Source organism: Ammospiza nelsoni, chromosome 5, assembly GCF_027579445.1.
Source record: "Ammospiza nelsoni isolate bAmmNel1 chromosome 5, bAmmNel1.pri, whole genome shotgun sequence".
NCBI lineage: Eukaryota > Metazoa > Chordata > Aves > Passeriformes > Passerellidae > Ammospiza > Ammospiza nelsoni.
The window spans coordinates 64,352,962-64,823,521 of NC_080637.1; the positions used below are offsets into that span (position 1 = coordinate 64,352,962).

General features: G+C 42.9%; 4 protein-coding genes across 5 annotated transcripts; 2 read left to right on the plus strand and 2 right to left on the minus strand.

The window, feature by feature from the left end:
- Nucleotides 1-7,104: 7,104 nt before the first annotated feature.
- HIPK2 (homeodomain interacting protein kinase 2) lies at nucleotides 7,105-134,246 on the minus strand. 2 transcript variants are annotated; one of them, XM_059473107.1, is made up of 15 exons: nucleotides 134,000-134,246; nucleotides 91,555-92,653; nucleotides 42,682-42,805; nucleotides 40,505-40,624; nucleotides 39,753-39,839; nucleotides 37,852-38,036; nucleotides 34,029-34,191; nucleotides 31,324-31,450; nucleotides 29,716-29,837; nucleotides 25,295-25,437; nucleotides 24,285-24,461; nucleotides 21,216-21,494; nucleotides 10,759-11,006; nucleotides 9,601-9,761; nucleotides 7,105-7,827 (listed from the first exon to the last, which is right to left on the minus strand). In XM_059473107.1, exons 1-15 carry the CDS (start codon nucleotides 134,016-134,018, stop codon nucleotides 7,366-7,368), a joined length of 3,516 nt encoding a protein of 1,171 aa, XP_059329090.1. In that variant the 5' UTR covers nucleotides 134,019-134,246; the 3' UTR covers nucleotides 7,105-7,365. The 2 variants fall into 2 exon arrangements, with proteins under 2 accessions (XP_059329090.1, XP_059329089.1); XM_059473106.1 differs by having other exon boundaries at nucleotides 31,324-31,543.
- A 34,052-nt stretch (nucleotides 134,247-168,298) lies between these two features.
- On the plus strand, nucleotides 168,299-396,146 carry TBXAS1 (thromboxane A synthase 1). The gene is made up of 13 exons (XM_059472124.1): nucleotides 168,299-168,396; nucleotides 219,790-219,883; nucleotides 246,917-246,969; nucleotides 268,074-268,170; nucleotides 295,410-295,526; nucleotides 302,671-302,759; nucleotides 305,273-305,421; nucleotides 307,359-307,489; nucleotides 330,329-330,637; nucleotides 389,386-389,474; nucleotides 391,899-392,036; nucleotides 393,925-394,087; nucleotides 394,696-396,146. The coding sequence occupies exons 1-13, from the start codon at nucleotides 168,299-168,301 to the stop codon at nucleotides 394,768-394,770; spliced, it is 1,602 nt and encodes a 533-aa protein (XP_059328107.1). The 3' UTR covers nucleotides 394,771-396,146.
- Nucleotides 396,147-400,675: 4,529 nt separating this feature from the next.
- Nucleotides 400,676-416,628, minus strand: PARP12 (poly(ADP-ribose) polymerase family member 12). The gene is made up of 13 exons (XM_059472627.1): nucleotides 416,456-416,628; nucleotides 415,766-416,110; nucleotides 414,627-414,762; nucleotides 412,788-413,082; nucleotides 411,739-411,837; nucleotides 409,717-409,840; nucleotides 408,860-409,055; nucleotides 408,270-408,390; nucleotides 406,895-406,991; nucleotides 405,920-405,998; nucleotides 404,604-404,734; nucleotides 403,816-403,967; nucleotides 400,676-402,938 (listed from the first exon to the last, which is right to left on the minus strand). Exons 1-13 carry the CDS (start codon nucleotides 416,626-416,628, stop codon nucleotides 402,670-402,672), a joined length of 2,217 nt encoding a protein of 738 aa, XP_059328610.1. The 3' UTR covers nucleotides 400,676-402,669.
- Nucleotides 416,629-435,947: 19,319 nt separating this feature from the next.
- SPIC (Spi-C transcription factor) lies at nucleotides 435,948-444,381 on the plus strand. The gene is made up of 4 exons (XM_059473086.1): nucleotides 435,948-436,062; nucleotides 437,736-437,848; nucleotides 438,822-438,930; nucleotides 442,876-444,381. The coding sequence occupies exons 1-4, from the start codon at nucleotides 435,957-435,959 to the stop codon at nucleotides 443,301-443,303; spliced, it is 756 nt and encodes a 251-aa protein (XP_059329069.1). The 5' UTR covers nucleotides 435,948-435,956; the 3' UTR covers nucleotides 443,304-444,381.
- Nucleotides 444,382-470,560: the final 26,179 nt, after the last annotated feature.

Below are 470,560 nucleotides of genomic sequence, written 5' to 3' on the forward strand. Positions count from 1 at the left end.
AAAAATGCCATAAAATAGATGGGTAACTCTTCTGATCAGAATTCCAGACTGAAGCCTTTCTATCCATCTTATTCCTTTCCAAACAGCTTGCTGAAAAATCAAAATACATCGGCTTAAATATTAACTCTATGCCAGCACTGCAAAAACTCCTTGGCTACATTCTGAAAGTGGGATAAGCTTTGCTTTTGCTGAGCATTGTTGCCCCATTGCTTTCTGTTTCAAAGAGGAAACATTGTTTGAAAGAAAGAAAGAAGAGGAAGAAGGAAATGAGGAAGGAAGGAAATGAGAATGGAAATAAGGGGAGGGAAGGAGGGAGGGAGGGAAGGAAGGAGGGAGGGAGGGAAGGAAGGAGGGAGGGAGGGAGGGAGGGAGGGAGGGAGGGAAGGAAGGAAGGAAGGAAGGAAGGAAGGAAGGAAGGAAGGAAGGAAGGAAGGAAGGAAGGAAGGAAGGAAGGAAGGAAGGAAGGAAGGAAGGAAGGAAGGAAGGAAGGAAGGAAGGAAGGAAGGAAGGAAGGAAGGAAGGAAGGAAGGAAGGAAGGAAGGAAGGAAGGAAGGAAGGAAGGAAGGAAGGAAGGATGGATCCCTGGCTGTCAGAAGTACACACAAATATTTACAAGGTTTGTGTGAATCTGCACACAGTTCCCCTCACAGCGAAAGAGTTAAGAACAGAGATGTCACAATATTTATCAGTGCAGTAAAAAATATCATTTTTGGAAAAAAATATACCTTTAGTATTGCCTTTCTTAGATTAACTATGATAAGCAAAAGATTAAAAACAAAAACTTTATCTTCAAACACACATGAATAGTCTGTTATAGCAGCACTGCTAAAACTGGAAGGACAAAGCTAACCCGTAAATGAGAAACAGGAGTTTCAAACCACAAATGCCGAACACAAAACCTCCTAGTATGCTTCATAAGAGTTCTGAAGAACCAAGCCAATCTACCATTCAAATTTCACTCTCAACACACACAAAATGCTCTAAAACCACGTCTTCCCACTGAAAGCATTTGACACATGCAGAACCCAGGTCATTTACCTCCAGACTGGTTCTCACACCACCACCTGCATCAGCAGCTCCTCACATGTACCCCTGCCTCTGGGGTCCCTCACAGCAATCACATTTGTCACAGGGGACAAGGAGCCCTTGAGCACAGAACCTTTGTGAGCAGCTCCTCTGCACTGTGCCAGGCCTTCCTTCCAGGGCCACCCCTGCTGTGGGTGTCACTGTGTGCCTCGTGAGGACGGTGGCATCGCAGCAACACACACACAGGTAGTGGTGGGGAGGATGGACCACAGGGATGGAGACCAGTGTGGAAAGCCCAGCTCCTCTCACCCAGTGCAGTACCCCTGCAAGGAGTCTATGCACAGCCACCAACAACAGGACTGGCACCATTTCTTCGAGCACCTCACTCAGCATCTGCAACCCTGGGTGAAATTGTCACCATCATCAGAGGGAGCTTCGTTGGAGTACGGCAGTGGGGGAACCTCAGCAGCAGAGAACCATCTCCTCCCTATGTCTGGAGGGAGAAAAATGATTTGTAGGCACAGAAGTGGGCCTTGGGAAATAAGCTGGGGATTCCAGGTACTTGGGACACAGGTCCTTCTCACAGGAGCACCAGGAGGGTGATGAGGATAAGTGCCCAGGACCACAGAGCAACTGCTTTGAAGCTCACACAGCAAATGGGACCAGAGTAGGGACAGCCATGTCAACAGGAAGAGGGAAAACATTCCCTTCCCACACCTTTCCCATCTGTATTTCCTCCCCAGGGCAGACCTTGCAATACAGGTATCCAGGGTTTGGCCCACAAGTAGCACTGCAGATCTCCAATGGCTGCAAAGCCATAGAAGAACACAAGTCCAAGTCCAACACCCAGCTGTGCCTGGCCTGACCACAGCATCACTGTGTGGGATATCAGGAGAAAGTTTTTCACCCTGAGGGTGGTGGGCACTGGAACAGGCTTTCCAGGGGAGTGGTCACAGCACAAAGCCTGACAGAATTCAAGAAGCATTTGGACAATGCTCTCAGGCACATGGTGTCATTCTTGGGTGTCCTGTGCAGGGCCAGGAGTTGGACTTGATCTTGCTAAGTCCCTTCCAACTCAGCATATTCTATGATTTTATGAACCCACAAAACAAAACCAGCGTCCTAAATCCAGAGGAGACACTACAGAATCATGCAGAGCACCCAGAGGCTTATCCCCACTACAGAGCTCATCATTTGCACACTGCAATGTCACCACTAAAACACTTAAATCAATGTGAACAATAACAAGAGAAGAAAAAAAGTTTTTGACATCCCCTACAGTTTAGGATAGCAGCAATATTTAGTGTGAATTTCTCTGCTCATCAAGCTAGCTACTCAAAAAGATGTCAGAAACTTGAGAGAGAGAGAGAAAAAGAAAAAAAAATAAGTGAATGGAAAGATTGAGTTCCACGGTGTATCCTCATTGCCTGGTGCTCATGACTCGTGGCTTCATTTAATTTCTGGAGTAGATGGGAGTCTCTTTCTCTCTTTTTAAAAAAAAATAAAGTATCTTTGGTTAAAGAAAAAAACAGGTTTATTGCCCTTCAAATTGCTAATGGAATTGTCTTCAAACCAAATTACAATACACAATCCCTTGAATATATAACAAAGGAAAAATGTCACAGTCAAAAGTGTCCCTTTCTTGGAATGTTTTGTGTATTACACCAAAACTACTAGAGAAAGAGAGAGTATGAGAGACCTGCCAAAGCCCAATTTGTTGGGTACAAGCAGGTAAAACCTGCCAAGGAAGATTCAATTGCATTTGTTCTCTCAAATGACTGGATTTAACCACTCTACAGTGAAATCCATTTGGGTTTTCCAATCTGCTCATGTCAGTGGTTCTCTACCCTCCCTCCTGCATTCTGAGCTCACAGCAGGCAACAGAACATCCTCCTGAGGAGAGATAATGTCTGTGCTCCCTTCTGCTTCCTGCGCAAGCAGAAGGCAAGAGGACATAATGGGGAAAAGAACCACTTTTTCACTCTGCCAGCCATAAGCCACCCATAAAACTTCCAGTATCCTACCCCCTCAAGTTTCCACATCATGTACTCCATGCACACAAGGAACACCGACTGACCCAAACCATGCCAATCCCATTTCCTCTCCAAAGGACTCTGCAAGCAAAACCAGCTGGCTGTTATGACGTGTGTGATACTGACAGCATGCAAAGCTTTTACTTCCCGTGCTGAAATGACTGTTTCCCCTATGACCAACCACACCTTCATCCATACAATTCCTTTATACGAGTGTGAGGGAGGAGGTGTTGCTCAGCTCCCTAATACCCACCAGAAAACACAGCCCTCACACAGTGCTGCACCATCAAAGCAATCTGATGGTTGTGCTGTGCATCTCTTGTAATCAGCATCCCACCACCACAACTGCCTGGCAGACCAGCAGCTCCAGGATGGACAATGTGAAAGGTGGCTCCTCTGACATGCACTGGAACCCTTCTCTCTGCCACTCTGTGCTGATGTAACAGTTCCACTGCCAAATACCCCCCAAAATCAGATCTGAGCCCATGTGGGAGAGCAGGCCAGATGGGTACACAGGGAAAATGCAATCAATACAAGTAAAACACAACTGTGATTGAGACTGCAACCTTCCATGCTTTGCTGATCTTAGGCCAGAGGAGCACATAAACAAGTATTTAACTTCAAGTTCTTTAGCAAAGCACTCAAGTGCATGATAAACTTTTAGTCTTTGCTGAAGTCCTGTAATTTTTTGATGGAATTCAAATTCAGTCACTGCTTCCCCCTATTCTAAAAGAGCAGGTGATGCAAATCAAACCATAAATACCTAAACTGTAGCAACCAGAACAGCATAACGAAATTCCACAACAACTAATTGTAAAAGAAGGGAAAATCTACAGGAACAAACAAAGTAAAAAATCAAACCAAGCATCCTGGCCTGTGGGCACCTCATTAGCCTTCAGTGAGAGAGGAAGAGCAGGTGAGGAACACTGCCTTGTCTGCAGCCATGCTTTACCCAGCTAATGCCATCTGTGTGTGCCAGTGTGCTTTATCCAGTGATGGGACTGAGAGCCACCCTTGCAGCTCTGCTGTGGCTCCTTCCATAGCCCTGCTTCTGGAGAGCCATCCAACCATGTCCTCCTCTAGGAAAACCAAACTCTTAATATGTAGTGTGGCCTTGTGTTGTTTGCAAGGGCTCAATGATCATGGCTTGGAGCACAAATAAGTCTTAATCTGATATAAATGTCCTTTCAAGCTAAGGGATGGTGAGCTGGACCCTGGGCCACCAAGGTCCTCACCTGCCTTTGATCCAGCTCTCCTGACAGATCATTCTGGTAGCTGCTAGCAGGTGCTGGTCTCTGAATGAATGTTTCTGGACTTATCCTGAAATGCAGATGTGACCCAGAGGATAACCCCTGCTCCTCAAGGCTGTAACCACTCTCACTGAGCAGTCCCACTCCCCCAGATTAGTGGCAGAGTTTTCATCATCAGAATAATCTCGTTTCTCCTTCCTCCTGCAGTTCTCATAATCACAGTAACCCTTCCAATGCCACTGATGAAGAGAAATAAAATAAACAACAATAACAACAAGAGAAAAAAAAAACCCCAAGAAGTTTAAGGAATGCGTGTGCAATAAAAACCCAGAGTAAAATATAATAATAATAAAATAATAATCATAATCATAACAACCATACAATAAAATAACATTATCTTTCCTTTTCATGACATAAGCAGCATGATGCTCTCGCTCCCAAACTGGTGAGAGAGGAGAGGAATGCAAGAGAGAGAGCAGGGCTTTATTTTCCTGCCTCAGACGAAAGGGGACGTGTCTTTCCAAAACAAGAGCGGGGGTAAGGTGCATAGGCTGCTGGGAGATTGCATCCTCATCTACAGTATACTGAGCTGGAATGAAGGACAGGCAGGAGAAGAAAACTGTGCAAGAGTAGCCCAGGAACCAGAGCTAGCAACCAGGAAGGTTATTTGGTGGTTTGCCAGAAGACAATGGCCTTGTTGAGCAGCCTACGCGTAGCAGGATCCCTTCATCTTCCAGGCCAGCCAAGCACTTACTGCAAAACAACGTATTTGTGCTTGTCCTTCTGTCAGCTTTTCCAACCTGAGAGAGCCTCCTTCCTCACTGCCACTCAGGGAACCCATCCCTCACCACCCCGCCAACAAACCTGCTATTTTCCAGCATCTTGCAAAACACCTGACTACTCCATGCTCTAGTTACAAGGAAATGTAGAGTGGAACTGAGCAGCCCCATAGACTTCAGCTTTCATGGAAACGTTCTACCAAACTCCTTTCTCTCCTTCCTCCTCAGGACATCCACAGGCATGATGGTACTGATGCACCAGTGCAAGTGCCATCACCAGGGAAACTCCCTGCTGAACCAAACCAATGACAGGAAAGGCTCTCTTTAGAAACTGTTGGAAAACAAAACAACCGTGTAGCATTCCTTGGTGTGGAGCACCAACCTACTCTCCAGTTCCAGGGTCACTCTGCCATTGCAGGCAGTTTTTCGGGGTGTAGGTGAAAAGAGAGCAGGGGAGGCACACAGTGTCACAGCTATGTTAGAGTGGGTAAGGCTCTATGTATTACAATACTCTTTACATTTAAGAAACCTGAGATTGACTCTCTCAACTGGATTTTCTCATGCTTGCTTTGGGACTCCAGCCCTTTCCTGACCCTTTCTCATCAACAGACGCAGTGAGAGATGTTGGCAACAACTAGTGTTTCCCCCTTTCAAGGACTAAATTTTTGTTCCCATTTCAGACACATGACCAGGACAACCTGATGATGAGGGTGGACACTGTCCTCCCACTCCATCGAGAACATCAGCAAACAGCAGAATGAGAATTCAGTTTCCAGGGAGGAAACCTGCTATTTCAACAGGACAGAAACAGACCAGTCCTCAAATGAGTCCCCAGACCCTCTGGGTCCTCACAACCGACCTGGTTGCTTCTAGCCCATCCAGTGCTTGACAAAATACCCAGTTATATGCACTTCTGACCCCAACGAGCCACCCCAACACCTCGCCAAGTGAGCTACGATTGACGATGTGAAAAAAACCCAACACCACCAGCAGGAGAAAATCGGCAGTAACAACCACCCCCCCCCAAAAAAAAAAAAAAGAAGAAAAGAAAAGAGCTGAGAGTAAATTCCAACTAGCCTCAGTCAGTTTCTAGGAGTACCAGTGGAAGTAAACCCTTAAACCACGTCTGTAGTTTGGTAAGGCACTACGAGGGAATGATGTAAAACTAAGACTGTGACAGTTGTAATGGCTGTGCCGAGGAACACATCACAGAGAGAAGGCAGCATCTGCACTCACACACACACACCCCTGGACAATCACATTGTTACATGCCTATGTTATATCACTTTTCTTTGTGCAATCACATTGAGGAATAGTCTATTGGTATCGTTGAAGTTCAACACAAAAGAGTAAAAAGGGGCATGACCTGTATAGTGCTACATTCTACCGGGGCTGGGGGCAGGGGGTTGGGGGCAGCTAAAATGTCTCCTCCTATACTAAAATGGCTAGGGATTGAAAAGGAACACTTCCAAAAAAACAAAACAAAACCCTAAAAAAAAAATGCAACTGAAATCCAATATACATTATTAGAGATTTTGTTTAGGAATAGCATTTCTCAGGGATTTATCCAGTGTGTTCAAGAAGAGGGAGAAACACCCCCATTGCTTTTGCTCTCAACCAGTGCTGCATGGCCTGTTTTGCCCAAGTGTGTTTAAGTGTAGCAGTGTTAGGCCCAAATTTAGAGCACTGGGACAATGTTTTGTCCTCCACCCTCCGCCTCCCTTACCCACTTTCTTTTTCTGTTAAAAATCCCCCCAAACCTATGTATACTCTTGGATATAAAAACTGCTTTATAAATCCTTTGAAATGCTGGATAAATCCCTAATCCATATACCTAGGATTAAAAACCTAATGGATTTCATTTTAGGTGTTCTGGACAACAAATTTCTAAATGTAGCTCACTATTGGATGAAAATAACCTTTAAAAGTCTATTGGTGAAGTCCTTCAAAAGACAGGACCCGCTGGAGGGTCCTTCTCCTTCTCTCTTTCTCTCTAGTTTGGTGCAGAATGGTTGGTTTTTTTTTTTTTTTTGTGATTTATTTTTTTTCTGTTCTTTTTTTCCATTTTCTTTTCTTTTTTTTTTTTTTTTAATAAAAACTGTAGAATTGGTTTTTTCCCCCTTCTTTCCTCTTTTTCTTTTCTTCCTAAAGTCTCCTTCGTTCAAGTTTCCCGCGAGCCTCCCATTGCATTGTTAGTTTGTCACGTTCTTCAACACAAAAGCGGCTGCCTCACTCCCCCCGGGCCGGGCGCGTCTCTCTCGCTCTTTATTCCAGTGTTTAGATGTAAGGGTACTGGTTGACCTTGGTGGGGCTCAGTGGGTATCCAGTGTAGACTGTGGAGGCTGGAGAAGCACTGATATAGGTCTGATGGGCAAACTGAGCCTGGTACTGGCTGGGGTGGATGGTGGGCGAGGGCAGGACGCGCGGGCCCATGCTGACGGGGACCTGGTGCACGATGCTGGCGGGGTAGGTGGTGTGCTGCACCGCGTGCCGCGCCGAGCCCTGCGACGCCACCAGGTGCGCGACGGTGCCCGTGGAGCCCAGGGCGGCGGGGGCGGTGTATGTGTACAGGTGGGGCTGCGTGGGCAGGTGGGCGGCGGCGGCCAGGTGGGGATGGACCGTGCCGTGGCTGGGGCTATTGTGCGGGAAGGAGTACGGGGCCTGAGCTATCGTTGGAGTGATGTAGGCTTGCTGTCGCCGGTGACTCCCTGCGCGGTCAGTCGAGATGTGCTGCTGGCCCTGGATAAAGACAGCAACAGTGAGAGGTGGTTACAAGACAGGAGATGGCTCTTTGCCTCCTCAGAAGGGTCTGGGAGCCTCCCTGCAACACCAGGACAACCGCAGAAAAGTCTCCTGAGATCCTCCTGACACTCTCAGCATCACCAATCTTCCCTTGAAAATGAGTGACAGCAGTGGGTCCCTCACAAGCCCATGAAAACCCTATAGTTTCACACATTGACAGGGTATGAAACTCTGTAGTTTCATACATTGACCAAAACGACCCCCAAAACGTAAGCAAGTCCCCCAGTTTGAGCTACAACCTGCTGACACAGCTACCAAAAGACACAGCCTTGGACACCCAGCTCCCAAGTACATCTTCCTCAAGTCCAGTTGCTCAGGCAACAAGTGTTTTTTGATGGTGAACTCTCTGATGACAAATTGTGGTCTACAGATAGCTCAGGAGAATGTGATTGCCTAACTATGCCTGGAACAGGCAATTTATTTTTGTTCAGTTTGGGTATTCGCAGTTAATGATTTCCTTGGTTAGTAAAAATAACCACGTTATTTTTTAAGGAGAAAACTCTCAGCTTGATTAGATCCTGCAGGTGCCTGGTGCCCTCATTGTCCTTAGCTAAAATTACTTGAGCACAGGAAACTTGTAGCAGTAGGAAGGGACCAATGTACTTTTTATTCCAGGGATTTTTAAAGTTGTCTTCTTTCATTGCACAAAAATGTAGGGAGTTTTCCCAGTCATTTGTAGTCAGAGTATTAAATTACCAATAAAGCAGGAATTAGAAGACAAGAAGGAAAATGCTCCATGCTATTTCCTTCTATTCTTCCAAACCTCTTCATCCATTTTGTAAGCACTCTCTGTGCCATTACTGTGGGAATATGGTAGCCACACTCTTCCCCAACTCTTGCAAAGAGCATCTTGCCCACTTCCTCCACTTTCACACACTTTTACTTAAAATTTGTTCACATTTATAAATTTCCTCTGCATATTGAAGGAGAACAGACATTCTTCTCCACCAAGTTATTTTTCTTTTTAAAAACAGTTCTGCTAATATCCAGCTCTGGATACCTACCAGCACCATCCTCTGAGCTCTCCAGACTTTCTCCTCTTGAAACACTGGTACCTGAGCTGTAACTTCCCTACTCTTCTCAGCTCACCTCAGGGAAGAGAAAGGCCCCAGGTGCAGGATGTGAAAAGGGCATGATTTCCTGCAGCTCCTGGGAAGCTCCTTGAGAGTTCTGATCACAGATTGGGAAACGTCCCAAAGACTGCATGCTGCCAAGAAATGGGATTTGTCCAGATCTCAGCCCAGCTTTATCACAGGATGGATCAAACTCACTACATGAGGTCACCTAAATACATAGGGACTCTGGTTTGCCTTGTCCCACAGCCAGGCTTGTGCACTCTCTTCACTTGGAAGATATTCTCCCCACAGTTACTTACAGCTAAGGAGAATTCAGTCCTTCCTACATGCTCCTGCTCCATTCCTTTGTGGCTGAGCCACTGCATTTCCCCTCTCATGTTATTCCCCTCACTCTTTTAGACCATCAGGCTTCAGAACACACAGGAAGAAAACCCCCAGCCCACTCAGGGGTGTGATCTGCACTACCTCTGCTGCCTGAGCTGGAAGATCAAGGTCTGCAGTCAAGCAGAAACAAGTTGATAAAACTCAACACGGGGTCCAACTGTCACTAGACTGGACCAGGACAGCCCACGATGGAGGAGTGGTAGGTAAGAGCTGGATGATGCACCACCAAAATCAGTCTTGGTTGACTTACCTGACTTAGATTTAGAGGCTGCTGCTGCTGGAAATGTGCTCCTGGTCGCTGCTGCCTATAGGCAACGGCTCCAGACGAGCTCCCTGAAGAGTGACCGCTGGTGGAGGTCACGGTGCTGGAGGACTTGGACTTGTAGGAGGATGAGTGGTGACTGGTGGTGACTGTGCCAGGAAAGGAAACACATTTGTAGCTTACATGACATTAATTGCTCACCCTACCTTTTCCTCACTGAGTCTCCTTCAGAGTGGCTTTTGGGAGGAGACATACAACAGAAGCAGGTTAAGAAAACTGTTTCTCTCAATTAACAGAATACCTTAGTAGGGCTTGATATACACAACAGGCCTGTTATCCTAGAGGCAGACAAACAAACCTGATTAACTGGACCCAAAGCAGCTCTGGAGCAGGCTTTATAGATCCTTCAGAACCATGAGACAATGTTCTGCCAGCAGAACTGTACAACGCAGGTACAAATCCCAAGGAGAGGAAGGAACGTATGGTGCGCACAGCTTAAAAAAGCCCTGGCTTGCCTAACGTCAGGTGAGTGGGAAGGGAGAAGGAGCTGGTGGGGAGCTCACCCCTCGAGCCTTTGTGTTCACCAGCAGTGCATCCAAAGCAAGGACTGCCAGGTAGCTCAACGCCAACAGCTTTGAGCCAGACTTCCACCATAAAGCCCTTTTCAACACATCACATTATCTAGCATTGCAGAGGTTCTGGATGAGCAAACTTCATCAGTCCACAGTGATGATCCTGGGGAAACGTTCTTCCCAGAAACATCAACAAATTCAGATGAAATTCACATGTTTTCAATCTCCTACCCATTTTAATGAAAGCCTACGGAAAGCAAGGCAGCAAAGGTTCACACTTGCATTTGGGTGACTTTCACGTCAAATGTTGAGCTAAAGGCTGTGCTCTGTTCTCGGGTTTGCACAGAACTAACTGGGACCAACACTTGACCCACAACTCCTGAATGGACAAGGGCACACAAGTAATGCAACATGGCTACCAAGAACAGATGTGTCACTTGAGAGAAGTGCAGGAGCACCGTTTCTTTGGAAAACAAACCAACCAAACAAACAAAATGAAACTGAACAATGAGATTCTTCCAAGATAAATCATTTATTTCTTACTAATTTTCTTGACGGAAGAGGTGCAATTTACCTGGTGCCAGGCTATCGCACTCTACCAACACCTCACTGGCCTGGGTTTTCAGTGGTGGCACGATGATGGTTCGGGGGTTCCCACTGCAGTGAGTCTCTGGAACCCCTTTGGTGTCGTAGCTGTTCCCATTGTTCTGCCCTGTGCGGTGCTGCACGGCGTAAGGGCTGTTGTTGCTGGAGGAGTCAGAGTAGGGGGAGTCATGCACGGTGACACAGCTGATGACATTCTTCCTCTGCTTGGACAAGGTGCTGCAACACAAGCAGACAAGTGGAAAGAGTGAACAGGCAGTGATCAACTCGACACCATTAGAAGGCTCTGCCTGTGGCAGATGAGCTCCCTAAGGACAAAGCACAGCCTTCAGTCCTCTGCCAGAGAGAGGCTGCTTAAGCCAAATCCTGGGCTTCAAAACTCCCTCGTTACTATTCCAGGAAAGCCTTCATGGAGGTCAAGGAGTGAGTAAGGTGTTGTGGATAGATCTTATATTCACACTGCTTAGAATAGCACTGAACCAGACTGCCAGATTTATTTTCAGACTGCTTTTTATGTATGTGTGCCGTAGAAGCCCAGCAGTTATACTATCCTTTGTTGCAAGTCTCACCACCCACACAAAAACGTGGCGGTTTCTCCCAGCCTTTCAGCAATGATTTAATAATAGATGCTATGACTTTTCATGCTTAAATTCCATGAATCTACAAAACACACACCATTCTATTTACTAAGATGGTACAATGGACACATTCTCAATAAGCATTTGAAAATGAGGAACAAATGAGAAAGAAATGAACAAAGTATGCAATGCTTTTGATTTTCTTCCATTCTCTGAACAGGCTCTGGTCTCCTGACTCTAGTGTAGATTATCAAGGTCCTGCTGCAACTAATCTATCTATGACATCAAAAAAGTGATTAAAAAGGCACATCCACACTTCCAAGATTAGTGCTGGAAGTTCATTAGACTAGACTGCATGAGTACAATTGGGATTTGCTCAGGTTATTGTATCTAATTATTCCTCATGGTTTCTCCTTCCTGTTATGAGCTTGTTTAGGGAGAAAAAGAGAGAGTGAGAAAGAGGAGGGAGGAAGGGGGATGGTGAAGATTTGCTTAAATGGCTCACATCCTTGACAGTGCACAGACCTTGACTACAGAAAATAGCTGTTATGTTTCACTGATTGCATTATGTTGTTATGGCAACTGAAGTTTTTAAAATGATGAAAAGAAATGGATAGCACATAAAAAGCTAAGTAATTAGGCTTAATGGTGGAAACAGCCCCAACAGGAACAGAAATGCCATGGAGAAAAAGGAATCTTAACTTCATGAGTGTGCACTTTAAACAGAGAGAGATCTCTTTCCCATGGAGCGTCCTCTCCATTTTCTCAGTCTGGCTAGTCCAGCCAAGGGAACAGCTGATTAACCTGGTCTGGGATGGAGCTGTTTGTTCCCTGGTCTCAGCACTGCTCCTTTCCCGAAGGAAGGTGGAGCAGACACTGAGAACAGTTCCCTTCCAAGGACATTGTTTGCCTTATTTATTTCTCACAGTCCTTAAGGAGCCCTGGTGGGTTCCCTTCAACTTGCCCAGGCCCAAAGCCTCTCTGTCAGCATTCACAACCTGCAACTCACCCCCTGTATTCCAAGACTCAGGGCTAGAAATCTATTTTCCTTTCCCTTTACAGAACACCTTGGGTTGCTGCATTCACAAACAAGTTCCTATCACACAGATGTTCCCTTGGCTATCATCACAGGATCCTGGTGTGCCCCAAGGAGGACAAAAGACCACGTTGTTCTACTCACAGTGAAAAACAAGTTTTGAGAGGCCCCTGCCGTCCTAAAAGATTGTAACTTGAAACAGGGCAGATGATAGAGGAGAGGGAGCTATTGCACAGCAGTTGGAAAGAAATCCTTCCAGGGGCAGGGATGGATTGACAAGGAAAACATACAACAGCAAACCCTCATATTCTGGCTTTTCACAAGGAGCTGGAGAGCGCTGGATTAGAAATGGAAAGAGCAGCATTGCATCTTAGATGGACAATGACTGTGTGTGAAGAAAGATGTAGCAGTTTGGATATGCTGCTATGAAAGAAGAATATTAAGCCAATAAAAATGACTAATATTGCATCAATATTCCCCTCTCCATCAGCAGAAAGGCCTGTAATCACACATTTATGAGTATCCACGCTGCTTGCCCTTTGCAGCTACCCTTGGCTGCCAGTTGGGAAGAGAGATATATTCTTTATCTCTGACAGTTATTACATTTTATAAAGAAAAATTAAGTCACTAAAGAGTTTTCTGACAAGTGATAAGGTCTAACTGTTCTTTTACAGTCCCTTCCTGATCTAAGTGGCTGAGCTGCTGAACTGGAAATACTTGCTCTCAGCTGACAATTGACATGAGAAAGTTGAGCTGTAGAACTGGAAGGGTAATTTTCTGTGTAATCTGTGCTATTTATTGTTTTAGTATGGGCATATTTTTCACCAGTTTGATTGAGGGCTTGTCAAAGCAGAGACCATGGGATCTTTCTCCTTCAAAGTGTTAAAGCTCCTTGGTTACAATAAAAAATTCAAGTATAACTGTTTGATTAAATAAGTGAGTGACCCCAAACACAAACATTTCCAGAGAAAGGGACCATATTAACCAGGGACCATTAATGAGTATTAACTCATTGCATGGATGGGAATCTGAAAATGACCAGAGCTATGGTCCTGCCAGGTCTTATGCAAGTGCTCAGCACGGCTAATATGTGTCATTTCCCAAAGTCAACTGGACTATTCCTGTAACAGAGCTAAAGCCCATGGGTAAATATTTGCAGGATGAGGGCCCAAGTGATCAGCCTCTCAATTCAGCAGGCTGCATCATTTCAAGCACATGAGGAGTCCCACAGAAAGCAGCTGGATTTCTGTCTCTAGGAAAGGTAACAACTTACTGGATGTTACAGCAGGCAGAGAAGTCCTCAGCCTGGACTAATCACACATGCCCAGAGCTCAGCACCTGCTGTACCAGAGCCTTCCCCAGAGATTAAGGGTGGGAATTTCAAAAACATCAAAGGCCCAACTCATGCTGAAAATCGGTTGATTCACAGGCTTAAAGATACACGTTAATCCAAAATGGAGGCTTTTGAAAATTCAGCCCAGCAGTCAGCATTCCCCCTACTCAAAGCTTCTTGGTAGCCAGCAGCTTTCCCCCTTCCAGCTCCCTCTCAGCTGTTTTTCCCACCTTGCAGTAACCCAGGAGTTATCTGTGTGAGGCCCAGGCTGATGGATCACCTTCCCGGCTCACAAACTATCAGGACCGACAGCTTTTACCTGTTAACACAGCACTTGCCTACTCAGCAAGCTTACTGTATTCCTGTAACTCAGCCACAGCTTTTGGGGATGTTTGTGCTTACACAGAAAAATACTATTACAAGTCTTTTCCCCCTTCCTATTAAGCTCTCTCCAAGCCTGGTAATTGCTTTCCCTCCTGCATGCACAGAAGCAGCAGCAAACGTGATTTACTAGTTTGGAGAGTTGGTCTGTGCTCCTGGGCAGCTCATGTGCCTGCCTGCATCGTGTGGGAAGGTGTATTTAAATTCTCCAGAGGAGGGAGGGGGGAAGACTGGTGAAGTGGCAGCGAATCCATCCACACAGAATGAAAAGCACTGAGCCAGGTAGGCTTTTAACCCTTACTGCCAGGGTTTGTGTCCCCCCTTTTGGGGGAACACAGATAAAATGAGCATTGCTCTGTATGTTTATTATTAGTTTGTGAGTAATATCCCATTTCCACCTGGTCCTAAAGAGCTTATCCTCCAACTTGGATCCAAACCAGTCCACATCTGTCCAACGTGCAGACAGAGCATGACCATGCCTTTTAAGTGGAAGCAAGTCTTGGAGATGGCTCTCTAACATATATCACCCTTGGAAGTGCCCAGCAGAGATGGATGAGGGTCCCTATTCCCTCCAGCAAGGAGAAGTCTGATAGAGGAAAAGGAAGGAAGGCATCCATGCACAGGCACCCTGCAAGAAACTAAGGTGGTCACCTGAGATACCGTTAGTGGAAAGGTGCTGAAGACAGATGTTGAAAACAAGAAGTAATAGAAATTAAGGAAAGGAAGATGCTGAACTAGGTGCTAAAATAATGCTGAATCCACCTCCATAAGCCAAAGATAAGAACAGAGACAACTCCTGAGATGATTTTTACTTGCTGAAGGCCCACCCCAAAAGTTTGGTAGGCAGCAGCATTGTAGGAACAGGATCTTTTTTCCCCGAATACCTTGAGTTACAGCAGAATCACAGAAAAACCAAATGGGGTCTAGTGGGAGCAATTCTTCAGCAAATGGCTCACTCCAAGAGCTACAAACCTTTCAGTGCTGCTGACACTGTAGCAAGAGAGCCTTTTAGCTCTCAAGGTCACCAGCATCTGGGGATGAAGGCAGCCATAGCACAACTGTACCTTTGAACTGGTGTGCATATACACCAGGGCACGTTAGCTTTACCTCACATCACAAAAACTCTGTTCTAGGGCTCTGAAAACTTAATGCCATGCAACCCTTTCAGTTTGCTGCTTCAGAATAATCCACCTATTCTAGGAAAGCATTGAGTCAGCCAACAAAAGCTCTCACCACAACTGCAATCAGTCTCCCCATGTTGAAATCTTATGTCATGCATAGCTCAGTGCTGGGAACGTGCCCCCTCTCTTCAGTTCAGCCTCCATCCTGACCTGTTCATCTGCTCTCACCTTCTTTATGCATTTGTGATGGTAAGAAATATTTATCAAGCACTACACTGAGGCCATTTTATTAGGCTATACAGCATGTGTCATTGCTATTTAAGTCATATAAACTAAATTGCTGAGCAGGTTGTAAAGGTCCTGCTGCTGAAGGTCTGCTGACAGAGCTACTGCCTATTTCTGTAATTTTAAGTATTAGCTGCATGTCAGTGTGTTCTAGAGATGGAAGGCAGCAATCTTTTAACCAAATGACTGTGGTTAGTCAGTGTATTGCTATGCAGAGTCAGTGCATTACTATGCACAGCAGAACACAGCCACAATAGGCTGGATGTCAAAAGAGAATTACAAATGGTGTTTTGCTCCTCACACATGCACATCAGCAAGTTGACAAAAACACCTGGTTTGTGCCTGCCAGCAATTTCTGCGTGTGAGTCTTCTGAAGCGGGCTCCACCACCACTGCACTACGACGTGAACAAGGTGAATAAAAACTTGATTATGCTCTGTTACAGAGGTGAGACTCACACAGAAACTATACCACAGAGCTTCCCATCTTCACAGGGAGGGGAAACCCCATAAATCCATGAGGATTTTGTGCCAGAAAAGATAGTCAATGAGCATGGCAACACAACAGCAGTGGTCAGTCTGCCTTGTGCAGAAATACAGTGATTACTGTCAGGATCCCATGGAAAACCAAGCTGGAGGGATGTTACCTATGACACCAGCACAGGCAGTGGGGAACTGAAGGGCTCTCCTGCCTCTTTGGAAGCATCCCCAAAACCACCCAGCTGAAGGCCATCATTGTTTTGTTTCAAGCAGAGTCATGTTTTCCTTAACTAGCGCACTCATTGCTTGGAGGGGAGGTCACCTGGGCATATCACAACGTCCCCTCCCCTTCTTTCCACCCCTTCCTCCTGCAATGCATGGATGCAGAAATATCCCTCATTGGACCACCAGTGCAGCCCAGAGCATCCCTCCCCAGGACCTTGTGTGCTCTCCCTGCCTGCCACAATTCCAAGGTGCCTTTGTGCCTCCCTGCTCCATGTCTCAGCTCTTGCTTTCTCTCCACTTCTAAGCTCCAGAAATATTTAATCAAGGGAGGATTTACATTTAAACCAGTGCAGCAGGTGAAGCTGCATGCTGGGGAGCAGTTAACCCCTACTATGTGCTACTTGCTGAGTGTGTGCTCTGTGCACTGTGACTGCACTTGCACCATCAGTCAGCTGCCCTGTCCACAAGACTTTCTTACAAAAGTAGAGAAACTGAAAAGGAGTAAATTTCAAAAAACAAATATCAATCTGCTTTCTGTCTCACTCTCTTCACAGTGCTTTACAAGTAATGGTTAGATCTAATATCTTCCATTCAGAATAAATAACAGTTGGAGTTATTGTCTTACAGCACAGCATTGAAATATCTTTGCCCTATGAAAGTTATCTGTAAAGTATTCTGAGCTGAGAGTGTGCAAGCTCATTAAACAAACAGGGTGACAAAACTGTTTCCTGTTCTTAAAATGCTCTTTATAAGACATTATCCCCCTGTTGTTCTATAGGACAAAAGATCACATGCAAAACTTTGTGAGCAGCAGAAAGCAGGTAAAAACAGATCCATTTGGTAAAACTGTTCCCTCTTTATATTCACCATTTCAATTTAATTTTCCTATTATTTGCTTACATTTTGAAGGAACAAAACCCCTCATTAAACCAGAAAGAAGAAGTCTGCTACTTAATTTGTTAATTTCCTGGCACTTTCTTCCCTTAAACAAAGGTCAAAACTTCTTGTAGTTTTGAAGCTCTTCCAGATTTCACTGTGTTGAGGGTATAACTAGAAAAAAACACCTCAGTGTAGCCAGCAAGAATGGCTTGTTTTGGTGAAATGACTTTTCTAATCCAGAATTTGCCCCCTGAACATCTCTGGCCATCTGTGTGAGGATGCTGAACTGTAGCTGAGTGACTGTGCCTTAGGCACAGGGCTGGGGCCCAGTAGATGGCCCCCTTTGACAAGGCTCCACCAACCAGGTCCTCCAGAGCTCATCTCACACCTCCTCCCTGCACCTCTACCCAACAGGAGCCCAGCATTTTGAGATGACTATTGATTTTATAAAGATTACACCAAGCTACACTCACCAACAGTGCAAAATGAAAAATGTGCTGTCCTGCCTTCCTGATCAGCTGGTATTTCATAAATACATAATGCTTCCTACCCTTCAGCAGGAAAAGGAAAACCCTACCCACTTCACAATTTTTCAGATTTTACTTTCACCAATAAAAAATGTGCATTCTCTGTATGAGAAAAGCTCTCTCTGGTTCTGTGGTATTACAGAAAGGTTTTTCTGAGTAAATCCAAGCTGTAGCATAAAATATATTGCATCAGCAGTATCATATTTTAGCAACATTAACAGTACTTCTTAAACTGAGACTGACAAACTCTTACATTGTCAAAGGATCTACTACTCCTCACAATTAATCCCTCTTCACTGAGGAATCACTAAAATAAACATTTTTAGTCTCATGGGTCAAAGGGGAATTTCTAGCCCCAGAAGAAGTAAAAGAAAGAGGTGCTGTAGCAAATCCAGGAGCTGATTCAGTGACAGGGAAGGTAATGCAAAGTTACCACTGCTATCAATATGATGTGATCAGGCAACTACCTTTGATCTGTCAAATGCCATTTGATTTCTATATTCTAACCTAGAAAAAGCTTATGTTTCTAGGATGGGAAAAATGGCACGTTTCAAGTGATTTCTTGCATTTTCACCCCCACACCACAGCTATTACCCAATATGGTAATATTTGCATATATGAGCCAGACAATGCATTCTTTGCATGGTTTCATTTTCTACTCAGATCCTGAACCTTTGGGCCCTGATTACATTAAGCACATACTTCACTGTCACTCCCATTTTTCTGGGAGCCAAAAAAATTGGCAAGAAAACTCAGAGGCATTTTCCTGAATGAGACAAGCTTTCTATGAGAAACAACTTCAGCAGGGACAAAGTTCATTGGCATTAAATGCTGATACAGCTTCCTTGACTGGAAGTTACACTCTCACTCCAGCTGAGAACCTGGTCTTAAATCTACCCATGCCAAAAGGTACTGAGCAAATTGATTTTGCTCTCCTGGAGACTTTAGCCAAAAACTTCTCATTCTGGCCATGCTGTTTCCCACCTGTGTCTCTACCTCTGATTCTCCATTTGCTCTGGTTACATCTGCACAGGAGATTTAACTCACTCATGTCCATGCAAAGTGTTTCTATGTGGCTCAGAAATTAAATCTAGCTTTTAAGCTCTAGCCTCCCTGGAATGCTGGCACCCTGGCACTCTATAGATATGCCATATGGATACAAAAAGTAGCCAGGGATCTGATCCCAGGCAGGAACGTGTCTGGAATATGCTTTAGTCATATCAAAGCCAGTTTGTTTATGTATGTCTGGCTCCCAGGACAACTTTCCAAGCCCTTCAGCAGACTCAAATCTTTTAATACCTCAAACTCCCAACTCAGTTTCTAGACATGTTCCTGAACTTTGTTCTGTCTGTCTTTCTGGGGAGGTGCTGAGTAAAGAAACTAGTCAGATGGCAGCAAAGTTGAAGCAGAGAAGAGAACCATTGGCTGAAGGGGCTGCAGTATCCCAGCTCTTTCCTTCACCCCTGTCTGGACCCAAGAATGACGCCCAGATGGTAAGTTTAAGGATTTGCACACAATGTCCCAAAGCCTGGAATCAGCACAATTGGTTAAACATGCTTTAAAAGAGCTCCTGTGACCCTTGAGTTTTCAGCATCTCTTTTGTCTTGCCCTTCCTTTCCCACAAGAGCCCTGGAAGTAGGGGCTCCTTATTTATAGTGCCCCTGACTTTCACACTGGTCTTCACGTAACTCTTTCTGGAAACATGCTTTCTCCCCCCATCTAAGCAAGGAATGTGGCAGCAATTTTAATTTTTTTTTTAAATTTATTTTTAAAGTGAAATATGTTACTGTGAACCACTGCATTCATGGCAAGGCTGACCTTGAGAGGCACTGAGCCCTTACTGCCCAGTGGTTTCACTAGCACAGAGAGAGGAATGGGAAATAGTGATGGCTGTTGGGAAGCACGTTGAAATTCCAGCCTGAATCATATGGCTTTTTTAAACAGATTCTTAGCTCCTGGAGGCCAAATGTGTCACATCTGCTCTGTGCACATTTGCAGGCTTCACTTATCACCACACTGCAGAGATGCAGAGATACAGAGAGGTATCTCTGGTGATTAAAAGAAAATCTGCCATGGAGTGTGGTCTAAATAAGTAAAACAATAATCCTCTCTCAACAACACTGGAAGGATAAGGTTAAAAGTTTCCTATCTCAGTTACCAATACAGAGATGGTATAATTATTCAGCTGTTTGCAAAGCTACTTCTCTACATCTTATAAAGCAGAGTGACATCTTGTGACTGGCATCAGATGGGAAACCCAGAGCACTTGCATGTGATGCAAGGTGCTGAAAGGACAGTCCTAGAAAATTAAGTTCTTTCTGATCCACAAGGGATGATCAACAATGGCATCAGTCCTGGGCTGTGCTGCTCACTTGGATGAGTTAATTCTCTGAGGAGCAAACTCAGCCCCCACTTTCTATCCTCATCTATACCTCTCTGCAGAGTCAGAGAGAAAGCAGTTTCTGCCACTTTTACTATATTCAAGAATATTTTGGCAACACAATGAAGATTGAGCAACTCTTGCAATATATTTATCATTATTGAGTATTTATGACAGAACCACTGTTTCTGAGAGCTTTTAAAAGAAAGCATGGAAGACACATATGAAAGATGTCATTTACTGCTCTTAAAGATGCCTGGATCACTTAGAAAGAGAAAAGGCAAATTTAAGGTCCCTTCCTTCTAAGCCCTTCTTTCTGTCCTTGTTTCAAAGAGATGTCTAACTTACAGAGTCTCATCACCACAGGCTAGCTAAAGTCTTCTTTCCAGAAAAAGGAGACAGAGAAAACTGGTCTTTTCTCTTACAGATGAGATACTATGGTAAGGTGAGACTACTGCACTTCTCCAAGGTAACACAGCAGATGTACAGCACAGAAGGGAGGATCACCTGAATCTGCAGAGTCCTCACACATAGCCCCTGGAACCACTTCTATGTCAGAACCCAGGACATTCCTCTGGCTGCCCTGGAGGACTCAAGACCCTGGCAGGGAGCTCAGAGACCTTGAAAGACACCTGTGCCTTCGATTTTAACCCATGGAAACAATTACCAACTTTGTGGAAAGAGTTACAAGCCACAAGAGTTTGAATAGAACGATGGTGAATTCATCACGGGGTGAAAATGTAGAATTTTGGGGTTTTTAGAATGGGGGTTCAGGAGGCAAGATGGAGAAATCTAGGCATATTCTGTTCTTTCTCCTTCTTCTTGTCCTACATCTTCTGCTGCGATTGTGGCACTTTTGGATTGGTTTAAAGACAGACTGTCTAACATAGGTGACAGGTATTGGAAAATTATTGTAAATAAAGTACATGTAGGTTTTAGTATAAAAAGGTAACACCACCCTGAGGGCCGTGAGTGTGCCTGAACTCAACCTGCTGAGCAGACCTCTACAGGTCTGAAAATAGAAATAATAGAAAATGAACAGCCTTGAAAACCAGAGCTGATGAATCCCAACTTGTTCGAGCGTGGGGCTAGAAAAAGTCTTTTAATACCTCAGGAGCCATTCCAACAACAACAAACCTGTCGCTTCTACACTCCTCTCTCCTTGCCCTGCACACAGAGAAGAGCAAAGAGCAGCAGCAGCTCACCTGGTGGGTGCATGCTTCTGCTCTTCCTCCTCGTCCGTGTCGCTGCTGATGGTGATGACGCTGACGGCGGGGCTGGGGGTGTCGGGGATGACGATGGTTTGCCGCTGCCGCTCCCGCGCGCCGCCGCCCGCGTCGCCCCAGCCGCACGTCAGCGAGGTGCTGCAGGCAGGGCTGGTGTGCACCATGGCACAGCGGGGAGGCGTGTTCTCCTTCACGCGTTTCGACCGCTGGGGCGAGCTGATGGACTGGGAGGATGAAACTTCATACGTGGATGCATTGCTGGAAAGGGGGGAAAAGTGTTAGTTGGTTACAAATCTGCATGCTCCAGTTGCCCGTTGCCGTGGTTTGGGAGTCCTGGTCTCTGGGTCAGTAGCGCTGATTTATGGAGTCTAGGGAAACTGCAAACTTCTTCAGAGAAGACAGTGCCTTGCATCACTTATTCATGTAATTCGTTGAAAAGTAGTTTCTTTTAATAAAAAAATTCAAATTTGCTTTCCCTGGAAATTTCCAGATAAGTACTGCTGCCTCTCAGGAGCTTGCACTGGGAGGGTAAAGGCCAGCCACAAAGCCCAGACCTACAGAACAAAGGCAGGCACAGCATGGCTGACGCAGGAGGAAGAACCATCCAAATGATAATCCCTTCCTCCTGCATCCTACATGGATGCATCACAACCAGATACTTTTTGGCCAGAAAAAAAAAAGGGGTAAAATTAGAATTTCTTGTGGAAAACTACAAACACTTATCAGGAAAACTGCTTTTTTAAACACAACTGAATTGCTGTTTAAGAATCTTTTTCAATGAACATTTCCTGCTCAATACTTTATCCTCTAGGACAGTGGTGTCCCAAGGATTAGAGCAGGCAGATGGGAGGACACATACTCGGTTTCATTCCTGTGTGAAGCAGCATACAACATATATAATTCAGAAAGAAATAAACAATATATTTATTATACAGTAGAGAAACATTCCCAGTCTTCCTGCTTCAGCTTCCCTGCCTGACCAGTTGGAAAAGTGACACTTGGATCAGGGATCCAAACATAAAACTATCAGCCAAACTATCAGTGTGGGTCTACAGATGGGGTTATTTACCAAAGCACACTGAGTAAAGCCCATTTCACTCATTTCCCACACTTCCTTTCTTGGTCGTGTTTCTTTTTGCTATTGCAGAACATCTGGAGACTCAAAAAGGAAGAAAACCCCAAAGTTCTGGTTTTGTTCTACTGTGGGGCCTGGGCTGCATGTTCAGCCTGGCCCAAAAGCTAACAAAAGGAATAGGTGGCATCCATCAAAAGGAAGTCACCCTGGCAGTATATCACACTACACCAACTTACACAGGCTCTTTTGCATAACAAATGGCTGCACAGTAGCATTCAAAGTGCTTTTTGAATACCAATGAGCAGCATGGAGTACCCTCCTCTCCAAAGGAGCACGGTTCCTCATTTGGCACAAAAAGAGTCACAGTCAATGAAGCTGTAGAATCCCTTTGCTCTGAGAGTGCCCCATTCCTCCTGGACACAGCCACCCCACCCTGAAGTGACAGGAGAGGGGAGGCCCTGCACAGGCACACTGGCTGACACAGGCACTCTCTTTTGCTGGCTAGCTGGGGACAGAGCTGCCTCTCTATGTTATGAATAGACTAAGACAGCTGGAGCCCACCCAAAGTAAATCCAACATTAGAGAGCAGATAAATGGGAAGGATTTAAATAGTGGCCTCTTAACTTGAGTTGAACTGGTTGTGAACTCAGAGCCACTCTGGCACCAGTCCAGTCACCCAGGAAAACCACAAGCTCAAGCTTTTGCCACTGCACAAGCGGTGACCCATTTTGGTTCTCTCCCCTGCACTGTTTAGTGTTTTTTCTTTTAAAAAAGATGTGTGTCAGTTGCACAGCCCAGAGGACGTTCTCCAGAGCAGCTGCACATGCATCTTTAAGAGCCCTGTCCTCTGAACAGGATTGCAGTGCTGTGACAGGCACTGCAGCCATCCTACCATCTGAGCTGTGCAAGAAACCCCAGAGTTTCTCCTCCTTCCAGAGCCAAATGGTCCTACTGAGGGATGACAGATGCTAAGGACTGGTCTGTATGAGATACCCTCATAAAATGCTCCCTGTTTCATAAGGCCAGGGTATAATAATGGGTGTCTATTGCTGGTGGGACTGTTGAACACAGGGGCTAATGACCTATGTTAGGAGCTGGAGAGCTCAGGTGGCCTAAGCCACCCCAGTTCTCGACTCGCCGTGGCAGTAAAGGTCAGAAGACTGGCATCACCCCACTGCTTTTGAAAGGGCAGATCTTGTGTGTGCACATCAGGCACACACTCCTGAAGATGCAGCCTCCTCAAGGTGCATGTGCTGCACTGTGGAGGCCCCGGAGGGGCTTCTCCTAAGTTACACCCCACTGGCTCCTTCCCCTGTTCCTATGCCTGAACAGAGGTGTTCCTGAGGCTCTCCCTCCCTTTTCCCTGACTGGGCCTCACCTTGATATTGCCTGGAGACCAAGGTCAGCCAGGAGGCCCCTGCGGGAGAGAGCAGGACCTTGGTGGGGGGGAGTGGATGTCTGAGAGGAGAACATCTCACTGCATGGCTGAATTAAACATCTATTGATATTACACAAACGCCTTTTTTGCTTCTTTACCCTGGACTTTACTAGCAGCAATTCAAGCTCAACACTGCACCTCAGGAATGCTTCTTCCAGAGGACGAGGGGCAAAAAGGTGTGGCAACTGGGCACTGCGTCATACTGACCTGAGAATATGGTTATGTTTTTAAATCATCTTAACTACAAGGCTCTGGGTAATTGCAGTAACAAACAGTAAAAAAAAAATAAAAAGCTGTAAGAGCAGGGCCTGAGCCTCCCATTCTGCATCCTCTTCAGCCACTATCTCCCACACAAAATGATGCTTGCTGGGTATAAAACACCCCTGGGTATAAAACACCTCCTGGGTACCGAAGAGGTGAGGCAGCGAAGAGCTCTATCACAGCTGTATCCTCTCTGGCTGTGGAACTAAACCTTTTTTGTCCCCCAGGTTGTCAGCAGGTCAGAAAGGGCCGGGCAGGGAGCGCTGGCACTCACCGTGGAGCCGACTGGTGCTGCTTGCTCTTCCTGGCAGAGGCGGCGACGGGCGGCTGGCGCATGACGTGCGCGACGCCCACATTGACGGGCTGGGCGGCGGGCAGGGCCACGTGGCTGGCCAGCAGCGTGGGCTGCTGCATGATGGGGTTGTAGTGGCTGCCGTGGGCGTGCGTGTTCCTGCGCAGCGGGGACATGGGCACACGGTGAGATTGAACCGGCAGGCTCCTCCACACAGCCTCCCGCCGCCCTGCACTGAGCTGCCCTCTCCTCCAGGGTCTGCTGGGTTCCCAGCCTTCCCAGGATGGAGCCTTTTCCCCAAAAAACAGACTGAAGGAGCGGTATGGGCCTGTTGGGTTCCCAGCCTTCCCAGGATGGAGCCTTTTATCCAGGGAACAGACTGAAGGAGTGGTGTGGGCCTGCTGGGTTCCCAGCCTTCCCAGGATGGAGCCTTTTATCCAGGGAACAGACTGAAGGAGTGGTGTGGGCCTGCTGGGTTCCCAGCCTTCCCAGGATGGAGCCTTTTCCCCAAAAAACAGACTGACAGAGTGGTGTGGGCCTGCTGGGTTCCCAGCCTTCCCAGGACAGAGCCTTTTCCCCAAAAAACAGACTGACAGAGTGGTGTGGGCCTGCTGGGTTCCCAGCCTTCCCAGGACAGAGCCTTTTCCTCAGGGAACAGACTGAAAGAATGGTGTGGGCCTGTTGGGTTCCCAGCCTTCCCAGGACAGAGCCTTTTCCCCAGGGAACAGACTGAAGGAGCGGTGTGGGCCTGTTGGGTTCCCAGCCGTCCCAGGACAGAGCCTTTTCCCCAGGGAACAGACTGAAGGAGTGGTGTGGGCACAGCGTTCCACTCCAAGGGCATGGAGCAGACAAGTCTCCCACAGCTGTCAGACATAGTGTCACAGGCTGCCGCCCTTCTCCCCTCAGCCCTGCAGCCTGGCAAAACCCCAGCCCTCATGGCTCCTCCAGCCCCTGTGGGTGCTTCAGGGCTCCTCCAAGCCTCCCCAGTTTACCTCCAGTCTGCCAGCGGCTGGGTGCCAGCCATGGACTCCGGGATGACGGTGGCGTGCTGGACAGACGTGTGGGTGGCCACCCCGGTCAGCTGCTGCCAGGCAGGAGGGAGCAGGATCTGCTGAGTGCCACTGGGCCATGCTTGCTGCCAGACAGAGGGAAAGCAATTCCTTAGCAAAACGCATCAAAAGCACTGAATGTGAGAGATGGTCCACACTCATCTGGGGACTCTAACAGTGATCGTGGTCATGCTACACAGCTTTTACCACCTTTCAGTCACTGTCAGGAAACCACAGTATAAGCAGGAATAGTTATAGAGAATGCAAAGGAGGGGGCAAAAAAATCCTTGCCATACAAAGCAGCAGCTGTGTTTTAGGTTAAACAGGGAATGGAAGGGATCAAAACTTGTTGGCATTTCTAACCAAACATCAAATTTTTTAGTGCCTTCTAATTTTGACTCTCCAGACCAGCTGGACACTATGGCTCCATTGTTAATTTCCCCTTTCTATACAGCCAGCTTACTTTCTCAAGTAATGCACAGCTACATATTGCATACCTGTCCTCTCCATGCGCTCTCCAACTTGTTCCCCTCCTCTTAGAGGGTGGAAAATCTCCACCCTTTGAGCTGAGCCATCATTCTGCTATGCAATCACCCCTCCAGCTGTGCTGTCACAGGCATGACTCAGGTTGTCCTGCTCCAGTGACTCCACACAAGTCAGATGATTGCTTTTTGGAAAGGGGAAACTTTCTTAGCTATGTGCTGCCCAAATGTGGCTCTGACGGCTTTTTGCTGCTGGGCTGAGGAACTCAGGGGTACCAGCTACAGCCCACCTTAGTCCCAACCTGCACTACTGTACTGGATCTGTGTTGTGTTATCTCATTGCTCTAAGGAGGCTAAATTTGAGGGGAGGCTTCTTCCAGGCATGCATTTACCCCCTTCCCCACCCTCACAAGGATTGTGTTAACTGTCCCCATGATTCCCTCCTATACCCCAGTAACAGAAACCCCAAAACAATCCACCTGCAAAAAAATACTTTTTCCCAATTCTACTGCTAAGTTTGATCATCTTGTAACTTTCTGTGTTGCTGAGTTACATGAAAAGGCTGCTATAGTGAGGCCTCTCAGCAACATCTGCAAAGGATGGAGAGTCACAAGGCTCCTGAGAGCCCTTCATCTAGGGAGCCACAACCATGGACTGGTGATGCTTGGAGCAGGTAAAAGGATGAGGTAAAGGCACAAAAAGATCAGGGAAGAAAAAAAGCCTTCTTATTATTCTCTTTTCTTTTTTGCCTCAGCTTTGCTTTAAAAGAGGAGACTGAACTACTGTTGAAGTCAATCCCAGGGGAGTACCTGGATTTACTTGCAGACATAACTGCTTCCTCCCTTTTCAGGAAGGGAATGGAACAAATCTAAGCTCCTTGTCCGACTGCAGTGCATAAATTTAGATGCAGTGTCAGGGCCTAGGCACAAATTCCTCACTTATTAGGTAAGGACCACTGAATCATTTAATCTGCAGATAAGACTTGTCTAGGCTGATCCACCAGCACTGTGTGCTGTGCTTACACATGGAAGGCTTGTCCTGGCAGCTGCAGCCTGCTCCCAGTCACTGCATTACTATGAGATTTTGGTGGGGTGGTGAAGCAAAGCTCTGGCCCTTGTCCTCAGAAGCTGTGGGTCCCCTGGAGGGACCAAGATTGTACTCCAGACACAGAGCAGGAACAACTAATGGAATAACATTTTGAAAGCCAGTGGCAGGACCTCTGTAGGAAGTGTTTTTGGGAAGGAGTTAAAAGGAGAGAAAATGAAGAATCCAGGGTGTTATTCAAGGGCAGGGGACAGTTCTGGGTCACATCATGGAAGCCGGCTGGAAAACTGTACAGCTTTGCCTCTTTTGAAATCTGAAGCTGCAGTGAGCTGTGAGTAAAGACAGGATCAGTCTCCTTTCACTGGTCTCTGTGCATACAATATGTGGACCACACTTGCTTGAGAGGATGAAAGGAGACCCAGGGAAGTTACAAACAAGTTACTTTAGCCACTGACCCTGCATCTTGCAGGCTGCTTGCTCTGCCTTGCACTGCCTAGCTCCATGCCACAGGCTGCAGACACACAGCTGCCAGACACGATGCTCAAGCTCTGTCAGTGCCTCCTGCCTGGATCCCTCTGTCCCTCATCTGGGACATCTGGTCCTGTACAAAATGCACAGGGAACTGGATGCCAGCTGTACTGGGATGCAGTAAGGCTTTACCAGCCACAGGCATTCTGAGGAGTGCAAACACAGAAACCTGTGCCACGTGCTGGGCACGAGGGGAGAAAGCCTGAGAGCACTTCACAGTGCTGGGAGCACAAGGAGCAGCACCATGCCTCATCAGTGGGACAAATAAAGCAGGGCACGGACAGAAGGGGGCTCTGGAGGCACTGCTCCCTCTTGCACCCACAGCAGTTGCATGACCCAGGCTGAAGAGCATTAGATAAGCAGCTGTGCATGAGAAGAACAGCTCTCGGCTGGGAGAGCGACACGCAGCCGCCAAGATCAGATGTGACTACAATGCATCACAAAGAAGCTGTGTTTTTCCATTCAGGAAACTGGAATTGGGTACAGATTTGTTTATCAGGCCAGCTGCTCAGCCCAAACCGAGCGAGGCCCACGGACACCAGATGCCAGGGGCATCAATCAGAGCACCCTGCCTTCAGAGACAGCTCGCATTTCTCACTGTGTGAGACAAACAGGCACAGCAACAGGCACATCTCCTCTCCCTTATTACACCAAAAATTTAAAAATCTGTGCAAGTGAGGAGTGTTTCTCAGAAACAGCCAGAATTCCCCTTTGGAAGTGACAGTGAATGAGATGTCAGCATAAAGTATGAAATGGGATGCCCATGAAACAGGTGTTCATGTGGCAGAGGCAGCACTGAAATCAGTAACCTGTGGGCAGGAGGGTGCTCAGGAGGAGCTTTACTACCAAACATTCCTCACTTGCATAGAGCCCAGAAAAGCCACCACGAGAAGAAAGAAGGAGTAGGAGGTACTGAGATCATTCAGGATCCTGCTTTGAGATGTTTCCAACCCTCACCCCTTCAAGCGCCAAAGGACAGCACACTACAGGAGGCCTGGCAGAATGTTGGGGGCAAGTAAAGCTAGCTCTGTGACCTCCTTCACTCACTGCCCTGGCTGCCTTCTTGCACAAGCAAGAGGTGCCAGCCACTGAGCCCGCACAGAGTGCTCCTTGCTTTGCCATGACTTTTGTCTCCCTGCCTCTCAGGCTCTTCTTTCCCACCAAACAAGGGAGGTGGCCCATGTGAGTTGTTACAACAGGCTGCAGCAGAGATTGGTTTGGTGTTTCAGACAGCTCTCTGACAAAGGCTCTTCTATTGGGAAGGGGCAGGGCTGATGGAAATCACACAGGCTGCAAGTTGCATTTTGATCTGTCTTTACCAGATAAATGTGACTGGCAGCTGGCAAAGGAAGGCAAGAGCGCCAACAATCTTACCCCAGCAGTGCAACACACAGGTGTAAACCATGAAGTCTGCTGGCTCCTGACTGCATATGAATATGCTGGCATGGCAGATCAAACAAGCCTGAGACAGAGACATGCCTTTGTAACTAGGTGGTCATCTTTTCCAGCTTGCACAACTTAGTTTTAAGTATACTAGGTGGTTTTTTTCCCTGTGTGGTATCAGCAGAGGTACCATGGTGCCAGCTCAAAAACACTTGAGGCAGGCAGATTCACTGAAGCCTGCACAAGGAGGAATGAATTGCTGCTCTGGTCTGAGGAGCTGGGGTACCCCTCGAGGATATGCCTGTAATCAGTAATACCCATTCCTGTTTGGTTTTTTTTTTTAAGGAGGAACCATGCTTTTCCTGTGAGAACATTTCAGAGAATTGTGCCAATAAGAACTGCTGGCAAGGAGAGCTCCTTGAGTGTGGGGCCCTTGCCTCTGCCTCCTACATCTCTCTCATACCTCACGAGCAGAGGTCCTCATAAAACAGAATGGTGAAAACTTAAAGCATGAAATGTATTTATCAGCAACATGCAATTCACCAGTGGATGGTTCAAACTGGTGCATCTGGCTGCAAACCACCCCCAAGATTTTGAGTTCAGGAGGACGCAGGAAGTTATTATAGGTTCCTTCTCAGCAAAGGCCTGGCACTGCTTTCCCTGAGGCTTTCCCACTGAGTTCAGTAGAAAAGCAGAAAGAAAAAGGGTTTTTCCAGTGGCTTTTGCAACTCTGACACAGTCTTTGAGCTGAACAACGAGCAGGGGGAGATTTTGACATTTCAGAGAAAGGTGCAGACCCATATACAGTTGCCCAAATTTCCAAACTGCGCCACAGAAGGCCCCCCGAGAAAGCTTCTCTCCTCAGCCTCCAAGAGCCAAACAACAAAGTAAACACCTGCTGAGCTCAGTGCCTTTAGCATTCCTTACCTGTGCGAGGAGTCCTGGCTGGATCTGAAGAGGCTGGGCCCCAGGAGCCTGGGTGACAATGGGGACGGCGTTCTCCATCCGCACCGAGTACCCGGCGTGCTTCGAAGGGGACGCTTGTAACCCTGTTCCAGCGGCACACAAGGGACAGCATGAGCCACCAGCAGCACTGCCAGCAACAGGGGCTGGCTCTCAGTGCCTAAAGGCACTTCCCAATGTCCACTTAAATTGCAGCGTTCAGTTCCTCTGAATAATCTGCTATCAGAGTGCCACCTGTTCCACCCCGGCCCAAAAATGTCCATCAAATGCTCACAAAAATTATATGGGTATAAGGGTGCAGAAAAAGCATTTCCGAAGGCAATAAGAAATTAGCTGAGTTGGGTACCTCAAGCATGGGAAATATTGCAATACAATGTGCACAGGCAGAAAAGAAAAGAGGGGAGTGAACAGCTGCTCTTCCCCATATTCTCTGGTTTAACAACAAGAAATGGTCTTTATCAGCCAAACCCCATCATTATAGGAGAATGCTCTCTTTACACCAAAGTGGGCTGGGAAGTCAGAACTCCAAACTCCCTCAGCCTTGATGGGGACAGATGATTTTCTCTAGCACAGTTTCTTGGGACTCATATTTGAAAGGCCCTAGCATACCCCAAACTCCAGACACTGCTGGCTGAGCCTCACATTAGCCTTACTGAGCTGGGGAAGCTTCCCTCTCAAGCACCTCAGTGCATGCCACAGCCTGTGCTGCCTCCTCTACTTTGGAGCCTTCTCAAAGCAGCAAGCTGAGGATGGTCTCTTACATCCTCCACTTCTGAAGTCAAACCCTTGAGATGCATTTTAACTATGCCGAAGAGGTCTAGCTAAACTTCTCTAGTTCAAAAGAGCTTTGATAATCTTGCAGAACATTTAACAAGTGCCTGGAGACTAATGCACAGACAGGCTTGTAGATATGAAGAGCAGAAGTTGCACCAGCTGAACTGAGGTCTATTTAGACCACTTGCTACAGACACTTGGCAAGTTTTCCGGAACTGCAGCAGCATGTAAAGTTAACAGAAGGACAAGGGGTTAAAACTGAGCATCTCCCAAGTTGTTGGACAATAGTTCCTACCACCAGTATACACAAGCAGAGCTGTTTGCAGCAGGGCTGGAGCTGAGGGAATTGCCCTCATAAATGGTCATGGCATCTGTTATGGGGGAGAACCCTCATATCCACAAGCAGCACACTCCCTACTGCATTACCCTCATGAGTTCCCCTTCCAGCAATGAAGTCATTGAAATGTGACAGTATGACCCATTCCATATATATGTACTAATTCACTGGTATTGTGTGGGAAAGCTTTCAAGTTTACCAAAGTATGGCAGAAGAGCCTTAAACTTTGTTCAGGGCAAAGAATGAAAAGGGAGCTCCCAGCCCCTTCTCAGTATCAGCTGCCTCCAACTCAGGATATCAGAAGTGACTGCAAGATCCTCTGCGCCAAAGCAACAACAACCTCTCTGCTCTGATTTACTGCTCCAGCCCTTTTTTCTGCCACATGACCTGCACTGAGGAACTCATTTCCAACAAGAGCTGGACAAAGCAGCAGGCCAAGGTCTGGTGAGGCTGTCCCTTACCTTGGAAGCCTGGAGGGCAGACGATGAGGGCTTGCTGTAAGGGGTCTGGCCGGGCACAGATCTGCGCTGTTCCTGTCTGCAGGGGCATGCTCCGCTGGGCCACCGCAGCCATGGACGCTGCTGAGGGCTGGTAGAGTGCAGATTGGTAATTTAGTATGGAGACCTCGGGGTTGGCTAAGGAAATAGTGGCACTGGAGGAGGTGGGAGCCAGGTTGGTGGTCTAAAGGAATGATGGGAATTAAAACAAAAAAAACAAACAAACAAAAAAATGAGGGAGATGGGTAGGCTGGAAGAAGCAAAATCCAAAAAAATAATGAAGTAAAGTAGTGTAAGATAAAATAAAAAGCAAACCAAAGCAGCAAACAAGGGGTAGAACAGGATGCTGAGGAGTGAAGAGACAAGGGCAGTGCTGGGGGAAGGATCACAATCTGCCCGAGTGTGCCACTGCCGTACCATGCCATGGGACCTCCGGCCATACTGCCCAGAGACACAGCACATCCCCTACAGCAGAACTGCAGCCCCATTTCTCACCCAACTGCCTCTGATTTGCAGCAGGAGGAGGATGGGCTCAGAAAATGTTGCTATCCACAAATCACACTGTTCACTTGTCATGTACACAGCTCCAGAAGCTACTGACATTTCTTAGGTAAAACAGACTCAGCACCTCCACGCCCTGTGAAATCGCGTCCTGAGAGGGAAAATCCATTCTGGCCTTTCCCCTTAGATACCTTGTATCTAAGATGCCACATGCCCCTTGAATTATGTTTGGAATTTGAAGTAATCAGAAGGCATAACAGGAGGTAATGCTAATACTTGCAAAGTCCAAACTTTGCTTGAATTGTCTTTAAAATCTCTTAGAGCAGAAACTCCATTTGGAGACGCTTCAAAGCCAAGAATATCAACCCAGAGTTCTGCAAAAATCGAGAAATCTGAAGATGTTTTTAAAATTTTATGTATTTGGACTAAGTCTAACAGTTGCAGGCAACTAAACAGCTCTGCCACTGCTCCAAATATATGTTCTTAGCAGACATTACCAGACCAGAGCCCATCCTTCCCTTGTCCAAATATGCCAGTAACACGGCTGGAGATAGGTCAGACAACATTTTCTCAGGGTGAATGTATGAATCCAGGAGGAGCCTTTGATCAAGTGCAGCAGAGAGTAGCATTTTGCACTGCACTGGCTGCCACTGGACCTACACTGCACTTCCACAGCCGCAAAGGACGTGACAACAAAATATTTTCTCCTCCTCCTCATCTCCTCTCAGTGCAGGGGCTGTGCAGGGCAATCTGCTCTCCTGTGCAACACACTGAGCAGCAACCTGAACTTGCAGTCTCAGAAGCCATAACTGGAAAGAGGCAATCCCCAGATATTTTGCAGAGACAGGAAACAAAAGAAAGCCAAGACAAGTGGTATGTTGAAGAGAATTGTGAAAGGCTTAGACCTTGCTCAAATTAAAACATCTTTCCTGGAAATATTTCTGCCAATTCTTCTAGGAACATTGGGCATGCTGGTTCTGCTCAGAACACGCACCCCTTATGAGAATTCAGAAATGACCATGGAACTCCCCAGCCAACAGCTGATCTTAATATCAAGTGAAATGCAAGGAAATGAAAGCAAGCCTGCCTTTCCTACAAGTAACTGTGGTACAAGCAGTGTCTCTGCCCTGCAGCTGGGGCCTAGGGGAGCACATAGCATGCATTGCTTTAGTGAACATCTCAAAACAGCCTAGAAAGGGAACTGGTGTTTGTCACTGGTACCCTCTCACACCAAGTCATGACCTATCTCTGTCTGTGCCTGCCTGAGTTGTTTTAAAAGACCTTTTGTGATCACATGTATCAAGACCTGAGTCAAGAAGCCTGGTTTTCTCACTGACACAGGAGCATCCTGCACAGCTACACAGACTCCTTTAGCTCCCTTCCTTTCCAAACACCGTTTCCACAATGTCACCTGCAATCTCTAGAGTCAATCTTGAGCAGCCTGTTCCCAAAAGGCTTCAAAGCAGCAGCTACTTCTTGAGCTTCAGTCTCCTAGAGTGCTCTCCCTGGAGAGTTTCCTTTCACTGCTTGCAATTCAGTACCACAGCAAACAACTTAGCCACATAAAATCTGTTAATGCAGCACCCCCCAACACTGGGACAGGTAAAACTAATACAAAGCATGATTATAAAGCCAGAGCCCACCAAACTGGAGTGCAATGTGTTCACAGTGGGGGCACCACACCAACTGTGGTCCCTGGAGTAAAAGCAATGAGAGATAAGAATAAATATTATCACTAAACTCTTCTTTCTTGTTGATCAGTTACAGTGCTGTGTCTGTTACAGAGAGTTTAAATTCATTTTACTTCAATGCCAATTTGAAGAAGAGCTGTAAGATCACAAATACTTCTGCCTGACACAGGGAGTGAAGTACTGCTTGCTGCATTAAGGGACTAATGAGCTTTTCCCCATAGCAACCTCCCAAGTAAGCAGGATTTATCACCCCAACAACAACAAACAACGAGGGCAACATTTCACAGTCACACAAAATGTCACAAGATTACTGCTTGCCTGAAGAAAAGAGAATGAGGAGAGGAGCAGAGGAAGGAGAGCAGAAAGGCACCATCTCTTGGCAGGCATGTTAAATGGGATGCTACTTTGCTTTTCATCTTCTAGGCCCTCCTGACATAAATGTTTCAAGCACTGGCTGCTTGTGATTGATGGCCTCACCTGGTTGTGGACTGTGTTGAGCTGGTTGTTAAAAGTCATGGTCAGGTTGGTGGATGTACTTGGGGCCACATGGGTGATGAATGGTGTCTTGCTCTGGTTCACCGTGTCGTACATATTCACCCGCCGCTTGCAAATCTCCATGTTCTGGAAGCAGGACTTGACACTGCGCGGGGAAAGGGGGGCAAGGAAGGCACAGAAAAATCAACCAGGCGACTCACACAGGTTACAGTTCATCACAGGGGCCCTGCAATAGGTCTCCATGGCAGGCTTAGCACTTTCTAGGCTCTCAAAGCCCTTTGCTATTTTATGTAGGTCTCTCTTAACTGTGAGAGTCAGAGTAACACTGCACTGAAGAAGGCCAAGATGAGAGCAGCTGCCCTGGGACTCCTGGGTGCTCCCACAGGTCTCTGCACTGCAATACAGGTCACTAAAGCAAGGCAAAGTGGCTGCTCTTTAGGGGACAGGGCAAGATATACAAAGTGGCTATATTAAAAGACTGAAAGAGACTGAAAGCAAGAAAGAAAGAAACGTTTTTTTTTCCTCATGATAGAGCCTGAGAGGAAAAGAAAACTCATGCTTTTTGCCTCAGCATAAGCATAGCTTTATGTGCCTTTTGCAAGGAAAAATTTTACTGTTCTTGATCACTGAGACCCCCTAAAAAAGTCATCCTTGTTCCTTTTAAATAGTTGTTCACCAAGAGCTGAGTCCAGCTAAGCAGTTAAAACATTGCCCCTGTCTGGCTAAACACCTGTGCAGACGCTTATCTCGAAGCATGACATCTCCTTTTGCAGTCAATGGGACAATTAATATCAAAAAGTTATTCCAAAGCAAATTCCTCAGTGCCCCGAGGGAATCTGGTTCTGAGGTTATCTCACACTGAGAACTGGATCTCTGGGGGAATGATTACAGCTTCTTCCTCTACACTGCCTTTCCCTTAAATGTTATTGATATAGCAATGGAAATTTTGAGAAGTATCCTATTTTGTGCCCCAGTAAAGGAGATTAAATACTCTCTACATTGCTAGAGCACAGCAGGCATCTGGTAGATTAAACTGTCCATATTTCATTAATTAGAATACCAAAGCATACAGAGGTTAAGAGACAACAACACAGTGAACTTGGGCAACACTCTATTTTTAGTACAATCTCACTTTTGATATCTGAAAACCAATACAGATTTTCCACAATTCTTCCACAATAACTGGTTTTACAAATGTAACCTCAGAGTCTGAAACACAACCTCAAAGTATAAAGGTATTATTTTATTTCCATTATCCAAACATGAAGAAAGAGCAATTCCAAGCAGTAAAAATCAGCTGTATGCTGACCATTGTGTAATGAGCTGAACTGCTGGAGGTAGGGGGTATATCCTCACATCACTTTTAAGAAACAATGGCCCTTCAAACCTTATATGATCCCTAAGGTTGATGAAGAGGACCTAGATCTTTTTATCCCTGTCTTGTCTCTTAATCACATGGTCACCTCTCTTATCCTACAAGTAATATCCTGGTAACTGGATCTGGGCCATGAACAACCTGCAGACAAGCCAGGCTCAGGACACTGTGCACAAGATTTCAGCATTATGTGCATTCACTTCCAGAACTATACTTGTTGGTCACAGAACATCCAGCAAAATCAAACACTTATCAAATAAACACAGAAGGCTATTGGATCACTTCTTTTCAGTCAAGTATGAATAATTCTACCTGCACAAAGAAGAAAGCACTGAGAGGAGTATAGGTTCTGTACATGGTGAATAGTGTGTGTCACCAAATGGTTCTATCTAACAAGAGGTAAGCTCTACAAATGCAACACCAAGTTCTCTGGCTTTACTTTAAAAAAAGGTGGGAGAAAAAACCAGCAGGGACAAAGCAAAACAGACAAAGTCTGAGGAGAACTCAGCAATTTAAGAGCCAGGAAGTTAAATATGTGAAATGGGAAGCTAGGCTCACTATGCTGTCTGCTTGTAAGAAAGCAGAACAGCCCCTCTTGCACTGCTTGAACTTGCAGCCTCTCTGAAACGTGCCACAGCAGAGATTCCTCCCAGAAGCTACAGCTCCCATGTATTCTCACTTTTTCTGCTGCCCATTTTATTTCCAAGAGAGATTATAGCTCCCTGCATCTTTCAAGGCTTTGAAGTTTCTATTCTGCAAAGCACAAGTAATCTAAGACAAAAGCTCCATCCACTTGCCATGCTGGTTACAGCTTACTGCTCCCTCTGCCAGTCACTGATTCCAGCATGGAGGGGCTTGTGGGGTTACACACCCGGCTGGCACACCCTTGGTATTCAGAGACATGATGCTGAATTCTTTATTTGGCTAAAATTCTCACTGCTGTTGGCCCCAATGATATTTTCAATCTTTCTGGGGCTTTGCCTGAGCAGCCACAAGTGAGCACTTCAAAAATGAAGACGTGGTTATGGACTGTTGCGTTAGTGGAAAGATTTCTGACGGCAATGCATTAGCTCACAAATCTCTCCTATCTTACACAATCAGCTCTTGCACAGTCAGAAGGACTGTTGCAAATTAAAAGACTTTTGTCTATGATGCTCACTCAGTATTTTTGCTGTCATATTTTATTCATGATTTTTTTTAATATGAAACTTTACTTTTATCCTGTTTAGCACAATCATGCCCCATCTTGTTTTCATTTATCACTTACTATCTATTTATAGGTAACAATGCACAAAGATGGCTGTGCAGGCTAAGTCTGGGTCTACACAGATCGTGCACCCACTACCTTCTGGTAAGCAGATGCTCTTATCTTGTGATAAATGTAACAAAAAGGCAGCTACAGCTCCTTCAAAGGGGGAAAGCTACCTTAAACAAACTCAAAATACTGCAGCCACCCATACAGGCAGGGGAGCTGACACAGTTACCTGTTGCTCTGCAGCTCTTCAAGCAGCCTCCTTAGATTTTGTACCTGAGCTCCTGACAGCCTTTAAAACACTCATGCAAATAGCACCCAATGAAAGTACAGCACTGTGCCAATAATTGTTCTCCTGTCAAGGGGAAGGGACAGCCTGTGAAAGCACCTGGATATGCTAAGTGCTGTAAAGCAGGATGTTCAAAGATAAGTGTCCTGAATGCTTTGTAAAACTCCCACTATGTGTCTGCCTTCTCCACTTATACCTGAGAAGCCTGTCCCTGTGTGAACTGGACATGGGCAGTGGGCTGGGGACAGGTACCCTGCATTTCAGGCTGCTGTGCTATGTGATGCAGCCTCCAGAGAAGGGCAGTGAGGCTTGAACATGTGACTTCTCATCTCCATCAGGCAGTGGAGCCCTTCCTCATTCTACATGTGTCAGATGAGGTCAGAACATGGTATTTAAGGTGACACAGGTGGACAACAACCAAGCTGAAATTTGAACTCCTCATCCTGGTGCTTATGCCTGTGAAACAGCCTGCTGCAGATCAGCTTTTCCCTTAAAAAGCAAACAGCCCCAAGCTGACTCCTGGCACGATGGGAAGGGTCGGCTCCCCACTGCAGATAAGGTTGATTACTCCAGTAACAATCAGGACTATATTACTTTGAAATAGACTGATACTTTCAGCACTAATTGCATAATTTCTTCTGCATTTTAATGCAAAAATATGTAATTACTGAATATTTACATAATTAATGTAGCACACACTGCAGCGTTTTAAATGCCAAGCACCTACAACACAATTCTTGCAACCTTGAGTTGGCAATCATCTTTTTCTTCTAAGCAGGAAAAGATTAAAACTTAGGGATTAAACATCTTAAAAACCCCTCAGATACACTTGGTCTCCACCACAACCAGCTCTCCTTTTCAAAACCCAAGGGGAACAAAACCCACGTACTGTGTGCTGTGAGGGAAGTCGAGCAAGTGTGTCATGGTGACAAAGGGGTGGCTCAGAGTTTCGATGGGGGTTATCCTCTTATCCGCGTCTATCGTCAGCATCTTCTTCAGCAGATCTATGAACTCCCGCCGGTCTGCCTTCTCCACCAACATATCGCTGCCCTCCAAATCCGTCGTCATGTTCACCTAGAGGAGAAGGGACAGGAGTGAGTGCTGAAGGGGAAGTGCACATGGTCAGGTCTCCAGCAAAATGTGCTCACTCCTTCTTGGAGCACACGCCCTGCCAGCCTCCCTGTCCAAAGGAGTGGCTGCTGAAGAGCCACACTGTTGGAAAAGACTGAAACAGGAAAGCCTTATAAATATGATTGTCTGGCAAAAGATTTTGAGAATACAGAAACTATAAGCAAGATTGAAGTGAAAGCAAGCTTTGAGATACCTTAGTTACTGAACAACTGGAAAACAATGGTGTGGTGGACTGAAGGTAATCCCCTTTTGATGAAACAACACCTTCTGCTTGCAGACAGGCCCAAGGGTCAGGGCAGACCCTACTAGCTTGGCAGAAGGGGTCCAAAGAGTAGTTTTTAGGGTTTAAAATGTGACACAGTATGGTAATGTATTGATTCTTATAGGTTGTATGTAAATGCTATAGGATTTGTATCTTGTACTAGCTTGGTTAGTGAGAATTAGAATATTCAACACAGAAGATGATTTATTGTATTGTAACAAGAACTTCACGCTCTTACCCCTTTTACTCTCTTATGCTTTTGCTCTCTTGCCTCTCTTACTCACTTTCCCCCTAATCCTCTCTACCCCTCTCTTCTCTCGGGCCTGCTCCGAGCTGTGGCTGGCAGCTCCAAGCAGGGCCCTGCACCCAGGCCCTCTGCAATAAACCACAAGTTCCACAACCTGGCTGCAGAGATCTCTCATCTCCGTCCATCCTGACCATCCTACCCTGATGCTCCTACACCACGCCAAGCTCCGTGGTGGCCGCTCATCTCACTGGTGCATGTCACAGCTCCAGACAGACTCTCAAGTGTTCAGCTCGCCTGGGTCAGTGGCTAATGAAACACTTAGTCACCCTCCACTGAGGATGAACAGCTTCCATGTGGTAGCAGGCAAGCTCTGATAATCACAGTGTTTATCATATACTGTGCCATCAGATACTTATCTATGTGTCCTATGAGCAAAAAATATATAAAACACATAAAAATTGTCAGTAGGTTTATGAGAAACATCCCATTCATGTATCAGGAGCCATGAATTAAAGACTTGTTATATTATTTCATTAATTATCTGGTCTCCTCAGATTCCAGTCCTCTCTTCCTGCAAGCTTACATGATTTACTTGCTACAATGTCTAGACCTTGGTAGCACAAACTCCAGTTTGGTGCTAGTGTTGGGCCGGTTTAGCACACTGGTTTGTCAGCACAAACTCCTGTCACAGGAGTGGTTATGCTGGGATTAGCCCTCACAACAACATGGAACTGACACAGTGAATTAGTGCTTCCCATTCTTCCCCCAGCCAGCACACTCTTCTGTGGCCATGGTGAATGTTTCCACTGTCACCCTTTAACAAATGGGAATATTAAAGCACACAGAAAGCAAGTGACCTGACAGTGGTCATACAGAAGAGCACTGGAGAGACAAGAGAAAATGCAGGATTTCCACACTCAGAGATGTGCCTTAGCCACTTTCCAAGGCTACTTTACTACAGCACACACACCCCTGTGTGCAGTCACTCCTACAAAGCAGCACATAACAGCAAATTTGGTAGGCATAATCCTGGTATTTTTCAGGAGCTGGCCCCAGAATAGGATACACAGAGAACTTCCATAATTCCCTTTTGTTAGTATTTCTGCAAAGCATGCAAACAGTCTTGCTGGTTACTCACCAATGCTCTTACCTGTGCCATATCATCCAAACAGTTGAAAATATACTTTCTTGCTTCCTTTGACTTAATCCCCGTCTCTGCCTCATGATCATCTGGCGTCTGCTCAAAACAGGACACAGGCATTGACCAACACTGCCCTGCAACCAGCTGCAGATTATGTGCCACTTCCCACATGTGCCTCATCCTGTCCTCATCAGGGACCATCCTGCCTGACCAGACACCATTTACAGCATCTCCACCATGGTTATGTGTCATCTTTTATGTCACAAGGCGATTTATCTCTTCTGTTTCACTTCTGAGGGTCCTCCCAACTATGGTGGGTCTCTTTCATCCATCCTGGCATTGAGGTACAGCATGCCATCCCAGCCAGAAGCATACAGGCCTCTCTCCCTGGGGACAGCATGGAGCCAAACCCACTAGCACAGGACACTCAGGGCTCACCTGCTTTACTCAAGGTTTTGACTGTAGAATTAAAATGCTTGCCTTTTTTCCCCCCTCACAATGAGTTAGATATTAGAGCAAAGTCTGCCCACTATGCACCAAATCATTGACTACTCAGAGGGTCAGCTCTGGACTTAAATTTCCTACAATGCCAAGCAGGTGAATTGTAGGCTCCAAATTTTGGGGATGGCAGTTTTACCTTGGGCAGTACCCACTCCTATGTCTGTGCTGCACTGCAAAAAGCAGAAACTTAGGCTCTGAGGTGACCTGAGTGTCTCCTCACTTCCAACCAAGGTGAAAGAAACAAGGGAATGTCTTCCTACCTTCAGCCTCCACAAGGGATATGGTGAGTCTGTATCCCTGTTGAAAAACCTCGTGGTCTTTGTCCCTGCACTTAACAAGTACTCTGCTGGTAAGCCCTGCGTCTGTGAAATGTAGCGAATCTGCAAGAGAAGGATGAGAGGTTACTGTTCATCCTGTGAAGGTCTCTGGAGGTCTTCCTTGAAGGAGTTCAGGAGGCATTTGAACCAAGAGAACACACAAAGATGTAGCATGTAGAGAAACTTGATGCCATAAAACTCAGTGCAAGGAATGAGAGGAAGAGAATTTCTGAATGGGATTCCCTTCATTTATCACATACAGCACTGGAAACTCACACTTAGAGTGCACTCCCACAAGTCCTAAGGATGAAAAGAAGAAAGTTCCTAAATTTATAAAGTTCAAAGAGAAGGACCCACACAGTGATTTCAATGGGGTGTCTCAACACTTGGCACCCTCTCCAGGACGTCATTTCAGCAATTTGATATTGGCTCTTTAACTTCTGCTGTTTTTCTTCCACCTGAGCACACAGCCTGTCCTAGGAGCATCCTGAAGTTCCAAACAGGATTATGAAGTGACTGCCTTTGAACTAAGATGAAACATACACTCAAACCAACTGATGGTATGGAAAGTACTTGTCTCTACTGACTACATGACGTTATTTGGGATGCATCCACAAGCATGACTTCATTGGCACCCACACAGCTAAAAGATACTCTATTTCTTTTTTCAGAATGTCTAACATTTATTTATAAAGGAGAAAGAGTCTGTGATTACACAATTAAAGACTAATGTCACACATGCCTGAGGTGCCACACAAAACCTTAACTTTGGCACCTCCTGTCTCCTGCACGGCTTGATTCTGCAAAAATTGCTGCAAACTCTGCAAAACTACTAAAACCAGTCACCTACTCTCAAAAATGCTAGGCAAGAATGGAAACTGTTTTTGAGAGAAGAAACAGAGAAGGATAAAAACATTAAATACATGAAGGCATAAAAGCATAAAAAGCAGGCGTGCTTTCAATCACTTCCAAGCACTCAGGCCCTGGTTCACTGTGCATGGCTTGCTCAGCTCTGCAGCTCCTCAGGTCCATCAGAGCTCACACACCTCAGAGGCACCTGGATCCTGCCAATCCCAGCCAGGATCAGCCCCTATCCCTTCCCCAGCTCCCCAGGACCCCTCGTCACACTTTACCAGAGGAAGCTTTGTGCTGGGCAGTTAAGCTGGCCAGTAAGGTATGGTGATTTCTTTTCCAGCTGTGTGTTTTATGGCTTTTGGGTTGCAGTGAGGAAGACAAAGAAATCTACTTTTCATGCTTGGTATGTGATTTTCAAATGCTTGTAAGTTTCTCAGCTACATTTGATTTCCTTTAGAGTCACTAATAGCCCTGCTCTTTGCTGCAAGTTATTTCCCCTGCCAAATTTTACCTTTAGAGCTCTGATTAAAAAAATACTGGTTTCAAAAGAAAAGTCAAGAAAACATTTCAGTATGTGAAAAACTTATTTTCCTGCCTTTTTTTTTTTCTTCTCTTTTTTTAAAAAATTATTTCCTAAAAGCAAAAAGACCCTTTTCAGGCTGCATTTTCAGACAGCTAAGATCAGCCTGAATACTGTGGGAATGCAAAGCATTCTACAGCCCTGGCTCTAGCTGCTGCTGCATTATCGGTTTTAGGACTACAAAAAGGGCATGAAAGCCTATAGGGAGAAAAGGAACGACAGCTTATATTAACTGGAAACCTACATCAATGCCAACATTCTCCTTCTTGTCATTGCTTTTAATATGCACTCTCATAAAAGGGGTTATGAAATGCAGCTGAGTTCATGCAGTTTCTTCTAACAAATAAGGCTTTATGCTGCACTTGCTGTTACAGCAGAGAACGGGTGCCTGCTCTGCTCAGTGAGGAGGGACATGCACAGAGCTCTCCAGTCAATGGCAGCATTGACTCTTGATTTTGATTTCACTCAGGCAGCCAGGTCTTAAAAGCCAGCATACCAAGCTGCACACTGGTTACCTGGAATAAATACCCAGGTGCACAATGACAATGTTGACTTGGGAGAGCAAGAAATACAGATCCATCATTAGCCAAAGTGAAAAAGTTTCCAACTGCTCACTCTGACAGGAGAAGAGAAAGAGATAGAGATGTGTGCACTTACCAGCACCCAGGGCAATATCCACACCCACCTGATCGTACTCTGAAGCTCCTGGGTACAAGGGCCAGCCCAAGAACAGCTCTGCAATGACACATCCCAAGGACCACATATCGATTGCTTCACAAAAGGGTAAACCAAGGATGATTTCAGGGGCTCTGCAAAGAAAGAGGTCAGAAAACATCAGCAAGGGGAGCAGAGCTGCTCAGCTGGCTTTGGGCAGCTGGTGCTCATTGTGACACTCATAGAGCTGCCACCAACAAGTGTCACTGCTGTGACAGAGCTGAGGGACTCACTGGCACAGTGCCTGCTAACCAAACATCAGTCCGTGAATATTTAGCCTTACAGAAGAGTACTGTGGCCATATAGAACCAAGAGACAGCCTTACATCTGGCAGCACTTTGTAAAGGAGGAAACTACCCCTGCTTTCATCCAGCAAGTGGGAATATGAAGGCACCCAATCAAGGCCCCCACTTGAGGCTCTGAGGGCCAGCTCGCTGTCCTGTGGAGAACTGTGCAGATCCCCTGCAGTGAAGCATCCTCTGTTCACACAGCTCCGTGGGCTCACAAACAGCCAGACATTAAATAATCATTACAGGACTGGTATAAAAGGATTACTGACTTTTTATACAAATAGCTGTAACAATAAAACAAAGAAATAATTTAATTAGATCTATTAGACCTGAGCCTTTTCCTCAGGAGGAAGTAGCCAAGAAGCCTTCCTTTCCCGGTCTGTCCCAGGCACCTGATTAGATTTCCTTTTCCCTTTCAGCCCAAACAGCCAAAATGCAGCAGCTCTCTGGCTCCAGGAGATGCCACCAAAGCACCTCTGCTCCCTCCCCTTCCAGGGGTATTCTGTCCCACTGCCTTGGGGTGGTTGGAATCCGTCTCCACTGATGCTGAAAAGGTCTGTAGGGATAAGGTTAGATGAACTTGCTCAGCTCCAGTGGCCAAGGTGAGATTAAATGAATCCTGGCCTATGTGCCCCAAACGTTCTGCGTTTCAAAAACTTCTGTGTGAAAGAACCGAAAATATTTTCCACATACTAAAAACCTTATCACACAAACACCTTCCTTACTTATCCCACCTCTGCCTAGATGTCCACATGCAGTTATATGACAGTTCCTATTTATACAAGGATCTCCTAAAGCTTCTCTCCTGTTCTTGCAATGCTTCTAAAGCCCCAGCTTCTGGTGTCATAGCACGTACAGCAGGAAAAATAACTTACTCACCCATACTCCTCTAACTATAAAGAAAGAAAAACCAGAAGACAGAAAAAATAAACACACACTGATTTAAAATTTTCATAATTTTAAATACAGCCTTGGGATTTCTCAGGCCCTTATGCACATTTTGGAAATGCCTGGAGTTGGCTATTGAGCAAATCAAGTGCCACCAAGCAAAGCTCGAAATAGGACCCATGGTTCCTAGTTCCCCATTTGTCATCAGGATAAGATCTGACACTAGTGAGATCATACTAAGGATTACCAATTGCAGTGGAAAATATTATGTTTTAATCACACTATTACATAGTCATGTCAAGACAAGTCTTCAGCCAAGAAACCAAGCAAAATGGTGATTTTTTTCCAAAGAAGCAAAGACTCTGTAGCAAGAATCCATGCCTTGTCTTCAGTCCACAAACTCTCCCAAGTTTTGGGAGACTTGTAATGATAAAAGTCCCAAACTACCTCTTCTTAAACCAGCAACGCCGAATGTAAAAATTACAGGAAATTCTGGGATTTTAAAGTTAGAATTCTTTGTGCCATTCCCACAAAAACAAGTCAGAAACTTAAAAAGTCTTTACCCCTTCTAGCTTCATCTGTACTTATCATTGTCATACCCTACTCCTCTTTAGCCCACTGTGACAAACTTTTTATTCAAACAGCAATCTCTCCTCATGAACAAGGGGTTAATTTTCCTCCTTTCCTCCCTATTCCGTCATCCCTGTCATCCCTACACACTACCCGACACCTAGACAAAATGCAGAGAGAAAAAGACAGCTATGGTGACCTGAATCTCATTACTATGTAAATCCTGCATTCAAAGCCATCTGCCTCTCCCTGCCTGCCTTCCACATTGTGAGGGAAATGTCCCTGGTCACTAATGACAGCTCAGCCACAAATCGCCTCAACTTCAGGTCCCTCCCACTAACTCAAGTGGAGGGGTAGACTGTAGGGATATTCCCAACATGATTTTGTGTGGAAAACTCCCTCTGCATAAAAAACTACTTGCACTGCTGTCATATGCAGCACACACCTCCCCTCCTCTCTCCCCACACTTAGGCTGCCAACACCTCCAGACCCCTGCAAGAAGGGATGACCTAGAATTTGAGGTTCCAAAATCTCTTTTTTTTTTTCTCCTCTTTGGCTGTCAAGTGGGTTTACCTGAAAGTCCCACTTTCTGGAGTAGTAAGGAGAGAATTTGTTTTTTACACACAGAAGAAGTTTTCAATCTTCGCTATTGAGGAGAAAAGCACAAATCTATGTCCACATTATTTAAACACAAAAAGTGCAACTAAACAGAGCATCACTCATTCCATGAATTCTAACAATGGTGAGAATGCCTGTGGGAAGGGGCTACATCTAGGTGATATGCTGCCTTACACACACCACAGCCGCCACGTGCTGTGGTTTTCTCCCAGCCTATATGTAATCATGGTGATTTTTCCATGGAGAGGGAGTGGCACTAAGACAAAAAATGTCTTGTTAACTTAATTAAACAGTCACTAAGACACCTCAAGAACAACAGGTAGTGGATGCCACACAGGATTCCAGATTTTCAGCCAGCAGATACCTCTTGTTTGCTGTGGGAAAGATGGAGCTGCAGTCACCAGGAGCAGTGCTCTTCCTGCCTGAAATGGCCAATGCCAAGCATTTTGGGGCAGGATGCTATGAGCTCTGTAATGAAATAACCTGTCCACTGACAGAATACCTTTGAATCTCCACTGGGGTGGTTATTGTTCTTTATTCTCAGTTATGGATGCATACATCCTTCTGCACATGGTATCTAACATGCAACTCCTCTCTTTCTCAACATAAGCATGTCAGTTTTTTAAGACAAGGTGAGATCTTGACTTCCATCACATGTTATGGCACAGATCTCCACAGGCAACCTTCTGCTTTCAATAGCATCTTAACTCAAGTTTTTTAAAGCTTGATTTTCCTTCATCAGGTTTAAATTTGTCACCTCTCATTTTGTGTTCACATACATTGGTTTAGAGGTGAAGATGGAAATGATTGAATCACCTGTCCTTTACCACAAGCTGCTTTTATATCTTTGCCTTGCTTTCCCATGCCTGCAGCAGCTTCTGCCTTCTCAGTGTATCATCCCATGGATGTTTCAGTCCCCTTCCACTGCCTGACCCTGCAACTCCTCTTCCTGATACGACTGCTTGGAGACAGGCTGAACAGCCCTAGAAAGAGTTAAACACAAGGATATTCCCCAGACTTATTTTACACTATTTGCAGAATGCTTTCGCGTTCCAGTCTTCCCTAAGCTTAATATTTTGTTTGCTTTTGGAGTGACACGAGGCATTTCAGCAGATGTTTTATCTGGGAGATCCTCTGAGACACACAGTCCTTTCTCCAGAGAAGCTGCAGTTAATTTAGGACATACAATTATGCAGAAATAGTTCATTTTTTCTCTTCCAATGTTTACTGCCTTTCAGTACTGCACTGATCTAGCATAATGTTTTCTGTAATCTAGATCAAGTCCTTTAAATGCTCCTTGCTCTTTTCTGCAGCCTAACCTAAGACAGTATGTGATGTCTGCATGCTTGAACATTTCACTACTGGTCCAGCACTTTTTACAGATCATGAGTACATTAAATAACTCTGGTCCTAAAATGCACATGCAGTCCACTCCACAACTGACCCTTGTTTTCTTAAAAGCACTCAGATTTAGCTCAGCAAAAAAAAGGTGTAATTTTCTTTCCCAAAGGTAAAGAAAACAGTTTCCATGCCTTAAACAGTTCTTGTGTGGGATTTCTGCATTGTGCAGCTGCTAGCACTGTGTAACAAGGGAAAATGCCCTATGAAAATATGCACATCCAAGTATTGCAATCATAAAACGGAAGGACGATTCATGTGGCAGCAGATCCTCCCAAACAGCACTGAAATCTTCAGCAGATCTCTCCATGAGTGCACAGAGTAGTATTTTCTGTACCAACAATACAGGTTTTTTAACCCAGACCCACCAAACCCTTCGATTGTGGTGAGGGATCCTGTCTGACAGCACACAGTGGAGCCAGCTGCCAGACACCTCAATGCGTGCAGGAACATCCCCAGCTCCGGCTCTCCGCCCATTTCTTGGCTGTGCATCTGCAGCACTCCTGGCACAGCAACTCCTGCCTCCAGTACAAGGCACACTGAAGGAAAACAGAAAACTTTGCCCTCCTGTCCTTCCTCTCCCATGAGCTGCTGCCTCGATGTCTTCCAACAAAATGCACTCCCCTTCTGCATGCACAGGCACAACCTGTTCTACAGCTCACACAAATCTCACCAGCACAGACCAAAGCTTTAGAAGCCACTTGTCACCAGCCTGGGAAAGACTGAAGAGCCCTGCCAAGAGTCTTCATCTCCAGGACAAAAGCAGCCATCCCACCCCCATTTCCACATCTCTACCCATTTCCAACCAAATTACCTGCCTGGACAGCAAAGGGTGACCCTGTTCCTTGGCTCAGCAGTGAGTCCAGTCAGTCCCCATCCTTTGGAGCCCAGTTGAAAGTGCCTGTGTACACCACAGAGCTCTGGTGCTGGTGCCCTGGGCAGCAGGGTCCCCGTGCTGGCAGCACCTGCAGGTCCCCAGAGGCAGCAGTGCCACCTCATCATTTGCTTGCACCTCACACACGACCCCGTCCTGCTCTCAGGCCTGCTGCTGGCGGAGTATTTACTTTAGCAACCCTGCTTTGTGGCAGGGTAATTTCATTGTCTGGTGTTTCTGTCAGGAAAATTAATTACCAGTCTAGCTTGCTGGCTTTTTCACCCACACATCACAGGACATTAAAAACAGATGCCAAAAAAAAATTCATTTCCACAGACTCGGATTCAGAGAGCTGGGCTCTTTCTGAATTTTAAAACTTCCCTGCAAACTACCCTCCTCAGGGATAATTTACCACCTTTGGTAGGATCTCATGGCCAAGTGTGATAGTCTCAGCTGAGTCCTTCATGGACAAGTATAACCTCAGACAAAAATGTAACTCAAAGCTGGATGCTTGCTGGCACCTGGAGCAGAGAGTGCTCCTGCTCCCAGAAGAAGGTTGGGGGCAGCTGAAGGCAGTGCAGACAGAGGTCCAGTGAAAATGTCTCTGAGCTGAACACACAGCTCCTGCCTCACCTGCTAAAGCCTGAATGCTGGGAAGCAGCAGCTTTCACAGCTCCACTCAGGAAGCCCTGGGCAGAGGGAGAGGCAGGAGCTGAGCTCCTCTGCCCAAGCAGGGATGCACTGACCAGCTGCACACCCAGGCCTTCACCCCACTCAGAGCTCAGGCCTCCTCCATGCACCAAGATACCTCTCGTGAGGACAAGGAACTGCATCCTTTGTGTGTCTTACAAAGGGGTTTTTATTCAAGTGATGGAGCTCTATCCTCCTCTCAGATGAACCCTTTCTTTGGCATCTTTATGGACTCTTTCTCATACCTGCTCACTTGACTCTTGTATTTTGTGGAGGTGTCCACCTTTTATTGCCATGTACTGTAGAATGCAGAGTACCTTTAACTCTTCGGTAATGGAGGTGGAATGCAAAGAGAACCTTTTTTTTTGTTCCTCTGTACTTCTCAGACTCCAAATAATTTCTTAAATGAAAGGACGTAAAAGGAGACAGGCTCACATTCTGGAAGTAAAATACTACAGTTGCTATCTCCTTCACCCCTCCACTCACACAGACACCTGGAAGGGATGCAGACATCAAATATGGATGACCCCCAGACTAAGGTCATCCTCTGCTCCAGGGCTGGGCATCTGCAGACTTTTGTGTCTGTGATAAAGGCAGCCACCAGGGCCAGAGCATAACACACCTACAAGCACCGACAGTTCCTGCTTGCTCACTCCCCATCCCATGGACAGGAGAGCAGCTCCAGGCCCCACAGTGCCACTCAGCAGGGCAATGCTGGGCTCACCCTCATTGCTGGATTTCTGCATTTCTCCTGCATTCCTGAGCAAGGGACAGCCCTGGTAGTCAAGACGCACCCCAGAATATGCAGGCACACTAAGCCTTTCAGATCCCAGCATAAAGTTCCAACCACAGAGAGGCCAGTCAGCACAGGGTTATTCCTGAGGGAGGGAAAGGACCACAGCGGAATGCCACAGAATACTGTTTACCCACATATATCTATTGGTTTGAGTGATAAGGAAGGACAGTGCCACTACAGGGCTCCTAGCAGGCTCTCACAGGTCAAACACAGCTACACCTGGTTCCTGGGTGTAAGGACTGTGGGTGTAACCAGAGTCATTTCCAGGGCTGCCAGGCCACCTGTACAACCTCCACTAGAAGGGAGCTCCAACACTGCACTGCTCACATGGCTCTTGCCCATCCCTCAAGATAAGTCTGCAACACTTTAAAAAATATCTGAATCAGCTCAAAAGACTGGAAGCTGGATCCACTCAGCCTTCAGTGATGGTTTATGTTACAGGACATAAATATAAACTGGAGGCTGGTAACCAGTGAGGTACCACAGAGGTTTATCCCAGACTGGTCTCATTTAACATCTTTATCCCTGACCTGAGGGGGAGGCAGAGTGCATTCCCACCCAGTTTGTGGGTGATGCCACACTGGAGATATCTGGCCATGCACGTGAGGGCAGGGCTGCCACCCAGAGGGACCTGGACAGGCAGGAGACAAGGCCTAATGGGGACCTTCTGAAATACAGCCAGGAGAAATGCCAGGTCTGGCCCCTGGTGACAATGGGAACTGCTCAGCTGGAGTGGCCATGAGCACCTTGGTGGGGCTAGAAAGGAAGACCCTGGCAGCAGCAGGACCAACAGCATCCCTGAAACAGGGCCAGCCAACCAAGGAGTGTGGTAACCCACCTCCAGCCACAGCTGGACACCACGCTTGGCATGGGGATCCCAGAGGGAGGGTGAACTGGAACAACCTCATGGCATCCATGACAGCAGCCTGCTCCTCCTCCTCTGCCACATGGAGAAAATGGTGCCAGGTTCTTCCCTCAGGTGGGCAGCAGAAGGCAGAGATGACAGGCAAATTGAAACAGGAGAGGATCCCTCTGGGGATGGAATGGGGAAACACCTCCACTGTGCAGATCAATGAACCACCAGCACAGGCTGCCCTGAGGGACCCTGTGCTAACCTTGGAGGCTTTTGAGACCCAGCAAGATGAAGTCCTGATCTTGATCTCATGGCAGACTCAACCTTGACCATCAGGTTGGACTAAATGACCTCCCAGGGCCTCCTGTCGCCTGAACTTCTCTAACTCTGTAAGGTCCAATAATCATATATTTCTCAATAGGAAGGTCACCAAGGTCCTCCTACACACAGGGGAAATCCTACACAGCTGGGAGTGTTTCCTGTGGTACAGGTGCAGGTCCCCAGGTATTTTAATCAAGTGTACATGCACAAAGTTGAGTCTTTTAACAGACAGCAAGTTACACAACAATTTCTTCCAAGCCTTGTGATCCTCTCATTGCTAGCTAAAGGTATTTAATAACAAATAACTCACAGAAAAAGATTAGGCTGCCCACCCTGGCCACTGCTCATGTTCCACAGGGGTGCTGACTGGGAAGGGTGAAAATACTCCAGAGGATGATGTCAGAGACAGTGAGGGCTAGGCTGAACCTCAGGGAGGTCACCCACTCCCTCCCTGCCCCAATCCTGGGCCATCCCAGCAATGCCTATGTCACTCCTGGCAAGCATTCAGCCAGCCTGTCCTAGAGACCTCCCATGGTGGAGCATCCATGAACTCTGCTGTGCCCCAAGGGAGCTCCTCCCTTGTAACTTTAAGGAATAATACAGCTGTGCATAGCTGACTTTATGTCATGCTTAATTACAACTTGTTGTCAATCTGGCATCTATGTAATACATATGGAAAACCATAATTTAATACATCTCACTTGACTTTGCTTACAGCTGGCTTTCCGCCAGGCTGCTGTTCCTGCCTCTCCTCACTCTGCCTCGGCCTCAGCACACACTCAGTACCTATAACCTTGGCTCTTTTTCTCTCTTGCTCACTATGTCTGTCTCCTTTTCCTGCTTCATCTTTTCCTCTCTTCCCACACTTACTGTGGATGTCCCACATAGGAGCCCCCCATCCTGTGAAGGGGGTGCACAACCCTATGCTGCTGTGGGTCTGCATCCAGTTCGATAAATGGGGAGTCACAAAGACACCTATCAGGGACCCCAACAGGATCCCCCTGCTTGCTGCCACCACCCACATGAGGAAAAAGCAATTTCCATAGGTTAATCCTGGAAGACTTTCAAGCAAACCACACTTACATATCAAGCACTTGCCATCCCTGTGCACCTTTCTTGGGATTAAGCAAGCTGGATTCAGCCATGAACAAAGCCTGGGTTTAAACAGGGAGGGAGGGGCCCCTGCTGGGAGGCTCTGCACCTCTCCGCTCTCCTATCTACATTGCACACACACACTTCATTTAGGTTAGGGCCTTAAAGAAAACCTCCTACTCCCTTCAGCAAGAGCATGTAAGCAGGCAAATGACTGAAGCTCAGAGCTGGAGAAAGCAGTGCAGCTGTTTGTGAAAACAAGACAAAAGATTTAGAAACATTTGCTTTTTTTCCCCCCTCTCCCATGTCAGGCTGTTTACAGAAACCAAGGGATGAAATTTTGCAGACAAAACCACTGAGAGCAGCCTGTCAGTCTTGAAGGGAAGGAGAAAGGGAGAGAGACAGAAAGGGAGGGGAGCGTAGGCTTCTTTCAGGATTATGGATCATTGCTAAATTGCTCTATCAATTATTAAACCCATCACTCAAAGTGCAGTAACCAAAATATAGCAGATAAAGCCTTTCTCATCCACTCTCTACCAGCTGCTCTCCTCCCCCTAAAGCCAGAGGGGAATGAAAATTCCCATAGTTTATATTTTATAAAGATCATTTTCCCTGAGCCTTGAAAATAAAATATTTTCTGGACAAACTACAGTGGAACCAAACCCATAGCAGAAAGACATTAAAGGAAAAATTGCCCTTTTGACTAACAGACCTAAGGAATAAAACAAAAATCTCTGCAATCAATATGATTTCTTAACACTGACAGGGTAAAACATTTGTCTGTGAATAAATGAAGAAGCAGGCCTCAGTCATCAATACCTGTTAGTTGCTGTTTGCTCTTTGCTGAACGGATCTGAGACCAGCAGCAGGGTGGGCATGGTCCCAGGAAAGGACAGAACAAAGGGACATGAGGCACCTGGTCTGGCCAGTGGCTCTGTGGGGAAAAAAACTGCAACCATGCATCCAGGGTGAGGCAGGAAACCCTTTGTGAGCAGAGCCGAGAAGGAACCACACAGAGGGGATAACCAGGACCTGACATCCCACTGGAAAGGCATCCATGTGGCTGCCAGGGTCTGGATGGACCTAGTGATTCTGTGAGTTTCTAGCAGCACCACATGCACTTGCTGGAAGCACTTACCAGGTGCATCATCTGAAGCAAATGCATGCCTGAATCCTGGCAAGGGCCTGGCTGCAGCTCAGGTTAAACCTGCACTCGTGTTTTGCTGAACCTGAATCTCCTAGCAAGTCCTTGCTGTGACTGAGCTGGAAATCACAAAAGGCAAAAAAAAATGCTAATAAACACAATAATGGAAAAAAGAGACAGGCCTTGGGTACAACCAAGAGCCTGTTAAGCTTCTCCCAGCCAAGCATCTTTGTACATCCCTGGAGGAAGCCCCACTGGACTGACCACAACCATATTCACCTCTCTGCACTCAGAAACGCAGGTCTCCATAAACTTGAGAGGAGGTGCCCAAAAGGGAGCACCAGGAGCATCCCCCCAGGGCTCGAGAGCTCCATGCTGAGCCAGAAACACAAAAACACGCACAGGGGGTGATGCAACAACAGCCACATTGAGCACAGCCTGACCTCTGGTTGTTCTCCCAAACAAAGGGCCACGCAGGGGGGGAGGGCTGGGGCTTTCCCAGGTTATGGAAGAAATCAGAGAATAGCAAAATCATAATTTGAAAACAAAAGCCCTATCCATGCCAGGCAGTGAATGGATGAGCCTGAATGTATTGGGTGCAGAAATCCCCTGAAGGAGGCATCTGATCAAGAGGGGAAGAACGCCAATTATGTGCTCCCATTCATGCACTGCAATGAAAGCATAATTTTGACTCTGCTTTCTGACCCGCAGTATGCAATTTATGCAAATCCAAGCTGTTCTCGCTTCCCTCAGAGCCAAGTGTCCACCAATGCCAGAGCTGGCTCTAACTTTTTGTTTTCCTTTTCAAATCTATTGTTTTCACTGCTGAATATTTAAGACCTTTTGTTGTTGCTGTTGCATTTCTTTGGAAATGAAATAATAATTGAAAAAATCCCACGGCACACAGAAACAAACAAAAGTTGACTTCTCCTCTCTCCAGCCATTCTGCCACGCTCAGCTCCATCCCAAGCCCTTATCGTCCCAGCCCAGAGCCTTGCCATGCATTGGCCAAGTGAAGCTTCTCATGTCTGATCTGCAACGCTCCTGACACTTTTGTTCACAGCAAATACTTAAAGTTGCACCAAGCTGCATGGTGGTTTTATAGGATTAGCCTGAATACTGAGCCAACTGTCAATATAAGGCTCCAGAAGATTTCTATCCCTGGCAAACACGGATACAAACCAGACTCAGGCCATGATCCTAAGATTGGCTTCACAGAACAAGTAGCAGGTCTGAGGCTAAAAATATCAAATTACTGCAGCCTTCTTTTATTTTTTTTCTTTTTTTAATCATGTCTACTGGCTGCCTTCTTTTTTTATAATTAGAAGAAGACAAAGACAAAAATAAAGTACTTATCCTGCCTGCTCCTTGGAGAAAGGAGCATTGCCCTTTACTTATCTCTGAAGAGCCACACAGATTTAATAATATTATTATTATTAGCTGCAACTATTTGTATTTCAGCAGAGCCCGGAGCCTCACAATGCTAGATGCTAAAACATGCTAAGGGACTGTGTCTGCTCCAGAGAATTGATGATCTAAGACAATGTGTGGTGACAGGGGAACAGATTGGTGGAGCAGTTCGCCCAAGATCATACAGTGAGAGCACAGCAAAGCCAAGAAAAGAAGCGGGGTCCTTGTCAACAGTGTGCTCTGTCAGACCACGACTCCTACTTATTATAGCAGGGAACAACAACAATAATAGTAATAATAATAATACATGTATTTGAAGATTCTTTGAAACAGATGGGTATTACTGAGGTAAGGCAAATTTTAGGTCAAAATGACCTGTAGATACCACCCAGCAAGACAGCAGCCATGCTAGGAACAGTGCATGAAATCCAAGGCCCACTTTTAAGCCCTGCCTCGTGAGTCACAGCACCCTGCCTATGCTCTGAGGACCTGCTTGGTCCAGGCAGGAGTTGAAGGAAAAGCCTGGGAATGCCTGCTCATCTGCACTTAGAGATCTGCATGGCAGGGAACAGCAGGGACACCTCAGAGCTGCCCCAGTTGGCTTTTCCTGCTGCAGAGGGTTGAAAATCCCAAGTTGCAACTCAAGCCCTACTTTAGTCAGCACAGCCAGTGGAATGGGTGACAACAGCATTGTACAAGCAGCAGGGCACAGCACAGACTGCAGAAACGCAAATCCACTCTGAACTTAATTTACTTTTATTACATTTATATTAGGGCTAACATCTGGAAGTGTTAAGTAGAGCTCTACTGTACAAGATGATGTAAAAAAATGGAAGAAAACAGTCCTTACACTAAAAAACTTGCAGCCTAATTTGGGATCCCTCATCATCCTGGAAATAAAAGCTCTGGGACTTGCTGCTAAGACAGGAGCTGCAATCAAACCTGAACAACACACAATCCCTGACACACTGGGGTGACCACTATGAGTCTAGATCCTGTAGCTACCATTTTTTAGGGCCAAAGGCTGTAATTGCTGCCTTATCCAGAGACGGAAGAGGGCCCTTGTAGCTGTAGCAGAAAAACAACTCTGACTTTATTAATGTCACACATCTCAGTAGAGCCAGACAGAAAAGCAGGACACAACAATGCAAGTGTGGTGTGCAAATAGTCCCAAAGGAACCATGATGCTTGTGGGAAGAAAGGCACTTCTTCAGAAGAAAGACTCTTAAGACAAAGTCTTCTGCAAAGTTAAGTTCATTCTTTATTTAAAACCATCACATAGAAAATTCAATTGTTCTCTAACGCATTTCTGTACCAAATCAGGAACCTAAATTCAATCATTAAAGTGTGAAGCTGATGAATTTAAATCCATAGTAAGTGCAAATTTCAACACAATTTTAAGTAAGGAGTCGCTCCCAACACCTTCATAACATGTCAACACATAGTCATATATTTGTTTCTAGGACTCTTCAAATGTCTCCTTTAACGGTTTCATTTTTTTCTTGCCAAAACAAATTCTTAAAGCTATCTCGATCCTCTGAAAAAACAAACATTTTCTGAATGTTAAAATCTAAGGTGACTATGAGAGAAATTTTGGAAAGACAAATCTTGCAGGGAAAAAAAAATCCTACAAAAGAAACTTTTCACTATACACAAGGGGAATCTGAACTGATTCCCATCTGATTAACTTCTAATTTGTCCTTGGATCTCACTGCAGTACAGATGTAATTTTTTAATTTCACTGTTTTGTAAGCCGGTGCTGTCCTTGTAAAGGGCGAAGAAATCCCCATATATCAGGAATGCTTTTGGCTGGCAGGAAGTTCAGTAATTATTCCAGAGAAATAAATACAACAATCCAGACTATTTCCCAGGACATGAAGGCAAAGATCCACCCTTTCTTGAAAGAAGGGGCTGTCCTATGTATACATTCCTATCTTCAATTATTGTGACTGCCTGTAACATTTAGCTCTCTGTTAAGTCAACTGCAGGGTTCAAGAACATTTCCTGGCATTCTTCACATTTTTTTACACGTTGCAATTTTATCTGGTGTGTATCATATGATTCCCCCCAAAATGCCTGAACCAAACCCTCTTCCTCCTGACTGAGGAGTTCAGGCTTGATAAATTTGACTGCAGTTCTCAGAAACCTCATCACATGAGAGCTGTGTTAAAAATTACTGAAAACAGAGCAGGTTTGGCTTTGATAGGTAAGAGCTCAAGCAGCAGGGGATGCAAATGGACCAAAGCCTCCCTTTAAAGACACTTGCATCCAGTTCTAAGCCTGTGAATTTACTGCCCCAATGTCTTGGAACTTCCCTGTCCCTCCATCAGAAAACCTTAGTGTACATTTCGTTACCTTTACTGCACCTTTCCCCAGCTCTGTGCCTGCAGCTCCCCTGACACCCATTTTAGCTGTGGAAAGCTGTCATTTTGGTTTATCTGGGGCTGTGACAGAGCTGGTGCCTGCAGCACATCGGGCAGGAGCCTCCAGCTGGACGGGGGCAGGACAGGAGGGCCCTGCCTGAGGGGCAGCTCAGTGCCCACCTGTGATTTACTGCCAGCACACAGTAATATTTAGGGTGCAATAATAAGGTGGTACACGAGTGCTTTACCAAGAAACAAGATGGGGAAGGGAATAACTGTATTTCCCCTGTTGTTCTAAGGGGAGGTTCACCAAAAGGTTAGCGAGAAAACAATGTAGGCCCATCGATCACCGGGACAGCTACCCTAGAAAGGTTACCCCGTGTTCCTGCCTCATTTTTCACATCTATAATTACCCTGCCACTTCTCCCCGCATCCCACCCATCGCCAGGCAGCAAATGCCAACCACTGCTGCTTTATTAATTATGTATTTTGCTCATGCCCATTGTCGCCGCCCCACAAGATGCTACAGCAGCGACAGGATTAAGTGGTACAACTTCTGTGATCTCCGCAGGGTGGCGTGGCCAGGGAGAGGGAGCTGAAGGGTTTTCCTGCTTTTCTTTCACCAGAGAGGGGAAACAACCAGCTCCATATCCAGTTGAGGTGGGATGGATGTGGGAGGGATGCAGCTCTTCACATCTGCCCAGTGAGAGGGAGAAGCGATGTAGGGGTATATGAGGGAAGACTGCTTCCATTCATGAAGGGCTCAGATTTCTCTTGGATCTTCATCCAAATGAAACAAAATGCCAATATTGCTGAACATACTTAGCACCTCCTAAAGCGCAATCCTACTCTGAACAGTGCCTGTCTAAAAACAGCAATGCCAGGCTCCTTGTTTACTGTGTCTTCCTGACGCCCGATCTGAATCTCTCAGTTTAAGAGGAAAAAGAGGAAAAAAAAGGTATTTTTTTATCTACCAGTCCAGCAAACCCAACCATGGCTTCAAGAGCCACTCTGGACTAATTTCTTGCATATTGATGCAAACAAACACTAGCAGGCAAATTCAGAGTTACGCAGAGATGGACAAGGGAAGTGCAAGACAATGATTTGAAGACAACAAATTTGCAACTTGGTATGTTTCTACTCAAACTACAGCATCACATTCCTGAATCAGGGGAGCCTGAGGGGTTTTATTTTTTTGGTTTTTTTTGCTTTGAGGAAACCTAAAATAGCTTCCTTGGAGAACATGTATTCTGTAATCACCACATCATCCTTCTGCAGTATTTCTGGATCCAGATTTTTCAGTTGTAGAATGATAGTAAATATGTATAAAATAGGGAAAACTACTGCTTGACTGAAAAGTATTTTCTGTTCTTGCTTTTTTCCTGTCCCACCAGAAACTACAAATAATTTATGTTCTAACAATTCTAAAACCATTATTTTCTAACCATAATCATTTCTACAAGAGAACTCAGGGTTGATGCAAAGTAGAATAGAAAAGAAATTGCTGACAAAAGCAAAAAGATCAGCATGACAAAAGCCAGCACAACAACAGACACAGAGCTGCATGTGTGTCCTGTTTTGGACCACAGAGAAGTTCACACCCACTGAATGGTAATGAAAAAAGAAACACCCTAGAAAACCAGTAGGAGTAGACTCAAGAGGAAATAAAAAACAGAATTTCTCTTGAGAAAGAAACCTAGATCGAAAGCTTCTGCAGTGTCTTTGATGCTGTTGAGCTTGAAGATGCTCACCTTAGGATCCTGACAGCAAAGTACTTGGCACAAGTAGGAAGGATCCAGAAAAACCAAGGAGGTGAAGTCACACTGCCAAGAAAAACCAAAAGCATGGCACCTGCTGATCTGCTGCCCTTTGAGCTAACTCACTGTGTGAAATGTGCTCCACAACACATCCCTGAGATTGGGGGTGATCCAGGCACCTCTGCCAGACTCAGCTGGTGGCTGAAAGCAAGGGAAAACCCACCAGAAGCCCTGGCTTTTTGCACTGATACCCATCCCACACACAGACAAGGCATGTGTTGCTCCTGACCAGAAGTCAGAATTACCATCAGCAGAAAACATGGATCACAGAGCTCATTTAAATGTAAGAGAGTGAAAGCCACCTACATCCTCCACCCATTCCCCTTGTACTGACTTCCCCAGTCAGGCTGGAAGAAACCAGCCAGATCCTGGTTTATAATAATCTTCCTTTTTCCCGTGGAGAGGGACAATGTCAGTGAATCCATCAGTCCTTGATGAATCCATAAGGCAACACTGACTTTGTCACATGAGTGTCAGGTCTGACACTGTGCCCATCTATGGTTTATTGGGCTAAGAGGGAAGAGAACGCTCAAGAGTGACCAAGAGATTCCCTAAAGCTTCTGGTTTTGACACTGCCTGTGAGACCCTCAAGGACACCAAGAGAAGAACAGAACATGCCTTTATTGTGAGAAAATGTTACTATCTCATGTACCCTCATTTAAAAAAAATCTGAAATTTAATTATGGGAATTTTCTTGCCCTCCTGATTATGCCCATTTACAGTTCTTTCAGGTTGATTGCTTATCCATAAGCTGGGGCACATGTACTTGAGGACACTTCTTGGTTGTTTCTTTCAATTCCATTGTTTGCTTATTTGTTACAGAAACGAAAAACAATCAACAACATGGTACAGAACCACATGTTTTGGAGTGGAGCAACAGCCACAGACCCTTCAGAATTGAGATGGGTCCTCTGAGGATCTGTCTCACTCACTTTCAGAAAAATCCCTGCTTTCCCACTTTTCCTTGAAGCAGCACACTAGACGAGGAAAGGATTAATTAGCTGATGTTTCTAAAGCTCTTTGAAGATAAGAAGCGTGATTTTTATTTTCAAGTCCCACCAAGTGAAAAAAAAAAATCAAAAAAGGAAAGGCCAGAGAAAGACTTCTGCTGTTTCCTACAGAGAAAGGTCTCAGGACTGAGCTCCTGTAAAGAGACACTTCTCCAACACTAAATATTAACCTGCAAGCCAACACCACAGCCCTTCCTCTGGGCCATCCATCAACAGGGGCTCTGCCCAGCTGCCTGTTTTCATGGAACATACAGAACTCAATGCCACTGAGACCTCTCCCCGTGCATCAGATTTGCTGAACTTGTTCACCAGATTCAAAACTTAAGGGGAACAAAGCAGCTGTGTGATCACATACACACACACACCTTGTTTTTGTAGAGAAGCAGACTAAAAGCAAATGAGGAAGGCCCTTGAATACAGTTGCAGGATGTCCAGCATGGACAGAACACAGACTTTTTTTCCTGAAGTGTAAATTACAGCAGTGATTTATCTTTCTTAAACTTTGTACCTCCTGTTGGAATTTCTCTGTCTCTATTTTTTTTTCTCCTCTGTGGCAACACAAGGATGCACTCAAGCAGCAGAGGCATGCTGTGGGGAGGACTAGGATCCCATGGCAGGTGGAGAGCAACAAGAAGCTTACAGGTAGGGTGCCCTGCCCTAGGAAGAAAAAAATAGCAAGAAGACAGACAGGATTGCAATGTATTAGTCAAGCTGTGCTTAACACCCAAGACAAGGATGACAATGAGCTGTTACAGGTCAGGCCTGAAATGAGCTGGAAACCAAGAAGGGAAAGACTCCCATGTGTAGCCCATTTACAGCTCCTTCAACTCTCTGATCTCATCAAAATCTCACCACCACCAAATATAAACAGGATGCTTGCTCTGAGTTATCCTGTTAGGTAACACTGAATATTCATCTCACTGATGCCTACCATCCTGCACCAGATGTATTCCTTCCCCCTGACCAGGCAGAGCTGGCAGGACCTGTCCTGAGCCTGCTTTCACCAGAATTCCTCTCCTGCTCTCAGCTCAGCAAGGCAGGCACAATATGCAAGAGCTGAGAGGTCCTGCAGAAAAACAGCCATCTGGTGAAGGGGCAGGAAGAACCAGTTAAAAACAGAGTAGCTCCACCATATGGAGAAAATAATTCAGTTGGGCAGTGTAGGAAGAAGCAAACCTTATTATAATAATTGTGTTGCCAAGTGATGTTGCAGACTTGTTTTTCCCCTCACGGCTTCTGCACTGATTAAGAACAGAGCTTCCCCCATAATATGGCACAATCCCCACAGCAAGAGCAAACTGTTCCACCAAGCCACTTGTGGGAATATCAAGTTAATACCAAAATGTTCACAGCATGAACTGACCATGGAGACAGGAGCACTGCACCCCCAGCTTGCCCATCCTTCCATACTGAGTTAAAATACCAAGACTTTGGGATAAGCCAGCCCAGTTCAGCTGGACAGCACCCTGAGGAAAGCTGACTCAGCCTCAGCACAGGAGGCAATTACACAAGCGACAAGCTAGGTTTGGAAAACTTCTGGCCCACCAAACCCAAGGACAGGTAATGCAAAACCTGCTTGGGGCTAAGGCACCTCTCTTCCTACACATGGGAATTCTGCCCCCCCTGTAATCATCCACATATTCAGAACAGAGTAACTTAATAAAGCCCTGATTATAAAGACAGTCACCACACTGTTTCCTTTGTTTCCAGCCCCCATCTCCCTTTCCTCTTTTTTCTTCCCTTTAATCCATTCCCATGCTGTGGCTTTCCACTGGCTGCATTTATTTCCAGAGACATGCATGCTTGTAAACAGACAAATTTCCTTGCTTGAGCAGTCTTGCAGCTTCCATCCAAAATGGACAAACCCACTCAAGTCTCCAAGGGTGTGGAAGACAGACAGGAGAAACACAGCCTCTTGCTGCAGACATCTTTCCCAAGCAAGCAAACCCCCAGTCTGAGGCCCGTTAACATATTAGTCATTAATTCTGGATAAAAGGAAACATATTTGCATGGCCCTGCTTAGACAAGACTGAAATCTTAACGTGCCCCTCCCCCTTCCCTGCTCTCCTTTAATACCTTATTAATATTATACAGCAGCACAAGCCAACATGCAAATAGAGCTCTATGCAAATACAGCTCAACGCAAAGACAGCTGCACTTGGTTCAGCGCCTTGCTGCAACTCCAGAGGAATAGCCAGGGGAAAAATAAATCATATAGATGATAGAGAAAGCATGTCTTAGCTTCCAAATTTCCAGGGAGAAAGCCATGTGTGCACGTCTGTCAGGGCAGAGTTTACCAAGTTTCATCAAGGAGATAAGGTAGTTAATACTTGGCTTAATTAGAGGCTGCAATGTTCTCTCTGGGATGCTGAGAGGATTGCCCTCTTAAGTATCTAAGGCTCTGTCTTGCAAAACCTAATTCTAAAGTGGACTTAGAAGTACAACTCTGCTCCCTTAAAGGAATAGAGTCAGCTTTCCTGTACATTATTTCTCTGTTTAGTACTTCACATCAGATATACTTAGTTTCTAGACAGAAGCCTTGTTACAGGTTTTCCCCAAAGCAGCGGCCTGCAAACAGAAACCCTGAATTTGAAAGTCAATCACTTCCATTCCTTCCCTAGCACTGCATTGCACTAATTGCTGCTGGCAACCAACAGGTCCCCAGGTACAACACTGACTAGGGGAAGAAGTATTTCAACCAAGAGTGTTGAAGACAATGAACAGAATGAAAATTTTACTCTGACACATTTGTTGTCTGGCCGCTTGGAGCAGGATCTAGATCAAGGGTGCTCTCAGAGCTGCTGGTAACTACCACAGCTGCCTGCAAGCAGAATGAGGTTCCATTTCACTACATCTGTGAGAAGCAAGCCAGCAGGTCAGCCCTTAGGGTGAGGGTGGTATCAGAAAAAGTCAAGCATTTTCCATTTCCATGAAGACAGCTGCTGGATTCTCTTTTTAAACTTTAAAATACCCAGGTAAGGCAAGTGCAATTTGTGAATCCCACTTTATGGCTGGGAAGCCTACAAGATGTAGCAAAATAATAATTACAAGTAAAAAGAGGCAAACAAGAAAACAACTTCGTTTTCTTTCCCAACTTTGCATGCTAGCCAAAAGATCATCTTTGGGTACAAGTGCCAAGTTTAATAGTAATGAATATCACTGCAATTGGTGACCTTGCATTCAGAAATACTCAGCTGTAAAGGACAGCTGAGAACGCATTAAGGTCACTTGGTGCACTTTTTGAGAACAAGCAGTCCAAGGAATGTGATTTTTGTTGAGGAACTATTTGGAAATGAGGTTCCCAGCTGGAAAGCTCATCTGCTAGAAATGGCAAAGGAACGAGGGCATCTGTCTTGCCCAATAAATACTGAAACAACATGTCCCTGCTCTTAGCACAGGAACCATGAGTATCCAAGGAGCTGGAGCTCAGGGAAGAACTGAGCAGAACACCTTGCATCCCTTACTGGCATCTCCTACAGCTGACACCATCACTGAGCCTCAAGGAAGGGCTTGTACAAGTTATCTCCACATGCTTCTTACAGGCACTGGGGTTTAGATTTTTTGCAAATAATAACTTCAAAATGAGAGAGAGAAGAAGGTTACAAAACAATGTAACAACTGAAATATTTACAAAGCAACATCCTGTCTCTGGTGATCATTGATTCAAGCTCAAGATGTGTTACTTTGCTGCTAACTGTACTGTTATCCCACATACTGTTTTTTATTACAGATAATGCTACAGTTCTATGCCTGCTCCATGGGCAGGACTTTTATTTATAAAATCCATAGGCAGGCATCTGGCATGTAGCATCACGTCAGAAAGGGTCTCAACAATTTTATTTTTATTTTTCAAATTTTGGTGCTACCAGTCTTTTAGCATTTTTCCTTTATGTAACTGGGAAAGGGCTGAGGTGAGAAGGATCCCACACAGAAAAAGAGCTGGCTTGCAATGCAGAAGAATGAAAGCACTGCTAAGAAAATGAGAAGACAGCTGGCTGCCACAAAGGGTGCCAGACCTCGTGTCTAAAATTAAAGAATCTCATGTTCTGAGGAAAGCACCTAGTCTCGCCCTTGAGTAGAAAATTGAAAAGCAAGAACTGGAGCACACCAAATTATCACTGGTGCCCAATAAAAACCTTACACAAGCTGGGATCCAGACTGAACCTTACACATGTTGATAGTACCTGACGGGCTTTATTCTTCAGCGCTTTGTTTCAAGATCTGAATGAATGGAGATAACAAATGGCTGGTCAATGGCCAAGGGCTGGACCTACCTTACAAGAATTGTCACTTCTGGTGGCACAGCTAGGCAGCTCTAGAAAGGCCAAAGCCAAGAGAGTCATAGGGCTGGCTTAGCTCTTTACCTAGCTATGATCCCTCCAGGTCATGCAAGATGAAAAAGAAAACAGGAATTTTACCCCTGCTCCAACACTGGTCATGCTACCAAACTCCCCACCTTCCCTGCCTGCATCCCAACCAGGAGCTTAACTGTTCTGGATTGGAGGAAGACATCCTGATTAACAGAGATGAGTAACAAAGAAGGTACCAACACAGGCAACTCCTGTGCAGCTCTAGGCAGACATCAAGAGCAAGTACCATGGGCAGAGTTGGAGTCTCACCTCCATGCAAAGCCCTGGGAAGCACAGCCCCAGCCTGGCTGCTGTGGGGGCTCTGGTTTCCGGACACACCTCCTCCTGGTGGCACTGCTGTTTTAACCAGCCTCTGCCCCAAACCCCAATTCCCCTGCTGCTTATGACAACTGATACAAATTCTCGGTGTATCACAGGAGGGTAGACCGGCTCTGATGTTCCAGGGAGGTAAGATGGGGAGAGGGAGGCAGCAGTGCCCAGGCAGCCGCTGTCACCAAAGGGCACGTGGGTGAGTTTGCCCCAAGGTGAGCTCAGGACCAAGCTACCACACACAGGTATGTAAAAATCAAGGCAGAGCAACGATCAGAGTGGCAGAGATAAAAGTGGGGGAACACACCGCCGGCCCACGGCTCATTCCTCCCATGCTCCCGGCACCGAGGTCTTTCAGGTGGTGCTGGGTGGTTTGGACATTAATCGCAGATGAAGGGTATTTTCTCTCTTGAAAGCAAAACCCTCAGAAGGCAGCCTGCCAGAGAGGCTGTGATACACCCAGCACCCAGAGGAGGGACTGGCAGAGGCACATATCTCATAAGGGATCCCAGACTTTGTGCTGTCCCCTGCCCTCGCCTGTGGGGCCGCCAGGGAGGCCAGCTTGGCTTTTCATATTAGTGCACAGTATTTAAATATCTTTCTTTTTAGAAGGAAGGGGGGAATTCCATCACCTCTCCAGTTTCCCAGCACTTGCATCTTGAATGTGTTTCCCACCAATAGCACCAGCAATGCATTTCACATGCAGAAGGCAAAGAACAGCACTGAGAAGGAAATTGAAAATTTACCACTCCTGATCAGGTAACAAATATGCGAGAAAAACATCTCTGCCAAACAGTCAGGAGTACTTTGGAGAAAAATCTCTCATGCTTTACGAACCTCTTCCCAGATTGCTTCTGTTTAGAGAAAACCCCCAGCAACAACAAAAAAAAAAAAAAAAAAAAAAAAAAAAAAAAAAAAAAAAAAAAAAAAAATTCAATCCACTGTCATTGATGGAATTCTGAAAAATTAGTTTTGCACCTACTTTTCTTGAATTGCTTTAGCACTGACTCGGGAGTTCACATACTACTCCAGTCTTTGCAGATTTTCTTCCAGACATATTTTCTCCCTGGCTCTGGGCCAAGCCCTGGTATTCTTTTTACTTGGGGAAAGTCCTCAGGAAAGTCTGTCACAGATTTGTTTCAAATTACGGGTCTTTGCCTGTAAAGATTAATCTCTTCCCATCCCTGACTAACACATGAAAACAATCAAGATCTGGTTGTTGGGAATTTGGCAGGATCACAGAAATCACCTAGCTGTGGCAACCTTGGCCGCAACAGGCTGTGAAATAACCTTCACACTCCACGGGTCAAACTGCAAGAAGCCACCTGAGAGTTCACCTACGCCGTTATCGATATTAATATGGCAATCAACACTTATTTCTCCCGTTCCTATTTTCCTGGAAAGCACAGTGACAAGGTTCCAGGCAGCAGCTCCCCTTGCTGATGTGGTGGGCAACCAGCAGGAGATGGATGCAGACCTTCTCCCTCGCTCCCCATCCTGCCGTGCCCCTGCCCAGTCACCCCCCCAGTTCAAAGTCGCCGGAGGCCTTGGTGCTTATCATGAAATGTTCTGCCAAATCAAATGTAAACAAATGACATGCACAGTTGACATGGCAACAAAGCAGCCCTGCACGCAACGCAGCAGCGCTTAACTCTGCCGGGCTGGGCACAAATTTGCAGGAGAAAGACCAGAAGAGCATGCAGGAAACTGCAAGGGTAAAGGACAGAAACTTCTCTGCTTTCCCAAGATGCCTGGAGAAACACACTGCTCAGCACCCAGGGGTGTGCTGAAAGAACAGCCAGACCATCTCCTGAAAGAGGTCTTCAAATTTCCAGGCAGTTTTGGGTGGCACAAGAAGAACTCCAGAGCATCACACATGCTCATAGATCTCAAAGTCCCTCGCAGAGGAGTTCAGCATTTTAGATTAGGCTTTCCTACTGAAGACTGGCAGCATATCCCTCTTCCTTCATGACCCACCCTCATCTACAGGCCACTCACAGAAGCAGAGCCCAGGCATCCACCACACACACAACAATGACAAAAAACCAGGAGAGAGAGTGCAAGGGCTCAGGGAAGGGATGCAGCAGCACACTGGTACAACCACTTGGTATACAATATTGCATTATTTTCCCCCTTTCTAATCTCCCACCAAAATACAGCTCTAGGCACGTGCATATGCAATAAAAGGTGTCAGAATAAAAGCTACCACTGCACTTGGGCTCACCCCAGACTGCAGTTTCATCAGCTCCCTTATATTAAGTCAGATTAAATGGCAGCTTGGTACCAAAGGTGGGTATTTAACTGCAAGCACTTTGGTGCAGGGACTGCAACAGTGTTTTTTGACACTGCTTTTCTCTACAGACTTCATAATCTTCCAGTTTTAGATGCCCAGGACAATTTTCATGCTTTGACCTAATAAAAAAGAAACACTCTGTGCTGCAAAAGAGCATCTTATTTTTATCATGGTGGGAGCGTTGTTCCAGGTATGGGGGTGCAAAGCCTGCACAGGGTGTAAATACTTTGGAAACCTCAGCACTGGGAAGCATCTTTTTTGGAGCAAACTAGCTTGGTTTCACCTCTCTGAGGAAGGCTTACAATCTCTGAGTGCCCTTCCAGGCAAGCCTAGCAAGGCACATCAAGTCTGCAAGGCAAAGCCCCTTTAAATAAAAGCAGCTGCTGATGTTAAGATAAGCATCCAAGCAGTAAAAATAATGAAGCTGGCTCTTAAATAATGAGTGCTGATGGCCCCCTCTGCTTGCATTCCTAGTCTAATTACTTACATGGTTAGCTCAGCCCTATATGCCTTTCAAATGCTGCCATTTAAAAATGAAAGTTAAATCCACTTGGAGAGGACAAGAACTAATGGGAGCTACAATGTGTGCACATTGCTGCTGGAGGTGAGGGTCCTGCCATGGGGGCCTTTCCCCTGCGTCTCTACTTTCAACAGGAAAACACAATTTAAAAATCAAATGAGTTCCCAGCTTACAGATGGAAAAATAGCTCTTTAAGATGGAGGAATCTGCAGTTTTTGAGGTTGGGAATTCAAACTGTTGCCTAGTTTGCAATACTGTGAGGCTTGGGTTGTGGTGCTTATGCCAGGGAAGGCAGGAGGAGCAGCTCCTGATGGTGGAACCACAGGCTCAGGACACAGCCCTGCTACTGCCCTTTGCTGGACCTCCTTTGGCTCTGCCCACCTCCAGGAGAGCACCTGCAGCATCCTCACCCCATGTGGTCCATATCCCTGTCACATCCCACCACTGGGAATAGACAGGTATGTGAAATCCCACCAGCACATCCAGAGCTCCTAGCACAGCTTCCGAGACCAAATCAGAGGGTTAAGGGTTGCTGGGGGGCAAAAAAAAAAAAAAAGAAAACACCACCCCCCAATAATGAGACAGGACTGCACATACTGAAGGGGATGAGGAAACAGCAGGAAGAGGAGCAGATAATGGCTTTGGTGAAGAGGTCAGGGCCCAGAGCATCATCCCATCACCACAAGACTTGTGCCCACCTGAAGAAAGGCTGCAAGGAAGCAGCCCAACTGCTCTTCCCATCTAGTCTGGCACCAACGTTTTGGCTCCAGAAGCAACAAATTCTTTGCTGAAAATTTATCACATGCCTTTATACAAAGCTGCCAGAATAATTTATAGACACTTATCTAACAATATCTGCTTTTGACTCAGTCATTAAATAAACAGAGACTGGAAAAGAATCAGTATGGAAAAGAGGCCTCTACTTTGGAGGAACAACAGGAGTGAATGCTGCTCTGCCTCAGAGACAGGCTAGCGTGACAACAGTGACGGATTATGGAGAGGGATTGCTTCTCCAAATGATGTCCAATTACTCTTCATGCCCAATCAAACTGGTTTTAAGTTATCCCTCAAGTGAAAGAAGCATTCTTGACCTGGAAGAGAAGGCAGGGGCTTTGTGTGTAAATAAATAATTAGAAATAAACATAGGCTGATGGTGCAGTTGCTGGGGTCTATCAGTGAATAAATGAGAAAAAGCAGCAGTAATGTATTGCTTTCTGTCTCACATCTGTGAGGATTTTTTCTGAGACCTGTAATTTATGACATATTGTTTTTATCAGTCAGTAAACAATGATTTATAACATTACTAAGCAGCAATAGGTAAGTTTCCCAAATATGATTCCCCTGTGTACTTCCCCATGACAGGGATGGAAAAGATTTTCCTTTCTAATCGGAAGAGTGAATCTCACAAAACCATTAGCACTACCCAGTAACCACAGAAGCAGTCCTGTGTGCTTGTCAGGGACACAAACCCTTTGAAGCCTGCCTTTGTCCCCATCCCTGAGTGCTCACCCCAGAGCAAGGAGGAGGGAAATGATGGCTGGGCTCACTCACGCATACAAGTGCATGGAACTAGGGCTCCTGGCTTGCAGTGTACTTGGGGATGTGCTGTGCCTTCTGGAAACGAAGCACCACTACACATCTGTGCTGCTGGATGTGCTCATTGCAGGCACTGCATGTCTTCAGTGCCAGTTTTCCTGCAATTAATAACTCCAGAATGACCCTGATCACCTCAGGAAGGGATATTGAGGAGAGCCTGACAATTACTTTTCTTTTACAACCTAGATTCAGAATAAATGGCTTGGAGGAATCCAGAATAACTCCCCTTGCCCTTTTTTCACAAGTCCTCACAAATTTCATACCTCTAAAAAGAGCCTGCAACCAGCCAAGAACTCGGACATAAAACACACTTGTTAATGAAGATGTGCCTCTACTTCCAGAATGTAATTCATTAGGAGAGAAGTGAAGAGGAGGGAAAAAAGAAGGAAATCAAACACACCTCCCTTAATGTTCAACAGTACTCTATGAGTCCAGTTCTGGGGAATATGAGCAGTAAATTGCTGAGCGACTTTCTAATCTAATTATTTCACTTGCAATTCAAATTATTTTCCAATTAAAACCAAGCTAATACATTCTGAAATGTAAATCAGGCTCTATTACCTTCTTTTAATTGCAATGCTGAAACTATTCCCCTTTTCCCCTTAATTGATAGAAGTCAGGGGGAGATTTCCACACATTCTCTCACAGTCCTGTAGGGTTACCTCACACTGGCCTTGCTGGTCTCACCATCCTTCACCTCTGCCCTTGTTTCCACCACAGCAGAGGTGGATGCTCTCTGTTAAATAAAGCAAAAAGCCCAGAAAAAAAGGCAGAAGAACAGCTCTTTTCTCCCTGCCTGGTGGCAAAGGCATAGAGGTACAGACAAAAGATTTCCATCAAGTGCCAGCTCTTGCCTTAGAAACAGGATGTTTGTCCCCAGCTGGTGAGGACTGGACAGCCCTGGTGTGGCACACACAGCAAGTTCCCGTGGCATCACTTCTCCTGCACTTGATGGCTGCCTTCATTCAGGGAGTAAAAAAAAAGGAGGAAATAAGTACAGAACATTTTGTCCATTGAGCCAGCCCAAGTCAGATAAAAATACATGAAGAATGACCAAGGAAGCCTCTTCCGTAAAGGGAAGCTATTTTTGATTTAGGCAGGGCCCTTTCCGACTGAAAACTTCTGAATAAACTTGCAACGTCTATATTACTTCCCTTTTCTCTCTTAATTGACAAAACTAATCCTGCAGATTATCTCTGCCTCTGAGCTTCTCTCACATCCTACATTTGCCTTCTTTTTCTCCAAGTGTTTCTAAGTACTGATATCAATTTTGACCTCAGCAGCTGCCCAGACCCTCTTGCTCCAGGGTGGTCATCCCTGCTCTTCGCCAGTACCCATGGTGACCTCCACAGGGGCTGTGCCACTGCATTCCTGCCCAGAATGCTGCCTGGGAAGTGGCCCATCACAGCATGCCCACCTTCCTGCAGTGCTGGTGTGGACCACAAAGCACTGACTGTCACTGCTGGGACATGGGATGGGAGTGGATAAAGCAGCAGGGAACAGCCCCAGACTTCCCTCCTGACCCCATGGATCACAACATGATGGATGGAGCTGAGCAAGCACAGAGGCCATAAGGAGTGGGTGCCCATCCCAGAATGAAGTGAAAAGCAAAAGTGAAAACCAGTGAAACCAAGCAGTCATACCCCAGCTGTGTGGGCAGCTGCTCCAGCTGTGATGGGCTGCACTCTTTAGTGCTCCTCTTCTTGAGTCAGAAACGTGAATTAAAGGGGAAAAAAATCCCAAAGACACAAGAATAAGGAGTGGCTGCCATTCAGCCTGGCAGACAAGAGCAGCATGAACCCTCACCCGTATTCCACTATTAATGGAATAAATTAATAGGGACTACAGATGTGGAAAGGCTTGTCTTGAATGCACAAGATGCCTAATCCAAATTCAGGGTGGATTTACACTTCCCACAGTCACAGTGCCTTCAACAAAGCTAATGGAGTTACAAGGCCGAGGGAACCACCTTTCTCTTTGGTGCAAATACGCCCTTTTGTGACGTTTAACTTTTCAGTATTATCTCTAAAGTGCTCTGGGAATTTTCAAAATACAGATTCACTTCATTCAGTGAACACCCATTCCCTACTTGTGCTCTTCCTGAAGTTTGATGCTAAAGCTTGTATTGCTTTGTAGCTTACGTCACTGCGACACACTAGAAATTATTTGGAGAACACAAATTATTAATTACTTGCCCTCACACATAGCAAAACAAACAAACAAAAAAAATCAGTGGTATATGATTATTTCTTTCAGGTTAGTCCTCAAGTGAAGTATTTAATCTCAAAGAAAAATTCTCTGAATATTTAAAGTATTTAATACATATACAAAATATTTTAACTCCATATTATGCATTTAGATTTCTGAGTCAGAGAACTACCCAGGCAGTTAGAAATTGGGAGGCCTTTTGAGTCTGAACTACCAACACCTTTTAAAAATTGTATGTAGAGATATTTTTTTAAAAACCCTGGCCATAACATACAGTTTTCCAGAAGTTATATCAGCAATGGGTGGTGATCTGCTTATACAGAAAGCATTTTGGACTTAGGATTTACTATATTGTTTAAGGAAGGTACAAACCCCCAGATCTTATACATGAAATCCCCATTTTCAGAGTAGCAGGGAGGAAGGCAAGGGAAAACAACCTAGTGGGAATTTTATGTGTTTAATAAATCACTGGCAATCTCTTCATGATCCAGGTCATGGTAATCCAGCCTATTTCTCCCTCTCCAGGACTTCAGTGCCTGGCTGAGCTCTCCAGGCCACAGTGACATCCCTCAAAGCCACTACAGCCCATTCTGTTTTTCTCTTCTGGGTTTTAAGCCACGTGTTGCCTGGGATGGCCAGCGCACAGATGAAGCAACACCATGCTCATCGAAATCCCTCCTTCCCAACTGGTTTGTGACTGTGGGGTGGTTTTGTCCCTCCTGGGTGCCCGTGGTTTCTGTGTTTCATTGCTTCAATTCCTTCTTACTGCAAGCACAATTCTGAGAGAAGCAGCAAGTGCAGGGAGGCAGTGGAGGGTTTGGTACTTGGTACTTGCAAACAAGGAGGTTGGAGGAAAAGAACAAAGCAGGCACAACCTTGCTGACCTTCTCTCCTGCACCAGGGTTTTGTCTTGCACCTGCCTACCCCACCCTGAGGGATTACTGGCACAGGGCTTATCACCTTCTTCCCTGGCTCTGCTCACTTCCTCCCCTCAATGAGGATTTTAAGAGTCTGAAAGGCTCTGGGCAGCTGTGCACTGAGGAAGGATGCCCACCTGGGCAGCTTCCCACTCACCAGCACCAGGGCTGGCAATACCATCAGCCATCCCAAAGCCCTTTTCACAGGGGATGCTCCAGGGCCTGCTCAAATCACAAGGTGCAGCAAAAACACTGGTCCTGGGACATCCCCCAGGCAAGGGGAGATTGTTCTGTAAAACTGAGAAAAGCAGAAGAACCCACCAAAATCCAACCAGCCAATCAATCAACCAACCAAAAAAACCCCCATATTCTGCACTTCCTCAGCAGATCCTTTTCAGAACTCAGGAAAATTTTGAAAGCAGATTTTCCAAGAGCTGTTATTTCAGTGAACCTGAACCACAAATAACTCCACAGCTGTTGCAGTGGAGATGCATGGATTTAAATCAAGCGAGAAGCAATTCCCCTAACTTCCATATCATGGAGAGCCAGAGAGGTATTCTTGTTCCACCCAGGCAGCTCCTGAAGGTTTTCTCCCAGGAAAAAATAACCTAAAAAGTCACCTGCTAACCATCCAAATAATGGATTATAATTTTTTTTTTGAACATACTCAGTTTTTTATATCTAGCTTGCTTTCAAACTCCTTTTTTGCAATAACATTGAGATCTAGAAATGCTCCGCTGTTTTTTTAAAGTTAAAACCCAGATTCTTCGAGTAGGTACAATGTCCTACCAGAAAACAATGAAAACAACAACAAGAAACAAAAACACCAAAACAAAAAAAACCCTCAAAAATAAAATGAAAAAAATCCCCAAAACTAAAAAGGCAGATTATAAGACTTGATGAAAACATGAACTAACAATTGAGTGCATCTACACCAGTGCTTCAGTTGGGCACTTCAAAGGTAAACTTCTCAGCTGCTCCCACTGCAAAGTTGTCTCAGATGAGCACAAATGAGCATTCACCACTGAACAAGATCTAGTCCAAATCAGCCACCCTTGCAATGTCCCAGTCAAGGCTCTTGGGTCCTTGACAAAGGATTTGCTCTCCAAACCACCTCCCACCTGGCCACACTGATTGCTAAGGCACACAGAGCCATGGACTCATTTCTTGTTCCCTGCCACCATCCATTGGGAGTAACTTCACGTTTCACATCTCTGTACCTGTACCCAGAACTGTGCAAATCCTCTCATGCCTCCCTTTATGTGGCAGAAGGCAAGCACAGGCCAGACTTATCACATGATCCTTTCATGTAGCCCAGGAAAGGATTAAGAAAATGAATGGAAAGGGTTAATACACATCTGTAACAGGCTATCCTGGTTATGACATTTAGCTTCCCTGCCACAAACGAGTTATCTAGTCTCTTCTCTAGAGCAGAGATAAATGTCAGCAGATATCAACAATCATGTATTATAAATACGCAATGTGTAATTTTTTTCCCCTGCTGTTTTGAAGCACTACTGCTTTAGATGACAAGCATGAAATACTTAAAAACTTTTGGAATAAGATGTTCTGAATCCTCCTCAACTTTTAATAACTTGCAAATTGTGCTGTCACCCACAGGACAGCACCAGAAAGGTGCCTTTGCCAAGCAGCAACAGCCAACAACCAGATCCACTTGCACTGCACCAAGCAGGTACCACTTCCCACAAAGCAGGCATTATAGCTGTTGGGTGTAAATTTCTTCTAGTCAGACACTGGGGTATTAAATGCAAAATAAGGCAAAAGAAAATTTGCAGAAAAACCATCCAAGTTCAGTAAAACCTTACAGAGAGTTCTCAGTGAAAATGATGCTGGCTGCTCTCGCTGTCTGAGAAAGCATGTAGAGCCCACACAGGATATGCTTCCATAGAGGAAGGCAGGATCTGCTTTACAGTAGGCACACATGTGCTAGATAGCTGTTGTTTACTAGGTCATGTTGATTTTGCTTTCAGCTATGTTTTCTTAGGCACCCACGTCTCTTCATGTAGGAGTGCCTTAGAAATTACAAAATATTACTCCCACTCAACATGCACTCGTGTGTGTATACATCAGGTCTGTGTGTACATAGCTACAGAGATGCCCACCACAAACAAACATTTGCATCCATGAGCTTTCAGAAAAACAAAGGTATTTTTCCATCCCTTCACAGGGAAGGACTCAAAGAGAGCAAGAGCTACATCCTCACTGCTTTCATCCACTCTTCTCACCCCAAAAGTACTCTGGGATCCCAGTTCCTCTGTGCCTCACTTCCAAGGGACCACACTCTGTTGGCCACCTCCCTCCTGGGGCAGATGGAGGAGCAGAACAGGTTCCTGCTCCGCTGAAAGCCTTTCCCTGCAATGCAACTTGCTTGCAACTCAGCGTTTCCCCACAGAGGGGCCTCCAAATGCGGATAATTTCACTCTTCTCCTTGCCTGCCTCTGAAGCATCCCTTCTGCTAGCTGTGGAAAAGCCCAGTTTCTTGGAAAGCAGCAGATTCTTGCTTGAGATTGGAATTCCTGTTACGGAAGCTGATCCTGATCAAGCCCTTCCCTTCTGCCTCGACCTCCACCCCAAGTCTAGGAAATTGGCCTTCCTGGAAATGCCTTGGCTATAAATACAGCCCTCAGAACAGCCTGTGACATTTTTCCCTTTACTAGATAAACTTTCCACTCACAGAAATCCTCCCACCTGAAGCCAGCACACACAATACGATGTGGGGAGAGCCGCACTCCGGAGCAGCGGGGACCCCACACTCATCCATCCATGCCTCTCACACGTGGATTTGCAATTCTATAACCCATATCCAAAGGGTTCAGCCCCCCATGCTCATCCCCTCAGCCCTCCCTGCTCCCCAGCCCGCTGTCACACCGGGTTTGTTTCATTTTGTAAGCGGCGGCTCCTACAGAAGCCACGCAGCAGAAGTTATTAATGCAGCTTTGGTACGGGGAAAATCTCATTAACGTCAGCAAAAGGAGGAAGACTTCTGAAAAGCTCCCAGCTAATTTGCTTTCTTTTAATTTCTTGCAATTACAGTAAGCAGCATAACGCTCTCCCAATAAATGAGTCTTTAGCATTGTGGCACAGTCTTCTCCCCAATCAATTCTTGCTCAAACTTTTAACCCTTTGCTGGATTGCTGGAGAGCAGAAATGACTCTGAATGCACCTTCCCAGAACAAATGGTTTTCAGACATTTCCAGTAATTTCTCCACATGGTGGAAAATCCCTGTTTTGGCTGTGCTTTTTTTTTTTTCTTTTTAATTTTTTGCTTTGCAGCCATCACAGCAGTACCAAGCTGGTGCTTCCCACATCCTTTGCTTGGTCTAAATTCAGTTTCTCTTACAGTAAACACAGTTCCTAAAGGCTGCAATCCAGTTCTTTTCTGAAAAGAGGTTCAGTGTAGCATATCCCACACACTGGCTGATTTTTAAAACTCGCTGTGTGATCTATTTTCCCTCACTGCTTTGAGAAGTTGAAGAGCAACAATTCTATTTCAGACTGCAGCATATTATTTTTACTCCACTGCAAAAAAAATTAAATTGAAATTTTAAAAATGAATAATGTTGAAGAATGTTTAAGCATACAGTCTGGAGGGTAGTAAGAGGATAAGGGTTTGGTTTGCTTTGTAAAACAAAAAAAAAAAAAACCCAAAAGTTATCCTTTCAATAAAGTAAAACTGGATTGGTTTTTCATCCACCAAAAATGCTACAATAAAGCCAAACCCGCAATTTCATTTACTTAATTTCATTCATGGTGGCAGGTTTTCAATTAGAATGGAAGAAAAAGATAGGGTAGTTGTTGTATGGGTTTTTTTCATAAAAAATTTGATGAAGTGGAATTTTGGAGGGAATTCACATTCTGATTAGCCTTATATGAGATCACTTATTCACATCAAAACAAGTCAGAGAAGATTAAACACTATTATTACAATTATTTGATGACTCTTCCAGTCAATACTTTTTTTTTTAAATTCTCAGATGTGGATTCATCAAAAAAGCTTAGCTTTTCATTTTAATTGAGTTTCTAATCATAAAGGCTCCAACCCAATAAATCAGAAATACAAAAGAATCTGTTGTTATTTTCCCCCCTACACACAGACTGACCAACATATTTCACCCATTCCTGCACTAGCTCACAGGGAAACTGGGACAGAAGTGCCTGGGAAGGAGCAGAACTCCTGCCTGGACATTTGGAAGTCTCTGCCTGGGTCTAAACATTGTCCAGCCCTCCCAGCAGAGCACACTGCTGTCTCTGGAGAGAAGCAGCACGAGAAACTTCTTGTCCTCGTAGATAACAGAGGCCTCTCCACAATAAAAATGACCTATCTATCCCAGGGACTTCACAAAGGAAGAGGAAAAAGCACATCCTGGCACATTCTAGAATACACTGAGTTGTTTGCAGAGTTAATCAGCACACCAGCACATATGAAAAAACCCCCACTGTATTGATTAAAAATAAGATCACATGTGGAAATTAGGTGGTTAACAAATTGCTATATGACTGGACCCTTTGCTGAACACATTTCAGCCAAGGGAAGCTTCTTGCACTGATTTGCAAAGCTGCAGAAAACCCCACTCCTGCCAACATTTGAAAATAATTAAGTAGGACCTTTGCTGTCTGTGGAAAGAAAATAAACCAATAAAGATACATTTTTAGCTTCTTTTAAACAATATTTAATTATCACCAAGTTACTTGCATGGATAGAACTGTATTTGCAGAGTGAAAAAGGGGGTCCAGCAGTAAACACACATGCACTGCACTGAGAAAGGAGTCGTGCATCATTTATAGCTACTCTGTGTACTTCATAATGTATGCATGGATGAGCTATACTGAGAGCAGGACACTTAAACTGTCTCATTTGTCCAGGCCACTCACAATCACACAATTAAAGGATAGCCATAAAGAAATCCTCACTCCAACAGAGGACAGTCAGAGGAGATTAATTTCTTTGCTTTCTTAGAAATGTACCCCCTCCCTATTTACAAATGAAATCAAGGAGTGACAGGGATTTACAGTATTTAAAACAAAAAACAATCAAGAAATTAGAAGTGAGTCAGGAAAAGCAAAGTCAGAGGATTTCACTGAACAAGTCCCAGGACAGTCACCCCAGCAGAAGCTGTTGTCAGGAACCAAACTCCAGTTTAAGTTTTCCCCCTTTTTGGGGAGATATGAAGACATTAGAAACACAAATCTTCCTTTCATCTCATCACTACTCCAGCATTTTAAAATGAATTCTTATTTCATCTTGGAAACATAGAGCACCAAACAAACATGTTTGGTGGTGCAGTCAGCAGGAGAAGGTCCCTTCTTGCCACCCCTTCCTGATCAGGACCCAGAGCTCCTCAGCTGCCAGGAGCATTAGAAAACCCATTCTGTCATACAGCCAGAAATTTCTGCTCTCACTCAAAACACTGAGCTCGCTGTGCTCCAACAAAGCCGCGTTCAAAACAAGCATTGGCATGTGCGTTTATGAGAGATGACTGAATGGCCCTGCAGGTTGATAAAAGGTTCTGGAGTCTTTCACATACAACCAAAGTCATTAGTTTCAACCCAACCTGTGTCAGTGGTGTCTGAAGCGGGCTGCAGCAGGCAGACTGCTCTGTTCCATCTCACAGAGTCAGCAGTACCATTCTGTTCCCTGGGAGACAAATATACACACTGTTTTGGGGTGCTCGGCACAGTCAGGACAACACTGGTAGCATGGATTATGATACACCCTCCATAGCTAAATTTTAATTGAAAATATTCTCCACATTATCAGTTCCTACAATCTCATGAATCATTTACCACAGCCTCGTGATCTGATGACACTTCAGTGTCCATGAGAACATCCTGGAAGAACCCCTTCCTTCTACATCACGCAATAAAATCCTGATACTGTTAAAACTGAAGATCACATCTGAAGTAGTAAATATAAAAACCCAAAAAGAATACCATCCATCCCATCCATTCCATGAATACCTTCCCTCTATCTCCCAAGGCCATGACCAATCCTGCCAGTCAACTTTCCCACATAATATTAGTACACTCAATCTGCCACAAAAGACAGACAAACATACATTTCCCATCCTGTTTATTTATATATAAATACTTAGCCTGAAGGAAGCAAAACCCTATTTCACCTGCAACGCATTTCTGAGAGCAAAGGTCCAATCAGGCTGGAGAACCCCAAAAGTTAGGGCAAAACCAATTGTAAAGTCATACTGAAATAAAGCACGCTTTGGATTAAACCTCATTATACTTCAGACCTCCTACAGGCACTCAAACTGGTCTGGTTTTAGCCCATTTTAACAGCCTCACACTAACCACTTCAAAACTCTTATTAACCTGGTGAAAAGTACACTCTAGGCTTTACTTCCTAAACAGCACCAAGCTGCTCATCAGCCTTTACCAAAATGACAGAGAAATAAAGAGTGATCCTCCCTGTGTGAACTAGAGGCTTTGCCCCAGCCTCGCTGAGGTGGCAAACCCTGCTGGCTTTCTCCTGTTCACACAGACCTGCACATGCTCAATAACACCATTGATTTTGTTTGTGCAGGCAGAGAGAATCCAATTTTAAAAAGCCACATTGATTCCCACCCATTAAAAACAGAGCAAACTGCAGCATTTGCTAAATGGATAGAAAAAGACTGAGGTCAGGATGGAGGGGTGGGAATAATGTCATTACGCTGAGCTCGTTCTGAAGGACAGAGAATTACCAAAACAGACAAAATTTGACTTTGCATTATTTGTTGTAGTTTCTAAATCACAAAAATAGCAAGTCAACAACCAGGGAGTGCCTGGGCACAGTGACAAGGGATGCACAACGGAAGGCATCCTCAAGCATGGAGCTGTGATTAGTTGCATTTGGAGCATGAAGACACACACAGAGAAAGAGGGCACAGACACAGGAACCGAGAGAGAAGCCCTATGACTATTTGCAAGGACCCTGCCTGCTTTTCAGTGCTTTGTTTTAGCACATTAAACAAACAGAGCCATCATACAGGTCACTGAGGATCTTCCTTCTGCAACTGTGGCCCCAGCTGCACTGCACACAAAAACTATTATTATTCTCTAATGGCCGCACCTTTTGCACAATGATTCAATGTTTTGGGGTTTTTTTTCCTCCTTTTGTGCTGTGCCACTTAGTCTTTTGCTTCATTTTATCTTTTATTTGCACACTCTTGAAATCTTCATGTAGTGACTAAAAATTCATGAGGCAGCCTTAAGTAGGAGCCCCCGCTTCCCTCCCTTCCTCCCCTTTTCCTACCCGTGAGGAGGCACTGGGCACATGTCAGAGCTGCTGCAGCAGCAAAGGGGTGGGAGAGGCTGCAGATGGGGAGGGAGATGCTGCTGCAGCCCTGGGGGCACCTCCCCATCCTGCATCTGGGAGCACAGGCTACAGACAGTGCTGGGCACTGAGGCTCATCCATGCCCAGCAAACACATCCCGGAGCAGAGACACTCCGTGCTCGATGTGCTGCTTGTGCTTCAGCTGCATGCCTGACCATGAGCCTGCCTGTGTGCTGCACAGCAGTCGTTCATCTCCCCAACTTCAGCCCAACAATGCCAACAGGCAAGTGCTTGCTAGCATTAGTGAGGCTTTCGTAATTGGTCCCAGCTGGTTAGTTGTAACACGCCTTGTTGTTGAGCAACTACCTAGTAACGCTGTCAGACATCCCCTGCTTGCGTAAGGAGGGTTAGTATCTTTATTAATTACGGGCTGCCACCAGCCTGTGGCACTCTCCACAGATAAGAAAGCCTTTAAGCTCCTGGTCAGCCAAGGCCTTGCTGGAAAATCTTGTGCCAGCTTCAAGCAAAGCAAGCTCAGGCTGCAGCCACAGCAGCCCCCTGCCTTTGCTGCCAGGGTTCCCGGTCCCCTCTGGCTGCCACTGGGCTGCTGCCAATGCCAGCTCTCTGGCCACCACGTGGGCATGCAGGAACCCTGGCTCACTGCAAGGCATGTGGGCATGCACAGCCAGAGCAGGGCAGACCTTTCAAAGCATTCTGCAGAAATGCACCCCAGTGCCTGGCTGGGCTACCGACAACAGCAGCAAATACTACAGCGTGGCACAGCTCCAAAACACCAGGGAAGGCAACACAGGGTCAGGGAAATGCACTGTTCCTGATGGGGAAGGAAAAACCCAACCATGTGGATCTCTCAAAAGGCAAAAGCGCAGAGGAAATATCACGGAAGTGGCCATTTCACAAGATACTTAGCATACCCGTGGCTCTGAAAAGCTCAAAGTTTACAGCCATCCCCACTTGCCATGCAATTTGATCCGTGGGATACAGCACGTCAGGGACATTTTCTCCTGAAAACCAAGCACTGGTCTCTTTCTGTGCTGTCGCTGTGCTGCTGTGACAGCCCTCTTCCAAAAGCAGTGACTAGAGTTATATCCTGCACACAGGATTCTTACACAACTTCAAATGTCATTTTGTGGGCAGTAATCAGATCCTGTAGCCCCAGGCTAAGATAAAAGTTGTGAGTGTGTCTAGGAGCTAGAACTCAACAGCTGCTCAAAAGCACACACCTTAAACTGGAAATGAACCTCTTCAAATCCCATGTAAGGCCAAACCACAGGGTAGGGCTGCAAGGAGTGATCTGTTTGACTGCCTAGAGCAACTCTGACCCTTGCCATCCTCTGTTGTCATCTGAACCAACCTCTCATATCCTGGGTTTTCTGCTGCTTTTTCCTTCTCTGACTTCTACTTTGGCTGCCCTTCAGACCCTGAGATGGGCGTCAAGGTGCTAGGAAAAGATCCTGACAACTTAGATGGGGCAGGCACTGCTGCACTCCTAGAGCTGCTGGAAAAGCAGCTGACAATTCCTCCCTTCTCTGATGAGGGGCTGGAGGCTTGGGTTTGTTCAAGGGCCTCTCAACAGCAGCTCCCCACCAAAGTGGCCCAGGGTGGGGGCTGTCAGCTGTGTCTTGATGCTTAGCTGCCACACATTGCAGATGGATCCTTTTCCCAAGACATGAGCCATCTCCCCATGCACACACAAACAGCACCACTTCATGTTCATCACCACCATTTCCCATCTGAGCAGCAATACAACACATCTTTAACATTACCCACACCTCTGAAAGCCAAGAGGGCCATTCACATAAACTTAATCTTAGTTACTCTTGCTGGATCATAGGTACTGATGCTGGAAGGTAATTCTCTAAATCCAATGTAAATGTTTAAAGTTCATTCCCAAAGGATTTATGTAGACATAAACATATAGATTGAAAACAAGCAAGATGTCGGGAGCTTTTTACTACCTCCCAAAGTAGCCAGGCACATGGATATTTTATCTCTCCTTTTGGATCTGCTTTCTTCCAATGGTACAGTTCAGGGACTTCATACAGATCAGAGGCAGAGTTCAGGTTAGCACTGACAATTTCATTAGAAAAGAAAAAAAAAATAGAATTGTGTTTTCTTATGTTCTCTGCTCTTTTATTGCTATTTTCAAAATGAAGAACAGACCCTACCAAAGTGCTAAGGGCTGAAAACATAACTCTAAATGATACAGGAAACTCAACTTTGTGCCAATCCATTTTTATCCTCTCTTTGTGGCCATAACAAAGCTGAGAACAAGAGCCAAACAATGGAGAAGAAAGAATAATTTCAACATAATTTTTTTTGCTCAAAGTAACATCAGCAAAAATAACAAGAATCCATTCAAAGACAGAATCTTATCTTCCAACACAGTTAACATGCCTTTCTTTCTGTCCCTCATTATATATCTTACACATCAAGCTGTACTTTGACCTCCTTACAAAGGAATACATTTGAAGCCACCACATCCCTGCACCCACATTGGCATTGCTAAGTGAAATCCAGCCCATAGTGCCATTCTCTTCCCTGCTCCTTCATGCACCTGCCAAGAGGAGATAGGTTATCAAATGAGCCTCCAGAAAAGCAATATGACTGCCTCCTGCTCTTGCTTGTGCTCAGGCAGCCCTTCAGAATCCAGTCCACTAATTTAACAGGCTAACAATGACATGAGTTGTGTTTTTGACAGCTATGGGCATGAGATCACTTAGATAAGCTTTATTTCTGATACAGGCTGTCACAATTACTTCCTTTTACCTACTAAAATCAACTGGCAATATTTCATCATTAACTTTTTAGCACAGTAACCAGCAAATTCATTCAGCCTCAGCTGAACCTGTTTACAGTTTAGATTTCATCTGCCCCTCTTAATACTTTTGTGAGCATCAAAGAAATACTCCATTTTCCTCTTGGATGACTATTCTCTGTTTGCAGTCTCTCACTGGCAAGTAAAACACTCTCAAAACTAAATATATTGAAACTTTTCTTAACTCATCAGATGCTCCTTCCCCCTGCCACCCCCCCCCCCCCCCCCAGACTTTGAGTAAAAAGCTCTGCATGGAAGCCCTGGAAGCAACTATTGGAAATACAAATTCTTACCCTAGTGAATCCAAAAAAGGCCATCAGCTTTCCCTGTGTACACCGGCTGTCACATTAACACGTGTGCTACCCCTCATTGTCATATGCACTGTTATACCCTACCACCCTCTTGTTCAAGGGCCTCAGCCACAAAACTCTTTGTGCACGAGGTGCTGTAAACACAGCCCTGCTTCAGCAAGCACAGCACTCCGGGAGAACAGCACAAGGTAAATGACACAGACACATCTAGACTGGAGGGTACAGGTAAAAAACATGGTGCTGTTCAGCAGCATTACCACAAGCCATCCAACCATCCTGTGTGCAGTTACAACTCAGCGCAGGGCAACTCCTCCTGATGTCAGCTGAAACACTGCTAACTTCTCCCTGTCTGCCACTATGTGAGCACAAGCATCAGCTGCTAGAACACACAATTCTTCTTATCCTCTCAAGGCTTCAGCTGGTGACCTTAAGCTGTGTAAGTCACTAGAGTTATCTGAAAACTGCCCCAAGCCTCTCACACAGGTAGAAATTCAGAGATAACAGTATAACTTTCAGCACTTTTCATGTCTTCGCAGGCCTGGGGTATTACACTGCTTTTGAGAACTTCTGCTTCAAATCAGCTACAAATGGCAGGGTTGACAAAAAACCAAAATAATGGCAAGGAGCTAACTCAACTCTTTGAACTACAGAATTTTCAATTCAGAGTCACTTCAGTTAGATTCAGATCAATTCCACCACATCTACCCTGCCTCTCTCCCTGAGCAGAAGCCTTTGGAGACAAACACTAGATCTGGTAGTGGAAGGTCAAGCTGCTACTCAAGAACTCACAGATTACCTTCCAGCCCATCACAGAAGAGGATGCTGTCCTGATGGAAATTTGCCATCTCTGGCCTTGAAGTCTCCAAATAGCAAGAAAGGTGGAACTTCATCTTCTTTCCTCCCACACCTTTCCTTATATGGGGAACAGCAACTTCCAGGTAACCATGGTCTGTAAGGGGATTCCTCCTCTGCCCTTCCCCTCGCTCAGCTCCTAGAGCCTCTCCCTTTTTACTTCTTCCTCTTAGAGCTGTGAATCTCTCACTGTGGCTGAGAGATGATATATATATTTGTATGGATGCCTCTCTTCTGCATTTCTTTTATCCTTTAAAGCACCACAGAACAACTCCTGCATGATCTGGCCTGAAAGGCAAAGGACATTTCCTTGAGCATCCCTCCTAAACAGGTAACAGCTGTGGCTACAACTCAGCTTAAGTCAGGCCACAAGATTAGTGTTTTTCCAGCAAGATAACCACTCTCAGCTGCTTGAGAGTTACTCCTTTTACCCAGCATGACCTGGAGAAGGAGGTAGCTACTGAGCTCCCACCTGAGAATAAGGTACCTTTACATGAGCTTAGGCTAATTTGAGGCATCAGTGCAGCAAATGGTTTGAGAGGACAGAAACTGGGGACTGGAGTCATGTCATTCAGGGATCTGAAGCTGGGGAATGTATAGCCCCATATTATTTGTTGCATCTTCAGGTAATTTTTCTCTTCTGGTAACGACTCATTCATTTATAAACCAACACGAGTCACTTTTCTAACCTCATTGCTAATAAGCAGCAGAGCAGAAATACTTTCTAACCAGAAAATGCTCTTCAGTGTAATTCAGCTCTCCAGTACTGCTGTGCTGGGGCCTAAAACTTGTGAACCTACTGAATGCACAGGCATCCACACTAAGCTTCCTCCATGTTACATATACATCTCTTGCCTGCACTGAGCAAATGTACAGGGGGAGGTAAAAACCTGATAGGATTTAAATACATGGTACTTGAGCAAAGTATCCCTGAAATCCTGTGCAAACTGTGTTGCTAATGCTTTTTCATACTCAGAAGAGGATGAGGAATCTCACTGCTCATAGTTCTTTTATTTTCACACTTGGAGCACCAATCTCATCCCAACAGCCCCTCACCTCATTTTGCTTTTCAGCAGCCACCTCTGCCCTTGGCCAGCTACTGCCCTGACCCAAATACACATTGAAATAGATGTAGGAAGACATAGAAAATGCTTCTGGTGTATAAGTGTGACTGCAGTGCACTCTCCTTCACTGGTCACCTATTGCTGGAGTCACATCTGTGGTCACCACACCACTGCTCCTATCAGCTGCTGCTGCTGTTTTCACATTGGAGCTGCGAACAAGAGCACTCTCTCCCTGCTCTGCTTCCTTTGCACTTGGTGAGGAAGTGACTTGAGTGGGAGGAGAGAAAGGAGGGCAAACACAAAACCACTGAAGTAAGCAGCTAGAAGCAGAGACCAAACTTTATGCTTTTCACACACAGGCAAACAGGCAGCTCTGACTGCTGCTGGCTCTCTGCAGCCCTGTGAGTTGTACCTTCACTCACATTGTCACTGCAGCCTGTTGTCACCACACTGAGCTTGGTCACATCCCAGCCCCTGAGCTGAGCACAGTTATCTTCACCAAAACACTGTGTGTCTTTTATGTACCACAGAGATGGTGTCTGAAGTGCTACAGCCACTAGCTGCAAAAGGAAGGGTTTGATTTCTTGTAGGTAAATAGTTCTTTTCAAATAAAACAAGCTGGCTATTTGTACCTATTTCAGGCTTGCCCCGGTACAGTAAATACAAGAGTGACCTTGATTTTTCACATCATTTCACCAGGCTCCTGCCTTAACAGGACTTACTGTGTTTGTAAAGTTTAAGAGAAGAAAAAGAGACAGCAGGAAATCCTGTGACAGGCTTGTTTTGGTGGTGATGAGACAAACAGTAGGAGAAGAAGAAAGGGAACAAAAAAACACCAAAACCCCATAAACCCAATACCTGTAGTCATCCTACAAGTGGGGGTAGTGTGACTTCCAAGCCACTCCCTGATCCTCACAATGTTACTGAAACTACTCTGAGAGCAAGAGTAAAGAAGGTAGAGAGTAGTTTAGGATTCTCTGCTGGGTTTAAAAGAAGGTTTGCGATGTTCAGGTTAAGAGTTCCCAGCTGACTTCAGGTGGTGGTAAGAAGTGCATTTGCACACTGCCTCCCCTCTGCAGGCCCTGGAAGAAAGCACATGGGGAACTCCTTCTTACCCCATTTGAAGTGTTATTTGTTTCCAAACTGTAAGATATTGCTTTTGGGGAGGTCAGCCCTAGGCATGGGACTGCGTGGCACTGGGTGGTGCAAACGGCTCAGAGGGAAGGTTTGCCTAAAGGGGTCAGTTGTGGAGTAGGGATGGAGGGAAAGAGGAGCACAGCTCTAAAGTCACATCCCTCTGGATGGGATGTGGAGAAAATGAGGTGAGTTACCCTAGTTTGGGCAGGACCTGTGTCAGAGCTGGTGGCTGACCACAGAGCCCTGCTCAGCAGCCACATCACCATGGCTCTGTTCCTGCTCCCTGCCTGCCTCCACTGCCTGGGCTGTGGGCAGTGCCTCTGAGGGTGAATGGGGCTGCTTACATCCAGAGGACTCCCTTTCCCTTTGGGGGCATCACTGATGAGTTTAAAACCTGCAGCAGCCTTGGGAAAATTACATTTACCTTTTTCTCCCCAAGTTTTGTTTGCTACCCAAGGGGTAGCGCCAGCTGATGGAAGAGCAGTGCTTCCAACCCTGGTGCCTGCCTCTGGCTGTGCTCACATACTCATCTCTGATCCAAAACACCCTTCATGACTTGATCCCTGCCTGTGGACACTTGATTCCTTCCTTTCCAGCCACCAGGACAAAACTGAGATGTGCAGGAGTAATTACTGTCAGTGCCCCATCTTTGCCATACAGGAGCTGTTTCCAGAGAGAGAAGAGGGGACTGAAAATTATTGGCTGAGCACTTGGTTGTGATATTTGATTTTCCACCTCTCAGACACAGATGAGGTAAAAGGAAACAGCATGAGACTTCTGCCTTCCTTGGTCTACCAGAGCCTTCTCTTTGCTGGGGAAAGGCTCCCTGTCAGGCTCCTTGCAAACAGACCTTTGGTACAAATCTTCCTGGGCCCAGAGGCACGTAACTGGGCATATTTTATTCCCTTGGTTAATGAATAAACAGAGCCCTCCTGTGACAGACAGCCTTTCTGACTCCACACAGGGACACAGGGCTCCTCTCAGAGCAGCTGGAGCTGGGCAGGAAGGTGCTGTGGCAGCCCAGGGAAAGGGGCACATCACCAGCTTTGAGAAGATAAAGGAGGAGCTGGCCTGTCTGCTCAGAGCAAAATAAAAAATACTCAGGGAAATAGTAAGAAGGTTTCAGCAGAGAAAACACCAGGGAGGGTCTAGTCTGAGGAGATTGTTTAGGCTGAAATACAGGTTTTTCTGTTTTAAATTAGACCCCAGGTAGGGAGTTCAGACACAAAGAATCTCCAGCTGGATGCACCATGAGCACAATGTTGGTTTGCCATCCCTTCTCCAAGGTGACTTACACAAAAAGGAGCTTAGCAAAGAACCATCTTTGCTTGAGTTCTGTAAAACCAAAAACCAACTTGGCCTGACCATTCCAAAGGTGGGTCGAAGCCAAAAGCTTTCAACTAAATGTCTCTTGCTTTCCAAGACTTGGTAGTCTGGGTACAATAAAGCTGAGATTCAATTAATCCTGATGTTAGTTTTGAAAACAAAAAAATCCTGTTGAATCTTGATTCTGAAATAAACAACTTCAAATTCCAATGGTCCTTGGGAAAGAAACTAACAACTGCTTAAAATAGTGTACTTAGAAGTCTGCTTTCCTCCACAAAGTCTTCTGCAATGTATTGCCAGTTTTGCAAGCTTGCAGTCCTACAGGTGTGATTATCACCAAGTGAAACCAAGGTCAGACTTTAGCAATGAACTTTGTGGTTTCACTCCAGTCCCCACAAGAAACTTTCCTCCTCAAACCAATCTGCTCTTTACCTTGGAGAGGCAGAGTCAGTAAAGCAGTGAATGTTGCAGGTAGGAATGAAACACACTGGCAGTACAATGTGGCTCCCACAGCTGCAAACACAGTCAAATCTGAGACAGATATTTTTGCAACTCCAGAATGGCAGAAGATTTTGAAATACAAGTGCATTGAAATATAAGTGTTGTACAAGGACATAGCAGATGCCAATTCAGTGAGCAAACAAAAAAGCATAGCCCATCCCTGTGTCATTACAACTACCTCATTTAAAGGGCAGTTTTGACCAGAATGACACATTTGTGAGTCACACAATGGGGAACAGGTTGTGACTTGGCTCAGAAATCTACCTTGCTTTGGCTTCCTGTCAGCACAGCTGAAAGACCAATACCTGTCATGGCACAATGTCCATGTGTGGCAAGAGGGACCCAGTTTAACCCCCTGCATCCCTCAGGACCTGCTCTCACCCAGCTAAGCATGCAGGGCCAGTTAAAAGCCACACCTGCTCACTCTGTATGGGTGGTTGACAACATGCACGTAGCCCTTATGCATGCATGTTTCCTTGCAGAGTCTGAAACCAGACTGATAAACACCTCTTCAAACTGGTACTCAGCCTCATTCTCTGTTATCCAAACATTTCATCAAAGGTCACTTACCTACAAAGCAGACACCTCAACCCAAGCCAGACAAGCCACATACCAAAAGCCTTTTGAAAACAAGGAACCAAACCTGAATTTATTCGCTAATAGTGAAGGGGTGACAGCCGTTATTTTATACCTGCAATATTTTGCAAATTCTGAAAATCTCATAAGGTGATTACACCATTAACTAGCAAAACACTATCATCCCCAAGGTGCCAACACAGCAGCTGTTTCAGCTGAACAGCAAAGAAAAGCCAAGAGGGCAAGGTAACAAAGCTGGGAGTACTCCCATGAGCAGCCCAAGTGCTCCAAGCACCCCCACGCTGCCAGCCCACGATAGGGAAGTGCTCTTGTTCCAACAAGGGATGACTTCACCTCTGCCTCCACCACCCCAGCCTCCCAGAGGGCTGTACCCCCTCTTCCACCTGGATGCATGAATGGGGGCCCTGACAAAGATCCACCTGTTGCAGCCTGAGCCCTGCATTTCTTAGGATATGGGTGTTCCCAAGAAGCTGGCCATACATAGCTGATCAACCAAGAAGAGATCTCTCTGGGCATTCATTCCTCTGACCCTCTGCAAAAGGGAGATCACAGAAATTACCTCAATGATCTACCCTTCCAACTGCAGCATGAAAAGTAAAAGAACCACAATAAAATCCCAGGAAGATACCCTGTGATGCAGAGGCCATCACAGCTTTTTGATCCATTACTCTGTGAACAGGGCTTCATTTCTAGCTTATGCATGTCTGGCTAGACCTGCCAAGTGCAGCACCCTGCTCCTGAACTCTGAGCTGGCAGAGCAGCCCTCCATCATCAGCTTCAGTTCCTCATCTTCTCCTTTAGACACATCCAGACCATGGCTGCATCACCACAAACCTCTCTGAAGGGTCAGTGATCTGGCCCAGGTTGATGCAGCTGATCATAAGAGACAAGATTAAAGACTATGGTGATCAGGGGGACAGGCTGGCACCCCTCTCCTAAGTAAGGGACGTTTGGATGGCCACCAGTAAGATCCTACACACACTGACTAATGTTGTCATTATGGTGCAAGAGTTCTAATGTCATTACATTGCAAGGGTTCCATACTGCTAGAGTTTTGTACCTCCTTGATGTTCCTTGTAGGCAGCTCCTCCAGGCAATGACTCCTCCTTGTCCTCACAGCAGCCAACTGACTCCAGCTCCCCTCAGCCACCCAATCCACTCTTTTATAACACTCTTCTTATTGGCTACAGGTGTGGCCTGTTAACATTAGGCCTGCTCCTAATCCTTAACAATTGGCTCAGCTGCAACTCTTTAGGGGGTAAGATTGCTTTCTATACTACCTTTATTTACTTATGTTCTATCGCCCTACAGACTAAGGATGCCACTTTGTACCACAGCAAATTTTGCACCCCTGGCTGCAGATGGGTGGGCAGAAGGGGGATGATCCTCTTCACAGCACTCCCCCTTTCAGATAACAGCTCTGACCACAGGTTGTGGCTGCGATGTTCTTTGTCACATCAGGCAGGGCCCATGGTGTGACCCTCCTGGGGCTCCTTCCCTTCTCTGGAGGCCTGCAGCAGGCACTGGAGGCACAGCAGCATTGCCCTCCCAGAGAGGGATTCTTGGCAGTGGGGCAGTTCCTGCAGAGCCCACCTCAGGCTGTCATGTTCTGCCTCCCACAGGCTCCCTGCCTGCAGGAGCAATGGAGAGACATCTCCTGAGTAGTGCCTGTGGCAGCAGATCTAGCTTGGAGGAGGCTGTATCCTCTTAAGAGAGTTGGGAGCTAAATTATTCTCGACTAAAGACATTTTAATCCCATTTTTGATATTTTTCATCCTGCTCTGTCACCTCAATACCATTACCATCCTTCCATTTGCTTAGAAACATCCCTGGTGGGATAGAAACAGCTCTGGGTTTGGGGCACCCAGCCCCTGAGGGTCCCTGAGCAGTGCCAGCAGCACAACAGCAATCTGCCCACCATTCTTCCCACAAGAAAATGGGCTGAGGGATCCTGTTCATCTTCAGAGCATATTACACAGCAGCAACGGCAAATCATCCATGGAAAGTCTGCCACCAGCCATGGGGCTCTCTGGTTTATGCTGGGTTATGCAGATTCAGGTCAAGAAAAAGCCTAGAGTTTGTTTAAAGATATTTTGTCTTCCAGGTTCGGGAGAAGAAAATGGGGCTATCATTTACAGGAAGAGGTAAGGCCTTATATTGCTCTAAGAAGGAGCAGGATCCCACACACCTTTCAATCCTTCAAAGGATTTGGCCATCACATTCTCAAAAGCAATGATAGGAAAAAGAAAAAGCAAGCTATTAATAAAATATGGAGACAGCTTAGGAATTTGCTTGTGAAAGTCCATGATGAAAAACCTCCAGCTGAGATCCAGCCTGTACTTTATAGTCCCCTGTGCTCTGCTTCATCTTTCCTTAAATGCATGGGGCACAGGGCTTCTGTCACTCCTTGAGCATGACTGCTTAGAGTCTGAGATGTTTCACTAGTCTGAGGAAGCTTTTCCTTCACATCCAACTTAACTGTGCCATTTCTTGAAGGCATCCCCTTGTCTTTTATACTCTAGCAAGCAGAACAAGTGTAAATTAAATGGAAGACACATGAAATCTTTATAAAGCCCAGGGTTTCCCCTAGCATGAAAGTTCTTTCATTTTAGAGTGGAAGGGGTCTTTACTCTGTGCTGTATTTTCCCCATCAGAAAATGAAGAAGAACATAATTTTTCCTCATGACTTGAATTTAGCTTAATCAGCAGCCCCCTGCTGATGTAATTCAACCCAATGAGATTTTTCTTTTTTTTTTTTTTTCCTGGTGAGCTGCTGCCCCTTTTCCCCTCCTCCCACTAATTCAGGCATGGAAAACAAGGGAGGAATTAGACAGAAATTACTATCTATCAAGCTCTTCAGACTGGGCAGGAATAACATTTAAAATATAAAAAGCAAATTTTATGAAGTCTTTTCCTCCCCAGAGACTGCCACAAAAATATTCCTTGTTTGTCACTGAGAATGAACCATTTTTCTCTTTCATTTCTGCTTTCTGTCACATATTTCATTTTGGCTGCCCCTTCTGTCTTTCAGCTAGGGACATAGGCTGCTAACACAGAATCACAGGTAACTCAACAACAAAATGCCTGTATTATCTTTCTTTTTTTTTATCCTAGTCTGTCAGGTAATTGCAACTCTAAAAGCTTTTGCATATTTACCACAGAAACATGTCTCTCCTGGAGGATGGGACTGTCATCAGGTAGAATATCTTATTTAATAAGCCTCTTCTAAGGTATAAACTAGGGCTGGGGATTTTTTCCTGGCCTCCTTCAGAGCAAAGGACAAGCAGATAAAGATCAGCTGCTGCAGTGCTACACTAAGTTCCTGTTCCTGTGAAAATTAACCCTCTCCAAGCTCAGAGTTCAGGTAGGCTTTAAGCCACTGTGAAATTAATGAAGTAGGAAAAGGGTCTGTTATCAATTCATGTTGGTTTTTCAACTCCAGTTCTCACCATGTATGAGACAGATTTCTTCTTTATTTACAAACAGATCAACTGCCCTGCTTTTTTGTAACCCATCTGATGAGCCGTGGATGCTGCCAGGACTGATTCTCATTAAATCCATCATGAAGAAGGATCAGATTTTCTCTCTTTGCCCTTGTTTCACAGAAGTACAACAACAAAAATGTGGTCTGAACATTTCTAAATTCAGCTGTTATCTAAAGGCAAACTCCCTTCACCCCCTTCTGTATTTCCCCCCACCCCTGAAGCAGCAGTAGAACTGCTTTTCTTGGTCCCTACGATGCTGAATCAAGCTGACTGCTACCAAAGAGAGGGTCTGAGAACATCTGCAAGAGAGACTTTGTGTCTTGGATGACGACAGAGGGTGAGGATGCCCTGCCAGGGGCTATAAAAAGAGGCTGCTCTGATGAAACTGTTCAACAGGCTGAAGAGGAATATACCTGGTTCACACATTTCACTTAGGGCACACCTGTGCTGAGGTCACAGCTCCATGCTAGCACGCAACAAAGCACTGAGTGGGAATCAACAAACAACAGGTCCTCACTCCAACACCAAATCACTGACAATACTTGCCTGGAGGAGAGCTAAGAGCCAGCCAGAAGACTCCCATTGACTCAGACCTGTGTGAAAACTAACCCTTGACAAACCATCTTCTGCATTCATACAGTTTTCCTGTGGGCCAGCCTTACACTTGTTAAGTGCCTGGTTTCATATATGAGTACCGACTAGAAGACACATTTGAGATTGTTTGATTGACTGCTTAGGTTAAAGTAGCTTTGAAACCAAGAACCTACATCCATTGACCTGGAATGGAGATGTGGACATCCTCTCTCCTCGAAACAGTTCCAGAGAGAACAAACTGATAGAAGTGAAAGACTTTCTACACTGTAACTGGCAAACTCTATTTTTGCAACACTTCATGATTATCTACAAACTTACAATGGTTTTCAATGCAAGGAAAATCCAAGAGGTTAGGACATAATTTTTTCTTACCGTCAGCAAGCTATTCTAAGAGCCATCTCTGTTTAGAATTAAGGGATGAATCTCACTCATTTAAATGAATGCAAGAAAATTCTCATAGGTAAAATACTTCTCCTAGTAGTGTTACATGAGCCCAGTCTCTTACCTGTAGTATCTGGATTGAAGGTAAGTAGAACACACAGCCTTAGACACATGGCTAGCTGAACCAAAGTCTATGACCTTGACCCTATATGGCTGTCGGGATGGGTCTACCAGCATGATGTTCTCTGGTTTGAGATCAGCATGAATCAGTCCCAGGCTTTTCAGCTTCATTAGGGCAGTTGCTACCTGCTGGAGAATTGGTCGAATGTACTTAAGGGGCAAGGGACTGAATTTATTTTGTTTTAGGAAATCATAGAGGTTCTGCTCCAACATTTCAAATACCAAGCATGTGTGATTCTTGTGCTGGAAGCATTCATAAGCACGGACAAAGTTGTAGTCATCCGCGCTTTCCGTGCTCAGCCGAGCCAGGATGCTCACTTCAATCTGGCCTTGCCGGGCATAAGAAGGATGGTTTTTTAGGATCTTGATAGCCACAATCTCATTAGTGCCACGTTTCCAGCATTTGACTACTTGTCCGAAGGTTCCACGGCCAAGAAACTCTAACACTTCGTACGTGTTGGTCATGGAACAGAGCACCTCATGTTGCACCAGCTGGTAATCCCCTTCACTGTTGGAGCCACTGTTTTTGGAAGTGGCCGTGGAGGTGGTGGCGGTGGCTACAGTGGCCCCACTGGCATTGTTCTGAATCATTGGCGGATGCTCCTCGATAATCTGCACGCTGCTTGTGTTCTCAATCTCCTCGCTCTTGCGCTTAAGTCCACATTTTTGGTAGGTGTCCAGAAGGCTCACAGTGCTGCGACGCATCAGGTTGTGCGGCCCGCCCAGCGTTTGCCCAGACACCGCGACCACGCTGGAGGTGCTGTTGGCAGATGTAACCACGATGTGCCCCGTGCTTGCTGGGAAGATGATGGTCTGCTCGTAAGGGATGCTGGGGTTGGGGATCTGCAGGGAGGCGTTGACGGCTGCTGCGGCGGCTGCTTGGGAGGACTGCACGTTCTTGCCCTGGTTGTAGACTTTGCTGTGTGTGCCGTACCCAGTCATATCCCAGTTCGAACTCGGCTCCACTTTCAGTTTCTTCACGCTACAGAAGGCACTTGACTGAAGGGTATGAGGAGAGAAAACTTGCACATGCGAGGCCATACCTGCAACACAACATCAGAGTGAAACCACTGTGTCAAGATGCTTTCCCCAGCTTTTTTCATTTGCCCAGTGGCAGGAAAGGGAAATGGGATAGAGACTTCAGATACATTACATGCACACACACAAAAATCAACTTCTTCCAGAAATATGTATTTGACACAAGTAAAATATTATGCTCTAAAATAAATCCTTACCCCAGATTGAACTATACCAACATAAAGATTTCTGCTCTCTTGCTCTCCCCCTTTTCATTTTTAATGACAGGAATGTGCATGTTATTTTTACCTCCTCTGCCTAAAGACTCCTATTCCCATTGTCTCCAGGAATATATGTAGCTCTCTGGAAGAACTCATGTCAAATACTGCAAAGTATTCTGACTACAGAAGCCAAATCTCAAATCCTCAGGCTCATCCAATCTTAAGCAGTTTGGTGGATCTGACTTAAGCCCTCCACTTGTGCCCATAAAACCACTGTGCACTTTCTGGCCTGCACAGAGTGAAGATGGGACCAGGAGATGATACACTGTGAGCAAATGGAGGTGCATAGATAAAGCTGAGGAGCCAGAACAGAAGAAGATTGCTTGCCAACTCTGTGAGTGGGAATTGTGCACAATGCTAGTCTGTGCTCAGGGACACTGGAGATGGGAGTTACACAACATGAGCTTCACTGTGTGCTGTCAGTGCTCCCAGATTTCTAAAATTTTGTTCATCTATTCTGATTCACAGTGACAATACCATTACCGGGAAGCAGATCCCCTGGAAATGAACAGCATTGTTTATGAAGCAACATACACATTAGCATGTGGCAGAATTAGCTCCTAATATAGCTTTATTTCCACAGGAAAGACAAAAACCTATTTTAATGCAAGCTTATTTGGTTTCAGAAGAGTTAATGATCTTCTAAATCCTTTTAAAAAAAAACCCCAGACCACCAAAAAACAACCCCACAACATCATAACCAAAGTGAAAATAATGCATCACTGAGACAGACTTACTGAAGAATTCTGAGTAATATTCCACTGAAACAGAAAAAGTGCCTATTCAGAGAAGAAAAGATGTGGTGCACGGGGAAGGGGACAGCTAAGTCCTGACTTGCTGCCAGCTTTCCCTCCCCAGGGTAGGGATAGTACTGCTGGGGCAAACATTTTGTGAAGAACACAAATCCATGGGGACTTCTGGGGAAGGAATCAGCACCCAGCAGGAGTTAGAGCAGAAAGGCACAGCCTCCTTCACCCTTCTATCTGTCATCAGTGTTTCTTTTTAATAAACCAGAATGACTAGGGAAGAAAAAGACAATATGCTGAGCTGGCACCATTGTTGAATTATTAAGCACAAACATAACCTTGACTTGTTTTCAACTTTAAAAAGTTAAAGGCTGAATGAATGCTTCAGTAACAAAGCCACAACAAACTCTGCAGTGCACATGGATGACTGCTTCATGTGGAGGCATGACAGTATCTGACTTGGTCTCCCCATACTTCACTAGTCCCTGTTCCTCTTCAGAAGATTTTCTGGAGCTCGTGTGTACACAGACACACTCACACACACAGGCATGCATAAACTTACTCATATAGAAAAATATGAATGTCACTCCACACTCACAAAGCTCGGTAGTCAAGTTAACAGATCTAAACACACCCAACTCTCTTTTTCCACTTAATTCCCAGCAGCCCAAAGGCCAGGAGGGGCTCAGGAGAGGGGTGCTGTGGCAAGCCAAAACCAACCATGAGTAACTACTCAGAACTAACAGGCCAAGCAATCACTCCACTTTGCTTCAGCACCCCTGCCTTCACTCTTTCAGCAGTGATGAATTTCTGAGGACAGAGCAGATGCAGAAGAAAACCCCTTCAGGACACATGGGGAAACCCTCCCCTGGGCTTGAACACAGCACACAAAACCCCACTGATCCCAGTCTAGCAAGGAAGCCCTGCAAATCATAGAAACCATAGCATGCTCCCCTCTGCAGACATGACTCCTGTCTCTAAGTGGATTTAGGATTGTTTACTGTTGTTCCTTTTATCCCCTGCTACCCCAACCTCCTGGGCAGCAATTTCCAAGGTTGCTGCAACTGGACATTCAGACACTCTTCAGCTCCTTGCCCTGCTGGAGAAGTACCTTCTCTGCTCTCTCCTTTCCACAGGGCAACGATGCTGTCACGAATGCCATGGCATGTGGTGGGTGGTAAGCTCAGAGAACCACATCAGTGCTACTCAACTTGTCATCCTGGACACAAAGATCGTGTGTGAGTGAGCCAAAACCGTGTTTGTTTTTCCACTGATTAAGAAGAATCACGGTGTTCCTTCGAGTACAGTACTGACCTGCCTGGAGAGAGGGGGTGGTTTGATGTATGTTTTCCCCCTGGACGCAAATAATATGGCAGATGTAATTGGTAACATATTGTGGATCTAGCAGAGGTGTAATTTATAGTTTTATGACTTTCATTCCACGGCGTGCTTGAGCAATCTCTCTTCGTAGAAAATGAAAAGGGGAAAAATGACTGACGCAGAACAAGGAGAGACATTCTTCCTGCACTCTCCTCTAAAGATAACACCAAAAGACTGAGGCATGGCAAATTAAAGTCAAGGATGTGAAGCACACCAGCTGCAACTTTCTCAGTGCCACTGTAAAAATCAGGATAATCGCCACCATTAAGGGACAGGCTTTCAACTGGTGCAAACTGGCAGGGCTCCACTCGATATCAGCTGACGCTAAAAACAAGGTCAGCAGTCACTCAACATTGTCAATGTCAGATGGCTGCTGCCTGTGCCCTTTGGTGAAACGAGTTGTTGTTAGGGACTGGTTTCCACATCAACAGCCAGCCCCTTGCTGTCCCTGAAACACTGCTGGCAGCCTCAGCAGCGGACAGGAGCAGGGGATAAACACTGACTCACCCCAAAAATGGAGGGGATGAAAGAAGCAGTGCTTCTGTGGATAAAGCGAGGAGTTCAGACTCCTCTGCTGCTGGTGCTGCCCTCCTCAGAGGTTATATCTCATCACAGAAAAGGTTTTTTCTTTTTCTCTAAAAAAAGAACTATGAAATCTTCTTCCTTGCATCCAAAATTATTTTCTCATGTTTGAGGTTTTAAGGGCATGCATTGTAAGGAAAATAACTCAGTGAGTTCTTGAGCAGAGTCCGATACCAAGAAATTACAGGCTGATTGACAGCTTGGTGATGGGAAAAGGCAGCTTCTGCAGAAAAGTAATTTTTATTGCAAATTTTCCTGTGCAGTTAATGCGAGAAAAACACAATCCTAAATTTCCTGAGGACACAATAAAACTGTGCTGGTGGCATGTTGTTTCTTTCAAAAATAATTTTTGCTCCATGGCAATAGCAGGAGTAGTAATAAATGTGAATAAAAGTTGGATGGTTTTGTTACAGGAATCAAATTCCTCATTACAGGCTGTAATATGATTTACACCTTCAGCCTTTTGATTACACAGGCTGACAACAGCTTGCCACAACATCCATGAGGGAACAAGCCAGCAGTAATGGGGTGAATCACAGCCCAGTGGCACCAATGTCTCAGAGACAGTGGGAATCACCCCCAGGGATTATTCTTGCTCCTGGGGTCCTGGAAAAATAGAGGGGCCATAAGCTGTGGAGGAATGGAAAATGGGATGTTTCACTTGGGAAAAGTTCTCTTAACCCCCATTCACAGGTCTGACAAGAAACCTCCTATGCAGGGCTGGGCCTCTCATATCACTTCCCTTCTCTCCAGGAAGATCCAGCAGTCACCTTGCTGCATTTTCCATGGAATGCCCAAGGCTGGCACCTGGCTCTTCATCTTTCTGCACCCTGCAAGCAGTGGAGGGAGTGAGGATACTTGGCATGAGCAGCTTCACCCACTGAGCATTCCTGCCCACCTGAAGCCCAGCTCAGCAGCCCCACCGACACCACCAAAAGCTTTGGCTGGACTAAGCCAAGTGGCAGTTCCAACTGAGCTGGTCCCTGCCCTGGCATGGGTGCCAGGGAAGCCTCTATTAGCCAGCCAGGATGAAGCCAGGATGCCACAACAGCTAAATACATGTCCTGAAGAGTGTAAATCTAAGTTTTATGTCACCCCTGAGCATGGTGAATCTCTGAGCTGGGAGCAGAATCAGGGTTGGGCACCATGCATTAAATAAAATTGATAGTTCCTTTCTTTAATAATGAGTTTAGTGTAGCCATTTAAAGCTCTCACAAAACTGATAGTAACTGGATTTAATGGGGCCTTCCCTGTCCTTGATATGACTCACGTAACTCCTCATAGCATCTACATGAGCTGAAGTAGGTAGGGTGCAGCCAGGGGACAGTGTTAAAACAGCTGGAATGACTTTTATTTAAAGACTTGAGGTTTTTTGTTCCTGAGAACTCCTCCCACGTCAGCTTTCACTTAATAATAATTTAGCAGGTGCTATTTACAATTCAGATGTCCCTCTTCTGCGTGCACACACAAATCACGCAGCCGCCCCACTTGTACTTCTAACAGGTTTCAGGAAAGCAAATGAGGTACAGTTCCCTATCCACCCACGTCACCCCAAAGGGCAAAAAATACACTTTGGGGACTAAAGAAAGAACAGTTTGGAAGTCTCTGATGTTTTCTTCTGGTTTACTCCCAGCACTCACTGCTGATTTTTAAGTGTGGCCTTTGAGGTGGCAAGAGACCAAGCTGGTGCCCGGGATTGAGAAGGAAGTCAGACCTTCTGCAGTACCTGCAGAGCTGCCAGTGCTCTGTAACCAGAGGCTGCTTCCTGGCTGCTGCCAGAACGACAGAGCCTGCTTGAAAAATACTGTAGAGAGCACATGGTGTGTGTTCAGCATATAAATGATGCTCGCAAGACAATACTGAAATAAGTATCTTCCACTCCTCCCCAGAGAGGCACAAGCCTGCAAACCCATACACACACCCAGGCTGAGAAGGCAGTGAAAAGGGGATCTGCCAGGTATGGCTAATGAATTGCACCTTCAAAACAGCCATGTCTCATGCACAGCACCCTTCTGCACAGCCTCTGTGTGGCTCCTTTTGAGGCATTGTCCCCACACCACTGCACTCTCAGAACCTCCTGAAAATTTATGTCCCTGGAGGCTACACAAATTCTTTCTTTTGTGCTGATGAATGTTTGGAGACAACCTCACAGCAGAGCTCAGACTGCAACAGCCTCAGCTCCTTCCTGTTCCTGGTGAGCCTGAGATGTCAAGGGGGCCTTCATTCCAGGTGAAAATTTCCCTGCCTTCCTGTTCTGCTTTTCCTGTCCTGCTAGTAAAACTGTCTCAGCCTAATTAGTAGTTTTCTAAATGTAGTGCACAGCAGTTCTCAAGATGCAAGATGTGACAGAGCACATCCCCAGACCTGGAATCAAACAGCTCCAACCTGCCATGTTTGATCCATGTCTTATGGCCAAATGAAAAAGCAAGACTTCCCAAAGCACAGAGTAGCCATAAACAAAGCCAAATGGACAAAGCCAAGCATCCATCTCCTTCCCTCTCACCCCCATCCAAAAAGCACATTCCTCCAGTGCCATGGCCAGGGCACCCTCATCATCATCACCTTCAAATCCCTTATCTCCCCAACACCCCAACTGCCCTCCTACATGTCCCTCTCCTGCATTTATAGCATCAACAACCCTGCCTCCTGCTTCATTCTGCACATCATGACTTTCCTTTATAGGTATGATGAAAATTATCAACAGGACTTAGTACTCCTGAGCATGGAGATGGTGTAGGCAGTTACTCCCCATCGTGGCCTGATCAGGTTATTTTGGCATGTGGATCAGGATATTGCTGTTTTTCCTCACAAACCATCTTTATTCCCTTCCTCACTCTCCTTTTAACTCCTTAAATCCAGGGCAAATTGCCTGCTGGCTACTGAAAGCTTTCTTAGCTGTAATTTAGAAACATTACAATTCTTACTCATTCTTTTGGGGTGGGCTCAGGGGCAGATGAATAACAAGCTGTTGGCTCCTCTGACATATCCCTGATTTTAGGCACATGAAGCAAAATCTCAGGGACAAATACATAGATTTGCATTTGAATACTTTATTACACCTCAGTGCAAGATTCATTCAGGGTCACCTCCATCTCCCACTGGAATGAACTGCAGTAATGACAAGAGATATTACAGTTTCCTCAGTTAATCACATGACTAGTTTATGTTTCACATTATAGTTAATTAACTATGCAACACCTGAGAACACAGGTTAAAATACACCTCACCAGAGGATGCCCATCACTTCCTTGTAGATGCTGCAGTGACTGGACCTGACACCAATTTCTAGGTCTTGGTGTGAGAAGGTCCAGCAGTCCAGTCAGTGCTCCCCTGAGCTGAAAGAGAACCCCTAGATACCTTCTTATGGGAAAACTGGGCACAGTTGGAATAGTGCAAAACTCTTCAGGATACCTCAGTGTTACTGTGTGGAAAGCAAATGAAGGCAACAAGTGAATGCAATTTAATAGTCTACAGCCTTGACAAAACAGAGCCAGACCCCAGTAAGCAAACACCCCTCACCATGTCTGTCAAAGCTGACAGAAAGACAGTCACCTCTACAGAAATCATGAAATGACACTGCAAACACCCTACCAAGACATCAAAGTGCTCTCCAGGCATAAAATGAGAAACCTGGAAGTCTGCAGTGCCCTGTTGGGTCTCTGGGGCTTGAGAAGGCAGATCATAGCCCTGCCTTGCTGAGCAACAGTCCTCCAAGCCAGGGAGGACTTGTGGAGTCCCAAGAACAAAATGAGGTGGTAAACAATAAAGATGGAGGCAGGGGCAGCACCTGAAAGCCTCCAAGGTCTGCATGAGCATGTGAAGGAACTTCTGCACAATGTAAGCATAAAGACATTTTAGGAAAGTGGGTGTCAGTAAAGACAGAAAGAAGTTTTACAACCAAATGATCAGTACTCCCAAGAGCCTGATCAGAGGAGAAGAAAGTGTGCTTGGGAGTCAGAGATGGGATGAGAAAGAAAGAAAAAGATGAGATCAGACAGGTGGGATTGACAGAAGCCCTGCTTTGAAGCTTTATCTTTGGAGGACACTGAAGGATGTCTAACAAATGCTTTGCTGAAGAAATCCCTCGTTCAGATTTCTTGGAGAGAGGCCCAGCAGAGCTGAGGCAAGCGTGGAATGCTTGGCTGGGGCTGTGCTGCAGGCTGCTGGAGAACCCACGAGCAGCACCACATCTGTTTAAAGAGCTGAAGACTGCGGCAACACCCACAGCACCACTGAGAATGAGGCATGACATGATGAGGCTCCTATAATGCCATGCTTGAATGAGCTCCTGAAGCACTGGGTACAGCCAGAGGAGATGGGGAAAACAAGCTACCAAGGAACATTTCCTCATCCTCCAAATCAAAATGGAGCCGGAAGAGTCCAAAAGCAGCTACTCACATCAATGGGCCAGGTAGGAATGTTTGGCAGCATCATATGTGTTCAGGGCACCTTCCTCCTTCCCATCTGTCCTCCACCATCACAGAGTGGAACAAACAGTAACCACAGCATTTCAGCATTTCTACAGCACCCAAAGCTCTGTAGAGCTACACAAGACAATCTCTGCAGTAAATGTGAAATTGGCCATAGTTTGCCTTGTAGTCCAGTGTAATGTCTGGATCCCTGCATTTAACCTCCAAACAGGGCTGTAAGGCAGGAGCCTCTAGATTCCAACAAGCTGCATCTCTGATTGCTACCTGCTAACAGAGTTCCATCCTGAAAGCAGAGCTGAAAGAAGGATGACCTTGGCATGGCTCTGCTTTTGAGGCAGCGCGGCTCAAGTCTCTGCTGCTCATCTTCCAAACAGAGGTTGACCACAGTACCCCATCCTACAGGGGAAAGAAAGGACTTTCTCAACCTTTCTGACCCCAGACTTCACTGGCCACCCTACCTGGCCCTCCATTATCTCAGATCCTGGGAAAGGGTACCAAGGCCTCTCAAAAAGGAACCAAAATTACTCAGTTTTCTTTTGCTGCTCTGTTTGTGCCCCCCCTCACCCACACAGCACTGGCACATTTGTGGCTTCCCACAGCTGCCTAGTGGAAAGGATATTTTGGCTTTTTCCACAATGGCTGTCTCCCCACCTGGATGACTTTCCACCTGTAAATATTAACTTTATAATGTCAGTGACTCCAACTGGCCTGCAAGTGTGGTGAAACCACAGGGAATGCCAGGCACCTCACATACCTCACTTGTTAGAAACAACACTGCTTGTGAAGGCAAGACATGGGCAAGGCTCACTGGAGTATCTGGATGAGTCTCTCACTCCCACAGGATTTTTTTCTAACTGTTTTATTTGCAAAGAGGCCACTGCATGACATTCAGCCCCTGCTTTGTTTATGAATTCTGAAACTCAGACCAAGCTCTAGCTGGGCTGAAAACGTCAGTTTGCCTATTCACAAGGTCCCTTCCTTCATTTGGTTTCCATCAGGATACAGACGTGCTGGAGAGAAACAAGTCCCTGGTGAGGTCTGGATGGAATACACAGGATCTGGCCGGCAAAGAAAGACGAAGATACAAGGAGAAAGGTGGGGAAGCTGGGCACAGGGCTCTGACAAAACAGAAAATTGAGACAGACTGATTTGTTGACCTCCTGACAGCCACATACTACCTTCAAGTAAGAATGACCAAACACAAGACCTACAGTACTCTCAAACATTGAGGGTGTGAGGTGTTTTAGGAAATGAAGAGAAAGGATAGTGCAGGTCAACCACCAGACCTCCAGTTTAAGGAGTTGTAACAATTTTGTAAATAACCTGCCTTCCCATCATCACACCTGACCTGCACAGACAAAAGCCTTCAGTTCCTCAGTGAAACACCTTGAGCATTTTCGCCGTCTTCCAGACTTTAGGGCCAAGGAAACACCCCCAAAGTTATGGCTAAACAAGTCAGCAACCTTTTCTTGCTGTCACCTGTGGCTTTTGGTTTGCATTCCAAATAGGACTATAAACCCAAAAAGGCACGATGTGAAACGGGCTGTGAGCTGGAACCAGAACAGGCACAGTAGGACTGAGCCAGCTGGCCCAAAGCAAAAATCACCATGGAGACACAGGGTGCAGGATTGGGATGCGGACTCATTTCTCCCCAAAACAACTGCCTTTCTTGGCCTATTCACCTTTGAGACTGGAGAGTGGCTCTCATGTGAGACATAGTGATGGGGAGCTGCTGCAGCCTCCATGAGAACGCAGGGTGTTGAAAGGTTTATCTGTGGGAAGCAATGATTCTGTTTGCTGTGTTTGGGGTTGTGCTGACCTCTGTCATACAAAACACACGGTCACACTCAGGCACACACAGACATGTAAACACTTGAGATGACCCACGAAGGCAGTGAATCTCATAATCCCCAAAAGAAATGAGTGATGCTACCCCAAGCAATCCTACAGAAGTGCCTCTGGACATCTGCCTGCCCCACTGCTGCCTGGCTTGCTGGGGCTGGTGCATGCCTGGTCTCCTGCTCTCTTCACATCAACTTCATTTTTAAGCAAGGTCTAATGGGACAGAGGCCATTTCAGCATGCAGAGAACAGGCCTGTTTGGCCAAGAAAAGACAGCCTAGGTGATGTACAAAGCTCTTGCTTACACAGAAAAGCCCCCTGATTTAGGCATGAGGATAACCCACATGAAAGATTTCAGAGCCTTGAATAGTAAACACCCAGAAGCTCAGGAAAGGCTATCTACCTGAGAAAGGAGGATATAAGGCCCTTGTGTGTGATGAAGAAATTCAGGGACAGCACTAACAGCCTACTCCCCCTCAAAGCTCTAGAAGAAAAGAAATCAGTCCAAGGGAAGTCATTAAGAGAAACAAAACAATAAAAATCTCCACCTGTATCAGCAGAACTCCCTGGCTACCATCAGTCTCTCCCCCAGGTTTCTCCTTTGTGCAGGATATTATTATTTATTGACATATTTATTTACTCAGCTCTGCAGTGCTTAACACTATGGCTGCTGGGCTTCTTGCACTGTCAAAATTAGAGCATGACAGAAGAGGAGTGAAGCTAAATGTGGAGATCCACTACGATACAGGCCAAATGCCTTCTGCAGTGGGAACTCCACAGCCAGCCTGGACAACAAACACTCCCTTGGGGTAACTTTGTTCCAGATCACTCAGTGCTTTCAAGGCCCTGCACAGCACCCCACAGAGCACATCTCAGGCCCTGTTCATGTGCTAGCCATGAGCACCTGCTGTGCGGCACTGCTGCTGAAACCAAACCTGCAGAACCAAAAATCCACAGCAGAAAGGAGAGATGGCTGCAGATGACAAACCAGCTAAAGGGGCTGTCAAGCCTTCTCCTCATTCCTGATGCTACATTTAAGAACTGACGTGTCACTTTGCGCCTCCAGCAGCACGCAGCCACTTGCCCAACCTCTTCAGAAGCATCTTCTTGGCACTGCTACAACTGTTTTGCAGCCATGTGCTTTCAACTCAGAACATTCAATTCTTTCCTTTTCCTACGCAATGAAATGAAAGGATTCAGCTCAGATGCAGTGGGACAATGAGTTCAGAATCACCAATGTGTCGGTGATGCTGCAGCCAAGCTGTCCACAGTCACACCTGTGGGTTTTGACTAACGATGGAAGTCTGGCCAAACTGAGTCATGGGGGAAAGAAGAGTTTCTGGGAAAATAAGCTCTGGATTATTTTCTCACGAGGAGCAAATATACCACTGTTTCCACAGGTTCCAGAAAAAAAACCAGATTGGTAACAACTTGTGGTGAAATCACAAGAGCTTTTAGGACATCCAGGAGAACACTGGGCATCTTAGCTTTGCCATAGTCATAGAAATAACTAGGGAGTAAAATGGCCTGGGGTGGGCCTATGGGTTTTGCTAGAAAAACTGTGACACTCTCAGCAAATGATAGGGGGAAACTGCCATTAAAAAAAAATAAAACCCAAAACAAAAGAAAACAGCCAGGGGAATTTAGTACTAAAAGGTCCTGTGAACTTTCATCAGACCTTATGTACTCAAAACTCACTAAAAGCTTTCCAAATCCATATGGATGAGAAGTAAGAGGAGACTGAAAACTAGATGCAGCAGAAGCACAATAACTGTGGAAAGAGTTTCCGTGGGAAGCAGCAAGTTTACACCCGGTATAGATGCCCAATTAATTCGATGTTTGCAGTACTCCTTTGTGGACACAGTCCTTGGTTTTGGTAATTTTTTGTATCTGAAAATAGCCCCTTTTCCCTCTTTAGTCCTTCCTGGGCTCATGGGAGACTGAAATGAGTCACCAGAGGATCAGCTGAGTCATCCAGCCAAATCTTGGAAAGCAGTACAAAATGTGTGGTCATCACATCCTCAATTAAGACATGGATGACGGCAGCACCCCTAGCAACCCACCATGCATTCAGCAGAAAGGGCTGGAGACCAGTGACACCATGAGCTGTCACTGTGAGCCAGGCAAAGAATGCCTTAAATGAAACTAGGACAAAGCAAACAAGAGCTGACAAACATGGCCAGCATGCTGCCCAGTGGAAAAGGACCTGGGAGTGCTGCTGGGCTGGTGGCTGAACATGAGCCAGCAGTGGCTCCAGGTGGCCTAGAAGGCCAGGGGCATCCAGATCAGACACTGTGTGGCCAGCAGGGCCAGGGCAGTTACTGTCCCTCGGTGCTTGCCACTGATGAGGGAGCACCTCAAATCCTGTCTTCAGTTCTGGGACCCTCACTAGAACAAAGACAGTGAGGTGCAGCATGTCCACGGAAGGGCAATGGGGCTGGTGAAGGGTCTGGAGAGTGAGTCCTATGAAGATCAGCTGAGGGAGCTTAGGTGGTTTAGTCTGGAGAAGAGGAGGCTCAGGGTTAACCTCATTGCTGACTACAACTACCTGAAAGGAAATTGTAGCACATTAGGAGGGAGTCAGTCTCTTCTCCCAGTCAATCAGCACCAGGGCAAGAGAAAATGGCCTCAAGCTGTGCCAGGGCAGGTTCAGGCTGGACATTGGGAAAAATGTTTTCCCTGAAAGGGTGGATAAGCATTAGAATGGGCTGCCCAGGCAAGTGGTGGAGTCACAATCCCTAGGAGCATTCAGAAAACAACTGGAATGGCACTCAGTGCTATGGTTTGGTTGGCATGGTGGTGTCCAGTCACAGGCTGCATTCAAGGATCTTAAAAGTCTTTTCCAGCTTTAATGATTCTACGGCTGCTGGTCCTGCACCTGACACAGAGCCCTTCTCCATCCAGTTTCCCCATTCCAGAAGCATTAGGAAAAAGGGATGGCCATCTCCATCCTCCAGATCACGAGATATTCCTAGCCCATCTTCCAACTTCTATGAACCAAAGTTCCAATTCATCCAATTCCTCTAGCGTATCATCAAATCTTAACAAGCCCTATTTCGATATGCAATCTCCCTGACAACCAAATAACTGTGACCTTTTAAGAACAGAGGTCCATATTTCATTTTTATGTCTATTATCTGCAGAACAAAGAGGAATGGGGCAGTTGCTTTTGGGAAGAGAAAATGTATTTACCAAGCAGGTTTTTTATGGTGATTACAAAAGTTTAACAATCAAATTCAGGACAGTTGTTCTCTTTATGCTGTCATGGAAAAACAGCCCCAGTTTTCAGGGGCTGGGAACCCAGATCCTGCACTGATTGCTTTCACCCTGAAGAGCTCATCCCACAAGCCACAGCTGAGCCAAGCATGGAGGACCCTGAAGGACCAAGGGGTTACAGGAACAGCACATGTGGCACATCTGTAGTACAGGTCCCTCTGTGGTTCATCCAGAAAATCCACTGGCTGGAGGCTCCCATGACACTCCTTTCACCTGGCCAAGCACCAGCAAATGGTGCGCAGGTACTACATGCGAAATTACACCAAACAGGTTTTCATGAAACTGCTCAAAATTTCCCAACTAATGATGTCACTCCTGTTTTGTCTTGATTCTTCTCGTCAGCTCATCCCTGGGTTTCAGCAAGGCTGTGATGTATTCACCTCGCTGTGCCTCTTCTCCCAGCATTCTGCACCTTCACTCCTATTTCCTTTGCCAAAAATATAAAAAAAAACTTTAAAAAAAGGAAAAAGAAGAGCTGAAAGGTTCAGATGGGGATCAGTGGATGATGAACTCCACAAGACAGAGTAGCACTTGACAGAAGCAGGTATAACTGGTGTAAAACACAGGTTTAAGTGAAACTCAAGTAAAAAGTTACAGAAGCTATTAAAGTACCTAAAATCCAGGGGGTTTTGGTCTCAGAGTTATAAGAGCCTGGTATTATTTAGTCTTTTAAAGGCTCAGTACTAGAGACTCCAAGCTGTTGAAATGCTAACTTACTCCATGCTCTACAGAGAGAAAAAATAAATGTGAAACTGGATCCTGACAGCACCACTAGATCCCAAAATTGACCCTCCTGCTTTCTGCTCTGCCTGCTCCAAAGAACATGCTATTCCTGGAGGAGTTTTAAAACCGAAAGCCCAGGCAAGCGTTCTCATGCCCTCTCCACTTCCCAAAGCTACGGCGAGCAGCTCGCTGGAGCTGCCCTCCCACACACATCACCCTCTGGGTCCTGGCACTTGCCAAGAGCTCTGCACTGGCCCCACGGGCTGGCCTGGCACCAAGCACGAGCAGAGCAGCAGCCGTGGCGCGCGGCTCAGCACGCTCGAGCTACAATAAACCTGTCAGACTGCGCGAGACATGAATCATATGGACTGCCACAACAGCAACCCAGCGTGTGCTAAAGCAAACAAACAAACAAACCAACAAACAAACAATCCTAAGACATCTCAAAACACAGATGTAGGTAAAAGGCACTCTCCTGAGGCTGCCAGCGCAGTTATACTACAAGGCAATCCTGGAAAAATATACTCTCTCCTGACTTGTGACAACTCAGAAATGCTTCAGCAGAGCTGTAGTGGGGGGGCCACAGGAAAGCAGGACCAACAGGGCTCACTGGGAAACTGGACCCTGACCAAGCAAATGCCTGGGTTTTCCAGGATGCTGGGAGTGGGAGAAAACACCTGTAGCAAAGGCTCAGTGGTCACCAAGGGATGTGGCTGCAGAGGATGCTCAGGGTCTTCTGGAAAGCACATCTCCAAGTGCACTTAGTCAGCTGGAGGTGCTGCTTCTCTCACACTGGCCAGGAAGTTATGCAGCAGAAACAAGAGCATCTTTTCCTGCTTAAGGTTTTCCTGTAGTCCTTGGTACAGCCATGAGACCTGAAGCATGGAAAAAAATGGTACAAGTGCATCTGAGGGACTTGCATGCTGCCTGTGCCCTTCAGGGCAGCCTTGGGAGTGGATGACTGCTCCATCCATGCTTGTGGGCCATCAGGGCATACCATTTCATACCATGAACCTGTGCCTACACTTTGGATGTACATGGATTTTTCACTCGTATCATTGCAATACAGTCAATGGGTACAGTGACCATTTCTCCATCCTGTTTTCCTCCCTGCTATTGAATGATCTTGCGGTGTCACCTCTTAAGACACAATCCTCCGAACACTCACAGACACCCCTCATCCTCCAACAACTGCAAGGTTGTTGAGATGAGATGAGTTAGGCAGACAAAAGCACAGGAGAAAGGTTTATGGCCAGTCTGTTTGCTTTTCCTGGCAGATCCAGTCCAGAGACTTCAGCTTTTCCAGGTGACAAGTGTCTTCCAAGACAGTGTCTGCATCACAAACTATTCTATAAAATCTTTATTTAACTGCTCCCCTAGGACTGCTGGCTAGACCCTCACACTACTGCCACATGTGCCTGTGTCTGAGTTTAAGCACATGGATTTTCTGAACTGACTTCATCAGGACGACTCACACACTGAAAGCCCACTCCATAGCAAGAACAGTGCATTAATCATCTGCCCTTGGGTTTTGAAAGGGAATTTTTGTGGGAAAAAAGCAAAAAAAATTCCATAAAACTTGTGGATACAATTCAGGTATCCAAGTGATGCATTAATCTAAATTAAACCCCTCTGCTGTATTCTCCCTTTTACAAAAGCAAGTTCTTCTCTACAAATGTAATCTGTGGTTAACTGTTGTTAACTTATTTCAAAAGAAATCCTGTGGAAGGTAAAGTTTCCAGTACCTGTGCCCACCCCACAAACAGCACATTCAGAAAATCGACATTTGGTTTTCTTGCAGATTTTTCGTTCCCACCCTTCTCCATGATTAGCAATATGGATAGAAAAACATTCTCTCTGCTCTTGACAGAGTGGCTGCTGCTGCTGCTGCTGCACGTTCTCCACCTGGAGTGAAAATTCTCCGTTGTCACGGCAGCCAACAGTGATGTCACAGACTGAGTATTGTGACTTCAGCTGGAAAAGGAGCAGCAGAGCAGATGAACTCTGAAAACAATGATATTGTTTTGGTGTAAACACCAAAACCAGCCTTCAAGGAAAAGAGGGAGAAAAAAAAAGAAGGAAGTATATATAGATATCTGACAATTATGGTTTTCTCGAAGAAGTATAAATATATGAAAAATAGAGCTCTCCCTAGACAAGTATCCCAAAGGTCCAACTAAGTACTGAAAGAATTGTCATTTTGTTTCTGTTCTGTCAAGAAATGGGACCATTTCAGGTTTTGAAATACAAGTTTTCTATTCTTTTCTTTTTTTAGTTTTGCTTTTAAAACCATCTTCTCTGGTCATTGTCCCAGAATAAGCAATCCACATTGCTGTGTAAAGAAATAAGTCTCAGAAAATAATGCACATGTTTCCAAATGTTTCATTAATCCACAGGCAACTTGCAAATACTGCTGTCTGTCTTGACAAACCTTTCTGAAAATTCACATGCAGAAGAAGGGGAAATACTGATAGGACTTCAGTTACCACCTTCTCAGGGGACAACACAAATAATAAGCAGTTCCCTCCCCAAAGTACCCTAATGATATCCTAGCTTTACAAAAAATTATGCTTGAATATTTTTCTGAAATATAAACTTGCCATGCACAGTCAAAATTAAAAAGAAATATGGGGCATTTTAAAGAGAAATTCCATGGGGAAAAGCAACTGTGAAATAGCCAAACATCAATTATGAAAACCACATCAAGAAGAGGCTCTTATGCACGGGCTGAAGGGTTTAGGGATTTCAAGAAAATGTGCATCCTAGTTTGACTCATAATGTAGGCAGAGAATGAGCAAGTTTCCTCAAAAACAGCTCAGTGAGTGTGTAACCCTTTAAAGTCACAGTATCTACACAACTTTCTTGTATCTCACAGCTCCCAGCTGATGGCAATCTTTGCTCTCCATGCCCAACTCCTCCACAGGATTGGAGATGGATTACGTTCATCCTAAATTAGTGCAGAAGGAACAGCTGATACTACTGTGACATGGGCAAACTTCTGAGGTGTGCACTACAGCCACCCCAGAGCTTGCTCATTGGTGCCATTATCACTATCCCAACTGCAAACCTTCAATCAGAGCTTTCTCCTCCCCTGCTGCTGCCCACATACAGCTCCACAGGCTGTGGGCAGCACTGCTTCCCTCTACTTGAGGGGAGAACACAAATGTAAGGAAAGCAAAATGTAACAAAATGAACAAAGGCAGAGAGATTTGGGGTTGATTCTGCCTGTGAGTCAAGTCTGGATCATTTTCCCAAGTTTAAAAATTATGGTCTCATGAGGGTACCATTTGGTACTTCCACAGGGCAGGATCTAGGAGAGGGAGTACCCTGGGTAAAATTAGGAAATGCCTTCCCACAAGACCCAAAGAAAAAGCAGTGGCATGAACCTGTTCTTCCTTAAAATAACTTGCAAGTTGCAAGTGTTGGTTTGTGGCATTGCTGTTCAATGGTACAGAGCATTATTAGAGAAAAACAGCATAAACCAGACAGTTGTCATAAGGGAAAAAAGGTATCTCAGTTCATTTGTGTTTTTCCTCCAACCCTGAACTTCTATCTCGAGGGTCACACTTGCTCCTACAGGGAATGTATGGATAGAAGGCTTCACCAGTTTTCCTCTCTGACAACAAACAGCACCAAACCCTTTCCTGTCTCTTCTCCCAGAAGCAACAGCTGTTTATTGTTCCTCATTCCCACACTGCATGACCAAACAACTACACAGAAAACAGAGATGGGTGAAAGCAACACTATTTAAAGCTGCAAATCAAGAACACAAGGCTTAGGAAAACTCAGCTTTATGGCTGCCTGTGCAACCTTCGACCCTCCTTTCTGCCCGTGTGCCATGGCAGAGCTGTTAATCACATAATCACAGGCTATTTTTCCAAGGACCTTGGCCTCACCCAGTGCAGCAGGATCTGGGGTGCTCACTAGGTTAGCACCCAGTTACTATTTCATCTTCTCAGTGCTTTTGGAGGTGTGGCCCCAGCCTTGTTTACTGCATACCCGCCACGCTCTGCTCTGCAGATAGAATTGGTAATTTACTTGTGGCCTTTCCTACAGTATGTGTCATTAGAGTAACTGAATGTTTCACAAACATAAAGGAATGCATTTTTGCACTGCCCTTATAAAGTAAGATGCTGCATTATCCATATGTCAAGGGCAGGGAAGCAAAGCACAAGGAGATTAATGTGAAAAGCCTTCACTAGTTTTAAATGCTCAATTAAAACTCTTAAGTACAAGTCATTCAGAAGTATGTTTTGCCAGTTGAGGCTGTGGTGACAACTAATTTTTTTTTGGGCTGATGCTCTCAGAGATAGCAGAAGTGATATCCCTGACATTTATACCATTCAAATTTTACTGAGTGGTTAATGTGGAGACTTGCTTTCTCACTTCTTTGTACATTTGTTGTTTTTAACATGCATCAGGAAAAAATTCAGGAGAGGTATAAAAGGGCTGTTTTCTAAATATACATTCTGAGGCAGGTAGCTGGGATGGAAAATTTCTCTCCAGACAGTTTAAGTTTAGTAAAGTTGTGAACAACTAAAAATGAAGGTCTTAAAATAGGGAAGCTGTTGGATGGCCTCAATGACAGGTCATTGCCATAAAATACACTTTTCTTTCTCTTCTCACTTTTCTCTCTTCTCTTTCTGAGAAGAAACATGTTACACTAACAGAATCAAGTCAAACTGAAACACACACTGTAACCAGAACTTTATTTTATATTCTGGTTCTGTTCAGATAAACAAGATCAATTTATTTTTACATTTAAAGCACAACAAAGTCTTGTTACTCAATTCCAAACAGGGACTTCTGCTTAGAGCATAAGCCCCACCTTTCCTCCTGTTCTCTCAGAAAGAGAAAGCAAGTATCAGGCACTTCTGGCAGCACTGGTCATAAGCTGGATATAGGACAGACAGATGGACAGTACCCAGAGGTAGTGAATCTTACATTGATATAAACTGATCCTTCCCCTGATTATTTGCAGGGAGATTCAAAAATTCCTATAAGGAAAAAAAAAAGCCCATCTGAAAATTTCAGGCAGTGATTTTATCTGTGCCAACACCAGGAAAGAAAGACAGACAGACAAAAAGACAGACGGTGGGGGGGTGGGAATAATTCAACCAACTGCTGGTGCCAGCCTTCCTCAGAGCAATGAAGTAATTTTAGAGACACTTCTGTAGGAGCCTAAAATCCAACCTTGCAACTGTGCACAGGACTCGGGACACACAGACACACAGACAGACATGCACAACACTGGACAACAATGTGAGACAATGTGGGAGCTGGCAGAACTGGATTCTCCATCACCTTGGGAACAGGCAAGGACAACCCTAGGATAACTCCTGACAATTCCTTTTTGCCACCCAAGCTGTATTCCTGGCAAATGAATACAGCTTCCTTCCCCTGATACATACTATATCCACACAGAGAGGAACACAGACCAAATTTCTCTGTCCTGCACTGAAAACTCTCACTGTATATCCCTGCTTTTGAGCTAGTCATGTCTCCTGACTGCACTAACTTAGACTAATTTATTATTTTTAATTACAGAGGGATTTACAGCACTGCACTACAGTGCTCTCTTTTATTATACCCACTGTTTCTGCTGAATCTGGGTGCACTCTACATACAAAGTTGCACATTAGACAAATTACACTGCACATTAAGTAAATCTCTCTCTAGAAATAGGATTAGATGAAGAGGCAAATCTTCCTCATTCCTAGTGCATAAATTAATATCTACAAAATCAATATAAAGAAAGAGCCCCATATCAATTTATGGAAAAAAAATAGTTTAAGCATTCTCCACAATTAAGCAAATTTATGTAGGAGATGCATTCTTCTTCTCCTATTTTGCTTAATAAATAAAACAGCTGGTCCAAGGAATCAGGTCAATCAGTGTCTGGAAAAAGCTCCATTAAAGCTGCTATATAACCTAGTTTCTCAAGCTGCATAAGGCATCCTAATATTGAAGAGGCAGAAGTCCATGCAGAGACAGCAGGGATGGCTCAGCTTCTGGCCCTTCAGGGTTATGGAGGATATTTATCACAGAAGACAACAGTAAGTGAGATATCTTGCAAAGATCTAAGGAGATGGGCTCTGAAGGACCACAGCAAAGACAACATGATGCATCCAGACCTGTCCATAAAACAGAGCTAGTAGCCTTGGGCACCTAAGCTCAGGTCATCCAACCTAAGGAGATGGTAAAGGCCCAGACTTTCACATGTGTTCAGATGCCCTCAAAGCTAACCTAGCCCTGCTGCCACAGTGGGTGATGACACCTCTTCTCAGGGCACTCCACAGCTCCATGGTTCCATCCCTCCCATGTCACATGGGAGGGTGAATCCAGCAGTGCCCAAAGCTGTGGGTGTGTTTTGTGGGTACAGAGCCTATTCCAGTGCAGGCAAAAACCCCTCTGCATCAGCTCTCCTCCATCTGCACAACACACAGCACACAAAATGCAGTGCCCAGGCCCTCCTCACCTCAGAAAATGTATATTCAGTAGGTTTGAAAATATTTTGCAAAGGATATCACAATCCATATCCTACAGAGATAAAAATAGAGCCAGAAGAAAGTGACTTGCTTAAGCTTTAGGAGCAAGGCAGCATCAGAACTGGGAAATGAAACTTCCTGGTCCACAAACCTAGGTTTTAGCTTCTTAAATAAGGATTCTCTTCCCTCATTAAAAACTAAAAATGACAAAAGAGGAAGGAATATTCTACAGACAGAATGAACTTTGCCCTCAGAGGACTAATGACCTGATAGACATTTTTTCCCTTTTCACCTCCATTTCCAATTGCTAATGTTACAATAACTTCAAGGACTATCCTTATTCCTTGGTCTGCTTTAACCTAGTGTGTCAGCTCAGCATCCTTTTCCCAACCACCTGAAGCCAGAGACCATTCTTCCATGAGAGGAGATTACCTTCTTGCTTTCAGCCTCTCTGGACATCCTTGCAACATCCTGGACTGAGACTCTCTGCTTTCTGCATCATGCTGAGGGACCCCAAAGTCCTATCCACTCATCCCAGCCCATAGTACATGGCAGCCTGGAAGGGTACCCTGGAGGTAAAACCTGGCTGTTCTCTATTAATTTTTCATTTTAAGAATGGCTCCAGGGAAAGGAGGGAGATATAGGTCAGAGACTTTGGGGGCTGATTAGTAACTCTGTACATCTTCCTTCCTTTTTTTTTCCCCTCATTATTTTTTTCTCTTCCAAATTCAGAAACAGAGGGTTTTCCCTCCGTATTTCTCATTTACTCCTTGAGCATCACTGGCATTAGTCAGCAAACTCCTGCTATTTCCTCACAAGCCCCTGACACTTGCAGAGTGACTAACCCCCTCTGCACACACTTGGGTTCTAACAGTTTCATTGCTTTTTTCCCCTCATGAAAAATGGATCTCGGCACTGCACAGGCTCAGTTCTCCCTGTGGTCACTGTAAGGGTGACAGGTCACTCCCTGTAAGCTCCTGCTGCCAGGAGGCTGTAAACAGCACCATTTTTCATGCACAGAGCTGAGGAGCCAGGAGGTGATGGCAGGGCCTGCCCTCGGGTCACTTCATAACTCACCATCACAGTTGCAGTGTCCCTCAGCTAGGAAGAAGTCGGCTCCTGTTCCAAGGCCAGGCACGTGGAGAAGGTGATGGGGGAAGCCTGAAGCCACCTGGCAGCCACCAGCTCTGCCAGGTGACACTGCCTTTGTGTCGGCCTTTCCTTCCAGCACCGGGAGTCTCTGCCCCCGTTATGGTGCCCGGTGCCCGACATGATGCGCAGCAGGCCTCAGCTGGGCTCCTGAGGCACCAATACGGCGTGAGTGAAAACACAGCTTCTTGTGACTCAAAGCCACCTCATCAGAGCATGGCAGAAGGCTCCTCCTGGCCAGGTGGGCTTGCACAAGCTGCCCACCCACTCACAGCCATGCTCACAGTAGACCTTGCATGCAGCTCATGCTCACGTGGGCATCCCCAGAGACCTGCCCACACTGTGCTCTTGGTGCTGTGCTCAAGCACACAGCAAGTTTGTTGTGTCCACCTTCCCAGGGTGATGCCAAGAGCACACAGACCACTATTCCTTACATCCAACATGCAAACAGGATGTCCTGCCCCCAAGGCAAGGCCATGCCCTCAGGCAACAGTAGGTGCTACCTGCTGCCACCCACACAGGAACAATCCACATCCAGAGCAGAGCCCATCAAGGGGGATCAGTGGGAAGGCTGGTGAACTTGGGGCTGGAGAAGTTTATTTAACCTTGAGACCCTCACCCCGTTCCCACCACCCTTACCTCCGTCCCCATTGTAGGAGAGACTTCTGCATTGCTGTGTAGGGAGGCATGAAAATAAACCACCGGCTCCAGTGCCACACTCCCTCCTGGCAGATCTGTTTCTCTCTTCTTAACTGTTTCCAAGTGCCTGGCTGTTTTATAATCCCCAGTGAGCATTCCCTTAACTCCTTCCTCACTGAGTCCTTCCACTCTCCCTCGCTCGCTCTCTTCAGAAAGGCAGAAAAATCCAAGGCGAGGTAGGGGGTAGAGAAAGCAAAGGAGGGGGCTTGAATCAAAGAGGGAACATCTGAATCAAAGAGGGAACATCTGAATCAAGCTGCACATATTAGTCATTTCCCCAGCCCTCTCTTACACAGACAGACTGACTCTCCTGTTAATGTATTTCATTTTTTCTTCCCCATGGACATTTGTGTACCTTAGAAACTTCTTTGCTAATCTCCTCCTGCTTTTTCATACCATGAGGTCATATGTTTCTGCTGGTAGCATGACTTTAAATCACACACCAGCTTGCCCTTTGAGGTCTGAACAGAAATCACTGTCTTAGATCACAAGTAAATATGAGTTGAAGGCTTCAAGCCCAGTGTCACTGCCACCCCACTTATGCATATTGCAAAATTCGAGAAGAATCAAATGCAGGTTATTGCTTCCCAGTGGAAAGGACTCCATCACTGCAAGAGCTGTGAGAGGACCATGTGGAGGAGCTCAGGCAGAGAAACACATCCTCCCTGTTTCCAAGACTCTGCAACTGCCCTGAAGTGACCTGTTGAGAGCCACACACCAGAACTATGGGTGCTAAAGGCCGTGCACTGTGCGTGTTTGCGCGTCAGTGAGTGCAGACGTGGGGCACGGAGCCACTTGGCCTGAGACATTTTGGGAGGCCCACAGGTCACAGCTGCACTTGGCCACAATGCAGCACAGGTCACTGTGTGTGTGCCAGGGTGTGCTGGCAGCACAGTGTGGGGTAGGACAGGCACAGCCACCCAGCAGCTTTGGATTTCATAACCACCACTACGTGCAAAGCAACGTCACAGAACGCTCCGGTGCTTATGCTGCTCCTGTGAGCACAGGAATAAAGAGGACAGAGGGAAAAAAAAGCACTGGCTTTCACATGTCCCCTCTCAGGTGGGAACATGACACCTGCAGCTGGCTCCTGCTCCTCCTCAGAGCCTATGGCTGCTTCTTCCAGCATCTTGAGGTTACCCCTGACAGCTTCCACTCAAAAGTTTACTGAGGTATCTTTTCCCCTGACAAAATGAGCTATTCAAAATGAGCTATGTCACACCAGGCTGGGCTGCAGGGCTTTTAAAATCGGTTCTGCTGATGTTCAAAGGGAGCAGCTTGCTGTGCAGAGGAGTGGTGGAGTTAATAGCAGTAGGATCAGCACAAGCTTTTACCCTGCCATCTGCCTTCAGCTCAGCCAGGCTTTCTGGTGAACAGCCAATGTGGTCTGGGGCCACTGGAGTGAGCAGCAACTCACTGACATGAAAGACTGCCTGGGTTAGTTGATTAAGAATAAGATTACGAGGACAGGAATCCTGTATAGAGCTGGTACTGACTCAGTTCAAGGATTTCATGGGGATATTTAAGCCCAGTTTTCCAAAGAAGTCTTTTATTTTGCACAGGTGGGTGTTTGTGTGACAGCTTAAATAAGCCCCATGAATTGATGATTCCAGAAACAGGGGTCATCTCTGAAACTGCTATGCTTTCTTCTTTAGCCACCCCCACTAGAAAACAGAGATAGGGATAATATCCCAAAATAGGGATAAATAACACTTAACTGTCTCACTCCCTTGTAATGTTTAAGTCCTTTGTACATACAGAGCTCTGGAGGAGCCTGCTGGAATGGACAGGGATGGCTCTCACAACTCTGGGTCACAGATCCTTCTTGTTCTGCCTTGTGGCTTTCTTTTAAGCCACTGACAGAGGCTGCTCAGCTCTGATCCTGCACATTCAGACTGACAGCTGCCTCAAGAGTTCTCCTTCTCCCTCTTTTTAACAACAGAAGAGTCACTTAAGGCTTGTGGATGCACTGAAAGTACCAACTGCTGACCCACAACCGAAGTCTGAACCTTCCAGCGAAACCATGAAGAGTAGGCCTTGGTCTCCTTGAGGGATGGTGAGAGCAAAACAGTTCTGTAGGCCCATAACAAAATACTGAGAGTATACAAAATACTCTGATGTCCTATCATTCTGTGGGAATACCCTACAGCAATTTAAAGGACTGCTGCAGCTGATCTCCAAATCCAGAGGAGACAGCTGGAGGGAGCAGCAAAAGGGTGCTGGTCTGAAAGGAAGATGGGGGATCTGGGAGAGTGAGGGCACAACTTGCCTGATCTGAAAGCGAAAAGAACAGAGGGGCCCCTCCTTTCACAGATGCAGGGAGGAAAAGAAGCAAGATGAGCAAAAAACCTGGACTTAATAATGAAAAACAAAAGCTCATCATTTATTTTCATATCCTCTCACTAATGCTGGCATAATGCTAACAGTGGAATTCTTATGGCACGCATGTCATGCCTGCAAATACCAAGTGAATTACTTCTCAGCAAGGCTATGGGCTATGGCACTGAGCAGCACATTCGTTACAAACGACTGGATGATGAACGACAGTTCCCAAATTCCTCCTTCACAATGCTACTTGCATTAGTTGTAATTTAATGAGTGTGAGAGAGAGAGAGAGAGAGAGAAAGAAAGTTTTGGCTCAAATCACAGAAATAATATTGCCTGCTGCTGCTTCCCACTGGGTCTTGTATTAACTCACACCACCTCCACCTCCTACTTCTCTACCTCCTCCCTTTTCACACCTATCCTCAGGTGCTAAAAGTCGTGTCATGAAACCCATCAGCACGGCAAGAGAGCATGCAGCAGCCTCCAAGCACATGCATTCCTTCTGGCTAAAAGGAGGGAGAGGACACAAACCTCTCCCTCTTCTCTGAGGCAGGCTGGGGTGGTTCCTACAGCAGCCAGTCTTTGTAGACAAGCCACCAACTCTCCTTTGGTTATTTTCTCCAAGCGAAAGAACCTCACCTCCTCCTCCAGTGCAGGTGAGAGACACCAAGCTGGCAGCTCTGGAAGCAGAGCATGAAGCACACACTGTATGATCCATGTTGGTGCAGAGCTCCCACCACACACCCCTGCCAGCACGGTCCTCCAGCCTTCCCAGAGGGAACCACAGCAGGGTAGGCCAGCCTCATCCTCACCTTGCAGGCTGTCTTAGCTGGATTGTTGCTCTTTTAAACAATTTTGAGATCTGGTAAGCAGCCAGTAAGTGTGAAAAAAACCTTTGCTAGGGGGTAAGGCCTTCAGCAGTATAAACGTGCCATCAACCCCAGCAAAGCCAGCAATCACTGCCATGCTGCCTCCTCCTGAGCTCTTTGGTGGATCTGTACCTCCAGCTTCTTCAGGGCATAAATCAAGCCCCTTTTCTTCACTCCTGGACCTTCACACAAAAGGGACAGCCACAGCAGCAGGGGCATCTTGCAGGTCTCTGCCCTGGACTGGTGACTGTCACCTCCCACTCCTGTGGCAACCTGTGACAGAGCCTGTACCCCTTTACATGACAGGGCATTTATCCATCTAATGACCCTGCACATAAGGTTCACACCTGAAACAAGACCCACCATGTGGGGTCTCCTGTGCTGGGCCAGAAGAAAGCTGAGAGGTCTGATCTGAGCAGCAGACTTACAAGTAAGTGACTGCACACATCACTACTACTCTTGTGGTGTATGCAGTCTCCTCAGGATTTCCCACTGACTGAGCCTAAATGACAACCATCCACGGATTCCTACCCAGTGGAGCATCCAGAATACTCCTTATCCCTTCTGTGCCAAATGTAATTTAAAGCCCCCCTCCCACATTTTGCAGTGTTTTGAAAAAAAACAAATCCAAACAAAATTTACATGTTTCTGAAACACAGGCATAAGCAGAGGAAGGGAAAATGCCCTTAAGGATTGGAACCAAATGTGTTTGTGCAAATGAGACCCAGGATTTACAGTTACCTTCCAGCCTCCAGCAAGTGCTACAGTCTTAGCTTTGACTTAAAAACAATCTGTTTTCTTGTAGAGGTTGAAAAACACCAGTGGTATTTTCTCTGGTGTACTGGCCAAAGTCCCACAACCGTGGCTGGGAAAGGAGGGTGGACACTGTGTCACAGGACACTCCCAGGGACAGGTCTGTCTGGGCACACAGATGCACATTTGTGCTTCCCAGCAATACAGCAGGCACGATGCTGGGGGCCACCACCTTTAGGAACTACATGGACACAGATTTGCCCCTTGCCAAAATCCCCCTCCAAGCCCTTGTGTAGCACTGCACACTCTGTGGCTTTCTTAAAACTCTGGCTGTGCTTTGAGCAGTGACTCTGAAATAAATGAAGGCATGCCTTGCTGAAGTGACCTTAAGTGAAAGCAACAATACTTGGCACAAATAAATAATCAAGAACCATAGCTGCAAATCAAAAAGGATGAAACAGTGAGTCGGCAGTGACTAACCTTGTGCTGGGCAGCTCACCCACCCCAGCAGCACGGGCAGCCACACATCCCCCCAAGGGGCACCAGATAGATGGGGTCCCTTTGCACACAGCAAGTGTGGGGAGAAGGGGACACAAGCATGAGAGAGAAGGGGGGCTCCTGTGACAGAGGACCACCACAGTGTGGCTATGTGGCCTTTAGAAGCCTTCACAGGGGTGCTGTTACCTGCTACCAGCCTGCAAGAGAAGCAGTGACCAGGCTGGAGTGATGGCAAGCAGTTATCAGGGGCAGAACCATAGGCATGAACACACCTAGACAGATGCAGACCTGCTGGACTGCCAGAACAGGCCTGTTCTGCACAACTCCTTTGGGCACACACTGCAAGCCACAGCAATCAGAACTGCCAGCCATGGTTTATCACATTTACAGTTTACAACCCAAACAAATCCAACACTTCTGCTGGAACCAAGTTCAGCTGAAGGTTCCTGGCCCAGCTGGGACGGCAGAGGCTGTCCTGCCCCTTGGTTCCCCTCCTGACAGGCTGCTGTGGCTCAGGAAGGGTGAAGCTCAGACACAGCATGCAGTGTCACACTTCAGCTCCCTCTAAGCCTTCAAATTAGGGCTTACACGGGGCTTAAGTGCAGCCTGTCCCAACACAGGGCTGGATTTCACAGCTCTCATGTGCTGCTGGGTTGCCACTTCCCCCTGAAAAGGGGATGAGTGCCCTGCAGGCAGCCTGGCAGGCAGTCCATCCACCCAGACACCCCGAGCAGGGGATGGGGAGCACCTTGATCCCTGCACTCCTTCCCACATCCCTGGAGGGTAAAACAGGAGGGCTGAGATCACCAGGACAGGCTTCTGCTTCCCTTGCCTCAGCTAGACAAATAACTCCCAATATCCATCTTTTCAGCGAGCATTTTGTGGTAACCACAGAATATTTTACTTCTGTGATCAAGCCTGTGCTCTTCTTCCTCCTCCACATCTCTGCTGGCACCCCACAGCTCACCTTGAGCCCCAGAGTGACCACAGGGTGACCACAACCCTTCCAGCCCATGGGTTGGGGTACCTGACATGCAGCTCTGAGCTCCCACATGAAGTCAGCACGTTCTCAATACAGGGCACAGCCATGAACACCTCAGGGGGCTGGTCACCTTCCAGCAAGGACACCTGAACATGACAGGGCTGGCTGGGGAGGGGGTGGCACAGGGGAAGAAGCTGCCAGGAACAGGAGAAAGGACACAAAACACACCAGGAGAGTAAGAGCCCCATCCCCTTCACGAGCCCTGCAATAACAAGAAGGCAAGAAGGACAGGAGAACCAACCACAACAAAACCCACATGAAAACCTTCAACTTGCTCCAGTGATGCCAGGTAACAACTGTGGCTAGGAAACAAGGAAACACACTTCCTAGCTCACCATCAGTGCTTGCAGAAGCATCTGCTTTATTGTACATGAAAAGCACTGGGCATCCCCACCTGAAATCATGCCCTCTCCTGCCATTCACTCACATCCCATCTTATTTTTCCCTCACACTTTATTTTTTACAGGCAGCAGCTTTTTGGCAGGAGTCTCTGTGTCTGTTTGCAACAGGGCATGGCAAGGGAAAGCAGACATCTCCTCATAAAGCATCCTCTTCCTGAAACCCCTTCAACCCTTCCTGGCTGAGAGGAAATGCAAGGATTGGTAATGACTCAAGTGCTCCTCCGGGAAACAGCAGTGATTTTAGAGGAACATGAAATAACTTTTAAGCCAAGCCTGGTCCTGAAGAGGGGAACTCCACACTCTGTACCTTGAGCTCATGGCTGAGCACGCACAAAACCAGGATTCAGGTGCCCAGCAGCACAGATACTGGAGAAGATACAACTCATTTATTGCGGTAGCCTCACCTACATTAGATACATTGTAAGTGGTGCAGTAAACACACGTGAAGGGATACAGATTCCTCAGGGGATACTCTACTTGCATTCAGACACCAGTGACATCCCACCACTGGCTGAAGGCTCAGGATACAGAGATAAACTGAGATAAATGAAGATACAGACACAGACCTGAGACGATTTAGCACACTTAAAGACATATCCAAGAACGGGTCCAGTTGGGCCACCAAAACCTGGCACTGAGAGAAGATACATAAAAGATGCAGCTCTTCTGCATCACGATAGAGATGAGCAGGTGGATGTGGATTACAGATCATCCTCCATCAGAATGTCTGGAATGACATTTTTCTCAAACGCGGATTTCTAGTAACCCTTTTGTTCAGCCTGAAAAGTCACATTGCTTGAAAATAAAATCTCTTCCTGCCTTTTAGAGGCAGAGTGGCAGTGTCCCCTCCTGAACACCCTGTGATTTACAGTGTTCCACACTCACACTGGCAACACAAGCCCTTATGCAGAGACTGCAGACAGCACTCCTGCCAACACATGCTCTGCCACAGCATCGCTCCACATAAACACCCTGCATTCACCTTGTTTATATTTCCTCCGGCACAGGCTGTGACAGCTCACAAACACACACAAAGCCTAATTTATATTTATAATAAATCTCCCTTCTTCATTCACTGCAGCGGAAAAGAGCCCTGCTACAAATACAATTTGTTAGAAAAGCGGTGTAACAGCGCTGAGGAGAATCAGGTCCATAGATAAAAGGGGATGAAGCCACACCAAACACATGTATACACTCCTGGAGGTGCCCACACATATGGAAGGAGTCCCACATACACACAGACACTCTTCCACCTGTGCTCTCACACACAGTGCTCAAGAACAGCAGCTGCTGTCCCTTCTGACTCGCACGTGCTCGCAGGCAGCACAGGCTTTTGCAAGGTTCACTTTCATTGCACAGGTGCTCGCAGCCTCAGATAAGCGACAGGAAAATGACACTGCAAGAGAGGTGCTGTCATCATCAATGGGATATGCTTGTGTCTGGGTCTCACATGTCCTTTCCAGGTGGTGCAGCTATTTTAAAATGGGGGTTGCAGGCTGTTTCTTATCTGCACTTGCTAAATACACTCACATATTCTGCTGTTGAAAGAATGAAGAGCGGGAGTTAGGTGGGGAAGGCAGGTTTCTTTCTGGTGGTGCCACTGATTGTGCTAGAAGAGATGAAGACTTTTTTTATTGTAGTCATGAAAAAATGTGATCCCCAGTTTCTTTGTAGACTTGGAGGATTTATGAGGTCTTTGGTTTCTCCATGCTATCCACAAACTGGCTGTAGCCAAGAGCTGTCTTTTGTTTTAATTTGGTTTCACAGAAAAGGCTGTGATCTCTCATCTCTCCACAAAGGACCTTGTTGCCACTTCCCTAACCTCCATCACCCTGAGGCCTGATTGTGGCAGTGAGCTGCCCACAGGACAATGTCAGCCTGTTCTGAAGCTGGGCCCAGTGTGCCATGTGGGTGCTTGCAGGGCAAACACACCCAACCAGCCCTTTGTGGTCTCTACTGGCTCCCAATAAGCTTCCATTGAGGTGACTTAACTACTAATTCCTGCCAAGGTCTTGTGTGCTCTCATGCCTTCTGTACAGCTCTAACTTGCAGAGTTTGAGTGACTCGGGCAATTCATGTCATCTGCCACCTTTTCTTCATCCTGGCAACACTAAGCTCCACCAAAAACTTCACTCTGCACCACCAGCAAGCACACCAGCAGCCTGCCCAGCCACCAGAAAGTTCCTGTGCACTGACACATTGGGAGCTGGAGCATCACCTCATCCCAGCACTGCTCTGCTGTTGACCCAGGGCTCATTGTGTGGAGAATTCCCATAATGGAGAGAGCACCACTGCACACTGCCCCAGCCAGCTGGATTGCCAAGGCAAGCTGCCACATCACCTGGCACTGCTGGGCTCAGATCCCTCCTCCCTGGGGCACCACGGGGCCTCAAGGTGGGATCAATTCTGTGTGTCAGTGCTAAGGAGCTCAAGTGTGTCACCAGAGATTTTCCAGTTAGAGACAACTCTACTCCAGGTATTCTAAGGACTAGTGATGGCTGTTTAACTCCCCAGAAATTCTGGCACAAGAGGAAGATTAAAGGTTGCACACACACACAGAGCTATGAGGATATCAAAGACGGTTTTCTTGGATTTTTTTTCTCCAGCGTTTGAAGTCTAACATCTAAATAGGAAAGTAGCAATGATGGCTGGAAATTACCACTGTCTGGAGGTAAACCAGAGACCTGCTGAAAATCCTTGCCAATCTATGTGGAATTTGTCAACACTAAATGCTGCCTAGGAGAAAATAAAACACCATGTATTTTAGCTGGACATTCTTCTCCTCCAGCCTACTGCTTTAAGCAAACAGCCTTCCTGCCATCGTACATATGGAGCAATGTGGGCACTCACCCTTCTGCAATCCTGCTGCTGTCAGCTCCTGACAGAGGGATAGCCCAAAGCCATGGAAGAACCACACAGATGGTCAAAAACCAGCCCACAACCCATCCTGGCACAGCTCTTCCACAAACACCACTGTGCAAAGCTAACCCTGGGATGAGGCTCAGACCACTCTCTGGGCAGGCTGAAACAGTCTAGAAATCACAGTTCCCCTAATTTCCTTCTGGGTAGTTGTCCCTCTTCTCCCCATGACACCTCTGCCTGATCTGAGCACCTGTCACATCCCTTCTCAAACACAGTTGTGTGTTCTCATGGCAATGCCATGTCACAGTTGTCCATTTTTTGGAAAATCTGCAGCACAGAGATCCTTGACTTCGGATCCCAGCTGCTAGTGGCTATGAATAATTGGTAATTAAAGTAAAAGTGATGCCATACCAAGGGATTGTTGTGCCTCTAAGTTTTCTCCAGACTACTCTCAGGAGACACAGGAGAGCCACCAGAGGTAAAAAAAATAAATCTCAGCCTGCTAGGTTTACACAGAGACCATCAAAAATATGCGTCTGTATTGTTCTGACCTCCAGATCTTTTTTCCTTCACATTTTCCTAACCTTTAAAAGGCATGTAAGATAAACAGAGAAGAAGCTAGGCAGACAACATCCTTGGAAGAGATGTAGGAATATAATCAAGCCCTCAGACACACGCACACAAACACCATAATTTATCTCTTCCTCCTCCTGTTTGATATTATCCTCTGTTCTAGTATCATAATCTGTTGCTATGGAAACAGCTATGATGTCACTACAAGAGGTTTATAGATGCCTTGAACAGGAAGGAAAGGTACAAGATGATGGGAGAGGAAAAAAAAGCCACCTACAAACAGCTGCTGAGCAGGAGATGTTCCAGGAATGGTAAGCGTTAACAAGGAAAAGATAAATACATCGACGTGCTGGAGTTGTTGCAGACGAGCAGAATATAAACCACACTTTAAAAATAAAGAATGCTTACAAATTTTGCCTAGAAGTAAAAATACTCTGGGCAAGCTAAAGTACGTTCCTGAAAAAAAAAACTTGTTTTGTTCAGCAAGTTTTCTGGGACTGGATATTCTCTGAGTATTGCTGCTAGTGTCCAAGCCTCCACCAAGCTGCTCCATCATCTGCTGTACCATTCCCTCCTGAAGTGTAACATCCCATCAATGCAGCCAATAGCTGGGGAGCTTGCTGGCTACTCCTCATCCTGTGTATGCCTCTACAACCTGTAACTAGAAAAAACCCTCATGTCCTCAAGCAAAAATAAACAGAACCATAAAATTCCTTAGGTTGAAAATGACCTCTAAGATCAGTGAGACCAACAGTGAACCAAACACTGCCAAGTGCACAACTAACTGTGTCGCCTAGAACCACATCTTTACATCTTTTAAATACCTCCAGAGATTTTTAAATACCAGCACTTCCCTGGGCAGCCTGTTCCAGCGCTTGACAAACCCTTTCCATAAGGAAGTTTTTCATAACATCCAATCTATATTTTCCCTGGTACAACTTGAGGCCATTTCCTCTTGTCCTGTCACTTGTTACCTGTGACCCCCACCTCATTACAACCTCCTTTCAGGTGGTGGTAGAGAAAGATAAGGTCTCCCCTGAGCCTCCTTTTCTGCATGCTAAACAAACCCATCTCTCTCAGCTGCTCCTCCTAAGTCTTGCACCCAAGATCCTTCAGCAACTTGGCTGCCCTTCCCTGGACACGCACCAGCACTTCAATGTCCTTCTGTTAGTGCTCCTGTGCCTTTAAGGTTTGTTTCTGGAGAACATCCAGCCTTCCCGGACTCCTTTGTCACTCAGGTCTGTCCCAAGGCACTCTATCAATCTGTCTCCTAAACAGCCAGAGTCTGCCCTGTTGAGAAGTCCCTTCTGCTGAGCCCCCTGCTCACTTCTTGAGCACTGAAAACCAAGCACTGTACCCAAAGCAGCCTCCAAACACCCCATCAGCTCAAGTCCTTCTCTGTTTGCATGACACAGGCGCAGCAGGGAGCCTTCCTTTGGCCTTGCTCACCCACCAGCTGTGTCAGGAAGTTATCTTCCACACACTCCAGGAACCTCCTGGACTGCTTCCTCTCTGCTGCTTCCTCTCTGTGCTGAATCCACTGGATCACATCCAGGAGCAAACAAACAACCTGACCCTAACTATAAGCAAAAAAAGAGCTCTTCTTGCTCTCTTGACCCAAGAGAAGGACCACAACCTTAGAGACTCACTGGCAAGCATACTGACACACCTGACATGCTACTAGAGAACAGTGTGCTGAGCCTCACAGGCTTGAGATGTGCCATGCACACCCATGTGCAGGAGGATGCACATGTGGTTCTGACCCATGAGCTCAGGTGCTGATGACTGGGTCTCCATGCTTGTAACTTTTTCTGGCCACCCTGACTGATGGTGAGAGTAGAGCAGACATGATGACAGAGAGGGTGGGGCAGTCACATATGTCCTTAAATTTTCCCTCAGCTGAGGGAAAATTCAACATGAATTTTGGAGGAAGGAGGATGGCACATCAAATTTGTCCTACATAGACACAACTGTCATGGGAAGAACAATGGCAGAGAAGGAGGAAACCACAAGGGTCTCAGATCAATGAGAACTGCTGGTGTTTCAGAAAATCTCTATCCCATCAGATGGTGAGCAGGATAAGAGATTTTAAGTGAATGCCACAGCATCAATTTTGCCTCTGGTGTCAGCTCCAGATGGGGAATCCCCAGACAGATTCTCTATTCTGCCTGTGAGCATTAGGGTACAGGTAGTGTCTCCTGTCCTCGCTCACCTTCTCTTCCAAAGATGTTAGAGACAACTCCAGGGGAAAAAAACTGGGAGAGACTGAAGTCTGAAGAGAGTGGGAGAGACTGAAGTCAGTAGGGGCAACTGCATAAACAGTCCAAGATGGGAGCTTCAGCATTTCACTCAATTTTCTGTTCCTGCCATCCTTGGCTGTGACAGCCTCAGCCCCTGAAGATCCCAGGGATCATCTTCCTCTATTCTGTTACAGTCACTTGCCTTCATCTTTGCTCCCCACGTCTCTCTCCTCCTTTTCCTGACCTACTGACTTACTCCTTCTCAATCTTCAGCCCACCCTTTCCTTTCCCAGAGCAACCTCTGCACAAATGTTGTGGAAAACCCACACATTCTGATTTCTTCTCCTGAAAGTGTCCCAGCAATTTGTGTGATGCACCCTCCTGCATCTATATGAAATGCAAACCCTTTGGGGTGATAACTATCTACCCCTTCACATCAATGTCATGCCTAGTACAATAAGGCTCTGCATTTGCTTGGCACAGAAAATACAACTGTTATTAGGAACACCTTAAAAGCACCAAAGTAGAGTAAAAGAATAGGCATGAAAACAATGCCAAGTGTTGTGTGTGTTTTCCAGTTTCTTTTATATTTTGTGGGCAAGGGTCTCTTTCTGGATTATATGAAACCATTTCTTCTCTTCTGTACTTTATATTTGGGACTGCAGAATTGACAACAAAGCTTAGATTGGTGAATAAACAGAGACTGTGCTTTTTAAATTGGCAGGTGACATCAAGCAGGATTGCAAAATCGGGGGAATTAGATAATCTGAAAACAATCACGACAAACTGAAGGGTACAGGATGACATTCAAATGGGACAGATCAAAAATTACACACTTAGGTAGGAAAGTCTACCTCCACACACACAAAAGAAAATGGTTCATGAGGCATCAGACTTCTTTGACAGGATCTGTGAGCCACAGCACACCACAAGCTGCACAGAGATGAACAATATTATAATGCAAAAGTTAAACCAAACAGGAGCACTGACTATAACAGACATAAAGGAACACTTCTGCTCTCCTTGGCCAGCACAGCACCCAAATACAGCACTGTGCTCTAGCAGTGCCACTCAAGAGAGAGACGGACCAGCTGAAGGGAGCACAGAGAACCAGGAGAATGGCCAGAGCTGAAGGGGAAAAGATACAAGAGAAAGAACTGAAGAATGTGTTCAAAATATGATTTAGCCTAGGGAACACAAAGGAGGGACATGACAAAGACAAGGAATAGTTTTTCTCACCCACAGCTCAAAGGACAATGAATCAGAGCAAGCAAAGCAGAGAGGAGTTACAGAGGGGGTAAAATCCTTTAAGTGACAAAGCATAGGGCAACAATGACAGTCTGGACATACTGTGGACTGTCCATACATGGGGAATATGCTGGGCAAGCTTGTTAAAGAACATGCTGGACAGGCATTTGATATTCTGCTTTTAAAAAATCTTTCCTTTTCCCATTTCCTATGATTTAAATGATTTTGGTGAGAGGTAGGTTTCTTTGGCATTTCAGCATAGTCCAGAGCCCAACCAGTCAGCCTTTGGCACCAAGGGAGATGTTAGCCTGCAGGGTTCTGCCACTGGTAACACCATTGTTCCAGGTCTTGCTAGCACCTTTATGGATTGAAATCTCTAAAGAACAGAGAAGGCAGCTGCCCTTCATGGTTTCCCAAGTATGTCTGGCAAATACCAATGCCTTGTGGGATGACCTTTCCCACTTTTCAGGGAAGGAGCTGGATATGACTGCTGTTATTTTGTCCCTCCAGAGACAGACGTCAGCACAGGCCCTGGAAGGTGAGCAGGACAGAGAACAATGTGTAAATAGAGTGAGCTTCAGCTTCTCCAAATGTATGTCCCACTCAGTGGCGATGCTGAAGAAAACCAAGGGAGCAAACTATGGCATTCCTCACCCTGGATAAAACTCCCTCTTGCTCCAGGACACGACACAGAGAGGCTAAGGCTCATCACGTGCCAGCCCTGCTTCACCTTGTGTAGCTCCCTTGGTTTCACTGACACTGTTGCTGATCTGGATCAGAATCTAGCTCAGGAGCAGCTCAAGGGGTTCATTTCTTGAAGATGCTTCCCTTTGGCTATTCTGCACATGTCCTGTGAGTAAGCAAAAGACTGTTCTTTGGCATCATTCAGTCAGTGACCTGATCAGACAGCCACTCTTCATACAGCACCTTGAACATATACAGCATTGTATAAATACACACTGTTACAGCTTATTGTTACTTCCATTCCATAAACAAATCCTAATGGCACAGATAGCTTTTTAATTTAGTCCTGACTGTGGATTTTCCCAGGTACTCTGAGATGTGGAAATGCCTTTGCCGGCCTACAGAGACAGAGGCTGCTCCTCCACTCACGTGTGTGAGCAAGTCTGAGTAGAAGTGGTTTTGCCATCAAAATTACCCAATTCTGAAGGATACCTGAATTCAGGAGTGGTCCCACAATAAAGGCACTTGTGCTTTCCTGAGGATGGACCTCAGTTTGCTGGTATGGCCAAATGAGGCAGTAATCAGGGGCACTCCATGCTGTAAATGAGGGGTAGCAGTAACATGCCTCTACTCTTCCTCTATGACAAACAAATTGCTAAATGCCATGTCTGGAGTGAAATTATCATCTGTGTTTATTTTCAAAATAAAAGGTGAATTCTGTACTGCTAGGAGAAATAGTTTCAAAAGAGAAGGCTTCCAGTTAATTACCTTGGTCCACATTAGGGTACGTAAACAGCTCAAGAAACAACCTTTTCTCTAAACAATGTTTAATTCTCCCTTCTTGTTATTGACCAGTTATCCTTCCAAAAGTAAGAGAAAGACCTATAAATAATATTTCACATTCAGAGGGCAGAGATTTCCTAGTAAGGGTGAGGAAACAACCTCATTTTATAAATGGAGTGATTAGGCTATAGAGGCCATGAGTCAGAAAGGTACTCCAGCATGCCGCCAGCTTTAAAGGCATAAACAATCCTAATGAAGTCAGCAGCACTGCCTGTGAGCTTAAATTTAGGCACAGACCTGAAAATATCTTCTTAAATTGGGATCAGAGAGGAAAAGCGTAGAACCTTAAAAAAAAAAAAAACCCAACAAGCCATTCTTAGCCTACCTGTTCACTACAGCCACAGGGATGGGGACACCCTAACAGCTGTAAGCCAAACACTGAATGCCTTGGCAAACTCTTCTCAGGGGTCTTGCCCATGGGCAGCACCATCACAGTTGCCCTGAGTCCTGCAGCTAGAAGAAGCTGTCTCATCTGCCTCATAATGGTGTCTTAGTCTGGTGTGAGCAGAAGGTGACTGTCCTTCCCTGACCTCACCATCTGGCAGGACAGCTCTAACACCATCACCGGGGACCCACCTGGTGAGGTCCACAATCAGGACAGGGATTTACTTCCCGGCCCAGGTCACCAATGCTGTCATGATTTGACTTCCCAACTGTCCTCCTGACCAAATATTCACATGTTTTTATGCACCACTGCTGTGATGTGGCCAAAATCAGGCCTTATTCATTTAGCCACCCAAGTCCATTACTCATCTCCAAATACACAGTCTAACTTCCCAGGGCTGAGCTTAAGTTCAAAAGCCTCACAGGAGGTCTCTAGGCTGTTCCCCACCAGTAGAAGAACCTACACTGAACATCAAGCACAGGCAACTCTTATCCCCTTTGAATGGAACCAGATCCAGTGGTCTCACAGCACCACGTAAAGCTGGGCAGTAAATAACAATGGGGAAAACTAGTGATAAAAAAATGAAAATTATTTCACTTCCCAGGCCAGCTGAGGTGTCCAAATGAAGCAAAGTGAGTCTTCCCCACCTGTCACAGCCATGAAGAGGAATGCACTGCACAGAGTCCAAGGGCTGATGACTGTGGTGAGTAACTGAGCTTGCCTCTTAGTCTGCTCACCCCAGCCCCTAGTCCCAGCAATGCTCTTTCCCCTTCTGAAAATAAACCAGCATTTTTCACTCATTACACCGCAAACTTGTTTAATTACTAGACACAGCAGCATGATAAGAACAATAATTTTAACTGGAGGGGGCTTCCTGTTATCCTGGCTATAGCCATATCCTGAGCAAATAAAAACTCAGGCTTTTAGTCCCAGCACTGACACAGCTTTAGCTCTGGTTATTATTTCATAAACAGGAAGCGTCTCTGAGTTATCTCCCTGCATGAACTTTGGGGTAAAGACCTTTACTCCGCCTCACTGGGGCCACCTCCCTGATGAGCAAGTTTTGTGTGCTTTGGTGAGATTTAAGGATGCATTCGAAGCCCAGCAGGGCTGGCCTGTTTCTGGCATTAAATGGGATCTGATCCACAAGGAGGACGGGGTCAGATTTTCCGGCTTTCCCGGCCCCACGTGTGACAGGGATAGCGTGCAGGCAGGTCCCTGCCTGTGCTCAGCTCCAGCAGCCGCACCGGTGGCGAGGTGCAATTTACAAATATTACCCAGATTAATTCCAGGAGCCACCCACATAGAAAACTACCGATGTGGCTGCTAAAAATACACCCTGAATTGCAACAAAGTTGTCAAGAATAAGTAAGGAGCTAAGCGAAGAGGAACGAAACCAAAACAGAGGTAATCACTGTTTAGAAAATAAAGGTTAATACATATAAATACCTCTCTTTATGCAATTGTGAAGGATGCCAGGTACCAGACGCCAAGGAAATCGCTGGAGACACCCATCCTAAGCAAAATCCACCCACAGCCTGTGCTGTCTGGCATACCCCCTCTTAAACTGGGGTCTCCCCTGGACCATAGAGCCTGGATCTGTTCTTTGCACAATAGGAAACATCACAAGGCGAGTGCAAAGGTGAGAATAAAACTGCCCAGAAGAGGGGCCACAGAACCAGATTCTTGCCTGGCTCAAGCCATTCAGCTCCTCTGTACCAAGCCACTCCTGATGAAGCCACATCTCTGGTGCTCAGAAAGGATGGCAGCCACCAGCTTGCCCCAAGTCTGGAGCAGAGGCCATGTAGGATTACACCTGATGAGGTTTGCTTTGAAACTCAACTCATTTCCTTGTACAGCTCACAAACGAAACTAAAAACCAGGTCAAACATTGCGCAGCAGTGTTACTTCTGTTTTGTTTCACTCGTTTTATTTTTATATCCTTCATTTTGCTACTAAGCTCTCCACCACCAGGAAAAAAAATTAAAAAAAAAAAAAAGAGGAAAAACCTAGGAGAGGAGAAGGTAAGAGCAAAACCTCCAAACTATTTAAAACAAATGGGAAAATTCTCCTGGCTCAGTGTGTGTGGGAGAGGATTTCACACCAGATAGTCACTTATTTATCATGCCTCGCCTATTAATATCAGGTGAGGCACCATTCTGCTTCCCAGAAATGGTATTTAAGCCAGCTGCTCTGCACAAGCACACACCACCCTCACCTGCACGTCAAGAACGCTGGGTGACTTTCCGCCTGTGCTCTGTGTTACCACTCACTTCAGTTTCTACTGGAACCACTTCATAAGGCCTTTGAGGTGTCACATTTCCTCCCAGGGTGCTTTTTCTGTCAAAGAGCCTATGTTCTGAAATCGGTACGGCGGGGATACGGTTTCACCTTCCCTCGCCTGCCTTGCGGTGCTGGCGGTGGGCGTGCATGTGTGCCACCCGAGAGCTGCGCCTGCCCTTCGCAGCGCCGATCCGAGCCCTCGGCTCCTATGCTCGGTTCCGGTGCTCTCCTCGGTGCCCTGACTCTACCTGATGCTCCAGAGGAGGGCTACAGACCGAACTGCTTGTGCACACAAAGGTGAGGCTCGCAAGGGAGAATGGCAGTCCTTGCCTCCCTCCAAGGAGGAAATTGCATCCTCTGCGATAAGTAAGTTTTTATCTATGCACTGCGATATTGCAGGGAATTCTAAGGACCTCTCATGGCAACTAGGAGGCGAAAAACAATCATTAACCCCTCCTCCACCTCCCTCGAAGCCATTCAGCAGTAATTTAACCCGCAAGCATACAGCAACACAACAGAGATAAAACAATTTCTGTCAGCCTTTACGCTATCTCCGGCTCCTGCCATTCAGGATATTCACCTATTTTGAGGCTTAAGGCATGCTGCACAGCCTGGCCGCAGACCGTTCCGTATCTGCTGCGGGAAATTTGTTTCTACGGGTCACTTTCAGGGCATTTTCCCCCATCTGCTCTCTTTTCCAGTCAGGCAGAAGCAGGGGCGCCGCTCAAGTTAGGATGCTCTAAGGAACCGCTAAACTTCCACCGCAAGCTCCGGTGCAGCACCGCCGCCCCCTCCTCAGGAAGAAGCCGGCGCCCTGCTCGCCCCGGCGGTGGCTGAGGCCTCTTCTCCTCTCCTCTCCTCTCCTCTCCTCTCCTCTCCTCTCCTCTCCTCTTCCCTCCCCTCCCCTGCGCTGCCCTGCCCGGCTCCGGGGAGGCGGCCGTGCCGGCGCTCGCCCACTGCGGCGCGCCGGGAAGGAAGGGGAGCGCGGCCGGGCTGACCGCAGGCCCCGCGGCCGCTCCGCCCCGGCTGTGCGGACCCGCCGGGCGCAGCCGCTCTCCGAGGGGCCCCGCACCGCCCGCACGGCCCCGCACCGCCGCCGGATGCGGCCCGGCGAGGAGCGAACTTCAGAGCCATCGCCGCATGAGCCCCCCGGCCGGCGGCGCCCGCCCGGGAGGGGCTGGGGGGCTCCGGTGCGGTGCCGGCCGAGCCTCGCCGGCCCGGTCACACCGCGGGGGGGTCAGGCGCGGCCCCGGGGACCGTCGGGCGGGCGCCGGGCAGGTACGCGCCGGGGCTGCGAGCTCCGCGCCGTCACGGGTGCTGGCGGGCTCCCCCCTCCCGCGGCGGGGCCCCGCTGCCGGGGAGGCGCCGGGGGCGCGCCGGGGGCGGCCCGGGCGCGGGGCGGGGAGCGGAGGGGGGGCTGCCCGGACGGGGCCGGGGCCGAGGCCGGGGCCGCTCGGCGGCGAGACGCGGCCGCCAGAGGGCGCCGCCGCGGGCTGGCCTCGACCGGCACCCCGGGCCCGCCGCGGCCCCTCCGCCGGCACCGGCACCGGCCCCGCCGCGGGCCCCGCTCCCCGCCGGCCCCGCGCACGGCGGCACCGAGCCCGGCCGCGGCCAGCGCGGGGAGAGCCGGCCGTGCTGCGTGCGCGAACGAAAATGCTCCTCTTTGTCTGCCCGCCTCCGGCGGGGTCCGGACTCGGAACAGCGGGTGAGCCCGGGGCTGCCCAGAAATAACCCGCCGGGCCACCGGTAACTTTACACCGCCCGCCGAGGGCCCTCCGCGCGGGCGCCGCAGCCCGGGCTCGATTTCCTCCTCAGATAAGTTTTACCGGCCTCGCCATGGGGAGCAAAGTGCCGTGTCCCCGTGGCGCCCCCCCCGCGCCCCTCCGCGCCCGGGTCTCCGCAGCCACGGAGCGAGCGGCCCCGGGCGGGATGGCGCGGCCGCCGGGGGATGTCCCTCCGCTTTATGTAACGCTGCCCGGGCAGCGCCGAGCCGGGAGGGGTGACGGGGAAGGGTAAATGCGTCGCGAGGGGATTTAAATTAACCTCGATACATCTCTGAATTTTTCTTTTTTAATAGACACCCTGTACTACACATCGATCTAGTGCACACAGACGTATATATACACACACACATATATAAATGTATATATATATATATATATGATTATTGTGATTTTTCTACCCTGAAAGAAACTAAGTTGGGGTACTTGGGCTTCTCGCTACAGCCCGGGCTGGACTGAAGCAGAAGCCAGGGGAGCTGACAGCAGGCTCCAGCAGCCCCGTACCCGTTCCCCGCCGCCGCTGCCCGCGGAGTCCCCGCGCCTCGGAAAGGAGCCACGGCGGGGGGAACTCCCGGGAAACCGGCGAGCGGAGAGGGGTAGCCGGTCCTGGGAAAGCGAACTGCGGCGAGGGGCAGGCAGGCAGCAGGCACACACACACACAGAGACACACACACACACGGAGGCGCAAGGCGAGCTCCGTCCACCTCATTGTTCTGCTCGGCACCGGCACGGACTTCACCCACCGCCCCCCGCCGGGGACCGAGCGCCCGGGACCGCGGGGCCGGGCACCGGCAGCGCCGGGGGGCGACCCGCGCCTCGCCCCGCTCCCGCCGGGCGCCGGGGAGGGCGATGGTGTCCCCCGCCTCCCGCAACACCGGCCGGGGCCACGGCGAGCGGCGGGGACCCCCTGCTCCCCCCTCCCTCCCTCCCTCCGTCCCCCGCTGCGGCCGGGCCAGGGGTGCCGGCGGGGCGGGCCGGGCCGGGGCTTACCTTCGTACATGGGGGCCATCGGTGCAAGGACGCCTGTTATTCATGGCAACGCCGCCACGAACGACGCGAGATCGCAGCCCCCCAAACTCAACACACATCTGCCATCTTGAGCGGGTGTCTCTCGGCGGAGGCGAAGCTGCCGCCTGCCTTCTGCATCGCTGCCCACCTCAGCGCGGGGGGAGCCGGGCACATCCAGCCCCGCTGCCGGCCCTCCGACGCGGCCGGGGCGGGCGGGCGAGCGGGCGGGGGGCGGCGGCGCCGGGCCGGGCCGGGCCGGGCCGGGGCCGGGGCGAGGCGCGGGGCCGGGCAGGGGCGGCGGGCGGCGGGGCCCCCCCGGCTCGGGACGGCGGCGCTGGGGAGGGAGGGAGGGAGAGAGGGAGGGAGGGAAGGAGAGAGGGAGGGAGGAAAGGAGAGGGAGGGAGGGAGGGAAGGAGGGGGGCTGGCGCCGTGCCCCCGCTCTCAGCGCGGCATGGCTGCGTGTACCGGGGCGCCTGCAAAAGTTGCGCTGGGGGTGAGAGGAAGGGAGAGAGAGACGGAGGGAGAGAGAGGGAGACGGAGACCGAGACGGAAAGGAGGAAGAAAAAAAAGGAGGAAAAAAAAAAAAAAAGCAGAGAAGGGAGTTTGCAAATAATCAAGCGCCGATGGCACCGATCGCGGCTTCCCAGAAGGAGCGGGAGCGAGCGAGAGAAACCCTCTGCTGAGATTATGTGGGATCTTGTTTAACAACACATTTCAATCAGGAGAAAAAAGGAACAGTCAACAGAAGTTGGTGAAACACTTCTGTCTTCCCCCCCTCCTCTTTATAGAAAAGAGAGGAAAGGAAAAAAATAAAAAGGCAGCTGATTGAAGCTTTGCAACTCGCTGGCTGTGGGGATCGTATAATTTGTGCTCATGCTTTACAATAGCGTGGAAAATTCCTACCTCTCCCCCTCTCCCCAAATAAATCTTCTGTTCCCTCAAGGCATTTCACAATCTGGTTCACTGACAAAAGTTCCAATTTATCTTTTTTTTTTTTTTTTTTCGTTTAGCTTACTTGCAGTGTAAATATTTAGCGGATGCATTTAAAATAAACATACGTTGTTGCTTTTAGGAGTCAGGTTGTGTTTTTGTTTTGTTTTGTTTTGTTTTTAATAGGAACCACATCAAAGAAGTGTTTACTAACTGAGATTGACAGCCTATTCTTCCCCTCCCTCTCTTCCCTCCCCCCCCCCCCCAACCCCCCCGTTTTTTTTAATTTTAAATCATCCTTCTCTCCGGTTGAGCTCTTGCTGTAGGAGCACCAACCCGACGACCATCATTTTTTGTCGGTGCACAGAGGAAAGCTGTAGGTGCAGGCACAGGAACCCCCTTTGCCTGGCAGGAGCTTTACAAAGGAAGGTCAGCCACCAGGTACCCACTGCGCAGGCAAAGGAAGCTGAGACTCATGCAAAGCCTCTGGCAAAGGTGGAAACCAAACCTCGGGCTGTGATCCTGCATTAGCAGCCGTCTGGATCTGCCTGCCTGGAGCTCCTTGCAGATGAGCAGTCTGGGACTGGACCGGTGAAGATGTAACTCCCTTTGTGCCTGCTGATCCCCCCAAACGCTGCCTCTCGCTGCTGCTGGTGCCTCCCAGAGCTCTCCCACCGCGGCACTTGGTCGCAGCAGGGCTCAACACCCGGCTACTCCCACTGATGCCTCGAGGACGAGGCGAGAGGTAACTTTTCCTGGGGGATTTCAGTGCGAGCCAGGCGTTCCAGCCAGCCTGGCCCTTGTCTCGGGGTGCTGCGGGTGCTAGGCTGGCACACAAAAGCAGTCAGGGCACATCAATGCTGCCCGGCCGATGGAGCAGGATGCCCATGGCTTTGCTGCCGAGGATGCGAGCCCCAGGCTCCTCTGGGCCATCTTTGTTTGCAAGGCATCTTCAGCGTTTTGCATGATTTTTCTCCTTCCCCTGAAAAATGCCTGGAACTACAGGAGAGCTGTCTCACGCCCCATTAGCATCCTGTTTGCAACATGAAGCTGAGGATACATTTTAAATGTGTCAGGGAGTGCCACGCAGGGCTGGTGGAGGTGATTGAGGGCTCCAAAGCGGGTTGGGATGGCACTGGAGGAGTACGTACAGCAGAGGGAGCAAAACCTGCTCCCGGCTCATCCCTGCTTCGTTTTGAGAGTGATCCCGAGATTAACCATCACTAAATCTTGGAAAGAAATGGACCTGCCTTCAGCTGGACCACTGGGGAAGTCCAGGCCAGAGATGGAGGGCAAGCGTGCAGATGACAGCAGGAACAGCATTTGAACTTGTTTCCTGTCCCTCTTTTATTTAGCTATGGCAACTCTCAGGGTTCAGCTCTAGGCATGAAAGTCTCATATTTTACTAAAACATGTTTCTGGTCATTGTAATTCTGCACTGCTGCCTTCTTTATGATGGAGAACCTTATCTGCTTTCCAAGGCTGCTGATGTTTCTGATCCCAGCCTGCCTCCCTGCAGGGGGAGACACAAGAGGAGATATGGAAAAGTGTTGGAGAAGTCTTGGAGAAGAGCAGAGGAGAAAACTAGAGGAGTGGGCTGCTACAGGAACCAGTTTTACTTCTTGGCATTGCATTCTGCTGCAGTGTGGCTCCAGGTCACCACATCAGCCTCACTCTCCTCAGCTGCAGAACGGGGGAAGATGTCCCAGTCTTTGCTGTGTGAGAGTTCCTTCTTCCTTTCTTTCACCCTGGGCCATCCCATAGCCTGGGGGGTTTGTGCTAATTCCACATCCATCAAAGCTGGCATGACACAGGAGCTTCAAATATAAACCAAACCCACTCCTTGCCAGAAGGAAAGGAGGAAGAGGTCGTCAGAGATGTCTGCAGGACTCACCATGTGTGGCTTGGGGTTGTCAGAGATGTCTGCAGGACTCACCATGTGTGGCCTGGGCACTGAAGTGGTGCCCTGGCCCTATGGCTGGTGGGTGGAGCACAAATGGGGACACAGGAGCATCCAAACCTGTGTGTGACATACTTAGGCAAATGCTAAAGCTGTTGGCTTCAAAGCACAGGTTAATCTGCTTGTCTCAGGGAAAAGGTGCTGAACTTGATGGACTGCTTGGCTGGTCCAGGACAGCAATTCCTGAATGTCTCTCAGGTTCAATATCACCTGGGACATTACAGACTCTCATCCACTTACAATTTGTCCAAAGATAGGAAAATTAATGGGTATGTTTTCACCAACAAGGACTGTTCTGATCTTACATGTTTTTAAATGTTGTTACCAAATGAGGCCACATTTGGTAAATAAAACCCAGCTCAAACAGGTCCTGACCTCAGCCCCAGACTGGCTATGAAAACATGGTGCATAGACAATGCTGGTGATTTCTGGGCATGTAGAGGGAGCAGGGATTTGCCCAGCCAGGCACAGCCTTCCTCCCCAGCTCACACAGGGGCCTCCTCCTGACTGACTCTTTTGTAGAGGACTTGGGTTGTGTGATTGGAGCTAAGGGGGTACAACCTCTTGCTCTACTTCCCCACTGCTGTGAACAGATGGGGATGCACTCTGGACATGGCCCAGCTCTGAGCCCACAACTTTCTTTCCATTCTCCCCAAAACTGAGCATCCATGCAAGGATGTTACAGCCTTTGCCATCTGGGTCCCTGAGCCAAGGCCAGAGCTGTGGTGTGAACATGGCTGTGATGTGAACATGCCTGTGGTGTGCACATACCTGTCAGGAGCAGTCAGCAGCAGCAGAGCTGCAGCAGCCCTGGGGCAAGGCCATTCTGCTAGAGACATCATGGTCCACTCTCTTCCTGCTGGGACTGCAGGGGTGTCACTGAAATTTTGAGTCCTGAGAGACTTTCCCACCTCAACAGACGACCTCTTCCCTTCGTCCCCTTTACTTTGTGGGAGGATGGCAAGCCAGCACAGGAGAATCACCTTTTAATGCCTCGTCTGCAGGTTTTGTCATTTCTCCACTTTCATATTTGGCTCTCCCATGAACACAGCCCTAGTCTGGGTGCAGGTGCATGGCATGCTCAGCTGTGTCATGGAGCACCATGTGCTACCAAGGCAGCAGCATGGCCAGCTGTGTCTGACCTGGCTGCCAGGTGGTGGTGGCAGGCACTAAGCCAAGGATGCCCTTTTTACAGCACTCAAAGGTTCTCCATTTCTGCTCCAAATCTTGGTGGTCTTGGCATGTAACTCCTCCAGAAAGGCACCTGGTGTTTCACTGCTGTGTCTCAGGGGCCTGCTGGTAACAACCTGAGCCTTAATTGCAGTGGGAGCAGCAGGAGTCACTGTTTCTTGCTGGAATTGGAGAGAGTTTGGGCTTCTTTTTATTTTTCCCTCAGAAATTATTACAGATTTTGAAATACAAGTTTAAGAAGAAGGGTAGATGAATTTTAAAACATCAAAAGTTTGGTCATCATTCCCATTTTAGGGGGGTTGTGTGAGTGGAAACAAGATGCCCTTTGGTCTCTCAGAGCCAGAAATGCTATGGTGGTATCACCTCCTCTTCTTTGGTGCCTCTGCCAGACCCTGCCTGTGGGGCCTTGCCAGAGGTGCCTGCTGCTGAGATGCAGTTTATTCCTCTTTCCCCCAAAGTATATGGCTCCCACCTCCCTTGGTTCAGTGTCCATCCACTGCACTTATTTCTTTGGAGAGATTGAGTCTAAAACTGTACTAATAAAAGACTATATGATACATTAAAAAACATCAACAACAAAAACATAAACAAAAAAAAAAAAAACCAAAAACAAAAAAGCAGAAGAGAAAGGCTGGAAGCACACAGGGTAAGCATGTCCCCTTCAGTGACAATCTTTCATACCTGTTCACCTTCATGGTGCTTCATTTTGGTGGAGCTGAAATGCAGCAAGTTATTAACAGGGATCAGGCCCCAAATCTTTCACATTAATCAAAGCAAAATTTATTTTTTTTTTAACACCAGCAGAAGGTTTCCCAGTGAAATACACATACTTGTTTTCTTTTTAAATGTAAATCAGTGAGGGAATGGACAGTTTAATTAAAAGCAAAATTATTAGGTAAGTGCTGAGGGAATCTACATTATTTGCTGGGTACACTCACATATTTTTACTGGTGAGTCAATTGCAATTTTTAATTTCTTTCCACCTAGTAAGACTAACTCAGAGAGCAGCCACTGTGATGTGGAATATTTGGAGAAGGATTTTTCCATGGATAGCAGGAATGTCTGTTCTGTGTGCAAGTTGTGGATGCCCAGGCAGCCTGCTATGTTATGCCCATTACATCTCTGCTAATCACAGAATATTCTGAGTTGGAAGGGACCCACAAGGTTCACCATTAGCAGACACTTGCTATAGGCTGCCTCTTGGCATTACCTGGAGAAAATCCTGTCCCTTGTGACAGGGATTTTGGGTTGCTGCTAGTGACTGAGGCCATGTCACCTATCCCTCCACATGAAAGCCTTTTTGCCAGGCAGGTGTTTTGTGGAATCCCCCCTGCCCCTTCCCTCCAGCACTTATGTCTCTCTTTCACACAGCAAATGATCCAGATGGACTTCCAAGCACACCAGAAAAAGCCAGCAACTGGGCTGGGATATGACTGCTTATTTTGTAAAGTTCTGAGGGAAGGCCCTTATCTTTGAACACATAAGGAAAATATGCTGCATACTGGAGTAGGGCTGGGGACCCATGGCTCTGTCATAGCTGAAGTTCAAAATAAACCCACAAAAACTTACAGCACAAGTATCCCATGCACCAACAAGTGGAGCTTCATAAGAACTCAGATATTTTCACTCTGTCTGAGCATCAGTGGCTTCCTCGGTGCAGCTCATGTGATGTAAATGCCCCTTTCAGGGGGTAACAAATGGATCCATGGTGCAGGCTTGTCGCAGACATCTTTTCATGAAAAATCCTTTCCTTAGGATTTTTCCTCCTGAGAAGCTGAGAGACCTCAGGAACAAAATGTAAACAATGATTATCTGCTGCTGTGGAATGCAACAGGTGGATCTGTGACTGGTCTCATGTGGTTGTTTCTAATTAATGGCCAATCACAGTCCAGCTGGCTCAGACTCTCTGTCCAAGCCACAAACCTTTGTTATCATTCCTTTCTATTCTTGCTAGCTTTCTGATGAAACCTTTTCTTCTATTCTTTTAGTATAGTTTTAATTTAATATATATAATAAAATAATAAATCAAGCCTTCTGAAACATGGAGTCAGATCCTCATCTCTCCCCTCATCCAAGAACCCCTGTGAACACGGTCACACAGGCTTACAGTGGGATGGGACTCAATTCCCACTGTGAAACCAGATGATGCTGATAAAGCCTCAGTGCCTCCAACAGATGCACCCTGATGGAGACAGGAGTGTGGCAGAGAGAAGCAGGGCAGATGCTGTAAAACGCTCTGGGTCCCATGGACGGAGGGAAGGTGCAGTGCAAGCACACAGCCTGATCAGGGCTCCAGGGAAGGAGAGATCTGGGTCACCTCAGCCCAGCCTGACACCACATCTGATCACACTGCTCAGCTTGCTTCCCCAGCAGGAGCACTGCTGAAATAAATGCCCTAAAAATGACATGGCCTCTCCGTTTGAGGGGTTAAACACAATTTCCCATCGTCGAGCTTTTGCATTTGGCTCAGGTATTGTTGCAGGATCTTGGATCCCTTTCTTCTTATTATTAATAAAAGAAACTTTGAAATATATTTTAAAGAAAAGTGCTTATCAGATAATGAAATTCTAGCTGTGGTTGTCTTTCAAACAACCAGGGCCATGATTTAATTGGAAGTAATTATAGACTTTTCTGAAGTATAATTTTTAGGGTATTTTTTCCCCTGACATTTGCAGTGTGGAAATTAAAAATAAAACGATGTCAGAATCACGAGATTTCAATCTTTCTTCAAACAATAATGTGGGCTAGTGTCAGAGGTTTGTCCTTGGCTGGAAGAGAGAAAAACTCACAGAAGAAAATCCTTCTGGTGAAAATCACCAATAGCACCTACTGGTGCATTTGCTGTGCTGAGAAATTCCTGAGAGATTCCTGCTTCCCAGACCTCACTGGAAACCCTCCTGCCTACCTCTGCTGCAGTGGGAAAGGGCACATCAGTACCTAGCTCCTGAGAGCACCGAATTTGTGATGCAGGCTTTGTTAATTATTCCATCTGTAAAGCTGTATTGAAAGGTACACTTAGAGCAAGGAAAAAAATTTCCCATTCTACACAACAAAAAATTAAATGTAGTCCTCGTGTCCTGCTGAAAACAAAGTTATTTCCATACTTCTTTTTCCTTCAGTTTTTTTTTTTTTTTTCAAATTTTTAAACAGGAAATGTTTCAGATTATCTCTTTCTACATTTTACCCTGTTTTCCCTTTGCAATTCCTCATCCTCCTTTGGTGAAACCATCAGTGTATCCCCTAAACTTTGGCTCACGCTTTCTGTCTTACTGAAAGTGCCATTTCCAAGGGAGGGACAGTCTCTGCCAGCATCAATTTAACCTGTTTAATGGCCAGTGGCATCAGCAGGGCCCCATGGGCAGAGCCTGAGCTCCTGCCAGCCTGTGGGGCTCTGCTGGTACTGGAGATGCTGTGATGCCCCCAGACACATATGCAGCCATCCAATGGACAGTTTGGCTCAGCCTCTTAAAACACATTCTCCAGACTTCAAATCATTTCTGTAGGGATGTGGATGCACACGTGGTGAATCATCTTGCACCCCAAATTCTCTGCTTCTGGATCCGAAATTTTGTAACTAATGCCCATTTAAAATCCATTCCCAAACTCCAGTCAAAGGGAACGGAAGGGGCTATTTCAGATTAAAAGGGCAACACAAATAAAACGTTCCATACAAGGCTGTGATTCACTCTATAAAATGCTGCAGAGGATTGTTTGAGGGATGCCCCGTTCTGCAAAAAGTCAAAGTGTGTTGACTTTTTGATGAGGCATTAGATGAGGTTCCCTATCATTACAGGCTCTATGGAGTTATTAACAGGATGATTTACAAGCCAAATTCCCACTTGGCAATGCCTGCCTGGCCCACTCATGTACCCCACCTCACTGCTCTGCTTTATTTATTCCACTTCACTTTCCACCTTAAAAATCCTATTGTGTGGCCTTTTCAGTGAAGAACAGCTATATTTCATCTCAGACATGGCTTCAGCAACAAGGGAAGGGATTTCCCTCTACTCTTCAGCCTCTGAAAAAGCCTTTTCAGAGAGATATTTTATTATATAGGAAAAAACTTATACAGACTGAGGTAGAAGTTTTGGTCAGGCCTTATAAAACAAACACAGTGACCTTAAAGTAATAGAACTTTCTGTGGCAATTTGCCAGAGCTGATCCTCTGTGCTATACTTCAGGGAGAAGAAGGGATGTGCTGACAGAAACCTCGTGGCTTCCAAACTGTGCGATGTGCGGAGCCTCAAGGGATTTTCTGGAAAGCAGCTGCTTTTCCAAAGTCAAACATTTTTATCCCCCTTCCCAAAATGGCCATCAGACCAGCAGTGTTTCAAAGACAAGCACACGTGTCTACTTCCAGAAAATATTTGAAATTGCAGGCAAAGTTTCCAAGACAGCAGAGATGGAGATTTTCTTTGCTTTAAATTTCTGAGTGTCTTCCAGCAGTCCTTCCCCTATCCTTGCACCCCTCCCTTGCTCACCTGGAGGTCTGAGCCCATGACCTGACACTGATCTATCTGGGGACTCTGTGGGCCAAGGAGTGCATTTGGTACAGGCAGTGCCAGCCACAACACAGCCCTGAGCTTGGCGGGATCCTTCTGGCCAGGGGTGGAAAACTCTTCTAGCATTTACACTTAAATGTGCAGTGGGTATTATCCCTTTTTCCAGCCCAGATCTCTATGAGAGCCAAATCTGGCCATGCTGTCCAACCACTGTTAATGCTGTACCAAAAGCCAAGCTATTGGTGAAAGTTTGACACAAAAGCATTGTGCCTTGCTGGTTAGTCACAACCTGTGACTATCACAGCTTTAAAAATTGTGATCATGAAGTCTTGTCTTGCGACCCTGCTGCCCACCCTTTTCCACAGAGAGAGAGAGAGAGGAATAAATATTTACTACTTCTCAAAATAACACCCAGCCACACTCACCCTTACTGCTGCAATGTAGTTCATCTAATTGAAATAAGAACATAAGTAAATTGTTTGTCAAGGCAGTTTATTAGGAAGAGATTGCTGTGTCAGGAGCTCCCTCACCGCGAGAGATGCTGTGTTGTCTCTCTTAATATTTAATGTCATTTAATAATATTTCCCAGTTAGGGGTGCAGGCTGATGCTATAGATTAAAGCCTGCCAAAGTGGGGAGGAATAAAAGCTTGAGGTCAGCTTCATTCCATTGACTTTTCCACCTGGAGGCTGGGCAAAGAGCAATGCTGCACTTTTTCCAAGGGACTCAGCCACTCCCTGGTACTTCTCTCAGCAGCTTTATCTCAGATTTGTGGATTTTGCCTTTCACTCACTCAGAAGGACATTATAAAGATGAGGACCACATCCTGAGGAGGTAGAGATGAGAAACCCACCTTTTTTTTCCTTTGGCATTTCCTTCCCATTTATCTTTGTGATGCTGCTCCACTTGGGCTCATTATTCAGACAGTACCATAAACTACTGAATTGCTCCCAATTTCATGACTGCATCTGCAGCTACAGCACTCTTGACCCTCGGTGACAAGCCTTGTTTTGGAAACCTCTGGGTTAAAGTCAGAAGTGTTTTAGCCCAAGGAGTGGGGATCTGCAGCTTAAATGTCAAAGCTCCCTGCTCATAAAGCATCCACCAGTGCTGCCTTGGTGTCACCCTCCAGCCCTCACAGACCTGCCTTGGCTGCACTGATGGTGCCTCAGTCCCCATGCCATCCCTCCAGACATCTCCTGGCAGCAATGGCTCTTCCTTGTTGAGAAAGACTCCTGGCTGAAGAACCATGGAGTCAGAGCCTTTTGAAGCTGCTGCATAATAAGCTGTATTCTTTCCCCAAACATCACCAGACAGTTCAATAATTACATGAACTTTGTAATCAGCCAAACCAGCATTGCCATCTACCTGACATACAGGTAGCACTTGTGAGTAATTTTACATAAAGGGCAGGTACTTTTGTACTCGGTGCACAGGCCTTGTGCACAAACAGCCATAGAAGGAGGGCCCAATTATAAATAAACTGTCCTTAGTTGTCACTTTGCTGTCTCTGACTTCCCACGCATTCAAATGGTGAGACTGATTCATTTAATCTTACTCTAAAGCAGCAAGCCACAGAGTCAGTTTCCTGACAGTTGCTTTAAAAAGCGTAGCTGAGCTCTCTTGAATTGTCTTCCCCTGTATTATATTTAGACATTGTGATTAGAGTATCTGTCATGATATGCTTTTACTTTAAGGCAGAAGTTCAAGCCGCTCCCTGAAAACAGAGATGCTCTGAAGGGGCCATGAGAGCTGGGGTTCAGCATTTGGGAGCAGAGGTCTTCAGCACCACTGGTGCTGCTGGCTCCCTTGCACAGGCAGCCTCATGAAAACCTGAGTTTTCAAATAAGTGCAACATTACTTACCATAATGAGGCTGCTGGGAAGGGTGGAGGCAGGAAAAGACTTAGCGGCTGTTTCCAAGGGTTTTAGAAATATCAGCTCAGCAATTCTTACCATCTTCCCTTCTCCCCTCCTTCCTTCTTCTCCCCTCCAAATCTTATCAAGGGCTTGGATGCAAAATCTGGACACTCCTGTCATATGAACATGGCTTTCATATGTTTGTGTCATTGCAAAGCAGATTATAATGACTACACTTCATGCATTTTACCCTAATTAAGTCAGTGGAGGTTTCAAGCAGATACAAACTCGACATGCAGCTCTGCCCTTGACAATTGCCTTACCAAAGAGAATACCTGAAAGCTCTTGTTTTGCTAAATATGCTATTTAATATTTTGTAATGCTCGGGTAAATGTAGTCATTGAATGTAGAGTCTTCTGTTCCTATAATATTGTGGAGGAGGTTATTAGAGTTATGCTGAAGGAGGTTTCCTTGTTCTGTTCCTTGCTTTGTCAGAGCACTTGGAAGATACTGAACTGAAGGTTCCAGTCCTGCTGACCATTTTCTGTGATGAGGAGACCCCCAGACTCCAGCAGACTCTCAGCCACTGCTCTGATGGCAGGAGCTCTCCTGCAGCCTGGCAAATGTGGCCAGGACCTGGCAGACAGGACAGACAGGACAAAGTGAAAGACACTCTGGGCTCTAAGGTACAAGAGGGGAGGGGAAGGGCTCTGTCTAGAGGGGGAATGGTAGAGAGCAGATGCCATGCCTCTGTTGTGTTTTGTTAACCCAAATTGAACACTGTGGAATTCAACACACTGAATTGAATGGTGAGTTTCTCCCATGTGCCTTTTGTAGGATGCCTGTCTTCCTCTAGCTGATCTACAGAGATTTGTAAATCGATTATTGCTTCCACATACCCTCAGAGAAACTTGTGCTTTAGGTTTTATGTGAAGAAAACTTTAGGTCCTAGGTCCACATTCAAGTGTCTGTCCAAACATAATTGGATTACCATTCCTTTAAGACTGGTCATATTCCTTTTCCTCAGAAAAATTGTCACGAAGTTTTCCACCATCCCTGAGTCTCCAGAGAGAATCTTGGAGACTTGAAGGTGACTTTTCTGAAGAATGGTCTCAATATAATTCCAAAAATACTTTATAATTTGGAGCCTGCTCCTCAACCTCCAGCAGAGATCAAAGAGATCCCAGAAAAAATATTAAGCACCATGCATTCCTAGGAGCTGAGCCTTTGGCTGTAATGAATCAATCAACTATCCTTTTATCAGCCACATATAAACTGACTTAGGGCATTCTGCAGCCAAAGGCTACTTGTACAAGGCTGCTGGTTGAGCCATTGTTTTCATTAAAAAGTTTGACTCCAAAGGAAGATCTTTGTTTTCAAACAGGGTTTTTTACATCTTCCTGTTATTTTCACCTTCAAGCTTGCTCAGCCAGTTGGGTATGAAAAACTCGTTCTTGCTTCCTAGTGGCAAGACCATGTGTGGATGGTATGTATGGGGTGCTAATTACTATCTGCCATGGGTATTTATGGGGTTCCAATCACTACAGCACCATGGTGCCAGGCACAATATTGAGATAAGCAGGCAAGTTATGGAACGTGGACTCTGCTCTTCCCACCCACAGTGGGAGACTGTGGAGACTTTGTCCTCTGGCTCATGCTCACATGCAGGCACCGGAGGAGAAGTGGGGTTTGTGCTTTGCTGTGGAGCAGCTCTGGCCTGTGAGCTGTACCTGGTACCCCTGGTACCCCCTGGCTGTACCTGGTACCCCTGGCTCCATCTCGGATGACATCCTGCCCCTATCCCTCATGCTGGCCATGGCACTGGCTCTGTGACTCGTGGCACTGGGAGCAGAGCCCACAGAGCCTGTGGCCTTCACACCAGCTGCTGCTGAACTCTTTTCCATAGAATGTTTTTCCAAAATCCAGCAAACTGTGTCAACTGGGAGAGCAGAAATCAATTGAGGTGCCTGTGCAGGGTCACGGAAGGTGTCCCAGACAGACAGCATGGAAAGCTTTGATCTCTTTGGAGAAAGAAACTGCCATGGAGCAGAGGGCTGCTGGAAGCTGGCTGCATGAGAAAAATGTCTTAGTTTCTTCTGGCTACTGGCACTAAAGAGACACTTTGCTTCTCAGATAAACTCAACCCTTTGACCAAACTTGACCAAAGCTGTGGCCGGAGATTCAGTCTCAGCCTGATTCTGAGAAAAAAAAAAAAACATGCCTGGAACTCCATTTCTACCACTACAGAGAAATGAATATGAACCCACAAGAAAGTGGAGATGACATGAAAAAAATGCAGGTCACGGTAGCAGCTAGTTCTTAAGTGAGACAGACATAAATTTCTTTAATGTGGATATAAAAGGGGATGTATTTTGTTTCTGTTATTACTTGATTGTGGGAGGCTAAAGGGAAATTTTCTCACAACCTCAAGAAAGAAATGTTCAAAACCAGTTTTTAAAATGTGAAAATAAAACAAAAAAAGAAAAAGGAAATTTTGATAGATCTGTGTAATTTTTTATTTTTTTAATCAGCTCTGATTGTTCTAATTGATGTCCAAGGAGAAAGCTTGGTGATTTAGAGATGAAGAGGAAAAGAATTGCACGCTTGGTAAGCCCTGCCTATGGGACAGCAACCCCAGGACATGCTGAAAATGTTTAAATAAGGAATGTGTCATGAACCAACATTTATCTCCTACTTACCCTTACAGCTATTTCCTTACCCTCAAATTTTCAGAAATGAAAAGCTGTAAGGATCAGTAATTATGCTGAGACTTTTCCTTTATGTACCACTGCTCGCTCAAGAATTTCAGCCCATTACACAAATAGCAGTGATGTGCTTGTCGGCGCCCTTTGAAGCACAAAGTGCCATTGCTGCCAGCCTGGCTTCCTCAGAGGGAGATGAAGGGATGGAGGAGGGATGTCAGGACCCAGGACATCCCTCTGGCTGTCCTGAGCAGCCAAGACCCCTGCCAAGGATCTCAGAGCCCCTGGCACAGAGCCCAAGATGCCTGTGGATTTGATTGCGACCCATGGAGCAAATTACCAACCTTAGATGAAGTTCTGCAAGCCACGACAAATTAAGTAGAATGACACTGAATTTATCACAAGCTGAAAAAGTATATTTTGGGGTTTTTAGAATGGGGATTCAGGGGGGCAAGATGGAGGGATCTGGGCATGTCCAGCCTTTCTCCTTCTTCTTCTTGGCCTCCATCCTCTGCTGTGATGTTGGCACTTACAGATTGGCTTAGAGTAGAAGCTCACTGTCTAACATAGGTGATAGGTATTGGAAAGTAATTGTAAACATTATATATGTAGTTTTTAGTATAAAGACATAACAACTCCCCAGGGGCAGGCAGGGTGCCTTGGACTGTCTTGCTGAGCAGACCTCAGCAGGACAGGAGAAAGAATTTTATAGATAAGATACAATAAACAACCTTGAGACCGAGAAATGAAGAGTTCTGACTCAATCTTCAAGCGCTGGGCTGGGAAAAGAGACTCTGACCAGCTAGAGACCCGACAGAGGGAGATGACGGGATGGAGGAGGGAGATGAAGGGATGGAGGCTGCAATGCTTGGGATGCCCTCCCCTTCCTCACCCTCTCAAGTCGCTCATGCCCCTCCTGCTTTGCCCACACGGGGTTTTCTGGCCTCACTCCCCACCTGAGCTCTTTTGGGATGATGGAGCATTTCCAGAGGCTTGGGTGCACCTGGCAAACAGGGAATGGGCACCCAGCACCCAGTGCTCAAGTGCCAAGCAAGGCACTGATCCTACCTCTGCATTGCTGGGAGCTCTCTGTGACGCCAGAGGGTTCACAGAGAGCCAGCAGGGCTGGAGTCAGGTTACACTGACTCCCAAGGACCAGGCAGTGGCTTCCCATATGGGAAAATACATGCCCGTGTAAATAAAGAGGGAAATAATTATAAGTGAGTAATTAACTGAGCAGAAGTAAAAGTGGGAAGCTGAAAGACTGAAAGAAAAGAGAAGCGCAGGAGCTTTTTTGTAGATGCAGAGGCTTGCATTTCACATCTAAAGAAATAGAGGAAGAAATTTAAATGCATATTTGAAAAAAAAAATTGAGTGGGAAATGTGAAAAGAACCACTTTTATGAGGAAGCCTCTGAAGGGACAAAGCTATAAATGCACAATTCCAAATATCAACCATTTCTTCTTCAACAGTAAAAAAACTCAAATAATTCATTCTGTACAGAGTTAAAGCAAACTTTTGGAAAAGCACCTGGGAACAGTGCTGGGAATTGCCCACCCTATGATTTTTGCTCCTGCCACAGGGCAGTATGAGTGAAACATTATTTATTCCAAGAAACATTGCACTCCTTTCTTCTCAGCACTATCTTGCTTATAGTCAGGTGTATTTACAGAAACCTGCTCCAAGACCTGAGATGCACCAGTCTCCCAGCACTGTCCACTCAGTGGTCAGTGGAAGGATGAAGACTCCTGTCCAGGAAAATACCTTTTCCCAAAGACTCATAGAATGCTTTGTGTTGGAAGGCACCTTTAAACATCATCTGCTTCAACTCCCCTCCCACAGAAAGGGACATTTTCATCTAGATCATGTTGCCAGAGACCTGTCCAGCCTAACCTTGAGTGTTTCCAGGAATGGGGCCTCTATCACCCTCCCTGGGCAACCTGTGCTAGTGTTTCACCACCTTCATTGTAAAAAATTTCTTCTCTTTATCAAGTCTGAATCTACACTTTTATAATTTAAAACCCTTACTCCTTGCCCTGTTGTCCCTACTAAAAACTCAGTCTCCATCATTCTTATAGCCCCCTTCAGATACTGGAAGGCCACTATAAGGTGTCCCAGGAGCCCTCTCTTATCCCGTTGAACTCCATTTCTCTCAGCCTTTCCTCATGGAAGAGGTGTTCCCTCTAATCATCTTCAGATTAAGCAGAAAATGGCTTATCAGGGAGGCAGGATTTCACTCAGAGAGCTCCAGACTGAAAACCCAGTCTTTAACTTTCTCTGAAATACAAGATGAAAACCAAATCTAAATATGCATTCTTTGCTCAACTACCACAAGGTACCTTCTGTACCTTGCTGACATGACTCTGGTTGAAAGAAAATTCAGTGGGCAGTTTGTCACCAAATTAAAGTCACCACTATCAAATTAATTCTGGATGCAAATGAGCCAAGTAAATTTGATTGTACTTGTAGAAATGTATTTTGGACAATGATAAAGAACCTGGCCCAGTTGCTGCTCACTTAGCTCGGATGTAGGCAGCACTTGCATGGATTGCAGTTGGGGATGGGGTAATGGGACTGGTGGTGAAGGGGCTGGTGCTTGGAGACTAAATGACATTCCTCAGCCTGGGATAACTCAGGATCCCCAGAGACAGGGCAACCAGGTACCTGCTGCCATTTCTTCCAGTTAGGAGATAACTGGAGTGACACTGTAGGGAAAAGATTTAGGCAATATGATTGGCAATAAAAAAAAGGAAATAAAGTTCCTTTGTGATTCCTCTATGATTTTGTGGCTCTTAGAGCATGCTGGGTGGTGGGACTGGAAGTGTGGAAGCACCCAGAGACTTTATTAGCTTGACAAACTAGAAAGACTGATGTGTTTTGGCACTCCATCACCATTACTGGCCTTTGGTGAGGCAGTGTCTTTGGGCAATGCTATTTCCAGGGAGGATTTCTCTGGCCTTATGCATACCCTGCCTGTTGGGCACATGAGAGCTGTGCTATTCAACCCTCCTTCCCCTTGTTTGTATTCCTCATTCCCACACAATCCATAGGCAATGTTGGTATAGTGTCACTCCCCTCCCCCAAACTTTCCCTGTTTCAATTGGTGCCACCACAAAGGAATAGATTATTGCTGACACTGATCCCAATTTAATCCTTCCAATAATCTGATTTTCCCAAGCCTATTTATATCCTTGAAATGACAGTAGGGTTTAAAGTGATACAAATACCTGAGCCTAAGTGCTGGTACTCTCCACAGCAGTCTGGTCCAGTTTTGACCCTTCAGAATAAAATGTAACCCCAAATATTATTTGATTAATCCCTTCCCAAGTGTTTATAGTGCTAAACTGGTCCTTGGTTCCTCTTTTTTACTAGCTTTTTCACATTAGGTTTATTCTCCTATACACTAGTATCAAGCTGGAGTCCCAAAATAAGTTTTAAAACTCATATAAATGTAGAATTTCTTTTTCTTTTGTGAATTTTAATAACTTTCTGGTGTCTGAAAATGATCTAGAAGCAAAGCTTTCATAGTACTGCAAGAAGTATAAACCTGTTCTAATTTGTTATTTCATGCAGCAACCTGAGAACTTTTTTATTTTCCTGGGATTTGAGGTGATCAGCCAATGTTTTCTCCCATCCCCAATCTCCTTAAGAAGCTTATTAATGCTTTACATTGAAAATAAAGACACACCAATCTGAAAACAAAGCCATCCTTAGTGCTGGATATTGTAAATGTGCTTGCTGGACTATTTCCACTATTAGTAACCAATCCATTTTAATATTGCTCCTGCTTTTGCTAGATCTGCACAACCTCAGTTCACACGTAGCCAAGGAGTAGTTCAACCAGCAGTCAGATGGTTTTTGCCCTTTTTTTTCCCCCCACTCTTATAATTCAGTGCAGTGACTTGTTTATATAACCAAATCTTTTTGTTTCTCCAAAAGGGCCTTGGCTATTTCACTGGAGTGACAACATCCGTGGTAGGTGATGGTCTATTTTTTCCAGAGCAGAGGCCTCAGTTTTCAGCAGGATTTACACTCCAGTAATAAATATTTAAAGGAATTATAATGGAACTGAAGCAAAGAATGTCCGTCTGAAGTGCACACACACACACATGTACACACACACACTGAGACATGCTCACTCACAGTGAGTTTGTCTGGGGTTACTCTGGTGGAGATGGTGCAACTCCCGAGATATTTCGCTTTTTCTGTTAGGAAACTTGGCCACCTTGGACTTTTATTACCCTATAAAAACCTTATAAAATATTATTCTTTACTGTCAATATAGCAGATCACTCAAACATCTACGTCAAAGGCATTTTCTGCAAGAAAATGTCTTTCTGCCATTAAAAAAGTGTAAGAAAGAGTACAATCCATGCTGATTTCTTGGTGTCCTTTCTCAGGTATGAGCTTTAGGATTTTCAATCATCTCTATTTTATTCTATAACAGACTAAAATAAATTACACCATAATGGCAGTTTTGGAACATACCAGGGCTGCACAACCACCATTTGGCTTCAAATGTGTAGATTATTATAAAGCAAATGAGACACTGATGTACTTTTCCATTTACAAAGCTTAGACTTTCCCCTATGGGCATAACACTAGGTGATGTCTTAATTAATCATGGTGAAGCTCATATATGTGACATAAACAAAAGAGATGCTTTTCAACAACAACAAAAAAGAGAAGAACAAAATATTCCAACTCTTTTGAGAAAGAATGAACTGATTCCAAAAAGGAGAATAATGAAGACCAAAAGGCAAAAGAAGGAAGAATGTGATGCAGATGTTGGAGTTACCTGCAAATGTCTCCTTTTGCCAGCCAGAAACTATTTATTTTGTATAGTTTGCTGTATCTTTGTCCCTTCATGTGCACTGAATGATGCCCTACCAGCAGCACTACATCTGTATTAAACTGTCTGATTATGATGCTCACTGAGCACTGCCCACACATCAGACATCAGAGCCTGCTTGTCCTTCCTCAAGCCAGTGCATGGACAATATTGGTAAAATGACACACGGATCACCCACTTTGTCCACATTTACCATATATATATATATACACACACATATATATACATATCATATATGTAAATATACATATACATATACATATACATATACATATATATATAATTACATATATATATCAGATATATATACACACACATATATATATATATCATGCATATATATATATCATTATCTATGGAAAAAGTAAGCATTGAGTCTTAACTGTAAGTGCACAGAAGGGCAGCATTGCCAGGAGGAGGCCTGCTACCTGCATGTCCTCTGGTGGGCGCTTATCAAGGGACCACCATGATTATCTCTGACTTTAAAAGGCTGAAACACATAGGATGTGTGGGAGCTGCAGAAGGATCTGTGTCTCCCAATCTGACCAAAAAAGCAAATTAAAGGAATGAAGAAATGGGTGTTGAGGGTAAGGGGAATTGGTGGTGGAGAGGGGCTCTAAGGGGAATTAGAGGGTTACATGGGTTTTTTTCCCCATCTATTCCTACCCCCAGGGCTGAGCAGGAAAACAGCACTTCTCCATTTCCACCCTATCTCTGTTTTTTCACCTTTGGAATCTGGTTATTCTTAGCTCACTAGGTTTAATTTGCTGACCTGACATGAGCATATCCATCTTTCATGTTGATCCTGGCTTAGACTCAGCAGGAACACAGGATTGGAAAACAACCCTTCTGACAGCTGGAGACAAGGACACCCGTGCAGGAGAAAGGGAAGGTGGGCATGGGTGTGTAGGAGGTCTCTGTCCACTCAGGGTAGGCCACAGTAGGCCACACTCTGTGTTCTACTGTGGACATGTGAGAGGCCACACTCTGTGTTCTACTGTGGACATGTGAGAGGCCACACTCTGTGTTCTACTGTGGACGTGTGAGAGGCCACACTCTGTGTTCTACTGTGGACATGTGAGAGGCCACACTCTGTTTTCTACTGTGGACATGTGAGAGGCCACACTCTGTGTTCTACTGTGGACGTGTGAGAGGCCACACTCTGTTTTCTACTGTGGACATGTGAGAGGCCACACTCTGTGGATACTGTGGACACGTGAGAGGCCACACTCTGTGTTCTACTGTGCACATGTGAGAGGCCACACTCTGTGTTCCACTGTGGACATGTGAGAGGCCACACTCTGTGTTCCACTGTGGACATGTGAGAGGCCACACTCTGTGTTCTACTGTGGACACGTGAGAGGCCACACTCTGTGTTCCACTGTGGACATGTGAGAGGCCACACTCTGTGGATACTGTGGACACGTGAGAGGCCACACTCTGTGTTCTACTGTGGACATGTGAGAGGCCACACTCTGTGTTCTACTGTGGACACGTGAGAGGCCACACTCTGTGTTCTACTGTGGACATGTGAGAGGCCACACTCTGTGGATACTGTGGACGTGTGAGAGGCCACACTCTGTGTTCTACTGTGCACATGTGAGAGGCCGCACTCTGTGGCCTGCTGTGGACATGTGAGCATGGACATGCAGACACCAGTGGAGAAGTAGAGATGGATGCTTTTATACTCATCAGCCCTCACTGGTGTATTCAGCTCTCTGCAGGCATCACTGCAGGAAGCCTCCTGCAGGAAAGGGGAGCCTGGCTAGCTCCAGGGAGAGGGGCAGGGTTGATGGAGGCAGGGAGGCTCCCACTGCTGCTGCTCGCCCTTCCCGTGCCAGCCCTGCTCCATCTGCTGGCAGGAACAATGCGGAGCAGAGCCTCCCCCAGACACAGGAGGGAGAGCATCCCTTATCTTTGGAACCCATGAGTCTCCCTCTACTTTAGCCTCCAATATGTCATCAAAGTTACAAATTAAGTACTGTGCATGCCGTGTATTTACCACCTGGTCTCCTGGCTGGGAAGTTGATTCCCCTGCTCACCTGTGATCAGCCAAACCCAATGGAAACGCCCTGCAAGGCTGCACATTGGGATTCTGATGGGAATGGAGGGGAGGTGGCAGCACCAGCTGCTGCCTCAGCCAAGTGCCCAGGAAACCTCCTGGGAGGTTGAACACCTTTCACAGGATGCAGCTGTGAAAGGTGTTCAAGGGAAATGGGAGTCCTTTGGCTCTTTGCTTTGCTGCTCATCCCTTTGCTAGGGCATTATTTTGGGCTCCATTTTCCCCTTGCTTACTAGGTGTTTAAGAGAACAGGCTGAGGAAAGCTCCGAATTTTTCAAAATGGAAAGCTTTTGCCATATATGAGCCTGCATGACATTGTGGATTTGATTCACCCTTCATGGAGATGCAGGGTGTTCCCAGCTCCCCTGTGAAAGGGTTTTTCAGCTCTGGGAGCGTGGGCATTAAAATGCTTTTTCAATTGTCTTGTCTTCTGCTTTTGGGAAATCATCTGCTTTGACTGTGTTCACAGGGGTCTCAGGTTGAGAGAAGAGACGAGGATCTGACTCATGTTTCAGAAGGCTTGATTTATTATTTTATTATATATATTACATTAAAACTATACTAAAAGAATAGAAGAACAGATTTCCTCAGAAGGCTAGCTAAGCTAAGAATAGAAAAAGAAGGAATGATAACAAAGGTTTGTGTCTTGGACTCTTTGTCCAAGCCAGCTGGGCTATGATTGGCCATTAATTAGAAACAACAACATGGGCCAATCACAGATCCACCTGTGGCATTCCACAGCAGCAGATAATCATTGTTTACATTTTGTTCTTGAGGCTTCTCAGGAGGAAAAATCCTAAGGAAAGGATTTTTCATAAAAGATGTCTGCGACAATCTGCACCTGGAATTTGCATCTCTTTTCTGCAGGTGAGAAGAACTGTGTTCATCCTGCTGTGGTCCTTACATCTGGCAGGTCTTTCAGCTCTGGGTTACAGCAATCAGGTAAATGGGGTGGGCTGAGCTTCCCCATAGCAGCCAGCTCCTCAGGGAGGGAAGGAGGGCAGCCAGCATCAGACCAATATTAACAGAAAGTTCAGTCTCCAGTGGCTTTCCCTATTCCAGTGAAACAATAGGAGGGTCTTGTGCTGTATTATCCATGCTTCCTCTTTATTCTGATATTATCTGTGAGTTCTTGCAAATAATAGATGACTGAGAGCATTGTTGTTTTGGGAAGTAGGAAAATGAAAGCATTAGATGGACCTTAGCAGTTTCAATAGACTTATTCATGTTGTCTGTAGTTATGCAAGTCAGAAATGAGCAAAATACCTGTTGGAATACCTGTGAGCAAATGAGCAAAATACCTGTGCATTCACAAAAGCAGTTCTCTTACACCTCATTTTTAATAAGAGAGACTGTCTCAGTCAAACATGTGCTAGAGAGTTCAAAACAAAAAAGGAAAGCAAACATAACTCCACTGTTAATGCCACAAGATTTTGGGAAGCAATCTATTCCAGCCCTTCCATGTATCTGCTTTAATACAGGCATTCTGATATAAATTGCATGATAGTGATTAATAAATCTTCTATCAATTGAACTTGAAGTCAAAAGAACATGCTTTTTTTCTTTTTCTTTTTTAAAGCTGCATTAAAATAGATCATTCAGAACTCTTGGAATGAAAAGTGCTAGGTCAAAACTCACATTTTTCTAGCGAGTCTATGAAAACTTACTATAAAAAGTCACATACTGTAGAATCTCAATCATCCTGGAAGGCTTATCCGGGTTATGGCTCGAGTGTGCTATTCATGTGCTGCCAATTTGCTCTGGAAGTACAAGATGAGCTGTGGTGCCTTGCAAAGCAGCTGAACAGTTCCCTGGGACAGATGGAACCCAGAAGCCATCCAATGGATTGATTTGGGGCAGAAATCCTGCAGCTTCCCTTCAGTTCCATGCAGAGCTTGTCAGAGCTGGAAATCAGGGAGCACTGTGGGTCCTGTGCAGCTCTGGCAGGGCTCAGTCTCTGCCTCTGCATCCTGTGCTCCTCAGCTGGGAAGCCTTCATTTAGAAATTTTGCCCTCCACAGAGATGGCCCTGGTACCTGTCTGTACACTAAAACCTCCTGCATCACTCATTTTTTATTATTTCCTGTTACTTAGGACCTTTCCTTCTCTTCTTCACCTCAAGTAAAAGTGACCTGTTGATATATCCAGGGGTTTAATACCTACTGGTCTTGGTAGAAATTCTCTGGCTCATTGTACATTAACACTGTTGACAGTTTTTTATGCATATGCAATTAATAAAAATTGGGAAAAACTGTAAAGCTTTTGCTATATTCAGGACAGATTATGAATTTTTTTCTCTCTGTGAAGTAAAACTTGCTACCCACAAGGACTAATTACTAAGAGCAGATTTTACTCTGAAAAGGGAACTTTCTCTCAGTTGCATAGCCTTGTGTTAGAAAAACAAACATTCAGAGTTAGGCAAACAGGGCCATGCTCCCAAAGGGTTTTTTTGTGAGTCTCATGGCATTTAGTGATCCTATTGATCTCCCAAATTCAGGGCAGCAGCGACTGTGTGAGAAACTTCATGTCTAGTTTTCAAAAGAAATGCCTAGCTTTTGGGAACAAACGCCTAAATGAATGGTTGAACAAAAAAAAAAAAAAAAAAAAAACCAGAAAAAAACAGAACACACAGTTTAGGCTCACCTTGCATGAGTCCATCAATGTGGGCAAAGGTAGCTTGTGAAAGCCTGAATGGGGCAAACTAATTCAGAATAAAGTGGTGTTAGTGTGAAATTCATGTCCAGCACAGGGAAGGGGAGTTACGCAAGAGAAGCTACTTTGCAGCAACTCCCAATGTGGATAAGCCCTTAATAACTTTTAAAATCTCAGCATTACTAAGCCATGCTTATAATTTCTAGAGGCCTCGAGTTTCTGGAACAACTGGAGTATGAGATTCAATTGCATTCACTTCAGTGGAGGATACAGTTAAGTATCAGCACGTTTGCAGGCTGGAGGCCAGTCATTAACTAATTAGTGTATGGGAACATTTGAGTTTTTCCCATCTGATTTTGCAAAGCTATTTGGCAATACTTGCTTATGAGCTTTTATTTTTCACTTTTTCCCTTCTGCTTTCACAGCAAACCAAAGAATCCCCACCAGAAGCAGAAAGACAATTGGAAGTACAGTAAGTTCCCATTTCCCCCCTTGCTGGAGATATAAAATTTGCTGAGTTTAGCACCTTTTTTTTTCATTTGTCATGCAGGCATACACGCATAGACTTTAAAAAAAAGAAACATATTAAGGGTCTCAGAGTGTTAGCTTCCTTTGCGGCCACGCAAATCCTCCTTTCTCAGGGGAAGCGTGTGAGCCAGGGAGGCTGGGGGTGGTGGTGGAACTACAACCCCCAGAGGGCGTGGCGGAGAGCAGCCCAAGGAACCCGGGCAGGGAGGCGCGGGGGCTGCTGGGAGTTGTAGTCCCGCGGCCCTACCTGGCAGCCGTCCCAGCACCTGTGTGTTGTGAGGAGGCGGCGATGGCTCCGCGCCCCGCTGCTGCCCTCAGGCTGCTGCCGGGCAGCTGCGGCTGGCATCCCAACCAGGAACCGCTGCAGGAGGCACGGGACGCCTCCGAAGGTAAGGATCTCCTTGGATTTTCGGTGCGAATCCTTCTCATCCCGTGGTTTTGGCTGGGGAGTTTTGCCGGGCCGTGCCTGTGGCGCATCCTTGGGCAAAGGCATCGGAGTTGGGCTTGGCTGGCGGCAGAGTCAGCGTGTGGGGCCGGGCAGAGGTGCCATTCTTGCCCTCAGCCATGGCTGGATGTGTTGGCTCCTTCAGGGAAAGGTTAGTGGGATAAATTATCATTCAGTCCTAGAAAAAGTGAGGGTAGGAATCCCACTCCCCCAGAGAGGCTGCAAATCTTTCTCTAGTGAGTAAGGGTCTTGGAGCATCCAGCTTTTTGCTAAATGTAAGCTTGCTTTTTAAGTGTTTTTTTTCCTTTTAAGTTGAGTTTCGAGATCTTAGTAGAGAGAAATTGACCAGTGCGAGTTTTGCGTGTGTGGCTGCAATAGACTCTGCCTGTGTAAATTTCCTTTTTCCAGTGTATCTGCTGTTTGCTCAACTCAGTTGAGGCAACTCAAAGTTTAGCTAGGCTGTTAAGACCACTACAGTGAAAATCCTTGGAAATGCTTCCATTTTACCCTGCTGCTTAATAAAACAGAGATAGTCAGATAGCAGAGGAAGGGGAAATGGTTTTGTGTGCTTTCTGGGTAAGGTAAAACACTTCTGAGCGTTTTGGCAGTGACCATCTTTGGCAAGCAGGCAGCTGGGAAACCATTCCAGCCTTGCTGTTGGTCCTTTTTCTTACACCTGAGCGTAAACTTGTGGTAAATACCTGGCAAAAGGACACACTGCAGACTTCCCAGGGCTAAGTGTACATGAGATAGTAATGCTCTGTGTGTAGAGACATGGTTCAATGACACCATTATACCCCTGTGGTCCTTTCCTGTGAATAATTTGCTTATTATTCTGAAGACTGTAGATTTTTTGTATGCATCTCTCATGGCTCTCAGCTGTTGCTGCTGGGGTGAAGCAGCAGGCTGAAAATTGTGGGAGCAGAGTGGGAGATTTTAGCTAAGGCTAGTGGTACAAGACCCTATTTAAACAAAAAAAGGTGAAAGTGAAGACAGGAGACCCTCCTGGTAAAGGTGCACCCAAGAGAAGACATGAAAGGCAGTTCTCAGTTCTGCTGGGAATTGTCCTTTTAATGGCAATAAAGTGGCTTTGCAGTTGGTTTCTGCAGAATTTGCCAAATGTTGAACTGAACAGGTCTGGACAAGGAGGCAATTCCCTCCCTGTTGAGAGGCTTGGCAGCTCTGGGTGAGTGAGAGGTATAGATTTGGGTGTGTGGGGTTTGCACACCGTGGCATCAGGGCTGCTGTCATGCAGAAAGCTGAAGAGCTGGTGTCCTTCATGATCAAACATGCAGAAAGGTTAAATGCAGTGCCCTCAGGTCTGAAATGGGGATGATGGAGCTAGTGTTAGAGGTGTTGGTAGGAAGTTCTAAACCTTCTACCAATTAATCCATTACCTTAAAAATTCTAGCATTCTTAATGCTAGAAATTCTTAAAAATTCTATTCTCTAATGGAGAGGTCTCATGGGCTGCTTTACAGGTGAAGCTTTTCGTGTCCCTCATAGACTACCACCAATTAGTGGCACTGCTGATTGTTGCAGACATCTTTTATGAAAAATCCTTTCCTTAGGATTTTTCCTCCTGAGAAGCTGAGAGGCCTCAGGAACAAAGTGTAAACATTGATTATCTGCTTCTGTGGAATGCAACAGGTGCATCTGTGATTGGCCCATGTTGGATGTTTCTAATTAATGGCCAATCACAGTCAGCTGGCTTGGACAGAGAGCCCCAAGTCACAAACCTTTGTTATCATTCCTTCTTATTGTATTCTTATTCCTTCTGAGGAAATCCTTTCTTCTATTCTTTTAGTATAATTTTAATGTAATATATATAATAAAGTAATAAATCAGCCTTCTGAAACATAAAGTCAAATCCTCATCTCTTCCCTCAACCTGAGACCCCTGTGAACACGGTCACACATGGAATTCCCTGCTCTGCCTTTCCCCCCCTGGCAGCCAGGCTGCAATGTTTAAATCAGGCATGGATTTCCCTGTTTACCCAACATCAGCACTGCTCCCCAACAGCAGTTGTGTTGGTTTAGTTTTCCTTTGCTCAAACACATCAGAAATCACAGAGCATGATATGGCCAGTGGGATTGTATTGACCCACCTCTGCTGGTGCTATTAATATCTGAAGAAATCCCCAAATGCCTCAGTGGTAGTGCAGTTGCCTGCCCATCTTTTTCTTGCCAAATAGAGCAGGGGTTTTGACAGTAATAATTTCAGTAATTACAAGCAAATTTTGCTTCTTGGTAGTGTTCAGAAGATAGGGGCCAGAGTATATACAGAAGAGAATATATATAGAATATCTGTTTTTGAATGGATAGCAAGCTGATTTGCAATGTCATTTAAACAGCATGCTAACAGCCAAGTCTTTTTTAAAAACAAAGAAGGCTGAGGGAGTTTGAGGGGGCTCATGTCTTTTTCTTGCTGACCAGAGAAACAGAACACACCCTGTCTAAAACAAGTGCATTCGAAATTCAGGGCTGGTGCACAGAGCACTAAATTTCAATTGCTGGGTTTATGCCATCATTGCAGTCGCAGTAACTCTGTAAAACACAAGATGAAGGGTTGCTCTCTCCACTCTGAGCTCTTTCCATCCTCCACCTTCACAGCAAAGGTTACCCTGAGCAGTGTGTGCGTCTGTCTGTTGTAAGTGTAGAAATACCTATTATTCATAACTTGCCAATGTGTATGCTGGGAAAGAAAAGCTGAATTTATGGCTATATTTCCTCTCTGCCGGGGTTTTTAGAGTTGTGTGTTTCAGCATTTCCATTATAAACCCCTGTTTTCTGAGCTTTATAACAGTCTTGAAGAGTGGAGTGGTCTTGAACCATAATAGAAAGCGTGTAATGTTGCATTTGCAGTACAGCTGTAACTGCACATTTAGGAGTGTAATCTTCTCAGTGTACCCTCAGTGCTCCAATAAGGTTCACTGGAGTTACATACTGAGAGAAAAAACACTATTTTATGTTTGGAGTTGGTGCTCTCCATCCACAGAGCTGAGTGCATCACAGGAGGACAGAGAGAATCTACCTGCACCAGACTTGCAAAAATTCTTTGCTACACCCTTAAAATACTCATGCAACTTTGGGGACCCCCTCTGAATTACAGCTCACCACAACCTCCCTGTGTCATGGGGAATTTCTAGTTAGGTTGAGCTGCCACACACAGACCTGAGGAGAAAGTTCCCCATACCCTGAGAAGGAAATATATTTCTTTTTCATACTAGCCCAGCTACAACATGATGCTGGGCTTATCTGCCATGTGGTGGAAGGCATCAGAAGGTAGGAAGGAGGCTGAACACTGCAAACTTTAGGCTCAGATCCCAACTACAGCACACTTTGAGAGATGAAGTTAAAAGGAGTGTCAGCAGGATTGAAGTCTCATTGAGACCAAGTTTTTCTTGCTGTTTCAACTCATAACATCAGGTCATTTAGTCTTCCCCTTAACCTTTCTTCCCTTGGCTAATAGGTCAGCTTATTGGGTTCATGCCCTTTTGTAAGTGTTGCTAGCCTCAAGCATTCCAAAACCACAGATTTACTCTCAGATCCATGAGACTGCAGGAAAGACATGCAATTTTTAAATTGAGCAATTAAAATAGTTTAATTAGTATTTTAGCCCTGATCCTTTGAGTTTCACAGCTTCTGAGCACTTTTTTCCTTGCTTGGAGCTTGACAGTCCTTGCCCCCAGTCAAACCTGTATTTATCACAATTGCACAAATGAACAGCCAGCACTGTAGCAAAAAAACTCAGCTAAACCAAGAGTTCAGAAGAGCTTGAGGTTTGGAAGTGCTGGTTTTGTGATTGCATAATTTTTTTTTTTTTTCACTTTTTCTTTCTTTTCCTCTCCCCTCACTGGTTATGCACGTCTGTGTTACAACATATCTGCTGAGAATGAAGCTGAAGGGATTTCTGATTTGGTGAATTAGTGTACAAGTGATCAGAAGGAAAGTCTGCAGTAAGAAAACCCAATGAATGGGAAAGCACAAAGGGCGGAACCAGAGTAGAGCTGCCCATATGTTACACGTGCTTCTAGGCCACGTACAAAGGGCTGCAATTTGCAATGTTCCTTATCTGTACTCCCTTTCAGAGGGGTAAGAAGCCTTTGGGAATATTTGGCACGATCTACCAAGAATTATTCATCATGTGATGCATACATTTAGGCAGCAGATACACTCTGTATAGGGGCAAGAGTGAAAATAAGGCATTTCAAGGTACTTTATATTGTCCCTGTGTTTGCCCCATGGTGTGAAGGTTCAATGTGTCTTCCTGCCCCAGCTTTGTGTGTTCCAGCACCCCACACATTTTGTGCTCTTACTGCCATCTCAGAATATTCATCATGGTTGTTCACAGTGCAGTTATTGTCACTTGGAAATGCTTGTCCTGGGGAACAATTTCAAAGACAAGAGAGGCAACAGGGCAAAAGCTTCCCCTGCCATATCTGCAGGAGTCAGAGCAGCATCACCAAACCCTCTGCCTGGTGATCTCCAGGAGAATGTCCTGTGGAGGGACCTTTCTGCATCTTAAGAGGTGGTTCTGTAGATGCCATTAAAGAATTGCTGGTCCTCAGTGATTCTTTTTGCTGCCAGTTTGTGTTTCTTTGCAGTCAGGTTACATTTCTACATGTGGATGCAAACCAAGAGTTTCTGGGCTTTTCAAGGTGTGGGAACCATTGCTGTGGCCATAGTATTGGTCTGACTTGCTTCATTGCCACCTTTCTTCTCCTTTTTGCCAGTTTGCTGCCTCTTCTGTGCAGAGACTAGTGGCAGCTGTGAGATGTAGTACCTGCTCTGGTTTTGGCATGTTTGTATCACCTAATACACAGAACATTCATTTGCTCCCTCTTTTTGCTGTTTTATTCACCTCAGAGGGACAATTGCATCCGAACCCTCTGGTTTTAGACAGAGATAAGGCATAAAGGGACAGCTGATACTGCCCACAGTTCCCAGATGGGAAGAATTCCAATATTCTTGTCAGGCTGAAGGCCACAGCCCATTCACATTCACATCTCCATTCACATCTGTTGAGTTTCTTCTGGGAGCATGAGATATTAAAAAAAAACAAAACAGTGGTAGTCCTCAGGTGAAGAATAGCTCTTTATACCTTGTCTGAGGTTCAAGGTTTTTGAGACTTTTGCTGCATTTCCCATTTGTCATTTTGGATTTTGACAGGGTACTGATAAATGCATTGTGTTAGTCTATAAGTTTGTTTAATTAAGTTATAGAACAAGGTACTTCTGATAAGTTTTTCACAGTTCTTTTGACCTGTAATCCAGCACCAAAACATAATTTGGAAAATTCAAGCCTGGAATTTGTCATCTAGAGTGGCTTTTCAATTAGACAATTTCAATTAGACAGAGAAGGTCAGGTGTTTTTCATGGTGTTTAAAAACCAAGCTTCAGAAAAAGAATTAAAACTCAGTAGCTCTTACCATAATGTTTTTGCAAACATTTATATGTCTCTCTGCAACTACAAGACTAGTCTAGGCAGGGTTTTTTGGCTTTTGCTGTGAATGTGGAGCTATTGATCTGTGAACATAAATCCATATTTATCTCCAGTCAAGTTTATAGGACAATGAAATTACAGGATTGCTTGAATCAATCAATGTTTCTAAAGCAAGCTATAGAAACATAAACAAGTTACCAATTATTTAATAAAGTCAATTTGCTTAGAAATGCCTGGTGATGGGCAGCAGATGTTACACTGATTTCTGCTTTCTTTGGAATTTCACAGGGACTGCAAGATCTTAATGCCACTATTAGCAAAGGTAACTTTATTTTAGAAACTCATTCCAAACTCTCACAGCAAGAGGAAGAAACTGTCATTCCTTTTGACCACAAAATCTGTGCTATTTCTAAGAGGAGTTCTTTGAAGTAACTAGGATATCTCACAGCTTGTTGCTTTAGAGGGGACTTAGTACAGTGGCACTACATTTAGTTAGCATAATGAGTTTTCTGGACTCTAAGATACTGACCTTGTTTGAAGTACCATAACTTTTAGGCAGCTAAGATTAAATTTGTTAGTGAAGTACAAGTTTGCATATTTTAGCTTTCCTAGAATTTTAAACTGCATGCCTGTTTCCTGAGAAGCATTTAGGTTAATATAACCAGGTTCTGACTTGGCAAAACAATTTAAGTGTAAAAGTGTGTCTTTCTGCTGCTCAGTAGGAAGCGTCATGAAAGTGGCTCCTCAGTGGGGTTTTACAGTCACTGTGTTTGCCCTTTGAGATCCACTTTACTGGAGTGACTTTATTCAAGGTGACTCAAGAATCTCCCACGAGCTCATGGAATCCTTTTGGTGCCCCTGTCTGTCTTGAATGTAGAGCAGGATGTTTATTACGAGGCTCTGATGCCTTGGTGGTCTGTCTCTTGGGTAGTTTGTCATAGTTTATCATGCAGGAGTACAGAATCATCTGATTAAACTGCTTAATCAATCCTTGAACAGGGATAGCAATAATTAAGTCACAGATGGCCATTGTAAATCCCTCTATTCCAATACATTATTATTGCCAGTACTTTGGATATTAAGGTTGTTTTGAATTAAAAAAAAAAAAGAAAAGCTTTGGGAAATATGCCTCTGGATTTTTTTTTTGTTGTTGTTGTTGGTCTACCTTCAAGACATTGAGAATTCATTTTGACTCTGGAAAGGTTTTTGCTTTAAGATAAATTATCATCATATATACTTATACATTTTGTTACATGGGCTTTGTTAAAGCTTATACATAAACTAGTCCCTGATTAATCTCTTTTTTAAGCTGTTCTGTGGTATTTTGTCTGCAGTATTTTGTGGCTAAGCTGTCTGTAGCAGAATTTTGTTGATCTGAAGACTGTGCTATAAATTTCTATAGACACAAACTGCTATAAAATTAAAATGTAACATCTTCCTGGACTCCCTTCATCTATCATAAAGCTGGTGTGGCTCAGCCTTAATTAGATTATTATAGACCTAAAATATATGAGGTAGAATAGCAGAAGAGGAATTGAATTTGGTCATTAGTAGGAGTATGTGGTTTGTCTAGCTGGTGTAGTCAGTAGCTCCTGAAAGATGAGACTACACTTTCCATTTGATATGCTTTGAAGACAGGTCAAAATCCTTAACATGATTTAGGGAAGGTCTATAATCTTGCTTTTTAATAAACTCTGTACTTCATGTTGGAACAACACTTGTGCATGTCAAGCATTGCTGAGGCCACAACCACAGTTGCATTGCTTTAGAAGTTGAAATGCGTTGTTTTGGAAGAGCCTTTACAGAAAATATTACTGGACTCAGGGCTGTAAGGCACGGAGGCTTCCTGTAAAACCTGGATTGTGTGGGTGCCAGGTTTTTGTTCTGTTTCAGTTGAGGAGCAATTCAGCCTCTCAGACTCTGAACGCTGTTGTGCGCTGCCCTGTTTAATAGCTGCTGCTGCTGCTGCGGGCGTGTGTGCAGGCTGCGGCCCGGGCTGCTCGGCACCAAAATCCTTCTGTGTTCGCTGGGGAGCTCCCAGGCACTGAGTGGTGCGGAATGGAGGCTGACATGGGTCCCTCCAGGGCAGCTTTTATCCACACCTGTCTGTGATGAACCGGGTGGTGACCTGTGGAATGTTATCGCCACGGAAGGGAAGAGCGTGGATGGCACCGTGTCAGGGAGCTGCAAGCCTTGGTGGATGCAGTCTGGAGGGAAGCCTGCGGATGCAAATGCAGGCACGGCTGCTGACTCACAGCAGTCTGACAGGAAAAGGCTCTCTGCTGCTTGTCTCTGGCTTCCTCCAGCCTGCGGGCAGGGGGGACTTGGTGTCTGTGTCTCCAGTTCCTTGATACTGTCACCGTGCTGCCCACCGTGACTCCGCAAAGGGACTTGGAGGTTGGTGCAAAATATCTGTGCTATTAAGTCTTAATTAGGATGACATTTCTCACGTGAAAAAACTTGTAAAGAGAATTCTCTGGAGTGATGAATAGTTTATTTTCATAGCTCTCTGCATCCCTGACTCCTTTTCCCCCCACAAGTATCATGTGGATTTATGTGACTCTTCACAGAGCTGAGGTCCCTAACTCCAAGACAATAACTCTAAGTGCCTCTGTCTGTGATGAGAAATGCTCCAGGTGGGTTTTAGAGTCAATGCTTGCCACACTTCTTCATGGTCAGAGGTGCCAAGTTAAAATCCTTCAGCAAGGAACAGGTGATGAGGCTTAAAAAGTGAAACAAAACAAACCCTACCATCAACAGCAGAAAAGGATGAAAAGAAAAGCAAAAAAAAAGAGGTTAATTATGTGTTCTTTTCCAAACTGGATTCTGATGTGGGACCCTATTTTCTTTCTGATGTGAGATTCCATTTCAAACTGATTTCTGATGTGAGACACTATTTTCTTTCATAGGCATATGTTTAAGAGCTATTCATACCTCCTGTCTCTCAGTGTGACTGGGAAAAGACTCCAGTGCTCCTTAAAAAACAAGTGAGGTCTCTACTTGACCTGTGTGTGCTGATAGGAGTCATGCAGTTGATTTTAATAAGAGAACATCTGTCCTCTATATGCAGAAAAATGTCTTTTATTAAAAAGCTAAACAAAGTAAAATTCGAATATTATTTCTTGCCTTCTTCCCTTGTGGTAGAAGACAAGATAAATCTTTTGGAAAAGAAAGAAGAAAAGAAAAGAAGTCTTTTAAAAAAGACTTTGATGCATATCAATGTTTGATTTTTTTTTCTTTTTCTGAAAGTCCCACAGGATTGGTTGTTATTGGGATTAGCTTGTGTCCACTGATTAATTCCTTGTGTCACTGGTGTTAAATCTTGTTGGAGTTGTTCTTGCAGAACTTTCCAGCAGCAGCAAACCAGCAGAGCTGTTATTGACCTAGAATAGCAGTGGAGTTGTTAATACCTGCAGCAAGGTTTTCTGTGAGCTTCCTCCCTATTCTGTGGAGCTGATGAGCTGGTTAACACCTTCTACTTATTCTGTAAGGATCTCAGGCTGGAAGGGAATTAATGCAGTTGTGAAGCATGAAGAACCAAAATAGCAGTGATTCACTTAGAGTAGAGCCAAATCTTCTTAAAATTAAACTCCATTGTGTTGAAGACTTTACTTTTTTGATACCTATATTATTAACTTCTCTGATAAAAGCAGGAAGTGTAATAAAGTGATACTGGAGAAGCCTTGCATATTAAATCTAAGCTATTGTCTTGAGGTAGTCAGAGAAGAAACCACTCTTCATCAGGTGTGTTAGGAGAATCAGATTTTACAGAATTTCTGGTTCTCAAGGTTACCATATGATTCACAAACCACATTTTTGTATAGCATTTATTTCCTTATCTTTCAAATAGTTTTTTTAGAATGGGTGGAAACTCCATCCTAAGCACATATATGAGAATTTATAGTTTCTTAAGTAACAAACAATACTGGACAGTTCTGGGAATTTTGTCATGGACTGAGGTGTTTACGTGCAAGCTGCTGCTTCTGATGTTGTTGTCCTGAAGATTTTTTTGCTCATGGAATTTGGTTACTGTAGTGTATAACAGGTTGGTGGGCTTCTCCTGTAGAAGTGCTTCAAGGTGTGTTCTTGGGTTTACCTTACTAATTTTGGACTGGATCAGATGCTTAAAACAGGCTTGAGGTTTGCAGGCAGGAAAATATGGAAGAAAGCTGAATAATTCATATACAGAGAACAAACCATTTCCAGAACTGCAGCCAAAACTTGGTGGCTGTGTGCAGGTTGTTCATGGCACAGCCTCACTGTGCCACAGTGCAGAGATAGTAGATTTGACCATGTTGGTGTTAAACCTGATACTAGAAACACAGCTATTTGTAGGGGTAGCCAAAGTGTCTCTGGAGAGACTGGTTAGTGAAGCCCCCAAGGGGGACAGTGCACTGAGCCAGGGAAATTTACTGTAGCCCTCATGGAGCTGAGATGATACAGCCAAACAAGTGCTGTCTGTGAGGACTCATTTGTGTGACAGATGCTGACTTATGGATCTGGTACTACCCCAAAAAATTGGGGATTTCTGCTCATTTGGTCTTTCTTTATATGCATTCTAGAAGTCACATTAGACCAGCTTTCCTCTAATTCCTCCCTTCAGTTGTGGTAATTTAAAGTTTACTTTGTTCTATTCTTACAAGGTATAACCAGCATTGAAATTAGGTGCTAATGAAATTTCATATTGCAAAAATGCTCTATTTTAATTACTTTAGAGAACTCCACTGTTTTGTATGTCAGGACACCCCTGAAGTGCCTTTATATTTTCCTTCCATGATCTGTAACATGGTCAGGCTGTCTTCCCCATTTATTTTCCCCACACGTTTCCCAGATTCCCAAGGTTTAGGTCGAAAAACCCATTCAGCAACGTTGATGTCTCAAGCAGTGGGTATGTAAATATTTACTAGCATGACAGTCAACAACAGTGGGAGGGGGGAAATTGCTACATTCTGCCACTCAGGGAACCTTCAAGGTCTGTCTCAGAGTGTGCAGTCGGTGAGAAGAGGGAAGGTTTGCCGTTTGTGATGACATGTTTTTGCTCTCTCAGTTCCTGTTTTGTTGCAGATGTCATTCCTTTAGCTGTGGAAGGCTTTATCAGCCCTTGTGGAGGCTTTCCCCTGCACACAGCACCCAAGGCTGCAGCTGTAGTGGAGGAAAATGGAGCCTGCAGATCTTCTGGCACTTGCCTGCCCAGGAATGAACAGTACCACAGCCACCCTGGCACTGCTGGCAGTCCTGCTGGTCCTGCTGTATTGGTAAGTGAGAGCAGTGAGATGGTGAGATCAGACACAAACCCTGCTGAAACCCAGCATCTGTAGAGTCTTATCCATGAGGGGAAACTGGAAGGTAATTTCCTAGGAGGGAAGTGGAGGGGGAGTTGGTTTGGAAGCAGAGAGTGCAATAAATATTCACAAAACTCACTATGCTTTTAGAGAATTCTCTCCTTGCAATATTGTCTTGTAAGTGCTTTACCAACTGCTAACAAAAATGATCTTCTAAGTTAAGAGCTTATTTGTTGGTTTCTTAATTTCTTTAGACAGCAGGAACATTGGTCCACATCAAAAAGAAACCAAATACTTGGACCTCTTCTCTCTACTGTGCTGCACACACTTGTTTTTTGGCTTAAGTGTACAGACACTCAAACTGCTGCTTGAATTTCCTCTCTTGTTCTTTCCACGCTGACTAGTAGACACAAATCAGAATAACAGCAACTGTAATGGTTAGCACAGTAGGCAATGCAGTGACCTGTGCTGAAATGAAAAAAAAAACAAAAAAAAACCAACCTCCCCCCTGTTCTGACAATTTCTTTCAGAAATTATATCAGCTGAACTGGGAGTGTTTTTCTGACTTTTCCCTTGCATTTATCTTTAAATCCTGCCTTCCAGTAAAATAATGGTTTTTTTCTCAATTGTATGAGTGTTCAAGAAAAGGTTTCAGGGACTGTTGCTGAAAAAAAAAATCCACCAAAAATCCAAAGCTAATCAGGAAGAGAATAGTGATGGCACTACGAGTTTAGCACAATTGTTGTAGCAATGTAAATGACAGATCTCTTTGCATACATTTTGTCATTCTTTCACCCTGTTGAGTTTTGTTCAACTTCCTTCTGTGTTCAGGGAGGGTCTAGAGAGACTAAAAAGAGTCATGTCTATATCTGACATGTGTTGCTGTGTCAAATAGATGGGTGAGCCTGCTTTCTTAACAAGATCTGCCCAAATAATTGCAAACATCCAAGTCCTACCTCCTCTGAATTTTACTGGGAAAAAGAACAGTGGCTCTAGATCATTAAGACCATGCTGTTTAGCTGCAGACCTGTGACATCTCTGGGAGCTCAAGAGGGAGAGAAGGAGGACAGAGGCACATCCACAGTTCAGAAAAGCAGCAGATCAGCTGGTGAGGTCTGGCCACCTGTGAATCATTTGAAATAGCCTGATACTTCCCCATAGCTCATGTCCGCATGTGCCGAGATCTCCAAAGACCCAGAACTGCTCCTTGTAAATCTCAGGCACTGTCTGGTGTGTGTTTGCCCAGGGCCCCATTTTCTGGTTCAGTTTAGGAAAGGCTGTTCCTCCCCTTGAAGTTAAGACATGGTGGTTTAGTGCACATTTGGTCTTGCCATTAACAAAGCTAGCTCTAATTGCAGAGTTAAATCAGACTCATGGCTGTGCTCAGTTACTGCTGAATTGGGGGCCTACCATAAAAGTTTCAAAAAGCTCAACTTAGCAGTGAGGTGGGAAATTGTCTAACAGTAGAGACACCCCATTCAGTGTGTCTGCTTTCCTGGCTGAAGGTGAGTTATGTGAAAGCATCAAGAAGTAGCTTTATACGGGAAAAGTGTTTTATGCTTGTAAATGGTTACAACTAACCAATCTTGTTGATCTACAGATTCAAGTTTATTTTTCAGTAGCTTATTAAATACAGGTGTCTATAGATCACTCTTCCAATGGGAAGCTGGTGATTATTAAGCATGCAATGAAATAAGCTATGGGCTTTTGGTAAGTTTGCCTTTCAAAGAACTGAGCTGTTCACATCTGTTTATCTCAGTAAAGTGCAGTGCCTGAGCCTGTAAGGTTCAAATCTTGAAGCACATCTGCAAGTGTGGTAGTTGTTCAAACTTGTCAACTTTCTAATTTGAGTCTATTTTGTTGAAATTTTTTAACCTACCTGTGTGTTTAAACAATCAGTAAACTCAATGCATGCTCACATCTTCCTTTATTCATGAAACCTTGGGTTCAAGGAATTATTTAAACATTAAGTGTGTGAAATGGTTGCTAATAGAAATGCAGGCCTCTAATTGTAGAAAATGTTTTTATTGCAATCATGTTGCATACCTGATTATCTGGCTCTTCTAGGAGTTAAGAAAACATGAGTGTTGTGTGTGGCAGGAGTAATAATAAAGTAATAACTCTTAAGGTTCCTTTGAGGTTTTCTTTATAAGCCTTATCCTAATTTTTTAATAACTACTGAATTATTCTTTTTTTAGCTTTTTCTTCCAAGATTGTGTCTCTTCAGAAGGGCAATCCAAGGGAAAGGGAGGAATGAATATTTGCTGTTGTAAATTTTGTTGTGGTAGTAGCGTATGATTGATTGGGGTCATGTTGTGTCAACTGTTGTGTGAGTACAAAGAACAGGCAGTTTGTCCACCTTGTTGGCTGTAAAAGGCTTAGCAAGGCTCAACAGAAGGCAATTGCAGGTAGAGGAAAGAGTAAAAAGATCTAATGCACACTAGAATAGGAATGTGGTCATGGCAACACTCATCTTATTGAGCTCTTTCCTTTAGCACAGTTTTCGTGGATGGGGGTACTCAGTGCCTTAAACCACAGTCTTGAGCTGCTGTCCATCAGCTCAGCCTCAGTCCCTGTGAGTGTGGGCATTGTAAGGCCAGCTGGGATTTGTCACAGCTCAGCTGGCAGGTGGTATCTTGCTAAACTGCGATAAGACCAATCTCTGCACATTTTTGGGTATGGTGAGGTCATATGAAAGAGGGAGAGAAGAAAGGGTTGATTGGGAAGGGGAGCAGAGGTTGCAGCTGCATAAAAATTAACTTATAGGGAAGATACAAGTCTTTCTTTAGAAGTCTTAGAAACAAGTTCTCTAAAGAAAGACTTGAGTCTTCCCTATACAATTCTTAGAAACTTGGACAATTTGATAATTTTTAGGCTGTTGTTTATGGTACAATGAACATAATAACTCTTTATAGCAAATCATGTAATAGCACATCTCTGATTTCTCATGTGTTGTTCTCAGTATAATATGAAGGTGATGCTTGTAGTGTAATGTGTCAATTTTAAATCAGGGGAAGCAACTATAACCTCTCAATGTTTGTCTTTTACATGACCTTAAGTCAGCTCTAAGGAGAGGCTTTGTAAGGTAGTTGATGAAATACTGGGAGTAGAAAGACCTATGAAGCTTTTTGGTACATAGTCTGTTTGGATTTGAATAGTTGGTTTTTTGGTAATCTGTTAAATTAAAAGGCTGCTCGAGCCACTTTGCTATCCCCTGTTCCTGGAGGATTTAATTATCTGCTACCCTCCCCATTCTTGCTACTTGTTCTCTGTAGGTAAAAGTCTCTTGCAGATTTCTTATCATGGATTCTTGGATGTCTGTTGCTACATCATTATTATTGTGATAGGCAGGTTGCTGCTTTATTGACCACAAAAAGGCATAATATGGCTAACTACCAAAGTTCAGTAATACCAGTGGCACTCTTAAAAAACACTTAGCACTCTTAAAAAATGTCTTGTCTGTGTCCTCCCCTGTGATTTCTTCCACCCAAACTGATTATCAGAGCAGTTTCTTTTAAGAGCACTTTCTTTCTCAGTTGCAAGCACTGCTGTCTCTATTTGCCTAATCTCTGTGAATCTCAGGGGCTTTTTTTAGGCATGAAATAAAACCAAACTCTTAAGGGAAGAATGAGTTTAACATTTACAAATCCCAGTGATATTCTCAATTGAAAAATACAGTAGTATATCTATGCAACATATTGTTCATTTTCATTTCAAACATATGCTGAGTTGGATATCCCATGCTTGGCTGTAGCTGCAAACATTGCTTTGTGTCTTTCTTTTTGCTGTCTGGGTAGATGTTTGATAAAATGAAAGCAGGAGTTTATCTTGCTTTAAAGTTTAATGTACCATAAGCTGAGCATTATGAAGAAGCTGTCACAGCATTCAGATACCTGTGTTCAAACTGGATTATCAACCCCTTGTCTAAACAAACCTGGGGCTTTTTAGAAACATGGAGGTTGGATGGGAGTGTTTGTTTATGTTTGTAAGATCCGTGTCTAATTGCATGCTTTCAAACATAGCAAAACATAAACTAGTGGTGTTCCTGTCTGTTTCTGGAAAGCTAAGTAATTCAGAAAGATGTCATTTTTACATTGAAGTAATATTAATGATTACTTGTGCTAGAGACAAGTATAGAGACTAAGAGATTGGGGTCTCCCTAGATCAAGGTACTGCCCACCCAGTGCAGAACAAGTCAGGCCTGACCCAAAGAATTTTCAGTCTGATTAAAAAGAATGAAAACTAAACTTAATATTTTTCCTCCTCTGACCTAAAGTCATTTCCATACAGTTGGATGGGGGACATACTTAGTCAATGGGGCACTTGTGTTAGAGTTCTTCAGTTGGGGCCATACCTGCACTAACCACACCAGAAGCTGATCTCAGAACAAGGCAGTATTTCCATACAGGTGGCTTCAATACCATTGCTGTTTGGCATTACTTTGCATCTGTGGTTTTGGAAAGGGCTCTAAAGGGAAAGCTTAGAGGTAATCTTTCCCCAGCAAAAACTTCATGCTGGTTTTGGAGAACCTTACTGTTTGGGGTTGAGTTAGCCAAAACTTATTTTTTTTTCTAAAGTAAATGCCACCTAATACTAGATCTTGGACCAACTTTTGCCTCTCAAAAGATCACTATAGCTTCTCAGTTTGCAGTGAACCCAGCATCAGGTTTGCAAGGCCAGAAGGCTGGGAAGTTTTGGGGTTTTTTAATATTCTGTTAACCCCAGCTTGTGGTTTTTTTCAATTTTTTCCCCCTAAAATGGCCATAATCACTGCAAATCCTTCTGCTTCCCTCCCCTTCATTGGAATGTCCCATCAGAAAAACTAGAAGGATCTGACTCAACAGGAAACACCAGCAAACCGCTGTTGATGACAGAACACCTAAAAGATTCTGAGTTGTCTTTGTCATGCAGTTTCACATCAAGAAAATCTGTAATTCCCACTAATGTGTCAAACATAATTTGATCCCACAGCTGTGCAATATGTGGCCTTGTCTTTGAGCTAAATCAAGCATCTCTAGGTAAGCTTGAGAAGGAACAGAATAAATTACTGAATTATAATTTGGAAAAGTGCCATACCACATATGACTAAATACTTTGTTTCTCTGAAAACAAAGTAGATGTGTGTAGATTTGATTATCCAGAATGAAGTTCACTCAGTGCTCTGATTATGCTGCTGTTAGGTAAACAAGTTATCTTACTTTTGGGAGAAGAAGCAGAACAGTTTTCTGTTGTTGCTATTGCAGCTTCAGATCCCTAGGTTCTCTCAGAGGCTGTTATAACCTCTTGGTTATCCAGACAAGTGTTGGGCCTTTCATGCTGTGCAGCTTTGGTTTTGCCTTGGTTTTGCACTGCAAAACTCAGAAACTGTCTCTGCTCATTTTGTTTTGTTTTCAATTTAGAGATTACATGTCCAGCAGTGTTTATTGGAAAGCCCTCAAGTGGTTGTTGAGTTTTTTGCTTTTTTGAAGGTGCATTTTATTCTAAAAACTCTGTGTAAAAAACTCAATCTCCAGCCTATTAATTCCTTATGGTTTTTGTTTTTCCCTGATTTTTTTCATGCCTTTCCCCATTAAATCCCAAATTAAAGCATAGTTTGATTTTAGTGAGTGGAGATTGGAGCCTTAATAGTATGTAAAGGCAGACAGGGTTGGGATGGCTTTCTTTTCACAAAACTGGTATATTTATCTGTGTTCTGCTGTGGTCTCCATATCCATGTCCAATGGAGTGAGCTGCAAAGCTGGATAATGCACACAATAGCTCAAGAGCAAACAGGAGCTGGACTCAGCCCCTGAGCAATCCAATTTCTGTGGGTCTTGGAATGGCCTGGGTCTGGTCTCAGCTGGGCTGCACAGGTAGGAGAGAGCAGCAAGAGAGGGAAGGACTCTGACTTTTCCATCAGGCACCTTCTGCCTGCTCTGGAGCTTCACTCAGCTCTTCTGGACCTGCAGTTTGGTTCTAACTTTTGATCTGGTTTTTGCCTTTGGGTAGGTAACTTTGTTTAACTTGGGGATGTTTGGGCCCCTCTAAAACTGATTTTGGATACTCCAAATTATCTTCTGGGAGCTCCTGCCTCCATCTACTGACAGTATTAGGAACACAGGGAACTTAATACCCTGCTGGTGGTGCCTTAAATGGAATTGAAATTAGATGATGGGAGAAGGCAATGTGGACAACTTCCTCAGAGAGAAGGCTCTGCAAGCAGTGCAGCACTCCATCCATTGCACTGGGGCTGTCTCTTGTTCTGTCTGTGCATTTAATTGCCAGGCTCAGAGGGGCCTCTCAGTCTCCTGCAAAGTCCTCAAACACTGCCATGAGCTCTGCTCTTCCCTGAAGCCCAGGGGTGCATTCTGCAGTTCCTGTGGCTGCCCTGCACTGGGGGGACTGGATGTTCCTCCTGTGCTCCAAGGTGTGTGGATTTTTGTCACTCCACTTTCAGATAGCACACAAGGTGTCCTGCCAGCCTGCCTGTGCTCCCTCTTAAGTGAAAAGTTAAAACAGTTGGTAGTTTTGACAGGTTAGAACTCCTCAGAGTGCTGAAATATAGATCTATGTTCTCTTTTTTTCTTGTCTCCTTTAACATTGCTCCCATCATTTTAAAAAGTTGCCCATATTCCTCTTTACTCCTTTTTGTCTTGGTATTAGATTTCATCCATACCAGTGTTTGTTTTGTCCTCACTGCTGGCTCACAGGTAATTTATGCCTTTGATTGCCATGCCTTGCTCTTCTGTAGGGGAGTTTTATATAGTATTTAATGGAGCTGTCTAAAAAATGTTTTAAAATATTGACATATTATTGAGAGACTGTTTTTTATCAGTTCCCCTTGGCACACCCAAAATCTTTAGACGGATTTTTCTCTCTTTTCTCCCTAGTTCTCTTTTTGGTTTCTTTTCCCTATTGAAAACACTATTTACTGTTCCATAAGCTCAGTGTATGCTAACTGCTGTGAAGTAACTGAAAGAGCTCAAAAAAATTTCTGGTTTGAGTTTGGATATGCATTTATTTTGCTTTCCCAGGAATAGCAGAGGGGCTTGAGAAAATGATGTTCCATGTTTGCCTCTTTCTTCCCTTGCTTTATATGTCATTGCTTACATTGGTGGCAATTTCTCTTAAGCTTTACTTGTTTATTTGACATGTGTTATCTATGATTGGAGTGATGTGCAGGTCAATAAGAATACAAGAGTTTTAATGAAGGGATCATCCATCTAGCATGAGGGAGATTCTTCATATCCATTCCTTTGGTAGTTTCTTTCCTGACTAGGTGCTGCTTTCATGGTTCTGCAGAACCTGTGAAGTTGTTGGGGGAGCAAGGAAGCAGCAAATAAAGAAAAGGGAAAACTTGTAATATTATTTTTTAGGTAGGAATAGAAGCTGGATGCCCAGCAATGGCTGGGGAAAGACTGGAAAGAGTGACTGGGAACAGCAAGATATGACTCCAGATGAATTTGCAGATGGTTGTTAGAGATTGAGGTCAAGTATATTTGGGCAAACTGAGGCTGGAAGAAAGGAGCTGAACTGAGATGTGTGTTGGGAGTAGGAAATGGGGCAGTGTCTGTGTGCTTGCTTACATGAACAAAGCAAAGTCTGCTTCCTTGGAAAGAATAGTTCTTTTCAGCCACTAAAAACCTTGTGATGCTCTTTATGAGTTGAGAGGCATGGGAAGGATGAAAAGGCAGTAGACTTTAGAGGAGATGAGTAATTGGTAATTGTATGATCACAAGCTCCTGCTGAATGAATGCTCTTGGATGAGAAGTCTTGGCAGAGTTCTGAACCTGTAACCCTCAGTATTGTTTTACTTTGCTCGGTGGCAATAAATCTGATGTAATCTGTGCATGCATGTTTGTGGTTTCTCATCCAAAAAGCTCCAAAGAGCTTTTATGTAAACACCCTCTCAGTAGAGCTATAACAATTGAAGAGGTCGTCGAGGCATGTGGTTTGAAATGTGGGAAAGACATGAAATAAAGCCATCCTGGGAGAGGAAGGAGCAGCTAAAGGATCTTCAGTGGGTTGCATGCTAGCATGACAGACAGAGTGATGGTGGTCAAAAACTGCAAGGGCCCTCTTCCATCTTTAAAATATTGACATGATCTCTGTTTGTTCTCTGTTTGTAACAAATCTCTGGTTTAGGATTTTCTGAAATACTCATCATGGCTTGAGATGAAGCAATCTCTCCCAAGTGAGTTCTCAGTGTAAGCTTCATAGTAGCAAAACTGAGAATGTTAGGATAGATTTCAGTGAGTGTAACACTGTTGTACTGGCCTGATTAATGTCTCTGAATGCTATGAGGAACTGTACTCAGTATGGGACTCTGAGCTGACCAATAGCTGCTCAGTAGCCATTCAGGTCAGAGCTCTGGCCAACAGCTTCAGGAAGAGCCAACACCTCTTGGTGGTCCCAGAAAGGCTTTGGATCCCCTCTTGTGGCTCGTGAAACAGGGCTGTTCTGGAGTAACATTCAGCAGCATGTAACCACTTCTGTGTAACTGGCTTGCTCACTTGCATCCCCTCTTCAGAGGCAAAAACTGGTATGGTACAAAGATAAAGAATCCTCTGTTTTACTAGACCTATTCCTAGATATGGCAACAAACCTTGGGCCTTTCCTATTTCAGAAGAATAGTAATTTAAAATTTGTTTGTCTGCTAGAAAGTTTTAGACCTCAGGTAATTTCTCACAGATTGTGTAGTTATGTCTCTCAGTAGTTGTGTCTCTTGGTAGTTGTGTTTTAAAATTTTTAAAAGTTTATATTTTTAGCAGTAGTTAAGTATTCAGTGTTTTCACAATATATTTTCTTTCCTGAGTTGTAATTTTTGTTTAATATGAATGGAAGTGCTCTCAATTTGAGTGGAAAAGCAGCCATCTGGTGTTCTCCTAGGACACAGAGATGTTGTCTGCTATTAACTGAAAGAGACCCTCAGATCCTGGGTGTCAGAGGAGTGAGGAACCTCCCCTAGCAAGGCTGCAGAGTGAGCTTGGAATTTTAACAGTGGGCACAGGATGGTGGAAGGACTGTAGGAACCTGTGCCTTCCCAGGCCATGAATCTCTGAAGGACTGTAAGGTGTATTTACCATGTAAATATGTTCATCCTGCCAGGACTCAGTCTGGGATTTGAGAATTGGGATTTTGGCAGTTTATCCCTAACCTGCCTCCCCAGCTTTAGGAGACTCCTACTGTTAACAAGCATGGTAAGAAGGCCTTTATTTCCATGGTAGCTTGGTGACTTGGTTCCTCTTTCAGGCTTTAACTGTGTCACTGGTGGACATTTTCTATTTGATTTTTGACATTGCTAGGGATTCTGGGCAGTAAAACCTTTTTTTTCCTCCTTCTCCCCCTTTTTATTTCTGTTCCTGAGTGAGAGCATAGCCAAGGAGTGAGCTCAGTGCCATGGAAGCATTTTATATTTTGAGCAGAGATAAAAATCTCATTCCTTCTATAAACAAAACAAATCAACAGATGATGCCCAGGAGAACCATTTCTCTATAGCCATTTTCCTCCAGCTGCTTTCTATTCCGTGCAGCTTGCAATGCACCATATGAAATACGTGTGTGCCTTTCTGTTTGTGCAAAGCACAAGTTTCCTCCAGACAGTGGCAGCTTCATCATAAAAAAATCAACAAAAACCACCAAACCCCCTCCCCCACTTTTTTTTCTCTTACAATGCTGTTATTATAAGATTACTAATGAAATTGAGATGGTTGTTAAATAGTATGTAATTTAGCAATGCTGGAGGATATGCTGGAGGAGCTCTGCAGTCACAGCCATTGCATCTTCCTCTGAATGGATTTGGACTATTGTCTGTGGGAGGATGAGAGACAGAAATAATCTGAGGGAGGCTGAGTGCCTCATAAACATGGCAGAGATGAGAATATAACAACAAAAAAATCTCATTCAGAGTTTGCTGCTCTGTGTCCCTGTGCATGTGTCCCTGTGTCAGTGAGGAGATCTCTCCAGTGCTGCAGCAGCTTTGTGGCTGGGCACAAAGCTTGTTGCAGGCATGAGATTGGTGGGAGACAATAGGAATTGGCCCCTTCAGCCTATTTAAGCCCTTGGCTGATGGCACCCCTTGCTTTCCTGCTTTAGTTTGGCCGTGGTGAACAGCTCAGAGGCTCAGGTGGGTGACCAAAAGTTGGAGGGGGGGTGGGGTTGGGACCCCAAAGTGCCGTGGAAGGGGATCATGCAAGGGAAAGAGCAGAGAGTTGTGTGAATGAAGAGCTGGTAGGTAAAGTGGATGGCAAGATCTCTCCAGAAGCTTGGGAATAGTCCCAGGTCAGCCCTTGGCAGAGGTGCAGCTGCAGGGATATCTTGTCTCAGAAGAACCTTTCTGCTCAACTCCCCCTCCTGAGACGTGCTTCTGTGCAGGAGGAGGGTGGCCAAGCCAGATATTCCTAGGCTGGAGCCTGGGGGAGTAGTTTCTATCCTTGCAGGGGCAGGGAAAGGTGATAAAAGTTTGAACATTGCTAGGTTAATGGGCTGTCTTTTTGCCATAAAGAGTATCCTCTGAGACATGAAAGAACTTGGAACTAGCCAGGGGACAGGAGGGCAGTAAAATTTGGCAACATTACTTTTGGTCATCTTGATAAAGCAGGGTTTAGAACGGAAGGAAAATATTGTGATTTCACATCCAAAAAGCTCCTGAGAGCTTTCATGTAAACACCTTGCAAGGATCCATGTATGTATACATTTGCACTTATATATAAACACATAGCAAGGGATTCAGAACAAACAGCTTCTAAATAAGCAGCCAGATGTAACTGATCTGATCATTGGAGAGATCATGTTCAGTGCCCAGAGCAACCCCCTTATCCCATCTCTAGCCAAATGACTCCTGGCAGCTAAGGAAATAACCTCGGGTAAAACCAATAGGATTTTTATAACAGAGATGTTAGCTATTGACCCTGAGTGTATTTTATGGCACTGCCTCGGTTTTGCCTTGTATATCTTCATTCTGGTGTTGATGTATTGTTCTGTGTTCTTGAAAAACTGCAGTCTCTCCCCAGCCCTCCAGGATCTGTCACTGCAGCACCAGGCTGTGGGCTCACACTCATCAGCACCAGATCATTCTCTGAGGCAGAGCTCATTGGGACAGAGCTGGGCACATGAGACAATTTTGATATTTTCAACTGGGGTGCAAGACAAGTAATTGATACCATTTCTGCTATGCTGCTGGGAGAACAAAGGCTGTACCTGGTCAGAAGTTCACTTTTCCTTATTAACAAATTTCAGTTAAAAGAACTTTTTTCTACCAAATCAATTCTTTGTGTGGTATGGCTGAGATGGTTTTGATCGGAGGCTTCTTGCCCTAAACCTGAGTTTGCTGAATCATTAAAACAGGGTCTCAAACTTGTGTGAGAACTGAGTTCTATTTACTTTGCTCAATTGCCCTGCTAAAGTTAGGGAGCAGCAAAAAAAGTTCAATAGAAATTTCCCTGACTGACAAGTGCACATGAATAATTTTTTTTTTTAAACTTGTATTTGTGAAAGTGTTTCCCAAGATGATTTGCTTATGTCTGAGCATTTAGGCTTGCAGTATCTATGGAGCTTGAACTCAGAGCTTTAAGGAAATGAAAGAGCTGTGTTGTAACATAGCTGACTTTTTTTTTTTTTCTTCCCACAGAAGTGAAATATTTTAGGTGCTTAGTTCTTTTGAAAATCTGGATTTAAAGGAGGTGGTTAACAACAGGAAATCTTGTCCCAATTTTTGGTAGCAGTGTCTGATTGTTTTTTCTGGGTGACACTATTTGGGGTTGAGTTATAGAGCTGACTGCAAGATGTAAAACCATTTTGGTGAAGTTTACATGGACAGCCTGTCTCATTAATTATCCAAGGAATTCTGAACTCTTAAATAACAGCTCTAAGCTGATTTACTAGTGCAAGCCCTTTAAGTTCATAGGCTGAATTTGGCTTGCATTGCTTAGACCAGTGATAAAACAGTATTGTGGGGTTTTTTCTTTCTTACCTGAGAACTTAATTCTCCCACCTTTCAACTTTCACATGGACATTTTTCTAACTGAAAAATGCTGTTAAACATAATATTGATACAGTAAAAGAGCAACCCACACAGAAACCCAAGCTGCACCATAAATCCTTCTCTGAAGTTGCTCACACTGGTTATGTAAATAAAAGAAAATTGATGCTGTTTGCAGAATGTGATGATATAGGGGAAATTTCTCTTACATGATAGAAACTGTGTGTGTCCATGTGTGCCCCTGTACCTGTCCCCCCACCCAGCTCTTTGTTGTTTTGGTTGGCTCTGTAGCTGATACAGACACCAGAGAACCACCCCCCCCTCCCCGAGGCAGAAAATGTCCTTTCTCAAGGTTTCACAGGGGATCATTACAGGGACTGTTTTGTCTTTTCCTTGCTTGGGAAAGACCTTTTGACTGAACAATATATTGCTCAGTTCAGGAGGAATTATTGTATGTAACCAAACACTAATGACTTCCTTTGAATGTGGTGGGGTTTGGTTCCAATTCTAAATAATGAATTGTATCTCCACAAACTAAGGGATGTTTCAACCCCTGTGACTGCTGATCCCCAAGGAGGCAGCTGATCCATCTATGGGGGTTTTAATTTTAAATTGCATTGCATTTGTAAATAGCTGGTGGCCAAAATCATTATCATTGTGTTAATGTAAAGATCAGTCAGCATTTTCAAGGGCTGGGCAGTTTCAGGAGCTTTCTCTGAGCAAGTTGGAGGCTTTGTCTTGTAGGCTATGAGCAAATTGTTACAAAACACAAGAGAGCTGGTAGGAGTTTGTGGAATCATAATTAATTGACAATGGTTTTTCAAAAATTACATTTTTCAATTTAAAATAAGCTGTTAAAACAATTTAGAAGAGTGTTGTGATAGTCCCTTGACACATGTGGGGAGCTTTGGGTTAAACATATAAATAATGCTGAAAAGACTATATTTAGTTCCAGACTGATCCAAGGACAACTGAAAAATTGAAGGTCAAATAACAAAACGAAGAAAAGAAAATTATAGCCCTCCTTGTTCTGTTCTGCAGCATGCTGCTTGGCAGCTGTGAAGGTTCAATACTGGGGAATTTGTCACATACAACTATTTATGATTTGTACTTTAGGCAAAGCAAGTAAGCATGAAGTGTGTGTACTTATTGACAGCGGCACGCCACTGAGTCCTGTCACACTGAATCTGGAGAGCAGCTCTGGAGTGCTGCAAAATTTTGGAGGGCTGGGTATCAAAAGATCTGTGATAACCCAATTAAACATTCAATCAATCAATCAATCAATCACAGCTTTCCCCATGCTCTGTTTTGACCCTTAGGCTCTAGCAGTTTCTGCTTGGAACTGAGCTGAAGAGTACCAGGTGCTCAATGGTGGGCCAAGACCACTGCTTGTTTTGCTATTTTTATTTGTACAAACTTTTAAAACTATGGAACAGGAAGAACTCCAGTTCACTACTAGCTTGGGAGAACTTTCAGTCTCTGCTTGAGTAGGAGTTCTTTTAAACTCCCCAAGAGTAGAGCTCAGTGCTTCCAACTGCAGAGACAAGGCCATGGCTTCCACCCATCTAAGTTAACCCTCTGATGGTGGTACTGGCTCTTTTCCTTCCTTGTGGAGACACCTCCTGCATTGCTGATCTGGCCAGGATCTGAGGTGGGTGCCAGCTGTATTCCCTCCACGTAAGAACGTTATCTCACTTGAGTGGCTGCAGGTAGCACAGGCACAGCTGGAGCCACAGGCCCACAGCTCAGCAGGTCATGCCTATTTATCCAGCTGGGGATCTGCACAAGGATGGCAAAGCTCTGAGTGCTCAGCCTGCTGATGCATTGATGGAGATTGTCAGTGATGTGATTTCTGCAATCATGTTTATGCGATGTTTCACTTGACCTAATCTTGCCAAGCCTGATCATGCCTGCCTGTCCTCTGCACAGCTCCCAGCATGCCCAGAGCACTTTCCTATGGCCAGCCAGGCCACAGTCCTGGGGCCAGATCCCTTCCCTGGAGTGTCTGCTGGCCACTTGGCTTGAGACATGTTCTAACTGTTCTGTTTTTATTAGGAGATTTTGGTAGTACATGGCATAATTAATTATTTTCACAGCTTTTATTTAATTTAAACTAGCATCCCACTAGCAGTCCTCTTCTTGAACTGCTTATGAAACCTTATTCTGTTTAAACTACAGGGTATTATCTTAATGAGTAGTGCAGTTTTCAAATTGACTAACATACTTTACATGTGTGCATTGCATGGACAATGTCTATTCAGACAAAGCTTTGGCTACCAGCTGTGTGAAAATCAAATGCATTTTTAGCAGTGTTAAAAAATTAGTGGGAATACATGTGGTCCAACTTGGCTAGCAGCTTGTCCCAAGATGAGTGCACTCAACTCTGAAACTGTAGCACTCAGAGAAACAGACTTCTGTTGCTTAGATGGAGGCCACGTCTTGCATAATTTGTGTTTTTGCAATTTCACTTTAAATCTAGGCTTTGCCTGTCAGAGATAATGGGAAACAATTATTTCTTTCAATTACTTGCTGGCTGTTGTTTACATTTCCTATGCACATCTCTCTGTCTCTCTCTCTCCTTTTCTCTCTCTTTCCCCCTCCCCTTTTCCTCTCTCTCTCCCTATCCTCCCCCCATTCTCTCCATCCCTCTCTCTCTCCCCCTTAAAAAAATTTTTGCACATGCTGTATCTAAAAAAACATTCAAAGTGGAGACCCAGTAATTAGGGTCATTCCTTTAGCAATGAGTTGATCTATTTGCAGAAGCAAAAAACAAATTTGGATTGTCCTCAGTTGAAGCCCCAGATGATACATCATTTTTTGGTCCATTGTTTCTTCAGCTCCTGAATTTATTATATGTTTAATCTTGACTGTGTTTCAGAATAAGGTGAAAGCTTTTGGTTTAGAGGATTGGTCAAAGTCTTATCCTGGTGAAGGACCATTTAAAATGAAATGGAAATTTGGCTAAGAAAGTTGTATAAAACACTGATTCTTGTAAATATGTCTCTTAATAGACACATTTCTAACAACTGTGCACCCCTTCTTTTTTTTTTTCCTTTCAATATTACAAGGAGCAGTGACATGAACAATGTATCTTTTCAGTAGTTCATTTGTTGTGCTCTTCATTTATAGCTTCATTTCTTTTACCTCCAACTTTTACACATTATTTACAGACTAATTCTGAGTTCATAAACATGGTTATGAAAGCATATGTTTTTGGTTTTTTGTTTAACCACCAAGATATTATTGATTTGTGTGAGGAATCCTTGGGTAGAAAAGGGAGCTCAGCAGTGGCACAGGTGAATATGGGTACAACTCTAGCTTTGCTTTAGTATATCAAGTTTGGCACTTGGATATGCATGTACAAGGAGAGAGAGATAAATTACTGAAACCATAATTTCCCTTACTGTTGACTACCAAAAAAGAAATTAAAAGGGAACTCTCAGCCCTCACTATTCATGGAATGTCACCACAGCATATTTTTGAGTTGTTTTTGAAGGGCCATTAACCTCACTATCTAAAAGCAAGCAAGCAACTGGCATTCTTCTAGCTGTCAAATACAAGTTAAATGGATTCCTTTAAATTAGTTTTTGTCTCTGAAGAACATTTTGTTGTTTATGCTTAGTCTGTAAGGGTGCTCAGATGCCCCAGTTAAAGTCAGAGCCAGCCACATCAGGAGAAATAATCTTTACACAACGTGGTATCTAGCTGTGCATGCCTTTGTGATGAGAGGAATATACCTTTCCCAACATGATCGAGTAAGAAATACCTTAGCAGTATAGAAGACTTGATTAAGATCTTTATTACCTTGCTGTAAAGCAAGAGCAGCACCACTGAACTCCATGGAGTTGCTCTAAATTGAAGTGTGAACTCTGAAATACAGAGCAGAATAAATTCACTTTATACACTTTAACTTGGAGAAGACGAGGCAGTGCGGCAGTCCCAGCAGGATTAACTGCATTCAGTCAGTTTCAGGGCTTGTATATCCCAGCATTGTAGGTAGGCTTGGGAAGCTTAGTTAGCAGTAGAAATGTCACTGCTCTTCCACAGAATGCTCTGGTAACAGCCAAACCTCCTAAATAATCATCATCCCTACTGTTCAGTGTGTGAATGCTGGGAACAGAAGTGTTGGGGGAATCTTTCTCAGCTCTGGCAGGAAATGTGTCTCTTGGAGAACAGGAGACTTTCCACTGGCGCAAGTCCTTGCTTTTCAAGACCTGTCTCTTTGCTGAGACAGCCATCTGGCCATCTCAGAGGGATGGCAGTTTGTGGTGCAGTGCTGCTGGGGGTGGGTGTTATCTTTCCAGGTGGCAAGGAAAGCCTCTCAAGCTTGCACGCCATTGCCATCGGCAGAATGAACCAACTGCAGGGTTTTGAATGCTTAGATTCATTATTCAAACTCCAAAATATTGTGCAATCTTTCTGCAGATTTTTTTTTCCCTTTGGCAAGGAGTGGGGGTAACCCTAACCCTGGTGACTCCCACTTTTGCTATTCAGCCATAAGCATGTCTTTTCTTGCTCACAGGTTTCAGGACTTTGAGATTAGTTTTGGTTTTACCAAGCAATGACAAGCCTAGAAATAAACTCTGGTTGGGGCTCCTTATGCAATCATGCAATTTTAATATTGATGCTTTCAGAAAAATCCAAATAATGAGGGATTCATTATAAAGCTGTGAGATTTTGTTGCCAGGTTTATTCTTGTGGAGCAGAACTAATAAAACTTTAAGGAAGAAACCTTAGCCAAGTTTTCAAAAGTAGGTTATTTTTTACTGTGTAAAACAAAATTATAAACAAAAAAAAGAAACCCAAAACTTGGAGATTAAAACTGAAGTTAATTTAATTTGTGTGGCCAGTGTAGGCTTTTTGGTGAGCTGGAACCAGACAAACACATGTCAAGTGCATAGAAAACAAAGTAGTATCAGTATGTTGGCTATGAACTCATCTTGGCTTCCTCCTCCTTGCTTGCATGATATTACAATGAAAGTTGGCAAAAGGAAATACAATTGCACGTGATTGGATGTTGACGGCCAAGGAACCTGACTTTCTGTTTACAGAGGGGAAAATGAGAAAAAAAATTGGGGAGTAAAGTTGCCTATATATCTTTACACAGTCCTGGAAAACATGAGGTAAAAAAATGTAAGAGAGCCTGTAATATCAATCTGATTAAAGAAAAAAAAATCTCAAAAATGTTCTAATGAAAAAAATACTCTTATTCAAATTGCAAAGGAAAATCCTTACTCCCTCTGTGTGCATGCTGTATTCCAGAGCAATTGAAAAATGTATGCTAACAGGAAAGGGGGGACAAGTATTCCCCTTTCCTGGACTTTTGATATAATTATTTAGCCAACTCTGAGAGAATCTCTGCATACTCTAAAACTTCAGTCATTTCTGAAATATTGATCTGGGAAGGTCACTAAATTCCAGAGCTGATGAGATCAGGGTAATGAGATCAGGTGACAGGCCCAGTGGTACCCACTGATTTAGTTGTTTAGACACTGTAACCAAACCATGACCTTCTTGATCCACAGGCTCTTTGATCTAACTGTGTGAAAACACAGCTGCTTTTACTGGGTATTGCATGTTAGTGTGCATGTAGGCATTAGGGGAACTTCTCGTGACACTTCTGTTAATTATTCTGGTGTCAGTTTATCAAAATGAGTATTTCCCACTGGCTGGGCACTGGAATGGGAAGTGGTCACAGCACTGAGGCTGACAGAGTTCAAGAAGCATTTGGACAATGCTCTCAGGCACATGGTGTGACTCTTGGGGATGGTGCTGTGCAGGGCCAGGAGCTGGACTCGTGGTCCTTGTGGGTCCCTTCCAACCCAGCAAATTCTGTGACTAACTGGAGATCAAAGTCTCTTCTAATAGATAGGTGACTTCAGGTTGCTGTGACTCATGGTGTGCACTGGCAGAGGAGCCTCTGGCTCCCAGGCTCTGCATGCAGAGACTGAGGGATGCCCCATTCCCATCCTCAGTGCCAATTCCTCAATGCCTGCTTTCCTCTGCGCCTCTCTGTGCAATGCAGCCCTCGTTACTGGTGTCTAGCAAACAGAGCAAAGCCTCCAGTGTGGGACCCGGCTCTGCTCCAGGTTCCACTTCTGTGTAAAACTGCCTGTGGTCTGGCTCTGCTCAGGGATGAACCTGTGCTTTGCTATTTTTTGGTTAAAATTTGTATTTCTCTCAATTTTGGGTAGCTGTTTGGTTTTCAACATCTCTGTAACACAGTGGTTCTCTCTGGAGATACTCTGCCATCAGCTCTCTGCTGCCTGTGCCAGAGTCCACATGGCATTTCCTTCCCCAGCAGAAAAATAGTTATGGAGCAGAAATTAAGCCTGCTAAAACTGTCCCATGGTCCCATGGAAATATGTGCCCAGATCCATATGAGATCGTGCACTGGAGCCCAGCTGCTTCCTGCCCCAAGTTTAAATACCGTGAGCACAACAGTAAAGCTCCATGATGTATGGATGTGACCTGGAATCACTTAGAGCAGAGAGGAGGGATGGAGAATTTATGTCTAGCCCAGGGCAGAGCACGTGGGCTCCTGGCTATTGTGTACTGTTGCCTTTTTACTTGCACACAAGCTTATCAAAATGTTTTTGCAGGCTTGCTCCGACTTTCCTGTGCAGCTTTTAACTCTTCATTTGGGGATCTTTGTGAACTCAGCAGTAGCAGGCAGTGCTCAGTGAGGGTGAGTAGTGAGAGCTCAGTTGGAGCCAGGCAAAAAAATCCAGGCTGCTGTAGAGCTTGGCAGGAGCTGGGAGCCCACAGCACTGTCTCTGCAGGCATGCTGGCTTGTCTCCTTTCCCCACAGGCATAAGAGTAGAAGCATTTAAAAATAAAGAGGAAGACAGTGTGGAGTGCCAGTGTTGTGTCCCTCTGAACACGATCTGAGAGTATATTCTGGGGAGGTTTAAAGCTGATTAGACATGTGAACTGGCATTAGAAATATAAGGTGCATCCAGAGAGGCATCACAACTCCCTATAAAGTCAAGCAAAAATAATCCCATGGTGCTTTCTCTCCCCATAAACAAATACTTCCATGGAGACTGTCTTTTGGATAAGCAAACCTGGCCCCACAGTACTGAGTGCTAAACTAAAGATGAAAAGATGGTTGCTGGCCCAATAATCTTAAACACATTGAAGTGAAGGTTAGATCATACTCTCTTTCATGTGTACAGTAAGCAACAAGTTACAGGTCCTTAAAGTATGTTTTGTGTTTAGTAGAGAAATGGTTCTGTTCTTTGAGGAGGACAAAGAATACCTCAAGCTTTCATCCAAATTGAAGTAAAGAATTGAAGCACCTCCTTTTTATAATTTTTTCTGTTTGTTTTTAAAAAACATACCCACTTTGTATGTAGCATTTGCACAGTGCAGGCATAAAAAATGATCAGGAGAACAGTCTCTGCAGGCACTGGCAGGTTTTTACAGTATGCACAAAGCTCTGGAATAAACACTTTTGGGAACCTTTTCCTCTGGCCACAAAATGGTCCTTAGCTGCAGAAAAATAAATTACTTTAAGGTGGGATCTTTTTATTTTTTCCATGAGTGTGTAGATGTTTTATGGTACAATTAGATAATTTAAATGCTCTGGGTTTTTTTTTTCCTTGTGTTTGTTTGTTTCTTGCTGTGGTTACCTATCAAGCACCAAACCAAATTGCTAAACATTTGCTAAACATAGTACAACACCAAAGCAAAACTGCCAAATACAGCCCAAATTCATAGCAAGGCAACAAGTAATTTTTTTTATTTGATTGTGAATATCTGAGGAATCAGCTGAACATTTGTAAAGTACCTGTCTGAGCTCTTATCAGGCTGACTTCTAATGTGGTTTTATATCAGAATTTGTATAATGAAGAAGTATGGAAGGAATTATTTCTTCTGCTTAGCACTATCTATGTGAAATACTCACCTAGAGCAGCAGACCTAGTTGAACATTTCAAAGAAAAATAGCTTTCAAAGCATGCACTTTCTCTCTTCTAGGTTAAAAGAATTATGTAGAGGCTTAAGCAGTTAGCTGTATTCTGCCCTTTCATATAATGCAATAGGGAATGATAATTTACTTTTGTGTTTAATGTTATGCAGCTGTGGGCTGGCTGTAAAGTCTGGAAACATGCTTACACCCGTACGAGAGGCGTGCTCCACTTCCACTGTCTGTTAGAGGGATGGAAGAAGTATTGCTAGAAAACTCCACAGAGTGCTATAAAACTGTGTCAGGAGTGTGTTGCTGCAGGGATCAAATAACTAAACCTGCAAAAAAGCTGCTGTCTGTTTTTCTGGTAGGATGCATGTAGATAATAGTGTACTTTTCCAAGGAAATTTTTAAAAGGCTGAGTAAAGTCACCTTGAAAAGTAATGAGCACTTTGTGTTTACTTGCTTAATTGCTTGTATGCAAATTGAATACAAACACATAGAGCAGGAAAGGTATGGCCAGAGCATTTTCACATGTGATTCTTGAGGTGTTAAATCAGCCAGCACCATTTAATGGCTGCAGGGCAGGAAATTGGAGCTGGGTCCTGGAGCAGGGCAGCGTGAGGCTGGGCTGCCAGGGGACTTCTCACTGCACTCAGAGGGAGCTTTCATGGAGCTCTCTGTCTGTGACACGTGGTGTCATTGCACAGTATGAGTCAAGGAAATGGATTTCAAAGATGGTGCAGTCAAGGGAAAATTGGGAGAATCAAGGAAGGAAGGAAGTCAGTCAATACTGAGGTGCCTGACTGAGAAAATGGTGTTTCGGTAGAGGGTGTTGGGTAACTGTGGGGAATGCTGGTAGTATTTTCTGCTCTACTAAAGATGGAAACACTTTGTTAAATTTAAAGTCCTCTAACTTTTAGCTATCTGGTTCTTATAGCAACCCTGTGAAGTGCATATGTGATATTGAAATGGATTCGATGGGTTGTGGTGGAGTCAGTGGGATTAGAGTTCACTTTCCCACAATGATCCTCTCTGGGCTGTATTTTTGCAGCCCATACAGCTGCACTTGGCTATGGGCATGCTTCTGCTGAAGCCCTCCCTGGAGTTCAAAATGCCACAGTCTTGCTGGCATAGCACTGCCAGCTGTGGGCATGTGTCAGCCCAGCAGGCTGTTGGTGTAATTCTCTTTTCTTGGGATCCTGGTGTAAGGCAAAAAGTAAACACACAGTGGGAGCCAGGCAGGAGAGAGAGGGTGGTGCTCAGGAGGGAGAGGATGATGCCATGAGAGGTCACATTTCTGTACACTTTGTTCCTCCCCAGTTTACAAGCTGTGCTGGAGAACAGGGCTGATGTACAGAGATGTCAGACTGTGCCAGAGCAGAGCTGTGTTCTTCTTACATAGCTCAATATAAAGCTGTGTCTGGGAAGAAAGCCTGAATTATTCACTCACTTGCATAACTGCATCTAAGAGTGTTTATAACCAAGGACTTGTGCTCTGTCCATATTTATGAATGACCAGGGCTGAATCTGGGCATAATTCCAGCACTGATCCTGTGTGTGAGTTGCACAACTCTTGTGAGTACATGCCATTGCTGCTCCATGTGAGGCCATGGGATGGCTGGGACATCTGGCAGGGTTTGTGCTCTCTGCTTTGAGCAGCTCATGTGCTACTGTACAAGTACAAAACCCAGCACACTCAGAAGTCCTTCCCCTGATTTAGCCACTGTCTTTGGCCAAAGCAGAGATCCTTCTCCTCCAGACAATTTAACAAGTTAAGAGCCACCCCTTGAATTTACCGGGAGCCTGTCTCCAGCAAAAATGATAATTTCCCCACTCCAGTTATTAACACCTTTGAGTACTAATTGTCCACTCTTTTTGACTTCTATTAATGGCATATGGATATAGGGTCCTTACTGTAGTTGTTGAATTGTTGGGCAAAGTGTAGCAATTAGTTCCACAGGTGCTTTGGTCATTGATGTGAAACATTTGTACTTCTCTAGAGGCCATTTTAAGTGGGAATCTGATCCAGATCATTATTACCAACCCCTTTTGCTTTCACCTTCAGGTGAAGGAGTGGAAGCCTTGATGTTACCGTGGGGAGAAAATTAGCTAAACTGCTGTGTTTGTTTCACTCACTCTTCAAGATTCTGCTCTGTAATGTGCTCTTCCCAAACCCCAACTGGCCTTCCCTCCCAGGGGATCATTCACCCCCTAATTACCACTTTGCAATGACCTAGTCACCCTCTGTTTGTTCTGTTTTCCTCCTCTTCAAGGTCCCCTGTGTCAGGTGGCTGGGTCAGAACTCCTACTGACAGGACTAGTCCCAGAGTGGGTCTCCAGACCTTCCTGCTCTGCAGATCCCATGGTCTGGAGCAGAGGACTGCTGCTGCTGTTGTGTTCACTATCAGCCAATAGCTGCTGGCCAGTGTTCTGGATAAGGCTCTGCCTGCTGTCCTGACAGCCATCCAATTTGGGTAAATGCTGGTTAAGCAAGAGAGGCAGTGAGAAAATGTCATGCTGATTTCCCAGGAACAGCATGTGATGTATTACTTCCTTGCCTCATCCTAAATGAATTAACACTGCTGTAGAGAATGGAAAAATCCCAAGCCTCTCTATTCTTTCTCCTTGCACATAATAGGAGAGGGAATTTACCTTCCTGACCACATGCTGGCAGGGCAGTAGATCCCTTCTGAAATTACACAGAATTAAGGATGTAAGATAATGTTCCTGTGGTTGCATCACATACTCTAATTTCACTTCCTTGCCCAAAGTAATCTTTTCTCTTAGGAAATGCAATTTCAAGTTTGTGAGCAGTTATTCTATTTTTTTCTAGCAACTATGTGTAACTTTGGACAACATGAAGAGTTTGATTTGAGGAAGAAGCATGATTCCCAGTTGTAACATGTCATGGGTCACTTGGTCATAAAAATATTCTGTTGTTTCTCTTCTGGAGATACAACAGAGTTCCCTCTGTTGCTTCTAGAAATGTTCGTATACAAAACACAAAGCAGTAGAACTCTGAAGGAGCTTACCTTCCAAACTAGCTGTTTATTCAACTCCTTTTCAAGTACATATTTGTCCAAAGCCAGGATACAGCATGTTGTTCATGAGCTCTGCTTGAGGAGTTACATTCCTCAACGTTCATCCAATGGCTGGACCAGGGCAGCATGGCATTGTCTGGATCTGGCAGCAAGAGTACAGTCCAACCCTAAATGGTTAACTTCCTTGGGGTAGTCTGCCACCAATTACCAGGAATGGCACTTCTCTTTGATGACTCTCTTTGGGAGGAAGATGGTGGCTGCTGTTTTTAGGAAGCAAAAAAAAAAAAAAAAAAAAAAGGCAATTACCTTTACTGAAGGAAGAGAGCAGCTCTAATAGGATTTTTTTATCAGACTATTTTTTTAGACTATTTGGGTATTTCAGTGATTATTACTACACAGCTCTTTTTCCTTAGGGGATGCTATACTGTTCCAAAAGCATTTGTTAGTTTACTTAGGCATTAAAGGGGTCCTTATGAATTTCAATTACCCTAAAGTACTTCAAAGTGTCCCTAGAGGCTCAAGCTGATTTGAACTTAACCTTTTCTGCCCAGGCTGGTCATATGTGTGAGCCCAAAGATTTTAAGCAAGAGGTCAGTGATTCTCAGTCTTTTTTGATACTTTGACCCATGTTATAACAGGAAAAAATAAACAAACCAGATTCATTCTGATCTGCCCAAGAAGAAAGAGAGGAGATGGTTCCAGTGGGCCTTTTGTAACCCTCTCCTTAACCTGCTAGCTCTCCTGACCCAACTAGAACAAGCAGGAAAAAACCAACAAACCCCAACTTTTAATACTCATTGCCTTGCTTCTAACAGTTTTTCTTTAAAATGTCATTGGTCCTCAGGGCACCTTGAGATTTTAATGGTTTCTTTATATAAAATTTGAATAATGAAGCATGTGAGACACTTGCGATTGGAAAAATATGAACTTTATTAAAGCTGGTCACGCTGCTTGTGAGCTGTGTATATCACACAGAAATGTGTGGCGAGATCCTCCACTGGGACTGTTCAAAATAACTGCAGTGACTCCAGCAGTGCTCTGCTGATTTGTGTGAGGTGAGAATCTGGCTCACATCCTGTATTATCTTGCAATGTGACTGTGCAGCTGTAACACAATCTTATTCAGCTCTTTGGATTCAGGGGCAAAAGAAGTGCCCATGGTTATTTTTGGAAAGACACGTCATCAGAAGGGCTCATGTGATTCTCTCTCTCACAGATTTATTTCTTATTGCTGTTGACCTATTGTTGTGGTTTAACCCCAGCTGGCACTGAATCCCCAAGCAGCCACTTGCTCTTTCCCCCACTGGTGGAACAGGGTAAGAATCAGAAGAATAAAAGTGAGAAAACTCATGGGCTGAGATAAAGACAGTTTAATAGGTTAGCAAAAGCCACACATGCAAGCAAACCAAAACAGGGAATTAATTCACCATTCCCCATGGGCCTGTGGATGTTCAGCCATCCCCAGGGCAGCAGGGGCCCAGCACACACAGCAGTGGCTTGGGAAGACAAACACCATCACTCCCAACATCGTCCCCTTGCTCCTCCTCTCTACACTGAGCATGCCACCCTATGGCACAGAATGTTCCTTGGGTCACTTGGGCTCAGCTGTCCTGGCTGTGTCCCCTCCCAATCCTTGTGCACCTCCAACCTCCTTGATACTGGGCTGGTGTGAGGGGCAGAAAAGGCATTGACTCTGTGCAAGCACTGCTCAGCAATAACCAAAACATCCCTGAGTTATCAACACTGTTTCCATCCCAAATTCGCAACGGAACCCTGTGCCAGCTACTGTGAAGAAAATTAATTCTATCCCAGTCAAAGCCAGCACACCTACACGAATTATTTTGGTGTTTGGAGACTGAAAAGATTGCTTCAGTATTTTTCTTCCCTTAACAGAGCTGGATAATTTGTCTTTTCTTCTTTCTATTGCTTCATGGCATTGGTAGCTCTACAGGTAAGGCGTTATTTTGTACATGATGCAACACTGCTCTTGCTTTTTTTAAAAGGTATGCTTGACCACACCTCTTTTCACTTTCTAGGTGTCTTTACACAGTCTGCATTCTTCTTCACTATTTAAAATAGAAATTGGACTGGTTGAGGGTTTTGTGGCTCATACTTCTCATTTTCCATGAAATCTGAGCCCTCAGACCTTACAATCATCTTGGCTACAGATAATTCTGACAGTTCTTTTTCCCATTTTGACCCTTTGCTTCAGTCCCTGTGCTACAAAGCGAGCTATTGGTGTCTCTGGTATCAGAGTCTGCTATTGATCCAAAAAGCCCCTTGAACATATTAATGCTGTTTATATGCCAGTGTCTCCTCTGATAGCATTAGGCAGGAGGAAATTTGGAGAGTCAGTTATTTTTATAAGCACAAAGTGCTGCCCATTTCCCTGTAAGGCACGAGAAGCTCTTAAAGAACGTTTGGAAGTATGAAGCAACAAGGTACAACTGGGCATTATCACCAGCATTCTTCTTTAAACTATTTTTATTTGCACACACTTTATCTCCAGCATTTCTCCAGTCTGAGAGGATCAAGCAGACGCCACATGTACAGTGTAGCCCAGACAGCCAGATGACACAGTACTGTTTTGATTTGAAAGTCAGACTTCTGCTAAGCATCAAGGGGCAAACCTTTATCTCTGCACGTAGTGCTGAGGGGTGTGGGGAAGAATTCATTCCCTCCCTCTGTCAGTGGAGCTGATCTAGATTTTCCATTGCAGGCTCTGACTGCAAGTCTGCTTGCTACAGGGCTCTTTTCTCCAAAGCAGGTCTCAGAGCCTGCCACGAAATGGCAGATCTACCAGCCCTGTACAGGTTCCTTTCCCTCATTTGTTTCTCCTCTGAAATTCCATTGCTGTGAAGCAAGTGGAGTAGCCTCTCCTTGGTGCTCACATAAAGGCAGGTGAAAAGGCTTTGTGCTCTTTTACCATCCCACATCCCAACGAAGCGCAATCGCAACCTTGGTCCTGCAGGAATGAGGATTGCCTGTGCCCCAAGTCACTGGCTTGCTCCCAAGAAATATGTACACCATAAAGGTGGTTCTTGAAATGAAGAGCTTTGAAATAGGACATTGTCAGTAGATTGTAATGTATTTAGTCATCTGGACTGACATAGGTTCTGGGTTGCAGCTTGCTGTTAAGGGCAAAGTCTTGTCCCTTACTAAAATTCTTAAAATAAAATTTCCTTTAAAAGCATGAGGTCATCTCATTCTGTGGAAAATTTGGTTCATTTGTCTTCCCTACTACAAGGTGTGCATAAATCAGGCTGTGTTATGATAGAGGTGCTCACTGAAACAAATTCCTAATAAAAGAATAAACATGGAAGCAATCCATCTGTACCTTGCACATTCCTCAGTGACACCTTTCTAGAATCACAGCCTGGAAGGGAACTGGTGAGGTTGATGGGGCATGCCACTTGCTAATAAGCACTGGTAAATGAGGAGATATCTTTAAGTTAATTCTGTTTCCCAAAAAGTAACTCAGATTCCCAGTATACTTTTATTTTGCCAAGCTAATCCAGCCCCACATGTCTTTGCTTTCAAAAGCTGGGGCACTGAAGCAATGTGGAAAGCTCCTTCCATTAGCTCAGGTGTGTGTCATCTGGTCTTGTTGGTTGCAGTATAGTCCTGAATTTTAGCTGTTGAAGCTGGCAACCCAGCATGTTTATAAATACCTTTGTTAACCTCCTTCCCTGCTTCCTCCTTCTCCACTTCCAAGAAAATCCTGCTATCAAAAAAACCCCACCTTGTAGCAAGTCCAAATACAAGCACATTCTATCTAGGTTAAATTTTGCATAGGCTTTGCCTGGGTTTGTTTCTGGATTGCAGTCTGTCTCATCCAACCAGATTATATTTTAATAACACTTGATAAATGGATACTTATGACAAATGTCAAGAGCTTACAAGGTATTTCTTGTAAGCCATAGGAGAGGCTTGACCAGTTTCATCCACATTTCCAAGTTATTGATCCTAAAATTAAATTGAATACTGAAAAGTGTTTAGGTTTGAGAGTGTGGTGATTGAGAAAGAAGAGAGAAGTGCTTGTCCTTTAGGGAAGAAAAGTTACTCTAAAGGAGCTTTAGCATAGAATTGTACTTCTTATACAGTGCCTTTTGCTTTAAGACTTTTAAACCAGGAATTCTTGCAAGAGTGGGGTTTTTCCCATCTATGGGTGGGAGAGCTTGTACACAGAGAAATTATTTGCCACTGGTGCACAAGTCCACGTCAGAGCTAAGAGTGGACCCAAAATTCAGGCTTTCTTGGCAGTGTGCTAGCCCTTAAGCACTATATTGGGCTTGTGTGAAGAAGGAGAAGCATGAAACTATCTCCTCTCTCCAGTGTAGCTGCAGTGCTTCCTGCACATTGACAACAAAGTGAGTCCTCTATAATAAATTCCAGGAACCTTATTTCAGTTGTTCTGCAGAAAGTGATTACAGAGTGAGGGGAAAGTTGTGGTAGCAATGAATGCCTTGTCATTGTCTGAAAGCTGCCTTGGCTTGTCTGTGCCTTTCCTGCCCTGGATCGTAAGGATTCAGGCAAGTTCCCAGTGAGCTTGATGCATGTTTGGTCTCCATGTAAATGATGTGAACTTCAAGGAGGGATACACAGTACTCATCCAAACTTCAGCCCGTTCTGGGCTGTTTTTGAAAAGGCATTGCCAGCATTAAATGGCTGGTGTTAGAGCAAACAGATTTTGGTGATGTTTCATCTGCTGCTGCTCTGTGTAGTTGTTTCCCCATGAGGGCCCCCGTGTTGAATGATTAACACAGGCATTTGCCCTGGCAGTCTGGGGCAGGTACCCAGAAGAGGTGGTCTGGAACCACGATGGGAAAAGGAGGAGGTTTTGTGCTTCTTCAGCCATGTGAGTTGCCCAGAGGGGCCACCACAGACCCTCCAAGGTGTCTCTTGTGCTGTGTCTGTGTCCTTGCTGGCTCTCACAGCTCTGGCACAGCAGCACCAAGGTGTGACTTCCAGCTGGGCATGAATCCTGCCTCACCAGTCCCTACCTCAGCAGGACCTGCTGGTGCACTTCCAGCCATGCCTCCCAGTACAGAGAAACCTTTCAGAGACAGTATCTGTATGGGATCAGGGGGTGTGGAGGGAGAGAGGGGGGAGGGTTGCATAAACCATCTAAATAAAGGATCTCTAAATAAAGATTTGCTCCTGCTGTCGGTGGTTAATATTGATTTAACATATTTTTGCTACAACTCAATTTAGTCCCTACTCTCATCCAGCTGTGGAGCTCTGGTTTGCAATTGCCTGTGCGATTAATCCTTTTGTGCATTTCTTTCATTGTGTGCATAGTGTCAACTCTCACCTAGCTCATCACATGCTGAAAAAATCCAGAAACCTGCCTTGTTTTTATTTGCTCTGTTGCACATACACATCAGTGTTTTGGGTTTTTTCCCCCAACAAAATTATCCATGAAAACAATGCTGTAGTGTTAAACTTACATCCCTCCTTCCTTCCCCTTCTCCCACACCCCTCCATCCTTCCTAAACCTGTTAAATGTATATATAATCATTTGGCTTTCCTGGCTTACTGCCCTATTTTTTACATGAACAGCAAGGCGCAACAGCACCTGTGAGCTTTATAAAGGTCTCATTCATCTGATGGGCTCGTGCAGCACTTGGCACGGGGAGGAGGAATACATGCAAACAGAGCAGGAGGAAATACTGAAGGGGAGCTTATGGGAGAAAATATGAGGAGCACAGCAGGTAGGGTGAGGGATTCTTTGAGCTGAGGCCTTTGTTGTGTATTTGCTACTGTCTGGTGAAGGAGAGTGCTCACCCAAGGCACTACCCTCAATTCTGCCACATACCTGCACATTTCTGTCTGTAGGTCGTTGCCTCCTCTTGTCCTGTCAGCTTTGGCTTCTGTCTTGTGCCTGCTGGGCAGGGACTGTCCCCTTGCTGCCTCTTGTGCTTGATGGAGGTGGCAGTGGGACACAGTGTTTGACTTCATGTGCACAGTCATGCTGGTGTGTCTGCAGTCCAACAGGACAGTCATATTTGTTGTGTTTTACCCTTATTTTTTATTTATTTCTTGGCAAATAAATAAGGACAGAAAAAGCAGTTTGTGGAAACTTTCTATGCCTCTGGGTATGCATATCCTGCACAGGTTTGTCTTGAAGTTTGATGTTCTTTATGCTGAATTATTGAAATAGTTTCACAGGTTTTTTTGGTAGTTTTGAGGAAAGTTCTTGCAATCTTTTTTGTCTGTCCCTTTATAAAATTCAAAGTGGTGTAAATTAATCTAGAACTGGTATGAAAGTGCCTATACTCTTCTTGTCTGTAATGAATTTACTCAGTGAAAGTTTTATGTGAAGGACAAGATCTATTGAAATTAAATGCTTAACACCCCTCCTGTATTCTGCTCTGCTCTCACTGTTTACATGCAGGTGACCCTTATTTTAGGATCAGTGAGATTCTCTTGCTTGCAGAGAACATGATTAATTACCTGAGGTGCAGTAATTCTGTAATCAGTAACCAGTGCAGTGTTACCAGCCCAGGTGAATCAGCCTGGCTGTGCATCCACAAAAGCACCACCATGGGCATTTCTCCTTCCAAAAAGAGAGGCTGTGCTCGTCCTCTTGAACAGAGTCCATTTCTGGAAGGAGCAGTGAGAGCCTGTGTTAATGAAATGCCTGAGGCAGACACTGCCTTTGCCAATGGGAAGCTGGGCCTGAATCTGAAACTCTGCAGAGATGTGGCACCCCTCTCATGTGAGTTGAAACTTTGGTGGAGGAGTACTTTAATTTGATGTGAAGTGAATAAAGGAGCTCTGGATTTTTCTTCCCCTCTGCCAGAAGAGAAGCACCATGTGGCCAGGGTAGGATGTGTCCCACCTTTTCATACCAGTGCTCCTATCATGCACTTGTAGAAATAAACTGTGTATGATTCTGTACAAGGTGGTGGTGTGCAGGGAGGGTGAATGTAGGCAGATAGAATATAAGAAAATAAGGATAGTGTAGAGAGTAACCTTACCCCTAAGGAGTTGCAGCTGGGCCAATTATCAAAGATTAGGAACAGGCCTGACTTTAACAGCCACAGCTGTAGCAATGAGAAGAAGATGCTATAAAAGAGTGGGGTGGGTGGGTGAGAAGGGAACGGGAGTTAGTGGCTGCTTTATGAAGAAGAGAGAGTCAGTGCTCCTAGGAGATGCCCACAAGGAACACCAAGAAGGTATGGAACTTTTGTGATAAGGAGACCACAGTGTGGAACCCCTGCAATAAGGTGATAACTGGTGAAGATGTGTGGTCCTTGGTGGATACAGCTTTGCTCTCAGAGCTTTGAGTGCTCTGGTTCCCTTAGCAGACCTCCCCTTGCTCCTGGGCACGGTGGGTTTGCTATGCTGCAGTGGCACACAGGGCAGGGTGTGTGGTCAGTTTGGCATAGAGGTAGTCCTGTTATGGATTCTGTCCTGAAGTCATACTTTTACCACAGCTGTATGTGGGACAGCAGGAAAACAGTGTAGTTGCCTCTCCTCCCACCCCAGGGTTAGGCCAGCTGTAATTCTGGGATAAATCCTCAACAGAAAACAGCACAGAGAATTAGATAATATGAGGTTTTAGAGTTTTTTGAGAAGCTGTTATGTAATTTTTTTTTCCCCTTTAAAAAATCTATCAGGTAAATTTTCTTTATACGGAAGTCAGTGGAGCTCTGTTGATATAAAATCATATTAAGAAAGATTGTACTTGAACTCTGGCTTCTGGTATTAGTGGGGTTTTCCAGGTCTTTCATAATACTGTGTTCCTGTTGGTATGTCAGTAACAGATGAGCATTTAGAGTCTCGTGTAGTTTAAGAAGCTTTGAAGGTATTTTCCACTGGATATTTTCCACTGTTTTTGAGAGCATATTGAGTTTATCACAGGTTATCAGCTCACATCCCTTATAACTTTCTCAAAAAAAGATCAAATTCTTAGAATAAAACAGCACCGAAAAAACCCCCATTTGAGTGTTTCCTATTATAGTGCCCCTTAACCTATCTGTCAAAGTCTTTTTTCCCCTTGTAATATATATTTGCATAGTGCCTAAGTGCTGAAGTGCATTTTCCTGGTGTTGCTTGCATGAATTGTAACTCAGAAAAGGGCAGCACACCTTCTACAGAGGCTTAATACATGACTTAAACGCTATTTAGAGTTTAATGTAAGCCCTGTTTTGATGGGCTGAAGTAGGATACCTGCTGGCTCTTTGCACAGGGATTAATTTCACCTCTGAGGCTGGAGTTGCAATTGATGTTAATAAGGGGATGGCTTACAGGAAAAGCAGGCAGCATGAGGACAAGTGTGGAGGCCCTGCCTTCAGCTGGAAATGGTAATAAGTGTGGTGGGCTAAATTTGACATGGCTTTTTTTATAGCTTGTGTAATATAGGAATGGGTATGGCTGTGAACATATAAATGAAGGCATGTTTTCTGCTTTCCACTGCTTAGAATGCAGTAATAAACAGCAGGAAGAAAGTCAAAGGTATGGATGGGAAAGAAAATGTCAGGGTAAGTCTGGGAATCTCCTGAGATGCTGAGCCAAATCCCCTGTGACTGCAGGCACCTAAATATTTCCATAAACTCATAAAACTTTAGGGCTCCACCTTATTAGGTGAATTTGGCTCCTCTATGCAAATAAGCTCAGTTAACACATCCTTGTCTTCATGCCTCAAAGCTCATTAATTTGAGGCAGTTTGTTTAGGAGACCAGTAAGAAATGTGGTTAGGAAAGAAGTAAAGGGCCAAAATATTCAGCATAGTGGGTGGATTTTGTGAAAACTTTTTCAGAGTTGTAGATTTCTTTCTCATATCTATGGAAACAGGAAAAAAAAAGATAGGAAGACTGATGCCTGTGGTAGAAAACAGACAAGACACAAAAAGAGAGTAAATGAAACATGTAAGAAAGTGTTGTGTGATTTTTCAGTCCATAAAAACAAAGATGAGAAGACTTTAATTTTTAATTCTGTTTGCAGAATATAAATACCATGTTGAAGGGGAGGGGGTTTTTAATTCACTGATTATAGCTGGAAATTCAGGCACAGTCACATGAAAGCTGAGCACTGAGCAGGAGCCAGCACTGTGCAGCAGTTGTGTGATATGTGACAGCCAGCAGATGCAGAAAGCAAACATCTGCTGTATTGCCCAGCACCCATGAGCAGCTTCGTGCCTGAAGAATAGGGTAGGGTCTGCATATATATGGAAAGACTGAAATTTCACTGGCAAAGGGAAAGGAGACTTAGATATCTGAGACTTCTGTGTCACCTCTATAGATTAGTACCGAAGTGGGGAGCATGCACCCCAAAGGATGTTCAAAATTATCCATTAACATGCATGAAAAAACACTTTTGTATCTCTAATTATAAAAAAAGGATTTTTTATCTCATCCTTTTTTAATTTCCATTTTTGCATATGCTTTATAATGTACATAATTTGTTAATTATGTCCTAAATGTATATAATTTATAAATATGATAAATATGTACATACCATATGTTGGGGGGATGTGATCAGAAGTGTTCTACTCAGAAACAGGAGAAGTAACTAATTGGTAAGATACAGTAGGACAAGTTGGACAATGCAGTTTTTCATGCAGATCTACAGTGTGCTGTGGACATTACTTCTCTGAAAATCTTGCATAGGGATGTTCATCCATCAGAGAAGGCCAGAGCTAAAAGGGCTTTTTTCAGATTGTTTTGGGATATGACTGAGCACAGAGGTGAAACTGGAGTGCTGGCATTGTCCATTTCTACAGCTGGTTAAAGCATTTATAAAGTAGGAGGTATTGGGAGCATGATCAGTGTTGTCACAGTAAATTTAAGAAGTGGGTTAAATCACTTATTTGTTAATTAACAAGTAATATTCATGTTGCCCAAATTAGTCACATGCTTCGTCCCCAGTCACTCTACCAACCTCTATACCAAGGGCAAAACCCTTATATTGCCTTCATGATGCTGAAGCTTATTTCTGCTTTACAGAAATCAGATTTTGTCAGCCCTTCTCATGCTCTGTGATACTTCTTTATTCTAGAAGTACAGCCAATTAACACAACCATATCAAATGAGATTAGGTGCAGGGTATGTCTGATCCAAACCCCACCAAGGTCAGAGTGGAACTCCATGGTCTTCAACACGTTTCCTGTGTGGCCCAGGATACAGAGCTTGTTGAAATGGGGTGGTTGAGCGAGTCCCTATCCCTTTTCAATAGGATTGAGCTGTGCTAACAATTTTCCCCCAAGTGGGAAAACCCAGATAACAGCGTGTTTGCATCCGTGCTCGTGTTCTCCTCCCTCCTGTTCCCCTCCTCCTGCGCGCACATGTGTTTAGCGCAGAGGCAGACGCGTGGTTGTGTCAACTCTCTGACATGAAGCAGCATATCTCTGATAAAACTGGGACTCTGTTTGATGTAGTTGCAGTCAAATGTGCTTGATTTGAATAAGAGATTTTTTTTTTTAAATCTATTTTTATGTAGATTTTTAAAGGCTGTAAGGTAATGAGTCAATAAGACAGCTATTAACACTTCAATCTTTGTGATATCCAGAATAAGAGAAAGAGATGGATGAGATCTGGCTGGTGTAGATTTAGTCAGCTTTTCATGCTTCAGTTCAGTTAGCCCTGGTTTTATATGCTGAGTTTTGTGTTTGAGTAGTTCCAGATTTTTGCAAATGTGAGGTTCAACTACATGAAAGACTGTTTAGGTGTGCTGAGATGTGCTTCCTTCCTCCATTTCCACCTTTATGTTTCTCTCATGATATTTGTTTTTTGAGATAATTGCACAATAACTTACAGTAACCTAAAAAATCATGTGATAGGACAGCTGCTCATGACTGTCCTCATGTTTCTCTTTATTGATCACAGCAGGCTTGAATAATGAGCTTCAATTTTTCTCTTCAGTGCAGGCCATGGAAACACTGTGTCCAATTATTTGATAGAAAAAAAAACCATAGAAAACACTTGATTATATATTTTAGGAAGAAATTTTCTTTTTTTCTTCATGTATGGTTCTGGCATAAATGACAGACATTAAATCTTTTGTTTATTTTGCTTGCCCCTTTCAGCGTATGATCATAGTTATACTCACTGGGAGTTGCCTGTGTACAAACACAGGGTGCTATTGAATGTATGAAGTGTGCCTGACATTCACATATTGATGAATACTACATGTTCAGACTCACTAATTACACGACAGTGCAGATAATTAGGGGTTTGTGTAGGCACGCACTTGGTGGAATGGTACAGACAGTTGTGAGTTTCAGCTGTGTGAAAATTGTGTCTCTGCTCTTCAAATTACAGCTTGAGAGGGCTAAAGAAGTTTTGTACCCAGAGCAGGTAGGGCAAGCCCAGCAGCTCGCTTGTTGCCTTGCAGACACTCAGCAGACAGGCAGCATTCTGCTTCCTGCTGACTCGGCGCTTCTCAGGGCTGACCCACAGGCCTGTGAGTTGGTGGGATGCTCTCTCAAAGCCCTGTCCCCCTTTCTCAGATGCAGACAAATCCCTCATTGTTCATCTCATGCTTCCTCTCTTACATTTTCCCTTCCTTCTATGCATTATTTCTTCCCTGTGTTACTGGCACAGCAGCCAGAGGTTTCATCTGGGTGTTTCTGTCAACTCTTCTGGCCAGTGTGATCAAAAGTTACTTCCTCTGCTACCTTCAGGTACCTGTATTTGGGCACATACACGAACCTAACATGATAATTTATTTTTTTCTTTAGAAAGAGTTGTGTGCTGGCCACTTCCCCCTGTTTCTTGAGAATTTCTGTTCAATATCTGATTGAGAGAGCCTCTTTATTTGGGTAGCTGAGTGTTGCTTAAGGAACTTTATCGTTTGACACCCAAGTTTTAAAAATGTAGCTGCAGGCAGCAATGCAAACTATACAATTTTTCTCCTTTATAATGAGAGAAACACTGAAATACGTTTGTAATAAGTGGGGATAATATGATGTGGAATGTGCAGCCTCTGGGTTATTTCTTGTTGTTTTTTAATTAAATCCAGAAAGGTTGTTTTGTTTAAGATCTTTGTAAGCTGAGAGTTGTGGTGTACCATTTGTGTGCAGAACTGCTCTTTTGCTGCCTGAACAGAAACAAGACCTCATCCAATTCACTGGCAAGGTGGAAAAGCTGGGGCAGCTAATATGGATGCTGTAATTACTGCATACCTGGAGTTCCTTGGCTTCCTGAGCTGCCATGCCATCTTCCATAAGCACTAAATTATCCTTAAGAACAAAGAAAAGCTGCCACACACTTGCAGCATTTGAGAGATGCAACCTATTTTATCACCAGCCACAACTTGCTAATGGAACAATAGGAACCACAGCAGCCTCGGGTGGTTGGTCTGAGGATGTTTCATAGGGCCTCTGAGTCATCTCCCATCTATCTGTTGTAATGTTTCACCAACCAGGTGCAGGCAAGTCCCAGACACCCTTTGACCAACATGCCAACAGCTATAACTGTAAAAACCTCTTTTTTGTAAGCTGAGCCACAAGCAATTCAGATAAGCCTGTCCCCAAATTTTGTCCCATTGCCATATACTGCCATCAAACTCTTCCTTTTTTTTCCTTTCAGAGGCTGATTTCTAACAACACAGGACAGTCTTTTACTGCTGTGCTCCATAGCAAGAAAAGCTGTGTTAGGTTGGGTGCATTTGAAAGCCTGTGCCAGTGCTCAAGCAACCAGAGGCAAACCTGAAAAAAAAAGGGCTGTGCTCTGCTATAAAATAGAGCTCTGTTCAAACAGACTTGCTCCAGAATCAAAAAGCAGCTCCTCTTCTGTCTTTGACCTGTCAGGAGAGAAAAGTAATAACTCAACTTTAATTTTCAGGAGGTGTAAGCCCACAGATGGCCTGGCCATAGTAACAAGTCTCAGGTGCAATACATGCTGCTAATTGAATAATTAATCCTGCTTGCCCGTGTCTCCTGAAGTAGTAAACCAGTGCAGGCATGGGTGTTGAAGGATATATGTGACTTCCTCTGGATGCTTGTGTTTTGAAGGTGAGACTAAAGTCTAGTATTATAAGCAGGTTAGACAAATGAGCTGTTTCTCAGTTTATATTGGAGAGGAAAGTTTGTTAGAGATTCGCTATACCAATATGTCTTTTAGAAAGTGCTCTGTGTACTGGAGTGCGTGTTTGAGTGGCTAACTTTGAAATGCTAGGTTCTTCTTTTTTTTCGCCTTCCTTAAAAGGTGCTTTAGGTTGCTGGCAGCTAATGTAAGTTGGAAATTATTCTTTACAGCTGTTCATACATCCACACATGCTCATTCCTCTGTACATCTTGAGGGTTCTACAGTATTCTCTAATGATGACGTGCTGGGTAAATTTGTAAATGGGTGACCACATTGTGGTCTGGCATCTCTGTAACTGTGCCCTTTAATAATAATAGTTCCCTGTGACCATGAAGAAGTTTCCTTTTTTTCTCTTCAAAGAATTACTATTTCCAGTTGTTGCTTTTTTTTTTAATGGGTAATTATTTTTTACTTATTTATTAAGAGAGTGAAAGACTTGTGGAATAGTTTGTTTCCCAAATACACTTTATTTAGTAGAAGGAAGAGAGACTTTTTTTCTTTCTTCCTAGAGGTTTTTGTGCTGTTTTTTGATAGAAGGCTACTTGTCCTGAAGTCTATTTCATGAAACAGTGTAGTAGGGCAAGGTAACAAGTGCTAGATTCTAATAAGCATTTCAATACAGAAAAGCCTAAATGTGTCTGGGACTGCTTGGCTGATTGTTAGCTGGCTTGGTGTCCTTGCTTAGGCTTCCATTCAAAGAGGCAAAGTATTTCTCTTTGCAGATAATCTGTGGGCAATTTCTATCCAAAATCTTTTTGCAACTGTCTTTAGCTGTGTGACTGTATTGCTGTGGAAGGGGACAGTGCCATGACTTTATCCCTGATTTGTATTGGTAGCACAAATCCCTCCTTGATGGGAGAGGAGGAAAATAGTCCTCCTTCCATCGACAGCAAACCACAATTAGAGCAATAATTTATCAGTTGTTTATTTATAGACCAGAATGAGCTGTGTTTCCATCTAGTTTGACTTCCTGGGTTTTGGCTCTGTATTTTCCTTTAGACTTTGTAGGGGGAAGTGCTGTGTGGTGGTTTTTGGGGTTTGTTTGTTTTTTTTTTTTGCTTTAAACTTTGTTGTTGTTGTTTGTTTAAGAAATTAAAAGGGTTCTTCCAAAAGCCGAAAGCTGCAGTGAGTCCATTAGCTTTCCTGATAGACTGTTTTAATCTTTACATGCCCTCAGCCCTAGGAAACAGCATCTGAATTCAGGATTTCATTTCTGAAATGCATGTACCCAACTCTGTGAATATTTTGGCTTTGTCCTGGAAGATGGAGAGCTGCTTGCTGTTAGTGCTCATTCCAGTGTAAGTATTTGTAGGCAGCAGTCAAGGGACTTCTCAACTTTCTGTTCAATATGCTGCACTGTCATTTAAAAGCTTGCTTTATTTTCTCTTCCCCATCTTTAGATCTCTTTCAAAATGTCCTTTGAGCTCCACCCACTGCTCCCATGTCTTTCCTGAGCAGTTCTTTGTGTAGCAGTGGAGTAGTTGTTTCCCCAACGCTTCACATCTTGTTTGCTCACTTGCACCTGGTGGCCTCTTTTTGAGAAGAGGTTGTGTTGGGGTGGGGATCAGTCTGTTCTCTCAAGGAACAGGCAATAGGACAAGAGGAAATGGCCTCAGGTTGTGCCAGGTGAGATTTAGGTTGGGTATTAGGAACTACTTCTTTATCAAAAAGATTGCCAAGCACTGGAACTGCCCAGGGAAGAGTCACCATCCCTGGAGGAATTTAAAAGGCAGAGACAGGATACTTAGGGATGTGGTTGAGGGTGAGATTGGTGGTAGTGGGTTGATGTACAGTTTGCTGGTTTAGTGGCTGCATCAGCTTGAGCAGGGATCAGATGAACCTAGAGAAAGCAGCCAGAGGGAGTATGGGCTGGTGAGTTGTAGGAAGAAGGCTGCAACTTTTTCCACCAGCAGTCAGCTCTCTGTCTGCCTCAGCTGCCCCCCGAAGTCCTGCTGTAATAGATGACCTGCTGCCTGAATTGTACCCTTTGAAATGCCATGACCAGGGTGGATTGGTGACTGTTCAGGTGAGTGGGGCCATTGCTGGTGATGTTTAGTGCCCAATAGCTATTAAACAGCTGCTGGAACAGATTCCTGACAATGAAGTCCCATGGCCTACGGCCACAGCTCTGTGGTAGTAGGATGCTGCAGAGAGGTTGTGGATACATTCCTTAGCACAGAAAATCTGGGGTCAGATTTAAGTAGCTGGAACTCATGATTTCTTTTACATGTAAGTAATGTAAAAAAAAAATGTAAATCCTCCTAGTAAGAGTCCTGTGGATCAATACCTCATGATTAGGGCTCCCATTTTGTGTTCAAGCATTGAGCCACTTCTAGCTTGTCTAGGTTGGTGTCACATTAGTTCTCTGTGTAGTGTGTAAAATGTCTTTCAGGCAAGATGTTATGTGGTCTTGTGTTTCTAGCACATTGGACTAGCCCCAGCAGATGCTGTAGTTATCATCCATACCCATAAACCTGTCAAGAAACTAACCCTAAACCCATCTCAACCCAAAATGAAAGGCTCGTTTGACAATATTGAAAGGCATTTAATTATGTTCTCCTAAGTTATTTCTTCTCAAACTTTTTATTAATGGAATTCTAAAATTATATTTCCATTATTTCACATAAGGATGATGTCAGGTTTATTGTTACCTCTGTTTTCCCCTTGCCCCTTTAGATTTTGGTATTATTCTGCTTGTCTTTCAAATGCTCTGAATTGTGCTAGTGCTAAAGATCAATATATCAATATTGTTGGTGCAGATAACTGTAGCCATTTTGTTAGGTGTATGTTATGTGATGCTACTTAATTTTGAAAATGTTAATCTTCAGCAGGATGCTGTCTTGTTTTTTCTTCAGTTACGAGTTGTACCTTTTCTATTATATTAGAGCAAGAATTTATTTTTGGAAGTTTTGTCTGAATACTGATGCCTGTAGATGCAAAAGAGAAATCAATCCATCTTCTAAACCAGTTCACTAAGTCACCCACCCAATTCCTTCCTCCCATAGCTTCCATTTTCCCCTTTTCACTTCTGAGGATCATTAAGGTTTGTGGTTTTTTTCCTATTTTATCTTGAGGACAGGGAGGTTGCCACAGTAGGGAGCCTTCACTCCAACTTGAGGATCCTAGGCTAATGTGTAGTCATGGATGGGCTCTGGTCCTTTGCATGGGTTGGAAATGCCAGGAATTGAGAAGGATTAGGTTCTATAGTGGGCAGCCCAAAAAATAGAATAGAACAAAACTAACTGGAGTTGGTGGGACCATAGCATGGAAGATCTTCAGCCTTGCATATTAAGCTTTCCTTGAGCAATGTTCAGTAAGGGACCTCCCCAAGGAGGAGGAAATCAGTCTGTTCTGGAGGGGGATGGTGTGAATGATGCATAGCAGAGTATTATCCACACCTCTGATGGAGATGCACCTGTGAGGGCTAGATTAATGTTAAAGATGGATGTTCAGAGTGAAAAACCCATCAGTGGTATATAGTAACCCTTGTGGAAAAAACATAAAGAATGGTTGAGTGTTAATTTTGCTCTGTGGGAAAATGAACAGATGTACAGTGTGTGTATGTATGCACATGAATGTAAATATACAGATATATAAATAAATATAGAAGTTTGGTTTCCTAAGGGATTCAAAAGTATCTCAGCTTGAGTTAGCTATTCCTAGTGTAGTGTCAAAGTAAATAAAGCAGCCTCTGTGCAGTGTGGTGTGCCAGTATGGGACTGCACCCCCTTTTGTGGGCCTTTTCATTGCAACCCGTTATCACTTGGGGAAGACATTAAAGTAAAGATTATCTTCAGAGCTCTGGTAGTGGCCAGGAAGGGTCACCTTCTTCCAGGCTGTGTGTGGTGCATTAGACCTGTGCACCATTATGCTTTACATGGTTTGAGCAGATTTTGCTAATGCTTTCCTAAGTGTCTTTTTTTATATTCCTCCAATTCAAAGTTTTGTATGCATTGCTTTTTTTTTTTTTTTTTTTTTTTTTGGCCATCATTGGATCTTCCTATCTAGCCTCTATTACAGCAGGCACTGAACTTCAACTCCCCAGAGATAAGTAAAAGTATTTTTCTTCAGGCATCCAACTTCATGTCTTGCAGTTAGCTCCTTGGAGACAAAGTAAAGCTGGAAATAATGATGCAGATCTGTAATGAGCCTTAAAAAAATAATTTAAAAAATCATTGTTTTAGTTAGGAAAAGAAATAGACAAATTCAACTGCAATAATTAATTTCATGATATCCAAGTCTCTTCCTCATATCTTGCTCAAGGTGGTGTTGAGATCTTGTGTCCCCTCTCCAGTAGGTAGGTGACTTCTCTGAGACTTCATCTGCCTAAGAGGCCCTTTCATTTCTCTCAACAAGCCTCTTTCTTCCTGCCAGGATTTCTGACATTTGAATCACATCTTGCTCTCATTCTCTTCTGCTCTCAGCCCTTTTATTATTTTTTTTTTTTTTTTTTTTTTATAAACTTTCTAATCTCTCTTAAAACCCCTGTGTATCATCATCTAGTGTCTTTGTTCTGCCTTGGAAAAGATCACTGCTCTGCACCCAGGTGCTTGCAGAGAGTGAAGAAAACCAGTTTCTCTGGGCTTCAGCTCTCCTCTTGCCTCTCTTTGAAGGTGAATCGCTCATGCTAATGACTCGCCATCCTTACTTCCCTGTGGAATTTTAGTTCCTTGTGGTAGTTAAAAAGTAATCGAGTGTCAGTGCACAGGACTTCCCTCCACTTTAGGGGACCTGGTGCTAATGATTTATTTATCATTTCTGTTTCAGCAGGAGCAGGGAACCCCTGTCAAGGATCAGGGCTCTGCTGTGCACATGAAGGGTGTGCGATGTAATGGAAAGATGGTCTCTGTCTCGGTGAATTTGCAGTGGAGGCGTTGAAGCGTTTTGCTTTCATGTGCCAGGAGCGTTTGAGGCTGTTTAACAGGAGGAGAGAGGGTGAGCTGGGACAGGGGTGCAATAGCAGGTCCTTTGAGAGAAGCTGGGAAAGGGGGTCTTTAATGGATTAGTGCGCCACATTACTCGTGCAGCGCTGTGTGAGATGTTAAAAACCCCCAAGTCACAGGGACAGCCAACAGCAATAGACTTTTCCATTGTTAGCAGGGAGCAATGATTACAAATTGCATCCAGGAGCCTGCCAGATAGACAGGATGAGAGAGAACAGGACCAATAGAAGAGCAAAGACTCTTCGTTAAAATTAGTTTCTTCCTGTCATGTGCATAACTGCTTACGGAGAGGGGGGACTGTGGCTGTCTGGATTATGGAAGATCCAGACAAGTGGGCTGCAGAGTAAGCTGTCATGTGCTATGACACCGAGTAATGCAAATCAACTCTTTTCCAGGAAAGCCATTTCCATGTCAGCCTCTACATGAAAATTATCTGACTTGAACAAGGGCTTCTTTATGAAGTTAAGAGAATTATTCCTAAGTATTGGAGTTTGTCTCTGTCATGGAGAAATGGCCAGAATGGACTTCAAAGTGCAGTCAAAAGATGAGAGAATGTGAAATGAGCACTTTTTTTTTTAATAGCCAACAGCCCAGAGAGAGGGGCATGTCAGCTTAAAAAGTTTATTTCTGTCTGAACCATAAAAACTGCTGTTTTACAAGTAATGTGCAGTGTTACTGCATTTTTCAGTGATTAAAGAAGTAAAGCACCTCTCAGTCCATTCTGTTCTGGGTTTGACATTTCATGCATACCCAGTGTTGCTATTTCTGTGTGTAGTCAGTTGCTCAGTCTCCTTAGGCTTGAATGGGTGATTCAGAGCTCCAGGAAACCCCAATTGCCTTTGTTTTGCTTTTAATCTGGATGGCACTTGGGAGTAACACTTGAGCCTGCTTTTTTTAGGCAGTTTTTCAAGTTCAGAGGATCTCCTTGAAGTTTACTTCCTGCAATCCTTTCATCCAGTCTGTTTAAAACTCTGCTTTTCCTTTGGCTTTGTTTGGCATCTATTCAACTATCTTCTGTTTTGTAGGAACAATTTTCTGCCTTTGTTAGTGGCCCACGATAGCTTACTGGGGCTGGTGATGGTCGTAGGCTGCTCAAGCATACTGAAAGGTGATTGAAATAATTTCACTGCTCCTCCTGTCTCATGCCTGTGGCTGCTAAAAGGTGTTCTCCTTGTCCTGGGGTAGGGAATATGCTATGGATATTCTTTGCTCTGTCTACTGTGCCTCTTTATAAGGTGAACTCACATTATGGAAAGGACGGAATTACTCGTCTTTTCTGTGAGCTCAACTCTTGTCAGTCCACAGGTACTCAAGACGTCATGAATAAGATGCAAAGGAAAAAAGGAGGCTGAGTTTATTTTTTGTATTGCCACAAGGCTTTGAACCCCACTTCTGTACTTCCTCTCACTGTTCATGTGTGCATGAGCCCTGAGGTTGGGAGGATTTTCTCCTCTTCCCTTCAGAAACTAATGATGTTTCTCCCTGGTGACTCCAGTGCTGTGCTTTGCTTTTCATGAAAGGAGCTCTGTACACCCTTTACTTTAATTCTAGTGGTATTAAATCATGCAGCAAAGCAGAGCTCTGGACTTGGACTATTTAGATGCATGCATGGTACCTGCTCTTGTTCAATTCTGAGGCTTTGCAGCCAGTACCAGTGCTGTTTTATGATGTAGCAGATTGTCATTTGCTCCTTGAAGCAGTCTGACTTCCACTGGGTCTTTCCATGCTGCTTCATGTGCCTGGGTCAGCCACCTACCAGGACATGGAGAGCTGCTTGTGCTTCCTCTGTACCCTAAAGATTAGAAAATCAAATGTGTCTGTGTGAAGTACAATTTAATAGTTCATGGTAGTGGGTTTTTTTTTATAGTTGTCACTATATGGAAAGATGAGAGAAATGGAATCAAAACCTGAAAGCAAGAAAGATAAAGGTCTGATCTCCTTGTGGCATCACAGTACTCCTGGTTTCCAAGTCATGGGGAGCAGGCAGTGTCTCCATTACTAATTTCAGGTTTATCATATGCTGTCTGGTATGTACAGACATTATAACATATTTCCTGTAATTAAGGGTCAGATAATGTTGTCATTGTCGCCCCTGTGCTATAATGGATTAGACCCTGCATAAAATAACTAGCTATGAGCTGAGATTTTATGTGTGCTCTCAGACTGAGAGCCAGCACTTCCTTTATTGTAAGTCTGGCTTACTTAATTATAGGTGGGTCTGCAAGCACTACAAATTAAGGTTGTGTGATGCTCCTGTTATGCAACTCTATTTTAAATTGCTTATTGCTTATCAAACTCCAAGCAGCTAGGATTGAAGTTTTCTGGGGCTGCTGTCTGTCTTTGGTGAATTTATTTAAAATTTTCAGTTAAAATGAGCTCCATAATTTCTGAGACAAATGCAGAAGAAAAATGTTTGGTTTTATTTTGGGAATCTCTTGGGGATTGAGGTTTTTTTCATTATCCTATTATTCTTAAGAAGTGATATTCTGATTTTTATATTAGCTTTAAAGCACGGTTTCAATATTTGCTGAGAGGAGGTGGGCTTTTGTCACTGGATGTACTTTTTGCCTTTCTCATGCAAATTTGGGCAAATTGCAAATGTTTGAAAAATTACAGTTAGCATACGTTCACTGGAATCTTTTCTGTTGATATATCATTTTAAGCTAATGTTTCTGATTCTCTTTTTGCTAAGCAGAGTCCCGCCCTGTGTGTGTGTAGAGGTCTGACCAGGCAGCAGGTCCCTGAGAGCAGTTGGCTGGAGTGGGTGACAGGTCCATGGAGAGGAAGAGCAGGGTGTGGAGATAGTGCCAGAGGAGCAGATGAGGACTCACTAGTAAGACGTTAGTACCCAGAAAGAAACCTAGCCTTTTGGTTTGGGAACTCTTCAATTCTGCTGCTTTTTCTCTTGGAGGAAGTACTGAGACTCTCTCTGGCAGGCTGTGCCTCACAGCTCCCTTGTGTGAAAGACAACCTGCCTCTTCCATCAGCCCTTCCATTAGCTCACTTGGCAAAGGTCTCTGCCATAGTCTAGGGTCTTCTGATGACCCCTGTGGATGCAAAATGATGCAATATGATGTATTTTTAATGAGGTTTTTTTTTCTTTAAATGAGGACTTGCAAAGAAAATTGCATTAAAGTCACATTATTGAGGTTGTGAAGTCAAGCCCACACAAGTTAGGAAATGCCAGAACAAAGTCAGGCTGTGGACCATTAATTCAGGCTCCCTGAGCACCATGAAATGATCTCTGGTGCTCTGATCATGTATGTCTCAGGTCGATAGGACCTCTGCCACCTTCAGTGCACTTAGATGGATGGTGGCTCCTTGGTGTTAACTTAAAAATAAATAGAATTAGTTCATGTGCTGTGTAATCATGAGGTCTGAGCATTTATCCAGACCTGTCTCTAGGGAGGTGAGCTGTCCCTGCAGTCTGTCACCATAGCTCATTTGAGATTGGAAGGGGGAAAACGCCTGGAGTTTGCTCCAGTTACTTTGTCACTGCTTTGGTACCTGCCACATGTATGCTGACAGACTGGTCCCAAAAAAGGGGATGGGACTGTGTTCTTCACCTCCAGCTAAGGGAGATGTCTCTGGCCCTAAAGCACTGGGAGGCATTCAGCCTCTTGAAGCAATTTTGTTTTTCCCAGGGCTGTCCTGACAGGGTGTGGTGTCATGCAAACCTTGTGCCAGTTGGTTCCTGGTGGCACTGAGTGGCTCTGCATGTGCTGTTGCTGAATGTGGTACAAGAGCTGAACTCTAAAACCAGTTCCCTGACAGCAACAGACACCAGGCAAGTTCTGTGGTAGACCACAATCCATGGAATAAAACATGAAAGGCAGCTGAGGTTGGAAGGCTCTAGAGGGAATGCAGTGTGGCTTTGCCTGCACCTACACCACTACTTGAGGTGCTGCTAAGTAACTTTTTGGGTCTTCAGCCACCCCAACACTGCAACCCCTTTTTGGCCCTATGAAATAATGGGCCAGTGGCCCATTAGTACCTGCTTTATGTCAATGAAAACCCAGAATGATCAGACTCCCAAGCAGACTGTTTTCTCTCAATTTAAAGATGAAACTACTTCTTGCATCTGTACAATTCTTCCTGGGGTGTAGGAACAGCTGAGATGCATGCAAAAACTGAAACCATGTTGTTTGCAAATGGAGTTGCATCACTAGGATATGATCTTGCATAGCAATTAGGAAGGCTGATAAGGTTGAAACTTCATGTCCTTTTAATTGAGACGTCCATTTGCAAAATTAAGAGATATAATTAGTTGAGAGAAAAAAAAGGTAATGGAATTTTACTATTTTCTGAACACCATGTTTCTAGCAATGCACCTGTTTTTGCAAACATCAGTCTTCCTGGCTGAAACAAGAACATCTATGGCCTTGAGGTGGTACCATTTTCTTCTGTATGCCCCACAATATCAGTCTGATAAACAGGCACTTGAATAAACCACTCCTTAATAAAGGTATGGTGCCAGTGGTCCTAGAGAGTGAGAGGATGGCATTGTGTGTGGTTAAGGCAGCAGGGCTGGGACTTGAGCTGAGCTTAGCTGTCAGCTCTGACCCAGCTGTTGCTGCAGACATCAGGTATGGCCTCATGGATGCACCAGACCTCAGATCTGCTGTAGACAATCCTGCTGGTGAGGAGACTCCTCTTTGTGGTGGGATGTCTCTTTGTCCATCTCATGTGGGATGGAGCTGCCACCTCCTCTCCCAAGGTTATATATTGCTCTAAGGAGCCAACAGCCTCTGCTGCTGCTGACCTCCATCATTTTGTTTAAAGGTGTTGAGCCAACAAAGAAGGGCTGAAGCTGTGGATTTATGACTCTTGTTCATTTGCTCTTTATTTGGAAAAGTCACCGCCCAGTGTGAAGAGGTTGCACTCTGAGAGAGGTGATGAAATATTGTCATTGACCTGCTGCACAGACCATCTGTCTCTTGCAGGGCTACTCTGGAATATGGTTAAGAGTGTTGCTTTTTCTGCCTGGGCTTTTTCATTTAATTGGCTTTGATTCACTGCTAATTTTTAAAACTTAAATCAAACAACTCCCAAAACTTTAAATACACTGTGACAACCTGAAGCCTTATTACAACCCATCTCTTGAGACTATCAGCTCTCTTAAGAGACATGAAGGAAATTGCTTGACAGACCAGAACAGTATGGATTAAAAGATGATTGTTAGCAGATAGATGAGGCATAAATTTAATATTGGGCATATAATCTTGCCTTTTCTGCACACTCTTCCTGATGTATTAGCAAATATTTCAATGAAATAATGTCCTATGATAATTTAGCTTTTGCAGCTGGAAAACATCTGCCCATGTGGAGGCAGATGGTGCAAGTGTGTGCAATGTCTTTCTTGTGCGATTATGTCAAAATTAAGGCTCTGTGTATGTATGCAAGTGATTAAGGAGAGCAAGCGTTAGATGGAAGTTCTCGTTATCCCTGAAACTGTTATTATAGCCCTACAAATTCATGGTTAAAAAGTACAGATTTGTTGAGCTTGAAAATCAAATAGCAGTACTCAAATTTCCTTATCCCAAACTGACTAAAGTGTCTCTTGAAGATTAATTTCAGCTCATTCTTAGAGGTACACTTGTGGATGTTCAGTATCTCTTTTTGGAGGTGTAGTAATATTTCCATTCTCTGAGCTTGATATTCTACACATCCAAGTGTATTTTTGTTCAACAAATCCCTCCTTTTCCACCAGAGGTATTACTGATAACAGTAAAGGGCAATTTAGCAGCCTCTGTTGACCAAAGAAGAGCGATTTGCCTTCCCCATTTTTCTCTCTTCTATTTTCTGGGAGACTGTCCTTTGGGGATGGACAGCTGATTTAATTTTGTGGTTTGGTTTTGTTTTTTCTTTCAGTGACTACACTTTCTGGAGGCAATAATCAGCACAGGCTGTATCCTTCTGGGATGGTATCACTTTGGCTGCAGCACTTGCCCACTTGCATGACCTGTTTTGTGTGTGTTCCTTTGTCAGAAAGGGACCTGATAATGATTTTCTACTTTAAATATTCTGAGGAGCAGACAAGAGGCAAGACTTATGTGATGGCAGCTCTCCAGTGACCCTGCTGCAGTGTTCATAATGCAGAATTTCCCAGAGAGAGCTGAGAGCTGAAAGTCTGTAGCCAGCTTTGGGATGATGTTTTGGTGAGACTGGGCTCCCAGAGATGCTTGTATATTTTGAATATATTTTTTTTTCACAACCCATCATTGTCATGCTGGGGAGGCTACCTTTATTTTGTGCATTATCACTACTTTGTGAGCAAAATACATCCCAGTGTTAACTGGTATCTGGTATGGGAATAAGTAAATAGAGGCAAATAGGTAAAAATGCATGGCGATTGTCTCTCGTTTGGCAGGAATGATTTCCATTATCTCAGCAAAATACTTTGTTATATTTGCAGTCTTGCAAAATAACACAGCTCCCAATTCCCAACAATGAGATTAAATAACATCTCTCTGTCCCAGTTTATAGCTTTTTAGATATTATTAGGTTGCGTATTACTTAGATGTAGAAGGAATGATGCACTTTCTGTATTGGGAGAAATCTGGGGTAATTTCAACAGGATGTTGAACTCCATGGTGCAGAATTGGAAACTCTGTAATCTTGTCTGCTACACAAATTGATCACCCTTAATGGTAGACAGCATAGTATTTTTCTGTCAGTACTGACCTGGCTGGACAGGTGGCTAGTTCTGTTAGTTATATATCCTTCACAACTTATCCATTTCTTTCTTTTTCTTTTATTTTTCTTGTTTTTTTAATTTTTTGAATGGTGTTTTATGGAGAGAAGTTTGTATTTTTGAGAGTTTCTATCTGCCATGTTGGTCTACAGGAATGAATTTAGGATGCCAACTTCCTTTTAGCGGTTGTGTTTAATATATACAGAGAGCATTTTGCTCTCAGAGACCATTTGAATGTCTTCAAAGGCTTTCTGAATTGTTTATTGATCTACTTCATTGCTGATGTTCCTCTGGTTCTTTTTGATGTCTTGTCACTTAATTCAAAATATAATGCTAAGCTTTAAAATTAAGGGTTGTGCAGGAAGCTGTACTTGTGTAAATATTAGGGTACGTTTCTCTTTTGAGTGAGAATGTACTAGATTGGCCAATAAGTGTTGCTGCCATCAGAGTTTTATCCTTTTCATGCCCCTCACTTCTCATAGACTCATTCCTCTCTTCCTCTTAAGAAAGTTGAAGTGTCTGGGGTTTTATCTTTAGGTTTTATAAAAGTCTAATCTCTTATGCAATTAGAAGCTTACAGACTAGTTCCCTGATTAAGTAAATAAGTTTGATGAATTTTCTTCCCTTTCCTTTAATGTTTTCTATGTGTTTCTCTTACATTTGATACATTTACTAGCTTAAAGTGTCTGTGGATTCCCTCCCTCCACCCTCATTAGTTTATTCTAACACCTCTTGAAGCTTTTTACACTTCTGGAGTAGATGGTAGTAGTACCATCATCAGTGGTAAGGAGTTCCATAGATAGTATATTTATTTATTGGAAAAGTGTTTATTTTTTAATCCTGCCGCCTGAATATTAATTTTTGGATTTTCATATTTTATTTTAAACTTTTGGGTAGTGGCTGTTAATTTATTTTTTAAGCCTTGCATGATATTAAATATATTTGTCATAACCTGCATAGGTTGCTTTTCTCCCCATAATTAAGATTATAGCCTCTTAGCTTATTTCTTACACAGAAGTGGTTCTATATCTTTTGGTTATCTTGGTCACCTCTTAGTATCTCTTCTATTTCTAGATTTTGCATTTGATTTAACCTTTCTAGTGCATTGGCTGAGGTTCCACTGTCAGTGTGTACCCACAGCAACAGCGGGGGGGTTCCTGATACCAGATGAGTTTTTGTGATAATGTGGAAGTGTATTAAGTGGCAGAGTGAGAACTGGCCACTGGTGATAAGGCAGGCCTGGGGCTGTTTCATTTAGATGTACAGCTTCTCCAGACAAATGGCTTTTCCTACAAGGCCGCCCTGCCTTTTTGCACTTGCCCAGTTTCTAGCCCACCTTCCCATCCCAGCAATAAAACCTGGACAGTGTTTTCCCAGTGCCCTTGGGATGCAGCTCTGAGTTACTAGCCAAGGGTGTACCATGGAGGTGCTGAGTGACCAGATCACATAAATTGGCCTGTTTGCGTTATCAGCCTCTTCTGGCTCAAAAGGCAGAGGTTTGTGCCACAAAGCTGTCAGATTCATGTATTGCTGGTGTTCACTCTGTGTTGTACGGGACAATTTTTCTTCTTTTTTTTAAAGAAGTCTATAAACCACTCATTTCCTCTCTCTTCCCCACCCAAAATATTGAGAAGGAGCTGAAATATTGCAGAGATGGGGGAAGCTTTTAATATTTAAGGCTGCAGAAAGCAAGTTGTTGCATTAGAAATGGTCAAAGTTAAGGCTACATGTGCAGTGTTAGATCCTTCTTTTGTGCCTGCTGCCCCATCAGATTTTGGTCACTTACACCCTGTTTTCTTTTCTCTAAAGCATCAGGTGTTTCAACAACATCAGAAATGTTGTGAAATCATAGAGTAGAGCTAGATATGTTTATTGATGAGATTCTTTTTTCTCCTGCTGGCTTCACCCTTTTGTTGTTACATTGCCGTCTGTAACTTGATGACTCTGCTTCTCTCTCCCATCTCATTGTAAACTGCTGTTCCCTACCTTTCTAAAACCTGCTTCAAATGTAACTGAATAAAAAGCAGTGGAGAAAACCACATTAGGAGGGGGGAAAGGAAAGCAAATCCTCAGCTGTATGAAGCTGCCAGTAATGTTCAGAAGCTGACAATGATGAGCTGTTCATCTAAGTATAAATAGTCCTCACAGCCTCTGTGTTTCTTGCCTTGTGAAACGGCACTCATTATTTTTTTTTTCTTTTAAAATATTTGGTGATCACATCATTTACTTTGTCTAGTGTAAGCCTCTGTTGCAGTCACTCTTTGCTGTACATGAAAACCAGGAGTCTGCAGACTGTCTGGTGTGTGGTGAAATGAGCAGTTAACTGTAGCCTGGTGTTTTGTGATCTGCCATGTATTTTACAGTGAAAACATCAGGATAGCATACTGCAAAATTGACAGGTTTTCAATGACAGGGATTTTAATCTTTTTCACTGTTTACATACTGAAGATGAGGACTTTGCCATCACACAAAGACACTTCAGGAAGATTTCAAACAGCAGCAGCAGCAAAAAAAAATTCCTCTCTTTGGGGATGAAAATGTATCATGTAGGCTGTTTTGTCATTTTAAAGTTAAAACATTTCTTTTCCCAAGAGTATTAGCTGAGGAAAATCTCATATTTTTTAAAGCAGTTAAGTAGCCAAGAAATCAATAATATGTATAAAATGTGTAATAAATGTTGACTTCTGTGCCTTTACTTCATGATTCCTTGTCGTACTTGACACAGTGTCCTTGCATAGACTGAATACACATCATTTCTATTGGATTTGTGGGGGAGTTTGTGTTTGTGAAGGTTTGTCCTACCCCATTAAAAAAAGAAAATGGTTGCTATTTAAAATTATTAAACCTGTATCTCCTAATTATGATTTTTGTAAAATACCTTCACAAAAGAAAATCTATTAAGAAAATAAGTACTGTGCTGCAGGAAACCTCAGCAAACAGAACTGCACAATGAATGTTGTGTCTTTGGGCAATCAAAGCTGCTGCTGCTAGCTCCTGCTCTTTCAGGTTTCACTAATTGAAGTCCATTGACTTAAATCCATTGTTTGTATTAAGAAAGGGGGTGGGGAGGAAAAAGAGAGTCTCTGGGGTTGGGGTTTTCTTTTTCCTTTTTTCCAGTATTGTCCCTGTCAACATGCCACAGTTTCATCTGTAACAAGGGATGCATGAATCTTTTCAGTCTGGGTTTTGTTTCTCTGTATTTTTCATATTTGTTTAATTTGCTGACTGGCAGCTTGAAAAAATCACTTAATCAGCATATCTGGCCCAAATACTAGGTTTGACTTGAACATACTGACAGTGTCTTGGCTCATGGACAACTGAGAGTGGTTTCAATTTTTGTTCTGTGATCTGTATAGGTAGAGGTGATGGAAGAAGAAAATAATGTGAAAATCTGTCTAGTTCCTTTCCCAACAGTGCCACAGAAGTCAAGCCCCAAATGCTTCTTTTGATCTCATTTGTAGCCTCATGTAGCTTTGGAGAGTCACTTCTGACTTACAAGACCCTCTGTGGGAAGAGGAGCAGTGCTCTCATAGCACTGCTCAATTTTGCAGGCTTGTGTTTGAGTCACTTGGTCCTTCTGCCCTCTCTGAAGCACCAGTGCACTGCATTCACTTTTGTGACCTGAGGAGCTGCCAAGCAGTGTAATCACACTGGCAGTTCTGTCTGACCAGCACAGAAAGCTTCTCCTCCCTCTCTGAATCTAGGGAAGTCACCTGAGCTAATTACTGTGGCAAGTCCTATCACGACAAGATCCAAAACTAACTTCCTACCTTATCTTTTTCCAGGTACTCCACATCTGCATTCTCCAAGCTAAGCAGAGTAGGGATCCAACATCCTCCACCTCTTCCCTTCATTGGAAACCTGCTCTTTTTCCATGAGGTAGGATATGTTTTCCTTTGTGTCAATCAAAGTGATGGGAAGAGTGGATAGGAAGCAGGAGGAATTGAAGGGAATCCTACAGTTCACTGGTACCACCTCTTCACACAAGCAAAACTCAGCTTTTTGAATGAATTGGTAGAAACAGTTGTGTGTAAGCAGCTCTAATTCCAGGGTAAAGTAAACTTGAGGGAAAGAAAATGTGTAAACTCCTGCAGTTAATTACATGAGCTTTTCCAAGAAAGTTCATGCCCTCAGTGAAACAAACTTAGTTGTGTGAATAGAGCAGATTATGTTAACTAGCCGCAACTGGTTTGACCTGAGTGGTTTTGGCTCCTACAACCTTTCTGTTTGTTTGCACTTTTGCCAATTTGTACACATTTATTTTAAAGCCTTTAATATTGCTTGCTCCCAAGCAGTAACTGGAATTAGGTACTGCTCAATGTTGTTGCTCTGTGCTGCAAATATTAGGGCTATGAGGAAGAGGAAGTGGTGGCATTTTGCTTCCAGATTTTATTCCCTTATTTTTCTCACCCATCCTCTTTCAATAGACTGCTAATGCTGTGTTTTGTTCCTTGCTCCATTTTGGTGGTATTGCTGAGGGTCCAAGATACCTTAGTAATGAGGAGCTGCCATTTCTCTCATTGAATCTTGCAGTAAAATCTCTCCAGTGTGTCTCTGTTGCAGCCCAGCAACTTTTCAGGAAATCTGGGCCAGCTCCAGCTGCTGCCCAGTTTTCCCTGTTAAGTGCATGGTCATCGATATCCATGCTGAGATTTGAATTATTAATGAGAATATATTGCCTCTTACCTTGGTCTTCATGGTGATTGTTCTGTCAATACCTGACTCATTATTAGGTAAAGCCCTTTTAAATGCCAGTTTTACATGCACATCTGATTTCATTTAGAAAATAGCATAAAAGGTAGACTTAATCCTCTCTAGATTAATTTGAACTGGAATTGGCAGGGTGACTTTAACTTTCAAGGGATTCTGGTGGTATGGGATGCTGACCTGTTCACCTTCACTCTTAGGGTTTCAATTCAGCTGGGTGGCAGAAAGCCCCTCATTCTGTAGCTCCTTTGTGGTGAAATCCAGATATCATTAGTTACCTGCTAACACTTGCTGTTAGGTAAAGGTGCCTAGAGACTAAGTTATTTTGGTATGTTTTAGATAGAAGTGGAAAGGTTTTGACAAATTACCCAAAATGATCATATGATCTCTTAGGCAAATTTCATGACTAGAATAGCATTCATTAAGTTAACTTTTTTGCATTAGCCTGATTTAAGTTAACCTTGATTTTACTACATTTTACAAAGAAAAATAAATTAAAGGTAGCTGAGCAATTCTATCTTGGGATACCGAGAAATAACTGATTTGGAGCTGAGTGGTGCAAAGCCACAAGCACTGCCAGGCTGCATGTCCAGCACTGGCATTTCACCACCCATCTTCTACACCATGCTTTCACTGCCAGTAGGAATGGGCAGGGAGGAGCCCAGGGTCTTGGTAACTTTTCTTCCTCCTCTTGTGTATTTTGCCATTTTTTCTGGATCTGCTTTCCTAGAATAGTGCCCATAGCAATGAGCCATTAATGGGAGCCTTGCTTTTATACTGCAGGTTCTCATCTAGTAGACCATTCTCAGGGGCACAGGTGCCCTCACTGCAGTCAGTAGAGGACATTGTCCACTTTCTCCTTCCCACAGGTGAGAACCAGGGCTTGCCCATCACCTTACCTGAAACAGGGATGGTTTTAGGGGCTTGGCTGTGAGGGACACTGCTATGCACGAATAATGGCTTCTTGGGGTTGGGTTTACTTTATATATATTTTTTTTTGTGTAATAAGAAGTAATAAAATGTTAATTTTTGTTCTGTTGCTTCATATATAACATTAGGAAGTTCTTGACCTTCCATGTTTATGCAACCATTCCACCAAAATAGCTGTTTGGAGAGTCTCCCTTTAAACAGGCTGGTTCTTTCTTAGTATTGTTAATCTTGTGCAGGGAAAACACATGAGCCACACTCCCATTAAATCATCAAACTTGTGCTTTTCAACCATGAACATTTATTTCAAAGGAATTAATGAATGGTGACTAAGAGGAATGAATCGATATGTGCCGTATGGGAATCTGCATATGTGTAATTCATACATTTCCAGCGTCGAATTTGGTCTGCAAATTAACACAGGTTGAAAAGCCTTAAACACAAATGAGATCTGGAAGATAAAAAGAAATCAAGAGGCTTCAACATATGCAGCCTTGCAGTCCAAAAAGTGTCATCTTATGGATTCAGGCTTTTCTCCTAGACTATGTTCACTAGAAATGCAAGGAAAAGAAATAAAGCAGGAGAGGAAGTCCCTTTGACATAATAGAGTAAATCTATGATCTGGGAATTTAAGAAAAAACATTAAATGTCAAAAAAAATCTCACCAAGATTGTGTAAGCAGTATTTTGCAATTTGTAATGGTATAAATTCAAGGGTTTGCTTGTGTTCTCCCTTACTTGGGTCTAAATCACTTCTACTGAAATAAATGGAGTTTCCTGTTTTGCTGCACTGTGCATGTAATCAGAGCTTCAAGCCTCATCCTTTTTTTTGCAACTCTTCTTTAAATGTGCCTGAAAACAAAGGAACAGTTGCAAGCAGGATTTTACCAGTAGTGCTGGGTTGTGGGATATTCAATAAACTTTCAAAGGTGTTCTAAACAAGAAAATATTTTGTTAATGAGATTTTTATTTGTTTTTAAGAATTATTTCAGAGATTTCTTGAACAGTGTATTTGCTTTGAGTAAAATAATAGTAGCTGTTAATGTAGTGTCTCTGAGAGAGGAAGAGGAAGTGTGGAAAGTAAAGGGGCTAAGGAAAAGGCAACAGGAAAGACTTATCTCCATCACAGAAAAGGAGAGTTTAAGAGCTGGCTTGGGGAAAACAAAGTTATTTTACTGTAAGTCACCCTTCTCTCTCAAGTAAAATAAAGGGAGATAATCACACTCTGAAACTAAAACATATCCAAGTTAATCAGCTTATCTCAACAATGGGAAGATAGGAAATTATTGCAGTTCTGCAGCTGGGAAATTATCTGAGTCCAACATATTAGATTAAAAATTCTTCTATTGCATGAGAACAATTTGTGGTGGCTAAGTCTGATGTAACAGTAAATATGATTAGGCTGCTTAAAAAAAGCAGCATGTTCAATTTTTTCCAATAACTGAGCAGACTTGCAGCCGACAGGCTGCTGTTTTGCTACAAATTCCTGACTGTTTGCTCACCTCTCCATGTGCTGCATTTTTCCTATGAGTCTGGAAAAACATGGGGGTTGTTTCTGATAGCTGTGTAATGGTTGACACAGGGTATGCACAGCATGGACTTTCACACGTGGATCTCTATGGGCTTTATAGCAGCAGGTTGCAGAAAAACTAAACCAAACTCTTTTATCAATTCCCGGGCTAATGATTTTATTATGTGACAAATGCCCTGAAAACTGAGAAGCCACTAATCTGCATCACCCTTTCTCTCTGGCAAACACTTGACCTGTTGCTATGGCTGTGCTGTGCTTTTCTCCCCCTTTCCCATTCCTTTCCTAAAATGACAGCTATGCTGTTTTAAATGTCATTGGCTCTGACATTTGCACGGCCCTGACTGCCTGGTAGTGTACCTGTGTGCACTGCTCCCTGCTCAGCCTCCTGGAGAGCCACACTGTGCTGCAGCAGCTTTGGGGCTGCGCTGATGTTCTGGGGTGGTGGTGGGTGTGTGGGTTGCTTTGGTCCTTGCTAAGTAGGATGTGCAGCTGAGTGATGATGTGCTTTGGGTCCTTACAGTAGTGGTGTGATCATGTGCTGCTTTCTTCCTATTACTCCTAGCAAGCTCCAGTGGTGCTTTTGACTGTCTGTGTGCTTGCATCCCTGCCTTGCATGTTAATGAAAGACATCCCTCTCTTTAGCCCCTCTCAGCTTGGACAGGATACCCTTTGTTTACTCTGTTTATTCCAGTCTGGCCTACTTGTAGATCCTGGGCTACCCCAGAGTGGCCCATTTCTGCTGAATGGAAGTGGGGGCTGTGTGGGTGCTTTGTCTTGCTTTCAGTTTGGGATCTGGCTGGGCTGTGTTGTTTTATGGCTGATGGGTGGGAGTGGAAACAGGGGGAGTGCAGGGAGGAAGCAGAGAGAAAACATTTTTTTTTTTCCTTCATTACGCATCTGCCAAAAGCATCCTTTAAGTTGGACGTAAAGGAAAATAAAAGGCAGAGTCCTTGCATGAATGAAATTGCCCCATGTTTAATTTTTAGCCTAGAAAGCACTGTGTGGGTGCTTAGAGAGGCTGCAGTGTTTACTGCTCTGGAATTTAATGACACAGCATTCAAACCTAAACAAGGTTGGAGAGAGGCAAACGGTGAGGGGAGCAAAAAGGGGGGAGAAGGAGCTCTCAGGCTCTGGACCTGGATTGAATTACAAGAATAATATGACTTATATTGACAGTGAAAGCCTGCATATGGTTTTGTGTTTCTTTGTGCAGATAAACAACAGAAGAATGAGATAGGGAGTGTGTGTTTTGCAACTTGATAGCTATTTGTGTGGAACCAGAAAGGTTGGCTGTGGCGTCACCAACCAACCTGTCTGTCTCCCCCAGATGCCCGTGTGCATCTGCTGTGGTCTGCTGACTGCCAGAGCAGACCTCTTGGGGTGATCCAGGTCTTCTCTTACATCCTGGGAATGCCACCACCCTAGACTGGGAGGCATGAGCATGTATTTGGTGCAGATCTAAATCTAGCCAGTTCACTGTCTGCAGCGTGACAGAAAACCTGGGGTTAGATTTGGTTTATGTGTAAATTTCTACATCTATAAAGCCAGTCTTTCTCCCCTTTAAAGATATGCATTTTCCTAGTTTCATCTGATAGTCTGTGTTACCTTTGATCAGATGTTGGCATTGTCAGATAACCTGACAAAGTTGATGCAGTGTCTCTTTGTGGGAACCTAAAGCAGGAAATCAAGACATCGAGACAATTGGCTGTCTCCCACTTGACTAAATGCTATTTGCAGCCTTTAGCAAGAGCTGGACCTCAGTTTCTGAGATGAGCATCAGGTAGAGCTGTGCTGTAGCTCACCCCAGCTTGTCCCTGCACTGGTGGGGTCTCAGCAGGGTGTTTGGGGAGCAGTGTGTGCACCTCAGAGACCCTTCTGTAGAGACACCGTGTCCTCTTTGCACTTGCAGTTTCCCATAACTGTGTTTGCTATCAATGTGGCATCTACTTTAAATAACATTTATGGATCCTGAGACAGTATTAGGGTGCACAAAGCAACTGGTAGGTTTCATGTGATAGAAAAAGGGGGTGAATCATCACTGCCTTACTGGTGAATAATGGTGACCCATGCAATGAAGGTGGTAGTGGTCATGAGAGGTGCCTTTGCTCTTCTGGACTATACTGTTCTTCCTTTGAGGGAAGAAGCAATTCCTTTTTGTATTACAAGGAATGGTGTGGCTTTTTTCTAGAGCAGCTTTAACATTTATTTTTGTGCAGGGCTGTGTGAATGCTCCCCATAGATCTCAGCAGTTGCCCCTAGAAAGGAGACGCAGACTTCATTGATGAGCACCATCATGGTTTTGGTATCCTTTAACCCATGCTTTGGTTCTTTTGACACACTTCATGCTTGCCTTCTTAAATGCTGCAAGGGGGGAAGAGGCAATGGTTAAGGCAGTTGGTAGCTCTTAAGTGGAAAGGGGGTGATGTTGTCTGTGGCAGCACAGTGAGTGAGAAGAGACACCTTGATCTGCTCCTGGCTTTCCTCAAACTCTTGTTGTTTGGGCAAATCTGACTGGGGCAAAGCTTTCTTATTTTCTGGGTAAGCAAATCTCTTTCTTTTGCTTCACCTTGAGCCTCTTTTATCCACCTGCAAGATGATAAAGATGACACTGTGACACTGTGGAATAGATAGGTCTGCTTTTTGATCAGGTTATGGTGAAACATTTTGGACAACTTCTCTGGGGCCTGTTAGGCTTGGGGAAGCTGATATCACTGCTGTCTTGAATGGACTGGGATGCTCCAAGGCCAGAGGGAGTTTATATGGTTTTTTTTGCAATATTCACAGAGCAAGTGGGGCTGTGAATCAATGCCAGGCCTGAGTTCTGATACAAATGAGTGAGGTGGTCCCCAAGATAACAGCGCTGAAGGATACTTCTCTTCTGTGCCATCCTTGACCACTGTCCTCTGATGGGTTTTTTGGTGGCAGCTGCCAAATGACTACCCAAGTGAGAGCAGAGCTCTGCATCATTAAAATGACAACTGAGAATGGTCTAGGGAGGTTTGCCACGTGTTATGTCTTTTGGAGAGTATATTTGCACATTCATCACCATCATTTGCACATTCCAGAGGGTTGCACATAGCCCTCTGGAATTTGCTATGCAGCCTGCTCTTCAAGTAGTGTGTATTGCTAAATTAAAGCCAGCTCTGGCCTGACATGCAGCAGCAGTGAACCCAAACAGCTGAGCTGCACAGCGTTTGGGCTGGGAGAATGGGATAATGTGCAGTTGCCAAGGCAGTAGCATACCAGTACAGCCAGTGTAGTCACAAACTGGACTTTACCTTGAGCTCCAGAAGAAGCAGGGATCCTCATCTTGAGAAGCAGCAAAGTAGGGATGTTTGAACAGGAGGATTCCAATAGCTGCTGTAGTAAACTCAATGGGCTTTTACATGTGAAAGTTAAAAAGCAGGACTATTTCTAAAGTGTGACTGTCTTCTCTTCAGTTTTGCTTGTAGTTGTACTGGCCTGGAAGGAGAGGGGTTGGAATAGATAAAATCTTGAAATTAGGAAAGAAAGCAACAGCATCAGGGATATGAGCAACTCTGTTATTTTACATGAAATTGTAACTTGCTCACATTACCTATCAGTTTGGAGTTTGGAAGCATCCTGTGTTGTTCACCTTCTTATCGCATGCAGAGGATCCCACATTTGGAAGTCCAGTTCTTTTATGTCAGCAAGATCAGTATGTATAATAATGGCCAGGTATCAGTTGTAATGCTAAAATTATAGCAGGCTCAGATGGGGTATTGTGAACAGTTGTTATCCATGAGCCAACAAATTTAGCAGAGTCTTAACTTCATTAGCAGTGTCTAAATGCATTAGCCATATGCTCCTCAGCATATGGGTAAATACATAACAATTTATTTTCATTAGGGTTTTCTTACAAGTGCTACTAACCCAAGCTCCACTAGAAATGTTTACAGCATGACATGTCTTTTCAGATAAGAAGCTGGCTTTCTGTACAGCAAGTCATCCTGAAAGGTTGACAAGCAAAATAGTTCCCTGTCCTTTCTGGGAATAGGCAGGTACAGCTGCTATGGGTCTGATCTGCTGCATCTAGCTAGGCTTGGTTTCTGCGAGGCTTTGTATTAAAATGAATAATAGAAGGCTTTGGAGAATTGCCTGTTCAAACACGTGCTGGTAAATCTCTGGTATTTGTTGTGTGCCTGCCTTCTGGTTGTCTGTTCTGGTTTGCATGGCATCACCACTCGGTAGCTTTATAAGACTCATGACCTTCTGGGTTCTTCCCAATTTCCCCCTTCCCAGGCAGGATGTAGAGTTGAAATATAACTTTTCCTAAGAGGTACTGAGTGTGAAATGAGGCCATACTCATGGTTTATAGTCAAATGGATGTGATGATGGAAAGGCAGGGTGAGTTTGTAGGGTGGGCAGGGCTGTGAGGGCTTCAGTAGCTGCAAAGTGGCACGAGTGTAAATTGGCTGTTGTGTGCTCAGCGTTCTCCTAATTTCTCAGAAATAAATGAGAAGCTATTTTCTTGAGAGCTTTTTGTTTTGAATTTTTTTAATAAGCATTTCTGCAGCTTGATCCAGAAACATGAGGTGCCTAGAAAAGATCTGTCCTTCCTTACTCTTCAGAGTCTATTGGAGAAGTAGAAAGTTCAAAAGTTAATCTGTTTCTCCTAAGCCTCAGAGGCCTTGGCACATGTCTAAATTTAGATGGTAATGTGAAACAAGAATCAACTAGAGTTGGAATCTAATCAGGTTTTTTGTGACTTGACTGGGTTTTTATTGTGGCTAGGTGGTTTTTCGGTTGGTTGGTTTTTAGAAAGAAAAACCAACAGAAAGCCTAAACAAACCTGTGTGCTTTAAAAAGAAATGTGTTTCAAATTGCTGTGTTTTCTTTCTGTCTTTGTCATCATACAACGCTGATGAATGGATGAGTGAATTAATTATAGTCTTGGGTTGTCCTTGGACTTTCTAACTTTTCATTGTTTTTTAACTATTAGCCTTTTTTCCTGCTTAGATTTTGTTATTTTGTAATAATCTATGAATTTTAGGAGATTTATAAAAAAGCAGAGGGAAAAGTGAAGTGTTCTTTGGGCAGTTGCCATGGGACAGTTTAAATATTTAGGTAGCAAAAACAACTCACTGAATATTTGTAACTTATTTTACCTTACTTCAAGAAAATTGAAAATTATAAGCAAGAGAAAAAGAAACTGAGCTACGTATTTCAAAAATATTCTCAACTAAGTATTTTCATAATAAAGGATGCAAGAAATAAATGTTAAAATAATTGCAAAATATTATTTGCTGTTTGCTGAATTTCCGTGGGTTTTGTATATTATATCTGATGCCACTTTTTTTGATTCTGTGAGTCTAGAAAACTGTGAACTTTCATAGGCAAGATGATGCCTGGGTTGATTTAGGTAGGATTAGTGAATGTTAGGGTAAAGAAACCACAATAAGTCATGTGCAATGATGAGTTGAAATATTCTCTGGGAAGTTGAGTGGGACATTAAACATAGGTGTTATTCTTCTGCTGAATGGTTCTTTTCCTGTTCCACTTAAAAGGGAAAATATGGGGATTTTTCAAGGAATTTTGAATGAGTTAGAGACAGGACCTCTGAGATTTTAGATAATGTGGTTTATTTTTCTTATCTTCTACAAAGATGGGAAGGATGAGTTTGTCTTACATTTTTACTGTATGGTTCATAAGACCCCTAGTTATAGGACTGTTTAAGGATTTATTGACTAACAAAACACTGTTAATAAGGATATTTGTTTTTGATCCAGTCCTTAAATATTTTGTCTTATGGACTCATGCTACAGTGTAAGTTCTCTTAGTTAATCATGTTATGATACACAAACCTACAGTACTGTATTCTAAACTTCTTGTTTATCTTTCTAAGTACTTTTATTTTTTCTATGTTGAAAACTCTAAAATTTCTTAATGTGTTTCTGCTTTAAACTGTAAATCCACATTCTCATTTCTACCTAAATTTGGAGACCTTTTCTAAGGTTTCAGATCAAATCCTGTGTTTAATTTGAAGCTTTGGCTTACAGGCCCAAAGTTCTGAGAATTCCCTGCATTTAGGATTGCAACATCTCCCCCTTCTTTTTGTATTAAGAGTATTCCTTTGATAGTTTTGTTAATTATCTTTTGTATGTATTGGAGTAGGTAAGGTGTTGTTATAATTATGGGGATAATATGTATATATACACACATCTATTTTTATTTTTTTATTATGGTGTAAGGTTTAATTTATTGAGTAGATAATTTAATTATGTTCTGTGATCAGTTTTGATTTTAGTTGTTTTCCTTTAATTGTTGTACGTTCTTATGAATGGATTTTGAATGATTAGATAGGTTTATGTAATACATTCCATCAAAATTTTCACACCTCTCTTTACGTACTAGTAAAAGAAAATTAATTGTTCTATTTTGCGGAGTTTCATGTTTTACATTTTTGATATTGGTTAATAAACTATTTCATGTGAGAGAAGTAGTATTGGCTTGATTACTTAACTCGTACCCTAATTGATTTGATTGTTTTAGGGTTATTGTTGAGGTAAGATGGGGTGAAAATATAGATATTGACAAGATGTTGAGGGAAGTCTCTCTTTGGACACACAGAGAGAAAGGGGATGGTGAGCCCCAAAGTCTTCCCTGATTTGCCTCTATTTACTTTTATTTCCATATATTTAGAAGAAGCAGTGGGTGATAAGCCCTAGACAGGATAAGGGATGTTGTGGCTCTAGAGAGTAGTCTAGGAAAGAAGCACAGAGGGGTTTGAATAAGAAATCTGGTTGATACATGATTTTTGCAGAGATGTGAACACATCTGCCTTGATCTGTTAATACACTGCAACATGTGGTACGTTGTGAAAAGTGTGTGATGAGGCAGAAGGAGGGAGGGGAGCACTTGATTTATCCTTATTTTTGTTCCACTTCTGAAGGCAATCTAGAGCAGAAGCACCTTGCAGCCAAGGTGGAGTGGAAAAGGCACTTGATCACAGGGAAGGGGGAAATGGGAGAGCTTTTGGGAAAAAAAGTTGTTGGTGACCTTATACCAGAGGTCTCTATTTTAATAAAGAGTCTCATAAAGTTCATCACAGATAGAATTAGGGACCTTGCAAGTATCTTGTAGTTATATTTGTGTTTATATTTTCCCTACCTCTTTTTTCCTCTCCCGTGCCCCAGGGAGCCATCTCTAAGACCTCATAAACGTGAGATTTCATTTTCTAATGCTATTTCATTTCCTGGATGGAAGACCTGCCACGAGAAGACCAGACCTCAAATTATAATAGCCCTATAAATAACTCCCTAAGGCAAAGGGAAAAAAGAAAGCCTTTGAAAGACAACCACAAATGCAAAAATGGAGGTTTTGGGTTCTTGCAGAACCAGATTAAGCAGTTCTAGTTAGAACATGGTTAATTTTTGGGTTTCCCTGTTAATCTCTGCATTGTTTACATAACAAAATTGTTTCAGAAGTCTTCAGAGGTCTTTTGCTTGAGCAATTTCTGCAGCGTTTTGATGCCTTTTGGCCTGTCTTTAGATACTGCTAAAAAATGGAATTTGCAGGTAAAATTGAAAACAATCCGGCAAACTGACTAAAATACAATGATGGATTGAGTAAAAATAGTCTGAAAATGCAACTTTTTCTTCTTTCTGGGTGAAGTCGTTTTAATTCAGCAGACCCAGACAGTCTGCCTGCTTTCTGCTGGAAATCTGTGCGGAATTGGCACATCGACTAGAATAAAAACATTCCCGAGGAATCGGCGTGTTCTGTCAAAACATTTGAACAGCTCCTGTCTCCCAGAGCACAGCATTGCTCTGGAGCCGGCGAGGGAGCTCTGCAGCGTGTGCTGCAGGCTTCCCCTCCAGCCTCCATCTCAAACCCACCTTTCTGCACAAGCATGGCCAAGTGTTTCAGGTTCAATTATATTTAGCTGCGGAGGCAGTAGAGAAGGCAGTTTACAAGAACCTTTTGCAGCATGGTTGGACCTGTGTAAGGCTGTCCTTCCTCTGTTCCTGCTAAGGCTGTGCTGTACATGGAGTCTTTTAGGTTGCAAAAGTGTCTGGAGTCCACCCTTTAAGCCAGCAGTGCCAAATCCACCACCAAACCATGTCTCTAAGTGTCTCATCTACATGTCTTTTAAATACCTCCAGGGATGGTGACTCAACTGCTTCCCTAGGCAGCCTGCTCAGTGCTTGACAGCCCTTTTGGTGCAAAAATTGTTCTTAATGTGTGAGGGAAAAGTTATGGAGTTAAGGTTGGAGGATCCTAGTATCTTCCTGAATCAATATAGTGTCTGGGGACAGGTAGGCTGGCAAATCTGAGCTCCAGGAGAATTCCTGCTGTGCAGGGATGTGACTTTCGCCCCCCCCCAACAGATGTCTCAGTGCCACATCTTTTGCTGCTGCATGACTTGATGTGTGAGGTTATGCTCCAAAGCAAAGTCCAACCTCTGTGTTCTGGATTAATAATAATAATAATAATTTTTATGATTTGATCAAATTAAAAAAAAATAATCTTTGGCTAGAAAGAGGTACTCAGCAATTACAGGGTTTAACAGAGCAAAGTGTGATGAAACTCAACATTTTCAGCTTGACACTGATTGCTTTACTTTTGCAAAGTAGTATCTTATTCCCCCAGCACTGAGATGAAGGGGGTCTTGCTAGTAGGCTCTGCTCGGTATGAATGAGACTGGTAAAATCTGGCCTGCAGACAATTTACTAGAGATACTGTCTGTCTGTTATTGAGACTAATTGCTAAGGAACGTAATTGTATCATTCCTGTTACCAAAATTGATATTCCCTGCCTGCCTCCAGCTAAATGAGTTTTTATTTTTGCAGAATTTCTGGGCTGTTGCGTGCTAAGGCATTGTGTTGAAACAAATGAGGTTTTTCCTTATACTTGACAGAGAGGTGTGTCTTAAGCAGTTAAGATGCACTAGCAGATGGTGTCCTTTAAAGCTGAAACATGTGACAGTAGCCTGTTTGAATGAGTATCCATGCTAGTTTTAGCACCAGGAGGAGATTAAAGTCCAAAGAAGCTGCTTCCCTTGCCCTGCTCCTTCCGGTAAGGGAGGGAACAGGAAAGTGCCGGACTTCTGCTGCTGAAAGCTCCTCACAGCAATGGAATAACAGCACGGTCACACCCACACAGTGCTGGAACTCTACACCCTTTCTGTAACCAGGACAGTCTCTACTGTGATTGTCTAAGCCCTGTCCAGCAGAAAAAGCATTTATAAATCAGCATAAAAGTAAACAAGGTGGGGAGACAAGCTACCCAAGGTACATGGTTATTTTTTACACTGTGGCATGTGCCTAGACAGCAATTCAGTATAATTTAGAATACAAGTGGCATCACAGAGAAATGTGATGGAAGACAATGATCTGTGCCAGGCAGAGCAGGGAGGGCAGGGGTGGCTCACAAACCAGCCCTAGATCTGCATGGATTAGTGTCAGCACAGCCGACTTGCAGGGGATGGGCTGGGAATGTGCATTCCTAACTCTATTACTTATCCCCTGGGCCAGAAGGACCAGATGTGTTGCATTGCATAGACAACATATTTAATCTGTGAATGATCATTCCTGATGGATCCCCTCCAGACAGTCCAAAAGTTACATTACTGAGCCCCAGCCTATTTTACAAAGAAGGACATGACCACCCAATCCAGTGCCTATATAGGGAAGGGAAAAGGTGGAATTGCTGTGATTTCACATTTTATCAAGCATCTGTTTCCTCCATGGAGAAAATGTTTATGTACTGGTGTCTCACCCAAGGCAGCTAAAGCCATGCTTTGCTACCTAGAATTGCTAACAGGAGTTAACAGGGGTTGGTACTTCTAAATGTTGCTACAACTCCTTTTATTTAGTTATGCAAAGTCTAGCCTGCTGCACTTGATTTTGTATGAAGCATATACTATGCTGAAAAAATATGGTCACCTTTAGGACTCAGGTTTCTGGAAACTGAGGTTTCCCATTCCTGAAAACTCTGGACCGGGCTCTGAGCAACCTAGTCCTGTTGAACATGTCCCTGCTGATTGAAGGGGGGTTTGACTAGAGGGCCTTTAAAGGTCCCTTTCAACCCAAGATATTCTGTGACCAAAATGATGAAAAGGCAATTCATCCCAGTATGGCCATAGGGGAGAGGAAAACATGATAAAATCCTTCTCTGAACAATTATAGCAAATATATGTTCAAAGGCTTTAAGATGTTTCACAGTGGTGAGCACATCTTTTGACAGGCAAGGTAACAGACTGGAAGAACAGTGTCAGAATTGAAGCCTCTTAATATATTAATGTCTTGCAAAGATCTGAGACTTGGGTTTATGTGGACTTAACTTTGTCCTAACACAGGAGCATCCCTTGATGTGCTGAAACCTTATCATCTGGGGAGGGACACTTGAAAGAAAGCAAGCATGCTTGCAGTTTTATGGGCAGGGAAACTGAGGGCTGTGGCTGTAACAATTTTGCCTCACTACTCATTTAGACCAAATGCCCTCTCTGTTCACTGAGCATGGGCACAGGCAACCAGGGATTCCTGAGCTTGTGCAGGAAGAGGGTGTGACAAGGGCTGCAGACTGCATCAGCACCTAGTGGCCTCTGCCACGGTGCCACAATCGATGCCACCTTCCCAGAGTCCCTGCTGCTGTGGGAAAAGCTTATGTTACATGCAGGAGGATAATGCCTCAAAACATCCCTACTGGAATATATAAGTACTTTAAGTTGAGAGTTCAAACCCAACTTGCTCTTCTCCTACTTTTGTAGTGATTTTGGTAATTTTCATTTGGTTTAGAAAAAAATAGAAATAAGTGTTAAATTCATGCTTAAAAGATTGCATTTCTTCGGACAGATTTTTAATCCTTTTTCTCGTTTTCAACAAGTAAACTTGCTTTTGCAGCAGAGATTTTGACATTAAGAGTCTTGATAGAATAATAGGCATGAGATGGATTGCAATCTATTGCCTCAAGACTTTGCCAATCATAAACTGAAATCAGTTAATGCATTGAGTTAGATCTTGCTATATTGGACAATGTGCTAGTAGTATTAAAAATATCAATCCAGAAAATATATTGATTATATTATCTCCATAGCAACAAACAATAATAGGATAATGTTAGCTTAATAATTGTGCTTTGTGAAAACCTTTCAGAATAATTACTGCATTGTGGTCTTTTCACAATGTGGAATGCAATAACGCTTCTTCCTTGACTGCAGTCACCATCAGCACTGCGTCAAGAGATGTTGTTTTTGTGTGCATGCATATGTATTCATGGGTAATTTTGCTCCGGGTGAAACAATTCAGCAGACTATTTTGGGATCCATTTTTAAATGGTCAAGACCACAAATTGGCAATTGTTTTCTGTGTGGCTTGTTTTCTCCCACCCCCTCTGACAACTGGCTACTGTAAAAAGAGGTCGTTAACATTCCTTTTCCTGCCTCTTTCTTTACAAAGCACAAAGATTTTGGCATGTAATGAAACTGAATGTCCAGCTACTCTGTTAAGGATTTGTGGGAGAGAGGAACTCTGCTCTAAAGACAGTGCTTCATATCTGTTCCTTTAATTGAATTTAATCTATCATCCTCTAGGAATGACTTGTTCCGCAGGAACTGAGAGATTTGCCTGTATTTTAGGGGACCTGGCTCTCTTGTGCATCCTACATTGTCGTATAAATAATAACCTGAGGTTGTTATGAATATAGAGAGATACTTTCCTACATGTAAGTAAGGAGGTGTACATATAACATTTTTAGCCTGAAATTTTGGCAGGAGAGTCAGAGGACTGATATATACACTCTTCATCTGGGTCTTGCTCTTTACTTCCACATCAACCCTGTAATTTATATCTTGAGTTAAAAAGAGGCATTAACACAAATCCATGATGAAGAAGCCAAGCTTTTAGAGTGGCTCTGTGTAAGCTCTGCTCAGCAGTAACAAAAACATCTCTATATTATCAACCCTGTGTTCAGCACAAATCCAAAACATAGCCCTATTCTAGCCACTGTGTAGAAGAATAACTCTCCCCTAGCCAAAACCAGCACAATTGGTAAAACCTCCCAGTTTAATCCGTGAAGTTAAGCAGCTAAGCCATCCTGTGTCTGTGAAAAATCCTTGGGTTCCTGGCAGTAGATCTGGAGTCTGTTCTCCTTCTGGTCACAGCAGTATTTCATGTTGATCAAGAGTTAGACATCAGCTAGCCCTGCTCCTAAATGTTGCACTGGTAGGAGCTTCCCCATGGCTTTTGTAGGGTGCCCCATGCTATTCCCAATGGTATAGTGGGATTGCCCCTTTACTTCCAAGGACATGAATGGATGTCATGATGTTTAGTGGTCACTCTTCCATGCCTTTTTCTGTGGGAAAAATACTGATGTCAGACAGATTAAACTTTGAGCGCCTCTTCTAATTGCACATAATTTTATTTTGATTCTTGCTTCTGGAGAGATTTAGTCATTCAAATGTCCCATAATTTATCTTACTCTTTACCAAAAGGAGTCCCCTTTTCTTTGAGGATCTTCAGAAGAAAGCCTCTGCTTTGAAAGCACTACCTAAAATAAGTGACCCTCTTGGTCCTGGAAATGTGCAGACCCTCTGCTCTGTACAGGTGTACTGTGTACATAAGAAAAGCAGGAGATTGAGGGAGTTCTGTTAGTTTTCCATCTGAGATGATGGAAGCATCAGGAGCTTGGTTGTACTGTTTTCCTCTCCACTCCCCCCAGGTGGTTTCTTTATGGGGAGGATGTGATGGAAAGGTGGTTTTATATGCCTGGCAGTGGTTACTGTCTGCCAGTGGCCCAGTCTCTTAGGGATGTGGTTAATTCACAGGGACATGGAGGAGGAGTTGTTGCCCTCAACTCTGTGCCTTATGCCAAAGCATCTAGGCCTGCATAAGTGTTTTACTGAATGAGGGTGTCAATCACCTTTCTCCCTTCCCCTGTGCAGATGAATTCAGTTATGATAGGACAGCTAAATGCACTGGTTCCTCTGGAAAATATCTGGTATTTGCAGGTGTGCAGCATCATTCATTAAAAAAGGAAGCAAGCCCAGATGGCTTGACAAGGAGTTTTTGTTTTTTTTTTTTTTTGCTGGTGTTGCTGCAGAATCCAGCCCTGAGTGATGATCTAGAAACAGAAATGAATAGCTGACAAGAGCCAATTGAATCCCCATCTCCAAACCTGAGTTCTTCTGTCTATGAAATTGTCACAATTGAAACTCTCACTGTGCTTGACACATCCTGTGCTAGCCAGTGATCTTACTGATTGCTAGATTCTCATTCCACTGCAGCCTCCTGCTTAGTGTCCTTGTGCTGTATCAGCTCCTGATGCTCTCTGCAATCTTCTCTCCAGCCCGCACAGGGATTGGCATTGTGTGTTTTGTCTGCCTCTTCCTAATCCCTTTCCTGCGAGGCCTGATATGGCTTTCTAGTGTTTCTGGGTTTTGTGCTCAGATCCTACAAGCTACTGCATGGGTGGCTTGGGTCTTAAACAGTCTTTGGCTTCAAGACAGAATATCAAGAGTAACTTAGCTTATGAAAACAAGGAGATTTGCTAGAACAGTTATTTTAAAATAGGTGAAGTGTCAACTGCCTGCTGTAATGTGGCTATCATGGCTACAGTTTGTTGTGTTCCCAAAGGGATAAAAGTGTTCTGCACAGGATCTTACAGCCCATCTCTGTCCATAGTGCTTTGGGGTAGGTCTGGGATGTTGCTCTGGGAGCAGGATGAAGCACTGGGAGTGTTTGTTCCATGGCTGGGCTGAAGCTGTTGCTCTGCAGACACATTACCCCTCCTGCCCTGCTGAATGTATGGGCTCGCCACAATGTGTGTGTCAAGCTGACGTGTCTGTCCTTAACCTTGTGGCTCTTTCAGAGGTGCCATGTGATAGATGGGAGCAAAAGGGACCTGTCATGCCTGTGCCTGGCCTGTCCATGCTGCAGATAGCAGCCTGCTCTGCTCTGCATCAGAGGCCACTACGATCTATGGGGATGTTTTTCTCTTTTCGTGCTTGAGAGCTGCATCCATACAAGGTGGGAATAAGGCAAGAGGAAGCTGAGCTTGTCTGGCCATGTTAAAATACATAAATAGTCCTGGTATCTTTCAGTAATGCATTAAGTGGCGTGATTAATGTCTGTCATGTGTAGTGATCTTTCCAGGCCTCTTCCCTCGATGCAGGACTCTGTGTGCTTTGGTTTGGATACTGTTCTGTGTCTCAGCATCATCACAATGAAAGGTCAAAATCTGAGAGCTGAATTTGTGATTATCTTAAGTGTATGTTTCATAGTTTTAAACTTGGTGGACACAGAAAATTAGGTGGCATGGATTTATAAACAGTTCACAAACAATGGCAGACACCCCTACACTCTAAGAGGGGAATGTCTCTGAGGAGGACAAGATATTGCTCAGTCAGTGAGTAATCTTGGGTCCCACAGATGAGGTTTTCTTGAAACCCCCCTAAACAGTGCCCACTTAGACACTAGTGAGCAGTATGAGATGGCCCAGAGTTTGCACCAGAAAAGAAAGCTTAATCATTGTCATCCTAATTCTGTAGGTCAAGGTGCAAGATTTGCATACAGATGTGTAATTTTTCCAATGTTTATTTCAAAGTCCTAGGCACCCAAGACAAACTTTTTCACACTGGGTTTGGTTAATATATTTTATCCTTTAAAATGACATTTTCGTGGTCTGAAGGAATCTGCTGTTGCTAGGTCTGAGAAGGAAAGTGGGACATTCTTCTGAAGTGGAAGAGCTCCTTGGAGGAAGGAGTCCCTGCCTCCCTTTTTTGGGAAAGAAGTCAACTCTCATTTCTCTGAATGCCACTTTGCTGCCCTCAGAAACTGTGTTGTGTGTTGCTGTGTTGTCAGAGTATTCCCCAAATCTTTGTTTTCCTTAGATTTAACTACCATGTCTGTATGTCCTACAAGACGTTGTTTCCATTTCTTCGAATTATGTTTGAAGATGACTGTTTTACTCCTCTTAAGGAACACCAGCAAAGAAAGTGAATGAAATTCATTCACCGTTAGTGAGATGTGCTGATTGCTTATGCTAATCCATCTGAGACATTGAGCTCACAGTGAAAATCCACATTACAGTGGTCCTCTATTGTACAATGAACTCCCTCCTATAGAGAGCACTGTAATTCTCTGCTTTCCTGCTGTAATTTGAGGATACAGTAATATTAAGGCAGCAAAGGTGGTTAGTGATCCAGTGGAATTACATGTAAGTAGAGATTGTGCAGGAGAGAATTGCACTTGGTTTGGAAGGAAGACAACTTAGAAGACATTTAGTGGAAATTACATACTTTAGTAAAAAAGAAATAAATCCATCGCTCCTTTCTATTTTTCTTCTGTTTTCTTGACTTATTATAAATATATGATTATCAAAGGATCAGAAACTGCAGCGAGCCTGTAAGACCTCATATGGAGCCTTTCATGAACACACATTGAACAAATTGTAATTCTCTTTGTACATGTCTTCATAATGGCATGTTTTCTGTTTTGGACAAAAGTTCCTAGAAGCCTGAATAGGTGTCATCTGTGACATTTACTATGAAGTAAAATAAGGGCCTAGCAGGGGTAAATGTTATCTACACAATAGTCCTAGTAAAAATAGTAAGTTTGCAATTATATCTCTGTAGTGGATATAAACAAGGTTGAAGCTAACAGCAGGTAACTTTCAAATAGATAAAAAGAAATATTATTCTAGCCAGTGTAATCAGACTGGAGAATTCATCATTGCAATAAACAAAGAATCAAATGCAGCAGCTGGGATAATTTGAGGGTCTGGATCATTTTATGAATAATTACATTTGTAGCTATGCATACTATAAGAGTAATTCAATCTTAAGCTAATAGTTGGGTGAGGAAGAAACCTCCCTCTACTTAAAGCATTTTAGAGTCAGCCGTGCATATACAGTTCCTTTCCTCACGCCTTTCTTCAAAGCCTCAGGCATGTGATATGTCTGAAAGCTCAGAAACAGATCAAATTTGTTGATATTCCTTTCCTTTCTCATATACTGCCTGTGTTTCTGTGGCAGAGAAGGAATGTTTTTGTAAGCTACCAAGGAGGAGGATTGTAAAACCTTCAGCTTGTCTCTGGCTCTACCATTGCCTTCTTGTGTGGCATTTGGCAAATTGCTTAATCTTGTGTACTTCCAGTCCCTACCTGTGACAGATTGGCATTTAACAGCCCAGGGATGTTGAGGAAATGAAGTCTCTGAAGTGAAATGAGATTGAAAAAAGAGACAAAAAGAAAGCTAGAATCTCATTGCAGTATGCCAAATTAATGTATGAGACTATATCTGTATGAGAATGAGTTGGAAAGTTGAGTCAACTAGAAGTGTGAATGCTGTGTGCACATGTGAATGTGTAGTAAATCTTTTCCATGAGAAGAGTCCCTCTTATTCTAGAAGTGACTGTACATCTCCTTGAGGGGCTGGTGTAGATGACCTGTGTTATTCATCCTACATTTCATTTTTATAAGCATCCACATCTTGGTTCTTGTCCTCACTGTCCTGACTAAAAGGTTTCTAAAATCTTGCAACTTCAATACTCAATAATTTTTATCTCATTTCAAGCAACATTTATCCACAGCCAGTTTATGTGACTTTGATCTTTTAGTAATGTAGGCCTTTATATTAAATAGATATTTTTCTCTTCCTGCTGATTCCTCCCAGTACAGCTCTAGACAGCAAGCATGTCTCCTCCCTTTGGTCTGCTAAAATGAACCTTTGGTTAGCTAAAATGGACTCTCCTAATTATGACTTGTAAGACAGGCCTTCTATTCCCCAAAGATCCTTGTAACCCTTTTCTCCAGTTGTTCCATTTTTCATTCCTTCTGAATGTGGCAGCTCATCAAATTTACATGCAGCATTCCAGAGAAAGCCTATCCCAGATACTCTACATTGGTAGTTTCCATCATACTTTTTTTCCATCATCTTTATCATATGGTTAATGTATCCATCCAGGTTTTTCACTTCTGTGTTATTTTCAAGCATTCGCCTGCTACTGCAGAAATTCTTGGAGTTAACGTAGTCTCTCTCTAAGGGCATGAAGCTCTGCTTTCAACTGAAGACTCTGCTCTGCTGCAGTTGTTCAGGTTCTTCAGGTCACCCAGTTCTTCTGGTATGACAATCTCAGTGTCTCTGCTTGCTGAGAAAAGGATCTCTCTATTCAGAACCATGTACTTCACCGAAGCCTTGACTCCCTTTTGTGCAAAACTTAGTCCTCCAAACACTGAACAAGCTTTTTCCCAGGATTGACCCTTGAGAAAACTGTGGATTTCCTCCTTTCCTGGCTGTACCTTTTCTTTCTACTCTGTCCATACTCACTTCCTTACAGCTTTGATGTTTTACTGTTTTTTGGATTTTTACCCTGATTTTCATTCTTTTGGGTGTGACAGTGTTTTCCCAGCCACCAGACCAAATGCATTACTGAAATCTGTGTGTAGCTTTCATTGTTCCCTCACCTAGAAAATATGTTATTTTCCTAAAGAAAGATAAAAAGCAGTATATCCCCTTTTCCATTAAGTATTTGCTGTGAAGTGGGCTGCCATGGGCTGCCTGAGGGACTGTGAACTGGCTGGAGCTGCTCCATCCAGCCATCCACTTGGGCAGTGCAGGTGCTTTCAACTCTGATGTCAAAGACATATGGTGGGTTTTGTGAGGAAAATCTGAGAAACCTTGCATGTTATTGAGGTCAGGATTTCCTCTGTGTGTTTGCTTCCTTGGCTCCCCCTCCCTCCAACTCTTCAGTTACCAGCCTATTAGAATCAGCCATTAACCTGGTTAATGGGGAGAAACAGCAAACACCAGAAAAGATGATGTGCTGTTCTTAATTCCCATTTGGAAACTTGACTGGTTTAAGCAGTAAATGTCTCAAGAAAAGGCAAACCTCAGAAAGGGATCCAAAACCTGTCTTGCTTTTGTAATGTCAGCACACCAAGGTGGAGAAGGATGAGTACTTCAATGTTGAGTGGTCTTTGGGGGCAAAAAAATGGCACTCTGCCAAAGCTGCCAAGGTGGCTTTAAGCTGGGGTGCTGAATGGACATGATTGAGTTGTATTGTGCCATCTGATCCTTTTGGTGATGTGGTTAAGGTGATACCTGGATGCCTTCTTATCCTTTGTGTGATGTGACTTGAATCCAAGAACCTTTGTCCTCTCTGAGAAGGAGAGGTGGCAGAGGAAGAAGAGGGCAGTGAAAGGCACAGGGTAAGGGCAGAGGAGGAAAGGAAGAGCTCAGGCAAGAGGGAAAATAGCCATGTTTCAGGGAGAGACTAAAGCTGTTCCACTGAAGTGAGAGAACAGCTCTTTGTTAAGGACAACAAGGACTAATGCAGCACACAGAAATAACCTGCCCACTTAATTTTTATTAAAGATCTGAAAAGGTGGAAGGAAAGAAATTTACAAGTTGTTTGGTATTTAGCTCAGGTAATTTTTTTTAAATTGTGTAATGAGAACACATTGTCCAAATTTTCATATGCAGATTCAATTAGTGTTCAGTTAATTAGCCTTTACAGATGAGATTAACTTAATTACATAACACTAACCTCTCTTAATAACTATTAAGGGTAGGAAGGCTGCCTTTAATAAATTTAGAAGGGCTATATGTGTTTTTTAAAATCTGAAATGACACACACATAAATTAAACCAAATTACACACAGAGGACAACCCTTAATGGTAATGATCAAAGGAAACAAACTATGTACATAGCTCAGAATCAGGCTGCTTAGAAGTTCATGCTGTGTTCCTCCTCTTGTCTGCTGGCATCCTAGTGATTTCACTAGGATTATTACTGGAGCTGATGTACAGTCTGGGGTCATTCCTTCAAAGAGGGTTGCAGACTGATACAAGGTTACTTTAATTAAATGTTAGCTTGTGTTAAAAAAAATCATTTTGGGTACTAGGTTATTAGCAATTTTCTTTTTCAGGTCGTCTAAGGAAAAATGTGTGGAAGCTCATTGAATGCTAAAAATCTGATGCAAAAATATTTGTCATTATGTGCCATAAACAACTGTATAGATTTTTTTATCTCTTGATATGAGGTTTGCACTTGAACAATAATGCTGTGATTATTAATATCACAATGAAAGAGAGCATCACATCTGATATAGGGTGATAAAGGTGGAGCATATATGGGACTAGTTATGGGATGTGGCATCTTTGGCTTCTGAGTCGCAAGTTTGAATCCAGGGTGCCTTGGTAAAGTGACTGACATCAGATAATATCTGATACTTTTCAGAAAGGAGCAACAAAAGAAGTCTTTTCCCTTGGCTGTTCTTGCATGGGTAATGTTTCCCACTTGCAGTGAATTTTGATGGGCTCATCACATCCATCTTCTCAGAGCTCAGTAGCTTTTATGGCATTCAGTACACTGCAAAATTCAAGGGCTACCCTCATTGCATTCTCGAGGACCCATTTTGGAGTCCAGATTTTGAGTTACTTTCAGGAGCAGGCATCTGCTGCATCCCAGCTTTGTGGCTCTCTTCAAACCATTTTATCTCATGACCCTGAAGGAGCACGGTGAAGTTCATAAAACACATAATTTGTTTTCCACCTGCAGTAAGCTGAAATGTTCAAAGCATCCTCCATACAATCTGAGTCATTTTCCATTTGAAGCCATGAGATCTGCAGGTATTGAGCAACTAAAAGGAATAGGTTGGATATGCCTCATGTTAAACACCCCAAAAATCAAAATACATAGCTTCTCTCTGAAATACTGCTTCTTTGTGAAAACTTTGGCTTAGTGCCTACAACCATTTTCAGCCAGGAGGAAAGATGACATTGCCACAGATTTTTTCCTTGCTGTGAAGAACTAGCAAGGTGAATATGCAATGAGGAGGAAATTGCTGAAGTATGTGTCTTGGAGTGGCAGAGTCTATTGAAAAAAAGGAGAGGGGATACTTGAGCAATTTCAGCCCTTTCACGTATGCAGCTCAAGCTGAATCTTCAGCAGTCGGTATCTCAAGAAAAATGGTTGGCAGTGACCAGACTTTGCTTTGTCTGGTGCAGACCCAGATCTTGTTCTCTTCCATGGGGTTTGTGCCTGTATCCCTGAGAGCAGGATTTGGCCTTGGGAGTGGTTCTATCCACAGATGCAGCGGATGGTACACGCTCAGAGGACGGGGAGAATGCAAATTCCCTGCAGGGAGGCAACCGCCAGATACGTAAACAAAGAACCTTCTGGGTGTGCAGCAGTCAGCCCACTTGAGCTGCTGTTTCCATGGTATACCAGATGCTGTGAAATATGCTTTCTTCAGGGGAAGGAGCTTTTCCTACCCCTGCATTATCCTGTTTGATGATGGGCTGACCTCAGGCTGGTACCTCACTGCGTGGGTCACATGTGACAGGTCCCCCTGGCCCAACCATTTTCTGAGTTGATGATGATAGCTCATCTCTGCAGCTTCCAAACAAAGAAAACACTAAGTGATTTTTTTTTTTAAGCTTGGAACATCATTGCTAACGATGCTTTTAATTTTTTTATTACTGAGTGTTTAATGCACAACAGTTCTTCCTGATGCACATGGTGTCATATCATAATACTGAGTGTTTTTCCTTTCTTGTTTCCTTCTATTTTTCAAAAAACCCCAGAATACATATATTTCCATTTTCCTCTTATTATTCTTTTCCTAATCCCCATGTTGTTTTGTTATAATTCCTGGTTCAGGGAGCATGAAGCCACTGGGTACAAGTCAGCAGGTGCCATTTCTGAGTTTGACTGCAGATCACCCAGTGGATAAATAGGAGGAAAGGAAGCAAAGATAGGTGATGTCTACTCCCATTTTCTTGTAAAACAGCAGCTGATTGTGAGCAGGTGCTTTGTTATGTCATGGATACTAAGTACAAGTGCAATTATAAAACATGGACAAGTCTGCAATAATTGATTGTAGGAAACCAAACTCAGCCAGTGTAAATAAATTACCAAAAGCACTTATGAGGCTTGCTGTGCCTCAAGCATGACTCAGGGGAGAAGGTGAGGATGTTTTCTGGGTACCAGTCTGCTGGAGGGTGTGTTTGGGGATGGTGCTACAAAACTGGCAGAGCTGTGTGGATGGGGCATTTTCCCTCACTCTGAGACCATGCAGGTTCCTTGGCTTTCCTTGTGGCTATCAAGAGCAAACACAGGGGCGTTTTTAAGGCTTCAGCTTCCTGCAGCTGAAGGGTGTGTAAAGGATAGATGCACATGCTCTCTGCCCTGTTACAGTCCTGCCACCACAGCTCCATGGGCTCCTGTGTGTGTTGTGGGCTTCTCCTTCCCAGGCCTGCTGCCACAAGACCTGCTACCAGGTGCTCACCAGGCCCTGGAGGAGGCCAGGACAGCAGTGGGCCCCTGGGGTGAACAGTGGAGGCTGTAGTGGTGAGTATGTGTGTGCAGTCAGCATGAAAAAGTGTCCTGGAGTGTAGAGAATTAAGGCTTCTTTTACTCCTGAGGATGCTTTCTCATGGTCTTTCCCAGGTGCTTTTCAACTCCTTCTCTTCTCCCATCCTGCAGGCTAGTACTTCTCACTTTAGGGAAAAAAAAAATTAAGTGTGGTTAATTTTAAGCCAGTGCAATTATTTAGGAGTCCTGGAGGTGGAAAGTCAGTTACTGGTTAACAGATCTGATTTGAAACGTGTTCTGCCTGACCCCCCTCTAATGCAGTTGAGCCAGAAGCAGCTCTTCCAAGAAGCTGGCTTTCTGGAAGGCTTTTCCACTGAATCATTTAAAGCCTAGGCTTCTTGAAAATGTTAATATCCTGCTGGCTCGCTGGAATGCAGCTGGTGGGTACAGCAAGTGCAATACCTATGTGCGTGCCTGCAATCCAAAGCACAGCGAGCAGGGCTCAGGCTGCAGCGTGGGTGTCCTTGCTGGAGGCTCAGCCTAGGAGGGAAGAGGGCTGGAGATCAGACCTGATTTGGCATTGCCCCACAGGGCTGGAAGTTCCTCTGCCCTGCCCAAGCAGTGGGGGTGTGATGGAGCAGCTCTTTGCACACTGATGGGGCTGTGGTGTGACCTCGAGCCGTGCTGGAAGCGTCACTGTGTGTGTGCAGCCTGGGCACTGTGGTCACAGTGTGCCCGTGGGCTGAGCCTGCAGGGCCGGCCTGAAATGGCTGCATGCAGAATGTGAGCCCAGGATTCCCCCTTGCACCAGCAGACAGCCCTTACAATGCTGGAATCACAGCAATTGCAGGCTGTGGATCTCTGTAGTAAACATGCAGGTCGGTGTGAATGTGTGTGTGCCTTTCCCCCTCCCATGGTGTCTGCAGGCAAAAGCCTTTTTGAGTTAGCTGTCTGTGTTTGTGGTGTTACAAAGCCTTTGTCCACCTTAGCTTCTCTGTGCTAATGTGTGAGGCTTTTCTGCTTACCTCAGTAGTGAAGAATTTTTCAGGGGAGAATATATATCATTTTCAGGCAATGTACATTCTCCTCAGGCTGTCATCCACCTCTTTCATAATTTTCTCTTCAGTGTGTTTTCTTACACGTTATCCTGTGGTTTTTGTAGCTAAAGGAAAACCTAGAGTTCTTGCCTTCCACTGGGGACATATTGTCCTGCAGAATAAAAGTGTTACAAGTCCAGGATTAAAAAAAAAAGGGCACAGCTGTACTATAAGAATAAAAAAAAATAAATTTGAGGGACTCTATGAGGACTGCAGATGGTGGCAAATGCTTTGCTAATTTGGACAATAAGTTAGCACCCAAGAGTTTTAAGTCAGATCATTACTTTTGGTTACCAGATTTGCTTTTGCTTAGTGTGGCAAAATACTCTCAAAGCATACACACATTACATGGGCTTGTTTATTTATGTCAGCAGTAGATGTATTTACAGTAGTTGTATTGTTCTAGCTAATATTCTGTGGGATGTTGTAAAAAGCAAGAAAGATTCAATATGAGACATAAGTATTCTACTTTTTTAGTGAATTTTCTCTAAAGAATGAAAATAGATCATGCTAGTCTGTGTTCTGTTAATATAAATGCAGATTAATGCAATCAAATGGGTTGCTTTTTCCATAGACAAGTTGCAAACACAATGGAGCATGGTCCTCAAATATTGCAGTTTCATTAAAGCAGACATTTTATCGTTCATTTTCAGGGATATTATATATTTTGCACACCTTCTTTAGATTGATCAATTTGAATTCATTTAAGACACTAACAATTGAGTATAGTGACAGGTATTTATTTAGATAAATGGATACAAATTTTCTTCAATTATGAAAATGGAAGACAGTAAAAATAGTAAAAATTTTAAAAAGAAATCTGCTTACTATTCTGCAGAATGTATCAGCTGACTGCCTTGTGCTAAACTTTGACTTGGCAGGTTTCAGGTTTTTTAATAAGGGGACTAAAACCAAAACAAGATGACCTTGCCATATTCCCTGTGCTTCCCTTTTGTGTAGTAATTCATATACTTGTCATCTTATTAATTTATCTGTTAAGTTTTCCATCCATTTGCATATCTGAAAAAATTGAGTCAGGACCAAAATGATGAGGTTAGTTTAAAAACATTAAATCATGAAATAGTAACAAATTTTAGAGAATAAAACATTGATGAAAACATGTTTCATGGCTGTCCAGATCTTTTTTGGGGTTGGGATTTGTTTTTCCAGCCATCCTTTCTAGACTCTGTTTGTCACATGTGGACAATATTAGAAAGGTGAAGGTAGGAGTTAATGCCTTGGTTCTCCTGGCTGAGGTTCTACCACTTTGTGTGAGTGGTAGAAACAGTGTGTAATAGAGCTTCTGCTAAGCACTCTAAAATATTGTGGCTTTTTTCTTTTTCTAAAATATTGTGGTTTTTTCTTTCTTCCAGGGTTTTTGGGAGAGCCACACAAAACTCATAAAAGAGTATGGACCTGTTTGTGGGTAAGCTGAGCAGTGCTGTCAGCTTTCTTCTTTCTGGCTCTTGCTCTTTGAGTTTGTTGGGTGGGAGAGGAGAAAATACCAAGATAAGATACTCATCAAAATGCAGAGTGCAGTGTTTCAGTTTGGGGGACAGAGGTGGAGGTGGTTTGATTACATGCAGCAAATACTCTTGGCTTATTTTAGTTCAGCATTTGGGATTGGACTTCATTTTTCTCTCTCTTATTTTAATTATGCACATAAAGTTTAGTCCTTTTCAGAACTGTACAAAGCTACCAGCCTTCAGTATTCTCTTTTCATCTTCATATTCTTTATGCTTACAGTGAACAGTGGAAATAATAATTTGTCATCTTAAAAAAACCTCAGTTTATGAAATAGTATGAATTTGGTTCAGTTTATGAAATAGTATGAATTTGGTTCAGCTGTTGCTATCTATATTTATGCAAAATTCCTAAACTTAAAATAAAATGAGGTACAGATTAGAAATGAGGCATTCCTCTCTCTATAGCTCAGCTGTGCTATCTTAGCAGTTTGTTAGAAGTAAAGAGGGTTTAAGCAGAATATCCCTTCATAGAAGCCCTTCCACATTTCCATGAATGTAATTTCTGTTCCAAGAACTACTTACTTTCCAGTTGTCATCATTTTAAGTGGAAATGCAGTTGTCCCCTTGTATCTTCTATTGTTGTGGTCAGTTGGTGTTTGTAGCATAACTATTACTTCAATATATATGTATCAGGCAATATCCACAAATTATGAAAATGTCTTTTTTTTTCCCCATGGTCTGCAGGGAGTTTAAGATACCTGTAAGAGGGCACATATGAATGTCTGTGTGTATACATATTTGATTACAAAAGATACCAATGAGCTCTGTATGCTCTCCCAGCAAAAAAGCTCTAGCAGAAAGAAGTCAGGCTCAGGCGTTTGATGCTTCAGTCACAGCCACCTCGTGGCATTTATGCTCAGCCCTAAGGACAAAGTGCTGCAAGAAGTGATGGAAATAATGAATTCCAAGGCTTAGCTACTTGTCTAGGAGGAAATAATGCAGTATCTTGGCTGGCCAGGAATGGGGAAAGATATTCATTAATGCTGCAGCAATTTGTATGTTGTGTAACAAATGGAAAGTGACTGAGGCTTATTATCTCTGTGACCTTTGGTGTGATGCCCTTAAATGACAATAATGTAAGAACACTGGCATTTATTCCTCAGTATACTTCCCTCCTTATTAATATCATGCTTATTTTTTTCTCCAAGCTGAATTTGAGACAAGTTGCAATTTATTCATCTGTCTGCTCACTCAGCCAGGCAAGGCTATGTCATTGGAGAAAGAGATGTATAATTACAGTGTGTGAGCAGATAGAAAGTTTCCTTTCTGCAGTCCACTTACAGGCTGTTCGGGAGTGAAACCTCTGTGAGACTTTCAGGGACTGCAAAGCTGGGTGATGGTGGTTGTGGTCAGCCAGGATAGTTCTGACTCTCTGGGATTCTCTAGGTAGGAAGAGTGAGTGTAGGTAAGCTTCATTTATTGCATGCATGGAAAACTCAATTTGTGAGAGATCTTGGGGGCTGGCAGAGAAAAAAAATCTGTTTTTCCATGTCTCCCAGGAAAACCAAGCTGGATGCAAACGATGCTGTGTTCGAGGTAAGGTCTATTTGTGGTTGAAGGAGGATGTTTTAAAACCTGGCTTGCAAGCTGCTGTTCAATAGGTGGGGCATGTGTCAGGGGGTATTTATCACAGTCCTGTCAATTAAAGAAATTCTTTCTCCTTCCCTGTGAGTCTTCAGTGTGATGCTTTCTGTGGTTCTTTGAAACAGGCGAATAAATGGTAGGTGTGTTTTTGTGTATATTCCCAGCAAAGTATTGGATCTGGCAGATGGAAGAAGATGTGGCATTTTTCTTTCCCCAGATTGAAAACTGCTTTCCAATAAGCATAAAGAGCAATGATCTTTATTTCTACAGTGGTGAAGTGAGTTGAATACAAATCTTTGGAACTGAAGCCTTTTTTTCTTCCTAAGGTCACTTGAATAGTCTGAATGATACCATCACAACTGTTTTCTTTTGTGTGTGAATTGGTTTCCTTGACAACAGGATGTCAAATCAACTTTTCAGCTTTAATCAAGTCAAAACAATATATCCCTTCCATTCCAAAAGGCCTCAAGTCGGAGAGAATTATTTCAAGTAAGGCTTTTGTAGGTCACAAAAGCTTTTTTTTCCCTTTGCTCCTGTGTGCAAATCTAAAGGAGAGGTGATGGTACTGATATTTTATAAAGACAGACAATGCAAATAGTCATCAGTTGTGAGTTTATGCTGTGAAAACGGTTTGTTTTCATACAGAGGTGGCCTAAGATGGAGGCCAAGGCAGAAACAAACAGCTCTGGTTTGGTGTGAAAGCAGAGATGGAACATTTCTATTAAACAGGGTAATCCAAGCCACTGATGTGACTTTTGAAGAGGTCCTGCATTAGTGGAAATCGTTGATTTAGCTATACTTTGGAGTACCTTTTATAAAAATGCTTCCTCTAAAATATGTGTGCTATTTCTCCATGACAAAATGAAGTTGAAAACAATCCTATTCGGAAAACAGTGCACTAATAAGATATTCATTGAATATTCACCTTTTCACATAAGAGTTCTGTAGGAGAGTAGCCCTGTTTGCTGTGGAAATTAGTGATTTACACCACTCATGTTTTGGATGAATATTGATGCTATGTTGCTTTATTCTCCCCTCCACCATATCCAGTTGTTCCATTTCAATTGCAGGCTAATAGCTACTGATTGGAAATAGGTGATAAAAGCAGACAGAGAAATAAAGAGGGACCAACATGTTTTGTGGAATCAGAAAAGCAACTTCTACAATGTGAGAGTGAGTTAGTTTTGCTTTCTATATGCACCTAATGTGCATTTGACTGCTCTGCTGCAATTGCATCATTATGGCTTCACAGAACTGATTTGGAGTAAAAGAAATCTGCCAAAATAAGTAATATATTCTTTGCTCAACAACATACTACCAGTGATTGTAGAAAATATGACACAGCCCCAAGTGGGCAGTTGATTGCTCTGGGATGAAGGAACTTATTCTGCCTTTGACTGTAGCAGTGCATTTGGACATGGGGAAGAATGTAAGAGGTCATAACATAGACCTCACTGTGTATGAACACAGAATGAGAACAGATTAAAATTCAGTGCCATTTGTGGGGTGACACTCTTTTTTCATGTTGTTTTGCATCTGAAAATGCTTGCAGCAGGTCAAACCCTATTCTTACTCTGCCTTGACTTGGACATTCAACTTCAAGCTGCTGTGAGAAGCCTGAAGATGTCTGTAGAAGAAGCTCTGGTTTGTCATTGTGGGGGCTTGTGGCTTTCCCCTTTTCTGGATGGAAGAGAGACATGCATTTCTGGGATCTGGGCATGTGGAATTTTACTCAAAGCCTTTTTCTTCCTTCTGCTGTCATCAAATACCTTGGGAAAAACCTAAGGTGGATAGGGCAGGATCTCCTCCTGCAGGGAACAGCTGATGTCTTCATCATGGGCTGAGTTTAACTGAAGAAACAATGTCTTTATTGCTGTTTTAATGTCACAAAGTTTTTTAAGCCATCTATTTCTAGCCTCTTTCTGCTTTCTGTGGAAAAAGTGATTCCAGGAAAGTATTCTCATCTTTGTTTCTGAAGGCTCATGGAAAGAAATACTTCAGTTTTATGAAAAAATTGTATCCTGTTTGATTTCCTCTTTTGCACTGGTGGTGGGGGGGGTGTCTACTGGACTTACTACCTTTCTTAGGGTACTTCCTCTATTTTGATATTTTAAAGAATTGACTTTTTATATTTCAGCTTCAAGAAATCATACCTTGACAATGATAGGGAAAGGCAACCTTCCTGTTGCTGCTTTATAGCTCCTCCTAATCTCTGTTACCCATGTAACCTGACAGGGAATTTTGGTAGCCTCACTTGCCTGGATTTTTGTTTTCTTTTAAGAGCAGTATATTTTTTGGCTGATGTCAGGTCTTTCATATTTCATCAAGATTTATTTCCTTCTCACTGCTTTCTCATTTATGTGTTGTGATAAAGTTCTTTGACCCTATAAGATTGTTGACCAGCCCCAGAATTGCTGATGTGGGTTAGAGTTATCTCTTTCTTCCATTAACTACCTGCAAATTGTACAGTACAGCAGAACCCCTAACTTTGAGTACATGAGTAATCACATTAAAGTCAATGGTATTGCTCAACATGCTTCAAGTTAACCAGAAGTCTGTCTACCTTGCTGAATCAGGGCCATAAAAAACCAATTGCATTTGTGCCTTAAAAATATTTTTAGTGCTGTTGGTACACATAAACTCGTAGTTCTATTGTACCTGGAAGAAGTTAATGGGGAGAAAAATATTTCTTCTCCACCCTCTCTTTGCATGTGGACAATTTAGTTGCTCTTCTGCAAAATGTGTTAGCCATTCCCTCTGAAACGGAAAATATTATTGCATGAATGGGCAGAGCAATAGGACAATCTTAATGTTTTTAAGTTAAACTTTCAGGAGCCTTTCTTTTAATCACTATGAGAATTTGTAAATAGTAACCTATTTTTTTAAATTGTTTTCCAAAAAAGAACTGAAACCCAACAATACTCCTGGCAGAAACTCCAGGGCAGAACTCGTGGTACAATGCTAGATCTCCATCTGAATTCCCACAGCTAAACATAATTAGGTATTGGTTATATTTGGCTCCAGTGGTTAAATCAAGCTGCTGGAACAAGTCTTGTGAGGAGTTACTTTGGGGTATAACATCACCAGTTTCTCCTCTTGTCTCTAGAGTTAATTGGACCTGAAAACATAGCCTTCTGTGGGACTGATGCCTAAAGACTTCCCCAAAATGTGGCAATACCACACTGTTCTGAGAGCTGGAGTCTCTGCCACTGTTACAGGTGGAATTGTTTTTGTGGCTGCCTGATCACTGTTGGAGTATTTTACGTTCTGCATACACAGATCCTTGGGCTGCAGATTGTTGGCAAAATTTACAGTAAATTAGCTGACCAGTTTAACTCTGGCATGTTTCAAATGTATTTAGGTCTCTGGAACATTGCAAATTGATACCTAGTGTACTAGTATTGTTAAAGGTATTTATTGATGAGCACCTCACAGCCATGAACAAATCTGCTGTGTGGACTGTGACCTCCCTTGAGAACCATGCCGCTTGAGCTTGTGATGGTTCTTGATTTGGTGCTGTAGCCTCTGGCTGCCCCAGGGAGGTCCAGGGACATTTGTGTTCTATGTATTCACAGACACAACTCCAAGGCCCATCAACATTTTCCAGTTCCAGCCCTCAGTGCAGGCAAAGCCATTGGGATCAAAACCCTTGGTGAACTGGTAGTCTCGTGTGAGCAAAGCTCTCCCACTCCTCTCTGAGGTTCCAGACACTGCCCTGGGGTGGCTGAGCTGCAGGCATGTGCTCACTGTTGTGCTTTTCCCCATTTTCCTCCATCCAGTCCCTCTGTGACTCCATTGCAGCTGTTTGAGCCGATGTAAGTCAAAGACCTGATGTAATCTTTTACACTTCTAGAAAGAGAGTGTGAAATCCAACCATATGAGACATACAGCATTTTATGTGCTCTTGGCAAGGCAACAAAGGACCCTGCCTGTCACCTGCACCACGTTCCTGATGCTTGTTTCTGTGCTCATGGCACGTACAAACCGCTGGGACCGTAGCTCCAGCTAATGACTGTTTGTGCAGAGGAACATCTGCTCAGAATTGCTTCACTGACAGATTTGGTCAGACATGGAACAGCTCTGAGAGACTGGCCAATACTCTGTCAGCTCCTAAGACTGATAATGGAAGCAGGAGCAGGCCCTTGTACATATCTAAGTGTCTGAGGAACCTGATTAAAACTTGGTCTGCTTCTGTGTGTATGCATATAGCAGCCTTGGCTAGGAGAAGGTTTCACCTCCATTTCCTCCTGCTGAAGTGTTTCCTTTTGGTTCCTTGCATGCTGGTACTCTGCAGCATTTAGCTGTTGAAGCACAGTCCTGGTGAGGTTCATCCTAGGAGTATTTGAAAAGTGAAGTTTCTTTTGAAAACGTGCTGCCTGAGGAGTATTTTACAGCTAATATACAGCACAGGTGATCTTTGATCTCTGCTGCCTGCTTCTTTGCTAATTAATGGTTAAAATGATAGTTTTAAAGGGAATGAAACTGCTGAACAGATTGCTGCTTCTTATCATGTTACACCTGCATACCACAATGTGTCATCCTCATTCAAGAAAGGGGGAGGAAATATTCTGAGTTACAAAAACTAATTCCTAAGACACAATTTCACATTGCTCTACCACCTTCATTATCCTGCTGCAGCCTGTATTTGTTCAACATTTTAACAAGCTGTAAAGTCCACCTTGTAATTTCCCCCCAGCCTTTTCCACCATTTGGAAATAGGCAGGTGGAGAGCTTCTAAAAGACAATAATGTGAGGCATCATTTCAATATATCAGTCCTAGAAAGTATGGGAAAACAGCAGCATTGTGGATTTTGCTGTGCATATTAAATGCTTTCATTAGAATTTCCTACAGCACTCCAGAAGTATTGATGCAAACCTAAAGCAGATACATGCAATATGCAATGTTCAGTAGCTATTAATGGTCTCTGACTTCACTTGCTACGTATCTGATTATGAACTGGTGTTCCCAGTGCCATGCATGATAATTTTTAATGCATTTCATGAATAATTTCCCATCACTCTATGTAGAGGGAGGCAAATGTATCATGCCTCCCAATATGTGTGTGTGTGTATCCCCTTTCTTGGCAGCCTTTGAAGCAGATCAATTTTAACGCTCAGTTCAGGAGTTTCTCCTGCTTGCCTTGGTCACTTCACAGGAGAGTCAAAGCCTCTCCAGGTCACTCCCTAATGCCAGTTTCCCTTCTTTCTGGCACCCCAAAGAAATCCAAAAGCAGCTTGTTGCTGTATTGTGCCATGAGAAGCACTGAGCAAAAGGGATTTCCCTTTTCCACAGATCCCGTGCTGGGTCTGGAGAAGGACGCAGAGCAGAACTGCAGATCAGCAGCCTGTTGGATGTTCCTGCACAGGCTGGAGCATCCATGGCTCTGTCCCTTACTCATGCCACCAGGTAGGAGCCCCAGGATGCAGGTGCTGCTTGGACCCTCTCTGCCCATGCTGGGGAGCCCTCAGACAAGACCTCTCAGGGCCTCTGCCCCTTAAAAAGCATTGCAGAGGAATGGGTTTGGGATGTCTGTTACTTAGTTTTTAAAAGTAGTAAGTAGTATTTTCCTTTGTGAGGATGACTGCCCTTTGCTGGGTATCTACAGAGGTGTTTCCTGTTCAATGTTGTTTGCAATTGGTACCACCACTTTGTTGGGGTTTGTTCTGGTTTTGGTTTTTCCCATCCATGACCTTGATTTTAGGCTCTGTGTTTGTTTTTCATACTTCCTTCCCTCACCCCCTAAGTATTTGCTCTGGGTTTTTCTTTCTCTTACTTCTCTCCGTTGTCTTTAACTCTGTTATATCTTTCCTCCATGCTCTGATTTTTATTCCTCCCTGTTTTTCTTATCTGTGTTGAATTGAAAACAGTAACATGACCTGACAATTTTAATGTCATTCCAAGATTTTTTATGTAATTCTATAAATCTCTTCATTACTTTTTTATTGTTTTGTCATATATAGGTTTTAGGTTTTCCCTCTACCTTATTAGTCTGGGGATCAATTTTAGTTTACTACATTTTATTAGTAGAAAGGGGAACAAAATATCTCCTTTTTCTTTGTTGGTTTGGCACCATCCTAAGGCACCACCTCTTTTCTTTTCCTGGAGAGTATGTTTTATGTCAGGCCTGCTGGCACTGAACTGGGTATGATTTCATCAGGCAATATGCAAAAGTATGCCCCACTGCAGAGGAAGAATTTTTTTTCAGCTGTTACTATGTTCATTCTTTTTATCCTGTCTTGGGGAACATGGGATGAGCTGAGCCACCCTGGGGATTGTGAATCTTTCTTTCCCTCTGGTAAATTTAGTGGCTAAACCTGAGGGCTGGTCTTGAAGGAGGATTTGTTTTAGTCATACCAATAAAATTCTACAATAATAATTAAAAAGCTGTAGTGGTGTCAAAGAAACCTCCCTTGCAGAGACACAGCAGCTCTGCAAAAACATCAGGGAAAAGAGTAACCATGTGCTCCAGCAGTTATTGGGGTACACTCCCATAGGAGCTTTTTCTAGTCTAACTTTATTAAGATTAAAATCTTGTCCCAGAATCTCCTCTCTGCCCCATTCAAACCAGCCTGAAAATGGTGGTCCGGACCTTCAAGCTGTTTATTTCAGTGTAGCTTCATTTCAGGCACAGAGTCTTGACTATTTGAAGATCTTGACCCAATGTTTAGGTCTTTCTCATGTTATATAACTTCAGTTTTTGGATGATGATCCCTACTGAATAAAACCAGGTTTTGTACAGCAACTCTGAAGACATACCCAGACCTCTTAAAGTAGTTTACAGAAAAAGGAGTGAGTTGGGAGCAATGTTCTGAGTCTGTAAGGTCTAGCAGCAAATGTTTTATCACTCAGCAATAATCCAAGCTTTTCTGTCAATGTTGGAATCTATTTTATTGAAGACAGATCTTGGCAAGGACTCTGGGGATTTGCTGCAGAGTCTTTCAAAGTGACATTATGAGAGGATCTTGGTTCTTTGGGACCTTTTATTGTATGGAACATCTTATGAAATACTTCCTGTGAAAAGCCAAAGTAAAATGTTACCAAAGCAGCCTAACAATTTTATATGTTCACCAGCTGTCCATTTAGACCAGTAGGAAATAAGCTATGTTTGGGGCAGAAAGTAGGTCTCCAAGTGCAGTACAGAGACACATGTTAAAGTAGGTCAGATGGTAATGTGACATCACATGGAAAGGCACTAGTTTTTAAATATTAAATTCCATTAAAGTAATTTAAATTTTTATTTTTGAAATAGAGATATATACTACAAAATGGCAAGATTAATATATGAAATACCTAAACTTACTCTTACTACAGACCCATATTTTCTCCTGTCTCACTGGCATTTTATTTACTTTCAGCCTGCAACTAATACCATTGGATTTTCATCAGTAGTGGAGAACAGAAGTTTATGAAATTTTCATTCTGTTCATTTCTTTAGCAAAATATTTAACCAACTGCACAATTTGTAAACCTTGGAGTATAAATCACTGTGTTTATACCTACCCATGGGACTGCTCTGGGCATTGCACTCAGGGTATTTTCCAGTCTTGGCCTCTTCTGGGATTGCCATTTTGGCTATTGGATTTCTGCAGGCAGAAATTTCTGTACTCACACTTCCAGAGGCTGGCACCTCTGAAATCCACAGGCTGTCCCTGCTGCCAGAGGATTGGAAGCAGCAGGTTACACTGGGGTCAGAGGATGAGGGATGTTGCTGGCAGTGCTGACCCAGCATTCCCTATATCCTGGAACATCTCTTCTGGATTTAAAAGGCTCCAGGTGAGAAGAGCATAATCAATAATTGCAGAAAAAATAAAAGTGGTGCCTTCTTGTGCTTTCCTACCTTTTTCCCCTTCCTTCTTTGCCTACAGGACACGAAGCATCTGAATCCCCCAGACAATTGCTCATGCATTTACATTTTCATTTGCTTGGTTTATAGCAGAATTGTTCCAGCTTTTGGGAGGGGCAGCTATCAAAGATGTACAGGCACTGCCATTGTGTTTTATTGTTCCAGTCTATTTTTCCCTGTGAATGTAGGTGGGAGTTTTTCAGTGGGTTGGTTTTGTGCTTTTTGCTTTCTCTTTCTTCTAAGAATTTATAACCCTTTTATTGTCAGTCTTCAATCATTTTTGATAGATCAATATATTTACTTCAATGATGGCTCATCCTACAGTTGTGCTTGTATTTTTTTTTTTTTTGGTGCTTTGTTTATAGGGGTTATGAATAGATTCAGGGGGTTGTATCTCTGCTATACCTCTGTCATTGCATGAGGATCAAGTTGCTTGAAATTGGCCCAATACATTTATATTTAGAAGGAACATGAGGTGTTTACATTGGTCTGTCTTCAAATCTACTGTTTTCCCCCTTTTTCTAAGTAAGCTTTGAGCAATTAAAAATGCTGGTTTTTTTTCAGAATTGTTCTGAGAAATCTTAATCGCAGCTAGTGGTGTTCCATGTACATTGAACTGTTTGGAGACTTGGGTTCTAGGAAACTGCTCTAGCAGACTGCAGAGATCCAGAGGGTTTGGGGAGTAGCATAGCAAGGCAGAATGGTGACATGGACTCAGAAATTAAGCAGGACCATGGGAATCCTGTGGTGTGCAGCCAAGCAGCTATAACTGAGGCAGAGAGGAGAAATTCTTGAGTCTATTCCTGAGTCTAGTTTTCACTCATGTCCCCAGGCAGCCAGATGTGGGCCTGGGACAGCTGTTATGTGCAGCTGTGAAGGGAGCTCACACATGTGCAGAGCAGTGTCAGTGGGATTTGCTGTGCTCTGGCTGGGGGTCAGCAGAGGGAGTGGGTGAACAGGACTGACCAACAAAGGTGAAAGGATATGGCTGTGGGAGGGAGGGCTACAGGTGCTATTCCATCCCCAGGGATTTGGGTTGTTTCATTATAAAGGGGTGTATAGGCCATTTGTTATGCAATTGCCCCCTTTCTCCCACCACAAAGAAGGGAGCAGCAAAGGAAGTGTGTCTGTTACAGCTGATGATATGTACAACATGGTAAATGGAAAATAGGTCAACTAGGCAGTGCTCTCACCAGTATTACAGTTTGAAACATGATCTGTATCTCATGACAACACATTAAATATGGGGGGAAAAAATCCCTGAACCTGCATGGGTTTTAGTGAGGTTTTAATAATTTAAACCAGGTGAGCATATTAGCTGTTTGTAGGATGTAATCCCCATAGTTGCCCTACCAGAGCCATTCACACCCTGGGGTTTGGTACATTCGTTCTTAGGCTAAAATAATTTGCCATGTTATGAAAGCTGTGACTCAACTACCTCTCAGCAGCACGTTGTCCATTTATAACATAGATTTTCCTGGAAGTCATTACTTTGGAGTGCCATTGTCAGCTGTACACATCATTCCTGCTCTTCTTGTCCTTTGTGGTACAGATTTGCTCGTTGTTGTTAGTGAGGATGTTACTGCTGATACACAAGCTATCAGGTTTTTCTGTTATTTTCTTTCTTTTCTATCTCTGTTGAATTGCAGTTTCCTTTGTCTTCTGTGTCGTGCACTGAAAGAGGATAGGAAATTTATCACGGTTATTTTTAATGGGCTTTTAAAGTCCTGCACGACACAGATTGAATTGATTCAGGAAAATTTCCTGGAGCTGTAGCATTGTTCTATTAAAAATAATTTTATCATTGCAATTTTTCTGTAAGAAAATACATCTATTTTTCTCCTTCTCTCCTATAATAAAACCTTGCTTTCTAATGTTTCTGCGTGGTCAGATATTAGCCATTTCCCTAGATAATTTAGGTTGGCCATGTGTACTGCTAGCATTTCTATTGTAAAGAATTCTGCTAGTGGTTTCATGATAAATGCATCAAGCATTGGGAAATTACTTTTATTAGTGTACATTTAATAATGCATTAACAAAATAAATGGGTTTGTGTTTATCTTGAGAATGTATAGAAAAAGTACATGCTGCTATAGGTAAAAAAATTAATCTTTCCTGTGTGCATTTTGTATGCTGTAGCATAAAAAGTCCATTCCCAAGAGCTTAGTAGGTGGTTACTATCTTTTTTTCCTTTGTTTAGATACATTTTTTTCAGGCAGATTGTGCAAGAAAAGCGAGTCCCAGTTACTGTGCCCTCATGGCTCACCTGACAAACCTTTCCTTCCCTGAGTAAGCTGTCCATTGTTGACTGAGATTGCCGTCTGTGTTGCACACAAACCAAATGAATGAGTGGCTTGTGCCTTCCCACTTATGAAACCCTGATTTCACTTGCTTAAACTTCAGATATTTTCAGGCTTGTAACCATGACCAAGTCAAAGTGTCACTTCTTATTCTTCAAGATGGTCTGTTGCATGTGTAGTTACATGAAATTCAATTTGGCTTACTCATTCCATCATGCTATGTTCATGAAGGAAAAAAAACCAAAACAGTATATTGACTCCTATCTATTATTGAAGAATTGAAATATTCTAATATCAACACAGGTTTTTTTCAGAAATGCATGCATCTGCATTAAGCAGAGCAAAGGTAGTAAGAGGGATGGTATAGTATATAATGTAACTCTCTCATTGATTTAAGATCAAAATGCCAGTAAGAAGGAGTAGACTGAAAGAAAATTATGTACGTGTTTATTTCAGATACATTCAAAAATAAAATATTGTTTTGTCCACCACTGCTGATCCTATTTACAGGAGGCAGATGAGCTGTCTTGCCTATAAAGGAATGAAAGATAAAGTGCAGAATTAGAACAAACAGAAACAGCCTACTGGTTTTGAATGTCTCTGTTCTGAATGCTGCTTTTGAAGATACGTATGAGGACATGTCTTTTTCTGAGAGCCTTTTCTTTCCTCAGGGCTAAAGTGGTTAAGTTTTCTCACAAGCCTGGAGAAGTGAAGAACTCCAGTCACACTTTAGTCCTGGCCATGATAAGTAAAGCATACATGAGATGAAGTTTGCAGAAAGGCAGAGTTATGGATGGCTTTTCTGTGTACCCTGATATCAGGTCTCAGGGAGGAAAAAGAACACAAATTTTATCATGGTCAGAATGACTTTGAGAGGCAGCAGTCACATCCAGGGTTTCGTTTTAGTCACCCTGGAATGTTTGCTTATATGAAGTTTAGTAATGGGTGTGTAACTATAAACTTTATTACACTTCTTTTATTATAGTCAAGCTGCTTTATCACCTGCTGTACCTTGTGATGTTGTGGTATCACAAATTATATTTAAATCCTTTGACCACCTTCCCTTTTCATTTTCTCTGTATGGTCGCACATATCCTCTCCTTTTGCCTCCTGTCCCCAGATTTTTCTTGGATCCTGCATGGTGACACACACATGCCCCCCTGTTTTCTGGGACACAGGATCCTCCCTGGCTCCACGGATGTGTGTTCAGATAGGTCCCCCATACTTTGCTAGAAACCAGCCCTGCATTGCATTCCCCTCCTCCACTTGTTCTCTCAGCCATATTATTCGATGTAGCATCGCAGTCGTATCCCTCATCTTCTGCAAGTGTGCTTCTCTGTCTCCATTTATCTTGTATGAAATGGCTTTAGCCCTGCCAGGGTAATGCTGCCTGTTGTTTCCCAGAAATTGCTTACCTGTCTGTCAAAGGAACCTAACTAGAAATCAGGATAAGCATTCAGCAGATCCCTATCCTTTCCTTATGTGGTGACGAAAAAAAAAGGAAAAACGGCGAGCCTTGCTTGGACTAAGTAACATTGTCTGCTTACCCTCCTCAGCCATCTTGTAAGTTTTTTCTTTTCATTCCACTGTAAAAATAGGTAGCACCCTTGAGTATAAATAATAGGGTCATACAATTCATACAAATGAACACCGTGTTCATAGTAGCAAGTAAAGTTTGGAGACACAGACAGTTTGCTGTCTTCAGAGGTAGCCTTCCCTAGAAATAATAATCCAGTGTTCTGGAAAAACTAACTTAATGGTTTTTTCCCCTCAAGGTATGGCAAAGAAGTACTTTAGTAGTGAATTAGGTGCAAAGAGATGAGGCTGTTCTCACGCTGTATCTCAACAAGCCCCAGGAAGGCCAGGCACAGAAATATGCTGAAACCCACAGGAAACAAACGCCTGCTGCACCGTCACATGAGGCCAGCCCGCCAGAGCGCGCTTTAGCGAGCGCAGACAAAACAAGCTCTGGTGAAAATACCCCAGTCTAAACACAAGTAACAAAACACAGACTAATACAGCCCAACTTGATGGGAAGCACCATGGGAAAAGAATTAGAAACATTGTTCTGGCACTCTTGCCGAGGTGAAGAGATGTGAGGACTTTGAGCATCACCCAGTCACAGCAGCACCACGCACCCACGCAGGAGGAGTGACTGGCTTCTTATTAATATCACAGTACTTCTGATTTCCACTAGCATCCTGTAAAAGCAGTGCCTTATTTACAGCCTTCATTTGGCATTAATGAAGTGGAATACTGATGTAGCTAATCAGCGCTAGCGGTGTGATGCGAGCACGCGGAGCGGCGGCAGCAGCGGCAATCATCTTAGCCCAGTTGGCAGGATAAAAATAACCCCTCCCAGCACTGGGAAGAGGCAGCTCCCCGGCTGTGGAGGAGCACAGCCCACAACCCTGTGGCTCTGCACTGCCCTGGAACCCAGTTTCTGCTGCAGCCCACCTGAGTAGAGAAAATAAACAATTGCTATCCCTGTCCATCCCTTTTGCTCCTTCTGTCCCCAGCCCCTGAATGTGGGCTTGAGTTTTTGTATTTGTGCTTAGGTCTGGACTCAGATTGACTCCAAAAACCAAATGGATATAGATTGCTGAATATGCTTGTATAATTCAGAGATTTTTTTTTCCCTCTTCATAGCACTTTGTGAGCTTAATTTAATCTCTGTCATTTCTTATATGTGGGTAAATGTCATCTACTTCATTTCATGAATGAATTAACACAGCCATACAGAGCCTGTGTCTCCTGCACTGCTCACTTGGTCGGGGGAAGGGATTAGTTAATGTGTGTGACACCCTCAAGTTGCTAAACCCTGAGGTTAGAGATGCTCAGATTTCATTTGCACCCTGGTATAAGTTACTTGAAAGATTCTACCAACTCTGTGCATTATAATGAACTCAATCAACCCTCCTTCTCTTCGTTGTCAACTTCAAATATACAACTTCCATACCACAAGTCTCTTACTACACCTGACGAGGGACAAACTCCTTTAAAGATAGCTGTGCTTTTAGTGGTGGGAAGAAGGTAAATAATCCCAGAATCTTCTTCCTTCTTTTTGATACTTCCTTAAGTATGTCAAAAGGCAGAGGCCTTCTGGCAAGGTGTGAGTTTGAGATAGCACAGAGGTTCTTGGTATGTGGAAGATAGCATTTTAAATCCCAGGTGTGTGGACAAAGAGTTAGGTGCATAACTAAACAGAGCAGCACAGGAAGTATGTGTGAGCAAGCATTTTATGTTACATGATATTTTTAATGCCTCCAGGAATAAATTAATAGTCCTATGTTCTTCTTTTAAAGCTTTCACAACATGGAAAGAAATGTAGTTCATTAAAAAAGGAAATAAGGAACAATTTATTCTTAAAGAGAAATGAGTGTGGCCATGCCTCTTTTTTTCATTAATTTACACAATGGGTTGGATTAGTTTCTGGATGAGGTGTGTCTTGGTAGAGTTGTGCTTTGAAACTTTTCTCTGTGCCTGAGACTTCTCAGTGCTACTAGGGCTTCATTTTCATGTACAGTAATTTCATCTTTTTCTTGGGTGTTGTGTTTTTGGGGTGGATTTTTTTGGTTTTCCTTCTCTTACGTGTTAATGGGTGTTTTGTGGTTCTCTAATCTGGAGATATTCGACTTGTGAGTGCTTTATAAAAATAGTCCAGGGAAGCACCTTGCTGACTAGTTACAGCCTAGGATGCAGAACAAATGGCACAGGAGTTAGTTCCCAACCTTCCCAAAAAAAGCTAGCATGCAATTTCCAGGTACAAAGCAGCTGAGAAGCTCTGCTCCCACAGGGTGTCAACAGGAAAAAGAAAAAGGTGATTGCTGGCAATTCCCATCTCCTCCATACCTGGCTGTCCCTCAGATGGAAAATGGAAGATGCTATTTGTTTTACCTGCTGTTATTTCAGGTTATTTAAGTTGTAGGCTCTACAGGCCTAGAATAAGATTTCTATGTATGAATATCTCCTGTCAAATTAGGATACGGGGCTCTTGGAGACCTTTAGATGCTAGTAATACAAATAATAAAAATAATACTCATGGTACTAGATAAATTTGTCCCACTCATTTCCTTTCCTCTCAGCTCAAGCTAACCCTTTCTGTGCAGATTGTGTTTGGGTTTTGCAGCTGTTCATTATATATTGCTTAGTCCTACCACATCTGAATTGCCTTCAAGCACTCAAAGGGGACAGTGCTATGACAATTATTTCAGAGGCCAGCAAATTGATTTAAGTAAGTAAGGCAGGGCTTCAGGCCTATTTTAAACAAACATTGTGCTATTTGTTTTTATGTTTCTCTGCCTGCAATGGAAGGGTCTCTCTAAACAAAAGAGGCAGAGTAATCGAGGAACTTCTTTTAAGGAAAAATTGCCCAAGGAAATCAGTCTTTTCCCACTGTATCTCTGTGTCTCTGTACACCTCTCCTTCTCCCCACACTGCCTTTTTTTTCTTTGTTCTTTGCTCTTCCCCCAAGAAAATAGCAATAATAAAATATTCTATTTTCATGTGGCTCTACAGGTGATCTTTGTGTACTTAACCAGACCACAGCATAGAAAACAAAGCCTTGCTTATTGCCTAACAGCATATATATGTTTTATGATTGGGGCTGATAATAGATAGGAAGATCAAAGTCTTCTGTGAATTGACAGCAGCACTGTAAACAAGGTGAAAGGGTTGCATGTGTTTCCCGCATGGATGTTATACAAAAACATATGGCCCTTTCATATGAGGTACTGTGTGGGCTCTCCACTTTTCCTGTGCAACAAGGCCACGTTGCTGTGAGCTTTGCTCAGGGGCCATGGCTGTGGCTCAGGAGCTGGGAGATGCTGGGCAGGGTGGTCTTGGGAGCATGGAAAGGCTGATGCTGAATTGGTCTTTCAAGCTAAAAGTAGCTGATTCTGATCTGAGAAACAGAAATCTGCATTCTGGGGGGGGGTCTCTGTCAAACATCGGGAAGGAAGATGATTGATAATCGCTGCAGTGTTTCAGGAGGGACTGGGCAGTCCAGTGTGCCCCTTGTCTCATCACTCCTATTTCAGCTCAGAGCTGGGCTTGGCAGGCATCTCTTACCTTCATGGGTTCTCTTCTGTGGCCCTTGGCCATGGCAGGCACTGGGTGTGGGGTTGAGACACCTAGGTCATACCTCTGCAGAGAGCAATGGTGGTGCATGAGCAAACCGGGAGATATCATTGCTGGATTGCTGTTTATTCTTGTGGATAAAAGAAAAGATGTGTTTAGTGAATGACTGAATCATTGTAAAGAGGACTGCAATGTCCTGGGTGACCCCTGAACACAAGGCAGTCATCTCTGTCTGTCTCATGAATTGCCTTAAGAGGGGTGCTTGTCTGCTCTGAGGAGTGAAACAGCTGCAGCTGGGTGTGCAGTGTGTTTGTAGCCTCTTCAGTTATTGAAACACTTCTGATGAAGTTTGGCTTATTTTGTTCAATGCTCTGTGACATAACCACCTCCTTGACCTGCAAGCCCTTTGGCAATCTCTACTTTTTTTGCAGCTTCTGGGAACAGACCTGTACTCTCTGCTGAATGCTTGTGACAGCCCTTTTTTGCCAGGCCATGCTGGGGATGATGTGGCACGAGGCTGTTGCCTTGTGCACCAGCAGCCTGCTGGGACAGTGGCTCCTCATCCACATTTTCATCTGCTGGAGGAAGCTCACGCTGTACTTGAGCTGTTTATGTACTGGTATCGGGTCTTTCTTGCCTCACCTTCAATGGAGCTAAAGCTACTGGTCTAAAATGTGAATTTCTTTTGCTGTTATGGAGAGCTGTAGTTCAAACTAAAAGATAATAGAAATTGCCCCAAGAGCATAATTAATTAATCAATGCCTTGTCTACACAGGAAAATTTGCTTCCATGTGTGGGTCATGAAATTCATTTTTGCTTGTGTGGCAGAGTTACAACTGATTTCCATGAGGACGGAGGTGCATCTCCCCAAGGGTGTCGTGCTACGTGCATGAATTCCTGCTTCTCTGCAGGAGCAGGCTAGGTATTCCCAAGTATTTGTTTTCCACCCTAAAAACCCTAGATGAAAATATTATAAAGTGTTGGGTCAAGCAGTGTGGTGGTACTGTAGCTAAAGTTAGGACTTCAGTGAATGAGCCCTGTGGAAAGATTAACCTAGGAAAAGTTAATAAAAAGTGCTGTCCTAAATTATTCATGAATCCATTTGCAGTGTACTTGGCCAGAGGCTTTTGTTTTTCTCAAACTCTTATTTATTAAAATCTGACAAGAATATCAGGTTTTGTTCAATAATAAATCTAAGTCTATGTGGGACTAGTGATATCCTCATCCAGTAATACAGGATCAAAATGAAGTTACATGGCAGGGGTGAATATGTTATTTACTTGGGAAGAATAGATTATTGTTCAGGAGGATTTTATCTTTTACTTGCTATTTTGAAACAAGTGAAAAAAATCCAAAACACCTAGTTGGGAGATAGCCTCTTGTTTTGTGATTGAGGCCTTGATCCTGCAAAGGATTTAAAATATATTAAAACTCAGTTAAGCATCTTTCTGGCAGCTTTTCAGGTTCCAAGCCTGAGTTTGCTGAATGAAATAGCTCAGGTGATTTTGTATCACAGTTAGTTCTACTTGTCCTTTTTCCTTAACTTCAGGAAAAGACCATAGAAGTAATGCCTTTGGCTTATGGATTTTGACTTCCAAAGTATGCCCATACACAGACTCATCTTTTTGTGTCCCAGAAAAGGTTAGAAAGATTATATACCGAAAGTAGGAGAATGGAAAAAAGGCAGGAAGAGATCTTTTGCTGTTTGAGATCCAATAATGTGTGTGCTTTATAGCAGTCATTCCTTTAAAAAAGGCAGAACTTAGTTTAAAAATCAATTTAAGTAGTTTGTTGTTTGTTTTTTTCCCCTAGCATTTTCAATCTATTAGTTGTAGGGGATTTTGCCCCCCCTTCTTTTCCTTCTCTGCCCTAATTTATAACTGCATAAAGAAAGAAGAAGCAGGTGCCTATAGCTAGAAAGTTAGTGAAGAGTAAATAAAAAAGAAAGAGCTTAGCTGTGGAAACAGAACTGGGAGTTCGGGTGACTGGTCTGAGTTGGAGGATGATGAATAGATTTTGTTTGCATAAGCTTGGCTTGTGAGTCACTTTCTCATAAAAACAGCTTGAGTAGGAGATGCTCCTGTCCCAAATTTTTAGTCCTGAATGCTTTCAAGCACAAAGTGCACTGTGACATAAAGACTCCTGCTGTGAGTAGCGTCCTGTTATCCCAGTGGACAGGAGCTGGAGCTTTGCAATTTTCCAGGTTTGAAATAAACTGGAATTGTGTCTCCCTTACTCACACATGCTTTGCCTGATGTATTGTGAGGTGCCCCTTGCTGGTCAGAGTTAAGCTGTCTGGGTAGACATAACCAGTTCCTGATTCAAATTTGGGATCTGATGTCAGGAAGTTGGTCCCTATGAAAAGCTGTTTGTTGCAGGACTATCAGTCACTAACCAATAAATGTGACAAGGAACTTGCTAAACTTGGAGGGAGAAAAAGAAAAGCCGGGTGTGAGCATGAGAGGTCAGTATTCCTGGTTGGTCATTCTGGGGGAGGCTCAGAGCAGCACATGTCATTGCCTTGAGAGCTTGGGTTGCCTCTCTGATGCCAGAAAAACGGTACAAAACACACACCAAAGTTTCATGTAGAGCATTATCCTCTTCTATTAAAATCTGTGATCAAAACTTTCTTTAATCAGAGGCATCAGCTCTTTTTTATGCACCTATGAGGATTCTGAATAAAAGTTTGACCATTACAGACAGCTACTTTTGCAGTGACTGAGCAAACTGGGAGGGGTGAAAAAAGGTTTACCCTCACAGACCACACCACCCATATCTAATGTTCCAGCAGAACCTGTGGGTTGCATTTGGGAAATAAAAGTTCCCTCTGAAAACCCATGAGAGAAGAAAAGATGATCTCTTCCATCCTTCCTGAAGGAAGGATTGTGTTCTTCTCTGCCATTTTTTTGTTACAAGTTTGAGCGGTAGGGAGGTCAAATTGGACTGTGAAACCTTGCTTTGGAATCAAGATATTTGTCTAATTTGCTTGCCCTTGAAGCAATCAGGCTGCTGCAGCTTCATTGCCATGGGAACCCCTAGTTACTATATTTAATTCAGTCCAGGGCTTGCTTGTCTATTCAATTGTTGCAGTGTAGACAGGTGATAAACAATATATCGATACTGAGCTGTATCATACCTAAATGATTAGGCATGGATATTACTGTGGTATTGCAGCATCTCTGGTATTGCTCTTGTGTTCTGCTATGAGCTGCCTGGCCCTCCTGTGCCTGCTCCAGCCTCTTCTTCCTCTCCCCAGCTGGAGAAAAGACAGTGCTGCCTGAATAGATTTTCTGGTCCTGAATAGATTTTCTGGTCCAGCGATCAACAAAGGCAGGGATTGCAAGCAACCTCTGCTTGTTGGTCGTGCTTTTTCTCCCCCAGCAGATCAGCCAGCCATGGAGTGCCTGTAGGCCTTGGAAGAAATGGTGCTGGAGAAGGGAGCTCTGCACCCCTGGAACTTGTAGGGCTGGGACAGGTCCCAGTGACTCTGCAGCATCCTTAATGGTGTGAAGACCCAGAAGGTTGTATTGAATTGGGAGCAGGGAGGTAGAGGGTGTACAGGCAGAGACACCCCTATCACCTATTCTTCTGAAGTTTTATTAAGGGAATTAGTAAAACTTTTTTTCCCCCTTTTCCACTCCCCCCCCCCCATTAGTGTAATGTAAGGTTTGTCCATGGCAATGCAGAGCCTGAGATGCACTCAGTTCCAGTGCCAATAGAAGTGGTGGAAATGTGCTTTACTACAGTCACACTGGGGGAACTTCTGGAAAGACTCATTAGAGGCAGGGCTTAGCCAAGAAAAGATATTTCGTGTGGCTGATGGCAGGAAATGCAATTTTGTAGGTCTTTCATGATTATTTCAGTTGGTTTATGATGTTTTGCTCCTCTGCAGTTTGGTTTAGTGATACTACATCACTTTGCACAGAATTCAGAGTAAGCAAAGAGTGTGTAAACCTTTATGTTAAAATGTTGGCTGAGTATTGATTAATCAGTAAAAGATTTGAAGCTGTTTCCTTTAAATTCCAGGTCCATGCATCTTAATTTAACAGGCTGGAAAGATATTGCTTTACTCAAGGAAATACATTTTCTGTGGTATTTGTTCACTGCAAGTATATTGAAGCAAAAAGAGATATTTTAGAGAAGGAGATAGTTCTCTGTGGTCACCATCTGCTAAAATGATTTTTTACTTCTTTCTAGGTATTATATTGGTCGCCAGATGTTTGTGGTGGTCTCCTCACCAGAGATGATCAAGCAAATCTTAGTGGCAGATTTTAGTAACTTCACCAACAGAACTGTAAGTACCTATAAAAGTTGGCTTTGTGGATGAAGTTGGTAGCACTGCAAATTCCAGCTCAGACCAAAAGTGGCTACAAGGAGGCTGGAAATAGAGGCAAAATTGCACATGGTTCAATGAGACCTTAAGATATATACATTCAGTCAAAGATTCTTGTACCAGAACACTCTGAGGATGAAAGGGAATGTCCTTAGAAGAGTCACAATGTCCTTGTGACTGAAGCACCAGATGAATGTTGAAGAGAGGGTTTCAATATCCAGTTTTGCCACTGTTCCTGAGAAATCTTGGGGAAATCACTAGCTCTCTTCCCCAGTTCTCAGCCTGTAACATGGAGATGGTATTATTTGCTTTCTCCCACACATGATCTGTTTTGTGCTTTTAGACTTTAGAGCAGGAGCAGTCTGCCTGGGATCAGGACATGCCTCCCACAGCTATTGTGTATTAGTCATACCTGAAAATAATAAATAGCAAAGAAGGAAGTTGGAGTTAGCCAGAATTTGTACATATGCTCTTGGTTACACTTGGAAAGCTCATTTTCAGGAGGTGGTTAGAACAAGTAATGAGGGTGAATGGCCAGAGTTCCAGCAGTTGCCCAGCATTTTACAAGGAAATACTGCCACTGTGTGCTGCCTCAGTCCCATCCATTCCCTGCTTCCCTCTGGGCCCTTTGTACACTCAAACCTGCTCAGACAAACTCCCATGTATTCAGGAGGGTTTTTTGTGCCCTTGGAGAACATTTTTTTCTCTGATCAGCTGTCTGTCTCCTCTGCCCCTCTGATCCTCTCTGCAACCAGTCAGTCTGTTTACAACTGCTTGTCACCTTTGCTTGCTTCTTTTGGTACATGAGTTTCATCTTGTGACTGCCTATATCCAACTGAATAACTACTCCATTCTGCCCATAGCTCACACTTAAAAGGAAGAATCTATTTTTAGACTTCTTAGACTGAAGTCCTTATATGTGACAAGGGGCTTTCCCCCATTTTCTCTATCTTTGAAGAAATTTTCCATCCCGTCCCTTCTTCCACCCCAAGCAGGAACCCTATTTCTTCCTGTCTATAACTTTCCCCTGCTTTTCTTCTTCATATTTGGTAGTAGTAGACTGTACCCTCTACACCTAGCAGTAGCTGGTGATCAAATAGCACTTTCCTGAAATTAGAAATCTTTCCTTTGAGGGGACACTCTGAGATTTCTGAGTGTCTGTTGTTCTGAGTGTCTGTTGTCTGTTGTTCTGCTCTTAACTTTAGTCAGCCTGGTCGTTTGGATACGTCTTTCTCTGTATTGTCACACTTCTCAGTTAGTGGAATTTTTCCTCCTCTCCAGGCATTTTGTGTTCAGAGGTTTCTCTCTCTTTCTTGTTGTTGTGTGTCACCTGTCATGGTCTGTCTGTAACATTTGTGTTCCTCTCTAAAATTCAGGTAGGTTATGTCACTGTAGGTCCTCTTTCCCTCTGTCTCCTTTTTTTGTTCTTCATTAGATCTGTTAGCTAGAGCTGTGTCTGCAGGTTCACATCTTGCCCTCCTCACTTGACTGTCCCCTGAATCATTTGTGGCTTTTCTGTGCAATGTCCTGCTTTATTGATGAGGAGTGGAGACACAGAGTGACATCCCTGCCACTAACCAGAAACCTTATGTCAGATGAGACAATTTAACTCCTAGCTCTCCCTTTAGCAAAATTAGCAGTTTTCCCCCTGTGCAAGGTTGCTATATCTGTCTTGCTTAATGCCTATGAGTCTAAGTCAAATGATCTTCCTTCATTTTATATGCTCTCATCTGCTTGTTCTATGGTCTTCTCACATAGCCACAATCTTTGGTAGTTTCTCACTTTCCACTTTGTCATCCCCTCTTCCAGTCATTGCTTTTCACTTATTGAAAATAAGCAGCTTTCTGTTTCTGGGTCTTTCCATATCTAACCTGGGGATCTTTCCTCCTCTGGAGTTTTCACACAGGAAGCTGTTTCCTCTTTAATTTGCAGTCAGGTCTCCTGGGGAAGTATTTGGTTATCCTGTACACTAGTAATCCTACATGAATATAAATAATGCTGGGTAGTACGTAAGGAAGGCCAGTGGAATGTATTCAGATGTGATTTGGCTTGTATGCAAATAATGATTGAACGGTGAGAGTTAGAAAAGCACTTTCCAAGTAATAGAATTCTTTCTTATCACATTGACTGAATAAATGTCATTTTAAGACTTTTAATAGGGTTGTTTCTGTTTGTATATTTTAAAATTATTCAAAGCAAGCTCATCTACTTTGAGTGAAGGTTTCTATTTGCTAGTGGAGAATTCAAAATGCTAAAAATATCCCCCTGCTTTATTTTATGAACTCTTTCCCAGTGAAGAGTGGTTATAGAACTGACTTTGGAGTCAGTGCTGTTCAGAAAGCTAGGCCAATATATTCCAGTCCAGACACAGCACTTGCTTATTATTTCAACCCAAAGCCTTTTCTTTTAGTTTAAGAGTATCAGCCTTTTAGTCTGAGAGGATGGGAAAGCAAGTGAGACCACTGGGTTTGTACAGGTCTTCAGAAAATACACTTGTGCTTTTATTTTTCGACTTCCCCATGTGCATTTCCAAAATCAAGATTTGTACTTCATCCACCAGAGTCAAATGTGAGTTATCTAACCTAGAATGCCTCAAAGAGAGATTTTTCTCTCTGTAGCAGCTGTAGCAACTGTATATTAAGAAATTGTCCCTGAGTTTCAGGATGTTCAGGACTAATTGTTCAGGACTAATTCTAAAAGCTAAGTGTAGAAAAACTTCTTTTTTCTGTTTATTTTGTCACTTTTTAAATTAATTGTAAAATATGTACATATTTGATTAAGAAACAATGAGAAACTTGTGAAAGGCTGAAAACAGTGGATTTATTGAAAGAAGCCAGTAGGATGGTGATGATTCAGTGCATTCTGACAGCATTTATTAAAGCTCTCTGTAATGTGATGTCATGCCTTTGAGTGCTTGTCAGCAGGATGACCTTAATCTGGGATTGTGCACCTGTGGACTCCTTTCTTGGAAGCCATCAGAAGGCCTTTAGGGAATGAGAATGGTTTTAATCTGCTGAGAAGATTGTTTTGGAAGCATCTTGTGTCCTGTCTCTGCATCCTGAAAGACCTAGACCATTTGTGTACTTCTCACACATTGAGCCTGTCTGCTCACTGAGATAGACAAAGTAGATCTTGCATTGAACACAAGCTAAACTACTCTTCATTTTATGTTTTCCTCTGATACTATATATTTCACATCTTTCCTATGGCTGCCTTTTGAAAATTACTATAAAAGTCTTTTATATTCCCCCATCATCTTCTCTTGTTTCTGAATTACTGGTTGATAATTCTTGCAAAAGAAGTGTTAGGTGACTGCAGATGAAATCTGCATTAAGGTTCTCTTCCTTTTAGAGCAAGCAACCAAGTCTAGCACACAGGCTGTTACTGCCTTGTAGGCACAGGGTATGTGTATTGTGAACTGTATAATCACAGGAAGGCAATAATGACACTCTGCTTTCCCATTTAATTTAGTCTCAATTAACATAAGTGTTAGAGCCATTCAAAACCAAAAACGTCTGCTGTAATATACCTTCATACTTGAGGCATATGAAGCCTTTTCCCCATGTTTTTAATTATAGTTGAAGAAGAAAATATGAAAATTACTTTATATACCTTCTGTCAAAAAATATGGAATTAATTTTAATTTAGGTTAACCATGGAAACCTCAGCCAGCATTTAGGCAAGGCTGTGCTGGAGTAAATGGTACCTTTTTCTCACAACTGTGTTGTCTCTTGAATAGAAGCCTCCTTTTAAGAGCACTAAGACCATTTTTAACTTCATTACTGTGTTGCAAGTGAGATAGGATTATGATGTTTGTTGCATTCTTCCAGGTGGGATAATGATACATAATCTGTTTTCAGATTGTTTTTAATTCTGCATTGAAAATTTGCTTTTCAATTAGTACTTGAGAATCATTAAAATGCACTTTTAAAAATGTAGGAGCAGAATGTTAAGATGGAACAATGTGAAGAGAAACATTACCTGGTACATAATTGAAATAATTCAGATGGCTGTAAATATATTTCCTAGAAATGTGGATTCAGTGAGCCCTGAGGCAAAGGTAGGTACTGGCTAGCCAAGATTTGCCAGGAGTCAGTGCTCTTCCAGGATTCATGTGTCTATCACAAGTGGAAACTAGTGGTTGATTCAGACCAAATCCTTAAATCTACCTGCCAACCAGCTGGGGGAGAGTGACATTTTTAAATTCAAAAATCTACACCAATTCCAGTCACTCTAAGAAAACATCTCCGTCTTCTCATCAGAAGTTTTCCTGCTACACTGGTAAAAATAATAATGGATTAACAGCAAACAACAATGGAGTGGTAAAAATAAGAATAAAGAAGTACCAGGAGAATATGATACAAAATCCTTGCATCCCTTTTGAAGGAAAGTAGAGTTGTTTGAGCTTCTTTTCTTTTTTGCTTATCTACTCTTTCTCTTCATCTTTGAGTTGATCCACATAAGATCTGATTATTCTTTTCACATACATAATTTGTCTTTTACACTAAGCTGTTTCATCATCATCTATATTTTGGTAAACCTATAAAGCTTCAGGCCTACCTAGAGCATTAAACAAATAAAATGCAACCACCAAGTAGGAAGGAACCTATTTTCTGCATTTTGTTCTGTTGTGGTCCAGGATGCCTGACATATTAGTGAACTGGCTGTTCTTTCTGGTCTCTTGCTAGAGGAAAGAAAACTGTGTATTACTGTATCCAAAGATCTATCTAAATTTGATACAAGATGCCCTCCAGAGGTCCCTTCTAAACTCAGCCATCCTGTAATTCTGTGAATTTTGGGTCAGGACTTCAGTCAGCAGAAATCAACATATTAACTTTAGATGACTCTGCACTGACTGATGGTAATGAAGTGTCTCCAGAGCAGGACTGGGATGTTAGAACTGGCTCCAAACAGCTCAGCTCAGGAGCTGGCTGGTGTGCATCTGTGTTCTTCACCTTTTGCAAGTAAAGCATCACATGCATGTCATGTGCAAGATCTTTCTTGCTGCCTTCTGCCTTGACTTTCAGAGAACAGGCATCAGCCCCATTGATGTGCTGACTTTCAGTAAAAAGTGGTAATTCAGTTGTCTATCCAAACCTGGAGTCTTCCCAGCTTATGGACTGGGCTGTTTGTTCCATCTCTCTCACAAATACAGTTTTAGAGTTTTATTTTGAAAAATCAAGCCACCAACATGCTCATATGTTGTCTCATAAGGGATGAAAAGTTCTACAGTGTTGCCAAAAGAAACATATGCATGCTGCCTTGACCCTGTACCCTTTGCTTGTTTGGTTTAGAAATGTTTCTTTTCTTCAAGTTAAACTTCCTAGGATTATTTCTTGTTGTGTCAATGCCATCGTCATCCTTTCATGTGAATTTCTTTGTTTACTTAGAAATTATTGTTGTAAAGTGCAATGAACTCAGTTTGTAAACAGGGGATGAATGAACCTCGCTGGAAGCTTACCTTTGCATGGGCACATGGTTTGGAGCTCCAGTGACACAGTGTGACAGCAGGCAAGTCAGTGCTTGGAAAATGAGTCAAACAGATGAGAAAACATCACATATATATATATATATATATATACACATATATATATATATATATATACACACATATATATATATACACACCTATATATATACCTATATATATAGGTGTATATATATACACCTATATATATATACCTATATATATATTTATATAGATATACACACCCCTATATATATATGCCTATACCTATATATATATATATATATATATATATATATATATATATATATATATATATGAAGTCTTCATTTTTCCATGCTTTAAAATGACCATTCAGTGGGATGGCATCGTACACAAGTGATGATCTGGTGTGTGTGAATAGTTTGATTTAGTTTGATTGTGATATTTAGTTTTAAGTGCATGCTGGGGTTTGTGGCTGCAGAGAGGAGGAATGTGCTTTAATTTTTTTCACTGCTTTATTCTGTTTAGATTTTTTTATTTTCATTTTTCCACTCCTTCATTCCGTTTAATTTTGGTTTTTGTTTGGTTAATAAAGGACATGGAAGGTGACTGGCATAACCTCTGGAGCCAACATGTCCCATGATTAGTTGCTCTGTCTGCATGTGAGCTTGAATACATATCTGTGTGTATTTATGGATGCCTACAAATACACATATATTGATTTGGGATCTCCTTGTGATTTGAGGAGAGGCTGAGTCTCAATTCCATTCCCTAGAGCACTGTAGACCTCAATTGTGCTATATCTTATTATGGAAATGTCACAAAATCTGCCTCTTTGTGCATGGCATGGTGGCATTTCAGTTCCTGATGCAGTGAAGCCATCATGCCTGGTGGCAGGCTGTGCCTTGAACATCCAGTTGTTTGTGATGCAGAGCTGAGATGTTCTTCCCTCCCTCCCTGGCTTTGTAGGACAAATCCAAGCATCAATCCTGCCACATGTACAATAAGCCTTGGTCTCACTGAGCTTCAGTGCTTCCAAGAATCATTCTGTGCCTTGGGAGGATAAGTGAAAAGGTGTCCAAGCAGTGAATTTATTAAGATTTACTTTTTTTCCTACCAGTTTTATACAGCTTCTAGATCATAGCTGGTTTGAAAGCTTGTCTGGTACAGCACTGGTAGAGAAAGGGAATCATGTTAGCAGGGCATGAATTTGGCTGTATGGCACTTTTCTGTTTAATATTAATTTGTTTGACTGCATATTTGTGGGTGCTGTTGTACAGGCACATGAACCCAGATGCCTGAATGATTTTCCAGTGCCAGGAAACTGAGCAAAGGCTCTTATCCTTGTTTGGACCTGATGGTTCAGGAGCACTGAGGGTAAACAACCCTAACATCTGCTTTCTTTCCCAAGTGTGTCTCCATGGCTGTCTTCTAGACATACTAGAATACCTTTCTAGCTTGGTCAATATATGTGTAACTATTTTGCTGCCTTCTGTACCTCATAAAATCACTTTTAATTCAGGATTTCCTTTTTTCTTTCCCCTTTTTGCTTTGAGAGCTTGCAGGTTAATTTTTCTGAGCAATTAAGTTCAGTTTTGTTTAAATGTTTTAAAGTAGCAGTGCATATGCTTGCAGTAGGCATTTGAAAATTAAAATAATAAATATTGAGAGGGTCATTTCTTTCACACTGTGCAAGTCTTTTTATGCATGCACAACAAATTGTCCCTTATTCCCCATATGCTGAAGCTAATAGCACAAAACTAATGTTGTCAAATGATCACTGCTCTTGGCTGTAAAATTAATCAGACTTTGGCTTCAGTTACCCTTAAAAAAAGGACTGATGTATTAGCAGACTGTGTTCTGTGAGCCACCTGATCCTCTGAAATCCCAGTGAGAAGAGATCTGGTTTTGCGATTTGGGCTCTAGGTCAGGATTTAGGAGCTCTAACCTCAGTTTTTTGCCTTCCTACAGAATTCCTGTGTTCACAAGGACAAAGCATTTAGGAAGTGCTTTGTCACCTTAATAAATGTAAAAGAGTATGTTGGGAATTTCCAGCTGAAGAGTATCACTAGTGAATGTGAGTGCTTATGGACTGATGGCAATGGGTTGGGATTTGCTTTATCTGTTAATTCAAATGGCTGTGGTGGGAGGGTTTTTTGTTTGTTCTTAAAAGAAGCCTCAGAAATGCAGATTAAAAAGTTTTAATGAAAAGCTCTTCCCCCCCCCTCCCCTTTTAAGTAAGTATCTTCTTTGAAGTATTAAAAAAAGCTAAAGTAGAAAAGTTAGCATTATCAGATTTAATTGAGTGTAATTGAGGATCATCATCTCGAGTTTATAATTTTTATTTGTCATTCTAATCCAGAACAGGAAACCAAGTGAAACCTGTGTCCTGTGAAGTGGGAGAGCTCATTTGTCTTTACCTTTGGAACACCTGGTACCTGCTTCTGCTTACCTATTGTCCTGCTTCTGGCCAGGACAGGGTTAAGTTTTTTGGGTAGCTGGGAGGGGGCATGGCCAGGACCCTGAGGTCATTCTATCCCATATCATTGCCAGGGATGGGGGAAAGGGACTCTCTGCTGGGGAGAAGGGGTTCCTTCTGGTCAAGTAAATGTGGTGCAAGGAGCCATCCAGTATGGTTTATTTTCAGGATGTTTCCATGTGAATCCTTTCTTTTCCTGTACCCTCTCACTGGTATTTTTGCTGTTACTGTTAATTTTCTTATCTCACTGGTGGTTCCAGTAAATCACTCTCTCAGCCTCTGATCTTTACTTTTCCAGTTCCCCTCTCCATCCTGCTGCAGGGAGAGGAAGAGGGGAAAGCAGGGGAGCAGGAGGGTGGCAGCATGGTTTGGGGAATCTCAGTGGGGGCACAGAATTGGGGAGTACCACTCCTAAACCACAACTCCACAATTCATAAAAGGATGTCAGCATTTGCCTACATCTATGCACGTTCTTCTCATTTAATTTAGGAGGCCATGACTGTGTATTTACACAAGTATGTTTATTCTGTCCAGAATTGGGATTTTCCCTTAAATGGGAGACTTTGTTTTCTCTTTGCCTCTCATAGAAAAGAGGGTGAACACAGCCTCTTCTCAAACATTTGAGTATTCAGTAAAGACTTGTGAAAGTTTAGGAATATACAAATAACAGCAAGCTGGAGTGCCGTAGAACAGCTTACAAGCAATCGATCTTTAAACACTGACTGTAATTAAGTCTCATTAATTTGAGGATGGTCCTGTTGACTGACTTGAAGATACCCTCTAATTGACAATGTATTTCCTTTGAGTGGTGGCTTAGGCAGTTTGAGGAAGGTTTCCTGTGCTGTTGTGTCTGGAGAAAGCTCTCAGCACATTCCCCAGCAGTGGGGGCCAGACTGTGGTTGTGTTTGGAGAAAGCCACACTTCCAGTGAGGCTGCTATTTTAACTGGCTAACCTATTGTTGTGTAGGTAGGTCATATGAATTTGTTTTCTTAAGAGTTATGAATCTCTGAGTAAATGAGCACTAATATTTTTCACATTTCCAGGTAAGATTGCAAATAAAAGTGGCTGATTCCCTGTGTGAAGGGCTGGAAATGGATTGGTTGCACACAGATGAAATACAAAATAAAAACTTTCCACTTTTTCTCTTTTCCAAGCATGGGCTGTCTGTTTTCAAATGCTATGGGCCATAAACCTTGGCAATATAAAAGCAATGCAGTTGACTGTAAGGAGGCTAGAAGACTTAAAAACAAGTTTCCTTTTTCCTTGCTCCCCCTATGGAGAAATGATGAGTCAGCATGTTGAGACCACAGCTGATGCTGAGATGCACAGTCCTCTTATTTTTCACAGGAGTTATTATGAAATGAGTTATTTTTCAGCATGGGTCTAAGTATTTGAATCTATCCCTGAGTCTTTCTCTGGTTTATTAATGGGATGCAGTGCTGCCATCACCATGGTATCCTGCTACCTCTTCCCCTGTGAAGACTGCAAAACCACATGATGAAATTTACATTTTTAATTCTCCACTCTCCATGCCTGTACACATAAAAATGCTTTGCAAAACCGTGGGAGAGCACAAACCCAAGGACAATTCAACATCAAGAAACAACTTGGGTTGCTGTGTTGTTTTGTTAATTTTGAGCCCTCTCCCTTTCTGCTGTTATACTGCAGCCATCAGTGGTTCAATACCTGCTCCTAGGTAGACACCACAACACCAGATGGATTAGGTACTTTACAACACTAATGATAGTGGCTGATAATGTGTGCAAATCTCTATTTCACTGCTTGTTCAAGGCAGTCAAGAAATACTGAATACAGCTGTACATAATTACGCTTCTTTTGAAGCTAAATCAGCCTGTGAAATTTCTGTTCCTGGAAAATGGTCAAAATTAGTCAATAAAAAACCCAACAAAACAAACAAACAACAAAACCCCAAACCCTTTGCATGTGCTTTGTTAGTGGTATACTGTGACATTCCGTTTCCTAAATGCAAGGCTTCCCTGCCAAACTATTGAGATTTGAAGGGAGGGTGGGAAATACTGCATAATATAACTACAAAAAGGTGATTTTGCTGCAGGTGCAGGAAGATGCTGATTTGACAATATGCAGTGCATATGCACTTGTTTGTGCCATCAGGACTTTGTGTAGGACTAAGTATGTATTTATGTGTTGCACATATGTGAAGGGTTACTCCCCCTTTTTACCCACTCCCTGTACCTTCCACATGTTTGAATCACTGTGAGGTCAGCTTTTGAAATTATCTGTTTTGGCTTGTTTATCCTCACCTCTGTTTTCTTCTTTATTCAATCATTCTGCAAGATTTCCTTTTCTAAACAACTGAAGAGGACAAGATCAGAGTATTATTAGGTTTTGCCTTCCCTTCCCCCAGTTTTTTTCTCCTGTTGAAACTTGCCAATCACTTTTGAAGCCTACATTGGGCTTTTCTGCAGCACAGGAGATATCATTAAGGCTTTAAACCCACTAATGAGGGAAATGTGCGCTGCTTGAAGGCTCCTGCAATATTAACTACATCCAATTATGTTAGGTAAATGTATGAGTATAGTCAAAACAGGATGAAAGCATATCTTTCTATTCAGGCCAAAAGCAATCTTCTGAGCCAATCTTTCATCAAACCTACATTGGCTATTTATTTACTGGGTTTGCAGCACTTTTTTTTTTTAATACTGAATAATAACATTGAATGGAAACAACACTTACAGGCAGGAAAGAACTATCTATTCTTAGGGCTGTGTTCCTTGTTTAAAGAACATGTTTTACTGTTGGATAAAATATGTGAAATCATAAGTCTGATTAATGTTTTTTCTTGTTTGAATACATTATTGCTTCCTTATCTAATCCTTCCCTTAGCTGACTGTGTTATGAGTAGGTGGAGTGCAAATGCAGTTTTTGCTGGTCTTTGCTGGTCCTGACCTTTGATTTCTGTCAATTTGTTGTTTCTTTTTAAAGGGAAATTCAATTTGTCCTACTTCTTTGGACATTCCCTGTGAGAATATTTTTTGGGAAACTTATTCAGTCTAATATCACAGATTTTTACCAGTCCTTCATTTCTGACTTCTGAAAATGTTACTTCATAGTAGTAGACTGGTTGTTTGGTTTACATTTTTCTTCATTTTTTTCTATTTTTGACATATAGTAGAGTGTCATGTCCTTTGATTCTTGTCTTTCCCAGTCTGCTTTTGTTTAGCAGAGTAATTAGTCTGTCACTTGTTACAGAATTGACATAGGCTCAGATCACAGCACCCAAGTTGGCCTTTTCACACGCTTGAGCGGTCAGAGTTCAGACCCAGTACTTTGCTTTGTTTTCATGTCTTTAACCACATTTGGAGGTAACTCAGCTGCTCATGTACAAAAAGTCCTTTTGAAGCATCTGATGGTACAGGAACCCTCTTAAGTCTATAGAAATGATGTTTCACAGCACAGAGAGGTGATTTACATGAACATACCTGGGAGTTTGTTAGTTCAGCACTGGAGTAGATGTGATATGGCAGTATGTAATATTTGAATGGTTGTCATGTATCATGCCTAAGATCTGTTTAGCCTGGTTGAGTGTCCTCTTTCAAAGGTGGCCAGCAGCAGAATTCAAAACAGAACAGGACAGACAGTGACAGTAATCTTCCTTCTGGCTTATCTGCCAGGCCTCCAGCACCCAGTGCTGTGGTGACTTCCAGTGCCACAGATTGTAGCTGAGCATCATTTCTCCCATTCACTCCATTGGCCACAAATCTGTTCCCACCCCATTCCATTTTGAATCCTTCCTATTAATGCTTATGCCAGAAGATGGGTGTTTTTTATTTTTTTTTTCCCCCATGGACAAGGTTTTTGTTTTGACTGTGATAGTTCTATCTGGGGGCTCTTGTGTGTGCACAAGTCCATTACTCTTCAGTGAGAGTTAATGTGATACATGTGGGTAATTACTATGCTAATCCTTGCAAGATTTTGGTCTTCATTTAAAGTATTTTAAAGGTAGCATTATATCTTCAAACTAGTGGGAATAGTTTTCTCTTTAGACAGATATTTTAATCCATTTGCCTGCCTTTATGTTTATATTTGAACTTAAAAGCATGAAAGGTCCTTTTTTATTTTTTATTTTTTGATATAATGATTATGTTCTTACCTAGCACAGTGCTAACAACCTTTTATTGAGATGTCTTAACTGGACTTATTGTTTCCACAGCAAGATCTGCAACATGGATCACATGAGCATTCCTTCTCTGGTCCAGCTCAGAACATAATTCATCTTTATGTGTCAGTGTGGACTTTCTCAAAGCCATGCAGGCTGACTTAGCCCTGAAGCGGACGAGTGCTCCCAAGGGCTCTCCACCAGCTCCATTTCACTGGTGGTTATCTCCAATAGAGGGGGAGTGGTGAACAGCTAATGGTGTTGGAGCATCTTATATTGGTGCAGCTGATTTGCAGTGGTCCTCTGACCACAGCCTGGAAAGTTCTCTTCTACCTAGCAATTAACTCAGTGCTAAGTGAAAATTTCTGCCACCCTGGGCTTTTTTGCTTGTGACCTACACTATGTAAGTTTCATTCTGCAAGAATGAAACCTCCATGAGAAAGGATGTGCAGAGACTGTGAGCTCCTCAGAGCTGACTGTGTGCTACAGCTACAAGTGTGGAGGATCACAAGTGAGGAATGAGTCGGCAGGTATTGTTTCACTCTCTAGCCAGGATTCTCCTTTATATAGCAACCACGTGTCTTGGCACCATTTGTTGTGAATAATTGATGCAAATACTGGCTGATCTGAGCCTTGGGAGGGGATGGTGGTGCTGCTGTGGGTTGTGGGGGTGCCGTGGAAGCGCTGCGCTGTGAACGCACAGCTCCTGACCATGAGCAAGGAAAGTCACAGGACACTGGCCACTGCTGCGGATGTCTTGTCAGCATTTGATTCACCACAATTAGAAGGGAAAAGGAGGAGGATGAGGGGTGTAAAACTCCAGTTTTTACACTGCATGTCTCACAGCTCTCCAGCGTAATGAGTGCTCCTTACTTGGAGCACACTTGGCTGTCGGAACTCAGTACATCCCTCTGGGTGTCCAGAGTTGCCAAGGTCCCTGCCGGGGGGCTCGGAGACCTTGCCATGCTGCCCAGAACACCTGGAGATTTGATTTTGACCCTTAGAGCAAGTTGCCAGCTTTGTATGAGGACGTGAAAGTCACACAGGTTTGAATGCTATAATAACAAAATGATCACTGGGTGAAAATGTAGATTTTAGGATTTTTGGTATGAGAGTTATGGGGACAAGATGGAAGAATCTGGACATGTCTAGCCTTTCTCCTTCTTCTTGTCCTCCATTTTCTGCAGTGATGTTAGCACTTTGAGATTGGTCTAGAGTAGAAGTGCACTGTCTAACATAGGTGGTAAGTATTGGGAATTAAGTGTAAATATGATATATGTAGTTTGTAGTATAAAAGAACAACACCGCCTCGGGGGCGGTCAGAGTGCTCAGAGCTGCCTTGCTGAACAGATCTCGGCTGGGCAGAAAGAAAATTTTATAGATAAGAATTAATTAACAACCTCAAGACCGAAAAGTGGAGTCCAGACTCGCTCTTCAGTTGCGCGGGCCGAAACAGAGACATCCTACGCATCTCAGGGCAGCAACCGTCAACAGCAACCCAAGACTTGGCCACTGTGCATTTTCATCTTCCATCATCTGTTTCTGAAGTCTTGGTGGTGACTCCAAAAGACTCCATTTAGCCTCACAGACACATTCAGCAACACATATAGTGAGATCAGGAAACAGCTGTCCTGCAGCAAAAGTATGGGCCTTGTCCATTATTGTTAATTATTTACTCCTGCCAACCTCGTCTCACTGGTGTTAGGCAACAGAAACAAAAATAATTACGTTCTTTACTGAACTAATGTTCCATTCCTCTTCTTTCCCTTTCATGCTTGCTCCTGGAATAAAGAGTTTGGGGAAATAATATTAAAAACAAGAACTATCTTGCAGTCTTCTCTTCTGCTAGATTAATTCTAAGTTGAAGGTACACAAGATATTATTTTTTCCCTTTTCAAGGCAATTGCAACTGACAGTTTCCCCATTTCCTTTTCCATTCTCAGTGTGTGCATTTAGATGAAGCTAAAACTGCACTCTTGCACTTTTTATGCAGCTTTCCTAAAATAATTCTGAATAATTTAACAGTGGCTCAGAAACATTCCAGTTTAACCAGTCATTGACCTTCAGTCAAGTTGAAATGTCATCAGGCCTATATTGGTGTTTCATCAGTTCCAAAGAAGCTGCAGAGGCAATGGTGAGATCTATAATTAAAGTTGCCCAATGTCTCCCATTACAATGTTTTCCTTTCTGTAGATTATCATAGTTTAACTGCTTCAATTAGTATTTTCCATTTAGAATTTTTCAGTCAAAATGGTCTTGCTATTTTGGAGACCATGCCTAGGGAAAAGTTTAGGGTTATTTATCGATTGTGAGGAAAATAAACCCAGAGTCTATTTCTTTGGCTTTGTTCCCTCTAGTGTTAAGGGCTGGATATAAAAACCACTTGGAAAATCTGACCAAACTGCTTAAGTTTATAAGCCCCTGAAGAATCTGAGTAAACACAGACTCAACAAAAAAATATTAGAGGAGACTGACTTACTGCTATCGCTCTCTGCTGACAGAACTCTACAAATGACAAAGAATTTCTACAAGTCATCATGTGAGCTTTATGTCTGAAGGGGGAGAACCTTGAGTTTGTGACTGATTAATTTTGCATGAAGGGTTTTGGGGTTTTTATGTGCAATGTTAAAAACTTTCTAGATATTTCCTCTAGAAATCTTAAATGTGAGAAATCAAACAGAGATCCTGTGGGGGGAAAAATTGTATATGATAACGTAACTAAAGAATTGGATCAACTTGGACCCATTTCTGCATCTCCTTTAGGATAAAAAGACTACACTAATATTAAGATTTTCAAACCTCTTAATGCTTTATTTTGCTCTCTAGTATCCTCCTAATAAAATTGTAATTGACTGCAGTAGGAGTTGATGGCTGACAATACCATATTGTCAGCAGTAAGAATTTAAAAAACAAAACCTTTGCTCTAGTGATTTCTGAGATTTGATTAGGAAATGTGTAGAAGACAGAATTTTCATGTCATATCTGATTTTGAAGAGTTTAAAGCCAAAATAAAAATAAAGAGTTGATTGAAATAATTTGTTTTAGTTACAGCTTTTAATATAAAAAAGTAGCTTCAATTTGAGAGGTAAAATTTTTTTGTTCCAAAAACATCTATAAAAAGGTAATTTCTAGAACTTTTTTTCTTTCTTTTGTTCCAGAAAGCCTAGAGAAAGAAATTGATTTTGCAATATTGACAGTTTCTTGCAAGCCTCATGACTTTAAGTTTCTCTCACCAGCTCTGGTTTTATTTTTGTTTAATATTTGATTTGAATTTTTAAAAGGAATGTACCCTCCCTAGCTGGTGTTTCACTGTGTCACATTACACGTTCTCTAAATGCCCTGGCTGCTGGATGGCACTCATTTGTTTTACCCTCCTTGTAGTCAAGTGGAGCAGCTCTCATTTTTTCATTTTCTCATTTTTTCACTTTTTTCAGCTCTTCCCTTTATGCTTGTGGTAACATTTATCTTATATTGGCAGTGACAGTCACTTTGGGTTATAAAAACTTTGGTTTGTCCTTGGGTTAAGATTTATCCTAAGTAAAAAAAATCAGCAGGGTTTTAGACATGTCTCAGAGGGTTATTTTTTTCAGTTTCAACATCCCTTTTATTTTTCAGGCTGCTGGATGCTGGGGTGTTCAGCATGAGCCTCAAGTGTGAGAGAAGCAGCTGTACAGATGCAAAATGAGTTCTTGTGATGTGGGAGTGTGTGCTGTGCTGGCCAACGCTGATGGTTGGGAGCTGCAACTCCCACCCGCCAATAAAGCTGCCCTTGGAAGTGCAGGTTCTAATAACTTGCAAGTAAAAATAACAATCTGGGTGCATGCAGTCAAGTGTGATGTGTGTGCTGAACATGGGTGCAGCCTGGCAATTTCCCTGGTGCCTGCTCCTCCCAGAGAGTGAAGCCTCTTTCCTTTCTCACACAGGAGTCCCAGCAGGCAGAACCTCCCGCCAGGCTGTTCATTGCTGTTCTGTGTGTGCCTGGCTGTCGGGGGTTGATCCTCAGGGCAAGGTTGCAGGTGTCTCATGGTTAGCACACATTCCTTCCCCAGGCACTTGATAAAAAGGAATCTAAATCCCAAATCTTGCTCTGCCCTCATGTGTGTTTCCAGCTTGTCTGTTCCCAAAAGGCTGCTGCTGGCTTTTGGGGCACCATGAGTGGGGAGAATTCAGGCTCTGATCCACCCCTCTGGTTTCATGTCATGGCACTAAAACTGGAGCTAGAGTAGTGGAACAGAACCCCTAAATGTTGCACCACCTGAAGGAGGCCTGCCTGTCTCCAGAAAGAGATCTGTGAGCTCTATGGTGTAGACTCCAATTTGTGGGGTTTTTGTTGTTTTTAACATTTTATCTTATCCTAGGACTCTTAAGATAACAAGATATGGTAACATGCTTTATGTTTCATAAGCTACATTGCTTCATATTACAAGTCTAAATGTTTAAGAATACAAAAGTAGCTGATATTGTTAAATTATTTCAATGAGTTACTTGCTGATACTCAGAGGAGTGTTTCAACTTCTCTCCTTGAAGAAATCAGTGAGAGTGATGTGAGAACAGTCTGCTTACAGGTGGTTTGTGAATTAAAGCTGTTTTACAGAAACTGTGAGCTCTAGGGAACTCATGGTAAGTCCTGTAATGGTATCTGTGCACAATAGGACTTTATTATTGTTGAAATTATCTTATGACAAGCATTTAATTCTGGATATGCTCAAATTAATTTGTAAGAGGCAAATGCACAAACATTATTTCATATAAACGTCAAAACATGTTTTCATAAATTAGGATTTTTTTAAAATTTGATTGAAACTAGGCAATAACCACAAATATGAAATCTTGGAATATAAAATGCTGAAAGTGTGCTGTGCAACTCCTGAGGAAGTTTTATAGCCTAGCTCTTCTTGAGGGACAAATAAATGAGGAATAAAGCAGCTACTGCTATCAGGAAAATACATTTATCTTTTGACAGATAGATGTGAGAATCTTAGTATGTGAAATTTGGATTTTTTTCCCCTGATGTGTAAATATCCACTTAATGTAATTAGAAAGAATTGTGAAGGCAAGGAATTCAAATTCTTCAGCTGAGCAGGTACTGCAAATGTGATTTGTTGACAGCTTGTCATTCTGCCATTACAGCTGACCTGGAGTTTTCTTTCTGAATGCCTTTTCAAAGCAAAAGTAACATAAAAATTAAAGTATTTAGCCAGGGAGTGTTCTGACTTGGACTAGCAGCATATGCTTAGGGAAGGAGCAGAAGAGCAGAGCAAGTGCAGAGCAGTCTTTCCTGTAGAATGTCCCCGTAACATCTGACTGCCCATGGTTAACTTCCTAAGCTGAAAGCTGTATTCATGTTTTTAGTTTTTAATAGCCCTTTTCTTCAGTAGTTTGATTTAAATATCATCTTGAATCCATTTTTTGTTTTTAAACCATTAGAAGGCCTCACAAGAAAACTTTTATTGGCTTTGTTTGACATTGTTTTGAAATTTTCTTCTTGGCATTGGAGGGAGAAGGTGAAATATTTTTTTTCTTGGGTTATTTTGCACATATTGGAGATCGTCAGTTTGCCATATTAATCTCAGATTTTCTGTTTCAAATTAGATAAATGACAACTTGTAGTATATTTTGTGTATCAGGATGTTGTCACATGGGAGATTGGGTATTGGGCAACAAGTTTTAGGTGCTACATAGCAACTTGGAAGACTGGTAGAAACCCTTTGAAATGTCTACCACTTTTGGTCATAGTTAGCTACTTAGCCACTTGTTTATTTTCAGTGTTTCTTGGTGCTTTGAGATTTTAAGCTAGACAGGCCTGTATATAATTTTATTTCTGTATTGCAGCACCTGAGTGAAAGAGGTCAAACTAAAATTGTCAATAAAATATGAAGCACATGAAGAAGTGACATTTCTTATATATACTTTTCTCCAAATAAAAACGCTGCATGCAATTGATATTTTTAAAGTAAGCCATTGGTAAGCCTCCCCTTCACCTGTCTCTCTTACCTCTGCTAGTGACCAGAAGGTCCTAAGCATTTAACCCCTATTTGAGGAGCTTAATTTGACAATACAGATTTAAAGCTCTTGCTCAGCCATAGCTAATGTTCTGAGGTACCTCAAATCCCTTGGAGCTGCTGATTTCAGCAGCAGAAATCACCAAATGAAGCTTAGCAGTTTTGAACCTTGTCCAAGGTAGGAGATCTATGAATAGGATGTTTTGCGAGGAGATGGCACTCACATCACGTGTGCCTTTGAAATGGGCTGGTGGCTCAGGCACTGCAGAAAATGTAGCAGCAATAAACATGGTTCTTTGAATCAGAAACTGGTGGAGCCAGGCTGCACCAGTGCAGTCTCCTGTGACAAATTGACCAGAGTGCAAGAGAAAGAATTTCACATATTTACCTACTGGAAATCATTCCAAGGCAGTCCTCTCACCTCTCTGTGAAGTACCCCACCTAGAAACTTATAGGGGATTCTTTGAGACAATGCACTTGCAGCCTTACTTGTTGAATCAATGCCAAATTCTATGGCCATTCATGAAAGAGAAATTAGTGAATCTCTGCAGCCTAATGGGCCTCACACCATCCCTCCTTCTCCCTAACCTGTACTCCTGCTGTAATAATTCTTTCCTTCGTTATTCTTATTTCCTTATTTTTCTTCCTATCCTTACCCACAGGAAGGAGTCACAACGTTTTCCGCCCACTGTGAGTTTTGTTCTGTCAGTGATCATTTGAAAGTGGGTTGCTACCATGACTTCTTTCACTCTGCAGTTGTAAGAAAGGGAGTAATCCCTGATCACAGCTGTAGTGGCCTCTCTTCTGGAATAAGTTTTATCATTATGTCCATGAGAAGAAAGGTGGTGAGACCTTAAGGAAGTGTAGGACTCTTCCTACGTTGCTGTCATGGCAGCTTGGATAAGTCTGTGCTCATTTTGGTCAACTTTTTCTGAGGTATCCAGCTGTATACCCAAGGCATTTGAGTCAGCAGCCAAGAGGACAGGCAGTGGGATGGTGAGTGGTACCTACAATCTCTCTTGGTATTCTCCAGAAGCTTTAAGGTTACTGCAGGTGTGTCCCTGGATGAGCAGAGCATGGAATTCAGTGAAAATAAAAGACCTAGCCAACGTTCTTATGGGCACTGCCTGTCATTCTTACATATGCCAATGACTGAAAACATGGCAATATATGTGTACCAAAAATTATTGGGGACTGCTTTTTTTCCAAATACTCTTTATGTGCTGTAAAAGGAACTTTCTGGTCCTCAACCTTTCCTTTAGGAGAAGTGTGTATAAACAGAGAGGCTTTAATAGTCTTATAACTTTATCCAATATTAAAAAGTCCAGTTATGTCAGCTGGAAAGTGAATTTAACCATGTTTAACAACTGCTTCTCAGCAGAAACTCTCTATAGAGTATGGGTTCTCTAGTACAACCTGAGTTTGTTTATAATACCAAAATTATTAATTAATTAAGAGCAAGTACTTTTTTCTTTGCTTTGATTGTTTTGATCCCAAATGTGCAAACTGACCACCATATGCAAACTCATGAATGCATGGGCTCAATTTTGGCATTGCTTACACCAACAAACGGAACGTGTGACTTGCATCAGTTTGGGTCAGACTGCAGGAGGCCATATGTGTTTGTTTTAGCAGTTATGGATGGTTATATTTACCCCATTGCAATGACTCGCTTTGGTTTCTATTGACAAAACCATGACTTAAGAGAATGTTTGCAGAGACAAGAACAGATGTTTCCAGGCTGCTTGCCACAGAGGGGAAAAATAGCCAGTATTTGCTTGTAAGCTGGGGTTGGCTGTGCCATTTTTCCAATGGGTAATTAGGAATAGTAGTTATTAGTTGTTGAAGATCCTGACTTGATAACAAAAGAACCTGCTTGGAGATGCCTTTTTGTATAGTCTGATCTATGGAGTAGAATGAAAGACAATTGCTGTAATCACTGAAACCAATTCTACCCTGTCACACTCTTTTGAAGAACCTTAATGACCAAGGAGAACCTAAAAGCTTAATGAAACAGATAATCCGTGGACATTTTCTTCTCTTCTCTGCAGGCATGTTGATTTCAAATTAAGTTGAAAACTTTTATTAGACACTTTTATGAAATTGCAAAACAATATGAGCATTTTGGAGTAAGTTTGGTGATTTTTTTTTCCCCCTCTGAAGCTGTAAGATCACCTTCTGAATCACACATACTAAAACTAAAATTGTTTTAGACTGATAAAGAAGGGGGGACAAAAGTGTTATAGACTATTAGCAGAGCTGGCAATCTGGGAGGGTTTTGAGCAATGTGTTTGTGAAGTAGTATCTGTGACCATTAAAATTAAAGAATTTTATATTATTTTAAAATAAATTTTAAATTTTTAAAAATAAATCATTTTAATGGGTAAGGAAAGATTGATTTCAGCTGCCTGGGAGCTGCAGTGTGGGATGTGTGGCATCTGAGGGTTTGGAAATAGAATTTTGGAAAGGCAAAGGAAGAGTGAGGCTGCTTTGGGAGAGACAACTCCTGTGTGTAGTGATTCCCTGGGATTTAACATGGATGGGAAGCCCCTCACAGTCACAGCAGAGGGCTGAGAGAGGCTCCGTGGTCTCCCACACTGGCACACAGCCCTCAGTGGGCAATGCCAGCCCTTTGCCCTCTGCAAAGGCTTGGCTCTTGGGCTGAGGAGTTGGTCTTGCTCCATTATGAGATGATGATTTATGAAGAGAAGAAATTTTGCATGCTTTGAAGAGACGTGGCTATAACATCTGTGTATGCAAGGGCCTTCCAGATGGAAACAGCCATGAGCTACGGGGTATGTGACATAAATGAGCTCTGTTTTGGGTTTTGAAAACATGCAATGCAGTACTTTCCTGGCTCAGTCAAAAGCCACCACACAATGTGTCGTTGAATGTCATGAATAAAGGGAGAGCTGAGCATGAATTAAAACACCAAGGAAGTTGGAAGGAATATCCTGTATCAGTTTACTAACAGGGAATCTTTAAAGCTAATATATGGAGACGTCTCCTGCCTTCCCACTTTCATGATCTACTTACTGCAAGCTTGGTAGGATGTATTCCTGGAGATATCTCAGGGATTTTTTCTCTGTTGCCTTTTTTAAGAGCAAGTGTTATGTTGATCTGTTAAGTGTCACGCCACTGCCACTGACTGGATGAAATACCATATGGGCAGTTCATGGGTTTGCTGGTTCCACCTGCTGGCTGAACTGGTGGTGATGACCTGTCAGTCAAGGGGAGTTGAATGAGTAATCTTGAGAACAGATTTTATTATAATTCCTGTCTGAGGCATGGGGATAGTGTCTTGTCTTCAAGCTATGAACTTACTATCTCATTTTTTATTAACTTTCATTTCATTAAATTCAGTTTAAAAATGCAATTTCTTAAACAGGATGGTAATGCCTAATCACAAGGGCCTTTTTAGCAAGAAAAGGACATTAAACCTTTTTGAAAATAAGAAGATGAACAAGTTAACCCAGTGATGTGCAAGCACTTCTGCTCATTGATTCTGGAAATTGCCTTGGGGAGGAAGCCATCCCCCCCTAGGAGAAGGATGACCCCCTACACTGGGAATTTACCCCATAAATTTCCCTAAAATGGGAAAAGTGGAGGAACCAGAGTTAGATTTATCTCTGGATACTGAAATCCCCCTGGGTACTGAAGAAAGGCTGAAGGAGAGAGGAGCAAATGGCTCTCATTGGTGTGGATTGCAGGGTTGAGATTGGGGCTAAAATTCAGGGGAGTGTGGGCGTGGGATTCCAGTTAAACCTGGATCCCACAACAGCTGTGGGACTAGAAGAAAGCTTACATGCAGGCAAATGCTGTTTGCTAGGCATGACTAATGCCAGAATTAGTGCTGGAGTTAATGTTTGGATTTGGGATTTTGGATGCTCTAGAGCTTATTTCCTTGTTTGAATCTGAGGAGACTTAGTGCTGGTGTTTTACTGCTGTAGAAGTAAATTGTTTTTGATTGGTTTTGTTAGGGGTGGACTATGATTAAGTCTAAGTTTAAGATAACAAAGTGTCTGAGGTTTTGTTTTTTATAGAGTTTTGTTTCTCACTGTGTTGTCAGAGCACATGGAGAAGATTAGCAGCTAGTTCTGTGGAGGTGAGTGGCTTTTAAAGGTCTTTAAAGGTACCCTATAGCTTCTTTGAAGATTCATCTCTTCAGGATACTTAGAGTGCATGGCTTCATTAACTACCTTCTGCTGGGAAAACTTTATCCCTCATTTTTCTGCCAAAAGAAATAAGAAGAGGTGTCTAAGGGAGCACAATGGTGCTGTTACCCTTCTTTCTGCTCTAGGCAGTCATTGCTGTCTGCCAGAGGTTCAGTCTAACCTGCTAGTGACAAAATTGGGAAAGGAGCAAATATTGTTTGAATCACAGAAGGCTACTGTTTTACTCCAAGATAAAACAGGGGCAGGATATTAGTGCATGAATAGGTCCTACGCATATCCATTTGACATGCTTCTTAGCACAGTTTTGTTGTGTATTGATTAGTTGTCTCCCAGGCACGGCCTGAGCACAGTTCAGGAGAAGAACATGTATGATGACTTGAAGCAGTTTGGATATTTCCACTGTTTTTGGGAAAGGGATTTAACTTTGGGAACAGGGGATGTTCTGTTCCACTTGGCCTTAGAGCTAAAGATTCACTTGCCTGAATTATTTAGTAACACAGAGGAAGCCAAACTGACTCATGACAAACAAGCCAATAACTGGGTCTGAGGGGTCATCCTGAGGAACACCTTATGGGGTAGGGAATTCTTGCATCAATTGTAGAGATGCCACTCATCTGCAAATATTATTTCATTTTCTCTTTTAAAACCAGTAATATTTTAAAGGATTCGTTTGCAAGCAAATCAGTCCAATTTTCCTTGTTGTGGTTGATGGCATGTCTGTGAATGTGGGAACTCAGCAGCACTTGCAGGTACACTGCAAGAGATTACCATGCTGCCAGTAGTTTTCATGGAGCATTGCTGTACCAGAAATGGTTGATTACACAGGAGAAAGAAGCACAGAGCAGTTGTTCAGTATTTAGATAATGCTAGATGGAACATAATCCTGATTGCCTTTGACTTAAAAACAACCTCCTTTACTCCCCGAAAACCAAAATACTACCCCTGAAAATATTACAGCTGCCTCCTATGGTAATTTTTTTGGTGATTTTTATAAGCTCAAGATTTTTTACATACATATAGCACTTTGTCCATTTGGAAAGAGATGACACTTCATCTTTCACTGCGATATTCCAGGCTCATTCTCATACCAAATCCATTTTCATTCCTGCTATATGAACCTGCAACACAGGTTATGCAATTAGGAGGAAAGTGTTTGCAGAAACAATAAGGAAAACTTGATAAATGAAATCTGCTATACACTGTCAGTCATGCTGATGGTATTCCAATAAACAGAAAAATATTTTTGCATGCCCAGTTTTAAAGATACAGAGTAAAATAATTTATGGCCAAAGCTGGTTTTCCTTCCTTGCAGCATTTATATGTATATTATATTGTGCACACCAAAATTATGTTAAGGGAGCATTGCTGTCATAAAGCAGAGTGCTAAAAAGGCAATGCTATAGTTAGGGTTGTAGTTATAATATTATAGTTAGCAGGCTTTTTGTTCAATAGCTGAGTCCCTCTATGAATGTGCTGTATACAGTCTTTATGCAATTAGGAGCACTTTTTAGGGTGAATGTTTGGTTTTAGGAAGGGAATTTGCTTTCAAGACAAATGCAGTGAGATTTATATCACATCTGTTATTATCTAAGTGGAGCTTTGTCTTGCAAAGGAGATTTGTCTTATAGAGTGCCCAGTTTGGGCAGCCTTCAATTTAGGACTGGATGCAAAATACTTTCAAAGTGTTGCCCTGTAATTTTTTCTGGGTTTCTTTCTTTTTTTTTTTTTTTTTTTTTTTTTTTCTGTATGCTATTTAAACCTTGCTTGGAAGACAAAATTGGTAATTTCCTTGTGGGAATTGTTATTCTGCTCTTTCATTGTAGTTCCTGAGTGCCTCAGAAATGTTACTGTATCATTAGCATTTCTGAGGAGGTGATGTGATATATCCACTTTATAAAGGAGAGGTGAAGGCTGGTGGTTGAAACACAGGTCTGAGAGTGTTTGCTAATTTGGGGGCTGCACTCAATGACCTGATTTCTTGGACTAATGCATTCACAGGATCAAGGCACTTTCCCTGTTGCTGATTTCAGTGAGCACTCAGGAGCACTGCAGTCTGGGTCTCAGGATTTGAAATGAAGACTGAAGATAGAAGGAACACTCCTTTAGTGGCCAGCTGAGTCAAGATTAAGTATAAATGGCTGTCCTAGCAGCACAGAAGAGCTGTGGAGCAGAGGGTAGCATGCAGGACTTTTTGACAGAAGATGCTCATTTCCAATTGTCTGGAGGTTCTTTGTTCTGATTCCATTGTGCCTTTGAATATCTGCAACAAATGATGGAGTGCTCCACTGAGTGATGTTCTTTCTAGCTGCCCTTGTGATCTTCAGGAAAGATACCTGCTGACAAATTAGAAAACAGATTATTTATTTAAAGAGGCTCTTCAGAGAAAAAAGTCCAGGATATTTCAACTCTGACAGCCTGTCCAAGGTTTCCCTTGTTATTGTACAAAATAGAATATTCTATACATACATTTTAAAAGTGCCCTTATTTTGTTTTACAGTTGTCATGTAATGATGACAGTAGCTACGTCAATATCTTCCTTCAGTTTAATATGTACTTTTCTACTTGAAAGCTGCTCATCTTTGCTCAAAACTGGTTTGTAGTGTTATCCCAGTGACATTAGTTTACTATACTAGAGGGTGTTGCTGAGAATGTAAAACTATCCCATTAGCCTGTTTGCAATATAAAATAGGCTTCTACTTTTTACAAGCTTATGCAGTGTAGTAAGAATTTGGCAAGTATAAAGGAAAAAGGTGTTAAGGAGAGCTGGCAGCTCCTTAAAAAAATGATATTAAGTGCAAACTCTTCCAATAAGGAGGAACGTTAAGGAAGTGCAGTGGAAGACCAGCGTAGCTAAACTGCCAGTTCTTCATGGCTCCTGAAGAGAAGTTGTTTTTTTTACAGAGTGGAAAGTAGGTCAGATTTACAAGAAAAAAGATAACAAAATAGCATGTAATGGCAATAAAGTCAGAAATAGTGAGGCACAAAATTATATTAAAGAATCCAGGTGTGTTACAGGTTGTAAGAATTCATTTTTCATGCACTGCAGTAATGAAAGAAGGACTGAAAGGAAAGGTCAGAGGACAAAAGGGATCAATAGATGGCATTGAGATGGCCAAAATCATTGGTTGGTTGGGGTCTCTCCCAGTAAAATGGATACTGTTTCTACTGATAACTTGGGGAACTGTACTGCTGCTGCAATATCCAGAAGATCTCACATGCACAAATGAATGTCTCTGTACCTCCTGGTAACCAGAGAAGAGTAGTCCTTCTGCCCACACCCATCAATCTTAGAGTGGTTTTTCTGGAGGATATTACTGTACAATGCCTGAAATGTATTTTGGAACAGTCCACTGTTGGAAGGGAAGGGAGGAGCACAGGGTGCCTTCTTTGCAAGAATTGTTCTGTAATCTTGTTAATGATTTAGATATTAGCACTGAGTATGCTAAGAATTTATGTAGAAAGCCGGTAAGGATGAAAGAGGCTATGAAAGAAAGGGCTAAAATTTGAGGTGGTGTTATCCAGTTGCACAAATAACCTTAAAGGGAATGGTCATAGTTCAAAGGGACACATTCTACATATGAATGGGGAGTCACCAGCTTTAAGGATAAAGGCTGGAGAATAACTTCCTAGGGAGTGATTGTTCAGAAAGAAGTTTGAAAGTTGCAGGGAGCCACAAACCAGTTCATGAGTACAATGTCATGCTGTGGTATGTAATATTCCAGGGTGAATAAGAAGAATATAGCCTGAAAGGGGGGAATAAAATCCTGTATTGCCTGGAGTACCATGCTGGGTCACAGGGACTGTAACTTAAGAAAGAAGCAAATCAGCAAGACTATGCAGAGGAACAGTACCAATACTGAGCAAACAGTCCTAGAGAGCATGACTGATAAGTATGTGTTGAGTGAAATGGTGTTATGTGGGATAGATGGCTGCAATATGTTTAGTGGTTGTTAGAGCCTTCTGTATGTATGGGCTGCTGCAAAGATAGGGAGAATACCAGACTTCTATGCCTGGACAGCACAAAGACAAAAGTTCCGGAAAAGAGAGAGATTGTGATGCCATGGTAAAAGCAGTACAGCACTGGAAGAGTTTGAGTGGGGAGGTTATTGAATCTCTCTTATTGGGGGTCTTCAGGAACAATTAGGAAATGTCTTCTGACATAGTATAAGATGTAATATTTTGTGCTGTGGGGCTGGACATCTTCTGATTCTTCTTCCAGTCAGAAGTGTGTTGTTTTATGATGTGCTTTCTCTTTTGTCTTTTATATCCTTTTACTCCTTGGTGAATATCACTGTTTTCTGGACAAGAATTTCTTAGGTGGCAGGGAAGATTCACTAAATTCACAGTAGTCATTTTGGTGCAGAACTTCATGGAGCAGTGCTTTAAGTTGCTGTATTTGACCAACTGCTGCAGCTATAAGAGTCACAGGCCACAACTTCTTAGTGAGAGTGTTCCTTATAAACAGAGTAAGGACTGGGACTTGCTTTCTAATCACTATATTTTCTGAAGACTTTTAAAATGCATATAACAGCCTGACATGCCAGCTGTCACCAGAAATGGTGTCCCCCACCAACACCAGCATGCGGTATGTTGGCACTCATGTCACCCAAACAGGGAGTGTTGACAAGTCCTCTTGCCAGTCACCTTAGAAAGATAGGGAAGATGCCAGCGTTCAGTGAAGGAGATCTCAGGAGAACACCAGGGGCATCAGAACCAGAGCAGTCTGAGAAAGGAGCTGGTCCAGGACTTTTAAAGCCCAAGAGAAAATGACTGCAGCAAAAGGGAAATTTTCTCCAGCCTCATCCATGTTTAGCTTGGTGTTTGGGACTGATTTGAACTTCTCTTTGTGGGGCAGCAATGCAATGCCACTCCTGAGCAATCTTCCCAAGTTTCAGAGTCTTGAGTAGCTGTAGTTGCATTTGTGTTGAAATTGAATTATGTTTTCTTTCAACTTAGAAGCCGAAGTTGATATCCAAGCCAATGCTTGATAGCATCCTTTGTCTTCGTGATGACAGATGGAAGTTTGTGCGGAGCCTCCTGACCCCAGCCTTCAGCGATACCAAACTGAAAGAGGTAAGGTGTAGACATTGCTGCTTTCATAATTTAGAAGACTTGTGCAGGCATCTGCTTTATGTAGGTCCATATTAAGGATAGGTAAAACCTGCTACTTTGTGCCACTTTATTTAGACCTGAAGAGCACATGCAGCAGAGCTTCCATATGGCATGGTTCAGATCATAGATGGGTGAAAATCCAAAAAGCTTATCTGAAGATATGATTCTCTATCTTCCTCTGTTAAAGTCAGCTTTTCCATGAAAGTGTAGCATACTTAAGAAGGACCTTTACCCCTTCCTCTCCTCTACCCTATTAGGAGTAAGCTTCAGTTCAGGAAAGGTTATTGCTCCCAGTTGGAACATAGCTTTTCTTGATGTGCAGAGTCAGCAACTCTCATGTTAACACAGGAACTGCTGTCAGTCTATTTTCATTTCTCCATCTCCTTCCCTTTCCCTCTTCCTTTTATTCTTTAATCCTTTCATATAATAAAATAAGTCACTGGAACAAAATGTCATTGCCAGATAAATACCTCTGACTGAAAATAAATGTCTCTGTGCTGACCTGCTGCTAATTTCCTATAAATGTATCAGCATTTGCTCAGCCATGGGAACCCATTACCCAGTAACGAAGTCCTGTTCCAGTGATACAATATCTCTTAATTAAATGTATATAAATGATTGACTGGCTAAAGTCTTCTTTCAAACAGAACTACAAAAACCAACCCCACAACAACCAAACCAAAATCACCTCTTCCTTTTTAGGTTTTATTCTGAAAGGGAATCGTGCCTCACTCCGGTGCCCAGTCCTGGGTTGTAAAATTTTCCACTGGGCAGACGCTTGTGTTGTTTTGACGTGCCGCTGTCGAAATCCACAGTAACATCTAAATGTGTCTGGCTCTCCCAGCTCCATAGACAGCGGTCGCTTAGCAACGCCGGCTGTCACCTCCTTATTATGGTAAATTCTAATTGGCCGCCAGCCTGGCGGAGATGCTGATTAATCACCACTGACAATGCCATTGGTTATGCGCCCTGACATTTGCTCTGTCACCAACTCCATCACGAAATTTCAGCAAGGCAAGGGTGTTTAAATATGCAAGCGATTAGTTGCACATGGCGTGGTGGGGAGAGCAGAGTTTTGCATTTTGCTGGCGGGAATTAATCTGCCTTGCTGCAGGTCATCGGCTCTTTGCTCGTGGACTAACAAAAGATAATGCTGCACTCCCCTCAATTTGTGGAGAGCAACCTCTGCCAGCACCTGCCAGGAGGAGCATGGTGAGGGCAAGGGAGTGGAGCCTCAGGGATCCTGCTTTGGGGCTGGGCTCTGCAGGGTCTGGCCAATCCAACTGCATGGCTTGTTGGTGGAGGTGGACTGCAGGAATAATGGTAGGAGGTGAAAGGGAGGGCTGGCCAGTGCCTGCTAGCTGTCTTGCATGCAAGGATTGAGATATTTATTTTTAGCCTGATAATCAGCTTTGACCGTGCTACCTCTTCCAAAGCTCTGTGGGAAGACGTGTGACTGTGCATGGGCTTAGGGTGACCTGGAGATTGTCACTTTCTCCTCCCATTCAACAGCAAGTGGGAAAAAGAGGAGGGGGACAGGTCTCTCTGAAAGGTTCAACTTTGCTTTTCTCCCCCACACCTTCACCAGAAGTCTGTTCATCCCTACACAGACAGACACTTGCAGTAAGCCCGTGTGAGATTAGGAACCGCTGGTGAACGGATGTGCTACTCAGCCTTGCATTTCATTTTCTACCCAAATATGTTAGCAATACTGGGATTTGAAGTTAATGCAACTTAAGTCCTTGCCCATGTGCTTTTCCTGCTGTTGCTTAATTTAGGAGCCATACCAACACTTCACAAAGGAAATCAATGCTCATTAATTATGATCTCACTTTTTAGCTCTCACATATTTGGTACTCTCTCAGAACCTTTACAGCAGCATGGAAACAAAAATACCATGTTCTAGTATTGGCCATACTACAGAGTATCCAGCATTATCTGCAAGACATCCTGTTTATAATAAACCCTTCCTCTCTGCTTTGAATTACAAACACAAATTCGGTACTAATTTATAGCATAAGATCCTAGATATGCTATTTTATACATATTTATAAATATTACTGGGAAATTCCTTATTTTTCCTTCCAAGATATCAATTCCTTTGACAAAATCCCACACCAAAGTCTTCCACTCTGTTCACTCTGGATGAGTGCCTTAACTTTGTTCCTCTGTGCAGACTCTACAGTGATGCTGGAGAGACTGCAGACCTCATGAGTGTCTTTGGAAAGGGGTTCCCCTTGAGTACTGAAGCCCCTGGTGCCACTCCAAACGTAGGCTTGTCTGTCTGGATGCTCTAGAAAAATTGGGAGCTCCTAGCCTGTGACAGAGCAACAAGTGTTAACAACTCCTTGCATTCAGATGAGAGATGCACCAAGGGACAGAGAGTTCAGAGACACAGGTTCCTGATATCTCTGTTTCAGAAACTCAAGAAAGGACAGTTTCGGGGCTAGCAAGAGTGAGAAGCCACTTTGGCCTGGCTGCTGGAGGACAAGGCTCCAGACAGAGCTAATGTGTGTGGCTAAGGTTTAACCTGCAGTGCTCCACAGAGGCACCTGGCGCTGTGGGCAGAGGTGAGCTTTGCCCTTGTCACTTCAAACAAGTGGTGTGATGTCACTGAGAAGTTCACTGAGCTTGAGGAACTTCCCCGTAGTCTGGCAAATATCTCCAACAGCCAGCCAGCAAATGATCAAAAGATGATTCCAGAAATTTTGAATTTTTCAAAGTTACAGGACATGAACTGAAACTAGAGGTTATAGAGTTGTTGGGTAGCCAATATAGTGATTTCTGTGTGTCTGCAGAGAGTTGCTTTAGTAACATTTTTCAAGAGTTTTTAACATCTTCTCCAGCTTTCTCTTTTCTCAATTTGTCTTTAAAAGCTGTGCACCATTTCACTGTTCTTTTATGGATTTCAATGTCTTGGGTGTTCTCCCTTTTTCTAACAAGCCTGTAAAGATTACGAAAGTAGTCCACTCCAGCTGGAGGAAGATTTGGCTGGATAGCATTGAACACAAATACTACAGTGGTGGTGCAGGAAGATTGGGGAGCATCCATGTGAGATGCCCCTGGAGCTGGTAGCAGATCTAATATAATAAGCTCTTCCCAGTAAGGCCCCTGAATGAACCCCATAGTTCCACTGCTGTGGGAGCACTAAGAATGAGAAATGAGAGACAGGAGGCAGGAAACCCAAGACATGTCACTTCCCTGCCCTTGACTGCCTGTGGGTGATCTGACAGAAGCTACTTAAATTCTCTGCGCATGAAACAACTTTTATCTGTTAAGTGGGAACAACACCAATCACTGAAAGTTGATCGAAGAGGTAATTCATGAGGAATTGGTGAATTATAATAGCTACAGGCTCTAAGTAATAGAAACATTTCCCAGTGTTCCTGTCATGCTCTCCTCAGCTGTTAAGTATTGAAACAAGCTGACATGTTAGTGATCTTGCTGTACCAACCTTGATTCCCTATTTAGTATTTCTTATTTTGTTCCTCTTCTTTTTGCTGTGGTGCCTATGATGATCCTGCAGTTCTGGACCTCTTGTCAGACTTGATAAATAGCTCTACTCTCTTTTACAGCCAACACCAGCAGAAAACCTATTGATTTTTATTTATTCTGATGGTGCTGCAGTAGTCTTGTCATCTCCTATCAGTATGCCAGGGATCCTTTCCTCCATTAACAAACCATTTAAACAAAACAGAAGACAAAAATTAAAGAAGAGAGCACAGCTTAATGTAGTAGTATCCTAAATAACCTGTGAAGCAGAGTTTGTGTTGAGGCATTTCTTTCAAATAAAGGAAGACATAAAGCAGAACTTGTAATAACATGGCAGAACAGTGCAGAAAAATCCTCTAGTGTCACTCTCAGGCATGGAGATCTCTCAGGTCCCACTAGGACATAAGATCTGACAGTCCACCCATTAAGGTTTCCTTGATTTGCTGTTAGTCTGTGCACATTGGTCAAAGGCATTTTGGGAGTGTCTCTGCAATCTGCTGTTGTTGCTAAATAAAGCAAATGCACTCACGTAAGGTAAAGCAAATCACTAATGTAAAAACTGGTGTAAAATGTGAAATGCGCATAAACTTGAGCCGCAGGCCAGTATCTTGTTGAGTTGCTTATTTTGGTAAGTTGTGCCCAAGTTTAGCACAGCTGCACTCTCAAGTGATGGAAACAAATCCTTTCACAAAACATCTTTCTGACACTCTGATCTTTTTCTGGTTTTATTCAGGGACTTGAAATCTGGAAGAGAAGCAATTCTTGTGTTAGGGATGTATTCTTTCTCCTTCTCCCTCATTTCTGTTTCATAACATTTGTGGGACAAGAGGCCCAACACGACTTCTGCTTGCTGTCTGTGAACAGTAAAGTCTCCATTGTGTCTGCTTACAGTGAATATGATCCAGCCTTCTAGTTTTTAGTTTGGATGCTAATAATGATGGGAATAATAATACTGAGGAATACTGAGGGCCACATCCAACTAGAGGAATGTGACTCTGATGCCTTTCAATAGTGCAAAGATCCACATGCTCTGTGCATATGCAGAATCAGAAGCTAATTGTTGTTATGTGCCAAACAGCATATTGGCAGGATTTATACAGCAAAGCCTCTGGCATCATGAAAACCCTAACCCCAAATGCTCTTCTTTGGCAGAAAGAAAGAAATTTGGACTCTGGGCTACTCTTGCTATTAGATAACTGTCAGATCAAATATTTACAGGGACCATATTGTTTAGATTTTTCTTCTTCCTGTTACTCTCAGCCAATCTGAACACAAAGCAGCTGGGGTTTATTTATCCACCAAGAACTGAATCTCAGGCAGGTTATGCAGGTTTTATGTTCTCACTGGCAAATCAGAATAAATGGGAAGTAACTGATACCCAAGGCAGTGTAGATCAACATGTCAAGTTTCTATGCTTGGTATAGTTCACCTCCCCTGACACTACTTTATTTTTCTTGACAATCAGACAAAGATTTTGAGGTGTTACGAGACTTAAGAATGTTTCAGTCTGTGGTCTTTGTCGTTTGCAATCTTGCACTAATTTATGTCCCCCAGGGGAATAAAAAACCCAAACCCAACCTAGGATTCCAGATTAGATATCCCCTGTAGCTTTCATATACAAATAATTGTTTTATTGACATGAATCTGTTATTGTCATGCTAACAGTAAATCAAATCCATGTGCCCCCCTCCCTGTTTTCCTGGTTAGATTTACTAATAAAAGTACCTCATGGCTAGGAACGAATTGCAGCAGTATTTCTAGAGGCTGGTGGAATGTGTAAAGTGCAGAGGTGCTGTGGGATGCCCTGGCCAGACGTACGTGCCCCTGATGTCTCTGCCAGCTGTTGAAAAGTGATAGCAACCAGCTGGCTGGTTACAGATCTGGTGATGTGATGAAGAATAAGAGAGAAAATAAGGCAATAAAAGGAAAATCTGAAATGATCACCATCTGTTTCAGAAACATCATACCTGTTAAAAAACTGATTTTCATTTTGTTCTCCTTGGCTGGTTCAGTTCACTGGGCGGGGGGGCTGGACGCAGAGATTATGAAGTATTTCACCTTGATTCAATCTGTTGAACAGAGATGTATTAATTTTGTTGAAGCTGCTTTTGAGAAGAAGCTTGCTGCAGGGGACTTTCTTTGGAAAGCCAAAAGGTGAAGAAGGCTGCCACATAACTGCGGTGTGCACCTCCCAAAAGTGTAACAGCTACTTTTACCAAACACTAATCTGGCTCCAGAGCTGTCTTGTGAGACTGTGGCAAAGCCCAAATCGACCTGGCTCTGCAATGTAATTTCACTCATATAGGCAGGGGACCTGGAGGGCAGCTAGACACATTCTCGAGTCAGCCTTGTGCCTTTGGAAAACATATTGGATGCTCCTGCGTTGGCCTTTTGACTGCGTACAGTCTTGCCCATGTGTTGAGATGGCACAGTGCCTGTGCACAAAGTGCTGTGCCAGTTTCACAGAGGTAGAAGCGCCAAGCAAAATGGACTTGGCTGGGCAGGCTGCAAAGCTCTCAGAGTGTGCTGCGAGGCTGCAGTAAGTCTTTTTTGGTAACAAGAATGTCAGAGGAGTAGGATAAGTCTGTTCTCGTGTTTGTTGACATCCTTATGCTGAAGGAGGTAGTTCAGGAAGGAAAGGCAAATTTCTGTGTGTACATTGCTGGTGCTTGACATAGTTGTTGAGGCAAGGCCCTGGTATTAAGTTGTAGGCTGGTCTTGGTAGTTTATATGGGAAAGAGCTGCAGGATATAATTCCTTTTGGTTCATGGCTGGATTGCTGCTGCCCCCTTCCTCTTTTCCCCTATTTGGTGTAATCAGGGAAGTGTCTGATTCCTCATATGTAGGAAGCTAAAGAGACAGAAAGTGAGACTTTAATGAGGGCTTGATGTTTGCCTGTGCTGTGGTTTCCATGAAGCCCTAAAGAAGAGGGCTGGCTACAGCCAAGCTGGGGCTAAGTCTACCTGACCAGCATGTGTCAGTGACTGGAAAGAACCCTTAGATGAATAAATTCACAAAAATGTCCACTTAATGGCACCACCACTTGAGAAAAGCCTTTCCTCGTGCACCAATAGCAGTTTGCCCTCAGCAGCTTGTAGTGTCTTCCAGGGTCACTTTCTAGTTACATGTTAAGTCCTTCAAACTGAGAGATGGCAGGATAGAACTGATGCCAGTGCCTTTACAGGACTTTGGAAAGCATTATTCCTTCTGCCCTGGAGCACATATAACCTAAATGTGATGTAGTGCAAATAAAGATCATGGTAAATCATTGTTTGGAATGATTAAACAGAGAGGCGGATGTTTTTGCCTGATAGGTCTTTGTGTATGTAGCCACAGTGGGGCAAGGACCATTGGTCAGGTAGGTGACACAGCCTCTTGCATTTAGGCCCAGAGCTGGAGAAGGGCATCCCTGTAAAGTGTAGATTTATTTTGAGCAGAACGTGCCAACATTGCATCTTACCCATGCACAAGTGCCTAACAACACCTGCAGAGGAACCTGCGAGCTCTATCACATTTATCAGATAAAAATAATTAAAAATAATTATTTTTGTTTGGTGTTTTTTTTTTCTTAGCATTTTCATGCTTTTTCACAATTCAGTGTGTTCCTTTCCAGATGACACCATTGATAAACAAGATTTGTGACACTCTGCTGTGTAACTTGAAAGTCTACGCAGATTCTGGCAAAGCTTTTGATATCCAGAGGTATGTTCAAATGCCAAAAATTAGTAGCAGATTATTAAAAAAGAGGGAAAAAAAATCAATAGCAGCAGTTATTCTGAATTCACACTTACTGTAGAAAATATTTTTTTTCCTCCCTCACTTTAAAAAATGGAGATGATAGTTTAATGGAGGGTGTGTCTGATAAAAGCCTTTTCTTCCTGGGACAGTCATTGCATACTTGAAAAGTAATTTTGGTAAAGCATCTAATGTATTTTTGGCAGTTATTTAATGAAGTTTTAACAGCTGGAAGGACAAAGGAAGGCTGCATCAGTCCCTGTCCAGTCTGTTCTTTGCAGGCTGCCAATAATGTACAAACATAAGAATTGGTCTAGTATCAAATATATCTAGTCCATCACTCTTTTGCTTTTTTTTTTTTTTTAATATGAGTTTTTTTTGAGCACTTAATCATTCTTACCACATTCTTCATCACCCCCTCTCATGGCATGCTAGCTTTTGGGGAAGCAACAGGATCAGTACTCCAGATGAAAATGCACCATTGATTTATCAAATGACATTTTAATATTTTCCATATTGTATTTTCTCTCATTTGTTATGCATTTAATATCCTATTATCTTTTCTGCTGCTCTTTCATCAGAGGTCTTCACTGAGCTGTTCACAACACTGTCTAGTCCCTTCTCTGAGTAGATGCATTTTCTCTAAGATCCTGGGTAGTAATGCAAATGCATTCTTTATAACAGGCACTATTTTTGCTTCATTTTGCTTGCATTTCGTTTGCCGGGTTGGTCAGTGCCCTCTGAAGTTCATGATTTTCCCAAACTGAAGCAGCACAAATAATATTGTTTCATCAGAAGAAATGGGTATTTAGCCACAATGTATTAATCTTTTTTTCAAGTATATGTGCACATGCAGATGTGTGTGTGTATGCACAGAGATCTCTCTAATAAACAGCTGAAGAGATGCTATGAAACCTCAAGATACATTACACTAGCCTAGTGCTGTGATGAAAATTGACCTTTTCAGTCCTTCCACTCTTTTCCATTTTTCCATTTGTCCTTTGTCTTTGAGTGGTCTTTTAACTATTGATCCATTATAGGGTTTCACCTCTCGAGAGACACTTTGGTAAAGACCCTTTCAAAGTCTAAATGAATGATGTTGACCATCTCGGAACATGATATTTCCAGTTGTTTTACCATACTACTATTTCAGCAGGTTTGACATATTTATAAATGTGATTCTCATTCCACTGCAGTTTTACAGAATTGCCTTGGGAACTGGTTTTTTTTGGATGAAAAGACCTATCTGCAACCTCCTATGACCTTAGTTGTCTTTAGCTGTTTTGTGTTTTGCCAACAACTCAAAATTTAGTTTTTAAGGTTGTTTTATTTTTCAGTACCTTGGAGATGTAGATGATTGAGTACTTCTGAAATTATTGTTTTATAGCAATGCCCCCCCCTTTTAATATTTTAACTTCTAATGATGTTTTTTATATGTGTGTGTGAAAGAGTTGAAGACCAAAAGAAGTGAGTTTTGCATGATTGTTGTTATCTTTTAAATCTTCTCTGATGTGATCAGAATGACAGGTTACAAAGATTGTCGTTTAGAAATACTGATTCACACAATTACTGAGTCACATAATTCATAGAAATTACTGATTCACATATGCAGGATGTAATGGGCCTGGCTCCTGTTCTTCCCTTCATACATGCTCACTCAGATTAAAACACCAGATTGATATTAGACTTTCCTAAGGGTCATGGAAGTACAGACATTGCTTACTTCACCACAGATCAGAAGAATCAAATTCCAAGGATATTTTACATTCTCATTCCACCCATCTCAGAACCTAATAGAGCTGCTAAAGCCTACTAGGAAAATAGGGATGGTAAAACAACTGGATTGAGGGTGAGACATGCAGGGAGCCATTTAGTAAATTCTGATGTTTCTAGATCATGGTCCACAGATAATTTGGAGTTCTCAAAGCACCGGCGGCTCCTCTGCAGAGATACAGATTTCACATGGTGTCAGTTTCTCTTGGTTTTGTCCACAGAGTTACATGACAAAGGAGGTATGAAGAAGAAGAAGAAGGAAATCCTTAAGGACCTTAATTTTACCTAAGAACCTCTTGTCTCTGAGAGTTTAGACTGGACTGGAAATAGATGTGATTTTTGCAGTTAAAAATGAGAAAGAAATTATCTCATTTATTAGGATGCATACAAAGAAAATGTTTATGCATTTCTGATGTGTTACATTTGATTTCTAGGTCATAACAAAGTGAATTGTTTTAAATAAAATTTTAGTGGAATTACCAAGCTGTATCAAAATATGTTCACTTTGTAGGTTTGGAAAAAGTGATCATTATCAAGCAGCACCATTTGTCAGAATGATGGAAACATCTCTTCTTGGCAAAGCTCAAATCTGAAAGCAAAAGGAAACTCAGTGGCAAAAATTAATGCTGTGTGATGTTCGTAGAAGCAAGATATTAATGGATATGGGATTTGTAGATAATAATTTATCATTCTTCAATTAAATGCAGGTGTTACAACTGCTTTACCTTGGATGTCGTTGGTAGTGTAGCTTTTGGTACTGAGGTGGATTCTCAGAAGAATCCTGATGACCCTTTTGTTAAGAATTGCAGAACATTCTTTGAAATGTCTTTGTTTAAGCCTCTTCTCATTCTAATCCGTGAGTATAATCTACATTTTTCTACTTTCTTGTGGTAATTTCATAAAAGTCATTCTCAAATTGCAAAATTGCTTCATGCTGGAGCCAGAGTAGGAAGTATTGTAGCTGACATTCACAGGCCACTTCTACTCTTGAGATTTCCACCATATGCTCTACAGGTCTTGTCACCATTAATGAAACTCCAGGAACACAATGCTTCTGGTTCCTCTGACAGGAAAGTTTCTGGGTCCTGCAGTTTCTACAGTACTTGTTTTAATACACTTCTCACTAAAACAGAGTAATTGCTCTTTGGGACCTAAGTGTAAAGTTTTTGTGCACTTGATTTGCTTAGTAGAGGTTGAAATCCCACCCATTATGAACTTACTGAAGAAAAGAGGTGGAAGAGTATAAACAGATGGTCTAAGTACTCCCAATTCTTTTTTGAACACTGTCCACAGCCTGGTAGATGGCTCTGAAGGATAAAGATCACAAGTGTCCTGAAGAGAATGCATTTATTTTAAATTAATAGATAGGCAATGCAAGAGTGGGGTAAAAAACCATGTTGTTTAGGGCATGAAAGCTTAGACTTCATGGTGGTGGTGATCCTGATAATTCAAGGGCAGTAAGAATCACGGCTGAGGAAGCCACAGCATAATCGAGGCTTGTGAGGTTTTATCATCTTGTTATCTAGACCTGCACACAGTAGTATCAGGTGGCACAGTGGCAAAGTTTCCTGTGCCCATCTGATCCTGCTGGCATTACAGATTGCACCTGTACTCACAGCACATCAACTGTTTCCTTCTGGAGCTGTGTATCCAAATTGCCCTGGGGTTAACATTTAACCTGATTGCAAAATGTGATTTGTAACCAATTTCTTAAGGGACAGAAATGTGCCCCTATACATCTAAGAGCAGTGGGTCTTTCATTAAAGAAAAGTTCCTGTAATGTTTGGAGTTGGATTCCTTGATCCATCTCTTTCTGCTCTTTCATTAATGTGGTGAGAATTTCCACAGTGTAGTTGCCCTGTTGGCAGGACAGGGTTTTTCCAGTGATTGATTTGTTAGTCTTAAGTTGTTCATAAGTTAATGAGGGGTTTATTAGCATATAAGACTTCACTCAGGTTTCTAGGTTGTGACTATAAAAGTATGGACTGGAGACCATCCTTTTGATAATATACCACTTCCTAAGTCTGTGGCCTGTTTAGAGAAGCAAATTAAGTAGAATCACACAATAGTCTGTGTGGAAGATACCTTAAAAAGTCATCTAGTCCAATCCTCTGCAATAAGCAGGTATGTCTTCAACCTGGTCAGTTTGCTTAGAACCCCATCTCTCCTGACCTTGAATGTTCCCAGGGATGGGGCATCCACCACCTCCCTGGGCAAACTCTGCCCCTGTTTTACAAGCTTCATTGTAAAGAACTTCTTCCTTATATCTAATCTGAATTGGCTCTCTTTTCGTTTAAAGCCCATAGTCTTTGTGTTGTTGTGAGAGGCCCTAAAGAGCCCCATCCTTCATATAGGTCCCTAATGCTGGAGAGCTGTAAACAGGAATGAAAACTACCCAGTTTCACATGTTGGTGCCTAAGCTGCTGGGCCAGTTCAAGATCCCCTAATTTCCCTATGTAATTGTCTGGGCAGGTAGGGGAATAATGCTCCCCTTTGTTATAGTGGCTTTGTGACACCAAAAATCTGAACCAAAATCCTGAGGCATCGTGAAAACAAGCTTGGAAGGCATCTGTCTGGAAAGGGAGTCCTGGCCAGCAGGACATCTCCAAAGGGAATCCTCTTTTTCTTCCACCCTCACAGGTTACTAAAGGGAGAGGAAGAGAGGAAAAATCAGTTTTTATAAAAGGAGCACATCCCACTTGATAAGTTTTATAATATTAAGGAAGAGAAAGGGTGACTATTATATGCCCTCACAGTCTGATTCAATGTTTTCTTCTTTGCAATCTCTTACAGTTTCTTTCCCTTTCATAATGATCCCATTGCTACGCATTTTTCCCAACAAGAAACAAAAGGAACTTAATGAATTTTTTATCCAAACCATAAAAAATGCAATTGTCCATAGACACCAGCAAGATGCAGCTCAGGTAAGACTATTTCTGTGATAAATATATGGATAAGCAAATGTTTTCAGGAAAAACTGGAAGTGGCATAAGCCTCTGTTTGAAAAACAAACAATCTCTCTGAACATTCAAAGTGTTTTAGTGAAGAATTGATTAATTTTTAGCTTTCTGTACCATCAGGCAGAATTGTTAACACATTCCAATATTGCTGCTCTCAGTATTTCTCTTCAAGTAAGGATGCAGCAAAGTTGCATCTGGGATGACTTCTCAGCCCAGTTTCTAGACCCAGAAGGAAGGATTCAGCCTATGGAGTATTTTTCCTGTCCTAAAGTCATGTGTCATGTCTACACTACTTTTCCTCAAGGACCAGAGGGGGAAAAAAGCCCACTGAGTGTTTCAACCCATTCTCTCCCTGAGAACTGAAGCAGGTTTGACAGAGCCCTGTGCCAGTTCCTGCTGCTTTGGAACTTGGGAACAATCTGAATGTCTGGTTGGAGCAGCCACTGGAGCTGGGACAGCTAAACAGAAAGGTAGTAAATACCACCTGAAATGTGCAAACAAATGGCTGCCCATTGCTAGCAAATCATTTGTTACCTCTTTTTTTGGACATAAGGCACTCTGAGGAGGTTTTTTGTACTTGTTTTTGTCAGTCTTGTTTTATAAAGTATGTGAAGGCATATACAGTCTTGTTTTATAAAGTATGTGAAGGCAAAAACATTAAAGTTTTTCTATTTTTGATATATGAAACATTTGGACCGTAGACCTCTGCTTTGGTTCTGTGATACAAAAGTTTGTTTTGGACAAAAGAAGAACAAGCATGAAAGGAAATTAAATCCCAAGATTTCTTTTAATTTAATTTTATTTTTCCTTTATTTTCCTCTTTTTCCATTAAGTTTCATCTCATTTCATTCCTTGACTTGTCATTTCATTCCTTTCATGAAATGAAATCCCAAGATTTCATTTAATTTAATTTTGTTACATTTCATATAATTTCATTTTTAATTTCAGTTTTTAAAATTTCATTTCATTTGATTTCATTCTTTGATTTGGCATGTCATTTCCTTTCATGAAATGAAAGCTCATTTTGTGAAAGGAAAGGAAATCTCAAGATTTCATCTAATTCCATTTTGGTATGCTTCCTTTAATTTCTTTAAATTTAACTTTGTTTCCTTTCAGTTAATTCAATTGAATTTAATTTCATTTAATTCCTTGACTTTTCATTTCATATTCATTCATGACATGAAATCCCAAGATTTCATTTAATTTCTTTGTTTCATTTAATTTATTTTCATTTTTTAGTTTGTTTTTTTAATAAAAATTTAATTTCCCTTTATCCCATGATGTTTCATTTAATCTAATTTTATTATTTTGTTTTTCATTTTGTTTCATGAAATGATTTTTCATTTGATGAAAGGATATGAAATCTCAAGATTTCATTTCTTTAGGTTTCCTTTCATTTCTTTTCATATTTTTTCATTTAATTTTTTTTGCATTCCACTTCATTTCCTTTTATTGCATGAAGCTTTACTTCATTTCTTTCCATGGAGGAATATGGATGTGGAGTGAGAAGCAAAGAATCTTGGTGAGAATTCCAATTTTGAGGTAACTGAAACAAATTTTTGCAGAACAATTGGCACAAACCACACGACATCCACATGAAGGATGTTAATATTGAGGTGTAAGAGATGCTTCTTGCCTCTCTGAGATGAAGAGTAATGCTGATGGAGTAACAGCACAGGAGAGACTGGATCCTCCCAACTTATTCTCACAGCTTCACCCCACAGCTGCCACTTTTCAGGATAAAATGGATTTTGGTTTACCCTACATTACTTCCAGGACACATTTAAAAAATTAAATTTATATTCAAATATATTGCTTCTCTTTGACTTTTTCTGCAGTGGTGTCTCACTTCTACATTTGTTGCAGTTTATCACTACATGCTGCTTGCTGTTCCTTCAGCCCACCTTCATCAGTCTTTGCTTTTCTTTTCATCTGAAGGATGGTAAGCACCACTGAGTGGCCACAAACAACTGGTGATTCATAAACAGGGTTCCTGGCCCAGGCTGAGTGCTGCAGGAATATCTTCTGGCACTGATGATGTGTATAAACTGCTTGCAGACACCTCATTGCTACTGCATAGGTCCAGTGTGAACTCTTAATGGCTGCAGATGTGGCTGTAGGTATGGACAGCTTTAAATCAAAGATTCATTCCAACAGGGTCTGCATGGAAAGTCTGTTCTGTGTATGAATTATGAAAGGATAAAAGGGACAATGAAACAACCTAATGTGGAGTAAAAGTGGTTGCTGTGTAAGCTGTTATTAATGAAATGCAGAGTGTTTCTGTGGCTGTAACATTGATGGGGTTGATCATGGGCTAAACCCTTTGCTGTGCTAGAGCTGGTCACTCCCTTAAACAAGGGACAGCACAGAAAAAAAGCAAGATTGTGGTGACAAGATCAGGAGGCAGAAATCTGCATAATGCAGCCTGTTTGCAGGCTACAGTGGCTGATGGGCCAGAGGCTTAAGGATCTATTGGGAGGTGCTGTGAGAGATGACACATGGCAGTAGCTGCCCAACACCAGGACAGTGTGGGGGAAAGTGCAAGGTCTGTGTTTGCCTTAGCAGTGTGTGCACAACTCCATGGCTGCATGCAGACCTGTCTGCTCCTGGGCTTCTGCTTAGTTGGCAAAATTGGCATATTGGAGCTATTTCAAGTGCTAGGAGTTAGACTAATAGGGACAGATTTCTTAATGCAAATTAAGTCTCCTTTGCAGTTCAGTATAATTATTGTTCGAAAGTGACCAGAAAGTTGGGAGCTTTCTTTTTTTCCCCTTTTCACTGCCTATATTCTATATCTGCTTATAGAGTTTTGAATGTTTTAGGTTGGTGGCACATGAGTCTTGTTACAAATATAGGCAAATAATATTAGCCAGAGACATAAAAATGGTGTGTAAAACAGAACAAAATGCAGCTTTTTTTCAATTTCATGCAGAAATTTAATCTGTAGAGAGAGGTGTCCCAGATAGCCCTGCATGTGAATGAGAATTATGTCCTCTGTCCTAGGTCTCAAATGATGAAATGTACCCACTGAAACCAGTTGGAGTTTTGGCACTGAATTTTAATAAGGCCAAGATATAACTAGCAGCCAGTGGTTCTTTGTGCTAATAATGAGAGCTATAAGCAAAGTCTTATGGTCTCCCTGAGGTGCATTAGGCCAATGGGTATTCCTTAGTTTGCTACACTCCTAGATGTTACATTGTGTGCATCTTTTACTCCCCATTGATTTTTATCACCATTAAAAATGCTTTGGGGTTCTTTTCTTAGGGGAGGGGGGAGGGAGGATAAAAAAAGCCTTTGGAACAAGCTGTAAAACAATGAAAAGCTCCACGACAGTGATTTAGCTGAAACTTGTCTTCCTCTCATCTACAGCTAATGTGAACAAAGAATAAAGAAAGGCCAAAAAACAATGTGACAAGCAAAGTCAGCCTGTTATCATCCCTGTTCTATCAGTAAATGAAACAATGCTTCTGAATGCCTAAAGATAATCCCTTGGGTAGATAGTAATTTTACAGCCAGGTTTAGATCTAATAATACGCTTGCAGCTTATATGAGATCTGTGATGTCACTTTCTCTCATCCCCTCGGTTAGTGGTGCAGATGTCATTTTAATTATATATTATCTTTCTGTGGTCACTCAAATAATTCTAGTCCTGGATATTCCACTCATTTGGCTTATGTACAAAAACATTTAATGCCTGTACTTTAGAAATTTTAATACATTACATTTATTCATGGATTCAAATTATTGTAAAAGGCTTTTCCCACTATTTACAGAAGAGCAAATTTACCCAGCTCAGAAGAAACAGCACAAATTTAATGCACCACTTAACACCTACTTTAAAGGATCCAGCAAGATTTAAATGTTCAAATACCTTACCCTGGTTATCTGTCCAGGTTTAAATTTTTCCCTGAGGCAAAATATTTCCAAAGGCAGGGCAGATAGACTAGATAGATTTGTTTACTTCAATAAATGATACTTTGATAGATTTTCATTTAATAATCTGATATGTGAATTGTTTTTGTGTTGGAGCTATTTTGATATACTGTTATAGTTCAGTTCTTAACTTACTGGTATCTTTTAAATTATGATGTCTAGATGAAGGAGTCTTTCATAGTGCTCAAAACTGAGACTCCTTCAGCAACTGTGGGTTGAAACTAAGCCCCCTGTCAGCAGATGAAAGTCCAGAATTTCATTTGTAATCCATAGCAATAACAACTGTACTGTAACAATTTAGGGCTATTGATTACTTTTGGAAAATCACAACAGACCTGTGAGAAAATCCACTATTGAAAATACATATCCTTTAGCAAGGAGAATTGGAGAATTCATAGAGGTTTCAATACATTCCTGATATTTCCTGATTTTTCCAGTCATACTGTCTGCTGTGAACGCAGAATTCAAGGTCACATAACCCTAATGCCAGGCCAGTAGTGGTCTGATGATGTTTCTCATGGCCATCAGCAGCTTCTTGGTGTTCTCATGACAATTTGGAATGAGAGGGTGACAGAGCACAGGGAAAGTATCACCAGAACTATTCACTGGCATCTCAATTTGCTGTTCACTCAGTCTGGCTGGAGACTTATGGACTACTTAAGTGCTTTTAATGCAAAGGCAGAGCAGACAGAAGGAACAACATGAGAAGAGTGTGAAGGCTGTGCTGCTGGGAGCCATGCTTCCCTTTGAGCCCTGAGCCACTCAGAAACTGTACAGTGGTGTCAGTCCTGGTGATGATTTGGCCTCCTTTTAATTGGTGTGGCTCTAGAATGCTCTGTAGTCTGCTGTGCCAGGTATAGATCAAAAGAGGCTGTCCTCTGGTCAACAATTGCAGCCTCCTCCAGCTTTCCCTGCTTTCCATCCTCATTCCTGGCCAGTCTTTTCCCTGATCACTGGCAGCTCCAGTCAGTGGCTCTGCTTTTCCCAGGCTGCCCGTACACCTGGGCAGGCGTGAGGGATTCCTAGTGAGTGGAAGTCCTTTGGCTTTTCAGCATCAGCCATGGGAGCCTACAAAGGTCAGAAGACTGCATTTTGAGTAACTCTGAAATCAAGGTATTTAAATACTTGCAAAGGAGGACGGACTTGTCTTGCTCTATGAACTAGCAAAGAAAATTTGCTATAAAGAAGAGGTAACTTTTAGTATTTTTCTGGGAAATTATGGCTGGGTTAGAGTTTTAATCTCTGGTATACTGATTCCCAGGGATAAACATGCAATGATCTCCCCTAAGGGGAAGAGGGACATATGTGTGTGTACCTGCATTCTGGAGGATAAGCGACAATCTGAAAACCTAATTACTGTGACACTCTGTTCTTTTCTCTTCCTTCCCCAGTAGTTCCCTGGAGTCTTTCCTTTTCATGAACTAATGAACTATTTTATTCAAGAGCTGCTTGAAATGAGTTGAGCAGAGGTAATCCTCCTGAAAAAGTCTGATCCTCTCCTTGTCAAGGGAAAACTATACAATTACAAAGAAAAGTTAGTTAAAAATTTGCTAAATACTATGTACATTCCAGGAGCTATGTGTGTGTGTTTGAACTGTGTAAATGCAATACAGATGTTTAAAAGTAAATATTTTTCTATGGAAACAGCAGATGGGAGGATTAGACACCTTCTGATAGTGTGCAGTATTCTTGCCTTTGTAGAAAACCAAGCAAAATTTGTGTTAGGAAGAAGGTTGTGGCCATTTCAGAATAAATAATCTAATTTTATTGATTAATAAAGTCAGTAAAACAAAGGATCAGTCTGGTCCTTTTGTTTTTCTGAGTCTGTTGGAGGGATGCTGTGATTTTGTTCTACTGGGCTGTTCTCACAGTCTAATCATCCCATCAGCTTTGTCAGCTCTAAGTGTGGACTTTCCAGAGAGGTAAATGCGTGTTTTAAAGATATAGAGAAATGTGGGCTAAATATGGAGTTGAACACAGTTCTGAAACCTCTATTTCTGCTGCTTTTAGCAGAAGGGTATAATTGCTCTAGAATATGTTAAAAAACTTTTGAATATTAAATCTGGTGTCTCTGCTTGGGCAGCATGCAGTGATTCTGAGGAAAAAAAAATTGTAGCATTATATAAAAAGGAATTTTAGTTATTCACCTTAAAATCAAGCCATTTGCTTGTGGTTTGTCATCCTTCCTTCCCAAATTTGAAGAAATTAAAAAAAAATATTTTTCTTAAAGATGTAATGAGTTTTATAACTTTCTCAGCACTTCTGAAGTGAGTATTTAAGCATAACAAAGCCACAAAACATTGAATGGAAATGAACTTGAAATCCCTATTACTTTTGGGCACTTGTTGAAATTTATTGATCGCCCTGTTGATATATTTCCAAGAGGGAACTACAGACTTACCAAATGCAATCTTTGGGTTTTAGACTGGGGCTGAAGTATCTGGCTGAGGTTCTTTCAGTATGAAATGCAGCTCTGCAGCCTCTCTGCTCAAAAGAGTTTAAGAACAGAACAAGTATCAGGAGTGGTGCCTTTCTTGCCTCCCTGAGGTGTGCAGGAAGAGCTTTGCATTACTGCTGCATCTGTTCCAGTTCTACAGCCCAGAACAGCTGTGAGCCCAGGGCTTTGTGGGCACTATGGCCACAAGAAGTTAGCAAATGTCTGCTTGGTTGCCTGCTGCCAGCAAGTACAAGCAGCTCTGCTTGCTGTTGCTGACCCATTGCTCTGAGGCAGTGTTTTGCTGTCTCCTTGGTTGTGGCTCAGAGTGCTTCATGGACTCTAGACAAGGAATGGGCAGATGGTATCATGTATATATTATCTGCCCCACTCCAGCAAACTCTGCAGCAGCCCTAACAACATAATCCTGGCATCTGTGATTCTTTCTCTGATGCCTCCACCTCTCTCCATTCCCTTTTGGTCTTCCTCAAGCACTGCAGTGTATCTCCACTTCTTCAGGAGGCGACAGGAGTGATGTCCCTATCCCATAAATCATACATTCCACCTCAGCTACACTCTGGGGTTCAAAGTGCCATCTCCATGACTTCTTGGAGCACTGCTCACACAGAATCACAGAATCATTTAGATTATAAAAGACCTTTAAGTTTGTTAAGTCCCACCCATTAACCCAGCACTGTCAAGTCCACCACTAAACCATGTCCACCAAGTGCCACATCTACATGACTTTTACATACCTCCAGGGTTAGTAATTGAACCCTTTCCCTGGGCGACATATTCCAACAACTGACCACCTTTGTGGCAAAATGTGGAGGGATAGAATGTAAGAAAATAGTGCAGAAGGTAGTCTCACTCCTACAGCTGAGGAGTTGCAGCTGCACTAATCACCAAAGATTAGGAACAGGCCTGCCCTTAATAGGCCACAGCTATGTCCAATAAGAAGACAAGTACTACAAAAGAATGGGTTAGCTGGGTGAGAAGGGAGCTGCAGTTTGTTGGTTTTGCTGTGAGGAGAGTTGGAGTATGTTGGCTGTGCTATGAGGAAGAAGGAGTCAGTGCTGCAGGGAGATGCCCCTGAGAAATCACCAAGAAGGTAGGGGAGCTTTGCAATAAGATGGCAATAGCAAAGAGCTTTTTCCTAATATCCAATTAAAAACCTTCTGTGGCACAATTTGTGGCCATCTCCTCTTGTTCTATTACTTGGGGGGAAAAAAAGACCAACCCCCACCTAACTCCAACCTCCTTTCAGGTGGTTGTAGAGAGTGAAAGGGTTCCCCCTGAGCCTCCTGTTCTCCAGGCTACATAACCCCAGCTCCCTCAGCTGCTCCTCATCAGACTGCTGCTCCAGACCCTTCTCCAGTTTCAGTGCCCTTTTCTGGACATGCTCCAGCACCTCAGTGTCTTTCTTGTTGTGAGGGGCCCAAAACTGAATACAGCACTCGAGGTGCAGCCTCAGCAGTGCCAAGTGCAGGTGATGACCATGCTGCAGTTTGCAAGAACATTGTGCTAATGGACAGAAAGCAAATTGAAGCACCAGGGTGTTCATGGTGCTTAATCTGGTTAAGTCTTTGCATATCCACAGTTGCCAAGAATGATTTTGCAGATAGCACCAGGAAAATGCGGGTATCTATGCAGGAAATGCCAACTTTACTTTCTAAGGGATGTGTGGTGGAGCTCCTTCAGAGTGCCTTCAAAAAAACTGTAAATTTGGTGCTTTCTGGGCAGAACAGGAGAGGTTCAGATGCTCCTTGTAGCACTCTTAATCCACAGGAAGTCACTAAACCAACAGGATGCCTTCAGAGGTAAAAGGAAAAAGGACTTAAGTGCTTCTGTCAATAAGTTTTGCATGTATTTTCCTCTTGTTTTCACCAGCTGTTGTGGGAAGTGAAGATGGACATTTGGCTTTGCCAATCTACAGCATATGAGAAATGTCTTTTATTTGACAAGGGTGGGATCTTTAGCACTGAAAAAAGGCTTTGTCATCTAGAGTGAAAATAAATAAACTCACATGTTCAGTTGTTGGTAATGTCAAGGTTTTACAGACTTTTAAGGATTGTGTTTGCATGGTAAAATCAATCTCTTAAAATACTGTTTATTGAAAATCCAGGTCAAAAGATAGCTTAAGGACTCTTTCAAATAATGTTTGCAGTAAAATTTCTCTGAAAAACTGGAAGAGGAAAGAATTGCAAGGCAAGCCGGCTTTTTCAAAGATGCCACACCCATCACTGAAGGAGAGATGAAAAGTCCTTCTTTCTTCTTTTCCTTCTTCTGGATGCTGGTTGTTGTGGTGATATCCTATTTTTCCTCTTCTTGATATTGAAGGGCATGGAATGGTCACCACTCTATTTTATGTGTCCGGTAAAATAAGGTGAGCAAGGGCTCATTATGCTGTGAAGGTGGTGTCCAGAGAAAACTGGCCTTTCTCACTGAGTTTTGTGGTGGTGTGATGAACACAAGGGGAAAGAAAAGAGGATAAGAATGCAAAAGAAATTAGGAGGTTGCTTCTTATAAGGGCCTGGGTCTCTGCCATGTACACCTGGCTCACCTCATCACATATTTTTTGCTTTACCCTCCTTTATGATCACAAAGGGACCCCGTGCTTGCTATCCAGTGAGGTTCAAACATCGCAAATCCTGTTTATGCCTGTGGTAATTCCCTGTAGGCAATAACGTCAGTGCTGGCCACTTGTCCCAGCCTGATCCTGTGCTAGTAATGAGTATTCGCAGCATGCATTTCAGTGTCTGATTAAATCTTTCTGAAAGGCCATCTGTTTGAGGAGGATGTGGCATTGGCTTTAATACTTTTTATACCTAGTACTCAATGCTGCTCTTTCATGACCTTAGACATAAAGTTTGTCCCCTTGGTTAGTTAGCAACTTTTCATGATACTCATATCAGAGAAAATAATTGAACCAGGGCTATTGCAACCTGGTGGGTCACTGTATATATTTGGGGAAATGTTCCTGAATGCTGAAGCCACAGAAATTTCACATAACCAATGAGACTTTGTTGTGTTCAGGGCTCAGAAAAAGGTCTCTGTTTTCTGGAAAGGGAGTAAAGCACATCCAGTTGCCTTTCTTTTATAGCACTCGGAGTAGAATCTGATGTGGTCATATATCTGTTGGTACATGCCAAATCAGTAAGTAATCTGGCCTTTCTGCTGCATGTTTTCATCTGTGCAAAATAACCAGCCTAAACAGTGTTAAATTTGTCTTTCAGGGTCATCTTTCTACAGGCTCGGAAGCACAGTTTCTCTTTGTGATTCTGTTGGCATAAAGCAAATCTTGCCCAGCCTATCTTTTCCTGCTTCCTGTTGTTTGTTTTCTTTCGTGGTATGGTTTCAGCATTCACCTCTTCAGCCGAAAGGGAAAATTGTTACCCTGAGATTGTGCACATTCCCTTTCTTTTGTAACTCATCTCTGTTACTGTTCTTCATCTCTTCTTTATGTTACCCTTACAGTGTGCTCCCACAAGTTTCTCAGAAGATTCTACTTGAGGTCTCTGAAAGCCCTTCCTTTTCCTGCTTCATCTGTGATCTGGATGTGGGGTTTTCAAATCAGCAAGCAAAAGGAATCTTGCCATAAATGAATTAATCTAGAGATTACCTTTCGGCACAGCAGAGCAGTGGTCTTTAATGCCAAGGTGGGAAATAAGATCTAATCTTTGTTTACATAGTTTTGTTTTTACTTACTCTTGACCTCAATCTGCAAGGGGCCTATTGACTGAGACTAGGAATTTCATATATTAATTTTACCTTGCTGTTCAGAGCAGTAGCATGGTTGGGTACTTTCCCACTATAAGCAGGCATTCCTCTAACATGCGTAAATAGAGCATAACATCTAAATTCTTAATTTAGAAAAAATCACAGATTTATTGACCTGATTGTAGTATCAGAGCTTTCCCCTTCTCTGTCAGTTACAACAATTTCAGTTTTGTCTTTCACATGTCATCCTTTTTTTCCCCTTTTATGTACTGTTGGTTCACCATCCTTCCTTCCTGAATCACTTCCAGCACTAGAAGGGGAGTTGCAGCATTTGTGGTATTAGTGGGTGATCTTTGAATTTGTCTCTTAGTCTCTCTGTGTCTCTGTTTGCCTACAGTGACCTCTCTCAGCCCCACGCACTGCCTTCTTTTTGCAGTACAGCATGACCTTTTCTGAAGCAGTTATGAAAAAGCTGTTCCATGATATTTCATTCTTGTTCAACCATCTTGTCCATCTTTTGGTGTGTTTTGATCTCTGGACGTTTTTCCCTTGATCTGTTTCAGCTGTTGCCATCTACTTTGCACTCCTTTGATATTTCTCCCTTTTCTCTCATGTCTACTCACCTTAGGAGATCCATACTCCTACTTATAAGAGGCACTGACAGTCCATCTTGCCAGCAGGAGAACCGTTTAAGTGGCCAGCATTTGGATGCCAAGTGCATGAAGTCACTTTTCTTTTTAACGTGGTCAGTCTGTCCTTATCTGTGCACAAAGGCAACCAGCTTTGTCTGATTGGGGCACTTCTCTTCTTGCTACTCTGTCCAGGCTGCCCCAGGGGCTGCCTTTCCCCAGCCTTCTGGAACCAGCAGAGGCTTTCACTAGACCCCATCCACTCATAACCGTATGTGGATTTTGAGGAGAATTTAATATTGAAGTTACTTATTCTGGAAAGCAACAGATTGTCTGTCACTGGTAACCTCGAGGAGAGGCTTGCTGAAATGTGCATTCAGTGTCAGCTGGCTAAGAGGCAGGAATCCCTGCTTGGTGTTTTCACTCTACCTTTTGTTAAGAGCAGCCTGAATGGTGGTGGTGATTCCTCTCCCTCCTGAAAATCCACCTAGGAAATCCTGCATTTGTGGCAGACAATGCTGCCTTGCCCTGGCTTCACAGCCTGTGAATGTTCAGGGCTTTCTCCTCTTCCTTCACAGCATCTACCCTTCATTTTTCCCTCCTGCTGGGATAAGCAAGCTATATCTAAGGGAGACAGAGACTAAAGGGGAGCTGAGCACCTCCTTTCTCTCTTCAACAGAAATTTACACTTTTTAATAATGTAATCTCAATTAAAAACATACCAATTAAAGTGGGCTTTTTAGTAGCTCTCTGGGGAGAGGGAGCTATAATTCACATTAAAATGTAAAGCTTCAGAAGCAGGGAGAGCTAGGTGCATTGCAAGTGCCTGAATATTCAGTGATTTTAATTACAGTGGAAACTTGATAAATTGCTTTGTGCCACAATCCATTATTAACAGCTTAATGAATATCACTGCTGCCTCTTTTAAACTACTCCACGGTGAAAATGATTGTCAGTATTTCAGTTGTGAACTCTGATATTTTGACATGCCTGTATATTTGCCCCTTAAAGAGAGATAAGGTGGCTCAAAGTCTGCAGGCTTGGCTTTGGGGCTGGCTGCAGTGTCCTGGGAGAGGGAGCCAAGTGGGAGCATGGAGCTTTGGTGTTTCACCACAACTGGGACTGGCCAGGGTTTAAATCTGCTCCAGGCAGTTTAAGAGCAATGTCTTTGAGCATTCAAAGAGCCAAAGAGGGATCAGCAGATCGTAAGGCTGCCTTTCCACGTGCTGTTTCTCTGCCTGATGCACACCAGGGATAGGGGGCTGCTTGGGGTGTCTGCTCAGGGCTGAAGGAGAGCAGCAGTGTCACAGCCCCGTGGTCAGGCATGCTGCTGCTGAGCTTCTTCTGGAGCGACTGAGGTTGCCAGCTGGTTTGAATTTTCCAGGTTTTAGCCAGCAGAAAGCTGACTTGAGGCATGGAATTAGGCAAGTCCTTTTGGAATGCTGAAATGAGACCAGTGATTGTGCTCAGCTTTGAACAGGGATGAAGCAGTTATTTTTTTTTCTTGACAGTTATTACAGCTGTAATTGTGCTAATGCTATGATGCTACATATTTATATATTTGTAGTAAAATGGTACCTTTCCCCCACTTTTCAAAGCAGCTTAATATTTCAAGGATAAAGGTGATTATTAGGAATAATATCATTTTAGATGCTAAGAGCAGGTATAGGGGGCTTGTACTTGTGCCCCATTGAAGTGTTTAATCATGGGAATTTAAACAGCCATCATCTGGCTTCTATGCAATTTATTATTTATTGTGGGTGTTCTGTTTTCTGTTACCGTGTGGCTGGACCAGAGGGTCACAATCCAAAAGTGGGGTTACCACAAGGTTTTGACAGGATCTTGACAAGATCTGACTGAGATGCAGGATAGATCTCGGAACAGAAATTACTGGGAACTGCTCTTCTGATTCAGAGAAGTGTCTATATGGTATAAACAGGATTTTTCTGAATATCTTGGGGGTTATTCTAATTATGTTTTTCTGTAAAACCACGAAAATGTATTCACTTTCACTGTCTCAGAAATGTTAACCTTACTCATGATGGTGTTAACTTGCACCCTGCCAATTACACAGAACCCTCCTGGGTCATTATATCGATAATTGCACACAGGATTTTATTTTTTTCCTGTGAAAAATCCTTTGTTGACAGAGTAGTCATGATGCCTGTAAGTTCCTTAAGTATTGCTCAGTCAGGGATATGTAAGATGTGGGAGATGTCCTCATATATTTGGGGAGAAAACCAGCTTGTATTTGGCATGCTGTTAATGTTTCTATAGTTGTATTTTTTTTTTGTTTGACTTTAGGAAGCATTCCAGGGTATCATTTTTCATGCACCCCTGTACTGGCAGAGGACAAAGTGGCAGGCAGTAATATAAAATGTCATCTAATTTTTCTTTTGTTCTTTAATTCACGCACATGTGCTGCTTCTGTGTGTTTATCAGTGTGCACAAAATGCCTATATTTGCAAGATAATAGCTGTGTAAATATTAGAAAGTCATATTGAAACTCTGTGAAGGGAAGGAGAGCAGGGGGAGAATCCTTTCTGCTACTGAGGAGCCATCTATTGGATAAAACCCATAACTGAACCCAGCACCCATGAAGCTGTGGAGGATAACACAGTTTGTTATTGGTCACTGGTTAGCTGAAAATAATCCTTTCCTTCCCAGTGCTCTCACCCACTGTGTTAGAATCCTGTATCCCCTCATGCACACAAGTCATGAGAGTCAGATATAGATGTGATTTATGTACTTTAGGTAAAAGCCAGTTTAATATAGCTGAAAATCGGGGATAAATCCTAATGTAGGGTGTAGGTGTGATCATGAATGGATAAGCTAGCAGTAGGATTGCCTGCCAGCAGTGGAGAGCAGTTGCTTGAAGAAGTGATAATGACATATTTTTTTCCCCATATTGTTAATACAGAATGTGAATAACATTAGTTGTACCTTTTTTTTTTTTTTTTAGCAGTACATGGCATTTATGTCAGTCTCAAAACCATGATCAGTTTAGTTAAAAGAAAAAAAAAGTGGTTTCCTGAAATTACTTAAGGGCATCACAAAACCAAATAATGAGCTGTTCCTTCCCTCAGAACATATGCAATCTATAGGTTGTGTGATGCAGAAAGAAAGGATCTTGAACAAACCTTGAGAAAAATGAGGGAGAGCAGGATGTGAGCAGTAAATTCCCCGGATGGCCCTGAAATATCCTGATGGCTCTTCAAAGTGAGTGGTGGAGCTTTGCAAGAATGTTAAAAGGAGCATATGGGGCTGGAAGAACAAAGAGTAAGAAAGAAATAATGAGATTCCTGTGCATTTTCTTGAATGTGAGTCAACTGCTAAAACAAGAAATTATTATTAATTGGGAATTTAATTTAAGCAAATAAAATTGTAATCTGTGGCGAGTGGAAAAGAACAGAGGGCTGCCTGCAACAGCAGGCTTTAGTCAGCAATTTGAGTCAGCACAGGGTCAAGCTTCTGGATGTCAGACACTTAGCCTAAAACACTCCCTTCCTGCATCCTCCCTTCCTCATGCAAATAACAGAGGGGAGGAGTGTCAGATGGTTTAGTGGGAGGCCAGATGAGCTTTGGGAGGGGATGCATGCATGCAGTGTGAGTTAGGGTGCACAGCTTGCTGCTGGTTTGGGCATGGGTGCCTGCTCCACGTGCTGGCATGCAAGGCAGGGCCTGGCCTGAGCTATTCTTTCCCCCATCACTCAGTTATTTCTTTTCTTATCTCTCCACACTGTGTATTCTGATAATGTCACTCCTCCCCCTTCAAGCAGCAAAACACGTGTGGGGCAGGGGAAGCTCAGCTACCACACACACAAATCCAATATTTATTGTTTGCATTGCAGTAATGCCAGGAGTCATTCTCAGAGTGGTGTTATCCTGAATGTTTTGCAAATACAGAATGAGGAGGTTGCTGTCCACTGATATTTGCTGCCAATGTCTCTTGCTCACCACAGTGCAGAGACTGGCAAAGCTGGACGGGACTCTCTAGCTGCTGAATTTTGGGCTGCTTTCTGATCCTTCCCCAAGTGTGTGTGTGTGATGGGGGGAGCTGTGCTGGTTATGCTGTTGTGCTGTGACACTGCCAGCCCAGTGTGGCAGAGCTGCCAAGCAGATGCCACAAACTCCATGATTACCATTAGACTGAATTTCATGGTGAAAAACTTGGTGCTTGTCTGAAATACCTGAGCCTGGTACTAGGGGGAAGCTGCCCAGAGTCAGAGACAGTGGCCAGTTCATTAGAGGTGTAAATAGACCTGGCTGCAGACAATCCCTTGATTTTACACTGACCAGCTATAGGAAGGATTTCCAGCCCTCAAGGAAAGCTGTGGGTTTCTCTGCAGGCCCACACAGTTTATGAAACAACCAAATAGGAGTGTATATTATTTTTTCCCACCCATAACTGTTGTATCTCTGTATCTTACACAGCACCTCAGCCAAACCTGGCTTTTTGGCTAGGATCTAAAAATCAGTCTGCTGCTGAAAGAGCTGTAAACACCTGTATTACGATTATACCAACTACAAAGAGTTCTGTTCTTTCTCTTAATTCATGAACAGTTTGATCTGAAATTCAAATTGAATTTCATCCCTGGTCTGTGTGGGACCATATGGAGAAGGAGGCTGCTGTCTTTCAAGATGTGAGCCTTCTAGTGCCACTTGCAGCAGTATAAACTGAGGGGACATGGGTCACTAACAAAATCTTGGTTTTAAGAATTCCCTCCAGCTTTATTTTTGGGTTGAATTAGGCTTAATCCCTCTGTATTCTACCAATGCTTTTACTTCTGCATTTTGAAGCTCAGAAAATTTTTGAGGAAGAAACCACCAGAATCTGTGCTCTCTTCTCCTCCATGAGTGGAGGCACTACTGTGTGAAAATAATTTTGTGTTTTTCAGCAGTTTGATTTTTATGTTGTCAGGATGCTTTATTAAAGATATATTTTAAATATATATATATATATATATATATATGCATACACATCACAAACAGGTACAGGCTGTGGAGTCACAGACATTATGGATGTAGCTGGTGAAATCTAATGATTTGCAATATCTGTGGTGCGTCACTGGAGGAGGGGCAACCTCTGCAGTGACTGAGAAGGTCCAGTGCTGGGGTGGACTGCCTGGGGATGCTGTGGGAAGTCAGGGTTTGCTGGGTTTTTAGGAACAGGTTAGACAAACAGCTGTCAGTGCTGGTTTGGCTGATGTTGCCTCGTGGCAAGGGGATGAAGCAGATAACTTGCTGAGTTCCTTCCAGGGCTTCTTCTCCTCTATGATGATGCTTTTGCCTTAAACTCTTTGAGTCTGCGTAAATCTGTTTTTATCCTAGGTCTTAAGCGGTTTTCTGAGATCATCATTAGCTCTCTTCACGGTGTTTTATAAGATTTGATGTCTGTTGTACCGATTTTACAGATGGAGAAGCTGCACCAGCTATAACTCTGCTTTACAGGAAAAAATGGGAGTGCAGCTTAAAGCATCTCAGCTTCTGTGGAAGGGCAGTGCTTTAACCAGTAAATCATTGGCCACTTTGCAGCTTTAGTGGCAAACTCAGCCAACAAAATCCATATCATGTTCTAATTCAGGCTTATTCTTGGCTTTATTTTTATTTTTTAGAAGAACATTGGTCACATGGAGAAGATCTGTCTTGTTGCCATGTTTGACACTTTCTGTTCAGGTGCCTTCATCTATTTGCTGATGAGCCTGCCCCTCCTGGGGGCAGCTTTCATTTTGCTTTCATGCAACATTTTTGTAGGGACACATTCCTTTCAAGCAGCAAGTAAAGGCATTGCTGTGGCTTCTGACATCAAATGCAGAGTTATTAAATGCTCAGAGAGTTCTCTTATGGATGTGAACTACTGTCAAAAAATTGCATACAAGATTAGTGATGATGATGATACGAGAATATAGCAAGTCCAAAGTTATACAAAATCTTCTCAGCTTGGGGTTTTATTATAAGTATTAAGATCAGAGCAGACTGGCAAAAGGCTGCTCCACTTTCTGAATCAGCACCCAGTGAATTTTTATTTTTTGCTTTACATTTAGTCATTTTTTAAGTGCCAAGTTATATTGCTTTGTAGGACCTTCCTGCCCTCAGACTCTCAGTCCATTCACAATAAAAACACTGCAGTGTTTTCTTCTGCTGATGTTAACAAATGCAAACAGAAGAGTTTTATCTGCCAGACTGAAAAGTCTCCCAGCCTCTCTTGAGCCATGTCCATATTCTGGAGTCCAACAGAGTCCAGGTCCTTGCAGAGCTGAGTATCACCTGTGAGAGCACCATGTCCTCAACCTTCAGACATACAAATTTGGGAGCCTCTCATCTGATTTGAGCTTCTGTGTTCAAACACAAGGCAAAAGAACACTCTCTCTGCAATGTTTTGGTATTGGATATATTGCCAGAGAAACTGGCTTTTTATTTTTTGTGATTTCACTGAGAAACCAAATGAAGCCTGCAAGTGTTAGAGGTTGAATTTGATCCTTTCAAAGATGTTTGGCAAAATGATAGTTTTAGTGGGACTGCGTTTTGTGCTTCTTTTTCAAAAGGATCTGGGTAGCTACCGCAGTGCTTTACTGATAACTTCATTGTGACACAGGCTTGTCTTACTTGAAAAGAGGGTTGCCAAATCAAATTTATAAAAAGCTTCCTGGATATACATTGACTTAGCAGTGTTTGTACAAGTTTCCTGAAATGAGATGTGAGTTTTCTAACTGATAGATAAGTATTCTGAAATCTGTAATTTTGAGTTTGAATCAGAGCATTTGAGAAAGACCAGGAAGGTCTGTACATTTTATTGTGATTGGTATTATGTTTGCAGCATCACATTTGCATGACTTGTACACCACAGCAAGTGCTTTACAGACTATCGACTTATTATGTCATTTATTTGGATTCCTTGATTCATCATAAAGTAGATTTTTGTGTTTCTGGGCTCTTTTGAATTCAAAATGCAGATCTGAACTATCAGAGGGGTAAAAAATTGAGTGTAACTTGCAGAAAATGTGATTGAAATCAAAACATTAGGAACTAAAATTCAAACTGATTCATATTTGGTAGTTTTCTTTAAGTAATTGTTTACTTCAGCTTGCAGAGAAGTTGAACAGCTTAATCTCTCTACCAAAAGCATGACCCAAGGGTCCCCTGAATCCCAGAGCATGGTGAATTTGCCAGAAGTTCAGCTGGCACATCAGCCTCAGATATGAAACCACAGCTCCCTGCTTAGGAGGAAGAGAGCTGGAGCCATCCCTTGCCTCCTGTGAGAAAAGTCATGCTGCATCTCGTGTGTGAGTGGTACATCTCTCTCCTTCTGACAGCTGTGATGATGTGAGGAGGGGAGATACTGAATTCACATGCAACCCCCGACGAGGGGGAGAGAATTGGTGCATCTGACTTCATCTTATCAAAAGGTTAATTAATTAGTTTATTATATTACATTATATTACACTATGTTATATTACATCTAAACTGAATCTGCTAAGCACTTAACTCTGCACCCAACAGCACTGAATCTCGTGACTGTCAGCCAACAGTCCCAACACACACACGCTAGGCCCTGATAGGCCAAGGAAACAAAACACCATCACTTGGGGTAAACAATCTCCATACTGCATTCTACTTTTGCACAAACACAGACGCAGCAAATGAGATAAGATCCCCTGGATCCCCAAAGCATGGTGAATTTGCCAGAAGGTCAGCTGGCGCATCAGCCTCAGATATAAAACCACAACTCCCTGATCAGGAGGGAGAGAGCCGGAGCTATCCCTTGCCTCCTGTGAGAAAAGTCATGCTGCATCTCGTGTGTGAGTGGTACATCTCTCTCCTTCTGACAGCTGCGAGGCTCGAGAGCCGTGATGTGAGGAGGGGAGGTACTGAATTCACAGGCAACCCCCGACAAGGGCGAGAGGACTGATGCATCTGACTTCATCTTATCAGAAGGTTGATTAATTACTTTATTGTATTATTTTTATTATGTTATATTACGTCTAAACTCAATCTGCTAAGTACTTAGCTTTGCACCCAACAGCACAGAATCTTGTGACTGTCGGCCAACAGTCCCGACACACACAATAGGCCCTGATAGGCCAAGGAAACAAAACACCATCACTTTGGGTAAACAATCTCCATATTGCAATTTACTTTTGCACAAACACAGGCACAGCAAATGAGATAAGAGTATTCTTGGGAAGAATTGTGCCTTGCTTTTCTCTGTGAAGGGAAATGTGGGGCTCTAAGGAGATGGGTTCTGGCGGCGTGGCCTTCCCCGGCGCCGCGCGCTCGTTCCGCCTCCGTGCAGAGCCGCTGCTGTGCAGGGCCAGGTGATGCCTAAGGAGTCTAATGAGAGGAATGATACGGCCCAGAACACTGGTGTCAGGAAATATACTGCAAGGTGTCTATCTTGGGCAAGCTGTAAGCGGAGCTTGTCTTATTATATATTTCAGAGGGGATGTCTGTGTCACCTCTGAGTTAGACATTTGCCCTGTCCCACACTGCATTCAAATTATATGGGTTTTGTTCAAATCCTAGCTTTCCATTCAATTATCATTGGCCTAATGACGGGCTCTGTGTTGTACAGGGGCAAATCAAGAGTCCATCCCATTAGCACGCCATTCTTTTGTGGCAGGAATTTGTTTCTGAGGCCATTGTAACATAAATATGCAAGTGTCAGAGGACAGGATGGAGGCTATTATGGGCTTCTGCTTTTTGTGAGGAAAATCAAACAAATGTCCCTGATGGAGAAAGGAAGCCAGCAGCTGGATGTGATGACCAAAGAATGTTTTTGTGCAGTGGCACTCTAAGTACCTGGTCTGTTGTTAAATTAAGAAAAAAATGTAATTTTAAATTTTTTTTCCTTCTGCTGACAGCTGAAGTGGAGGAACCTCCCCCCTCCCCTCTGAGAATTTTCATGAGATGCTTTTTCCTTATTTCTAGCACTTAACAATCCAATTATATTTGGGTTTATGCTAGTATTTGTCTCTATTGCCATTGTTAGGTTTTGGAATCAGAGCAATTTTTCCATCCTGATGGCGCGGAAAAAAATATGTTTCATTATGACTTGTTATAACCCTGGAAATCTTTTCTCTCACTTGGGTTGAGGATGATTTTTTTATGTGACACTCTATACTGATGCCTAAAGTGAAGCAGAATGAAGCATAAGGAAGAGAAGCTTTGCTGAAATATAGCTCCTTCCACTGTGTAAAATTATAATGGAAGAAAGCTTGCTTCTCTCTAATGTTACGCTTCCCCCCCACACTATTATTCAAGTTGTTTTTACAAATGAATGTTGTTTTTGCAAGGTTTGTTTATGAAGCCATTGCTCTTAGCAACCCCTGCTCGCCTGAGAGCAAGTTAGGTGGCACAGATCAGGTATCCAGTTTTTTCTGGATAGGATGACCTTAAAAACAGGTTCTGCAACAAGACAAGCTTTTAAATTCCTAACCAAATATATTACGTGAGTAATAAAAAGAGCTCCTCAAAATGGCCACAGAGGCATTTCAGAGCACATTCCTGGGAATATTCACTTGGGCTGGTATTCATTAAGTTTGCTTTCAGCAAAAATTCTCATGAATGAAATTTTATTCAGTAGTCATTATGATTATTACATTGCTATCACAGCAATAACCCGATGCTTTGTATAAGGCCAGGACCTGATTTTGTTTAAGGCTGGAGAAACATCTTACAGGGTCTCCAGAGAGTGTATTGTCTAAATATAAGACCAGGCTCATCTAACAGCTCCTGACTGGGAACAGAAAACCCTTAGAGGGCAATGGGTTTGTTTACAAAGAAATTCACAGCTAGAGAAGGATGGATGCAGAACCATAGCAAATGTTACACCTTTTGAGCTGCAGGAGGCTACAGTGCTACAATTCCACTGAATAGGAATGTAATTATACATTTTTATGTTATGAAGATAGTTTAGGTGATGGTGGCTAGTCTTGCAGATAGAGAGACTGTCTCCACAGATGTGGTTCATTGCTACTTTGAATTGGTTTATCCACACACTAATGAACACACTGGAACTGGACTCTCGTGTTTTTTTATTTTTTTGGTTTGTTTGGTAGGGGATTTTTGGTTGGTTTTTTTGGTGGTGGTGGGGTTTTTTTCTCTTTTGTTTTTTGGTTGGTTTGGTTTGGTTGGCTTTCTTTTTTTCTTGTTTGCTTATTTTTTTCAATTTTAAAAATTGCCTAATAGAAATATATCTATCGGGGAAATCCCTGAAGCACAGGCTATGCCAGAGAGTTGGACTCTGAGTCGTGCAATACATGAACTCTCAGGATGAGAACAAACTTTTCCTTGCCAGAAAAATTAAACAAGATTTTGAGCTATTCACAGCTGAAGTCTGCATGAAGTTTTACTTCCTCCAATCTATAGGAACATAATGGAGCAGAGGTATCCTATCATGTTGGTGGGAATTGTGCCTCAGTCTAGGCACAAGGAAGTTTTTTCAGAGCTGTAGCTCATTTGCAGAGCACAGTGTCTGTAATGGTTTTTTTGTGTGCCTTCACCTACTGGTGGAAAAGCACATCTCCCTTGCCTTGGAGGTGATTCAGTCTGAATGGTGAATGTGCAGAGTCCTTCAGCAGGCACTGGCTGCTATCTGGAGCATTGATTTTTGGGTGTACCAGGGTGCAAGATGCTCACTGGGTACAAGGTGCATAATGGAAGGGTTCTTTGGGGTGGGGGGAAAGAGCTGTTAAAGAGGACCGGTGCCAATCCCTTGTGTTGTTCAAACCCCAAAATAACCATTCTTCTCTGCCTGTAGATCAATCAGAACGGTTTGTTGGCAGCAGAACTAAGCACAGAACACTGAGTATTTCTCCTGTTTTCTTGTCTTATACTCTCTTTTCCCATGTCATGTGAAAAATAAATAATCTGATTAAGTTGTCTGACATTTATAATTAATTACTTCTTCCTTACTCTTATCTTGTTTGCCTGTCCTTTTCTCTGGCCCCTCTTTTTTCTACTTTATCTCTTAAACATCAGATCCAAGAAATCATTCACATGATTAATTTTTAACAGAAAAATACAGTTTACAGCATATTCTTTTCTTTTGAAGAAAAGCTTGGTCCCTTCTTTTGTCCATCCCACTGCACAAGTTGTCATGTTCTCGCACTGCAGTCACTTCTAAGTCCTTGAGCTATCATGTATTCTGTTGGTATTTGAGGAATTGAAAATCAATCACACAGCCTTATGGCTTAGGTTCAGCACAATTCTATTATGCCCACTCGCAAAAGTCAATTCAAACCTTTTGGGTTATATTTCAAAGCCTAATCAAGCTTGCTGTCCACACTGGTTGGGAGTCAGCTAACTCTTGGCCATAGGTCTGTTTATTACGGCTTCTGTGTCAGAAAGAAGTGTGAAAGAAACAGTTCTCATAAACAGTGGGATCATTCAGTGGGCATTTTGCAAAGACAAACTGCCCAAACAGGTTTTGTGGTACAGGAATGCTTGTAGTTTTAATATGGTTCTGCAAATATGTTCTTAAAGAATTGTTTAAAAAAGACTATCTTGTTACAAGTGTTCACAACTGTACTTTCTCATAAAAAGATGTCTTGATTTACTGAGATTAGATTTCAGCCCTGTCACACTAAGCTAGCATAGAAAGTTATGTAGATGCAACCCTGAACTTAGATGGTGAGTTCCAAGCTTTGGACCATACCAACAAGTGAAGGTGGTGCATCCAAGCAGATGGACCAGCTCCTCCAAGCATGATTTGTGCTGCCTCCATCTGGAGGTGCACATGGAGCCTGCATGTACCGTGTCTATGTCAGTCCCCTGATTCCCAGCAAGTGCCAAGATCTCAGCCTAAGTATAAAAGAGTTGGCCATTAGCAATGCTCTGTGGAGGGTACATAACATACCTCTTGTGAATTGGGGGCAGATCAGTCTCATCTCACTGGGAAGAAAGCAATGACAGGCTGTTAGTTACGGCATTTCCAGCTGATTTACAGAAGCCTCCTCATTCACTGAAAGGCTGGTGGCCATTCTGTAGGAGCCAAGCATGCACTATAAATAGGAAGTAGCTCTCTGCTTCCATCCCCCATGGAAGGCATTGCTCTGTGACCTATCCCTCATGTTTCTTGTTCTGCAGAGGCGCAGAGATTTTCTCCAGTGGATGCTTGACGCGGGCGACTCAGCCATGGCAGCCGGGTGTTCTGCTGTGCTCAGCCCATCTGCTGCTCCCAGACAGGATGAGGCACCTCTGGCTGGCACAGCCCCATCTGAAAAGGCTCAGAAGATGCTGACAGAGGATGAGATAGCAGGCCAAGCTTTCCTGTTCCTGATTGCTGGCTATGAGACCACCACAAGCACGCTGTCCTTTGCCACCTACTTGCTGGCCACCAACCTGGAGTGCCAGGAGAAGGTGCTGCGGGAGGTCGATGAGTTCTCTGCAAAACATGTGAGTATGATGTGCTGCTCTGGGGCTTTGTGCAGGGAGCAAGGCAATGGAAATGTATCAACACAAGAGATGGCCTAGAAACTTTGTGTCGTGGTGAATGCATAACCTTTAAAAAATATTTTACATTATTGAAATCAACCAGCTGTTGTCAGGCTCTAAAACTACACATATCTATTTTTTTTCCTCTTGTACAAGTGTTTCTACTGGTTTTGTGGTCAATTTTATTTACTGGGAGCATAAATAGTGGGAGCATAAATAGTGTCCTTACAAATCCTAAACTTCAAAGTTTTGTTTTAAATGTTCTTGTTTTTTTTTCTTCTAGCAGCAGAATATATGTGTAAGCTTAAAAAAAATAATGGTATCAAATTCTCTTATATGTGTTCAAATGACTTCTCCACTATCTGTATTTACCAAGGGCATTTTTGTTTCCAGGAGCTGGAGTTATTTACTTGTTTCATTCATACAGGGCAGGCCTAATTGTGCCCTCGTGTCTGGTGAGTTCAGCTGACTTCCTTAAGGCCTGCCAAGGTGTGAAGGTGCAACTTGGCCTGGGGTATGGGCAGTTTACTGGGTAATGCTGGGGGCAAGAGTTGCACACAGAACCCCCTGCTCTGCAGTCCCAAGGAAAATATGGGTAATCTCCTCATCAGTTCCTGAAAGCTGACGGCCTAGGAAACCAAAGGGGAACTGCTGGGAGAGCTATCCTATAGGATGGGTGTATGATATCAGTCATATGACATCTTTCTGTAGATAGACATGTGAAATAGTAAACATTTCCATGAAAGTGTGTAGAGATCTGAGTGCAATCAGTCATTGTCTGGCTGATTCCTTAAGGATGTTCCACGTAGGAAGTCCGTGTATATGGCCATGTCTACAGGGACAAGAAGTGTCCTCCTGTAGGCAAAGCCTCAGCATCCAGCACAGGTGGTAGTGGGGGCTGCTGGGTACACCCTCTAAGCACCTCAGTAGTTTATTCTGGGGTATTAAAGGCTAGCTCTGTGTGTGACAAATTTCCCTTACCAGCTGGTCTGGTCCAGTTCCAGTTAAAGGAGCCCTTGCTGTGCACTTGGAGACTGCAGAGTGAGTCAGTGCAAGAGGTTCACATGTGGGTGTGAGTCTGATTCAAGCTGGAGAACAAAATGGACCCTGGCTTGTGTATGGTCTGACTGAGCTGCCATTCATTATTAGTAATGTTTCAATAACAATCAATATTAGTAACGTTTCAATAATAATCAAATTCAAATGCCTAATTCTTGACTCTCTTGGTTCTCTATGAATATTTTGTCAATAATTTCAGCTTTTGCACTGTCTAGGAGGGGTTATGAAGCTAGGGACACTTATGGCAGTGTTCCCAGTCAGTGTAGAGAGTTTGCACTCAAATTAATTTCTGCTCTGTACAAAATATGTATGAGGCTCAACTCAAGCTGGTGTCCTCATCCCAAGCTGTGCTGTCCCATGTCATATATTGATTGGAAGAACCTTTCAAGTAAATTCCCTGTACTTTCTGAGTTGTCAGGTTTAGCTTTAGATGGTGCATATATGGCCAAGGAGAAGAGAGGGAGAGAAGGATAATGATTCATCTACAGTCCTCGATAACAGGAAATTTGTAGATCTGATCTGTGCAGCCCCATCCTTCAGAAGATTTCCTTTTATAAACAGTTCATGATTTGGCAGAGGGGCAGGAGGGGGCAATACACTGCTCAAGGAGCCCATCCCAGAATAAGGAAAAGGGTGCAGCAGTTCAGTCCCCTCAGTGACTGCAATTAACTACTTTTAGCCTAGAAAATGAGATCTATGTGAATGGTTTGCGAGTTACGGGAGCAGAGCTATTTTAGAACTGGGTATATATAGATGCTGTGTTCAGTTGTCATGCAAGAGAGAGGAAGGGAGGGACACAGAAGCTACAGGCTCAGTTAGTTATCAAGTCAGTTGCTAAGAAATTTGATTAGGTTATTGCTTTGCTCTTATCAAGGTGCTCTGCAATTTTCACAAAGGAAGGGCTTTAGAAGGCCAAAATATGGGGAATGGTACAGTCAGATTGTTTTGATATGTAGTAGAAGACTGTTTTGATTTGCAGATATGCAAGTATTCAACACAGTATCCTCTTCAGCCAAATTTATACTCAGGTAATTATAACTGCAAAATGTCCTCTACCTTGTCCCCCTTCTGTCCTCCATCCCTTTCAGTTGGCTGATGCAGCATGTTTTATTGCCCTAATCTGTGGTGTGGAGCTGCAGTCTGATTTTACAGCAGCTGCCGTGTATCATCCCAGAGATGATTGTACTTTGGTGGTGGACAGGGTGATTTATATACTCATTTACCAAAGTTTATAAAGACATGTGAGAGCCATCTGAGAAAAGGTGCTATAAATGACAGGCACAGCTCCAGCTTTTTGGCACACCAGTCAAAAACACAAAGCATGATGACCTTGTAATAGCCAGTAATAGAGCAAGGTTGGGCCATCTGGGCATACAGCAATATTTTGGTGGCTCAGGGTGTTGTACTTCAGGACACTCCTGCCTTTGCTGTGATCTTCATTTGTCTGTCTTGCGCAGTGGGTACATTGGGAGAGCATAAAGGGGATGGAGAAAGCTGAGTCAATGCTGGGTTAGAGATCCCTGGGCAGGCGTGGTGCAGGCTGCTGCAGTGTGGTGCAGAAACACAAAGCTAGGTGCTGCAAGTGTCTAGTCCCAGTGCTGGGACTCAGATACCCAGAGGAGACAGGACCATGTTATCCTGCTCTGTTGTGTCCAGCCAAGTTTGTTTCAGGGCTGTCTTGGGAGGTCTCACTGCCAATCTCTTCCACACAGCCTGTGGAGATGGCACTTCCAGGCAGGTGTCCTCAGAAAACAGTGTCTGAGTGAGTCATGGGTTGTCATCTTTTTCTTTTTACCTCCAGGACTATCCTCATCTGCTTGCTAAAGGACATTTTAGGTTCTTTTCTTGACTGACAGCTCAGTATTGAGGCTTCATGGTGTCTCTTTGCCTCAAAGTGAGAAGAGGCATCCTGCCCCATTTTAGAGTCTGGCAGGAGAAGCCCCTGGCCTCAGTTATTGTAGAGGACAGGAAATTGCCCCCTTACCTCTATCTGGGTCTTTAGGATTTAGGGAAAGGGCATGCAGAACTTCTCATCTCTGGGGAAGCAGAGAGACAAAATACTGAATGGTGATTACTTGTCACCACACGCTGTATCTTCCCATACTACTTTTGAATCCCTGTGTGTGTTCCAACTGTACTGGAAAAGACAAGCATAATTCTTCTAACACACAAATAAAAATTCAAATTATAAAGACTTTGACCTGAGCCTCTTCATAAATCCCTTGGGAGCGTAGTGTGTGCCCTGTGAAGGGCAATCTGCTAAAAATAAGATGCACCTATTTGCTGCAAGCTTGTTGCTGGGTGTGCAGCTTGCTTTGATACCATGAAAGCAAAATAAACAAGATGAAAAGAGAGTTAAATATGAACTAGTGGGGGCAGGACGCCTACCTCTGTGTCTGCATAAAATAATATTGCTTTCTGCAGAGACCACAGATCTGGGACAGCAGAGAGGGGTCAGATCCTCAGATGGGTTAAACTGGTGCATGTTTGGTATTAGTACAGGTATGGTGATATGCATCAGCTGAGAAGCTAGCCTGGTATGTACCAGTAAAGGAGGACATACGGAAAAAAAAAAGAGAAAGGTTGCTATTTCAAGACCAGATTATTTTTACAGCGTTTGTGGCTGACCATCCCTGAACTGTTAGAGGCTATACAGTTGTGAAAGAGATGTTTTTTTATCCACATTCACCAAGTGAGAAAGAATGCACCCATGGTCTTCAACTCTCCTTTTCAGTCAAAAATGATCCCTGTGCAGAGGTTTTAAAGAGCCCTTCGCAAGAAATATTTAGGAACAGTTTTTGCACATGTGACTGATTATATCATTGTAAAAGCAAGTTGATTTTTTGTTTGTCTGTGTGTGTGTGCTTAGCAAGACCATAGAAATCCTGGAGCACACACATTCATTTTGAGCATATGAACACTTGCTTCTGAGTGCCACTGTGTGCTCTGAGCTGCTCTGTGTGTTTTGTCCTAAGCCTCAGAGATTAGGGCATGAAAAATTGCATCTTCCATGCTGGGGATTCCCTTAATGTGAGGCCTCTCTTTTTTCCTCTATTCCCATTTTAGCATTTAAAAATGCTAAAATCTCTCTCCCTTCCTTGTCCCTGCTCTCAAGCCTGAATCATTGACAATTATAATTTATTTTTTTTTTTGTGTTGTTGTTTTACTGGACTGCACAATTTTAGACAGGAAGAGTAATGTCACAAAACAGAGTGCAAAACCATAGGTGACCAAGCTGACTTCTCATAAGAAGTTATTTGTTACCCTGAGGTGGAATGTGGTGAGTGGGTGTAGGCAGGCTCCTGATCTGTTGCAAAGTAAACACATTAGGTTAAACCAGTGAAACTAGGTCATTTTCTTGAGGGGGAAAAGCCAGCATGCTTGGGGCAGCTAAGGAGGGCAAAAGAGGTATGAGAATGATCTTCTTGCAATAAAGAAATCCATACTTGATGGTGCAGAGCATAGAAAAGCCTGGAGCAAGAGCTCCCTGAATTCTAATCTCACCTTCAGGAATAATTTACTGCATATTCTCAGTAATAGACAGCCAAGCCTTGCATTAAGGAATGGGTAGACTTGGTGCTACAATTTTGGGGCATTTTTAGCTCATATCTATAAAAACATGACATTACTTAAAGAACAACAGAGAAAAACTTGCACTGAGCATTACAAGAGCCTGAGATGTGTTGCTGCACTGATATGTGAGGCTCCAGGTCTGGTGAGGGACAGAGTAGCAGCTCACTGCTCCTTGCTGCTGATGCCTAGGAATACTTGCAGGAGCCCTGACAAAGGTGAGGGAGAGCACAGGAGTCAGGAGAAGTAAATAAAAGTGAATACATGAAAGAGCAGCTATTACCATAAAACATCCATTGGAGGCTGCAAGACTAACTGTGTTTCCCATTCTATTTTAAAAAAGCTTTGTACTACTCTTACTTATCACTGCTTGATATGACATTTAGAAACATCAGTGTGAGAGGAGTGAAGAATAGGATAAGACACAGCATGTCTCTACTGCATCAAATTTCCTATCCACACAAAGTACTAGTGTAACAATTCAGTGCTGGTGTGACTTATCAACATTTTCACCTCTGTCTAGAGTCTGTAAAGTTTAAAGAAACTTCAAGGTCCTGCCATACTGTCTCTCTATTTAAATGGAGACTTGGAGATTTTTCTTTGATATGAAGACATCTTCCTGTTTCTATAAAGACTTGGTTTTGTAAAGCTTTAGGACCCAGGAATATTTTCAATATGTTTTATTGAAAATATTGACCAGACTGTTTCATCTGTACTTTCATGTCAAAAATATTGAATGATGCTACTCCAAAGTCATTGCAATCCATAGTTTTGATTATGAAACAATACTGATTAATTCCTTTTTAACTGCTCTGTGTAGTGAGTTGTGAATAGCCCAGGTTGAACTGGACTGATGCATAAACTCCTCATTTATGATTGATAATTTTGGGGCTGTAATTCATCAGACATACTGGGTGTGGCAGTTGCTCATCTGGAGTTATTGTCTTCACTGACTTGAGTGGAATTGTACTAAACTTTACACTGGCTTATGATTCTGTTCTTCCCACTGAAAAGCTCCTTCACTAATACCTCTGCAGTCTAATGGAGATGTCTTCTTGAAAAGGGATTTTGCCATTTCAAAATTTTCCCTTCCCATAAAATTTCTAGAGCAGAGAGAGGTAGGACCATTTTTCTGGTGTTTCTGTGCCTGATTGAGTGCTTTAGATTTTTAAGCAGTCTGTGCAGAGAGTCTCCTTGGTAGCACAGCCGGTTTTCTTTGAGCATTAGTGGAAATGAGAGGTGAAAGTCAGAGAGATGTCACTGTCAGGGAATTACTACAACAATTTGCATGAGTTTGGTGCCTTTCATGCAGTATCTCAAGGCTTTGTGCTCTCTGAAGCTCCCAACTACAGAGACTGAGCTTCACTAAGGAAATATTGCTGACAGTGAAGGCTTGCATTTATCAAGGGAGACTGAATTGTAAATAGTATGCAGAAAAAAAATCTACAGAAGAGAGTTGCTGTTACACATGCATACACATACACACACAAAACATACAGAGCCAGGGAGCACAAACAATATTGGTTGTTGTTGCTGTTTATTCTGTTGAATGAAATGACACTCTTTGATTGCTCTGTTTGTTTAAGAAAGTGTTGCAGAGCCTCCCATCATTTATGAATGTCAGCTGTCAGCACTTGGTTTTTTTTAAACAAATAGAGAAATGCTTTTAAACTTGTAGAGACTGAGTACTGTTAGATTCTGTTTCTGCAGTTCTTCATGCAGTTGCTCAGTGTCTGAAATCAGTTATTTATCTTAGTCCCATTGTGCTTCTGTACATACCAGTCAAAGGTTGCTAAGTTAGGAGAAGACAATAAGCCTTTCCCCACATTTCTCCTCTACTGTAAGTATCTGGAATATTTTGATTTGAAATGCAAGCTTTTGACTCAAGAGACCCAAAGTCACTTCTCTTGGACAGAGATTATTTTGACTTCTAACTCTTAAGGAATGTCAGCCACTTAAACACCTTTGAGACTCAGGGCTTTTTTATCTCTACATCTCGAGTCTCTGCTGTATAGAGAGGTATCATGAGAAAAGCCTTGAGTCCAAGCTTGCCAAGTGTTTGTCCACTTTGCTCCAAACCTGTTCCCAGGCTCAAATGCTGGGAGCAGGCACTGAGGTGGAAAAGCTTGGGCTCAGTTTTCTCACTGTGCAAACCTTAGAAGATATCTCTTTGCACAGGCTGCTTTCCACCCCAGGCACCCTCCCAGCAGAGAAGGCGTCCTGGAGGCCTGGAAGATCCATGTTGCTTGTTCCTGTGCTTTGTAGGGCAGCCACAGTCACCCTTTTGCTGAAGCATGAGCAGCCAGGAGCTGCATGAGAGCAATTCTCCTTGCTTGCCTCATGTTTGTAGTTCTTACACTGTACCTACAGATGCCTGCTCTTCAAAGGGGATAAAGACTTTCAAAGACAGTTAAGCCTTTCTTGAGAGTCAGCCTATTTATGATGTGCAAAGAGTTGAGTTAAACAATTGGTAAGTCTGGTTTGGCTTTGCTTTTTTGGAAAGCCTACTGTTAGCTTATAGGAACAAATTCCACGTTTCAAACCCCGGTTATATCTTGACATTGTACTTCTCCCTTGACTTGTCCAAACCTTAATTCTTTCCTAGGAAAATCCTTTTCACAGCTGAGAATAGGTGATTCTATGTGGCCTGGGATGAGGTGTTGTTGAGATGATTAATGTACCTTTATTTCAAAGAACTTCTTGTTGTTGTTGACACTGCAGAGTTTTTTTAACCCTTTTCACACAAGAAAAAGAAATAAAGAGAAAAGAGAGAAAAAAACCCTTTTATTTTTCCATTTGTTCAGGCCTATCAGTCTCTTGTCCATGAAGACTAATTTGTCTTTTGCTTGCAGTGTCACATGTTGCTCCGTGACTGCCTTATTGCTATTCTTGAGCAAAACTGAGTCTCAGGTAATGTATGCTAGACAGATACTCATTTTCACCCCTGAATTTTCTTGGTATTTTGCCATCCTCATAATAATTGACCCACTATCACTGCTGCAGGGTTCATGTTAAAGAATAAATTTTTCTACTGACATGGAACATTTAATGGCAAAGATGTTAATAATGCAGCACTTTAAATGTGATTAGACAGATTTGTTTAAAAAGAAAGTAAAGGGATGCATCTTCCATGTCTTTCTATTTCTTGTCCCCCTCCTTTCCCCCCTTACATTTCAGGATTTTATGGAGAAAAGAGTATATTTGCTTTTAATTTAAGGAAAAAATACCACTGCTGAGCAAGAAACTTGTTACAATTTTCTTCAGGATTCGTCTCCCAACTGCCCCTGTATATGGTGATTAACAAGCTTCCTCCAGGGATAAAGTAAGCCAAATTAATATCAAAGCAATGTCCAATAAATTTTTATATTCATATCAGTGTTAACCTTTTAGCTGCAGATAGGTAACGTCATAGGGTGCAGGGTGGAACATTGTCAGAGGTAGAAGTGGTAGATCACATTTTTGCGCTGGCAGTTGAGCCTTGTAGAAGGAAGCAAGGAGATAAGCTAAACCACAGAAAATATCACCACTGCTCCTCTCCATGACATTGGGAGGGACATTCTCTGACCAGGCAAGCCACATGGTAGGAAAAGAGGTGAACATGCCATGATTTCTCAGGAATGGGGATGCCTTCACAGGTGTAAGTGCCTGTTCTTTGAGTGGCAGCTTGTCTTTCCCTCAGGAGTTTTTCAATGTGAAGTAGGAGCCCAGGACGATATTATACTATTTTTTTGTTTTGTCATGGAAGTTAGGCACTGAAAGTTTCCATAAGTTATGTGCTGCTGTATCATAAATACTTAGCAAAGAAAGAGACAGCTATCAATAGGCACAACCTCAGTGCAAAAAAATTAGAAGAGCTAAACCATCTGGGCCTTGAAAGAACTTAAAAATGAGAGAAGGTGGCTTTGGACATCTGTGTCAGGACCCCAGACTGTGTCTCAGCATTAGCAGCCAATTGCATTCATCAGGCAGGAACTTGTCCCCTGGGAAATATTAAATACTAAGCTAAGCAGAGAAGCATTTTCAAGCAGTATGTTAGTTAACATTCATTTGGGATGAGACCCCTCCGTGTCCCCAGACTCAAAGGCAGATTCTCCAGGGCATGAAGGTGTTGGCCCAGCCCTGGCATTCTCATCTGCTGCAGGAATCTCCACTGAACTCTCAGCTTCTGAGAGGCTTTCAAGACCAAGGGGTAAAATCTTGCTTTAATAGCATTTTACCTTGTAAGGACAAGAGTGTCTCTTGAGATTTCTGAAAGCAAGTGCCACTTTCATGATAGGAATTTTCCATGGGACCTTCTACAAGGACCTGTAGTGACAGGACAAGTGGCAATGACTTTAAACTGTAAGAGAGTAGATTTAGGTGAGATTATTTACTCTGAGGATGGAGAGGCACTGGCACAGGTTGCCCAGAGCTGTGGATGCCTCATCCCTGAAAGTGTTCAAGACCAGGCTGCATGGAGTTCTGAGCAGCCTGGTGTAGTGGAAGATATCCCTGCTGATGGCAGGGGGGTTGGAATTAGATCAGCTTTAAGGTCCTTTCCAAGCTAAAACATTGTATGATTCTATGGGCAAAGGAAGAGAAGGAGAAGTATTGGGGAACAGTAGATAAAGCAAATCCTGTTTGTGCACCTGTGCTTGCATGAGGGAGAGAATAAACGATGACTGAAGAGAAGAAAGTCTTTCATCTGGAAATTTCACACAAATTCCTGAATTGCAGGTATTAAAAGCATAAGGTGCAAAAGTTGAGCTGAGGAGAACACATGCTTAATTTATTAAGAAACAGCAAACCCCCAGCAGCAACCAAGAAGAAATTAAAATTGTATTCATCATATTCATAGCTTAAAAATGATCTTAGCTTATATGAATGTGAGGTCAAAATGGAATTTTTCCTCCAGGTATGTACATAAATTAGGAAGCATTAATAGGAAGCAACCAGTCCATTTATTTGTCAATAAGCATTTGAAGTGAAGGCTGAATGAGCTGGTGCCAGGAGTGGAAACTAGTTTGCATTTCATGATTATGTAAAGCAGTTTTTTGGTAGACTGAACTTCTTGTAACCTCCTCTCCCTTTTTTTCCCCCTTTTTTACCACCCTGGCAGAACGTATGTATTTAAATAATTTCTGTTTCTTACAATATAATTTTGCTATTTTTAATCAGCGTGAGATGGCTTTTGTATTGTTTGCCCTGCTTCATCTTATGCTTTTCTTTTAACATGGAAAGAAAGGAAAGGTGGTGTTTCTTGGTGTGCCCTTGCTCTAGAAATGTGGTGGTCTTCCACCAGTGATATGAGTGAACATTTCTTCACTTAACCAGATTGAAAGATTGGTGCAAAGGGAGTAGTCAGGGAAACACAAAGGAATGTAGGAAACACATCCTGTCTGAAGACTGTTCCATTTCAAATCAGTTAATATTTTTTACTGTGTCACAGAACAATTTTTCACTGATATTTATTGAATGGGTCAGGCTGGAAGGGACCACAGGGGGGGCTCTGGTCCAGCCCCCTTGCTCAACCATCCTAGAGCAAGTGGCACAGGATTGTGTCCAGATGGGTTTTGAATGTCTCCAGTGAGGGAGACTCCACACCCTCTCTGTGCAATCTGTTCCAGTACCTGGTCACCTGCACAGTAAAGAAATTCTTCCTCAAATTCAGGTGGCATTTCCTGTGCATCAATTTCTGCCTATTGCCTTTGTTTTTCTTTTGTTATTGATGTATTTGAAAAAGCCTTTCTAGTTGTCCTTGACATTCTTGGCCTGATTTAATTTTGGCCCCCAGATGGACTTTGGCCTTCCTTGTCTCATTGCTACTTACTCTGATAACCTCTTTATATTCATTGTAAGTGGCTTGACCCTGGATCTCTTGTATATTTTCTGCTTGAGAAATGAAAAGAGTTTTGTGTTCATCCATGTGGGTCTCTTGCCCCCTTTGCACAATTTCTTGTTCATTCAGATGCATCATTCTTGAGCCTGGAGGAAGGGATCCTTGTGATGCCTCTTCCCTGTGGGGCCTATTCCCAAGGGATCTTTCCAAGAAGATGCCTGAAGAGGCTGAAGTTAACTGTCTGTGGTTGTAATCTTATTACTAACTAATTTGATGTCTGGTTTTCATAAGACAGAAGTTATGGCACTTCTCCAAAATCAAATCCTTTGAAGCAACAAAATCCAACCTGTATGTCAGTGTAACTGGTCATGTTTTGAATGTTTTGGTCAGTGCCCCACAAGGGTTTCTATGCAAGCAGTAAGGCCAGAAGTGGAATTTCACTGCTGCAGTAGCCGCTGGGATGGGCATTTGGGGCCTCAGTCAGGGGAGACTTCAAACTGTTCTACACTAGAAATGCCAGTTGTTTGTATGGACTGGAATGTTGGGCTTTTAACCAAGACTGAGTAGATAAATAGATGCTTGCATGTTTACCATCCTTAGTCAGGGCTCAGATGCAGTGAGACTGAGAGCTCAATTACTTTCTCAGTCCCAGGAATTATCCTCCCTGGCTGTCACTGAGGCATGGCACATTAAGCAATGTTGTGCAAACAATTCACTCTTTGGCCCTGTTGACTCAATGTTTTCCACCTGTATAGAAACTGTGCTTTCAGAATTCAACAAAATATTGATATTATTTTATATGTAAAACATTCTGCTTTTACACACATCTTAAAAAATGGATTTCAGAAAAAGACTCTGTTAATAAGCAGGAGGGAAAAAAGATTTCATTGTTTTGTTTGTTTTTTAATGCTTTACATACTATCAGGTTTAAAAATGTAATACAATAAGATGATTTTGATCTTCTTCAATTGAGGTTTTGAATAAACTTTAATATCTTCTTCAATACTCCTAGCTACACTTTAAATTTAAAGGAGAAAATCAAGAAGTCAAAAAGTTCTGAACACAGGGCTATTATCCACAAACTCTTGCTACTGTTGTTGATCCACATAAAGGAAAAAGGAAGAAACAAGATGTCAGAAAGTCAATGCATAATGAACTGGAACAAAACACTTTTAAAAGCTTTATCTTTTTGGAACTTGTTTCATCCAAGTTCATGTGCACTACAGATACAATAAGAAGATGATTTTGTCCAGTCATGAGTTTAGATTTAACAGCTTGATAAGTAGAGAACTTTACAGAAAATTTCGTGGTGCTAATCTAACCTTGCTGTGCCTTAAATCTTTTGGCATTCTAGAGAGCGTAAAAAACAAAAGCTGACTGTTTTAATATCACAAAGTAGTCATGGAGAAAAATTTTCTCCATCAGAGCAGCTTTTAAATAAATTGTTACATTTTTTTCCCCTTTGGTGAGGAAAAATAATGTAACATGGATTTAAGCAGAAGTGAATTTACTAAATGTCCTGCATCTTTCTCTCTTGTTAATTAGTAACAGTCAAACGCTCTTGTTCTGCAGACAGTGACTACAAAAAAAAAGGATAAAGAACTTGGGAAAGATTCTAGAGCTGAAATAATTAGGCAATTTATCATTCAGGGTAATTGGACTTTTACAAAGCAGCATTATTTACCATAGGTTTCCATTTCTTCTAACTGGTTGTGAAAAATACAGCTACATTGATTGGGAAATGTTCTTAGTGCTTTCTTTTTCCAATATGCATTGTGCCAGGGACATTCAGTTCAAAGTGTGGTGTTCCTCCCAGTGATTTCTTTTCCCTCAGTGATCTTCAGAAGCAGCCTTCAGCTTCTAAAACCTCAAACCAAAATTAGATTAAAGTGCCCAGTATGGGGTCAGAAATGGGAGGGAAAGAGAGAGGGGTTTCCACTGGGGAATTTCCACTTAACAAACGAAAGCCTTTGCTTTGTTTCAAAGAAAAAATTGCAAAGTGGAGGCACATCTTAATCACATCGGTAGCCAGCTGAGATGTTTATGCTAATTTCCAAAGGTATGTAAGTATAGGAATCGGGGGGTCCAAAACTCCTGCCTCTCTAATGTGAAAAACACAAGCATTTAAGCACCACAGCTCTGATGTTGTTTCAGCATCAGGGAAGATGGGGGAGTAGTCACAAGGGGTTACTTGAATTTCACTGCACAATTTTCAGGCTGTATGAATGCCCCTTCACCCAGAGGTGAGTTTTTTCCACTATTTTTTCTGAGGAGGAGGGTACAGCCACTCTTCAGCAGTTTGTTGAATTACAGCACTCTCCCAGCTTTGCACTGTTCCCTTCCACTCTAGAGAAGTACATCTTCACAACCAGCTTTTCTTGTGATGTGTGTTCCAGAAATGTTCAAACTCCTTGGATTTCACCTGTGAAGTCTCTGAATGTGTTGACCCCAAGGCTGGCTTTCTGCCAGACCCAGAGCATCACAAACACCTCCAGCACATATTGCTTTGAGCTGTGGGTACTTTTTGGTGCTGGCATCCAGTATTCAGATACATGTCACCAGGCTTTAGGGCAAGGAAATCAAGTTGTGGGAGAAGTTATTATTTAGAAGTGATCTTGCTCAACGTGCCTGGTAGAAACCAGCCAGCAGAGCTTCCTGCTGGGAGGAACATTCACTGGGGAAATTCGATGATGTTTAAAAGCATTTTACTCCCTGCCTGTGATAAATTCACAAATATGCACTGCCAGGCTGTCTTAGGTGGGTGCTGAAAACATGCTTTAAGTGGCACAGCTTGACACCAGTTGTATGGGTGTCTTCAGATAGTGTCACAGGTTGTGTTGTGCGGATTTTCCCCAACAGCTCGTTAATTTAAAACTTTTGTATGGGTTTGATACCTTCTGTAATAAGAAAGTCATGACTGCCAACAATTTTCTATGGAAATTTGAGGAGCAAGAAGTAGTAGTTACCTAAAATACTGCCTGTTGTCTGAGCAAGCTCAATGTAAGACAAAATGAACAATCTGGGTGCAAACCAGGCATGCTTTATCCCTTGCCAAAGGAGCATTTGAACTCCCCTACTGAAAGGTGCACCTCTGTGGATGTGGCCATGTTGTCAGCTGAGAAAGATGCCAACATTTGTCAGATTTTGTGCCATGTCGTAATTTGCTGGCTGTTTACATTGCTCACCTGGGGTGAGCCGAGCTGCTGGCTGAAATTTCAGGGTTGTTTGGATTAGAGCCAAATATCTTTGAAGTGACCCTACTTATTTACAAGGGCTGTGCACACTCTCCTTTTGCCCATCCCAGCAGGAGCTCAGCAGCAGGACGTGGCTCCTGCTCTCACAGCTCCATGGGGCAGCATGGACTGTGGCAGTCCCTCACCAGACTGTGTTTGCTGCACTGAGACGGTGCCTGGTGCTTCTTTTCTCCTTTGTTTTCCTTTTCTGATTGTTTTACTTCTTCCCTGAACACACAGCTCTGTGCAGAGCACTACCTTGACAAACCACTCTGCCCACAGGTGCTGTGCACAAAACCTTGCCAGTCACTTTGCACAGGGGCTGTAATCCTCCTGACCAGTCCCTCTGGATAAATATAACAAGCAGATAAGCTCCATTACAGAAGCTTTACCTACAGGTTTTCAATAATGTTTAACCTGAGCAGTAACTGTCACACCACTGATTTTCTGTTCTTTAGATTTGGTAAGCTGGTACCACTTTAGCACAGCAGACTTGTCACAGCAGGAGCGAAGATACCATGTCTTTTCTAAATAGTCTAGGATATTTTAGCACTTTTCATTTGTTAACATCCAAATGGTACATAAATATTAACCTCTAAAAGTACCTAGAAGTCCTGTAATATTAATGGTCCTGTTTCTTCAGGAGGCGCAGACAATTCAAAAGTTTTGTCTTAGGACATAGAGAATTTGTGGAATAGTATTTATATATTCTGGTTAACTTACGTCCCACAAGAAATTCTTTGCAAGATCATCTGATGTTTCCCCCATAGATATAAGTGAAAACACAGTGATTTTCATCAAAGATCCAAAATATAAAAGTCATCAGATCTACTGATGTGCACAAACTGAAGGATGCACATGCATCACCCTCTGCAAGGACAGAAACATGAAATGTTTTAAAGAGTGCTTTGAGTACTCCCTATTAAGCACATTCTTCTTCACTCTGCAGTGGGGGAAAAAGAGGTATTGTCTGTGAATTCATTAAATTATACATATTAATTTTAGGAATTTGTTACTGTGCAGTCTAAAATTGTGTAAAACCAAAGACACAGGACTTATTTGTATTAATTAATCAGTGTATCTGTTAAAAAAAAAAAAAAACAAAAAAAAACCAAAAAACCAAAACCCTCCCAAGTTGTTTTAATTAGGTGGCATAAAATGTCTTTCCTGACATCCTTGAAAATAAAGGATCCCAAGAAGAACAAGCAAAACAAACTGCTTTAGTAATCTTTTTAATTGTTCTTGTTCCATTGTTGCAAGTTCTGGTGTTCTAGAAATGTTAGGCAAAACCTTGCTTAACATATTGTTTTCATATGACTCTGACGGTTTCTACCTTTCGCTTTAATTAAACATATAAATCCTACAAACTGTATCCAGCGTAACTGCCAAGCCAGATTCTCAGTTTACATTTGTTTTTTCTTTCCTGTTCCTGTAATGGGAACGGACCATCAAGGTGTGTGTACATCAGCCTCATCCTTCACCTGCAGCAGGGTTATAACATTGCCTCATTTCTGCTGTTCTGTTTTACAAAAGAGGGCTTGCAACTGTGCTAAGGCCTGTTTCTGCTGCCTTGGTAGGACCTTAGAGAAACTGAGAATCAGGCTCCAAAAACACACCTCTTTGTTCTCACAGTCCAGTTATTTGATGGAAAGGAGCAATACTCTCATCATGTTGGCTAGGAGCACAAAGCAAGACCAGTTATTCAAAAAATGGTAAGAGAAAGACAAAGCAAAACATAACACACTCCATTAAGTTTTCCTCCTGTACTAATGGGAAGAGCATGGATGTTTTTGTCATGCTGTGTACTGAATCTACCATAAGAAAAGTAATCCATGCAAAATAATAGCTTTTCTGATAGAAGTTAAAGATGGAGTGGATACAATATTTTTGATTCTTTTTTTTTTGTTCACACTACCTACTTTCATAATCTCTTTTGGACTGAAGTAGGAACCTTGATAGAGGAATGCAGATAATGTGATTAAATTTTGGGTCTTACCAGAGGTAAGTTTCACCTTGTGACATGGAGGTGCCTGTCATTTAGGAAATCTGCAAAGACTTGACCCAAAGCCTTGGGAGGAGGTTGTTTTGGTTCAGAGCCTAACTGAGAGCAGGGCTGTGCTTTTACCATCAATCAGGAGGCTGCTGTTGCTGGGCTCAGAGCTGCAGTTGTGCCATCAACCCCGGAGGAGCAGCTGCTCTGCTGCACACTCAGGCTGGTACTGAGGGGGAGTGAGAGGCACAGTAAACACACAGAGTAGCAGTAAATGACAAGAGGATATGATATGTAACATTAGCCAGGCTCACTGTTTGCTTAGGCTGTGGAATGGTCTTTTAAATCAATCTTTTATTATCAGTGGAGCCGTAGCAGTGCACTTAAATGAGAGAACAATGCAAGGACACAGAGACTTGGTGCTAAGTGAACGTCCTGCTTTCTTTCCTAGCTCTGATTTTACAAGAAAAACCACAGGTAGATCCAGGCCAAAACATTCAGATGTGAACTTTTTTAATGTTTGGTGACCTTTGAAATTGGGCTCTGTTTTGATCCCCATTGCTGCTGTATGGGTTCATCTCACCCCCAGTCCTGACATCCTGCATAAAAATAGTTGGGAATATGTCCTGCCCTCTTACCCGAATCTTTCTGGCAAAAATTTCTCATGAATTTAGCACAGTTTTGTTTAATCTCTTCTCCCAAGTTAATTATCCTTCTCCAAAATAAAGATTAGGATATTACCTGTAAACCACAGTGATCACCTGTTAGTGTTTTCTTGTATTAAAACTGTTTGTTCCTAAAATGATTTATATTTTAAAAATTTATTTATATATTTATTTTAGAAGTTGGACAGGATGTTTGCCTGCTTTCAGAAGTTCTCCTGTGGGTTTTTAACATCCTTTGGAAAAATGTGGGTATTAGAATTGCATAGAGCATTCTAAAAGCAATTTTCCACCAGTGTGAAATCTTACTGAGCTGATCTTACAGACCTGGTTTTGCTCAGTGAAGCCCTTCAGGTTTCAAGTGTTGTAGTTGTTGCAGTTAAGTGTTTCTAAGCATTGTTAGATCTTTTTGCTGATGTATTTATTCTCTGTTTCTATAGTTCTATAAATGCACTAAGAGAAAATAGATGGGAAGTGTTGCTCAAGTTGGGGGTTAAGGTTTTGTTGTGTAGGAAAACATTGTTACCAGATCTTTTATCGAGTCAAAGCTAATTACCATAGTGGTTGCTTGAAACTGAATAGAAATCTAAATACTGTCCTTTGCATTTTTAGCATTTCAGGTTAAGGAAGTAATGATTTTAATCCCACTTACACTCAGACTTTGCAGAGAAATGTGGTAGCCATGAGACCCTTGCTGTGCACATGCAGATATACAAATTCTAAGCATTCTAAGCAAATTCTTTGCTGGCAGACACTATCAAGCCCTCATGTGCATCTTTATGCATCTAAATATAAGTACACTTGTATATCCTTCAACACTGGACTATGCTATGAGATGATAATTATAGATAATTTTCGGTATCGTTTTTGGAAGTACATTTTTTTTAAGCTTTTTGGAGAACAGGTTTAATTTCAATTAGTTGTCCAAAGGGTACAACTCTTTAGTGGCTCAGTACATCTTGTCTTCTCATCCAAATCTGCATTTCTGTCAGCAATGCAGTAATCAAACCAAGGTGTGGGATTTTAACTCTTTGTTTCTGCACTGCAAGAGGCAAACAGAATCAAATAAACCCACATCCCCAGCTGGAGCAAGCAGGGTTCTCCACTGTGCTAAGAGATACTGGACTGAATGATGGTCCAGCCAGTGAACACTAGAGATCTTAACTGGAGCTGCTTGAGTCTACTGCAGGGGGCAAAGCTGTAGAAAATGGATTTACATCCATTACAGGATGAGGCAGGAAACAGATCTCTAACCTAAAAGTCAAGCAGGGCTTGTAGACAGCCTGGATTTGGAGCAGGGAGAAGCAGAACCACCACAGGAACACTCAGAGCGGTTAAACCCACAGCAGGGGTAGGGCTGGACAATCACTAGTTAAAGGTAGTTAATTATTTAAGAAAAAAATTATGAAGCATAAAATATTCAAACTGCCTGTGCCTGATACATGCCATTGCCACAATGGCATGTGCACCTGGGTTTTAAATTCTTGCCTGTTTACTACTTTTTTCTTTTAAAGTTTTTTTTAAACTAATGATGAGATAATATTATTTCTCAAACATTAATAATAAACAAAATATGGGTGAGAAACTTTGCTATTTACATCCTCCAGAGGAGATTATGTCTGCTTTCTTTAAAGTGAAAATAATTTACAAGGCTTCTTAGCTCTCTTGGAAATGAATAACTTACTAAGTGTTGCGATAATTGTGCAAAGAACCCGTTAGGTAGCAGAGTGTAGCTACAAAGTGACTGGGAAATTGGTGCCTTGAGTCTGAAATTAGCTGTTGCAGTTACCAGGCATCATTCCAGATTAGCTGTGCCTGTCTGGTGGGCAGCTCCCGGGGCGCCGCGTGGGTGACTCACAGCGACCCACCGCGCTCAGGAGCTGGCCTGCCCGAGGTGCCCTAACTTAGAAACAAAGACAAAACAAAAATCAGGCTGTGCTGAGCAGTTCAGCCCACAGACAGGGTCTGCTGGAGAGCCAGCTCGTTGGAAATCTCAGTGGGAAATAAAACCTGCCTCCTGCAAGAGCTTGGGGATGGGTGAGCAGCTCACATACCCAGTGAGGATTCTTGAGTACCTGGCACTCGCCTGAACTCTCTGTCGACATCTGTACACCTGCTTGTAGCAGGCAGAAGGCAACATTTCTCTGACTGTACCTAAAAATGGCAGTTCTCACAAAAAAGAAAAAAAAAAAAAAGACTGTTAGTTGCGGTATCTTTGCCAAAACCCATTTACATGTTGGCTGCTTAAAGACCCATCTGCAGTGTTGATCGCCTGACACCGGTTCACTTCCTGTCCTAAATTGCTGAAAAATCCCAGTGCATAAAACGCTGGTGCCCTGTTCTTTTTATCAAACCCATGACCTTCTTCCTCCCCGAGTCTGCCTTGTGCACAGCTGTCTCACCTTCCTGTGGCCTGCCCTTCTGGGTGCCTGTGATAGAGCTGGGTTGGCTGAGACCTCAGGACCTGGCCCTGCAGACACCACAGCTGGCCCTTCCCAGCTTCTCTGCTCGTCATGCAGTTTATAGTCACATTTCTGTTGTCATCATCTGAAGTCCTCACCCCTAATTGGGAACCTTTGCTGGGTATGCATGAGTAGTTTGAGTCACCTTGGGGAGCAGGGCTACGTGGATGTGGAGGCACATGTTTTGAAAGTGCACTGAGATCCTTCAGGGTATATATAAGCTTTATAAATGACTGATATTATAAATCCTGACTGCCTGATGGCAGGCACTAGAGTGGAACATTTTGTCATCAGTGCTTATTATCTCAAGATTCTTAATTAGTTTCATTGATAATTTTGTCGCACTTGAATGTTTCGAATGATTAAATATTTCAGTGCTTCTTCAGTGGCTTCTTCAGTGGCAGGACATGGTGCTGACTCCAGACAGTCAGTGCTGCTCGCTGCTCCTTTTGTAGCCCCTTGTGGGAGCTCCTCTCTGACTGCTGGGGTTGGGTCTCATCAAGGCCAGTTACAGAACCCTGAGGTGGGGGATTTGGGGGTACCAGAAGGGGGAACAGTGGCAATGCCTAGTTTTTCCTCTCAGCTTAGAATGTGCTTTTTTGTCTCCGCTGCCTAGTCCACAGCTCAGCTGTCCCAGCTGAATGCACAGGAGTCATTTGCCCTATTCCTGCAGAGAAAGATATTTCAGCTAGATGGGTTTCCCAGGTTTAAAGAATGATACCTGGAGGAGGCTGCCTGCAGTTTTCTTTCCATCTCCTTCACACTTGTGCTGATGGCAGCAGGTTCCCGTGCCGTGGATCAGTGCATCCCCCTTTTGCTTTTGCTGTGCGCATCCTTGACTCATGCCCACCCTCCTGGCCAGGGTGAGATGTGCCTCAGCATCTGCTGGGGGCCAGCACATGTTTGTGAGCTGGGTGCGCAAACACGCACACACCCCACAGCCAGGAGAACACAGGCCATGTGCTAATCCCTTGAAACACTAACCATAGCTTATTTCTAAGATATAACCTGTCCTGAATCAAGGATTTTCAGCACAGCATGTGGCATGTCTAGTACAAATAAAAGAAAAAAAAACAAAAACAAACAAACAAAAAAAAAAAACAAAAAAAAAAAAAACAAAAAAACAAAAAAAAAAAAACAAACACCAAAACCCTTCAAAATGCCATGTCTCATAACTATTTACTTGAGCCATCGGCCTGAATGCTGAATGTGTGTTATAAATTGATGGTATAATTATTCAATTTGCTTCACAAGACAATTTGGCTGTTTGCCTTGAGACTTGTAAGAAGATAATGTTTTAAACCTGTGGTTGGGAGGTACAGTACATTCATATCATTGCTTTAATCAGATTATTGTTTTCATTTTTATTTTTTTCCCTTTTTAGACCAAGTTGCAGGGTTGGTTTTTTTTCAGATCCTTGTTTCTTGAATGTTTCCCATAGGTGGAGTGTAATTAAACTCCAGTGGCATCTCCTCCTGCTGGGATTTAGGCTAGGGGACAGATCTTTAGGAAGCATAAAACAAATAAGGTGAAACCTTGTTAGAAGGTTTGCCAGTGAATTGGTTCTACTTAATTTACAAGCTGATAGTTTTGAAAATCTGCCCTTTTTCCTTTTATGAATTGCTTTCTAGAAATTGATAATTAATCATTTAAACATTGTGGGAGAGGGAGGAGCCTGTGAATCTTGTAGCTCTCACTCTGCTCGTGGGCTGAGTGTTAACATGTCAAGAAGCACTTTCTGTCTAAAAACCTGGCTTTTACTTAAAGTAATTTGACAAGGAAGGCTGCACCCTGACAGTGTTGAGGATGAAAGGCTTTGAGCAATGGCAAGTGCAATGGATGGATACTGGAGCCCTCACCATGCTGGTGTGACAGTGACCTGCCCCCTAGGAAGCTCCCCAGGCTGAGGATGTGGAGCAGCTCCTTTCTCAGCTGGGTCAGAGCTTGTTCCCCTCCATGCAGGACTTGTGCTGCTTCTGTCTATTGAGGCTGTTCCCATGTTGTACCTCAGCTCCCTCCAGCTGCCAAAATGAAATAAAATACGAGATCTACTTCTCAGTTCTGGGGGTATAAATATGGAATAACCTTGTCAGCTCAGGGGTTTACTGTGCTGTAACCAGGAGGTGAATCTGTCCCCAGGTAATGCTTGACTAATGGCTATTGAAGGCAAAAGTGAAGTGATAAGAGTTTGGGATCAGTGCCTAGTGAGCTAATATCTATATTGCAAAACAAGCTGTGACATAACTTGGACTGCCTTTGGTGATCCTCCTGCCTTAGGATTTGAAATGTTCTCTTTGGAATCAGGGAAAGACCTAATGCTCCAGGATGTATTTCTCACCTGCCTGATATAATACTGCTTCCACTTTCTATATACTCTTGCAACAATGAAGTGAGTGTCCTTGCTTTTTGGTTGGCCACTCCTGCTGCTTGGATGTTGATGGTGGAGCAGATCTCTCATTCCGATAGAAAGAGAAGAATGTTGTTCTGTTCTCCTCACAGGGCAGGGACTGCAGTTGCAGAGACCTGAGATGGAAAGTAAGTTATCTTTTAGTAATCCTTTGGTAGGTGGTGGTGAGAGAAGCAGAACTAAGAGATTTTTTTAATACCAGCTAGAGAAAAGTATACAGCATGGGAAGTAAGGGCTGGGGACAGTAGTGAGTCAAAAGCATTTTTAGTGGTTTATGTATTAACTCTCTCAACCTGCTTTTTTTGCACCATCTTTTTTTATCTCTACCAATTGCTTTAGTATCTGGCTGTGGATATACAGGTGATTACCACACTGTTGTACTGTAAACAGAGTAGAAATCACCAGCAAGTCATTGCTGCCCCTTCTTCCCTCTGTTATCTGTCCTCACTTCCAAGCTCCGTACCTCATTTATGCTCCCCTTTGTATTTTTGATCACTACAACCTTTCATACATGAACGTGCTGGGCTCTGATCTGCTCCTAGTTTTGTGTCAGTCACATGTGGCAACAGAGTGATTACATAGGAGAGTAAGAAAAAAAAAAAAAATAGAATGTTCCCCTAATTGCTGTAATCTGAAATCACACTCGTTCCAGAAATCACACATAATTTACAAAAAATAAATACCAAACTTCAATATGGATAAAACAGTCCAGTCTGTGCATCTGTTTGCTGCTATTAGGAGTATTAGTTTTCAAGAGCAATCCATTATACCATGAAGTACCTTACTTTGTTAGACAAACAAGAAAACCCGCACTTTTAATTTCCTGAAGCTTTTAATGGCATCACAGGATGCAGGTACTTGAGATACTGATACCTACAGCAGAGGGATGAAATGGCCATAGCTGCTTCTTATTGCTGGCCTGAAACCAGCAAAAACAGAGCTGAGCCATTTTAGGAGGATTTTACCAGCAAGGACATTTTTTGTAAGCACATCAGGTGCATGCACTTGGGCAATAAAGGATATAGAAGAGAGAGAGGTCTGTGCTTTGAGTGCTCTGGATCCTCTATAACTGTGTGTTAAATTCAAAATAGCAGTCTAAAGAGTACCTTCATCAGCAGAGACTGCTAAAGGGGAGAATAAAATGTTGTGGGAATTGACTGAGGCTCTGTCACCTCCTAGCTACAGTGTGTGGGGGCCGGGGAGGCTCCAGCATCAGCTGCTGAAGTACGGCAGGAGAAAGAGCAGCAGCCAGCCGGGGAGCCGGCTGCCCACCTCGCTGTGCAGCCAGAGATAAATTGCTGCAGCAAAATTGTGAGCAGTGTCTTGTAAAGAAAACAGAGGAGCTGCTCAGAGGTTGAGGAAGATGAGCTGTTTTTTAGGGCTGTCTGGAGCAAAGGGAGTTCAGGGTGTTCTGACATGTTCCAGCTGCAGTAAATGTACAAAATGGGGGCAAGCAGGCTCATCCACAGCCAGGCAATTATTATTATTATTTCATTATGAGTGGCTATACTTCATGAATTGTCTCTTTTTCTTTGTGTACAGACTGTTTTTGTGGCATGTGCACGGTGTGGGGATGTTTCTGTGCAGATGAGAGGGTGAAGCCAGGGTTTGCTGCCATGCTTCTGCATCTTCTCTAACGATTGCTGTAAATTTGCCTTTTCCCTTTTTCATCTATGCAGCCAGCACTGAAATGAAATGTTCTTTGTGAAGAGAATATTGAAGAGCAGAAGGGAAAAAAGAGGGCATGGGTGTGCTTAATAAAAAAAGATTCTCTGCACTATTGCAGGTGCAGTTGATGCTGTTTAGAGCAGTCACTCATCTCACTCCAAATAAATAGTAATGACTGTTTCCTGTGACTGTGCTGTGAATCATACTCAGTCCATGCAGGGGAGTAGAAAATAAAGCTGCATGCAATCCACATGAGATGATGGCTCTTGTAATATTCAGCAGTTGGGCCTGGTTAGAAGCGTTTCATTATCTCAGAATTAAGAGAGAGCTTCCTGCTGTTGCAAAAGCTTGTTTATTCTTCTGCCTTCCCTGCCTTCCCTCCCTCTCTCCTTTCTTTCTTTGACATCTATCCCCGCTTCCTTTCTCCCATCTCTGAAATGTTGGCTTAATGTTTCTGAGCAAAACTGCAAGGTCAAATTAGGTACAGCGGCCCAGCAAGTACATTAGTAGTTCATAGCATGATTTTTGGCTTAATAGGGGGGCGCTTGAATTTTCTTTTATCTTTTGCCCTCTGCTTCTTTTCTTAGCTTATACTCAATATTTATCAAGAAGAAACAGAAGAAGTTGACCTTCTTTTCCATTTCTAGTGAACTACAGAGTTTTTCCCTTATCCTTTCTTGCTCCAAAGTGATTCATTGGAAGTCTTTCAGTGAACTGCAGTTGCTGTTGTTACCTTCAGCCCCAGCAGAGACACCTGTAGCAAATAGGAGGTGCTCTGTGGGTGCAGGTCTGTTTGTGCTTTAGCTGGATGTTAGAGGTCAGCCAGCAAATGAATGGTGAAACCAGTCAGATTCCCTCCTTAAGTGGAGGGCTGAGCCAGAACTCCTTGCCTAGACCCTTCAGGAGGAGGGCAACAGTCAGAGCCTGCTGTTCAGGCTTAACCATCTCTGCAGAGTGGCAGTGTGGGGTGGGTAAATCTGTGTGAGGCTCATGTGAAGCCACATCATGAGCTGCCTTTATAATTGCTGAATTACAAAGTGGTGGGGAAGGACAGCGCTGCTTCAGAAGCTGTGGAGGGTAAGACACACACCAGTTCCCAAACTCACTGTATTTCCTATTTGGAATAAGCATGGATAATGTGTCCCTGTGTGCTGTGCCTCGCTGCAGTCAGGGTTGCTGGGGCACCCCACTTGTGTGTGTCAGTTCCAGTCAGCAGAAGCAGCTGAAGGTCCATCGCAAAGCAGGTGAGATTCATGAAGCATCTTATCCCAAGAAGAGCTCTGATTCAGGTTTTTACATCTGGATGATGATTTTGATTCCTATGAGTGCAGAAGGCCCCTCCAACATGGCCCTGCTGTGCTTAGTGACCAGCACATTCCCACTGAGTGGGTGCTGCCAGGCTCTTTACAGGGTATCCAATTCCAGCTCATAGCTGGAGAGATGGGGGGACTTGTGTGCTCCCTCCTGGCTCCTCTCCAGCAAGTTCTGAAGCTAAAGGAAGCAGTGTGATGCCTAAGGACACTGACTTACGTGGACAGTGCCCTCCTGGAGGGTGAATCTGTGAATACTAATGAATTCATTAGACCTCCTAAAGCATCTCTGTTTCAATAGTGTTTGCCTCAGCAGCAGTCAAGATGGTTAAAAGGCAATTGCAGCCACTGAAATACGTAGCAAAACTATTATCAGAAGATGTCATTTTTCGTAAATGTCAGTATGTAGATTTTTTATGGAGATATGGTGACAGGTAGTGAATAATTTAACATAAATTTACATAATATAGTGCAGCTGTTAATTTATGGCCATATTAGACTACAAGGTTATGTATCTAATGGCTTTTGGTCTCCTCTTTTTTTTCCTTTTTTTTAAAGTTAAAACTTTCTCTAAATTGTCCCACTTCACTCATAATTAATGCAATACCTGTCTTCCCTCCCTCGTGCCACACAGGAGGCTGTGCATGTCATACCCTTTTTGCAGCCATGTGATTCACAGCAAACTCATTCCCATCTCCAACCTCAATCATTTCAATTCAGTGTATCCCTGTTTTTACTCAAAGCAGGCCTGTGAGGGTCAGGAAGTGCTGTTGCTACTGGTTGACTTGTGTTCCTCAAGGCTGAGCCCTTGGACTTAGCTAGAGACATACATTGCTTCTCCTTGTGGGAAAAGCTGGAGATGGGAAGCCAAAGCTAACTGCTCCATAGGTCAAGGTCTCCACCTGCCTTCCCTTTCCAAAACAGTCAGAGGAGCTGGCTTCCACTCAGTGCTTGGCATCTGGAATTGAGAAGAGATTTTTTTTTCCCCCAAACATTTGCTTGGTAGCTTTCCATGGTACAAATGTTGGCCTGAATTTTAGAGAGGTGTCCATGCAGGATGCTAGAGCAGAGGTGAGGCTTTTTATTGGGTTTGTGTGACAAGGTTTTGGTAGTGGGGGGGGCTACAGAGTAAGTCTGGAAGCTCCTCCCATGTACAACAGAACCAACATCAGCTGGCTCCAAGATGGATCCAGTGCTGGCCAATTCTGAATCCATCAGTGATGATGGTAGTGCCTCTGAGATAACGGAGTTAAGAAGGAGGGTGAAAAAAGCCTGTGCAGTAGAAGCAATAGTGAGACAAAAGGAGTGAGAACATGGAGAGAAACAGCTCTCAGACAGCCAGGTCAGTGAACAATGAGAGAGAGGAGGTGTCCAGGCAGCAGAGCAGAGATTCCCCTGCAGCCTGTGGTAGGGATGATGGTGAGGTGGCTGTGCCCCTGCAGCCTGTGGAAGTCCATGGGGGAGCAGAGACCCATGTGCAGCCTTAGGAAGACCCCGTGCCAGAATGGGTAGATGTGCCCAAAGGAGGCTGTGGAAAGATCAAAAGACCCTGTGGAAAGTCTGGGCTGGAGCAGGATCCATGGAGAGAGGAGCTCATGCTGGAGCAGGTCTGCTGGCAGGACTTCTGACCTTGCAAGGGATCCACACAGGAACAATCTGAAGTTCCTGGAGGACTGCACCCCATGGAAGGAACCTACATTGGAGCAGTTTGTCAAGAACCACAGCCAGTGGGAAGGACTCATATTGGAGAATTTAATATAGAATTGTGTCCTGTGGGAAGGGCCCCGTGCTGGTGGAGGAGATGAGTGTGAGTCCTCCTCCTGAGGAGAAATGAGCAGCAGGAACAACGTGTGATGAATCAGCTGTAACCCTCCCTTCTCGTCCCCCTGCACAGCTGGGAAGGAGGTGGAGGTAGGGAGCTCTAGGGTACTGAGCCCAGGAAGAAGGGAGGGATGGGGGAAGTGTGTTTTTAAAATTTGGTTCTACTTCTCATTATCCTACTCTGATTTGATTAGTATTAAATTCAATTAATTTTCACAAGTTGAGTCTGCTTTGCCTGTGATGGTAATTGCTGAGTGATTCCCCTGTTCTTATCTTGACCCAAAAGCCTTTCCTTATATTTCCCTCCCCATCTAGTGAAAGAATGGAGTGATAGAAAAACCTTGGGTGGACACCTGGCATCCAGATGGGCTGAAACCACAAGGGGCTTGAATCTAGAGGGGCTGTCAGGGCGTAAGTGGTGGCAGGGGCTCTTGGAGTACTTGTTCTCTGGACCAAGTATTTATGGACCATGCTGCTTATTCCAAGCTGGCCTGAAGCTGCCAATTCCAAGCTGGCCTGCTGCCATTTTACCCAGGTGATGTCCAGCTTGTGGGGCAGAAAAAGAAAGGTATGGGCCTAACTGTACTTGATTTCTCTCAAAGTTTCCTCCATTTAGGCACTCGAATGAGATTCAGGCTTTCAGGAGAGCTGTGTGCATTGAGCACACAGTGATACCAGTATGAGACCAGCATGTCCTTTGAGTCTCAGATCTTTGGCTGCCCCTTGCAGGATGTCTGGGTGGGAGGTGAGCTCTCTTTGGAAACCTTCTGCAGAAACCAAACGCCCTGAGCACCCAGGGCAAACATGGATCGTAGTGCAAACACGCAACTCCAAAATGAATAATTAGGATTAGAAGTCAGTGTTCCTAATTAGAGCAGAGGTCCTTCTTTTGAGGGAAATAAGTTTTCATCCAATTTATCGTGAATATTACTTGAAATATTTAAAAAATGTTCAGCTACAGCTTTCTCCCCTCCACACACCACCGCCACGGAGGAAGCATGATTCATATCCAGAAGATAGGTTGGCATCAGTGTGTCTTAGAATAAGGTTAAACTGTGTGCAGTTCTACAAATAAACTTTTTGTGGAAGGTAATTGGGGCAAAGGGTGGACATTTGTCTTTTTGTCCAGTGTAATGGAGGAAAGGGTTTGTTTTTTTTTCTGCAGAGAATAATAATAATAATAATCAGCAATTTTTTTCAGATGTTTTACAGTGTGTCCAGTTACACACCCCTTCTAGAACTGTGGCATACACCCTTTCTTATTTGCAAGCCTGTGTTGTCCTGGAGGTGGGAGGAGAAGACTGGTTGTTCCATATCAGCCTTGTTGCTGCCTTCACCATTGTGTCCCTCTGGGGGCTTTTGGGAATTGGAAAATCCTGTGCCGTTGATCTCAGGGAGTCTGTCAATTCTATCTGGAATCACAAAAACAAGTCATGTCCTTTGTCAAGACAGGTAAAGGCCTAAGAGCAGTGTGACCACTTGGTTTTTCTGTACAGGACTGTGAGAAGTGGTTAGTGTTTAAAAAACAAGAGAAGTGTCATTGTTCTCTACTGTCTTACAGAGGAGGGGAAAGCAAAAGAAACATTTTTTTTTAACATACAACAGGGTAGTTCATGTTCTCTAAAGTGAAATATTGTTCCTTTAGTTTCAAATTTCCAGCAGACACTGACTTATCTCCCCTCTTCTAACCAAGAAGCCAGCTGCCCCATTGTGCTGAGGTGGTTTTCCATATGCTTTATTTCCTCATGGAATATGAAGAATTGTGTGCTCTGTTATGCCTCTTAATCTGAAATATTGCACCCATGGCTGTCCCCCAGGCTCTGTGCAGAGGTAACTTGTGCCAGTGGAGTTCCTCAGACCTTCTCTTGGAGCTCACCACAGTGTTAGCAAGGGAATGTCTATTGGCCTCTCTGGAAAAGGGTCTTGGTTAAATCCTCAGTACATTCCTAATTGCTCCATCTTGCTGTCCCACCTCTGGTTTGAGCTTCTCAACACAACCACACAGCAGAGATAGAGCTGTGGTTAAACAAGATATCCCTGCCCCCCATGCCCATTGTGTTTCCAAAACTCCCACTTCAATAATGTATTAGCTTGATTCATAGAAAAACAGTGGACCAAATGCCTACCTCTCTTCTCATGTTTCCCCAAGGCTTCCAGGAATGAAAGGAATTAGCACACAGACAGCTGATTTCCCTAGCACACCACAGAGCTGTATTTAGTGTGGCCTTAACCCAGACTGGATTCCCACTGGACACCATACAAATGTTTAATAATTAATGTCTCTTTTTAAAAATCAAAGAGGGTGAAAAGAGGTTGATCTATCCCAGGGATTAACTGAAGAATGGTAATGGATTGAAGAAGCCTAAACTCTTCCTACCCTCTAGTATGTCTTGTCAGGAGCAGTAAACAAGCTCCCCGTTTTTGGTACAGAGTTGCTCAGTGTTCCTGGAGCCCTAATGGGAGTATTAAGTATAAGACATCTATGAGTCACTGTGGTTCTCATTCAAGTCAAAAGCATAAATAGCACTTCTCATATATCCATGCTGTGTCAGTCAAAGATACTGCATTTCCTTTCCCCTCTGCCTCTAATAAACATCCGCCGACCTTAAGCTGCTATATACAGGAAACAGCCTGTTGGTTATTGTGTAAAACTGATAAGGTCCCCTGGGATGCTTTATCTGTCTCTGTTGTGCGTATAAATTTAGCTTCAGTCATTGTAGGTTTTGTTCTTTTACCCTTTTTCTTCTCCTCCTTTTTTAATGCCTGCTAAGTAAACATGGCATTGTGGATAAGGGGATAAAGTAATTATCTAGCATAATAAGATCAACACCCAGAGACTTAAGATTCCATCAATACACTTTGCCTTTCAGTACTTTTGCCTGCATTTCCCTTGCAAATAATGGGTTTCTCTGTTTTGAAATGTATACCTGTTATTTTTTTACAGTACCCTACCCACACCCCCATTTCATGCAATTGTAAACTGCAGCAGACCAGAGTGCCTGTCATTATGATTTTGCTCAGAGACATGATGGTATTTACAGCAATGCTGAATTTCCTCTCCATTTATGGCAGGTTGTGAGGGTTTCTTGCTCAGCACAGTGCTGTGAGATGGTAGCCAGAATTATCTTTTCATGTAATGCTCTCAGGAGGTTGAGTTCTTGGAGATGTAGAGCAATTAACATTCTTAATACTTCCAGTGCTGGTTAAGGGTTTGGTGTTTGGAGGGTGGAGCTAAGATTTGGATTTGTATTTAAAAGAGTTCTATCTTTCTTTCCTTATTACTGGTACACAAGCCAAAAATATGACCAGAGGTCTTTCAAGGTGTCTCCAGCTTCAGGGTGTGATCTGTGTGGTACAGTAATAATGTTCCTTTTGCCTGCAGTGTGCTCCATACTGAAAGCATGCTGGAGAGCTGAAGGATGTGTCTGGATGCAGTAATCCTTTCTTACTCTGCAGTCTGTCGGGGCCTGCTTGAATTGAGTTGTCCTGAGGTGACTCAAGTTCTTTTTAAGATTCACTTACAGACTTCTGCTATCACTCATCTTCCATCCAGGAGCTGGTGAGCCTGGTGCCCTGGAGTATGTCTTTTGTGTAATTCCTTCTTATGCAGCTCTGAGGTAAGCACATCTAAGTGCATTTTATGCTCAGCTTGTAAAAGTACGACTATTTTGACAGGGTGCTGGACAGAAGATTCAGGACAGACATTTTACCAGCTACTTCTTAAAAGCTGAAGTGGTAGCTGAGGAGACAAACATGTATTTATGCCTTGAAAAATTCCCTGCAATGTCCTCATCTAGCTCTCAGTAGTTACACAGCCTGTGTGTGTGGTGAAGTGGCTGTGGCATAACCAAGAGAAAGGGTTTGTTTAGCTTTTGGTTAGCTAAGTAACCATGGTTCAGAAAACAGGACAAGTTAATTACCTGAGCCCTTCTGTAGTTACTCAGGTGAATTTCAGCTCTCACTGACCTTTCTGCTTCTGGTGTGGTTTGCATTGCTCTGAGCTGGCTCACAGCTGCCTCATCTGGTACATCCACAACAGACGTAGCCTTAACTGCAGTGTAGACTTTAAGAAACTTGCTGTGGTTTTCAGAACAAAGGGGGTAGAATCAAATAGTCTGTAAAAATTGTATGCTAAAAAATCCCCAAAACATCCTATTAGCACCCTTCCTTATTTCAGCTTCCCCAGAGCAAGGGCAACACCTGCTTTAATACTGTGAGACTTTGGAAATCTCTCTGAAAACAGGATCTTCAGGAAAAGTCCAGATAAAATCTTCACAGCACTGATACTTCACAAATTTCCCCAGCAAGGTGGTACTTGCATTTAGGCTTGCAAGGCAGTTGTTGGAGATCTTCCATAGTGTTTGGATGAGGAATTTGTCCAAGCCAGCCAGGGGTGAGGAACTTGCTCTGCTTTCTTCAAAGATGATTTTGTCATGAGCGGTACATAAAAATGCATTAGCACTTTTTGTCAGTAATGAACTTCCTTGTTCATTAGGTTAACATTGGCTGCTGTCACTAGTAAGTACATTTTAATGAGGAAGAGAGCATTCTGAAATGGTGGAAACCTGGCACTCTTGGGTCCAATTCACAGCTCATTGAAGCCGGTGAACAGATAGACTCCCACTGAATTCAGGTCCCATTCAGAGTGAGGGCAATTTACCCTGGTTGAGGACCTGCCCCTGGTTTCCCCAGTGGCTACTCAAGTGTGAAGTGCAGCTGCTGCTGGCAGGTATTGTTTCTTCCATTTAGAGTTCTGAATCCATTCAGTATTATTTTTAAGGCAACAACACAGCAGTTGAAGTCTTGTTCCACCTCCCCAAATTAAATAATTCTCTTACATCATTTACTTCCACTTGCTGGTTTGCTTTCATTTGACCTGCTAACCATGTCACACAGCATTAGCTTTGTAAATGCTGTCATGGACTTGGTTTGAAGGTTTGTGCCAGGTCAATTGTAATTCTCTGTTTTTCTCTTGCATGCCAGAACAAGCAGAGAAATGTATATTATGGGTGCAAGCTCAAGTAAAATGAACTTTGATAATTTAAAGATTTTTGTGCTGTTGAGATAGGTGAACAGATTTGCGGCTACTGTCATATTTTAAATCTACTTTTTCGCTTCTAATTCCCTCACACTTGCTTTCTACTTCTGTTTCTGGTGTTTCTGATTTTAAAAAATACCTATTATTATAGAACAAGCAAAACAGACTTTCCCAGTAAATAGTTCTGGGTAAAAATTCAACTTGTTGCTTTGTGAAAAAATTACGGATGTGTTTTAAAAAGCCCCTTCTTCATTATTTCCTTCTCTTCTTAAATAACAATTGTACTTATTTTCATACAAGCCTTCTTTTCCTGCATGGTGCATTTTAATAATTTACACATCCCTGCTGTATGGGAACCAGAGAGCAAAGCACACTTCCTGAGGGAATGTCACTGCAATCCTTATTCCTGTGATTATTGCTACGGTACCACTGAGAATTCCCACCCTCAATCTGGATTTTATTGTGTGCATGATGTTCAAAAAACCTGATGGGACATAGATTCATAAAAGTTTACAGTGTGTACTTAAACTGACAAAACAATGTGGATTTAAAATTATGTATTGATGTTAGGGATGTTGACTCTTTTCCTAACACAGGAAAAGAAGATGGGTGGGCCATTGCTCTTCAGTAAAACAACACTGAACTCATTAGGACCCTCAGCAAGTACTCAGATTTCCAGTGTGCCTTGAACAGATTTAGAAAGTTTAAGAAGTAGTGAGAAGGGAAAATGCAATCTTAGATTTTTTAGACCCCTTTCTTAAGGACCCAGGACGAACAGATGGGTCATCATAGCATGTGCCTTCATGAGGAAGCAGACACTCAAATCTCATTTCAAAAGATCCACAAAGTTCCTTCTCCACAGAGCACCAACATATTGTGGATCATAGAAGATGTCCCAAGCCTTCATAAACAACTAGAAACCTCTATTAAAACATCACTGGCTGCAATTATAATGTAACGCAGGAAGACAGAAAAAGAGATCAAGATCTCAAGTCGTGGCAGTAGCAGGGCATTTGTTAAATAAAACTCATCTTTAATGATCAAAGCTGTTATTAGTACATTGGTGAGTGCAGATATCTTTTTAATGGTTTTCATTTTCACATTAACCTTTAAAAAGTGAGTGAAATCTTTCTAAACTAGAGTGGGAAATTATATATTCACAGCTTACCAAATCAGTGCAAGTCATAAAAAGAGGGCCTTTTCTGAGTGCTAATTTTTCTGAAAATTTAATTTCCAGGATGCTCCCATTAGGCAGTGGTTGAATCTGCCATCACACAATCCAAAGTGGCTTCCCCAAAGCCATCAGTTTATGCAAGGTTTCCTTTGGATTCCCATCGACTGCAAAGGATTCTTGCTTAACTCTCCAGGCTCATGTGTGTTTTGGTTGCTCTTTTGGTACAGCCTTGACCTCCAAGGTCTTCAGATAGGAGCAGTGCACCTCACAGTTTTCCTTAAGGATATTATATTGTGGCTCTTTTATATGAGTGGGTTGAACTTAATTTAGGGAGAGCAGGAGTAGAACGAAAGGGAAGTTTCCGTTTCCTAAGGGAAAATGCAGTGAACTGTGCAATCTTAACTGTTTGTTTGAACTCTTGCCACAATCTCTGCCTTTCTCTGAAGAAAGTCTTTGTCTGCTGGCAGTGACTGCAGAGTGGTTTATAACTTCCTATGCTTTAGCTTTGCACTGTAAGAGCACAGGCACATATAGGCAGTGCTGTGGGCAAAACCTTTTATGTCGTGGTGGGGAGTGTTTTCTCCTTTAAAAATGTCAAGTTTGATACAGTGATGCAAAGGAGCAGGGCCTCCATTAACCCTCCCCAACAAGGAATGATCCCAAGATCCTACTGGTTCTTTATTAGAGCAGTGGGGTTTCCCCATAAGGCATCATTTATTATATTACTTCCACCTTGTAAATTACATTTTTTTTTCTCCTTTTTTTTCCCTTTAAATTATGCTCTGGGGAGGCAAGGGGAGGGAAGGGACAAGGTGTGCCTCTGGATTGGTGTTTAGGGGGTGTGGGGAAGAAAGGAGCACAGTGAAATACTTTCAATCTAAACATAGGAAATAGAGCAGGTTTGATAAGGAGAAATTGCCCCACAGAACAAAAGAATTTTAAGAGAGGTTTTGAGTCAACAGATTAAGTGCTTTTTTGGAAACCTGTTGTGTTCACACGTTTATTTGCCATGAAGTTGATCCTCTCGTATATTCTTAGGAGGGATCCCATCACTTTTTAATTCTTGGCTACAGACAAAAAGCCAGTGATGCTTTGTGCTAAATGAATGAACTGCTTTTCTGCCAGTGGTGAGATCTGTGGTGATGAATCTGACATTCCTCTTCCCTCTTATGAGAACACACTGAGGTTGTTGGGCTGCTTAAGGACTACTAAGAATGAGGACACTGATTCTCAAGCCAAAATGAAGGAATGGATGTCTTAAGAAAAATAATGTATATAACATCTGTAAGCCTGAAAACATTTCTGAACAGCTTCTTTAGCCAGTCTCAGAGTTCCTTCATACTTCCTTTTGCAGGCAGAAATGAAAGCAACAGGGATAAAACCGAGCCAGGCTTTTAACAACATCTGTCTTCATAAGATGTTGACATGTGTGAACATGGTCACTTCCTTTTTCCCTTCCTGGATACTATTAAGGTAGATGTGATACTGTGATGTGAATGTCAAATAAATCAATCTTTGTGCATCCACTGTTGATTGATTAGATGACAACTGTTAACTATTTAGCTGGTATTTTCCCATTGATACCATAATTTTGGCATCCAAGTTCTTTACAAAGTGTAAATTACCTCAGTGACCTCTACAAATGCCCAATGAAATTGATTTTTTCTGTATGTGTCACTGGTTTCAAAGGAGCTGTGCTGATTTGCACCAGTTGAAACCCTGTCCCAAAGCCTCAGGGAGTTCACAAAGGAGAGGGATGTGTAGCCCAGAGGCAGAGGTCTACCATCTTTGCTGAGGCAGGCTTTGATTTTAATGTATCAGGAATGTTTTTGAGATCTTTTAACTACTTTTAAAAAACACAGTGTTGAAATCATGAACTTTAACAGTCATATTCTTTTTTTCTTCATTGTCATTGAAAACAATGAATACTTGATCTTTAAAATCCTGCTAAGGCAGGTAAATTGTAATTAATCATGAGCCATTCATCAATAACTAATTATTCAATTACATTAAAGAAAATCTTGTTTTCAGTGGATATCAATCATTACAAGAACAATTATTTATTTCTAATTCATAAGATCAACACTATTATTTCTGTAATTGCAAGTGTCATGAAATAGCCACAGCATAATAAAGCATACCTGCCCTATATTAAATCAGAATGTCATATTGACTGATACTATGGCATTGCAAATAAGTCACCTTTTGCAGACAGCTTTTTGCAATTGAAATAGCTGGGATTAAATGAGAAATAAATACTGTCTGTGTCTTAGTTAAGCCTGTTTGGAAAAGTCTAAAGGAGCAAACTATTAGTTAGCAGACTGATAATTACAGATGTTTAAAAATAGATACTCAGCTATTTATGCTGTCTGAAGTATTAATAACTTTATTTACCACTGGAATACAGCACAGCTGTGAGAGCCAACCCCATATGACATTTCCATGTGGTACAAGAGGTGGCTCTGATATTTGTAACTGGTGAAGATTTCAGCAGCAATTTTGTGGCAGATCTTTTGCTTGCATGCATGTATAAACAAAGCAATGGAGGTTTGAGAAAGAATTACTGTGCTAAACAAAACCATGCAGCTTATTCATTACTCAAATATTGTAAACAAGAAGAGAATAGTTTGTTATAATATGCTGGCAAACAGGGAAAAAAAAAAAAAAACAAACAAAAAAGCTTTGTAAAGGAGCTTTGGAAGGTTTTGCAGTGGACCATGTTCATGCTCAGGTCGTGATGCCCTATACTGTCTTTATGAGCTTGGAAGTGGTCAGGGAAAACCTTGCTGTGGGCTGCTCTGCAGTCCTGCTTCCTTCCCAGTGCTGTGGTGCCAGGTTGGGTGCTACCAGAGGCACTGTATCCCCTCAGGGGGAAAATGGGGCTTAAAAATGCAGCTTACAAAGATTTTACAGAAGGTTGTAAAGTTCTGCTGGCGTTGGACCTCGCCTTGCTAGAGATAAGAGCCCACTGCATTGTGGGAGTAAAATGAATATGTTATGTCCTGAATTCATGCAGGATTATCAGCATTTAATAATTTGCAGGCTCAGGGGTTCATTCAGGTGAGGGAACTTGCAGGTCAGGCAGGTCTGAACCCCCAGAGCTCCATTCCAGCTGTTGGGTGCCCACAGTGGCAGCCCCAGCAGCACAGACAAAGAGACCTCAAACATCATCTGTTCAAAGGCTGCTGTGAATGATCTTTCAGTTCCTCTGTGAAATGGAAGTAGACGTGCCCATCAATGCCTGGCTTTGCTGCTTCAGCAAGGCAAGCTGTTTATATTATTAAAAGTTAGGTTTTTGAATTCACAAAAGCAGTTTTTTCTCTGTCTCATTCAATCTTTCTGCTGCAGCACTTTTGGTCGCTGAGCAGGGTCTGTGTGTGTTGCTCATGGAGGAGGTTGAGAGAGCAGAAGAGAGGGTTGCAGGAAAGGGAGGGCTGACCCTTTTCCATCTGCAATCCCCATCACCCCAAACTGCCCTGCCTCAAGCACAAATAGCAGATGCCATGGGACCAGCACTGTGCTTTCCAAAAGCCATGCAGGACTGGTGTGCAGCACACTCCTCGCCTCGTTTGAGAGCCCCTGCAGGACTTGGGGAGTTCAAACTCACCATTTGGGATTGAACTGTCAGAGCCAGCTGGCTCAGCAGCAGTGTAACCACTGGCAAAGACAGGGCTGGGAAGAAGTGGCTTTATCTGTCCATCATGCTGTCTGTTTTCCAGGTGAGGTGAGACTTATCACACTGTTCATGAGGACTCAGTGCATTTTCTGGGCCATGCTGCTGTAGTGGCAGGAGTTTGTCCTGGCCCCAGGTGCAGAGGGTGCCTCTGCATCTAGCATTGGATGTGTATCCACTCAGGTTGTTGAATTAAATACACAAGTCTGCTTTCTCACTCCCTGAGCTAGTCAGAGCTAAAGCTCCCACAGAAAGAGCACAGGTGGTTTGTGATGGGAAAAGATGGCCTGGCAGGACTGCAACTGCCCCTCCACTGACGTAGGGAGAGTCCCAGAGACCTCTGGCAGGAGGCCCATCACACCCAGCCGTGCCTCCTGGCAGGAGGAAGGTGCTAGCCATGACCTTGAGTGGGAGCCTGCACACAGCTCTGGCTGTGAGCTCCTGGCAGTCAAACTGTGATTGTACAGCTCCAGTGGGAGGAGAATAATTTCAGGGGGGATAAACCCCTGTGTCTCAAGTTTCTAGAGTGTGTTACAAGTCATGTAGCTGTAAAGTTAATGATTGCTGAGACGTCCCTTAGCTCTCTTCTCTACCTGATGAATGTCACTTTGGTGCTGTCAGTGTATCAAGGAACAACATGGGCTTTGTTTGTTAGATTGATATAGCAGCATGTATTTTAATTGCTTAATCAACAGAAGCTGTAATAAGCTTTTCCCAGTAGCTGCACCCAGGTGATCACCCATCTAAGTGATTAATCCTGAAAAAGAGAGATGGCTGCCCAGCAGAGTGGCAAGTCAGGACACGGACCCACCATCTCACAGCTTAGTTGGGAGAAGCAAGAGCTGGAGCAGGTGACAGGGATAGCAGCATCTTCAGAGGCAGGAGAAGATGTGGGCCAGGCTTTTTGTGCATGACTGCCACTCTTACCCTGTGCCAGCTGGCACTTGGATCATCTGCAGAAGCATATGTTTGACCAGCCCTCCTGCCAGGGGAAGGTGGTACCTTGGGCTGGTTTGAGGGGAACGAATCGGGAAAGAGCACAGTGAGCAATGGAGTAATTTCCTTTGTCAGTAGGAGGGTTTTTTTGTAAACTCTAAGCTGGAAATGCTGTTACCTTTTGATTCAACTTTGGCATGCCCTCAGGCTTGACCATGGTATCCATGGTTATAGAATCAGAGAATTTATTTTGGAAAAGACCTTTAAAGATCATTGAGTCCATAACCCTGACACTGCCGAGTACCACTAAGCCATGTCCCTACATGCCATGTCTATTAAATATGTCCATGGATGGTGACTTGACCTCTTCCATGGGCAGCCTGTTCCAATGCTTGGTTTCCTCAGAAGGACCACAGGAAGCATGCTGAGACTCTTGGTGTTCCTCTACCTCTGAGCAGAGAGGGAAAGGGAAGTGGTAGTTGGCTGATGTTACTTGAGCTCCTTGTTTCTTAACTTCTGCCTTGCTCCAAGACCACAGGCTGTTCATGTGGTAAATGGAGCATGCTTATATTTATTTTAATGGGTGTTTGAGATGCTCAGGTAAAGGGCATTAGGGAAGAGAACATATTATTATAATTTTAGTATATCTCCTACTTTTTTGTGACATTGTGGAAAGTTCATGGTAGTATTTCAGCATCAGCCTACACAAATAGTATTTAGCAGTGGTATTTTCAGTCACAGGTGCCCAAAATTAGTCCCCTAACTCTATATTTAAGCACCTAAATAGTTGCTTAAATTTGTTAAAGGGACCAACCACCAGCAATCTCCACCAGTGTGAAAGAGAACTTTGCGTGCTCAGTGCCTTTAACACACACAAAAAAATTATGGTGGCTGTCCTAGTCTAGCATCTCATTCAAAGTTTGAATATGTTATGTCATAGCTGATTTTGCATTCAGCATCCAACTGCAAAGAAACAACAGCTGAGTGTCAATGCAGTTTATGCAGTTATCAAAGACAGTTGGTGCCTCTTTGGGGCTTCTGCATATATCATCCATTCCAAGAAATACAATTCACATGTTTAGCAGCCTTAATGTAAAAAATACTGCGTATTTTTGTATTAAGCCAAGCCCTGAAGTGTTTTCTGATTCTAGTATCACTTATCTTCCCCATCAAGGTGCACAGCAGAGAGGGCAGCCAGGCTGTTATTGCTTTTACTGTATTCTAAACACGCACAGGCGTACACACACATCTGTATCTTCAAAATCTGCCAAAAGTATTTGTTGTTGTCTCTAAGAAGGAGTAATGCTCTCCTGCAATGTGTAATTTATAAGCACTAGTTTTTGCTGCTTCTTATTATAAAAACAATTCATCTCATTGCAGAATGTGCGCTTAATTATCATTTGCTAATGCCCTTGAGTTTTTTTAAGTCAAATTTATTGCTCAAGTGTACTGTAGCCAATTTAATCTGGTGACAAAGCAAAGGAATTTGCTTAAGGAACTGTTTTTTTCTAGCATTGAATTTGTGATCTGTGACCTTACGCAAAACATTTTACCTTTTTCATGAGTCAGCTTCCCCATATGTTTTTTTTAAGAAATTAATAGGTGGAGATTAATAGGTGAAAGATGCCATATTTTTATTTTGTTAAGCACCAGAGCACAGGATCCATTCAGCACGTTATATATAATGTACATCCCTCATTTGAAACACCTCATCATATTTGCACTTTTAATTTGGCTTTACTTTTGCTATCGTTGCTAAACATAAACCACCCACACAGATTAAGGACATTGGTGTTCATAGCAGACTAAGTCGTATCAGCCATTCAAACTAAAATTAGTGCTAAAAGCAGTCAGTACTGCCAGTGGTCTTGGGGCTCCATCACAACAGAGAAGTGTGGAGGGTGAAATCCATTTTTCTCTTGGCTTTTGGTCCGCACCAAACCGACATGAGCCTGCTTGTGCAGGCACATGGGCTGTGCCCATTTGGAGTGTGGCTCTTGTCTATGCTCCTCATGAGCTCCAACGACCCTTTATCTGCTGTGCCAAGGGAGAAGAAAAGATGGGGATGCTGTGCACAATAGAAAGGAGAGAGGTCAACTTTTTCCTCCAAAGACATGAGCTTTCTCTGCTTTGTGGCCACTCCAAGTCGCATGCTAACAAATCGGCACTTCTGCTCCTGCTGCAGAGGGCTGTGGAGGTCATGTCAGTGACTGCTCTCAGAGCAAACCCAGGAGCATTTGGGCAAACGTTTTCTCCAACTGTTGACATCCTGGTGGCCTCAGAAAGCTGGCCCCCTGTGACTCATAATGGGATGGTGGCTGGATGAGATGGAACAGGGCATTTACACAAAGCACTGTTGCTTTTCAGTTCTTGCTTGCATTCCTGCTTAGCTGTGTATGCACCATATCACATCACGCATCTACATCCTGTGAGGCATTCATAGTTGATAGAAAAATAACTTTGATGGGAGTATGCAAAGCAACTCCACTACTTTTTAAGCAAAACAGCTCAAAAAACTTTGTTTTACTGCCCACAGCATGGAGATGGTTTGTTGTTTTTTTTTTTTACAGCTACAATATGAGTACCACTTGGAGAATAGTGTATGCCCCAGGGGTATGCATAAACTCCTGACCCTGCTTAAACTGTGTGGCACACAACACTGGGCACACATCAGCAACATTTGTGTGCTGTACCAAGCCCTGTGTTGTGGCACAGCATTCATGTCCAGCAGTAATGCTGCAATCACTGGTCCTGATCGCTTCCTGCCAAATGGCAGACACAGCCCATCCTCCCTAAAAATAGAGACCTTTCCCACTGCACTGTAATCCTGGTGCCAGCACCAAACCATACCTCTCCACAGTCCCTTCAAGCCATAAAAAGATTTTCTCCTGCTTTCTTTCTGGCCTAAAGCACAGTTTGGGAAATGTATTAGGGCTATTAATTTTGTTGCAGGGAGCGCAGGGGTGCTAGTGTTTTATTAACACAGTAGCTCTGCTCAATGGCAACATCTGGTTTTCAGTGAGGTTTCAGGGTTGGTTTTTTTTTTTTGCTCCATTTTCCAGCTGTGTTGACTCAAGTCAGAAGGCAGTCAGGCACTTGTGAGACTGAGGTCTCCAAACACTTAAAGAGCTGAGATATTCTTTGAAACCCCTGGATCTTGGAAAATTAGGGCAGAATCTGACAATACCAATTTTTCCTCCAGAGTCTTGCAGCATTCACAGTTCTGGTTCCAGCCAGGATCAGGAAATTAAAAATCACATGGAAACTTTTGCAGTGTTTTCAGGGTGGCTGTAGGTTACATCTCCACAGAGTAAAAAGTGCAGGAGGGAGACTCAGTTTTCCCAGGCCATTTGTTTTATGTTGTTCGTGTATCCTGAAAGATGATTTACCTTGCTCAAGAAAATATGCAAGTCAAAAGAATACAATCTAGGTTTTCTGGAGCAAAGAATGGAAATGCAGCTTTGGTGTCGAGGCATTACCAATTCATTAGGCTCACCTGTGTCCCAGTAGTGGGGCCAGCATGAGACAGATACTCTTACAGCTGACACCAGCTGCATTTCTGATGTGTTATAAATCCCATCCCTCTGGGACTCCTGTTAGCCAGCTGTGGCTACCTGCCTGTGGATTGAGCTCCAGCACAGCAGGCAGTGAGTGGCCAGAAGGACCTCCACATTCCTCACCAGCTCTCCTGCTCCCTGCTCCAGCGTGCAGCCTGGACCCCAGGCTCCTCCTTGCCCAGTGGTTCCCTGCTAAATCCCAGGGGAAGGCTGAGCTACCTGCAAAGCTGTGAATACTGGCAGAGTGGCTCCCCTGCCATCTCGTCCTTGCTTCCTTCCCTCCATCCCACAGCACTCACTTTGAATTCATCTCTCCTGTTTTCTGCTGCTGCATTCTCTCCTTTCCCTACTCTTGCATTATTCAGCTTTCCTTCTCTGGCAGTGTTTTTGCCCCCTCTTTTTCACCTCTCAGCTCCCCATGTGCAGGAGGAAAACAGCAAGCCTTGCAATACAACCTTGTGAGCCATGAGTAATGACAGAATGAAAGGAAAAGGAGGGAAGGCAGCCCTGCTCAGCATCTGAAAATGAAATGTTTGCTTTTTCTGCAGTCAGCTTTGTTAGAGGTGCTCAGGATTCCTTGTTCCTGTCCCAGTAGCCTGACAGGCAGGAGGCTGTGCCAGCTTGGGATGTGGACTTTGAGTCCAGACTCTGCCTCTGTGGCACTGCCCAAGCCCAGAGGAGCTTCATTGATGGAGCAGAAATTTGCCTGGTGCCAAGCCAGCCTAGCTGGCCAACATAGCCTGATGAGGATGCTTGAAGTGCTTAAAGTTGCCCTAACTCTTACCCTATTCTCAACCCTCTCTTTTTTCCCCTGAAAAATAAAAGCCTAGCTCAACTGAGGAAAATCAGTCTGTGAAACAGGAACCCTTGAGTTGTTTTAGGGTTAAGTTACAACTGTGTTGGTTTTTTCCATGCATGATTTTTCTTTTTTTTTTTTTCCTTTCCCAGACTGCTTGAGTCCTAAATTCCCCCTGTAAATCTGCTTTCCGTACCATCAGTTCTCAGAACAATGAACTGCTTGATATACCTGATAAGAGTTAACACGAAAAATGAATAAATCATTTGCTACTCCCTTCTCTTTTTTGCTGTAACTGGGTGTTGGTCTATAAAATGAAGGAAGTTACATTGAGCAGGAAGTTTAAAAATGCTTAGACAGATGTCATTAAAAAAAAAAAAATCAAACTTGGCTTCCTGCCAAGTGTCTGTAATTAAAATTATTCTTCTTAGTGAGAAAAAAGCAGATGCAAAGGGAGGTTTCCTGTCTCTCAGAGTAGGAAATACAAATAACTGTTAGTCTTGCCTTTGTGTGTGCATGTGTGCACGCATATGTGTTTGTGTGAGTGTGTGTCATGGTGTGGGACTCTGATGCTTATTTCTGAAGTGCCTTGTGATAGAAAACTTTAGTCAATACTGTTTAGATGGGTGCTTTATTATAATCTATGCTCTTTTTGGGCTTGTTTTTAAATTAGATCTTTGTTGGAAAATACTGTATATAAATTGCTCTTTCCATATTCCATATTCCAGAAATGGCTGGTCTTTCAGAAAAGAACAGTGAATTTCTGTGTATGGTGTTGAAGGGAGAACAGGATGTGGGTGGGTGTACACATGTGTATATAGCTATACTTATCTATACACATCATATAGCTAGAGCTGATAGCTTTATTAACATAGAAACCAATGCATTTAATGCCGTGCAACTTTTTAGCATACGTGGAAGTATACAAATATATAAATGCTTCTATCAACATAACTTCATTTTTCAGTAAAAGTGTCTTTAGTTTGATGCCTTTAAATTATATTTTTATTTTGTTTCTTGTCTGATACACAAATTCAAAAACAGTCTGTTATCCAAATTAGGCAAGTCTACCATCAGGCAATGGGTTCTGTGGCTCTTTTGTGTCACCACTTTTTAAAATGGAGCTGCTTTAATTTCTCTTCTATACAGAGATAGACATACAACGTACCTAAGCTGAAGAAATTTTATCAATCCATTTACTATGTTTTTTTCAGATGTTGCCCTGAAGTTTTCAGTTTTTTTTCTTTTTTAAAAAGAAGCAAGCCCTTTTTGAGGAATAGCAGAGAAGGCATGGGGCACATGTTCCAATGCTGATCCATGAGAACAGGCAGAGCTGGTGGAGCAATTCCCCTCAGTAAAGATGAGGGCTCCTACCTGTTTGTGTAGTGTGTGTTCCATATTCAAATCTGGATGTGAAGTTGTTTGCTGCTTTCAGCAGCCTCACATTTACAAAGGACAGATGCCCTGTGTGGTTGGTTCTTCCACCAGCACTCATAACCAGCTTTAGTTATTGTATTTCTGCATTGAGATGTGCCATAGCATAGATACAGCTCTTTTTCTCTGGCAAAAATGTCCTGGTAATATTGTTTATTCTCCTCACTCTGTTGGGATAAGTTGGTCCAGGGAAAGGGGTCACTAGAAGTGTGCTTGTGCTGACATGGAGTTTTCCTAATTTATTATGTTATCCAGTGGTTTTTAGTGGACTGTGCTTGAATTTTCCTCCAATTCTGAAAGTGAGGTGTAGCCCCAGCCACGTTTTACCACTCAGTCCATATTGCTGTGATAGATATCAGGTGGCACATCAACACTAACATGCTGCATGCTGTACAGATAGCACAGAGTGGAGGGCCCGTCTCATCTTAAGCACCTGGAACGAGGAGTAGGAGACAGCAGATAAGACCCTCAGTGTGTTTTGGCTGTGATGACCATAAGCTGGCATATCTCTCCCTTTCCATGAGACCACAACAATACATTGGAATGGCTTAATTTTACTGCTCTTTTCTTCAGGACTCCACAGCCACTCAGCTCCTGTTTGTGGGCTGACTGGGCTCAATGAAATGAGTTTCCTACAGCCAACAAGATCCACTACTTACATTGATAAACCCTGGCTGACCTGAGTATCAGAAGCTGGTTGGCATGCTGGTGCAGTGTGTACTGACCTTTGTAAACAACTCGTCCATGATTTTGGCATCTTTGAGTGCTCCTGGAAAAACTTCCCTTGGAACAGATAACAGAACTTGCTTCTGTACTTTGAGTTGCCAGATTATCTGGCAAGAGAGCTGCTAAAAAGAGGTTCTGGGAACAGCTGAAAAAGAGCAAGTACATGCCTGCTGCAAGAAATAGAGCAACTGGTACCCACTGAGCAAGAGTAGTGGGGATCTGAAAACACACCAGGGGAATATGGACATCCGAAAACACACCAGAGGAATAGGGACATGTACCTCCTGTGGGTGTTGCTGTGCTGCAAAAGCCAAAGGGAGTTCTTAATTGCTCAGAGAAATATAGAGGGGCTGGGCAGAATGGACAAGACCTAATGTAGGCTTTGGAGGTGAGATCAGCTTACAAAAGCTAAGCCCGAGAACACTGTTGGAAACTTTAGCAACAGCCAAGCTAACAGCTCTTTCAGAAAAGGGAAAAGAAACATTTTAAACTCACAATCCACTTTATAGCTCAGCCCAAGGCTATAGGTAATCCATCTCTAGCAATCCTAGGATGTCCTCAGTAAACACAAGTTGAAAAATAGCATTTCAACAGACCTTCTTGTGTCCTCCTTGAAAAGAGATTGCTGTTTCTGTTGAAACCCAGAGATCTTATGAAAAAGTAGGGACAGTCAAATGTGAGAAATCCCCGGTTGCTCGTCCAGTCCTGTCTATACTCTTCTGGAGGGTAGTTTGCCTAAATCTAATCTGATCGGGTTTGCAATTATGCCTGGTATTCCTGGGACAAGACTACCAAATGCAGTTTTCAGAGGTGCCAGGCAAGTAGCAGGAGAGGTTTTACTTCTGCTTCCCAAGTCGGAAGGGGGGCTGTGGCAGGATTAAATGGCCTAATCTGTGGCAGCACTCACAGCTCCCAATTCTCATCTGATGCCCCACTCTCCTAATCAGCACATGTTTAAACTCTTTCTGTGCTTTAGGCTGCTGAGCCATTACACAGAGGAGATAAGGCAGTCTCTGCTGTTGGCAGTGAGTATGTCTGCTCCTGCCTCCCCCTGTAGTGGTGTGGTGTGTCTGCATTCGGGGAAATGAGCAGGGGAGGGAAGGCAATGGAGAGTTTGACTTGGGCCAGGCAGAGGGAGGACTGATCCTTCTTTTTCTAAGAGTGTAAGATAATATTCCAATGGTTTTCACTCTTGTGCTGCTCTGCTGCAGACATTTTGCAAGTGGAGAAGGAAAGCAATGCGTTGTTTTGTTGGCATCTTGACAAAGCATTTCCATGAGCATGGCTGCCCGTTGAAGGCATCTGTTCAAGTTCCCAGCCCAGGGTAGCAAGCAGGTCTGGGCAAAGGTTTGGGACTGCATTTTCCCAGCAGGTTCAGTAATGTTTCCCACACGTGAGTCCAGGGACAGGTAGCAGATACCCTGAGCAGGCCTAGCCAGTGCTTTCAGCTAAAATGTGTGTTTTGTGTCCAGCACATACTCAAGGAGCTCTTCTGAGGAGTTCTGAGTAAACAATAAATCTCTTCACAATGGAATTCATACTGAGTGAATTATCAGGGTTAAAAAAATATTCTGTTGCTTTCAGCTCTTATCTTTGTTTACTGTATCGCCAAGGACAGTGACCTGCCTTTGTGCCCTGGTACTGAACTGTCAGCGAGAGAGACAGGAAGGGCTGCCTCCTCTATAGGCTCAGCATATAGGCTTAATGAGAAGAATAACATTTCAGCAGCAGCTGCTGTTGGTTTTGCTCTGTTTGGTTTATTCTCTTTTGTTGTCTTACTTCAGCAAACCTAGATAAACCTCTCTAAGAGGCCTTTTTGTCGAGTTTCTGAACTCTAATTTAGTGGCCTTCAGATATTTAAACATTATTAAGACCAAGTCAAGCTGACAGAAGAGTCTATGTCCTTTTCATTTCCCACCAAGCTGAGCCTGTTGCATCCTGTGTGGAGCCTGGTTGTGCACAGCCCTCTGACCATGAGCCATCTTTCAGCTTGAGAGAGCAGGGAGTGCTCCAGCCCCAACCAAACACCAGCTCCATCCCTCACCATGGTAATGTTGGCTCAAAGGGAAGCCCCACCACTCCTGGGACACATGATTAATAACTCCCCTTAATGAAGTAAGGAATGCATGATGGAAAAAATATTAAAATAGGAAAACACCATCCAGGACAGAGCAGAGATGTGCTGGTAGCACCACACATGGTGGAGTGGCACTACCCTGTCCCAGTGTCCAACCCTCTGGGTACTGGGGAGCAGGGGACATGAGAGCAGTACCAGCCTGCCTTCTGCATCCTGACACTGGCTGCAGGAACCCATCCTGGTGTCTGCTCTGGGAGCAGTTTTGGTGCAGTTCCTCTTCCACAAGTCTAACAGAAGCAGTAGTTTCCCTGCATGGTTCCCAATTCGTCATTTGAGAGGGCAGAGGTGCAGGGAGCAGGGAGAATTCTCATGGATCTCAGTGTCTATTTGGACCCCAAGGACATCATAGCCAGATAAATCTTGAGTGCAGATCCCTTAAACTTTAAATTGTAGCTATTTTTTCCATGGAAAGGTAGGCAAAGAGTGTGTTTCTTTGCTGGTTTGTGGCTGGTGTGTGGGTAAGTGTACAACACACATTACAACCATTTTTCCCCACCAATTGCACATTGTAACGCAACACTTTATTGGCAGGTTACGTTCACTTCTTTATTTACACAGAAAAAATGTGTAAAATTTCTGTTCTAGTAATCTGTCCACAATTTTGTTTTCCATTCAGGATTTACCTTTATTTTGTATAATATCAGTATTATCTTCCAGGGCTTACCTCACTCATGACATTTTTATTTTTTTTAAGAGCAGGGGATTTGTTGTTAGTACCGTGTAATGATCAGGCTTTAAACACGAGCGTCATAAGCTGCTGTCCTCTGAGCATGCCAGCAGTATCCACATGATTAGAGTTTATCTGTCTTATTTATTAAGAGTGGTGGAGGAGAGGAAAAGACTTCCCCAAATCTGCTTGGAAAGCTGCGTCAGGACTTGACCTTCTGCTAGCAGGCCCTGTGGTTTTCCACACAAGGGCTACTCCCCACACTCCTCCTGCTGTCGCAATAATGTGCCTGGAATCTGACCCCGTATTTCCCACTGTCATGTTGGTATCAGCTGGAGATAAATGAAGCCTTTTGTTCGCTTGTTCCTTGCTTTGCAGGGTGCTCTTCTCTTCTGCTTTAAAGAAGAGCCAGTGGTGATGTGGCACTGAGGCAGAACTACACATAGGCACTGTCAGCATGGTGTTTGTAATATACTGACCAAAGCATCTCTAGTGGCAAAAATGAGACAAGACTCCATTATAAGGGACACAAAAAAGAATTTTCTATCAAGTCCACTGGAAGCAGGGAGCAAGCTGTCATCTTCCCTGGCTCTGCAGCTCCCAGCCTGTGCGGTACCAAGGAGCAAAAGCGGTGACGTGCATATGCAGAGCACAAAAAAAGTCTTCCCACATCCTGACCTAGATAAATAGGACTTGGAATGAATTTTCTGACTTCACAGCAGTGACACTTTGAATCTTCTGAGACTTGAAGAATATATATATATATTTTTTAGTTATTTTTATGCTTCTTCAAATAGGTGGATGTGTTACAGAAAGTACACATGCACATGTGTTTCATGCACATGAAGAAAGGCCAAAAGTACTAACACAAATCTCTCTTACTGTGCCATAATGTGAAGTAGCAAGTGAATGTGTGAGCAAAAGCAGTGGATATGGACAGAAGTGCAAGATGCTCTCGCTCTTCTGAGCTGTGTTGCAAATACCTTGGGAGCTGAGGCAGGAAAAGCTGTGAGGTTGCTCTGAGTTATTCTGGCAGAAGGCAGGTCAAAGTATGCAAGGGAGCAAAAGGGGATCACATCCACTCAGTTTTTATCAGCACATTTCTTATGAGAGGTGTAGCTCTGGTAAAATATGATCCCAAGTAATCTGCTTTCCAAAATTGTTCCTTTCATAATTGAGCCAACTTTTCCCCAGGATTTTTTGGTGGGGATTTTTTTGTTTGTTTGTTTTTGTGTTAAATAAGTATTATATGTATGGGACTATGACTTGGGCTGCCAAACTGTTGCATGGTGTGGTTTAAACCAGAGCAGCAAATTTGGAATAGCAGCAACATGTCATTGGCTTTTTGATCATCCTGCTGGTTCACTAGAGAGTATTGTAGATTTCTTTATACACATAGAAGTCAAAGAAATAATAAGCACCCTTCATCCGTCACATAGTCTCTATTTATACATCAGGGTAGGTGTGAGAAGGAAGAAGTCCTGAGTTTTTTCTTTTTTTTTTCCTACTAATTTTAATTTTTTTTACTGTTTAATTAAATTTCTTCATTTAGAGTTGTGCAGCTGTCTGGGCTTCTGCTATAGATAAGTGGATCTTCATCTGACAGCAACAACCAAAATTTATCTTTCTTTTCCCTCTCTCCCCCTCACTTCCTCCCTTCCCCACCTCCCTCCCCAGTGCTCAGCAGAAACAAAATGCTATTTATAAACTCAGCACAGTTTCCCCCCCAATTACTTTGTCTGCATGTTTCAATTTCATTCTGTGTCAAGCTTTGCCAAGGTACCAAGTTTGGCATTTTCAAAAGGGAATTGGATGATTAATCCTTGAGGCCCCTCTTGTAGTAACACCCCTCACACACCCCCAAAATGTGTGCTACTGTACTGTGGGTACTCTGAGGGGCAGCTCGTGCTTGTCTGATGTTTATTCACATGAAGTTCCTGGTCTTATAGATTTTTTTTCTTTCTTTTTAAAAAGTCTGCATGATTCTAGCTGAGTGCTAGCAGCAGATGGCCAAAGGGCAGGCAGGGATGGCTCATGGTGCTTAGTAAATGGAATATTACCAGCATCCTGCCATCAGGCTGTGAGTCTCTGTTATTTGTTTTGTATTCTCTCAAATCACTCAACACTGAAGTCAGGTGTATAACCAGAATCTCATATTTCATTATTAAAAAAAGAGACAACCAGTAGAAAAAAAAAAAAAAAAGGAGAAAAGGTTTCTAGTTAAAGAGGTAAGACTGAAAACACGAATCCCAGTTCAGAAGCCAGAAGGCATATGAAGTTCAAAATACTGTTATTTGTCATAAATCTCATGTGGTTTACAGCCAATTTCAAAGTATGTTGGGGCCTTTCTCATAACGTTTGAGCAATCAGGATTGGTAATATGCTAGCTGCTCTCGTGTGTGTGACAGGCCCTTTACAGAAAAAGCCTACAGCTGTGTTTTGTCTTGGTACTCAGAAAATCCCTCCCCACAAGTTAGCCCATCTATGGATACCTACAGTTCTTTGTGCCTCAATTCATGATAAAAAGGCAGAGTATACCATCCTTTATGAGGTATTTTGTATGGGTAAAATTGCTAGTGAACCCCCTGCAGAACAATAAGTTTTATGCACTTTTCTGGCTTAAAAGCACTCTTTTGTGTTGAATATTTCTATCAAATGTGTCAATGTGTGGATGCCACCTTTGTGGCTCAGTGGTGTCCAGACCAAGGGGCCTCCCTGTCAGGGCTGGGTGACACTGTGTTGGCCAGGTTCTCCTGTACCCCAGAACTTTTGAGACTTGATGCTTTTGAGCTTTGAAAAATAAGAATAAAGGATAAAATACTGGGCATTAAGGTAACATGGCCATGGTAAGTGAAATGACAGCACAGAAGTGAGGTGTTGCAAATTTTAAAAATAGGGGTATTCTTGGAAATACAGAGGTAAATTAGTGATGTGGCCAGGCACTGAGACAAAGTCAGGTTTAAGAAGCAAAAATATCTTTGCGAAGCAAGAGAGAAAGAACAGCAAATTGGTCTTCACACCAGGACCATTGTAGAACTGTGAGGTAATAAATAAATAAAGGCCAAAGCAGCTTACTCATAAAGCAGAAGAAATCGTGAGCAATACTTTCCATTTGCCTTCCCTGTAAAGCTTTATATCATCCTAAAACATGCTGGAAATGACCTTGTTCAGACTACAAATGCATTCTGTATTTTCTCACTGCTGACCCTGTGACTTCATCCTGCAGCTCTTTGAGTTGTGCTTTTGTTCCCCCTCGTTTCCATGAGCTCACGAGGGCCAGTGAGTCAGCACACGAGGAAGGGCTGCACTGCCCCTGGCAGCACATGGTGCCCCCCAAAAACAGCTGCACTCTCCAGGCTGTGTCCCCAGCTCCTGCATGTGGGGACAGGTCCCCTAACTCAGGGATCTGCCAAAGGAGACCATGGAACAGGTGGCCTCCTGAGCTGAATACTGTTCTTTATGATCTCTTCTCAAATATGCATCTTCAAATGTCAGAAAGGCCCAGGCTTCAGTTTCTTTTCTTGTCTTCTCTTCAGTTTTAGTGGATCACTTGGACACTGATAATTGCAAAAGAGTTCCAGATAAAAAAATTACTTTTGTGTTTTATTTCCTGGGCTTAAGGACAGGAAGGCTGTCCTTGGGGAGGATCCAGTGGAGTTTTTCCACTGGCCTTTTTTTGATTGGAAACATTCCCACAACTTGTGTACAGTTTGAGTGTCATTACAGAGGTCCAGTTGGCCCTCAAATAACCTACTGTGCTTATCAGTGTAATCAGGACCAAGTCATTCTAAGAAGTAAATCATAAACAGATGGACAGATGCCATGCTGATCTACAAAGGATAGAGGAGAGCAAAGACACAAAACAGCAGCAGAACATGACACCACCATGGCTTCACTAAATCTAAGCATGAACAGGCTTAAGGAAATTTTTGTGTTCCCAGATGGACAGTCAGGGAATAAAAGGTGAGAGATCCTTGAATGGGCATCTGCCAGGATTCTTTGCAGACAGCTTTATCTGAACTTCTAGAGAAGTTTGTCATATGTTAGTGTCATGGTAGCAGATCCCCCTGCTCACAGCCAGCTCCCCACTGAGCTTGGGGTAGTGCATTTTGGGCTGACAAGTCATGTTGCTTTTCAGAGATCTTCTTCATACACTGGAGGAAGAACACGAAAACTGTTTCTATCAGTGCTATCAAAAAGTGCTATCAAATTTTTTCACATACCAGTTGTAAGTTGCTTTGTTGTACCCAGGGCAGTCAGAGGTTTTCAGAGGGGGCAAAAGAGGAAAGGGCACTGAATAGCTTTGGTTAGAAAATACTTTTTCCACTTTCTTTGTGCATTTTTCATATTTTCAGTTAAACTGTGAGAAGTTTCAACAGGAGCAAACTTTGCCTTTGTGCCTTGTAGAAAGGCAAAATTTGGAGTGCAAAGACTGGACGTGGCTTTTACCAGTAAATTTTACCTGTATTAGGATATTAGGAGGTGCAGAAGGCTGTGGCAAGGAATTGGAGCTTTGGCACCAGAAGCACTTCTTTACATTCTGTGCTTTTAGTACCATCAGTTTCTCAAGGACAGGCTGAACCTTGAGTTATGATTTTGGCAGCTGAAAGCAAACAAGGCTCCTTTTTGTTTAAGTCCTATTTAAATGCTGTGCAATGGATTTCTTTCTTTTTTGGTCACTTTAAGTCTATGCACTCAGAGCACTATTTGCTAATTTATGAACGGGAGTCACACTGTGGCTGAAAAATAAAAATCAGGCTAGTTATGAAGACTTGAGCTGGTGGGTGGTCAATTCTTAATGTTGTAAATTGATGGTCTCATTTTTCAGCACCTCTGCTGGTCCCTTGTGTGTAGGGGAGGGATTATTTACCAGGAGCACCTCACACACACGTTTGGAAGATGACCAACTAATTAATGCTTGCTAAACGCTTTGCAAGCCTCAGGGGAAAAAAACAACTATAGAAAAGCAAAGTCTTATTATTGTCCTACTGCACCTAATGTAGGTTAGATGTTTCCAAGGCATCAGGCACTGCATAAATGTTGTATGGTATTAAAACTGACCTGCCCTTGTTGGGACAAATGATAATTATGCTGAGTGATGAGAGCATCTTGCTGTTTCTCTGCTACGAATGTTTTCCTGTTTACTAATTCAGAGAAGGTCTCGTCCAGCAATTGCTGAAGCCAGTGACTTAAGCAGCCACTGGCAAAAGAAGGGTGAATTACAGAAATAATTTATTTTGTGTAAAGCTCTGATCTTCTCATAGGTTGGAATGTGCTCTCCAGAGCATATTTCCCCAAACTGCGTGCCTGGGGCTGAGTCACCCCTCAGTCCATAAGGCTGCCATAGAGATGAAGAACAACCAAAGGCAACCTTAGTGCATAGACCATAAGATAGACTCTGTTTGCAGCATGAAAATTCATGCTGATGTCTTTTAATGTAAACATAACGTGAGGAAATAAACATTTGATTAAACTAAACACACCGGCCTTTTATATGCAAGGCCCTAATTTAAAGCACTGTCACCTCCATACAGAAAATACCAGCTGGAGCAGGAATGATTAAATTAAATTATCTGGCTCTTATGTGATACCATGAATGTCTACTCAGAGGGGGAAAAAAAAAAATCCCTCCTCTTTATTCCTGTAGATCTGCAGCAACCATCAAGGGACACTTCTGTAGCAGGAAGGATTAAGTCTTGCACGAACTTCAGTGGTTAATGTGCTTTGGACTGGTGACATGCCCTTCGGACAGACCTACCCCAGTTTTATAATTCTCTTGCTCAGCCTTTTGGGCCTCTGGCAGTCCTTTCTCCTGTTTAATTTCCTCCTTGCTTCCCTCCCACCGGGATCCTTCACCATTCAGCATTTCTGCCACCCAAGTAGAAATTTTGATTGTGTTAGACAAGTGTAGAAAGAGAGACTTTGGAGCCTCGGTGGGCTGTGGAGAGAACCCGGGGCAGATTTCCTGGGGGCTGAGTGTTTTTTAAGGAGGCAAGAAAGAGGCAGTCTGTGTGACTCTGATGATCTTAGCCTGCTGCAATGCATGGGCAGGGATTACACCTCATTACAAATAGCAGGAGCAAGGCACACATTGCATACAGGTAGGGAGGCACTTCTAGAGGGGTGGTACTCTTCCCCACATAGCCTAAGTAAAATAATAAAAATTAGCATAGTGAGAGTCCAAAACACTGCCTGGCCTAGTAGTATCATCACACTGGGGAGTTGCACCTTTCTTTGTGACAGCAGAGCACTCCAGGCACCCAGTCTCACTTATTTAATCAATTTTCATTTGAGGGCACACACTTTTCTTGGCAGGCTGGGAGTAGATGAAGTTAACAAATTTACAAAATCTAAGTAGAACCAGATTGTTTTAGCTTTTCTTTTCATTCATAGTTTGCCTCATAAAGTACTTCCTTAGGGATTTTTTTCTGACTTTCCTTTTTCTGGATCTTCTACCTGATGGCACGCGTTCTGTTCTTGTTGATCACCATGTGTCAGTAGTAATGTAGGTGGAAGAGAATTTCTGACTGTTTTGGTTTCAGCTTTTATGTTTATCTGTTTGGCTTTGGGACACTGTTCAGTTTCAGGAAGTATTTTTATCTCACAGAAGTCTCCTTGTGAGCAGTGATGCTACAAAGACCTTCTTTTAGCACCGTGGAAGCTACTGGAAGTAGTGTAGGTCTGTCTTCTGTCAGGAGCTGAACTCTTTGACTCAAAAAGCAAAGTAACATTAAAGTGAATTGACATTGGGGTAACCTTATACCTTATGGCTCTTTCCTCAGCACTATCTGGTGCATCCTTAGACTGCATTTTCCTCTCCCTTATGCTGATACGGCCCCAGGGATTTGCACCAAAGTGATGGAGATAATTTGGCTGCAAGGTCTGCGTGTAAAGTGGTTATCAGTGCAAAACTGGTGTTCCAGCCTTTCCCACCCACTCTGAACCCAGCCTGAAAATCAGCACCTTCCTCTGTGAATGGTCAGTTGACTTGCATGGCAGTGAACCAGAAAGAGGTGGTCTTAGAGGTGAGCGTGACTGGCAGGTGGTTTGAACAAAAAAGCTGTAAGACTAAATTTTTCCAGCACTCACAGTCTTTAGGAGGAGCTGGGAGGAATTTGTTTTGAGGTGTCTGAAGCACTGAATGTTGACACATCTTGAGATGTGCCTCAATGAGCAAAGTAACTTTGTCAAACCCAGTGAGCAGCCACCAAGGGTGGGGGTCAGAGCCTGACAAAATTCCATTTGAATAACAACCCAAGCAGATGAAAGAGGTGGCAGGTAATCTGCACAAAACAAAGAAATAAATGGAAGTCTTGGGACTACATGGTTTGGATAGCTTTTTCTTGCTTCTGGGGAAAGATGCTAGAGGGGATAGAGCTGAGAACTTTAATGTTGATTTCTGAGAGTATGTGAGAAGGCACAATGCTGATGGCAGAGGCACTAGTGCTACCCAGGTGTGCTCTAAGGATTTGAGAGGTGCTGGAAAGCTCAGAAAGCCTCTTTGTCTGGAAAGTCTGGAAATAAGTTTTATTGTCCTATTTTTTATTCTTGAACCTTGTCCTCAATTCTGTAGTCAAGAACTTAGTATTTTGCTACAAGGTTCTGTAGGTCTCTGTCACTGGAAGTGGCCAACAGACACTTGGTGATTTTAGGCAGGCTTTGCTCTATCTTAAGGCCATGATCTGTCTGTCAGAGTGGGACTCTGGAGCTTCAGGCTCCTGTTTCCTGAGCAGCATGGGCTGGTTCTGCCTGGTGCCTTGGCTCAGGGACACATCTCACCTGGCAGGTGCAGACAACAGGGAGGGGAATTGCAGTAAGTATTGCATGAGGAATGCCTTAAGCATTTTTTAAGTGTTTGGTCCAAGTTCTGGGGATGAAGCTAAGAAATTTTACTTCATCAACTTTGTCCCTGTCCTGCTGCTGGAGATTGTAGGAAGGCTTTAGGCTGGTGCTTTACAGGGGCTCCAGCATGTTGTCATGGAAGTGGTCAGACACGGTCAGTGGTCAAACTTGCTTTCTTTAAGCAAGTTAAAGACAGATATCTGTTAAACCATCCCACCCCTTTCTATCATTGATCTGCATTTTGAGTGCAGTCCAGTCTCTCACCTTTCCTTTCCTGACAGGGTTGTTGCTAAAGGTGTCATGGGGCAACCCTAATTTGACTTTCTTGTACTTCACATTCTTGCATTTCTTCCCCCTCTCTGAGGCCAAGTGAGGCACACAGGCTCTGGTTCTGTTAGAGTATGAGCAGCTCCTGGAGGTGACCAGAGAGAGGCCAAAACCACAGGCAGATTCTTTAATCTATCAGCAGCTTTGTAAGCCTTGGATCAAGAAACATTATTGAGCTGTTTGTGAATGTCTGTGGTCTGAGTAGCCCTTTTGGCAATTTGAAAGGGAGTTGGGTGAGAGTACCTGGGGGTGATGTTGGCTTTTTTTTCTCTACTCCTATCCTATCGCTATCCAAAGGCTGCATTTTGGGGGAGAGCCCATGTGTAGCTATGCATACACAGGTAACTCATGGATCTGCTTAAGCAGATCTGCATGGCATCTCTCTGACCTGGACTTTGTCACAGCCACACCTGCCCACGAGACATTGGATTTGGATTGCAATTTCTCAGAAACCTCAGCTGGTTCAGTATCAGGCCATGACTCAGCAGTGCTCCTTGTGAGGAATGTGGTCTCGGCAGGCTTTTCTGCTTCTAAATTGATTTCAGGTGTACATCACACTGTCAGCTGCACAAAATTTTCTCTGATTTTTTTTTTCATTTCTGGATGCTGAGCATCACTAGAGCATGGCCAATAGGATAAGTGGGAATCTCTTATCCACTGATGTGTACTTTGAATTACCATTCCCAAAACAGAGGCAGTAGAGGAGGATGATCATCAGCTGCTTTGGGGAAAAGTTAGTGACTCGTCTTGAGCTGTCGCTGAAGATGGGCTCATGCTGGACCTTGTATGGAAGCAACTGAGGTGCAGGCATATGTTCCCTTCTGCTGACTTGGCTGTGGTGACACCAGCCACAGCCAGCAAAGAAGAGCCAGCAACTGGGAGCAGTAACATCTCAAACTGCAGCAGAGATTGGCCAGACCGCTCCTGTCAGCACTTGGATTCCCTTGCTGTTCATTGAGGAATTAAAAGTTAACTGAGGGCGGCGGTAAAAAATAGGTTTGCCTGCCTAGAAAATGCTAAAACCAATACTGAAAAGCAGAGGTGGATCTGAAGGTAGTTATCTCTCTTGGAGCTTATATGGGGATTAAAACAAGCGTCATCCTTGTAGCACATAGGCAATTTTATAATCACTGCTGGTATTTCACCTCAGGGTACTCTGTGGGAGGAAGAATTAATTTCCCATCTTTTTCTACGTAATGGAGGCTTGTGATTTTCTGTCAATCTTAAAGGAGAGTCTGTGGCCAAACTAGATGCCAGAAGTGATTGAATAGTCTGGGATTGGTAAGGGTGTACTGCCTCACTTCCAGAAATCAAACTGGGGAAACATGCATGCAGAGAAATGCCACAAGATGTTACATGGCCATTTCATTTCCACATCAACAGGAAAAGACACTACAAGGCTGTGCAAAGCATAAGAAAAACTGCTGTGCAAAGCAGTGGCTGCAAAATTAAAGTACAGGATGTTTTATTAAATGCAATCCTCCCTCACACCCCCCCATCTCTTCTTGTTAAAGAGAGAAATCTTTCTTAGTGAAAAAAGCTGCCTCATCTTGAGTACAAGGCAATTTAGACAATTTTTTTTTCAGGGGGTTAAAGTGGCATGTTTGCACAACACCACCTTCACCCCAGAAAACCTGCCAGCAGTTGATAGATATAAATAGGGACATTTAGGGAGAAAAGCATATTTATGTTCCTTTGAAATGTGCTTGGCTAAAGGCATATTTTTAAGAGAGGGAGTGGAAAAACAAATGGAAAATATTTTCTTTGAAAGGGGAAAAAAAAGCAACAAACTGTCCTTCCTAAATAGAGATGCTTGGCTTGTGTGTACTTTATGCAGCTGCAGGTCAGACCTTGCAAACAACCACTAAATTAGGTCCAGCTACTTTGATGCTAAAAGCATGGAAGTGCCAATAATTAAATTGCATCAGATGTAGGAAATGACTGATGTGTCTGTCATTCTCATGATAGCAGAGTTCACTCTGCTGCCATTTGACTGACCCCTCCTTCTTTATGTAAGCAAAAGAAATTTTCTTCTAAGGAAAATCAGCTGGTTTTACACCTTTTGTTTTGTTTTCTGAACTGCTAATCCCCTGAAGGTATAGAAGCTATTTGAAAGAGTAAATCAAAGCTCCAATAATTTGGTGTTATATTATTCGTTGATGTATGGTTTGATTTAGTGGCTACTTATTATATCAGGTTACCATATAATTATCTTAATTATTGACTCCAGAAGTAAGTAGGGGGATTATGAGAGAGACAGGAAGGCCCAGTGGAAAGAGCATGGTTCAGAGAATCAAACACATCTCAGTGTGCTCTTGGCTCCACCACTCATTTTCTCTGAGCCTGGACTCTTCTCTCAGCCAGCCTGTCCATGAAATCAGGAGGGATTGCAGGAACAGGACTCAGATGCTGACTCAGGATTCAAAGAGACGCAGGAGAGCAGTATAAAAAGGTGAGGGGAAAGTTCTGAATGATAACTGTAAAACTGGCAGAAAAAATAAAAGAATGCAAACCACAGCATGCATTTGCATTGAGGAGTGGAGCACCTCTGTGCGCATGGAGAAAGGCAATTGTGCCATGAAGACCTGAAATTTGAGACTGCATTTCCAGCCTCTGCTTCTGATTTCCCCCACAAAATTAGGCAGCCCTCGGATCCCTTTCTGCAAAACAAGGGTGATAAAAATAATTCTCCCAGCTTTGGTTTTAGCTGCTGGAATTATTGGAGCAATACTCCTCACACAGATGTCAGCCATGGCTCTCACGTGGCTCTTGGGCTCCTAGTCCTTTGTCTGATAACCACTGACCTAAGCCAAAGGTTGGAGTTAGCAGGCACCACCACAAGATAAAAGCCCCACTGAAAGGCTGTCAGTGCAGTCCATATTTCCTGTATTGATAATATTTGTCATATACTGACAAAATACTTCATCTGTTGACAAGCTGAGTTGCATCTTTTCCCCTGGGAGAGAAGCACACACACTGGTTCTCCTCAGCCTGTGCAAATTACTTTCTCTGCTTCTGCTTCTCTTTCCTGAGCCAGAAAATGGGGATAATAGAATGTATCTATTTCCTTCCTAGAAAAGATCAGTTAATGTGAAATGGTGCATGGTAGCTTAGTGCTGAATAAGTGGGATACCCTAATCCAGCAAGGTATCGTTGTTCTATTGTATGCCTTTTCTGCCTACCATCTGGAGTTGTTCTTTGCTTAGTATTTTCAGGATGTACCATATGTTTTTGCATGAAAATTCAATAAAATATGCATTATACATGAAAAGTGCTGTAGTAAATAAAGGAAGGATGGAATCCAGTCCCCTTTGTGAACGGCAGGGGCCCCAAATCTTCATAAAAGGTTTAGTCTAGTCTGACGTCTGTGCTTTTCTCCAATTTACTCTGTGTCAGTCCTTAGGAGATGCTCTAATTTAAAACAAAACTCTACTTTCCTGATGAGGTTATTCGATATACTTTGGCTGCCCTCTGCTGAAAGCACTGAATAAAACAGGGAAGATGCCCTTTTCCCAAGGAAGGTAACTGGGAGAAATTCCCTGTTTTTCTGTGTGCTGACTCCTGTCAGTGCTGCTGTTTGGTGTCTCTCACTGTCTGTCTGTTGCCAGTCGGAGGGCAAAGCCTTCTGAGCAACAGCCCTGTTGGGGTTTCAGTGCCCACCACTCCTTGTCAAGGGCTGAATGGCTTTGTAGGATTGTGAAGGTGTGGGCTCAGGAATTGACCATTGTGAAAAATTAAGCAGCATTAAGCAGGGGCTGGAGGAATCAGGCTTCTCTGCTCAGGCACTACTGCCGTGCTGCCAGGTGGGATTTGAGCTCTACATTGGCACCTCACTTCTTAGCAGAACAATTTCCCACTGTGAACTGTTCCTCATGGGGGTTCCAGCCTCTTCCAGTGCCATCTCCACCCCTCCACAGGCATCACAGCACCAGCACCCTGCTTCATTTCTATAGCTGGGAACTGCACAGGGGTTGTTCCAACATTAACAAGAGTAACTGGAGGACTTGCTGTTCTGTGAACAAAGTGTGAGCCTCCTGTCCTTGGGAAGGAACAAGGGTCCTGTGCAGATTTTGGTACATGTGTGAAACAATAGCTCTGTTTCAGCTATTGATGCTCTCTGTAATGACCTGCTTTTAATGCTTCCTAGCAAGTTGATTTATTATTATACCTTCAGCTGGGCTGTGCACCAAAGCATTTTGATGATGAAAGGAATGTTACACACACATTTAATTACTGCCCACATTTTTGTATAATTTTATCATTTACTGTTTTAGATGAGACATCGAGTTCTTCTACAGGAAAGATGCCCAGGAAAAAATAGATGATTTAAAAGCTAATCTGGGATGAGTTTGGCACTTTTATGTGAGAAAACATAATTGTTCCTTTTGTCCTGCCCTTTCAGATGGTCCCTGATTGCCAAAATGTACAAGAACTCCCTTATCTGGACATGGTGATTGCAGAGACGTTGCGCTTGTACCCACCTGCATTCAGGTATCTTTTTTTTTTCCCCTTCTGATTACACAGGATTGCTCCCTGGCTCTAAAAAATGGAAATCTGCTCTTGGAAGACCAATGGTCTCTCAGTCTCTGTGCCAACATCAATACTGCTTTGTGCATTTGAAAGATACCATGCGGCCTGTTGAAGGAAAGCTGGATAATTCTGGTATTTCTAAAGCATATTTTTACAGTGAATTGGCCAAGGTCGCTTCCTCACATCCCCCAAGGTTGGAGGATGGAGCCATTTTGGAGCAGGTCTGGCCAGAGAAAGACAGAGGCTGCTCTTCCATGTGCCTCAGGCTTTGGGGATATGCACCAAAACCCATCCCTATCAGTGCCCTGTTGGTTATAGAGCCCTGGTCTGTGGAAGGGTTGCACAGTCTGAAAGCTGTATTTTACATTTCTGTTTAACTTTGGCCCATTTACACTTAGCACTGCTTTATACTAATAGAGCTAAATAATGGTAACATCCATTAACTTTTGAAAGTTTTGTCCCAAGTCACACATGACTTATTCTATATTGATGAACTGAAAACAAGCAAAAAAAGAAATTAGAAAATTGATTCTCAAAGCTCCAACTTATCACAAGTATAAATAAAAATATTAAGAAATACAATTTTTTCAAAGAGATCAGCCAGTTGCAATGCTTCTCATGAAGCTCAGGGAAAAATTCAGATGACTGGAAAGAAGCCAAAGCTGAGCTTGCTGTGAGAGCTTTTGAAAAATTTAACCCATGACTGCAAGCACCTTAGAATGAAAAAAGCTTAAAATCATATTCTCTTCTATATGTTCACCAAGATTGAGAGTCAAAATTTTTTTCATGGGCATCTGCAGGATTGTTCAGAGAGTTAATATGAGATATCTACTCCTGGATGAGATGATGGGGTTTTACTGTGTTATACTTGGGGTACCAGTGGAAACTAGTTAAAGTGACAGGGGTCTTTGAGTTTGGGCTCTATCACTGGGAAACAGTCCATGTTTGTCAGATGGGAGACAGAACAAGAATAGAACAAGTTCTTCTGAAGTTTTGTTTGGTGTTGTCAGGGCTGTTTATTGATCCGGCTTTTACTCTGATGGATGTGGAATGGATAGGACAGCCCAGGGCTGATGAAAGATGTTAATTACCTATGACAAGGATTCTGCTGAGTTCAGTGAAAAATGAGTAGCAGCCAAGTTTGTTATGAAATGAGTTGATATTTTTAAATGAACTTACTATCCAGAGAACTTTCTCCCCCAGAACTCATGCTTCCATTATCACCAAATTCATGTAGGAATGAGAAGGATAGCTTGTCTAAGTTTTGGGGGGTTTTTTTTTGTTTGTTTGTTTGTTTTTTTAATGCCAGTGTTTTGTTCCAGGTGTGGAGCCTCTGTTATTTATTTGTCTGTGAGAAAGGGAGATGGGTGACAGCAAGGGAAGAATGTGTTTCTGTGATGATACCAGACTGACAGCCCTGAAGCTGAAATCTTTGTTCAACTTTTCAGCAGAGTGTGGGAAGCAGCAAAGGAAGCTCCTGCACATTGCCTCTCCCCTGTTCTTGCAGATGGTGAGGGAATAGCTCCCAGACTGAGACAGCAGGGCACCCACCTGGCTCTGGGCTGGTTTGGGGTCTGTAGTGACCACCCAAGCACCAAAAGATCTGGATCAGAACCACTCATGCACACGCACACACAATCTTTTGTAAGACACAAGCTGGGCTTTGGCAGGTGGCTTTTCTCAGTGTTGTCATGATGAGTTTCCTAAGGACACCTCTGTCACCCATCACCACAGGGTGGGAGAAAGCAGCAGAGTTTTGTTGTTAACATCATGCCTGTCTTTGATGAATATATGTGAAATGTGCTTTTCTAAGGCTTGTGTATTAGTTGTATTTCTAGAGTAGCAGCAGAACACTCAGCCCTAATACTACAACTAATATAATATTACAACTAATATAACTAATAATCCCTTGCTAAGTTTCAGGTGCTGCACCAACAGGAGGGAGCTTCTCAAATAAAAAAAAACCCTCAAAGCTATATTTACTGTTCTTTTTTTCCTGGAGGCAAACCAGCACACTCTTTCTAGCTGTTATTAGAGATGACTGACACATTTCATCAGCAATTTTCATTTAAAAAATGAGTCTAAACCAAACATCAACAATAAAATTGCAGTTTAGCAGTTAATGCTCTCGAAAACAGTAAACAACCAGAAATGCTTTCCTGTGAAAAGGGCAAAAGTCAACCACCTGGGCTGGAGTTATGGACTTCTAAGTGGAGATGATTGTAACCCGAGAAGATACTGGTATCAGCAATACTTGTTGTATTTATCTATGAGAAAGTGTTACCCAGAAATTGTTTGGTCAGATGAAGACAGATACTTTTACAGATCTCTCCTGCTGTATTTTTAATCTTTATTAATCATCTGGGATGCATGATGTTGTTGCAGATTCACTAGGGAAGCAGCTAAAGACTGTGTGGTGCTGGGGCAGCATATTCCAGCTGGAGCTGTCATTGAAATTGCAGTTGGACACCTTCACCACAACCCTGAGTTCTGGCCAGACCCTGAGAAGTTCATTCCTGAGAGGTATGTGGAGAAATGCTTTTCACCCTTTGGTTGAGGTCCTTATTTGGGCCTGTGGGCACAGAACTCCAGCATCTGCAGGCACCAGATCCTGCTGCTCTCTCACAGCCACAGTCACCCACTATTCATCCAAAGCAGCTTTTCCACCAAGAGAAGCCCAGTTTTATTTAGACCGTGAAAACATGTTATTTCCACTAAATCAGACAAGTGATGATAGTGGTGTATTCCACAGAAGGTGCAAGGTCTGGTCAAGGTTGAACTGGGACAGAGATTTTCAGACCTGTTTCCAAATCAGATCCTGTGAACAATGTTTATTGGGTGCTGAAATTCTGAAGTGGGACAGTATATTCACTGGCTTGGCTGTATCTGGGAAACTCATCCAGCTCCTCTCTGGTTCAGAGCCCTCTTTTCACTTGAAATATAACAATGTGGGTACTCTGTGAGTGGGGAACCTACCCCATCTCCCTCTGGGAATTTGCTCTCTGTCTGTAAGTTAGGATCCTTGATTTTTGCTTGGCGAGACAGTGTCACATGGAGCATTTATGTCTTCAGTGGGCAGGGGGAGCCCTTTCAAGCTGTGGTTTTGTACCTGCCCCGGGTTACAGGTGCTGGGCTGAGCTTACAGGGAGAGTTTCAGCTGATGTGGAGCTGTGGGGAAGCACAATTTAGTTTTGTGGGCAGCTATATTTTTAAACTATTTAGTGGGCAGATGCATTTTAAGCTACCACTACATTCAGAAGTTTACCTAGAAAAGAAGTGCCTGCTCCATGAACAACTGGGTGTGAGGCTGGCAGCCCAGAACCATCTTTGCCAGTAGGACAACACATGTGTGGTGTAGATGGATTTTTCTAATGTTCATTCTGGAACAAATCTAGGCATATGCTCCATTAGAATCTTTTGGCCACAAAGAAAAACAATGCCAGGGTTAGAGAAGCCCAGAGATTTTGTTGGAGAGGAATCTTAGCAGCAACTGGAAGTCTGGGGTGGGTATTTTTAGCAATGCTTATCTAAAAATGCTTTCTTAATTGTTTGTTCACCACTTTTAACAGTAGTATGAAAGGGTGAAATGGTTAGTAGGGGCTGCAGTCCCCTTGATTCACACAGTGCTGTTTGGTATGAATCTGAGATTAATTTCCTTTTGAACCTTCCCCAAGGAATGATCCATAAGTACTAACACTCTGCTCAGATTGTATAGCTGGTAATGTTAGCAAGAATTATAAAATAAGAGCATAACAAAAAATGAAATAAAATAATTCAGCTGCAGCCTTCCCCTTTCTCCCCCTCCCCAGTATTTCATTTTAAAATTGGTGGTAGGAATAAAACAAGGGAGATTTTAAATTTACCGGGCTGATATATGGAGGTGAGCAAGGCAAGTATTATCTGATTATGCAACAGTGCTTAGTACATGAATTAATGGTCCTTCAATCTCCAATTAGGGGCCTCTACAGTACCTTTTGGAGTAGTGGCTCAATCTTATTTAGGTTTTCAAAGCATGGGGATGGAATTAGTGGAAACACACAATATTCTTTTTTCCAAAGCTCCAATTAGCCTGTATTACCTCTCATCTCTTTCTACCCTGCATGAGTTCTCTGGACCTTAGCAGTGCAAAGTTCTTGGAAACTGAATCCAAAAAGATGAGAGATTTTCATTAAAGATAGATTGGAAGTAAAACTCATGTCTCCATGTCCTCTCCTGAAGTCACCAGCTGACAAAGGCTGATGGCCATAGTCAATTATCTTTTTACATAGGATGTCAGGACATAATCTATCAATAGTCCCCAAGACCTATCAATTAAGATCAATTGAAATACCCAGCTTTTGAGATTTAAATTAAAACATGGAATTGAGCAAAAAGTGTTTCTTGAACTGGTTTCCATCTCTGCACCTTCTAGGTTTACAGAGGAGGCCAAGAAGGAACGACATCCCTTTGCATACCTGCCCTTTGGGGCAGGACCCCGTGGCTGCCTTGGTATGAAAATGGGTTTGTTGGAGACAAAAATTACTCTGCTGAGGATTTTGCAGAAGTTTAAATTCAAGACCTGCCCAGAGACTGAGGTTTGTACATGCAGAGGCTTAAAGATCACACTTGTTAACCTGAGGGAATTGACAGTGTGTCCTAGGCAGGACAACTGGTTTGCCTTTGTGACTTCTCTTCATTTGAGAAAACTGCCAGAGACACTTCCATAATAAGGAGAGACAAGGCATGGACTGCATGTTTCAAGCAAAATGTGATTTCAGATATATCATTTTTCCTACAAAAGGACTGTTACACAGCCCTGCCTTAGTGGAGAGCAGTATGGCAAGGCCACAGGCAAAATGTCACAATTCATAGAGGGTGAGAATGTGTGTCCATATTTCACAGGATGTCAGCACTCTAGTATATGCCTATTGCTATGGACATTGCACCCAGCTCTAGAGTTTATAGAGTTAATTTCTTTCTGTTCAGATCTACAGCATTCCTGGGTAACCACTGCCTCAGCCTCTGGCTGTAAATTCTATTTAATATTATACCACCACAGCTGACTGTAAAACAAGCACTTTACAGCTTCCACAGTGATCCTGGTATGATTTGGTCCTCCAGCAAAAATGTCTGTCTGTATGTGGGGGTGTCATACACACATAAACAAACACAACTGCACATAAGACGCTCTTTTCTCTTTCAGATTCCTTTGCAGCTCAAATCAAAAGCCACACTTGGACCAAAAAATGGAGTCTACATTGTGCTGGAATCTCGCTAAAAGGGAATGTACATCCTTGAGCTTCCTGGAATGAGAGCCTTTGTTAGTGAGTCACTGGGTGTGATTATTTTTCAAAAGTCCAAGGACAGGTAGGAGCCTAAGTCCCACTGATGGTCAGTAGGTGCTTCCTCACTGCTCTCCTGTGGGACAGCTTCCAGTCACTTTTTAAAATGGGCTCCACAGTCTTTTTAGGATGTTTTCAAATTGCTGGGAATAGTATCTACAAAGAAGCATTCCACCTTCATTTGCTTTTGTTCATCACACTTCTTTTCACTTATCTGTGAGAATGATTTCCTCATGCTCAGTTTCCGCAATTTAGAGTAGATTTTAATTTCAATTCATCATATGACACATCCTTCTCATGAACTTGTGAGTCCCTAGAGAAAACTCCAAAGGCACCACAGTTACAGCAGAAGACCTGGGATGCAGTGCATTGGATTTTTTCATGAACTCCACTAACAGTCAAAGCTGAGGCCCCTGTACAATGCTTAAGCTCCACCTGTGTCTGTAAAGCCAGAGAAGTTGCACCTCCTCCATGCTTTGAAATGATTTTAAATACACTTAGATTAACGATTTGCACTTGGCACAGTCCATTGACATGACAGAAGAATGAACCAGTAAATTCCAGCAGCTAAGACCAAAGAAATGAGGTGACAGCCGTTTTTCTGTCTGTTGAGCTGCTGTTGGAAAGGTGGAGACAAAGAAGATACAAATCTAAAGCAAGCAGGAGGACTGGAGGAAATTTAAAGGCAATCAGAAGCTGTTGGTACCACCTCTGCTTCATGGGGAGGCCTTTCCAAACACTGCAGTTGGCACCACCTCTGTCTATCTTGAATCAAGGAAATTAAGAGCATGTGTGCACCAGAGCTGGTGGCAAAGGAGTGGGATCCAGGATGATCAGATCCAGCAGCTCTCTTGACCCCTGTGACACTGGAGCAGGTCATGTCCCAAGTGCCTCACCCCCTCAGGAAGGAATCTGTCTGATTGCCAGCTGCAGCAGCCCCATGGATCCCTTCAAGCTGTGTGACTGTGCACATGCATCTTCCCAGCCAAAACAATTGTAGCTTCCACTCCTGACATTCCCTCTGTCCCACACTTCTGCAAAGCCTCCCCTGCCACACAGCTGGTGTTGTACAAGAAGCTGGAAGGGGGCACAGCTGGGCCAGCTGACCCCCACTGAACACAGGGACATTCCACACCTTATGGCGCCATGCTCAGCACATAAAACTAGGGGAAGAAGAAGGAAGGGGGACGACATTCCAAGTGATGGCATTTGCCTTCCCAAGTCACTGTTGTGCCTGCTGGAGCTCTGCTTCCTGGGGTGGTGGAACACCTGCCTGCACATAGGAAATGGTGAATGAATTCCTTGTTTGGTGTGTGGCTTTTGCTTTACCTATTAAACTGTCTTCATCTCAATCCATGAGTTTTCTCATTCTTAAAATTCTCTCCCTCATGCCACTATGGGGGTGTGAATGAGCAGCTCTGAGGGGCTGAGCTGCTGGCTGGGGTTAAGCCACAACAACAGAACTGTGACAAGAGATTGGTGCAGTCCCAAGACCCTTTAAAAAAATTCATTTATTCTTATATTTTTTCTTTAAAAATTTTTGTATAGAACAAAAACTCTTGCAGCACTATAAAAATAAGGACGCACCTTTGGTTCTTTGCAAGTCTTGACTTTCTGCATGCCTGACAGAGTCTGCTTGAGGGTTCCTTAGGTACAGCATCTCTTGGTGATGTGCACAGAGAAGTGTTGCAGCAGCAGGAGGAAGAGACTGACTGCTCAGCTTCACTGCAAGGATGGAGCCATCTGCTCACTGATGCCTGGCCAGGCCCCTGAGTTTCTCTCCAGCAAGCATCTTTTGCTGCCTTCTTCCCACATGCTGCCTGAACACTGATCAAATTACTGGATCTTGTTCCTCAAAGACTGTCTCTCCTCTTTCATGTATATTTTTTTTAACATAACTGTATAGGCAACAGTGGTGAAGCACTGACTGGGGAAGTCTTGGAATTGTTCCTTTTTCCATGGAGCATTTCTGGCATGCTAAGCAGAAGTGCCCTGTTACAGACACACTGATTATATGAATTGCTGATAGAGTGATTGTTATTTATTTGAAAAGCAACATGCTGTATTTACCTTAGTTTCTACACATTACGCATAATTTTTCCCCTCCTAGAAACAGTGAGCTGGAGGCTGATTTTCTCTATAGCTTACATACACAGTTGACAAAAAGCTGGATGGGCCCTGCCTAAAAGCTTCCCACCTACCAGAATGAGCAGGAAGTTTATTCCATCTGAAGTCATCTGTCAAAGGGTTGTTTGTATTTCTTACATGAATCAGAAGATTGTTGTGTGCTTCATTTTTGACAAAATAAGCCAAGCCTAAATCAATCTTTTCCCTTTCTTACCCATGATTTTGTATAAATTCTTCTTCCTGCTCTCTGCCTCTGCAGCTTGGTGGTGTGGGTGAGCACTTAGCAGTGAACACTGAGGCAGAAGGCATGGGGTACCTCAGCCTTCTTCATGTTCTGGATAATCAGAGCTCCTGTTTCCTTCTAGAGAGGACCCACATTTTCCCTAGTCTTCCTTTTATCACCCACATACCAGTAGAAGCTTTTTTTTGTTGCCCTTGACATCCCTGACCAGATTTATTTCTATCAGGACTTGCTTTAGTTTCCTAACCTGATCCCTGACTGCTTAGACAATTTCTCTGTACTCCTCCCAGGCCTTGCTTCCTCCTTCTGTAGACTTCTTTTTTTGTTTGCTCCTTACTCATCCATTAAGGCATCCTGATATTTTTGCCTCACTTCCTCTTTGTTGGGATGCATGACTCCTGATCTTGGAGGACGTGATATTTGAATTTTAACAAGCTTTATTTGATGCCTTGTCTTTCCCTTTAATCCTGACCTGTAAGGTCTCAATCAGCTCCTCCTCCATCCCCAGGTGGAGCTCCATGCACTACACCTGGTCACTGACAGAGGGTGACACCCCCTTCTCATGTCCTCTGTCCTTCCTCAAAAGCCTGTACATTTCCATTCCAGCACTCCAGTCACAGGAGCCATCCCACCACGTCTGTGTGAGGCCAGTGAGATCACAGACGTGCAGCAGTGCACATCTCTAGCCTCATTTTTTATTCTGCATGCTGCATATACTTGCAAAGAGGCATTCAAGTTGTGCTGGAATTCCTTTGTGCTCCTCTTCAGGTGCTCTCCTGCTGAACTATGAACCCTCTCCAGGCTCTGTGCATCTCTTGCTGGCACTGGCATCAAACTGGTATGACTGGGATGCATTGAGGTGCCTCTCCACCAACATAATTCCAAATACTGATGCCACAGAGAGAAAAAACAGTCCTGAAGTGGCTGCTGGTGTGCATCACATTTTACAGGCTTGGAAAATGAACCAAGAGTCTTTCTCAGCTGCATCCACATTGAACATGGACAGTATGTGTTCAAGCAAACTCACTTGAGTCTGTGCTAAGTGGCTTTCAACCATTCTGGTTCAGAAGTGCTATGTGTTTTCACCTGTCAGTTTGTAGCAGTGTGGAACAGAGAAATTATTTTTGCATTTGAAGTCAGCTTTCTGGAAGTGCATCAACCCTTGTTCTACATGCAGGCTGAGACAGACAGCTAGAGAAGACAGGAAAAAGCCTGCCAACTTTCCAGGAATCCAGGAAGAGCCTCAGGCCATTTGTTCCTTCTCATTAATGGTTGGTGATGCAGTCACAGACACTGCAGACATTGCACCAGGACACTCAGTGGTGCTGGACCACATCCTGGCTGTGTGAGCTCAGCAACACACCCAGAGTGAGCTGTGGCAGGGATCAGTGAGCCTCTGCAAGCACACATTTTCAGGAAAACAGGGCCCTAGATTGCCAGCAGCTGTCCAAAACAGAAACTGCTAATATCACTGTAATCAAGGTGTGTTTGTGCACCTATATAACATGGTCCCAAACTGATCTTGAGCAGGGCTGGTTTTAGAATTAACTAAAAAAAACCCTCAAAAAAACAAACCACAAAAAGATGTCTACCAAAGCCCCCTCCAGAACAAAAGCAAAACAGTGTCAACAAAAACCCCACCCCCAGCACTATGTTTATAATTGCAATAGCAAAACACAGCTTTATATCCTTAAGTAATGGTAACTATTTAGCATTCTGGTACAACGTGCTTCAGTCAGCAGCAGTTGGGGCTAGGGAGGAACAAGGAAGCTGGTTTAAAATTCCTTTCCTCAGAAACATCAAGTGTGTTGTCTTGCATTGCTGAGCTGTGAGTTTGTTTAAAATTGGGCACGTCTGTGTTACAAAAGGGTTTTAGTCATTCTCTGACAGCTGATATGAAGCAAAGGCTGCTTGGTAAAGGAAAGCTTCTATTAAATATGTCTTCTGGTCTTTGTAATGATGACAGAAAGCTGTCAGTATGAAATGGTATTTTTAATGAAGATGCTGATAGGAAAAAAGCTTTACAGTTTTGTACTTTAAAAATAGTATTCCTAGAAAAACAGAGTTGGGTGGCAGAAATTATTATGCTTCATGGATTGTAAATTGGAACTTTCTAGTTTTATCTGGCATTAAACTGCAGAATTTCCTCTCTGTGTGAGATACTTCAGGCAATGATCACCTCATTTCCCTTTGTTAATCATCCTGGACATAGCTTCACCTGATACCAGACTCTTCCAGGTGTTTACAGTAGAAAGCAGGGTAAAATAATTTAAAGCTGATTTATAAACTGTCTTTCACTGCTTGGTTTATACTGGCCCCACTCACTTTCTTCTGACCTTGAAAAATCTCATGTTTCTAAGATGTTTTTCTCCCTGCACTGCAGGGAGCTGTGGCTACTTCCAAGGAGGGAGTATTCCCTCAGTTGCTAGGATTTCTGCATGCAGAGATGAAACTGTGATGGGCCTGAAGCAAGAAGTGCAGTGGAGCTTTGGAGGCCATGAAGTCTATCCTTGGACAAACAGGGAAGCAGCAGTTGTGCTGCCCATGTAACAGCCATCCCACCCGGATCTTCTGCTGGAAGAACTCCAAGTTAAGCAGCATTTCTGCAATTCTCACTTGCCCTTTGGCCCCAAGGCAGCCCTGGTTCCTGGAAGCAAAGCTTGTTCTCCAAGCCCAGCAGCACTGAGCACCTGCTATCTGCCGTCCACCCAAGTTCCTCTCACCCACCAGCCCCTACTTTGCCAGGCTGCAGGTATCCAAACCAGATACTGCCACTCCCTTGCTGCCAACACTTAGACAGGATTTTGGCACCCACACAGCATAAAATCCAGTCAGAAAATGAAGACAAACCTGGCTCCAGGTACCCCTCATGAAAAGGTGCAGTGAACTGCCTCTGGCTGGCTGCCAGGCCCCTCTCCAGCACAGCAGAATCAGGGGTCACAAACCCCCATGGCTCCACACCCCACTGCTGGCACAGCAAAGCTGTTTGGCTTCTGCTGGCTGTGCTGTCTGCCTTGCCAGGATGGACCTGGTACCAAAAAGGAAACAACCTTCACAGCTTATCTGTCTCCTCACATGGTGTGGGAGTGAGTGACACATTACTGCACTCTTCCTGCTCAGTGGCTTGGCTTAAGTAGCCAAAAGAGATACTCCTCACTCAGAAAAGAGGACCAATGTTACTTTTTGCCTAAAGTTTGGATTTAATGCAAACATCTCTTTAATGTGTTCATTTCCAAATGCAACCCAAACAGCTGTAGAGGGATTTCTACTGCTTAACAACAACCTCAAAATTTACAAGTTTATTGGAATATTGTGATTTCAGTATTGAAAAAGAGAAAACCCTCAGAAGGAGTTTACTGGCTTGAGTACCTGTTTATTTACCGTACACAAGAATGTTACCCCTGCAGTTTCAAAAGTGGAAAACAAGGTAACTTTTCTTTTCTGTGATAATGGAGAAATAACAGACTACAAAGTACAACAACGAGGCATTTTATTCTCTGTTTTACTTACACTCATACACATACAAGAATCAAGTTAGAGGTTTTAAAAATACAATAAAAAATATCAATAAAAATATTTCAACTTTTTGCCTAAAAAAAGAATGTTTGTTTCAATTTTCTGGCAGAAGATTAACATGACTTTAGCTATCCTAGTTCTTACCTGAAATTCTGCTTATGTTCAGAGGAAGAAATTCAAACAACCAGTATTCTCATTTGCCATTAACATGTAGATGAACATGGGTTTTGTTTTGGCAGAAAAACTTACTCTGAACAGACAGGAAATTTTTCCTACATAACTGTTATCCTCCTCAAGGAATGTGCTATTTGCTGACAAGCTCTTTTGCTGACATTAGATTTATCCTTTATGTTCTATTACAAATCTTTCAAAAGAAATAATACAGCCAATTTGCCTGTCCCTATTCTGTGTTGCAGTGGGATTAAACACAAATGGGAGATATTTAAACACAAATAGCAGATATGCTGCTAGATCTGCAGTTTACAAAAAAGGGGGTCTGCACAGCCTTACTCCAGCTAATCATGGCCAAGCTCCTGGCTCACAGTGCTGAAGTAATAAAGAGTTACCCAGTGAACCCCTGTCAGTCATCATCCAGATGAGTTAAAAAGAAATATACAGAATGTAGCTGAAGATGAGCTTTTTTAGGTCATATAGAAAGTATTTCTTAAGGCTTCTGCAGCACAGTGTAGCTAACTTATAGCTACTTTAGCACATTAATCTTATGATAAAGTATCTATCTATGCATCAGCAACTTTATTCTTAAAAAAATATTTGATAGCTCAAGTTTTTTGATTGCACACATGTAAGCTGACTGCTCAACACTATTATCTTCTTCTGATAGGTATCATTAAATATTCAATCTAATTTTCAGATTTAAAAGGTTTCAGCTCTGTGGCTGAAGACAGCTTCCTAGGTAAGCATGTTTTTCTTGAAAGAAGTCCAATGACAGCTTGATTACACAGGAAATCTGTGAATCTCCTGCACCCAAAGAGGCAGAACAGCTAATGAGAGACAGTCACTCACCATCCTTCCCAGCAGCTCTGAGGGAACCGTAAAGTTCATCCACAGAACCAAGGTACTGATAACCAAGCAGGACAAGCAGTATGTCTCCCTCCTAAGTATGGTATTAAATAACTGTGAGTTGCCTCCTCTGCTTCCTCCACAGCACCTGCCAGCACTCTTGTGTTTGTAGGCACAGTGAAAGTCATGAAAAACTTGTGTTCTCAGACATGAAATACAGTATTTATTTGATACAGTAAATCATCTGAATCACACAGCACCAAGCAACCTCTGTAATGCTTGTATCTTTGGTAATTGTTTTAAATGAGAAACTCAACAAGTGAAAATAAGTCTCTGTTTCAACAAGCAAGTTTAATTTTTGAGGTTTTGTTGGTGCAGATTAAGTAAGAACAAAACAGAAGAGTGCTGCTATGAATTTATGCAATGAGTTGAGCACAGAGATTGTACTATCACAGTTGCAAACACCTGAATGTCTATTGTTACAGGAGACAGATTACTAAAAACTTGTATTTTATCCAGTTTTGAGTTAAAAGATAAACAGGTAGAGGGATAGCACCTCTGACCAATGAGCACGTGTAAAAATCTATCCTGAAACAATAACTACAAACTGTTTAAACTTGGCAGTCATGGCCAATCCTCATGCTACAACCATCAGCAATTTCTTCTAATAAATTTATAAAAGGCTCCCATAATGTAGGGTAATATGAAAGCTGCTACAAATAGGATACAGAAACAGGATTTTAGGAATTCTAAAACATCCTCTGTGTCTTTTTATGCCTTGTTTTCTATTACACAGAAAAGACAGAGAAAAAATGTTTCTGAACACTCACCTATCTGATCACACAGCTTCTTCAAAATCAATTTTTCTCTCTCAAGTCAAAACTAAAAAACTGTTTAAACCAGTTAAACATAAGGATGACAGGTTTTACTGCTATAGAAATCTTGCTGATGCCTGGTATTCTATGAGATACTCTGGATAAATCTGCTGTTTCTCAAAGATGACAAAGATAGAAGGGTTTGAGGAGTTATTCACACAACTGTCATAGAATTTTTGGTTGTCCTTCATGGGAGGCCGAACATAATGAGAACTCCCAAGAGTGAACTCCCCCACCAGCACTCGAGCCAGGAACATGGTCTTGGTGTTTGAGTCTGTCCCACAGTAGTTGTCAGAATAAGATGCATCCCTTGCAAAATAACTTCCTGCAGAAGAGACAGCAAGACAGAGTTTATAAGACACTAAAACAGCAGGAACAAAGTGATACTGTGTGAAAATGAATAAATAAGCAAATCCATTAAGCAATTCATGAACAGCCTTTCCAAAGCCTTCACTTGTCCTCTGTGTCCCTCTTAGTGGCAATGACCACTATGCACTTTTTAGTTTTCACAGCACACATATTAAAAACCAATGTTTAAAACGTTATCATAATCTTCTAAAGGATATCCTCCTAACCCTAGACGTCCAGCTCCCCCACCATCACCACAACTCCTCTCCTGGCAGAGGCCACTAATATTCATCAGCACAGCTGGACTTGATCCTTGTGGGTCCCTTCCATGCTCAAAACACACTGTGATCCTCTAACATTTCTGAGAGTTACAAAGTATTCAACCAGAAAGGTGTGTAGTCAGCCAGTCAGCGTGTCTCAGCTATTCACTCCATGTGCCGGAAATTTCCTGTACACAGGACAATATAGAAGGATGTAATCTGCTAATAAGACAAAAAAACTGTAACCAGAATTACATTGAGATTCTTGGGGAAAAAAAAAGAAAAAAAGCCAGGCTGCTTCTCTGTAGGAGTTGGGAGAAACTGGAACAGCAGTAAGCCTGGAATCTAGCAGATGGTTTCTGGTACAACTGACCTCTTCTGTCTTTTCTTGCAAGTACTTAGGAGAGCAGAGGCCAAGGCCTTTTAGAGTGCCTTAGCTCCAAATGACCCTTGTGAAACTCAGCTCTGTGTCCCACATCACGACACAGAGAAGCCCAGGACTGGCCAAGTACCACCTTGTAAACTTTAGCCCTCTGCAGTGAGTACTGAGAATTTTTAGCAAGTCAAGGATTACTGAAGGAGCTGGAGAACAACCTTTGCCGTAGACTGTCCCATGAAGGCCACAGATTCTCCAGTCAAAGTTTTGCTGGCAGATGGCATCAATGTCTTTTTTACTGGTCCCATGAAATAAAAATCTCTCATCTGCAGCCTTTCCACCATTGCTCTTCTGCATTAGGTCCTTCTGCCTGCAATGAGAAGCAGAATCTTTGCTGTGGCTGTGCCCACAGGTACCCACAGCTACTCAGAAACAATTTTACACAGAGTATATTCTGAAAATCTTTACAGTAAGGCCTAATTTGGGCATACAAACCTGCTTTCATCACATTATACATAAATGCTTTACTACAAATGTTTTATTTCCTTCACTGCATCTGAAGAGAGAGGGAGGAATCTCAGTGTTATTTTTTTTCCCTGAACACAGAAGTTTCTATTAAGGTTTGCCCTCCCTGAGTTTTGCATTTCATTTTAAAGGCTGTTTCAATTTTGACCAGCTGCAAAACACTGTGCTAAATGTGACTCATTACCAGCTTCAAGGTTTCACTGGAAGGAAGCTGTCATGGACACAGGCCTGGCAGAAGTCAGGAGCAAGGATTCCTCCCACACAGCCCTGAATCTGACTGTTCTAAGCTCTGTGTCTTTACTGAGCTTTGGGTTTGTTGATACCTCTTATCTAAATGTTGATACTAGGTAGGTATTTCAGTGGGAGAGTGGTGGCAGAGGCATTTCAGGAATGCATGTTCTATCTTTAGCACAGCACATACAGCTAACTGCAGAAACAACAAACACCATGCACACACACCAGAGCAGTGTTTTACCCTTACCATTGATACAGTTCCCAGAGGGATGGGTTCTGAACTCTACAAATCTTTTTAATAGCTGCTTTGGGCATTGTGCGCTGAAAGTCCACTTTGACTTTCTTGTATTCTTCAGAAGAACAGTCAAGCTCAATCAGCTGCAAGGAAATGTTTGAAAAGTTATTTTGCCATGCTTTTGTGCAGCCACTCAATCCCTCTTAGTATCTGGGTCCAGATATGCATGCATGCATCAAACAGTATCTAAATACATAGCAGAAATGAGCACATAAATAAGGAATTGAGAATTTATGTTGCAGAAAACCAGAGGATCTTTTTATTTTATACTCCTGACAGCTAGTGAACCCAAACTGCACTCACTGCCTGTTGTGTTTCTAAATCAATTGGAGAGGCTTTAGTCAAACAATTTTAGGGAGAAACATGGTCCCACTACTAAAAATCAGTTCCTTACATGACAGTTCTGAAAGCATGCAAAGCTTACTTGCATATTTTTGTAGGAACATAAAAAATGTCAATGTTAGTCTTGTTTCTTAGTGACAACTTGTTGAGGATTTGCATTTTGCAAGTTAGTGATTTCTGAGCATCAGATAGTACCTTTTCTGTAGGCACAGTTACTAGAGTTGACAGAGGAGCTGGTGGAAGCAGAGAGGAAGTCAGAGAAAGTATGCCACACATATATTAACTGGGTGAGTTACAAAGGTAAAGAAGTTTACTTCACTGGAATTAATAAAATAATAGTAAATATAATAATAAAAGATCCCGTCCCGAACAAGCTGCCCTGAGAGGTTGTGGAGTCTCTCTGGAGATATTCAAAACCTACCTGGACACAATCCTGTGTGACCTCCTCTGGGTGAACCTGCTTTAGCAGGGGAGTTGGTTTCTGTGATCTCCAGAGGTTACCCCATCCAAGCCCAACCATTCTGTGAACTCCCCTGATTTCAGAGGAGCTCTCCAGAGACACACAACAGCCTACAGCTAAGGGAAGGGCTGCTCTGAAGCTCAGAGGCATCATTTACCTCTGCTGCTTTCAGCACATGTTGGGACATCAAAACTGTGTATTTTGGGCACCAGTACCAGTCTTGTTAACACAGCAAATTTGCCAAGCCAAGGGATTGATAGTAGCAGTGAAAGTCCCTGCTGCCACAGTTTTACTGCCACCATTTGTTCAAATTTGGGTCTAGTTTCACCTCCAAGTCTGTCCAGTGTGGTATCAGGTTTAAATTTACCAATACCTCTGTATTATGCTATATAGAAACACTGAACTTGTGATGGAACAAACCTTACATGACAAAACTGACAGAAAGAAAAAACTAAAAGCTCCAAACCTTGAATCCCAGTTCAGGCAGGGCAGATTTGTCCCAGTGAGCTGGAATGTTCTTAAAACCTTCTGTATGTTTAACGCCCCTGTAGATGGTAAGACATCACAAATAGACAATGAAAATAAAACTAAACATGACATTTTATGTACATATTATACTAAACATTTTTGTCAAGCTTAGGGAGAATATAGGCAACTAAACATATCAAAAATATTTCAAAACTGTCATTTCTGTTCAGCACATGAAAGTATTTGTTCCAAGTCATCGTGTCAAGACTTATGTCAGAAAGCAGGATGCCAAATCAGAAAATAAGAAATATATACTCTAAACTCAACACATAAGGATTTCTCTTGCAGAGTTGAATGTATATATAAAAGCTGTAATAGACCAGGGGAGGTAAATACAAATACATCCAGTATCACATCAATGTGACTGAAACAGGATAGATACAGACCTCCCCTGTACTTACACTCCAATTTTAATTAGTGTGTTTAGCTGCTCTTTTCAGTGTTTAAGCAAGGACTGTGTGCTGCAAGGGAATGTGCAAAAATTGGTTGTTACATGCAGCTCTATCTCCTTGCAGGCCCCCACCTTTTGCTCTACCTGTAAAAACTACTGCTTTCCTTTCAGATTGGCTGGCTGCTCTCAAAAGAATTTTTCTGAACTTGCACAGAGCTTTGAAAATTATTAATCTCGAAAAGAGCTAGTACACATAAACACACTGCTACATGTTGAATTATTTCCTACATTTACACACTTCCTGTGGCCAAACCCAAATTTTCTTCACCACAGAGGTTTCTGAACTGATTGAAAACTACTGGCCAGGCTGTAACACTGCCCTGGCAAGACATGGTTGTAGGAAAGGTTTGGCCCTTTCACAACTGCCTTAGCAGCTACTTCTTCACCCTATCTGCACCCATGGAGGATTCAGCATTCACAAAGCACTAAACCCATCATCTCAGAATGAGCAGCTGTGGTTACCTGGCTTTTGTCTTTTCAACCTCTGCCTGAGAGACAAATTTAGGTCTCCTGCAAATCTTCCTCTCTGTTTTGTAGCAAAGGTTTTTCTGCATCATGGCTGGGGGAAAAAAAACCCAAACAAAATCCCATGAACAATCAAAGATGTTTTTGAAAGCCTTCACACCTCAGCCACATTTGTCACCAAGTTGTTTTGTTAAAAACATAGACAAAAAGGCTCCCTCCTCCTCATTTTGCAACCAAGAACTTTTTTCCTACACTTAGTTGTAGATTTCAAACCCTGTAACCACAACCCAACATCTATCACAGACCATTTATTTTTATTGGCCACCAAGAGAAACAAGTCACAGCAACCTGAATTTTAGAGGCATTCCTTCTGGATCTTGGAAACTCTGCAGCTACTGTGACATCATACTAACAAAGTACCAGCCAGGACAATGAGACCTTATCTTCAGAGAGAGATACACAGGAAAACAAAAACACCTTTTGACACCACCAAGCCTCGAAATGAAGTTCTGAAAGACATCTACACTGCATATATTTGCCTAAGTTACTAAAAAAAGCCCAAACCTTGGAAAAGGGATTGATTCACTATGCAATTTTCACTTCTAAGCTGGCCAAGTTTTCCCAGCAATGCTTTTGATTGAATCACAAACAACACATAACATGTCCTTTCTGGTTTTTTGGTTTGAGGTTTTTGTGATTGGCTTTTTTCATGCAGAATGAGATAGTAATGAAAAGCTGGATCAAAGACAACTACATCAAACTGACAGTCCAGGCAGGCTGATTCTCATCATTGTTATACATAATTTTTGAAAAAGATGCCAAGAAAAGCAACAGCTCAGAGAGGACAGTACCATCACAAGTAGCTTATATTTCCTGAACTCTTGGGAAACACTTCTTCCTACCTTGACATAGTCAAGGTGTTTTCTCAGCCTTTCAGACAGGATGAAAAGAAAATATGTGCAACAGTCTTGCAATGCTAAGGACTGTCTGGATCCTACACCTTGTCCAAGTGTTTTTTTTTTTCTGCAAACCAGTGATTAAAGTAGAGCAGAAACTGGCTTGTCAAGTCTTCTAGAAGTTCCTCAGCATTTGTGTTGGTGCCAGCATCAGTGTCATGCTTGGACTTTCTGGCAGATATCTTGAAACCTAGTACAAAAACTCCTCAAAAATAAAAGCTTTGAAAGAATAGAATGCCACTCTGCTTATATGAACAGCTCTTATCCTGAGAACTTTGATTGAATTGCAGTGCTTACAGAGACAGAGTTTCTAAGTCCAAATTTCTCTCTTCTATCTCTGGTAATAAGGTAATTCAGAACCACAAGATATCTGGGAGGGAAGAACAAAACATAAAAACAAAACAAATGCAACCTACACACAAAATTTATTTCATATTCATGTCTTCCAGCTTTGAAGGTCATCTTTGGAGAACTTTCAGTCAAATAAGCTTTCTCCAGGTCATCACTGCAGACAGTAGCAGCTGCATGAAGATCATCCTGTCATGCCAAAAATAGAGAGGAAAAAAAAGTTTCTCCTGGTCTGTTATAGAAAAGCAAGTCTAAAAACCAACAACTCTCTTATGTATGTTGGCTGCAGGATATATCAGTGTATGAGAAATCCTTGATTTAGAGTGACACATTTACCAACTAGACCAAGCAAGATGGACCTTCAGAGAAGGAGGCTTTTCTCAGAAGCAATGTAAAAAATGTATTATTACTGTGATCCTATCTGACACAACTCACTGAATAGTTATCTGATAATATTTGTGACTCATCAGTGACCAGTCCCCCACCTGGACCAACCAAAATCACAAGAAAAAGACCCCATTAGGCCTTTGATGTCCATCTGTACAGTGTGAGAGGAAGAGGGTGACAAGAGAGGGGGAGGATATAAGCTCTGTGCACTTTTCAGTAGTTCTGCACTTGTCACCCAGCCTCAGGAGCCTCTCCATTTCTCCACACTTACTTGTTTTCCATACTCCTGCCACATGCCATATTCATCTTTCCAGTACCAGATCCATTCTGTTGTGAGGATGAAATGAGGGGGTTTGGTCACAGAGGAGGCTGTAGAAAGACGTCTGACTTTTTTCGACCCACAGCACATGTCATGAAAAGAGATACTGAACGGGAAAAGGAACTCTTCAGTAAAAGCACAATCAAATCTATAAAAAAAAAGAGGGAAAAGAAATCAGAACTGTTTGTGAAGCTTTACTGATAGATTCAGAAGCCCACTACAGATTTGCAAATTAGGTCAATCTCATCCAAAAGCAGGACACAAAGGTGCACTTTTCACTACAATGTGTGCTTTGCACCTTGCACTTTTCACAACTCTGTGTGCTAGCTCTATTATGTGTTGGTACGTATTTTGCATTACAGTCCTATGTCCAACATTGGTTCTATGGGCAATGATCATAACCCACTCCTAAATCAGAACACTGGAAAACAGGCACTGCCTTCTCCTTGGTGACCAGCTATATTCTAAAGAGAACACTGACATAACTTAAGAAGGGCTTCCAAGAGCCTGTAACATAGGAGGAACAGGTAATTTTCCAGCATGGCATGTGGCAAACTGGGATGAGCCCTTTCCAATACTCTCTTTATGCTATATAACCAGTTCCAAACTCTGAAAGGTATTTCCATATTCTTCACATGCTCTGCTCCCAAGAGGGGGGAAAATCTCATGCAAAGTGAGGTCAGTAGAAGAATGTCAAATAAAACTGCTTATGCAATGACTACATTAGAATTGCAGCAATTTATAGCCACTAAGGATCTGGTACAACACAACAAACTCTAAACATTATAAATTTTTATAAGAGTTTATACCTGGCGTTTTTTGGGTCACAATATGCATCTTCTATTTCTTCCATATTCGCGAAGTCCTTCCAGGTATTACCCTCACAGTACTGCCATCTATATGGCAAGTGAAAATGGGTTCTGATACACTTTTCTGTAAAAGTTTAAAAAAAAAAAAAAAAAAGAAGTAGGAGATTTTGACAGTATTTTGACAGGCTATGAGAGAACTCCAACATTTTAGGGCTGTGTACCCAGCTGGTGAAATCATCAAAAGGATAGTTTTTGATGATTTCAAAGATGACAGGAAAGTGTTCACCTATGGCTCCATTACAAGCAATAGTTCAAAATTTTTCAGCATAAGCAAGCAACACTTGAATTTTTGGGCTTAGGTGGAAGTCCAGGTTTTGTATGTACTAGACTCTCTTTGCACATTTAAATTGTGCAGATCATTCTCAAAGAGACAAAAAATGATCACAGGCTCCTACAAGGCTATTATTTAATAAATATGAAAAAAGTGTATTTATGATTAACCACTCTGTCACAAAGTGGTATTACTGAGGAAAAATCCAAAGCCCAGAAGTGCTTAGCTGTAAGATAGGAGAAGGATTGTCACTGTTTGACTTCAGATAGTAACTAAGTACAACACTGCCATTTACTCCCATTTCTTTCAATGAAATGGGGAGAATGGGAAAAAGGTAAATCTGTGGGCTGAAATCAGAACAGTTTAGTAACTGAAACAAAATACAATATAGCAGGTGTAAGTATATATATATATATATATATATATATATATATATATATATATATATACACACACTCTTGTATATCTATAATGAAGCTAACAAAAAGTGAGACAGGAACAAAGCCCAATAAATACAAGTGATGCACACATGTTTGCTCACCACCCACTGACTGATGCCCAGCCCCTTCCCAAGCAGCAATCATCCTCTCCCAGCCAACTCCCCCAGTCTATATGCTGAGCATGATGTTTTAATGGTATGGAATAGCCCTTTGACAAGTTCAGGTCAGCTGTCCTGGCCATGCTCCTTCTCAGCCTCTTGTGCACCTCTTTATTGGCAAAACATGGGCAGCTGAAAAATTCTTTACTTTGGGTAAGCACTACTTAGCAACAATTAAAGCATCAGTGTGTTATCAATGTTATTCTCATATAAATCCAAAACACAGCACTGTACTGGCTTCTAGGAAGAAAATTAACTCTGTCCCAGCTGAAAGCAGGGATGTATCCACCACTTATTCCACAGTATTTATACCATGTCTAGGTCCCACACCTTCCAACACAACCCAGTAAACAACCATCACCTTTCCCCTCTTCTGAAAAATACACAGACATCATTCCTTTAGTCTCAAAGTCCTTTGCCCTTCAGTAAGCCTCCAAGAGATCCAGAAGAGCAATGATAGCAGTGAGCCAGGTATCAGAGTGTTACAAGAGTTCAAAGTGTCAGTGGGCAGTCACTCCTCAACAGGAGTGAAGGTGACATCACCAGTGCACATGTGCATAAACACCAAGCTAATTTCCACAGCAGAACAAAAGGAAACTTAACTCCAGGCAAAGTCAAGGAGAAACTGCACCACACCTTCATACAAGGAGGCATTCAGTACACAGGTCAAGAACATCAAGAAAAAAAAAAGGATGACAAAGCAGCCTTGTTCCTGGACACCTTGGAACATTTTGAAAGGGAGACAGCTAAGACAGATGGAATAGAAGAGTACGAGAAGAAAAAAATTAGAATTCAGAGTATCTTTCATATCTTTCCTGTTTGGAAATGTGACTCTTATCATTCTGCAATCCCTTAGGTAAACACAGGTGGAGTAGCCAATCTTCAGCACAAGCAGATTCCAGAGCAAAACAAAACATCTCCTTTGTTTGGTGTGCCAGGTCAAACATTTTCCTACAGCAGTCCAGACAGTAGTGAGATTTAACTCACAGAAAGTTTCCCCTTTCTGTGAAAGATGTCTACCATTTCCTCTTTATGACAACAGAAAAACAGGCTGGACTTGACACAGTCTGTACTGATACTTGAGACAACCTACCTTTAAAGCCACAACCTCTGTACAGATGATGTAAACATATCTGTTCTGATTCATCCTCCTTTGAAGTTGAGGAATCCCGTCTAGCACTGGGTTTTCCATCTAGAGGGGGGAATTGGAACCATTAACACACTTCAGATCAACAATGCCTCTTAAAGTGCTCCTATCCTTGGAAAGAAGCCTAAAGGCAATGATTGTAACCACCTAACTGCACTCAGCCCCAGAAAGACAAGGAAGCCTTTGATAAACTTGTATACTCAAAGTCCCCTCCCTGTATCCATCCTTTCTGAACTTGATTTCCTTGCAACTGCTGAATTCCTCAGATACAGATTTTTGCTATCCCCACAAAATGAGAATAGAGTCCAATTCCTTTATACTTCCAGATGGACTTGAGTTAAATGTGCGTTCCACACAGCTGATCACACTGGCAGCTATAAAATACAAAGTTTCAAAATCTGATACTTTATAAATTAAAGCACATTAAGGAAAGGAAGAAGAAACTCCAGGCAGAATAGCAGAGATGAGCGTACACACTTGAATTCTCCATTCTGTTATCCTGTTTTTTCCCTGCTAAACTATACTTAAATTACAATTCTAAAGAACTTCAAAAGAAAAGTGCAAATGAAATATCACACTTCCAAGAAATAACTAGGATAGTGCTGTTTGTGAATTCTTGTGCCAGACAATCGCTACATTAAAGAAAAACAATTAAAAAGTTTATAATCAGACAACCACTCCTATTCTTAAACAGGTCTCTACCTTTACGTATTTTACCTAAAAAAACTCCAAAATTATAGAGCTCCCTACTCCCAGCTCCTGTTACACGTATTTAACCCCAAGTTTGAGAATTTTATAAACAACAGCACTCTGTTTCTCAGGAACCTCTCTTGACTTCACTTGTCAAGACAAACATCTCTCTCAATGAGATAGGTACAAGGTCCATCCTTGTACACAAATCAAGATGCTAATTCAGTTTTCTCAATGACACCAGTGAAAATATTAAATTCACTACTATGCCACTCCTGATGTATTCAAAAGAGGACATTATTTACCTTTGCATGGTGAAGATTTGGCATCTTCTATGTCATACATGCTCCTGTTGCCATTTTTTATGTCATACATGTTTCTAAAAGTGGAAGGTAGTTTCTTGATAATGTCTGAGCTCATCCCCTGTTTCTCCAGTTTCTCAAAACATTCTGGATTTAATAAATCATGGGATCGTTTGCAGCTGCTGCCAAATCTGCACTGACCCCGCAGAAAGTACTGGCAAACATGAAGTTTGGTGCAGGATGTTTTAAAGGAACAAGATCCATAAGGTCCATCACCTTTGTTATAATGCAAGCAGACCTTGGGAAGGAGAAGAAAAAAAGAATTTAAACGTCAAAGTACAATGTGCTCATTTAGACTGTTTGAATCCATGTTTTGTAGGTTTTTTATGGCTACAATGTGCATACATTTGCTTTTGAAAGAAATATTTCTTCTTTCTTTTTGTTTTCCAAATGATTACTTGACAGCTTTTCCTTTGCCCTGCTAATGTTTAGAAGATCTTTCAAAAGACAACATTCTTACAGACATTCTCAAGATGGGATTTAGTGCTAAATGACACCTCTAATTTTCTAGTTTTGGAGGGTTTTTTTACTAAGGGGTACTGAATCTGGCTGGGATGGAGTTAACTTTCTTCATAGCAGACCATACCACACTATGTTTTGGGTTTGGGACCAAAACAGGGTTGATAACACATCTCTTTGGTCTGTTTGGGTCAGCTGTCCTGGCCATGCTCCCTCCTGGCTCCTTGTGCCCCTCCTCACTGGCCTTGACTGAAGGTAAGCACTCAGTGGGTTGCCAATGTGATTTTCATATTAAATCCAAAACACAGCCCTGTTTATGATACCAGTAATAAAATTAACTCTATCTCAGCTGGACCCAGAACAGATAAACACCACACAGCCTCTCACTCACTCCCTGCAGGGCTGAGATAAACACAGTTTAATATGGCATAAAATGAAGAGGAAATAATAGTGATGATAAAAGAACAGACAAAACAAGAGATGCCCAATGCAATGCTCACCACTCACTGACCAAAGCCCAGCCAGTCCCCACCAGTGTGGCACCACCCCTGGGCCACCTCCCCCTGCTCCACTGTTCAGAATGATGTCACATGGAATGGGGTACCCTTTTGTCCAGTTTGGGGCAGCTGTCCTGGCTGCATTCCCTCCCAGCTTCTTGTGCACTCTGAGTCTATGGGCAAGCAGGGCAGTGTGAAAAGCTGAAAAGTCCTTGACTCAGAGCAAGCACTGCTCAGCAAAAACTAAAACATGTTATCAACATTGTTTTCACCCTGAATGCAAAACACAGCATTGTATCAGCTACGAGAAAGAAAATTAACTCTATTCCAGCCAAAACTAGGAAATGGTCACAACTGGACAAAGGGATATTCCATGCCACATAATGTCAAATAATAGTGAGGAAGGGGACAGAGGGAAGGTAAAAGAAAGGGAAGATGGATCCTTCTTACAAGGTAGCACTTGCTCAGAGATTTATTGGGCATCAGTCTGCTTTGAGGTGGTGAAGCAGAAGTGTCTTGCAACACTTCCCCCTGCTTTCCTCCCCTTTCTACACTGTCTTTATCTCCATTCACAGGTTTTGCCACTTCAGTTCTTCTTGTTAATGCTCACCTCCTCTGCTTGTGACAGGGGAGTGAGGAACTGTTCAAGAGCTTAGCTGCCAGCCAGGGTCAACCCATCACAGGCAAGAACAGAGGATGCAGGTTTATTTTTAGATTTGCATTAAGCTAACTAAATTGACAACCAATATCCACATCTGTCAAGCCTCTTCCACATTGTGATGCTCACTGAAACACAAGACTAAGAAGCTGTTACAGTAATACTCACCTCTGGTAAGAGGGAAGGGTCATTTTGAAGCAGAAGCTGGCAAAGTTCATCATGGTTTAAATGCTCAAGTCCATAGTGCTTTAGAACACGGAGATTGTGGTCTGAGTGGAAGTTGTGAACAAACCTGCATCCCTTCCTAGAACTCAAGAAACCCAAGATCAAAATGACTGGCATTATTTTGATACCCCATGGGCATTACACTGAACAGTGGAAAAGCACACCAAACTAGCTAGGCTCTGAAAAGTCCACATTGCTCATCTATAAAGCCATTATGTGATTTGCAAAGCAGATTACATAATTACTCTGAGGATAATTGCCACGCTACTTCTGATTCACAGTCATTACAGCCTCAGTGCACTCTGACAATATCCGCATGTTTTTGACCTGCAGCTCACAACCACAAAACCAACAAAGCTCCAGAGCATCACCTCCTCTCAGCCAATGAGTGCATCCACCAGGGTCCCACAGCACAGGGACATGCGGGGACACAGCTCTAGCACATTGCCCAGGGTCCCACAGCTCAGGGATGTGAGGAGACACTCAGCTTTAACACACTGCCCAGGGTGCCATAGCACAGGGACCTGCAGGAACACTCAGCTTAGCACAATGCCCAGGGTCCCACAGCACAGGGACATGAGGGGACACCCAGCTTTAGCTCACTGCCCAGGGTCTCGCAGCTCAGGGATGTGCCACAAAGTTCGTCATGGTTTAAATTCTGCAGCACAGGGACGTGCAGGGACACTCAGCTCTAGCACAGTGCCCAGGGTCCCACAGCACAGGGACCTGCGGGGACGCTCAGCTCTAGCACAGTGCCCAGGGTCCCACAGCTCAGGGACCTGCGGGGACGCTCAGCTCTACCACAGTGCCCAGGGTCCCACAGCTCAGGGACCTGCGGGGACACTCAGCTCTCCCTGGCACGGCCCTGCTCACGGGGCAGGAAAGCGCCAGGGTGATGAGCCGGGGAGGAAGTGCTGCTGTGCAAGCACCGCCTGTGTCTGCCACCTTTGCAACAACACACACGCAAATAAATAAAAGCAGGCAATGAGCATTTCCGACGCGGAAAGGCCTTTACTGAGAGCTCCTTCCCCTGAAGGGGCACACCGAGCCCCCCGCCATGGCGGCCGCCCCCCGCCCCTCACCTGGCCAGCTGGTTGCGGCAGAAACCCTTCAGGTGGTACTTGCAGATGTGCAGCTGCCCGCAGTGCCCCGGGCAGCCCGCGACGTGCTCCGGGCACAGCCGCACGGGGCTGGTGGCCACCACCACGGCCACCTCGGCCTCCGCCGCCGCCACCCGGCCGGGCCGCCGCACCAGCGTGAAGCGCCGCGCGTCCCGCAGCACGGCCGCCAGCTGCTCGGCCGAGGGCCGGCTCGGCAGCCGCCGCTGCAGCTCGCCCTGCTCCAGGCAGCCGCCGCTGGAGCACAGCACCCGCAGCGCCTGCACCGTCAGCGCCATGGCTTTCTCGGGAAGCCCCGCCCGGGAAAGCCTCGGAAACGGAAACGAAAGTGAAAGAGTCTGAGAGGGAGCGGGGCCGTCTCGGCCCGGAGCCTGCTCTGCCCCCGCGGGGGAGTGCCTTGCTCTGGGTGAGCCGGCGGCACCTCCCTCCTCTACCTGACTCTTAGGATGTATTGACTGGTTTCAATCACATGTCACCAGCTGGGAGGTCACACATTTCCTGTATTAAAAAGCAGGTTTAGGGATGAACGGAGCATCAGCCAGGTGAATGGAGCTTCACCGCCTTAAGTTACCGGGTGAAGGCTGGTGTCTGAATTCGGCCGTCAAAAACATCTCAGTTTATGGTTTCTGACCTGTGCCACTTTTCTGATGATACATCGTGAAGGTTGCTCTCACACTCCTTGCCAAGGTTTCAATATCTAAATTAAAAGCTCGATCATGGTCACACATCTGGACACACAGCTGCCTGCTTGCAGTGCTCACGCTGGTACACCACTGCTCCTGCCTGCACAGCGGCCAAGGCACCAGTGTGGCCATCAATGTCCTCATCCTCTAGGAACTCCCAAACTCTTCAGAAGGGTGCCCATCTTTTAATTAAGTGCCTTTGTCTGGGTCATTTTGGCACTCCTGGTTCTGCTTCACAGTCACTCATGTGAGATGCAGAGCTGTGTTTCGTGTCAGGTACAAACAGGCGATGTGTGTACTTGTGATTGCGATATGTGTGGACACTGACAATGGGATAGTTGTGAATTCTAATAATAACTGAGGAAAATAAAGCATGGGAAAAGGCCTTTGAATGTATCTTTTGTTTGCAATTAACCCTGGTTGATTTAGGAGCATTGGTATTAAGGTGTTAAAGATCTTGCTTTTTGCTTGCATTTAATCCATAAAAAGCTCTGCAATAATAACCTTTTGAAGTATAATTTTAGAATATTACTTGTATCCTTGAAACTATAGCTTTAGAATATATATAAAGGAAATATGCTTATCTCACTCCTTATTGAAGCAGAGAAAAACAGCTTGAGAAAGGAAGATGAACATCACCTCAAGCGTTTATGGTTTCGACCAAGGGAAGCTGGACATCACTGTTATGAGATTTATAGTCCTTGCAATTAAAAGGTGGACCCACATCTGGGGAGCTGGACCCCACCAGATGGGATCAGTCTTTCTTCTTTCGGAAACTGGACTGTCACCATCTGGGGATACTCCTTTGAGATACATCCTGAGAAATTAAAATCACAATAGTGTATAGAATTGTGATGTGATAATTTGGAATAAAAATTGCTGATGAGTAAAGATTGGAAATAGAAACTGCTGAAAAAATCTGATGAGTACCCTTATAAATACCTGTAACCATCAATTATCGGTGTGCAGTTGGAGGGAAAACTTCCCCCACTGTACCCAGCACTGTATTGCTCATACTTTACCATATCAAATAATAAACTGATTGCTGCTTGAATATTGGCCTAGTCAAGCTTCTTAGTCATAACACTCAGAAGCATGCCTTAAATGGTGGCACAGCAATGATGCAAAGTGCCATCATTTCAGTCAGACTAGCAGTAGAAGGCACAGGGACTGTCACCGATGGTGGTTCTTGTTGAACAAAAGTCCTGCCTCCTTCCTTCTTTTGCCAGTCCTGTTCTGTTGTGCCTTTCCCCTTGTCTCGTCTGACTTCCTGCTTGCTCTGTGAGATCGGGAAGGAAATGACAAAAAAGTAGAATCTAGACAAGCACACTGAACGGAAAAACAGCTCTACTCAGTCAGGGTACAGGTACAGGTTCATAGAGATCTACCTGTAGCTTGCCTGTGACAGGCCATCAGCAAATGTTTATGTGAAAAATGCATATTTTATGATTGGCTTTTCTCAAATATTAAAATGAATATTATATGTGTTATGTTAGAAAATTATACTGTATTAATTTTCTTAAGTAGTGTGTTAAATATAGTTTTAGATTATAACATAATGTTAGTATAGAAACTATGCTATGTAAGATACTTTTTTTAAAGAGAGGACTTGCACTGAGATAGCAGCCACAGGACACCTAAATCTTTCAGAGAAAAAGAATTTATTGCTCCCTTATCAGAAGAAACAAACTGTCCTGCCTCGCTCAGCCCTGAAGATGCCGTTAGGATTCAGAGGAAGAAGTTGTCACTGACCAGACAGAATCCTTTGTTTGAATGGAATTTATGCTTCATGGATGAGGTGTATGAATATGCAACAGGCTATTCCTTTTAAGGGTTAATCCTCTGTTAACGTGCGTCTTTTTTGGGCTTATTTTGCACAGAAAAAGGTACCTGGACTGTCTGTAACTCTTTGCTTTATTGTCTCATATTGTCCTAATCCTAATCATCCAAATTTTTATTAGTCTAATTATATTGCTATTTTTATAACCATTTTATTACTATTAAACTTTTGAAATTTTAAAAACAAATGATTGGTGTTTTTCACAGTTTAGGAGACAACATGAGAGGCTGGAGTGTCACTTATACTATAGAAGTAATTCCATAGCTTGCACTGTCTTTGTCATCCTTTCTTCCTAAGGACAGTGTTTACCTGAGGGGCGGACCTGCAGATGGGAACATTTGTCACTGATGGTCACCTGGTGGTAAGGAACATCAAAGAGAGAGATCACACAGCACTGGCAGTGATTGACAGAATCACAGAACAGCTGAGGTGGAAAGAGGCCATAGGAGGTCATCTGGTCCAAACCCAAATCCAGCTGTTTCATCACTGAAAGAGAATAAGGGTGGAAGCCTCCTAATTTTGGTGTTTTGTCTAATGATCTCAAAGTATTGGCCAGATGTATACTGCCCCATATGTAGGAAATCAGTCTTGGCTGAACCAAAACTCAGGGAACCCTTTAGCATAAAAAACACTGAAGCAGCATTGTACTTGATAACTCTCATTCTCCCCAGCATTCATTTACTTTTTCTGACCCAAAATCCGTCCTATCGAACCAGCTCCCAACTTTTTACATCTTAAAGATCTGTCCCTGTATCACTGTGCTGTCCAGGTAGCTTTGTTTCAACTGTATCTCCCTTTCACACTTTCTTTCCTCATGCATCTGAAAAACCCCATTCATTTGTCAGAAATATGGTAGTTTTTTAATGATAAAATTGATATGAATGATTACATCAATGTCAACATTATATAGAGAGAAAGAAGAGCAGTGTCAGATCAGGGTTGGAGGGCTGTTTTCAGGTTGCTTTACACCCAATTAATTCCAAAGTGTTGGTGTGTGTATCACAGGGAAGTTCACAATGCTGTTTCTGCTTTGCAGGAACTCCTGAGTTTTTTGATTTCTGCTTTGCAGGAACTCCTGAGTTTTTTGAGGCTCTATCATTCTGTCTCTTTCTCATGGAGAGCAAATGTAGAAGTATGAAAACAAACAATGGTTGATGCAGAGAGAAGGTTTGCAGAGACACCTTTGAATTACAGCACCTTCCCATGCCTGAATTCATACCCAAAATAAATCATATCTTATTCTTTCTCACACAAGTTTCTTGCAGTTTGTTTTGTGGCATGTTCCTCAGGAAGAATGAAAGTACCCCTTTGATTTGATAGAACTTCCCCACCTGTGAATTATATATAAGCAAAATTGTACTTTCTTCTTGAGAAGAAGAATTATCAGCTAACAGAAAAGTCAATTTTCATTTGTAAAATTGAGTGCCATTAGACATGAAGGGCACCTAGGGCAAGTGGTTCCTCTTCACCTCTCAAATACTCTAAATTAAAGGTAAGGCTGTTTTCTTAAATGTCATTGTAGCATAATAGCATAGGAGATGTTCTGCCTACAGGTAAGGACTGCTGTGCACATTGGTCCTGAAATAAGGTCCCTCTGAGCAGTTCCTAAAGCTTCTGAACAGCTGCTGAACTCAGAGCACATGGGGTTTTAATAATTGTGGGGTTTTAATAATTGTGGGACTTCAGGTACTGCAATATAACCTTTGTTAAAATCTGATGTATTGTGCTATGAGAACTTTACTTTGGAATAATTAGCAGATGTCAGTCATTAAACTAATATCTTTATTTTTAGGAACAGTTTATGGATAATTGGGTTGATTTGAACTGTGGCATCATTTCCTAATTTTCTTTGCATCAATATTCAAAATGTAGTAATTTTAGGGTTTTCCTGTGAATTTTCATATGCATCTTTAAAATATCCACTCTTGTTATGGTGCATGGTGCCTCCACTTCCCACCCCATCCACGTGTTTCAGTCTTTCTCCCAGCTAGCATGGTGAAACTTCTAGCTGTACATTGTCTGTTGTGGGAGATGAGGTAAGGAAAACTGACAGAAGAGGACAGAATATCTTCTTGATATGTTTGCTTGGAGGTGTTTTTGGTTGCCTGTCAATCTACATTTTAATACTACAACCTACATTTAAACATTTAATTGAGGGTTAGTTTTTGTCCCAGTGCTGGTCTGACAACACGGTTAAACACAGCTAAACTTTCCATTCTTTTGTCTGCAACTGGTTGGTTTGTAATGGCTTTGTATTTGCTGTTTATCAAACACATATATAAATTATATGTTCCTTTTCTGGGTTAAGTATAGGTGTCCCATCCACCTTGGTGAAAATTGGTAGAATTTTATCCTAAGGAGTTGGTATGTTGGGATTCCATGTTTAATTGGTTCTTTCCTCAGAATTGTGTTTTATCTGAGGACCATGTAGTCTTTGGGCTTGTACAGTTGGAATCAGTCCCATCAACCTATCGTTTCTGTGTACTTCTTTAATTACTTCATTTAGAGCTAGTGTTTCTGAAATCTGTACCAATTAACAGCATATGGATCATTATTGGATCCAAAGTGTCCCACTGACATGCTAACCTAAAAAAATAAACCATCCAGCAGGTAACACATGCACCCACAACTCGAAAGCAAGAAACAGGAAACTCGGTTCTGTTGCAGTGTGTGAACAGCACCAGACTGTGGGGCTGTTGGCTGTCCCAGGGATCTTGCAGCCTCTGCAAAGAGCAGGATAAATCCTCATTTTTTTGCTCTTGCCTCAGGATACAAATGTAAACATATATTTTCGCATGCAAGCAGTATAGTCTGGGCAGGATCTAGGATGAATTGTCTGTTTTATAGGAATAAACCAGCCTAATATAACGTGCAAAAAATTTGTATTGTGTGTAGTTTGGTTCATTACATAAATAAGTTTCAAAAGGTCTTGCTTGTGAAAAGAAAAAAAAATGGACTGAAAATTTACAGTACAGTTAATGATGCTGTTATTTGTCACTGGCACACATCTAGTCTTATTCTGTTGAACATTTTATTACTTGGTGCTGGTGTAAATGTCTGTTTATTGTGTAAGCCTTATGCTTTTGTTCTTTTTTGTACCCTGAAAAAGGTAATGTATTCACACATGCCCATTATCTTGTACACTGCTTTTCTCAACCTTTCAGAAACCCCCTAAGAAGCTCCTTTAAAACCATAGTGATCCTCAAACGAGCAGTGAATTGGCCAAAGTCAGAAGCCTATTGCTGCTCTCACAGGAGTTTTTCCTGCATTTACCACTGCATTATCACTGTCTGCATTATCTACAGTTCTAACATACTGAATCTCAATGTGTCTGTTAATTCTTCCTTTAAGCATTCCACTTTCAGATGGGAGCGGCCTCCCTGTTGACAGATAGTGAACAGCAATTCTGTTTTCTTTCATGTAGGAGTTGCCACCAAACCGCTTATCTTTGTATCACAATGATTTGCTTATCATGCATGCAGACCTAACAGCTCAAAACTCATCACTTTTTCAGTTACTGGTGAGTAAAAAAGTAACTTGTCAGGGACCAGGACAGGTACTGAATCCTGTTACATTTCAACAATACAGAAGTTGCCCTCATCATGTGGCGTTTCATCCTGTGCTGGACAAAATATGAAATTCCATTGGTAAGGACTTTATCTATTAAGAGATATGTTCATCAGGCAATACTTATGAATGAGAATGTAATGTCTGCACATAGTAGCTCATAAAACCCTTGCTATATTATGGCTACATGGTGGTTATTTTTATAAGGTCAAACTGATGGGGAACACAAGACTGAAGGAATCCTCAGTTCTAGCCACTCATAATCACAAGCAGCTAAGTTTTCAGATATCTATTTCAGAAACATCCACAGTGTAATCCACAGACACCCTGAGCCTCAGGAGGCTCTTCAGGGCTTTGTAACAAATGTGAGACCTGGAGTGTCTGAGCACACCAAGGAAAAAGCAGGATCTTTGTCACCAGAGGAGAAGATAGACAATAGATTTCAAAAGGAGAGGGTGTGTTTCTCAGACATTCTGCCCAAAGCCTTTGAAGATGACAGTCAGCTGCAAATAGAAGAGGAAATGTTGGGGGAAAAAACCCTTAAAACTGCTTTTGCAAGAAATCAGAAACTTCTAGCCTAATTTTCCAGCTGCTAGTCCCTACTTTTCATCGAAACTTCCTTGTTACAGTGAAAATTTGCCAAGGTTCTCTTGTGACTTTTTCTTCTATGAGTTCATTTTATTTTCTCTGTTTTCATCAGCTAAATTCACAAATGTTCATGCACTGACACATCACCCAGGATGTCACAGGGTATTGATTTGGAGATCAGCAGCAGCTACTTGTGGTGGCAGGGGATAAACAGGAGGAACAAAGGATTCCATCAAAAGCAAGCAACAATCAGGTGCTTTGAAAAGCTTCTTGCTAAAGTGCACTGGATGTGTAACTAATGTGTTCATATTGTCTTAAATATCTGTGCAAGATTCACAATTCAAACAGAGGCTTGGTAAAGGGACACCTCTCTTGCACATTATACTCAAGAGTGTAGAGTTTAACTGGAAGTGTAGCAGTGAATTGGGAGTGTATTCAGAGATATTCATCAGATATTCTGCACAAGAGTACTTCCAGTAGGACCAAAGCCAATATTATCTGTAACACGCTGTTCACTGCTGATGTAGAAAAAAGCATAATTTCAGAGAAGTCTGCTGTGGTTTTGGTCCATTTAGTTGAATGATGACACACGAGAGAGGGCTTTTTTTTAGCTAGCAAGATAGTCTGGCTCATATGAATTAGCCAGACTAATCATCACTAATCATCAGTGGATGATCTGTGCAAGGCAAGTTTTCTACATGGACACAGAGCAACCATAGCTATCAGCTAAATTGCTTTTAGCCCTTTTTTTAACCCTCTTGCCACACAAGCGCAATCTACCAATGTTACCTTATAATTTCTGTATAAAAATACATTCTCTGTATTTTTGGTGTAACACCTTTGAAAGACTCTTAAAATAAAAGTAGTATGTCTGCTGAAATGTAGCACGTGGAAATACTGCTTTTGTTCTGCAAGAATTGTGCTACTGTATGTTAGCAAGCTCTATTAAAAAAAGAGGAACTGATTTGCAATAAGCATTATATTGAGTCATATAAGTCTTCTAAAAGTAGATTTATGATTTACAATTTCCTAGCATTCTCATGGGAATTCCATGCTTGCAACAGTGATTATTTTAATCAAAGCTGATGATGTTTTTTCAGGCTTATTTTCCTTTCATTTGGTGCCTTTCAGTTTCCAAGTTATTACTGGTCTATGTAATTTTCTCAAGCAAATTTTTTTTTCATCACTCTTTGTGTTCTGAGATAGCAAAAGAAAGAACTCTGACAGGCCACTTGTGGGATTTATTATCACTGATTCCTAATGTTTAACTGTAGGTAAATAGTAATGAGTAAGAGACAGTCTGGTTACTCTGAAATTATACACAGAGGGAAATACAGACATCTGGGTTTTCTGCTTTTAATTTTGCTTATTAAAAGAAAAAGACCTTATTTCTCTCTTTCCTCATCAGTATATAAAATTATTGCTTGATCTTGCACTACACATATCAAGATTTTTATGTCATGTTTGTGTTAGAAGGCACGGGGCTGCTGAAAACAAATGAAAATATGAAATATGGAGAGCAGATGTGCCAATTCTCTGGCTTCTTAGCCACAGGCATCTTTCAAGCTCCAACTGCATCCCATAACCAGCTGGAGTTTCTACAAGGCAAGATTAGCCCAGACCATTTCACAAATGGAACACTAGCAATGTATTTGTTGTGTCTGAACTCCAAACTTTCCCAGAGATCCCATTCCTACGGCTTTCTTGATCATGCTGAATGTCTTTTTTGCTTCTAATTATTCTGAGATTTTGTTGTGTTAGTCATTCTTAGAGATGAATATTAAATATCTGAGAATTGAGTGAAAGGAATTTTTAGCTCATTACACTTTTAAAAATGTTTTTTTTATATGAATACATCTATCAGAGTCAAAAGTCTTCAAAATATTTTGGGGAAAAAATATTGCTGCTTTTAAAGCGCATCTGGTGAAGCCCCTGATTTAATTTTTTTATTAAGGAAGATGAAACTATATTCTACAGTAACAGACTAGTAAAAATCTCCAGTCTTTCTGTCTTTGCACACATGAAATCTTCTTTAAGAGGATATTAATATTGCAAATAAAGTAATCAAAAATGTAATTACAACAAAAGTGAATTACAACATGACCAAATTAAGTTGACTGGTAGGTTTAATTTGTGTTGTGGCACCATTGTGACATGATAACCAGCAGTTTCTTTCATTCAGTACATAAATAGGCAGTGCTCTCTTAGTGGCTAATCAGCCTGTGGGATTTCAATCCTGACTGCATCCCCAAGCCTTATCCACTACATAGATACTTCTTTCAAGAGAGAATTGTTAACCTCTTTATAGATTTTTTGTTATACTTCCTCCATTACAACATGTGAATGCTACATAAGAACTAAGACATTTATAAGTGCATTGTGATGTGAAAAAATATTTTATCCCTGCTTTACAGGGATGATGGCACAATGAGATTAAATTGGAAGTTACCCACTAATTTTGTGTATTTGACCTGTTATACCCAAGAACTCCTGTTTTGGAGAGTTCAGCATTTGTGGGCAGTTTGTGGGGCCAGGCCAGCACTCTGTGACTACACTTGCAGCTGGTCCTGCTCAGCATTTCTGCAAATCTGATGGTGGGGTCTCGAGCCAGAAGTCCCAAAAATGAGGAACATACAGCAAGTGACCACCTGTGAAAGTTTGCTCAAAGGGACTTGCCTCCCATCATTTGGGAACTCTGTGGTAGAAGCAGGCTCAGAACCCAAACCCACTTCTCCAGGGTAGCATTCAGCTGCTCTGACTTTGAGAGCATCCTCTCCCTTCCTTGTTCACCAGACAGTTTATAGCTTCTGCAGCAGGGTTTCTGCATGTGATAATCTCATTTACTGAGCAGGACCACTCACCATTAATGCAAAATTTATTCCATGCACATGAAAAAATAGGGGCCTCTAAAGGAAAATGTAAAAATGTACACTCATGGAGGAGGAAAGGGAGATGATTATGTTTTGATTTGATATTTTCTGCCTTAGGATTACTCCCATATTCTCCTGGAAGAGGATCCCTCATGCCCCACTTTCAGATGCCTTCGTTAACAAAAATAACATTTGAAAGAAGCTTAGCATAAAAAAAATCCCTTCAGTCTGTCACCTGCATCTCCACCATTAGAGTTAACTCTGGGGTGATGGCAATAGCAGTTCTTGTCCTCTTGCTTCACTGAAGAATTTCACCAACATTTGTGCAGCAGGGAAGCATTCCCAGTCCAGGTGAAATCTTGGCCTTCACTGCAGTCTTGGGAGATTGGGAGTGGAAAGATGGCATTAGTCTTTCCCCCTCCATTTATTCCCTTCTTCCCTTATCTTTCAAAATTCAGTCTTTCCACTGGCTTTTATTCTTCTTGCCCCCCTCAATCCAAGACATATTAGTCCAAGCTTCTCATCCCCAGTCCTACACTCTTCAGCCAGGCCTCACAAAATTAGTGCAGATTCTTATATGAATCTCAGCCTTCCTTTAATTTTCTTGTCAAACAGGTTCCAGTCCTCTCTTCTCGAATCCTGGTTAAATCTCCTTTTGGCACCTTTCCCCACAATTCCACTGAACACACTGGAGTTCAGAGCCAGTGTCTGTGCAGTCACCTTCCAATTACAATGACCTCCAGCTCTCAGCCTCAATTACCAGCATCTTCTGCTCCTCTCATTTTCAGTCACAGTTCCCTTCCTGGTGTACTACACAGCAGTCCCTGGTACTATTCTGGCACTGCTTCCTCCTAAATTTATCCCTTCTTGTGCCTGTGTTCCAGTCAGGCTCATCCTGTGAAGTTTCAGCACTGTCCAGGTGTCAGGAGAAGATGAAGTTGATCTGAAAGAGCAGGAAAAAAACAGTTCTTGAACTGTGAGTGTTTCTTTAACTGTACTGTGACTGTGACACTTCAACAGCATAAATAGAGAGTCCTAAAGAAGATGTTTTTCAGGACAAAGCCATTCTTCCTCCCAATGCATTTAAGTTAACACTGAACAAACGTTCAATGTGAGACACACAGTGACATAAAAACATAACACCTACTCCATTATTTCTGTCATTATTTGTGTTTACAGACCTTTTTTGTCATATATTTAGAATCAACCTTATCCCCCAAGTTGTTATAAATCCCTGATGAGGGATGGAGTAAAGTTTGACCTCTTAAGGAAGGTGTGCATGTGAAGTATGTAATGCTGCTGTTGCACTTACTTTAACTGAGAAGGTTCTGTATTCCCTCAATCTGAAAGTTGTTCAATACGTATTTTACACAGGCAATTTAAGAACTTGGCTTACAATTAGATAAGTATGGTGGGTGAAAAATATAATTTCATTTGAAGATTGATGTGGCATGTTTGTCATTCTCATGTGAGTTATTGTGTTAACAATGTAACTTGCAGGCTACATTCTCTGGAATCCTATTTATATTTCTTTCTGGAAGGTGTTTGACATCTTTTTGGGGAGCTATAATGCAAAGCATTACCTCTTACTCCATTTATCAGGACCTCAATTTGTCCAGGCATGTTAAGCACTAAGCATGTTAATGCTCAGTTTTAAGTTAAAATATGCTCTGATTAGATGTGAATTTAAGATTATAGCTGAGTTTTTTCTAGAACTGGGTCCCTTGCTCTAAATATCTTTGAAGTGATGTTTAAAAAAGTCTCTATAAATCAAAACCTCTCCTGCCTTTATTGAAGATTTTTATGTATGACTGAACCATGCACTTGGCTGCCCAACAGCTTAATAAAAAGCCAGGAGCCTTAGCTTATCAAGGATTCCTTGTCTTGATTTTAAAATTATTTTAAATGTTCTTTTGTATCTACCTATAGCAGATAAATCCCATAAAACAGTAGTGAGCTAAACTCACTGAGATCACATAGATGTGTTTTGGGGGGATTCCATGGAGGACATTTCCAGGATATACCTAAGACAAGGTACGGTGCAACTGCCAGGCCTCTTGCTTTTTTTGTTGAATTCAATGATAATTCAAAATGCAGGCACCTGAAACGGAAATGGAAAAGAGTGTGAAGCCATTGTTAAATGACAGCTTCATTTGAAATCTAAAATTTAAAAATTAAAAACCACTCGGCTTTGGAAAATCCTCTTTCAAAAAAGGTTCCAGGCCAGGAAGTTGTTTTACTGACATGTCTCCTACCTTACCATCAAGATACAGGATTTCTTTAACATTAGTTTGTAAAAATCCCCAAAGTCTAAGTACTTCTTCAGCCCTTTCCTGGTAATATAGGAAGCATTATTTGCTAGTCATAGCACTTTATGCCCACATCACTGTTTGCCTCATCAAAGCATAAAACCCCATTTTTTGGCACAGCTGTTTTTCAGTCACCGTCAGAGTTTAGTAGTGACAGGAATTCTGTTTCTAAAGAATTTCCTTTACTGCTCTGCAGTTCCTTAAGGGGTATTTTTAAAATCTAGAATTCTGGCAGAAATCCAATGTTATTCTACTCCTTCAAAGACAGAATGTGCTGGATTTTTGTTTAGTTTTGGGTTTTGTTATATGATAATTATAACACCAAGAATGGCTATTAATAGTTTTTGTATTCTAACTACTTTGACTCAAGAGCATTTGATATATTTTTGCATTTCCAAGTGAACGTTGTCAACTGGTTACCTCTCACAACTATTTATTACCATCTTCCTCACAGCTTTACAGCTTCCTTCATTTTAGATGACCTGCCTTCAAGGCTTGACTAATATTTTTCATCTCAGCACTGTGTGAGAAATATCTGCCCAACTCTCTGGTGGGAGTAAATGCAGATGTCTGTCCTTGAAAATGGAGATTCTGTCAGAGGCTCAAACAGCTCTGCTTTTGATGGTTGCATGCTTAAATCTTTTCTTAACATTGTGGCACCAGTCATGTAGTATGGTAATAACTTCCATGGAGGTGATGTCAAAATGTGATTCCACATTTTTCTTTAAGAGAGAAAACAGGAGCATATTTGCTTCGCAATGGATCTGCCTGGGAAGGGCAGCTGATCTTCCTGTTGCACGTGAGAGAATTTGGTCCAGCCTGCCACAGTATCCTGTTTATATTTATTTAATACAAAATACCTGCAGCAGGAATAGCTGTAGAAAAACTCCTATGTAATATTTCATTTTTTGGTTGAAGGCCCAAAATATTTTCTCTTTTTAATTTTGAGGAGGTTAATGCCAATATACAGTTGGTTTTTCTAATTCTTGGTCTTCTGATGAAACTGTGCCTTTTCTGTGAAAGATGGTGCAGAAAACTTAACATTTCCCACTCTTTTTAAGTGGAAAAATATTTATTTTATACTCATACAATTTCTGCCTACTTTGAAGTTATAAATTAAATAAATACACTTCATAGGCCTTATACTATAATCCTATAGATTGTTGCATTTCATTTCAGATGAAAGTCAGCTTGTATTCTTATAATAAAAACAGCATGTTGTATTCTTTTAATGCGTAATGTCAGTGTTTTCATTAATAGTGTATTGTTATTTCTATCCTCAATGAACTTGGGAATCTCAGGCTGGCCTGTTGATTTATTTCCACCCCTTTTTGCTATGGCCATATTCCTCCAATGCTGGTAATTTCCAGAGGATTTAAATATAATTTAGGGCCTGCTTAATGATGAAAGTTGATTTTTTTCCTGTTCAACAGCTACAGATGCAGAGCTTCAATAGATGCTTACATGCTCTGTCTGCCTGAACCTGGGATGCATCTTGTCTTAAAAATGTTAGAACTCTGTTACATTTATTCTGTTTGCTTCTATATGTCTGCTTCAGGTCTTTAATTCTAAATGGTTGCAGATGCTATAGCAGTTATTATATGTCTCTCTTTCCAGCTTTTCCAGAAGCAGACACAACTGCTTCCTTCCATTCTTTGTAGCTGAAAAGGCTCTGTCACCTAGACTTAACATTTTTCAACTCTCAGCTTTATGGTTTAGGGGGAATTAAAATGGAGTATTGAATTAATCCTGTGGGATCTAAGTGCCTTTCAAATCTGAAAGCATGTGTCTCCCACAAATAGCTCAGTTACTTGGAAAACTGTTAGTTTCTATTTGGCTTCCCCAGTTTCACTATTAAGGGTTATTTAAATACTGTGTTCTTCTTTCTATCTGCTTTCTTTTTCAGGGAAAGGGTTTCACTTTTATCCTTTACCAGGCTCACCTTCTAATCATCAAGTAATAGAATGGTATAGGTTGCAAAGGTCTAGAGCAGAACTCTTCCCATTATTCATTGCTAGTTTTATGAAATGCTGTCATATCATTCCCATCTTGCTCTGATAGTTTTCTGCTGAAGGATTATTTTTTTTTGTTATCCCACTACTTGACAGTACTCACTATACCTGTAAATGAATCAAAATTATTTGTTTATATTTCACTTCAGAGTCTTCTTTTAGTTAGGGCTGGTTCTTGTATTTTTCCCCAATGCACTTCTTGTGATTAGTTCCTTTTGCTTCTGTTGTGGTTTCTGGTTTTCTATCTCAACGGAGTTTCCCATCAGAAATTCACTTCCTTTGGTTAGATGAAGCCAAAGAAGAAGCTCCCTGAGAAGCCTTGCTGACATGAGCATTTGGACCAATACACTGGTTGTAAGATGAGGGCTTTAGATGTGGTTTTTCCATTGAAAAGCTGATCTTGCCACTCGTGCAACCTCAACTTCCATGCTGATCTTCTCTTTTTAATCCCTGGAAGCCCTTTTAGGTGTGTTTTTTCCATTGAAAAACTGATCTTCCCACTCATGCAACTTCAGCTTCCATGCTGATCTTCTCTTTTTAAGCCCTGGAAGAGGTAATTCCATGCTTAGACCTAACCTCTGCAATAATTTATCCCAATGTCTAATTTCATGACTGTAATTATTCAATGGTTCTTAGTGAAATCCATTACAGCTCTAAAGTTAGCCAAATAAATAAATCTTAAGCTTGGATCATAATTTACAATCCACGTTGATTTGGCCTCCAATGGGACGTGCAAGTGTTTCATATTTAGTGATAAGGAAATTAGTCTGATGGAGATAATCTCTCATTTCAGGCTTAAAATTCAATTTGTAAAACATTTTCAATATCTTGTCTATTTTAAGGTAAAAAGCTTCACACATGAGATGTACTTGGAGATAATGTTTGGGCAAAGCTCTTTCAAAAAATAAGGCCCCATAAATAACTATAAAGAGCTCTTATGAGAATTAAAATGCCAAAATTACATTCTTTTGGTAACCCACTGCAATGCTTTATAAGGTAGACAAAAATTAAAACAAATCAGGAATTCAGGGAAGTATGTGCAACATTAAGGCTGGCACAGCATGTTTCTCCTTACTGTAGTGAAAATAATAATGGTGTCAACCTCTGTTTGCAGAAATCATTGCAGATCCTTTGCCTTTGGTGTCTCTATACCAATTTCCACCAGCTAAGGAAACAATACTATAACTCCACCAATTACAATATAAGTCTATATTTTGCATTGTAGAGAGTTTCTCATCTGCAGAATTATTTGTAAGGCAAGTGAGGCATTGAAATTTGAAATTATGATATATCCTCATCTTTTGGTACTTGAAATAATAAAAAACTGTGGTTTTTAATGTATAGACTAAACTTTTCCCACACAAATAGGAGACTTTGAAAGTCAGTTTCATAATCTGATTTGCTAATATGATACGATGCCACAATTGGTTTTTTGTTTGTTTTTATGTTTCCCTTTCATTTTATTTGAGATATTTTTGTATGTGTTCTATTCTAAATTATCTGACCAAAATCATGGTAAACAATAGTACTGAGGCTAGTAAAAAGCTGCATTTATTTTTTGTTTTGTTTGGTGATTTGATTTTGGTTGTTTTGTTGGGTTTTTTAAATGAGAATTTTCTTCATATTCCAGGGCTAGGAATTTGAATTCAGGGATTTTCTGAGGCCACTAATTTGAAGTTCAGACTGCAGACTCATTCACTGTGAGATATTCATGCCTAGATTAGCATTGCACACTACATGTAAAAGAAGAAGCATCTCCTGCATTGAGCAAAGGCTTCATCCTCACTGCAAGAAACTTTCCAGTTTCTTCTGAGCCTTGAATGGAGCATAATATTTTGAACTTCACTGGTCAGCATGGTTAGACTCAGGAGGTGAGCACAGGCATGTGATCCCTCAACTTTTCCACTTTCAGGGAGACAATATTTGTGGTGGTGTAATTATTGTGAATTTTCACCCAAGGCAAATTTTATTACAGCATTGCTTGGCCAGAAGAATAGTGGCAAAGGCATCTGACAAGGGCCAGAACAAGTATGGAAACACAGAAAGTCTCTGTGGCTGTCACATTCAGGATATTTTTTCATTAAGTGCCCTCTATTTTGAGGGGTCTATTTGGGCAGTTACATATTGCCTGATATTCAAAAAATTGGAAGAAATCTACAAATGCTGGGTGAGAAAATTTGCCATTTCAAGTTTTAAATTCCTTTAGGAAGGGCAAGACTTCTTTTTAATATATATTTGAACAATGCCTCATGCAAGAATCTTTATGCTTTCTCAAACTCTCTAACAAGTGCTGTAATACACTGTTTGGTACTGGGTTTTATTCAGATGTAAAAATGCTTCTACTGTGATACTATCACTGTGAGGTATCCTTTATGCTAAGCAGAGATAGAAGAAAGTTCTGAAACTTAAACAATAATTCTGTTGTTTGAAGTTTATTTTTAAAACATGGAGGAAGGAGAAGAGCTCGATGTTGTGGTTTCTAACAGATACTCAAATTTTTTTATCAGGCACATCAATTGTTTGAGACATTAAGATGTGAAGAGCAAATTCTCTTTTTTTAGATTTTTATCTGGAATGCATCCTCCCATCCAGAGTTTAAAACTCCCCTATGAGGCAGCATTTGCTCTTGTTCCTATGCTGTGTGTTTGTGCTGTGTATGGCACTCTCCCATTCCCTCTGAAAACAAACCTTCTGCTGTAGCCTCTCATATGAAACAAGAACTTTCTGACAGAGCAATTTGATTTGGGAAGATGGATCATTTTAATGGTGGTAAAACCACCAAAAGAGCTTTCATCTCTTGACCTTCACCCTCCTTTAGTGCACGCAGCCACTCCCACTACTTCTTGTGCACTTTGGGAATTTAACTTAACTTATTGATACAATACATTTTGTTGCTGGTTTGGGTATTGGGAAGCAAAGAAGATAAACATTAAAGTATTTTTCCTTCCCCTTTCCCAGGCTCAGCTGCACTCCAGACACATCTCCTCCCCTCTTGTTATCTCCACAGGTTATGCTCAGTTCCTTTGGTGAGGCAATGAGTGGCACAGGGTTTTGGGGTCAAGACATTGTGGTTTCCCTCTGCTGATCCTTGTTTCTCACCCTTTTCTTCCACTGCTGCTTCCTTCTTACCAATTTTCTCTACTCCACTGTGGTCATTCTGTGGGCCACAATCTCTTTGGTGTTGTGGCTGCTCAGTTATGGAGCACCCCCAAGTCCTCTGACTTTGCTGTTCCTTCATTCCCTTGTTTCTCTCCTTGTCACATTCCCTCCTTGTCAGTTAATTTTGCCAGTTAATTTTCTTTTATAGACCCAAGTCAGACCAGAGAAATGTTGCAAAATAGAACCTGAAGTTCAAAAAAAGGCATACATATATTAATGTATTTCACTTAAAAAAAAAAAAAGTATCCTGAAACTTTTTGGTGCAAATTTTGAAAAGGTAGCTTGCATGTGAAACCAGCAGAAATGGTTGGTGGCTTCAAACTGCTTTCACAGAACTTTAATAACAAGTCTAGTTATTTTCTAGGTTCTTGGTTGAGAAAATATACATAAATAATGTAAGAGGTAATTACTATTTTACAGCAGTTTTGTGGCAGATGCCAAGGAAATTCTGCAAAATGTGCCTCTGAAAGACTTGGCTGGAAAGAGCTATGGCACAGACTAGATTTTGTCAGCAATAAGAAGCTCTGAGCTGAAATACACAGAGTTCTGTTCCTGTGGGATGAAACAGAATGTCTTGGAGCTGCTCAGAAAGTGTTTGGCAGATCATCAACTACAGCTTGTCTGAAAATGTACTGGATGCTGGGCATGAGCTACAAACATGAGCCTTGAAGCAGAACTCTGAAATTCCTTCAAACTTTTATTTTGAGGTCTAGTTTGGTCCACTCCTTACCCTGGGCTAACAAGAATGTTCAGATAAAAGCTCAAAGTCCAGTGCAGCCTGTGTGGGACAGATAAAGGATGTGGAATTCTGCCCCAGATTCATCCTACCACAATACCAGATTTGTTAGAAGGTGCCATAGACAAAAGGAATCTCTCCCAATGCTTAAACCCCACATGTTTTGGACAATAGTTAAAACATTTAATTTCATTTATTTCAGTATAAATCACCCTCTTTTGTGCAGAATGAAGGGACACGCTGGCAGTTTACTGTACCTATACTCTCAAAAAAATCCCTAGGCAAAACACTTCCCCAAAATCAGCTATTTAATGCAGCCCCTTTGCCAGCCCTTTGCTGTGGGAACTCAGTCTTTCTTTCATTTCCAAAACCAGACAGATTCTTGTTTTGTGTGTGGAACTGAATTTCTAGGTAAGTGCCCAGGTTGTTTTTTTTTTTTAGCTTGCTAAAGGTGTGCCTTTTTCTTTCTTGGTATGAATTCATTGGTGTAAATGGTATTACAATTCAGTAGTACCTTGCCTATATTGTGCATTTAAGACTTTGCAAAGCATTGAGGTGGCTGTAGATGTTTTGTCAGTTTGGAGTCTGAGTTAGAAAAAATCACTTTAAGGAAAGTGAATTACTTAAAATTATGGGGAAAATATGTGAGGATCTTTACAAAGCAGATTTAATTTCTGTAGCCCAGAGCCCCAGGAATCTGTGGCCACCATTGCAGCTAAATTATTGACATTGTCCATTCTGGTTTTAGAATAGATTTGGATCAGATGATTCAAATACTTATTGCACTGTACTCAGGGAGAAATATCCCACTGATTCCAGTGAGTTCTAGAATTCCACCATATAGTTGTCAAGTGTTAAAAACACTTATGCAAATTTTGACTGTACCCTATAACATACTTACTTGAGGCAAAATTCCCAGCTTAGAACATTCAAGGTTAGTATTGGATAAAATTCTTCCTCAGTAATATTTGTGTATCCTGTTTCTCCTTTGTATTTTGAAACATCACACACAATAATCAAGTATTTAATGAGTAAAATATTGATATATTGATTATTATGTTTACAGCTTTGAAATAATAATGTAAATGATGATGGGGGAAAAATTCGACAAGACAAAAAATCTGATTATGGTTTTCTTTAAGAAATATAAATTAAAAAGGAGGTACTAAAGATATGTTTCTGTGTAATATTGTTCATGTTAAACTGGCCAAAAATGTGTCTATTTATACTGTTTATTAAACAATCAAATTTGCCTCTGGAACTCACAATTAGTCTGAGTGTTTATGTGTGTTCATATAGTCATATGCTAATCTATATTAGGAAAAAATTCTAAACTTGTTTCAACTGGCTATAAACCAAAAGGACAAACACATGCATTTAATGTAGGTCAGTATTTTCTTGGGCAAATTACAAGTTATGTTGACTGAGACTCGATGTCTGCAATAACACATTTGCATTTTATAATGCCTTTAAAAATGTATTTGCAATGGTGTGGATAATAATCTAAATGTTGTAGCATTATTGAAACTTCAAACTTATTTAAAAAAAAAGATTTTTAAAAAGTACAGTCTCACAAGTATTTAATTTAATTTAAATATCAGCTTCTAATAATAAATCCATTTTATCTCTTTTATTAAAATTATTTTACCCGGTAACTGGAAACAATACTGATTTGTTTCATTTAGTTATTTTAATTTATGCTCAGAGAATTATGATTTGTTTTGAAGCCTACAATATTAAAAATATTGGTTCTTTTAAACAGGATTCAAGTCTTGATATCGAAATAATGGTAAGTCTACAACACCTATATTCTCTTTCATTATTGAGTGTTTTAAATATGGTGCAGAAGACTCTGTCCAACTCAAATTTGAGGGTGTCTTTGGCTTTTTACAACAAGGTGTTCTAAAATTATAATGAACAGTTTTCTGAAAATGCACACTTGGTTTCCTGTAGTGGCATAGTGTAGCATTTTCTCTGAATAACTGCTTCAGAAATTATGTGTAATTATTTTTGCCATGTCAATGTTATTGAAAGATAACTCTGGCTTGATAAACAATGCTATGTAAGTGATACAAACATCTCTGTATTGCAGACTATAAAGCTCTCCACCAGCAGTAACACCCTTTATGTAAACACCTTTTGCAAATTAAGGAAATGAACCTTGAAGCATTTGACAGAGTTGAATAATGCTGCCTGTGTGAATTGTCTCACGGACCTCAAAGGAGTGAGAGCTTTCTCATAATAGTAAAAGATTGTGGTGATGCCTTGGTGCCTGCCAGAGAGCAGTTCCAGGAGGATGTGTGTTCTACAGCACCACTGTGTTTATTTAGGATAATAAATAGGATGATTGACAAGAACCAGCCTGTTTTTTCTCCGGGTCCTGACAGCAAAATGTTCTTGCAGAGCCTTCCTGACCACGACGTGCTGGGCCAGGCTTTTGAGGATGCTCTAGAAGTGCTGCAGCAGCACTCTGACAGAGAAATGCAGTGTCCACCAGGTAACAAACACCCTCCTTCTGCTTCACTTCCCAGCTCCTTTCTTTCAGGAAAGCACACTTGAAACACACAGGTGGGGGAGTAAGTTCCCAGAAGTGGATTAAGGAGTTGTTTTGTGCGGATCAAAAGTAGGAAAGTTATTTGGAGGGTTTTTACCCATCCATGAGTACTGCCCAGTGTGGGGAATATCTTCCAGGTCACAGCACAGGGAAACTCTTGGACTGGCCCCATTTACCCTCCTCCCAGCAGCAGCCCAGGTGCATTGAGCTCACTTTTCCTATTATCAGAGGATATATGACTGCTGTGCAACAGCCTTTTCCCAGTTTTAATGTTTTAACTTCAAAATGCCCTTCTGCTATGCCATGAATCCCAATGCAAAAGAAAAAAAAAGACCAACAATTGAAATTAATTTCCTCATTTAATTTTTTTGTGCACTAATAATAAATATTTTAATGCAGGAATGATCATTTGAGTCTGGATAATTAATAGAAAACTGTTTTTCTTGACTTCAAGCATTGTATACTTTACAAAACCTACAATGCAAGGAAACTGTAAATTGTTCCAGCTCTGGCAAGGTTTTGGTAACTAAATTACTATAATGTTTAAAATTTGTGCTTTTGTTTTTACACTGTAAGCAGAATTGCAAGGAAAGGAAAATAGGAGGCTGCATCACAAACCCTCTATGCCCAGAAAAAAATACCTGCTGTCTTTTGTGTGAAATGCCTTTCATATGAGGAAGTTGGTTTACATATTATCTACTATAAAATGAAATGTAAATAAGACCAGTAGGGCTGTATATTCAGCTGTTAACAATTTTTTGGCTCCACTGCACTGGTAATTTACACATGCTGGAGGGAGGATTCACTATATCTAATTACTTGCAATCTTCTTCCTTATATATGTTGTTAGGGCTGATGGAGTTATTAAACCCTTGCAATGCAGTGTTTAGTCTGTCCCCAGCTGCACCCACATTTCCAATTGCAATAGATGTACCCATACCCTCCAATATCTTCTTCTGACCACTTGAAGTGGGTAATTTTTTCAAATGTCTTCAGTCTGGTGTTTTCCTCTGCTTCTTTAAGCATCACAAGTTCTTGGGTTCCTTCTATGTCATTCTTTCAGGCTCTGCAGATGTTCTGACTCTCCTTTACTTCATTCACCACCGGAGACTCTGAATTGCATTGTACTAATGGCCTGCAGAACTGCCTGACAGTCCTTTTCCTTTCTAGGTGTATTATTATAATTAGAGTCTATATTTATCCAATTCATGTTGGATAACCACCACCTATGTCTTATCCAATTCATACTGGATAGCCACCACCTATGTCTGGTGGTCTGTATGGCCCTCTGTTATCCAGTAACCAAAAAATTTCATGATGCTATGAAATATCTGACATTTTATCTTTAAAAAAATTGCTTTCCATTTTTCCATGCTTGTGAGGGCTAACAAAACCAGCCCAAGGGTGTGATCTGCAGCAGCAGTACAGATTTTGCTGGATAACCTACAGATGTGGAACATCTTGGCTCTAGACACTTTATTATCTAGAAGGCAGCCACAGGATAAATGGTTTTTGACAGGCCCAGCACCATGTCAAATTTGCTGTTGTGTTTTTCTTTTTTCCTTCTTCTCTCTTTATTACTCACTTGGTTTTTGCTCCCTCCTCCTGATTCCCAGGTTATAAAAACTGCCTGGCTGTGATCAACCATCACCACCACCTCCAAGCAAGCCCCAGTTACTGTGCAGCACCATCTGTGGAGGAGCAAGGGTACAGCTGGAGAAACGTGATTGTGAGTGAGCTCACCTCTGATAATAGTCAGACATAACTGGAAGGCTGATTGCTCATTTGGGATTTCTCATACAAATAATTATGCTAGCGCTAACAGAAATTTGGTCTGGCCAGGCATGATTCAATTGAAACTGCCTTGGGAAATATTTGCAGAATGTGATTAATAATGTCTTTTCAGGAGTCAGCAGTTTGCTTCTGATGCTCTTCTGTGGTTCATCACATAACATGACAACTAGCAAGCAAACCTACTAGAGAATTAGTTATAGGACAAAAGCTTCTTTGTATTACCTAGAAACAGGCAGAGAACAACAACTGCCAACACTGATGTGGCTTCTGTCGCTGTGAAAAAGAGCCATGACTTTGATTTCTCCAACAGCAGTTTATTCTAAAAGTTCTGGAAAGAGCAGCATTGTCTGAGCACAGCTTCAGCCATTAGAGTCCATATAAAAGCATTGGGAGTGTGGTCTCCAGGAGTGATGGAAAATGAATTTTGCAGGGGAGATAATTTCAGGAGAGCAGATTCCACAAAGGCCCATTTTCACCCAGCAGGTTAACAACAACACAGCCTGGGAACTGCAGAGTCTGTAGGGGCTACTGTGAGGTGGCCCTTGTATTTTCCTAGCTCTGGAAGCTGCTCTGCTCTGGTTCCAGCAGCAGGGTTGAAGGTCCAGGGTGAGGCAGTTGTGCTGTTTTCCCTCTCAGCTTCTCCTCTGGTGGGCAGCTCTTGCCCCTGGACAAGAATTAGTGCTGCTTGTTACTGGTACACTACACTGAGTGCCTTCATGGCTGAGTGCCCATGGGTGAGGTGATGAAAAGTTGCATTTTGAAGGCTTCATGCAATTTATTTACCACAAGGTTGGTTTTTTGTTTTTGTTTTTTTTTTTTTTGTTTTGTTTTGTTTTGTTTTGTTTTGTTTTTTGTTAATTCAGAGAATGTACTCTGTAAGTAACTTTTTATTGTCTTAATTCCTGAAGAGCAGCGCAGCGGATTTTTATGCAGATGAGACTGTCTACCATACACTGCAGAATACTCCAGAAAGTCAAGTGATGCATGCTGCTGCTGGCCAGCCAAAAGCAGGGAAAGGTCTGTAAAAAGATCATATCTTGATGTGTAATTTATGTTACTTTAAAAAACCTCTTAGCAAATCATGCTTTCTCTTTTACCTATTTTTTTAAAGTTTCAACAGGAAAAAAAAAGTGAACATTTACTAGTGACTAGGATACTGGTGCTCAATTTCCATCTGCTAAATCTTATAAGATTATGATAAATGATAAATTTAGTATTAAATTATTCCATCATTTCTTACCACATGGAAAATGAAACCAGAGATATGTTTCACTTCAAATCATTTAAGATGAAGTCTGATGCAGATAAGTAAATCTAGCTATCAATAACATCTTTATCCATTTATACCATATATTTTATTTCATGTGGCCCAACAAGCAGTAATTTTCTTAAAGGTTTTTCACATACCTGAATATTTTTGCACGCTGGATTTTATGCCTTTCTTAGTTTTCTTTTCAAATCACCTTTCAGCTTTTGTGACTTCTAGTGGCAAAATAGCATTTTATGGCTATTTTCCTGCTCCTTCTGGTTGAGTTTACTTGAATTGGCATCTATTTTGCAAAGAATTGGTTGTGTGACATTGTCATTGCAGTACTTCATTTTTTTATTGCATTCATTATTTGGGTTTTTGGTGAGGAGGGACTCAGCATCCTTTCTGTGGCTGCTGGATGAGATTTTCACAGCTTCAGCTCTGAGCTGTTGTACCTACTTTTGACCATGAGGCCTCTTGAAGTAGCTTCCTGATTTAGCTGGGTTTTTGAAATCCCCTTTTCTCAGCTTTAACCACATGGTGTTAGTTTTTGGTGGTGTCTCTGCCCATTGATGCTGAGCACTGTGGTCTCTGTTGTTTAATAGCTGCTACTACTACTACTACTACTACTGTTATTACTACTGCTACTACTACTACTGCTACCGTAGATTCTGTGGGATGGTGGGAAGAGTAGCCACCATCTATTCTGCAGTTTTCAACTTCAGATTGCTGAAATTCACCATTGCAAATGAAAACCTTTCAAATAGAAAAATGTTGCTTTTCCAAGTCTTATCCAGGGTTGCATTTGGAAATTTTACATGTCAGTATCTGACTTGACCTTCAGTTATTACTGCTCTGTTAAACTTAATTTCCTGTTGCTATTTCTTGTACACTGTCATCAGTCTTCCTTTTCAGAAGACAACCTGCACATATTTGCAGTGGTTGACTGTTCTTATGGGGTCATTTTATGCCCTCTTACAGGTTTCTTTGTGTCCATGGTGATATTCCTGCCAGAAACTGTGATGTGGGGGACTATTTTCACTGTACTGGATGAATTTAGCCCTTCTAGTTTCTTGTTGAGACATAAGAGATCTTCTGTACACTAGCAAGTACAGTGGCTTTTTAGGAATAGATCTGTAGATAAAACCATCAGCACTGAGAGCCCAAATCCTGTGTTTAAAGTGTTTCACAAAATTTTATTTAGGGCAGTCTTTAGGCTGGTCACAAGTTCTGAAGGGTACACTGATGTAGATATGCTTTTGGAAAGCATCTTTTGAGATAGGTTTCCTCTGAAAAAATCCAGTTCAGTCACAACAAAACCATTCCATGATCTGAGCTCATGCTCAGTGGAATGGAGGCAGACAAGAGAGGCACTTCAGAATTGAATTGGATGCATTTTCCCTGAGACAATTAGGTGGCTTCAGGACCATTCAGACTGAAATCTAATTCAGATGCTCTGAAACACCTTCTGGAGGAATCTGCTTGTCTCCAATACCACATAAGAAAGCTGCAGGCACTCACCTGCTGGCTTGGACTGATGTTTAGGGCCTGAAGATGAACATCACTGCCTTATGCAATGAGATACAGTACAGAGATCTGATAACTGACCCAATCTGAAACTGGTGTGTTGCACTTTGGGGATAACAGCTGGGCTCTGCAAACACAGCTGCATAAACACATAAGAGCAAATTAGCCCTCTCCAACAAAGACATCAGCTAAAGGTGATGTGTCCAGGAATAAAAACTTGAAATGACAGAAATGACCACAGAACGGAGAGGCCAAACAGCACTAAATCAGGTGCTGCTGCAGACATGGCTACACTATTCTTTTCCAGCAGAAATTTAGTCCACAGTAGTCCATGCATTTTCCCTTGGTCTTGTTTGTTCTACCGTCAGTTTGTAGGATAATTCAGGTTGGAGGGGCCCTAAGGGGGTCACCTCCTAAGAAGTGCCCACTGTGACAAGGCACTGTCCTTCACAGGTTTCCTTTTCAGCTCCTTGGTAATCTCTGTGTGTTTCTACTAGAATATGTCCTTCTGGCCACAGGCCAATTTCTACTTAGATAATGAAACTTTATTAATTTTTTGGAAAGTACCTCTGATTTCAGGCTCTTCTTCTTCCCAATCTGACTGTTACTTCTCTCCTCTTTCCTTATCACCAGCTACAGAGTTACTGTCATCCCTGACAGATGTCTTGGCTTGACCTCAGTGTTCCTTAGCAACTGTCACTTTTCCCCTGTTCCTAGTTTAAAATAGCCACACAAGACAAGACTTTATGAACTTTAGGTGCAGCTGCTCATTTCCACTTTGGTTAAAGTGGAAGATGTTCTTCTGCACAGATTCTCTCTTCTGCAAAATGTTCCTCTTTGTCTGATCATCTTAAATTCTTCCTCCTTCCAGCAGCTTCTTGATCACCCTTGGCTTTGGGAAGGGAACTAAAAACACTTCATAGAGTAGAATCTACAAGATCTATGTGAAACTAAATAAGCCTCACTAGGAAACTGAAGTTTGAGAACTGAGCCTGTGGAGAGAAGCACTTAATTAACTGGCAAATATTTCAGTACCAAGCTTGCTTTTTTCTGCATGGGAATGCAAACTGACACTTCTGCAGATTTTTACAATATCACAGGCTACCAGAAGATCTATCTCCTTCTTGATTACATGAGGTTTCTGGTTAAAAACTAACCTGATTTTCCTGCTCACCCACTTACCCTTTCTTATATCAGAGACTACCTTGCATCACCAAAACATTCTTGAAACAAACCCAACAAAACCATCATCTCAAAATCTCTGAGTTTTGAATAAACAGGGAAACCATTTATTCAAACATTCATATTGGCTCTCCAGAACCTCTTTCTTGCCTCTCTGAGAATGTAATTTCCTACTGTGAGTTCCTTGAGTGTGCATCTGCACAGCATGTGTCTGCAGACTGATGCTTCTGAGACCTACCACACAGTGAAGTCACCAGATATTTGTCATGATCCCCACATAACCTTCTCTTGAAGCTCTGATGGCCAAATCCCCTTCTGTCACCACAGATCTGTTCAGAATTAGAGTGTGGTGCTGATAATGTCAAGGTTGTGGATTTGATCCCTGTATGAGCCATTCACTTAAGAGCTGGAATTGATGATCCTTCTGGGTCCCTTCCCATGACTCTGTGTTGCTCACATCTCTGTGATTTCCACTGAATAGTTTATACTGATCTTTTAATTTGGGACAGCCTACTAGGTTTAGCTATGCTTTTGCCTGTAAGACCTTTCCAGGAAAAAGACAACTGCCCATCTTTTAAAACAAGCACAAGTGTTGAGCTTGTGAGGGTCCCCAGGACGAGGTGAGAGATGAGGAATCTGACTCCGTGTTCTCAGAAGGCTGATTTATTATTTTATGATTTTATATTATATTAAAGAATGCCATACTAAAACTATACTAAAGAAAGAGAAGGATACAGAAAGAAGGCTTAACAAGAATGATAGTGAAAAACTCGTGACTGACTCCTCAAAGTGCAACACAGCCGATGGTGATTGATCATTAAGTAAAAAAAAAATTCACAAGTTTGGATAAACAACCTCCAGACCACATTCCAGAGCAGCAAACACAGGAGAAGCTGAGGCTTCTCATCTTCCCAGGAGAAGAAATCCTGGCAAAGGGATTTTTCAGAAAATATGACAGTGACACACGAGTTGAGTTCTGACATTATGTGATTTATTTCATACAGGTAGAAAAAAGCTTCGACTATTTGAATACCTCCACGAGTCTCTCTATGATCCAGCTATGGCAAACTGCATCCAGTGGGTGGATAAGCCAAATGGTGTCTTCCAGTTTGTCTCCAAAAACAAGGAGAAACTTGCAGAACTGTGGGGAGAAAGAAAGGGAAACCGCAAGATCATGACTTACCAGAAAATGGCCAGAGCACTGAGGAATTATGGAAGAACAGGTGAAATCATTAAGATCCGTAGGAAGCTGACATACCAGTTCAGTGCTGTTGTTCTAAAGAGACTTGCTCCAGCTTATTTCTTGGGAAAAGAAACAATTTATCATCCCTACATTCAGCCTAGTCAAGAATATCAGTGTGCAGATGACTGGACCAGTTACAATAATTACATGTACAACAATGGTTATGCATTACAGCACGCTAACAGCTAGGCTTGCCTGTCACATGAACATGCTTTTGTTATCCTGCAATGCTTTCCAGCACACAAACTCTTCCCTGTACATAGCTTTTCCTTTAAGATATCATACAAACACTTGAAGAGGAAAGGTTAAAATTTATATTGGCTTAGTGGTTTTTTCCTTTTGAAGTTAGGGATATACAGTCATTGCCTCTTGAAGAAATCCAGCAGCTATAGAACACATTCTATTCTCCATGATGCTAGTCAAAGGAATTACTGCAGTTTCAAGCTGATATATTCAAGAATAGGATCAAGGCTTTTGTCTGTTAGTGGACATTGAAGATCCCATTGTGGCAACACTCACTGTAAGTTTTATGCATATCTGCAATCAGAATTTAGGGGATGCTGTACCACGGTTGCTGCATCCCTAAGCTAGAAAGGGAAGAGATTTGCCAACTGCAGGAAGCTGCTGTCTGCTTTTTTCACCATTGTTCTTTATAAAAGGACATTTTCTGAGTGAATGCCTGGCTGGCTGATAGAGTCCACACGAGGGTGCACCTGCTGACCAAGTTGTTAATCCTTAATCACTTAAATTAACATATCTTAGCACAGATCCTGACATGTGGTATTAGGATTGCCAGGTGCACATTTTACTGTTGGCAGTGGATTCATTGGGACCATAAAAGAGTTAATAAAGGATTTGTGCTTTTGATTAATTTTTATTAAGTTTTGTAGGGTTCTTCCCCCACTAATATGAGGAGCTCCACTTTTATCCAGCAGTTCTGTACTGACCTAAAAAACATAGCTTTGCCATTTATTTTAGGTGTTATCACTTTATAAATAAAATTTCGCTTCTCCAGTTCTTTTTCTAAATGGGAATGCAGCTGAAAGGCTCAGTAATTTTACACTTTCTTCCTGGGGAAGAAGAACTAAATTTAGGCAAAAAGAGAACAGTGGACCCTTATGTCAGGATAATACCTATAAATCTACTTTTTCTCACACTTCTTTCTGTTATCTGATCAGCTTGTATCTTCATAGGAGTTGTCTTTTGCACTGCAATATTTCCATTCAATTGTGTGCAGCTCCAACCTCTGCATTTTGCAGTGTGTAGGCCTGGATATTAATAAAGACAAAAATAATTTCTGTGGAGAGCTATAAATGGTGGGATGGGCTGATATGTTTGATGAAACTCGTTGACTCCTGTTTACTTGTACCTGGTTGTAATTTCATGTAGTAGACACAATGCAGTGCACTCTGCCTGAGCAAAATTCAAGGTTCAGGGTTGGTTCTTTGGTAAGAGGACAGATGTTTGCTCTCAGAAATACGAAGCACGTTAAATAGCACTTAAAAGAGACCCAGACTTTAAGTCAGGGGAGATTTGGACCTCGGTGGAGCGAGCTCAGCCCCTGTGGCATGGGGGTGGCTCTGGACCCACAAGATGGCACCAGTGGACAGCTTTTCACACTGGGACTGTGACACTTGCAGGCCTCCAGGTCATTTGCTCTAAAAGCGTCCCCTTAGGATTTTTTCCTTCCGCACCGTGTTTGGATTTTTCATTTTCCAGCAGAGCCCTGCTGCAGATGCGGCCGAAGCAGCACTGAGCCTTTGGAAGGCACCACCTGCCCAGGCCCAGCTGTGGCAGACGCAGGAAAGGCTGTGACACTTTGGTGACACTAAACCCACAAACCAAAGCAGACACATCACGGCAGCAGATCACAGATTGGTGCTGACTGCCCTGGGCAGTGGTCACTTGTATGTCTGAAGCTCAGTGTCTTCTCCAGAATGAACCTGGCTCAGCTGAAATGATGCATGAGCAAGAAATAAAGCTGATCTTTCTGATTTACACTTCAGGATTCCTGCAAGCAGAAATTACACCAAGAGCCTCACAGACTCTGTGAAGGAGGCAGAGCAAGAGTGTGGTGGTGTTTGCAGGGGTCCCAGGACGAGGAAAGAGATGAGAATCTTGACTCCATGTTTCAGGAGGATGATTTATTATTTTATGATATATATTATATTAAATTATATACTAAAACTATACTAAAAGAAAGAGAGAAAGGAGACATCAGAAGGCTAGCAAAGAAAGGAAAGATAAGAAAGAAAAGGAAGGAATGATAATAAGATCATGTGACTGCTCATAACACTGACACAGGTGGCTGTCATTGGTCACCAAGTAAAAACAATTTCACATGCTGGATAAACAATTCTCCAAATCACATTCCAAAGCAGCAAAATATGAGGAAGTTGAAGTTTCCCAGCTTCTCAGGAGAAAAGATCCAAATGAAAGGATTTTTTAGAAAATATGCCTGTGACACTAGAGCACTTCAGCAACGTTTTATCTACCCCATCTTGCCTGGCCTGTGCAGTACTTACATTTGTGTGTGCTGTTCAGTAGACCAAAAGCAGGCGAGATACTCAGCTTCCAGATGAAAAATAATTTTATTTCATTTATTCTGGCTTGAATTTGAGTTTTTCATTTTGGCAGAACTTTGAGCACCCATCAGGTACCTGCCTCCACCTTGTCAGGCACCAGATGTGCATTCTGGTGGGTGGCAGATGGGTTAGACTGCCCTGCCACCCTATGTGCAGAAGGGGCTGTCTCATGGAGAGCACTGGGTTACCAATCCACACTATTTACGGCCTGATGTCTTCTATCACATCACAGACCCGCATGAGTGGGTTGACCATTAGTGCATTGCTTAGTGAATGTAAAAAGAATGGAAAATACTACAAACAGCAGTTAGCTTTTTTTTTTTTTCCCAAGAAATTGGCCCATGGATTGTTGAAGCATCCTCAGTGCCACGTGTAAACAAAACTGTGTATTATTCTTTTTTAATACTTTTTTTTTCCTTTTTTTGTTTGGTTAGTGAGAGCTGCCCCTTCACTCTTGCTAACATCTAAATTATCATAGAATAATTAATAGATGATTGACTGCAAACATGCACTGGTGTATGAAGGTAACACTGAAGCTCAAGCTGGCTTTTCAGGTATTTTCTAGTTATGTTCCATTAATGGCAATCTTCCTGCTTTCCAAACTTTTTTCTATGGAGAAGGTCAAGGCAAAAGCCCTCATTGTCCCTAAACTGCAGGAGCAGATTCCTACATCCATGAGTTAAGCTAAGGGCAGTGAGATTGCATGTGCCTGCTGCTGCCTGCATGAACAGATTTGATCAAGAAACTGGACTGAGTATGGGATCAGAAAACAAAATTTGCATTTTAGATTTTTTTTTGGACAATAATCTTCAGTTTTCCTTTCATTCTGCTTTTCAGACTGAAAAATTTCCCATACTATTCCATTAAACACTGTGGTTAAGGCCTTACGTATATTACAGAAAACCTGGCAAACTGAATAGAGAGTGTAGAAAAATCCCTTGTTAATAATGACAGCAGAGGGCGTTTGCTGGCTGAGAAGGATTGTTTCCTTGGGTTTCTTAGGTCCAGCAGAGTTCCCTGTGAGTTTCTTCACTTCCACCTGTGTGAGGACCTCTGCTGAAACCTACCACCTTTCTTGATCTTATTTCACCCACCCTTTAGCTGTCTTATCTGCTGTGAATTTCTTGTGGTGTAATTTGTACCAAAAACTGGCAGCAGTGCCTGTGAACTCATCCATGGTTCATTAATGTGCATCAACCAGCGGCCCAGTGCCTGTCTTACAATATTGTCCTGTCTTTTCTTGCATCACCTTCACCTTCACTGGTGGATTTCAAAGGGCTCTGTAAAAATCCTGATATCCCCGTGGTATCTGCAGGTAGAGCAGGGCACACATGAGGCATGGTCAGATGTGCATGGATCAATGGAAGGTGAAGAGAATTCCAGCATCCAGAGCCTGTCCTGCAGCCAACAGTCAGGCCTGCCATGTGCTGATCCGATTTCCTGCTCTTTCTGAGGCATCAAAAAAAAAAAAAAAAAAAGCAAAATAAATTAAATAATCTAATCCATGCACTGAAAGTGCCCAAAAGAGAAGCGAGCAGTGCCTCACTGGCTCATGCAGCACACCTGGCTTTTTGCGCGACTCAGCATCTCACATTTGAAATGTAGGACCATAGAACCATGGGATTGTTGGGAAAGAACATCTGGATCATCAGGTCCAGCCCAGCACTGCCACATCCACCACAAAGCCTTGTCCCTGAGCACCGCATCCAAATGCCTTTTAAATACCTCCAGAGACGGTGGCTCAACCAGTTCCCTGGGCAGCCTGGCCCAGTGCTTGGCAACCCTGCCAGTGAATAAATATTTCCTCATATCCAGTCTAAACATTCTCTGGAACAACTTGAGGTCGTTTCCTCTTGTCCTATGGACACCTTTTTGCCTGAGCAGAGCATTTCTTTTGCTTTTTTTCCAGTGAAGGGAGCTATATCTAATTATGGGAGCTGGGAACTCCAGGCCAGGCAGGTTTGGATGCTGGGCATACATTTTAAAATGCAGCTCTCCCAAGGCAACCCAGCACCTAAGAGGCACCAGGCACCTTGTTAGGAAGTCACACATTGAACAGTCAGTGTTGATACAATGGATTATAAGGCGAATTACAGTGCAACCAGGCTGTATTAGCAAGATGCCATCAAACTGCACGCAGCGTGTAAACTGATGGACGGAAAAGTGAATTCCTTATTTGACATTCCAGAAACACATAACCTGAGCCAAGAGTTCAAGAACCACAATGAAGTAAAAAAGACAGACAGCTGCTTGTTTGTCAGGATGTCTCTGCGTAGAATTAGAGGCTTTAATTACATATGGGGAATATTAATAACAGTTCAAAGTGGAATGTAGCTAATCATTAGGGTAGGATCTCCAAGCAGAGGGATGGAGAAGCCATACAAGATTTTCTTTCAGAGGAAATGAAAACTCAGCAAATCTATTTAGAGTACTAGCAGTGTGTACTAGATATGAGGATCTAGGTAGAATTTTCTGCCTCATTAGAGCAGAAAAATTCAATGACAATCAGATGATATAATTCTTTACAGATTTGGCTAACCTCTCTAGTCATCCTGAATCCAGAAAACACAGGATATATCTTAAAAACAATGAGAAATAATAATAATAATAATAATAATGATGATGATGATGATGATGATGATGATGATGATGATGATGATGATGGTGATGATGATGGTGATGATGATGATCATGATGATGATGTGGGGTTTTTTAAGCTTTTAAATTTTATGTTTACAGTCTGTACCCAGCAATGCTGAGGCTAACAGTCTTCAAAAAAGAACCAACCTGGCAGATCTGAGATTGTTGGAAACTCAGCACATTTGAAGAGATGCAGAATAGTGAGGAGAACTCCATTTTCTATACAAGCATCAACAGGTTTCATAAGGAGGCAAACTCATCCACTACAAGGGGTTATTGACTCCCAGAGAGGGCTAAGCAAAGAAATGTTTTAATGAAACAGCTCTGCAGGATTTGGACTGTTGCAGGCTGCAAGTAACTGGAAACATAAGTCTTTCTGATTTCTGTATTGATTTCTCTCAGATACAGCATGCTTTAATTTCCAGGGGGTACCTGTCAGTTTGATTCCTACCCATAATCTGGAGCCCCTGGGTAGCTGTAATTCAGCCCTTGGCCTGCCCTCTGACGTGGTGAGGACAGCAGCCCACAATCAATGGCAGACCTGCTCCTATTAATCTTGTTCAGTAAGGGCCTGGTTCTCCTTCTGCAAAGGGCAGGAGGACAGTTCACACCATCCTCAGAGCAGGCAGGAGAGTGTCCCAAGCACTAATGGCTTCAGCAGCAGCTGTTCCAGGGTACCCACATCAATCTTCCCCTTCGCTGAGATTTCCACTTTTGCCACCCTCTACTTGGCTGAAGTCAGACATCCATGAAACCTGAGCCTCCAGCACAAGGTGTGGAAGGTGTTGCCACCTGCCATAAATCTCTCCACTCATTTCAATGGCAAGAAAAACTAACAACCAGTTCACTTGAAAAAAACGACACCTTTAAAAGTGCTTCAAATTCCTTAAGCTCTTGTAATAATGATCTTTTAATGAGACTGGAAGGAAGAGAACTTATCTACCATGAGGAAGGTGAATTTCTTGCCTTCCAGTGGCCAAGCTCTGCCACTCTTATGTTTTTTATGCTTCCAGATACAGATGTTGGGTTTGGGTCAGAGAAATGACTCATCAGCCTGAGATTTGGACCTTTTGGAAGCAGAGGAGCCCTCATTTGACAGCCACATCTGCCCAGGCCATGAATGCCTGCACTGGGGCTGGACAGGAACATGTGCCTTCGTCCCACTGTGTCATAGTTAATTTTTCAACAGCAGCTGCTAAAAGATATTCAGAGGCCTGGAATACAGCAGTGCTTCCCAGGAAGGTGGCTTAAGCCTCAGTCCAGCAGGGATTTCCATCTGTAAATCTTAATTTTGTATGGTGGAAAAGTCATGTAAGGCCTTCTAGGCACAGGCTTGGTCAGAGGAGACCCACTGGCTAAATGCAGTCCAGCTGGTCAGGAGCTCAAGAAATAAGCAATTTATGTGATTGCACAACCAAACATGACATTTATTTCATGTGGATTTTCAAGCAGTTGGGGCGCACATATGTGCCTAACTCAAGCACTCAAAGTACTTAAAGTTTTTATATATTTGGATAATTTATGTTGATTGAAACAGTACATATGCATGCACATCAAAGTTTATGTGTGCTTCTTGGACACAAAATGGTGAATATTTAGATTTTCTGTGTAGATTGAAATGGAAAGAGAGACAGGCATGGGCTATTTGTGCCCTTTCTACCCCTTTAATATGATATTAATTTGCTGCTGTTCAACTGTTTGTGTCAGTGTTTTATCAGATAGGTGAACTGTACCTCATGAAAATGATTTTCATATTTTGTTGCCCTTTCAATTGGTTTTTAAATTTTTTTATGCTTTACCTGTGTTGGACAGGATCTGGGGAAAGGTGAAGGAAAGGCTGTTGAGTTTGATAGTGAAGATAGCACCACTTATTTGGTGTTATTTGGTAGCTGGAGCATTGCAGGAGCTCTTACCCACTCCCAGAGGAGTGACAAATGTTTAATCAGAGCATTTCAAAAAGAGGCATGCAAAGGCTTCACATACTGCTTTGATCATGATCTGAACACTCCCAGTTAATTAATTATCTTGTTATGACTAGTCTGGCCCAGGAGTCACAAAATTGATGTTTCAAATTCCAAAAGGGATTGGGAATTGTCTGCTCCATTTAGGGACAAGAATATTGGGAAGTCTGTGCTCAGAGCCAGCTCCATGAGAATGAGGGTTATTAAAAATTTGATTGTTTCTTTGATTGTTTGCATTTGCTTGTTTCTCCAGCTCAGTGTTGTCAGGAAGCAGTCTTTTGGATAGGAATATTTATTGCTGCTTGGTTTTCAGCCTTTTTCTCTCTTGCCCAGTACTGACACATGTCGTGCTTCTAATACCTTGCAAATATACTCACTAGGTAACAGAGAAACAATGCAGGCTCCTGCCAGTTGTCAATCATATGATCAAAAAGCTCAGCACTGCATGTCCCAGGTCAGTGATGAATTTCCATCCAGTCTTTTCTGACACTTTCTTACTCTGGATACTAAACAGAGTATTTAGATGGTGTGGATAATAATCTAAATGTTGTAGCATTATTGAAACTTTAAACCTATTTTTAAAAAATACAATGTCACAACCATTCAATTTAATTTGAATATCAGCTTCTAATAATAAATCTATTTTATCTCTTTTATTAAAATTATTTTACCCGGTAACTGGAAACAATACTGATTTGTTTCATTTAGTTATTTTAATTTATGCTCAGAGAATTATGATTTGTTTTGAAGCCTACAATATTAAAAATATTGGTTCTTTTAAACAGGATTCAAGTCTTGATATCGAAATAATGGTAAGTCTACAACACCTATATTCTCTTTCATTATTGAGTGTTTTAAATATGGTGCAGAAGACTCTGTCCAACTCAAATTTGAGGGTGTCTTTGGCTTTTTACAACAAGGTGTTCTAAAATTATAATGAACAGTTTTCTGAAAATGCACACTTGGTTTCCTGTAGTGGCATAGTGTAGCATTTTCTCTGAATAACTGCTTCAGAAATTATGTGTAATTATTTTTGCCATGTCAATGTTATTGAAAGATAACTCTGGCTTGATAAACAATGCTATGTAAGTGATACAAACATCTCTGTATTGCAGACTATAAAGCTCTCCACCAGCAGTAACACCCTTTATGTAAACACCTTTTGCAAATTAAGGAAATGAACCTTGAAGCGTTTGACAGAGTTGAATAATGCTGCCTGTGTGAATTGTCTCACTGACCTCAAAGGAGTGAGAGCTTTCTCATAATAGTAAAAGATTGTGGAAAAACCTGGAATCAGAGCCTTTGTCACAAACTTCTGAGCTGAAGCCCTTCAGAGGTTGCTGCAGAGATCAGTGCTTTTTTTGTGTGGGCCAGGTAGGAGCAATGTCACCTTCACCACTTCACCCTGCATGTGACTTCAGTTGCTCTTGACCCACAGCCAAGATGCTGAGTGCTGGCTTTATGATTCAGGCTCTGGCATGCTGAAGATGGGAACAAAAATGTAAGACTTCAGATTACACTTTGGCAAGGTCTGTAAAATTCTGCACTAAATCCCTTTAAATCCTTTTGGTTAAATTTTAAATTTTTAAAGGTTAATGACTTTACGATCACCAGAATGAGTTGCTGCTGTAAATAAAGGGCATAAATTAGATCACTGTAGAGCTGTTAATATTCCTTTCATGTTCTTTGTATGCCATTTAAGATTTAGCTTTAAAAGATGGGTTTACTGACATTCACAGAAGAATTTGCTCTGCTATCCTCTTTAGGAAAATGTGAGATGCCAGCTAGTTGACAAGTTCTGCTTGTAGGGAGCTGAAAGCCCCATTAGAAGCCATTGTCCAGGAACCTTGGGTTTATTGTATTTACAGTAGGAAGGACAGATAGGATGCAAATGTACATCCTTAATTTTGCTAAAGCTTCGTTTCAGAGGTTTGGGAACACAAATATCTGTGGGAAGGAAAGATTCCTGTTTCAGTATACAGCAATTGTGGCAGTGTTCTAACAGTGCCCATGAGCTCATGTACATGGCATTTCTGTAAGGAACCTTAGGCCAGTGTGTGCTCAGCTCAGTGTACTGTTAACATAATTCCTAACTTTTCCTTTTCCTCCATCTTTTTCACTCCTCTATGGTCATCTCCCATATTTTGGCCCTTTTTAGTCCCATGTTCCTATCAGCCAGTGCTTGCTAATGCTCTTTCTTTCTCTGCAGTCCTTCCAAGAGCTTCTAGCCTCACTCTCTACCAGCCTTCAGTGGGATGGGTTCATGGCTGTCATTGGATGGGCCTGGGGAAAGTTTTAGGATGCCTTTGATCCAGGACAGCTCCGTGCTCAGTGTGCTAGCAATGCAGCCAGATCAGCTTTTCCCTTTCCCAGTAACTGCACCACATATCTGTGTGTAAGGCACACCTCATCTGTTTCCTCTTGCTGGACATGAATGTTTTATAGCTTTGTATAGAAATTTTTTAGCAATGAAAATAGAAACACTGATGTCAGTTCTTGATATGTTGCTCATATCAAATCACATCCCACTGGTAATCTGGCATGGCTCTTTCTTACAGAAGTATTATGTGAATGGATGCCCAAAATAACATTTGGTGTTATTAGGTATCAAGGTCTCATCTGTAATAACAATAACTACTGAAAATCCTGCAGGAATAAAACATATGATAGTTCATAAATAGATTTTAAAAATTGTGTAAATTTCTTTTTAATTTCCTTGTGTGACTTACTGAGATTGTTGCAACCTCATCATTACATGTCACCGTGATAACATAAACTTCAGAAAAAGCAATCCTCATGAACGTTTCAGGCTTTTTCTCCAAAAATTATATAAAAGGAATTTTTCAAATGCTAAGATAAAGAGTCCATTACTTTCTTCCATAGTTTCCTTGAAAGTTTCCCTGAAAACATTTCTTCTGCCACCTAAAAGTCAGCATTTGCCATGATGGTACCAGGTGAATTAGCAAGCAGGATTCAATTCAGGTGTTAGGGAAAATAGAGAGAGTGTGAGGGCCGGGAAGCAATGCAGGACATCTCCAGGGAAGGTACACACACTTCCTTCAGCCCTGGGGTGTTTGTGGTCCCAGGAAAAATCCCCAGGAATCATCCAATGGTTTTACCTTAGGGAAAAGGTGGTTTTACCTTAGGATCGGGAGTGTATGAAATAATCTTTTGAGATTCATGCTAGCCATATTTTTTTTTATAATTTTATGTTACAGCATTTGCTATTGCAAATAATTTATAGGAGTAATATATAATAAGTAATCTTAAGTTATCACTGAAAGATAGGGGCAGTTGATAAACATTGGAACCTGTAAGTACAAGAAAAAAGGTGTCAAAACTTATGAAAATGATTAAATTAATGACTACTGTAGCTTATTTAATTAAAATTGAATTAAGTCCAGCGGAAGAAAACCGAAATAAAATTCTGAGAAGACCATTGGAAGCTTAGTGGTTCTTCTGTTTACCTCTGAGCATCCAATGATAAATATGTTTAAATATTCATATGACACATGCAATTATGGATAGGGATCTTTATTTGGCCTGTGAATTAAGTCCAGCTGAAGAAAACCGAAATAAAATTCTGAGAAGACCATTGGAAGCTTAGTGGTTCTTCTGTTTACCTCTGAGCATCCAATGATAAATATGTTTAAATATTCATATGACACATGCAATTATGGATAGGGATCTTTATTTGGCCTGGGTATAAGGGCACAGCTGTATGAACATAGGTACTGAGAGCCACCTTTGAGATTAACTTCTCAGATCCGAGGCTGGAGGAAAGAATTTTTGGGTAATGTAGGTTCTGCCTTCACAGCATGCTAAGGCCATGCAATACATAGAGGAGGAGGCTGCCCTGAGTCTGGCAGGGCTTTTCCTCCTTAGGCACAGTTGGGAATCAGCTGGGATTGAAGCCTTGGTCATTTGGGAAGGCATCTCTGGGCTGAAGCTCAGAAAACTGACTGATCCTACTTGAATCTGAGGATTTAATCTCCACCATTGGTCTCTGGAAGCGATGGTTGTTCTGAATGAATGATTCTGATGCTCAAAAATCATTTGGTGAGCCTTGGCAGAGAGGGGAAATGCAGCATACCTGTGTGGTTCACAATTCTTTCTCACTCAAGTATGTGCAAGATTTTCTAGAAGGGGAAAGAACTTCAGGTTTTTGCCATCTTACTGTGTCCTTGGCTTCACTCACAATTTCTGCTACAAAATCCCCGTGCATGGAGAATTATCCAGTGCTCAGCTCAGCCTCTAGCCTGGACTGTGGCTCTCAGTTCTGAGTGGCAAGTCCTGCTCTGAAACTGCCAAGCAAGGAAGGCAATTGTGCCTTCACACCAGAGCAGGGAGCACGACCTTTCCTTCATATCCCACTGCACATGTTACAGCTGTGACAGCTTCTCACCCTGGCTCCTGCTTTAGGCACAGGGCAGGGAGAACTGCCCTCAAACAGTTGCTCCAGTCAACATACTCATTCCCATGGAGAGCCATTACAGCCAATTATCCACAGGATTGTCCTCAAGGAAGTAAAACTGGCACTTGGAACAGCCTGGGTTGCTTCCAGGAGGTCTCATTGTCAGCTCTCTGCAGTTCTACACAGGGCTCAGAGAAGGGAATAAATACATTTTGCAGAGCTAGCAGGGATTAAATTCTCTGTGCCAGACACAGAAAATTTTAGAACCTCATCCTTCCATTTTCCTTCTTTTTTTTCACCCCCATCCTTAGATCCTAAAGAGCAAACACATTGATAGGCAGCAGTGAGGCACAGAACTATGCCTAATCAGGCAGTCTCTGTGTATTAGATTTCCATATACAAATTCATAAGCAATGATGACATTTCAAGGGGTTTTCTAGAATTTCCATAACCTTTCTCTCTGTATCTGCTGTGTATGCTAATGGAGACATGAGTACATGAACTATAACATTGCTATTCTGAAATTTTGCCTGTGGTCCCTTCCATCCAGCCATTAGAGGCATCCAGAAATCCTAGAGATTTTTCTGAATTATAAATATATAAAGCTCTCAGAATCCATCTGTGAAAAATAATTAGAACAAATAAGTTGTGTCAGAGAAGCTGTAGATATGTGAGAAGCTCAGTTGTTCAGGAAGATTAGATAAAATTTGTTCGATCTCGACCGAATGCAGGTGCAGGGGCCTTGCATTGCCAGGAGGGAGAGAGCAAAGCAGAGCACAGCAGAGAGAATGGGAGCTGCCAGCGGCTGCTGCCCTGCTCTGGGTGGGGAATGAAGCTGTGCCATGGCACACAAATCACAATTTGCTTGAGGAGTCTGGGGAAGGGAGAGCAGCCAGCCCATGGCTGAGCCATGGCAGCAGCTGAGACCAGAACATTCCTTTTCAATTGAATTTTCCTGGCATGCAGCTTCTGATGTTTTCTCCCCTGGAACTGCAAGGAAAAATCAAAGTGGTTTTAGTATCTTCCAATCTGAAAAAAAGAGGAGACATTACCATGCCATTCCATTGCTTTATTAGCTTATGGAAAGAAAGAACAATTTCTTTTGATGCCACACAAGAACAACCATGTCTGCTTCTCATTGTGAATTCAAAACCCATGCATAAGGAAAAGGAAACCAAACTTGCTGCAGCTCTGTCCAGGCAGGTTGTATAGGCTCTGTCCAGATTATTGCCTGATTTTGCCAAGAAATGCTTTCCAGTGAGCCCATCCCATCCACAATGGAGGGGATTAGATCTGTTCTGATGCAGTTTTGATTCACTTCAGTACTGCTAGGGATTTAACCCAGTAAAAAGATTGGTGTGAACATAATAATAATCCATGGGTATAATTCATTAGTAAATTAAGCACTGATTCTGCCTCTTGAGACACTGAATATTGAGTTTCTCTTGAAGTTCTTCTAAGTGTGCTCCTTCAATGTAGCTCATCTCATCAGCCTGTGGTCAGCATCCCAACAAAATGGAAGGAAGCATGAAAGCATGAGTTTATATGCAAAGCACGTATGAGAGAGGGCAAATAGGGGAGAGAGAAAGAAAAGGAGAAATAGAAAGAGAAAATGAGAAAAAGAGAGGTGAAAGAGAAGAATGGAAGGAAGAGAGAGACAAAGAGGAAAAGAAAGACAGAGAGAGAAATGTCAAGTAGGAGGGTCTACTCTCTTTTATTATGTCTATCCCATGTTTAATTGCTGAATTATGTTGATCAAAATCCATTTTCTCTTGTTATGAAGGAAACCTGGGCAAAAAGATATCCTAAAAGATGCACAAGGACTTTCTGTAAGGACACTATGTGTGCAAAGTGTTTGCTTGTCACTTTATTGAATTCTTATCCAGGCATTATTTAAGCTGTTTCCATAGGGCACAGGTCTTTTTTATAAAAACCCACCCACTCAGATACCATATTAAAACAGGCTATCTGATTTCTTTGACATTGTCTCATTCACAAATCCCCCTTGGCTTTAAGCCAATATCTTTGTCTGCTTTATCCCAGTAAAAATAGATGCTCCTCTCAGGTTTTGCTAATATCCTACCTGGAACTGAAGTCAGACTGCCAGATCTAGAGTTACCCAGGTTTTCTTTCTGGTTTGTTTAACGATCACAACATTTCTGTTCTTTCCCTTTGTCTCTTTTCCAACTTTGGACATTTGCAGAAACTTGGGCTTTCTTCTGAACGTGTGCAGAAGTCTTGCTAGAATAATTTTATGCTACCACCTTTTCAACAATATTCCATTATTGCTCGAATAATTTTATGCTATCACCTCTTCAACATAGCCTGGGCTTCTTTTTTTGTCATTATACCCTTGTAAGAATTAAGAATTGTCGAATTCTAAATCTCTTGCTGTTATTCTCTTACATCATTGCTGTGCTGTGCTGTCCATCTCTCTACAAAGTCAGTTTCCATCTTTTTCTTCCCTTTCTCTTTTTCTGGTGTTAGGGGATTAGGATGCAGCGTTTGTGCAGAGCTCTTGGGAGCAGGTGGGAGATGAGCTCAGCTGTGAGCTGAGTCGGAGGCAAAGCTCCGAGCAGAGGGATCCTCCTTGCATCACCCTTGGTTCCAGAGGAGCTACAGGGAAGAGGGGCGGTAATCTGTCACTAATGTGCTTTCTCATGCTAGCTTAGCCACCCTGCAGGACAGGCTGTGGTGAGGGGCAGAGCCAGGCACTTTCTGTCTCTTCCTCCCCAGCTCCGAGCTGGCCCTACCAGGCTGCTCTCCACGAACCCAACTGTGTGCAAAAAGCTGCTCCTTCCTCTGACACTTACAGCCAGACAATGCCTAGTTATACTTTTAAAAATTGCCAAAGCTGCAGTGATTATTCAAGCCTTGTCAGAGCCTCTCATTAAACAGAAATACTGTGTTTTTGGCACAATATGAACTTCTAGTTTCTAGCAGGGCAACAGCACCTGTCCTTCCTCCAGAGCTCTGGCCATAGCCAGCAGCGGGGAATAAAGAGATAAACACAAATTAAAGGGACCTTTAAAACAGCATGCAGGAAAGCCTAGGGCTGTTGCAAAAGCTTGGACCCACTCCTGTTTTATCTGACTTTAGATATGTCCTCTCTGATTTCCAAGAGCACAGTGACTCCTATGCAAAGCAGCCCTTGCCCGAGGCTGCCCAGACAGTGGGGGCCTCCTGCCTTGTGATTCCAGGGATAGCATGAAGACTTCCATCGTGCCATCACCTTGACATCACCAGGAACAGCAACTGCTCGTTCTCCTTGTGATATATTACTCTGAAACAACATAAATGTCAGCTGGCTGCCTGCACATAATGCACTGGGAGAGCACAGCTTTGCCCTGAGCCTCCGGCTTCGTTCTGGGCCAGTTGAAGCTCTGGTATCTTTAAAAAATTAAACAGAAGCAGAATATTGCAATGCAAGTAGCAGTCAAAATCAAATTAGCTTTTTATTCCGTGTTCCACCTCCTCTTTCACACTGCTAGGAGGATTTCCCATACATTTTTACCTCTTGGTGCCAGCCAGTTTTGCATTGCTTGTGCTGGTTCTGGTCATTGGCATAAAGCTGCATTCGTCTCAGAATTATGTCTGAGAAAATGGTCCCAAACAAAAACCATTAAATTCTGTTTCCTCCCTCACTGCAGTGGGTGTCTTGAGACACTGTTTTGTTTTGAGGAAAATGGTTTATAAAAAAAAAAAAGTGAGATTCAGTCTTTGTGTGGTCATCAAAAATCAATCAGAAAGGGAACCCAAGGCTGTTATCGAATGATAGAACTATCTTTGGCAAAAAATGTACAAAAATACTAAACTTAAATAGGAATCTTTGTATTCTTCAACAAAGAGTTACTATTTTTCTGTACTGCTTTTCAACTGTACTATTTTTCAACAATTTTATAAAAGATGAGTTCTTTTCACAGAAACACATTTGATACACCATAATTATCCTACTTTGAAATTGCATAAATAATTTTTCATTATAAATATGATTAATTTTAAAGAGTGAACTTAGGAAAACTGAAGTTTTAAAAGCTGTCTCTTAAGTAGGCATAACCTGCATTCTGCAATTGACAATAAACCTATTCCTTTCCTTCATTTCCTGGCTGGGGTGGTGGAAACAGATTTGTGACTGTTCTCGGGACAATTCAGAAACAGCAGATTAGAGCTGAGCCACCAGATATTCAGAGATTAAATCTGAATGCATGGCTGTCAGTTTTTAGAGAACTGTTTCAAGGACTGATTACAGTATAGCCACAGTAACACAGAGCTCTGCACAGCCTGCAAAAAACCCCTCCAAATATCTGGCTAACCTCTTGTATGGGTTTTGCAGCCTGTGCTGTATTTCTGCCTGCCATGGCTAAATCTGCTGCCACTATCCAGTTTAAATACAGGTAGGTGTCCTTTGAAAAGGTGAGTTTACATGGCAGGACCTACAGTGCACTCATCTTCTTGCAAGCAGAGTTATTCACACACACGATGTGTTCACTTGGTGCTGATATTGTGCGTGGGGCTCTTTTTGATACATGGACAGAGACAGCATTTTGCAGAGCTTGCACATGCATAGCTGCAAATTTGAGTAATATGAAAAAGTGTACTTGCCATGCATAAAACTGGGATGTTAAGGCTTCCAGGAATATTGCTGAAGTAAGAAGTATTGCCTGTTGTTGTACTCTTGAGAAAAAAATTTCAAACTGAAGGAAAAAATACTGTACTCATTAAATGCTCCCATTGCACAGAAAAATAAATTTTAGTAAGAGCAAAAGATTAGGTTGTAAAGATGTCTGCATTACACTATGTGTTACACTATATTTTGTGGTTCTCTTATATTTTCTATCTAAGTTGTTTTTCTTTTTGCCCTGCAACAGGGTATTAGCTTTTGCTTTGTGGTTATGAGTTCCTGGGCAATTGCTCAAAGTCAAACGAGCCTGGGGAATTGTGCCCATAATGCACTGCAAAAAACTTCTTTTTTTTTTTTTTGTACCTTTCTTCTGACACCATGGAAGCTGCATTTACCAGAATAATTTAGAAAGCACAGTTTTATCGTGATGCTCCAAAGTAACAGCAACCCTCTGACAGCTGCAGCTGTTTTCAGAGCCTGCCATGAAATGGAAGATGAGTCAGAGTGACGCTGTGCCAAGGGACACTGCCAGTGCAACACAACCTCCGTGACAGCTCCAGGAAGGCAATGGCAGTGAGGAGGAGGTGTCTGGAAAGGTTGAGCCAAAATATGCCCCACTGACAGGCCTGGAGAAAGGAGCTGCATCCCCCAGAAGGGAGTCTGGTAGGTTTGAACCTGCTCAGCTGGGTTGGGCACGATCAGCTTCCCCAGATGAGTGAGCAGCCCGAGTCTGCTCTATGTTTGATGCACCATAATTATCCTACTTTGAAATTGCATAAATAATTGCTCATGATAAATCCAGTTAATTCTGAAGGGTCAGCTAAGTTTTAAAAGTTGTCTCTTAAGTAGGCATAACCTGTGTTCTACTATTGACAATAAACCTATTCCTTTTCTTCATTGACAATATTGACAATATTGTCTATTGACAATAAACCTATTCCTTTTCTTCATTCTTCAGTGCTCACTGCAGAATGTGCTGGAGGACGTGCAGGTCTGCTCGTGGCAGAATCAGCAGGTTTGAAGGGCCTCACTGACCCAGAGATTCATCCTCCAGTGCCTTCTTCCAGCAGCTTCACTGCATAAAATGCTGTGAAACAGAAATCTGTGAGGATTGGGAAAGTGAGACAGATGAACTGCGTTGAAGTCGTGGGCTGCACATGCAAGGTAGCAGATTCTGAGATTTTGCTTCAACAAAAAAGAGAATGAAAACTTTAAAAAGCAGCTGTGATGGATTATTCAATCAATATTCCATCAATAAAAGAACAGCGTATAGGGAATTACACCCATCAAAATCTAAGGGCACAATCCAGTAAGCTTTGCCATAGAGAAAATTTCAAAAAGCTATGAGGTTTTGTAAGATAATTGCTCAGTTATTGGCACTATAAGCTTTTATCAAATGGTATGGGCAACCTGTTAAGCAGCTCAATAAATGTAATCTGAGACACATATGCAAATGTCCAAAGGGCATCCCAGATAGGGATTACTACAAATTTAGGTATTATGCTGTTATTAAGGAGGAGAGAGAGCACATTTTGATCCCTCCAGCCATCTCAGTAAGCACACTTTGCTCTTTGATATGCTCTTAGTTGCTGAGTAAGTAAAATAGTGCTTAGTGTGAGCTTGCTGGCTCCTGGTAGCACCATTTACTAAATAGTGACAAAATTAAGGGCCAGTATTATTTACAGTAGACCTTTCCTCAATAAGTCCGTCAGTTTTTCCATGCAAAATGCTAAGGGCAGAAAGGTTAATTTAGTGTCTAGGGCAGGATTAGAAACCAGATTTATGAGCATACAAGAGCCCTGCATCGTGTCAGAGCCCACTTAGTCTGTAATGTTTGCTAGTATGAGGTCCCACAGACAGAGGGTTAAAATATTCTTTAATATTTAAATAATTAAACAGATGGTTCAAATATTGTTTAATATCTAAATAATTAAACAGACAGAGGGTTAAAATATTGTCATTTTCTCGCTAACTATGAGCAGCTGGATGCTCCTTAACATCTGAAAACACAATGGTTGATACACACTTATTTTTTGGTGTAACTGTGGATGGAACTATTTAGACTTCTGAAAAATGGGCACTTTCTGAGACAGCAGAAGGTTTTTGACAGAACTTTTTCTTCCTTTGTAAGAATCAAAAGCTGGCCACCTTTCCTTTCTGCAAGTGCTAGGAAATTACACTCTTACCTGGAGGGTAGAGGAGTGTCTTTGGAGTATGATGGATTTTTGCACCCTCTTTGAATTCCCAGATGTCCTCTGTCTACATTCCCACTGCTAGGTTCAGTGGGATCAGTGCCTGGGAGGAGCACACCTGTGTGCAAATGTGTGTTCTTACACCAGAACTGTGTGGCTGAGTGAACTTTTTGGTTGTATCATTACAGTGGAGCTGTTTCACTTGTTCAGTCATTCATATGGTCTTCAGGTTAAATATCTCCTTATGCTTTAACCTCATTTTGTAACCCGAGAGAGGCTTAAGTTATCAACAAAATCCCTCCAGTCTTTAGTACTTTATGTTGCTTTGAATTTTTCACTATTTTCTCCTTCTCCATGCCAAATTGCATTTCATATTTTTGCTCTCCTAAACTTTGAAGGTGCCATAATCCAGACTTCACTTTCTTTCCTTGCATCTGTTTCGTCCTACCTATCACAACACTCAAATGTTTTCTTCCACAACTCCCTCTTTTTCTGAGACCTTTTGTAGAATCAGAATTACAACTTAGTTGCAGTTCATGAGTCTTTTGTTTTCTTGTTTAAAATAACCTTTAAGACCTTATTGTGCTGAAAAGACTGACTCTGAATTAAAGCACTGAATGTGTGTCAGTACACACAGACATCTTACAGACATCTGACTATCAGGACAAAGACTCTCATCCTGAGATTTATACAACTCCCAAATCAGGATAAAACTGACCTGTGTGCTGTGCCACAGGCTTGTGTGGCAATAGGGAGAAAACAAAGGATGCTGAATTTCCAGGCCATTGTATAAACTGCTCAGTTCCTGAGGATGCCATGTCAACTCCAGTTATCAGGCTCAACATCTTTAAGTGATGAGGATTCTCCCCATTAAATGATTTACATTATCACTGACAAATGGAAATGGAGATTTTCACATATTTCCCTCAGTTCTGTAGGTATGAGCATTGCAGCAGAGACTGGATTGTTCAGGGTGACAGTGATACAGGAGAGAATTAGAAATTCTGCTCTTCATATTCACTATTAAGCAGTATAAGCTCTCTTGGCATAGCTGTTTATTTTCAGTGCATTTCAGTGTTGAGCACTGTCTAGCTGAACTGGCCAAAATGCCCATAGGAATGGTTCATGAGGAAGACTCATGAGGAAGAAACATTGCACCAAACAGTCTGGGACTCTGGCTGGTGCCTTTTGGGCAGGGAAGGGGCTGGACTGCACTGCCTGCCTGAGAAGTTTGTACAAAAACACAATTTCAACCATCTAAATGATCAGTTTGCTGCTGATATATTTCAAACAACAGCAATTTTTTAAAAATTTAACTCTTGGGGAATAAAAGTTTGTCATGCATGTAAAGATGCCAGTAGATAGCACACAGTCTTCCTGCTTATGCAGTTCATGTTCAGGGAAAAAATCCTGCTGAAGAAATCCCAGAAGGGTAATTTAGCTGGTAATAAGAAAGCAGCGATGGCATAGTGCACAAATGCTGTTCAACCCTGTTTGGGCTTCTCATGTGTTTGTATTGTTATGGTTCCAGACTGCTAATACCCTAAGCCTCAGGCTCTAACTTGAGCAGGAAGGATTTATTTTTAGTAGAAGAATTTTTCCCATAGAAGAGTGCCTGCAATAACATCTTTCTTTTTTTTTTTTTTTCAATGAAGCATACAAATGAAATTTAAAAATTGCCCCAAAGCATCATTGTGTCTTTGAGAAAGGAGCAGTCAGAGCCCAGACTGTAAAGTCTGGACACTGAGATGTGCCAGCAGCGTGTCCAGGAGGTGGAGAAGAGGTGGAGCTGAGTGGATCATGTGTGCACAGATGAAAGACTTTGGCTCACACACAATTTTTGGCTCATACACAATTCTGGGGTGCCACAGTCACAGCCAGGGTGAAACAGAGCTGGGCTGAGCTGCTGTGGCTGCTCAGGGAGAACCTGCACAAGGTTTGGTACGCAGCTGAGATGAGCTCCTCATTATTTCCCTGAGGGGAATAACACGTGAGGGTCTTACTTTTGGGTATCCAATATACTGTTGCAGTTATGAGCCTAAAAATGTCTCAAAATCATTAATCTCTGTGAAAGATGCATTGGGAAAGGCTCTCTGGGTGTCTGCACTGGAGCACTGACATGTGGGCTGGTCACTTTAAGGGGTACCACCATCAAATTCCTAAATATGAGCTACCTTATCCTAAAATTCCCTTCTCCAAACCCCATTTGATAAGAGGTGGTGCCTCAGGACAGGTGTCCAGTGCCACCAGGGGTGCCTGCAGCTGCTAAATCATCTGACAGAGATGGATTTGGCACTGAGGACCCACATGCTCCACAGGGGCAGTGGAAAGCTGTGGTGGATACCAGAGGGCACTCTCAGATCATCTCAGTGTGAGATCATCTCCAAGCAGCTGAGCTGAGACCTGTGACCAGAACCCCACTGACTCCAGGGCTGGGAAGGATGAGTTCAGATGCAGAAGCTGGCACTGCACTCAGCAAAACTTAAGCACAAGGGATCTCACCCCAAAGGGCAAAACAAGTGCCTGTTCTGAATGTCATATGTGCAACCCAGGGCAAAAGTGAAATGTATCTCCCTGGGATTTCTCTTCCAGGTTTTAAAGATCTGGGAAGCAGCGTACGCCTTAGACTACGAGTCAAGGACAAAAATCACATTTCTGGGCTCCTGTCTTTGACCCAGTACCTCACATGGATCTTCAAATACCATTACTTATCTGTGTTTATTCCTTTATATATAAAATATTCTTTCTAGACTATTTTAACTGGGCTGTTTAGCCTACTTTCACCAGGCTGTTTGTGAAGCTTAGTTAATGCAGTAAGTCCTTACTAATGCAGTAAGTCCTTACTAACTGATTCTAACAGTCTTTTTTAATTTTCAATCTTACCAATGCATGTAACTTTTTGAGTTACAGCCCATCTTTAACATTAATGCTGGATGATGTCCAAAACCTTTGAGTCAGAATCTCTTGTACATAGGGTTTCCCCCAAGGAGATCTCCTCATCACTCATTTAAAAGACATCACTGCCCAGTGCTGAGTCAGAGGGAACAGAGGTTACAAAGGCTTTGGAAATATTAGTGCAGGGAGGCACTGTGTTCATGTTAAAGCCAAAAGGTGCTCATAAATGCAGCTGGGGTGCTGCTGCCGCCACATTCCTGTCATTCAGCCGTTCAGATTAAGTGTGTCACATAAAAGATGACATCCCTTAGTGCAGAAGGGGAGTATGTTGTTCCTTTCATCACATAATGTACTTAGGAAGAAGGTAAATCACCAGTATCTGTCAAGCTTAAGGGGAACTACAAAGCTCTGAGGGCTGGCCAAGCTCACAGAGCAAATGATAAAAAGTGAATAAACCTTGGCTTTTAGTGAGGAGGTGAAGGCCTCCACCAAGGCAGAGATTCATGTCTGATTGTTGCAGGTTTGCTTTGAGTCCTGCCTTTCCAGTTGAGTTCCTGCAGGCTGTGCTCACTCTCCTCAGTGAATCAATAGGACCCCCCAGTGGTCCACTGAAGTTTGAAAGAAATTTGACTTTTTTCATGCAACACAAACGAATAAAGATTTGGATAAATATAATCTCTCCCTGAAACAGATGTTTTTGGAATTAAGAGACCAGCATACAATAATTCACACATTATCTCTATTATCTTCCAGAATAGGAAGTGGATGTTTATAAACTGTGGAGCTTGGACACAACAAGGATATAATTTCCTGTCAAACTTAACACTATGTGTGTGTAGGTTGCAGCTAGGAGGGATAGTCCCACTCTCCTGCCATGTGCTCCCTTTTCCTCACGTCCAGTGATCACAGGGCTGACAGAGGACATTGCTTCAGCAGAAATAAAGTGCCTCCTGCTCCAAAAGAGCAGGATCTGCTCAGGCCAGCCAGCAGAACTGACTCATCCTGCACAGCTCCAGCACAAGCAAGGGCAGAAAGCCTCCCGCCTGAAGAAGAAGAGAGAAGGGAAAGGAAGATGGGCCCATCCTGACTGCACCAGTCCACAGCAGCACTGGGTGATGTGTATCAGGAAATTATACCATGAATATGTCAAACTATACCATGAATATGTCAAACCAAACCATGAATATGTCATACAAATCAGCCAAAGGTATTATACTGTTATAACTACACTGCACTTGTGCTAAAGAACAAGTGTTTTAATAGAGAAAAAGATAATACCAGCCCCAGCACCTGTCACCTTTTATTCCATCTGTTCATGTGCAGCAGTATCTTTCAGGCAGTGTGGATAGGAATAATATATCATGGCAGCAAATAAGATTAAGGTTCCACTGTGCAAAGCGGAACTGGTGAACACTCCATAAGTTCCCAAAGGAAGCAAAGAGGGTGGAATGAGAGCTGTGGGCTCAAAGACTGGGATATCAGCCCCAAATCTACCAAGATTCCTTTACTTCCCAGTTAAGGAAGATGCTTAGGATCTTTTAAAAATCTGGGAACTGAATGTATTTCTGTTAAGTACTTTCACAGGATTATTATAATGCAAGGGTTACCTGAGATGGTGGCAATCTGAATAAGAACAGCCACTTTCACAATATTTCCAGGCTATCAAATAGTTAATGATAAAGTTTTCAGCCCCTTCGTAGTGGGATTTGGACCTTTTTCTTTGAATGTTAATGAACTTTGACATGGGTTTATATCATTCATTCTGCAGAGCTTAAGTATCTATCTACCTCACTGAATTTGTAAAACTTCTGAAAGATTTAAATTTCTAAAGGAGAATAAATAAAATAAATAAATTAAATAAAATTAAGGGGTTTTAAATATCAGTGCATTTCTAAGACTTTCATTTGGAGGCCCTGTGAAAGAACTTCCTATCATGGAGGGTGTGCATCTTTGGGTACAATAGGTACCTGCAGAATATTGGAACTGGAACATGTTAAAAAATAACCAGTAGGGAAACAGACCTAGAAAAAAGAATTTAGGAAAATATGTGCTATTGCTGTGCTAGTCATGGATTTCAGGACATTTTAGGGCTAAATTTCTACAACCACGTTTTTCATATTTTTCAGACTGCTAATAAGACAGATCAAGTAATAAAAATAATTTTAAAGTAATCCACTAGCTTCAGTGGTGAAATGTTATATGCAATTCTGAGTGAGGATCCAAGATCAGAGGCCTTGGTTTTCAGTGCTGGAGGGTTGTTTACCTCATCCCAGGCCTCCTTGGCCAGTGCTGGACACACCATAATCTGCTGGGTCCAACCATGTGCTCTTTGTAAACTGCTGAGGTAACTTCACATGCTTAATGAGGAGCTCAAACCAGGGCCAAAGAAACCTCTGCTTGATATCCTGCATCAGGCGTTCCCAATCAGACAGATTCCAATAAACTGGAGCATGTAAACCCTGCATTGGTCTTGCTTACCTAGGTATAGCTCAGGTGAGGAACTGTTCCCAGTGTCACCTGTGGAAGCAGGAACAAAAACCTGGGCTACAAAGTCTCTCTCCTCTCCTGGCTGCATGGTCATCTGTCACCATCATATTTTCTGAAAAAATGCCTTTGCCAGGGTTTCTCTCCTGGGAAGCCTCAGAGAAAAAGGAAAACAATAATTATCTGATTCGCTTCTCCTGTGTTTTGCTGCTTTGGAATGAGGTTGGAGATTGTTTATCCAACAGGTGGTTGTTTCATTGGTTTCATGTGAATTGCTTTGACTTAATGACCAATCATGGTCCAGCTGTGTCAGGACTCTGGAAAGAGTCATGAGTTTTCATTATTATCTTTTAGCCTTCTATCTGTATCTTTTCTCTATTCTTTAGTATAGTTTAGTGTAGTATTCTTTAATATAATATAGATAATAAAATAATAAATTAGCCTTCTAAGATCATGGAGTCAGATTCATCATTTCCTTCCTGCCATGGGGGACCCAGAAAATACCCCAGTCATCTCTTAAATTTCCTCCTAAAAACAGTTTGAAACAAGGTCTGCCTCTCATGAAGAGCAGTGGCAAAGTTCCCATCGCTTTTCCTTTCTTATCAACCCTCACCCTAACATTTTCTGACAGAAATAAGCTGTTCTCCTTCCTCCTCCTCCTCCTGCTGCCCTGACCTAGGGAGCAGCTCTTGACTTTGGTGCTGAGTGCCCCAGAGCCCTGGGATTTACTGTCAGAAAGGAAACACTCTGACTGCTACAGGACACCACGGGGCATGTGTTGCTTACACAGTAATGTCACCCTCTGGGTCGTTGTAAGGCAGAAGGTAAAGCTGGCAAGTGGTGTTTATCTGTCAACGACATCTTGTACATGCCTTGAAGTGCCTCCAAGCCGACTGCCTTGGAAAAAAAAAATCCAGTGCAGGCTTTAGAGTTTAATCTTCCCTCATCTTGCTAGATAGAGTAAGGCCCCATTTGTGGATGCTACATCAATATAGAAAGTATTTCTTAACAAAGGTCATGTCTCATTTACATGGAAGAAAAGTAGGGTGCGTGATGGGGCAGGAGAGTTTTTTTCCTGGCAAGTCTACAGTGCAAGGCTGTGATTAAACTGAGCTGGCCAGGTAAATCCAGGTGTCTTTCATCAACACTAGGAAGTTCAGCTAAGATACCAGACAAAAAGCAATGCCTTCACAAATTAGATGGGGACTTAAAAGGTAGCAAAGACACAGCATTCTACCCTTGCAAAAACAGAAGTTCTGCATCCTTTTTGGTTGCGCGTTTTTTGGTTGAACGCTTTCAGCTTTTCACTTTTAGCCAGCATGGTACAAATTGAAATAGTGCATTTTTATACTTTTTATGGTAGAAAATAAAAAAAAAAAAATCAGCAGATATCAAATATCACTTACAGCAATAAATAAATTCACCAAAATCTATAATGTCCTATATATGATTTCAAAGAGCCCATGCAGCAAAGGCAGAATCAGAGCAGAAAATGTCATCACTATGGTGCAATTCTGCTGCAGACATGGAGCATTAAGGAAACTTTCCATTCTGACCATCCTTTTGCCTCATGAGAGGGGAATTTGGGGTTGGGATGGGGCTTGGACACTGTCAAACCTAATTCCAGTGTCTCCCTGGATAAATGTGTTTACGTGTTACTCCTGATGGGAGGGGAAGCTCATCTGCTACTGCTTTTTGTCCTTCATCCTTCATTCTTGGGCTGTGTAAGTAACTGTTTCCCAAAGCTCCAGATATTAAGGCTGATGAAGAATTGTTTTCTCTTATATTAGACTTCAAAATTCTGGACTCTTATTAAGAACAAATTGAGGATGGTGTTTATTTTTTAATATAAACACATATAAGTGAACTGGGTATCCCTTCCTGTTCACATCTACACTTATCATTTCTGCCTGGCATTCCTATTTCAACTGATCAGCTTTTCTCAATATCAATGAAACTTTCAAATGGAGAAATTTCAAATGGAGAATCTCAAGTTGGAAGGTATCCATAAGGATCACAAGGTCCAACTCCCTGTTCCTCACAGAACTACCTAAAACTAAATCACATGTCTACCCTTTGGTTAAATACTCTGGTGAAAGATTTGTCTCTCAGGACTTCTGGGAGTGTTCTGATCCTTTGGCTCAATGACAAGATGAAGATTTTTCTCTGACAGCAAGCAGACAGGCACCTAATGGAATAGAAGCAGAAGTGAGAGAGTCTAGTCCTTGAAATAGCAGCAAATATGAAGTTATTGATGCAGATGTAGCAGCTGCAACAGCAAATACAGCTCTGGTGTTTGACCAAGGGAATTTATTAAAAACAGACAGGAGAGAATGATTTAATTATCTGATGCCCTGATTAGCAGCCATTTGGAAACTGCTCAAGGAGCTGAAGAGAGTTAAAATTGGATAGTCGTGCTTTGGAAAGAGACCACAGAAGATTAATTGAGGCAGGCATGGAAGGGAAAGGCTCAGAGAGTTTTACATGTTTGGCCCCTGAGGTGGTGGAGGAAGAGCTCTTATGGTGGTACACAAAATCCACGCTGTGCTGAGGATAAATTTTGTTCAGGAGACGTTCACTTTTTGGGAAGGGTAAAGCATGAGGGCACAAGGCAATGTGTGCAGGGAGAAGAGAGCAAGTTATGAGAAGGGACATTTCCATCCAGAGACACGAGGCAGCAAACAGAGGTGCTTTAGCAATAGTGTGAGTTAATGAAAGGAAGGCTGGGGGTGCCAGAGCCTTTGGTTCTATCTGCTGAGGTACAGAAACGAGACGTGATGGGCTAGAAACAAGGTGGAGCTCAGTTTTGCCACCTCAGAATTTCCATGAAGGCTTGGCTCAGTCATTTGGTAAACAGGGTTGTGGCTGATTCCAGAGGTGGTTCACGGCCCTTTCCCTTGCTCAGAAACCACGTGTGCAGCACAGAGGACTCAACTGCTTCCTCTTCTTGTTCAGCTCCTTCACAAGGTGAGGTGTGAGCAAATCAGGTGAGTGGTTACCATACATAGGGAATCAGAGCAGGATGGCAAGAAAAAATGGTAAAAAATTTACACTTCATAAAATGAATAGAGAAATGTATTTAGTAACAGAGAAGGTACAGGTTGTGAGGATGGATAATTGTAAGCATGTTTAGACATCTCTGTGATCAAAGAAGCAAAAGCTTAGAAATCACCACCAAGAATTTCCTTCTGTTCAGTATTTTTCTTTCTTTTCTTTTGGTAGTCTTAAAACAACCTGGACAATGGTTGGCCAAAATTAACTCATCTTTTCTATGCAGTGATGAGGCAAGCTTGATGACTACCATGGACTCTGCCAATGTGGAAAAGAAGTATAAGAATTGTGACCATATTTTTGCAGGGAGAAAAATAAACTGAAATTATTAGGTTGTCTTCGAAAAGAGTGTGAAATACCTGTAGGTGCTTGAGGCAAGGACTCAGCTGGGAATTAGCCTGAAACAAATAAAATATGGATTACTTTCTTAGGAAATTATCTATTTTCTCTGTCACGGCTAGTGCTAAGGTACACTGAGATGTCACAGTCTAACTCTACCTCAGCAGCAGCTTCAATAATACCACTAAAATTTACATTACAAGAAACTTGCAGCACAGGAATATTTTATCAGAGTAAATGAGAACATGACATGAAATGCAATGA

What these genes read in the sequence shown, in the direction of transcription:
- TBXAS1 (XM_059472124.1), top strand. Translation starts at nt 168,299, where the DNA reads ATGGAGCCTGCAGATCTTCTGGCACTTGCCTGCCCAGGAATGAACAGT. An exon ending in ATGAGTTCTCTGCAAAACAT is followed by an intron (nt 330,638 to 389,385) that starts GTGAGTATGATG and finishes CTGCCCTTTCAG; the next exon opens with ATGGTCCCTGATTGCCAAAA. An exon ending in AGACCTGCCCAGAGACTGAG is followed by an intron (nt 394,088 to 394,695) that starts GTTTGTACATGC and finishes TTTCTCTTTCAG; the next exon opens with ATTCCTTTGCAGCTCAAATC.
- HIPK2 (XM_059473106.1), bottom strand. An exon ending in CTTCAATCCAGATACTACAG is followed by an intron (nt 42,806 to 91,554) that starts GTAAGAGACTGG and finishes CTTTCTTTGCAG; the next exon opens with AGCCCCTGAAATCATCCTTG. An exon ending in GTTTGGATGATATGGCACAG is followed by an intron (nt 38,037 to 39,752) that starts GTAAGAGCATTG and finishes CTTCTCCTCTAG; the next exon opens with GTGAACATGACGACGGATTT.
- PARP12 (XM_059472627.1), bottom strand. Translation starts at nt 416,628, where the DNA reads ATGAGGACATTGATGGCCACACTGGTGCCTTGGCCGCTGTGCAGGCAG. An exon ending in GTGAGAGCAACCTTCACGAT is followed by an intron (nt 416,111 to 416,455) that starts GTATCATCAGAA and finishes TCCGTTTCCGAG; the next exon opens with GCTTTCCCGGGCGGGGCTTC. An exon ending in TGGGACAGTCTACGGCAAAG is followed by an intron (nt 402,939 to 403,815) that starts GTTGTTCTCCAG and finishes TCTCTTCTGCAG; the next exon opens with GAAGTTATTTTGCAAGGGAT.
- SPIC (XM_059473086.1), top strand. Translation starts at nt 435,957, where the DNA reads ATGTTCTTGCAGAGCCTTCCTGACCACGACGTGCTGGGCCAGGCTTTT. An exon ending in AGAAATGCAGTGTCCACCAG is followed by an intron (nt 436,063 to 437,735) that starts GTAACAAACACC and finishes CCTGATTCCCAG; the next exon opens with GTTATAAAAACTGCCTGGCT. An exon ending in ACAGCTGGAGAAACGTGATT is followed by an intron (nt 437,849 to 438,821) that starts GTGAGTGAGCTC and finishes TAATTCCTGAAG; the next exon opens with AGCAGCGCAGCGGATTTTTA.